The following is a 575173-nucleotide window of genomic DNA, read 5'->3' as shown; positions in this document are numbered from 1 at the left end:
AATTATTGTATTATTATTCTTTATATATTTAAATATTATTATTATTAACCTGCCTGTATGATTTAATGTATTTTTGAGGTTCAATTTAATACAGAATATTAAGAGAACTACATAAAATGTATACAAACCGAAAACAGGCAAAATGATCTTTATTTGCAGGTGATGTGATTATATACCTGAAAACTCCAAAGAAACAACCAGGGGACTATGAAAATCCATAAGATAATTACATAAGGCACCAGTTACAGTAATTAAAATTAGTGTGTTCCCTACCAACAATCAGAAAACTTAATGAAGGTAAACATTTCATTCACAGTAGCACTGACAGATGACATGCTAGAAATAAATGCCAAGAAATGTCCCAGATCTACCTGAAGGAAATTTGAAAATGAAATACAAAAGAACAGCTGCATTACTGAATGAAGAGATTCAAAATTATAAAGATGTCAATTCTCCCCAAATTCATCTATAGACTCAATACAATTTCAATCAGAATGCCAACTCTTTTGGAGGATGGTAAAGAATGTCACAAAATTACTCAAAATGCAAACAATAATAAATATGTGAGACTAGTTAGGAAAACCTGAAATGGCATAACAATGAGACCTGTCCTACCAGGGACTCAATTATATTATACATCTGCAGTTAATTAAAACAGCTTGATAATGGCATAGACATAGAAATACCAGTGAAATGCCCTGGCTGGTGTGGCTCAGTCAATTGAGTGCCAGCCTGCAAACCAAAGGGTTGCAGGTTCGATTCCCAGTCAGGACACATGCCTGGATTGCAGGCCAGGTCCCCAGTAGGGAGCACTTGAGAAGCAAGCACACATTGATGTTTCTTTCCCTCTCTTTGTCCCTCCTTTCCTCTCTCTAAAAAAAAATAAATAAAATCTTTTAAAAAAGAAAAATACCAGTGAAAGAATATAGAGCTTAAAAACATACCCAAATGCACATCTACTATAAAAGTAATATATTATTAAAATGGCATTTCAAGTCAATGGGGAAAAAAGATGACTCAGAATTGTTGCAACAACTGGCTAATTATTTGTGGGAAAATGGAATTTGTACATCATTTTTTACTCTAAAATGCATTAAAGATGAAGCAAAAATTTAAGTATTATAATGAATTACTAGAAGAAAAACATGAATGTCTTTAGCATCTAAGAGTAAATAAGACCTTTTAAGCCTGATGAGAAATAGGAAAGTCCTGAACAAAAGAAGAAAACAGATAAATCAGACTTCATAACAGACTAAAACTTACTGTAGCACAAAAATAACAAATTAATACATAGAAAAAAATCCACAACACTTTTTACACATGAAGAATTAATTTCCTAAATATACAATCAACTCCTATAAAAGCATAACTACAAAGACAAATCTGAGAAAAGAATGGCGAAGGATGTAAACAAGTGTTTCATGAAATAAAAAATGAAAAATTTCTCAACCTGCCCTGGCTGGCGTAGCTCAGTGGATTGAGTGTGGGCTGTGAACCAGGCATTGCAGGTTCAATTCCCAGTCAGGGCACATGCCTAGGTTGCAGGCCATGGACCCAAGCAACCGCACATTGATGTTTCTCTCTCTCTCTCTCTCTCTCTCTCTCTCTCTCTCTCTCTCTCTCCCCCCCTTCCCTCTCTAAAAATAAATAAATAAAATCTTAAAAAAGCCCTTATCTTTAAAAAAAAAGTTGCTCAACCTCACTCAAAAATTACAAACAAAACTAGATACCATTTTTCCACAGATTAGTAAAATAACCAAATCTTATTACTAATAAGAAGAATCATTTTATTAAAAAAAGAATGAGTGTCATTAACCTTTAAGGAAGCAGGTGTTCCATTCTGTCGGGTAGAAGGGGTGATGGGGCAACCAGGCTGAGAGCAACTTGACAACGTTTACCTAAACCTAAAATGAACACTTCGGCAGAGGAATTCCAAGAAATGGGTCATACAGGCCTATTCACATGTAATTTCAGACTGACTTTCCAAATTCCTCAAAAGAACACTGCTCTCTCCCTTCTCAGTTTAAATGACAATAGGTCTCTATTTTTTTGCAACTGTTTCCATTCAATGACTTAATTTCATTAATTTAATTAGCAACAGTTTTGAAACTCATTTATTCTCAAACTTATTTTTTCCAATTTTAATTCCCGTCTTGTCCAATGTGAAAGCATCACATTCTAGTCGATGTGAGGCACAGCATTTGATACATTTTTTAAATCAATTATATGTGACAGTTCCCTCAGCATTTAATTTAAAAAACCACATCCTTTGTCATGTATAATCCTAGTTCCCAGGTCATATGGCCTACATTGCATTTTATCCATTTAGGAATGCACAGATGGTATGTAATCTACGTTTTAGAGTAAATTCACATTTTGTATAGCTGAAATTTCCAATGGAAGGGAATCTTTAAAAACTGAGATCTGATTTACCCACAATTCTTTTTAAAACAATATCTTTAAAAATTATTTTTAAGCCCTTGCTGGCGTAGCTCAGTGGATTGAGCGAGGGCTGCGAACCAAAGTGTCGCAGGTTCAATTCCCAGTCAGGGCACATGCCTGGGTTGCAGGCCATGACCCCCAGCAACCACACATTGATGTCTCTCTCTCTCTCTCTCTCTCTCCCCCCCTTCCCTCTCTAAAAATAAAAATAAAATAAAATCTTAAAAAAATTATTTTTAGAGAGAGAGGGGAGGGAGAAAGAGAAGGAAACATTGATCCGTTGCCTCTCACACGGCTCCATCTGGAGACCTGACCTACAACCCAGGCATGTGCCCCAACTGGGAACCCACAGGCCTGCCCTCAGTCCACTGAGCCACACCAGCCAGGGCTGATTTACCCACAATTCTGACAGTAAGCAGAACACATTTGAATTAGCTTACAGCTTCCTACCTATCATCCCCATATAGAATAGCAGAACAACCCTGGCTGGGTGGCTCAGATGGTTAGAGCACTGTCCTCATACGCCACGGTTCTGCGTCCAGTCCTGGTCAGAGCACGCAGAACAATCAACCACAGTGCATAACTAAGTAAAACAACAAACTGACGTCTGTCTGTCTTTCTCAAATCAATTTAAAAAAAAAAACCCACCTAGGTTCTTTTTCTTTTAATCCTCACCTGAGGATAAGGAACCCAAAACCTAAGTGTGTGCCCTGACTAGGGATCGAACCTGCAGCCTTTTGGTGTAAGGGACAGCACTCCAACCAAGCCACCCTGCCAGGGCCAAAGCAGGCTCTTTACTACTGTGTTTCAGTAACAGGACATGAGAATATTAAATCCTGGTTAAAGAAAGACATAGAACATCGTAACATCAACCAATGTTATCCAGTGTAGGAAACATTGTAAGCTTTATTTTGACAAACGTTTCAGGTCCCTCATATCACAGCATGGCAATAGGCAATGTGTCTGTAAACCGGTTTTACACTACATGGCAGGTCCCAAATTACCAATCCCAGTTAAGCAAGTTGCAAAATACAAATGCTGATCATGTAGGTACAGGTGCTATTTTCAACAAAAACAGGAGTCTTCAGCACTTACGGGGCCGGAGGCTTTAATCAAAGAGAGACTTAATTCCACAGGGTGTGTTTTTTCAACAGTAATGAGTTCAGTCCAGTCTGTGACTCCAAGGTCAAGCGATAGTGTTATGTTGGAGGCCAGCAAGTAAGGCAGTCAGCCCTCAGTGGTTTGTTACAGCTCATGCTACATTCCAAGCGATCTCTAAGTGCATTCAAGCTTGAGCACTTGCCTTGGAGTCTAATGAAACGAAAAGGAGAGAGAAGAGCTCTGACCCCACTCTGAGGGACGGCCATATAATCGCGCTGTCCCGGTGCACAGGTGCACTCTTCACAGTGGGGGTTTTGACCCCCCCAACCCCCCACTAACTGATCCACCAAAAGCACACTTCCTTCGGCTCCAACTGTGACGAAGGAGCACACACATTCTAAGAGAAGGAAATTCTGACTTCCAGTTTTAAAAAGCAGACAGTTCTATGAAGAGGCAACCATGTCAATATCTGAGTACACACACAGTTAAGTGTTTACGACTCCACGCCTTCAAAGTAGTTTTCATTTCAGACGATCATCTTATGGACCCAGCATCAAGTATGTACATGATATGTGTTTCACACAGTATCATTTTAGAAACTGTTAAGTGGCACAAAAGAATCACAAAGTTTTTATCAAATTCAAGTTTCCAGTGATCTTAAAAAAGACAAATTATAACTTTTTGTTCAGCGGAGATATCCAGTATGGTTATTATCTAGAAAATCCCCAAGTGATGTAAAAAAACTTAGTCAGAGGAAATCTCTAACTTTGATCATTTTCAACCTTTTAAATGGGCAGAGGTAAACATAAAATAAAAGGCTCCTCTGGCCTGAGTAAAATTATGTCAGGGAGTTTTACAACTGTAACTAAGCCAGTATTGGAAGCTATGTGAGGTTTTACGTCATTTCCTCAGTCTGAAGACCACTATTTTTATTCGGATAAAAGAAATGACCCTTTGAAGTAACTGGCATCAGAAATGGCACCTATAAACAAGAGTCACAACTCGTAGCTGGGAAAAACTGGACCTCCGCCGGCACGGTCTCTCTCAGGGTCTGAGCAGCGTCGTAGAATCGATACACAACAGAGGCAATAGGTTAGAAATCTTGGGAAGTTCAAGTTTCCTTGGTTAAACAATCTGAAGTAAGGATTATGTTCATTTAAAAAAAATAAGGCAAATAAAAGATAAAACAAGAAAAATGCAGCCCGGGGCATTCTAAGAGTCATCAGAAGGGTCTTTTTCTCCCTTGGTTTGGGAAGAAAAACCTCACCTTTCTGTTCTCCACTTTGTTACCAAAACAGCACACACAATTCTCTGCTCGAAGCAGTTACACTTGAGAACAGTATGGGGCTTGCTAATTTCTCATTTCCCATCCACCAGATCCTGGTATCTAAGTATGTATTTCAATGAAAACTTTTCTCCCATTTGCATGAAGTTTGAGCCACTACAGAAGTGGGGAGGGGCGGCTAAAAATTACTGGTGCTGCCAGGTTCCTTAATGTGTCCCGTTTTTATTACTATTATTATAATGTTTAATGATAGAGACAAAAGCCCTAGCCAGACGAACATTCACACAGTTCAGGAATATGCTGAAAAAAATGTTTGTCATAGTCCTTGAGATTTTCAAGTCAATGCTCCCAAATCAAATACTATAAAGCTACTACTTAGCAGCTGAAAATAAGTAGCCATTCAAATCACACTGGAAATGTTTGCCGGGCTGTTCTATGAATGTGTCCTCGTGTGTGCTACACGGGTCAGAGTATCTGCGCACGCACCCTAGCTACTTTCAGGAAGGAATTCTTTTGAACAAAATTTACCCTAAAACCAATTTTCTCATCTCGTCCTCCCCCCACCCCGAACTGTTTAATCACATTTTAAGGTGGGAAAGTATATGAAGCAGATTGTTTTATATGGCACTGGACCTTTTAAGAAATCTAACATTTTAGCAAGCTGGGAAACTTTTCATAAAATACTTAGACATGTTACTTCCCTGTGCTGCACAGCATGTACTATGAGGAAGTGTGTTCTGACTTAAAGGATAAGCTAAGATGATACAGTGTGACAATATAGTCGTTAGAGAGTTAGCATAACTTAAAAGGAAAGCATATTATATATTTTATTAATGGCAACGTTTTTGTTATTTGGGTTTAACACTTTTTTCTTTCTCCTTTTGAATTTCTATCTGAGAGGGCATCTTTTATGGTTAAGCTGTGTTTGAGACTACAGAGAAAATGCGAATGCAACTTAATATAAATATAAATAATACAGAAACAATATATATGTGCACACGTAAACAGAGCCAAGCGTCAGACCACGGAGGTGGTGCTCTCAGGATTCACACGAATAAGTCTAGACGCATTCCTCAGGTCCTGGAGTTGCTTGGCGGGTTTCCCCACGCCTTCTTCGAACCTTTTCTCCACCACGGGGAGGACTGTTTCATACAGAAAGGATGCGTTCTGTCTGATAAAAGCCTTCTTCTCTGGATCCTGCTCACACCGAAGACTATAATCCACATGCTGAACGGCAACCAAAATGATTTCCATCAGGCTCTCCAAAAGTACCATGTGCAGTTCTGGGAAGTACAGTTTTAGGGCCTCTTCCAAGAAGCCCATGGTCTGTTTGGTGAAGGCAACCACCGTGTAGCTCAGGTTCACCCAGCAGTTGTCCCCCGTGTACTGCTCGAAGTTGCTCACCCCGCAGTTCTTCATCTCCTCTTTGAGTTTGCCCAGGGCCTCCGGCGTCATCAGGTTCATCCTCCTCCACATCTCCTCCGAGTTGCGATGTTTGGTGGCTTCAATTATGATTTCTTTGTAACTGTGCAAGGCCCCTTGGATGTCTTTCACCAGAAGGGCGTGGACGATGAAGGTGAGGTCCAGTCCGATGTCACCGAGTTGTTGACAGTGCTCCTTCGCCACTTTGACACACTCAGCTGCTGTGGAGAGGCTCTCCTTACTGTCAAACACCTGCTTGCTGAAAGCATCCACGAACATGCCCATGGCCGACCTTGCCCAGACCACGAAGGCGGAGTAGCAGCCACTGTCGGTGCCCGCGAAGTCCGTCTCGAATTCCCTTGCGGTCTCCAGGAGGCTGGTGAAGAAGACGTGGCACAGCTTGTGAATGTAGAGTAAAGTGGCACCTTCAATGCGAAGCTGGCGGATGGCCGTGTGCACCGCCGCTGCCCTGTTCCTCAGAAACAGCTCACAGGCCTTCGTGCACTGGCCAAGCCGGATGAGCTGAGACACTGCCCGGCGTGTCGCCTTCGGGCCACCTCTCAGGGAACGACCCGGGGACAGTTCAAACATGAGCACCTTGGTAAGCTGTCGGACGCGCTCATCCACCTTGGCCCTCAGTTCTTTCACCGGAGGTGGACTGGGCTTATCTTCTAGGTAATTGTTCAACTTGTCCAGCAGGTCAACGGCCCCTTCGAAGTCCCTCTGGGCGATGCAGACATCCAGGTCTTCGGGCAACTCCTGAATCCATTCCATCGAGAGGTCCACCTTCTCTTCTTCCACCTCAGGAACGGCTGGCTCGTCGTCTTCTTCATCCTCAAACGGGTTAGCTTTGGCAGTCACCTGGGGCGGCCCTCGAGGAGCTGCTGCCTCCTCCTGCTCCCTTCGTCTTTTCTCACTGAGAGCCCTCTTGGTTTCTTCCAGTACTTCCAGCCACTCTCGTTTGATTTTAGCATTTTCCGCCTGAAAAATGCGGCTCTCAGGAAACATCAGCAGCTTGAACATGTCCTTCATGGGCGGGTTGTCCTTGACGTTAACCACGGCCAAACCATCCAGGGGATAGAGGGCATTGTAGCGATACATCCCCCGCCGCTGTGGCAGCCAGGTGGCCACCAACAAACAGTCGTTCATGAGAAAGCCGTGTACCCGCTGCAACTGGGCCATGTGGTCCGCCTCGTATTCCACCAGGTCCCCGTTGTATACCAGGTACTGTCCAGGCGTCTCCAGCAGGTGCCTGCAGCCTTCCACCTTCTCAAGCAGGGTGGTGAGAGTGCGCTGCTTTCCCTCCTCGCCCGGACCCGCGCCGTCGCGGGAGGCGCCGCCGGGGGTAGTGAAAAGACCAGCCTGGCCCCGGCGGTGGTCTCGGCACCCAGCGCCCCCTCCTCCCTCCTCACCTCCCGCGGCTGCTGCGGCCCCGGCGGCAGCAGCAGCCGGCAGCAGGGTAAGCGGGATGCTCTCCAGGCTGCTCTTTTGCTCAGTCAGCAGATGGCTGAGCTGATACATCTCGCTCTCCAGGTAGGAGATCTCACGGGCCGTCTCTATGAACTGCCGGTAGTTCTGGTAGACGTTACGCTTCAGGTTCTGCGCTGTCTCCTCCGCCAGGGCCTGGATGCGCTGCCGGTGTTCCTGCAGGTCCCGGTCCCCGTCTGACTGCTGCGAGAGCTGTTTCACGTACAGCCGCGCCTCAAAGCTTCCCGACTCCAGCTGCCGCCGCAGGCGGCTCGCCCCACTGTCCGACATCGCCATCGCCATTTCCGCCCACGACTCACGCAGACGCTGTCACTCTCGCTGTTGCCGGTGCCCTCGTTGCTGGGGCCCACCCAAGCCCAGCGACGCTCCGAGGCTGAGGAAGCAGAATTGGAAAGGAATCGAGTACGCCTGCGCTGGAGTCTGAGCTTCAGATAGTGCGCCTGCGCAACGAACCGAACCCAGACAGTGAGCCTGCGCGGAAACGCCAGTGGCCAAAGCGCTTGCGCTGGACGAGCTAACGCGGAAGTGAATGTGGGCGAGGCCGAGAGCGAGGCAGATACTGCACATGCGCTTGCCGTGACGTTTTTGAAGTTACGGACGTGTCGTGAGGTGGTAGCCCCTTCTGAAGCCTTCCTTGGCCCGAGTTCTGGGAACCCAGGTTTTGAGCCCATTAGAAGGTGTCGTGCTGAGTTCTTTTTCTTAAACTTCAGAATCTTGCCTTCCGCATTTGGGGCAAACTCAGTTCTCGTTCTCGAGCCAATTGCCCCTGAGTTCTCGCGAGACCCGCAAGCTGAGCCGATAGCCCAACAGCCGGTATTTTCTAAGATCTCTACGCGGGCCTCGGAGCCTTAGTGAAGGGAAGTAGCGCCCGGGAGCGAGCCTTACGCTGGCGGACCCCGCCTTGGAGCCTGGCAACGATGGATGAGGACCTAGTTTTGGCACTACGGCTTCAGGAGGAGTGGAACTTGCCGGTTCCGAAGCTCAGTCCGGCCCAGGAGCCCCTATCACTGGTGGACGAGTCCTGGGAGTTGGTGGATCCCACGCCGGATCTGCAGGCCCTGTTTGTGCAGTTCAACGACCGGTTCTTCTGGGGCCAGCTGGAGGCCGTGGAGGTGAAGTGGAGCAGGCGAATGACCCTGTGAGTCCCCAACCCATGGGGTGCGGGGGAGGCGGGCAGGGCTCCTCCTCTCTCCCTTCCCCCACCCCCGACGGACCCAGGGCAGTTAAACGAGGGGTCCGGTTTTGGACCACGCGGTTCCTCTGGTGTATTTCTCCGTCCCTGCCATCTTTCTCCCCCTGAAATAGCTTTAAGAAAGCTATGTGGCCCATATCGCTGTCGTTTGAGTTACCACGGACACACTGAGAAAAAAGGGTGTCTCTAGGAATCTCACCTCATTTGGAAATCAGTGAGCACCTCTCTGATTTGTTTTTTGCTGGTTCCTTAGGGCTCAGGACTTGTCCTCTCTTCTGTGCCGTTAGGACACCATCACTTAGCAGTGAGCTGGGCGTTTTAGTTGGGGGCGGGGGTGGCATTCCCATAGTTCTAGACCCCAGGGGTCTTCAGGGGCGCCCCTTGGATCCCTTTCCCACACGCTAAGTTGGAGAAATCCCGATGTGAACGTGTAGGCCTGTACGTGAACGGAGTTTTATTAACAAGTTCAAGAGGTGGTTATATACTACCTAAAACTTAGGTAGTATTCAAGCTAAAAGTCAGACTGTTACAGCTTTGGAAAGGGTTGGTGGAGATGGGGCTGTTACCGCCACCAAGTGATGATAGTTCGTGGGAAGGAGACGGGAGCGGCAGAACATTATCTTCCCTGAGCTTTTGCAGCCTGGCTGGGGGAGGGGAAGCCACTTCCGCTCACGTAGCGCCCTGCCTGGGATGAGATGCAGGTCTCTTTTTAACAACGTGGGAGTGCTTTTAAGAAAGCCTTCTGCCATGGAGTTCTCTTGTGTGAACCGCTCAAGAAATGTATAAGGACTTGATTTTTCATGTTTCCCTTTTTGTGTGTATTTGGCAAATAACGCTCTGGCGGTGGTTGTCTTTCAGGTGTGCTGGGATATGCACCTATGAAGGGAGAGGTGGAATGTGTTCCGTCCGTCTGAGCGAACCCCTTTTAAAGTTGAGACCAAGAAAGGATCTTGTGGAGGTATTCTTTGCATAAACTTGATTCTTAGCCCAGTAATTTAGAAATTCTTACTGATTTAGACTGAATTAACCTGTTTGTGCATGTAAAAAAAGATTCCGTAGTCTCTCATTGCAAACTTTAATTGTGGGCAAATAGTAATGATTGTCTTATATTTTTATAGTACTTCAAAGTTAAAGGCTTTCAGGTATAGCATCTAATTTTGATATTTACAATGATTTACAAATTGCAATGTGTTATCCTCATTTTTATACATAAGGAAATTAAGGTTCAGAGAGGTTAAGCAGTGGTTTAAGTTGCATATTTAGAAACAGAAAAACTTAGGAATCCAAATTTATCTATCAAGACACCAGCTTTTCACCTGTGGTGCTGCCAGGAAGTCTGGCTGAGCTGGCAAAACAAGCTGGTGTGAGGCTGCTCTTCACAGCCAGAGGTGGTGGTCCCTCCTACTCCCTAATGCAGCTGTAGAAACTGGAGTCAAGCCTTGTAAATGCGTGGAAGTCTCCAAGATGCACACAGGGTGACTTGTCTTGCCCCAATTACCCCACTTGAAATGTAAGCACAGAAGAGCATAGGGTGGTCGAGGTTGGATGGGAAATATGTTAAAATGTGCTTAGGGAAATAAGGGATGCTGTTTTTAAGGATAATAAAATGCAACGGGTTTCACAATAAAGAATATACATAGCATTACTGAACTGTATGTTTAAAAATGATTAAGAGCCCTGTCTGGCGTAGCTCAGTGGATTGAGCATGGGCTGCGAACTAAAGTGTCACAGGTTCGATTCCCAGCCAGGGTACATGCCTGGGTTGCAGGCCACGGCCCCCAGCAACCACACATTGATGTTTCTCTCTCTCTCTTTTTCTCCCTCCCTTCCCTCTGTAAAAATAAATCAATAAAATCTTAAAAAAAAGAAAAAAATGATTAAGATAGTAAATTTTATGTTGCTGTTTTTTTACCACAATTTTTAAAAAAGTAGATAGCTACTGAATGTAAAATGGTAAGCTGGAAATTCTTGGTTAATTTTAAAAAAGGAATAAAGGAACAAAGGCCAGAGAAAGAGAAAGGTAAGCATATATCAGTAATTGTATTAAATATAAATAGACTAAACATCCCAGTTAAAGGTACAGAGTGACATACTAGATTAGAAGAGATGCACTTAAAAACTCATATGTTAAATTTGAAAAGATAAAAAAATGTGTATCCACACACTTAACAACAGAAAGCTGTTGTGGTTATATTGGTACCAGACTAAAGATTTTTTTTTTAAGATTTTATTAGTTATTTTTAGGGAGGGAAGGGAGGGAGATAGAGAGAGAGAGAGAGAGAAACATCAATGTGCGGTTGCTGGGGGTTATGGCCTGCAACCCAGGAATGTACCCTGGCTGGGAATCGAACCTGGGACACTTTGGTTCCCAGCCCGCGCTCAATCCACTGAGCTATGCCAGCCAGGGCTCAGACTAAAGATTTTAAGGGAAGAAGTTTTACTACGAAAAAAGAGGGACATTTTATAGTAATGAAATTATTAAATAAAAATACCCTAACAACCCTAAATAAAAATGACACATCATAATTAAAATGCCAAAGGTTAAATACAAAGAGAATCTTAAAAGCAGCAAGAGAAAAGGATTTAGTTACCTATAGGGGAGCTCCCATAAGACTGACAGTTGATTTCTGTCTGAATCAGCTAGAAGGGATTGGGAAGAAGTATTCAAAGTGATGAAAAGCAAGGGCCTCCAACCAAGATTGCCCTACCCAGCAAAACAATCATTTAGAACTGAAGGACAGATAAGGAGCTTCTCAGACAAGAAAAAGCTAAAGGAGTTGATCATCATCAAACTAGTATTATATGAAACGTTAAAGGTCTTCTTTAAGAAGAATAAAAATATGAACAATAAAATGGCCATAAATACATATCTGTCAACAGTGGGATCTAAAAACTGAAATAAACGAGCAGAACAGAAACAGAATTGTAGATACGGAGAACATTTTGATGGTTGCCAGAGGGGAGGGTGTTCGGGGAAATGGGCAGAAAAGGTGAGGGGACTGAGAAGTATGAGCCGGCGGTCACAGAACAGTCATGGGGATGTGAGGCACAGCACAGGGGAGAGGGCAGCTGAGAACATACATGTGTGACCCACGGTCATGGACAACGGAGTGGGAGGCCTGGGTGGAGGAGGGCAAAGGGGGCAAAACTGGGACAACTGTAACAGCATCAACAATAAAATACAATTTAAAATGTATTTGCAATTTTTTAGAACAAATTATGAAACAGCAGCGTTAAGTGCTTTTGTTAATTTTGCACTTAAATTTCTCTATCCTTGGTGTGGAGTGCAGTTGATTTTATTAGCTTGTTTTAAAACTTTACATTAAAACAATACACTCAGTTGGTTTCCCCAAATCATTTCATAGAGATCTTTTTCATTGTTTATGGCTGCACAGTATTCCATTATGTGGATGTACCCTAGTTCATTCAGCCAGGCCCCTAGTGCTGAACACTTATTTCTAAGTTCTTGCCATTGCAAACAATGCCACAATGAAAATACTCAGGACATAAGACCTTTTGTATTGGTCTGGGTATTGCTGGGTAAAAAGGATAAAAAGCACTTGTAATTTCATTAGATGTTCCCAAATTCTCCATAGTTGTGCTATTCTGCACTCCTACCAGGGGTATGTGGGGATATTTGTTTTCCTTAGCTTTAGTGGTGGTGTCAAACTTTACTGATTTTTTAATTGTTTTTATTTTAAGTAACTTACCAGCTTTACGGATTTGATAAACAAGAAGTGGTATACTACTATAGTATTTGCCTTTGTTTTAGAAATGGAGTTGAACATTTTTTTCATGTGAATGGGTTATTTACATCCCTTTTTCTGTGAACTTTGTGACCATGGCCCATTTTAAAATTGGGTTATTTCCACGTTGGCTTTAGGAGCTGTTGATAGTTTAGGAATTAGTAGCCTGGGAGATGAGTTGCACATATATTTTTCTGAGTTTGTTCACTTAAGGTGTTTTTTTTTTCCCCAGACAGAATTGTAAATTTTTTTCCCCTTCTCAGGTGTTCAAATGTTCTGATTATGTAAATCATAGTGAGAACTAGAAAATTTTTATGCAGTGAACTCATTGGCTTCTTCTCTGGATTTCGCTGCACAGATGAAAAGGCGCTCCTGGAACAGGGAGCCCACGCCGGGCTCCGCAGAGCTGCAGCTGCTCTGCACAGTGCTGCACACGAGTGCAAGGGTATTTTCTAGAAAGATGGCTCACGACTTCTTATCAGCTTCTGGAAGGAGCCTGGGAGCCAAAGAAGGGTGAGGCCCCAGGTAGAGTAGGAAGATGCATTTTTATTTCGAAAGTGTCACAAATTGATTGTTTTCTGTTTCAGACGCTCCTGCATGAAATGATACACGCCTACTTGTTTGTCACCAACAACGACAAAGACCGGGAAGGGCACGGCCCCGAGTTTTGTAAGCACATGCATCGCATCAACCGCCTGACGGGGGCCAACATCACGGTAGGCGGGGCCACATGTGTCTGTGATAGTCCGAGTTTCTTCCTATAGCCATTCCTGGGATCTGGTCAAACACGGACAACTGGGGAGAACAAATACTGCCCCGGAGGGCTGGCCCAAGAGTGAGAGGCCTGGGGAAGCAGCCGGCTGGTCTAGGAGGAGCGGAGGGAGTGGCGGCACGGCCAGCCGTGTGCGAGGCCTGCCATCCCTCTCCCCGGGCCTGTTCCCTCCTAGTCTCCTCTTCCAGTCCGCCCTGGATTCTGCTCCCGTGTCTTACGTCCTTCCGTTCCTCAGCGGTCTCCCTGGATCCCCGTGTCAGTGTAGTGGGAGATGGCAGAGACTGGGGTCCAGACAGCACGAGGAGCCAGATTGCTTGGGCTCAGACGCTGGTCACTGACTGCGGGGCCTGCGTAGTTTGCCTCTCCTACCTTTCAGTTACTGACACGACAGGGTGGCCGACCTCGTGGTGTCTCCGTGCCATGCTGGAAGAGTTGTCTTGGGCACCCATTAAATACATTGTGACACGTAATCACAAGAAAACCTCATAATGTTTTAAGTAAATTTACAGTTTTGTGTTGGGCCGCACGTACAGCCACCCTGGGCCGCATGTGGCCCGAGGGCTGCAGGGCGGACACCGTGAATGAGGAGGATACACAGTCCTGTCTGTTGGGTCCTTGTGAGGATCAAATTAGAAAATACACGCAAAGCATTTTTGCAGTTTGTGTTCTAATAGTTGTTTTTATTGTTGTTAATTCATTTTATCAAGTGAATGCTCCGTTGCTTTTGCCTTACCTCCCACGACACCCCTGCTCAGGTCTTGCGTTTGTGACGGAACTTGTTGCCTCCGTGCTTTTCCTCCAAAACCCCTCCCTGAAACGCGCCGCTTCTGTTCTTTGTCAGCAAGCCCTTGTCCTTCCAGTGCGCTCTACCTTCTGTGTCCTGTGAGTCTCCTCAGCAGACACCGAACCTTCACCAGTATTTTATTCTGTCCTATCTCCGAACACAGGGCCACTCCTACTGCTCTTTGTGGACCTGTACGTGAGATATTTAATGTAGCTAGTCCCCTACAAGTGAACCCAATAGAACACTCATTCCTACGTAGATTAAATCCTTTGGTATTTTGTAACCACTTGGTTAGAGCATCATCCCCACACACCAAGGTTGCAGGTTTAATCCCCAGTCAGGGCACACATGAAAATCAACCAGTGAATGCATAAATAAGTACAACAAATGAGTCTCTCTCTCCTTCCCTCTCACCCCTTTCCTCTCTTTCTAAAATTCAATTTAAAAAAACACTTAAAAAATTCTTCGCTATTTTGGGGTTTTCCTTCCTTTAAATGCAATAAAGGACAATATGACAGAATGAAAAGTGCTCACACTCCATGTATTTTTTTCTAGCTGTCAGTGTTAACTTTCTAAAGCACTCATACAATTAGTGGGCACAGTTCCTTTCACCATCAAGAAAGTGGCTTGAACTAAAAAACAATCACATAAGATCCAGATTAGCAAAAAAACTATGGAGTTGTCGGTATAAAAGGCATCCACCGTCTTCGTTAGAACTTGCACTTGAAGCAGAGCCCTGGTGCACTTCCTATTGCTCAGCGGGGAGAGGACACATTCTTTTATCTTGGATAAAAGAATGCGTGTTTTCATGCCGGAGGGGTTTGATCGAGGGGACACCTTGGCTTTGTCAGGTTATATCCTGTTATAACAAACTCCACAGGGCATCCAGGTTCGCATTGCAGAACATTTTTATTTTAGTGACTACACTGTTAAAAAGTCCCACTCCCAGGCTGTAGGAGTTACGGGAGTTGGAAGCAAAACAGATCCAATTCCCGGACTTTTTGTCAGTGACTCAGTAAGCAGAGTTCTCAGTGTGAGAAAAAGCAGCATCTCACACCCCTCTGCCCCAACCTTTGTCCTCCAGTCTCTTCTCTGAATACAACGTGCCTTGTTTGCATGCTTGCCAAGTAACAGATGTGTTATCTATAGAATTATAGAAAGCTGAACATTCTTTCCTACAAGGGGAATTTATTAAAAAGTTACATTGTCTTTGATTTAAAAAACCTCATATGCAGATACTCCTTATCTTATGCAGATCGTAATGTCCCACCGAGAGCAGGTACTCACTGTCATTTAGGAGAGTCTTTTCTTTTTTTTTTCTTTTTAATTTCTTTTTTTTTAAATTTTAATCATTGTTCAAATACATTTTTCTCCTTTTTACTCCCAATCCAGTCCCCCCTCCCACCCCTCCCCACTTCCCTCCCCTTACCACCCTCCCTTTAGTTTATGACCATGTGTCCTTTAAGTTTGTTCCTGTGAACCCTTCCCACTGTCCCCTGAAATTCCCTCTACCCTATTCTGTGGGCACTGTCAGCCTGGCCTCTATTTCAGTGTCTTTGGTTATATTTTGCTTGTTTCTTTGTTTTGTTGTTTAGGTTCCTGTTAAAGGTGATATCATGTGGTATTTGTCTTTCACTGCCTGGCTTGTTTTGCTTAGCATAATGTTTTCCAGCTCCATCCACGCTGTTGCAAAGGGTAGGAGCTCCTTCTTTCTTTCTGCTGCATAGAATTCCATTGTGTAAATGTACCATAGTTTTTTGATCCATTCATTTACTGATGGGCATCTAGGTTGCTTCCAGCACCTGGCTATTGTAAATTGTGCTGCTGTGAACATTGGGATGCACAGGTTCTTTTGAATTGGTGTTTTAGTATTCTTAGGATAGAGTTAGGAGAGTCCTTTCAATGGTGCCCTGCCATCCTCATTGCCACCCAGGTGGGAGGGCTAACCTTCCTTTCCATCAAAACTTTTCTCTGTCTTCTGCTTGAGTTCTAAGGAAGATTTCATCCAGGGGGTGAGACAGAATGATCCTGAGGGAGGAGTGGAACCCACATTCACAGAGAGTTTTGCTCCACTCGGTGAATGAAGCTCTCAGTCAGCGAATGCTGAGGGCACCCTCACTGTGCCAAGCTCGTATTAGCCACTAGGGACATGGAGATGAAAGCACTCGGACTCTGGAGACTGTTCCATCTGGAGATGGACAAAATGACAGCCCACAAGCTTCTCTCAAAGACACGAGCGAACAGCTGTGCGGACGCGCAGAGCAGGGGTCAGCAGGGGCTGCCCTGGGCAAGACGCTTGTGTCATCGGGGGCCCAGCACGTACAGAAACAGTCCTTCAGAACCCTTTGGGGTTAATACGCATAGGGGACCATTCTTACTGTGGCATTAAACTCTTGTCTTCACCCTAATTTTTGGTCCTTTAAAAATTTATTTTCTAAAACTTCTAGCACGTATAAAAGGCTTTGTGTTTTTCTATAATTTTTTCTCTTTGGTCCACATTTGTCAGTCTTGGCACAGTTTATGAAGTATTAAGTTAGCTGCTGCTCTTTCCCATTTAAATGAACTTTTGAACAGAAGCTAAATATAGTTGCTGTCTTTCCCAAAATAAAACTTCAGAAAGCTCTGGGAAACTGGAAAGCTTTAAAAAAGGTTCTTACATATTTTCTGAAAACGGTTCACTTGTGTTCACTTGAGACCTTCCTATCCCCCCAGGTGTACCACACCTTCCACGATGAGGTGGACGAGTACCGGCGGCACTGGTGGCGCTGCGACGGGCCCTGCCAGTTCCGGAAGCCCTACTACGGCTACGTCAAGCGGGCGACCAACAGGGCGCCCTCTGCGCACGACTACTGGTGGGCCGAGCACCAGAGCACCTGCGGAGGCACGTACGTGAAGATCAGGGAGCCAGAGAACTACTCCAGAAGAGGCAAGGGGAAGGCCAGACCAGCAGCAGCGGAGAATAAAGGTAACTCGGTGTACGTTCTCCCAGCTCTCCCACAGCCGTAGCTGCGGTGTGAGGACAGCAGGACTGTCCTCTAGAGAGCGGGTATTAGGAGAAGCTTAAGGATTGTGTCTAGAAGCTTTTGGGTGTAGACTTTGATGGTAGAAAAATATCCTTTGCTCTCTGTAGGTGGAAGTAAAAGTAGAAATTGTTTCCACTGATAATAGCTGAGGGTAAAATCCCTTTCCTTATCTTGACTCAGTGAGTCATTTGGAAACACGAGGCAATAAGATTGTCAAAGTAAAAACAGTCATTCAAAAAACAATGCCCGGAATGCAAGCCATCACAACAGCCCTTCCCATCAGTTGGATTCTGCCCAGGTGACTTCTCCGGATGTCTGTACTGTCACTGGGAGAAGAGTGTGACGTGTGTGCTAGGACTTCATCTTCAGACTGAAGTTCAGAGTCCCTGCCTTTTGAGAGGTAACCAGGTTATTATTACAAATGCCTCTTCCCTTGGGAAGTTGCTGGTTTGATGTGGTAGGACCCAGGGGCCTAAGCTGTGTCTCCCAAATCTGACAGGGTAAGTTGTGGAGTTGTACAAGAATTTATGTGGAGAGCTTACGTTCTCCTTGTTGTGAGGAGGAAGCGAGTGTGGTGGCAGGATTTCCCCCTGCTGTGAAAACCTAAAAAAGTCTACGTTGGCCTTTGCAAGGTGGAACGCCGTGTCTAAATAGTGGATCGTGTGTTCTGTCCTCTACGTTTCCAGTACAAGTTCTCGAACTGCTAAAAGTTCTTTCTTTCATCAGTAGGTAGTTATATGGATCTACATCGGGATGGAGCAGCATTTCTTCATTTTCAGAAGCTACCCTTTGGCTTAATATTTGTTGCTGTATTCATTTTGAGTCAAGGAAAACTTTACTTGGTCTTTTGCAGGTAAACCCAACAGAGTCATCCCGTTCAGCGGGAAAGGACGTGTTCTGGGAGAAACAAACGGCGCCCCTTCGTCTGGGAACTGCGCTGCTCCACGTGCGATCACTGAAACCCGAGATCTCCTAAGTCAGGGCCACTCAACAGACGCCGGAAGGCCAAACCCTAAAGCCGAGCTGAAATTTGAACAGAGTGGCTCCAGGAAAACCACCTCTCTGGTCCCGCCTGTTCTCAGCAGCAGTCCCCAGAATGTTTTAAGCAACTACTTTCCTAGAGTGTCGGCTGCCAGTCAGAAGGCCTTCAGGAGTACGACTGGGTCCCCAAGGAAAAGTGTAGTCGTTGGTGACATCAGTAAAAACTCTGTCTCTTCTGGTTCTCAGAGGAAGGCGTCCGCCTCGAAGACGGCTCTGAGAAATGCTCTAAAAGCAGTGGAATCGACGTGTGCATCGCAGGGCGCGAGTGGGTCTACAAACGAATTCCTGAGTAAACGACCCAGGCTGGAGGACAAGACTGTGTTTGACAGATTCTTCATCAAGAAAGAGAAAACACAGAGCGGGGGGAGCGCTCCGGAGTGCAGCTCACACCCTGCGGCCGCGGCGCAGAATTCCAGCAGTTGGTCCGCTCACAGCAGGACGGTCAGCTGTCCCGTCTGTCAGAGCGAAGTGGTGGAGTCTCAGATCAACGAGCACCTGGACCTCTGCCTTGAGGACGACAGCAGCAGAGTCAGAAGCAGCAACAGTCTCTGAAAAAAAGTGGGTCTCACGTACCTCCTCTGATACCTCGCCGGTGCAGCGCCAGCCCCTCAGGAAGTTCTGGTTAACACTAAGATTTGTAGTTTGTGCTCTAGTTCACGCAGCCAGCACAAAACGTTCTATTTCATAGGTACGTTTGACACTGTAATATAAAGTATCTCTCTAAAGTCCCTGTATTTATATTCACTCTTGCCTTATATATACTGTAGCCCAGAGTTCTGTATGTTTACAGGCACAATTTCAGATACTTTTGTTCTTGCCTGCTCTTAAAGCTTTTAAAATCTGTTGATCTTTTTACTTGCACTTTCCTCAAAATATTTAATAAGAAATTAAGTATTTGGTTAAATTCAGTATTCCCTTATGAACGTTAAAACTCATTCCCAGCGCTGTTAGTGTTTATAGTGTTAGGCATATTGACCGAAAATACAATCTAGAGTGCAGAGTATGCTGTGTTAAGGAACTCAAGGTAGTTTCTAAGTTTTTAAAAATTTTTCCTCCCAAATCTTAACAGGCAATACATTTTATATATTTTAAAGAATTTTATTTGTTTGGTGTCAGACTATAAAGTAGAGAGAGGATAGTAAAACAAAATTCTTCTGGAGTATTCTTAGTAAGAAATAACCACTGTAATTCTGTAGGCCGAGTTTAGCTGTTTTCTCAGAATGTAGCAAAACGAGTGGCTAAAAATTTGGTGCTAAGTAACTAGTATATGTAACATAGCAAGCCTAGTTGATGTAACATGGAACATTACTGAACACATTATGACCCTTTAAGCCAAGGCTGAAACTGTTACAATAAAAGGAATACCATTTGTTTCCTTAGACACACTTAAGACTGTTTTCATGTTCTAGCAGAGGGACACACACACTTCTGTCAGTTGACTTCTGTGTCGGGGCCGTACCTCCAGCGGCCTGGCATGCTCTCAGGTGTTCTTTTCTTCACTGTGGTGCACCGTGACTTGTCTGGGTGGAAGGTGCAGAGCGCTTTACCGTGGAGTTGGGTGACTGTCGGTTGCCACCCAAGGTGTCCTCACGAGTGCCTTTGCCTTCCTATTCCCCACAACCCCTGAATGACCTGTTTTCTTCTGTTGCCACAGGTCCGTTTTGCTCATTTTTGAACTTCATAAAGTACTTCTTTGTTGGTATACGTAGCACAGTATCTGTGTGAACATGCCAAGGTTTATACATCCATTCTACATTAAGGGATGTTTGAATTATTTCCAGCCGGAGCTGGCTATTATTACAAATGCTGCTGCTAAGAACACTCCTGTCATTTCTGCTGGGCCTATACTCAGGGTTGGATTGCTGGGTCACAGGGTGTGGCTGTGGGTAGCCTTAGTCCGTACTGTCGGTGTATGCTCCTACAACAGTGCGTGAGAGCTGCAGTTGTCTGCTTGTTAACGTCATTGTCAGTCCTTGTCATTGTAGCCTGAGAGGTCGCAAGTTTTGATGTTTTAAGTATGAAGTTGAAAAATAATATTTAATAAATATGACCTAAAACACGTATTATGTTGAATAAATGCTGTTAAACTTTTTTTCTAATTCAGTTTAACAAATTGTGTGCAGTTAAACATTGCCGTTTTTATCCTCACCTGAGGACATGCTTACTGATTTTAGAGAGGGGGAGGCGAGGGACACCAATGCAAGAGAGGAGCATCAGTTGCGTCTCCTGCAAGCCAGGCATGTGCCCTGACTGGGAACCGAACCTGCAACCTTTCAGTTCATGGATGACGCTCCAACCAAGTGAGCCACCCCATCCGGGCCGCAGTTAAACATTTTTGAGCCAAACTGTACAAGGTTCTGGGGTTACCATTTAATACGACAGTCCGTGTCCTCAAGTAGCTTTGCAGCCTACCTGGGGAGGGAGCCAAAAGCACATTAACCTCAACATAGTAAGTGTCAGCACAGGTTTCTGCCAGGTGCTGTGGGGAGTTAAGGACAATCAGCACAGCCCAGGGCTTCAGATGTTTCTCGGAGAAGATGCCATCGGAGCTGCTCTAGGGCCGGCTGAGGGTGGAAAGGGCCTTACAAAAAGAAGGAACACCAAAAAGGCGTGGAAACAGGCTGGCCTGTTGTGCTGGGAGCACGAAGCTGTCCCAAAGGAAGAGTATACAGTGTGAGCTGAAACGGCAGGAGAAAGACTGGACAGCACAGATGCAGCTGGTTGGAATGTTGAGGGCTGAGACCCTGTCTCATCACATCCAGTTCGTGTCATCCCTGGTCACACACATCTGTCGGTTCAGGTGGGGGTGGGCACTGGGGGTCCGATCGGTCAACAACACTTGAGAAGTGCTTTGATGGATCCTCCGGGGGCCACATAAGAGGAAGAAAGGCTGTGGCAGGGATGGAGGGACGTTGGGCTGGAGAAATATTTAGGTGTAAAGGGTTGGTTAGTGTTTTTTTTTTTTTCTTGAAAGATTCTATTTTTTAGGGAAATGGGAAGGGAGGAAGACAGGGAGAGAAACATTGATGTGAGAGAATCACTGATTGGTTGCCTTTTCTACGTGCCCTGACGGGACTGAACCCACAACCCAGACATGTGCCCTGACCAGGAACTGAACCAGCGACCTTTCACTTTGCAGGACAATGCCCAATCAACTGAGCCACACTGGTCAGGTCAAGAATTGGTCAGTTTTAAGGGATGATGGAAATACGTTAGCTGAAGAAAAAAACAGGTTAAATTTGGAATTAAATAAGCCTTCATTTCAATCTAAAATCTTTTGAAAAAACTTGCACACTAGTAATTGTTACTCCCAAATCTGGTTCATTTGCTAGATTATATTAAAGAAATAGTGTCTGTTCTATTGATTTAGGTTTTTCCCTTTTAAAGCAAAGTTCTACCCTAACACAGAGGTAATGACTCTGGGCCAGTCTTTAAATGCTATGGCCCTTCATTTTGGGTAGATGGAGAGCAGACTATTTTGAATTTTTAAAGTCAAGGTTATATGTTGTCTAGCAAAAACTAACTATAAATTCAGTGTTTTGCCTGGACAAAACACTTAAATGCTCCATTGTTCCAAGGCTCTTACACTTTTTTCCAAAGCTGACAGGATTTTTAAGTAGATCAGAATGTCAAGGTGAATCAGCCGCTGTATCTCATTGGGCTGCAGGAAGAACAAAGCTACCGTAAACTCTTTTTGTAGTTTGTTAATCGCTATGGAGAGACAATGGTCTCCTGTTATCCTGGCTCCATTGTTGTCCTTGAGGCTACTGTTGCTGTTGTAGCAACTTGCTGTGGTTGTTGACAAGCAGCAAATCCACCAAACGAAGGGAAACCAACATACAATTATTAACAGATCAAATTGCCTAGGCAGTTGGTTATTAACAAAAAGAAGCGATGAGATTAGCTCTTGCTTTTTTTCTTTTGCTAACATTCCACTAGAATATTAGAAGTTCCATGACTACATACTTCCTCATCTCATGAAATAAAAAGCTTCTTTTAAGTGATTCTGGAACCATATCATAACTAAAGTATACAATATTGTACAGTGTGATACAGAAACAAACTACTGTTTGCTTCAGTGCCGGTGCGGAACCCACCGCAAGATTTACCCTCTTGCTTACTGAACAGCAGGTGGCGCTCTTGGTAAGTTAATTTCTCTGATACACCTCAGGGCAAAGGAAATCCAAAGGAACAAGAGAAAAACTTGCGCACTGACTGTAACAATAATTGCCAGAACTGATCCATAAAAAGGAAAGGACAGCTTGTGATTTCAAGTCCTGTGAGAGGGAACACAGCAAGCCAAGAGTGTGTGCCTATTCGGACAAGCCAGGACTCACCTGCAGGACACTTGCCGTCTCCCTGCACTCGTTTTTCTTCCACCTTGCGTTCTGCACACCGACACAAAAGTCTTGCGCAAGAAAGAAACCAGTACTCACACAGAGCGAAACGGTAATTTCCAACACGAAGTCTTCCACATAAGGCAAGAGCTATCCAGTTTTCTAGTATTTCTGAACTTACAGTCCTCTTCCTCGCAGTGTGTCTATCACTGCTCTGTATCGTCTACAGTAGTTGGAAAGCACCCTAGGACACCCGCAGTGGTGTCCTTGCCCGGACACCAGAGGTTCCATAAACAAAGAGCCTCTCAGATCCTAGGTGTTGAGTGAATGAAATGGCTAGGCATCTCTCAAATTCCACTGTTATCTGCTATTGCAAAAAACACCTTAAGGAACACCGACTCTTCTCCACAGTTCTCCAAAGAATCAAAGCTTGTATATTTTTAAGCTGGGTAACTCTTAAGACACAAATCATCTCACATTGTAGGCATTCCTTGCAAACTCCAAACAGCTGACCCTTGACCAACATGGGAAGGCCCAGTTATAGGTGGGTTTTTTTCAATAAATACTGTACATGTATTTTCCTCATGGTTTTCTTAAAATGTTTTCCTCTATTGTAAGAATGCAGTGTATGACACATAATGTACAGCATGCATGTTAATCAACTGTTATTGGCAAGGCTTCCAATCAACAAGCTATTGGCGGTTAAGTTTGGGGGGAGGCAAGTACTTGTCATTTCTGACTGGGGGTTGGCACCCCTCCCCCTGCATCGTTCCAAGGCCAACAGTCTATCGGAATCTACATCCACAGTAAAGCAACAGGGAGGGTATTTTTTACACAAGAGCCCTCACCAAATTCTTTTATGTATTTGTATACATTTAAAGTAATTCCATACATAAATATAAACGTGCGGACACATCCATAAATGGTTTTCAGTAACTCATTGGTAAAGACACACCTACACTTACTCATTCAATTGCACTGACACCAGATATGCAAACAGCCGCCTCCACAGGATCCACGAGAAAACGAGGTCCAGCTTCCGGACGCCCGGGTCGCCCACACGGGCGTGCCTCTGCCGAGGGCCCGTCCTCAGCACTGTGTAGTGTCGCCGCACTGTGGAAGCTCCACGCAGTGCAGGTGGGCGTCCCCTCTCTCTAACTCTGCTTTGAACTCCTGGCTGCTTTCGTCCCCTTTAATGCCCTTTGTTTATTTTCAGTCGAATCTATTCTTTCTTGGGTGCCTTATCATTTAATGCTAATTTAAGATAGTTTTGTCTTTTTCTATTTCTTTGCTGAGTTACATCAACTCTTGCATCACAGCTTCCTGAGGGTTTTTTTGGGGGGGTGTTTTTTTCTTTTAGTCCATCTTTTGCAGAGATTCTGAGTTTCTAATTTCAGGTGTTAATTTGTATTTCTGCCGAGTTCTGTTCGAGGCATTTAATCCAGACTGGGTCTTGTTCCAGTTCTCCTCTGCCTGTGGGTGACGAGAGAATTTTCCTGAGCTGTAATTGATTCTCACTGTTTCCTTCTTATCGCAGTGTTTACAGATGTCTTCCTTTTTCTGCTCATCCAAGGGACATCCTTTTCTTTGACTTGGACGTGCAGCTGGTTCCACGTACGCAAGGACAGGGGTGTGTTGGGGCAGTGACGTACAGTTTCTGAGACCACACTTTTCTCCGCGGTGTGGGAGGGGCTGGAGTCCCTTCTGCGTCTGTCCTATTTCTTTCCGTCCAGGAGACATCTTCCCCTCTCTGAGATGGTACTTCCCCAACAGGCCCCCTGCGGCCTCATGAACTTTCCAACTTTCTCTTCCTGATACACCGGTGTCATAGATTCATCAGTGTGTCCCTCCACCCCCTGTACTGCCACTGCTGGGCCCCCCAGGCCTTCGCCCCTTCACTGTAGTGTCCCCCTGACGCTGCCTTCACTGCAGGTCTGGTCCAGCTGTAAGCTTCAGGCGCATACTTCTCTCGAACTTTTTTTCTGTGGCTCCATTATGCTGCAGGCACACGCGAAAGGTGGGTTTGTTCCTGTCCATGTGGTGCTGGGGAGACTTTCACGAAAGAGATTCCCATTTAGGCAGCTGCCAATATTTACTGGGAAACCGCAAGGCCAAGGGCCTCCCCTTAAATATGATCACACAAGCAAGAATTACCAGACACGTGAGGAAAACATCCAACGTGAAGACAAAAAGTAAAACAGAAAGGTTAAATACTGTATCCACTAAGTGGAGCAGGATGCTGTATACACTTTTAAATTAAAATTTAGAGATCATAAAGAGCTCCTGGATGAAAACCCTATTAGCAAACATGAAACCCCCCACTGGGCGAACCGAAAAACTGGTATCTCCAAAATAAAGGACACAGACACACAGTAACCAGAAGAGAAATAACCCATTCCAACCAGCGGATGTTGCAGAAAGGGCAGAGCATGGAGGAGAGATGATATAATAATTTAAGAAAACGCCCCCAAATGTAGGGTGCAAGCTTACGGTCCACGTGCCTAGCACGCTGGCTGCACACGCCAAAGCACCATCGAAGGCTCCAGAGCCCTGGGCACAGAGAGCAGCTGTGCGTGCCCACAGGGAACAAGCAGGTGACATATGAAGAATCAGGAGTAGGAATGGCTTCAGATTTCTCAGCATCCACACTGGAACCCACAGGCGGCGAGGCAAGGCCTTCGACATTCTGAAGGCAAACCGTTTCCAAATTCATTTGAAACTCAGAGTAGAACAAAGACATTGGGTCGGTCTTGAGAACTCACCACCCACGCGCTCGTTCACAGAAAGTGCCGAAGGGCATCATGCTTCACCAGACTGCGGAAGTGAACCGAGGAAGAGGAAGTGCGGATCCAGGAAACACAAGATCCAGCTCAGGGTGGTGAAGGGTCCCCAGAACAATTGAGACGGGGATCTAAGGAAGACAGCTGTGCAGCCGGCACAGAAGGCAATCACTCCACAAAGCCGCAGGTTAGAGGCCACAGGGAGTAAAATGAAGACTCGAGACATTCGGGGAAACGTAAACTGTGGAAGCGACGTCATCGTGGTTTACTCTTGTTCCAGCTTTGACCTTCATGCACAGTCTGATGATGAACTGGGTGTTAACCCAAGTCACAACCTAATTACAAAAGAAAGGTCAGGGGATGTGGCGGATGCTCGTACAGGTGTGGTCGGGATGGAGGGAGAGGCCTGGAAAGAGACCTACAGGCTCATCTTCCACGTCGGGGGTGAGCTAGACATAAGGCCAAACACGGACCAGTCAACGTGCAGGGATGTAATGACACTATTTAGAACGGGGCAAAGCCCTGCAGAATCGCTTCAGCAGCATACAGGCTAACCTTGGGATGACAGATATTATTAGCGTGGCCTCTGTGCAAGGACGACGTGCAAACTGGTGAGGTGGTCTGTGTGTTTTTTTTAAAGCCACTTCTCTGATCCTGTTTTAATTATAAATGGAGATAAAGTTGGCTGTGCTTATTTTGTGTGCTCTGAGAAAAATGGACGCGTACTTTATAGAACACCACAGAAATAATAATTTTGGCAAAAAAGTCTTCATCTCAATGCGAAGGAGACCTCTCCCAATAACCTTTACGACACACCCTGCTCAGAGCTGCAATGACCATGGGAAAGAAGAGCATTAGCCTCCTGCAGCTGTGCAGGCTCTCCCTGTGTCGTGAAGTTGCTAATGCGTTCTCTAGTTATGAAAGCCTTCCAGGTCACAAGGCCATGCATGCCCTTTCCCCATGGTACATCCTTGAACTGGGCCATATTTCAGACAATCATGAAAAGAATCCACATTAAAACCAAAGCAGCCCTGGCTGGTGTGGCTCAGTGGACTGAGGGCTGGCCTGGGAAACAAAGGGTCACCGGTTCAATTCCCAGTCAGGGTACATGCCTGGGTTGTGGGCCAGGTGCCCAGTGGGGGGCCCACAAGAGGCAACCAGACACTGATGTTTCTCTCCCTCTTTCTCTTTCCCTTCTCCTCTGTCTAAAAACAAATAAAATCTTAAAACAAAAACAAAAACAAAAACAAAACAAAAGCAAATGTATCCCTGACCTCTGATGTCCAAAAAGCTATTCTTGGAGCAGTGAAGACTGGGCACTTCCACAGGGCGAGAATGTGTGTCACTGCGGTCCCTGGCTGGGACGCAGCCCTGGTCCCTGCACTGCGTGCACCTGCACTTCATTTAGGCCGCACTCAGCTCCGCAAGTCTGGAGCTACTGCACTTACTTTCAGATGAAGAAGGCGCCGGGGTCACACATTCAGGTGGCCGGTTGAGCCAGGAGTAAACAGATTTGCTGTTTTTACTACACTGACGAATTTAATTCACCTCTACCTCTCACTCATCTGCCCTCTCCTTTAATTCACCCAACTGTATTTCAGTACAAACTTCCAAATGCCCTCAGGCTGGAAAATAACTAGAACACTGCACTAAAAAAATATTTAAATACGAGATAAATGACATGCACCCTCATCTCACATTATAAGAGCGCATATATTTTAGTCCATGACCACACAAATTAACTGTCTTGTATATGCAATAGGACACCAGTGACAATTAGAGATAAATGTCTGATGCCCCCGTCCTTTCTGCAGCAGAGGGGGGACACAGACCTGGCCCAAAAGCACGGGTGTTAGAGTAATTTTTAAAACCCTAAAAGGTACAGAATCCAAACACAACTCCTGAACTACAAGGGCGGTCCGACCACCCCCAAGATGTCCCTCACACCGCTGGACTCCTATGTTCGCGACCCTCCCCTTGTTGGCATTTACAGAAAGCCGTGGAAACATTCTGGACTGGGCAGAGACGTGTGACAGAAAAGCACAACATCTGATGGAAGGGCCCATATGATAAAGGATTAAAAAACCAAAAAAAGAGAGGAACATAACAACCATAGGTTTTTCAAGAACATTTGTACATCGTTTTAATCAGATTAGCTTTACAAGCAACTTGAGAGCTCTTTCATAATGAAACACTGCTTTTCAAATTACATGACTTTATAGTCTGCATATGAATCCTGAAGTTCTTTGCCTGCTGTTTATAAAAGGTCCGTCCGTGTTTTACAGCTGGTTAATGTGTTGAATAAAAACAGCATTAGAAGCTTTATCTTTAACCAGGATTAAACACATATAGGCCACAAATAATTTTAAATTTTGTTTTAAATGAGAGTCCTGCTTGGTGGCACGTTAACGGTCCCACAAACATGAAATGAACAGATTTTAAATGGATATTAAAGAAACGGCTATCCTGACTTCTTGACCCTTTCACAACGATCTCCAAGAGATTACACAAACCCTTCCAAAACTAGAGAAACACAGACTGCAGGACCCGTCCGGCAGCACGGCCCACACAGCGGAACGGACATCTGAACGACACGGGGGCCCCCAGCTGAACCGGTTGCTGCTATGCACCTCGGTGCCCAGACAAACCTCCCGTCCACACGGTACCACTTGTGCCCGGTTTCAAAATGACAGCGCACGGCACCGTGGGCCAGGCGGCAGAGAGCTCACGCTCCCAGGCAGCGGGCGGAGGCACTTACTGTGTGGATGCTGGGCTGGACTGTCTGGGACGGGGAGAGGACGGGGAACAAAAGTCAACACGGGCAAGGAAAAAACGACATCACCTCTCGTTTCCTCCTGCAAGTTCTGCTAAGCGAGATTGCAATACTGAAGGCTAACCCCACCCTCGGTCCACACTGTCAGTTTCACTCAACAATTTTTTTCATGTTTTACATGAACAATATCAATCTTTTAATAAAAATTACTGAGCTTTCCATAGAAAAGGTCTCTAATTGCATACAAACTATACAAATGCTAAAACTGCCGTAGTTGAAATATACAGAAGCATTTCTGTACACTCACATTATTTTGGCAAAGAAGATCAAGGACAGAGACAGCGAGCGGCGGTGGGCATCCCCCCCAGAACGCCCGCGGAACACGGGCGCCGCCCTGCGCGCTCTGCCGAGGACACTGACGTCTGTGACCTCCGTCCCGACTCGGGCAGTAAGTAACCGAGCCTGGGGGGGCCTTGTGTCATTTTGTAACATTCCCTTTTTTTTTCTGAAAAGTAAAAAAGAAAACTCACAGAACGTAAAAATTAAATTATCTTGCTTTCGCTTCATTTGTTTTTCCCAGCTAAACATGCACCTCTGCGTAGTGATAGAGAGGCCGGTATCGCGTGTGCAGAACGCCTCAGCAGCGGCCTGGGGAGTCACCAGATTGAGTCGGTGGTCGCACGGGTCCGTCTTGATGCGCCTGGTCTCCCCTTGATGCTGCCCACGGGGAGCAAGGTGCTGACCTGCGGATCGGAGGGGTCGCGGGAGCAGGAAACAGAACAGCAGCGCTGGACGCGCAACCCGCCGCTGGGAAGCCAGGGCAAGTCTCGGGAACGGGGGCGCAGCCTTCTACAACTGTAGGACGCGCCGGAAAGCTTAAGGAAGCCCTTTATCGCAGGAACCTGATGCTGAAGATAACCTCAAGTTCATCTAGTGCCAGTCACTGTAGGCTTTTTATTTTGAATTTAACTTAAAATATAAAATTCTATTTTTCTTACTGTGTATTTTTTCTTACAAAACATTCGAAACTAAGAGTTACTGGTAGTAAGTGGTGATCGTTTTACTGTTATGTTTCATTATTAACAATGCCAAAAAAAACAACAGCAGCAATTTTTAAGAGTTCGAATTAGTGTAAGACAAGACTACAGAACAATCCGGTTTTTCAGCTGGTAATTAAAGTGCTCCTTCTTTCGGGTGAAAAGAAAATTAAAGTAATCATCAGTCACTGGCAACAATCAGTATAAGTGGTCTTTTAGGGCAAAATTTAATAGTACGAAGAGGTTTACAAAAATAGATTGATGCTACTTTGGGGAGTAATACTGTAATTTTTTTCTCAATTAAGTTTTGATAGATTGTACCTGATCATACAAAAATTACTTCAAATTCAAACTTGACTATATAAAAAAGGGAGAGATGAAACGAACTCAGCTAGATGACAGGTCTGGCCAAATGTGAGAATGAAACCACTCTGCCGGGCACTTAGTTCATGTCCAGGTGTAAATACCGTGTTCAGCTGACAGCTTATATTCTTCCCACAGCAATCACAGGTTCGGAGTCACTCATGCAAGTACAAAGCCACACAGTCAAGTCTTCTTTCCGATGCAACACAAAAACGTTGTTTCTGTTTCCTTATGAAAATGCCAAATGGTTGTCTATTTCTCTTTATCCCGTTTATGTGCAGTCACAAGTTAACAAACAGCGTCAACACTTGTTGCAGGTGAAGTGGGTGTTGCTGCATCCAAGTGTCTCTATAAGACGTCTTTACTGACTGAATCAGAAGGCTTATTTAGTTCAACCCTCACACCTTTCTCACCTGCAAGGTAAACAAACAAAAAAACAACAAAAATTCATTCACCAAGCACCAGAGAGCTTCTGTCACTGCTTCCCACTGAGCTCCTTACAGTATGCACAAGGTTTCACTCCGCAAACATACATCATGTGCAAACTATCACCCCTGTACTTCCGAAAGCTACCCTCGGCACTGTACTACGATGAGTGCGTTAGTCGGAGCTAGTAACCCTTCCAAGGGGAAACACATTCTCAGCACAGAGATAGTGATTTCATCTTTTTACTGGAAAAGTAATTTGAATTGTTATAAAATAGTAGTGTGTTCTGCATCACTAAAAGCACACTACTAGGCTTCTGCCAAAAATAATTACTTTTAAAAATACATAAAAATCGTATGAACATCCGACTTTCATAGTTTTATAAAAGGCTGATCTGGGATTATCAATGGCTCGTGACAATACAGCCAGTTCTCAGTAATGTGAACCTCGACCAGACTGTGGGAGACACACGGTAAGGTTAAAGAACAGACAGGTGAGGGGTCCATCCGATGGAAAACTAAGACCCGCTGCCCCAGGAGACAGCCCCTACGGGGGGTGCAGGGTCGGCTTACTGAAGGACCTCAGGCTTAGTACAAGTGTGTCGACCTATGGCCACCTCTGGCAGCTAAGGACTCTACACGCCCATCTGATTTACTAACTCCGTCATTTCCTTTCATCTCCTTTGTATCAATTGTCTTCATGTCCACATTCCATGTGAAGGACCCGAGTACTCTGAGGGTGTCTAACCTGCAGCCCGTGGGCCACATGAGGCTCAGGATTTCTATGAATGTGGCCCAACACAAATTGTAAATTTACTTAAAACATGATGAGTATTTTTTGGTGATTACATGTCACAATGTATTTAATGTGTGGCCCAAGACAACTTTTCTTCTTCCAGTGTGGCCCAGAGACTCTAAAAGGCCGGACACCCCTGCTTAGAGTGTGGACATTTAAAGAGGGAAAGATATTAACTTCCTTCTAAGGGGAGATTGAGGGGAAGCCAGACGGCAGCTCTCAACAGTTGAGCAGCCTGTGACCGAAAAGGATAATCATAGGGAATCTCAGCTTGTATCAGAATAATTTCCTCAGACTTCTTTGCCTCAAACCTTCCTAATCTTCAAATAATTTTCTTTTCTTGGTTAATGATAACAATGAAGTGACCTTAAGAGAAGTCCTCTTCTAAGGGAGTTAAGGAGTTTAACAAAAGTACAAGGACTGTGGGCAATGTCCTTCCAATGTACCCTGGCCCCAAATGCTGTTTACCTGTTTGATATTTTACTTTAGCTCGTGCTCTCTCATCTGCATCAAAATACCAAACAGTTATTGCGTACCTAAAAGAAAATTTAGAATAGGGTAAGAATGATCACTGGGGGGAAAAGGTGATATGCTTTGCAATGGTCTATAAAATGTGTAATGTCAAAATAAAGTCTCAATCGAAATGTTACAGGAGGATAAACGAGTAGTCACAACCCACTTATCCAGCAACCTCAGTGCTCCGAGTGCAGCAGGGAACCAGGAGCTCCAGTTGACTCTGCAAAGCTGGTGAGTTTTTACGACTTTCTTAATGCCTAATAACCTGCTCGATCTCCTTTGCCAGCTCGCAGCAGGCCAGAAACAGACATTACGAAGGCAAGAGAATGGCTGCGGCCCTACCCACAGCATGAGTTCCGAAAGGAGAGGAAGAGAAAAGGACTCGAGGCCTGGTGCTTTTCAGAGACAGGGAGGGCAGACAGTCCCCGCAGCTTTCAGGACAGCACTACGTCACAGCGAAGAATCCCAGTGCATGTTTACAGTTGTATAGCCTCGAGTCATCAGGAAAGAGCTAAATTTTGCTAAGAATATTTTTAGGATTTTTACTGAAACAATTATACTGTGTTTAGACATAAAGTTTAGCTAAGCTTCGCCTTTCTGAATATTTCACTTATTTGGAATATATCATTCCACAAATAAGCGAGGACTCTCTGGTTTATTAAGTACCACAAAGCACATAGTTACACCTCTTGGCACACACGCTACAGGAAGTGAAAGCATGCTACGATAATCCCGTAGCAGAGAAAAGCAATTCAAGTGTCTTGCAGATTCTGGCCAGTATTCACTGGGGGGAGAGCAACACAGGTGAAATGAAGAGCCAGTAAGTGTGACAGAGCTAAATCACGTACAATATTTGAGGTAAAGACTCAGAGGCAAGTCGAGTCAGAGAGTCTGGACAACTGGGGAAACTGAGGCCCACTGATCACTCAGTGGGTGAGTAGCAGAACTGAGGTCACAGTCCAGCCTCCTGACTTCCAGGTTCTGCTCTTTCCAACACCTTTCTTGCCATCTAGACTCTTTTATTTTTCCAAGGGGTCTTGGCAATGGGAAAAGGGCACAGATATATGATTTTACATTTCTTTTGCCCATGCCCCAAACTTTTAGTTACTTAGTAATCAGAGTTCTAAATATCTGGGTCAACTCCCCTCTCTAGCCCTAAGTCCCTACCAGAAAATAACTGTAAACTATTACATGTCATTCTGCTGTTCCCTCCTTATCTCCCACTGACCTGCTGAACAACCCTCCTCGCATCCGCACCCACGGCTGCACTGGAACTGGGCCAGTCTCACTCTTTCCCCCCAGGGCTTTACCACCATGTCTGTCCTCCCTGCTTCCTGGCGCTCTAGGTCCCGCTGACTTCCTCTTCCTGCAGGGCACCGGACCCATCTAGCGCAATTCACGCTGCCGTCTCCCTACTCCTAACTCCTGTGGCACTTACCCCGCCCCATAACCATGTGGCATTTAGTTACTGCCTAAAAACATCTGTTACCTATTTATCTACAAAGGACACAGCCAGAGCATACTCCACGAAAAGGACGGTCTGTGCAACGCTGCTAGGTCAGAAAGGGCTCGGAAGGGGGAGCAGGGGCAGAGCTGGGCACAGGGGTGCTGCGAGGAGAGACGGGCAGCATGTCACGGATGTGCCAGGACCCCTGGTTTCCATTCTTGGCTTCTTAGTGATCTCTAGCCACAAACTATTCAGCCTGCTCTTCACCGTATGAATTAGGGCTAAAGGCAACATGGCCGAAGAGAAGTCAGTAAAAGGGAGAGACGACAACACAGTCTTTAGAATCTGAACCTCATCAAAGGCTGGCCTGTCTCTCACATGATTATTGAAAGCCAACTCTTCTCCCAGCGTGTGAGGGTGTGCCTCTCGTCACCAGTTCTAAGCAAATGCATGCCAGAAACTCACTATCGTGATGTTCAAAGTGTTTTCAATAATGAAAAACAGGTATTTAATACACACTGCTTTTTCTACAAACATTTATTTTTACAACGATGTCTGTAACACCTTCCACTTTAAGTCTTAACATTTTAACTGAGTCACAGTGAATGGTAAAATAATTTAAGGAATACATTAAACGTAATAGGTTTAGAATATTAAATCTTGTAAAAAGTATAATATAGAAAAAGATGCTATTATTAAAGCCAAAGGGTTATTTTTCTAACCTTAGCTCCCACGCATGAGAACCTTTTCTTTCCTCCACTCTTGTTTCTCTTCACTTCTCCTCCCTGGTGACCTCTTGCTTGTCTCCTCTGTGTCATTTTACTACACCAGCCTCCCCCGCCCCTTGTAAAGAGCTGCCCTTTTTCTTCTCCAGCTCTTCTTTCTACTCCAAGTGAGTAGCTGCCCCCTGAACAACAACAGTTTGAACTGCATGGGTCCACTTACACGCAGTTTTCCAAAAAATACTGTAATATTTTCTTTCTTATGATTTTCTGAATAACATTTTCTTTTGTCTAGCTTACTTTATTGTAACAGTATAAATATACATACATATATATATAAACATATAAAATGTGCTGATTGACTAAGTTATCAGTGAAGTTTCTGGTCAACAGTGGGCTATTAGAAGTTACTTTTTTTGGATGGGTCAAAAATTACACACAGATTTTTGACTGCACGGGGGTCTGCACACCTTCATCTACACACTGCTCAAGGGCCAACTACTCTCATAAAACCACAGGATGGACAGCAGTTACCAGATGAACAAAGGAAGAGGAGGTTGGAGAGATGAAGGGCCCACGCTTCCAGTTTTACCCCAAACACGGAGTGGCTATGCAAAGAAAGTCACATTGAGTACCAAGTGTGAATAATGTTACAAAACTATTCAAATGAAAATTATGACGGCAGCGTTATGATATACAAGTAACTGAAAACTTAAGATTATCTTATGTATCTCTTCTGTCCTGCCACAATCTTTACCAATGGTTTCTTAAAAGGAACACTACCTTGTAGCATATGCTGGTTGTACTTCATGAGGGTTGCGACGGTCAGACCAGAAAAACAGCAGTCTATCAAATTTAGGTTCAATGTCAGCGAACTGGGCTTTGCCTTCTGGGAAAATTCGAAGTATACCTCCACTTACCTAGGAAAAGAGCCAATATCTAAGTATGAGTAACCAAGAATGCTACAAGTTAAATTTAATGGGGGAAGAGTCCATTACAGTGAATCAAAATCCTTAACTGGATTGTTCAGATACATTTCAGTCCACAAGGTCTGCAGGTGAGTTGCGATTCCAAGTATATGCACTGATACAAGGGAAAAAAATCATTTCCTGTTTTAGGGACCTTATATATACTTGATGAAACAGACGAATATTATCTGACTCCAAAAGCCTTAAAGTGCTGCAACTTCCAGGTTTTAAGTTAGCAAATACTTCCTATTTATGTATGGTAATGATCGGCTTAACCTGCTCTTCAAATGTTTACATTTCAAATCATCTTGAGTAAATTACAGGCATACCTCATTTTACTGTGCTTCCCAGATATAGTGTTTTTTGTTGTTGTTTTTTTCCACAAATTGCAAGACCTTCTGCCAACAAAAGGATTATGAATCCCTCTACTGTGACAGTTGCTTTATTGCAATATTGGCTTTGTTGCGGTGCTCTGGACCCAAACGGCAGTATCTCTGAGGTGTGCCTGTTCTATGGTTAAGTATGTCAAATAAAGCAGTTTAGCATATTTTAAAGTTCAACAGATAATGAACAGGACAGCCACGAACTGAATGGCCCTCACTTGAAGAATTCAGTGTCACCAGTAGAACGTGTCCCCATTTATTGTCCCCACCACCACTGTGGTCATTATCGGGAACCGAAGCCCTCCCTTTCCGCACTGAGCCTGACACACTGATGACTGACTGCCTGCTTCTGAAACTGGGTTCCGTCCAGAAAGGATTATTACTATTTACCCAAATACATACTCTTCCCCATTTGGGATTAGGTGGACCCACCAACTCATTCAATATTGACTTAAGTGTCTACTGTTCTGGGACTGGAGGTGGGCCCACAGTGCAGAGTAGGGAATAATGCAGACAGATGTCCTCCTGGTATTTACAATCCAGGGGAATTAGAGCGAGGCAAAAACCACCCAACTAATAAGCAGCTTTTTACCCTCAGAAAAAAAAAAAAAACCCTAAACTCCTAGGTAGTTAGACTCTTAAATTGAAACTTTAATACTTGATCAAGACATTAAGGAGGTTGGGCCTATTCCTAGAGTCTATAGTCAGAGAAGCTACGGATCAGGTTCATCCCGAAGTTAGTTAAATTCAAGCTACTTGGTACCCTTGCCCGCCTTCCTCAGGTTCCCGCGTTGTCGGAGTGATTCCCGCAGCCTCATGTGCACATCTGAAGAACCTTCAGACTGTGACCAAGAACATGTCTTCTTTTCTCCCTGGCCCCTGCCCTGTAACTGGAGTCATTGGGAGTATCACAGGTGGTCTGCTGAAAATGTCTAAAAAGGCCCTGGCTGGTGTGGCTTAGTGGATTGAGCACCAGTCTGCGACCCAAAGAGTCACCGGTTAGATTCCCAGTCAGGACACATGACTGGGTTGTAGGCCAGGTCCCCAGTAGGGGGCACGTGAGAGGCAACCACACATTGATGTTTCTCTCCCTCTCTTTCTCTCTCCCTTCCCCTCTCTCTAAAAAATAAATAAATATTTTTTTGTTTTATTTTTTATTTATTTACTTTTTTGGTTAAATTTAAATTATTTTTTTATTTTAATTGTTGTTCAAGTATAGTTTTCTACCTTTTACTCCCATCCCAGCCCACCCCCCAGCCCTCCCTCCCTCCCTCCCTCCCTCCCATTTCCAACCCCCCTTGTTTTTGTCCATGTGTCCTTTATACTTGTTCAATAAAATATTTTTTAAAAAAAGAAAATGTTTAAAAAGAGATAGTTGAAGCTTCTAGTCTTCCTATGGGAAACCACCCCGACCTCTGAGTTAGGTGGGGCTCCCGTGTGCTCCCCCAGCAATCCGCCCTGCACGTGGCACAGCCAGTTGCACCGCGGTCTGCCGGTCCTTCCCTTCCACTGGAGCCCAGCTCCGTGCGGCTGGCTCTCTCTCTGCTCCACCTCCAGCCCCCAGAACAGTGTCTGGCGCCGCAGACATTCGGCACGTTCTCGTAATGAAAGGTTTCAGTTCTACATATAAAAATGCTACAGACTTTTTTCTGCTTATGTACTAATTTAAAAATGATATATTAATGACTTTGGCTAGGTCATATGAAAATTACAACACTGGCCTAAAGGACTTAACAGTATACAGAAGTGAAGTGCTGATCAATGTATCTCTAGCTTTCCAGACAGTCACCAAAATCTAAATTAAAAAAAAATTTTAATTTTAACCAAAGTTACATCAATCTACTTTGTATGTTGGGCTCAAGCTAAATTACCAAACTTATTTCTCTATTTCAAAGTTTTAAAATTGTAATAGAAAAAACCATGTCTGTTGATACAATGCCTCAAGCTCTACTTAGCAATAAAACTTACCTGCAATTTGAACTTGGACTAGGACACAGGAAGCTCCTTAAATCAGAATGATATAGTGAAAGATCACCGTGAGAATCTTTCTGTGCACTGTGAGAATACCCTCAACTTTAGAATGCATATTTAGGAGAGAAATAGGTTTTGCACCCTTGAGACTTGGTGGTTTCCATTTTTGTGGGGGTGTGTGTGAGAAGGGGTGCAAAACCTATTTATTTCTACCCTAATAGGGGGAGGAATATTTCTCCCCTAAAGGGGAGGTGGTGTTTTAAAGGTTATTTAATTTAAAAAAATTACCCTGGCTACACTGGTGTGTTGGCTCTGTGGAAACCCACTGGGGTATATACACTTGTTCACTTTTCTATTGGAATATTTTGCTTTAAAAAAGTCAATTTAAACAGATTTTGAAAATTAACCAAAAATTAGCTTACACCACTTCCAACACAATAACAACAAATAACATGCTTCCAAAGTTTAAATCATTTAAAACAAAGTGAAACTTGGGTTAGTATTAAGGGACTATGTGTTTAAAACAGAAGTTAAACGTCTTATTCAAGGGTGGGTGAAAAGGAGGTTACATAACACAATAATAGTTAATAAATAATACAAGAAATAACTCTGTGTTTCACGTACCCACAGCTGTAAACCTACTTTTGCTCACCCTGTACACTCTAACTGGTTTTACAGGACTTGTCAGTATTGATAAACTTCTGGTTTCCTATAATCAATATTCAATCCAACAATGCAATGCCAGATAACATCTCTAGAACAATGTGAAGAATAAAGTAGGAGTAAGTAGCAAGTAAACTATGGTAATTATTTATACATGATCTCCCCAAAAAGCCATTATAAAACAATCATTGACAGAAACATTTTCATAAAAACCATTAAAAGAACTACATTTTAATACAAGACACTTTCATAAAAGGTAAATTTTAGATGAACAGGTCAACATCTGAAGACAAGGCAATCCACTTTTTGAGCTATATCAGTATATGTTTCATTTCACAAACATCCACTGCTAATACTAAAGCTGAAACAAATCTAAGAGAGGAATTCCCGACTGCTGCGCATGAAGAGCCTTACCTAGGAGGAGTGCCTGTGAGAAAGAACAAATGCTCGACTGAGCTGCATACCTTGGCGTCCCAGTCCTTGTTAAGATAATATATACACGTCACACATCTTCCATCTCCATTCGGATTATCAACATGACGTACGTATCCCGTTCCATTGCCTGGGTAACAAGCAACCATGGCCTGCAGTGATAATAATGATGAATTTTAGCATCTGTGTTGGAGTTAAAAGAGACATCGGCTGTATGCTGGTTTTTGACTGCTCTGGCTTATACTTAAACTCTTCTCTCATAAAACCACATTAGTAGATACAAGAGTCAAAGACACTCTGTGTTGGCGCTGCTTTAGAGAGTACGAGGCACACGGGAACAACAGATGCCTGGCGACTCTTGCTTCACAGCAGCAGGAGGAGGTGACCCTGACCCTGAGGGGTCGGACAGCAACACCGCTATGGATGTTCAGCTGTCACCAGCTATGCCCTGGCTAGTGTGGCTGGGTTGGTTCGAGCGTCGTCCCATAAACCGAAAGGCCACGAGTTCAATTTCTGGTCAGGGCACATGTCTAGCTTGTGGGTTCAGTCCTCAGCACACAGGACATATGCGAGAGGCAACTGATCAAGGTTTCTCTCTCTCTTTCCCCCCTCCTTTCCTGTCTCTCTCAAATCATTAAGCATGTCCTTGGGTCAGGATTAAAAACAAAAAACAAAAACACCCCAAGGCCAGAAGGATGGCAGGGCCCAATTTCATGACCTTGATCCATACTGACGGCCCTGACCCAGTGAGTCCTGTCCTGCTCCACGGGGGGGGCCTGCCCTCCCTGAGCTCAGTGCAGAGCACCTGCCGCACTGCTCTGCTCATGGTTATATCACCTGTCTGCACCGTCAGCGACGGTACCAGTGCAAACAGGCATGATTCAGGTCAACTCCAAACCTTAACTCATGTAATGTCAGTGATTTAAAAAAAAAGGCTAAATGATGAATTAGCATGGGACTAACCCCTCTTCAAATCAGAAAGAGTGATTATTTTGGTCAGATTATAACAAGATGTAGTTCAGAAGGTTGTTGGTGTTAAACATGAAGGTAGAAGAGAGGCCCAAAGGAAAAACCACCAAGTTACTTACATGTTCTAGGAATGTAGTACATAATAATCAACTGGGCAATTTGGGGAAAAAAATCTCAGAATTATGAAAACAACAAAAACAAAGATACTCAAGGTTATCAATTACTCCTGAAATCTTTATTGCTTCTCCAATTTCTTTGTGTATTAAAGCCAGTGGATCAGTATTAATGTCAAAGAATTAGTACGAAGTTATCACATAGTAATTAAATTAATAATTAAGATAAATGATAAATGCTAACTTTTAAAACTCATGTTCATCTGATGAGTAAGTCACTCTGAGATTTTTGGCCTCAGAGGATCTCAGACAAGGCCCTGGAGACATGGAGAGGGGAGAGCCTCGGCACACCCCGGAAAATCAGACCAGGATGAAAATGTGGGGACCCTACAGAGCCACGCTCCCAGAGGTTCTTGTGGAAGAGAAATTTTGTAGGCAACTGGCAAAAATTTGGAAGGTCATAAATTCATTCAAATAACCGTGTGGCCTAATATTGATACAGTGAGACTGCGTTCAGCCATTCGGGCATGTGCTGAGACCGCCCCCCCCCCACATCTGGGGTTTTAGAAATAGAAGAAAAAGTACTTCTACAAGTCTCATGAAATCTAGCAGCGACTATGCTTAGAACCAGAATTCATACTTTAACAAAGTTATCCTTAGCTATGGATGATCAAAGTGTAAAGTACCTTAAATATAACATAACTTTCCCAGTTTTGAAATGATATTCATGCTCCATTTCTTAAATGGGAAATTTTGTGGTACTGGTATATTTTAAACATATCTGGGTAAAAGAGACTCTGATATTGCCATTTTTGCTTTGTTTTTAATATGCAGAAGACTCTAATGTACTCTTATTCACAATATTTTCAGTGTATTCAGTTTACTTTGACTTAATCTCCTGGTAAAGTAACTAACAGCTCATTCTACACATGATTCTACCTGCTCAAGCACCTTATTAGTTAAGATGTCATTAGCAACATTAGAAAACATTTATGGAACACCTACCGCATCACACTACAGAAAGAAGGGTCAGCGTGTTATCTCTTTAAGGACTTACAGGGAAAGAAGAAAAAACAGGGCACACAAACAAATGATAAGCAAATAATTAAACGAATTCTGGAAAAAGGAACTACTCATGTGGAATAAAATAACAGGACAAAATGTTGAGCTACACCTAAGACCTAAGCTTCTCTTTAAAGGGCAGATGTGATTTGAAAAAGTGAAGGGGAAAAAAGCAAACAGGATGAGCACTAACAAATATAGTAAACAGTTAAGTTACAGTGAAGTATTTTTAATTTCGTAGAAATTTGGTGGAATCTTAAAAATTAAGCAGAGGAAATAGGACATGAAAGGTAACCAACAGTGAGCACTTATGGTCCTTGGCTGGGAACTTTCAAGCCACAGTAAGAATTTTTAAGAAGGCAGCTTCCTTATTCGAGAGTTACAAGAAAGATCAGTATAAGACAAAGCATACTGCTATGGTCCTTCCCCCCCCCCCCCAACCCCCACCCCAGAGAGCTTGGGTTGAAATCTTAATGCCCAAAGATAATGGTATTTAAAGTAGGGCCTTTGGGAGGTACTCAGGCCATAAGGGTGGAGCCCTTACCAATGGATTAGTGTCTTACACTTTTGTAAGAGGCTCTGGAGGGATCCCTGCCCCATCCTCCAAGTAAGGACCCAGCAAGAAGTGGTTGGCTATTGCCCTGGCTGGTGTGGCTCAGTTTTGAGTGCCGGCCTGTGAATCAAAGGGTCGCTGGTTCGATTCCCAGTCTAGGGCACAAGCCTGGGTTGTGGGCCAGGTCTCCAGCAGGGGTGTGAGAGAGGCAACCACACATTGACGTTTCTCTCCCTCTCTTTCTCCCTCCCTTCACCTCTCTAAAAATAAATAAATAAAACCTTTAAAAAAGATAGCAGGAGTAATAGCCATTCCTTTGTAGTTCTGTAGTATCAAAGTCCATCAAGACAAATTAAACTATTCCCATCTCTAGGGACTTGTTAGGGCCTGAAGCGAGACTCCCCGCTCGTCCTGAGCCCTTCCTGAGGGGCGGCAGCAGCACCAGCCCTGACTGCACAGTCCTGCGGGCTCGGGGCGGAGGCAGCCGAAGGGCCCAGACAGCGGCCTGGAAAAGAAACAATGCAGTCGCCCGCTATAGAACTCCGAGGTATGTTCCTTATCTGCCATCTCTTTGAGACACCAACTTTAAATATTTCAATTTCCCATTGGGAAAAGCCTATTTAAACATAAGCAAAACAATTAAATACTGTTTTTTCCTTTTTGATATGAAAATATACATGATTGAGGGCGTTTTTAAGATTAAAAACACCGTAAATTTGTTTTTTACTCTGAGAATAAAAGGAAGGAAGAGGTTTGAGATACTTCTTTGGAATCTGAAGACATTTATTTCTGGCATTGGAAGGCTTGTATTCAATATGAAGTTGAACCAGGAAACTTTTATTTTCCCTTTTGAACTGAATTATTTTAAAACACTGATTCAAAGCTAAGAGAACTAAAATTTTATGAGCTATCAAAATACAATTTTTGGCCTGAATGAGGGGACAAGGTTTACTATCTGCAAAATCTACCCTATTAAAATATATTGCCTCAGTTTACAGAGCGCTCTGCCCTTTGTAATGTTGGTAGTTAAAACTTAGTAAGTGCTTACTACAAGCCAGGCGTGGATCGGCTCAGTTAACCGTCTTCAAAACAAATTTATGAGACAGATACAATTAATCTCACCATTTTAGATACTAGAAAACTGAACTCCAAGGAGAATGAAAAACTTGTCAAAGGTCACAGAGACTCCAAGTGGCAGTCCAGTGGGAAATAACCTCCTCTATTCTTGCTCAATTCCTGGCTCAGTAAGGCTTGTGTTTCATTTGACCTAAGAGTTCGGATGAAACAGGTAACACAGGCTCGCTCCTACTTGACGCCAGCCTGCTACAGTGATACACTCTTCATGCACAACGCTCAGTTCTCCCAGACAGAGGTCCTGCTTCAAGTTTTTCCCAGCTTGCCAGTCGTACCTGTTATGTCTCTTCCCCATTCACTCCCAAAGCACACCTACCCACCACACCTATGCCTCCCTTGGGGTTTATATAAATCTAGCTCAAATGGGAAAAATAAGTCACTGAAAGAACTGGACTGAGATGAGAACAAGTTCGTACTTACTATAAGAATAATTTTTAAAACTTCAGATATCAATTATACCTGCTTAGTTTATGTAAATCTCTTATGTCCTAAAGGTACAATTAAAAACTTTATAAAAAATTATAAATTGCCCTGGCTGGTGTAGCTCAGTGGATTGAGCACGGGCTGCGAACCGAAGTGCTGCAGGTTTGATTCCCAGCCAGGGTACATTCCTGGGTTGCAGGCCATAACCCCCAGCAACCACACATTGATGTTTCTCTCTCTCCCTCCCCTCTCTCTCTAAAAATAAATAAATAAAAACTTTTAAAAAAAGTTATAAATTTTGTTCGCTGAATGGGGGTAATAGGGAAGGGCAATCTGTGTGCATTTAAATACTTTGACTTTTTTAACTAAATTTTATTTTATAAATAATATATCTTGCCATAAATAAACTCAGACTTTATGTTTTGAGAACTTTCTTTTTCAAACCGGTATCATGGCAAAAATGAAACTAGCACAGAAAAAAGATACAGTGATAAGAACTAGGGCAGTTTCTCTTCGCACAGCCTCTAGAACACACAGGGCAGTAAGGGCCTTTCATAGACCAAAACTAAAGCCTACTCACTTAAACCCAAGTAGAAAGACAAGACTGGGAATGGAAGCGCTGCAAGAGCATGGTGACAGCTCATGGCAGACTGCATGGAAGAAGCAGTATATTTCGAAAAGAGTGAATCATATAAGGGAAGTTTTAAATGCAAAATACAGAATACATCTGGTGGTAAGTGACACTCAGATTTGCTAAAGCAGAGTTCTTGAGAAAAGGGAAGAAAACTGGAAAGAGGGGCCAGGTTGTGGAGAAATCTGAATGCCTGCTAAGCAGAATGACCTTAATCCTAGAGGGAGGGGAAAGCCATCGTTTTCAGGCAGGGAGCAACGTGGTCAGAGCTGCTTCAGAACGTGAAAAAGTAGACTGCAACAGGTTTGGGAAAGGGGACAGGGAGAAAATGACACTGAGAGGACCAGTCTGATCCTAACTGCGACAGACAGAAAAGAAGTAACAGTCGGATACAGAGGAGGGCCTCGGTCAGGGTGGAGAAAGACGGAGCAGGCACACTGGGAAAGGGGGTGCATAGCGAACAGAAGAGGAGCGCAAGGACATGGCCAGTGCTCCCACAGACAGAGCAAGGGGCAGGGCGGGATCAAAGACGGTTCAGAGGCTTTGTGTCTGGCTGAGCTCAGCTGACCACTCATGGAAATGGGGAACACGGGTTCAGGAGGGAGGAGTTCATCTTTCTGGACATACTGAGTCTGCTATGCTGGTAGGCCATCCAGGTGGAGACAGATGTTCAAAAGGCAGTTGGAAATGCCAGTCTGGAACTCCAGAAAGAGGTCATGGCTGGAGATGCAGAGTTAGGAGCCATCTTCATTTGGGACAGCTGAAGCCATGCGGCTGCCAGAGAGTGCCCAGGGAGAGAGTACAGGGAGAAAAGAAGAGAACAGACGACAGACTCTTATGGAACAGTCATTCGGAGTAAGAGCTCAGTAAGCTCTGTTGCTTTCCTGATCACAGGAAAACTGTTAAACAAATGAAATGGTCAAAAGCTGACTCACTATGGATGATTTCTGACTAGTTATTTTACTAGTTGTAAATGATAAGCACATATTATAAAACAGAACTTATAAAGGCATTTAGGCTTTTTCCTCAAAATGTATTTTTAAAACTTTTTGCTATTATAAATAATATTGTGATCGACAGTCTTGAATCTCCTCCATTGTACATATCCTTGATACCTCCCTAAAATTAAATTCCTAGAAGTGAAATTATAAGGCTTAAAATTGTTTTATTGCCAAAATTCTCTCCAGAATGGTTATATCAGCTTATACACACATCAGCATTTTAATAGTGCACATATCCTCCCACCCATTCTCACCTGGATAGTACATTTTATTCCTACTACTTAATTTGATAGGTAAAATTTTAATATTAGTAATGTTTTAATCATAACTGAATTTGTAAAAGCAAACATTTTTCATATTTTTATTGGCCACTTTATCTTCTTTTGTTAATTGTTTACATCCTTTATTCGGTTTTTCTATTGGATTGTTCATTCTCTACTGATTTTTAAAAGCTCTTTAGCTACTGACACCTTCTGTCATATAACACGACAAAAACTTCAACATTTGTACTATGTTCCTATAGAATATTTTAATATAGGTAGTTATTATTTGTGCAGGAGAGCAGAATATAACCACATTAACTAGTAGGATAAATCGAAGCTTTAAAAAGTCCAATAGATTCTTTTGATCATATTCATAGGAATGTGAAAAATGCAGGGGGAGAAAAAGGAAAGATAATAAATAGCTTGCTGCAAATTACTCCCCAAATGGCCCAAGAATGATGGACTATTTAACCCCAGGCACATGACTTTCCTTACTGGGCCCTAATTCTAGCCCAAGAGAAAACACATCAGTCTACATTGAAAAATCAACTTGCTTAAGGACAGTGCTCCCAACAGGCCGTATAATCTAGAGGCCATAACGATGACCACTGTGGTCCATTTCCCCTTTGGCATGGAACTGATGAAGGTACTTTACAGATGCGGAATTATCTGCTGAAGCAGTCTGTATTTGAGCTGCGTGGCTCTGCCGTCAGAACAGAGAGCTATAATTTGTTAACCTCAGCTGCACTCTTGCCAGCCCCACACAGCTCTTCCTCAGGCTCCTACGCAGGGCTGAGTCCACACCATTCACCCACATCACCCGAACCGCAGACTGAGTGGGGGACAGAGCAGCCTCTCTCCACAGGAGGAGGCTGCGGATCCCGAGCAGGCCTCAACCTGATCCCCACCCAGGGGAGTTGCACGGTTCTCCAGCCGCGCAAGGAGAAGCCACTGGTAAGACACAGGCTCAGACAACTACAGCAAACTTGTTATGTTATTAATATCACTCCCTGGCAGAGTCTGCCATTCAATTTAGCATTAAAAGAAAAATAAAAACAGAACAAAAATCCAGCTGCTTATGGTTACAAACATGTGTGTCAGCACCTCCCAGGGCCCCTGAGCAAGCACTACACTAGGCATGCGACAGAGGACGAAAAGTTCCACACCTGTTCCAACTCGAGTCCGGAGCAGAGGTATAATCTAACCTATTATGTAAATTATTCCAGCATAGAAGAGCGTAATACATTTATTTGTTTTAAGGGACTGGAGGGTATGGATTAGGTTTCTGATATTCATCCTACAGCAGTGAGTTAACATTTGCAAAAACACTACTGGACATACAGGGTGGACAAAAGTAGGTTTACTGTGCCATTACACCATCCTTTTGCACTAACAAAGCCACTGTAACAATCATAACCTGCCTGTCTTTTTCCATATGAACTGTAAACATACTTTTGCCCACCCCTGTACACAATCAGTGGTTAATGTTGAGCCTTCAATCAAAAATCTCACTTCGGTGAGAGAAGTCCAGTGTCCTTATCTCTCCTCAAATCCAGAGTTCAGTAATTAGCATAATAGACATTAGAAATGACTGTAAAGAATGGTGTTCAGAATGCGTGATTTGGCTAGCAATATGTCACGTAGGGACCGCTGCTCTACACGAACAGATGCAAATCCGGTGAACCCGGCGGCTGCACTCTTTGGGACTAATGCCTGCCTGTTCTGTGATTAGTTTCCTATAAGGAAATTCCATTGTCTGATTCCAACTAGGTTAAACTGAATCCTAAAACCAGACTGGCACTTTTGCCGAGAACAAGCCTTTCATAAAAGGTGTTTGTCAGCTCACTGCTGCTAAAAGGATGGAGAATAGGAACTTCATCCAGCTTAGAAAAGTTTGTAAGACTGTTTTCGTGCTCACTTGCTAAATACACTGTTGTACGTATGGCAGAACTCAGTCCGAGTTTTACTGTCACAGCAGCGTACTCACTAAAAACTAGATTCTGGGGAAGCAGATCTACAGCACTCTCACAAATCTCTGGCCTGAAACGTGAGCAGTTATCTCTCAAAAAAACCCTACCTAATACCTAAACAACTGAATTGGTCTTGGGGGGTGGGGGGGCACAACTGGGAAGACAGTCATGCGAAGTGTCCAGAACAGTGTAATACACACAACAGAGCGTACAATGTACCCAGGCAGCAAAGATGGTTAATACTTTGATGGGGATGAGGCATCAGAGAAGAATTTATGGAGAAAGTGATGCAGGAGCAAAATTTTGAGGGATAAAACTAGAAGTTTTCCAGACTGCAAGTAGAGGGGATAGAGTGTTTGCCAAAAGCAGGAACAAATATGGCACCTTGAGAGAAACTCGAGCAGCAGACACTGCTGGACAATGGCGTGCGCAGATGGGACTGGAGGGCAGGAAAGGCGGCCAGCCAGTGGGGCAGAGGGGCTCTTGCGACTTGCCGAGGAGCTCTGTTCAGAAGCCCAACGTAGCCTGATGTGTTCAGTAAGAACCCTCTGGTCTAACTGTTAAAATACAATCACTCCCAACCCCTCCATCTGAAACTGTGACTTAGTAGGGATGGGATGAGGCCTGGAGTCTTGGGATTTTAAACAAGCATTCCAAAGGATTCTGATCAGCAACAGGCCAAATTCTGAATAACAGTAGCAAAATAATCCTACTTCAAACTTCAGGAACATCACTCAGGCTACTGCAGGGGAGGGGCTGGAGGACGTGGGATAAGAGGTTCCTGGCACACGGATGAGACCAGAGCCTGAATGAAGAGAAGGGAATGGGAGAGGGCAGAACCGCTAAAGCAAAATTAACCTCGTGAAACAAGACTGGGTGGTGGTGAGAGAGAAGGAAGATCTCATTTAAAAAACAACCACCTTAGGAAAAGATCTTTAAAATATCCACTATTTGTTCACCTAACACACATTTTCTGAGCACCTACTACATACCAGACACTGTTCTAGATCTTGGAGACACAATGATGAACAGAACAAAGTGACTGCCTTCAGGGAACACACATTCTAGCGGGAGGAAAAAGGGCAAACAGAACAAGTCAACACAGAATAATACGTAGTCTGCCTGAAGAGACATACTGTGGGGGAGATGGGAATGGGGAATACAATGCTGGGGCGTAATCGTTAATGGGGTGGTCAGGTCACCCTCTCTGAGAACTGACACCTGAGCAGATCTGGAAGGGACAAGGAAGTGAGTATCCAGGCTCAGGAGCGTGCCCAGCATGTCTGAGGTCAGTGTGTCTGCAGAGGAGACAGCAAAGTGGGGGGAGAGTGGAAGATGAGGTCGGAGAGGTAAAGAGTGGGGGCTCAAATCACACAGGGCTGTAGAGACAGACCACCAGCTGGCGAGCTACATCCCACAGCCTGCTCTGTATCGTCTATAGTTTCAGCGGACACTCACTGGGTTACATGATCACCTGTGCCTGTTTTCATGCTACAACTGCAGAGCTGAGCGGCCGTGACTGAAACCGTGTGGGCCACAAAGACTGAACTTGTTCCCAGCTGGCCCTCTGCACAAAGTCTGCTGGCCCCGACATGGGAACAACTGAAGGCTGGCGGGAGTCAGAGGCTGGCCCCTACGGTAACTCAGGTGAGGGGTGGTGACTGCTCCGAGCAGGCAGTAAGGAGTGGCCGGAACTCATTCTATTTTGAAGGCAGAATATGCAGCCTTTTGAGAAGGATTGGTATGGGGTTTGAGAGAGAACTCCTCGAGGGTTTGGAGCGAGAAGCTGGAAAAATGTGATAACCGTAAATGGATGAAGACGAGGAGTGACAATGAGGAGTTCAGTTTTGAACATCTTTAGCTGGGGCACATGGGAAGCACAATGATGGTCCTGCTCTTACAGAACTTACATTCCATGGAACAGAAAGGAAAACAATCATCTCAACACAACTTACCATGACCAGACTGGGCACTGGAGTGAAGCTGGGGTCAGGGAAAATGGGTCTTGGAGGAAGAACAAGAAATAGCCAGGCAAAGGAGAAGAGGGACAATGTTCCCGAAAGAGAGCAAGTCCACAACGGAAGACGAGAAACAGCACGGTGTGTGCGCACAGGCGTGTGCGCAGAGGCAGGTGCGGTGCATAAAGTGCAAGCAAGGGGGGCGAAGTGTGAGGCAAAGGGTGTGACAGATGAGGCTGCTCGTGTCCAAGGCCCTTCCTGAAGGTTAGCACTCCTTGATAACCAACTTAGACTTGATCTCATGGGCAGCAGGGAGCCACTGAAGAGTTCGAGGAAGGAAGCGACACAATCGGTTCTGCGAGTTTCGTTCACTGGAGTGGGAGACTGAGTGGCAACGCTTCTGAAGCCTGGCTGTAAAGCGCTGGGCTCGCTGTCCTTACTGCAGCTGGTAAGCAGCTAGCTATTTCCTCTTTTGGGTAACTCTATAAAAGAATACATGTTTGTTTTGCTTTTAATGTTCTTAATGCAGAATCATGCAATGATAACAACAGGCTGATATTTTTTAAGTTCCCAAAATGAATGGATTCAAATGCAGTAGTTAAACGTTTAAACTTAGCCCTAGTCTCAATGCTTGGAGAGGTACTCAGTAATCGCTAAAATGCTCATTTCAATTAAGACTTAATAGACACAAAGCATTCCTTAGTTGAAAAGACTGATCACAAAACCATATAAATCAGACCCTTAAGAAATTAACAACTCTAATTACGAGCTGATTTCCCCCCAACAATAACAGCACGATTCCCTCTGTACAGTGTACCCAAACACTGGTGCAAAGTTCATCCCTTTAAGAGTGCCAGTTTCTCTGCACAGACCTGCAGTGCACACAACCGCACGCAGAGCGCCTCGTTTCAGTCCTGCCACGCCTCCACGAGTTATGCAGCAAGTGGCCATCTCCACTTCACGAATAAATCTATCTGGGCTTTGTTTTTAAGTGCTGAAATGTTTAACCTGTCTACTCACACCACTGCCTGGGAGTGTAAGTAACGTGAAGGACCCTATCTGATCTCAGAAAATAGGGATGGCCCTATTTTAAATAACATTAACCTCTATTCTACTTTTGTCACTTTGAATGAGTTTAATATTCTTTGTTTGTCACAGTTATTAGAAAAGTTGCTTAATTATTTATAAATTGCCATACGTAGACACTTGTATATTTATTTTCTGGGTTTCCCCCAACAGATTTTGGACTCCTGCAGAACACGAACCAGGTCTTACTAATCTGCGCCAAACATAGGGGTCTAAATGTCTGTTGAATGAATCGACTGATGATTGGGGGGTGGGAGCTGAGGGAGGTGAAAATAATGTGAGAGGGAGAAAGGAGGGGGGAAGGAGGGAGCGCCACACTCACTAAATTATGTCTACAGATTGGTTTCCATTCAGTACCATATGACTTTATTTTGGTCCGAGGCACAGCTTATTTTTAAGAAATGTTCAATTAAACCTAGTGAGTCGTTTGTAAAAATAGTCTAAATGAAATTCAAGAGTTCCATGACAACCATTAAGAAGTCAAGTTGTCTAAACCCTAATGCCTGGTGACGCTCAGGCACACTGCCAGTAACTGCTGACCTCCAATACTTCTCTCAAACCTTCATTCCCAAGACCCACAGAGCACGCATCTCGGCCACTGCTTCTTCCACCTCCGTCTGCAGAGTTGCGTGCTTCTTGGAACCACAATGCTCACTAAATTCTGTAAATAACTGAACTACCCAGCTCTGACGGTCAACATTATTAAATGTCAATCTGCTGTAGGTAGAATTTTATAGACTGTTACTGAATAATATGTCTAAATGTGCTGTGGATAAAAAGGGAAGTCTTGCTTTGGTTCTAGAGGGTGATGGGGCCCACTGACTCTAACCGAAGGAACTGATGGGCCATAAGATAAAATCTGAGGGCCACCACTATATGGATATTAATTTGAAGAGAATGTTGCAAGATGTCTTAGGGTCTAGTATCAAAAGTGAGGCTCCACTTCTATATATAATTTGAGAGAATTTAAGTAAGTTAATTATGAAGGAAGAACCAACCAGTCACATTTTAAAGAATATTGGGGGAAAAAAAAAAGAACTTCCAGTCAAGATAGAGGCATAGGTAGATATATTTTGCCTCCTCTCACAACCAAAAGAAGGACAACAAAAAATTTAAAAACAAAAAACAACCAGAACTGACAGAAAATCTAACTGTATGGAAGTCTGCCAACCAAGGATTTAAAGAAGAAACATTCATCCAGACTGGTAGGAGGGGCAGAGACAGGCAGCAGGGGCAGAGAGGACCAGAAGCAAGGCAGCGCTAGAGGACCCGGCAGGCGAGGCTGCTGCTGCTGCTGCTGCTGGTCCCACATGTGCGTTCAGATAAACCAGGAGCAACCAGGGAGCAAGACAGACCGCACCACCCAGGGTTCCAGCATGGGGAAATACAGCCTCAAAACATTTGGCTGTAAAGAATCCCAACTCTACCCCTTCCTGGCTGGGTCACTCTGGGCAAGTGATTTAACTTTTCTGTGCCTGATTTCCCTTGTCTGTAAAGTGAAAATAATAGTATACCTGCATGGTTAATAAACCAGTAGGTAAAAAGTGCTTAAACCACTGCCTGGAGCACAAATAGTGTTAACTATTAGCTAAAACCGGTAGCCATGGGGCCCTCCAGCGGCCTCCTCATCTGATAAGTTAGGATTATCACTATCTATCTCACAGGCATGTGAATTAACAAGACAACAAAGGGAAGTGTCCTATAAATCTCAATTCCTTTTTATGACACCTTCATTATAATCTCTAAGAGAGCCTACTATATGCACAGCACCACTGTAAGTAAAATCTTTACCTCAATCCTCACAACACTGTATCAAATGCCTACTACTATCATTCTCATTTTATTTTTAAAGGTTTTATTTATTTATTTTTAGAGAGAGGGGAAGGGAGAGAAAAAGACAGGGAGAGAAACATCAATGTGTGGTTGCCTCTCACATGGCCCCCACTAGGAACCTGGCCTGCAACCCAGGCATGTGCCTAACTGGGAATTGAACCAGTGACCCTTTGGTTCACAGCCTGCACTCTATCCACTGAGTTACACCAGCCAAGGCTATTATTCTATTTTATAGACGAGGAAACTGAGGCTTAGGCTGGCTAACTTACCCAAGGCCACAGAGTCAAATGGTCAGCTGGACTGTGAACCCAGGTTCTTTGGACTCGACAGCCCAGTTCTGAGCCTCCACACAATATGGCTTTCACGCATATTCAACTCTTTTGTACATCTAGGAAGCTAATAACGTGCCTGGTACAATGACTGATATGTATATGACATTTAATAAATGTTTCTTTAGTCACATGAATCCCAGCTGTCTTCAAGTGGTAAAACTGTTCTGAGGAAAGGGGAGTATAACATGGCAGAGGCAGAAGAGCCTGTGTCCCTGCTTTGTCTGCCCCAGAGTGGTGGGAGGTCTTGGGCCATTCACATCATCTGGGCCAGCTTTCCTTATTTCTAAAACAGGGAACCTGAGCTCGACCTCTTCCAGTCTAGCTTGAAGACTGTATGTCCCATCTGGCAGCACTTCTGATACAGCAGAAACTTAAAATAAGAACTCCAGGATTTTAAAACTGGAAGATGCCATAAGTGGCATCTCTTCAATTTTAGATGGCCCAACTCTTCAGTTATAGATGGGAATCCCAAAGGGCAAAAACTCTAGGTCTCCTCATTTCCAGTTGTTTGTAATGACACAAAGCAGGCATTTCAAACAGAATTAAAAGAAATACAACTGACACCACACAGCCCAAAATAATGCATGCCAAAATTAAACAGTACTTGGTAACTTTTATTGCTCTAAAAGCTCAAAGTTTATTAGTCACTATAAAAAACAGATTTTAGTGCTTGAATAAGCATCTCAAATAAAGACACATTAAGATATTATCTTTTAATTTTGTGAATACCCAGTTTTAATAAATAAACAGGGTAGCTTCAGAATAAATTGTTCTGATAATAAAAGCCCTGCAGTAGCAGTATTCTCACTTCCCTTTTCCGCTGCTTGGCTCCACAGGTAAGTTTCTATGAAAAACAGTTTATAGCAACAGTTCCTAATCTTTCTTGGTTTGCATAGTAATTAATGTCTTACTAACTTTTTAATGACACTACCGAAAGAAGGCCAAAAGAAGTAACTAATAGTTCTTTTTATTAAGTAGGATGAGCCAAACCACTTAGCAAGTATTTAAGTTCTCACAATTTAGCACCTGTTGGGCATAACTTTTCAAACCTTAGAATCAGATTGGACAGGACAACCTCATTCCCTGTTTCACACTTATTTTTAGGTGGTACTTACTTTTTCTAAAAACCAGAGCAAGCACTGAAAATCCAGTTTCATGAAAGTGTGACATAACCAAGAGAAATACACTAAGTCCTCACTTAACATCGTCAATAGGTTCTGTAACTTGAAGCAAAACGACATATAACAAAACAAGTTTTACCACAGGCTAACTGATATAAACAAGAGTTAAATTCACACTGCATCTCATCAACGTTATAAAGAAACAATATTGTACAAAATAACGTTTTTCAATGACCTAATATATAGCAATTAATGCTATGGTCCAAGAGATGTTGCTATGTTTCCCTTGAAATTTCAAAATATTCCACAGCACCATCGTGAGTGTGCTCCAGTGCCCCAGGATGCCTCACTGCACAATCTGTGAACTGTGGGTCTAGGCAGTCCTCAGGCAGCTGCATCCCCACCACTTGGGAGGTTGCTGGAAATGCAGACTCTCGGGATTCACCCCAGACCGATTCAGCAGCTCTACTTTATTTTACCAAGATTTATGACTCAGAGACACCGTTAAAGTGAAAGTCTAGACAGAGCCTTTGCCTACATCTTCTTTCTTACCACTCACACTCAACTCACTGCTTTCTGACTTTTGCTCTCATAACAACAATGTCATTGCTATGGCCAAGTCCCCAATTATGCCCTCCCCATTTTTTAATCAAAGCAATGCATGTCTTTTGTCCTAATCCCAATTAACCCTCTGATGTGTTTGATACCACTGATCTTATTCCTCTATTCCTCCTTGGTTTCTAAAACAGCCTTGATTTCTGGTGTTTTTTTTTCCCCCTATTTTTTTTTAACTTACTGTCCCCACCTCCCCTTTCTCCACAAATGAAAGGTTCTGTTTTCCCCAAGGCTTCTGCAATCAGCACTACTCGTGCTAAGCAAAATCCCCCCCCCCCCCACCAGAGAACCGCATTCAACCCAGGGGCTCCAGATACCATCTATATGCTGACCATGATAGCCTAGATGGCTTTCTGGAGATTTAGACCAAAAAAACCTAACTCCCACTAATATGTACATGGGCATGTTAAACTCAACAATTCCAAAACACACACAAAAGAGCAAGTTTCAGAGAGAAGATGAGTAAGGATTAGTTTCGTATCAGATATAAAACCTCTAAAATACCAGTAAGACACACAGAAAGTATATACCTTAACAGTGAGAGAAGGAAACCCAACCAGAGAAACAGAATTAAGAGTCAGCAGACCAGTGATGGAGCCTGCAGACACAAAACTGGATGAGATCAAGCGGATGAGACAGACTAGAAATGACAGCAGAGCAGCAGATCCCATTCACTCCGCAACTGGTGAGTCAAACCCTTTCCTAACCGCATTCTCTCATCCTTCCAGCGATCTTGCAGTAAGGGAATGACCCCCTTCTTACAGATCAGAGAGCTGAGCTTGGAATGGATTCAGGATACATTCTGAGGTCACACAGCTAATGTGTGGCAGGCGTAGAAGTGAAACCCAGGTCTAGTTGATATCAAAGCCAGTGGTCAAACCCCATTATCACAGAGAAAAGGACAAGGAGCGGGGTGAAAAACAAAGGTGACAATTCTGAGAGCTCACTGTGTACCAGGTACAAAGCTCATTTAGTCCTTTCCACAATCATGACGTAAGTACCATTGTTATTCCATGAAACTAATGTGAAAACAAGGCAGATAACTTGCTGGCATCACACAACTAGCCAATGGCAGAGCTAGGTCTTGAATGCAGGTATTCTAATTCTGAATACTAGCTTTAGGTCAAGTGCTATAGAGTGACTATGGAGAGAAAACAACAGGTCCTTTTACAAGATGGAGTAACAACTTTCAAAAGATTAGTTTCAGAATAGCACTTAAAGGTACATGTCATATTTTAGGGGCACTGAGGACCAAGTACATGACGACCAAGTAAATGCAGATGGTATCACCTACTACATCCTTACTGAAGAAATGTCCTTCGGACATCTGAGCTATCAGTCGTCACACTTTTCATGGGTGCGTAGGAGAGGCAACCAATTGATGTTTCCTTCATCAATTCACCTGGGTGTTTCTCTTCCTCTCTTCCTCCCTCCCTTCCCCTCTTTCTAAAAATAAGTTTCAAATCTTTTAAAAAATTAAGAAATTTCTGTAATGCATAGAGTAAGACCAAATAGGAGACCTGCAAATAAATACGACATCCCCTAAAACATGTACACATGAAAACATACACTTCACATGTCTTAGCCAGGAAGCCAAGCACTTTGTGCCCTGGCTCTGCAACTTCCTAGCTGTGTAATTTGGGACAATTCAAAAAAACCTCTCTATGCTTCAGTTTCCTCAACTGTAAAATGACGAAAATAGTAACTATGCCTCATACGGTTGTTGTGAGAATTAAAGAAGATAATCTGAGTAGATAGACTATTTGTTTTTTAAGAAGCAGTCGATAAATGTTGGCAATATAAGATTTTTATAATCTTCTCTAACCCAACAATTCTACTAGAAATTTTATTTAGAAATCTTGTAAAATGTACATATACCTTTAAGATTATCTAACAATTATGTGTCACAGCAAAAAATTAGAAATCACCCAAACTTCCACAAGTAGTTAAATATTTATGATATAATCTTTCACTTTGTATAGTGGTTCTGAGATTCACCCGCCTTGTTGCATAAAACAGCAGTTCATTACGTGTCACTGCTGAACAGTGTCCCTTTGTATAATGTATCACATTTATCTAGTCACCAAAATATGGGCACATGGGTTGTTTCCTGTTTTTGATGACAATGAATATTATATTTAAGTCTTTGTGTGGACATTCTTATTTCTTTGTAAATACTTCAGCTTCGAATACTCAGCTACTTATGGTCATGTGATGAGTCTGGATTTAACTTTAGGAGAAACAACCAGCTGCTTTCCAAAGTGGCTGCACCATTTTGCATTCCCACAAGTAATGAACGTACCAGTGTATGAGGATTCCAGTTGCCCATCCCTGTGTCAAAACTTGGTACTGTCAATACTTTAAATTTTAGTGTATGTATGCATACTGGTATCTCAGTGTGCTTGGAATTTTTATTTTCCTAGCAACCCATAATGTTAAGAATCTTTTCATGAATAGTTGGGTCATGCATGTGTCTTCCTTTGTGAAATATCTAATCTTTTGCCTACTTTTCTGTTGGGTTGTCCCTCTTCTCATTATTGAGTTATATTTCTATACATTCTAGATACAAGTTTGTTTTTTAATCAGATACATGTTTTATAAGTATTTTCTCCCAAAGAGTTGACTTTTAAAAAAATGGTGTTTTTCAAAAGCTGGAGGAATAATTCTTATATCAGAAAAAAATAGACTTTAAAACAAAGGCTACAGTGGGGCAAAGAAAGACATTACATAATGATAAAGGGATCAATCCAACATGAGAATATAACCCTTATAAACATTTATGCACTCAACACAGGAGCAACTAAATATGTAAAGCAAATACCAATGAACACAAAGGGAGAGGCTGACAGTAATACAGTCATAATAAAAGGACTTAAACCCAATGACATCAATGGACAGATCTTCCAGACAGAAAATCAATAAGGAAACAAACAGCAGCCTTAAATGATACATTAGACCAGATGCATTTAATTGGTATTTTTAGAGCATTTCATCCCAAAGCAACAGAATATACATTCTTTTCAAGTGCACATTAAATATTTTCCAGGATGGACTATATGTTAGGCCACAAAACAAATTGCAATAAATTTAAAAAACTCTGAAATTATATTAAGCATGTTCTCTGACCACAATGGTATAAAGCTAGACATCAGTTACAAGAAAAAAAAACTGCACAAACATTTGGTGGCTAAATAACATTACTAAATTATGAAGGGGTTAACAATGAGATCAAGGAAGAATTAAAAAGACACCCTGAGACAACTGAAAATTAAAACACAACAACCCTAAATCTATGGGACACAGTGAAAGCAATTCACAGCAATACAGGCCTACCTCATGAAACACAAAATCTCTCAAATAAATGACCTAACCTTATACCTAAAGGAACTAGAAAAAGAACAACAATGCCCAAAGTGAGCAGAAGGAAAAGAATAATAAAGATCAGAGAGTAAATACAAAGTAGAGTCTAAAAAAAAATTATAAAACATCAATGAAACCAAGAGCTGGTTCTGAGAAAAAAATAAAGATTAATAAGCCTTTCACTAGACTCATCAAGAAAAAAAAAAAAGAGAAAGATGACTTAAATAAATAAAATCAGAAATGGGACAGCTGACACCACAGAAATACAAAGGATTATAAGAAAATACTATGAATGGCGTATAGTATAATTATACGCCAACAAACATCTGGAAGAAATGGGTAACTTCTTAGAAATATACAATTTTCTAAGACTGAATCAGTAAGAAACAGAAAATCTGAACAGACCAATTATGAATAATGGAATTGAATCAGTCATCAGAAACTTCCAACAAATAAAAATCCTGGACCAGATGGCTTCACAGATGAATTTTACCAACACTGAAAGAAGGATTAACACCTATCCTTCTGAAACTATTCCAAAAATTTCAAGAGAAGGGAATCCCAAGCTCGCTTTTACAAGACTGGCATTATCCTGATTCCAAAGCAGACAAAGACATTACAAAAAAGAAAATTATTGGCCAACAACCCTGATGAACATAGATGCAAAAATCCTCTACAAAATATTAGCAAACTAAATTCAACAATACATTAAAAACAACCATACACCATGATCAAGTGAGATTTATTCCTGGGATGCAAGGTAGATCAGTATCTGCAAATTAATTAATGTGATACACCACTTAAACAAAATGAAGGATAAAAATCATATGATCGTATCGATAGATGCAGAAAAACATTTGACAAAATCCAGTACCTATTTATGAAAAAGCTCTTAGTGGGACTAAAGGGAACATACCTCAACATAATAAAGGCCATATATGACAACCCTGGAATTAACATCATACTCAGTGGGGAAAAGCTAAAAGCCTTTTCCTTAAGATCAGGAATTAGACAAAGTTGTCTACTTTCACTACTTTTATTCAACATAGTATTGGAAGTCCTAGTCACAGCAATCAGACAAAAAAAAAATAAAGATATAAAAGGCATCCAAATTGGGAACAAAGAAGTAAAACTATTATTTGCAGATGACATGATACTGTAAAGACAGAACTTACGGTTCTACCAAAAAACTACTAGAATTGATAAATGATCCAACAAAGTAGCAAGACACAAAATTAATTGGTTGCATTTCCTATATCAATAATGAACTATCAGAGAAATTAAGGAAAAAAACATTTACAACTGCATCACAAAATAATAAAATAAAATACCTAGTAATAAATTTAACCAAGGTAAAAGACTTGTATTCAGAAAGTAAGGCACTAAAGAAAAAAATTCAAGAATATAAAAATAAATGGAAGCACATACTGTGCTCACAGAAAGGAATAAGTAACATCATTAAAATGTACATACTGCCCAAAGCAATCTATACATTCAACGCAATTCCTATCCAAATACCAACAGCATTTTCACAGAACTAAAACTATAATCCAAAAATTTATATGGAAGCACAAAAGACCCTGAATAGTCACAGCAATCCTGAGATAGAAGAACAAAGTTGGATGTACAGACACATAGATCAATGGAACATATAATGAGCCCAGAAATAAACCCACACATATGTGATCAATTAATAAATGACAAAGGAGGCAAGAACATACAAAGAGGTAAAGACAGTGGATGGTGTTGGGAAAACCGGACAGATAAATGCAAAAACAAAACAAAACAAAAAAACCCTAAACCCTATATACTACATACAATAATAAACTAAAAATGGATTAAAGACTTAAATGTAAGATCGAAACCTTACTCCTAGAAGAAAACATAGACAGTAAACTCTGACGTTTGCCTTAGCAATATTTTTCCTGATATAGCTACTCTGGCAAGGGAAACAAAAAAAATTTAAAAACAGGACTATATGAAACTAAAAAGTATGCACAGCAAAAAAAAGAAAAACAAACAAAAAACAAAAAACAAAACCATCAACAAAGCAAAAGCCTACTCAATGGGAGAAGATATTCGCCAACTGTATATATGATAAGAAGTCAATATCCAAAATTTATAAAGACCTTACAAATCAACACCAAACCCCCCTCCAAAATATCAATTAAAACATGGGCAGAGGACCTGAATAGACACTTCTCCAAAGAGAACATACATACAGCCAACAGACATATGAAAAGATGCTTAACACTGCTAATCAGAGAAATGCAACATCACTCATCAGAGAAATGCAAATTAAAACTACAATGAGATATTACTTCACACCTATTAGAATAATCATCATCAATAATTCAGCAAACAACAAGTTTGGGTGAAGATGTGGAGAAAAGCTAACCCTTGTGCACTGTTGGTGGGAATGTAAGTTGATGCAGCCACTGTGGAAAACAGTATGGAGGCTCCTCCAAAAAATTTAAAACAGAACTACCTTATGACCCAGCAATTCCACTTCTGTGCATGTGTCTGAGGAAACTCAAAACACTAATTCGAAAAGATATATGCACCCTTATGCTCAGTGTAGCATTATTTACAACAGTCAGGACATGGAAGCAACCCAAGTGCCCATCAATAGACAAGTGAATAAAGAAAAGTGGTATATGTATATAATGAAATATTACTTGGCCATGAAAAATAAAATAAAACCTTACCATTTGTGACAACATAGATGGACCTAGAGGATATGCTAAGGGAAATAAGTCAGATAGAAAAAACAAAAACAGTAAGATTTCACTTATATTTGGAATCTAAAGAACAAAATAAATAAATCAGAAACAGACTCATTGATACAGAGAAAAAAAAAAATGATGGTTGCCAGATGGGTGAGGGGAGGGGGGCTGGGTGAAGAAGGTGAAGGGATTAAGGAATATAATCTGATAGTTAAAAAACAGTCACAGGGATGTAAAGTACATCATAGGGAACATAGTCAATAATACTGTAGTAACTATGAAGGGTGCCAGATGGATATTGGAATTACTGGGGGATCACTTCGTAAATTATATAATTGCCTAGTCACTATGCTGTACCCCTGAAACTAATATAAAGTAATAATGAATGTCAACTGTAATTTAAAGATAAAATTTAGTAAGTAAAATAATCAGTATTACATTTAAAATAATCATAATCACTATAGCAACTACAATAAGGCAGAGAACCTATTATTGCCAGGCACTGTATAAAACATCTTAAAAGCCCTATAAAAAATAAATGGGTATTTTTCAGTAAGCAAAAGGCTTTAATGTTTAAAATCAAATTTGTCAATTATTTTCTCTTATCGCTCTTTTTTTTTCCTTGTCCTACAAAATCTTTACCATCTCAACATCATAAAGGTTTTCTCTTCCCCTAGCTGGTGTGGCTCAGTAGATTAAGTGCCAGACTGTGAACCAAACGGTCGCAGGTTCGATTCCCAGTCAAGGCACATACCTGGGTTGTGGGCTAGGTCCCCAGTGTGGGGTGAGCAAGAGCCAACCACACATTGATGTTTCTCTCTTTCTCCTTCCCTTCCCCTCTCTCTGAAAATAAATGAAAATCTTTTAAAAAAAAGATTTTCTCTTGTTTTCTTTTAAATCTGTATGTACCTATTTCTTCTGTGACTCAGTTTATTTAGTAACGTGTTGTTAAATTTCCACATATATGGACTTGCAAGATTCCTACTGCTTATTTCTAATTTAATTCATTGTGGCCCAACAGCATACTCTGAATGATTTCAATTCTTTCCAGTTTATTGAGACTTCTTTTATGGCTCAGTATAGGGTCTATTCTGGTGAATTTTCCATGTGTGCTTGCAAAGAACGTGTCTAATTTTGTCATTTCAAGGAGTGTTCAACAGATGTCAATTAGGTCAAACTGGCAGATAGTGTTCAAAGTCTTTTATTGTTCCCTCGCTGATTTTCTGTCTCCTTGGTCCTAACAATTACTCAAACAAAGTATCTCTACCTATACTTTATTTGGATACTGCCCTTTTATATTCTGCCAGGTTTTGCTTCATGTATTTTGAAGCGCTGTATTATTTTTATATTCAGAAAATATATAAAGTCACAAACAAAGCAGCTCTTTCTTTCCATATTTAAGATTTTTACAGTTATGATATATACGCAATTCCCAAACTGAAAGGATAGTAAGTGCTAAATTTAACAAGTACTTAGGCTATATTAAATAATTCAAAGTATTAGATAACTCAGAGCAATTACTTTTCTATAATATCTAAATAGCATATATTTCAAAAAAAAAGGACATGGATACATGTAGTTTAACTTTACTTTCCTCTCAATTTCTTATTTTCAAATAGCTTTATTTTCTTTGTAAATGAATAAAATAACTTTATCCAGTGTCAACATAAAATGCTACTTCCTATATGTTTAACATAGTATTTCACATCTAAATGGTTTTGTTTCAACTATTAAAAACGTTAAGAACGATCAACTTTAGGAAAAAAGTGTGGAACCTACAAGCAATTTCTTAGATCAAGGGCAACACAAACTTCTTAAAATGCACCTCCCATTGACTAAATTAGTAAATCAATCAAATTCAACAGTGAAAGCACCAAAGTAATTCTACAAATTGATAACATCCACAAGATGATAGTTTAAGAGTAAAGAAGCCTTTAAACATGAAGGAAAACTATCTGCCCACCCCAATATTCCACATTATTTTAGGAAAGAATTTTAGGATTTTGTCTTTAAAGTCTCCTATTATAGACTATACGGTAAATAAAAGAAATACTAATAGCAACAAATTACAAAACATTTAACCTATGTTTACATAAATAAAGACTATAAAATAAGTATAAGCTCATTTGTATGAGATTCGATCCAACCTTTCGACTAGGTACTAGCTTATTTGTATACATGACTAGCTTTTAACACGGACATCCAGGAGCACCTGAGATCTTGCACCCTGGCATAAGCCATCAGTTTGCCTCAAATAAACTCGTAACAAATAAATAGTAAATAAAATTAATATCTAAAGGTTTCAAATTTTAAAATGTACCTTAAATAATTAAATTAATAATTATGAATAAAATATTTATTGCCATTGACTTCATTCTGCTAAGGGGGAGAGGGTATGGAGAGAGAAAGACCCTTTGATGAAGGTGTCCCTCAGTCTGCATTACTTCATTGCTCATGATGCAAAACAAGTACCTGAAATTCAGTTCAAGGTGCCCTTGTAGTCTGACCAGTTTCTTTTTTCACAGTGCCAAGGTTATGTGCCAGCTGCCCAAGCAACAACAGATTCTTTTTAATTAAAAATAAGGTTCAGACCTGATTGGTGTGGCTCAGTGGGTTGGGCACCATCCCACAAGCTGAAAGGTCACCAAGCTGAAAGGTCACCGGTTTGATTCCCAACCCAGTCAGGGCACAGACGGGCCAGGTCCCTGGTTGGGGGCTATGAGAGGCAACCAATCATTCTCTCCCTTTCTTTCTCCCTCCCTTCACTTCTCTCTAAAAATAAATAAAATCTTAAAAAAAAAAGTCATGGTACATACCAATTAACTTGTTTCATGTTATAGACAGACTGTACAAGGCAAACATCTTTCAGAAGTCTGTACATATACACAGTACCACCAGTTTTAAGTTGTAACGTATACCCTTTCAACCGATTCTCTCTAACAAGTTGGCTGCTGTGGGGGTAGGCAGGCAGAGGGAAGCAAACCATAGTTCCACAGACATAGGGCAAGAAGAACAACTAACACACAAGCCTTGTTCTACCGTAACCAGACATGAAATGCTTACAAACATTTTCGTTTTGTTTTGTTCTTCACATAACAGGGGTTCTTAATGTAGAGACTATGGATGGGCTTAATTACAAGCAAAGTTCTGCATGTAACCTCATTTCTAGGGTGAGAAGGTATACAGCTTCCATTAGATCCCTAATGCGCCTGGAAGCAAAACAGAGTTAAGAACCACTAACAGAATTACCTTGAAAAAAACCTTGTAAGCTTTTGGGAAGGGATGCTATTTATTATCATACATAATTTTTAGCTGAAATTTTCTTTATTCAAGGAATTTGATTCCAAAATACACTGGGTTGTAACCACCCAAAAACACAACCATAAATAATCTGCGGTAAATATTAAATCTCAGGCTATTTTCTTTACCAATTAAAAAAACTGCACACAGAAGATGAAAACACGTTTCAAATAGAAAAATTAAGCAAAATTGGGATGTGAAATCTTTTTAAGCATAAAAATGCTTGTACGCATTTCAAGACCAATTTCAAATGACCTTACACGGTCCAGTTTCTGCCACCAGCACTACCAGTGCCCTCTTCAAACAGTTAAATCAACTGTCCCCACGAAGCTGATTAAATGCTTGAATGGAGTTAAAGCCAAAGGTTTCCTGGTCATAAATAGTTCTCATATTGTACTCTTTTATTAAACATAACTCTTAAACCTCCTTTAATGTATTTGAAAATCTGAATAACTTATGGTTCTAAAGCCAATTCAAGACTACGATAATTTTAGAAGCTTATAATTTTGCTCTTGAAAATTTCTACTCTGCACATCAATCATGGGGCATTGATGTTGAGCTTTGGGTCAGCTTGCTAGCCACAAGCTTCTCCCAGGGCATCCAGAAGAGTACTCAAGAGGTCGCTTTCGACATCATGTCCGTTGTGTTTGTTTTGAAATGACATGTGATCCTTGGCAAGTCTGATGCCATTGGTGGGGGTGAGGGAAGTAAGATATTCAGGCTCTGTCCCCTCAAGATTCATGGATGGGCAGGATTCCACCACAATCTGTAAACTGACCAACTGACTCTGGGCCTAGGCAGTGGCATTAAAACTTCATTTCACCTTCACAGCAGACCTTTGTCCCAGTATCTAGAGTTAAAAATAGTTTAGGCCATGTTGGTCTGGGTTATTTTTATCTGGAAAATAGGGACTAGAAACAGCATTGTAAGCAGAGAACGAAGAGCTGACCACAATAGGACAAAACCCCACAGACTTTCACAAAGTCTCACCGTAGTTTTAGAAACTAGACTGAAAGAAGGGGATGCAGAGGTGAGGTACCGGGCAGGTCCACAGAGGCAGTCACGAAGTGTCAACAAGACCAACAACAAGAGGTGTCTTGCACGAGACAACAGTATAAAACAGCTCCCCTGCCCTTACAACGTTCTAGAGAGGACCCTTCAGGAATAAAAGGCATACAAAGTTTGCAAGAAAAGAGGGCTCAATGAAGGCCAAGTTGAGGGAGTATTTGGAAATGGGACTCAAGCTAGATCCTAAAGAATGTATGAGGCCTGCAAGGCTGGGGCAAGGGTGTGGGAGTCATAAACCAAAGAATTCACAGATGTGCTGGCAGGAGTGAGGAGAACTACCAGGAGGAAAACAGCCTGGCTGAAATGGTGGTTGTACTCCAAAGAAGAATAACGAACTACACTGGGCCTGAGCAACTGTCAGCATCAAATGGGTAAGAATCCAACTGTAGCCTCTAAACAAATCTTGGGAGACTTTTGAGCAAGATTTTTATAAGCACTGGTAAATTCAAATAAAATGAATGTGGGTTGTATCTGGAGAATGAATTAAGGGAAAAGATATAATACTGTGTAACAATCCAGGTATAAAGTGATTAAAATCCCAATTAGGGTGGTGCAGTGCAAATTCAAATATAACACTGAGTGTGGGCACAAGAAATTGCATATACTGAGGTGAACAGGACAAGGGTCCCACCCTAGAGTAGCTCACAATTAGCAGAGGAAATCACCTTTATAAAGGGGTCCCACCAGCGATAAGACATGCCACAGCCACAGACAGAATGGAGTTGTGATTCTGCTTAGAGGGACTGGGACAAGAAGCAAGTTAGAGAAACCTCCCTACCACCTTTCCACACAGAAAGAGCCAAGGAAATACGCACAGGCAGAAAATGGAACCTACAAGGAGGAAATGATGCAATGTTCTTTGAAAAAAGCTGTTCATCATACCAAGATTTTGGGAGGAACAAATATTGTCAAGCGGCAGAATGATAGGATCTGTTTTGGAAAGATACACCAAAAGTGATGGACAGAATGAACTGGAAAGGTATAACAGCAAAACAAAATTAGGCTTGTATAATAATCTAGGACAGAGATGAAAGTGGGTTCAAACAGGAAAGTATAAATGGGAATGAGGAGTAAGAGACAGAAGAGTAGTCATTTTTAAATGAGTTAAGTTTATACACTGACGAAGGGATGCTAAAGCACGTTCTCTGCAGACCTGGAGACTTGCAATGGACTTACTCCACTGACACGGGCTCGCCCTTCAGAAGTCTCAGTCTAATTACTCCCACTTCAAGAAAAGTTTTTCTGGCTTGCAGACCAATTCAGGTCTCCTCTAAGCAGCTCCCCTAGGATCCTGGACCTCTCACAAACACGGGACCAGCTTTAACACACCCCAGCAACTGAAGTCATGGTTGTTCTCCCCCTCCATCCCCTCCCCTTACTGTCAGTATGGCTACAGCTAATAATACTGTAAAAGAGCACTGATGGTCTGCTGAGCATTTCTCGGGTACTATCTCATCTATCTTCCAACAAACCATATTGAATTAGGTACTTTTATTAACTCCGATTATATCAATGTGAAAGCTCCATTAGAAAACTTGCCTAAAATCAGGGGGCCAACTACCTTAAGAATTGGTGTTTCCATGAGCACATGAGCTCACCCACGGAGAATAAAGTACAGACCAGAGGAAAAGAAAAAACAAACTGCAGACCATTAAGAACAATCATATTTCAAGGGAAGACACAGCAAAGGAAGAAGCAGCCTAAGAAATGGTATTCACACCCTTGAGTGTGCAATCAATCTGGCAACTTGCTGCTAACCCAAAGAATACCACAAAGGTGATGGGATGTCACTTCGGTGGTTAGATTACCAAAGACTGGGGCGTCAGCCCTGCCAGCAGACTCTTTACTTGGCTTGCGTACTTTGAAGCATGAAGCGACTGTGCTGTGGAGGCCCATGTGGCGGGGAACTCAGGTCCTCAGCCCAGCAACCCACAGGACTGAAGAGAGGGTACAGCTGTGCTGTGCCCAGGTTCCTGACCCACAGAAACTGAGAACATAGATGTATGTTGTTTTAAGTCACTAAATTTTGGGGTAGTGGGTTTTATGTAGCAATAGGTAACTAATATAATCTGAGAAAAGTCCAGAAATACAGATATTGCAAGTTCTCCCTGCATGTATCTTCTGACAGTGACGAGCAGAAAGCTAAGAACTAAGCTTCAAGAAAAAAAAGCAAACTACAGTTACAAGTTGAGAAAAGAAGAAAAATCCTGAAAAATATAAAGAGAAAAATAACAGAAAGGCTCACACCGGCTTGTAAACGAATGAGCAGAGGCTTTAGAGGTGGTATGGCTCCAAAGACAATCGAAGCAGCATAGAGACCTGGTCTTATGAGGGAAATCACTACGTTTCCTAATTAAAAAGTAAACTGCAAGACATCTATTTCAGAGTAGGGCTAACAGAAGTCAGCAGAAGATGTAATAGTAGGTAAAAACGAATGCCCAGAAATAGAAAAGAGAATAATTATATGACCAAAGTGTAGACTCAGAACTTGTTCCCATTAAAACCTTTCTTTATTAATGGAAAGTTTTGAATCTATAACAAGGTAGAGAGAATGGTGTAACAATCTACTCATCACCCAGCTTCAACTATTCAGTTCATGGTGAATTTTGTTTCATTCAGGTTATTCTGAAGCTCTGTTTACCATTTGTAGATGAGTTGAGTACCAATGTTAATGAGAAAAAATTGAGATGCATAGTCGGTCTTTTAATTCTTCGAACTCCTGATTGGACTATTTCATTTACCTGACTAGATGTGGTAATTCCAAACTAGGTTTTATTATACAAAAAAACCAGTCTTAAATCAAAGTTGTTTGAATTAAGATTATAGGCTCTTGGATTCCATAAGCTCATGACTGACCTTTCAGTTATATGTTTTTGTTTTTGGCTCTTATACTTGCCAACTTCCAGGTTTTAATTTTTCAAAACCATTCCACACATGATAACTTACCCACAATTTTGTGACACCCCCTTGCCCTGGAGTCCAAAGCAGGGCTTGCTTAAAAGTCCAGGATACTATATTTCTAATTTTAACACTATCAGTTGCCATTTGATAGCTGGTACTTTCATTTTTAATTCCAGTGTCAGGCTCCACATCAAGAGGATGAGGGCTTGTATTTCTCTGGTATCTTTTCAGATCATCAAATATCATAAACTTCCCCCTTCCTTGCTTACTACTTTAGGAAGTTATCATACTGTCCTTTGTATCTATATGCCAACGGAATTATTCTGAACATTTTGTGGTCAATTTTCTATAGCAGTTTTATTTTCAACAGCATGTTTAAATGAAATGTGTTACTTTTGAATTTATTTTGACTTTTAATCTAAATCCATGCTTGCTTCTCTGAACCCTTCAGTTTTCCTGTTTCCCTGAATCCCGGAATCTGTGTAATTCTTTTAAACGTGGATTTGTAGCCACAAGCCATCTAAAGTGAGTTCATGCAAAAAGCACAGACAGTCTTGTGGTCAGCAACAGAAGTGCCGCGAAACCTCCTGTAGCGGTAATCTCGGCACAGCCCCAGTGGCAGAGCTGAGGAGCACAGTGTGCGAAGAAGCCCCAAGGCCTTTGGAGAAGAAAGGACAGGGCTGTAAGGGCAAGAGCAGGGGCAGGAAGCACAGCCAATGGGAAGGAATGTGGAAGAGGAGAGCAGCGAACTTTTTTGTTCAGGCTTTGGCTGCAAAGTGAGTGTCCACAAGCTGCTATAAATGGAAACTGAAAAAGTGGGGCAAGAGAAGACAAGCAGAAGAGTCAGGCAAAATAAAATAATAACTATTTCCTTCCAACTGCTAGAGCCAAAATCCTTGGCGTCGTTCTTGACTTCTTCCTTTCTCTCATACCTCACATATCCACCAGCAAAGCTCACTGACTCTACTTTCAAATCATATCCAGAAGCCAGCTAATTCTCACCACATCTGCAGCTACTACTCCGAGTCCCTGTCCTTGTCTATTTTTTATCTTAACAATGACTACCTACCATGTCGTGTTACTTAAACATATGTTTACTGACTGTCTCTCTCGATACCTCATCCACCTCAAGCAGAATTTAAGCTCCATGAGAACGTGGGCTTTTCCGTTCCTGTTGTTCAGGTATTCCTAGCTCCTAAAACAGAGCCCGTACATAGAAAATATGCACTTCATATTGCTGAATGAACAAATGAACGAAATACTATCAAAACGGGACTCAGGAGAAAACAGTCAGGAGGGGCCAAAAGTGCGTGCATTTTCCTTTGGTAAAGAGTGGGATTTGGGACAATGATAAAATAAGAATTCCAAACACTTGAAAATTTTATGGTGATTTTAATAAGCAAACAGAAGCTACAGATGCTATCCAAGTCCTTAAAAAATAAAACTTTGATTTGGTTCTGGAAAAGTATGATAATGAGGTACAACACATTCTGATAAAGGTGGCAGAACAGTTCAGACCTTGGAATAGAAAGTACAGGCATGAAATAATCTATTGTAAGGGAAGACTCTCGTTAACCATCTATTAGTTTTTTTGTTTCTTTCCTTTTGTTTTTTAGAAGAGAAAGGTTTTAGCTGGAATAACAGTCAAAGACAAGCTATGAATATGGCTCAGTAAATGCTCTGAATGCCATCCTATAGTTACAATGTTTCAAGTGCAAAAACAGGGGCACAGTGGGAGAGGCAGAATGCAAGCAGAGTAGTAAAATGCCTCCATGAAAACGGTTTATGAATCTGCTCAAATAAAAGGGAGCCTGAAACATTTGGTGGCATGTGAAAGGAGTAAAGCAAAAATTAAATAAAAACTAAGGTGACAGCACCCATCCAGAGGCACACCAGAAAGGAACAGGCACCAGAAAACAGGAGATGAACAAGGACAGATTCCAAGGCTAACGGAGGAAAACAAGGGAAAGGAAAACAGAACAAATGTGCAAAGCAGAAACACTGCAGAAAGACGGCTCCTGCTCAGGAAACCGGGGAGACTGGCCCTGTTTCAGGGAAAACGGCCTCCATGTTGGAGGAAAGAAACTGAACAAAGAATATCTAGGGGAAGTAAGAGGAAATTATCTAAAGGAGTAAAATTTAAACTAGAATGTCAGATAAACCAAAGTATAGAATGATGAAAGTACATGGGAGAAGGAAAAGGAAGTCATAAATGTTCAAACAATCCTCAAAAATAGCGTAAGATATACCAAAACTAGTGAAATGGAAATAAGTAATTTTTACGAGATGCAGCATAAAGTTACAGATATGAGAATGATGATTAAATGTCAGTCTGTCAGTTTTGTCATTAACCAGCACTATGACCTTGAACAAGTCACTTAATCTCCTTGGGACTTATTTACTGTTTCAAAAAAAAGTGTGTGTGTACAAGAGAAGAAAGTAAAAAATGGGTGATCATTCTTTTCTCCTTTAGCTTATAAGAGGGAGAAAGACAGGAAAGGCATAGAACTCTTAAAGAATAAGGAAAAGAGAAAAAATGTTAAGTGGGAAGAGTAACAGTTAACAACAGTTTTGCATAGTGCTTTAAACTTAAAAAAGTGCTCTTACACATATGTGTTCACAGCAAGCTGAGAGGCAGAAGACAGATATCATTTAACACCATTTTACAAATGGAATAACTGAGGCTCAGGAAGGCTAAGCAACTGGCTCAAGGACACAGAAACAGTGGCAGATCTAGGATCCAACCCAGATCTAAGAGCAGCACAAAATCAACTATCCTACATTTAGATGACCTCCTGTGACTAAGGTTTCAAAGGCATTTTTGTGGCTTATTAGGTAACAGATGAGGGAATAGTTATAAACGTGCAAAAAAAAAAAAACCCACCACACACACCCCCCCTTTTATTTTAAATTCCTTTAAAATTAAAGGATTTACCTTATATGTGAACTAATTCACTATACAAAATGTTTTCCTTTAAAAGCTGAACTCGGTTTGGTCGCAACCTATTAGGACTCTTTTCAACCCACATGGAGCTCTTAAATTCTAAAGCACTCTGTAAAAACCACTGAAGCACCAATATCCTCAGCCTGTCTGCACACAGACTTTGCCCTTGACTTCTGGCAGTTATTAAAACACTAAGCGAGCTGCTTCAATCTGCACACCCCGGATGCCGGGAGTGCAGAGAAGGCGGCAGAAGTAGACTCAGAGGGAAGTTATGCTTAGTTTTCTTCATAACATCTAAGAGGACTGTCACCACCACCTCCACAGCAGTGATGATAAAGTAACAGAATGCTGCTCATCCTATTCTTTGCTCCAAAACCCTTACTCAGCCAGAGATGACTACTACAGTACTAAGTGAAAAATGTTAGAAATATAATCGGGGGTATATTGGTCTCAACCTAATTTATCACTCCTTTTCTTTATGTACATCTTAACTGAGCAGAGTAAGTTTTGAATAAAATTCTAAAAATACGTGTATGACTTTAGTATTTTTACTTTAACAGGCAATTCTTCCCCCTTCACAGTGGCTAAGAATCTCCAACTGAGTAACAGTTTGATATTTTCCCATGGTCCTTAGTCCTCTGCCTTCCTATTCTTCCTCTACCTGCAAGTAAAGGCACCTATGATTTCTTACCGAACACTACTCTTCACAAATTAGCAGACCAGGGTTCCTCCCTTCTGGACATCACTGTAAGTTTTCTTGATAGAAGAAAGGGTGTGTGAAAGAACCAAGGAGTAAAGGGCAGTTTAAGAGCAAAAGGGGGCGATCCCCCCAAAAAAGAGCCACAGAAAGTGGAAACAAGCTCAGTTATATGGGTGGCTACAACCGTGTTCCCATTTTTCTCCTATTACTACTTCATTCTTCCCTTGTAGTTCCTCTTTTGAAATAGTCGGACTCTCTGTGGCCAGATAAGCATGCCTGAAGTAGAAACTTGGGGGAAATCAAAGCCTGCACCGAATGAGCCACAGGCGATTATGTATCATCTGATTATCAAGCGCTGACACACACCAAGACCAAACAGAATAACCTGACCGAAAAAGAACATCAGAATCTCGGTCAGAAACCCGAATTTAAGTCCTGGTATGCTACATGATTTCCTTGTAACAAGTGAACTCACTTTCCTGAGCCTCACTTTTCTAATCTATAAACAGGGATACCACAGCAACACTCTACCTACTTTACAGAGCTGCTGTGGAAATCTAAGTGGGAAAAATACTACACATTAAGGCCAATAGCTTTTTAAATAACTGTTGTAAAGGATAAAATTCTTAAATGAAGACCGTCTCTGCAAGTGTACAGAGTACCCATACTCTGCCTTTCTCAAGGGTTACTATGTTGAAATGAGCATAATTCAAGTGGACAACTATGAAGTGGTTTTTCAGCCACTATCTGAAATAAACACTGCATAGTCCGTCATCAAAAGTCTACGTAGCCCAACAGTAACAATTACCCACCGAATTTTAGTTTCAGTAGTATGTATGCTAAGTAATCTACATGTTCTCACCTGAGAATCCACCTAACGTATGTGTAGTATAGTAATAAAAAAGAAAAAAGGCACAGGGCTTGATATGTGAAGGAACTACGTATGAATGCCCCACATTATCCTAAGTGTAGGCCTTGGACAAGTCTGGGCTGAAATACCCTCACACGTAAATTAGGAATGATGCTACCTACTTCACAGGATTATCACGATCACGTCTGCATCGAAACTAATCTGGTGCCAGCGCACTGTGATTGCTCCATATTCAGGGGTGAGCAAAAGTAGGTTTACAGTTGTGAGTTCATGAAACACAGAGTTTACTCTTGTGTTCTTCATTGATTATTGTATGATTTGTATTACAACTGTAAACCTGCTTTTGCCCACCCCTGCATGTGGGCTGGTAATTTGATAGCCTTCCCATCTCCCCAAAGCAAGCATCTCTGGGTTTTTTAGGAATAGTTACATTACATCATTGAACGTGTATGATTAACAAAACGTCTCTCAGCTAAGTACAATGAAAAGGATCCCCTAAGATCATTTACAGATCCTAAGATTACATCCTTCAAATTACTGTTAAGTATAAGATTGAATTAAAGAGTTTAAAATCCACCCTTCTTTCATCTAGTCCCTTATCGCATAACCGTCTGTGCAGTCAAGTAATTGAAAACCTAAACTACTGTTCCCTTCAGCCACTGAGGCATCTTAGGAAGGAGACGGCTGTTTTCTAACAGCCGTCTCAAGAGAAGCAATGGCTGTGAAAGACAGGCTGGCTGCTGTCCCCTTCCCTGAAAAAGACAGGTGTAAACAGGGAAGTAGGAGAGAAAAGGACTGAGCTTACCGTGGAAAGCTAAGTTAATGACGGAAAGCAGATCAAGGAGGATTTAGGACATCATCTTCTTCAAGATTTCACCTTCAGCTTCTGCCCCAACAACACACTTTGGTCCGTCTTCACAGAATAGTAATGTTAATATTCCCTCCAGCCAGTTCCTTTCCTACTCTAAGGTTCATGATTACACTCACACTGCAGACAAAGTGATTTTAAAACATATAAATGAAGTCCTCATTAAAGACCAAGACTGAGATGGAATCAAGCCCCCTTTTTTCTTCCAGCTTAGCATTAAGCCACTGTTCATTTTCTTGAGACTGCACGATGTTAAGACATGTGCCTTCATCCAGCAATAAAGCAACCGTATGTAAGTCAGACTATGCACTGTATTTTGCCCCCACAAAATTTTCATGTTTAGAACTTTCTTACTGCCAATGCACAGCCTCTCGAACCACCTGAGAGTCATCCATAACAATTACCAAAATAGATGGTCTGACATGCACACAAAGAACAGCTGGAAAGAGCTAGTGGGTACCTACAAACACCTAAGGGTGTGATAATCTCCTAAAATAAGCTCTCAAAACTCACAATATCAAATAGAGAGTGATGAAGGAAGAGGGTGGAGCGGGCTGGCCTGGAGTGAACCTGGATACAAAGAGAGTATTAAGATCTGGGAAAGAAAACGCAAAAGAACTGCAAGAGAGTATTAAGGAGGAACGAGCCTACTGTTCATCATACCGAGGAGGCAGGAGGCATCGGTAGGTAGAGACTGAAGAATCTGTTGGAGATAAACTATAAAGAGAAAACAAGTTTCACCAAAGGAGCCTTCACTCCTGCTCCAATTCCCTGCGCCCCCCCCCCCAAGGAAGCTCCAAAAAAGCTCTTTTTCAACAGAGGGATTAACAAAGCAAATAAAGGAAACCTATGCTAAAAATGTAACCTACCTACGCTGAGAGGTCTGGAAACGGAAACCCTTCTTTCCCGGTTGTGTAGTGGGTTTCAAAACAGCAGAGACCGAGCGAGGGGGAGGGGAGCAGCCAAGCTGTTCCAGAAATGAGGCCTCTTTGGGCTACATGCTAACTTTAAATTCACCTTTTTGTGGTCAGCGGGGCCATTCTTAGCTGAACTGAGCATTCCACTCTGCAGGTCAGAATCTGACGAGCGGTGCAAAGACCAGAGAGCGGAGTGGCGAATGCAAGCACAAGGCAGACGCAGAACCAGCTCTTGCTGGGGCAGTACTTTAATGTCCCCCACTGGGCGGGCTGAAACTCCAACCACACTTGAAGTAATAGCGCAATGACTGAGTGAGAGAGAGTAAGGGGGGGGGGGGAGAAAGAGAGAAAGTAAATTAAAGGAAGGGCCCTAAGTTCAGCCAGAAAACTATGCAAGTAGACAGAGAAGTTTGCAGACAGACAGTAGGTTGGAAACAGTGGACACAGAGAACGGGGCTAAGTGGATAAACACCTCCTGACGGATTCCATCCGTTCTCCTAACAGGGTGCTGCACAAAAAGATCGCTTTTCTACAGACACTTCGCTCCCTGCCCTAGGCGGCTCCTGTCGCGGGCAGGGGCTGAGCACGCACTTACTTTCGTCCGGCCATTGATTTTGTAGTTGCCCAGCTTCCCGTTACAGTGGCGGATCAGGTCGTCCATGCTGCTCATGAGCAGCCCAATGGTTTCGCAGCCGGGCTCCTTGCCCTCGATCCAGGTGATCTGATCGCCTCGGATGTCCTTGGACGAGTCGCTCTTCTGGCTGACCAGCTGGCCGTCCGTGAACTTGCCGGTGTCGTGCAGGGCGCGCACCTCCTCACCGATCTGCTGCCCGGTCTCCTTGCCCAGGAAGTCGTCCACCACGCAGATGCCGTGCTTGTTCATGCACGGCACGATGTACTCCAGCGCCAGCTTCAGCGCCGGCAGCGGCTTCGTCTGCCCGTTGGGCCGCAGGCCACCGCTGTGGCTCAGCCCCTCTCCCGGCGCGATGCTCGGAGGGTACAGGTTCGCCTTCTCCTGGAACAGCGACGAGCGGCCCAGCGCTTCCTCCTTCGCGGGCTCTGCCTCGGCCGCCGCCGCCGGGCCCCGGCCACCCGGCGCCGCGCGAGGCGGGGACGCGGCCGCCGCGGGCTTGGCCTTTGGCTTGGCTGCGTCCCCGGCGGCGGCGCTGTCCCGGCGCGGCGTCGCCTTCCGGGCCTCCTTGGCCCCGACGGCCCTGGGCGGCTGCACCGTGGAGGCCGGCGAGGGGCCGGCGTGCGGGTGCGGTCCCGCCCCGTGGCCGGGGGCGCCCTCGCCGCTCTGGCACACGAGCTTGTGCTTCTTCCAGTCCTGGCGCTGGTGCTCCTTGCTGCAGTAGAAGGAGCTGCGGCAGCGGCCGCAGCGCAGCAGGTTCTCCATCTTCCCGCACAGCTCGCAGTACTGCCGGTCTCGCTCGCTCTGGCTCATCCCGCCGGGCCCGCCGCTGTCATTGGCCATGGCGGCGGCGGCGGCCGAGCAGGAGGGGTGGCGGCCGGACGGCCTCGCCCGGGACCGGGGAGCGGGCGGAGTGGCAGGGCCCGTCACTGCGCCATGCACTCGCCGCCCCTCGCCTGAAGGAGGCCGGCTCCCCACTGTGGGCCCGGACGCTTCCTCGTCTTCGGGTCCGGCACCGCAGCGCCGGCTGCCGCCTCAGCGCCTCATCGCCCCCGGGAGCCGAGGGAGCGCGGCCTGCGCGACAGACGGCAACCTCCGCTCGGGCGCGCGAGCCCGAGCGCGCGAGCCCTGCCTCCTTGGCCGCCTCCGCGTCCCGGGCACCCAGGCGGCCTGTGGTGGAGCGCAGGGCGTGCGGGCGCCACTCGCTCGGCGCGCTCGGCACGTACACCACGGCCCCGCCGCGACCCGGGCGGGGGGCGCGCGAGGGCGGGGGCGGGGCGGGCCGGGGGGCGGGGCCGCGCACACGCGCTCGGCCGGTGGCGCCTGGGGCCTGCGCGCGTACGCCGAGGGGCGGGTCTGCGAGCCGTGGGAGGGCGGGGCCGCTCCTCACGGCGCGGCGCCCCGGGTGGCCGGACGCTCTCTCCACCTGCCGGGCGAGCGCAGACGCGAAGTTGCGGCGGTAAGATGGCTGCTGCTTGTGTAGCCGAACGCTGTGTTGGAGGCGCGCTCTGCACTCGGTTGCAAAGTGGCTCATGCAGCCCTCGTTCTGCCCGGGAGGAAACGGAAATTCAGAGAAGTCAATCACTTGGCCAGTCTCACGCAGGACTGGGGCTGACTCCAGGCGTTAGAACTATCAGATTCCGAAGTTGCTTTTTCCATTACACCCATACAGCCTCTGTTTCAGCAAGGTCTAAAATGGTGAAAACCAAAAATTAGTATTGCTGCGGTGTTAATTCAAGCTTTTGTGCCCCGTTTGGTAATTTAAAGGTATTGAAATTTAATATATTTTTACCATTTTAAACCCCTGTGAAATCTTGCCGAATTTGAAACCTCGCGAAGAAATATTTGGCTGCTGAGTAAAAGTAATCCATGCTCATCGCAGTATCCGCATTCAGGCACTTAAATTCGGTGTGATGGAACCACTGCTGAGATTTGGATTTGGTAAACGAGCATCACTACATTAATTACTTACTAGCTTTTTTTTTAAATCATTTAATGGAATCTGTGCTATTCTGATTAAAGCAATTCTTTTGTTTTACAGAATAAGCCAAGGTTGTTTCTTTCCACATGTCATTTATTTTAAGAATAAAAAGAGCTGTGATTTTGGATTTTTGCAAGCTGTATTAAACACCAGCTAATGTGGACAGTGCTGTGCTAGGCTCGTGTATCACCTGAATAGACTGCAAATAACTTCAGCAGCCCTGAATGCTATAATGAGGTTAAGAGCCTTGCACACTTACAAGAGCTGAAATGTGTAGGGCAAAGGCCAAAGAATATGAGGAATTATTATAACCACTTTGTAGCATTAAAGAAAAAACTAGCTTGAATCTGAAAGCATAAAACTTTTCCTGAACTATACAGAACTGCAAACTGTCATTAAATTCTGCTGTATAAATAAACAGTATCTTAGGGTTCCTACTCGATGAAAGAGGACAGTAATTCCAATTAGCTTGGCCTCTGGGAGATTGAGGTAAGAAAGATACAGCTTCAAATTCCAGACCAAAATAAAATCCAACTTTCTGCAAAGAATCAAGACCTGGATCTATCTCAGCTCTGTATACAACTCTCCTGGAGCTTTATTTAATACGTGCCAAACTGTCCTTGGCACACAAGTGAAGTGGTTATACTACAATACATACACACAGGAGATTACCAGTCCAGCACAGGGCGGACGGGTAAACAAACAATGACAACCTAGGGTTGGGAGTCGTACCCTAAGAGAGAGGATAACAAAGAAAAGGGAACTGCTAGTTCTGCCCTTTGCACTAATCAAGATTCCCAGGAAATCTAGAAATTCTTAAAAGCTGCCTAGGAAAGAAAAATTTTAAAACATTTTTGATACACATAAGTTATGTAAGGTATAATTCCAAAACAAGTAAAATCTAATACTTAGGCCTCCTTTTGCTACACAAGTGCTCCACAAACCCTTGATATTTCTAAGTTTAGTTATTTGTAGATAATAAAAGTAGGCCAAGAATTTCTATAGGTATTTCCTACTACCTTAGGTATTTATTGCTACATAGGTATTTACATCTCTTGCTCTTTTCATGTATCTCCATTGATAGCTACTTCAAAGAATAAATGTTCATGTCAAAACCTTTGTTACCTTTTGTTCCAATTAAGTATACAAAAATCACAGACTGAACATGTGTATCTTGAAAATAATCAAATATAACAAAGTTTTTGTGAATAGGACAGTCAAATATAAAGTATTTCAAGTATTTACAAAGACTCCTGATTTCAGAATTTTAACTTACTGAGGCTTGATAATCTGTGACCTAATTTGAAACGAGTGAAGTTTCACCAAACCATCTGCTGGCAATGCAACAGCCAATGACAAACTCAACAAGATTCTGAACTCCATCAGCATTGTAGCACTTGTCTTTCTGCCCTGCAAGTGTTGTAGAGGATTCACACTTATATGGTGCTCATTGTTGTGTTCTAATCTCGGTTACAAGCATTTTACAAATATTAACTCATGTAATCCCCATAACAACACTTTGAGCTGATGGTATTGCTAAGCCCATTTACAGAAAATGAAACAAGCAAGACAATCAGTGTCTTTCCCTCTTAAGTTATAGGATCAGTAGCTTGTTACCTAATACTCTGGGGGAGGACAAAGGCTTGCCTCTCCCACAGCCAGAATTATTACAGAATTTTTCCTGCCCCCCCCCAACCTAATCAATCTTAGAAGCTGAAGGATGAGTTAAAGTAAAAGTGCTATCGTTTTCTCATCACACCAAGTGGGAACAAAGCTAACTGAGCCGCTGTTTGGCTTCCCTTTGCTCTTCTGGTGATGTTTAAATTATAAAGCAGAAACCACTAGGAACTGACATGAAATTTACTAAAAGAGGCAAAGCTGAGATTGTATGCAATGGAGGAAATTTCCTCATTGCATTCAATGAGGAAATGATGACTTGCAGAAAAGCCAGTGAACAGAATTCCTTAAAGGGACTAGACCTATTTCTCCTTTTAAAAAATGTGTTAAAAACTCATAAGACAGTATCTGTTCTGCTTAGGAAATCAAGTATCTGATTGTTAGCTAGTGACCTCTTGTTTCCTCATCTGAAAATCTCGTTTTAATATGTTACAGGGAACAGAAGAATCACAAGTATAGGCATACCACCAAGATAAACAGGAAGATGATCTTGGAGTTCTGGGAAAAACAACTAAAAAATCTGAGCCATTTTCTAACTATAGTGTTGGGACACACACAAGTAGGTGTCGTCGGGAAACAGCACCTGCTCTTCTCTGTACTGGGGGTTCTGCCAGACACACGCATGAGCTGTGTGCTTCCCCACGTACGCGGGACCAGCTTTGCTGTCTATTAAGGTGCTTTTCCTAGAAAAACAAAATGATTAAATAGTCTTTCTATGTATTCAGGGAAATGTATCACCCAACTTTTTGAGCTTACAGTTTAAAAATTACCCACTAGCCTGGTTAAAAATAGGTCACCTTATCTCAGGAAATATAACAAAACTTGACAGCCATTTCTCATTACGGTGAATTTTTTTATGACAAACTTGGGACACTCTGTATTATGTGTTAAGGTAATCACATGGTGAAGTTCTTTCCCTAACAAACATTGCCTTAATGTTGAACTGACTTTTAGTGTTTAGTGTAGTTGCAATCAGTAACTTACACAACCCAGTCAGGAGACAGCTAAATATTTTTTTTCTGTAACTTTATTTGCTGAAAAAATGTAAATATACACAAAAATAGAGATAGTGGTATTAGCATCCTCAATATGAATTATCTCAACACTTACCAACATTTTTACATTTCTTTTGCCTTTTTAAATTTAATATTTTACTGAGATATAATTGACATATAGCATTGTATTCGTTTTAGGTACAAAACAATGATTTGATATATGTAAATACTGTGAAGTAAGTTAACATCCATTACTTCATAAATTACTTTTTTCCTTTGTGTTGAAAACTGTTAAGATTTATTCTCTTAGCAACTTTCAAAGAACAATAAAGTGTTGTTAACTTTTGTCACCGTGCTGTAGATCCTCAAGACTTATTTATCTCATGGAAGTTTGTACCTTTTTATCCCCTTTGGCCATTTCACCCCCTTCCAACCCTCGTCTCTGATAATCACCGATGTGTTCTCTCCATCTGTGAATTCAGTTCCTTTCTTTTCTTTTAGATTCATGCAGATGTGAGATTATATGCTATTTGTCTTTCTCTGTCTGATTTATTTCACTTGGCCCAATGCCCCCACCTGCCTCCACCTGCTGGCTGCTTGTTAGGCTCAGTCACTGAAAGAGCCTCTGGTGGTACGTGACTTGTGGGAGGTAGCGTGTCCCTCCCGATTCTCAGCTGCTGCATGTAGGTGTGGGGCCAGCCCTTTCTGCAGCTCCACCCTTCTTACTAATTTCTGTGTGGCTTCTTCTGTAAATCCATGGTTATAAGACTTCTGTTCAGCTAGTCTTCCGTTGGTTATTCCGGTTGGTTGTTCTATAACTTAGTTGTAATTCTGGTTTAGGTCCTGGGGGAAGGTGAGTGTAACTGCTACCTCCTCTGCCACCATCTTGGATCCAAAGGTGACTTCTTTATATATTTTGGATATTAGTCTCTTATCATAAATATGGTGTACAAATATTGTCTTCCATTCTGTAGGTAGCTTTTACATTTAATTATTGTTTATTTTGCTGTGCAGCTTTTTAGTTTAATGTAGTCCCACTTGTTTACTTTAGTTTTTGTTGCCTGTGCTCTTGGTGACTTCTACAAGAAATCATTGCCTAGACACATGCCAAGGATCTTTTCCCCTGTTTTCCTCAAAGTTTTATTGTTTCAAGTCTTATATTTAAATCTTCAAGTTAATTTTTGTGAGTGGTAAAAGATGGGGTCCAGTTTCATATTTTTGCATGTGGATATTCAGTTTTCACAGAATGATTTATTTAAGAGACTGCTCTCTCCCCATTGTGTGTTCTTGGAACCCTTGTCAAAAATTAGTTGACCATATATGTGGGTGATTATTTCTGGACACTATTGTGGTCCATTGATCTATATGCCTATTTTTATGCCAGTACCATATTGATTTGGTTACTATAGCTTTGTTATATAGCTTGAAATCAGGTATTGTGATGTCTCCAGCTTTGTTCTTCTTATTCAATATTCTCTTTCTTTCAAATCTTTCTTTCTTCTTTCTTTCATCTTTTCGTTTTTTTTTTTAAGATTTTATTTATTTTTAGAGAGGGAAGGGAGGGAGAAAGAGAGAGAGAGAGAAACATCAATGTTTCTTGTTACTGGGGGTCATGGCCTGCAACCCAGGCATGTACCCTGAATGGGAATCGAACCTGCGACACTTTGGCTCGCAGTCCGCACTCAATCCACTGAGCTACGCCAGCCAGGGCTTATCTTTTGCTTTTGAGGGTCTTTTTTAGTTCCATACAAATGTTAGGATCTTTTTTTCTATTTCTGTGAAAAGTGCCATTAGAATTTTGATAGGGTTTACATTGTATATGTAACTGTAGGTAGTATGGACATTTTCACTATTTCTTCCAAAAATACAAAATATCTTTTCAGTTATTCATGTTTTCTTTAATTTGTTTTATCAATGTCTTATAGTTTTCAGCTTACAAGTCTTTCACCTCTTTGGCTGAAATTATTCCTAAGTATTTTATTGTTTTCAGTGTTTTTGTAAATATGATTGGTTTCTTAATTTTTCTTTCAGACAGTTCATTGTTCTTGTATAGAAATGCAGCTGATTTCTGTATGTTGAGTTTTGTATCTGCAACTTTACTGAATTCATTTATTAATTCTAACAGTTTTTAATGGAATCTGTAGGGTTTTCTACATGTGATGTCATGTCATCTGTGAACAGAAATAATTTTACTTCTTCCTTTCCAATTTGAATGCCTTTCATTTATTTCTTTTATTTTTTGCTTCATTGCTCTGGCTAGGACTTCCAGTGCGATGTTGAATAGAAATGGTGAGAGTATACATCCCTGTCTTTTTCCTGATCTTAGACAAAAGAATTATAACATTTTACTGTTGGGTATAATGTTAGCTGTGGCCTTGTCATTTTGGCTTTTTATTATGCTGAGGAACATTCCTTCCATATCTAATTTGTTGAGCATTTTTTAAAAAGATTTTATTTATTTATTTTTAGAGAGGGAAGAGGGGGGGAGAGAGAGAGAGAGAGAGAGAGAGAGAGAGGCATCAATGTGCGGTTGCTGGGGGTCATGGCCTGCAACCCAGGCATGTACCTTGACTGGGAATCGAACCTGCGACACTTTGGTTCGCAGCCCGCGCTCAATCCACTGAGCTATGCCAGCCAGGGCTTGTTGAGCATTTTTTATTATGAAAAAAATATTGCAATTTGTTAAATTCTTTTTCTGCATCTCTTCAGATCATCATATGATTTTTATCTTTTATTCTATTAATATAGTGCATCAAAGTTATTGATTTGCATATATCAAATCATCCTTGCATCCAGGAATAACTCCTACTTGCTCATGGTGAATGATTCTTTTAATGTGCTGTTTAATTCATTTTACTAATATATTGTTGAGAATTTTTACGTATATATTCTTCAGGGATATTGGTCTGTAGTCTTCTTGTAGTGTCTGTCTAGTTTTGGTGTCAGGGTAATGCTGGGCCTCGTGAAATGAATTTGGAAGCGTTCCCTCCTCTTCTGCTTTATGAAAGAGTTTGCGAAGGATTGGCATTAACTTTTCTTTAAATGTGTGGTGGAATTCACCCACGGGACCACCTGCTACTGTGCATTTCTTTCTTGAGTGGTTCTGGATTACTGATTCTGTCTATGTACCCCTTATTGGTATGTCTAGATTTTCTATTGCTTCAGGATTCAGTCCTTATATATTTCAGGCAGGTTGTATGTTTCTAGGAATTCATCCATTTTTTCTAGGCTATCCAATTCGTTGGCCTGTAATTGTCCTGGGAAGCTCCTCATGTACTTTGTGTTTCTTTGGTATCAGTTGCAAAGTCTCCCCTATTTCTTTTTATAAAATAAGCAGATTTATGTATGTTTTCTTACTTCCTCTTCCTTTATACAAAGGAAGCCTCTCTATACTGTTTGAGACTTTACTTTCTACTTAGTACCTCCTGTACATCACTTTTCTTTTAGAGATCTCCCTCATTTTTCACTCCGACTTATGGGTCTCTGTAATGTGACTACCCCATAGTTTATTCAACCAGCCCCACATGTTTGAACATTTAGGTAGCTTCCCGATATTGGTAATTTGTATTTTCTCTCTTTTTCTTTCCTGAATCATTTAGCTACAGATTGTTTGGCTTTGTTGATCTTAAGAAAACAATTTGGGCTTTGCTGATTTTCTCTATTGTTTGCCTTTTCTATTTCATTGATTTCTGGTATTATTGGAACAATTTCCTTTTAACATACACTCTGGATTTAATTTGCTGGGGGTTTTTTTTTCTGGTTAAGATGAAACCTTGGGTGAATGATTTTAGACCTTTCTTCTTTTCTAACATGAGCACTTAAAGGTATAAATTCCTCTCTAAATATTACATTAGCTACAATCCAGATATGTTGATACTATCTGTTTTCATCTTCATTCAGTAAAATATGTATTTAGAAACATGTTGTTTAATTTTCAGATGTTTGGAATTCCCAGACATCTTTCTGCCATCAATTTCTAATTTAATTCCATTTTGGTGAGAGAACATACTCTGTTTGATTTCAATCCCCTTTCAATCCCCTTATTGAGACTTTTTTTATGGCCCAGTCTGTGGTCTGTCCTGTTGAACATCCATGTGTCGTCGAAAGAGGAGTGTTTCTGAGATGTCAGTTAGGTTGGTTGGTCCATAGGGTTCAAGTCTTCTATATTCTCCAGCTACAGTTAGGGACTTTTCTTGTTCTCTCTGTTCTGAGAGACTTTGCTTTGTGGTATTTTGATGTTCTGTGATTCCATTGTTACTCATCTACAGTTGAAATTGTTATGTCTTATAAGTGAATTGATGTTTTTATCTTTAGGAAATGGCTCTCTTGATTCCTTTTAGTTTTACCTGCCCACTTTGACATCAATACAGCAACCTGAACTCTCTTAGGGTTAGCGCTTGTGTGACCTATCATCTTCATCTTTCTGCATATGCCTCTGTACTTCAAGCATTTTCTCGGAGATAGAGTATGGTTCGGTCTTCCTTTCATATCCAGTCTGATGTTCACTTTCATCTTACTAAAATGTATAGACTAGGGGGTCAGCGAACATTTTCTATAAACAGCCAGAGAGTTAACTGGTTTTTGTCATCACTTCTCAACTCTGCTCCTGTAGTGTGAAAACAGCTATAGAAAAATACACAAACATATGTATGAGGCCCATTTATTTACAAAAACAGGAGGCTCCAGCTGCTTCTGCTTGTTCTGCTCCTCCCCCTACTTGTTTGATCTTGCTCCTGCTTTTCCTCCCCCGTCTTCCTCCTCCTTTTTCTTTTCTTCCTCTTCCTTCCTCTGCCTCTTCACTCCTCTTTCTCCTTCTCCTTTGGTGGTATATAGTGTGTTTTCCTCGTGCATTTTCTTTTTAAGTAGAACAAACTTCCATAAATAGTTATTTAGTACAAATCTGGCTGGGGAAAAAATTTCTCTTAGCATCTGTTTGCCTCAAAAGTCTTATTCTAAAAAATTTTTTTTTGCTGGATATAGATTTCTAGATTGAGGGTTTTTCTCTTAGCAAAATAAAAATGTCATTCTAGTGTCTCCTGCTGCCATTGTTTCTGATGATATTCTCTGAAAATTCTTATCTTTGGCTGATTGCTCTTGTATTTTGTTTTCCAAATACTTTCTGAAAGTTCATCAGTTTTCACCAAGTTTATGGTGACAGAAATTGGTGTTGTTTACTTTAATTCTGATTAAGGTTTATTGAGCTTTGTAGATAGGAATGATTTTAGTTTCATCAAATTAGAAAATATTTTGGATATTATTTCTTCAAGTCTATTTTTGTTTCCACTTTTCTGAGATTCAAATTGTACACAGAGTAGACTATTCAATATTGTCCCAAAGATCACTGAAGTTTTTTATCTCGCCAGTCTTTTCCTTCCTCTAAGCGTCCATTCAAAAATATTTGTATTACTGAATCTTCGGATCTTTTCTTTTGCAGTGTAATCCTGTAACCCCATCGGGTGAATTATTTTCCTTTCAGATATGTCATCTTTTTCAGGTCTGGAATTTCCATTTGGCTTTTTCTTTCTGTAGCTTCCATTTCTCACCTCGTTAGGTCCACATTTTTCTTTACATCCTTGAGCACAGTTGTAAAAGATGTTTTAAAGGATGTACCCAATTTCACATTTCGGGGTCTGATGCAACTGGGCCCATTTTTCTTTGCTTCTGGAGCGGTAGTCCCTCCTTCTTCGCATGTATGGCTGGTTTTAATTGGATTTTGAACATTGTGAATAATTTATTGTTGAGTGCTAGACTTTGCTGTCTTTTCTTTCTTTTTTTTAAGATTTTATTTACTTATTTTTAGAGAGGGAAGGGAAGGAGAAAAAGAGAGAGAAAGAAACATCAATGTTTCTTGTTACTGGGGGTCATGGCCTGCAGCCCAGGCATGTGCCCTGACTGGAAATTGAACCTGCGACACTTTGGTTTGCAGCCCGCGCTCAATCCACTGAGATTCGCCAGCCAGGGCTGCTGTCTTTTCTTAAAGAGTGTTGGATGTATTTTGGCATAGAGTTGTTTATATTTTTGACACTTTTAAAAAACGATTTGCATGTTGCTCTTGAGGCGTCTAATGCCAGTTTAATTTTCTTACCTATTTTATAAGTAATTTTATCTTTATGCCTGGAGTTTCTAAGGCTTCTTATTTTGTCTTTGGAATCTAGTGATTTTTCCAAGATATGTCTCTGAGTTTATACTAGGTCATTTTCTCGATATATGTGGTGCACTCTGTCAATATTTAGGTTTTCTTGCTTCTGGAAAGTTACTTTTAAAATTTTACACACTCGTTTTGTTCCATTGTTTTATTTCTCTCCTTCAAAAATTCCCAGTATGTGTATGTTTAATTTTTGTGTGTGTCCGTTCTCCACTCCCATCACATCCTCTCTGATCCCTTTTAAAATGTCTTTATCTCAGTTTCATTCCCTTGCTGTTTTACTCACTTTCTTCAATGATTCTTAGTCAATTTTTATTTGAATTCCCTCTTCCTTGTGCTTCCTTAGAGTTTATCCTCCAGTTTTTAGACACTATGTCTTTTTCTCCAGTTACTTTCCTGAGTTTGTTCAATTCTTGTTTCATTTTCCCCAGGGTTTTAAAGTTTTATTTTATTTTGGTCTTTATCTAGTCTTAGTCTTTGAATGTATGATTCTAACTAGTTTTTTAAAACTGTCCCTCCATGCTTGTTTGAGATAGATAATTCAGTGAAGAGTTTTGTGTTAGAGTGTACCATTTTGTGGTTTTTTTGAGGAGGGAGAATTTCAATCAGCTGATATGATTCAAAGTGGGTTTCTTTTTTATTTGTGTTCTTATACTTGCTGTGTGTGGAGTTGATTTAGTTTTTTGCCGTTCTTAGGCATTTTATGGACAATATGAATACCCAATTCAGCCGAGATATGAAAGTACAGTGTTAAAGAAAAAGTATATGCACCTGAAAATTTTGGAGGGTGAAAGTGTTGGTGAGCCCTAGTGTTCACGTTCCTCACTTTGACTTTCTCCTCTCCCCTCACCGTGGTGCCCCAAGGGGCACCATCTCCTCTGGATTCATCTGACTTGGCCAGAAGAAATGCTGTTCTCCAGGCCCCGCCTCCCGCCCCAGCCCCTCCACGCTTCTTCCATGCAGTGAGGACCTCCTGGACGCGAGTTGTAACACACCGTGTCGACCATTTTATTACTGGGGTGACTTTTGTCTCTGCTCTGTTGAATTCCCTTGCTCCCCTCTTTTATTTCACACGGAGTTGTGGAAGCCACACTCCCCTACCCTTGGCGCCTGCGGGCTTGTCGGAGCAGGAGTGCTGCTAGAATTTGGAGTTTATTTCTGTACTTACAGGTGATTTAAGTTGAAGTCGTTCCCTGTCTCTTGTTCATCTAAAGGCTGGGTAAAGTATGGGTTTTTCCCACATTTTCTAACATTTTTATGGGTTTTGGGAGGCTGTACCCACAGATTCTGACTCGGGCATCTGGCATCATGTCCCAGACCTGGAAGTTCTGTCGAGAATCAGCGGTCCGCGGTGATTCTTGAGCGCGCCGGCCGTAGAAGCTCCAGAGCAGCAATCCACGTTGTAGGATGTATACGCGAGGATGCCGCAGACTTTTTCTGTAAAGGCCCAATATTAAGTATTTCAGGCCTGCAGGGCCATACTATTCCTGCGGGCCAGCACCTCTGCTGTTGGACCAGAAGAGCAGCCAGAGACGGGATACCAAATGAGTGTGCCTGTGTATCTATAAAAACTCTGGCAAAAAGAGACGGTGGGTCAGATATGGCCCGTGGGCCACAGTTTGCCAACCCCTAGAAAACAGCTTCAGGGCACACAGAGCAAATTACAAAATGTCAGATGATTCCGCAGGAAACTCGGAGACTCTATTAGTAAAGTAGTAACTTGATTTCTTTGGAGCTTCTCATTATATACAACCCCTACCCCCCCAAAACCCCAGCTTGTATCCTTCATCAAATAAGCAAAATGATAGAGATCTATCTTAAGATTTTATGATATAACAAGTATGACCATAGATACTCTTTAGTGAGGGAAACCTGTTCACAATGCATCGTTATGCAACACATTTGAGCCTTCAATGAATACTTGTTGAATGAGTGAGTCTTAAAAGCTGATTACGAAACAGCATCAAGATGTGGTCTGGCAGGGCCTGAAGGGATGTTTATCGCGATGTCAGCAGTGATTCTGTTCCACTGATAGGGTGACGTACAAGTTTGGTTTCCTTCTTCAACTTCCTTGTTTGGCAACCATTCTACAGTGAATATGTACAATATTTGTTCAATATAATTGTTTTGATCTAAAACCCAGACAGTAATAGATTTAGTTGTTTTTAATAGAATAATAGTGTTCAAATAATAAAAAGACTTAAGAGCCAAAGATTTTTAGTAGGTGGTCACAAAACGTTGATGAAATTATCGGGGGCCGTATAACCCAGTGGAGAGAGAATGGAGTTTGGAGTAAAAGCTGAGTTAAAATTCAAACTCCCTTAATATTGATACGATATTTGAAAGTCATATCAGCCCTGGCTGGCGTAGCTCAATGGATTGAGCGCGGGCTGGGAACCAAAGTGTCCCAGGTTCGATTCCCAGCCAGGGTACATTCCTGGGTTGCAGGCCATAACCCCCAGCAACCGCACATTGATGTTTCTCTCTCTCTTTCTCTCTCTCCCTCCCTTCCCTGCCTAAAAATAAATAAATAAAATCTTAAAAAAAAAAAAAGAAAGTCATACCCCATCCTGAGTCTCAGTGTACCCATCCATAAAGAGGAAATAGTGTTCTTGGCCTCACTCTTGTTGTATGAGTTGAAAGATATAATTTACATGACTAATTAAAAGTGCTCCATAAACCACATTTACACTCCACTAGCTTTCCAAATTAATTCATTAGACCCACTTTCAAAAATTTGTTTTAAGCTGAATTTCTGATGCATTTTGCCTTTTTTCCTATAATCATGTGAAGAGTCTTTCTCTAAATCTCTTTACTCCATAATGCTCATATGTAATCCCAAGATCGTGCAAAGAATACAAAGTAAAATCCAGCACCCTTCTAGAAAATACTCCCTGTGCACTTCCTACCATGACCATCACCACTTAATGTGTACATAACAGAAGGTAATAGTTTATATTTTGAATTTTTCACATAAATGGTATCATACTCTGGGCATCAGTCTGTAAATTGCTTTTTTACTAGACCATTGCTCTTCATGCTCACTGGGAAAACCACTCAGATCTTTCAGAATCTCCTTTGTAATAGTTTGTGAATGTATGGCAGACCCAGAGAGCATAAGAAGGTTTTGTATGTTTTTTTGCAGACACTGCCAAAAAAAAAACCCCAACAAAGTCCCATATTTCTAAGCACTTGACTCCTAACTGAATCAACATTATTATGTAAAAAAAGCTTTCCTAATAGTAATGCCAATGTTCAAGTACAGGTTTCTAGTATTATATTTTAGGGATCACCAGCAGTGAGACAGGGAGGATTAAGAAAATAATTAATAGCATGGTATTCTTTCTTTTTCTTGTTTCAAAAAATCCTTCTTTTGAAGTAGCTGCAGCTCTGAATCATTTGACATTTTTGCAGATATACAGTGTTAAAGAGTCTTAATGAAAATTAAATTGTTCTCTGTACTGAATGAATTCCACATTTCGAGATGAACATGTGGAAAAAAGGAAGAGACAAATTAACACTTCTCACCTGAATGTAATAAACAATGTGAAGATGATGAGACATTATTATTGCTGTAGAGAGATCTTCTTGAACAAGTGTTTAGAATGGAATTTCTGAAGTTTCCCTTGCATTTATACTGCACACATCTTATACAATCGGCTTTTTATTAATTGGATGGAAAATTATTTTCAAAACAATCAAAATATTTCAAAACTCCTCAGCAATGTTTACGTCATTGAGCTGTGTTATCACGCTTTTTGATTTCCCGTGCTCTTTGATGAGTTTTACGAATACCACGTATTTCAAAGGGAAATAGAAATACCAAGCTCCCTTGGGTAGATCATAACTAATCTATGAGTAACACTGTAACAATGAAATGATTATGTTTTAGAAATGTTTTATGAAAGTAATCTATGTAAAATTGAAATGATTTACAATGTCATTTTATATTAAGTGAATCTACAACTGAAAGAAAAAGATTAGCTTCATTTGAAAAAAATTGCCTTCTGGCCTGCTAAGCATTCTAGTCATGTGTAACTTTTTTGAAGAAGGAAATAAGGTATCATTTTATGATTTAAGAGATATACATATAGTTTAGGAGATAATAGTACTAATATCCTAATGCTATAATTTTGAGAATTTTCTAGGCAAAACATAAAGCAATGAATTATAATTAACTTCCTAAGTATAATGAAATCTGGAATCAGTGACATGTCACCCAAGGACATTTGTTTCATTGCTCTTAGAGAGAGGGGAGGGAATGAGAGAGAGAAACACTGATGTGAGAAAGAAACATGGATTGGTTGCCTCCTTGTACATGCCCCAAACGGGGATTGAACCCACAACCTAGGCATGTGCCCTGACTGGGAATCAAACCTGTGACCTTGCAGTCTATGGGATGATGCTCCAGCCAACTGAGCCACACCAGTCAAGGCAATTTACACATACTTTATGAGTTTTATCATTCTATTTTTGTCCCTACTTGCTAATGGATATTTTTAAATATACATGAAATGTTTTTTAAAAAGTTATTTTTTCAACAGATATTTTTATAGTAGATGTTATACAATATTAGTTTCAGGTGTACAACATAGTAATTCAACATTTATATATCTTACGCTGTGCTCACCACAGTGAGTCTAATAACCATCTGTCACCATGCAAAGTTGTCACACCATTATTGAATATGTTTTCCTTCATCTTTTCCACCTATCTCTGCAAGCCCCCTCCCCTCTGACACCCATGTTTATTTTTGGGTTTTTTTTTTAAGCTTTATTTATTTTTTGACAGAGGGGAAGGGAGGGAGAGAGAGAGAGAGAGAAACATCTGTGAATGATTGTCTCTTGTGTTCCCCCTATTGGGGACCTGACCCACAACCCAGGCATGTGCCCTGACTGGGAATTGAACCGGCAACCTTTCAGTTTATAGGCCAGTGCTCAATCTATTGAGCCACACCAGACAGGGCTGACAGCTGTGTTTGTTCTTTGAATCTGTGAGTCTTTCTTTGTGTTGTTTGATTTTTAAAAATTCCACATAAAAATGAAATCATACAGTATTTGTCTTTCTCTGGTTTATTTCATGTACAATAATCCATGTTGTTACATCCATGGTCCACCCATGTTGTTGCAAATGGCAGGATTTCATTCTTTTTTATCCCTGAGTAATAGTCCACTGTCTGTATGTATGTATCTTCTTTATCCTCACATCTGTTGATGGATCCTTAGGTTGCGTCCATATACTGGCTATTGTAAATAATGCTGCAATGAACATAAGGGACAATGTATCTTTTTGAGTTAGTGTTTTCATTCTTTGCATTTTTTACATTGTTTTTTAAAGATTTTATTTATTTATTTTTAGAGAGGGGAAGGGAGGGAGAAAGAGAGGGAAACATCAATGTGTGGTTGCCTCTCATGTGCCTCCCACCAGGGCCCTTGCCTGCAACCTAGGCGAGTGCTCTGACTGGGAATCGAACCGGTGACCCTTTGTCTCAAAGACTGGCACTCAGTCCACTGAGCCACACCAGCCAGTGCGCTTTTTTCTACATTTCCTGTAAAGCTAGTTTAGTGGTGGTAAGCTCCTTTAGTTTTTGCTTGTCTGGGATGTTCTTTCTCTCTCCCTCAGTTCTGAATGATAACCTAACCAGACATAGTATCTCAGGTTGCAGGGTCCTAGGTTCCTAGGCTGTAGGTTCAGCACTTTAAATATTCCCTGTCACAACCTTCTGGCCTATGAAGTTGCTGCTGAGAAAGCAGCTGATGGCCTATGGGGTTTTCCCCATAAGGGATAGAGAAAAGGGATGGATCAGCTGGAGCTCACATGTTAGAAGTAACAGGCAGCCAGATCGCATACAGCTTTGTTGCTGTTGCAGAGAACTTTGACTTTGACTCTGAAGGTGATGAGAAATCACTGGAGGACACCCAGTGGAGGAGTGACAAGGTCTGACTTACATTTTAATAGGGACATTCTGCACAAGGCAAGGGCAGATGCGTGGAAAATACCTAGGAGGTTCCTGCAGTCATCTGGGCAAGAGATGGCAGTGCTCTGGATGGTGGCGCTGACAGCGAGATTGGCAACAAGGAGCCCGATGTTTTTGAAGGTGGAACTGACAGGGTTTCCTAACAGACAGGGTTTCCTGTTAGCTGGAGAGAGGGGGAGGAGTGGGGGGAGAGGAGTTGAAGTCAAGTGACACCAACATTTTTTATTTTTGTTTTTTTTAAAGATTGTATTTCTTTATTTTTAGATAGGGGGGAAGGAGTGGAAAGAGAGGGAGAGAAACACTGATGTGAGACACATCAATCAGCGTCCTCTTATATGTGCCCCATCCAGGGACTGAACCCACAACCCAGGCATGTGCCCTGACTGGGAGTCGAATTGGCAACCTTGGGTTTTGTGGGATGACACCCAACCAACTGAGCCACACTGGTCAGGGCTTTGTTTTGGTTTTTCACCTGAGCCATTAGGAGAATGCAGTCACCATTAATGAGGTGAGGAGGACTGCTGGAATGCTCTTTGAGGAGGGCAGCTATCAAGAGATCAGTTTTAACTTATTAAAATTGAAATGTATGTTACTGATCTAAGTGGTGACGTCAAGCAGACAGTTGGATGCACAGGTCTGGAACTGCGGGCAGAGGTCCAGGCCGGAGATACAAATTTGGGAATCACCTGCATGTGGATGGTGTGGAAGCTCTGGAACTCATCAAGGATCGCCATGAGTGAGTATAGATAAGAAAGACAAGAGGAACAAGGACTGCGATAAGGGAACCTGTACAGGTGAGAGAGATGAGGAAGAACGTGAAAAACAGGCTGAGACAGAGTAGGCAGAAAAATGGGAGTGAATAGCGTCCCACAAGGGAAGAAATGCAAGCGATTCAAAGAGAAGAAAACGACCATGTCTAACAAATGCTGCTGGTCAGGTAGGTAAAATGAGGGCTGAGAAGTGATGAGTGGCTTAGAAAAGGCAGAAATTACCGTATTTTGCCATGTATAATGCGTACTTTTCTGCCCAAATTTTTGAGGGAACAATGAGGGTGTGCATTATTCATGGGTAGTACTAATTCCATATCTATGTAAATGTTTTTAATTCTTTTATTTATGCTTATGCATTAAAAGTGTAACTCTAGGAAGCAATAATGATATGTGCATGCAAAATAATACCTTGGAATACGATCATTAGTTCTGTTTCTAAATATGAATAAATAATAAAAAAATTAAAACGAAAGATTTTTTTCCCCTGAAAGTTTGTACCAAAAATGTGGGTGCGCATTATACATGGCAAAATATGGTATTGGTGACTCGAGGTGAGAAGTGTAGGAGTGGGCTGGGTGGGTACCTGGTTGTGGCAGGCTCACATGAGAACGGTAGGCGAGAACTGGAGATGAGTATAGGATTTTTACTCGAAAGAGGACAAAAATAGAGCAGTGATTAAAGGGGTGGTGGAGTCAAGCAAGACATTTTTTGAAAGATGGGACAAAAAATATGTTTGCTGATGGGAATTATCTAGGGAATCCTTAGAAAAAGAATGTCCAATGGTGAGTTGTGAATTCCTGTGAAATGTTAGGATGACGGTAGAGGCAGGGGCTAGGGGAGTTGAAGTGCAAGTCATCTCCTGAGGGTAGCCACAGCGGGTTCTACAGAAAAACTGCGGTTGTGGTTACGGTAGATGATTAAGACTTCCATCACAGCCCTGGCTGGCGTGGCTCAGTGGACTGAGTGCCGGACTGCAAACTAAAGGGTTGCTGTTTCGATTCTCAGCCAGGGCACGTGCTTGAATTGTGGGCCGGTCTCCAGTGGGGGTGCGTGAGAGGCAACCACACACTGATGTTTCTCTCCCTCTCTTTCTCCCTCCCTCTCTAAAAAAAAATAAATAAAATCTTCCAAAAAAACCCCATTTCCATCACAATTTATCATGATCCATTTGTTAAAGTGCCTCAGTACACTATATAATGCTCACATTTCAGTTACTATCTCTAGAGCTATATGTAGATAAGACAAAGCAGACATACTTGCAGTCCATCTACATTGGAGGTCGTCATACGTTACTATACTACCATACTATAGTGGACGATATGTATATATACACCATAGTGATGTATGTGTGTAAATGTATACAGCGTGTGTATATATAGTGATGTGTGTATGTATATATAGTGTGTATATAAATATATAATGTGTGTATACTAGTGCATATATAGTGTTTATATATGATGTGCATATATGTGGTATATAGTATAGATACATAATGTGTATATGTGGCATGTGGTAATATGTATATATGGTATGTATATATAATGCAGCTATAGTATATTGTGCAGATAGCAATCAACTGTATGTGCATGTATATATATGTAGCTACCTGTGCATGTGTGTATATATGTATGTGTGTGTGTGTACACACACACTATATATAGCACCCATTGTATATTTCAATGTACTATGACCTGCAATTACAGTATACAAATATACATATGTACGTATATACACACATATAATTGGTGCCATATATTTTACATTGTTAAATGTATGACATAAATAGTTGAAAAACCCCAAATTCCTTTCTATTTCTCAGAGTCTTTGAGCTTATAAAACCTATAGGTTGCTTCTTATAGTGACAACTGGAAAATATACAATATGGGCGGGAAAGAGTAAATGGTGTGAAAGAAGGAGGCAAGGGCCAGGGCACGTTTGGTCAACAAGTGGTCCCAGCACGGGTGCCGCAGAGACGTGTACGCACAGTGCCGGGCGCTGGGAGAGGAGGCCCGCCTGAGCCGCTGCACACTGACCAGGGAGGGTGTCCGGGAAGAGCGGACGCCAGAAGCACGGTGTGCAGTACCCTCTGCCCTCTCAGAATGACCTTCCCCCGCACATTTCAGTTCTGTTTCTTGCATCAGGGCTGATAATTGTATCTCCTTCACTCACATTCTTTGTTGACTTTCAGCTTAACTTTAAAGGGTGCATGTTGGCCTTGACACCCTGAATTCTTGGCTTCACAGAGCCATATTGGGATCATTGAGGCAGAGAATAAATAAAATATATTATCACACCACTATTTAGTATTGCACACTAACACAATAATTCAACATTGTGCTGAAGGCATTATAACTTAAGACAAACTTCAGGAAAAAAGTTTATCTTCATCCTATATCAAAAAATTTGTAAAATTATGTGTGTGTGGGAAACATGCAGCTAAACAATCTCCATCTGTGTGTGTCAGTTAATTCTCACAACAGCTCTTCTGCAGCAAGCAAAGCTGGTGTAATCTAATTATCGCCATTTCTTAGGAACAGATAGTGATAAACTTGACAATTAAGCAAGCTGCTCTATAAATCAGAGGTAGGGGAATCGGCTGTCTAACAAAACAAGGAGTGCCTGTCCCCGGCCAGGTGAGTCAGTTAGTAGGAGTGTCATCCCGTGCACTACAAAGGTTGATTCCCCGGGCAGGACACATACTAGGTTGCGGTTCCATCCCCGGTTGGGGCACATATGCAAGGCAACTAATCAATGTTTCCTTCTCACATTGATATTTCTGTCCCTTCTCTTTCTCTCTTCCTTCCTCTCTTCCTAAAATGAATAAACATACCCTTGGGTGAGGATTAAAATACAAACAAACAAACAAACAAACAAAATAAGTGCCTCAAGGAGATATCAAGAGCCAGAGTCTGAAGCTGAAGTGGTAAAATGCTGGAAAGACCACGACAGAAAAACAGGACGCAACATACTCGTGGAAGGAGTTTTAGGCAGGCAGCTTCTAGCTAGGCTCTTACGTACTGGTTGGCAGGACCTGTGGACTCCTGGCTGCAGGTAAAGAGCACCAAGCGGAGAAGATACGATCAGTCAGTCCTTCCGGCTCTCGGCGCCTGGAGATCTTTACCTGGGTGTTCTGCACGCAGTCCGGCACACAGTCCCGCACACACTTCAAACTCAAAATGTTTAACATAACTCTTTTTCCCCCAGCCTTTCCTTTCACTTCAAGTCCTTGCTCATCACACAGCGGTCTGAGATGGACGATCGGAGTGCATAGGCTTTTGTTGTTCATGTCCCACACCCACTGAGTTTATCAGGTAAGCCTACAAGCCATCGCAATGAAAGGGTCAGTCCTGCTCAGCATCACCAGCACATTTTGTACCTGGCGCAGGGTAGGGGCCGCGCAGACAGGAACTGAGAAGACATTCACAGTCAGCTCCAGCTAAGCCCACATGGGGAATGTGAAGGTGATGGTGATTTATGAAACCGTGGTAGGGGTTACAACAGGTGGTGACAGGAGATCAAAGGGGGCTCTGACTCAGGAGGGTCAGAAAAATCGGATCCCGTTTGGATAGTGTCCTGAGGAAGAAGCAGTTTGTTCTCTGTATGTGTGAGTCTGTTTCTGTTTTGTTTGCGGGTGGAAAAGGTGAAGGGATTAGGAAGTACAAATCGGTAGCTAAAAAATAGCCACAGGGAAGTAAAGTACAGCATAGGGAATACAGTCAATAACACTGTAATAAGTATGCATGATGCCAGGTGGGTACTTGACTTCTGGGGGGGATCGCTGCAGAAATTATATACATGGCAGACCACTATGTTGAACACTTGAAACTAGTTTAAAATATTAATGATATTGAACAGCAACTGTCACTGAAAAAAGAATAACCAGGCAATAGTCAGTCTCCAAGAGCTCGGTGCAGTCCTTGCCGGAGCTTTCCTCTCCGTCCCCACCAGCACTCAGGGTCGGGCCACTCATGGGTGGGTCAGAGAAGCGCCCTCCTTCAGTGTTTCAAAGATGCTGCTGGAGCCGGGACACATGCGAGACCTTCCCAGCTCTTCCTGGACCATTGTAGCTACCTCCTGACTGGTCTCCCCGCTTCCAATACCCATCTCCGCCTCTCAGGTCACCTTCCAAAACTACTAGTTCACAGTGATCTTTCTCGAAACAAAGATCAGGCACTGCTAAAACGCACAAGCTTAGATGACTGGCTGTGCCCTGCTTTTCCAGCCTCAGCTTCTCTGGCCCCTCCCATTCCCCCCCTCGTGAGTTTTTCCACAAATAAATGCAGTTTTCTCATGCTTGTGTCGCTGAGAGAATAAGAGTTTCAATAGAGTAAAAAATTAGGACTTAAATCTTCAGCCTTAATTGAGGAGCCTAATTTAGAACCCTGCTAAACACGGGTGAACCTCAAGAAGGAAAATGTTTGCCAAGAAGGATTCCTCATGGTTAAGTGGGACCAAGTTTATGATCAGAGCCTAGCAGCCTGTACTGACAGAGGCCTCTCACGCACACTGCGTCTCAGAGAAAAGTCCCAGACTGAGCTGCCAGCCTCCTGCACTGTGTTCCTGCCAGCTGAGCTGAGCTTTATCAGGAGGCTCCTATTACTGTCTTTTGACCAGCCCTGCCCCACCCAGCTGGAACTGTGCAGCTACATCCTCATTTGAATTTTTACCAACCAATCGGGGCACACAATTCCAACAAATCAGGACAATGCTATTTGGACTCCTCAAACCGAAAATTTGGATTCCTCATTTGCATAAAAATAGACCAACTAGGAATGGGGGGACACTTTCTGTATATAATCAGGCTTCCCCTTTGTCTCAGGGGAGCTCACTTTTGTTTTCTACTGGAAGCTGCATTTCCCTAATTTGCAAACTGCTCACCTGAATAAAGTTTCTTTTACCACACCCCAGATTGGGCATTCCTGTTGGCACTGAATTAATGGAGGCAACTTTTTGTTGGCACATGTTATGAGGACTTGAAGAAACTCATACAGAGAAAATCCATCAACTCAAAGGAATTTAAATATAACCAGATTATTCTGCCTCCACAGGGATAAAGAAAAAGTAGTTAGTCCCACGAAGACATTGCTTACAATAAAGACATCTCATGTTGATAAACAGGCTGTAGAGCAGTTCAAGGAGTATCCTGGTTCTCAACATTCCTCCCAGTTAAAGTCATGCTACATGCAAAGAGCCAATTTGGTCTGGAGAGAAAGTCTAGCCAATAATGTGGGAAATAACCTGGACAAGAACTTCACTTCTTTCAAGACACTTACTGAATGTAGTGAAGAAAATTGGAAACTCCAGAAATTTCAAAGTCAACATCTGGGGGTTTGACTAAAACCTGGAGGACAAACAAGCAAACAAAAAAAAAAAAACCCCAGAATGTTAAGAGTAAATAACTGAAGAAACCAATAAACAAAAGCACAAATATCTCCGGGAGGTACTTGGATTCCAGATGCAAGCCACGGGCTTGAAGGAGACAGCCAAGACATGTGGAAATATCTGCCCGGCATGCTGAAGCCAAGAAAGAATAGTAGGTAATGAAATGGGTAAAACACCAAAAAGACAGAAATCTATGTAATTAAGTAATTAGAAGGAAACCTGCAACAATTTCAAAAATACGAAAATGTCCCTAAAGTAGAGGCAGCAGAGAGAAGGTGAAGTTTAAAGTCCTTCTTCCTACTGAGGAAGAAAATGGAAGACGGAAGAGAAGCGTGTGGGCGGCAGCGGCAGCAGCGTGGAATGGGGACTCACTGAGAGGACAAACCTAATTAATTCAGAAGTCTCCGAGAGACACAGAGAAACTCTTGTTTGCAAGGGAAATGAAACTGCACATTTTAATCATTGCATTGCGCAACTGAAGTAGCCGGATCTTCATTCTGAGTCCACGGCAGATACAATATAACGAAAGGGAACATATGAGGTGTAATTAGCAAAAAAAACTTGTAGGTCATTGGAATGAGGAACTAAGAGATCGGAAACTATTCATGATGATCCTGATAAAGTGCACTGCAGATTTTATCAGTTTCACGTGCTCCTCTTTAAACTGTGAAGCACTACAATATACCACAAGAGGGGATCCAGGATGCTTGGTGGACAAATACAAAAGATGCTCCACTTGCAAAAGTCTGTTAAGGTTGAGTTTCTAAGGAATAAAAAATCATAGAGAATGAAATTTAACCTGGGATCCATGAGTGGATTTCAGAGTCCATCAGTTACCTAGAAAAGCAAACACAATAAGGTGAATTTGCATTTTGGGGAGAGCTCCTCCATAACATTCATCAGTTATCAGAGGTCTGATTGATATCCTTCCTAACATGCATCAATTCCCGGAGGCCTGTGACCCGGTCATGATGAGGAAAGCCTGCCAAGGGCTTCCAGGCCAAACTGAAGTGTAAGACCTCTCGGGCATCTCGACAGAGTAGTAGTTTCACATGTTTGAAGCTATTGAAAGTACATTTCAACACTGAAAGCACTGAATGTAGACTATCTTTTAAGGAAGTAGCATGAATGAGCAGGTTAGGTTGGAATGTTATGCTGTTTATCAGAAGAGTTTTACGAGTTTTACAAGTCCATACAGTCAAGGCAAATCTATCTGGCATCTTAAGTCTTCTTCCTTCTTTTCTCTTCTTCCATATATATGCTCAGTCTCCAAGGCCCATTGGTTCTTCCCAGGAGGAGATTAAGACATATGAGGGTCTCAGTCTAATAATTTGCTGGCCATTCAACTGTTTAATGGAAGTTGGGAAGTTACGTATGGCTTAACTGTTAAGAATTATTCAACAGGTGGGAGGTCGGACCAAAAAGAAGGTAGGACCAGGAAATTAGCACTGCTGAGGAGAAGGTATATGTAGGACCAGGAAGAAGGTGTCAGCAGGAACCAGACCACAGAGACAAGTGTGGCCTCCCACCCTTCGTAGATGCAATTCCGTGTGGGCACGTCCACACGGCTAGGCTGCTCCTAGAGAAACTTATGGATTGCATTTCTTTTTTTTTATTTTAAAATATTTTATTTATTTATTTTTTTAGAGAGGGCATGGAGGGAGAAAGAGAGAGAGAGAGAGAGAGAAACATCAATGTGTGGTTGCTGGGGGCCATGGCCTGCAGCCCAGGCATGTGTCCTGGCTGGGAATCGAACCTGTGACACTTTCGTTCTCAGCACGAGCTCAATCCACTGAGCTACGCCAGCCAAGGGTGACTAGGATTGCATTTCCAACGAGGGTTCCCTGGGGCCCAGGCTACACACAGGGGAGCTGTCACCGGGCAGAACGAAGCCATCTGACTCTGGGTCTCTGAACTTAGCACCGACGTAGACGTGACAGCAACATCAACACACCTCACCGCACTTCATTTTGCAGCTAAGGAAGGACATGTGGGCACAGTTCAGATGCTGGTTCCCTCGGGTGCTGATATCAACTCTGAAGTTGAAAGATATGGATTAGCTCTGCACCAGGCCTGGACCAGTCAGCATGTGGAGTCGTCAAAGGCAGCCTAGCTCAGCAGCTCACTCTGCGGTGACATCTTTCAGTCCCTTGGCCACATCAGGAAGGCACCAGGGTGTTTCCAAACAAGGACAATAAAAAGCTTTGACTACTGAGTCTGCAGCTTTGCTTCTGCCTCCCAGCTTGAGGGAGTATCGGGTTACACTGGTTACACTTTGTTCCCAGGAGTTCCAGAGATGGCAATGGTGATGGTCATGTCACCTGTGGCAAAGATAGTAGTGATAATATAATAACACCCTATTTACCAGAGTAGGGATGCATTAAGAATGCTAATGACAATAATTAGTATTACTCCCTACATCTGAAGAAGAATTATTCAACATTTGTTAGGTGTGATGGGAAGAAAAGACATGCATTTTTATATATAATTTTAGAAACTAAATAACATCTTGGGAGGCAGATGGGAGCATTTAAAACTTAGATAAAGTAAATCCCTTTTTACTCCTAATAAACAGGGTTTGTTTATGCATTATTTGATTGTAGAATTTTTTATTTTTTTTCCACTTGGAACTTCAAAAGGTGACGTTGAAGTTATTTGGAAGTAGAGTCTTTGCAGATGTAATGAGTTAAAAGGAAGTCGTACCGGAGTAAGGTGGGCCCCACATCCAACGGCCGGTGTTCTTCAAAGATGATGTGCCGGGAAGGCCAGGTGACAACGGGGGCAGAGACTGGAGTCCTGCGGCTTCAAGCCAACGAACACCAAGGAGCACCAGCCACACCAGGGGCAGGGAGAGAGGCGAGGAGGGCTTCTTCCCTTTAGGAGTACGGTCCCGCTGGCACCTTAATTCCAGACTTCTGGATTCCAAAACAGTTAAGAGAATAGATTTCTGCTGTTTTAGACCACAGTGTTCGTAGTACTTTGTCACAAAACTCGAGGAAACTCATATAGCAGCCATTGTGTTGAATTTGTCTTGAAAATGGCTTAGTTGGTAGCTATAAGAAAGCGAAAGCATTTTACTTTCTGAGAGACCAATTTCACCACTGTCACCTAAATGTTTGCTTTTTAAAGAGGCCTGCTTACCAGATTTCTGCATGTTTCTCCATTGTATGAATTTTGTGAGCCCTAATTTCCCTCTCATCTGAAAATGCATTTCCCCATTTTCTCACATTCTTGAGAAATAAGAACAACATGCAAGCAAATATTTAAATAATTACGCATCTAACGTGCAACAGTGGAATTGCTTCTTGGCAGGCAGCTCCCCCACGGTTTGGCTCAGAGCATTCATTTGTCAGTGAATGTGCAAACGTCTTAAACTAGAACGGAAAAACCAGTTTAGGGATGAGGATAGGCACCGAACGAGGTGGTGCAAAATTGAACGAACTGAAGTTAAGGTTGGCTTGTTTAATAATCAGGTAAACCTTTTCTGTTGAAATATAATTGATATGACATTATGTTCGTTTCAGAGATACAACATAATGATTGGCTTATATGTGTATATGTTGCGGTGATCACAAGTGTGGTAAACGACCATCACTGTACATAGATCCAAATGATTTTTTCTCGTGATGAGAACTTCCAAATTCTGCTCTCTTAGTACCTTTTAAATAAACCATACATAATTATTAACTGTAGCCATCATGCTGTACATCCCAGGACTTATTGTATAATTGATAGTTTGTACCTTAGGACTACCTTCTATCATTTTATCCACCCTTGACCTCCCGCCTCTGGCAACCACCAATGAGTTCTCTGTAGCTATGAGTTTAATCTTTGTGTGTTTGTTTAGATTCTACATATAAATGAGATGATAAGGTATTTGCTATTCTCTATCAGATCACTTAGCAAAACATATGTACAACATTTAGGGTGTTTCCATATCTCGGCTATAGTAAATAATGCCACAATTAATATGGGGGTACAGAGGTCTTTTCAATTTTTGCTTTCATTTTCTTCAAGTGAATACCCAGAAGTGGAACTGCTGGATCATATTGTAGTTCTATTTTTAATTTTTTTTACAAACCATACAGTTTTCCACAGTGGCTGCACTGACTGGTCCCACCAAGAGTGCCCAAGGAATCCCTTTTTTCCACATCTTGGCCAGCACTTGTATGTCTTGTCCTTGGGATAACAGCCATTTTAAAAGGCATGAGAGGTGATTTCTCCCGATGGTTTTGATTTGCATTTCCAGCAATTAGTGACCTCGAGCAAATTCTCATGTATCTGTTGGCCATCTCTATGTCAAATTTGGAAAAATCTCTATTCAGGTTCTCTGCCCAATTTTTGTGTATGGTGGCCTACTAAATGGGAAAAGATATTTGTAAGTCATGTATCTGAGAAAGGATCAACATCCAAAATATGTAAAGTGATGTTGAGCAACTCTTCACGTAAGATAGTGGTCTAGTTTTCTTCTTTCTCGTGCGGCTGCCCAGTGTTCCCAACACCACTCATTGAAGAGACTGCCTTTCTGCATTTTATATTCTTGGCTCCTTTGCTGTAAATTAATGGACATTATATGTGGGGGGTTATTTTTGGGCTCACTCTTCTCTTCCATTGACCTATGTATCTCTTTTTATGCCAGTACCATAATATGTTGATGACGATAGCTCTGTAACATAGTGCGAACTCAGGAAGCGTGATGCCTCCTGCTTTGTTCTTCTTTCTCAAGATTACTTTGGCTATTCAGAGTCTTTTGGTTCCATGCAGATTTTAGGACAGTTTGTTTTATTTCTGTGAAAAATGCCACTGGAATTTTTGGTAAGGATTATATTGAATAGGTATATTGTTTGGGGTAGTGTGGACATTTTAACAATATTAATTCTTATAACCCATGAGCATGGCGTAGATTTCTATTTATTTGTGTCTTTTTCAGTTTCTTCCATCGATCTCTTATACTTTTGAGTGTATAAGTATACCTCCTTCATTAAAGCCATTCCTAGGTATTTTATTCCTTTTAATGCGATTATAAGTGGGATTGTTTTCTTAACTCATTTCTGTATAGTTATTTTGTGTCCTGAAAATTTACTGAATTTGTTTATTATTTATAACAGATTTTAGGTGGAGTCTTTAGGGGTTTCTACATATAATATCATGTCATCTGAAAACAGGGACTTTTTCTTTTTTCCTTTCTAGTTTGATGAATTTTATTGCTTTTTCTTACCTAAATGCTCTGGCTAGTATTTCCAGTACCAAGTTAAATGAAGTGCTGAGGATGGGCATCCTTGTGCTGTTCCTGATCTTAGAGAAAATGCTTCCACCTTTTCACCGTTGAGTATGATGTTAGCTGTGAGCTTGTCGTATGTGGCTTTTATGTATTCAGGTATGCTCTCTTTAAACCCATGTTATCGAGAGTTTATCTCAGGAATGGACATTGCATTTCGTCAAATACCTTTTCTGCACAAATTAAGATGATCATCTGATTTTTACCCTTCATTTTGTTGATGTGGGGTATCACGTTGATTGTTTTGTGAATGTTGAAGCATTCTTCCATCCCTGGAATAAATCCCACTTGATTATGGTGGATGATCTTTTGAATGTATTATTGAATTGGTTTGTTAATATTTTTTTGGTTAATTTTTTATTTCCAGATATTCTTTTTAAAAAATTTTTTAGAAGATTTTATTTATTTATTTTTAGAGAGGGAAGGGAGGGAGAAAGAGAGAGAGAGAAACATCAATGTGCGGTTGCTGGGGGCCGTAGCCTGCAACCCAGGCATGTGCCCTGACTGGGAATCGAACCTGTGACACTTTGGTTCGCAGCCCGCGCTCAATCCACTGAGCTATGCCAGCCAGGGCGGTTTGTTAATATTTTGTAGAAGATGTTTGCATCTATGCACAACAGAGGTATTGGCTTGTAATTTCCTCTTCTTATAGTGTCCTTGTCTGGTCTTGACTTCAGGCAAAGCTGGTTTCATAAAGAGAGATTGCAAGTGGTTCCTCATCTTCCATTTTTTGGAAGAGTGTGGGAAGGATTGGCCTTCGCTTTTAAATATTTGTTAGAATTCACCAGTGAAAGCATCTAGTCCTGGAATTTTTTTGTTGGGTAATTTTGATTACTGATTCAATCTTTTTTGTAGTAATCAGTCTGTTCAAATTTTCTACTTCTTCATGATTCAGTCTGGATTGACTGTTTCTAGGAATGTATCCATTTCTTCTAGATTGTCCAAATTATTGGCATATAATTGCTCATAGTAGTCTCTTCTTACCCTTTCTATTTCTGTGGTATCAGTTGTAATATCTCTTTTTCTCTTCTTTTATTTCTGATTTTATTTGAGTCCTCTCTCTTTTTTTCTTGGTGACTCTAACCAAAGGTTTGCCTTTTTATCTTTTGAAAAAACCAGCTCTCAGTTTCATTGATATTTTCTATTGTCTCTTTAGTCTCTGTTTCTGATCTTCATTATTTCTTTCCTTCGACTAACTTTGGCCTTAGTTCTTTTTCTGGTACTTTGAGGCATAAACTAGATTGTTTATTTGAGATCATTCTTGCTTCTTAACTATATAGTGTTTATTACTATAGAACTTCCTGCTTAGAACTGTTTTTGCTGCATCCCATAAGCTTTGGTATGTTGTTCTTTCATTTTCATTTGTCTCAAGATATTTTTTTATTTTTGGTTTGATTTCATTTCTGGTCAATTGATTATTCAGTAGCATGTTGTTTAATCTCAACATATTGTGAATTTTTCAGTGTTCTTCTTATAATTGACTTCTGGTTTCATAACATCTCATTGGAAAAGATGCTTGATATGATTTGAATCTTCTTAAATTTATTAATACTTGTTCTGTGACCTAACATTTAATTTATCCTGCAGAATGTTTCATGTGCACTTGATAAAAATGTGTTTTCCATGTGTTAATGTCAGCCTAGAATCTCTGATTGTGATTGTGACTGCCAAGTTCATGTGACCGTCAGGTGGGTGGTCCTGGAAATAGCACCCCATTCCATAGTCCTAGTTCAGCATGAGTTTATTGTGGAGATACTCAGTAGAACTGGGCATATGCTGGCACAGGTAAGAAAACTTAAAAGTTTTTTACTCTAGGAGACCGTTTATTTCATAAGAGCAATATTAGTTTATATCTTGGCAATACATAAGAAACTGTTTGGAGAAACCTGGAGGAATTGAAACCGCAGTTCCAATTTTTTTCCAATGGTGTTTTAGCAACTCTTTATAGAAGGGGACCCAGGCCGCTTCCCTGCTGGTCTGCATCTAATCCAGTTCGGATCCTGCTCCAGAAAGTTCCCTCATTAAATTCCCCCCTGTCATTAGTCCTGGCACTCTAGCTGAAGTTCTCATTACCTCTGACTCAGATTATTCTAATAACCCTCGTCAGCCCCGTGTCTTCCCATCCATCACACATTTTACCAGAATAATCTTTCTGAAAGTATTAGTTTAGAAATTTGTGTTTCCCAGCAGACTGTGTTCCTTCTTTCTTAAAAAAAAAGTCATCTATGTTTACCCAGCATTATACTTACTCAGTATATGACAGATGTTTAAAAATGCTCCTTCAATGAAGAATAAATGCATTAATTAATTAACATTAAAGAGTTAATATCTGATTTTGAAATGTTGGCAAACATTCTCCTGCCCCCTCATCCACCATAACATTTTTTTATTTGTGTCAGATTAAAACCATAGTCTTGGCTCTGTCTACTCTCACTATTTTCAACATTCTAACCTAGATGTGGGAGGGCATGGCCAGCCAACAGCATGCATAGGGAGAAAGTCATAATAAGGAATTTCCCCTGGGTGTTCTCACACCATCCACCAAGTGAAAATCCACTTGGAAACAAGTGAGAATCTATTGTGCATTGTCAGTTAATATGTTTTACTGAATTTAAGAGTTTCTACTTTGGCATTTTTTTGGCCTTAGTTGTTCCTTCTTACTAATATTTCATATTTTTGACTATTAACAATAACCAATCAGGACTAACACCAGTGGGACTGGTCAGAATTCATAGCTTTACTCCTTCTCTGAGGAGTGGTGTTAGTCCTGGTTGCATTCCATCGCGTGGAACTCTGCAGTATGCGTGGATTGGCGTGCAGAGTGTTTTCTGCAGTCTGCATCAGCCACCCCAGATTTAGAATGCTCTTAATTTACAATCAAATATTTATATTTTACAATATTATTTGCAGTATTATACTATTTTAACTTTAATGTTCATACAGTCCATAATACATGGAAAATACCAACATGCTCTTCCTCTTCTGTTTCTGCATTCATGACTATCTCCTTAGCTCAAGATGGCGACCTCTAGGCAGTAAGGGAATGTCGGGCCAGCTACAGAGGAAGGTGAGAAAGCAAAGAGTTAATATTCAGCTTGTGACGTTTAAGGTGAGATTTCCCCTGAAGGCATTAATCTTGCAAGACAGCCTTTGTCAAAATAGATTTTAAATATTTTTACCCCCCCACCCCGCCGGGCATAGCTAGATCCAGCCCTGAGAGAAAGCCAGAAACAATAGAATTTTAGGGAAAATGGAAGTGGGGGAAAGTGTGCCCTTTGGGCTTGATATGTCGTGAGAAAAAGGAGAGAGCTGGAAGCTGGAAGCTGGGAGCGGACGGTCCTAAGGTCCCTCTTGCCTGTCTATCACAGTGGATACATCAGAAGAACATTGGAGGAGTAGTCTGCTAAGGCAGATGAAGGGGAGCCCTCTCCCGTTCCTTAGTTCCCAGATGGCTTGGGAAGGACCCAGAGACTCCTCTACATGGCAGGTAGTCGCGTCCAGTCCTGGCTGAGTGGCAGGCCACCTTGGCCAGAACACGAAGGACATGCTGAGTGAAACTGCAGAAGCGTCCCCGTCACCAGTAAGGCCCAATTACACAGGGAACCCCAATAGCCACACAAACGGGGAGCCCCATCTACAAATTGCACTGACAGGAGACCTCACCCCAGGGTGCTGTGGAGAACAAATGGGACCCGGAGGCTGCGGTCGTCACTGCAGAGGCCAGAGGAAGGAGCACATTTCCGAGGAAGCTTTTCCCGTGTGGCCACAAGGCCACAAGGCAAGCCACGCCTTTTCCTTCTTGGAGAGAAGAAAGGAAAGGGTAGAGAGGAAATCTGAGGCTGGTGGTTTTGATCTTAGATGAAGATTTATGAAAAAGCACTCTAAAATTACTGCATCGGGCAAAGGGTACTGTATCAGGCAAGCATTTAAATTTTAGGTCATACTGCTTAACAATAGGGGCTGGTCAGGAAGACCAAATCAGGTACAGAGAAAAATCAAGCTTTTTTTTTTCTGTCCATGTGAGCTGCAGCGTGAATAAAATGGATGATCCCACTACACGCTGTGACTTACCTCCCGAACTCTCTGCGCTGGCTCTCACTGCTCCACCCTCCCTGGGATCACTCCTTGTTGGTCCTTGAATACACTAAGCATGCTGCACCCCCTCCCAGGCCAAAGGGGACACTACCCTAGGCTCTGCTTGGAACACCCTTCCCCAGATAGCCACATAGCTCCCTCCTTCACCTCCTTTGGGTCTTTGCTCAGCAGAAGTCTTCTTTCAAAAGCCTGTGGGGTGAGTTAATATTGATATAAATATCCACATTTGCTGGCTCATTGCCCCCTTGCCTCTAGAGGCTGAGTGCCCAGGTATGCCTGATGTGTGTTCACAGACAAGCTTAGAAGTGCCTCTCCGTCCAGCTGCCTCTTGGAGGTCTGACCTCAGAGATGCTCCCGAGAACACTGCGCAGCCCTGGGTATGTCTGCTTTCTGCTCTGCATGCACTCAGAAGTGCTGGAGCCAGCCTCTCCCCTCCCCTCTCTCGGCTTCGTGTTTCCACCCAGGTGCCTAAGCACAAAAGAATTCTTCCTACCTTCATAGGTCCAAGCCTATCTGTGTAGCAGCTTTCAAAAATATCAGGCATGAAGGCTAGGGAGTCGGGATGGATACTCCACAAATATCCAGTAATTATTTATTTTTATATTTATTTTTTATTTTTTAGAGCAAGGGGACGGGGGGAGAAAGAGAGAAAGAGAAACATCGGTTGGTTGCCTCTCGCTCATTCCTGCCCAGGGATCTAGCCAGCAACCCAGGCACATTTCCTGACTGGGAATTGAACCAACAACCCTTCAGTTCACAGGCCAGTGCTCAGTCCACTGCACCACACCAGCCAGGGTACCCAGTAATTGTTTTCATTGTAAGAGAGCCATATAATGATTAAATCTTGAGCTGGAAAAGACCATCTAAAAATAGAAGAAAACCATCACTGTGAAAATTTTCAATGAACTTGTGTCAGATTGCCAAAGAACTTACTCTAAAATATCAAGTCACTTACATGCCCAATAAATTCCAATGTCTCCCTGTGATGACTGGAACAGATATTAAATCCTCAGCTAATCAGTAAAGCCACCCATCAAGCACCCCCTTTATATACAGCTACACCTACCACTCTTCTCCTCCAAGTCCCTTTTTTCATCTTGGGGTTCAAGTGTTTTTCCTGCATTCCACAGCCTTGGGTGAAGTTTGGGCTAATTCGTTTTTGAAGGTTTTCTTCCACATTTTATTGTTTTACTTAGTAGAATGTTTTTAAGGGTACAGACCATGTTAATTTATTTCATCGGTTCCCCTAATTTCTGTGCTCACAGTAAATCATCACAATCAATTATTTTCATATATAAATTAATCATTATAAAGCACCAGTATACATCATATTTCACCAGTCAAGCTGTCTATAAAATGTGTTCCTTTGCAATAAATCATTCATTAGTTAATTTCATTCATTCATCAGCAAAATGTCTACTCTTGTGGGAGAGGGAGCAAGGAGTGGAAAGAAGACTCCAGGATGACTTCCTGGCTTCTGCTGAGCAGGGGGGTGGATGGTTGTGTCATTTATTGAAGAAGGGATGACTAAGAGAGGGGCGGGCTCAAGGGTCCTTGGGAATTCAGATTCCTAAGAGTTAACACAAGCATCCCATGATTTGACTCACCCAGGTCTTCCTGTGGACCTTTGTACATGCATGACACATTCAATCAAGCCAGTTTTCAGAAATATCAGGGGATAGACAGTTTCAAAGAAAATTCACATGAGAGGCACAGCTGTTAGACCGTTGGTGTTAAGGAGCAAAGACAAAACAGGATCGATAAGAGGGAGCGGAGGCAGGGAAAAAGGATTAAAAACTGTAGACAGTCTGAATATAGTGAATCTTGTTTGTGCTTTTGGGGGGTAAAATGATGATATGACAGCTGGAAAATAGTTGGTCTGAGCATCCTGTCCTAGAGCATCCCAGGAGTATCAGAGAAAACAATCTCCATTGTTAGGAATTCTCCAGCACCCCTGGCGAGTGTAGCTATTCAATGTAAATCATACCTGAGTTGCTCTCCGAGTAGTATCCATGTGCACCTAACATTTGCACCATTTTCCTGTTGGGATTTTTCAATGGAACATAAATCTGTAGGAAGGACGCAGACACCTATGGAGGGAGCATGGAACCTCACAGAGAAATGGAAGCCCATGGCAGAGTTGAAATGAACTGGAAATGTTGGAGATCAAGTAGAGGACAAAGACCAGCAAAGAAGACTGAAAAATAATTGCCAGTAAGGTGGAAGGGAAGCCAAGGGTTGCCATGCCCTGGGAGCCGAGAGTGTAGAGTTTTCCAGAAGGGAGGGATCAGCTGCATCTAAGGTTGCTGAGACCTCTGCACTTAATGAATTCTCTTGTGCATTGCTATAAGTAGAATCGAGAGCTTCAACCCAAGGCCGCAATACACAGAAGGAAGAACATAGGTTTACTTTCAAAAGAGTTTAGGTTAATTGGCTATACGGTTCATTGCAATGAACATACATAAACTGCTTTGATGAGAGCCATATATTCTTTTATTGTTTAATTGTGATAAAATACAATTTTATCTTAACTATTTTTAAGCATACAATTTAGTGGCATTAAGTACATTCACGTTGTTTACAACCATTCCCACCATCCATCTCCGGAATTCTCCTCATTTTGCGAAAAGGCAACTCGGTACCCATTAACCAATATCCCTCTTGTTCCCCTCCTCCAAGCCTCAGCCAGCCCTGCTCTAGGTGCCTAGGTTCTCTAGGCACTACTCTTTATAAGTGGAACCATACAGTGTTTGTCATTTTGTGATGGGCTTATTTCACTCAGCATGATATCCTCAAGATTCATCCATGTTGTAATGTCTTAGAGTTTCCTTTTTTTTAAAACCTGGATAATGTTCTATTATGTGTATACATCACATCCTATTTGTCCCTTCATCAGTTGACAGACACTTGGGTTGCTTTCGCCTTTTTGCTGTTGGTTGTAACGGTTCTATGAATGCGGGTGTGAAGATAATTCTTTGAGGACTTGCTTTTAATTCTTTTGGGTATAAACCCAGAAATGAATTCCTGGATCACGTATTGTTTTTGACTTGTTGAGGAACTCTCATGCTATTTTCCATCATTTTACATCCCCACTAACAGAGCACAAAGGTTTTATTTTCTCCACATCCTCACCACTTACTGTTTTCTGCGTTTTGATGGCAGCCATCCTAATGTACGAGGTGATATCTCATTGCGGCTTTGATTTTCAATTGCTAGTGATGAGTGGTATTAAGCATCTTTTCATGTGTTTATTGGCCATTTGTATATCTTCTTTAGAGGAATGTTTATTCAATCCTTTGTTTGCCTTTTAATTGATTGTTTTTATTGTTGAGTTATAGTTCTTTGTATAGTCTGAATATTAACCCCCTGATCAGATATATGATTTGCAAACATTGTCTTCCATTCCATGGGCTGCCTTTTTCGCTCTGCTGGGTCCTTTGATGCAGAGAAGTTTTAAATTTTGATGTAGAAGACCATATAGTCTTTTTTTTATTTTATTTTTCAATTTACTAGTTTTTTTAAAGATTTTATTTATTTATTTTTAGAGAGGGAAGGGAGAGAGATAGAGAGAGAGAAACATCAACGTGCAGTTGCTGGGGGTTATGGCCTGCAACCCAGGCATGTACCCTGGCTGGGAATCGAACCTGGGACACTTTGGTTCCCAGCCCGCACTCCATCCACTGAGCTACGCCAGCCAGGGCTAGAACATATAGTCTTAAAATGAATTAATACTGTCTCATAGCTCAGTGTACCTTATGGATTGTGAGTGAAACAACCAAAAAAGAATATTCTCCACCATTCTAATGGTGATAGCAACTCTGATACACATCACTGATAACCAGCTGTGATTCTTTTCTTACTAATAAAAAGTATGTCTCTAAAAAACTAATAAAATAAGATATATGATATCTCCATGGAAAATAAATAATCAAATCTTTTCAGTGTATTTTAAGAGAAAAACAGAACTTCAGATTAAGTTTACCTTATCTCGACTGTGTTCTCTGAACAGATAATATTTCACACTTTTTACGTGGTCAGTTAACAAAAATCTAATATTATGAATCTATTTTCAAAACTCTCTGAAGGTGGTGGTGAGGGCTGCGAATCATTTCTTGCCTCATCCTGTAGTGAGATTCGCTGTGGAATCCGGGATACGTGCGTCACTACTGTTTGATAAGACAAGCTATAGACAATGTCCATCCCCCGAACACGCCTGCATCAGAACCTCAGGGCTTGCTGAGGACTACCGATGTCGGGTTTTGCGTTAACAATAGTTCTACGCTATTATCATATTGTCAAATTGTATCGTACTGGTAAAAAAAAAAAGAAACTAGCTACCTCCCTATCCTCCGTGTTCTAAAACTAGTGAGAAGCATCCCAGCGGATTTCAAACGATAAAAATGTGATGTAGCTATTATTATGCCAGACTGGTAACTTTATGGACAAAGCTGTGAGGGCTGCCATCTCTGTTACAGGGTCAGAGAAGTTTCCAGAACGTGCATTCTATTAATAAAGTCTAAACAGATCTTCTTGTAGCCAGTTCCCCTGGGACTGGGACTTATACACATTGTGCGGCCAAAACTTTCCAAAACTATGATTCGATTCTTCATTAAGGTGGCTACTTTACAATGATTAAATATGTTTGTATCAAACAGTCAGATTGAATTATTCCAACAATCGAGCCTTCCAAACAAAAGTAAGGAACACACGGTGTTCTTTAAGTTTTTTTTAACCACATTCCACAGTGAGTATCTAAGTTCCATGTCTGATAATCGTTGTATGGAGCTAAATATGGTGTGGGTGGGGAGAGAAATGCTAGAAACGGCTCTTATCTCCAGGCCCGGAATTATTTTTTTGCTCCAGTAGAACAAGCTCGCGGCCTGTTGAAGAAGAGACGGGCGGGGTGGAGAGGGGCAATGTGTTTGGGAGGCTGTGTAAGGAGTAGACACATGCCAAGCTCGTAGACATCAAAGTTCAAATCCTGGCTTGACCAGTGGACTCCGTATGTGAATCTAGGCAGGCTATCAACCTTTGGTTTCCTGCTAAGTAAAATAAGGATTTATTTTCTTAACCAGCTTGGGCGACGGTTTCCTATGAACGGGCAGCTCTCGGGTGAAGTCATTTTTCCTAAGGCAAAGCAAAGCGTCTGGAGCCCCGCCCTCAGGCCACGGTGGCAGACACGCGCAGTGTGGACACGCAACGCCAGTTCCACGGGGAGTCTATTTAAGTTAAATGTGAAACGTGTTGCTGTCTAATTTTCTTGCCTAGGCATTTCACATCAATTTTGTTCATAACTTTTTACTTTGGGTTTTTCATGTTGGAATGAGAACAGCCTATTAGCTTCGAGAACGGACTTGGGAGTCCGCCTCACGTGGATCAAAGTTTAGTGAGTTTCCATTACAGCTCATCCTCCCATTGCCGGTGGCTTAAAGACGATAAAGGCACCAGCTCCCGCGCTGGGCCCTGGGGACACATCAGTGAACCAGACACATCGCGTCCCTAGTCCCCAGTGGAATTATAACAACACCCACCGATCTCACAGTGCTCAGTGCACGGTGAAAATAATGGTGGTTATTGTTACCCCCGACTGAGTACTCCCCACGTGTCAGTTTTAAGCATTTTATGAAAATAATTCATTCAACGTCATTAAATTCACAATGACCTTAGGAGATAGGTATTCTAATTATCCTCTTTTAGCAGATGAGGAAATTGAGGCAGGAAGTGGCTATGTAGCCCGCACAAGACCATGCAGCTAAAAGGCCAGAAAGATGGAATTTGTCCTCCAGCGATCTGGATCCAGAGTCTGTGTTCCTACTTCCGCTCAGAGCCAGCCCCTTGGAGCCTGGGATTTCTGCCGTGGGCAGGCCCCACACCTAGAAGCATCTGTACTCTGTTTAGAGCTCTGCTGTTGCCATCTTAAATTTTCACGCTGTCTAAACAAGGAACCCTGCATGTCCAGTTTGCAAATTATGTAGCTGGTTCCTCATTCTCCTGTACCATCCCAGCAAAAGAAAAACAAGGCATTTTTAAAACTTAGAAGGCCATCATCATAACTCTAAAAAGGCTTTGGAAATTATTATATTTAGTTAGTTGAGTGTTTTCTAATCGGCACTGTGCCTTGAGCAACAATGGACATGACAACCGAAAAGGAACTACCCTTGTGCAGGCCCCTGGCCAAGACGCCACGCCTGAGGACTCACGGGGACCTACCGTGTTATCTTCCCTACGGATGAGGGATTTGCGGCTTTGGTGACCTGCCCAAGGTCACATCACTGTTGAGAGCAAAGCAAGATTAGATTGCCCTTAGGTTTGACCCCTGGCCGGTGCCTTTCCCACCACAGTGTGCGGCCTCTGCTTCCTGAAATGTCAGAGTTAATGCACGTGTGTGAACAAGAAGAGTGTGGAGAAAATGGATTTAGTGAGAATAACATGTCACTGTAATTCTCATGATCAAGATTTGGGGTTTACTTTTAACCCATAACTGGGTGATTTGAGATACCTACAAAAGGAAAACCCTGTATATAGTGTATTTGAGTAAAAGACATTGAACAGGCTTATGTTTTGAATGGATTAGTCCCAGGAATGGCATCTAAAAGGGCGGGTTTGTAGAGAATGGTTCATACTGTGGCCAAGAAATGCGATTACACTGAAATTGCTGACCAAGTATTACCTGGGTTGCTGCTTGTAGGGGTTGAGTGACAGGGAGCAAGAGCTGGAGTTTCTCTGGGTGTCATCTCCTCGAGTTCTTACGCAGAAAGTTCAGGGCAGACGGCGTGACGCTGGAGTCTAGGAGTTGGGCTGGAGCCTGGGACCACAGGATCAAACGTGGGCAGGAGGACCTTGGATGTTGTCACCATTTCTTAGGCTCACTGAGGGGCTTACAGTCCCCATTCCCAGGACAGAGAGAACAGCATGAATAAACGTGCACACTTTCAGACCTCGGGGGAGAGGATAGTTAAATAAAGGGCAAGACCTGTTGCTATGAAATCTGATTGTCTAAGTGAATCAAATAAAGTTTTTTGTTGGATGAACAGTGTTAAGATTATAGCTGATGGGGGGAACTTTGTGTTGATCTGTCACAGCTTTGAGGACCAGTAGCAGTGTATTATTCACGTAATGTTAGCTGTGATCCTGGCCAGTTCGCTGTGCTGGTTAGAGTGTCATCTCCATCTGCCAAGGTTGTGGGTTCGATCCCCGGTCAGGGCACATGCAAGAATCAACCAGCGCATGAATAAATAAGTGGAGCCACAAATTGATGCTGCACACTCTCTTTTTTGCTTTCTTGGTGTCTCTTTCCCTTCCTCTCTCTCTCTAAAAATGAATGAATGAAAATTTTTCTTAGCTGCTATGGCAGGTGAATCTCAATTTTCAGAGGCTTTACAACAATAAAACTCGTTTCTTGCTCCCTGTACAGTCTAATGTTCCTGGTTAGGCAGCTTTCCATTGGTCACCAGGGACCCTGCCCCAATGCATCATGGTCCCTGTCCTGCTCTAGGTCCTGGACATTCTCTGCATTCAGCGAGTAGATGAGGGAGAGGGAGAGAGGGACAGGGGGGAGGGGGAGGGGGACAGGGGGAGAGGGGAATGGGGGTGAGGGGGAGGGGGAGAGAGAAGGACCAGGGAAGGAGTAGTTACAGGCCGATTCTGGCAGAGCTGCGCATCACTTCTGTATGTTCTTGACATGGGACTTCGTCATATAGTTCCATTGAGATGCAGGGAATCCTGGCTTAGGCCACTGCCGGAGCGGCGGCTGCTGCCCGGAAACAGCTCCACACCACGGAACGGTGAACGGCTTGGATCTCTTCCACAAGCACCTTGGCTACTCATCACCCATGTGGCCTTCACTACGTTTCTCATCTTTTCTAAGTCTCCGGTCTGCGTAACAGGAATAAAAACACAATCTGCTCCGCTACAGGTCTGCTTCTGTAAGGCGATTAGCCCACAGGAATTAGTAAACAAAGGAAATGCTGCCCAGAAGTGCAGAAGAAGCACTGGCCCACTTGGTATTTTACCATTGTGTGCCCCCGCCAGGTCAGCCAGACACTGTGGCCCCCCTTGCATCTCCGGCTCCATCCTGCCGGTCGCCTGCTCTGTCTTATAGTCACTTAGCACAGTGTTGCCAGATTTAGGGCATTTTCACTGTGTCCATAAATCAGCAAACCCAACTTTTTTTGTATCCCCTTCCATAAAGCTGCCTTCATTTTTTTTAATTTAAATGTGCATTTCGAATGCCTAGAGAAAGGGCCGTGGAAAACAAAATAAAGCCCATGGAAGAAAATATTAAATATAAAAGCAGAAATTAATGAAATAGAGAACAGAAAAGAATAGTTCTAATTAATATATCAAAATCTTGTTGATTTTTTTTTTTGTGGAAAAATTAATGAAACAGCCACACCACTAACTAGATTGGCCAAGGAAAAGAAAAAAGAAAGTACAAATATATAGAGGAAGAAATGACCAGGGGGAAATAAACTCTCAAACAGAAGAAATTTAAAGTCATAAGAGATTACTTTGCTGACATCTAGGTAACACCTAGATGGAATGGATGGTTTCTCGGGGAACACATGTTATTTAAATTGAGCCCTTAGTGTTAGAAAACATAACCAGTTTCCACAAAAGAAATGGAGACAGTTATTGAGAAATCCTGCAACAAAACTCACAAAGCCAGATGGTTCCACACTGGGAAAGAGGCATTATGGAGTCTAAGCCGGTAACATTGCAGGCACGCCTTGCTCTATTGCACTTCGCTTTGTTGTGCTTCACAGATGTGTATATATATATATATATATATATATATATATATATATATGAACAAATTGATGGCAAGATCTCCCACCAGGAAAAAGATGAGGACTCGCTTTATTGAGTGGTCTGGAACCCATCCCCCCAAACCTCTGAGGACCGCATGTAATTCTATCCTCTTGTCAAGTGGAGGACTCAGGGATGAAGTTTAAGCATGACAGTCTCATGGCTCTAAAAACCGATGCAATGGTGGGCACCTGGCTCCAGTAGCTTCATCAGACGGATGGGAAAGTTCTCTCTCCACTGCTCCCTTCCTTTCCCTCTCCTCCTCTCTCTCTTCCTCTCTTCTCCCTTCCCCTCCTCTTGCAAGAGTAGCGGAAGACGGCCTGAGGACAAAGCCAGCATACCCAGGGCAGAGCAATAACCGCTAAACAGAGCCGGAGCCTTCTCCATGCTGGCCCTGGAGCCTGCACTGCCTCTAGGCTTCCGGTTTGTGCAACCTTTCCCTCACATTCAGGACAGCTGAGACTTCTGTTGCTTGCAGCCGAGAGCATCTTCCAGACGGAGCACACTATCAGTGCAAAAGGCATCAGTGAGTCATCGACTCACCCTGACAGAGCTGGATATGCCCTCCTCACCTCTCGCTCTCTGAGGCTCACCCTCCCCTCTGATTCCGACCTTCTCCACTTAGGTATATTAACACCAATGACTCCAGAGCAGTTTTTGGTTTGTTAACTCAGCGATAATTAGTTTTCTCTTTCTCTTTAAGGCCTAAAAGACATTCTATGGTCAAGATGACTTCATATAATTAACACAATACATGTGTTTATAATTTAGCTCTCACTCTCCCTTCTCATGGGACGTGTCCACATATTAATGGCCATGGACACACTCCAGGGATAAACACTGCTTCCTGTTCAACCCCTTGTTTCAAAATAAGGATTTTACGCAGCCTGCTCAAACCTCCTCTCTTCATACCTGGCTCTGGTATACCAGAGTCTCTTCTTTCAAAGCAAGATCCAGCTGTATTTTTGAATAAATAAAAATCTCCCTATAGCTGATGTTTGACCTAGAGTTTTTCAATTCCAAAAAAAACACTGAGTAACTTTGCTTCAGACAATCCCCTGAACCAAAATGTAATGCCCCTATGGGACTGCTATGAATAGATGCCACTAGAGTTCCAGCTCTAGTTTCCAACACCAGCAAGTTGTGACATTCTTTGGGATTAGCTGTCCCTTCTGTCAATTGGCAGCTGCAAAGAATTTGAACCATCATGAAACACAGTCGATTTTGGGACACGGTGGTCCTAACCTAAAGTCATCACAAGACCAGAGAGAGGCCCGGAACAGTACTGGAGTGCTGGCTGAAGGTATGAGGTGAGAACCTCACGTCAAGGAGTGGAGCAGACAACAAGGGCACGTGGGTGTCTACACCAAGGAAGGGGTGAGAGCTGAATCACCGAATTCACAGAGCTTCGTTTTCTCCAGAATCCTAGCAAGCTAAGCACGACAGTGTTTTGAGCTAAGATTGTCAGCTGCTAATAAAATAATAACAGTATTGATTGCATGTATACCTTCTGTCTGGTAACATCATGGAAGCTTCTTATGTGTTATGTCATTCAGTCCTCACCATGGTTCTGGGATGTAGATATTGTTCTACCTATTTTCCAAGCCTGTCCTTCCTTCCTTCCTTTTTTAAAAGATTTTATTTATTTATTTTTAGACAGAGGGGAAGAGAAGGAGAAAGACAGGCAGAGAAACATCAATATGTGGTTGCCTCTCATGCGCCCCCTACTGGGGACCTGGCTGGCAACCCAGGCATGTGCCCTCACTGGGAATCCAACCGTGAGTGAGCCTTTGGTTCGCAAGCCAGTGCTCAATCCACTGAGCCACACCAGTCAGGGCCTATTTTCTAAGTCTTAATGAAAATGTTGTACCCAAGTCTTGTAGCAAATTCTAGAGGCAGGAGGTGCTCACAGGCCTGCCCGGTACCAACTCTGTGATGGTGCCACATTTCCAGGCTGCACTCAGTGGGCATTTTTCCCACGGCTGGCACAAGCGTGTTAGTATTTGCAAGGAGTTGTAAATAGCCCTTGAAGAAAACCCTGAGGTATACAGATGCAGGGCTGCCTGTAACCCAGCTTTTTTCCCTCTCTGCATCAAACCTTCAGGCCCCGACTTTATCTAGATTGGTTTCATTACAAAAGCACGTGGTCAAGAAACTGGAGTTCAAAGGCTCTATCCTAGAGGACTTTACAGATCAATGACATTCATTAATTTCTATAAAGCCAACAATACGCTTTAAAATTCAATATATCGTGACAATTGGTCTCAAAAAAGCATCGGTCATTTACACTTCCACCAACATTAATTCATAAATGCATTTGTTTTCCCTTATTCTTAGCACCACTGGGTGCTATCAAACTTAAAAAGTTTTGCCAGTCTGATGTACAAATAGTATTGCATTTTAATTCGAGTTCCTGTAATTCACAGCTGAGTCCACTGTCACCGTCCACTTATATCTCTTTTGCAGAGATCTGCCTAGTTGTACCTCATGCCCATTTTTCTTAAATATTGATCATTTCCTATGTAACCCAGAAAAGTTATTTTTATGGTAAGATAAATTACTCTGTCACATTTTTGAAATAATTGTTTTAACTTGTCATTTGTCTTGTGACTTTGTCTATGTTTTTACTTCATGGGAGGAAATGTTTTAGTATTGTCAAATATATTCATTGTAACGGATAACCCCATTCTCTCCTCAACAATTGGAAGTGCCATGTGCGATATTTCATCAGTTATTAGATGCACACCTTTTTGACATTTTCAAAACTCCGAAATCCAGTTGTCTGAAACTTGATAATATTTTATTACTGCTGTGAGTGAGGCAAGAGAGTTGTTACCTGCGTGTGTGGGCACGAATTGTTCACAGCTGTCAGTATTTTCATCACCTAGCTGACTTATTCTATAATTAAGGGAAAGAAAGTCAATGGAACTTGGTTCAGTCTCGTCAAGCTGACACACGACAGAGCCATCAGAAGGTCATGTGCTTTTCACAGATGAATAATACGGTGTACCACATTTACGGAATTCCCAATATTGCACCATCTTTGTGTTCCTACAGCGAACCCCACCTGCTGTTTATGAATTACTTCATGAGTACATTACTGGGTGGCAGTGAACATAATTTTCTGTACAGATTTTGTGGTGGCGTCTATTAGTGAGATTGGCTAGATTTCTTTTTTCTTTTTGTAGCCATCTTTATCAGTTGTGATCTGACATAGCAAATTATGCGAATTTTATTAAAGTATTAAAAATACTCATTCTTTAAAGTTTTACAGATAGGTCTAACGTAATTTATTTCATATGTCTTTAACATTTATAAAAAAATGCTGAAGCCAAGGGCATAAGTGAAAGTGATGAAATAAGATGCACTTCTAGCCCTGGCTGGCGTAGCTCAGTGGATTGAGCGCGGGCTGCGAACCAAAGTGTCGCAGGTTCGATTCCCAGTCAGGGCACATGCCTGGGTTGCAGGCCATGGCCCCCAGCAACTACGCATTGATGTTTCTCTCTCTCTCTTCTCCCTCCCTTCCCTCTCTAAAAAGAAATAAATAAAATCTTTAAAAAAAAGATGCACTCCTGAACAAGTAAATTAGGAATATGGAGATATATAATATTTCAATTTATAGTCAATTAATATTATGGTCATTCCAAGGGGGGGGACAATTTAAACTCTAACAAAAAACATGGACTGCCATTCCGTTGACTCTCCAGTTTCTGATTTTCAGAGTTATGTGGGAGGTATGTATCACATTCATTGATATACATTAATCCAATATATACCTGTGTAACAAATTTTCTGTATATATGGAGATATACGTGTTTGAGAGATAGAAAAGATTTGTATTTTATCCTTTCATGGAAATCAGCACACAAGATTAAGAAATAAATGCTTATTAAGTGAGTGCTATAACTTAATGGCTCAGAAGCATCTCTTACGTATCAGACACTTTCCACACACTGTCTCAGTAACATCACACACGGACAAGAAGGCAGAGGGATGGAGTGATGTGGCTGAAAGCGTGAGGTTTTACCAAGCTGGGTGAGCCGGTGGCCAAACCCGAGCCCATTCATTGTAACTCCCCAAACTGTGTTATTTTGCTCCACAGTGTTGCCTCTGAATACAAAAGTCCTGCTGAAATCCAAGGTCATGCTCTGGCTGCCAGTGACCATCTCAAACATCGGTAACCGGGTACAGAATGTCTGAGGCTCTATGCGAACCATCAAGAGCCAAATATTCTTGATATACAGGGACGTACTCATCACTGAAAACCAAAATCCTGCATTATGAAATACCAACGGTGAGAAATTACGTTTTCAGTAAACCTGAAAGCAACATGCACACGCCAGAAATTCCTGCTTTCACGGGCTAATCCAGGCACTTTCAAAAGAGTGCTGTTAAAAATGGAAGGGGCGCATTCACTTTCTCTCTCTCGCTTGTCAGATAAAAGGGCATTTCTGTTTTCCTTCTCAGAGTTTCACCCAACAGTCTCCCCAGGACCAGAGGCAGGTTGGAGGTTAAGGTCCAATGCCCTCCAGGTGGCCTGAATCTGTCCATCATTCAGTTGTGACTCAAACCATCGCCTCTCTCAGGACTTAACCCTGCGTAACCTCAGACGTGCACGGAGGCAGGTTCGCGCTGCTCCCTGCACAGGTGGGAGCCACCTTTAGATGCTGCGCATGTGTCGCATTTGTGGGAAAGTTGCAGGGGAAGTTTCTGCTTGGCTCGTGTCATAATATATTCATTTGTTTTGCCCAAACAAGTTGATTTATGGAGGGATTTCCTAATTTACCCAGGCCAAGATCATTGATCAAACCCGATCTGTCAAGCAGAAGTAGGCCATGCAGCTTACCGGCAACAGAGACAGAAATAAAACTTGTCTGAAGTCAGGTAGCTTGACTAATCTCAGAAGGAATTTGTCCAGCACTTACTTGTACACGCCCTTCGTCAGAACTCTTAGTTAGGCAACACTCTCCATTACAGAGCTTAACCAGTTCATTTGAAAACACCTCATCACGAGAGTTAGATATAGAGCTAAATCATCGCCATACATTTGTTAAGTTTCTATTATGTGCAAGGCACTGCATTTTTTTAAAAGATTTTATTTATTTATTTATTTATTATTATTTTTTTTTAGAGAGGGAAGGGAGGGAGATAGCGAGAGAGAGAGAGAGAAACATCAGTGTGCGGTTGCTGGGGGCTGTGGCCTGCAACCCAGGCATGTACCCTGACTGGGAATCGAACCTGTGACACTTTGGTTCGCAGCCCACGCTCAATCCACTGAGCTACGCCAGCCTGGGCAAGGCACTGCATTTAAAAAAAATAATAATAAAGAAAAAAAGGGGGACAAAAAAGAAAGGCAGTATCTCCTTCAGAGTGAGGACTGGAGGGTGTTTGGTCTTTCTCCCATGATGCCGTTTCACGGAGCCGAGCCGGGCTGAGCTTCCGAGTGACTGCATCCTTCAATTCTGTTCGCTGAACAAATTCACTGTTTGACAATCAAGTTTATGCTTAAAACTGGAAAGGAGAAAAAAATCCTAGACAATGTCTGTGCACAGGAGGCCTGGGCTCCTGATTCAGAAAGCTACCAGTATGGGCTGCTGCCTCCCTCTCCCCAAATCAGAGGGGACAGCAAAGCCAGGATGTGAGGACCCAACACAAAGCTGTGAGCAACCCGGGTGCAGAGTGTAGACGGGAGGATTCCTGGGTGTGGGTGAAGGAATGGAGTCCATCGGAGAGATGGCCAGTGGGACTTGAGCCTGGGGCCAGAGAGTCAGATCCCAGCTTTTAAATTCAGCTCCTCCCCCTGCACCACCTTGGGCTGATCATCCTGGAAGTGACAGCCAGAGCCCTGCTGGGTGAGGTGGGGTGCTGATGAAAACAGGCGCTGACTGATCAGACGTTCGTAAGTACTCACACCTGCACCCGTTCCCACTCCAAAAACCCGGGACGTGTGCATTCTAAGAAGAAGGTTTCTTCCCAGGACTGCAGTGTCTTGCTAAGCTTTTTAACAGCAACTCCTTTAACCAAGTAGTTTCCCAGCGTGGTGGCAGAAAACAGGGCTGTCGCTTGGCTTCCTGGTACCTGGAGTTCTCTGCCCTGAGGCTCACCTCTATTACCTTCAAGTCCCAGGAGGATGATGAACCGGGCCTGGGCACTGGCTCTTGCCTAATGCACACAGCTAACCAGAAAAACAGCAATACGGAATAGCACGCACCACCTGGATGCTGACAGCGGACGTCTTGCTACAGATGGACCATGAAGTTAAAATAAGCAACAAATATTCTCTTTTTTTGTTCTTCAAAAAACATTCTCACAGTTGATATTAATAATATGCAGCTAGTACAAGAGGTCAAAAAATAGCAGAAATGAAAATATAATGAAAAATAAAATAGGTAATAAGAGAACAGCTACAATGAATATATTATTTACTTTGTTCAGGTAATACTGTATGTGTATTTTCTATGTTAACACTTAGTCCCCGCAAAGAACTCTGTGAGGTGGCTACTACTATTATTTCTTTTTTGCAGATGAAGGAATTGAGGCACAAGGAGGTTCAATAAATCATCCAGGGTAGAGTCAGGATTTAAACATGTTCTGGCTCCATGAAACAGACAGAAAACGGATGCAGCCCAAGCAGGACTTAATGAACAAGTTCAAGTTTTATTTTTTATTTTTTTCTGGGCAAACAAGACCTTGTTGCTGTTGCCCAGCAGGACATGTGAGCACAGGGGATGGAAGTCTTGCCTCCTTAAGGCTCCGGGGCCAAGTTATTCCCTCCCGTGGAGTTGTCCTTCTGGGATCTGGAGGGGCGGCGGCGGCGGCGGCGGCAGCAGCAGCATTGGTGGCGGTGAGCAGGCAGCAGCAGCAGCAGCAGCAGCAGCAGGCACAACGCAGTGCCCAGGAAGATGAGGATGATCATAAAGGCAGCGGCGTCCCACTGGGACTGGGACGGGCTGTGGCTCTTCAGCTTCCCTGGCATGTCCTTGGCTGTGAACTCTAGCCCCTCCGGGTTGTCCCAGTCAGCTGGAGTGCCACCTGCCTTAGAGCTCCCCAGCCAGGCAGGTCCTAACTCCTGGGAGCACAGACTCTGTTTTTGTTTTTAATAGGGGCGATGGAAAGGTTTATTAGTGAACAAGTTCAAGTACGAGGATCGGGGTGAGTGGAATGAAGTGCTGGAGAGCCAGTGTCTCTGTGAAAGAGAGAAAAAAATCCAAACTGAGGGGAGGAAGTATTTGAAGAGAATGGTGCTGAATTCTGCAAATGTAAAGGTGACCGACTGCAGAAGTGCAGGGCTCAGAGAGCACGGCCGGCGTGGCTTGGTTGGTTGGAGCCTAGCACCATCACCAAAGGGTCACCGGTCCCCCCGGCTGGGGCACGCGCAGGAGGCAGCTGATGCACGTTTCTCTCTCTCTCTCTCTCTCTCTCCATCCCCCTCTTTCTCGAATAAGAATAAAATAAAACTTTTTAAAATAAAAAATGTAAAAAATTTTAAGGGGCTCAGAGAATGCCAAACAGAAAAACACCTACACCTAGACATATTGCAATAAAATTTAAGAATAGCAGAGACAATGGCATCATTAAAAGCTCATGCAAAGAGCCGAATGTCTCCAAAGAAACAAGGGTTAGACTAACACCATATACTTCATGGGAACTCTGAACACACAGACGATGGGGTAATATTTTGAAGCACTTGTACCTAGAATTTTATAGTCAGCCAAACTGTCATTTAAGTGTGTGTACTAACAGTACGGAAGACATCTTTAGGCATACAAGTCTTCAGGTTTGTCAGGCAAAAATCCATTTAAAAACGCTGTGGAGAAGCACTTAAGTGAGAAAACTTCAGGAGGACGCTGCAGTAGGTATACAGAATAAAGACGATAAAACACATGAGTAGACAAAAGTATTTTTAAAAGAAAAAGAGTATTAAAAAACCCTCCTAACTAAAATTGTATCTATGCCAACACGGGGTTGGCAGAGATGTGAGAATGTGCTGAGATACTTGTCTTAATCATGGGAAAATATAGATCTGCATTTGCCTAAGAAATCAATTCAGTTTGGTTAAGATGAGTTTTTTAAAAATACAGAATGGGAAACCGACAATGGACAATGTAGTCAAGCCAATGGAATGTAAGAAAGGAGAAAAAAGGAAACAGAAAGTAATGTTCATGGCAAGTATGAAATAGGCTGGGATATTACTTGTCATATATTGTTGCACAGCTGGAATAAGCTCAATGCTACATCACTATATAAAAAGTTGATTTCAGCCCTGGCTGGTGTGGCTCAGGGGATTGAGTGCTCAGTGGATTGAGTGGATTGTGTGAACCAAAGGGTCGCCGGTTCGATTCCCAGTCAGGGAACATGCCTGGGTTGCAGGCCAGGTCCCCAGAGTGGGGCACATGAGAAGCAACCACACATTGATGTTTCTCTCCATCTCTTTCTCCCTCCCTTCCCCTCTAAGATCTTTTTTTTTAAGTTGATTTCAAAGCAAAAACTGTTATTAACAATAGAGAAGTTCTTAATGCAAAATGGTTCTGTTCAACTTAACAGGAATACACGTGTGCCTGTGCGTGTATAATTTGCATACGAATACATCGTACATACAATTTGTGTGGAACTGTATGTAGTTTCACCGCTCACTGAGTAATCAGGCTGTCAGGATAGAATCTAACGTGAGCACAGTGAAGGTTAAGAAGCAGGCAGGAGCTATCCAAGGAAGAAACGAGCGCACGACTCGAGGTCCCTGAGAAGAGGTAACACAAACCCCAGGCTCAGGTGGTCCAGGGTTTACTTACAGCAAGAGATGAGAGTGGTGACGTGTGCCCAGGACCCAGCCCCTGGCAACGCATTGGTCCCCCACGGCCAGGGCTTCCCTCTGCCCGGCCAACCAGGCTACTGCATGCATCTCGCTTGCGGCTGCACTCGCCCCTCCTGCCATGCCAGTTCTGAATGCAGAAATCTCGGGACTGGCCTGAGGGCCACCGACACACATGCAGAGGAGTACACGCCAACCTCAGAACAGGAAAAGATGCTGCCTCCCAAAACAGTTGGCCCAGCGCAGGCCGTGACTTCTCGTCTCCAAGGAGGGAAGTATTCCAGGCCCCAGGCCCCAGGAACGTTCTTAAGCAGCCCAGCAGGGGAGCTGGGGAGGGCTGGGCAGCCTTTCACAACCTACATCTCAGCATCATAATGAGAAATAGACAAATCCACGATATCAGAGATTTCCATATGCTTCTCTCTCATTAAATAAGCAGACGAAAAAAAAGTCAGAAAGGATATCTTAGAAGATTCGAACAAGAAATGAACAAACTGGACCTGATTTATGTGTATAAACTGTTGTACTTAACTGTAAAACACAGATTCTTCTATAAAAGACAATGTTATATATAAAGAATTATATATAAAGAAAAAGGCTAAAAATAAATTATCTAAGCATTTATCTCAAGAAATTAAAAAAAAGAGAATAGCCTCAAATCAGAAGGGAGGGATAATAAATTTAATAATTCCCTAGTAAGAATGGTCAAGGAACAAAAGTACCTAATAACCAATAACAGAAATGAAAAAAGGAACATCACTAAGTATCCTATAGACATTAAGAAGATAAACATGAAGAATTTGTGGTAAATATTTGGAAATTTGGGTAAATGGGCAAATTTCGGGCAAAATATAACTTACATAAACAGACACAGGATGAAATAAAAATATGAATAGTCTTACAATTATTAAATGAATTCAACCCATACTGATAAAAATATTTTATTTTATTTTATTGGGGTTACATAGGTTAATACAATTGTATAGGTTTCAAATGTATAATTCTGTAATAGTCAATGAATAGTATTCACTGCCCAAAGTCTGGTCTCCTTCCATCACCGTTTACGCCCCTTTATTCCTTCCTGCCTGCCCTCACTTCCCTTTTCTTCTGGAAATCGCCCTACTGTTGTCTGTGCCAATGAGGTGGTTGCTTTTTTTGCTTAGTCCCTCCATCTATTTTATTTTTATCCACTCTTCTACTCGTGGGGACTTGGGCTGCTCCCAGATCTTGGCTATTGTAAATAATGCTGCAGTGAACATAGGGTGCATATATTCTTTCAAATCGGTGTTTCGGGTTTCTTTGGATACATTCCCAGACATGGAATTGCTGGGTCACACAGCAGGTGCACTGTTAATTTTTTGAGGTATCGCCACACTGCTTTGCACAGAGGCTGCACCAGCCTGCCTTCCCACCAACAGTGCACGAGGGGTCCCTTTTCCCCACATCCTTCCCAGCACTTGTTGTTTGTTGATTTAGTGATGATGGCCATTCTGATAGGTGTGGAGTGATATCTGATTGTGGTTTTAATTTACATTTCCCTGATGACTTGTGATGTTGAGCATCTTTCCATATGTCTTTAGCTAATGGTATGTCCTCTTTGCAGAAGGGTCAGTTCAGGTCCTTTGTCTATTTTTTAATCTGATTGTTTGTTTTTGGTGTTGAGTTCTTTGAGTTCTTTATAAACATTGGATATTAGTCCCTTACCGGATATATCAATGGGATATACTATACTGTGCATATTTCTGTGTGTGTGCGAATTATATTTCAGTTAAAAAGTTTTCTTTTTTAAGAAGGGAAATGTCCCAGCAGGACAATCTGAGATTGAAGATGGTATAGAGAGAAAGAAAAGTGGTGAAAATGAACGAACTGATAGTATAAAGGAAAACAGTACAGTCTAAATTGTCGGAGTTAGAAAACCACTAGACAAGCCCTGGCCGGTGTTGCTCAGTGGATTAAGTGCCAGCCTGCAAACCAAAGGGTTGCCAGTTCAATTCCCAGTTGGGGCACATGCCTGGGTTGTGGGCCAGGTCCCCAATAGGGGGTACTCGAGAGGCAACCACACATTGATGTTTCTCTCCCTCTCTTTCTCCCTCCCTTCTCCCTCTCTGAAAATAAATCAATAGTCTTAAAAAAAAAAAACACTAGACAATATATATGATACAATGTAATACCAATACAAAATACAATACAATGCATTTAAGTCTGGAGGGAAGTGACTGGAATTAATACAGTATGTTTTTTGTAACAGGATACATTTCTTTTGGTATTGTTAAGTATAGATATTACAATTTCAAGAAAAGCACCATATGTACACATATATATCTTTCAATCTAGTGGAAAAGAACTATACCATGAGAAATAAAACCCATAGTGAAATTTGTAGTAATGGAAGAAAAGAGAAAAAACAAGAAAAAGCCAGAAAAATAGAAAACGTGAAATGATTTGGTAGAAACAAATCATGTCCGCAGTTAAAATCAACGTAAATGTACTCAGTTGTCAAAATGCACGTGCTGTCAGACTGGATGGAAAACATAGACAACTCCTTGCTTCCTGTGAGAGAAACTCCTAAAACGTAAGAGCCAGGAAACGATGAAACGTGAATGATAAAATAATATTCCAAGCAAACCAAAAGAAAGCCGACATAGCTGTATTAGTTTTGGACAGAGAGATTTAAGGCAAAGGGAATGAGTAGGTACAAAGCACAGCCGTGGAATGATTTAATATGTATTACATAGTGACAAAAGTTAATGCACCAAGAGGACATAACAGTTCCAATTTTTATGCACCTGGTTACATATCTTCAAAAGCAATAGAATACATTTTGTCCAAACTACAAAAATGATAAAACGATATATCGAGCATCACAGGGAAAGATTTGTATGAACTTTTCCCAGTGATTGAAAGGTTAAACAACTGAACTAGCAAAAAGGAACAGAAGATGTAAACAAGACAATGGACAGAATCCTGCACCCTGTAGAACCCTGCCCCCAACAGTTGTAACAGACATCAAGCATTTATGAAAACAGATGAAATATTCATTATAAATCTCAACAAATTTTATAACTGGTCTGATAAAGACTACCTTTTCTGACCAGAATGCAATTACATTTAGAACTCAATAACAAAAGATAGGTAAAACAAATTAAAAAATAGCAATCATTTGAAAATTGAAAATTACACGTCAAACAAGAAATCATATTGGAAATACGATTTGAACAGACATAAATGAAAAGTCACTCATGAAAATTTGGGGGCTGTAATAACGTAAGTGGCGATGCAAGGATATTCATGTCACCGAATCGAGCCGTGACAAAGGAAGTGAGGCTGAACTCCTGTGAGCTGAGCCGGTGGTTTCCTCAAAGCAAAAGTCATCTGCTGAAAGGGACTTAATCTTTTTTTGAAATCTGCAGAGCCTGCACTATGATTTTCCTGTCGTGACTCGCAACAGACTTCTTAGAGCATCCGAGTCAGCTCGGATGCTCTGAGAAGCATCAGATCCGTTGAGACCCCAGGACGGAAGAGCAGAACTGTTTGGGCTGCCGTCTGGACCAGCGGAAGAGCCTTTTCACTCTAGACACAAATCAAAGCTGGCAGCATCCTCAGTTCCTTGGCAAGTGCATTAGGGCAGGACAACAGGAGTTACACATGCTACCTCCAGAATTCAAAGAGGTTCAGCAAGTATTGTTCCAGCTTCTCTGTGGCTCTGGGCAAAATATGGAATACCTTTTATGAGACTTGGGTGAAAATAATATCAACATACTCTAACTTACTAAAGGCGCAACCTTTCTAATGTGATGGAGTCGTGTTTTCTCATGGATTTTTATTTTCACGTGCTGTAAATATGGACTGCAAGTATGCAAATATGTAAATAGTAGGCATCTTGGGTGCCTGCTGTTTCCAGCTCTCCGGATCCTACTGGCTTGCCATCACCAATGTAGTGGATTAGTGTGCTGTCTTGAAGAATGATATGACAGGCAGTCACATGCAATAAAGAACAAGAGCTAAATATCCTGAGCCAGGAAGGCAAATGCATCCTGCTGCCCCCATCGAATGCAAGCCGGTGCATCTACTATTTTCTTGAACTGTTTACATCCATTAAAAACAACCACACGTCCTTTCATGATTCCCATTTTCTATATTCTCTTCATTTCTTAAATTTTATTTTTTAATGAAAACTTACATTCAATATTATTTTGTGTTAGTTTCGGGTGTCTGGCATGTGGTTAGAAAATCACATGCTTTACAAAGCGTTCCCCCAGATATTTCAAGTACCCTCCTGGCACCGTACACAGCTGCTACAATCCTGAGACAGGTTAATGAGCCAGAAACAAGGGAAACTGAGGCAAATAGTTAAACATCCAGGCAGTTTACAGCTGCCTAGTAAATCTCAAAACCTTATCATCCCTAACCGAGGACACGTAAGAGTAAATGATTTACATTTCTCTTCCCCAACCAGAGGGTAAATAGCTAATAATCACCCTAATCAGGGAGATAGATAACAGAAATCCAGTGATTGTCATTCATGCCAACCATACTCCAAGATGATGAAATCAGAGGCTTTTGGCGCACCAGCATAAAGCTGATAAATATTCTATTGAGATCCTCCCCTAAGACCTTCCCTAAAAGCCCCACCTCTAGAAAACAGGGAAGAACCCTCAAGACAAAGACCCAGGGCAGGCTCTCTCTCTGGAGCATGCCACACCTTTCTTCCTTCTCAGGTGTGCATCTTCACTTTCCTCTCCTCAACGTTCTAAAGGCCCCTTTGAGACTTGCAACCAGGGCAGCAACGGGCAGCAGCAGCTCCTCCTGGGCTGAGTCTCTGGACCTGTCTCTGAGGTCCCCTCCTCTCTGGCTTTGCAGTGAGCTGACAGCAGCTCACTTCTGTGGCTCACTTCTTTCCTGGAATGTTTCCCGAGAGCTGAAGCACAGCACCGTCTGGGCTCTCTCCTGTGGCTTCGTCCACCCTAAGCCCTTCCTTGTCTCACCGTCCCCAGCTTTAGTAAACATACTCTCAGAATCTCCTGGACTCATGTTGTGAGATCTTTCCTGCATGAAGTCAAGAATCTACACAGGACAGGCTCGCCTGAGGCAGACCTGCTCCAGGCAAAGCCCCTTTCCAGTGACATTGTGCGCTATATTCCCTGCGCTGTACTTTACATCCCCATGATCTATGTTACCATTAAATAGGCTCGTTACAGTACTCACTTGGTCCCCCGGAACTTCACTCTCAGAGGCCACGAGGTCCTACATGGCTGCCATTATGTTCTATGAGCTGCTGCCCGCCCATCCTGGAGTGTAAATATGATTCTCCTTTACCTTGTCTTACCCTTATAACCAACAGTGTGTTCTCCACAGTTCCCTGCAATCCATTCTGTGGTTGTAATTCCGAATCAGTTAAAGTTCTTATGGAGAAAGCAATAGAAACTGACTCTGACTAACTTAAACAATATGAAAGGATTAATTTGAGATTCTGGAGAGCGGCCAGCATCAAAGTAAAAGATGAACAATGAGTCCTCAGAGGGGAAAGGAACCAGCACAGTTTCAGGGCTCTTGACCTCGGGAAGCCATGGACTCGCAGATGATTCAGCTAGAATCACCTTTCCTCCCGGGGTGTGTCTTTCCAAGTCAAATTATGGAAAAGAAAACAGATTGATTTAGGAGTGCCTGAAGGAAGTGATACTGGGCGGGGTAAAACAATGTATTGTATAATACAACATTATAAAACTCAATAATGCATTCAAATACAAGCCTGTTTTGGGAACTATGAAATATCCAGCACATGGAAGGATGGGAACTTACTATGTTCTAGTAACCAAAAATATTCACTAGTGTTATTTGCCTAAATAGTATTTTCCTCAACAAATTAAGAAAATACTGCAGATAATTTAAAACATTTCAAATGTACACAACAGATTAAAATTGCCCACAAACATGCATATAAAAACAATATTAAATTTTGGCGTTCATGCTTTCTTTAATATTTTTTAAGTTAAAAGTTTTTTGTTTCTTTTTTCCTAAAAAAAGACAAAGGGAAATACATACAAACTGTGGAGGAAACATGGGCCACCTTCGAAACCTGACAAGCTTGGGGATGGCCTGCGTGGCAGCCTTACAAAGTCAGAGACCAAAGTAACCACAGAGGAGGGTCTGAAATTAAAGCTGTCCAGTTAAAATGGAGTCCCGGTGGCTAGTCTTGTCCTAGGCCTGTATCTTTCTAGACTAGGGTCTAACTGAGCCTGTCTATTGTCTTTCTGCATCTTTGAAAACACACCTTTGGAATGTCAGGATGATTTCCTTTTCCAGACCCCTCCTGGCACAATCTCCCACCAGACCAGGAGACCACAGGGCTCCTCCTTGTTACTATTATAATGTTCATTGTTAACTGTTAATTGCCCTACACCTGCCAGTGTAGAAGAAGCATGTGTCTATTTGTTTTACCTTTTGTCCAATCCCAGAGATCCCCTCGCCTTTCCTTCCTCCCACCTCCCTAACCTGCCACCAGTGGATTTCGTGTAAGCCTTTACGCTTCCTCCTTTGACTGTAATGCGTAAAATGAGGCACAAAACCGCCATTCTCTGGAGCATTTTCTCAATGCCTTGAGATTTTGCTTCCTGGCAATTGTTGTCAATTTGGCTCAAATAAACTCATAAAATCTGGTACAGGTTTGAACTTTTAATTTACATAATTAATTAAACAGATTCTTTGCTACTGGAAATGGAAAGGACCAGCACAAATTAAAAGCACCTTGTGACAGACCTGCTGGGAGGTCCCGATCATGAGTCATTTCAGGGGCCATCCCCAGGGTGTCACTGGTGTTGAATCAAGCCATCTCTCCGTATACAGCGCTTGCAGTGTTTACTGAGATATAAATATTTTTACTTAACGGTATGTAAGACTACTCTGCAAGTTCAATTTAAAAGCTCTTTAACATCATATGTTATTTCCACCATAATAAATTGACCTTCATAAAGTTTCTTTATTACAAATGTAATACGTGCTGATTGCATTGAAGAAGTATATGCAATATAAGCAAATGTTTCCTACAATTGACCCCCTGTGATAACCGCTGTTACAAGTTTGAGATTTCCCCCATCATGCCCACAGGCATATACAAAAATATGTTAATTTTCATTTTCTAAAAATATTTTATTTATTTAATTTTAGAGAACGGGAGAGGGAGGGAGAAAAAGAGGGAGAGAAACATCAACATGAGAGAGAAACATCGATTGGTTGCCTCTTGGATGTGCACCAACTGGGACCAAACCTGCAACCCAGGCATGTGCCCTGACCAGGTATCGAACCTGCAACCTCTCACGTTCGGGGACAATGCCCAACCCACTGAGCCCCACCAGTTAGGGCCAAAATATGTTAATTTTTTAAAAGAGACAATCTATAATCCAACCGCTGAAAAGGAAGGATAAATATGTAACATGACAGAGGTGCTTCTGACCAGAATGACAAGAATATTACAATGTATAAATGTATCAAATTAACATTGACACCTTAAATTTCCACAATGTTATATGTCGAATATCTTTCAATAGAAAATATATAGAAGAAATATAAAGCTCAGGATAATATTTTTTCATAGCATCTGTTCATTAATTCACTCAACAACTGTGTATTGAATGCACACTATGTGCCCAACGCAATGCTCTACTAGGCAGCGGGGATGCACAGAGAACCAAGCAGATGCAAATCCCTGCCCGCATGGAGCTTACATTGCACTGGGAGAAACAAGACAACAAATAGAATCAATGGTAAAACACACACGTTATAAACCAGAAAAGGGAGCTAGAAAGGAACAGGAATGGGATTCCTGTAGGTGCTCCATGGTGCTATCCACTTAGCACAAACTTACTCAGTGGCTTAAAGCAACACGCATTGATTATTTTACACTTCTGGAGGGCAAGTCCAAATCGGGTCTTACTGGGTTAAAACCAAGTGTTGGCAGGGATGCATTCCTTCCGGAAGCCCGAGAGGAAAACCTGTTTCCTTACATCTTCCAGCCTCTAGAGCCTTCTCGCCTTCCTTGGCTCAAGGCCCCAGCCTCAGTCTCATGGCTATCTATGCTGCTGCTTACACAGCTGCACCTCGCCTTCGGGTCTCCCCCGTTCACTGGTCAGCACCCCCCTGACAGCCGGCCCACCTGCACGATCCAGGCTTCCCCTACCTCGAGATCTTCCACTAAATCACTTTGGCAGTTACTTTTGTTATCCAGGTAACGCGTTCACAAGTTCTGGCGATTAAGGTGTGGACGTCTTTGGAGGGCCATTATTTGGGCTAACACGGAAGTCCTCCATGAGAAGGTTCCCTTTTGAGGGAGGACATGAAGGGAAAACAGAGCAAGTCACGAAGAGACCAGAGGGGAGAGGGGCTGCAGCAGAGGGAGCGGCGGTACAGGGCCGTGCCCACCTTGTTTGAGAGACAGGGCTGCAGCCGGTGGACTGAGTTGGCAAAAGCAGATGAGCCCAGGTAGTGGGGTGGTAGCTAGGGTCACACTATGTAGGGCCTTGTGACAACGTTGGCTTTTACTCTGAGGGCGATGAGTCCTTGCAGAGGTGGGTTGGTTTTTTTGTGTTTTTTTTTTCATCTTTTAAAAATATTTTATTTATTTATTTTTAGAGAGAAGGGAAAGGAGGGAGAGAAGCATCAATGTGTGGTTGCTTCTTACATGCCCCGCACTGGCAACCTGGCCCCAACCCAGGCATGTGCCCTGACTGGGAATTGAACCGGCGACGCTTTGGTTCACAGGTTGGCACTCAATCCACTGAGCCACACACCAGGCAGGGCAGTCCTTGCAGTTTTAAGTAGAAAAGTGACATCAGCTAGGTATATATTTTAATGGAATCACTCTGGCTGCTGTGTGGCAAATTCACTGAAAGTTGGGCAAAACTGGAAAATTGGAGACTAGCATGCACCCATTATCTATAGCTACGGAACAAACTACCCCTAAACGTAGACTTTACAACAAAACTTTATTATTTTTCCTGATTCTGTGGGATGATTGGATGTTCCTGGGCTTCATGGTAGTGACTGCTGGGGTTGCAATTTCCAAGATAGCTTCACTGCTGTGTCCGGTACCTCAGCTGGGTAGGTCGTAAGGAATGGGGGCTGGTCAGACTTCTTGCACGGTGGTTCCAGGTTCTAAGAGAGCTAAGGGGGAAGCTGTCAGGCCGGTTAAGGGCTAGGTCTGCGACTGGCCCAGTACCACTGCCCCCACATTTAATTAGTCAGAGCAAATCAGAGGCCGACTCAGGGTTAGAGGGGGAATGGATTCCACCTCTTAACGAGGATAGACATCCGTGTTCGTTTAGAAGGCACTGCAGTGCTTCAGGTGAGAGATGACAGCTTGGGCTGAGGGCTAACAGTAGAGTCTGGGGAGATTGGCTGTATTTTCAGTATGTGTCGAAGGTAGAGTCAATAAAATTTAGAAATGGTGTTTTAGTCAGCTGGGGCTGCCATAACAAAATACCATAGACTGGGTGGCCTAAACAACCAGTTTGTTTGCTGACAGGGCTGGGGCTGCAAGTCCAAGGTCAGAGCGTCAGGATGGTCAGGTTCTGGCGATGCCTTTCTGCTTGGCGTGCAGACGGGCACCTGCGTGCTGCGTGCTCGCACGGCCTTTCCTTGGCGTGTGCACTCAGAGTCACATGTATTGCTCTCATCCTTTTCTTTTTTGAAAAAAAAAATCAAGTAGATCTTAGAGACAGAGAGAAAGTAACAGAGAGAACACCTATCCACTGCTCCACGCACCCATGCACACACTGGCTGCCTCCTGTGTGAGCTCTGACTGGGGCTCGAACCTACAACCCCGGGGTATTGGGATCATGCTCTAACCAACTGAGGCACCTGGTCAGGGCTCGTCCTCTTCTTATAAGGCCGCCAGACCTACTGGATTATGACATTATTTAACCTTAATACCTCTTAAAAGCCCTATCTCCAAATACTGTCACATTGAGGGTTAGGGCTTCAGCATATGCACTTTGGGGGCTACAGCTGAGTCTATAGCAAACAGCATGTGGAATGTGAAAGAGAAAGGAGCCAAGGATGACTAGTTTTTAGGTCTGGTCAATTGGAAAAAGAAGTTTGCATGAACTGGAGTAGGGAATAAGGCTGAGAGATGGGTCTTGGGGAACGATGTGGAGTTTGGACGTGTTGATTTGATCAGGGGGAGATATTGCATTGGTGATGAGATAGGAGTCTGGACTGGTTGTGGATTTTCAGTACTGGGGATGTAACGTGAGGACTCTCGGATTCTAGACGGCATTTAAACTCCGAGAGTGGGATCAGTGAGAGAGTTAAGAGGGGTTGACTGGAGGTCGTCTTCTGCAGCAGATTACCGTGAAGGAGTTCAGGGAGGTGGGGAGGAGCTGTGAAGGACTCGGCAGGATGGGCTAGTGAGGCAGAAGGGAAGCCAAGGGAGTGTGGTGTCTGGCAGTGACACAGAAAATGACAGCCGTAGGTCCAGTGAGAGGGGGAATGAGTATGGCATTGTGGAAGTCATAGGTGACCCCGCCAAGAGCAATTTCGGAGGCGCGACAGCCTGACCAGAGAAGGACTGAGCAAGAACGGGAGCTCATGTAGGGTTTGCCCAGGGAGCCCTGGAGAACTGGTGTGTAAGCTGCGGATGTAGTAGACTTAGGAGATGTATTTGAAGAAGGACGATATGACAGCATGTCTGTGCAGTGATGCGAATGATGCAGGAAAGAGCAAAAGAAAAAAAATAATGTAGAAAAGGGAACAGTTACTGGCACACAGGGAAGGGGAAAGACCCCAGACACGGGCATGGCTCACTGTTCACCCACTTCAAGTCCATGACCCCTGTCCCCTTCCCAGTGAGGTCTCTCCTGACCCTGACCCCCACCCCAGGAAACCCCGTCCTTCATCCTTTGTGGAATTATTGGTCGTGCAGTAATTCTAGGTTTAAATTTTTGAAACTGCCAAACTGTCTTCTACAGTAGCTGCAAAATATTACATCCCTCCAACAATGAATGAGAGTTCCAATTTCTGCACCCCCTCCCCCACTAACACTTGCATTTTTTTACTAGAGCCACGCTAGTGGATGAGAAGTGGTATCTCACCGTGGTTTTGCCGATCCGTTTACTCCCTCAAATGTCGACTTCCCTCTCCCGTAAGGAACCAAACATCATTTTCTCCCAGTGCGTTCTAGCAGGGCTTGAAAAACAGATCCGTGGGCTGGAATGCGTACACTTCACGAGAACGCTTTGGACCCTACACGTTCCTTTTAAATATTAGAGTACCCCACGACAATACCGCCGCCTCTCCCTCGCCCCCCAGTTTCTGTAATCACTACGGAATACGGTAAATGCTGCAACCGTCTCTTAAGGGCCTATTTTTCTTCTCTTACTTTATTATGTGATTTATTTTCAATACCCAAAAGCAGTTTTGACATGTGACTTTTTTTTCCTGTAAAGGTGACAAGCATATTTTTAAACGGAATAAAAACAGGTGCGTCCGAAAGGCTTCGCGTTTTACTCAGAGTCCAACGTGGGCACCTGGAATGCAACAACAGGCGGAGGAAAGCACGCCCTGCTGGGAGTAATGTCTCAGGGAAAATCTTCACCTTCCTCTCCCTGCCCTGGGGTGATCATTTTCTTTTAAAAAGAACCAAAAACATGTTTTGCTGAATACCAAACTATGTGTGTGCGTCTGGGAGAAGAGAGCGAGGAGACAGTCAGGCGGGGATGCCTGTGAAGGTCGTCACGCGGGTGGGAGGGGGTGGGGGATAGGGGGAGGTATTTCCGGACAAAGGAGCAGCTGTGTGGGAACACCTGGGGTGGGGGCATATGCAAATAAGTGCTGGGAAAGTGTTTCTGGGACTCACCTCCACTGAGTACTCTGAGAAGTCATCCCAGGTAAGGAAACTCAGTGTTCTAATTGGTGCATTCAAGGGAAGCAGTGAAAAGCCGCGCGAGCGACGCAGGTGTGGTCGGACGTGTGAGCGGGGGTGGTGGCCAGAGGGGGCAGAGGGAGGTGGCCGACACCGGTTTTGGAGAGCTGAGGTCTTGCGAACTGCTCTTCCAGTGGAGTTAGGAATAATGTCCTTTCTCCAGACTATGGTAAAATAGGTATCGACTCTAAAAATTTCACAGCATTCTGGTTTCCTTGGATCTGGAGGGCGTCACACTTAAATGACTACATTTACATCAGAGCTGGCTTTTACCGCCCTCCTGGTCTCGCCATCTCTCATCAAAGGAGGGGTGGGGGTTATGTGACCAGGGTCAGACCTCGCACACACTGAGAGTTATTTGCTCAACATCCATGAGCCAAGATGTCAGCCGGGGTCCTCAGGGGTTCAGCCGCAAGGAGTTTGGCCAATCCACCCATGGATGCAAAGGGCGGCCAATGTACACGCGGTGGTGGTTACGTTCTGGCTTCAGAGCGGGCGAAGTCAGTCCCTAGAGATGACCCACCGCCTGCAAACCTGCCTGTGACACTCGCGTCGGGGACTTGAAACGGCCGTCCCGCCACGTCCTGGCCAAGCCGTTTCACTGACTGTTCCCGTGTTCTTCAGGTCACGGGGGGAATGATAGGTGCCCACAACGTGGAGGTGATTTAGAGACACGGTAACAGGACACACGAGTGTTTTCCCAGCTCGGCCCAGGTCATCTGGTTTCCAAGCCTTCGTCTGAGCTTGTGTCTAGAGGACGCTGGGCTGCATCCGCTCAGCCGCCCATCTTGATGGCGGCCCGCCATTCCAAGAACGCTTACGGAGGCTCGCAGGGGCACCGTGCAAGCGGGTGCTGGGGAGAGGCGGGGGAGGGCTGCGGGAGAGGCGGGGGAGGGGTGGGGGGAGGGCTGGGGGAGGTGGGCACGGAGTCTAGGACATCTGTTAAGACCTGACAGCACTGCCCACCATAGAAAGCTCACGATTTACCGGCACACAACTGTTACTACCACTGACCTCTATTTTACTTGAGAGACGGGTATCGAAGGTCATATATTAATTGAGCATTTACTACGTGAAAGACACGGGCCTCGGTAGTAACTCACTGAGTCCTCCAATAATCCTCCGAGGCGGGTGGTGTTGTATTCCTACTTCACAGATAAAGAAACTCAGGTTCAGGGATTCATTACTTCTTCAAGGTCACACAACCTCTGGTTGAGGGACTGGGATCTGAAGGCAGGCAGTGTGGCTCCGGAGAGCCCGGGGAAAAGGAGTCAAGGAGAGGAGGGGAGGAGGAGAAAGCGGAGGAAGGGCAGAGGGCGCACGGGGAGGGGAACAGAAGGTGGGAAGGTGGGCTTTTACGTTCTCAGAGGAAATGCTGGTTACACCATCCATTTACTGATTGTGTATTTCCATCACTTTAGCTCCTAAAGTCACCGCCATGAAGAAGTTCAAAAGACAGCTTGGGGCCCTGGCCCGGGCAGCTCAGGCGGGTTAGAACACTGTCCGCATACACAAAGGTTCTGGGTTCGATTCCCCGCTCACAGCACACACAAGGATCAACCAATCACAAGTAAGTTCGTACCACTTATTTATGAAGGCATAAGTAAGTGGAACAACAAATGGATGTTTCTCTCCTCTAAAATCAATCAATTAGTCAACAAATAGAAACTAACTCGGTGAGGTTTAAGCCTAGATCCTAACGTGACCCCTCGCAGTTGCTCGAAGAGACTTTCCTCCCAGCGTGCTTCTCGCGCCACAGGGCCGCCTGAGCGACGAGACTACAAATCCCACTATGCACCGCGGGGGACACTGGGTCCACGCTGAGGGAACGTGAGGGTGTTCCAAAGGCGCCGTAGGCGAGAAGTCACGTACAATTGTACATTTTCCACCGCCTTTCCACCTACACATAGATCTCACCTCTAGATGGACAGAGTGTCTTATTTATTAGCAGGGCCTGCAGTAAAACGTGTAGAGTTGCTTCTGGCGTCAGGCATGGCAGGAGGCAGGCGCAAAGACCGCACGCAGGCGCGCAGTCCTCCAGACCAGGCGCGGGGTGGAGCCAGTGGCAGCGAGGCCCAGACGCAGGCCGGAAGTGTGAGAGGCTGAAGGCCGACGGTTGAGTGGCTGTGAGTGTGCGCTTCCGGCCCTTGCAACGTCGTCGGCCGGGTGCAGAGGGCTCCTGGACAGGCTCTCCCGCCTCCGTCTTACGCACTCCTCCAACTTAGAGGCCCTCAGTCTCGGCTCGGCTCGTTGTAGGCCTTGACGCCATGAGCAACAAAGAAGGTGGCGTCCTCAACAGCCCTGGGCGTTATTTACCCAAAGGGGGAGGACCTTTCGGTTTTTTTGTCGGATTTCTCCCCCTCCCCGGAGGGATGCCCCCGTCCCTTGTAGGCTGGGGGTGCCCGCCCTGGTGACTTTCCCGGCCACACTGGCTTTCGTTAACACCTCTTATTTTTCTTAAATGCACGAGCTGTTTTTTGTTTTTTTTTTAACTCTTAACGGGGTGACTACTCTATCTTGTCCCAGATCAGGGAACCTATTGGTGGTGTGCAGGCTGAACGAGCTTGAGGTTTGGGGGAAAGAGACAAAGCTGCTTTTCCACCAGTCGGCTGGGAAAGCCACCAAGGCGAGGGTCCCGTGGGCATCTAGCTTTAAGGAAGGAAGGGGTGTGCCTACCTGCATTACGTTGTATCGCCTCTTGGTGATGGAAGAGCCTAACTTTTTTCTCCTTCTCTACGTAAGGATCAGGAGGGTTCAGGAAAAGGAAGCATGACAATTTCCCACATAACCAGAGGAGAGAAGGGAAGGATGTTAATTCATCTTCACCTGTGATGTTGGCCTTCAAATGTAAGTTCTCTGTGATGTAAGCTGGCGAAGGAAGAGAACTAAGGAGGTGGTAACTAGGACTGTGTAGCCATTGTTGTGCCCAAGAAAACAGCCTCTAAGAATTTTAGATGTGCGTACGTTTAGATTGTACTTTTCCTGGAGGTTTTGGGTGGCGGTAGGTCGGCCATGAAAGTCAAGATGACAGAAGTCTTGGCTCTTTTTCCCCATTACCGTTCCCCGGGTAAACGTTGTGTAATCGACACGAGACATGCCACGTGACCAAAACCTAACCACGTAACCGAATATATCATTGTGTATCTGCTATGTGAAATATGTCGGCTATGCCCACGCATTCTCCTTTGCTGCTTAGTGACTCGGAGAAAGATGTCACCAGGTGCTGATGCGGGTGTGTGATCCTCGCGGAGTGCAGTGATGCTCCGGGCGGTCCAGCCTCCACTGCGCTTGTTTGATCTCTGCTTTCATAGGACTTGCAGTGCAGTGGGTTTATTTATACCAGCATCACTGCAGACACTGAGGAATGTGTCGCATTGCAAAATAATAGTGGCGATGACGTCAGTAGGCGATAGGAGATTTTCATCTATTGTAATCTTCGGGATCGCCCTGGAATAGGAAGTTCATCATTGACAGGAACGCCATTATGTGGCACTGGACTGTGTCGGGGGGCGTGTGTATGAGGTGTATATATCAGGTGTATTTACACGTGTTTAATTTCTTGAACGTGTATTTGTTTTGTTTCCTCAACTAGACTTCTGAAGACAGACTATATTTTTATTTTGATTGTAGCACTTTGCACAGAGTAGGAACTCCTATCTCCTAGTAAACCTTGGATGGATGGATGGATGGACATGTATTCACTGTTCCCCTTTTCTCAGTATATTAACTTGGTAAAGTTGTTCCTCATTTCTAAACAATGAAAACAAAATTCTTCTTGTCCTTCATCCAACGCCGTGTACCGTGTCGTTTCAGTGGCTTAGGAACCTGAGAGGGTTAGCAGTTGATTCTAACTTGCAGTCATCTGAAGACTGGATTGGAGCTGGCGGACCCACAGCCATAGACAAGTTAGGGCTTCTGCCAGCAGCCTGCTGGGGTCCCCTCCACCTGGACCCCACCACTGCTGCTCCAGTGTCCTCTCCATGTGGCATGTGGCCTTCTCCAGACAGAGCGAGGAGGGTCCCCTCACACCAGTCTCAGGCACTCTTGCTACATTGTACTTGTTAGAATGGAGGCCTTGATTTGTTAGAAAGGAGTTTAAAAACTCTGCCTCATATTTAAGGGGCAGGGAATTGGGGTCCACTTTTTGAAGGGAGGAGTCACGTAATTTGTGGCCATGTTTTAAAACGACCGCAGCACCTACAGGAATTGCCAGAGACGTAGGACAACTAGTTGTAGTTGAGTAGAGAGCAGCTAATCCCAGCTGTCACTCGGGAAGAGCTACAGTGGGCCAAGTACCCCCCCCCCCCCATCCCCGACACATCTGGCAGAGAGCTGCCTGTGCCCTAGCAAGTTTCACTCTTCGTGGTTTGGCCTGCCTTTCGCATGCAGTGCTTGGTGCTTGGGATCACTTCTAACGTGGTGCACCTGCTGTGCATCGGCGCGCTGTGGTTTTGTCCAGGACGCAGCTCAGGCAGCTTCTTCCGGAAACTTTCTGATTGTTCTCTCCAGCAAAGTAGGTGACAGACATTGGGTTCATTCATTCGTTGTCCATCCGTTGAGTCAGGAGCTGCTGGTTGAGCATCTGCTGTCGTTCCGGCAAGTGTTAGCGAACAAGAAGAATGTGGTTCCTGCTTCACCGAACCTTTTGCCTGTGTTACAGGATGGCCATATTTTATTTGGCTGTATCTCCGATTCATGTTATGCCAAACTCCTTGAGGATAAGAACTGTCTTTAACTTTGTGTTCATACTATCTAGTTCACAGCGGTCATTAATGTATTAATAATGAATAATAAATGCATTGGATTGTTTTAAAGTATTAGGCAATATCCTAGTCTAATATTATCTCAATACTAAAAGACCACATTTATGTAGGACCTTGTCAACTATGTATTTGCTTAATAGTTTATTCAAGTTCTGTTTTTTTAAAATTTATTTTTAGAGAGAGGGAAAGAGAGGGAGAAGGAGAGGGAGGGAAACATTGATGTGCAAGAGATACGTTTCATGGGTTGCCACTCGCATGCACCCAGCTGGGGACCTGGCTCACAACCCAGGTGTGTGCCCTGATTGGGAACTGAGCCAGGGACCTCTCAGTTCACAGGCCGACACTCAGTCCACTGAACCACAGCAGCTAGGGTTGGGTGGGGGGCGGGGGGCTGTTTATTCATGTAAAACAAACTCACTGGGTCCTCCTTACAGGGCAGGCATTTTGCTTGGTCCTTGGAGTGACAGTGCCTCTGAAATACAGTGGTTGTGAAGCCTTAAGTTGTTTCCTGGTATTTCAGTGACTAGGCAGGGCTTGAAAATTAAGTAAGTAGGTATTGTTAAAAGTTTAAACTTCTAATTTAAAAATTGCAGTTTCTATTTTTGGGGGTATTTATATTGTATGTGGTAAGGTAGTTAAAAAAAACTTCACGTTACTTAGAGGGGTAGTTGGAAGTGCTTTTTAAAGTAGTTATATGTGATAATTTTTTCATAAGCTTGTGTTTACCTGACCACATGTTTTTTTTATAATATATACATCTCATTATAAGGCTCTGAGTGGTAAAACCCAGCTAAAGAAAGAATATTTTGGTTACTAGCAGAGACTTTGATTTCTGAGTACTTTAAAATAAATAAGATGATTTTGTTTTCTTTATTGAGTAAATAATAGTTGCTTTAGCATGCATAATAACAGTATTTGGTAGGCTTTAATTATAGAATACACATGCTTATGGTTATAATAATGTATTCGTAGCGTTTCAGCAAGAACTGGATGCGAGACACGACAAACACGAGAGACTTGTGAAACTCAGTCGGGATATAACTGTGGAAAGTAAGAGGACAATCTTTCTGCTCCACAGGATTACAAGGTGAGCAAATATCTGTAGAACTTATTATAGTTGTGTACAGTTTGATAGGTTTTATGTATCTTGTAATACATAACTAGCTGTTGGAATATTCTGTGACTTTTTGTCAACATTAGGATCAAAGGATGTTTTTTGCAGCAAGCAGATTTTAACATTTTCTTTAGTAATAGATTTAGGTAGATATCTCTTTATCAGTGAGCCTTGGTAGTGTGTGTCTTTTAAAGCATTTTTGCATCTTGTAGTATTTCTTTACGATCCTTTTATTTATGTGGGGCCCGTAGCGACATCTCTCCTTCCTGGTGTTGGCGCTTTGTGTCCTCTCTTTTCACTGGTCTGTCGGGTCAGCTTGGCTGCTCTTAAAGGGCCAAATGTTGCTTCCGTTGACACTGTCTGTTTTCCTGTTTTGTGTTACACTGGTTGTTTTTCCCCTTCGTATACTTGCTTTGGATTCATTTGCTCCTCTTTTTCTAGTTTCTTAAGGTGCAAGCTGAGCTCAAAGAAGAAACTTCTTTTTCTAAATACAGATATTTAGTGCTATAAGTGTCCCTTGTAAGTCTCTAAGTGTGGTTGCGCTGCGTTCCTTGAATTTCTATATGTTGTTTCTCATTTTCATTCAGTTCAAAATACTTTCTCAGGGAGACTCCTCGGTGCCATGTAGGTTTTTTGTCCCTGCACTGTCACAGGCAGTAAGACAGGACAGTCCATAGGGCTCGTGTCCTTTTTTTCACCTCTCAGGGGTCACTGTCCCATGTCCTGTTGTCCGGTGTCTGAAAATCATAGTTCTATGTGAATTTTTTCTTTTTGGTTGTTTATGGTGGGAGGATAACGTCTGTCCATGTTGCTCCACCCTGACTGAAAGCAGACACCCCCAGATGCCATATTTTTATGAACATAAATTTTCCCATAGTTATGATTGCAGTATACATAAAACTTTGTGTACTTCTTTTTCACTTAATAGTATATTATAGCATTTTTCACGTTTTTAAATAATTTCAATAAAATCAATTGTAAATTTCAGTTAATATCCGAGTATGTACAGTGTTTATTTCAGTCCGTGTTAAGTGATAATTAGATGATTTCAGGTTTTCACTGTAGAGCGTCTGGCTGATGTTTTAAAAGCTCCCAATGTCTGGGTTATAGTGCTCCTGATATAGAAGACATACTGGCCGAATCAGAAATTAAGTTGGATGGTGTCAGACAGAAGATACTGCAGGTGGCCCAGGAGCTCTCGGGAGAGGACCTGCATCAGTTCCATAGGGCCATTACTACAGGTAAGTCTGGGCTCTCTTCAGTGCTAACAGTATTTTTTAAAATAGTGTGTTATGTGATTTACGTGTGAGTTGCATGAATTTTAATTGATACTTGGCAAAATATTATTGACTTTAAAGAGTTGGGAGCGCTAAATAGTAATATAAAGGTAATCCAAAAATGTTTTTCTAAGTGTGCAGTTACAGTTACAGTCATTGATCGATTTTTAGTGAAAGTGTGTCTCCTAATAACTGTTTTCTCAGTTACTTTATCCTGAGTGTGTAGGGCGATGTCCTTTGCTGACGCGGGTCTGTCTGCCTGGCGGCTCTGAGTGTGAAACTTTTCCAAAACTTACTGTTGCCTGCTGTCCACTGGAAGCCTTCCCAGTAATATAAACAGTTGCTTAACACATGTTTTGTATGATATATGTGTTACACTCATGCACTGTATTCCTAAAATAAACTAGAGAAAATACGATACAAAGAAAATCGTAAGAGACAGTAACATTTACAGCACTGTATGTATTTGTTGAAAAAAACCCACATTTAAGTGGACCGGCAGAGTTGAACCCAGTGTCATTCGAGGGTCAGCTGTAGCATCAGTGCATTGGTTTGCTTTTTAATCCTCACCTGAGGATGTGTTTGTTGACTCAAGAGAGAGAGGAACATCAGTCGGTTGCCTCCTGCGTGCTCCCCAACTGGAGATCGAACCTGCAGTGTAGGTTGTTTGTTCCCTGATGGGGAATTGAACCCGTAACTTTTTGGCATGCGGGACGTTGCTCCAGCCAGCTGAGTCACCCCGCCAGGGCTTTGCTGATTTTCAGTGTGAGGTCCCTGACGGGAGAGATGCCGTGTAATTCAGACACACCTGGTGTGCGAAGGTGAAGTCGGAGGTCTGTGTTGACAGAAGGAGACGCAGGTTCTGTCTCTGTCCCGTGCCGACTCCACTGGGCTCAGGTCGGTTCCCACGGAAGTCAGCTCAGTGGGAAGTGCGTTCGTTTCGGGTGTGCCCAGTGCGTGTCCAGTTTTAGCCTAAGCATTTAACATTTCAACACTCACTTTTCAGGAATGCTGGCTTGTAGTGGGTCAAAATATTCTCTTTGTTCAGTAAGTATATTACCGAGGTATAATGGACGTATAGTATTATATTAGTTTCAGGCGTATAAACTACACTCACTTGGTGTTTGTACACGTTGTGCAATGGCCGCCATGGTGAGTCTGGCTAGCATCCATCTCCATGTACACTTCCCGAGGTGAGCTTCAGAGACCTGCTGTCTCTGCAGCTTTCCAACAGGCAGCGCAGTATTAGTAACAGCAGTTGTCCTTGGTGTAAGTGCCTGCAAAGTTGCAGGGCTGGGGGTGTGACTAGAAACTGAAGTGGTAACTCAGACAGTTTGCTGAAGAGTCAGTATAATTTATTCCCGAAGGAGACGCATTCCCATCCTTATAATTTATAGTTTGCTAGCAGGGTTTTGTGTGGTGTTTTAAATAGCAGCATGCAATGAAAGAGATTCGACGGATTCGGTTTGTGCTGTCCTTGACCGTGGCACATTTGGCAGGGGTGGGAGAGAACGTCAGAGGCATTGGAGGGAAGACGGGTGACATGAAAGCCCAGATAAGCCTCTAGAGGAAAACGTGAGAATGTCTTCTTGACCTTGTGGTAGAACGGGTTTTTTTAAATGGCATAAGTAAGCATTAACTGCTAACAGAAATGTGGTCATTTGAGGTGCACTAAATTTAGGAAATGCTCTTCATCAAAAGAGATCTTTGAGAGTGAAAAGGTGGCCCTGGCCAGGTAGGTCAGTGGGGCAGTGCCGTCCGCATGAGCCAGGGTGGCAGGTTCGATCTCCAGTTGGGGCACATGCAAGAATCGACCCCTGAACGCATAGTGGGTGGGACAACAAATCGATGTTTCCCCCTCTCCCCCTCTCTCTCTAAAATCAATAAATGAAAAAATTTAAGTAGTTAAAAAAAAGAAAGTGAAACAGTAAGCTGAAGTCTGAGGTCCAAGAGAACCCACTCAAATACACATGTTGTTGGATAGAGGACTCACATACAGACCGTATAAAGAATTTCTACAGATCAAAGAAGACAGTTTAAGAATGGACAAAAAATTTGAACAGAGCCCTCAAAAAAGTAAATATTCGGATGGCTAGTCAGCATCTGAAAAGGTGCTCCGCACCATTGTTCACCAGAGTGGTTCACATGAAATGCCATTCGATCACCAGCACGACTAAATGCCGCTTTTAAAAACTTAGGCAATATTTAACGAAAACTATGTGCCTACTTTATGATCACTTCTGGGCATGGACCCAAGAGACGTGAGGCTTACGTTACCGAGAGACGTGCGAGAAAGCTCACAGTGCCCTGTCTGGCGTAGCTCAGTGGATTGAGCGCGGGCTGCGAACCAAAGTGTTGCAGGTTCGATTCCCAGCCAGGGTACATGCCTGGGTTGCAGGATGACCCTCAGCAACCGCACATTGATGTTTCTCTCTCTCTATCTCTTTCTCCCTCCCTTCCCTCTCTAAGAAATAAATAAATAAAATCTTTAAAAAAAAAAAAAAAAAAGAAAGCTCTCAGCAGCTGTAGTCACCATATCCTAAAAGTGGAGGATGGCCCTGGTGCCTGTTACCAGGGGAACGGATGGATGTGGGGTAGCTGGACCAGGCAATGCTACGTAGCAACACAAGGTGACAAACACGCATTTCGAGTGTCAGTCTCCCATTCTGCGGGGCAGAATCAGCAAACAAAGGAGTGCATGCCGTGTAGTTCTGTTTACATGACGCTCAGAAAGAGGCAGTGTTCGCCTAGGGAGATCACAAGCGGGGTGGTGGTGATGTCAGGGCGGAGGTCAGGCAGGGGTTACTGACTAGGCACGAGGGGACGGTCTGGAGGGATGGAAATGTTTTATATGTTCATCTGGGTGGAGTGACCCAGGTGTACACCTGTGCAAAAATTCACTGAGTTAGACATTCAAGGTTTACACACTTCACTGTTTGTAATTTATAACCTTTTTTTTTAAACAAAGAGAAGTCAGTGTAGGCTGATGAGCACTTAGCCCTTCTCCAGAACAGCTCTGTGTGCGTGTTGGGAAGTTGCACCAGTGATGGTTCTCTTGAGGGCGGTCCTGCAACAGGAAGGAAGCGCTGCCCTCTGGGGGGTTTAGCTGGGGCGGTGGTGAAAGGGGTCGGCCGTCTTCAGGTCTCCCCGCCGCGCTGTGTCATGGAGCAGTGCCCGGGACCCCGCTCTCTGTGTCGGGCCTTTGTTCAGGGTCTGTAAGGTTCTTGGAAGACTACCTGCTCGTGGGCTAGAAATTTAAAGATCCCCTGGGTCTCACTTTTCTATCAGAAGTCTTCAAAACAGGGGTGTTTAAATTGAAGCAATAAAGATTTTTTTCCTTAAAGTTAAGGAATAAATCAGTCAAATGAAGAGGTATCTGGGACTTAAGAATTTGCTGACAGGTATTTTATTTGATAAAGTGTGGTTATTTACAATTAGAGGAGCATTAACATTCCAATGCTTATGAATAGCTTGCTGCTTGTGATTGTCGAATGCTTGTTTTGGTGTCGCTCCAAGTGGTTGTTCTTTTGACTTGAAGGTAAAACAATCCTGGCACCAAACTAAAGGAGTCTGTGCTTTTCCTCATTAAGAACAGTGCCGGGGGCCGCAGAGCATTTCCCCAGGGATGCTTGTGTGCTCGCAGGCACTGAGCATCCTTCCAGGGGCCGAATGGCAGAAAGCCGGCTCTGCCTTCTGCGCGGGGCTGGGCCGAGCAGGCCGCACGCTGTCCTGGGCGGGGGCGGCCAGCAAGGGAGCGGGTAGGCAGCTGCTTGAAGAATTGTTTGTGCCCTATTGTGTCTTTGTTTTGTTTTTCTCTCTCTGAAAGGTTAACAGTTGGGGGAAATGTCCTCCATGTCAAAGAAAGAAATATATATTTACATGTATATTTTGGAAAATGATAAAAATTGTCATTTAATTATGAGACGTTGTGGTGCATGAAACTTAAGTTCAGACCCTAACTGGTATTTTAATTATGTTCGATGAACAGTTCATTTTTTCTCTGCCCAACATGATCTAATTTGATGTCCATTTGGTTTAGTGGATTTTAAATTTTTCCTGAATATGTTTTAATTTTGTTAGAAAGTATTCGTTTGCCTAATTTGAAAATAGTTGTGCAACTGAAGGAGTGGTTTGAGGACATCTAGTCCCACTGCCTCATTTTGTAAAGAAGCTTAGCAATGGTGTCGGAATCCACTCTGACCTGTTTTATCTGCTCTCTCACCACCTTCTCTCTGGTAGCTAGCGTTAGAGCTTTATTCCGTATCGCTTTCTCCAAAGCCACAGGCTTTTACTTGAAGCTCTCAATGGCCTTACCCCTGTAAGTAAAATAGCTGTAGTTTAAATTTGCATTTCAGTGTGAGATGATTCAGTAAATAGTTTTTGTGATTGTTTTAATAAGTGTATATCATACCACAAACTTCTGTGATGAATTCTATGACTGCTGTGATGGTGGGAAACTTTCTGTAGGCATTTTCTGGTTACAGAAACTCCATTTGTAAACAGTCTTTGTAGTAAAATGTCTGGTGCACAGTACTTGGACTGACCAACTAACTATATGAAAGTCTTTCAGTGCAGTTTCTGTTTCACCTTTGAACACTCCTGTGGCTTCTCTGAAATCCTCCTTCAGAAGGTTGCTCTTTGGGCTTCGGGCCCTCGGTCAATGAGGACGGGTCTGACTAGGGACCAGGGCAGAGAGCGTGTTAACTCGGTCTGGGACCCTGCAGCCAGCCAAAGAGGCCCTTATCCCTTGACTGACTGCCCTAATTTATGATGCCGTCGTTGGGCAGAGAATAGTGATCGTTAACATAATTTGCCTGTTGCTTTTGAAATAAGATTTTAGTTATTTACTTTTAGAAAGAGGAGAAGGGAGGGAGAAAAAGAAGGAGAGAAACATCAGTGTGCAAGAGATACATGGATTGGTTTCCTCTTACACACCCCCAACTGGGGGACCTGGCACGTGTCCTGACTGGGAATCGAACTGGTGCTCAGTCCACTGAGCCCCACCGGCCAGGGTGCCTGTTACTTTTTACAGTTATGTTGCATGTTTGACTAGGGTAACATTTTGGAATAATAACGGCCTCTTGATTGTGAGTTAATACATTGAAACAAAAATAAAAAACAAACCCACTGCTTTCTAGGTTATAAAGTGTTGTCTAATAAAAACTAATACCTGTCATTCTTATTTTAATTATTCCCACATCAGTGTAATTCAGCAGTTATGAAGGAGGGCCCTTGTGCCAGGTCCTGATATGTTACTCTGTGTAAAGCCTACAGCATAGGCTGATGATTCTACTTGACAAATGGGGATATTGAGGAGCAGTAAAGTTGACAAACCTACTCACCTTAGTTTACGTAGCCAGCAAGAGACTGAATTGGCTTTTGAATCTAGGACATCCGCATTTTGAGCCTGTGCTCTCTGTTAAGCTGTCACCCTATGTGGAGGAAGGCTAGAGGCTGGGAGGCGAGTGAGAAGGCTGTGGCGGCCATTCTGAGTGTGAGATGCACAGGCCTCCCGTTTGGTGTCAGCAGTGGGGTGCAGAGGAAAGGTGTGCTTTCAGGATATGGGTTTATTTCTCTTTAAGTTCAGGGGAAAAGAATAGTTTAGGAAAACCTTTCAGTGCCTGGTTTGGCCCCTTGGTAGAATGGCGATATTACTTGTTAGGAGAAAATAGGAAGACAGACAGGGTTTTGGTGTGATTGACTAGAAATTATGGGGCATGCAGGTGGCTGCCTAACAAGCAGTTGGATATGTGGGGCTAGAGAACCCAGGCACAGGACGACTGTGCGGGCACAGCCCGGGCATCCTCTGCTGAAAAGTGGTGGCTGGACTCAGACCTGAATACGATTGTCCGAGGGGAGTCCGACTCTGGGTCCTGGGGAACCTTCACTGAAGGAAGCAGAATAGACCGTTTGGCGGAATGGGCTCCCTGGAGAATCCAGAGAGGATGGCTCCCAGAGCCTAGGTAGGTGGACGAGCCTCATCTGAGGACAGCCACCTCCTCCGAGGTGGGCAGTTAGGGTGGGCGTGGAGGTGGGCAGCTGAGACCTTCTTACTCAGTGACCTCTTTCCCATGCGCTGAGGAGGGGTAGGAGGTGGGCTGGTGGGTGGGGACTGGGGGGAGACTGGAGGTGGAAGAATGACTCTGAGGGTAATGAGGTAGGAACCTGACCAGGAATGTGTAATAGCTATTGTTAATCACTTCTGCAAGTTGAACCTGACCAATAAATGGGGTCTTTTCTGTGTGAAAATAGGAGTTGAACGTGGTAGAGAGTTAGAATAGTTCATGGTAGGATTTTGCTGGTTAGTTGCCCTAGGATGACAATGGGGGAAGTCGGGCGGCATTCGGCTTAGTACACAATTACGGTTGTTAAAATAGAAACATACTTCTGTGTCTGCTGGTAAGTAGTACGTTATTAACTGTGATGAGTAGTAAAGTTAATTAATAATACAGATTTCAGCATATCTGGTTTATCTCAGAAGCCAAACAGGCGCTGTGATTCCAGGGTACTGGAGTGGGCTTGCTAGCACTGCCCTAATAAAATGCTGCAAACGGGTGGCTCAAACAACACGATTTTATTTCCGCACGATTCTGGAGGCTGACGTCCAAGATCAAAGTGTTGCTGGCGGGGCTGGTTTTCTCTTTGGCTCGGGGTTGGCTCCTCTGTTTCTGGGTCCCTGCATGGCCTCCCTCCGAGTGTGGGCGGCCCTGGTGTCTCTCCTGTGTCCTAATCTCCTTTTACAAAGACCCCAATCAGACTGGGTTAGGGCCCACCCTAATGCCCTCGTTTTCACTTACTCACCCTCTGAGGGCCCCGTCTACATACTCATCGCATTATGAGGCGGTAGAGGGCAGGGCTTCAACATGGATTCGGCGGAAACACAGTGCAGCCCGTCACATGCTTTTTGGTTTGTGCGCTACAGCCAGGGGGCGGGCCGCAGGGATTATGTTCTTTCTGGTGGGAGAGACTGGGGAGTCGCTCTCTGTGAAGTCTGGGGGTGGAGTGGGGGTATTTGTGTTGTGCAGCTGGGCTGTGGCCCTCTTCTGTGAACCTCCAAAAGAAATGCCAGAAGGGGAGAGGCACACAGTATTTGGGAAGTGTGCTGGGAACCAGGGATAAAAACAGCAGTTTCGTTGAACTCATTGACACAGAGAACAACCTGATGGCAGCCAGATGGGAGGGGGTTGGAGGGCTGGGTGAAACAGTTGGCGGGGGTTGAGAAGTGCAGATTGGCGGAATAGTCATGGGGATGTACAGCGCAGCACAGGGAATACAGTCGACAGTATTGTAATAACAGTGCGGTGTCGCGTGGGTGCTGGGTTTCCTGGGGGGTCACTTTAAGATACATAAATATAATCACTATGTTGTACACCTGGAACTGATATAATATTGTGTGTCAACTGTTATCGAACAATAAAAAAATGAAAATAATCACGTGTTTCATGCAGGGCGTGCGTGTTCCCTCAGGCTGCAGTCACAGGCTTTGCCTCGTTTGAGACGCACCCCTGGTAGAGAGGGGAGCAGCTGTCCCTGCACCCGGGGAGGAGGCCTGCGGAGAGGGAATCTGGCCTGGGTCTTCCTGAACAACCAAGGGACAGCACACAGCCCCAGCAAGCGGCATCACACACCTCCCCTCTGTTCTACTCCCTGTGTGCCCCAGGGTTAGAGGACAGAGGAACGGAGGTCGATCTGCTGAGGGGGGGAGCGCTGGGAGCTGAGGTGGAGGCAGGCTCCCCAGTCCCCCGTCATTCCAGTGCAGGAGGGGAGAGTTCGACGCTGGCCCCAGTAGCAGGTCGTGGCTCAGACAAGGGCATCCTTTAGCTGGAGAAACGCAGATCAAACAAAAGGTTTTTCCAGCAGCATCTAAAAATCAAGAAATGATTTGAGTTATCAGAATGAATTGATGAATTTATGCTATATCTTATGTCACTTACTAAGCAGTTTTATAGTAATTGTAACAATGTAAAAGAAGAAAAATTTAAAATTGGCATTTATATTGACTTATATAATAATTTATATTTCTGTTAAGAGTATTTTAAAAATTATGCCCTGACCCGTGTGGCTAGTTGCTTGGGCATTGTCCCACAAAGCAGAAGGTTACCGGTTCAATCCACAGTCAGGGCACATGCCCGGGTTGCAGGGTTGGTCCCTGGACAGGGCATGTTCGAGAGGCAACCAGTTGATGTTCCTCTCTCACATGGATGTTTCTCTCTCTCCCTTCCCCTCTCTCTAAAAATAAATCTAAAAGCAAACAAACTTTGGCAGTTGTCCCGGGGGCATTGATGGTGCAGAGCAGAGTTGTTAGGGGGTTCCTGGAGGGAGGGGACGTGCTGCTTTGGTAGTCAGAGAGTCATCCCTGGGGGATCGAGGAGATTTCCAGATTGCTCTGAACTCCTGCACTCAGTTGTGTTCGCTTTTCATAGATAAGATTGACTCCGTAAGGCGACGTGGAAGGAGCGGCTTTGCGCTCAGACAGGCCCAGACTGTGAGGTTTGCTCTGATGGGCTGCGGTCTGTGACCTCGGAACAAAGCACACAGCCTGCGTGAGTGTCAGCCTTCCTCCCTGTGAAATGGGAACAGTAATGGCTGCCTCATGGGTGGTTCTGAAAATTAAATACAGTATGATTGTGGAAAGCATTTCTTAGTTTGGCATGTAGATGTTTACACATGTTTGCTTTCTTCCCTTCTGGGCTTTAGCGGAATTATTAACCTGTGTGCTAAATTCTATTTTCATCTGGGAAAAATACTTGTTAATACTGATTTGCTCAACATACAATCGTTAGTGCTAAAGTACAAGCCCTGCTCAGGTAGACAACATCCAAATCAGGAAAAATACAAGTTAGTGGACTTGAATTTAGTGTTGCTATTGGTAGTGTAACTTTCATAACTCACAAGACTAAGGCTTATAGATACACTTATTTTCAGTGTACAGTTTAAGTAATTGATAATAGATTTTTGGTAGAGTAGCCTATGAGTCAAACCTAGGTGTTATTTTACTTTAACGTTTCATGGTCTGGTAAAGCTAACTTTTGAAAAATGCCAGGTGGTTTTATAAATTCTTATAAATGCAGTTTTTAAAAATTAAGATAATTTATGTAACATAAAATTAACCTTTTGAATTACATAATTCAGTGTTTTTTTGGTATAATTGCAAGGTTGTTATCCTTGATATCCAGCCATCACCACTACCTTTTTTCACCCCCATATAACTCCCTTCTCATTTAGCAGTCACTCCTTATTTCCCTCCCCGAACCCTAACACCCCTAACCCTAAGCAACCCCTAACCTACCTTCTGTCTCCATGGAGCTCCCTATTCTGGATCATGTCACGTAGATAGAATCGTGTAATGCGGCCTTCTGTGCCTGGCTGCTTTCACTCAGCATAACATTGTCAGTGCTCACCTATGTCATAGCGTGTATCGATGCTTGATTCCTTTTTACTGCAGAATACTGTTCCATTGTACGTCTGGGCCGCGTTTTGGTTATCTGTGCATCAGTTGATGGACATTTGGGTTGTTTCCGCTCTTTGGCTCTAGTGAAGAACGCTGCTGTGAGCGAACGTTAGCCTGCGTGTCCGTGCAAACTCACGGGTTCGCTGCTCTTTGGTTCCCTCCTGGGAGTGGACTTGCGGAGGCAGATGGCGAATGGTTGTTTAAAACACTGACAGCCTGGAGCGAAGGTGGAGACATGAAATTCAAATTTACAATGCAACCTCTTGTCTGTTCACCTTTATGTATGGCTTTTGATGGAGGTTTGGACTGGATGTGTATTGCTTAAATATAAGAATAAATAAAAGTAATCAGGAGCTTTTTTTTTAAAGATTTTATTTATTTTTAGAGAGGGAAGGGAGGGAGAAAGAGAGAGAAACATCAGTGTGTGGTTGCTGGGGGCCGTGGCCTGCAACCCAGGCATGTGCCCTGACTGGGAATCGAACCTGCAATGCTTTGGTTCGCAGCCTGTGCTCAATCCACTGAGCTATGCCAGCCAGGGCGTAATCAGGAGCTTTTAATTGAGTTTCCTTATATATGTTCTAAGAGAAGAGCAAGGAGAAAAATAACACATTACATAAAAGCAACCTACAAACTTGTCTCTTACTGGCAGCTGTTTCTGTAAATAATCTAACTGGATGTAATCCAAGGCAGAAGCAGAAGGGGAAGGCATTGTTGGATGGGATATGGCAGTAGGCTGACATTTTTCACCTTGGGGACTATTCACTGAAAATTGCGGATGTCCTTTTCATCAAGTTGAAACATAACTTGTTTAAACATCCTTTTACCTAGATATGACCAAAACTGCCTTTCAGTGTTCGGGGCCAGATGTCCTTGAACTGTCTCTATGGCATGTCATGAAGCCAGTTACTATGGAGTAGAAATGGCCACCTCCTCTCCGAAGTAACTTGAATCAGACACGTCCCAAGGACAACTTAAAAACTGACTTTAGATGTGTTGAGAATGTAATGTTTGGTAGCCACCCACAGTAACAGAGACTGGCAGCACCGATGAAATTCGAGGCCTCTGGTTCCATACCCTCTTTCTTCCCCTCTACGAAACAAGTCAGCTGACTCGCTGATTCTGAAGGTCATCAGTCTGAACTTGAATCTTGTAAGAGTATTTCTTTTGTAGTGGATTACAATGAGATAGTTCTGAACATTTGAATACCAAATTTTAAAGTATTTTTGTCAAAGCACTTTGAGTTTAATAAAATTGGGAGAAACAGGGAGAGATGATTATAAGCAATTTACCAAACACCCGAGTCTTTTCTGTATATGAGGTGCTGTCTTCGGGGATGGGAATGCCCTCAAAAGTTCTAGGTGCAAAATAGGTGATCGTACAAAGCCCACTGAAACATAGTTGAAGTGTACGCTTTGCATAGTGGGTGTGGAGAAATGAGTGCTGCCCTAATTGGGGTTTATCAGAATATTTAAACTCTGTGTACTGGTAGAAAAGGATTTGCGGGAGGTCCCCACAGGCACAGAATAGCATGGAATCGTGGAAGTGTATAGCACGAGAAACTACAGAACAAAATTAAATAAAGCTTGGAGAAAGCTGGGAAGCTGCCCCCAAGGAGATACCAAGTGCTGCTCACCACCTTGAGCTGCTGGCCACCCCCTGCCGAGAAGGCCGCTGGGGCAGGGTGCGCACACCAGGGCCTGGACAAAGCTTTCTCCTCCTCAGCTGGCCTGCCTGTGCCCTCCAGGTGCCGTGACAAAGTGTGGTGTCATGCCAGCTGACATAAGAAGGATGTCTTAGGTTCCTCCTCCGTTACCAAAATAATGGAGCAGAGAGACAATAAGTTGACAAGTGGCACATCTGTGACTGGTTTTTCTTCTTCCTGTCATTGTTTTTTTCCAGTTTATGCTTTAACAACTGTAATAATGAACACCCTTGTATGTACCCGTGCTCATATCTTGCTTAGCTTGTTTATGAGAGCTAAGCATCCTAGAGCACATTTAGAGATACAGTGGCTGTTCGCTTTTGTGCGCATGAAGTATTTCCGGAAGGAAGTGTGAAATATAGATTGTCTTTAGGGAAGGGAACTGGCAATCATCTGTTCATAAAACTAAAATGTTTCTATTATAAATACAAAGATACTATCCATCTTGTTAAACTCAACTTCATTGTTCCTCAGCATGTTGAGGTTTATGAGAGGTGTCCTTTTCCATCATGTCTTGTTCTGTAGCTGAAGGCGTCTATTTTCTGGCCTTTAACATCGTTTGCTGCTCAAAATGAGTCAGGATATTTTCATTTAGTTGTTTCCTCTCATTGCTGTATAATCTATAAAAATAATCTGTGTAGTTCTATTAAAGCCTATCGGAATTTTTATAAAGCCCTTTTTTAAATTCTTAGATTTTTTTCCTAAGAATCTTTGACATTTCCCTGTAGGAGAGTGGATTTTTAAGACTAATGGCATGGAAGAAGAAATCGAATACATTTGTATTGGAGCCGTCTGTGTATGGTTGGGTCACAGACGTGGTTGCTGTGTTCAGCACTGGTCCCCACCGTTCACTCCCGGTGATGCTGGGTTTCCTGTGTGTCGGATGTAGGGCTCGTGAGCGCACGTTGCAGTCGGCATCCGCTGAGCTTTGTGCTGCTGGGTGATGCTCCGTTTGCAGTTTTTTATTATGACTTGTTATGTAATGCTTGTTTCTTAGTGATTTTCTTGGTTGGTTTTTCAGGACTGCAGGAATACGTGGAAGCCGTCTCTTTTCAACACTTCATCAAAACACGATCACTGATCAGCATGGATGAAATTAATAAACAGTTGATATTTACAACAGAAGACAGTGGGAAAGAAAATAAGACTGTAAGAGTTTGAAACCTTATTACATCACATTGATTACATCATTTATATGACGTGCAGTGCACTGGTGGTAGGAGTATTGAGATGGGGATGTTCTTCCTAGCGCGCGCTTTCATAGGTCCCCAATTAGGGAAACGGCCCTTTTGAAAACTTTAGGCAGTGGATAGGACAAGAACAGCTGTGGGTGTGTCGGGAGAGAGTAATACTCTTCCCCTACAGCATCGTCGAGTGATGACTGCAGGTTCACTTCCGGTTTCACTGTGTGTTCACTGTATGCCCTTCATGAGCGCTGTCGCATTTCATCCTCTTATTAACCCAGGTGAGAATGATCACCCCCACTTTACAAGGAAGGAAACAGGTTTTTAGAGAGTTTGAGTAACTTACCGAAAGTCACACAGCTAATAAGGGCGACAGCTAAGCTTTGACACCAGGTGTCCTAAATCCAAACCAGTGCCCTGTCCACTGTGCTGGTGTCTGTCCGAGTGCGCCACAGGGCGGGGCCCGGTGTCCACCTCACGGGGTGTGTGAGGGGTTTGATCGAAAAGTTTTAAATGAGGCCGTGGGTAGCACGTGGCAGGCTGTCGTTACAAAGGCTCATGTAAAGGTGTTGTGTAGTGAGAGCTGTCAGTTACTCAGCTCTTGATGCTTGTGTCTGACAGTTACACAGCTTTTCTGAGCTAGGAAAAGAGAGAGTTTTGCAGTTTGACTTTTACATAAATACTATTTTCTCCTGGGTTTCAAGAGGCAATATTTAGGCAATGAGGCGAGATTTTGAATATTTAGTATTTCCTGAGATACCAGTATACTTAAAGATAAAATTAAAGGTTTTTTCTTTATTTTTCATCTTTTTTTTGTTTTATTATTTCAGAATTATTCAGAGTCAGGGTAGGGAGGCGGAAAATGGAAGAAGCTGTAGAAGCAGTGTGTTCTTGAATATTAACTAAAAAATGTTGAAAAGTGAGACTTAATTTGGCGTGACAGACATAGGAAGCTATTATGTATTTTCTCAATTTTTAAAATTATATGAAGTTTATTAAGGAGGCAATTCATTTTGGGAAGTAAAATTTCTTTGTAGTTTTGATTCCTTTAGTGAAGTTCACACAACTTCCTCCGAAGTTCTAGCTCAGAGTGGAAATAGCAGGGCGGACAGTGGAGAGGGACCGAGAGTGGACACACTGTTTTCAGGATTCAGGTAGTAGGTCACTCTGAGATTATGGTGTTCTAACATTCGGACACACTTTCCAAATTGTTAAGACCACAGTTATCAATAATTTTTCCTTTTAGTGCTAAAGATTCTTGGTGCTAAAAATCCTGGGAATTTGGTAGACAAAGGTATTTTGCTCTGATGTGCCTGTTGAGAATATTGTGGAAACCATTTAATTTTTTACAGCTTTATTATGAAAAATTTCAAACATTCCAGAAAAGCAGAGAAAACAGTAACACATGAACACCCGTATACCAACTACCTGGGTTCAATTGTTGTCAACATTTTGCCATATTTACTTCATCTAAATATTTTTTGCAAAGCTACTTTAATTATAGATGTGATGATATTTTACCCTTAAATGCTTCAGATCCATCTTGAAAATCTATGTTTTAAGTAGTTTTCTTTTTCCTAGTTTTCATTATCAATCAGTAAAGCAGAATTGGTTTCTTTGACACTTGTTGAAATTTATTAATTTTTTAACAAGCTTTTATCTCCAAAATCAACTTCTTAGTTATGACCAGGGAATTCCTGTCTAATGATAGAGATAAGGACATTAATATTTTAAGCAAAACTTATTTTTATAACTGACCTATGAAATGCAACCCTCTTTTCCTTCTAAAAGGATGTACTCTTTCTAAAAGGATGCCAGTTCCCTGGCCGGTAGCTCAGTTGGTTAGAACGTTTTCCTGTTATACCAAGGTTGCAGGTTCAATCCCTGGTCAGGGCACATACAAGAATCAACCAATGAATGCATAAATAAGTGGAACAAATAATTGATGTTTCTCTCTCTTTCAAATCAATTTAAAAAAAAAGGTGCCAGTTCTCTTACCTGTTCACAGAAGCAGAGCAGAGCAGATGGTTTATGTCATGATGCACCAGCATAGTTGGGAAGCTGGCTCTGGGTGCTTGTCCAGTTCTGTCATTAACCAGCTGTATTACCTCTGGTGTATCGAACCCCATCTCTTACACTTTACATTCAGAGGACTGGACCAGATGGTGTCTGAAGAGTAATCCAACAATACTGAGTGATCATAATAACAGCTAAATTTGACTCATTTCCTTGCTTAATTCTCAGTGACTCTATTATCTATAAAGTTCAAGTTCCTTAATGTCACTTTATACTCCTGTCTATCTTTCTAGATTCATCCTGCACTAATTCTTATTTTAAACTTTACTTGAAAGAAATACCTTGCAAGTTTCTCAACCTTACAACCCAGTTCTTACCTGCATGCCTTTGCAGCTAGGTCCCTCCACCTAAAACAGCCTCCAGTGTGGCTGCACCCACACCTAAGACTCATACAGCCTCTTAGTAACAAGTTAAGCATTGCCGCTTCCAGAGAGAATCCAGTATAGAGGGAGAAACTGGTGTGGAGAGGGATTTACATGACAATGGTAATGGTAATTGACAGCAGCTGACATTTATTGGTGTTGACTTTGTGTTGGGCATGATGCCAAGAACTTGGTAAATGTTATCCTTGAAATAAACCTCTGAGGTAGGTACTGTTATCCCATTTTACAGATGAGGAAACTGAGGTTTAGAGAGATGAAATAACTTGCCCAAGGGCATACACCTTATGAAGCAAGGTCCTGGAAGAGGTGGGAGGAGATGGGTCAAGGTCATTTGGAAGAGTTAACCTCAAACAAGAGGAGGGACAACTCATCATCTGAGACTGGAGGATAGAAGGTAAAGATGGATGTGGACATAAATAAGTTTGTTTATTGTTGTTGTTTTTTGTAGGCATAAGGTAATTGAGAGAGTGTGTAGTACTCTCTCATCTGGCAGATGACCAGGCTGTGGAAAGTAGGCAGGATTGTCTGCTGAGAGTGAAGAGGCTTGGGATTGAGTAGGGGGCTGAGGAGAGTAAGGAAGGTTTGGAATAGTGTTTAAGAAGACGGGAGAGAGAACCATCTAAGAATAAGTAAAAGGACTGGTGAGTAATTTGTAGTGGCACAAATTGTATGCAGACGTAACTTTTGTATTTTCAGCGTAATGGGACTCAACCACTTGAATAAAGGACTAACAAAAATAGGGCTTAACATTAATTCAGGCTTGTGCTTTTGCTGGATGCAGTAGGAAAACAGGGGTCTATAGGAACTGTGGAGGATGCAGCCAGAGAGGGAGCAGTAAGTGAGGATGGTCGGTGCTGCGCTAGGGACGAAGGGACTGCAGGGCTCAGGAAGACAGGGAGTGATCACAGACTTGGCGGGCTTTGAGATTTGTCATTCAAATAAGTAATTGTTATGCCATAAAGCCTTGGGCCTTGTCTAAGAATGTTTTAATTTTATTGTGTGTGTCAAGTGAAGTAGGCGGTTGATTTTATAATGATACAGTGTTAGATTTCAGAATTGTCTTGAACTCCTGTAATTCAGCTCCCTGCCCAAGGCATGAATTCTCTTGTAACGTCACAAATGGTCAGTAAACAAAATAGATCATTTTATTTAGAGATAAATGATCTGCTGTTGATTTTGTACCTTCTAGTAAATGTGATACACGTGTGTTAACTCCTTTTCACAGTATAATTTTCTTTGTGTGTGTGTGTGTTGTTGTTGTTTCACCAGCCCTCGTCTGATGCCCTGGAGAAGCAGTTTGATTCCTGGCAACTGAGGATCACGCCCGTGGACTACCTGCTGGGCGTGGCCGACCTCACGGGGGAGCTCATGCGGATGTGCATCAACAGCGTGGGCAACGGGGACATCGACACCCCCTTCGAAGTGAGCCAGTTCCTGCGGCAGGTTTACGACGGCTTCTCCTTCATCGGCAACACTGGGCCTTACGAGGTTTCTAAGAAACTGTACACCTTGAAGCAGAGTCTGGCCAAGGTGGAGAATGCTTGTTATGCTTTGAAAGTCAGGGGTTCAGAAATTCCCAAACACATGCTGGCAGATGTCTTTTCAGTGAAGACAGAAATGATTGATCAAGAAGACGGCATTTCCTAGAGTGACACAGCTCAGTTATCATCTCCTAGGGGAGGCCAGTTTGTAAGACTGTTATTTAGTATTGCATTTGACTTTATTGTGGCTTTTACATAGAAAAGTTTTAGTTTTTCTTGTTTTAGATTATATACAAGTTGTACATAAAATGACTGAAATGAATCATTTTCTATATCTTATGAAAGTTGGCATACAGATATTTGCATATATGCTCATTTGAGTTTTTGCTGGCCAGATTTCATCACTCACCTCTGTGATGTGAACACGCTTCAGAGCACTTTCTGCCGTACCTGGTTTAGTACGCTTCGTGTGAGTCGTTGAGTGGTGATAGGTAGTGGAAGCCATTTGGAATTTAAGTTGGTGGTTTCGTTACGTGTGAAAAGATTTCTTAGTTACACATCTGCACTTCAGCTTTTTGTTTAAATTTCTTGGTACTATTGTGTCAAGCCTCCAAAATAGGCTTAGTCCATAGAGCAGAATTAAAAATTACTAACTTGTCAATATACTTGAATTTTATGTGGCATTATGGTGAAAGTCCGCATTATAATCTGGCTCATTTGGGCCATTTTCAGTCTGTTGGAAACAGCCTTCCAGAAAAGTTGGCAGAGAGCCAGATGTCAGTTTCTGCGTGTAGCTTTTGTTCTTTATCACAGGGAATTTGAGCTGGGATCGTAGTATTTCCACTGCTGTTTGAATTATATACGTGTACATAACTAAAAAGCTTTCAGTAATGATTATTTAGCAACTTTTTTGTTGTGTTATAGTACATCAGGCATGTTTAGAGACTTTCCTATTCTAGCATCTATAAGAGATGACATTTAAGTAATTTTAATGAAGTTTTGAAATTTTTGAAATACTAAATTAATGCAAACCTTTATAGTTGTCCAGTTGTATTCGTTGATAATATAAAAAGTTGCCAAAGAGAATTTATCCTGTACAATTCAGCAATAAGACGACGCCCACGCGGCTGGGGACCCAGCGGTGGTCTCCGGTCGGGTTCAGAGCGCGGGCGCGCTGGTGGAAGTCAGTCCCAGCTCCTTCCTGCGGCGCGGGGCCGGCGCGAGCAGACCTTTCCGTCTGGTTTCGTGAGCTTTGAGAAGTCAGATACTGGGTTTTAGTTTTGGAAATATTAGTTGCTCTGTTTTTAAGAGCTAATTCTTTGAAAGTGTAATTTCCCCCAAAAAATTACCTGGAGGAAAAAAAACGGGCATGCCTAATAAAGCGGTTGTTTGTTTGCTCCTGTGGGTGGTGGTGAGTTTCTTCGGTTTCCCCGTTCAAAGATCTATTGCCGGAATGGAGTCTCGCCACCTGTTTCTGTGCCCTCTGCCACTTGGAGTTAAACTTATGTTAAAAGTAAGATCACACCCCGGCACCACCTGTTCAGATCCCTAAGTCTGAAATTCCAATGGCAGTGTTTTTTAAATTGCACTCAGTATGTGCTGTGTGTATACAAGCAAGCCCTTCTCACCCAGTGCACAGGATGGCAGCTTCTGGAATATAAAAATACATGTTAGAGAAATATATATTATCTACCTTATTAAAAATTCCTTGAAAAACAACAAAAAAAGTAAAATGATAATGGGTTGATGACTATCTGACAGAGGCCTAAAACTGAAGTCTTTGAATAAAATATTAAAACAAACTTACTCTTATTTTTTTATTGTATTGAGAAATACTTAAACTGATGTGTAATTTTTGGCCCAATCAGGAAATCTAATGTAAAAGGAAGATTTATTATTTCTTAAGATAGGTCCAGAGGTTGGGAGAGTTTTAGGAAAGACATTTCTTCACGTCTCATTCACCCACACCGGTCACGTTCCCATCCCTCTAAAGCCGTCGTCAATGGAAAGGAGAATTAGCGGACCTTGGCTGACCATGGTGCACTTCGTCCGAGAGAAGGGCGGACACTGGAAACCAGATCAGCGTCTCCAGCACAGCGGAGGGGGATGTGGCCCGTGGCAGGCAGTTAACCGTACCTACTGCAGGTGAGGGGGGCAGTGCTGTCGGCACATGTCCACAGTGCGTGGTAACTAGTGCCGTGGGTGTTAGTCACAGCAGGAGGGTACGGGTCCCTACGTATACCCCACGTGTCTCCCAGTGTTACACTGGTGGTTCTGATGGCATCATCTGTTCTGCTTTTTATCTTTATCATAACACAAAACTGGTTCTAGGTCACATGTCAAGTTGCTGACAGAATTCTGAAATAAAATTCAGTTATTTCCTTCATAAGTAACTCCTGCATGTATTAGATTGGTGGTTTTTCAAAATACACATTGCAGAGCCTTAGGGCTTTTTGAAGATGCGTCAAAGAAAGATGCTATTTAAATAAGATGGGCTGAATGGATTTAAAAACTTGGTCCAGAGTCTTTGCTGTTTACAAAAGACTTCACTTTAGATTCAAAGACACAAATACATGAAAAGAATGGGAAAAAGATACTTCATGCAAACAATAACCAAAAGAAAGCTACACACAGGGGTGTCCGACCTTTTGGCATCTCTGGGCCACACTGGAAGGAGGAGAATTGTCTTGGGCCACACTTCCATACATTAAGACATGTAATTACCAAAAAATCTCATCATGTTTTAAGTAAACTTAAGATGTTGTGTTGGGCTGCATTCACAGCCATCCTGGGCCGTGGGTTGGACACTCCTGCTAGACCAATATACTTTAAAACTAACTTCCTTTTTTTTTTTTTGGCTTGAGACAAAGATAAAAGGTTTGTAATGGTAGAAGATTTGTCCTTTGATGAGAATATATTGTATATGTATTTGTGTTAACAATAGAGCCCCAAAATACGGGAAGCAAAATTTTACAGAATTGAAGGGAGAAGTGGACAATCTATTAGAGTTGGAGACCTCAGTGCCCCAGTTCCAATAATGGACGGAAGAACAAGACAGATTAGCAAGGGCACAGAGGGCTTGAACAACAGTGTAGAGCAATTGGATCTAACATACATACACAGAACACTCCACCCAATACCAGAACCCACATTTTTCTCAAGAGCACTTGGGACATGATCCACAAAATGTCAGGCCATAAAACAACTTGCAGTACATTTTAAAAGATTGAAATCCTACAAAGTATGTTCTCTGACGACAAATGGAATGAAATTAGAAATTAATAACAAATAAATTGGCAAATTCACAAATATATGGAAATTCACAACATACTCCTACATAACCAGTGGGTCCAAGATGAAATCACAGGGAAATTAGAAAATACTTTGAGAGGAGGGGAAAAGACAATGTATGACTTAAGGGGGTGTGAGGAAAGCAGATCTCCGAGGGAACTTTATAGCTTTAAAAAGAGTTATTTCAAATTAATAACCTAAACTTCCACCTTAAGAAACTAGTAAATTAGCAAACTAAACCACAAAGCAAGCAGAAGACAGGAAGTCATGAAGATTAGAGCAGAAATAAATGAAGTAGAGAATAGAAAAACGATAGAGAATAGCAGACCAAAGTGTTTTTGTGTATTTTTTTCTGAAAAGACCAAAATTAACAAACCTTTGGCTAAACTGACCAAAAAAAATAATAATTGGCTGCAATTGCTAAGATACATAGTGGATCAGGTGACATTATACCAACCCAGCAGAAATAGAAAGTTTTTAAAGAACAGTATGAACAATTGTGTTCAAGCAGTAACAAATTACAGAACCTAAATGAAATGGATAAATTCCTTGGAACTCAAACTGCTAACACTGAATCAAAACATTGAAGATCTAAGTAGAACTTTATCAGAGAGATTAAGTTACTAATCAAAAAAGTCCAATGAAGAAAAGCCCAGGACCAGATGGCTACACTGTTGGATTCTACCAGACATTTAAAGGATTAATACCAGTTTTCCCCCACGCCCCCCCCAAAACATTGCATTACTTCTGTAAATCAATTAAAAAAAAAAAAAGGAGGGAATACTTCCTAACTCATTCTTGGTGGCTACAATTAGGCTCATACCAAAGCCACTGAAAGAAAACGAGATCAGTATCCCTTGTGAATACAGATGCAAAAATCAAGTCACTTAAATGATCGCACATCGGGACCGACCTGCATCTTATGTCAGGAAAGCACGTCTGGTTCAACATGAATAGCAGTCAATGTCATACATCACGTTAATAACACAGAGAAGGAAAAACATGGTTTGTCTCAACAGAAGCAAGTCATTTGACAAAAGCCACACCTTTTCATGATACAAACATTCAACAACCTCGGCATGGAAGGGGAATTTCTCGTGCTGATGAAGGGCATCCAAAAAACAGCTAATAACCTTATTTAATTGTGAAAGAGCTGAAAAGCTTTTCCTCAAAGGGAACAAGGGAGGTAATGTGAGCTTATGTATAGGAAACCCTATAAGAAGCTTCAAAAAAGAAATAACTAATAAGTGAGTCCAGCAAGGTTGCAGGATACAAGAAAATGATACAAAACCACTTGTGTTTCTATACACCAGCCATGGACAATCTGAAAAGACAATTCCATTTAAATAGCATTAAAAAGGATAATGGATGGGAATACATTTACCTCAACAAATGCAAATTGTACACTAAAGGCCAAAAGTATTGCAGAAGAAATTAAGACCTAAATAAAAAGGCACCTGGTTCTCATGGAATGGAAAATAAAATATTGCCAAGATAACAATATTCTGAAAATTGATTTACAGAAGTAATGCAGTCTGTCAAAATTGCAACTTCGTTTTTCAAAGTTGGAGGTTCCAATCCTGAAATTCACTTGAAAAGTCAAAGGGCACAGAACAGACGGTACAGTCATTGACACAGAGCACCGTTGGGGGACTCATGTCCTGAGTTCGCATCTGATGACGAAGCGGCAGTAATCAAAGGGTGGGACTGGCATAAGGATCAATACATAGACTAGTCCAATCCAATCAAAATTCTACAAAGAAACCCATGTATCGGTGGTCAAAGTGATTTGTGACGAAGGTGCCAGGACCAGTCAGATTAAAAAGGCCACATTTCATCGATACGAAGTACCCAGAGCTGGGGAGAGTGGGGGAGTGACGACAACATGAGTTGGGTTTATTGTTGAGCGATGGAAACGATCTGGAATTAATAGGAATAGTTGTGCACCCTTGTGAAGATACTGGGTTGGCCAGAAAGTCTGCGTGGTTTTTTTTATTTTTCCATAAAATAAAAGTCACTTTTTTATTTTCACTAACAACTTTATTGATTTGGATATTTTGTGTATGTCGGCTATCTCCCGCATGGTATGAAGTTGGTTGTTCTTAATGTCTTGATTTGGTTACTGTCAACTTCTGCTCCACCCAGCCGTGGAGCATGGAACAGCGAGGAACCTCCAGCACGAGATTGGCAAACCACTTGGGACACTTTTGCTCAGTTATAGTACCTTCTCCATACACTAGAGAAATCTCTGCGCTTCAGTGTATTTGTGTCTTTCTTGAAATAATAAAGCATACCATGCCCAAAATGCGTGTTTTCTTCCATCTTCAATATTAAAATGGCTACACAAAAATTTACCGATCTTGATTTTTCGTTCATGCACACTGATAGGACAGCTGTCACAGTACAGTCTGACGAAATTGTTTCAGATGAAGTTGAAGACAACTCAACACTACTACAGCCATCTTATGGAAAACAAACAAACTTTTTGGCCAACCCAATGCTAAAAACCACTGAATATTTTACACTGTAAGATGGTGAACTTTGCTATGGGAATTGTATCTGTATAATAAATGTTTAATACTTTGCAAAAGTGGATTGATTTGCCCTGACTGGTGTGGCTCAGTGGGCCATCGTCCCACCAAGGGAAGGTTTGCCTGGTCCGGTTCCAGGTCGGGGCGCGTGCCTGGGTTGCGGGTTCCGTCCCCCATCAGGGCACCTGGGAGAGGCAGCTGATCGACGTTTCTCTCTCACATTGGTGTTTCTCTCCCTCCCCTTCTCTCTAAAAATAAATAAAACCTTTAAAAAAGTGGGTTGATCTGTTTCATGAAATTTTGCTAGAAATTGCCTGTGAAACCACGTGGGCCTGGCATTTTGCATGGGGGAATTTTTTTTTTTAACTCTGTGCAGTTTCTTTAATTGTGTAGGGCTATTCAAGCTTTCCATCATTTCTTGATGGAAATGTTTTCTAGGATTAGTCCATTTTGTCTCCATCTTCAATTTCTTTCATACAAAGTATTGTTAGTATTATTATATTTATATCCTGGCTGTATCTGTCCATAATACAGGGTGGGGCAAAAATAAATTTGCAGCTGTGAGTACTCAGAACACAGAGTTTATTCTTGTATTATTTATTAATTATTGCACTTTCCATGCGAACCACAGTACAACTACTTTTGCCCCACCCTGAATATATTTGTCAAATGTTTCTCTATTAATCTTTTCCAAGAATTAATTTTTGCTTTATTTGGCCTTGTTTGGTTTTTCATAGTCCTGTTTTCTGTTTTATTGATTTATACTGTTTTTAATATTTCCTTTCACTTTATTTGGGTCCTGTTTTTATCATATATAATTATATACTTTTTTTCACATTTTCATTTAGTTTTTAGACTTTTTCACTGGGCCTTATACATTAGTTTTTAAATGACTTTCAAAAAGTGCTTGTGCAGTGCTTACTGAGATTGTGCCCACTAGTTTCTGCTCTTTGTGGCCCTGGGTTGATCCACCTCTATCTCTCTTTAGAGACCTGAGGGCCCCGCCCTCCAGTTGGGTGTCCGTAGGTGCCTGATTAGCATCTGTTGGCTTCCCAACACGTGTCTCCTGTCTTTTTGGTGACAGCCATCCTAACAGACGTGAGGTGACAGCTGACTGTGATTTCCAGTCGCATTTCCCCGGTGATTAGTGATGCCCAGCCCCTTTGCACGCACCTGTGGCCCTCTGTGTGTCTTTGGAAAACCGTCCAGTTCCTATGCCCATAGAAATCCGGTTGTTAGGGGTGGTTTTGCTATTGAGTTGTATAATTTCTTTGTGTGTCCTGGGTAATTAGCTCTTCATCCGTTTTATGACTTGTAGATACTTTCTGCCATTTGGTAGGTCGCCTTGTCATTTTGTTGATGGCTTCCTTTGCTGTCCAGAATGTTTTTAGTTTGATGTAGCCCCACCTGTCTTCACTGTCGTTGGTTGTGCTTTTGCCATCAAAAGTGTTTGTTTCTTATTGGTCTACCTTTTCTGGAAGAATCCTGTAAGCTGTCTCTGTGACCTTTTGCATAGGCTAAGTGATTGCATCCACTATGTGTGGCTTTAAGAAATGCAACAGAATCCAGGCTACACGAGAACTCAGGTCCAGAACATTTTCCCATATTCTTCACTGGGATGCAAACGAGAGACTCCAGAGCCGTCTCCTCTACCTAATAGAATGCACACAGCCCATGCACGCACGTGTGCATGCACACGCCCACAGTCGTGTCCCTGGAGCACCTGGTAGCACTTCTGGGTGCGGAGGCAGGAAGGCCATAGTGACATGAAACAGGCAGAACCCTAATGCACTGGCTCTTCCGGAATGACAGTTTGGGCCACTCAGCCAGGGAGGACTCTCAGTTCACTGAGATTTTGCCTGAAGGCACAGGGAACAGAATGAGTAGAAGAAGGAAGTTATGAAGACGTGTCCCCTCAGGAGCAGTTGCAGAAACAAGGACTTCAGTGACCGTGCGTATTTTCTCCTTGATTTGTCTTGCGTGCATTCTGTTTACTAATCAGCTGTGTCTTTTTTTGTCTTTCTCTACTTTTACTTTATATTGGGTGTGTTGTTGGTGGGTAACCTTTTTAAAAAAATTTTTTTAAATATTTTATTTATTTATTTTTAGAGAGGGAAGGGAGGGAGATAGAGAGAGAGAAACATCAGTGTGTGGTTGCTGGGGGTCATGGCCTGCAACCCAGGCATGTGCCCTGACTGGGAATTGAATCTGCGACAGTTTGGTTCACAGCCAGCACTCAATCCACTGCGCTTCACCAGCTGGGGCCAGTGGTTAACCTTTTAACGTAGTCTTCAAGTTACAGGATGGCAAAGGCAAGTGGTATTGAGCTGAAGAAGACTGGACATCAGCAGTGGGTAGTAACTGTTGGGACTCTGTCCCTCCCCATTAGGAAGCAGGTGAAGCACCCTGATTGCATGAGGGGTCATTGTCGCATCGCGTTAGGTGGGAGCATGATGCCCTTTGGAAGGTTAAACCTAGCGGGAAGGGCGTGTGAGTACCGAGTACCCAAAGGAATGGACCAGGCCGGGCATTGCCTGTGGATGTTTGGGACTGGACCTGCCTTCTGGACTCTCACTCTGTATTGTAGGAAGTGTGGCGGCCTCACTTCCTGGACTCTTGCTAAGGGGCTTTTAGGTGCAATCTGCCAGCGAGAGGCACACGCAATATTTGAAAAACAAAAGAGAATCGAGGCCATTATTGTCCCTTCTGCATGGGAGGGCAGGTGTGAGGGCTCGTGCAGACGTGAGGTTTCGCAGGAACTCGGGCGTTCGGTTAACCGCCTGCTGCGGTGCAGCAAGCTGCCGAGATCAGCAGCTGTGGTTTCCTGTCATTCCTGCGCCTCCTCGGTTCCCCGAACTCACTGGCAGCTTTCCCTGACCTTCCTGTCACCCGGCCCCTCCAAAAGTTTTGGAAGCACCTGTGTTAAATCCTTTCCCGGGGGTAATATTTACCTAGCGTGCTTTCTGTTTTCCTGACAGAATGCTCATGGAGACAGGGTTTGGATAAGAAATGCAAATGGTTTTTAAGTGGAGGAGGAGATGCCTGGTCTCTCGTAATAAGAGAAATGCGTATTTTAAATTCTATTGCCACTTTCCACTTGAGAGATGGGCTGAGATTTGCAACAGGTCGATGACACTGTGGTCGTGGAGGACACGGGCCCCGTGCCGCTGTGGCAATGGAGGTTGATACATATCTACGAAATGATGGCTCTCTGCAGGGGTATTTTGGCAATAGCTCAAGTTCATTCACACATGTGTGAAATGACCTGTTCAGAAATACTCATTACAATATTGTTGTGACTATAAAGAGTTTGAAACAGGAGTCCTTGCAGGGAGGACAGTTAACGTGAGCCGTGGTCCAACCGTAGCGTCGGATGCTCTGAAGCCATTTGAGGAGGCGGAGACAGCTCTGCATGCGCTGGTGTGGGAAGATGCCCACATTATTTTAACACGAAACAGCCCGACGCAAACCTGCCTCTCCGGTGTGAAAAGGTTTTAAAAACGTGCCTGTGAGTTGCTGCTAATGCACAGGATGGCTCTGGGAAAATGCACATAGTGACAGCGGTGCTCATTGGGCATGCTCCTGAGATGTGGTCAGTGAGCAAGCTGAAAAGCCAGAAGACTTCGTCGTAGGCTTCCTGTGAGGCAGAGAGCGCAAAACAAGGGCAGTCAGTGTTGGCATGACCATCGTTCTGGTCTGCTTTGTCCCCGCCCTCTCTAAGATTTTGGCTGTAAAAAGAGGTGGGCCTGTGGATGGTAGACTGGGGAAGCCAGAATCTTCACTTTTAGCAAACAGAACAGCTGCTGGAATCACTTTTGGATCCTGAATTTGATAAAATACACGTGCAGCCTTATTTCCTGGGTATCTCAGCTAGTTGCATGCAAACATGCTTTTATTTTTCGTACCCTAAAAAACTCTTTATCCCCGCTTCCTGAAGTGTGTGTGTATATACATGCATATATAATATATATATTTTTTCTGGAATCCAATTGCTGTCCTCCCCTTCTCTCTCGGATGCACTCACTTTTGGCCCTAACGTCCACCAGACCCCTGTCTTCCAGATACCCTTTACACTGTGTAGTTCGGTACACAACCTCCGTCCTCGCCTTACTCTACTGCCCGCAGCGCCTGCCCAAGGCCGCTGTCCTCTCCTCCTCGGTGCGCCTTTCTCCACTTGCTTCCAGACACGACACCCTCGGTCTTCCTCCTGTCTCACTGGCTGCTCTCCAGTCTCCTTTGTGGGTTCCCTCTCGTCACTGTGACCTCCGCCATTCGAGGGCCTCAGGCTCAGTCCTGGAATCTGTGACCTACGTTTATCCCCTTGGAGGTCTGGTGCAGCGGCGTGGGTTTAAGCCCGCCTCTGTGCTGCCCGTTCCAGCCCTGACCTCTCTTCTGAACTGCGGGCGCACGTGTGCGCCTCCCGTCCAGCATCTCCATGCAAATGTCCAGTTCACACGTCAGATTAATATCCCAGAACTTCGCTCGTCCCCTGCCCTCAAACCTGCTGCTTCTCAGTCGGCAGCAGTGTCCTCCTTCCAGGTGAGCGGGCGTAGTAATAGTCGACCTTGACCCTCTCTTTGACCCACACTGCACATCCGGGCTGTCAGGACGTCTGTAGGGTCTGTATTTTAAACACACCCAGAGTCCGACATTTTTTTTATCATCCTGGTCCTAGCCATCGCCCTCTCTCTCTCGGATTACTGCAGTCGCTTCCTGCCTCCATCCTCGCCTCCCTACAGAGCAGCCAGAGCGAGCTTTCCAACACGCAGTCCTACCACTTCGCTCCTCTGTTTAACACCCAAGTCCGGCGCGGGCCCACAGGACCATACAGTCAGCCGCTCCCTGTGCTTTAACTGAAGCCTCTCCCTTTGACTCACGTCACTCCAGCCTGCCCCAGCTCCAGCTCTTGACCTCGACCAGGGCTGTTCCTTGTGCCCGGTTTGCTCTGCTCCCCAGATCCCTGCACGTTAACTCCCTCAGCTCTTTATAAAGTTGGTGCTGATATGCCACTCCAGTCTAATTTAAATTGTCATGTGCCACCCACTCTCAGCCCACAACTGCTGCTGTACACGTTTTCAGAGGGTGGCATTTCATGGAATATGATGTAAATGGTAGCCTTGAAGTGGTGGAAAGTAGCATTCCCTTATTACATGAGTAACATGTATCTTTCCATGTATTATGCTTACTACTAACTAGTAGACAAGCTCCCTGGTGGGCGGAGTGTTTTCCTCTTGTGCTCATGGGTGTATCTCGAACACACTGGACAATCCGTGGCTCACGATGGGTACTTAGTGCATTATTTGTAGGACGGATAGACAATTAAATTATTTTCAAGCTTTGATACTGCAGAGAGCCCCATGGCGAACGTCTGTGATGGTTAATTGTATGTGTCGGCTTCACTGGGCCGTGGAACGCCCAGAAGTTTTAGTGTGGTTTTAGGATATGAAAAACATCTCAGTCGTTAGAACGAGCAAAGCAGATCGCCCTGCCCAGGGAGGTGGGTCTCCTCGCAGCCCCTGGGGACCAGCACAGAACAGAAGATCGAGTCGGAGGGAATTGCTCCAGTCTGACCCGTGAGGCCGTGGTCTCTTCTGGCCACCGCACTGTCTGGCCGTCAGTTTCCTTGCTTCTGGAGCCTGCGGGGTTTCGAGCTGGAATCGACACCCTCAGCTTCCCTGGGTCTCCAGCTCGCTGACGTCATATGTGGAGATTTTTTTTTAGTCTCCATAATTGCCCGGGCCAATTCCTTTTAACAGATCTCTTTATACACACACACACAAGCCCCCCCGCCCCCCCGCAGACTATGTGGGAGTGGAAAGTGCTTGGTTTTAGAGCATGCGCACGTTCAAGTGTATTACAAATGACTAACGTGCTTGCCCCTGTCTATGCCTCCTTTTGCAATTGTAGAAGCGTTTTGTGTTTCCACGTAATTGTGCCAGTCCTGATGGCCCATCTGACGGGTCTTAAATGGTATTGCTTTCGATGTTTATATCCCTTACTGCTACTAGTTTTTAACCTGTGGGCAATTGCATTTGTAAGCCAAGAACTAGTGAATATTGGCACCTTCTTGTGGCTTATTCTAACAGCAAGTATCTCTGCAACTGAAACCATTTATGTCTCTTCTTTTGTAAAGTACGGTTCATATATTTTTGACATTTTTACATAAGATTTCTTTCCTAAAATGTCTCGTGGCCTCTTGACCATTCCGTAGTTCTTTGCAAATACTTTCTCCTGGCCTGTGGTTGGGGGTATGTTGTCTTTTCTCTTACCAGAATGTTCTATTTTAATACTATCGAGTCCATGCCAGTCTTGTACGATTTCTGTTTTTATTGTCTTATTTAAGAACGTCCTCCATACCATGATGCCTTAAATATATTATTCTGTATTTTAATCTCATGCCTTTTCCAGTTAGGTTTAGGTCTGGATTTTTTAAGTTTTTATTTTTGGTATTGTAGTATGGAGTATGGAGAAATTATTTTATTTTTTTCCTGTAGATTGAAAACTTTATCCTTTCCCCCTCGATTTGCAATGCCATCTCTATAATCCTAAATTCTGAAAAACAGCACAAAACATGGATTTCTTTGTAGGCTCTCTCTTTTCATCTCATTGGCCCATTGGCCTGTCCCTGTATCAATCACACACTTGTTAATTCCTATAAAGTTATAATGAGTTTTGATAAGTGAGAGGATACCTTCTCCCACCTTGTTTTTCTTCAGAATTGTCTTGATGTTCTTGTATTATTTTCCTTTTCAATCTTTGAAAAGGCTTCTGCATCGTGTTTCAAAGTCAGTGGGCTGGCTATAAGGGAGAAAGCGCCTTTAGCTCTGTTCCTTTTATGCAGATCGGCTTAAATGAGCTTTGCGGAGCCTGGTGAATTCGTTATCACCCGGGTTGGCAGGGAGGCGTCCACCTCCTGGGACAAATAAAGGTCACAGCTTTAAGCGATCCATTTTCTAAGCAAACATGATAACTTTCCTGTAACTGGCATATTTTGAGCGGAATTACATATAAATAGTCCTGGGAACGGTTGAATATTATCATTACAGGAAAATACATGGGGACTCGCTGACAGCAAGGTACTAGAGTTAGGTATAGACTAAACTAAAAATTTTTTTATTGCATTCCTGTATGTTTTAATGAACCTTTTCTTTATCTACTTAACACAGTGCCGGGGCTGCTTCAGGACTTGTCTTCTCAAAGCACTTCTGTCAAGTCTTCCCTACCTGCGACTTTTTAAGAGCACAAGGTTTCCAGCCCTGGCTGGTGTAGCTCAGTGGATTGAGCATGGGCTGCAAACCAAAGTGTCGCAGGCTCGATTTCCAGTCAGGGCGCATGCCTGGGTTGCAGGCCACAGCCCCCAGCAACCGCACATTGATGTTTCTCTCTCTCTCTTTTTCTCCCTCCCTTCCCTCTCTAAAAAAGAAAAATAAATAAAATCTTAAAAAAAAAAGAGTACAAGGTTTCCCGTCACAGTGCTACAAGGAGGTCACCCACCCGGTTCTGGTTCCTGAGTATTTAGGGGTTCTTTTAAATTGCTTGTGATCACAAACTGAACTGATGCTGATGGCCAGATTACTGCATGTTCACCTGCATCTTCGTTTACTTTGTTCGGATAAATCGCTGAAAGTAGAATGGCTGGGTAACAGGACTGTTTTTCTTACGTACTGACAAACTGAGTTATTTTCTTCTAGGGCAGTTATCCCCCCGGCTCTCTTCTTAACTCCTGGTCCCCGGCCTCTCAGACCTCAAGGACGTGGACATACGTTTCCATGGGGTGCCCCCCGAAGCCACAGGCATCCCACTCAAGTGTTCTCCTGAGGTCACTAAGAGGTTGTCTCTGGCGTGACTTCCCCACTGAACCCCACCCTGCCACAGTTAATAGGAATTCCGTGTGTCCCACGTGCTCTGAAGGATCGGTACGTGCGCCGGGGTGGGGGTGGGGGTGGGGAGAGGTCTCTGTGATTACTTTTCAACATGAAAAAGAAAGTGATGTGCCTCCCGTGTATCTGCTGCCTGCCCCAGCCCCATCCTGACCTCAGGAACTCGATGGGATTAACAGATGCTATTTCTTCAATCCGCACCAGAGCGCTGTCGGCGGCGGCACAGTCCTGGCGTTGCTGGGACCGGTGATGTGATGCACTCAGATCGGTGGGAAACTGTTCCTCGGGTCTCCCAACCTGCAGTGACAGTCCACCTGCACTTTTCTGAACCTGCTGGTGCAGCAGAATGCGATGCCAGAAACCTCCACAGGGGACTTGCTTTATTATGCAAGTAGTAGTTTGTTAAATTGTCAATTATGTAAAGTATCCCCATTATTCCTGTTTAAAACATTGCAAAACATTGCTAAGAAAAACGGACGATCCAAACGCCTGGGACTGTTCCACAGCAAGTGGGCAGGGGGGGGGGGGCGGCGCCTCTCTGGAGGGGGGTTGTATCCCCTCCTGCACCAGGGCCGTCACCTGGGAACTTGCCGAAAATGCAGGTTCTCAGGCCCGGCTCCAGACTGACCAAACCAGGGCCTCTGGAGGTGGGACCAAGGAACCTGCCTAACAACCTGTTCAACGAGCAACTCCAGGGGAGTCTCACTTGTGCTGCTGGTCAGGAGGCAGAGTACTGGGGCCAGAGCGGAGGATGGGAACCTTACCAGGAGGCAGGAGGGCGGGGGGCCGGGGAGTCAGGGAGCGCCAGAGGGAAGCCTGCAGTTAGGAAGCAGCAGTGGGTGGCTGGAGGATGGGCAAGTGCCTGGGCTGCCAGAAGGCGGGTATGTCGTGTAAACTAGCTTTCCCCCCAAAACGTGCTCCTCAGAGATGCTCCAAGAAGAAAGGATTCCAAGGGCGAGTTGCTTAGGGAACGTTACATTCTGTTTTGGCTTCTGTTTCAGATTCTGCTTACTCCTCTCGAGGGTCACAGTGCGTGTGAACACGTGAAAGGCGTCTGATTTCTTTCTTTCTTTTTTTAAATATTCACCCAAGGATATATTTACTGATTCTAGAGAGGAAGTGGGCAGGGGTGGGGTCGAGGGAGAGAGAGATATCACTGATTGGTTGGTGGCAGGGGTGTTCAACATTTTGGCATCTCTGGGCCACACTGGAAGAAGAAGAGTTGTCTTGGGCCACACGTTAAATACATTGCAACACGTCATCACACACAAAAAATCTCACAGTGTTTTAAGTAAATTTACAATTCTGTGTTGGACTGCATTCACAGCCCTCCTGGGCTGTATGTGGCCCGTGGGCCACAGGTTGGACACCCCTGGTAGGCGATAATTCTCCAATCAAGTGAGCCACACCAGCCAGGGCTTGATTTCTTTAAAAAATGATGTCTATTTAAGAGGTTTTGACTGTTTGCTAACTCAGGGTGGTCTGCACACCAGTGGCGTGAACACCACTTGGGAACTTGAAACAAATGCAGAGTCTCAGGCCCCACCAGGGTCAGAATCTCCATGTAACAGGCTGAAGGCGCTTGCTGCTCCCACTAGAGTTTGAGAAGCAGGGGGTGTGCCCGTGGACCCCCGTTTGTTTCACAGAGTGCACTAGTGCCGCTCCGTGGAACTCGGGAAATGCTGCCGTGGGCGACGGGAGGCCAGCGAACTTGGCCACTGTGATGAAAGTGGGCGCCCTTCGAGCCCTCACTGCACAAAGCACTCCCGCGTACCCTCGCTCACTCCCAGAGAGAACCTCTGCTCAGGCCACTGCGGGGGACGGTCCCACCAGGGCACCGAGTTCAGCAGGGGAACTGTTCAGGCAGAAACCGGGAAACCACGGGCGGTTGGTCTCTTGGAAACGCTGGTACCCGCTGGTCAGCTCATAGCGGGGGCGGGGCGTCCAGCCACCATTCACACTGAGGGTCGTACTCCCACGCTCCGTCCAAATGTTTGCGCCACCTTTGACCTCCGGTAACTGAAGGGCCCGCGAGCTAAGCGTCTCTGTGTCTGTGTGGTTTTAGCGAAAATGTACCACAATAGCCTTCTTTTCATACATGCTTGTTGAATTAGGACTGACTTTATTTTAACATTTACTTTCAAACTACTGCCCTAAAATATCGTTCCGAATTATTCTTTAGTTGTTCCAAGTGCTAGCCTGTCGGAAAGCAAGGAATCTTGTTCTTCTCGTTCGGAGCCCCCAGCAAGATGGTAGGGGTTTGCTGATTAACAACAGATGGTGGGAGGCGCCAGGTGTCCTGGGGCCCTGTGACCCCGATATTTCGGGGTGGGGGGGTGGGGGGGTGGGGGATGGGACTCCAAAGAGGTGAGATTGCTTTACATCTCAAAGGTGTGATTGAAGAGAGAATGACACAGTGAGGACAGACATAGTGGTACCTCCAGGAGATGGCTGGTGGGGTTGGCGGGGGGTGGCAGCAGCACAGTCAGGGCTGGGGACACTGCGCTGCGGGTGGGGACAAAGAGGAGCACCGCACAGGAGGTGGTTCGTGAGGACTGATAAAGGCGACACAGAGTTCAACCTGAAACCAGGAAATCGAACCTCAGCCGTCCCGCTCCGACAGCTGCCAGCAACGCCGGCCTTTGTGTTAAAAGGAGGCGGACCAGGGAGTGAGCTGGAGAATGGGGACTAGTTTCCTCCCTTTGTGCCCCGGCCCCCCCTCCTGGTACACACCCTCCATCCTGAGTGAACTCTGGGGCGTGGCCGAAACAGACAGCACCAGAAGCCCGTGTTACTCAGAAGGGCACAGGACACGCCAAGTCCGGAGGCCAGGCCTCGAGGGACCATGTGAGGGTCAAGTTTGTGTGACAACTCTGAGCAGCACCAGCCTCGTGAGGACAGAATCACGTTTAACAGTCGTTTTCTATCCTGAGGCAGAGCTTTGATAGAAGAGGGACTCGTGATGCAGTTTAGACGCTGAAGCCAGGGGGGCCACAGTCAGAGATGTGTCTCCCTCTGGGTGGTTGCGGAAGTTGGGGTGTGACCGTGGCAACAGATTTCCTGGGAGCTTCTGCCATCTAGTGCCTGGCAGGAGACCGGTGGAACCCCCCACCCCCACCCCCCATCCCCACCCCCACCCCCATCCGTGCTGCCTTTGTCAAGTGAGGCGTATTGACACAGTGTGAGAAGATTATACAGCCAGCAGGATGGAGCTGGGTAGAGCAGGTACATGGCAAATCCCGTAAAGATGGATGGATGAGCCCTGGCCGGGTGGCTCAGTTGGTTACAGCGTCATCCTGATACACCAAGGTTGTGGGTTCGATTCAGGTCTGTACACATGCAAGAGGCAACGCATGACTGCATGAGTAAGTGGAACAACAAATTGACGTCTCTCTCTCTCTCCAAGAACCAATAAATAAAAATATTTTTAGAAAAGACTGAAGACAGAAATTGGGTGACATCTCTCTCTCTCCAAAAATCAATACATAAAAATATTTTTAGAAAAGACCGATGACAGAGAAATTGGGTGAATGTAGTTAAGTAGACAGACCCCAAAGTCACGTGCATGCCAGCTCTTCTCCCTTCCTTGCTGTTCTGTGGCCTCCGCCTTCCCCCTCTCGCCCGGCTCTTCCTCGAGAAGGTGACAAGAAGGTGAAGCCACTCCTTCCACGCCCCTCCGGTCACGGCCTGTGTTTCCCTTCTTCGGTTGTTCTGTCCACGCAGAGAATGCTGGTTACATGGACCCAATCCCCTCGGGAATCCACTAGACAAGCATGCCTTAATATAGAGACTCCTACACCCATGATTTACCTTTTTAAACAGATTTTATGACAATAAAAATAACACATGTTCACTGTTGCAACTTGGGAATGTATAGAAAAGTCGAAAGGCCCCACAATCTCTGCACCGGGGTTATTGCTCATCTTGGGGGTTGGGTGCCCTCTGGAGATTCGGTTAAGGTAAGAGGTCCTGCCTCGGGAAGAAGGGACACAGGAGCTCATCAGAGCCCAGGTGGGGACTGGGACCAGCCCTGCAGTCTGCTGCACCCCGGGGCTCCTCCGGACGCAGCTTCTGCATGCGCTGAGGCTTCCCTGCCCTGCACACTTGCAGCCACCTTGCCTGCAGACCTTGATCTCGGGGCTTCTGAGCACTACGGGTGGACTGGGGTGACCTGGCGAGTAGGGGGGTGGGGTGGGCGGCTCCCACCTACGTGCGAGGCCGCAGCCCTGGCGCATCTGGAATCCTCTTTGACCACATCTGGCATCTCTGTGCTGGGAGGTCAGGCAGAAAAAAAATGGTAACCTGTTTAAATAACAAATCCATTAAGTTATTTTTAAATGTGGAAATGTAAAAAAGAAAACAGAAATGGTTCATAATTCCACCGTTTAGCTAACAACACCTCCGTGGACATTTAAAAAAAAAAGCACAGACACAAGCTTAAAACATGCCAAAGAGCACAGACAGGTTCAGAGTGGAAAGTAAATAGCCTTTCTCTTCAGCTGTCCCTCTTTCCCAAGACAACCGTTGTTACGTTGCTTCAAAATACGTGTGTGTGCATTAATACCATGTGGGTTTTTACTATTCAGCCCTCTGCTCGTTTCTCAGGGATGGTCCCATGTCAGCACACCCAAGATCTACCCCTTGTTGAGGGTGCGTAGGGGTTCATGTATAAAGTCCCATCATTTAGTTCGTTTATTTCCTACTCACGGGCATTCAGGTGTCTAGTGGTAGTTCACTATCACTGCCTTGTACCGAACACATGCTTCTGGGTGGGGATATATATACATATATAGTTTTCTTTATTTATTTTTAGAGAGAGGGAAATAGAGGGAGAGAAACATCAACATGTGGTTGCCTCTCACATGCCCCCCACTAGGGACCTGGCCCACAACCCAGGCATGTGCTCTGACTGGGAATCGAACCGGTGACCCTTCGGTTCGCAGTCTGCGCTCAATCCACTGAGCCACACCAGCCAGGGCCTGGGTGGGGTTATATTTTGCTGGGATAATCCATACAGTAGTCCTAGGGGTGGATGTGCTAAATTATGCAGGATAGAACCACATTGAATCAATGAATGGGTAGATTTTGTTAAATTGCCCTTTGGAAAGGTTGCACAAATTTATAACCTCACCAAAATGTGAATGAGGTGGAATGTCTTTTTATATGTCAAGTGGCATTTAATATTTCTTGTTAGGTGAACTGCGCATTCATTTCCTTTGCTCATTTTTTCCACTGGGTCCAACACTCTCCTTTCTGGCTTGGTTGGGTTGTATAAGGAAAGGAAATTCGCCTTTGTCCGTCATTGTGCCTCGCAGGTGTTTTCCCCCATCTGTCGCCTGCGTTTTAACTTTGTGTTTAGTTATTGTTCTGTTTTGCTTTGGTGTGGGTGTGCAACAGAGACATTTTAATAATTTATTTGGCAAGTTTGGCAGAGTGCCTCTAGGTCTGTGGATTTTCTCTCTTACTTTCAAAGGTTTCCCCCAGTGCAATGCAATCAACCAATCCATCAATCGATTGCTTTTTATTTAAAACACACACGTACAACTTTCATTGTTAGGAAAGTCATATGATCAATGGAGAAAGTTTACAAATGACACATAAGCAAAAAGGTCAGAGTCCTACAGTCTAAGTCCCAGAGAGGGTCACTAGAAACGCTTTGTTAGAAAACATCCCAGCTGTTAGTCCTGTGCAGTAACTAAGATTGTGTTTTGGTGTCCTGGGCTATACTTGTTAAATATTTGTATTGTATTTTTAGAAACCAGCTTTATTGAGGTATAATTTTACTGAGGTACTGAAAATTCACCCACTTTTAGGAAATGGTTTTTAGTAAAATTACAGAGTTGAGCGGTGACCCCACAACCTTTAGAACTTTAAAACATTCCCATCACCCTGGGGAGAAGACTCACATCTGTGTGTGGCCACCACCCACTCTCCCCACCCAGTCTCCCTGCCCACTCTCCCCGCCCAGTCCTACATGACCACCCATGTACCTTCTGTCTCCGGGGATTTGCCTGTTCTGGGTGTTTCATACAGATGGAGTCACACAGAATGTGGGCTTTTGTGTTCGGCTTCTTCCATTTAAGTGTAATGTTTCCAAGGTTCACTTATTATTATTAGCTTGTACCCATGCCTCACCGTTTCTGCTGAACAGCGTTTCACGGACTGGCTAGTCCTCATTGTGTTCATGCATTCACCAGTGGATGGACAATTTGGTTGTCTGCACTTTTTGGCCATTGTGAGTAATGCTGCCGTGGACATTTGTCCACAGGTTTTGTGTGGGCCTGTTTGCATTTCTACTGGGTGTCTGCGTAAGAGCGCAGCTGATGAGTTCCGTGTGCGCCCTGTGCTAACGTTGGGGCTGCATTTTTGAGGAGCTGACTGGGACCGATCTGCACTGAAAACTCCGCTGGAACACGGAGTCAGGAGAGTTTGCAGGGAAGCCACCCCGAGGGACAGCCTGTCTGGTACGGTGACTTGGGATAAAGCCTAAGGTTACCTTTGGGTCTTGCTGTGGCAGGATGTTAAGACGGGTTTCTTCCTGTCTGAGCTTTGACTGAGGTGCTAATGCAATAAACCATCAAGTAGCAAAATGGATGAGACCAAGCTCCACGTGGGCATGGCTGAGGAAAAGCTCTACGAGGTCAGAGGGGCCGGAGCAGAGTCTGCGTGCCCAGGTTCCCCGCCGTGTTATTCACAGTACCCTGCCAAGGCGGGAGCAGCCCAGGTGTCCGTCAGTGGAGGAATGGGTCTGTCCATACCATGGAGTGTTCTTTAGCCTTAAAAGGAAGGACATTCTGACACCTGCTCCAGACATGAGTTCAGTGAAATAAGTCAGACACAAAAAGGACAAACGCTCTAGGATAACTACTTCGAGGTACTTCTGTGACGTGGAACATTGTAGCGTGGGGAATTGTAACCCACCCCACTGTTTTCTGACATTGTTTCTGTAAGTGCCGACCCTGACTAATGTGTGGCTTGTGGATGAACAGCAGATTGGTATGAGGATCCTAGGAGCCAGCTTCAAAAGATGCAGAACACTGCCCTGGCTGGTGCGGCTCAGTGGATTGAGCAAGGACCGAGAACCAAAGGGTCGCTGGTTCGATTCCCAGTCAGGGCACATGCCTGGGTTGAGGGCCAGGTCCCCAGTAAGGGGTGCATGAGAAGCAACCACACACTGATGTTTCTTTCCCTCTCTTTCTCCCTCCCTTCCCCTCTGTCTAAAAATAAATAAATAAAATCTTAAAAAAAAAGATGCAGACTCTGACCTTCAAGCATCCCAGCTCCGGGAGATCTGCTGACCATCATCGATGGAGCCAGGACGACATGAGCCAGGATGTCATATACCAGACTGTCACTTGTCTTATAGGAATGGACTGTGCTCACTGGCACATAGAGAACTTGGCAGCCTCCTCCCTTGATTACTTTGTTCTGTTCCCCTCTCACTCCTTATAAAAGCCCCTGCCTCCACTGAAAGGTGGGGATGGTTTTGAGACAGGAGTCCCCCATCCTCCAGGTGGCCGGCATCTGAATCAACCATTTTCCTTTGCATCAGCACCTGCCTCTGGGGTACTGGCTTTCGTGGTGGCAGGGCCCGCCCTGCGCTGGGTTACACCTAGAACAGTCAAATACACAGAGCGCCGACCGGGGTGGTGGTTGCTGGGGCGCATGGCGATGAGGAGCTGTCGTGTGAAGGGTGCAGAGTCTCAGCGTGGGCAGATGAACCAGTTTTGGAGACGGATGGCCGTGACGGTCGCACAACAGTGTGACTGTGCGTAATACAGTTGAGCTGTGCACCTAAACCTGGCAAAGTTCATGTTATGTATATTACAATAACATTTTTTTTAAAAAGAAAAAGGGGGGGAGCGTATAGCTAGAGGGGGGGATTCATGCCATCTCTGCCTCCACACCGGCCTCCCCTCCCCCAAGGCTGGAGACAGGGGCTTCCGTGGGGGCACTGTAAGAACTGGGTATATGCCTGCAGAAGTTGGGGTGTGCTTGCATCGGGGGCTGACGCTTCCTAGCAAGTGCAGGGGATCAGAGGCAGCTTCACCAGTCCATGGGGGGGTTGGGGTGTGCTTCTGTCTTGGGCACATCAAGGCCAGGATCCCTAAGCATTTCCTGTTTGCCAGAGCGAGCCACACACGGGGCCATGTTCAAGTCCTGCCTGGGAGAACCACCTGGACAGGGAGTCCGAAACAGCATAAAACTGTGTGGATCGGATGGGGTGTGGGTGGAGTGGGTAGGGGTGGGGGCGGTCGGGCAGCAGCCTGGGGGAAGGAATCACTGTGGAGCGCTGGAGGGCTAGGAGAGTGGTCTCAGCAACTGGGTGGTTAAAACAAAAGGAAAATTTATGAAATTGCTTGTAGAAGGAGCTTGCTTTCACTATCTGTGAGGCCCAGAGCCCAGGAAGCCACCCAGCCAAGGAAAACCCATTCTCTTCCCAGGCAGAGCTCCAAACTGCAGCCAGTGAGTGAGGGGGAAGGGAAAGGAGGTTGTAACACCTTCCCCAACACCTTCCCAATGGGCAGGCGGTCGCCAGGCCTTGTAGCTAGCAAGGAAGAGAGGCGCACTTGGAGGTCAGAAGGGTGTCTTACTGTCTTGGACTGGGCACATACGAATGAGAACACCAATGTTGGTTTGGTGACGTAACAGTGCAGGACCACCTGTCTCGGAAGAGGGAGTGGAGAGGCCATGGGCTCTGCCCAAGTCTCCATGCCTGGACCCAGGAAGTTGCCCCCATACATATATTTGGAAGGCACCACGGGAGGCAAGCGAAACAAGGAAGACTGCAGTGTGTGTTGACTTTCCTGCGCCTCCTGTTGAATCAGTATCACTTGTGTTTCTTCCACATACGTGTTCATGTGTACTTTCCGTATGTGGCCATCCATCCCCCGTCTCTGCAAAGACTGGATTCTCACCATGCGCGTGCTTTACGGGGTGTGTGTGATGTGATCTGCAGCGGGGATCAGGGTCTTAGAGCCTGGCTCTCACTCTCAGTCCTCTCATGGGGGGGCAAGGTGGGGCCCGGAGGCGGCGCGCTGGGGAAGAACAGCGAAGTGTCACTTGCCTCGTCACAACATTGCCTCGTCACAGTAACTTTGCACAATAAGCAGCAGGGACTGTTTTTGAGGGGAGGCGGGGGGAATAAATGCTACGCTCCTACTTTCCCAAGTTGTTAAATTCCAGTTCTAATCTTCATGTTCTAGCCTTCTCTCCTGTCTTTATCAGCATTGCACATGAAATAATTCTGAAAAAATTCTTGAATACAAAGGCAAACCTGTAGTCTTTTTTTAAAGTCAAGGTGCAAACAGTAGAAACCATCTGAACGTGTTTTAACCCAAAAAAGGATGGTGAGAAGGCTGCCCCGGGAAGGAGAGCAGGATTCCTGAGGGCTGAGACCCCCGGAGCAGAGGACCACCCTTTCCGTCCCTCCCCTGCTCCTCATGGACCTCTCTCATATTTTGGGATCTTGAACCAGCGGCTGGCTGGGACCCTAAGCTGCACGGAGACCTTTCATTCTAATGTAGTTGTTTGTTGTCTGGGCCTGTGAGCTTTGTTATCTAGTAACCAAAAATAAAACGGGCTCAGGGTCCTTCTAAAGAAATCGGAGGCCCTTAAACTTAGGGCTGTCCTGCTCATCTTTCTCTCTCCTTTGGCTGGGTTTGGCTGACGTCTGCGTGGGGAAACTACCACCTTATTTTTCTCTTCTTGGATTCTCACAGCCAAGTATGGAGTAACCAAAATTCGTGGTTTGACAGGAAAGAGATGGTGTGATGAACCATCGTGAAAGATCTGTTATAATATCTCCAGTCCCTGTGGTGTTTGAAAACCTCTTTTTTAAAAATTAAAAAAAAAACAATTCTAATGTTTTGGCTCTGAGGGAGAGAAACATCGATTTATTGTTCTACTTCTTTATGCAGTCATTGGTTGCTTCTTGTGCGTGCCTCTACCAGGGATTGAACCTGCAACCTTGGCGTGTCAGGATGGTGCTCCAACCATCTTAGCTACCTCACCCTGCTGGGAATCGTTTCAGAGTGCCCAAGGCAATTGTATCAGGAACCCCCAACTCGGTAGGGACGTGCATTTAAAGGGCCGGGGACTGAGGCAGCTGTGCAGGGCAGTGTCGCCTGCACTGCCCATCCAATCAGATGGCACCGGAAGCGACACCCACAGCGGCCACCTGGCCTCATGCACTTGGACCTGGGTCAGACCCCAGCTTTCACAGTGACAAGTAAACATGTAATGTACATGAGCAAATGGCCAGAAAACTTCAACATCTGTTTTTTATCTTAACTCTGTTTCTTTGTCTTGTCACTGTGGAAAAAAATTCCGGAAAAGTCTTGAAAGCTAATTAGCTCCAAATTTACTTTAGGAAAGAGGGGCCAAAGAGTTTTGATGACAAATTCTTCTTTGTTCCAGCTGCCAAACTGGTCTTTGACCCTTCAATGTAACATGCGTGATTATTTATTTGTGCATAAGTCCTTTGTGGTTTTTTTTTTTTTTTGATTCAGAAATCACTTTCCTGGAACAGGCACCTGGCTTCTGATTCCTATTTCCAAAGAATTCGCCATCGCAAGTAAGCTTTAAAGTGCTGTACCAAATATCTCTTTCAATAGTGTATACACCATCAATATAATATATAATATTTTAAATACTATGTATATTTCCTTTATTACATTTCTAGGCATTGTAACAGGGAAATGTATTATAATCGCATGCATTGTTTTTTGAGTTTACATTTTCCTCCAAAAATGCATTTATTAAAAAGCTCTAATTTCCTGTCCAGCTAGCATATTCTTACTATAAATACACGTATTTTTTACATTCCTTTCTTTTTCATTGTGTTTAAAAATAGTTATTTTGATGCAGGTGGAGATGAAAAATTAAAACTTTAAAATGAGCTTTTAATTGATCAGTGATGGTCCATTACCTTAGCAGAGTAAAACTTCCTTCAGTTCCACTGCATCCTGTCAGAATCACAGAGCTTTGGGTGGACAGTTTAATTTTTTTAAAAGCAAATAGCTTTTTTAAAAAAAAGATTTTATTTATTTATTTTTAGAGAGGGAAGGGAGGGAGAAAGAGAGAGAGAGAAAGAGAGAGAGAGAGAGAGAAACATCAATGTGTGGTTGCTGGGGGATGTGGCCTGCAGCCCAGCATGTGCCTTGACTGGGAATTGAACCTGCGACATGTTGGTTCGCAGCCCGTGCTCAATCCACTGAGCTACGCCAGCCAGGGCTGCAAATAGCTTTTTATAAATACACACACACTGCAATATTTGAGAACTGTGTGTGCATATAATATACATGCTGTATATGTGAAGGAATCCAGTGAGCCACATGTATTACATACCTTTCTCGGTATTTTATTATTTTTAAATTTATTTTATTTTATTTATGTTGCATTTGACATTCAATAATCTGCTAGTGTCAGGTGTATACCATAGCGGACAGTCATTTATGTAATTTACGAAGTGCTCCCCCTGACAGTTCCTGCCCCCGCCTGGCACCCCACACAGTTATGACAATGTTGTGGACCACAGCCCCCACGCTGTGCTTCTCCCTCTTGATTTCAGAGCAAAGGTTTTTCGGGGGAAATGGACAGACTTGGATGGAAGTGGCTTGTTCACAAGGTTGCCGATCCAGTGCGGAGCCACATGAGCCCTGTGCCCTGGGGAAGATGTGGAGGCCCCGCAGGATGGCTGGCCAGTTCCTCCTCTCATCCTCTCTCACACCGCGAGGCTCTGTGGGACCCGGAGGCCGGCCGTGCAGCGGCCAGGAAGCAGAGCTCTCTGCGGGGCTTAATCAACCTCTGCTGCCCTCGGATCTTTGTGAGGCCCTGGGATTGCAGGTTCTGGACCCCGGCCAGGAAGCTGGGCTTCCTTGCCAGAATGCATGTGAATAACAACGAGAGGAGGATCATTTTCTTTCTTTTTTTTAAAGCATGAATTCGAGTGTCACTCGTGCTCCTATATAAATAGTGGCACAAATAGCACGCTCTGTCCTGTGCCCTGTGTCGTGGGGTAAACCAGCTCCCGCTCTAGCCCGGAAAGGACGTTCCGATGTTTATACACATTTTATCACAGACTGAAAGTTGGGAGCGAAATGTGCACACCGTGGGAGCGTAGTTGGCAGTGAATTTATGTTGTTATGGTTTCATAACCAATAAAAATACACTTTAATCAGTCAAGGAGAACTTAATTTATTGAAGTAGAATGGACTGCCATGGCAATCGGCAAACACAAGGACAACAAACAAAGGTCGCAGCGCTGTGACACTTCGACCTGTCAGCAGCTGCCGCACGGGCCCAGAGACCCAGGGCTCGGTGACTGCTCAGGGAGCACCCTTCGTGGGGAGCTTCTGGGCGTCGCTGCTGGCATCTGCGTCCAGGAGACACCGCCTTGTCCTGAGCCTAATTCCATCCGTCCCCCCAGAACTGTGAGCCTGTAATACGTGACTCATTTTCCATGGTCTGCAAAATGACATCCACTCTAACGATCTAGTAAGTTCACATAATTGTTAACCATCGGCTATTTATTTAAGTTTGTATTCCCACTTTTTCTTTTCCCTTTTGTAGTTTTTTCCCCCCTCTATTGAAATATTTTCTTAGGATAAATCTCTGGGACTAAAATCCTTGCATAAAAAGGTGGTTCCTATTTACTTATTTTTCTTACTTGAACCTTTTCGCCCCTTTACTTGCTTGACCCGTTTCGTTCTCAAAATTAAAAAATCACGAAACATTTGATCATAAAGCGATGTATGGACAATGTGCTCACTCCATGTATGGTGGAGACCTTTCTTCCTGTTGTGGAGGCTGCGCGTTGGCTCGGGAGCAGCTAATGAATGGAAAGTTACCGGTCAGTGCCTGAGGAATGTGGTTGGTTTTGAGATCAGGTCAAAACAACAGGTCTTTACTGAGCGTCTGCTGTGTACAATGAACACAGACCGCAGTGCAGAGGAGATGCTGGAGACCTCGGCTCGACTTGACCTCACTGTCTCCACTAGTCCCGAGGCTATTGTTTTAGAAGTTACCTCCTTCCTGCGCCCCAGGTGGCACCTTCACCGAGGTGGGACCAGGGTGGGAAGCAGCGTGTGACTCAGTGCAAGGTCACCGTTTGTACGGAGGCGTGCAGAGCCCTGGACACCGGTATGCACCGCAGCGTGCCTCCGACATTTGGTCTGCCCTGTGCGTGACCCTGCCCTGCGCGCCGGGCAGGGCGGATGCCCGTTCTCTCATCTCCACTTGTGTTCAGTCTGACCCCAGGGCGGCGGGAGCGATGCATCTGCTGGAGCGCGCGCTGGGTGTATCAGGAGAGGACCAGGAAAAAACCTGTCCTCTCCCTGTCCCTCAAGGAAAAGCTACCGGAGCGCTCCCGCGGCTGCACAGCAAGTAGCATTTTTAGTGGAGTTCTGCCACCCAGTGGTCATTTCCGAGAAGCTCTTCTGCCCCTCATTTTAAAAAATTTGGTGTATGCAAAGACATTTTAATTTGTCGATCCATGGTTTCTTTGAAAATATTTAAGAACAAAATAATACAATATCACAAAGGGAAGTAACTACTTCAAGCACTAAAACCCAGAAGGGCTCAAAGAGAGTTCTTGGGGCAGGCACACGTGTGATACTTTATTTTACAGTATTATTTTTTAGGATATGTTTTTATTATTGATTTTACAGAGAGAGGAAGAGAGAGAGAGGGAGACATTGATGTGAGAAAGAAACATTGATTGGTTGCCTCCTGTAGTGCCCTGACTGGGGATTGAACCCGTAACTTAGGTATGTACCGTGACTGGGCATCGAACCTGCAGCCTTTTAGTATATGGAAAGACATTCTAATTACCTGAGCTTCCAGGGCTGTGTGACACTTTATTTTTAAGGATGACACTGTATTTTAAGTTTTCAGATGGAAAAAAAGTCTTGTTAAAAATATAAATAGGAAAACTTGACCCAATTAAAAACTGGGCCAAAGACTTTAACAGGCACTTCACCAAAGAAAACGCACAGCTGGAAATGAGCACACAGAAGACCCTCCACAGCACATGTCATCAGGGAAACGCAAATGGAAACAACGATGAGACACCACTGTGTACGTGACAGAGCCGCTTCGGGATGGGGGCGCAGGTCGGGCGGCGGCCATGACAGGGCCCCCCTGGAAGCTATGCCCTCACCGGGCCTCTGCGCTCGCCTTCCTCCGCTCGCATCTGGTTTCCTCGCGCTGCTTCCTGATCCCACGCTGGGACGGGGGTGGGGCCCAGGTCCAGGGTTCGGTTCTCACTCCGCCTTCTGTTCACTCGCCCCACTCCACCGATCTCACCTATTACCCAGGTGACTCTCCCGTGACCTTCCTCCCCAGCCCCTGCCCCTCCTTTGTTGTCATTCCCAGCGGTTTCCGGCCATGCCCACCTCTAGGTGGACCGGCAGGTCAGTGGTCCCATGATTTCTTCACACCGTCTTGCACCTGGGTCTTTTCCTTTCGATTCCTCCCATCCTCGCCATCTCCTTGACTTGGACCCTCCCCCCTTCCTGCCTGGGTTCCTCTTTTCCATTCAGGTCTATTCTTCCCCTCCCCCCAAATCCGCTTTGTAGAGATCACTCTTTGCCCCCAAATCTTTGATGGCTCCTTGTTGCCAACAGGAACAAGAAAAAAATCTAAAGTCCTAGTCCCGGCATGCAAGGCCCTCATGATCTGGCCTTAACCCCCATCTCGTAAGCTGCTGCCCGGGAATCCTCAAACCTGGTGAGTGTTCGGCTTCAGGTGGTTCCAGCCAACAAGCTGCCTGGCTTTGCTCTCGCTCTTCCCTTTGCCCGGGAGGCCCACTCTGCTCTCCCTCTTTTAGGGAGACTTTGCCAGCCATGGGAGCGAGCCCGCGGTGCCTTTCTGTGTGCCCTGAACTTCTTGCTCTCTCTCTTTTTAAAAAATATTCTAGTTTGTTCTTTTTCTTAACTCTCTTTTTAAAAGATTTTATTTATTTATTTTTAAAGAGGGGAAGGGAGGGAGAAAGAGAGATAGAGAATCAATGTGTGGTTGCCTCTCACATGGCCCCCACTGGGGACCTGGCCTGCAACCCAGGCATGTACCCTGACTGGGAATTGAACCTGCGATGCTTTCGTTCGCAGCCCGAGCTCAATCCACTGAGGTACGCCAGCCAGGGCAGCACTCTCTTGATTTAGGTGTCCCTGTGGATACTTCCAGGGGCTAAGACCTTCCCGCAGATGGAGCCTGGACCTCACCTGGCTGCAGAAGTGTTTTGGGGCCCCCGGGACTCGTGGATGCTCTGCCGCTCACCAACCAGGATGGTGGACAACTCTCAGCACTGCCACTTCCTTCTTTTTATTGTTTAGAATAAAACTGGAATGACTCCCTCCTGCTTTCTCCTATGGCGGTTGTAATCACGGAAGGAGCGAAAGTATGGGAAGACGCTTTGGCGCCCCGGAGACATACAAATGTCAGCTGCTGTTCCGAATCATTTCAAGTCATCCCATGGCCTCTCATCTGTCTGTCTGTCTGTCTTCTTGCTGTCCCAGACAATGGCAGCTTTCAGCTTTGCTTGGAAGGAACAAGGGCAAAGGGCTTTTGCTCTTTAAGCCCCAGGACACAAGAGGATTATTGGCTGGGCACACAGGGACACCCCCTGCCACGCTGCTCAGTTCCCTGGGCGGAGCAGGGCCTGGCCATCCATTGAGGGGCCTGGCTTGTTCTTGAGGACACAGCCGTGCTCCTGACCTGACAGCAGGTGTGGATCCCAGGGCATGAACCTCAGGTCCCCGGGCACACGTGGTACAGGACTGTTCTCTTCCCTGGTGGCCTGGTGGGAACAGTTCACACCTCATGCGTTTTCTGTCCCTCTCAGGGGCACCTGTGGGAGTGGGGATTCAGTCTCTGCCCACTGAGTGTGTCACCACGGCCAAACGGGCATTGAGGTTGAGGGCTTTGCTCAAACAGCAGGTGCAACGGCAGGTGCATTTGCCTCCTTACCTCCCTCTCATGTCCCTCATTTCCCCCAAGTTAGGGTTAAAAACGACACACGGATTTAACTGATTTCAATATGTATGGCAGTTGATAGCTTTCAAGCCAATTCTACAGACGTTTTCAAAAGATCCTCACCCGAGGATACGTTTACTGGTTTGAAAGAGAAAGAGGAACGTTGATGTGAAAGAGAAACCTCCATCAGTTGCCTCCCGCCCGCACGTGCCCTGACTGGGGAGGGAGCCCACAACCCAGATATGTGCCCCGACCAGGGATCGAACCCACAGCATTTGGTGCACAGGATGATGTTCCAATCAATTGAGCCACCCGGTCAGGGTTCTAGGCTTATTCTTAGTTGGCCTTCCCTGCTGTAACGCTAATACTCTTCAAGTTTAAAATGCCAAGAATGGCAACAAGTGGAAGACATGGTGGCACTTGTTACTGTATAAACCTGCTTGCCCGCTGCCTCCCCACGTGCTGTCTGTCCCATGTGGGCCCATCTTGTCTCTCCCAGCAGCCCGAGAAAACATTGGAAATGAGTGAATTTCATCTGTTACAGCAGTTTCGGTTTGCAGAAAAACAGAACAGAAAGTCGAGTTCCCTTGTATTCGCCCCCCAACGGTTTCCCTGTTATTAACATCGTGGGTTGCTGTGGGTGGACATTTGTTGCAATTGGTGAGCCAGTGTTGACACATTAGTATTAACTGACGTCCACAGTTAACGGTTTTTCATTCACTCTTGGTGCTGTGCGTTCTCTGGGTTTTGACAAATGGGTAACGCTGTGTCCACCATTACAGTATCATTCAGGACAGTGTTACTGCCCTAAATTCTGCCTGTGTCTCCGCCCCCTGTTCATCCCTCCCCTCCTGCCCCCCAGCAGCCTGCTGTCCCCCACAGTGCCTGGCTCTGGACTGCACATCCAGGCGGTGCTAACTACGTACGTGTTAACTGGTTGACAACCGCTTCTGCGCTGGGCAGCAGTGTGCACTCCCGGGGTGCTCAGTCAGGCGTTGCTCCTGGAACCGCAGTCTCCAGCACATGTCGGGGGCTTCCCAGTCAGCTCTAATGAGCAGGGAGGCGGGAAGCCCCTGGACTGGGACACAGTCTTCTTGGTGGGTCAGAGCTGCAGGCAGCGTTGCTAGGGAGGCCTGTGGTCTGGTCATGGGGTGCCGCTCTGCTGTTTCTGGGGCCCAGGAGGAAAGCCGTCAGTCGGATGAGCTCCTGGCCTTGGCCGTGGGCCAGAGAAGCAGCTGGGCCTGTCAGTGAGCCTGCACTGCATTCAAGGCTTTCGCAGGTGCTCGGGGCCTTGCGTGGCTCCTGGCAGATGCTATGGGAATGAAGTGACGCCCTTTCTAAAATAAAAAATGTAGCCGTGAAGCCTAGCCACAGACCTCCGACAGTGCTGGCCGGGTCAGTGTCGTTTCCTGGTAAGTCACTCGCAGACAGTGGACGATGTGAGTTTCAGGGACGACTTCCTTTGAAGAATGAATGGATTGAAGTGTCTTGCTGATCACGGTCAAGTCTCCTTGCAGCTCTGGAAGTAAACTTCTACTGGGCCCTCCTATTTCTCAGCTGGGGGCAGTGACATGAACAACAGCAGACTAGGCAAAGGGCAGGTAGAAACTAGCCATGATTGACGCCAAGCACGTACATGCCAAGCACGTCAACTATACCATGTCAGAGTTATGCATACATGTGTGAATGTAAGGAATCTTTACATAGGTAATTTTTAAAGATTTTATTTTATTTTTTAGAGAGAGGGGAAGGGAGGGAGAAAAAGAGGGAGAGAAACATCAATTGGTTGCCTTTCATGTGCCCCCAACTGGGGACCTGGCTTGTAATCCAGGCATGTGCCCTGACTGGGTATCGAACCGGCAACCTTTTGGTTTGCAGGCTGGTGCTCAATCCGAGCAGGGCTACATGGATAATCTTTGAACATCTACCTGGCTGTGGAATTCGCACATAGTTGTTTTTACAGGGGGCGGGCAGCTGCGGAGTTGGCAGCTCTGTGTGAGCTCGGGTGGTTAGAAAGTCAACTGTTGATCCCCAAGCAGCCCCCATAGGTGGAAGATGACTCGGGACCAGGGAAAATCTTTGGTGGAATTGGAAGCTATTCCCAGTGATCATCACCAGGTCTCTAGTCACCCTCCTCCTCCTGGGGACTTGCCGTACATGGCGGGTTCCCAGGACAGTCACACTGTGACACGACTTCCAAGTCCCTTCCTCTTCCCAGCCTCCCCACCAGGAAGTCCTCGCTGGGGCCTCCTCCCCTCTGATGCTGCCTCCTGTTCCATTTGGCACATCAGTGGGCTCCACGCTCCACTTGTTTGCCCTGTAATAAAAGGATACTTCTCCACCCTGGCCGGGTGGCTCAGTGAGTGGAAGGTCATCCTGTATTACAGAAGGTTGCAGGTTCGGTCCTGGTTGGGGCTCCAGTGGGAGCACCCGATGGATGTTTCCTCTCTCTCTCTCTTTCCCCCCTTTCCTCTCTCTCTAAAAAATCAATGGAAGTATCCTTGAGTTGGGGATTAGAGAAAAATACGTCTCCTTGATAAGTTCACATTTCTTTTAAAGTAAATCATATACATTATTTTTTAAGTTATGAAAATTCCAAACATAGAAATTTGAAAAGAATGAGACACTGTTTTTCAAATAATAATAAAAAAAAAACTTACGGTGTATAATAGTTTAGATTTAGATTTGGCCTTATATAAAAAAAAGCAAACTCATAGCAACATAAAACAAGATGACAGCTTTCCCCTGTTGCATGGAGGAAATCTGAAGGAAGGGCGGGTATGGCAACGCCACGAAACCGTCAGGGACCCGGACGGACCCGCCTTCTCTGTGCTGCCGTTCCTGGGCTGGGGCCCTTGTCTTCTCGGTTCAACACAGCTTCTCCAAGCAAGGTAGATTTAAAAAAAATTTTATAGTTTGATTGATTTTCTTTTTAGAGAGAGAGAGGAATGGAGGCAGGGAGGGAGAGAAGGAGAGAGAGAGAGAGAGAAATTTATTTGTTGTTCCGATTCTTGATACACTCATTGCTTGATTCTCATATGTGCCCTGCCTGGGGATCGAACCCACAACCTTGGTGTACTGGGACCGTGCTCTAAGACCTGAGCTACCTGGTCAGGCCATCACTTCCTTTTTTTAGGAGATCTGCTTGAAACCCTTAAACACCGTGATGCCAGACCGGAAGTTCCTTTCACTCTCTCATTTCAGCCCAGAGCAAACAGGCCCCGGTGGGTGGTTCTGCCCTGTGGAACCTCCCCACCCTGGTGCTGTCAGGAGACCATTCTCACAGGCTTACATCATCACTGCAGCTTAGCTTTCACGCTGGAGGGACGCCTTGCTCCTTCCAGAACAAGTTCAGTCGGAACTTTGGGGAATGCACACAACTGAAGAACGTGAGCATTGCCAGGACAGTCTGTAGGTAGCTCTGGGCCACAAACTCAGGATCGGAGAGGTGCTGTTCCCTTTCAGGTAACTGGCTTCCAGAATCCAGAGTACTTTGGGGTCTCTGCACAGTGAGATAGGCTAGCCTCTGGTGACAGCTGATATCCAAAGCTCAATAGCTGCATTCACTTACGTTGGTTGTTTGGGTTTTTTTTTCTTTTTGCTCACGCTTTATGCTCTATGGAGGTTTACAGGTGACCGTAGCCCCACAGGTACTCGGGGGTCACTCCTGTGTCAAGGCTGGGAGAAGCTTCCTCTCAGGATGTACACTGGGGAGGCATCACAGAAAAGAGGGGTGCGTCAAGGTTCTAGAGCTTCCACCAGATGGGACGGCCATGCCCCGTGTCACTGCTGCTCACAGTCCACTGACCAGCTGACCGGTTGGGCAGGGCATCCCCGGTCAGTTGGGCGGGGCATCCCCCTGCACTCCTGGAGGGCAGCTGCCCAGAAATATTTGGGGGCTGCCGCTGTGATGCCTGGTAGGTGAGGTCTAGTCCCCCACTGTGTCCTAGTCTTGTCCTCTGAAAGGCCAAATCCAAAGTTCCAAACCTCATGAAGGTTTGTGCCCGCCGAACAGGCAAACAGTTTCGGAACACAGAGTCTCCTCCTTGTCCTGGGTTTATTGTGGCGGAACCCCCGCACCGCGCACGGAAGAGGCCGCCTGGCCCCGGGCGCAGAGGCTGTCCTGTCGGCCCCGAGGCCCGCCGCTCCCGCCGCCCTGGACGCTTCACCGAGTCAAGGCAAATGAGGGAAAAGCACAGGGCAAGGTAATTTTCAAAAAGCAAAAATTCGTTTCACTTAAGGGAGTGCCCTTTGTTCTGTTACCGTGTCTTCTTTATTTTTTTGAGGTTAAAAGGCATTCTTTATGAAATAGTAGTGAAGGAAGTTGGTAAAAGTTTAAAAAAATGTACTTGGCAAAATAAAATGTCAGTAATATTATATATCTGACCCTCTTACTTAAATTTTTTTTTTTTTTTACCAAAACCTGTGAAATCTAGCAGTCTAAAGGCCACTCACCTGGTTTCCTTTCAAAGAAGGAACTAAGGAAATAAAACAATGATCACCCTGAATACACCCATATCACTGAAGGAAGAATCCTCAATTATTTGGGGGTTCAAATGTCAAACTGGCTACATGGCGTGCACCTTTCTTCCCCGGGAGCAGCCTTCCAGAGGTGGGACCACGGACTGTTCGTAGGGCCCTGGGGGGGTGGCTCAGGGGGTTGGAGCGACATCTATACCAAAGGTCCGTGGGTTCAGGGCACACATCCAGGTTGTGGGTCTGATCCCCCGTCAGGGCAAGTGTGGGAGGCTCCAATCAATGTTTCTCTCTCACACTGATATTCCTCTCTCCCTTGTTCTTTCTCAAAAAAAAAAAAAAATCCATACACATATTGTAGGGTGAGGATTTAAAAAAAATGAAAAACCTGTTTGTAGGGAAGATCAAAGAACACGTTTTCTTGACTCTCTGGGAAGCACACAGAGAGGAAGGGCTCCCTGGGAAAACACTCCGGTGTGTGGGGGGCCGGGGGAGGGGGGATGGGGGAGGGGCTGCTGAACTCCAGGCCTTTACTGCTGAGATGCCGCGTGGCTTCGGACAGTTGTGCACGGTGGAGCTGCCGGCGCGGCTCCCGGAAATCTGCTAAGCTCTGTTCTCTACGACTGTGTCTCTCTCTGTTGAAGTGCGGCATGTACAAGCCCCTGCTGGCTGCATGGGAATCGGTTTGCGGGTCTCCTGTCTCCCGGTAGGAGAAGGGGAGCCGGTAGTGCGCGTGGGTCAGACAGCCTGGAAGTCAGCCGTGAGAGAAGGGGGCAGGGCCAAGGCTGCGGAGCTTTTCAGTGGCAATGAGGCTGCCCCTCATTCTTACGGTGATTAACGTGGTCCCCTGTGTACGCTGAGAACTTCAAGAGCAACAGCGAGTTGTCTGCCAGGGTCCACGTGAAGGAGGGGGAGGGGAGGGGTAGGTTAGATCAAAGGGCTGAAGGGCGAAACTAATGAACCAACGAGAGTCCGTGGGAGGGGCACACGTGTCCCTTTCTTGCTGGAAGTTGGAATGAGTGTATGTGCTGACTTTCTATCGAGAACAAAGTCTATTTATTCCAAGCAGGGAGCAGCGAGGGTAGGGACACGTGTTAGCTCTCCCACACTGAATAATTTAATTGGGAATGAACCTCTGAATGGAGAGATTCTCGGCCGTAGTATCCCTACATTGCTTGCAGCAAACCGAGGCAAGCACGGGTGCAAAATACATGAGTGGTGGATCTTAATGCAGAATAAAATCAAGGCGCCCCTCCTCCAGGGCCTTGGCCTTGGAATGCCAAATCTCCAGCAGGCACCTATGACTGGCAGATAGAGATGAGCTCAAAGTCACGTCTGGAACGAGTGCCCACACCCTCCCCTGTATTATCTGGCTGCTGGAGCTTTTAGACAGTATCTGCACTGCAAAAGGAAGGTTATTGATATTATATATTTAGCCTAAAACTACGATAACATCCTTTGGCAGGACCATTATCTGATGGTATCTGAACCTGGACCCACTTCCTATTTCTAGGCATGAACAAATGACCGTCTTCGTGTTGTCTAATGTTATTTCCTGGGTTTAAGACAGATTTCTTCTCTCCAATTCATTCAAGTTTATTTTTTTTAGAGAAAAGATCTTCAGACAATTAAATTTCCCAGAATTGTTTAAGCTTGGTTATTGTTCTCAATGAGAATGTTTCCTCTCTAGCCCTAGCTGTGTAACTTGATAGGAATTCTCGTGGCCATCGATCATTGCCATGAGTTTGCCGGAGACTTGAGGGATAAATCAACTAGCCTGTCAAGGATCAGAATCCCAACTTAGAATGTTCCTTCTCATCAGTCTCGGGCCCAAATTTGCAGGGATGAACAGGGCGTGGCGTTTACCCTCGCCGAGCTTACTGTCTGGAAGGGGAGGTGACAGGTACGTTACTTACACAGAAGGCATGATTGTCTCATTCTACCTTCTCTTAGTCTGGGGGGAAGGGTGAAACTGATGGAAGGTGTATGTGGGGACATATTACGTGTGGACCTGCAGATGTATGAATAACTTATTACCTGAGTGTAAGTCTCATTATATGAGAGGAGAGAGATAGTTTGTAATAGGCATCAGAAAATGCCACTTTTTTTTTTAATCTGGTGAAAGACAGTTTATCATTGTGGTTAAGAATGTGGACTCTAACCAGGTTGCCTGGTTCGAATCCCTCCTGTGCCACTTGGCTAAGTTCTAACCTCTGTGGGCCTCAGTTTGTAGTCTGATAATGGGTGGGATAATGGATTTTTGCAAAAGTGGACTAAGTTTGCCCTGATTGGTGTGGCTCAGTAGGTTGGGCATCCTCCTGCAAACTGTAAGGTCATGGGTTCGATTCTCCATTAGGGGCACTTGCCTGGGTTGCGGGCCAGGTCCCAGATTGGACACTTGTGAGAAGCCACCAACTGATGTTTCTCTCCCTCTCTTCCTCCCTCCCTTCCCCCTCTCTAAAAAAAAATAAATAAAATCTTTTTAAAAAAGTGAAATAAGTTTAACAAGCTTAAATGGTGTAGAATGACATCTGGCATCATAGTAAGTGCCCAATAAACATTATCTATTATTAGCAAACTTTGAAGAGATTTTCATATTCTTTTTTTTTTAAAGATTTTATTTATTTACTTTTAGGGAGGGAGATAGATAGATAGATAGATAGAAACATCAATGTGCGGTTGCTGGGGGTTATGGCCTGCAACCCAGGCATGTACCCTGGCTGGGAATCGAACCTGGGACAGTTTGGTTCCCAGCCCGTGCTCAATCCACTGAGCTACGCCAGCCAGGGCGATTTTCATATTCTTCAACACAATTTTTGAAAATCACCATCTTGGCAATGGAGTTACATATTTCCCCCTCTGAGCAGGTAGCTTCTTGCCGCAAATGTGCACCTACGGTATGTAATGTTTATCGTCTGCGTAAGTAGAATGTGTAGACATGCGTGAGTCTAAGAGAGCAGCGCTACTGCTCACTCTGCTCCGGCCTCGGGCTGTGCTGGCATCTGTGGCGTTACTCCCCGGCTGCTCTCAGGGAGATGTTGGAAGCATTCATGAGGACAAGCTTGTGAAAAATTTAAGTTAAAAATAGCGATAGCCAAGATTGGGAAGCAGCCCAAGGGCCCAGCAGTAAGTGAATGGATAAAAAGAGCTGTGGTACATTTACACAATGGAATACTACACAGCCATGAAAAGAGAAGGAACTCTTACTTTTTCGACAGCATGGATGGACCTAGAAAGCGTTATGCTCAGTGAAATAAGCCAGTCAGAGGAAGACAAATACCATGTGATCTCACTGATGTGTGGAATCTAATGAACAAAATAAACTGACAAACAAAATAGAAAAGGCTCACAGTTGTCAGAGGGGAGGGCGTAGGGAGGCTGGGTGAAAAATGTAAAGGGATTAAGCCACCCCCCCAAAACAACAAGCCCAAAACAAAACAAAACACCTCACAGACAAACTGGGGTCGTTACCAGAGGAAATGGGGGTGTGGGCAGGTAGAAGAGGGTACAGGGGGGTAAATGGTGATAGAAAGAGGCATGATTTTGGGTGGTAAACACACAAAATAATATACAGATGATGTATTATTTTATTAATACAGAATTAATATATAATCTTATTAACCAATGTATTCCTAATGAATTCAACAAAAATATTGATAGAACGATTATTTCTCATCCCTTGCTCTGTTCCCTGTCCTGTAGACACCCTTCGCACATCTCAACACGCAGACCTGAAGTCCGTGGCAAGGACTGCTGGGTATCGGCCAGGATAGGAACGACATTAAAAGCAGAGGAGAGCTAAAGGTGTCATTTTGGGGGCCATAAGCAGCAGGACACCTGGCACCCGGCCATTTAAAGTAAACGTATTTGGGGTTGGCTGTCCAGCGTGCAGTGGTTCACTGCCTGCCCCTCACCCTCATGTTCAGGGGTGGTTTCCAGGGTCTGTATTCCTCCTAAGTGCCTACATAGCCTCATTTCCTTGATGGCGTGAGGAGGGCTCTTGATCCACTCTGGGCCAATCAAGATTGCCCTCCCAGAGCGTTAGAATCGACTCTGGGCCAATCAGGATTAGAATTGGCTCCACCAGGGTCAGGCCATCCAGGTGACTGGCTCAGGCACGTGTAGAGTCCAGAGCAGTGGGGAACAGATGCGCAGAAAGAAGCCAGGAGGAGAGAAATCGCCAAGGCCCTGCTGGCTTTTCAGAAGTTGGCTCTTGTCTTTCCAGAGGACCAGTTTCATTATGTCTTTTGACTCCATGAAATTCCTCCTGCATCCTCTCCAAAATTCTTCTTACTTAACTTGAAGTATATTCATTTTGCTTAGATGCAATTGAGTCCTAATTAATGCGGCATTGTGTTGGAATGAGAAAGGTGTCATAAAACTAAAGGAAGACTTCTGTAATATTGATACCAGAGATTTGGAATCACTAGGTTTATAAGTGAGGGTTCAGTTGGAGAAGCAGAGTCGCTGAGAGTGCTGTGGAATTAGGCATACACTCTAGAAATTAGACCTTACCCAACTGTGGGTAACGCTGGAGAAGCAAACGTCTAGGAAGGGGAGTTGAAGAACCTGAGAAAGGTCTTCGACCAGGAGGTCCTGGGGGAGTCAGCCGGTTTGCAGAAACCCTGGGAGCTGAGCGTGTCCCCCGCTGGAGCAGGGCCGTGAGAGGAGCTGCTGTAGAACTCTATGGGAGGTCGATGCTGCAGGGCGTCTGCTTCCTCTGTGGGGTGCAGAGAAGCCTCTGGGGGTGAGCCTGGAGGGGGCAGGTGGCTGCCTGAACTTCCGGTGAAACGGAATTGTTGTTGTGTCGCCTGGCGGAAGGGTATCTCCCTTTGGAACTAACACCTGTAGGTCAGTGGGACACAACTCGTGGGAACAGGAAGGGAAACTTTTGTTAGTGGATCATGAGGGCTAGTGGTGAGTGGTCCACTCCCATTTCTGTGCCTTGGTTCCTGGACCTTTGGGTCCTGGCTGTGGGGGAAGCAGCAGAATATATGGGACACTGGTTTCAGAGACTACACTGGGGGCCTCTGGGAGAGCCTTGTCCCGGGCCTGCAAGGTGTGGCCACCTAGCTGGCACTGCAATGGAGTCCTCAATAGTCCATTCCATTGTTCTGTCAAGCCAGTTGCTGCAGGAGAATAGGGAACATGGTAGGACCAGTGAATTTTGTGCGTGTGGGTCTCTTGCCACACATTGTTCAGTGTGAAGTGAGCTCCTTGATCAGAGGCAATGCTGTGTGGACAAGGCATTCTTGAAGTCCACGGACGGTAGTTTTGGCAGAAACACTACATACAGGGAAGGGAAATCTGTATTCAACTCTATCGGTTCCAGTGAGAACAAAACGTGTGTCTACCCTTACGGCTCATGGGTCACACATCACCCAGTTTGTGATGGGCAGCTCAGGTTGCATGATAGCGTGGCAGCTCATGGTGAAAAGCTCAGTCTTTACCAGGTCCCAGCAGTGAGTGAAAGCTGTTTTTCAACATGAGAGTGGCCATCCACAGAGGCTGTGCTCCCAAATCTTAAGGGCCTGTGATGTGATTCACTGTAGGGGCTGGATGAAGCCTCTCTCAGCATCTCCTCCGCCGCTGACACTTCAGGCACCCCTGGTCTGCTGGGCCACACGGCCCAAGGAGCTGGGCAGCGTGAATGGCAGCCTGGACTTGCTGCACAGCCTCTTCCGGTTCTGGGCCCCATTTGGAACCAGCAGGTCATTTGGTAATGGGCTTGAGTAGCCACAAAACCCCAAAGAGGACCATTAGGTGTTGCGCCTCCTCTTTTGGTTGTAGGAAAGGCCAAATACAAGGACTTAACCTTGACCTTAGAAAGACTCCCTTACCCCACTCACCGTCTAGAAGATCTGCTGACCTGGAAGGCACCCAGATTTTTGTCAGATTTATCTCACACCTTCTGGCATGCAGATGGCTTATCAGGCAGCCTGGAGTAATCACCACTTCCTGTTGACTAGGCCCAAACAGCATAATGTCAACTGTGAAGTCTTGTGGCAGGGAAGGCAGTAAGGTCTTGCTGGACTGGATTATGACGCAGGGCTGGAGAGTGGATATACCCTGATGTCGGTCAGTGAAGGTGTATTGCTGGTCTTGTCTTGCCAGGGGAGGGAAAGCCGCTTCTGGTAGTGTTTACTAACAGGGATGGGGAGAAACCGTTTGCCAGACCAGTGGCTGCATATCAGGTACTAGGGGATGTGCTGATTTGTTCGGACAATGAAAGTATAGCTGCTGTTGCAGCTGCAGTTGGAACGGCCACGTGGTCAAGTTTCTGATAATCCACTGTCATCCTCCAAGATCCGTCTGTTTTCTGCACGGGCCACACCGGCAAGCGGAGGCGGATGTGCTGGGGAATCACTACCCTGCATCCTTCAAGTCCTCGATGGCGGCACTGACCTCTCCCTTCAGTCCCCCTTGGAACACAGTGTTGCTTTCGGTTAATGCTTTTCCCAGGTGGTGGCAGGTGTAGTGGCCTCCACTTGTCTTCCCTGCCATAATAGCTCTCATTCCACAGGTTGGGGGACCGTGGTGGGGATCCCACCAGTGGCTGAGTGTGTCTGTCCAACTCTGCCTTCTGGAACTGGGAAATACCCACAGGATGGGTGCAGGGGCCCACGGCAAAATGGATCTGAGTTAAAACTCCATCAATCACCTGACCTCCATAAGCCCCTGCTCTGGTTGGGGGACCACAGTGATGTTTCGAGTCTCCTGGAATCAGCGTCGCTTCAGGGCCCGTGACCAGTAATTCCTGAAAAGTCTGACTATTTCCTTTTCTCCAATGTGCAGTCGCCCTGGCGAAAGGCCGTATGCCCCTTCGGAAGAAAGGTTAACAGTGTAAATTTGGGGCAGTGTCCTTCCTCGAGTGGACCAACATCTTCATTCAAAGAATTCTTGGTCTGTAAACTGACTTAAGGCTGGACACTGATTACAGAGCTCTCTGTGTTGGTAATTCAAGTTGGGCTTTTGTTCACGCGACCTAAAACGTTTCTGCCTAAACACATCGAGGGCAAATCTGGTAGACTCTCCATCTGCTTGACTTCCAGGAACACTGGCGCGCCATCGGCGTAGGTCTGCACACTCACCATTCTGACGGCTGCCTGACTCTGCCGTCCATTACAGTCCATTACAGAAACCAGCCCACCTTGCATTCAGCCATTCATTGCCACCGTTTGGCTGCCGGCACCGTGGGAGCCCTGGATCGCCAGTGCACTTAAGGACCCGGTTCAGTGGCCACGGTTCCCACTGTAATTCCCGACCTACAAGAGTCAGGAGAGTGAGAAGGAGTGAAGGACGCTGGGCCGCAGAGTTGTTTCTCAGGGTCGTGACGATTGGTGTGTGCTGTGGGTCCCCCTGGAGTGGGCACGTGGTAAACCCACTCCAACATTCCCGTCTCCCCACGCCTACGACGACACGTCCTGTGCAGCACACCGCCTCTGTCTGGGGTTCCCAATCCGCGTGGTGTCAGTCAGCTCTGCGCCGTGTTCCAGTAAACCAACCCAACGCCGTTAGGAGGGCTTTCTCACCCACGGCACCGAATCCAGACCTCCGCTTGGCGGACAACACCACTGAATGCAGCCTGGTCCGTCCTCCTGTTCCTCCCACGTCACTCACACCCATGCTCATACGGACCTCTATGCACACCTGTGGTTTTCACTCTCGAGGTGCTCACCTTTTGAAGGACCCTGGGCCTCCTCCAGTTCCAGGGAGATTCTTCCCACTCCTCCATCGCCACGGTCCCTCTAACCCCGCTGGAACTTGTGCTGGTTTTGTGCCAGGCCTCTGGCTCATGGCGCACTCTACTGTATGTTGCTAGTTTTACATGCGCGTGTTTCTCAGGCGCAACGTGCGGTTGCTCCAGTAGCCTCCTTGCACTCACGGAAGAGGAGGGGTGAAGCTGAGTCAGCAGCCTAGGGGCTGGGCACCGACCACCGCCTGCATCCCAGGACTGCCGGACGCTCAACGTCGGGAGGGGGCTCTGGGACCAGCCGGCGCTGCCAGAAGGTGCAGAAAGTTGGGTTTCGATTTCACTTTGGAAATGCACCCACCCATCTCTTTCCCAGTGCTGGCTGCCTCCTCTCTAATTTCTCCCATCCGTCTAAACGAGTGCCTCTCCTCCCCTCCATCTCTTCCATCCACCCTTCGATTACTTCCCTAACCACACATCTGGGTGGCGCCCTGGCAGACCCACCCGGAAGGCCTCTCAGTCTCCCCTTCCCTAAACGCCGGTTCCCACCACGCCTCCCCTCTTGTATTGCGCAGAGATGGGCCAGAGTGAAAAGCAAACTTTCAGAGGGCCGGGGAAAGCTGTGGGCCCGCCGGCCCCGCCCCTGCCGCGCGCGCGCGCGAGTGGGTGCGCGCGCTTGTGTGTGTGTGTGCGCGCGCGCGCGCCTCCGTGTGTATGTGTGTGTGTGTGTGTGTGTGTGTGTGAGTGTGTGTGAGTGCGCGAGGGGCCGAGGCTGGAGAGGAAGCCGCCCGCCCAGCTGGGGAGCCGGAAGGAGCCCGCCCTGTCCCCCAGCCCCCTCCCCACTTCCCGTCCCGCTCCGCGACCGCTCCCCCCAGCGCGGGCCTCGGGCGCCTGGAGCCGCGCACCTCCGCACAGCTGGAGGAGCCGGCGAGGCGCATGTCGGGCGGGGGTCCCCAGGGCGCTCCAGCCGGTGGCGGCGGGGGCCAGCGCGCAGGTAGGAGCGCTGTCAGTGTGGCGCGGCGGGGCGGAGGTCCGGGCTGGGAGTGCGCGCTCCGCCGCTGGACACCGTGTAGATCTGGGCTGCGGCTCTATTAACTGCTCCGGTTCAGTGCACCCTGCCGAGGCGAGGAAACTGAGGCAGGACCCTTGGCGCGCCGGGTTGGGAGGGAGAGGAGTCGGTTGTCGCACGGCCAGCCCACGCCTAGCCAGGCGGGTCTCTGCCCGAGGACCGAGGACCGTGTGAGACTCAGGCGAGCTGTGGTTTTCGAAAACAGCCGACGTCCGGCCCGCCCCCTCGGCGGTCCGGGGCGTGCCGCGGTTTGGGTCAATGCCGAGCCACCCGGAGGACCGGGGACGCCCGCCTCGCTTTAGTCCGGTCACGGATCCGGGTGTGGGATGAGGAAGGTGGTGCCGGCACCTCCCCAAAGGGCTGCTCTGAAAACAATTTCGTGTCACACTTCCGACTTGGCAACAGTGACGCCCACTGCCGGGCGCGGGAGAGACAGAGCCCGGGTCACACTGTTGACCCTCCGTGCTGACAGTGAGGCCATTAAGTGGTGGTTGACTTTCAACAATGACAGAAGGTCGCCTACCATGTATCTCACTCTGAAAACACGTGCAGAAGGATCTGACTTTCGGCAGGGAATGTGATTTGGAGCGAGGGAGCGCGGGAGCGCTCCCGGTGCCCTTGCCCGGGAGCCCGAGACACACCCCTTGCTTGACACCTGCGAGGAGCCTCTGCGTCCTCAGATGGGCAAGGGACGCGGATAGCCTGGCCTCCCTGTCTCACAGTGTGCGTGGAAGCTCTTTGCAGAATGAGCGGTCACTTGTACAAATGCGATAGTACAGGACTCCCAGGACTGGGGTTTGGGGACAGTCTGCCTGCCTCTCAGTCCTGGGCTTGGTCGTGCCTCAGTTTGGGGGACAGTGGCAGTTCCTACCTGATAGAGTGGTTCTGGGGTTTAAATGTGCCGGGGAGGACCAGCTCCTCACCCAGTGCGGGAGACAGGCAGCGGGGCTCTGAATAAACCCGAGTTGCTATTTTTACTGAGCAGAACCTGAATAGTTTGGAGTGATGTGGAAATAACTAGCTTGATTTGATTCAGGTATGACAAGCGGAGCGTTTTAAAAGAAATGTGATCGTTACCTGCAGGCACGGCACAGGGAGGCTTTTGAGGTTGGGTTCAGAATCTGTGCCACAGAGCAGAACAGGCCTGGATCTGCCTCCTGAGCTCTGTGACCTTGAGCCTCAGTTTCCTCATTGATTGACAAAAAAAGATAATAGAAATGTAGGATCGTAACGACGGCTGCTGGGGCCACCAGAGCCGCCCGAGGATCCCGTGTGGTGAAAGACGTGGAAACACCGTGAGAGGATGAGTTGCCGTGCAGATACCAGACCTGGTGCTGCCTGGAGGGAATGAGTATTTTTTTCTCGTGAGTTTGCTTTCATGGGGATGCACGGAATGGGTCTCTGGGTGGCTCTAGCCCAGCAGGGGACTGCCCGTTCCCGTCTTCCTGGGAGAGCTTCCGGGGCTCCTTCTGTTTCTCGGAGCTGCTGCTCCTGCTGCCAGCGGCCGCTTCGGGTCCACTGCTGACTGACTGCTCCTTCGAAGAGAATTTCTTCTTTTTCTTGGGGACACTGTTGCTTCCGGCCTCTTCAGGTCACTGACTGGTTCCTCTTTGGGGGAAGATTTCTTCCTCTTGGGAAGACTTTCACTGCCAGTTGTCTCCTCAAGATCTCTGCTAACCAGCTCTTCCTTGGAAACCGGGTTCTTTCTCTTGGGATGGGATGGAGATAGTGGGCCTTCCATTCCCTTCTCCTGAGGAGCCCCCTGGGGCTTGGGCTTTTCTTGTTTTTGGGTCTTTGACGTGGCTTCCCACACTCCTCGGGTGTATGACTGCTGTTTTCTGAAGATACAAGGGCGGGTGCCTCGGTCTCTGTCTTCTCCTTCTTCAAGCGTTTTCTCTCCTGTTTCTCCAGCTTCTGACTGATCAGTCTCTGCAGCCGCTTCCTCCGCCTGAGCCGGGGCTGCCATGGCCGCCTCCCGACCCTTTGGTGGAATCTCTCCAGGCTCATGGAAGGAGAGCTGCTCCTCCACTTGTTCTTGAAGCTTCTCCCCACCGTCACTTGCAGAGCTGCACTCAGTGCGTGAGGCAGTGCTGCATTCGTTTGCCAGGAATCGGGGATGCAGCCTTTGTTCCTGGCAGCTGCTTGGCCAGTGAAGGTGGAGGGGAAAGTGAGTCCGTATTGGGGGGTGTTACCCCTTGTCTTCCGGGCTCTGGAAACTCGGTCCCTTTGCTGGGTGCTGGGGATCGCTCAGGCTCCAGGACTGGCTGCTGGAGGGAACATTAACGCTGGTAATTTTTTTGCGAGTTTACAAAGTGCCACCCACTGCATTGGGAATTCCTGTGATGACATTCCCCCAAACCTCTGTGAGGTGGGGATTTACAGGAAAAGCTTCCTTTTCCCTCTACAAAGCTGAGATTCGGGCTTACCTGATTCTTTCCCGAGTTCAAGGGGAGAGCCAGGGTCTGAACTCTGGTGTGGGTGCCTCTCACAGGTGTGTTCTCAACCCCCAGCCAGACGGAAGTATGGACGCTAGGCATGCTTCGGAGCAGATGTTAGCTTGTGCAATTGGTAACAATGTGCCCTGCATATTTCTATTACGAGTGTTAAAATAAGAGTGAATTGTTAGCCCTGACAAAAGAGGCTTTGAAAGAATCTGAATTTCGTTCATCCCTACTCTAAAATCCCAATTTAAACATTTTCCTTGCAAAAATCAACAGTGGGATTTGGCAGGGAAAACATACTGAAACTTGAGAGAAGGTATTGCAAGAACCCACTGCAAATCTCAGACTAAACGGAACCTCAGTTACAATAATTTTTGATTTTAATGCTTACATTTTCCAGAATCCTTGGGATGGCACAAGAGGTGTCAGCTGGGATTGAGGCTTTTAGTGACACTAGTCCCTTGCAGGGCCTGGGCCCCAGGACATCATTGTGGGGACTCCCTGCTTACCTGAGCTGTCCCCAGGGGAGACTGGACCTTCAGAGGAAGTCAGTGCAGAGTGAACGCCAGGGTTCTGTGCTGCAGAAGCCGTTCCTAATTCGATTGTTCTCTCAATGAAGTTTCTCTTATTCTATTTTCTTTTTCCAAAAGCAATGCATGCTCACTACAGGAAGCACAGGAAACTACAAACAAGACAAAGAACATTAGAAACCACTGTAACCCCCCTCTCCAATGCAGACAAATAGCTTGGTTGATCTGTTTTTGCAGTCGATTTCTGTGCTGTGTTCACCCACTTATATCTGTTTCGAAAATGGGATGCAAAACTATTATTGTTTTCGTTAAATGACCAAAATACTACTTGCTCGATGCTCAAACATCAAGACGTTGATTTGGAGAAAAAGAATTTAGCAAAAATTCTAATGTCCATTAAACTGTTTCCTTTTTAAAACAAATCTTAAAGTTTTAATTGGAGGAGGGTTAGAGAGTCAGTTGTTGGTGTTTGCATTTTATTGTGGTTTTGGTCAAAGAAGGGCCTTCAGAGCGAAGAGCGGCTACAAGGGTGATCTTTAAATAATAGGCCTAAAGACCAGCACAAAACAGAGTTTCTGAGTATAAAAATAGGCAACATTTTAGATTAGGGTCACTGGAGCAGACTGAGAAGCATTCACTTTGATAATGATTATTAGGAATTCGGTTTACATGCTGGGTGCTCGTGCAAAATAAGGGAGAGAGCTCTGCCTCAGAGACGCCCTCGGTGGCCACCCTCAGCATGGGGACCGTCCCCTCTGGTGCAGCCTGGGTCACCAGGCCAGCCACTGTTCAGCCAGCAACAAGTAGCAATGCAAGACTTTTAGCTTTGGGAGTCTTCCTGTGGTTGGTTCTTGACTTTAATGACTTGGTGGTAGAAGTTCCTTTATGAATGTCTTTGGTACCACACTCATGCTGGTTTTTAAACACCTGCCACAGACACCTGGGCCATCCTGAATCCATGTTTTTCTTTTGAAACCAGGGTTTCCCAGTTCCTTATTTGAGTAGAAACTGCAGTCAGCTTTTATTTTTTCGCACCAAGTGGATGTGGGAAGGAGGACCGAGTCTGACCGTTGAATGAAATGACTGGCATTGGCTTTGGAAGTGGTCAGGAGCCCACATGGGGTGCTCAGCTGCTGACGTGACCACCGGCTTTGTGTCTGCCTCCTTGACCCCGCCCTGCGTTCTTGTGGCCGCTTGTGTCCGGCCACGGCTCAGAAATAGGTGGTGGAGATAGTGGGCTTCCGCTCATCTTTCTGGTCACTGGTCGTGTGTTATAAACAGAATCACAGAACTTACTGCTGGATGAGGCTTCAGTAGATCCACAAGTTCACCGGGCAGTGGAGGCATCAAGTGCGTCGACTGAAGGCAGCTGCTGAGAACTGTATGCAGGTATACCTCGCTTTATGGTGCTTTACGTTATTGCTCTTCAGAGGTGTGGTGTTCTAACCAGCTGAAGGCAAGACCCTCCATCAGCAGAGCAGTTACGACCTGCTTTATTGCGGTGGTCTGGAGGCGAACCTGCGATGCCCCCGAGGTCCGGGTGTATTTGGTTAATAGAATGGTAGGCGTAGGGGCAGGAGACCAGTCTTGGGTGAAGATAATTGAAATAAATAGCCTGGGATTATCTTTCCCATGCCGACTTCAGGTACGTTTCCCTGCTGTGTTGCCTTGCTCCCGTCCTGAGTATATGTGGGCAAACATGTCCAACCCCAGCATTTGGGTAGGGCCTTTTATCCTTTATCTGTAGGTGGGTTTGAACTCTCAAGGAGACGTGCTGAAGACAGTAAAGTTGAGGTGCTGGGTGGTGGCAGTGTCTGTGGGTGCATCGTGTCCTCAGCAGGAGATGACAGCAGAGATCATGGAACCCGGCCTGCTGATTTCACAGGTGTGAAGAGTGAGGGCCGTAGCTGCAGACTGCGTATCAGAAACTGCGTCCTCTTCCCTTACTTGCACCTGCTTCACTCTGTAGTTCCGCATAATTCATCTGTTTAGGAAACATTAAGCGAATTTAACTTAATGTATTTCCAGCCATCAGGATTCTTAAGAACTGAAAAACTCAAGCAGTTGCCTTTGTCATATGGCCCATTGATCTCTGAGAATCTGTTCGGTTAGCCACCATTCACTCATTCAGCGTTGACAGAGTGCCTGCCTGGCCCGGGATTAGAATTGGAGCCGCACGCTGGTAGTTCTCAATTTTTGACTCAGAGGCAGACTTGCTGAAAATGAAAGTTGTCCACCGGTCGAATAGGCCTCCGTGAAAAGCAGTGAGCTTTTAGCCATCGGAAGCATTTAAGTTTAGGTGTCGGGCGATTCTGTCGGGAACGTGGTCGGGGAGTCTGCGTGTGGGAACCACACCACCCCCTCCCCCCGCCCTGGGCCTAGGATTCTGTGATGTTTGTCCTGGCAGATTGGGATGGTCCAGGATTTGAGCTACTGTGTAAATTCCCTGTCCCCTGCTCATTGGGGTTTCCCGTTATGGCTCCTCCCCCGACCCGGGCGGCTCTGTTTCAGCAGGTTTAGACAGCGCCCTGCAGTCAGCTGCCGGAATGCAGCAGGTGCTACAGCTCCCCAGGGCTGCACACATCTAGGACTGATGTTAATCATTAACGTGATGGTGTTCACCCGGGCAAACAGATTGATCAGGAATAGAGACAGGCATGTGGCAGGTGGCCCTGCACGGAGACCGATCGCTTTCATAGGTTGAAAGGTGACATGCCAAGGTCGGTGAGTGAACTGTGTTCTGAATGTGAAGTCTGAGTTTAAAGTTAGTTTTCAGACATGCACACCAATCTGGCTTCCCTTTTCATATCTCTTCATTTGTGAGTGGATTGATAAGATGATTCAGCATAATTATTAGGTGTTATTTTTGACATAGGACAACATGCATTTTGCATTTACAAATGAAAGCATTCTTCATCTTACTCAAATACTGATCAGAAAGGTGGGCTGTTTCAGAGTGGTCAAATAAGAAAAAAAGCAAATATAGAAATAGGTTGGGATTTTCTGTTTTCTAACATCCTGGAGACTTAGAGCTATGACAGCTCTTCTGTGGTTGCAGACCCTCTGATAAAAAAGTGTGCCCTTTAGTACGATTTTTAAAATTGAGCTATAATTGACAATGCCGTTGTATCAGGTTCGGGTGTTCAACATAATCATTTGTATTTGGATATATTGTGAAATGATCGCCACAGGTCTTGTCACCATCTGTCACCTTACATGGTGACAAAAGTTTTCTTTTCTTCGGATGAGAACTTGTAAGATCTGCTCAGTGGGTCCTTCCTCTTTCCCTCAGAGCTTTTCGTGACAGCCACAGGCCCGGCGCAGTGAGGCGGGAGACAGCTCTCCCTGGGAGGGTGATAATCTGCTTTCAATGCAAACAGTAGGTTTGGGGGCCTTAAGTTACCTTGACTCTTACTAACCTTTTGTTTCTCTTTGGTTCCAGAATTCTCTTCTGGAGACATTACACTTATCCACGCGCTCATTCCTTTCTATTTATTCCTTTGTTCCAGAACATTGTTTAGCACCTGCTGCATGCACGGCACTGGTGCACACAGCGGGGTGTTGAAAGAGGTATTGGATCATCCTCAAGGACCATCTAGCCTCAAGAGAAGACCCAGCGAAGGCTGGTGTCCTTCCAGGTGGTTTAAAGTGGTCCTGAGATGGGAGTGTGTATCCTACAGCCCGTGGGCCACATGCAGCCCAGGATGGCTGTGAATGTGGCCCAACGCAAAACCGCAAATGTACTTAAAACATCATGAGATTTTTTTTGTGATGACATGTCACAATGTATGTAATATGTGGCCCAAGACCACTCTTCGCCTTCCAGTGTGGCCCAGAGACGCTGAAGGTTGGACGCCCCTGGTAGAGCTTAACGGCCACTCTTAGGATGCTTCCCCAGAAGGTGTTGCAGGCTTTCCCGTGTCTTTCCAGGCCTGATGCCTGACTGCCAGTGTTTCTCCACTCAGCAGCCCCGCAGCTGGGCCTGCAGGCTGGCTGCCAGGGTCCTGCTCCCGAAGCTTGGATCTGATGAGGTCATCGGTGCTCTGTGCAGGGACTCGTTGTCCTACAAGCAAATTCTTAGCCTTCCTTTCCAGGCCTTCCATAAACTGGCTCCTAAGTCCTGAAAATGGACTCGATCTTTTATCACATGCATTGTTTTGTCCACCAAGAAGAGGTGGGATCTATCTTCTTTGCCCCATCTCTACATCAGTATGTCATCCAGCATTTCAGAGCTGGCCAGGAAGATTTCCCAGCCTCCCCTGGCCCCTGCAACCCTCTGCTCTTCCCTCTCTTCCTGTTCGAGTTTGTAACCTGCTTTTTCTCCTGTGTGAGCTCCTTCGGCTTAGGGAAGCTGTCTTCTGACCCCTCATCTGTGTCGTGGGCTCATGGTGTACCCTACTGTCACCAAACTCAACTGAACTCTTTCTTATAGTTCCGACTGAGAAACCCAGTGGGTAGATTAACCACATCTGTCATTTTTATGTCTTTTGAAACCAATCAAAGAGTTCTAGAAGTTCATTCCAGTTCAGGTGTTCACTGAGATGCTCAACCTGTGTTGCTAAGTACCGTGGTAGCTCTTTAAAATAAAAAAAAAGATGTAGAATGTTATCCACACCCTCTAGAAGCCTGTAGTTCAGTGGTGAAAGAGAATTAATTCTTATGATGTTTCGGGACGTTGACATTGGCATACACCAACATCATTCGAGAGTAACTAGCACCTCACTGATGCTCAGTGATAATTTTAGTTGGTGAATGGGTGGATAGGTGGAAGAAGAAAGAAGGAATTCTGTAATGTATAGTTTACCGGTTGCAGTGTTTGCTCCTGGGTATAATAATTTTGAAGATAACTCACTCCAGTGTTGATTCCCACACTTGTACATAAAACGTGCTGCGGTTCATCTGGGAAGAGCGAGTCTGCTTCTCCATGTGCACGCACTCAGACTAACTTCCTGGCTGCGTGGTGTCGTTGCTTAACTTCTCCAATGCTCTGTTCTCAGGCAGCTCCGGGGTGCCAGACACACGCCTCCCAGGCGGGGGGAGGCCTGCAGCTGCCTGGGGCTGAGCGGCCCCCATGGCCTCCTCCGCTGTGCAGCCAGCTCATGGGCCTCGGGACGAGTTCTGAACAGTTTCCCAGCCTTGCAGCACTTTTTGTGGTCTTTCTTTACTTGACTTAAATAGTGATTTGAATGAAAAAAATGGACAAATGATATCATTTTAGGGCAATGATATTTTCTTGACTTTATGATTTGGGATTATCTAAGAACATTCACTCAAATGTTTATTGTATGAAAATGCATTTGAAACCTCTTAAAAACAGTGCAAGGTGATCTGTGAGAAAAGGTCATCAGAATACTCCTGTTCTTCCCATTTGCTGACGCAGAGTAGGGCTCAGTGGAAAAAAACGAGATGCCCCAAGGATTACTTAGGCTGATCTTGGGATAAATTTATATTGACACTGAATTTAAATTTTTACTCTGCTTTTTAATGAGCAAAAAGATCGTTTTTTTTTTTTTAAAGATTTTATTTATTTATTTTTAGGGAGGGAAGGGGGGGAGAGAGAGACAGAGACATCAATGTGCGGTTGCTGGGGGTTATGGCCTGCAACTCAGGAATGTACCCTGGCTGGGAATCGAACCTGGGACACTTTGGTTCCCAGCCCACGCTCAATCCACTGAGCTACGCCAGCTAGGGCCAAAAAGATCGTTTTTAAAAAAGTATTTTATTTATTTGTTCTTAGAGAGAGGGGAAGGGAGAGAAAAAGAGGAGAGAAGCATCAATGTGTGGTTGCCTCTCTTGTGCCCCCTACTAGGGACCTGGCCCACAAGCCAGGCATGTGCCCTGACTGGGAATGGAACCAGTGACCCTTTGGTTCACAGGCCCGCACTCATTCCACTGAGCCACACCAGCCAGGGCCGAAAAGATATTTTTTAAAATGAAAAACAATATCCAGCCAGGAATGGTGTGGCTCAGTTGGTTGGGTGTCGTCTCACAAAGCAAAGCATCACTGGTATGATTCTCGGTCAGGGCACGTGACTGGGTTTCAGGTTCAATCCCTTGTCTGGGTGAGTCTGAAAGGCAACTTATCAACATTTCTCTCTTGCATCTATGTTTCTCTCCTTCTCTTTCTCCCTCCCTTCCTCTCTGTCTAAAAATAAAAAAATAAATAAAAGAGAAAAGAAAAATATCCTATCCAAATTAGGAGAGTGCCTTTCCCAGCGAAATGAATAATTATTAATCATTACGGAGCCAGGGTAGGGGTGAGTTAACCTGAAATTCAGAGGAGGGAAACACACTCTTTCGGATGTGCCTTTGCATTAGTTGGCTTTGAATTTCATGAGGGCAGGCCTTGTCTTGTTTATCTCCTCATCATTTGTGTTAGGTCCCTCAAAAGAATAAAGACTCACTGAATTGCATTGGTTTAGGATTACATGTAATGTGGCCACATGGCACGCGGGAGAATGGCTGGCTGCCCACCCACTGGTGGCTGCTGAAACGCCTCGTGGAGATGGGAGGGTGGGCCACTTGTCTTAACGTTGCTTCTGCAGACAAGCAGTGCTGTTTACACAGACTGCGTGTTCAAGGTCAACCTCAGTGGCAGGAACTTCTAAAGGAATGGCTGTTCACACATGTCAGAAGGGGAGAATGTCAGCTGGCCATGACTGAGCACATTGATTCAGAGTGGCTTCAGAGGACACTGTCACCAGCAGCTCGCACATCCTGTCACCTATGACATCATCTCTTACACAATGCGATGTGAGTGGCGAGCGCCTGAAGCCCCAGACAGGTGCCTCCGAAGGCAGCACCGATACAGTGCAAAGGCAAATTCCACTGAAATCAAAGTACTTTGCGTTACCTGTCGTTGTTGTGGAGTAGTGATGGCCAACTGCAACTGGCCGAGTGGCAGGATAGATAGGACAGTGGATGGGGGATCAGGACGCTGGGCGGGTCCTCTAACCTCTGTAGATCTCAGCGTCCTTCCTCATTGGAAACAGGGATGCTCACATCAGCCCTTGATGTAGACTTGTGGGGAATTGTCTAATACAAGCATTTCTATAAGAGCTGCTCCTCAGCTGTACTATTTATGTGTAAAGAGTTGCTTGCATTATAAATGTGGTGATATTGTCTCTACCATCAGTTCTGCCTATGAGCTCAGTTTGCTGGATAGCTTGTCCCTTACACCCTAATCTGGGCCCCGGTCTCTTGTCTGAATCAGCCTAGTGTCGCTGCAGCCAGTAGCTGCTGCCTCTGCCATTTGCCTCTGTGCGCAGGAGGTTGTGCCACCGTATGAGTTCGGTCAGGTCGGATGTTGAGGGAGCGCTTGGGTTTGGGAATCACACGGGATGTGTCATGAACTTGTACTTCATCGACTTGTTGAAGTTGGTCTGCTCCTTTTCCTTCCCCCGCCCCCCTTCTCCTCCTCCCCCACTTCCGGGTCTCAGCCTCATTGCTGCTGCATGATCTCTGCTGTGTCTGAGACGCCAAGCCCAGCACTGCACAAGGGTCAAGTGGGATGCAGGTGGTGTCACAGGGGAGATGGGAACAAGACCTCGTAGAGGGTGCACTGCTCAGGCCAGCTTCGGCTCGCTTCCAGAGCGGGAGTGCCGTCTGGCCCCTCTATAAGGCAGCCTCGGCGTCTGTCTGCTCTGGGAACCTGGGGACGCCCGGCTCAGGCCCCCAGAGTGTGCCACCAGGCCTCCCTGGTTTGTGGCCGTTGATCTGACAAGGGCTTTGTGGAGCCCTCTGGGAGGGTTTTGATCCTTCCCTTGCACCAGCGCTTTGATGCCACATTTTGCAGCCTGAAGGCAAATGCTGCCCTCCCCTGCATGCTTCCCAGGCCCCGGAGATGCTTCTCATCTTGGGTGTGGGGCGCGGCATGCTGCCATTGATGGGCCTGCAGGGGAAGGGCTGGCACTGTCGAGGTGCCATCTGAAGTGTCCTCACCGTCAAGGGGAGTGGTTGCTTTGGCAGAGGCGGCGCTGTCTCGGGCTCTGTGTGTCCTGGTGCCACCTGCACTGAGAAGGCCCGATGTGGGTGACGGGCACCACATGGGTCAGGGGGCGCGAAGCTTGCCTAAAAGAATATGTAGGTTGGCTGTGAGGGGAATTCTGCTTCTAGACCCAGTCAGTCTTTGCCTCTTCAAGCTGTGACTTAATCTTGGCTTTGTCTTCATAAAATTGCCATCTGTGTGAAAGGTAAGGTTGCTGGCCTTCTCCATTAGGACACGGTTTGGATTTGGTGTCTTGGACTCTCCGACAGTTGACCTCTCCTGGTGCAGAAAATAATTCGGTGCTCTTGCTGGTATCAGTTCACACCTGAAGGGGGCACTCTAACCTCAGGAGGAGCTCTGCTCAAGCAGCAGCAGCAGCAGCAGCAGCAGCAGCAGCAGCAGCAGCAGCAGCAGCAGCCAGGCTGCTGTCACTGCTCAGCACGGAGGTTCTCCCACTCCCTCGGCTTCTCCGGTGTTTTGTCTCCAGCAAGAAAATAGTCACCGTTCCCAGTGACTTAATGAACCTCTATAAAAATGAAGCAACCCGAGTGCGCAGTGGGACGGAGGCGACCCGGCCGCTCCCTTTCCCACTGAGCCTCACGGCTCCCTGTAAGTTTCCGGAGCTGTCCCCCAGCGGTTTTCACGGAGGGAGAACTTCTGTGAGGCCGGGGACTTGGCAGGCCAGCTTGGCTAATCCTCTGGGTGTTCTTTCGACATTGTCTGCAGTGAGTGTGGGAGTCAGAGGCCCTTCCGTGCAAACAGAATGCCCGCTTGTTCCCTGGAACCCCGGAGGAGCCAGAGTCAAAGGAGCTTTTTGTTTTGCCCGCAGAAGCCGCCCAGGAAACCCCGGCTTCGGGTGTGCCTGTGCGGCCTCATTGTCCCATCGGATCTGGCCGTGCTCGGGCCCCCGGGAGCGAGGCAGTAACTGTGCAGGAAAGAAAGAGATGAAGCGGTGCTGCTCGCGGGGGCTGGGGGCTCGTGTGCCCGCCGCCCTGCGCGTGCACGCAAGCCGGCGCTTCCCCTGGACCCGAGCGCCCAAGCGCTTAGAGCCACGCGCTGTTGCTGGGGAAGGTACTGATCGCTGTTACTCCGAGGACCGACCGTGATCCTAGGAGTACTGGCCTGAGTGCAGCCCCACCTCCTCGTAGGCACTCAGTATGGCCGCCCTAAGGGGCTATTACTGGATTTCAAGTCTCTGCCAGAAAGTCCGTCACTTACTAGGTATAGGACCCTCAATAAGCCATTTCATTTCTCTTCTTTCTAAGGCAGTAATCTTATTTCTGGGACTGTGGGGAGGATTACATGAGATAATGACACGTAGAGGGGTTAGAAAACAGTAGCATATTAGAACAGGTGGGCTGCAGCCTACACCTGTGCAGGCGATGTCCTGCCCAGGGTACCTGTCCAGGGGTGGGCGGGGCTGAGGTCCAGACCCGGCCATGGCGCGGAGGAGCACGTGCCTCTTTCTGACGCAGCAGGCCAGAGGGGCCTCCTTTTCTAACTTCCCTTCCCGAGGGCACGTCTTTTCGTAGCTCATCACCCCAGAGCTGGGAAGGGTACCTTGTGAAAACTTTGCTCAGGGGTATTGGTACCGGATGTGCTAGCAACACGCTGTCAGCGAGAGGAGGATGCTGTAATTAGTGCAGTGGACAGAACCTTCTAGACAGAGGGTGTGACTGACTTTACCTGGCTGCAACGTGGTCATTTCACTTGACCGACACAATTACCAAAGTCAGAGGAGCGATTGTGCTATTTCTTCAATTCTAAATTTTCTCCAGGATTTTCTGCGAGGCCAAGGGCTCTGCTCCCGTGCCTTCCAAGGCCCTCCTCATCCTCACCTGCCCTCGGGAAGGGAGGTTTTGTAGCACAGGGTAGGCGTGCAGGCTGGTCATGCGCTTTCGGTCCTCGCTCACTCTGTGTGTGCTCTTTGCTGCTGGGGCCGGGAGTCTGAAAGCGACACCAGCCTGGCTCCCTTGCCGGTTCCCTTCCTGTCGGATTCTGCCTGCAGGGGTCCTGGTGGGGACCCGCCTCCGCAGCAGGAGGAGAGCTCCCTGGTTCTGAGTTTTGCGGCGGGGCCGTTGCAGGCGAGGGTGGGTGATGTGGGTCTCCAGCAGCTCCCACAGGTGGCCCTTTCCTCAGGGTCCCGAACCCACGCACACAACCTCTTCACCTGAGCGGCAGGCCGAGCTGACTCAGGGACGCGGCATTAACGTCTCATCTCTGCTGTTCCCCCTTCTTCCTCTTTGCTCCTCTCTGCCTTTGTTCTCTCCAGTTCTCTGCATGCCTTTGCGACCATCTCCCTGTATTTTTTTTTATGAACAGTTGAGTTTATGTCAACAGCAAATATGGAACTTGTGCCTTAGGCAAGAGTTCTGCAGTAGTTATAGCTGTAGGAACAGACAGTTTCCTACACTGCCAAATATGTGAAAGTCCTTTCGCACTTTCCTCAGCACTGACCAACGTGCAGACTCCGTCCATACTCGCTTCTACCGAGCTTCTCCTCTGGAAACTGTGGCATCTCGGGTGGGGGAGGGAGACCCTCCGGAGTCACAGTCAATTCCCTCTTGAAGTGGGGGTGGGGGGAACCTCTTAAGGGACATGAAAGGGACATGGCAGGGTCAACAGGAGGATTAATAATACGGTGAATGTTCCAACATAGCTTTATTGTTTTTATTTTTATTTTTAAAAAGATTTTATTTATTTATTTTTAGAGAGGGAAGGGAGGGAGAAAGAGAGAGAGAGAAACATCAATGTGCGGTTGCTGGGGGTCATGGCCTGCAACCCAGGCATGTGCCCTGACTGGGAACCGAACCTGCGACACTTTGGTTCACAGCCTGCGCTCAATCCACTGAGCTACGCCAGCCAGGGCACTTTATTGTTTTTAAATAAATACAAAGCATAGTCATTATTAAAACATCAAGTCTGAAAAATCAATGGCTGAAGAAGAAATGATCACTAAAGTCCCCCACTTCTTCTCACTGTTAATTCTGCGGTGAACATCCTTCTAGAGGGTTCTCAGAGCCTGTGTTACCCGAACGGGATTATGTTGTATCTTGTTTCCTAGGTTAGTCTTTTTCCCACTTGTCAGCGTAGTACAGAAGTGTTTCCTAGTCATCAAATGTTGTTTCACATCAGTATTTCCAAGGTCAACAGAGACCTTTGTGTTGGTTCCATGACGCAGTCATGGTGTCGTCCTCAGCCGACGTGCTTACAGTTGTCGCCCTTTGGATCCTGCTGGTTTTTATTCCGTTCTTGTATTCGTGGCGATGCTAATGCTTTAACGGGTATCCTGAGCTGTCCCTGGCCTAAAACCTTAGAAGTGGGTTTCTCTCCCTGGCAAGGCTCAGACCCCCCTGCTGTTCGCCACGATTACCTTGAGGCACCAGGCTGGGATGGAGGGGCTGCTTGGCCTCGCACGGCCATCCAGAGACTCGCATTGACAAAGGTCCCACCACCTTAGGCACGTAGCTTCCCAGCATGCTCTGGCCTTTGCCACCCAGCCAGCAGAAAATGGAGAAGAGAGAGAAGATTTCGGAGGAGGTTTTTTTTATGCATCAGAACTGGAAGAGGCAGACACAGCTTCTGCTCATGTTCCATTGGCCAGAGTTAGTCACATGGCCCCACGAAGCTGCAGAGGAGGCTGGGAACTGTCACCAGCTGTGAATGCAGGAGGAAAAGGAAGTAGGTTGGTGAACAGTGGCCAATCTCTCCCTACTGGTCACCAAAGTCCAGTTCCACTTCCCCTCTCACATTTGGGACCCATGTGCCCCTCTGAGAAGGAGACACCGTAAGTCCCAAGCAGCCAGTGGGCCTGGCTCGCCCCTCAGCACTCTCTTCCATCAAGTCTAGATGAGGATCCTCATGGTTCTGTGACTTAGGAACTAAAAAGAAAAAAGCTGCTTGCCTCCTCCGTAGCCTCTTTCTGTTGTCAGTGGTGGAGCAGAGACAGTGTAACCGCACTAAGAACTCCATTTCAGACAGGTAAGACGAGGTGGATGCAGCATTCAGAGCAACCCCAGGGCCAGTGGTGGGTGGACAGGTGAAGGCCCCCAGGCAGCAAGTAGAGAACTTTCTCCCCGAGATTTTGATTCTGCTTTCTGAGAGGCAGTCCCTTGTCTCCACGGTCCCTGGCTCTGCCCTGCCAGGCTCCTCCTGTCCTTTATCCTCCATGGTGACAGTGGAAGCAGTTGCCAGGGTGGGAACAGCTTTTGCTGCCCTCTGTTTGGTGGCCTGAGGTTTTTTTAAGGCTAACTTAGGTATTTGCTTTTTAATTAGGCCACACATTTCCGTCAAAAACCTCGAAGGTTTCTCTTTTGTTTTCTTCCGTTATGCTTCTTTTCTTCTTTTTTTTTTTAAGATTTTATTTATTTATTTTTGGAGAGGGAAGGGAGGGAGAAAGAGAGAGAGAGAGAGAAACATCAGTGTGTGGTTGCTGGGGGTCATGGCCTGCAACCCAGGCATGTACCCTGACTGGGAATCGAACCTGCAACACTTTGGTTTGCAGCCCGCGCTCAATCCACTGAGCTATGCCAGTCAGGGCTCATTACGTTTCTTATAGTGTACCAGTAGTTAATCCCAAAGCTTTTTTCTAACGTGTGTATGAAGCTGGGCTTATTGTGTTCCTTTAGCACCCACAGCCTCCTTTCTCAACAAGATGGCGACCGCCTTGCGGGGCTCAGGCTCAGGGGTGGAGGCAGCGCTCTTCATGAACTCATGAAGCCTCGGCCTCGGGGCTGTCTTTGGGCTTCGTCCTCAGAAGGTTTTCCACTCTTATTTCTTACTGCGTGAGGTCAGAAGCAGTCAGCTCTGCCAGCCCTTAAGCACACACACTTCTGGGTTCCACCCCCTTTCATTTCTGCATGCCAACCAACGACTTCTGGACTGAGCAGATCTCTATTTAACATTGCTTTAGTAGTATCTGTACTATTTTTCATTTTGGTACTAATTTTCTACGTTCCCAGTTTTTTCCCCTGAGAGCTACAAGCCCAGTTGGCACTAGGTCTGCTTCTTGGTGGCAGTGTGATGGGCAGAAAGATGGCCCTTCATGTATGCCTGGACCCTGAGCATAGGTGACCTTGCCCGGCAAAGGGACTTGGCGGAGGTGATTAAGTCGAAGCTTTTGCAATGAGAAGACGATCTGGGGTTTTAGGAGTGGGCCCCGTGTATACACAGGGAGGCAGGGGCCAGTCGGAGAGACACCTGAAGATCTACACTGCTGGTTTTGAAAATGGATGAAAGGGTCACACCCCAAGGAATTCGAGCAGTTTCTAAAAGCTGGGAAAGTCAAGAAAACAGATTTTACCCTAGCGCCTCCATCAGCAGAATAAGTAGCGCTGCTGACCCCTTGATTTTAGCCCAGTGACACCTGGCCTCCAGAACTGTAAGATGATGAATTTGCGTTGCTTGAAACTATTAAGTTTGCGGTAGTTTGTTATGGAGGTTTGTTATGGAATTGCTTCCTGCTCTTCTCAACCCCTTGACTTCTGAGCTGGTTTGCTAAAATTCCCTCTTTCCTTCACGGCTCTCCCTCCCTCTGTCAATATTCCAAGTCATTTGGGTCATCGCTCTTGGGTGGGTGTGGACGGTTCTTGGTTCTGCTTAGGGCCATGCCATGTTCACGACCTTCCTGGCTGTTTTCTTCTACAAGGTGGTGCCTGGGAAGGAAAAGGGTGATCCCTGTATCCTCTTAGACCAGGGAGCAGTATGTCTCCTATCTCCCGCAATCTGAATGTTGGGTCTCTTCGGTGTAAGCCAAAATAATGCTTATTTTCTAGTGCCCACATCACACTAGCCATGTGGGTTGAATTCTACTGCCAACCACAACCTCTCCGCTTTTCACATCATATGAAAGCAAAAGACATTATGAATTGTTCTTGTGTCTTGGAGGATGTCTGCCATCTTGAATCATGTAGCTTTTGGCTCCAAGAGGTAAAAAAAAAATTGTACTGCATTCATCTCTCTAGGGAAAGATTTAGAGACTGGGCTAATAAGGAGAGACAGATGGAATTCTGAGAGAAAGATGGCAAATTCTAGAGCTAATCTAATTAAAGGGCGATGGGAACTTTTCATTGGTGCATAAATAAAATATGACAATCAGTGTCAGCGAAGAAACCCTTAGCAAATATCTAATCTCATTATTTTCAGCATTACATAGAAATGTTACTTTTCTATAATTAGCGGTATAATAGAAAAGACACAGGGCAGGCATCTGCCTATCCTCTGTGACCACCCCCTCCCTCCCTGCTGCTCAGATGGCATAGGATGCTTCGACCATTTGAATCTGTGACATGTCTCTGCCACTTCCAGCTTGAAGGGTGAAGTGCTCTGAGGGAAAAGAAAAGGCTTCATCCTAACTCAGGCATCAGGGGCTGCCAGGGTTGACTGGAAACGGGAGAATCTGGAGAGGAGAGCTCAGGGCTGGCTTCCAGAAAGGAGGGCCTGAGTTTATTGAAAATTCTCAGGGATGGAATTGTTCTATTAAAGTCAAAATGGCTGTGCCCCGCACCCCTGGGCTTCCTTGGGTTTGTATTTTAATTGCTTATGCATGTCCAGGCAAATATTTCAAACCAGGCTGCTAAATGCAGTATCCCCAAAGTGGGTAGACCAGCTGGCTGCCCTGCCGTGGTGGCCCAATGCAGCTCATCTTCAGAAGTCCTCACGGAACAAGTGGGACTTAGTGCCCCCTAAGAGAAGGGGGAAAGCAGTTAGTGAGATTATTCCCATTAACTGTAAGGTACCCACGAGGACCACGGGGGTCTCTTTCTGGTTTGGATGAATCTGGGGCAGTGTAAGGTTGCCAAGGAGTGGAGGAAGAAATTGTTAATTTGCACCCTTGAGCTTTGCAGCCTGACTGCTTTGGAGTGTCCCTGTCTGGAAGCGGCCCAGTCAGGGCTTTGACGATCGGTGACCTTTCCCCATCCCTCCTGCCCCTGATAAGCTGCAGGGAAGTCATTCTGCTCATACAGTCTGCAGTCGCATTAACATACAGAGTGGTCGCCATTTTCACTCCCCGTGGCTGGGCTGCATCCTCGCCGAGTTAAGATCAAATTGCTTTCTACTTCAGTAAATCCACTTCGAAGCTCTCCCTGACCATAGGTGAAAGTTTTAATTTGAAATTCCTTTTCTTTTAAAACTTGGCAGTTAGCAATTCAAATTGCAAAGCTGGTCGGGGCAGCCCAGATTCCGGGACTGTGGCTGGGGGGCGGGGCCTTAGTGAGGGGCACCTCACTGAGTTTCTCTAGGAACAGAACGGTCACTGCTCCAAATGCATTACGTGTGCTGATGTAAATGAGAGTATTTTGTAAACTGTAGGCCAGTCTACAAACACTAAATATTATTAGCATTTGTAATGATTTTTTTTCCACTGCTGCCGGCTTTACTTACAGAGGGTGTTTTCATATTGAATGCCTATGTTGCCTTTTGTGAATATAAGTTAGAATAGCTTTATAAATCATTAAGCAACACTTTTCACCCTGAGTATGCATCCTGTACAGGTGTGGGAGGTGTGGCTGTCCCCGCAGTGGGACAAGAGATGGTTTTCAGAGCCACAGGACTTGCCATGAAATGCATCGACTCACATCCTTACATCCCCTTCTGCCAAGCAGAAGGCCTCAAATGACTGCTAGTGTATTTTTAACCTCCTCTAAAACGAGTTTCCCTTGGCAATCAAGAGGAAGCCAAAGAGGCTTCTGTCCCAAATCTTTGGCCAATGACAAAAATATACTGTTTTATTTTCACGGTCTTTATTTGTATGGCGGTCTTCTAATCATGGCAAGTGATCGTCATATCCCGTTTCTGGTGTAATGCCATAAACCGTGCTTTAAAATATACATATTTGAGCAAAAAGAATGAGCCAACTTAAGTAAACTATGAAGAAAATATTGGTACAGCTGGTGGGGGACCGGCTGATGTTTGGCACACACGGCTGGCCCTCTGTGGTTCTGGAGAGAGGGGCTGTCAATCAGAGCCCGGCCCTTGATGATGGAGGACACACCCCTCACTCTGTTTCACAGGGTTGGGACAGAAAGAAGACTCACAGGGAGGGTGATGCCTGGGATTGTTTGGAGGAGCAGCTGGGTAGAGAGTCACAAAGCAGGATTGCAAACGAAATGAAGTGGAAATGTTCATATCAGGTGGTGAAGGCGGAAAGAGTTTTAAGGTTCCTGTTGGAAGGTGTTCGAGAGCGTTTCGGCTTCTCTGTGCCTGGAGGTTTCTCATCTCTGAGACCGTTTTGTTGGTTAAATGAGAGATTGCTTGGAAAAGGCTTTGGAAAGTCAGGAAGGGCTATGCAAACATTAAACATGATTTTTCATTATACCATTATTTTATATTATCACTCTTAGAACATATATATTCTGGTGTGTATTTATAATGTTCATAGTTGTTTAGCCTTAGTGCACTCTTTAGAAGGATCCAGTGTTCCCCAGGAGTCCTTTCATAAGTGGCTTTGCTGTTCCTGAGTCCTGTGCTTTGATTTATTGCTTGTTTTTTTTTTTCTCAGGAAGGCCATGGTTGTTAATGGTATCCAAATCCATGAGCATGAAGTAATGACTTTTTGTTATCATTACAATGTTTGACATCTTGGCTGGGTATAAAATTCTTGAGTGTCCTCACTTCTGCTCCCAGATTGTATAGGCAGTGTCACTCGGCACTGATGGTTACTTTGGAAGCCAGCTTGAATTTTGCCCTTTATATATGTGAGTTGAGTTTTCTCTGAACTTTCCATAGGATTCATGATTTTTCTTTAGAGTTCACTGATTTTTACCAGGATATCTTGGTGTTGGTCATAAAATTTCAGTGTTTTTTTTTCCTGGATAGTGTGTATACCTTTTATCTGTCAGTTTAGATTTTTTTTTTATTCCACAGATGTTTTCTTCTATCTTTGGTTCCCTATTTTTTTCTTTTCTTGACAGACACCTACTGTTCATATGTTTATTGTCCTGAACATATGTCGTCCTCTCTTTAACTATTTTTTCTTTACCTTTACCCCTGCATTTGGTCATTTTTCTCAAGCTGATATATCCAATTGTTGACTTAATTCTCAGTGGGACCTGTACTTCTTGTTGCTTCTGAGATGGCGTCTTTTCATGAATGGACTGAATAAACACCTAGGCAGGCGTCAGCTGGCCTGTGGTAAACCTCCCCAGGTTATTGGGAGCTGGGGTGGGGGAATGGATCGATTTTGGTGTCTGCTGTTACTTTCTCCCTGATTTTATGGTATTTGTCAGATACTCTTTATAGTTCTGCAAAGCAGCGCAGTGTTAAAAGCACAGCCCTGGAGCACGCTGCCTGGGATTTCCCGCTCTGCCAGCCGTCTGCCCTGTGAGGCTGGGCAAGTCACTTATCTTCTCGATGACCTGGTTTTCCTCATCTGTACAAAGAGGTTGGTAATAGGGCTCTTATGAGAAGCACAGGAACTACTTAAGTGTAAAATGCTGATAACAGTGCCTGGCGCAAACAATACACAGGCACCTTGTGAGAGACTATGAGACGAATGTGCATGCAGTCGGCACCATCAGTGGTTGGCTCCCCAGCCCCTCAGCCTTGTCCATCTTGGCGGGCTTCACAGAAGTGCGGTCGAGTTGTCTTCTTTCTGCTCTCTTGCCCCCGAGGCCACCTGATTCGGAAATTTCCACCTCTGCTTGTAACATGTTGCTTTAAGCATTCATGTAGACTGTATCCAGGATATGTATCTGGCTGACTCATCTATAGCTCATAGATTCTACTTTTTCCCTTCTTGAAGCCAGAACATGTGCCAATTTCTGCTCTTTGGAAGGTCCCTGTTTTCTCCAAGCCCACGGCATACATTTCTGCGATCGTGTGTCTGAGCTCTTTTAGCCCTGGATCATAATTTGTCTGACCTCGTTTGGGGACACGGACTTAATTGGAGTGGCTAGGTGTTCTCATTCTGTCTTTTCGCCTGTCTTGGGCTTCAGTTTCTCCTAAATTATGCTACCGCCATCCCTTCCGATCTGAAGATCATTTTCTTTAATAGAGGCGAAGGCTGAACATTTGAGCTGTGTAATTCTGCCCCGCTTCTCTCTTATCTGTCACCACTGTGCCCTGACTAGTGGGTCTGTCGCACCTGCTGTCCTTGCCCTGGTTTGTCTGTCTGAAGCAGACCTTTTTGAAGTCTTTAGCATATTCACAGTTGTAACTCGTACTGGCATCTTTCTTGTTGCTTCGGGACCCCTTTGCTCTTACTCCTGTAATTTCCCTTCTATTTATCTGCGCGCACGCCCTTTGGAAATTTCTTCCTTTCTGACCACTTCTCCTGGGCTCTCAGAAGTACTTGCCCGCTTTGCCTGTCCTGGGTTTGTGCTAATTAAGTGCCTTGGGCACTTGTGAAAAGCAGTGTCTCTTGACTTCCTGCCTGAAGAGTTCTGGTTTGGGAAGGTGGGGAAAGGCTCAGAAATCCGAGTTTTCACAGGCCTCCCCAGTGACTTCGGTGCAAACGACCCCCCAGACCACACTCAGGCACAGCTGCTTTGGAGTGTCAGCCTGAGTGACAGTTATGTTCCATTGTCAGCTGGTCTGACCAGGTGTGCAGTCTCAGATCAGTGGTCTGGATGCCCGTCAGAGCAGATATATTGCGGTAGATTGGAGCACTTGTCGGGCACACAGCGTACTCAGCACTATGCAGAGCTCCGAAGGAGGTTATAGGAAGAATTGCTTTGTACCTTTGTGGCCATGTGCATGTAGTTCTGCTTGAGAACACAGTTCAATGAACTTGTAGCCAATGTAGTGACAAAGCCTGATGGCAGAAAACTGTCCAAACGTACCCTTGAAACTCACTTTCTAGACGGAGTCCCCAGGTTTCTGCCCCACGCCGACCCCCATCCAAGCTCACTCCCGATTTTAATCCAGTCGGGCTCTCTCCCAAGATGAGTTGTATAATTGAAAATGTGCCCACAGGCGTAATCTCTGGATTGGTGGATTTAAAACAAAGCTGATGAGAGATTTCTGAATGTAAGTGTGTGAAAAGTCTATTGCTCTTTAAAAGATGCTACTGATAATGAAAGGCGAGAGCCTTGCCGCTCTGCACACGCTCGTGTGGGCTTATATGGAATCATGTGCATCTGTGTGCATCCCGCTTATTGGTCACAAGGCTGCTGCAGCCAGAAAGCGTGGCACAGCCTTGGAGCAGAACTGGACGGCGTGGGAGGGGGCTGTGTTTCCAGCTTGGTGACACACCTCCCCTCCTCCCATTCCCTCCATGGCCCCCACAGCCATTTCCCAGCCTCATTCCCACCCTTCTTCAGTGTAATACGTGAATTAAAGCCATGTTATTACCCAGGGTCGCCTCATTTATTTCAAAATGGGCTGTGTACAAAGGAAGCCCTATTCCATCAGTGAGAGCTGAGTCGAGGTTTTAAAGCCCATTGCAGAGGGGAACAGACGTATCTAGTTTGGTTTAGCTCAGAGAACCCTTATTAAGAAAAGAAATAGGCCTTCGGCGGCTGCTGGAGGGTGAAAAATATGGCCCAAAGACAGAACGGTAAATGAGGAAGTGGGGGGGAGCCCTGATTTTGAGTTTTTAAAAAATATTTTTAAAAGACTCTATTTATTTATTTTTAGAGGGGGGAAGGGAGGGAGAAAGAGAAGGAGACATCAGTGTGCGGTTGCCTCTCACAAGCCCCCTACCCAGGACCTGGCCCGGAATCCCAGGCATGTGCCCTGACTGGGAATCGAACCAGCAACCCTTTGGTTCATGGGCTGGCGCTCAATCCACTGAGCCACACCACCCAGGGCTGATTTTGAGTTTTTTGAGTATGTGAGATGTTACTTTTTCCCTTAACTACTCACCTGAAGAAAGTAGCACCACGGGGAAAGCGGGGCCTGGTCCAGGCAGGCACATGGAGAGGACTCCTCCTGCCAGCTCCAGGGGAAAACACAGAGCTACTGACATTTTCACGAGTTTCTTATATTTGTCAGGAATTGCTTATAGGTTGTCTGGTTTTCTGATAACTGGGAAATTTCCACGGACTTCTTTGCCTTTATGCCTTCCCTTTTATTTCTCTTTGTTGTCTTCTGTCCTCTTGAGAAGATAAGAACCCCCCCCCCCGCCCCCGAACAAAACTGCCTCCAAAGCTGATCGTTGAACAGCGTTACTGTCATTGGTTAGCAGACGCCCTGCGTACACAGAGAGAAAGAGGGGGACGATTAACAGCACCTCTCTTTTTAAAAGACTGTCTAGGAAAATCCCAAGATGTTACCAGACCACGGCGATGACTTCCGGTGCCCGGAAGAACTTGGGGAAGAAACAGAAGTTTGTCGAGACTGTATATTACCACTTGCCATAAGCTCTGAGGGGCCTTTGAAAATGCATGTTGATGATTTTGTTACGTCCTGAGAACAGTCCTTCAGGGTGTGGGATTGTGTCCACTGTATACCTGAGCGAACAGAGGCAGGACAGGCTCAGTAATGTGCTCAGGATGGCCGAGACGGGTCGGACAGAATCAAGACCCGGCTCTTCTATTTGCGACCAGACCCCGTCTCTGAATATTGAACTGGTAAACCTTGTGTGTGACAGATGAGATTAGCCATCCGTACAGGGAACTTGGGGCTCATCTGTGAGCATCCTACACTCCAGGGTGACATGGCGTCATCTCAGGAAGGCAGGACAGGAGTGAGAAGGTAAGGAAGGAACTGACACGCAATACCTTGTATTGGTCTTACCTGATACAGACCACTAACAGAGAGGGCTGGTCAGCGTGGGGCTTGGACAAGAGGGGGAGAGGAAGAACGTTGAATACGTACACGCTCCTTGGCCCAGGAAAGTGGGGGAGCAGCCATGGGGTCTCTTCAGTCTGCTTGGCGGGCCAGGGCGCTGCATTGCGGAGACGTTTGCTCTGTGATTGTCAGCAGCACCGAGCTGGCGGATGTGCTGCGGGGAGGCTGTGTGGACAAGGGGCTCCGAGCACAAGCTCGAGAGCGGACCACCTTGCAGGAAGAGGCGGGTGATTGACATGCCCCAGGTGAGGATACCAAGGCTCGGAGAAAGCCTACTTTGACCTCAAACGTGGGGCAGGTTGACACTCAGAGCTCTCTCCCTCCTTAAGGGAGAGAGGACACTGTTCTGCCTCCTTAAAGTCTTGGCGCCTTGGGGTGCTGAGCATTGGCTCCTTTTCTGATGGACAGCCGATTGTGGAGGTTGGTTCATGGGAGTGACTTGAGTTCGTGGAGACAGACAGTGCTGCAGCTTGCTGGTCGGTGTTGCCGCTGGGGGACGCTGTCCCTCACTGCTGCTCGCTCGCTCGCCTGCCTGGTGAGCGGGGCCGGCGACTGTACCGGTGACTTCCCCCCGGGTGACCTAGCTCGGGCTGGCCTGTGCCTGGCAGTGACATCTAAGAGTGTCGTCACCATGGCCTGGACGGGCTCCCTGCCTGCTCTGGCAGATGGCCCTGATGTGAGAGTCTCCGCGATGCGCATCTGAGAGTGGTGACAGGGAGAGGCACCCGCGTCTCATTTTAACAGTTTAAGAATCATAAAATATGCCACTTGGGGAGCTGAAGCTTTCAGAAGGAGATCAGTTGCTTTCCTCCGCGTGGGAACGCGCTGCTACAACCAAAGCCTGCCTCGGATCTGCAAGCCTCCCAGCACCCCAGAGTGGGAGGCACTGCTTTGTTCAGGAGATTTCACAGTGAAGAGGCCCTGGGCAGGCAAGCAGGGACGCGGGCTCTTCATCCCTTGTCTGCGCTGTGTGAGTGGGAACCCACGCAGCTAACACCCCCTAAGTCCTCCCTGCTGTGTAATCTCCACCCAGTGTCAGTGTTTAAACAGCCCCTTGTTTGTGGGTGGAGCCAAAGTTAACTTCGGTCCAGCCCAGGGCGCATAGCGTGGGAACCAATCAGGAAGGCTTGAGCTCTCTGGATGCAGTCGAGTCGTGGCCTCTTAAAACGTGGAAGCTACAGGTGGTATCTCAATGTGAAGTGAGACCGGAAAGGCTTCTTGGGAGAAGAACCCTCAAAGGTAGACAGAAGACGGTCCCATCCGGTTGGAAAATGTGTCCTTCCACTTGAGTTACAGGTCACGCCCAGCACCCACCCCCGCGCACACAGCAGCTCAGCGCAGACTTTTATGGCCCACGCATCGCAGAGCGTGAGGTCTTTCTTTCTTCCTAGTACCGGTGCACCAGGTTCCAACCCTGAGATGTGGAAGAAATACAGAATCTCCTCCTGTTTCCCAGTAGGACCACTGGGCAGGGCATTTGCAATGCTGTAATTGTATCATTTTTACGGTCAGTCATTTCACGTGGCACGAACCTTTGATGTGGGCTTCAGTTCCGGGTATTATAAAAATTTAGTGCCAAGTCGGGACTTCCTTGAAAGCCGCTGCCGTCTCGAGGGTACTACTTAAGTGTGAAGTGCTGACAATTTGAGATCATTTTTTAATAAACACGTCTCAAATTTGTCATGCAAAGCCGGGCATGTAGAAAGCCGGGGAAATAAGCCCATGCATAAAATATGGCATTAAACAGGTAGCTGTGAACTTGCAGATGGACTTGCCGGAGCAAAGCTGTCTTTTGTTGGGGGGGGGCGGGTGTGAGAGCCGGCGGCTCCTGACTGTAAAAACGAGAGCAGAAACTGAAGTCGTTTAGTAGTTTAGAAATAACAGCTATAGAGAGGGCTCCGTCTGGTTCATCCATATTTTATTAGGGCAGCAGTTAAAAATTCATTAGAGACACCCATCTGGAGCTGGGAGCACTCATGGGGGTGTTCAGGTGGTGATCAGATTTTTGAGTGGCTTTTTACATGGAACAAAAAAGACAATCGTTTTTGAGAATTAACAGCACCACGGAGAGATGTCGTTCAGTTCATTTTGGAGCAAACCCTTTCCCGCGGTTTAGGGATCTCTTGCTACCAAACTCCCCACCTACTGCTGCAGTTGGAGAGAGGAGCTCTGGGCGTAAAAGGGAAAGAAAAGGGGTCAAAGAATTGGATCAGAGAGGGTGTCAGGGATGAGTCAACGAGAGAGTATAGGCTGAGTGTCATGTAACAGGTGGTGGGTGCTCTGAGTGTGTGTGCATGTGCTGTGTGGTGTGTGTATGCATGTGTATGGGGATCTATGTGCATGTATGTGTATACATGTATGCCTGTACGTGTGTGGATGTGTGTGTGTATGTAGACCTCTGTTGGCCCTCTAGGAGCCTCTTCAGTACAGAAAAAGGTTTAGAGCCCGAGCTGAGGCTGCTCTGGTTCACCTTTGCCTTGAACTCTGGGCCATGTCCAGGTGCCTTTGCTCCAGGATGGTAATCTTGTCTTTATTCGGGACTGAAAACAACACCGGTGTTGCATGGTCGCCCTGTGCCAGGCGTGGGATCGAGTGGTGATGTTCATCACGCTGCCTGGCCTCCCACAGCCCCATGCAGTGGGGTCCCGTTTCCCAGACCGGATGGTGCACCTGGTAGAGTGTCACCCGGCTCCCCAGGTTCACGCAAAGTGGCCGTGGGAAATGCTCACTCGGACAGTCTGTTTCCAAGTCCTGCCCTTTCCTGCTGCAAAGTGCAGGTCCGTACATCGTGTGCATGCATGTTTTTGAGGTCAGCTTTCTATTTTATGTAGAAAAGTTACAAAGATAATACAGTGTTCCTTCCCGTCAGCCAGCCTCTGCCAGTACCAACAGCGCCTGTGACCATGGTGCACGTACTGAAACTCAAAAACCAACATTGGTGCACTAGACTCAACGACAGAGCTTCCTCGGATTTCCCCAGTGTTTCCACCAATCCCCTTTCTTTGTTCCAGGAGCCAATCTAAGACCCCAGGCTGCATGCCACATGTGTGGGTTTTGACCCCTAAATGGCTGCCGTGGGCTGACTGTCGAGCCCCTGTGGGCCGAGTCCTCCTTGCTGCAGATTAGGGAGTGAGACAGTGCACAGCGTCACTGGCCTCCTGACCCTGGGTCCTGGGAGGTCGAGTTGGGGGGCCCAGCACCCCGCTGGCTGACTGAAAGTGGGAACCCGGGGTGGGGAAGAAGATTCAGAACACATGCAGGGGGCGAATGTTAACTACAGACCACACTTTGTCCACGTGGAGCGGTTAGAAGCTAAAGCCACATTTCGAGAAGTAAAAAAAGAGTCGGGGAGATAGATTCTGCAAAGAAACAACCTCTGCAGTGTTGTGAACATCAAGTTCACGATGATTTGAATTCCAAGTCAGCGAGGAGGTTCGATGGGACCGTCCCCTAAAGCAGACAGAGCTCCCCAGCTCTGGCTGCCCAGCGGGATCACCTGGGGAGCTTCAGGAGACGCTCAGGCCCAAGTCCCACGCCCCGACATTGCGATTCCACCCGTCTGGGGTGTGGCCTGGACTTGGGGATTTTAAAAGAAAACCTGGTGGCTCTAACATGCAGCCAAATTGGGGGGCCAGGGGTCCGGGCTCACCACCCCAGCTGAAGAGGTGAAGCTGAGGACGATGGGTAATGAGCATTCGCACACTTCAGAGAGGGGAGCTGGGTGGGCTGCATGTGGAGTGATTGGTATCTCTCGAGCTGCCCCTCCTGGAATCACACCTGGTGTCCTCGCATCATTTCTGGTCGCCTTTGTCCCAGTCTCTCCTCTTCCTTTGGAACCCCTCCTTAGGTGGTATCCCTGACTCTTCTGGGCTTTCTGTCTCCACCCGTGTGCTCCTAGCTCTCTCAGTGCAGGGTCCTGCCCAATCCCATCCCCCGCGCCTGTCCCTGACCTGTAAGCCGCCTGGGCCTCTTCACAGCCTGCCTCCGGCCGCCTCCTCTGCAGCTGCCTCACCTCGCTGGGCTGCAGCCATTGTGAACTTCCTCAGGCCGACACAGCTCCATTCTGTGTGCTGCACGCCCAGGCTGGGTGCGGCTCCAGTGCCTCACCCTTGCACGCGGGGCGCTGCCCAGTCCGGCAGGGAGGCTGCTGAAACATTGGGACCCTGGGCTCGGGTTTGAAGAACTCCGGGAAGCATCACTGCAGCCCTTCCTGGTATCCCATCAGCATCTCTGTGTCGATTACTCTCTCTGCCCCCACCCAAAGATAGATGGACGGTCCACCGCAGGAGGGCGGGGCCCCCTGTGCTAGCTCGCTGGGCCTTGTCTAGGACAGGGCTCGGGTCTTCTGAGAGGCAGACACCGAGACACAGTGAGACGCAGAAGAGGCTGACCGAGGGACATGCCCGCCCGTGAGGATAAGGGGCTGGGGGCAGGAGCAGGCAGGGGGGCTGCACAGGAGGGGGTCTCAGAATACAGCGCAGACCCAAGGAAGTCTGGGCCCGATGGGGCGGTCTGGAGACCAGGTTGCTTGTGAGAGTCGTCCCGCTGTCCCACGGAGTGGCCCTGAACTGGCATCGCTTCCCCCTTCCACCCACGAGGTGATGTTCGGGTTGGCACACAAGCCAGGGAGCGCTCAGCAGCTCACGGAGTCTTCGGCTGTGCCGAAGGGCCGAGGGTCGTCAGGTTAACCGACTGAGCCGACGGGCTTACCCCATTAGTCTAATTTCAGATTGAATTCTCTCCTTCCCGGGGGACTGAAGTGGCACTCCCCACCCCGTGACAGTTTTTTATACGCACGACTTGTGTCGCCTGCTACAGAAGCAACTCGGGGCAGGTTCGGTGTCTTGCTCGTTCATGTCTGCAGCCCACGCAGCCGCGAGCGTTCAGGGAGGGATTGTTTTATCGGAATGGATTGCACCAATTAGAACGGAAACACAGTAGAGGTTGATATTTCCGCACTGGCACCTGCCTTGCTCACTGGCGGCTGTCACAAAGCCCAAAGGCGCTTCCGAATCCTCCAGTGCTCTCCCGGGCTCTGGGAGAGAGGACGGGCCGGGGGCGGGGGTGGGGGGGTGTCTGCTGAGTGTATGGTATCTCATTCTTCGAAAACGAAGCATGTGTGTGGCTTCTTTATGATTTGGAAGCTGTGGTTAACCTGAACGTTTTCCAAAAGTCTGATGCCCGGACCATGACAGGTAGGATTAAAATGCCTTCCGTGAGAAGAATAGATTCATTTATGCATCCTCCGTACACTGAAACTGCCATGTCTTGTGAAGTCCTTCTGCACGCGACCTTCTGTGAACCTTCCCCGTGTGCTCAGCGGTGGTCCCCGTGCCTTCCCTTTGGGGCGCGGACCTGCTGTCCTCTGGGGTCCCGGTGTCACTGAGGTGCAGGGCGGCCATATCCGTGTGAGCATTTTTATGTAGATTTTGAATTGGGGTCTAGTTTTAAGGTCTTCCAAGTAAATCCATGGGTAGCACATTTTCTTCAAATGCAGGGTTTAGATTTCTTATTTAAAAATGAGTATAATTTGGCCAACATGTATGGGAAGACCTTCTCTGTATACTAGAAATGTGGGAGGGGGGATTACATGGCCCCAAGGGAGGGAGCTTACACACAGCACGAGTTGGGAGCGATTATAGACACCGGAGAGAAGAGTGGGCCGTGCTGGGTGTCAGTGAGTAGGGGACGGGGTGACGTGGACAGCTGGTGAAGCCACGTGGACTGGGTGGTGGGGACAAGGTGGCCGCTGGGAAGGGAACTGGGGGCCGAAGGGTGGGAAGGATGGGGTGAGCAGGCATTAGGGGCAGGGAAGACAGGGTTCTCCCTGATCTGGCTGGTAACGTCGGTTCCCCCAGTTTTTCCTGCAAGTTAAGTAGGCAGGTGTTCCAGGCACCTTACCCGCTCTGCATACAGAGGCCCCTCTGTCACCGGAGAGGGACCTGGCCCTGAGCAGGTCTGCCTCGGGCCGGCCTGTAGTATGTGGGTTCTTGACTTCATGCAGGAAAGATTTCACAGCACGAGTCCAGGAGACCTTGAGAGTATGTTTACTAAAGCTGGGGACGGTGAGACAAGGAAGGGCTTAGGGTAGAGGAAGCCACAGGAGAGAGCCTGGGCGGTGCTGCACTTTGGCTCTGACTCAGTGAGAAAGAAAAGTCACGGTGAGAGAAGTGAGCCACTTGGGGCTGCTGTCAGCTCAGTGAAAAGTCGGAGGCAAAGGGGCCTTGGAGACAGGTTCCGGGGGTCAGGCGGGGACATAGTGCCACTGCCTGCTGCTCCCCTGGTTGCAAGTCTTGTGAAGTGCCTGAGAGGTGAGGAGAGAGCAGAAATACACACCCCAGAAGAGGAGGGGCGCAGGCGTGCTCCGAGGAGAGCGTGCTGGGTCCTTTGTGTTGAGGGTTCTTACCTGTTTTCTAAAGGTGGGCGTCCTAGGGGAGGGTCTCAGCAGAACATTCATCGGCAGGTATGTCCTTGAACATGTTGGTGCGCCAAAATGAGAACACAGAGGGTCCAGGGTCATTTTCCGGTCAGCTGTACCTCCACCTTGAATTTGTTCGGTTCTGATTGGGTCTTTTGCTGTTTACTCCCCTGACTTCTCGTGTCCTTGGGTGTGGCTGGCACAGATGGCGCCAGCTGGGTCTCTGTTATCTAGCTCCCAGACCAGGGTGATTTAAATTATTTACTGTCTGGTCGGGGAGGAGAGGTGTAAACCGTTTGCTCTCAAGTGTCCTTGGTTGGGGAAGGTGAGATTTTGCAATTTACTAGCTGGCTGTAAATGGTTCCACTTGTTTGGCCCCATTTGTCTAATGACCTGCCTCAGTTTCCCTTTTGCCATGTGTCAAAAGTTCTCCTAACGTCTAACTCTCTTGTCTCCCTTTGGCATCTGGGTCTACTCTAAGCTTTTGTCTCTCACTGTCCTTTAATCTCAGAACTCACCGGGCCAGATGGAGTGGAGATGGCGATCCTTTATAACCAGGGGCCAGTAGGTCTGCACCCCTTCCCCAGAATCTATGGTGGAGGGGAGGCCAGGGTGCAGGGGCCGGGGGGGAGGGGGAGGATGAGAGGGATGGAGAAGGCTGTGTAAGGCTCTCCCCCTCCTCAGACCTCTGGGGCCAGATGGACAGAGCGAAGCCACCTCTGGGATTCGCAAAAAACAGAGGGCCCAGCCGGTGTCTCTGGACCAACTTGCAAAGCCCGCCTGTACTCGGGTGGGCCTCCCCTCACCCGGCCCCCATCCACATCCTGCCCTTGAGCAGTTCGGTGTCGGGAAGGAATCTTCTCTGCAGGGTCTGACTGCATCATAGCCCTCTCTTACTGCAGGGTGCGGGGCAGGGCTTGGGTTTTAAACACATCCACCAGGTAGGGTTTGGGGCAGGATATACGAGTGATTGCTTCTGTTCACAGAGGACATCGTGAGTGTCTTCAAAACATAAAAACAATTTTTTTTTAAATGGAAAAAGGGGACTTTGGTTATAGGACACTGGGGCTCTTCCTAGAAGAGGTTTCAGAGTAGCTGCCTGTCCAGTACGGGTTCCAGCTAATCCTCCTCGCTCATTCCAGAAGTGCCCTCCAGAGCTGGATCTGTCGGCCCCCCTGCCCTCTCCTGAGGGTCAGGATTCATAGTTGGGGACAGTCTCTGCGTCTCGGGCCACCACTCGGGGGCAGGACATCTGAGTACTCAGGTGGGTGCAGGAGTGAGGCCCTCTGCAGCCCTGCCCTCTTCCTCTGCTGCGGCTCTGTGGCCAGATGGCGTCTCCCCAGAACCCGGACAGGGGCGCGGGCTCCGTGGGGCCTGCCTCCTGCAGCAGCGGGAGCCAGCACAGGCACTCTCAGGAACCTCAGCTGAGCGCCTCCAGAAAAGCCGCTCGGGCCCAATTGCCCTCGGGCGTTCTCCACGAGCATTGCTCTCTTGCCTTTGGAAGGGTTATCTCAGGGACTGGCACTTGCATTAAAAAACAGTCATAAGTCTTTTTAAGCCAAAAGACAATAAAGATTTTATAGGGCACCTTTCTTAAGATAGGAAATGGCTGAATTGCTTTCCTTTGGTAATTGGAACTGGAGTTCAATGTTCTGTCTACTTCCTTTCGGCTTCATTCATTGCTCTTTAAAAATTATTTGCCAGTTGTATGGGGCCTACGAGAGTTAGTCCTCCTCCGCTTCCCTCTGGCCCCTCCTGAGCTACGCCCCCCCCCCCCCCCCCGCTGCCCTGTGCAGACTGTTCCTCTGGTCAGGGCTCCACACAGTGCAGGGGACGGCCTCCGGTGGTGGAGCTCCTGAGGAAAATGGTGTGGGGTGTCCTTCGGGCCAGACAGCACGGCAACCCGATTTGGTCTGTTAAAATTTAAAGACAGATTTGTGGTAAAATATATATAACGTCGCATTTACTCCCTTAACTATTGCTAAGTGTACAGTTCAGTGACCTTAAGGACGGTCCCACTGTTGTGCAACCATCCCCATCGTCCACCTCTGGAACTTTTTCATCTCCCCACACAGATGCTCCACCCCCATGAAGCAAGAATCCCCCTGCCCACTCCCATCGGCCCGCCCGCCCCCGCATCCCTGCCTGCCGCCAGCCCCTGGCAGCCACCCCTCTGCTTTCGGTCTCTGTGAATGTGACTCCTCCAGGGGCCTCGTGTGAGTGGAACCACACGGCGTCTGTCCTTTCCTGCCTGGCGTAATCGACTTAGCGTGCTGTCCTCGGGTTTCATCCGTGTAGGACGCGTCAGGCTTTCCTTCCTCTGTAAGGCGGAATAATCACCCCTTGTGTGGAGGAACCGTTTTTTTTTGTTTTGCTTTGTTCGCTAGTAGCCATCCCGACGGGTGGTCCAATGTGGCCCGTTCGGGATTCCTTCCAGGCATTTGCATTGTGTCCTTTTCTACTGATTCCAACTTTTTGTGGCTTTTTTCCTGTGGAAGAAAAAAACCTTCCTTCTGACTTCCTGTCACTTCAAGTTATCATCCTAAGTGATATACTTGGAGGCACAGTATATAGAAAGAGCATGTGATTCAGAATCAAACAGGCCCCAGACTCCCTTCCTCTGTCCCTCCCTCCCTCTGTCCCATCTACCCATCCATCCAAGCATCTACTCATCATTCATCATTCTCAAGCATTGTGCTGGCTTATTATTCAGTAATGAGCAAAACATGTTTTGGCAATCTGTGACCCGGGAGTTCTGGGGAAAATCAAAACCTTCTCAAGTGTAATGTCATTATTTATCGAATGAAAGTGGTACCGAGCTTCTGGGCTTGTAGTGTTCATGCCTCCCTCCCTTGCTTCATCCTCACTTCCTCTCCTGCCCGCTCTGAGCTCTGGCTTTGTCCCATCCGTCTCGGCGAGCTTCCAGAACTCTGCGTGCCCTGCGTGCCCTGCGACATTAGCCTTTTCCGGGGTCCCTGTAGTTGGCTCGTCCAGTTGGCAAGAACAGGCCACCGGACGAACACGTCTGGGGCTCTCTGGCCCTCGGGTGCTCCAGTGCAGGGAACAGATGGTCCATGGCCGTGGGGCTCATTTCCGCAGGGATTGTCAGTGGTACCTCTGTTCCCCAGAGATGGGTGTGTGCCGTGATTGTAACCCAGTGCAACCCTAAATGCCTAGTGCTCTGTTTACCACCACAAACATCCCGGGACCAGCTATGCTCTGGGAGACAGAGCAAGCCTGGCTCCAGGCCCCTGCTCACCCCAGCCGCAGCGTGCCTACAGCCGCGGTCAGCGCCGCCGGGTCTTCCTTTCCCACCTCCCGCCTCCTCCGAAGCGAGGTGCAGTGGGGCCCACGGGGAGGGCACCTCGGGGACCAGTGCATTCAGGAGATTGGGCACTCAGCCCCAGGCAGGCGTTTCCGGAATGTCCATTTTTCTGAGCCTCAGTTTCCTTAGCTATAAAAGGGAAGTTATGTTATTGGCTGGTTGATTCACATGATTTCCGTGAGGAACCGAAGACATCAATGTGGATGAAAACTCTTATGAGTAACAAGGTGCTATGCAATGTAAAAACAATAACTAACACTTTTTAATATATATTTTTTAATATTTATTTTTACTTTTAGAGAGGGAAGGGAGGGAGAAAGAGAGAAACATCAATGTGTGGTTGCTGGGAGCCGTGGCCTGCAACCCAGGCATGTGCCCTGACTGGAAATCGAACCTGCGACACTTTGGTTCGCAGCCCGAGCTCAATCCACTGAGCTACGCCAGCCAGGGCTAATAACTAATACTTTTATCACACTTACTACGTGTGCCAGGCACTGTTCTCAGCTGTCGACATACAGTAACTCACTCCACTTAATGCTCACAACCACCCCGTGAGAGAGGTCCTGTTGCTCTCTCCATTTTACTGGTAAGCAAACTGAGGCACAGAGAGGTTAAGGAACTCGTGGAAGGTCACACAGCCAGCAGTGGCACAGCCAGGGGTTGAACCAGGCAGAGAGGTGCCAGAGTCGATGCTGTCAACTGCTGCCTTCCTGCTCCCTGCTTCCGCGGGGTGTCAGCATTTTGCATGGTTCCTGTTCCCGTTGCAGAGCTGGGAGGGGAGCGCAGCCCCTGGTTTGGGGGCACATCAAGCAGGGTGTCCTGTCATCTGCTCAGTGAGATGAACTGATGGCATAAATCATGTCACAGCCAGCTGGCCATGGTCCCCCCGCGTGCAGGGGCACCCATAGCTCCGATAACGAAAACTCAAGACTGCTCACTGAGCAGCCAGAATAAGCGACCGGGCTGCATCTCTAGGAGATGCTGCCATTCAGTTCCAGGCCGTTGGCTCTCTGGGCTGACTCCAGGATGGAGATGCTGACGTGCCCGCAAGGCCAACGGGCGAGAGGCTGCGGGGTCAGAGGAACTGCCGAGGTTGCTGCTCCCGTGTGCAAGCTGGCGTGTTGGCATGGCTCACGGCCATGCCAGATGCTCTGCCGACCAGGGCGCTGGGGTGCTGTGCTGTTTCTACACAAGCAAACGCTTCCTGGGATCATCAGAATTCTGGTACCGGGTGACCCCCGACCCCGAGTCAGCATCTCAGATGCACCCAGAGATGACCTCTAAACCTAGGGGTGTCCTGCAAACACGGCTCCCACCGAGCCGGTGAGACTGTGTGTTTAACGTGCCGCTTTCTGTCTTCCCAGGCAGCCAGGACGGCCGGCCACCTGCGGCGGCGTTTCGGAGGCGGCGGCTGGCACGGAAACCTGGATACATGAGACGCGAAGCTGCGCCCCAGATCAGGTTCCTCTCCCCCGCCATGGGCACCTCATTCCGGGCCCAGGGAGGGGCATGTGGTGAGGAGTCCCACCACTCTGAGTCCAGGGCTGGACGACAGTGTGGCCTTGAACCTGGAGGCCAGTGGCGAGGCCCCTTGGTTGGGAGCCTTCTTCCTAGGAGCACGGCAGCCCCAGCTGGAACCTTCGCGGGCCACCGAGGCCTATCTCTGGCCCCAGCACGAGGGACCTCCGGGTTCTGTGGGATTCAGTTCGGAGCCGGCACCAAACCGCCCAGCAGGCTGACCAGGTTGTGTGGCCCCAGGTGTCAGGGGGAGCTCCCACCCATGGACAGTGCTGAGGCCTCTGGCCCACGTCAGGACGCCACCTGTGGTGAAGGAGCAAGGGGCACCCAGACCGAAGACTGGCCGGCCCCAGAGGAGGTGAGTGGCAGCAGCTGTGGCCTCACAAATGGCCCCAAGGCCCCCTCAGCCCCCGCCAGCTCCCAGGCGGCCTTCACCTCCAGCTTCAGCTTCATCCAGCTCTCACTCTGCGCTGCCGGGGAACGCGGAGAAGCCGAAGGCTGCCCGCCATTCAGAGAGGCCGAGGACGTGGAAGCCAAGGCTGCCAGCTTGGACAGGCTCCACGAGGACCCTAGACTTTCCCCTCCCCTCTTCAGTCTCAAGGCTGCTCAGGGCTCTGCAGACTCTGCCCAGACTTCAGGGGGCAGCCCCGGGTTGGTGTGTGAGCCCCTTTCTGCGCTGGACACAGGCGCTGCCTCCTGCTGCTCCCAGGGCCCCTCAACCTTCGAGAACACCGCTCCGCACTGGGACCTGCTGCTCCGGAAGTGCGAGCCCCTGCTGCTGGAGTGCCTGCTCAGCAACCGCAGGCAGCTGGAGGTCGGTGTCTGCCCCGCCCCCAGGCTGCACGAGGCTCACAAACCCAGATTAGGCAGAGGGCAGGAAATGAGTGGTTCTGGGGTTGACCGACTCCCCCCTCCAGGGCTGCAGCAGCTCCTCGGTGGCTGGCTGCAGGAAGACATTGCTGCACTTTGGTTTCTCCTCTTTCCGTTTGAGTGCAAATCTGTTCTTATTTCATCTCCTCTGTCATGTAGGTGTTCAGATTTGGGCTGCGGGCTTTCCTGCTGGTCCTGGCCTAGGTGGTGCGTGGTTAGTACAACCCAGCTCGCTTCAAAAAGGGAAACGGGCCGGGAGCAGGGGGATGGAGCTGGCCAGTGTGAGGGTTACGAGACATACAGCTTCGATGCCTGTGTCGGGCAAACTGCCTGCCAGAGTTCGTTTCCGGTCATTAAACCTCTCGACGTCCTCATTTATAGATGACACCACTGCACAGGATTGTTCTGTGGCTTGGATGAGAATGTCAGTGGTTTGGGAATTAGGATAGATTGTGTACTTGTAAGTCCGAGCACCGTGACGGTGCTGGTGCCGTCCACCCAGCTGTCCGAGAGCCGGGGCCCACTGCCAGCAGGAGGGCAGGATGGTTTAGCCCCCAGAGTTCCCGGAGGAACCCAGGTAGAGGTGCTCTGTGCTGACCCGCTGGGCTGTGTGGCTCATCCTAGTGAAAGACTGTGCTTTCCTTCCAGGGGGTGTGTTTGTGCATATATACATCTGTGTATGTGTGTGCACGCATACATGGGTACACATGAGCCTGGGGAGTAGGGCACCCACTCCTCGGGCATTTGGTAGAAGTGCCTGAAAATGCGAGGGTCACGTTCATTCCCAGCAATTGCATCTCATTCACTTTCAATTCTTTACCAGTAGCCTGATGTTCTGGCCCTTAGGGGCCTCAGCCCAGCGGTCCGATCTGTAACCCGGGGATGTAGCAAAGCCAGGACAGACGTGCAGGTCTCTGTTTCCAGGTAATGTGTGGGATCCTTGAGTTAGACTTGTCCAAAACAGACGCCGTTGTGTTCCCCATCAAACCCATTCTAAAGGGTCCACCCCCCCAATACATATTTGTGGCTTTGAAGTAATAGAATCCATCCATCCAGCTCCTGGAGGAACTGCATCCATTTCCAACCCTCCCTGTCCGATGTCCGTCTCTAAGCCCTCTCAGTCCTGCAGTGAACCCGCCTCCCACAGCCACACCACGGCCCTGGCTGAGACCCTTGTTATCTCTCACCTGGATCTTGCCAGAGAGTCTTGGCAGATTTGCCTTCCTCCAGTTCGTCCTCTGCACGGCCAGCGGAGTCGTCTTCCCAGGCTGTGGTGGGATAGTGTTATTCCTCGGCTTAAAACCTTTGGCAGCTCATTGCCCCTCGGGGTGGTGGTCAAATTCCTCATCTTGGTAATGGAGCCCTTCCCCACCCAGCCCGCTGCAGCCTGCCCCGAGCCTCCCCCTGTGGCTCCGCCATCTGGTGCGGCTTCCTGCTTCCGAAGACACCAGGGACAGCTGGGCTCAGGACTCTGCTCACCATTTTCCCCCTGCCTGGAATTTCCTTCCTGCGCTGGCCCACCCGCCAAGCCCCTCTGACTGTAGCTCCAAAGCCCGGTCCTTGTGAGACGTTTCCTCCTACCTCTAGGCTACATGAACTCCTCCTTCCGTTTTGTTTCCAAAGCACGTTGGACACGCCCCGTTCCAGCACTCCCCACAGCCAGCAATAATTTGTTACATGTGGGTCCGAATTCCACGCTGGACCACGAGCTCCATAACTGCAGGTCACTCCTCTTAGACATTTTTGGATGCTTGCTGCCTAGCATGTTTCCTGGCCCTCAGCAGGTGTGCGATTCATTTTTGTTTTCAGTGAGGTAATTAATCTTGATAAACTGGGCCGTAGATTCTGACAGATTTTTTTAGACTGACTATCTAACGGGTAAGTACAGAAGCTGAGAGGCCGACCCACAAAGACAAAGGCTCTCAGGGGGTCCTGGTCACCAGTTATAACGTGTGGGGGCGTCTCCAGCACCAGGCCAGCCGGGTGTCCTGAAATTGAATTCAGTGCTGACACTGTTTCCCTGGAGGTAGCATCACGCCCCACAGGGGAGGTTCTACAAAGTGTCAACTCCCCACGCGCCAGCCCACTCTCAGGTGTCAGCTGAAAGTGAAATGATGGCATTGGGACACAATGTATCTGTAGTTTAAGTATCTTTGTTTGTGATCACCTAGTACCTGGACGAGGGAGGACACGATGCCGTTTTCCATTGTCTGATGTCTGTTGTATGAAAGAGGATCACGTGTGTGTTCGGTGCAGTGGGAGTGATGGAAGGCGCTCTGTCCCGGGCACAGAGCTTGGGAGGAAGAGGCCCCCCCACTGGCGGCTGGGGTTGTCCGTGAGGAGGGGTGGCCCGGGAGGCCCCAGATTGCTCTGTGGGCTGCTGGGGAGGCCTTCATGACTGCGGAGAGGAGTTGGCTAAGGATCTTTAAAAAGATCCTTTGAAAAAAATTGAGATTCTAGTGTTTGGGGGGCCTTCTAGATATTATACTCTAATTCCTTAGAATATTAGAATATTACTTAACCCCCCTCCCCCTTCTCCTAAAGTAAAAATGCAAATCTCAGGAAATTGAATTTTAGCTTCTTTTAAAATAGCAATCCTCAGTATTTGCGATTTCCATATTTGTGAATTCTCTCCCTCAGGAAAATTTATTGGTAACTTCAAAGTCAGTGCCCAGAATACTCTCCGGGCCCTGTGCGGACATGCGCAGAACGACGTGCTTGCCTGGTCGTGTGCGGGCATGCGCAGAAGGGCTAAAAGCGTGAGTCGCTCCTTCCGTGTGTGCCCGGGGGAGGTCGCACTAGGTGACCTTCCGCCTGCTTGTTTTCAGTTCTCATCCCGTAAACAAGTGTCCTTTTTGTGGCCGGTCTAGGACCACTTTTTCTCTATGTTGTGCGTGTGTTTTGGTGATTTCACTGTTGAAAACGGCCCCCGCGCGCAGGGCTGCAGCGCTGTCTCTGCTGCTCAGTGCAAAGCGCCTGCGGCGAAGACAAAACACGTTCGAGAAGCTTCGTCCGGGGGCGAGTTGGAGCGCTGCTGGCCGTGAGTTCAGTGTTGATGAGTCAGCTAGACATAGTCAATGAAACACCTTTACACTGAAACGCACACGAAACATGGTTCCGTATTTTATCCCATCGGTTGACAAAAATGTGACCAGAGCCTGACCCTGTATTTTTCCCAGGAGCCCCGGTTCAGTGGTCGCTAATTGAGCGTTCACCGTGCCTTTATAGAGCATGGCTTCCACGGATGTGTATTTTATGCTGTCGGAAAATAGCCACCCAGGGACATTGCCAGGGCTGGGGTGGGGCTGAGAAAATTTCAATAAAAGGAAATGCTACCTGGGTGTGCACTGGAGGGAAATGGAGAGAGCCCTACCAGTTAGCCCCGCCTCGGGGCGTGGCAGCCCTACCAGTTAGCCCCGCCTCGGGGCGTGGCCGCTGGGGGAAAGGGGAGAAACTGCCTGCCTTCCCTGGGCTGTGTCACTGGGTGAGCCATGCCCATCAGAGGCTGTGCTTCCAAAAGACAAGGACATTCACACATATCTCAAGGTACCAATTCCGGGCCCTACAGGGATAGTTGGATAGGAGGGAGAAGGTGAGGTGGGTGCTGGCTGTAAATGAAATTTTCTGTGCCCTCCTTCCTGGGGTTCTTCTGCTCCAGCTCTCCAGGGGTTTACAGAGGCCATCATTTGGATGTGGTGATGGTAATGCAACCTGTCCTCTATCACTAATAGAGAGGACCAAGTCACTGGGGAAATGTGCACTTTTCACACGGAGCACTTCAGGGATGAAGGGGTTAATGTGCTCATTCCTCCTCTCGTGCATTCAGAAGGTGTTTGCTGACAACCATGGATCCCATGTGTCTGCTTCGGAGGTTGTGTTAGTTAGAATGTGTTAGTGACAGACAGCGACACAGTATTGGGCCCTGCGTCACACAATCATGTTTCTTGCTTATGCTTCATGTTCCCCAGACGTGGTTGGGGGCCCTGCTCCACTGGGTCACTCAGGACCCCAGGCTGCACTCTCTGATCATAGGGTGCCTCCGTCACTGAGTCTAAGTGGAGAATGCTGAGGGACCCTGCCAGAGTAATGAAAAGCTTCATTGCAGAAGTGGCCTCTGTCCCTTCCCCGCACACTCATTACCCAGACCAAGGAGGGGGAGGGAGGGTAATCCCCCGATGTGTCCAGAGCGGTGGAGAACCCAACTGCCGTGAGTGCCACCATTTCCACGTGCACTCAGAACAGTTCTTGCCTTCCAGATGCTCCAGGGGGAGTGGAGGGCACGGACACAATGAGACAAAACACACAAATTAATCAAGATGAAACGGTAGCTCTAACAGGGCGTGATAAGTACCAAGATGATTTCTTGCAACTCCATCCTCTAGGGGCTCCGAGCAAAACCCCGGCATCATCCTGACCTTCCTCACTCCCACGTGTGATCAGCTGGCAGGGCCTGTTGGCGTTACCGTCACCCAGGCGTTTTCTGCGTCTACCCAGAAACACCTCCCTTCTCACCGTCTTCCCTGCTTCCGCTGTGTCCACGCCACCATCGTGTCCTTGCTGGGTCATTTCCATGCCTCCTGCCTCCCTCCTCCGGCCCCTGCCCACAGCAGTCAGGGGGCAGTTGTTCAGACACGTCAGATTTTGTGCTCAAACCCCTCTGACAGCTCCCCATGACCCTCAGAGGAAAATCAGAAGTTTTAAATGCTCTTCATGTCTCTCCGTGATGCATTTCTCACCACCTCTCTGACCTCATCTCCCACAATCTCCCCTTGAATCACTCTTATCGAGACCCAAGGACCTTCTTGCTCTTCATTTGCAGGACCAGCAACGCTCCGCCCAGAGCCGTGGTGCTGGCTTCGCTCTCTACGGGCGAGTTTTTCTTCCAGGGAGCCTCAGGGTGCCCTCCCTCCCCTCTTTTCAGTCTCTGCTCCACGGTCGCCTTCTCCAGGAGACCCTATTTAAAACCTCAGCTCCCCCATCTACCAGCATTCCCTAGCCCCTTGCTTGGGTCTACTTTTTCTTCTTTTATATCATGAATAACTTATTAATGCTCTATAAAACTTATGTATTGCCTTCATTTTTTGTCTTCCTACACAGGAAGGTACCTCTAAAGGGCTGAAAATTTCCTGCTGTATCTCAGCACCTCCAATAGTCCTTGGCACCTAAGAGGCAGTCGGTCAATATTTGTTAAATGGGTCGCATGAACAGGAGCAAGTGCAGGTTACAGTGGCAGTGTAAAGGAAGGACCCTGGGCACGGGCCGGAGGGGTTACACCTGAGCTGGGTGCCGAAGGACGTGTAGGTGTATGCCGAGCCAAGGACGGGAGGAAGGTGTTTTTCAGGGAACGAGCCCAAATCCATTCACCGATAGGCCAACAATCCATCTCCAAACAAAATCCCTGGGCTTCCTGTTGAGAAGAAAAATACAGTGGAACCTCGGTTGTCAAACTTAATTCGTTCTGGAAAATGGTTTGAGAAGCGACTTGTCCAGAAACCGAACCTCCATAGTTTGTCGCCTGAGAGACACGTGACTGACTGTACAGGTATCGGTGTGAAGGGCTGTCAGGTTGAGAATGGAGACCCGAAGTTTTGTTAGACAACTGAGACTTTTTTCTAGAAAGAACTTGGTCGAGAACCAGATTGTCCGAGAACCAAGACGTTCGAGAACCGAGGCTTGACTGTGATGGCCAATGAACCTCAGTAAAAGGAAGGGGTCGTTGTGTCTGCTGTGGGTTAAGTGAGACGGTGAGAGCCGGTGAGGCTCAGGACCTCCTGCGGGGGCTTTGCAGGGTCCCCGAGCCGGGTCCCACCCAGCCTGCGGCCCAGGCTGCAGGGCTGAAGTTCGTGCCTCTTCTCGTGGTTTCTATTCCAGTTGTGGTGCATGTACCCTTATTGTTTTAATCTGATGTGTTAGAACTGAGGCTGTTTGTCAGGTGAGGAAACTTGTAGTCTTTTCTCTTGTGCATGTTTCATGTAGATAAGGGTACAGCGTGATGTATTTGTTTAAAATAACATTTCAACTCTCTGGATTTTGTGCTCAAATTACACTTTCTTTATATAACTTTTATTTTGGTGTGGGAAACTGATTCATCTGGCGTTGGAAAAAACGTACATGTGTGGTTCTTTTTTTAAAGGCGAATAAAGAAGTTCAGTTTCGAAATAGTTTCTAGATGCTCTTAGCTTTGCTAAAACAAGTTTCAGTGCTGTTATAATTTGATTTTCATTTTTTTTCTCCTCCCAAATGACATAGGTAAACTCCTTAAGACTAAAGCTTCAGAAACTCCAAGAAAAAGCTGTTGAGGAGGATGACTATGATAACGGTGAGTGTGACTGTGTTCATCGCATATTTCTTCTTTTCCTCATGACACCCCGTTTCTCAGCCCCTCCTTTCTCAGCTCTCTCCTCTACACCCCAAATGGACTGTGCAGTCCCTTCTCCTGGTCACCTCCACTTGGTGACACCGGACTATTCTACAGCACTCTTGTTTTGTGGATTTCCAAACATGTTATAAGCATGAATCCTTTGGGTTATAAATATAACTTCATTGATTATTTGGAAACACAAAGCACTTGAACAATAAAAGTTACATGAACTCATCATCTGCCTGCCTAAGGTATAATATACCTGTACTTATTCACTCATCAGAATGTATTTGTTGAACAACTATTATGTGCTAGGCAAAGTGGCAGGAACAGGACAGCGAGGCAGACACAGCCTCTGACCTTACGATGCGTCTGGGTATAAGTCCTCCCTGAGCTCGTTGACGTCACACTCTCCGGGACCAGAGACAGGAAATGGGATGAGGTTAAAGGTGCCAGGCTGTGCCGCAGGGGTCAAGTCCATCACATGTCCATGAAGAGGGCCCCGAGTTCGGAAGCTAGAAAGGAGAAGTAGCGACAACACGAGGCCAGACGTGAGGAGGTGCTCAGAAGCCAGAGAAACAGTTACAGTGAGGGACCAGAACAGGAGCTGGGCCAGACACAGACGCAGACGAGGGCGGACGTGGCGGCTGCGTGGACTGGCTGTCAGGAGTAGCGGTGCGGCTGCGCTCTGTCGGGGGAGGGGCCTGCTGGTGTCTGTGAGGTTCCCCAGGAGAAGCTGGAGGGCGACTCTACTCCGCTTGCTTTTGTTGCATTTCACTCGCTCTCCTTTTTTTTTCTCTCTCTCCTTTTTTGTGAATGTGTTTCACTCACAAAAATGGCTTGTGTTCCAGGGAAAAGAGCAATTGGCATGGAGCAGAAAGTCCCATGTTTTATCCCATCCAAGTGCTGGCGTATTTACCTGCGGGGAACATTTCGGGGCTCTGATTACATCTGTCGCTTGGTAGGAAAGTAACGTTAATATTTCCTCATATTCTTGCATCGTTGGTTTTACCCTGCTTGCCTGGAGTTTCCTTCCTGGGGTAAAAAGTGGCCCGAGCTGAATTAGTTCCTTTATCCTTTGTCTCAAACAATATCCATGATGACAAAAACCTAGTACAATAACAATGTGAGGCGTTGAAAGAAAAACGGTCACAGCAGAGGCCAATGTTAAACCACTCCCAAGAGAGCGACCGGCTCTTGTCCAAATTGCCGGAATCTTTGTTTTTCCGAATTCTTTCCTTGGCAAGATGTCTCCTTCCACAGCTGCCCTCTGGTGACAGTGTGCGGTTATCCAAGGCGACACTCCTTTCTTTCACGGGGACCCCATGTGCACCCTCCTTCAGGGCTTCCTAGATGTGATGCTTTGCACCAGAACCCCTGCTTCCTCTTTTCAGAACCAGAGATGTGAATGAGCAGTGGGGATCCGCAGACACCTTTCATTGCATTTCATTCGAGCATAGAAAGAAAAAAAAAGGTGCCCTGGCTGGCACAGCTCAGTGGATTGAGTTCGGGCTGCAAACCAAGCATCATAGGTACGATTCCCAGTCAGGGCACTTACCTGGGTTGCAGGCCACGGCCCCCAGCAACTGCACATTGATGTTTCTCTCTCTCTCTCTCTCTTTCTCCTTCTCCCTCCCTTCCCTCTCTAAAAAAATAAATAAATAACATCTTAAAAGAAAGAAAAAAAGGTGTAATAGTATTGGTTGTTCTTATGTCCTCAGGACTCCCACGTGAAATGGAGGTGCATGCCATTTGGGGGTCCAGGGAATAGGAATGCTACTGTTGGCAGCCTGTATTGTGTTCCGTCTGACTTAAAATGTGTCCAAGATGGCCTACCCTCAAGGACTATTAGCTTCTTTAGGATTGAACATAAATAATATAAAGACGTGAAATCTCAGTTAACATTAGGATAGATTTTTTTTTTTTGGTATGAGGACTCTGTACTTTCAAGAGAGAGGGACCTAACTGGAACGAGTCCCAGAAGAAAAGAAGACTTACTGTTGGGTGTGTCGTGGTGCGGCGTGTGGTCAGGGGACCGAGGCTGCCGGGACCTCACTTTCCTCTCTGTCGTCTGACACGTTCCCTCTGACCATACTTCTCACGTGCCTGTTGCTGCCTGGGGCAGGCTGGAAATGCCCACGTATATCCACGTCCTAATCCCTGGAATGTGCAGACGACACCTAATTTGGAAAAGGATCTTTGTAGATGGGATTAAGTTTAAGGATTTTGAGGCGAGATTATCCTGGATTGTCTGGGTGAGCCCTAAATCCCATCAAAGGGTCCCTTGGGAAGAGACCGTGGGAGACTAGATAAACAGAACAGGAGGAGGAGCTGGGGCCACAGAGGCAGCGATCGAGCGATGCGGCCACAAGCCAAGGAATGCCGACGGCCACCGGCAGCTGGAAGACACAGGGGACAGAATCTCCCCGAGAGCCTCTGAAGGGAGGACAGCGCAGCCAACACCTTCGTTTCAGCCCTGCAAGGCCGAGTTCAGGCTTCTGGCCTGCAGAATGGTAAGGGAATAAATGTCGGCCATTTTCAGCCACAGAGTCCGTGGTCACTTGTCACAGCAGCCACGGGCAATGAACGTGTTGTGTAACAAAGCGCCACAAAACTTAGTACTTACAACAGTGTCCGAGCGACAGCAGGAAAACGGCAGGGAGAGCAGCCCCAAGCATGTGTGCCCCAGCAGCAACACGGAAAGGTAAAACTAGCAGAAATGGTCAGAACCAACATTTGCAGAGCCCGGGAAAACAGCTCCAGGTTTGTAGCAACCAAGCAAACCTGGAAGCAGGAAAAAAGGCAACTAGAAAGTGGTAGGATAGCTTTTGTGGCATTTTCACTTGCCCTTGTCCCACTCTCTCTGTAGGACAGCAGTGAATATTGTTTACAATTTAATTTTCAGTTACAGTTGACATACTATGCTATATTAGTTTCAGGTGTGTAAAATAGTGATTAGACACTTATATTTCTTATGTGTGATCACCCCATCAACCTAGTAGCCGTTGGACACATGCATAGTTACTATAATATTATTGGCTACATTTTCTGTGAGGACAGCAGTGATCTTAAAGATGACAGCTGCATTCTCAGTGGGGGACTTTGGTTCCTGATTCTGGGGAGGGTAGAGCAGACCTCACTTGCAAATGATTGTGTCCATCCTCATCCGTCAGCGGTCTACAACTGACATCACATCAAACACTTGTCCCAGTTTGGGCTAATTCAGAACACAGGCTGGAAGAGAGGCAGGCGTGGCTGAGAGCTACGCAGGCAAGGTGCGCTAACAAACTGCAACACTAGGGAGCAGAGCAGAGTCACCGGTCAAGAGATACAGTAGACTGCCTACAGCCTGGAGCAAAACTGGGGGATTCTTTGGGAAATGAGCACGTTCAAAACCACCCGTGTGTGTAGGGAAATCCAGAAGACCACCCGCATGCCGAAAGCAAGACGCATGCTCAGGAAAGAGCAGAGATGACCCTTCGTTTTCATCCCCGGCTGGTCCGTGGCTGCACGGCCGGCCTGGCTGCGTGTTGAAGGCGCTGCCCCGGTACAGAGCCCGTCTGCAAAGACCGGGAGAGGCGTCTGTTTGCCTGTTTGTGTTGGTGTCTCTGTCTGTGTCCCCCACCCCCCTTTTTTTTTTTTTTTTGCTTTTTTTGTTTTATATATTTTTTTATTCTGGAAATTCAAGGAAACACTCAGAGATGAATGAAAAGGAAACCACATCTCAGAACCTATAGCACGCAGCAGAGGCAGGACTCAGAGGGAAATTCATAGCTGTAAGTATGTACATTAAGAAGGATCTCAAATCAATAATCTAACTTCACACATTAAGGAGCCAGAAAAAAGAACAAACTAGGTCCAGTGCTAGCAGAAAGAGGGGAATAATGGTTAGAGCAGAGATAAACAAAATAGAGAATAGAAAACCAATAGATTTAATAAAAACAAAATTTAGTTCTTTGAAAATATCAACAAAATTTACAAAAAGGGAAGATGGAAATTGCAAATAAAAAATGAAAGTGAGGACATTACTACCAAAAGAACGAAAAAGATTATATCAGAGAATATTGTGAACAGTTTTATGTCAACAAATTAGGTAACTGAGATGAAGTGGACAAATTCTAGAAAAACACAAATGACTGAAATGGACTCAACAAGTAAAGAGACAGAATTAGTAATCAAAACCCCCCAATCTAGAAAAGTCCAGGATCAGATGGCTTCACTGGTGAATACTATCAAGCATTTAAGAGGAACTGAACATGATTTTTTCCCCAGGCTCTTACAAAAAATAGAAAAGGAGTGAACACTTCCTAACTCATTCTGTGAGGCTAGCAGTGTCCTGACGCCAAAGCCAGGTGAGGACATCTCAGGAAGGAAAAGTATACACCCACATCCCTTAAAAATAAAGATACAAAAACGTTCAACAAAACACTAGTAAACTGAATTCAACAGCACATTAAAAGGCTTATGCGCCGCGGGCAAATGGTGTTTATGACCACATGGGATTTATTCTGAAGTGAAGGTGGTTCAATGTAAAATAAATCAAAGTCATGTTTCATATTAATAGAATGAAGGGGAAAAAAACAGACAAGATCATCTCACTTGATGGAGAAAAGGCATTTGACAAAATTCCAACACCTTTTCTTAATAAAAAATACTGCAAAAACCTTTTCAACCTGATAAAGGATATTTATGCAAAATCTACAGCTAACGTCATCCTTTCCTCCTAAGATTATAAATGAGATCAGGATGTCTGCTTTCACCATTGCTGTTCGATATTGTCCTGGAAGTTCCGGCCAGACCAAGTCGCCAAAAAAAATTAACTATTTGCAGGTAACATGATCTCACATATAGAAATCCCAAAGACCCCATGAAAAATTATGAGAGCTAATAAACAAATTCTCTAGTGGTTCAGGGTATAAGATCAACACACAAAAATCAGTGGTCTTTCTATACACCTGCAATGAGCAATCCAAAAAGAAAATTAAGAAAGCAATTTCATGGTTAAATAACTGGGAATACATTCAACCAAGGAAGTGAAGGACTTTTTACACTGAAAATTAGAAAACATTGCTGAAAGAAATTAATGAAGACTTAAGTAAATAGGAAGACATTCTGTGTTTATGGACAGGAATGTTTAATATTATGAAGCTTCAGTACTATACCCAAAGCAGTCTGCAGGTTCAAGTCAATCACTATTGAAATTGCAATGCCATTTTTTTTTTGCAGACAAGCTGATTCTCAAGTTCATATGGCATCATCGCAAAGGGTCAAAATAGCTAAAACAATCTTGCAGAAGAAGAACAAAATTGGAGGACTAACACTTCCTGATTTAGAAACTTGTACATTGCACATTGTTGTGATTGCTGCTCTAAAGCTACAACAATCACAACAATGTGGTCCAGGCATCGGGACAGATACAGAGACCAAAGGAGTGGAACTGAGTTCAGAAAGGTGCCCGTACATCTGTGGCCAGTTGTCTTTTGACAGACAGGGTTTCAAGTCCACTCAACGGGCGGAAGAAGAGTCTCTTCAGCAGGTAGCACTGGGACAACTGGACTTTCACCGCCAGAAGGATAAAGGTGGATCCCTACCTCATGTCATGTACAAAAATTAACTCAACATGCTTCAGCGAGCTTGGTGGAGACCATAAAACTCTTAGGAGAAAGCACCGGGGGTGAATCTTCATGACCTTGGGACTCTTAGATATGACACCAAAGGCATAGGTAACAAACAGAAAAACTGGGAAATTGTACTTTATCGAAATTAAAATTTTTTGTATATCAAAGGACATTACTGAGAAAGTGAAAAGACAGCTGGCATATTGGGGAAAAATTCTTGGAAATCATATAAGTGATAAGGGTTTACTATCCAGAATATATAAGGAACTCCTACAGTTCAACAAGAAAAGGGTGAACAGCCCAATTTAAAAACGGATGAAGGACTTCAATAGGCACATCTCCGAAGAAGACAGACTCATGGCCAGTACACACGTGAAATGATGCTCAACATCGTTAGTCATTAGGGAGATGCAACTCCAGACCATAATGAGATACCACGTCACACGCACTTCATACCCACTGGGATACCTACGACCAGAACCTGGAAAAAACCAGGGCTGGTGCAGGTGTGGGGAGACCAGAAGCTGAGTTCTGCTGCCGCAGGGACGGGAAGTGGTGCGATGTGGTAGAAGACAGTTGGGCCGTGTCTTATGGAGCTAAGTGGTATTTACCAAGCAATTTTACTTTTTTTAAAAAGTTAAATTTATATTTTTATTTAATTATGGTCGATACATAATCTTGTATTGGTTATATTAGTTTTAGGTGTACAATATAGTGAGTCAGCATTTTTATACTGACCACTTGATTACCGCACTAAATCTACAGTAGTGATCAATCATCTGTCACCAGGTAAGCTTATCACACTATTGACTATGTTCCCTTTAAGTATGTCCTGAAGGATCGGAAAGCAGGGACTCAGATATTTCTGTGTCAGTGTTCATGCAGCATTATTCACATTACCCAAAAGGTGGAAACTATTAAAATGTTCATCAACAGATGAATGGATAAACGAACTGTGGAATACTCATACAACGGAATATTTTTCAGCCATAAAAAGGAATGACGTTCTGGTGCATGCCACAGCATGGACAACCTTGAAAACCTGAAGTGAAAAAACTCAGACACCACAGGACAAATGTTGTATGAGTTCGCTTATGTGAAACCCGTAGAGTAGGCAAATTCAGAAACAGAAAGTAGGTTGGAGGGGACTAAGGGTGGGGCGGGGAGGAGAGAACAGAGACTTAGCTCCTTCCGGTCACACAGTTTCTGTTCCGGGTGGCAGATTTGGGGGTAGAAAGTGATGACATCTGGACAATGTTGTGAATGAACTTAATGCCACTGAATTGCACATGTAAACGTGGTCAAAATGGCAAATTTTATGTTACATGTATTACCACAACCTTAAAAATTAATAATATAATGCACCCAAACCCATTGAACACACTGTACACTTTAAGTGGGCGAATTGTATGGTGTGTGAATTATGCTCCACAAAGCTGTTTTGGAAAAACAAGGACGACGTTTGTTTTGCTCATCGGCCTGAAAGTTGGGCAGGGCTGAGTGGGTGCAGCCCATCTTCACCCCCGGCATTCACAGGGCGCCGGCCTGAAGGCAGGGGTGGGGTCACCTGCAGGCTCCCCTACTCACAGGTCTGGGGTTGATGTTCTGCTGGCACTTGGCTGGGGCGCGGCTGCAACACTTACCTGCAGCTGCTCCCTGGGGCTGCTTGGCTTCTGCATAGTGCGGCCATGGCATCCCGAGAGGGAGAGCTAGGCAAAAACCACTGCTTTGTTAGGACCGACCTCGGGGGTCAGGCAGTGTCTCTGTCGCTGCGTTCTGTGTGATAGATGTAAGCGTGACCCGTATTCAAGGGCGGGGTCTTGGGCTCCATCTGTGGGTGGAAGGAGTCTCTAAAGAATTTGTGGGAATCTTTTAACACCATCACAGACTGCCCTCTAGTCTCCTGTTTCTACCTTTTTCCCACATGCAAAAAATACTCATCCCTTCTTAAGACCCCTCAGAAGTTCCGTAGTCTGGCGCGAGGCGCTGGCTGTCTGTCTGGGTGCTCCTCCTCTGAGAATTGGGGTGCGGGTGCTGGTGTGGGTGAGCTCCTCAGGGGTCACTGAGTGTAGCTTCCGGAGTAGTTTCTCTGATCTGAACACCTGTGTGCTGAAGCCACAGGCTGCCAGACCCCCAGTCCCAGCACACGATGGTGACACAGGGACAGGACGACTGCGACAGCTGTCAGAAACAGGGCAGCTGGAGGCACGCAGCAGCTGCGGGCCCATAGCTATTCCGAAACCCGGCTGCGTACTGGTTGTTGGCTCTGGGGCTAGAACTTAGCCTCCCAGCCTGGAAATAATTAAATAATTTTTGCAGCACCTTGTCTGACCTCTGGACTCTTGACCCCATGTTCTGAGCTGTCCTCCCTCGTCCTTGAGGGGAAGCCTCAGCTGGCAGCCAAGTGCTGTTCTCAGCCTGCTTTCCACCCGCACAAGTTTGGGGGTCCAAATGCCTATTTCCATTTTGTATTTTCTCTGTGATTTTTGCAACCTGGCATAATTCTTTTAAAAACACTTTGAGTTTCATATGAATTTATTTATAATCTAGGCCATCAGACACAAGCTCTACCTACATGTCTCTTCAGGACAAGCCTCTTTCTCAGGCTCCCTGGAAGCTTGGGGAGGTGGAGGACGGGGCTCCTAAGACTCACAAAGCGCTGTTTGACCCTCTGAAAGGGCCTGCGATCTTTCTGAGGTCTTACAAAGGGTTTCCAGCTCTGTCCTTGACCTCATCTCTGGCTATATTTTCCTGGCAGCTCTCTGGACTGGATCTTTGCCTGGAAACTATTTCTTAATCTCAGCATTATTTGTCATCTGGAGAGGCTGGGAATAAATAGTTGTAATGTCCAGCCCAGCAAGTCCTGGCTCCTTTGTAGTAACAGTTGCTTGTGTAGCTTGTTTCTCCCTTCGTGCGTTCGGCTGTGCCAGGCGGTCCCTTCGGTTCCCTGGGTGGAAATCTGGCCAGACTACCCGGCTCACTGGGTGTGTTTCCTATTTTCCGTGTCACCTTCGGTGACAGTGTTTCTGTGCTTTCAGCTGCTAAACGTGGGTTCCTTCTTCCAGCTAACAATAACGTTTCCTCTCTTTCCTGCAAGCCCTCCTCAAGATCGATCATGCTTCTCCTGATTGTCTCCGTAAGGCCCTTCCGATTTCTAGGCCCTGCCCAGCCCCAAATCTGCCACCATGCATGGTGGCGGCACTTCCCGATGGCCCCCAAATCTGTTCCCGTCCTCTACTGCTGTGCAGCAAACTGCCCTCAAGCCTAGCGGCTTATCAGAATGACAACATTTATTGTGCTCGAAAATCTGTAGTGTGGGGACATCTCAGCGGGGCCAGCCCTCCTTTGCTGCATTTGGCATTAGCTGGGGCAGCTCCAAGAGTGAGGCCACCGGCCCTCTGAAGGCTCGCTGTCCCGTTGGACGCTTGGTGCCGGCTGGCAGCTGGGGCTCAGCTGGGGCTCAGCTGGGTCTCAGCTGGGGCTGGGGCACCTGCTCAGGGCCTTTCCTGGGGCTGCTGGGAGTCCTCATGATGTGATGGTGCCTATGGGTGGGATGGTGGTGGGCGGGGAGAGAAAGGGGAGGGGAGACCGCTGGAGGAAATGATCGCGTTTTATGACTTCATCTCAAAAATTATGTAGTGTTGATTCCACCACATTCTATTCATTTGAAGCAAATCACTGAAGTCAGCCCACGTTCAAGGGGAAAGGAATCAGACCACTTTTTGATGGAGGAGTGTTTTTTTTTAAAGATTTTATTTATTTATTTTTAGAGAGGGAAGGGAGGGAGAAAGAGAGAGAGAGAGAAAGAAACATCAATGTGCGGTTGCTGGGGGCCGTGGCCTGCAACCTAGGCATGTGCCCTGACTGGGAATCGAACCTGTGACACTTTGATTCGCAACCCAAGCTCAGTCCACTGAGCTACGCCAGCCAGGGCAAGGAGTGTTTTAATAAAATGATCCATATGGTAATTCGGGACCTTAGTGTTAACAGGGTGATAACTGCTAGAGAAGGAAGGCCCCCACACCACCCCCCTCCATGGCTGCACTATGAAAATTTCACGGCGGGCAGGGGTCAGAGGCTAACTCCTTGGAACAGTTACTGTAGCCGAGGGGGTGAGGCCCTGAAGCCAGCCAGGCGTGTTTCCCCGTCTGTCCCTCCGATGAGGAGGGTCACGTCTGCCCTGAGAAGGGTGGGTGCCGAGCAGATAAGAACAGTGGCCAGCGCACTTCCTGCCTGGGGAACCACGCACACGGGACGTAATTAAGAATGAGAACAAACGAGGGATGTTAAAATATACAAGAGGATGAAAGCGAGAACACCGAACAGAGTTCGTGCGTGTAGTCAGGAGCCATTTGTCGAATGCCTGCTCTTTCTAAGCAAGCACGTTGCTGGATGACGGGCAGCCGTGGGGAGGCAGCACAGTCTTACCCTCCCAAACCTGCTCTCGCTCGTCAGCCCAAAGTTGCCTCTTACTACAGGTTCTCCAGAGACGCGTGTCCTAGTCCTTTCTAGGAAGCAGGGGAACCTTTGCGTTGTCTCTGTGCCTGGCAGTGCCTAGCGGGGCTTTGTGTGTGAGACTCCTATGAAGTTCCACCCGTCGCCTGCTTATTATACGTGTAAAACATGGTGCTGATCGGCCTGCGTCCTGTTGCTGAATTGACTGGCTGATGAGTTCGGTCGGCTGAATTAACTCTTTTATTTCTGTGTGAAGTGACAATTAGAAATAATTACCTCGCATTCAGCCCGGGACAGTCAGTACTTAAAGACACCTTCGTGGGCTGTGAAAACTCGAACACGTGCTTATTTACATGTTTAGTGTTGATTTTCTCTATATATGTAGTTGAGGTATAATTTACATGTGAGGAGAAATGTGGAGGGTTTACTAACCGGCCCTGCACCTCTGGGTGAGGACACTTAGCCGGCAGAGTGGGACACCCAGGCCTGGGCGAGGGGACCGAGCATGTATGGGGCTGCCCTTTTGCCCTGTCACCTGTCACCTGTCTGTGAGCACCAGCGTGCTCCTGGATCTGGGAACAAGAGCGCCTGACCTGCTGTGAGGGAGAGGGTTCATGGATGATGGCGTGTGCGAGCACCTGTACACAGGTACTGAAGTATCATTTGTTTTCTTTTATCTTTGCCCAGCCCCGCCCTCAGCCCCCACCCCTGAGTAAAACGTGGCTGCTTCTGAGCACGTCACTGGCAGCAGCCGGCATGCAGAAAATAGGATGGAGCGATGTGACTTCTTAATTTCTGTGGGGCGATAAGCAGCTTATTTGCACGTAGCCTGATTTCTTTCAAGCTGCAAAAGATTTGAGAAGTTGGGTAAAGCGATATATATTAAAAACGTGCAAATGATGGTGAAGCATGTAAAGCTTGCAGACCGGTTTTCTCCTCTGCGGTCTGAAAGTCATGACCTTGAGTCTCTTGTTCTCTGCTTCGTTCTCTGCTGTGTGGCATTGGATGACATTGAGAAAATGAAATTGAAACTCTGCTTGGGCTCTGCAAGAACTGATTGCACTGATTTTGTGGGTGGATGGAAATCACGGAAAAGGAAGAAAATGAGACAGAAATGGGGCGCTGAGGACGAGAGCAAAGGAGGAGAGATTGGAGAGGCCGACTCTCTGTTCCCGCCGTTTCTGTGTGTCTGCTGTTCCGTGACCCGTACCCTCGTGGACAGAGAGGTTAAAGTGCACTCCCCAGATGACTGTTTAACCCGTGCATTTAAAACTGTCGCTCACAAACAAGACGCCCGTCTCCTCCGCGTTACGGCGATGATACGGCGCCCCCGCTGCTTCTCGGGGCTCCTCGCCCTCGGCACGCATCGTTGGACAGCTAATTTGTTTTTATAAACTCTTCAGGCACTTAATTAAATCTTGCATGCTGTCTAATGAAAAACTGACAGCACATCTACTACCAACACACACCGGGTGACAGAGTCACACCAGAGGAAAACCCGGAGTGGCCGCTCTCCCAGATTCAACAAGCTCCGCGCCGTCTTCGTCTTCGGCGGCTCTCTGCCTGGCGCGCCTGCTCTCACGCCGCTGCGTGCGGGCACCGGCCACTCTGGAGGCCCTGCTTGCGAGGCACGGATTGTGACCCACTTTTGAAAAAAAGTTATGCAGGAAAATTTGAATGTTCCCTGTAAGACATGGAAACAAAAACCTGACTGTGTATAAATACTTGAAGGTTGACCAAGGTCGTCAGGTGGAAGGAGGCTGATGGCTGGCAGAACCCAAGGGCATCTCATGGGTCATGGGTCGTGTTAGATCTGGGCAGGCCTGGGAGGAATGAGCATCACCAGGTGAGGAAATGGCACCGTGGGAAGCTGCCTGCAGCCCCTGCCCAGGAAGATTGGGGTCTGGGCTCGGCTTATCCGCCATAACAGGATGCAGCTTTCACCCAGCAACCAGCTCTAGCCAATCAGATTCTTAATATCCCAACCGCAGGTTTTTGCATTTAAAAACCCTGATCTAAAAACAACAGAGTCCCAGCCTCCCTTGGTTGGCTCCCCAGTCCCCCTTGGTTGGCTCCCCAACCTCCCTCTGTTGGCTCCACTTTCCCTCTTACTCCCCGCTAATAAACCCTGCTCTCCTTAGCTCGCTGTGTCTGTCCGACCTTTCTTGAGTGACCAGGTGGAAGTTACAGGAGGAACTGGGGGGTTGGGAACAGGCGTCTTGGCGTAGTTTTGAACCAGCTGCCCCTGCCTCACTGGGCCATCGCTGTGAGTCCTGCCTTGGCCTTTGGGTCTTGTCCACGGGCAAAGGTCAAGGTGGCATGTATTCTGAGTTGGGACTGAGTGGAGTCATAACGTTAAGCTCTGAAGAGAGGGTCCTCTAGTTGCCGACAGTCTCCAAACCCTGCAATGGAGCGCCTTTCGGTGCCCGTGTTCTGGGATCACACTCAGCAGACGCTTCCGTGACCTCGCTTCCCCTGCCTGCGCGTCCCGGCCTGAGAATCGTTGTCTTTGTGCATTCGTCTCCTGACAGCCAGAGCGCTCCGCTGATAAGGAAAAGGACTGCAGTTTGGGCCGTCCGCTCCCCCCCAGTGCTGTCGTGTCACGTGTCCAGCCTGAGACCGAACGACTGTTTCCCCCCACCCTCCCCCCACGAGTTCCTGCTCTCTCCTGCCTCCCTGCACAGCTGCTCTTGCCACGTCTCCTCCTGCAACGGACAGCAGCGCAGGCAGGAAAGCCTGGGGGCGTGCTGGGCTCTCACCTGCCCTTGGACGTGGAGCCGCGGCAGCTTTCAGATTCCATCTCCCAGCTGCCTCTTCCATCTGTCCTTAGATCTCGTTGGCTTTTGCCGGGACTGACCCACTCGTCTCTGCTTCCTTCCCCCCTCCCTCCGATGCCTCTTTCACGTGGTGGCCGGTCTTCTTTCTAGTGTTTACATTTTTATGTATTTATTTTCTTTTGCCTTATTTTTTAAATTAAATGTATTGGGGTGGCATGGGCTAATAAAATTACAAAGGTTTCAAGTGCAGCATTCTATGATCTGTGTGTTGCACTGTGAGCCCACCTCCGAAGTCAGATCTTCCATCACCACATATTTGACCCTTTTATGCTTTACTGCCCCTGACCCCACAGCCTTCTTTTAAAAATGCATGTAGGCTCGCTTTTCCGTTTCCCCTCTCTCTGTGACTGGTACTTCAGGGTCAGTGCTACACTTGGCCTGCGATAACGCCGTCTCACCCTGGCCCTGGCCCTGGCCCTTGCCTTCCAGCTTCCTTTCCTGCCTCTCCTTTTCCACCCAAGTAGCTGCCCTGCCTCCTCCGGTAGCTCCTGGAAGTGGTGTGGTGCTTCCTCCATGATTTCCACCCCTGCCTGTACTCACGGCTCCCTCCTCTACCTCAGGTCCCACTCGGCCATCAAGCCTCAGTTCCCATGTCCCTTCTTTTGGGCACTCCATGCGTTTCTCTGTCCTCATGTGTCTCATGTTTGAATGCAGCTGTCGGCTGTCCTGTCGGCTGAACTGTGAGAACTCAGGGGAGAGAAAGAGACCCCATCTAACTTTAACTCGATCCCCAACACCTAGCATGGTCCCTGGCCGGAGCACACTCTCAAGAAATGGTTGTTGCATAGACAAATAAATGTTCGAACTACATCTTACCTACCAATGCTTCTCACTGTTGCCATGTTGTTAATAGCTGGTCAGCCTACTAACAATAGAATCCTGAAGTATTAGGGCCTTTCAGGTCAACCTAGTTAAAAACTTGATGGGGAAGCCTGGCTCTGTAAACTTGGACAAATTACTTCATCTCTCAAGGCTTGGGTTTTCCCATCTGTAAAATGGGCTAATAGAGCTGTTTGGGGAGTGAAGTGAGATGGTGCATGTGAACTGTATGAGTTACATAGGATGCGGAATGAAGGTCGGTTGCTACAATGATAGTCCCCAGTCAGCTATTTAGATGTTCCGGGTCTACACAGACAGTGTTTTCAAGCTGCTGTCCTTGTGTCTTCTGTTCAGATGTGTCTGCAAACAGGTTATGTCATAGAGCAGCGGCAGGACCTTGGGGTGCCTCGTCTGATGCCCCTTGAGCGGAGGCAGAAACCGTAAAGTCCACAGGGAGGGACTTTCTAATATTTCCCAGTAGACAAAGAAAGTCATTTTCCTCCACTGCCATGGATTGGGTGGAATGACCTTTATCAGCTGATGACAGTGATGTAGCAGAAGGGACAGTTTTCCTCTTGACCTTTACACAATATGCCAGCTTGTCTCCCAACACAAAATAAGCTACAGTTGACAGGCATGATAGGACAGCGACCGCACGGAAGCTTTTGTTGGGAAGGAGACTGCAGCAGCCCCCGTGAGCTGTAGAACGCGGTGACTTTCGTGTCCCCCAGGGTGGCATAGAGCGATTACCACCTAAGTCACTGCCAGAACACGTAGTGTAATGAGTTCCTCTGGGAGTTTGTTTTTAAATGAGATTTGTTTGTAGTGAATTTTCCCTGCCAGGGGCCTGATTACGCCACACGGACCATGCTACGTTCTTCTACTCGCCTGTCTTTGTTAGCGTTTTCTCTCCAAAACATCCCGGGATGTTTTTGTCTCATGGTTTTTATCGCTTCGTTTTTGCCTCTCCTGCGATGTCGCTACTTCCCTTGAGTTTTCCACCACTGAGTGATTTTCCCTCGAGGCTTTTTTTCTTGAGGGAAGTGTGTGAACTTGGCGAGTGTGATCGCGCCCCAGGCAGAGGTGGGCAGCGGCTCTGGAATGCAGGGCAGGATCCAGCGGGTGGCTTGGGGAAGGGGCGGGGCTCAGGGAGGGGGCGGGGCTCGGGGAAGGTGCTCCTGGGGACCCGCCCACTCCGGGTGTCGCCCTGTCAGGCAATAACGCTCGGGAGAACCACAAGCCGTGCGTGGACTTGCCTTCTTCCGGAAGCCAGCGGAAGGGTGGCATTTATATTTGGGGTGGGTGACAGCTGTGGGTCCTGGTTATGAAAACTGAAGGTGGACATGGGCGTTCATTCTGGAGCTTTCCCCTGAGCCGGCTCTGTGGGGAGGTGAGGAGTCAGACCCCCATCTGCTCAGTGGGCACTGCGATGCCTGTCCCATCGGCCACATTGGGACTCTGGGGTGTGCACGGAAGTGTGCCGATCGCACACCGCTGCCCACTTCTCCGCCAGGCCTGCCTCTGCTTGGGCGGCGTGGGCAACGGTGTCTCCTTTTAAATCTTTTCTGCCACCCCAATGAAAGAAGAAAAGAAAAAGGGTTCTGGAGAAAAAAATTAGAAGGAATTTAAAAAAATGCTTTGGACGTTGGAAGTCTAATAAAACCCCTGGTGCCACAGCTGTGGATTTGGCCGCACGTCACCAGCAAGTAAATCTGGCTGACGGGACTATTTTCTGCACATCTACGGAATCAGGGAGTCATTCGCATCTCTGAAACGTATCTGTCTCCATCAAAACAGCGGCTGAAGATGAAAACCTTTTGTTTTTCTTAAAGCCCTTAGCCCGAGGAATGTTCTATGACGTCGTGTGACCTTGGGACAGTACCCCAAAGTTGGCAGCTTGGGGCTGGCGGTATTTCAGCTGCTGGGCATTTTTGAATCTCTGTGATTTCTTCAGAGGGCTGTTTTCAAACCGTGCTCTGAGGGGTCTCGGGTGCAGAGGGGAGCCCGGAGACAGTACCCTCCAGAGACCAGAGCGCCCGGGCTTTTACTGGTGGTTAGGCCTCCTGTAAGACTGCCTCCTAAAAAGGGTACCTATGGGAAAGAACAGAGCAAAGCAACACAAAAAGAAGCGAACCTGAGAAGTGAACAAAGATACATGAACAGCACAGCTGTTAGAACTGGGAAATGATACCTCACAAACGCTGAAACTTGGTTGAGAGGGGGAGATTCCTCCTCAGGCCAGGCTCCTTTTTCATAGTTAAAGGACTGGAAGCTTGACCTTCGAGTGTCCAAAACACAGTAGGTAGAGGGGCTCAGGCATCAGGCGCTGGATGGGTCCCCCCGACAGCGAGGACGGAGTGGCAGGCATGCTTTGCTGGGGAGCAAACCCTTCTCGTCGTCCACGCGGCGCAAGGGCCCCCGATCAGCTGGTGCAGGTGTGGGTTTCCGGCGCAGACAGCGGTGGGCTCCCCAGGCAGGGCTGTGACTCTGTGTCCATTCCACTCGCAGGGGCTCATTTTCTTCTTGGCAGCCGGAGCCAATTGCTTTGGATCCGCCACGCAAGCCTCAACACCCAGAACCAAACTCCTGTTAATGAGTCTCTCAAAATGTAAATGCACAGAGCCAGCCATTACCTCTTTTGACATAGTGAAAAGAAAAAGGGTATTCAGGTGGGAGAATATGCTCATTTAGGCTAAGGATGGCATCCTCTCTCCCTCCCTCTCTCCCTCCCTTCCTTCCTCCCTCCCTTCCTCTCTCTCTCTCCCTCCCCCCTCTTTCAGGATAGTAGTTGCTGGTTGTGGGCTTGAAAAAAGTCAGCTGGGCATTTCTGTCCACCCGAAGACTTCTCCCACTGAAATCCCCATCCTCTATATAACGACATGAAAAACGACTGTACCGTTCCACATGTGTGTTGGAAAAATTAAGATTTTTGTAAGGGGAAAAAAACCCATCCAAAAGTGAGGAGAAAAATCTGCTGCGATGAATGCCAGTCGTAGGAATGAGACTTCCGGGGCCTTGAGGCACGAACTGGCCCCTTGGGGGCAGCAGGCACCAACCGCAGGAAGGACATCTGGGCGGGAAGTTGCTTGTCCTGCAAATGCAGTTTCGTGGCACGACAGTCTTCCCCTTGTGGTCAGAGCAGATGTTTAAACTGGTCGATCCCGTGCTGGCTCATAACGTTATGGCGTGCGGTGCTCTGGTGGTTTTTGTCTCCTCAGTCAGGTTATTACACCCTCAGCCATGGTTCAGTGTCATCCTCCAAGTCAGGCTTCCGCCCTCCCTTGGGACCCGAGGGGGTGGGGAAGGGCAAGGAGTAATGTTTTCCCTCCCCCTCCCTCCCTCCTTCCTCCCTCGTTTGGGGTTGTGGGGCAGGCTATGTTGGAGGGCCTCCAGGTGCCTGGTGGCAAGTTTGTTGTGCCCTTCCAGTGCCAGTGTGTGGGCAGTTGATTCTCTGGCTTGTGGCTTCCCGTGTCTGACAGTGACCACAGTAAGGCACACACCACGGTCCTCTGCACACGTGGAATGAAGATGCCGCCCACTCTTGGCGTCCTGTTTCTCCCGGTCTACTCCAGGATCAGTGATGCTGGCCTCCGTCCTTTGAGTTGATACTGACACCCACTAACGGCTGGGACAGCACTCAGAAGACTACTGTGCTGGTCCTTCAGGTGACCTTGAGCGCTCTGCTGGCCCACCCTCTGCGTGGGGCCGGTGCCGGTGCTGCTGGTCCGGGCTGCGTTCGGGAAGCCCCGGGTCCCTGCCGGCCTGGTGGGGGGCCGTGGGAAACCTAGAATTACCCGAGTCTTCAGGAGACGGCAGGCCTCCAGGAGAGAGTGCCCCCTTCTCCTGCTCCCCGAGGGCTCTGACCATAGTTGAGGGGGGCACCAGAGTGGCCTTGGGCCCTGGAGTTCTGCAGGCATTTAGCCCCAGACGAGATGCAGTGTCCCCCACTTTCCGACAGTTCCAGGTTCCGGGAGAGAGGGGCGGTGCGGGGTACTTCTGCCTCCTGCCCTCTGGGAGTGCACGTGGCGCCTTGCGCTCTCTTCCCCCCTCTCCGAAGGCTGTCTTTTCTCCTTCCTTCCTTCCTTCCTTTAGTCTTTGGGATGTGACCACGGGGGCGGGGGCCCTCCTCCGGGATCCCTTCTCTGGCAGACAGCGGGTCCAACAGGTGGCCTTGAGGATGAGGCGCCCCATATTTTTGCCCTTGACTGTGGCCTGTGTCCACTGGAATTTGGCATTCATCTGAACACCCCCTCCTCTCCCCAGAAAGAAAGGGGGCGATGGGTATTTTACAAGCTCGGGCCTCACCCCTGCTAGTCGCCAAGGGGCCTCTGAGAGCCGAGTGCCCAGCATAGCTTCCCTCTTACAAACCAAACGGCCAAGTGTCATTTAACCAGATGCAGTTGGTTTTCTGTACAGAATTTCGTTCCCATTCATTTGAGCTCTTCATCCTCCATGTCATCGTAGGAGGGATTCCTGGTTACCTGTGGGGTCACTGTGTGTTTCTGGGTAGCACTGGCCTCTTGGGAATGGTGTCTTTGAGGGGATGAGGCTGGTTCCATGAGGCCCAGAGAAGCTGCCGGAAGGAACTGCTGAGGCTGCGAGTGTGTGGACGAGAGCTCGGGAGGCCCCAGCAGGGAGCAGGTGGGGACCAGTGTCCCTTTCTCCCCCCCGCCCCGCTCTCTCTTCAGTGACCTCTGTTGGCAGAGCCTGACCACAGCCAGGGGCAAAGTCCGAGCTCTGGTTGGCCTGCAGGGTCCAGCCCAGCACCCAGACCAGAAGGTGAAAGTGAGCACTGAGGGACCCGGGCTGAGCAACTGGCACGTCCCCCAATAACACCTCGCCTTCCCATGTTGTGAACCAACCGAGAGACGACCCTGGGGGCACAGCAGATGGCGGTCTAGACGCCGCTCTGTAGCTGATGGAGCCGACCCCGTGTGGAGGTCTGTGGCAACAGCGGGCCTCTGGGTACCCAATCCCGGAGTAAGAACTACCCACCCAGCCCCAGGCGGGGGCAGGAAGCTGCCGGGTCCTCTTGGTTGGGAGCCTGCCCTTGCAAACCTTAGGTTTAAAAAAAATTAAAATGATAGTTGACATGTTCGTTTCAGGGTGCAGCACAGTGATCAGACATTCATGGACCTTACGAGGGACCCCCTGCCGAGTCTAGCAGCCAGTGAACCAGAGTTCTGGGAGGAGCAGAGTAGAGTGGGGGCGTCCTGAGGTCGTCTGGCTGCCACCCAGCGTGGGGGCGGAGGTGCTGAGCTCTGCCTGCTCCGTTTGGCTCCCAGGCTGACCAAGCAGGCAACTCACTCCATCTCCCTGGGCGAGGGTAAGGCATGGGGCAGGGCGACCGCCCTCGCAGACACCCAGGAGTAAGAACGAGGCATTTCCTCCCGACATAGCAGCCCCAGAGCAGCTCACGCAGCACGGACCATTCTTACAGGTGAGAGTGTCACTCCGGAATGCGTTTAGGCAGAAACAACCAGGTACAATAGGGTTCCGGGTCATGTCACTGTTGTGCTCTGTCCTAATTCAGGGGGGTGGTTTCAGAAAACCAAGGGAAGGGAAATAGATGGCTTGCTGGATCTTTCTGGAAGTGTCAGAGACATCTTCCTTCCCTGCCTTTGACAGGTGGGGTCACCTGGGAGTCTGCCCTCCCCTGCCGGAATCCTGGGTGCCACAGCTCCAGGTTCTTAATTAGGAGAGGACTTCCATGTCAAATACAACCCATGTAGGGGCAGGGCTGGCGTAAGATGCAGTCGGTGCTTGGTAGTTGATACAAGTATGACTTTTCCTTACAACGCCAGCACACCAGTGCCTGCTATTAGTTACTGGTGTTCGCAAGATGATAAAATGGGTGAGCACGTAGCAAAATACTATCATGGAAAACTTAGAAAGTCTCCATCATGCCTTATTTTAAGACAGCTTGTTTTCCTTTCTCTTTTCTTCTTGGACACCAGCGCTCCTCACTGTGGTTTTATGTTGTGTACCTACAGCCGTTTCTGTTGCCGGCCTGGTTGCTAATGAGTGTGGTGGGACTTCATGCAGCGGTGCGGCGTGGTGCCCCTCACAGGGCTTTACAATGACTTCCAGGGGCTTCACAAGCCCTGGTACCTGGGAAGCGAAGGGCAGCCTGTGCCGCCTCCACGTGTGATTGGGGGACTGGGACTGAGCCGGAAGGAGGGACGGGAAGCTGTTGTACATTTTCCATTGGGACAAAGGAAGCACCACGAAGACTGGCCATGAACTAACCCCCCTGAACTTGACAGTCCTCCAGGTGTCTGGCCTCATGGACTGCGTGCTGAATTTAAAGAGATGCCATTTGAGTTGAATTAAATCGGAATCAACAAGCTCGGGCCGCCACAGCAACCTCTTTGAATTGTTTTTACTTCTTATAAATACAGCCCTGCCACGTGTGTTTCTCAGAACCATCCACAGTTATTCTTTTCTTATTTCACAAAAGCCTAGTGGCGCCGTTGGATTAACGCTATCATTCTTCTGCGGGAGATGAGGAAACTGAGTCTTAGAGATGTTAAGGAATCCCAAGAGTATAAAGTTGTCCCAGGGAACTCAGGACTGAAGTCTGAGTCTGCTGATCCTTGAGCAAATAAGTCATCTAAAATTGTGACTTTCTTCCTTTTAAAAAAAGATTTTATTTATTTATTTTTAGAGAGGGAAGGGAGGGAGATAGAGAGAGAGAGAGAAGCATCAATGTGCGGTTGCTGGGGGTCATGGCCTGCAACCCAGGCATGTGCCCTGACTGGGAATCGAACCTGCGACACTTTGGTTCACAGCCCGTGCTCAATCCACTGAGCTACGCCAGCCAGGGTGTGATTTTCTTCTTATGCTAGAGGATCTTACATACACAGAGAGAGGAACTTCGACACACCCATTTACATTGTTTGCTTGATTACTTTATACATTCTTAGATATTTGTTTTTAGGATAACATTTTATACAATCTATGATGTTTTTCCTTTAAGATCCTAGTTGTAAGAATTATAAAGCCCAGGTTTGTTCTGAGGGCATTCATGTAGCTCTCCTCCCTCATTCCGTAAGCATTGATTAAGTGCCTTTCATAGCGTACGCTCCCCAGGTACCAGGGAGACAGCCATCAACAAGGTGACTTTGGCTTCTGCCTTTAGGAGCCTCCAGCTCAGTGTCCCTGCTGCTGGACAGCCCTGGGCTGGAGTTCCCTTCTGGGTCCAGGAGTTAGATGGCTTCACCAAGGAGGGTCACTGAGCTGTCAACTACTCTTGCAGCTCAGGGGTTTGGAGCTTGGTCCTTGGAGTTCCGCTTACCCACTTAAGGGGCTCACGACAGGGGCTGTGACTTCATGCCATATAGAACCACGTGGGGATGCAGTGGGTTCCACAGAGGACTGGAGGTGCTTCTTGTATTGCCTCCTGTTACTATTACACTCCTCCTTAGGGAAAATGTGCCCACTCATCTCATTTTGATGGCTAACGTCCGCATGGTGTCTAAGGACTATGGGAAGATTCTTCTAAAACTACTCTTGCAGAGCTTTCTAAAGCCTTCAGCTCCTCCTTACCACGTACAGAGGTATTGCTTGAAACGGGTACACGCGCGGGTTCACAGCCCGCTACGGCATTGCTCTTTGCTAGTCCTTTGCATCCCTGGCTGTTGCTTTGTGATTTCTCTCCATGAACGTCACCTTTGAACTGAAGGCCACTGTTTTATTTGTATTGTGGTGTTTCGGCTGAAAGAAAACAGCTTAATTCTACTTTGTTCCAAGGAATGAGCGTTCTAGCATGCTCTGTTTCTTCTCATTGGATTCCACCCCAACTGGAATGGCTCAGGCTAGTGGAAATAACGTATTTAGTCCTATGGGTTTTTTTTTTTTTAATTTGCCATTTTACTGAGATCCCTTTATGCCAAAGAAGTTAAGTATTCACAGTGTCATACTGTCAGCCAGAGTCCAGTTTAGCGTGATCCCCACTGGTGCCAGGCATTGCACTGGTGTGTTCTGTTTGCTCCTTGCAGGAAAGGATCTACACGTGTGGCCATATACACCCACCTGTGGACACACACACATACATTAACGTGGTTTGCATTACATATTTTTTAAAAATAACGATGATCGTGGTTGCTTGACAGTGCACTGCTAATATCCTGAATTTCATTAGAGATGGATGCGGTGAGGGGCAAAAGTAGGTCGTGAGTATGCGAAACACGTTTATTTTTGTATTAGTATGTATTAATTATTGCGTTATTTTTCTAAAAACAGCTATTGCCTCACCCTCTGTGTTAAAAGATGTTCTACAACAAAACAAAACACAGCAAAACAATTAAGTCCTAAAAGATGACAGGTTGCAGCGACGCCCAGGGAAAGGTGCGGGAGCCTGTGGTTTCGGAGCACGGACGAGCAGGCGTGTTGAGCTGGTTTCTCCTGGAAGCACCGGCAGAGCCCGCTCCTCCCGGAAAGTCTGTTCACGGGAACTAATTAGAGGCCACGTCCGGCTGTGCGGTGAAAACCGTGTGCCGCTGTAACTAGTAGAGGGAAAGAATGAACAGGCGTTTGAATTCCTTCATTCGTGTGATTCCTAAAAACACCTCAGTGCCAACAACACTCTGTTCCAGGCCTGGGAGGCACACCGATCTGTGACCTGGTCCCCGACCCTTTACCGTATGTGGGGAAGAATGGGGGAGCCCATGAAGGAGACACTTATAGTCGACCATTTGGACCTGCAGTGAGGTCGTTCCACAGAGTCCCCGCTGATGTGGGGAAGGCCCAGGGGTCATTTTAAATTATATTATCATTTGCCAGAAATGTCTCACTTCCTTGTTAGAATAGGCAGTCTGCTGGGAAGAATCGTTCTTTTCATTTCTCTCTTAGCTAGACTATACCTAATAAACCTCAGCATTCAGTACACAGAGTTGGTCCGTTCATCAGCCATGCATCTGGATTGCTAAGCTACTGACTTGCCCGAGTGACCAACCCATTTTTGCAGGGACGGATTGTGTATCTAAATTCAGTTAAAGTGAAGAAACGTGGCAGAAAACACCATTTCATGTAGGAGGATCTGCTGTTACATTTTAAATACGTTTTTCTTTCAGAGCTTATGCATTTTTTAAAAGATTTTATTTATTTATTTTCAGAGAGGGAAGGGAGGGAGAAAGAGAGCGAGAGAGAAACATCAATGTGTGGTTGCTGGGGGCCGTGGCCTGCAACCCAGGCATGTACCCTGACTGGGAATTGAACCTCCGATGCTTTGGTTCGCAGCCCACACTCAATCCACTGAGCTGCGCCAGCCAGTGGGGAGCTTATGCATTTTTAAATGGCTAAAAGAATCACACCAATCATGTTTGACTTCAAAGTCTGTGCTGGTTGGCCCAGGGTAGGGACCCTTCTTGGCCGAATGTGCAAGCTGAGACCTGCCTTTTATTCCTAAACATGGACTTTTTTAAAACTAGTTCATTATTAAAGCAATACACGATCATCATAAAAACACTCAGAAAGTTTAGAGATGTAAATAAAAGAGAAGAATCACCTTTATTGCCATGGTGCAGAGATGGCCACTGTTAGTGTTTTGGTGTGGGTCCCATCTGACCGTTTCCTGTCCCGCTGAGTGGCTTTTCCTCTCTCGCCCTTTCTTTTGGCTTCTCTGCATGGAGGCCATTTGAAAATGACCTAAAGAGTGTTCCTCCTTCGTGGGTAAGTGCTTGCAATTGGAAAGCTGGGTGGGTCTCTCTTCTTCGTATAAGCAGGAAGGTGATGTCAGTGGGGACAGCGGTGGTGGTGCTGGTACGGGAGGTGCTGCTGGTGCTGGTGGTTCTGGTAGCACAGGAGGTGGTGGTGGAGAAGCTGGTGGTGTGGTAGTGGGGGAAGTAGTGCAGGTGGTGGTGGAGGAGGCGGTGTGGGTGGTGGTAGAGGAGGTGGTGCAGGTGGTGGTATAGGTGGTGGTGGAGGACATGGTGGAGGAAGAGGTGGTGCAGGTGGTGGTGGAGGAAGTAGAGGGTGTAATGTTGGCAGTGGTAGGAGTGCCCCTGGGGCACACCCCGTGGCACCTAAGAAGAAGTGGATGACTTGTAGTTGCCATGGAGATTCAGCCACTGCAGACTCTGAACAGCGAGCGTGGATCACTGAGGCTTTTAGAAAAAGTAGCCACCATCCAGTTGGCCGGTTACTTCCCTAGGCCATTTGGTGATTGACATTTGGGGACAGAAGCATTGTCTTACCAGTTTGGTTTTAAGAGTTAAGGCAAAGAGTACTTTAGAGTGATTCATAACCGACTGTTCTTTCAGAAGCTCACGACTCGGAGGGATTTCGTATGTTCTCTGATGTGTTGAGGGCTGCAGGTTTGGGCTTTGTTTGCAAGCCTGCTGACAGCACCTGTGTGCACAGACGCACACAGAGGCACACGAGACACAGACACAGACACACACAGCTTGCTGGGCATATGCCGTGGCTAAGTTCTGGGGAAGTACCTGGAAATTTCATTGCTTTTGCTATTTCGATCACTCACTCCCCACTTATTTTGCTGGGTAAATTCTTGTTGAGGTAGAACAAACAGATGCTTCAGAGCAAATATTCTCTGAAATATTTCAAAGGAAATCAACAAACATGTGTTAAGAACAAGGTGATAGCCTAAGTGCCGAGGGGTCAAGTGTCATGGTTAAATTATTGCTTGTCTTCCAGAACTTCTATCTCCCCCAAATGTTTGCTTTTCCTTTGCTACCACAACCAAAGCGATTTCGCATTCTCCTTCCTGAGCACACTGGCGAGCTTAAAATATCACATTTTTAGAAATCTTCATTGTTGTACGCTGACAATATCTATGACCCAGGGAAACCAACCTTATGCTAAGCAGTTCAGCATTAAGAATCAGAGGAAGCGAAATCTCCATCTTTATGCAGAAATCAAAGAGTGGCAGAAGTAACCAGCATGCCATTTAAAACTACAATGCACTTCTAAGTAATAAACAGCCCCAGATTTCACAGCTGATTTTATCAGGAGAGAAACGGAGAAGAATCCCCCGCAGTCACGTGGACCGACGGCCAGAACGCTGAGTTCTGCCCAGGTCTTTTTGTTTTTGTTCTTGTGTTTAAACACGTCTGGGATCCTCCAGGACAGACACTATGTACATGTAATTTTATATTCTGGTTTTCTCTCCTAATATTAAAATATCTCCCCATGGTTTTTCTTTTTTTTTTTTAAAGATTTTATTTATTTATTTTTGGAGAGGGAAGGGAGGGAGATAGAGATAGATAGATAGATAGAGAGAGAGAGAGAGAGAGAGAGAGAAACATCAATGTGCGGTTGCTGGGGGTCATGGCCTGCAACCCAGGCATGTGCCCTGGCTGGGAATCGAACCTGGGACACTTTGGTTCCCAGCCCGCGCTCAATCCACTGAGCTACGCCAGCCAGATCCCCATGGTTTTTCTAATTGTTGTTTTGACTTGCTACGTCCCATTCCATGGGTGGATGATCCATACTTTATTTAACCATTCCCCTGGAATTGGATTTGAGGTGGTTTTCACTTTTGTGAGTTTCTGGGTGTTGTTTTGGCTGCTGAAGGCTTCCTGTGAGAAGGAGGTGGAGGAAGTGGCAGGTGGGCTGATAGGATAGTTTGCACATGCGTGGAGTGCTCAGGTATGCTTTTCAGGTACAGGTTGTGATCTTCCCAGGAGAACGCAGTGGTCCAGAGCACAGGTCTGGACCCTGGCTGATGTGGCTCAGTGGATTGAGCGCCGGCCTGTGAACCAAAGAGTCACCAGTTCGATTCCCTGTCAGAGCACATGCCTGCCTGGGTTGTGGGCCAGGCCCCCAGTAGGGGGCGTGTGAGAGGCAACCACACATTGACGTTTCTCTTCCTCTCTTTCTCTCACCCTTCCTCTCTGTGTAAAAATAAATAAGTAAAATCTTTAAAAAAAAAGAACACAGGTTTGGGAGTCAGTTAGGCCTGGGTTTCCTTTCTGATTCCACATGGCTGTGTGACTAACCTCGAACAATTTCTTAACCTTTCTTTTTTTAAAGATTTTATTTATTTATTTTTAGAGAGGGAAGGGAGAGAGAAAGAGAGAGAGAAACTTCAATGTGCGGTTGCTGGGGGTCATGGCCTGCAACCCAGGCATGTGCCCTGACTGGGAATCGAACCTGTGATGCTTTGGTTCGCAGCCCACGCTCAATCCACTGAGCTATGCCAGCCAGGGCTATTTCTTAACCTTTCCGTGAGCCTCAGTCTTTAGACCTGCAAAGTGGGCACAGCTCTGCTCCCCCATGAGGTCACTCATTGTGAGGATAAAGTGATCGATACGTAGCAGTGCTCATCAGGGGGTCGCTACTTGTGTGTCTACAGGACGCCTCATCTGAATAGAAACAGTCATTCACTTACTTAGTCAGCATTCACCCAGTACCGGTTGTGTGCCTGGCACTAGCTAGGTATTGACCAGGCAGAGGAGATTAAGGTTCCGGGCCTGCCCAGTGGGTCCCCAAATCCCCAGGGACCCAGAGAAATGAATGGGGAAACTAGGGGAACAGGGTGGCTCCCAGGAAGCATCACAGAAAAAGCCCAGAGTTTGGCACCAGAAAAAGTCAAGGTTCACATCCTGACTCTGCCGCTTCCTCATTCACAGGCCTCGGGCAAATGATTGAAATTCCCTGCACTTGAGCTTCTGCATCTTTATTCCTACTCTACAAGTTGTTGTGAGGCGCAGAAATAATGTACGCGCAGTGTCGGGCATAAAGGAGATGCTCAAAGATGATTATTATGCTTGATGTCTTCAGCGGCCTAGTAGTGGCTGATTTTTATGATAATGAACCTGACAGATTCCGCTCTTCCGATGTGTCAGAGACCCGCTCCACTGTGCTCACATTGGTCTGAACCACATTTCATTACAGCCTAACTCTTTGTAAACTGGTCATCTTCACGGGATGTGCATGGCGATGTGGAATCACTAGCACATTCAGCTTTCCGTGAATAGCATGGCTTGGCGGTTCGGTGAAGGAAGGAAGAATGACTGATGAAGACACTGATTGCTCCTTAGGGTGTGCAGTGGCCGCACAGCCAAGAAAGAATATGGTTTACGCTGTAGCATCTGTCGTCCCGCAGACGGAACAGGGTGGTGGGGATTGAATCGGTTTGGCGGGATGTCTTTGCGTATGAAGATTTCTTGCTGCTCTGTGAATGCTGGTTTATTCAGAGATGTAGAAAGTGCTTCTCTTTCATGCTGTTTCCGTACTGCCCCCCAGGTCACAGGCTTGCAGCACCGATGTGCTGAGGAAAACGGACGAGCACTGACCCTCTATTTAAACACGGGTAGGGATGTCATAGTAGCATCAGAAGTACATTTACGTGATCTGAAATGGAATGAGAGGATGGTCACTGTTCGTAATGCTGGGGTCCTAGAGGCAAAGCATGCCGGGTATGTAAATTGAATATAGAGCATCAATTAGAATGTATTGTCCAGCACATAATCACGCTTAGTGCTAGGTAATAGCTTCCTTGGATAACTTTATTTGTTTTACTGTTCAGCTATGTTTATAAAATGCAGCCGAAATTTCTAATATTGCTGCTCTTCTGTCAGTCCGATGACCGGTCAACCACCTCGATTCAGCGTGGGCTGTGCAGCACTTCCTATAATTCTGGCTCTGAATCTTGCGCTGTAACCGGAACAGATGAGCAGAGTCCACAGGAAGCTCACGGAGCTTTAAGAGAAAGGAAAAGCCAGAGAAAGCAAGTTTCCTCAACCGCTGGGCCCAAGAGAACAATAGGGGGGTTCACACAGATAAAGGGACCTACAATTCAGAAATATAGCATTTCGTGGTGCTGTGTTGATTTCTTTATAATTTTACAAAGCAGTTGGTTCGACATAACTTTCCATGGACAGAAAAGTTGCGAGTGAGGACCGAGAGCTGGTGTGTTTCTCTCACTCTGATCTGGGCCCACATCTGGGATCCGCGAGCCTTTTCCTGACTCCTTGAGAGCGGCCGCAGACATGATGCCCCGTCAGCCCTAGGGAGCCCTCGTGCATGTCCCCAAACGAGGACATTCCACCTGCCGCCCACCTGCCGCTCTCCCGGGCAGGAAACCGGTGCCGGCACGCCACGCCTAGCCGGTCCACCGACCCCACTCGCAATGGTGCCGGCCACTCAACACTGTCCTTCCCTCCTCTCTGGTGCGGGGACTCACATGGGTACAGTCGTCATGTCCCTTTAGTCTCCTCCAGCTTAGGTTTGACCTTCCACTTGGTGAGTTTTACGTTTTACATTCACGTAGTGGCCAATACAGCGGATTTAAAGCGGCTTGTGAAAGCACACAAAACGAACGAAACGAGGGCTTCTTCGCTCGAGTTCAGTTTGTGCATCTTTTCGTGCCTGCTCAGTCTGGCTCAGGTGGTGCTCCCGGTGCGGGCCCTGAGACCGTGACAGGCATGGTGACACGGGCCTTGCATCATGGACACGGGGGCCTGGAACAGGCAGAGATAAGCGCGAGGCCCCTGGTGCCGGGGGGAAGCCCGGTGAGCTTAGGGAGCGTTGAGACCGGGGATTCCCGAGGAGGGAGGGCAGGGCTGGGAGGGGGACTGATGGAGGGAAGAGCAGGACTTACCATGGGGGGTGGGTTCTGGGAGAGGGAGCAGCACATTCCCCAGCTCGGCTCGTGCTAACGTCCTTATTTGGTTGCTCAGCCAGAACCACTGGAGTCCCTTGTGACTTCTGTCTTCTCTCGCTCCCTCTGTCCGGTCTGTCCAGCATGCCCAAATTCAGAGCGCCTTTTGACGCCCACTGTCATTTCTCTGTGGCCTCCCTTAGGTGTGGGCTAGGGCCCTGCTGTAGCCTCGGGACTGGACTCCGGGCTTCTGCCCCTTATGGTGTCTTCCTGACAGAGCACGTGGGCTTCCCTGCTGACCAGGAGTCGACCCTGTCACGCACTGTGCCGAACCCTCCGGGGGGTCCTGTCCCATCTGCTGCAGCAGAATCACCAGAGCCCTTTGGGTGCCCGTGCCCGCCTGGTTCCTGACCCTGGCCTCCAGCCCCTTGCCCGGAAGGTCGGGTGTCCTCTGGGGAGACCTGTAGAATGTGCGCAGCAGAGGTGGGGCTGGCCCGTGCGGTGAAGCCCCAGCAGCCGAGGCCATTTGAGAGGCTGGAGTGGGATATGCTTTAGAAATTAGAGAAGACATGAAGCTGTAAAATCGATGGTGAGCATCCTGGTGCACTTTTCTCATCGTGGAACAGAAACGATGTGAGATGCTCACAGCTTGGAGAGCAAGTGGCTCCATGGCACATAGCTAACCACAGACATTTCCTGGGGGAACTTATTTTCCTTGGGGTTCCTTTGAGTGTGACTTGTGGCAGCGGATGTACCCTTTCCAGTGTCTCATGGCACTGCACTGGCTTGTGTTCTCTGAGGACTTTCCCCCCAGCAGCGGTGGGGCACAGCTCAGAATGTGGCCCGTGGTAGAGCGGGGCCGGGCTGGGTCTAACTGCCTTGCGGACACTGCAAGGCCAGGCCCTGTGTCCTGCTGGTCTGAGCCACTCCTTAGGGCACGTGCTAGGTGCCCGGCCCAGTGCTAACCGCTTTGCATGGATTATCTCAGCTGATCCTCAGAAAACTTCATGATGTGTGGATACTGTTGTTAGTGCCGTTTCTACAGATTAGGGAACCGAGGCTTAGAAAGGCTAAGGAACCTGGAGGCCAGATGGCCACACAGGGCAGGGCCAAGGTGCAGGCTCCGTTTTCTCCTTAGCCCTGTGTGAGCACCTTTACCACAACGTTGTGATGGCATTGCGGTCCTAACGTGCACAAGGTAAGGACTTTATTGCTTTCCACGGAAGCTCTGGTTTGATGTGGCAAGGGATAAGTAAACAGCTCAGTAATAAAATAAATGCTTAATGTGATAAAAATAAAGAATTAATTAAAATGCAATAAAATTTACAAAATGTTTGGAGCTTGGTGCTCGGGAGCAGGAACTCCGGGCGTACCTCAGAGGACCCGTCAAGCCAGGCTCCGCTGTGTGTTGTGAGCACGACGTCTGAATCGGCCCCGCTGTCTCTTTGAAGAAGGCGGCGCAGACGGAGAGCTCTGGCAGTTGCCTGTGACTGGGTCTTGAGCAGCAGTAAGGCCACGACCCTTTCTGGCATTAGAACAAATCGTTGGCACATCCTCTCAGCAAGGCTCTGGCTGTCGGTCCCAAGGCATACGGCATGTTTATGGGGAGGTCCCTCAGTTGACATCTCCAGAGACCCAGACGTGCTGCCCGGGACGCCTGGGACCAGCCTTTCCTTCATCCAAGGGTGTGTCTGGGCAGTGGGCCGGCACGAGAGGTGTCACTCTACAGGAGGGGCGCCCTGTGATTAGCCTTGACCTCCGCTGGTATATGATGCAAGGCTTTGTTCACAGTAGTTTCAAAATAATAAGCTTGTTGAAAACAGTGTTTTGATCCAAAATTGAGTCATAGAAATGGCTGACTTGGACAAGGGCTATCGGGCTATGGAAATACTGAGGAGTCTTTATGATGTGGGACAGAGCCTCTAAAATATGTTCTCATCATGGCACACACAGGAAAGGACCGTATATGCACTCCACACTGTGGTAGGCAGTCGGCGCTCACGGCCAGAGGTGGCTGCCCGGGACCCTGGGTGGCCCCAGGGCTCACCTACTACTCAGGGGGGCAAGGTTCCAAGGTTTCCACACACCCCCTGGCAAGGACCACCAGGACAGAAACCCTGATGGATGGTATTTTTAAACCCAGTCCTTACGTTTTGGCAAAAAGGACTTAATGGGAAATTTTTTAATTCTTTGGGTGTTTGATTATGAAGGTAAGTTCTCATGTGAGGAGATTCCAATTTCTGTAGTTTATTTTTTAAAGAAAAATTGTTTCACAGTGATTTTATATCTTGTCCTAAGACACTTAAGGTTGTTAAAAAAATTAATAAGGCCCCTATGTTATAACAGAAGTGGATACACAGCCATCTGTAACATGACAGAATTTGGACATTGCCTCTGTGACTATTAAGTGTGACAGGTTCTCTTGTGATGGGCAATTTCTAAGGAAACATTTTTTTTTTTATTTTCAGAGAGGGAAGGGAGAGAGAGAGAGAGAGAGAGAGAGAGAGGGAGAGAGAGAGAAAGAAACATCAATGTGTGGTTGCTGGGGGCCATGGCCTGCAACCTAGGCATATGCCCTGACTGGGAATCAAACCTGCGATGCTTGGTTCGCAGCCCGCTCTCAATCCACTGAGCTATGCCAGCCAGGGCAGGAAACATTCTTAATATTAACACTTGAGCACTGATTTTTTTCAACCAGCTATACAGAACTCATCAAAATTAGCAGGTTTTCTCCCAAACAACCATCATGCTTTTAAAAATAATTGATATTAGGTATCCTTCTGTGTGATGATCAGAATAGTGACCGTGATATAACTATGTGAACCGCACCCTCTGATAGAAAAAGGGAAGGTAGGAGGACAGCATACTGTCGACAGTGGAAACACAGAAGAGTCGTAAAAGCACCAATGGGGAGAGGAGCGAGCTGCCTAGAAACCAGTGACCCTGTGCATCACGTCACCCAGGTGGCCGTTGGCTGGGAGTGGAGCTGCGAGACCCTGGATTGTCTGTTTTGATTTTCACTGCCCTTTACTTATCTCTCTTGTCATTTTGGGTTTCTAGCTGAGGCATTAAAACGAAGATTAGAAGACCTGGAGGAGGAGAAAAGCAACTTGTGCTTCCAGCTTCCTTCCAGGCAGCCGGCCCTCCGCAGCCTTCTGGTCTACCTGGGGGCACAGGCCGAGGCCACCCTGCGCCAGGCCGCTCAGCAGTGAGTACTGGGGTCAGACCCCACCCTCCTCTCCCTGGGTCCCTTCCTCTCTCAGCTCCCAGGTGGTGAAGAGCTGGGAGGGGATTAGCTGGAGAGACCCTCAGCTTCCTCTTTGGGGAAGTGCCCTTTTGCTGGTTGGACAGGCGGAGTTTCCTTCCCGAGTGAGGGACCCATGTGGACCGCTCCCCTAAGAAGCCCTTTCTGCTGATTGACAGAGAGCAGCCCTAGACATGGGCCTGGCCTGGGGGTTAAGCTTCCCTGGGAAGCCAACCTTCTGAGAAGGTGGGGGTGGGTTTCCTCTTGCCCAGGGCAGCTCGGGCTCCTGGCCTGTGTTAGCCTGTCAGATACACAGACAAACCATCCCCTCCTTGTGCTACCCAAGGGTCTCCTGGCACCGGTAACGGAGAGCAACCGCCATTTCTAGCCCCGAGGCTCTCATCCTGGCTGCAGGCTTGAATCCCCTGGAGAATTGTTAAATGTTCAGTTCCCATCCAGACTGAGTCCGTCGCTGCTGCGGTGGGTCCCAGGCGCTGGCATGGCTAGGGGTCAGAGAAGCACTGCTTTTGGACACCTGCTTGTGCCCTGTCTCCCTGGGGACAGACAGGCTTCAGAGAGAGTAGATTTGTGTCGGTGGAGGGCTGTCAGCCCTGTCACAGTCTGGGCCTGCTTCTCCTTAGGTGTAAACACAGCCACAGCAATTACGCTTTATTTCCAATGTCCCTGACGACCACCAGACTGGCCCACTCCGCGTGGGTGTGCATGGTGTTATACAGTCAGTGCATCCTGGCGTCTCCCTGCAGCCTCTGTTCACAGTGGGGCCGACTATTTTCCGGAGACTCGCCCTGAAGTTCTGCTGGTAGCAGAGTGAGAGGCACCTGGTAGGTGCTTCCTTACAGGTGTTTGCCAAATGAGCTTTCACCTTTTAAAAAGCAGGTGAATCCCACCCACTTCTGGTCTTTTTATTCATCGCACGTCGAGCTGGCACCTCGTTCCCTCTCCCTTCCTCACACGGGGGGCTCTTCCTGACTTGACCATCTGCTGAATTCTTTCTTTTGTTTGTTCTTTGGAGTTCATTCTTGGCCTCCACTCCAGCCCCGGCCATTTCAGTCTCTGCTGATGTATCGTGTTTCTACTTCCTGTGCAAAGACTGCCCAGCAGTTGCTAAGTGCCTTTAAAAGTAACTCGGTTAAACATTTTTATTGTGATAGAATATACACAGCCTCACATCTGCCATTTTAACCACATTGAGAGTACAGTTTGGTGGCATTTAAATACGTTCACATCGTTGAGCAACCGTCACTACCATCCACCTCCAGAACTCCTTTCATCTTCCCGAATAGAAACTCCATCCCCATTAAACACCGACTCTCCTTCCCCCTCCTCCAGCCCCGGGGGACCATCCTTCTACTGTTTGTGTCTATGAATCTGACTTCTCTGGGGACCTCATGTAAGTGGGGTCACACAGCACTTGTCCTTTTGTGACTGGCTCATGTCACTCTGCCTAATGTCCTCAAGGCTTATGCATATTACAGCAGGTGTAGGTATGTCCTTTCTCCTTAAGGCTGAATAAGATCTCATTGTATGGATGGGCCACATTTTGCTTATCTGTTCTTCCCTCAATGAACAGGAAGTGACTTATTTAATCCTCAGGACAGTTCTAGGGGGTGCACTGTTTTGTATATTGATATCTGTATTCATGTGGAGACCTTCACTGTCACCTAGATCTATACTTGTATTTGAAGAAGAGGAAACTAAGCCCAGAAGAGGTTAAGGGCCATGCGCAGATCACCCAGCGGCGGTGCTGTGCCGAGGCATACACCAGGCCTTCTGGCTCCAGTCTCGGCTTTGCCGTGACCTAGCTAGCCTGCACGGGATCTGGTTGGAGAGCGATGCTTTGTTACGGTCTTGGCCGAGTTTCTCGCAGAACACAGCGCTCCAGTAGAGGTGATATCATGCATTCTCTCTCAGTGAGGTCACATCATCTGACACCTCTTATGTTGACATTTTGGGCCGCAGCCACTTCCTAGGGTTCAGCCTGATATATCCCCTCGAAAACAGAAGCCCTTACGCACCACTTACGAAGCCAGTAGTAATGGTCGGCTTACCTCTCTCCTTTCCTCCCGGAGCTGCCTGTACGCCGGTGTGACCTGAGTTCTCTCGCTCTCTCTCACTACCAGAGTCAGCAGTGACTGTCCAGGTGTTAAATTGAAAAGGCGTTTTAAATGCTGGTTCTGCTCTGCATCACTGCATCGTGCATAACTTTTACTCAGGCAGACTCACCCCTGAAACTCTCTCTGCCCTTGACCTTCCTGCGTCACCCTGACCTGCTCTTCTTGCTGCCTTTCTGGCCATTCTCAGCCTCTCACGAGCCCCCGTTCCTCTCTCCGTCTCCCGGTGTTGATGCTCCTCCGTTCCGCTTGCAGCCTGTCCTCTCCCTTCACGCGCTCTGTGCTCTCTCCAGGTGACCGCAAAGCCTCCCATGCTTCAGGTATCGCTAATGCACTCATTTCCCTCGAATTCATATCTCCGTCTCCCTTCTCTGTCCCGAGGTCCAGCCTACAGTTTAGCTTTTGATTGAACATCTTCCCGGCCCTGAGTTTATCTTTGTATCCTAAAGGTTTACTATCTTTTAAGCCTACTTACTAAAATTGACTGTCTCCCCTAATCACCCTCTTCTCCTGTACCCTCAGTCTCGGTGATTTTTGCTGCCGTGGACCCAGCTACCCAAGTAGGAACTCTGGGACGTCCTTGGCCCCTCCCTTTGCCCCGCTCCCAGTTCCGAGAGCAGCAAGTCCTGCTGATTCTGCCGTCTGCCTCTATGTCATTCCCACTCACTTTGCACCCTCGTGGCCACGCCTTAGTACTGCTCTCAAATGTGTCATCGGGGGGATCGCAGTGGCCTCCTTACTGGCGTTCCTGGTTCCCAGACAGCTCTGTCCCATTCATCGGCCACAGTGCCACCAGTGGAGATAAAGTCACACTCAGTGCCTTTCAGGATAACATCTGTGCCGCTCAGCGTGATACCCACAGTTTTTCCATCCAGCACCTGACTGGCAGCCCAGAATTTAGCCAGCCCTCTCCAACACCTGCAGTCCGTACCTCCTGCAGTGTGAGAAGTTCCCTGAATGCTCTGAATGCTTCTAAATTCTATGATCTTGCACGTGACCCACCATTGTCACTACCATCCTTGCGTAGCCTCACCCATGAGCCACGCTGTCTCCCCCTACTGGAGTTACTGGAGCACCTGAACATCCTCACGCTCTCCTGAGTGTTAAGGAAATATCTTCCCTCCAATACCTGTCTACTCTGAAAGACTACACGATCCTGGAGGACAGGATGTATTGTGCTTACCTTTTTATGCCGAGAGAGCAGAACAGTGGCTGGGCCGTACTAAGTATTCTCTAAATATTCACTGAGTCAGTGAATATGATACAAGCGTGCACGCACCTGTGCGTAGGTTGGCAAGGGTACATGTGAATGTCTATTGGGAGAGAGAGCAAAAGCAGCTTCACTCTAAGGGGGTCCAGTTGCCCTGGAGAAGATGTCTCTTCAGCCCTCCTTCTGACGTCCCCAGCAAGAAGGGCTTCCCAGTATCTCGACAGGTCTCTGGACTGGAGGTCAGGAACCCCCAGATCTGGTCTGACGTCTTCCACTACCCCCCTGTCCTGCCCTGGTGTAGTTTCCCAACTCCTGCGCACTGCACTCCCCTCACCGGAGGGCGAGAGGGTTGGATTAGATTGCTGTTGGCCAGACCGCAGTCATTTGTGCAGTATCTTTTCCAAACCCACCTGAATTCTTGTGAACACAGTGAGAAGGTAATGACCCCAAATCAGCTTCTTGCCTGAATTTTTATAATGCATATTGACATCACACAGGTGCTCAATTTTTAAAAAATTGTCTTTCAATACGCCAGCACCCGTCTAGCATGTCACATTTGTCACCACCTGGGTTATCTGAACTTGCAGGTCTCCCCTAAACCAGGGGCTGTGGCTGCAGTTCTCACAGCGGCCACCAGGGGGACACAGTGCTGGGCTGGAGCTCCCAGATGAGGGAGCCCGGAGGAGCCTGGACAGAAAGGTTTTTCAGTCATTTCTGAGTCAAGGGGGAAACACAATGCTTTGCAAAGAATGACACTTTCTTTCTTTTTAGAAATGGTTGTATTGACTTGGCATTTCTCAATGAGTTAATAACACCAATAAGTGTCTCCTAGCCTTTCGGGGTCAAGTATTTCTGGGAGAGTCAGGTGAAAGCTGTAGACTCCTTCCGTCCCACACCCCACATGCACAGACATGCAAGTGACTATGTGCAGCTGCAGGGGCGCACGGACCCCCCACTCCTCAGGGCTCGGGGTCTCAGGCTATCACAGCTTTGTCTAGAATAAGATTCAAGGGAATGCAAACTCCCAAGTACAATCAGGTACTTCGATTTTAATTTTTACTGTCACTCTGTTCGTTATAACCCCTGTTGAATTCAATTTTTAAAAAACCATAGTTCACTCTCTAAAGCTTGCGTAGGCGACCAGCCCCAATCACATCTGGTTTGCTCAGGGAGTTTCAGCTGCCGCCTTCGGGGGTCAGCCAGCCAGGCCCCCTGGAGAGCAGACACGGGCCTCTCAGTGATGCGTTGGGTCCCTGGGTGTCTGTCCTCCATGGGTGCAAATCCCCTCCCCTCCCCTCCAGTCTCCGCTGTGCTGGTGAATCTATCTTTCCCAGTTCTTTATGCTATCCTGGGCAGTTAACAGAAATGTCCGGGGCCTTTTCAGTGCTGATGTTCCTTCATTCATCCAGTTTGGAACGTAATTATACACTCAGGTCACATCTTTCCCCGTCTGGCGTCTGTGACCCTCTCCTTGGTGGTTGCTGCTGTGCTGCCTCTCCGGCTGCTGGAGGTTGACTCACCTGCTCTCTAAAGGGACCCACGTGTGGGTTCCCCAGGGGGCACCACAGGGTCCTCCTGCCACCCAGACCCTGGTGAGAATGGAGCCCTCTTTGCCCCACCCGGGCAGCCACCCCTTTTCACATGTGACTCAGCCCCTTTCCATGGGGGCCCCTTGCCCAGCGGCACACTTGTGAGGTTAGCTTTTGTGATGTCTCCTCAATTCACAGGGAGCTCACGCACCTTTGCCACAGGGAATGGTGGGCATGCAGACCCTGTCCACCCACCATGGCTCTCCAGTTCCTTTATCCAGAAGGTTCTTCGTAGGATTGAGCCCTGGTTACCCATGTGGTGATCAGCTCAACAATACATTGATTATGGGCTTTTCCTCTATCCCTCCCTCACTCCTAGTTTTGTGGGAATCACTTCTCCAAAATCAGCCCCAACCCAGATCCTGGTCTCAGGCTTTGCTATTAAGAGAACCCAAGCTTAGACTATACATTCTATGTGTTTTCCTGTTGGGCCTTCGCCCATGTGCACACTAAAATCGGTCATATGTACAACTGAATCATGTGTGTGCTCACAATGGCCTTATAAAAGACCCTTCCCCAGTCTGGCCACTGGGGCTGTTGGTCGGAGCACTGGCTCATAAACTGAGAGGTCACGGGTTCGGTTCCTGCTCAGGGCGCATGCCTGGGTTGTGGGCTCACTTTGTCGGGGTGCTTAAAAGAGGCAGGGGGTCGACATTTCTCTTTCACATCAATGTTTTCCTCCCTGTCTTTCTCCTTCCCTTTCTCCTCTCTTTAAGATCAATAGGCACGTCCTTGTGTAAGGATCTTTTAAAAAGACCCTTTACCAATGGCCAACTTAAAACACAAGGAAATAAAATATAGCCGCGTGTAAGAACAAAGATACACAGTAGTTTTCCAGGGGGGCTTGTCGAGGTGGCGCACTGGTCTCCCCGTGTTTCCTGAGCCTACACTGCCTTTCCGATGGATGGAGGTAAATGTTATGTAGCTTGTGATGCTTCTGGACGGAGCCATTTTTCCTCTGGTTAGTTCTTCCTCTGTTCCCTTTGAAACATGTGGTTCTTTGTGCCCATTTCATTGTCACGTGAGGAACACCAGGCCGTGGGATTCAGTGACGGTCAGCTGTCAGTTCACAGATGGAGGGAGGTGAGGGTGCACTGCAGAAAGACTAGAGAACAATTGTTATAGACATGTTTCACCAGAGCTGGAAATATGAGAGCGCTGTTACGATACAACCTAAAGATGGTCCTTGTTGCCAGCGTGCCAGGAGAGCAGTCGGATGGGTGCCGGATGGGCAGTGCATGCCATGTGCCCTGTTCCCAGGAGCCTGCGGAGGAGCCTTGTCGCCCCCTCCGGACAAGAAGGGAGGAAGGAGGGCAGAGAAGAGTAAGCTGAGGCAGCCACCGAGGGCTCCTCTGAACTTGTTCCAGAATTGGTGGACTACGAATAGAAGTTTCCAGATGAGGTCTTCCATGTCACCCTCTTCGCTCCAATTCAACCGAAGTCTGTCCTGAAACCCAGGCCGTAGCTGTTATAAACCCAGATAAACACGCACGCATTCCTCGGGCAGGGTGCGCACTGCTGCGTTTGAAACGACGAGGCTCCGTTTCCTACGGGCTCTGACTGTTACTTCCTCCTCCTAACTCTCTGGCCCCAGAGCTCATACATAAAGCAAGAGCTTTAAAGTGACCCACATCACTCGACTTGGCGACTCTGCAGTAACTGATTGTGCTGTCAGAGTGGCCTCCTTGGTTTAGGGCTGTTGCATTTAAAGCACATCAGTAATTTTCTGGGACTGATGCAAACCGCTTCTTTACCACTGTCTTCCAGAGAGGGAGAGACGGGAGCACGTCAGCCAGGTGACGTGCAGAGAGTCTGATAGAATGGGCATCCGTAGGGGCAGCCGTGAGCAGAGGTATTCTGAACGGCCACACTCAGCTCCCGCTGCCAGAAACAGTCACCTCCACGGAGGTGTCCTTAACTGTGGCTCCGAGAGTGCTGGTCTCTCAAGCCCGGGTCCTTTCCTTTACTCAAATCACTGCATTCCCACCTCGGCACAACACAGCAGATTTTTCTCCCACAGTGAAGCCTGCCATCGTTGTCTGTGCTTATACACACAACTGTGCAACACACACAACTGTGTTGTACACACAACTGCGTTGTATACACAACTGTGTACACCACAGCACCCGCCATGAGCCATCTTGCCCTGCATCCTGGCGGGTGGATTGTCTGGCCTCTGCTCCACCTGGCTGGCATTCTCCAGAGGGTTCTGAAGGCGGCCCTGTGAGCGAAGGGTGGGCACCAGAGGGCTCCTGGGAGGAGGTGGCCGTGCAGGCTCATCACAGGCACACGCTCCTTAACCACCAGGCTCAGGGGATGCTGACACCTAGTTGGGGTTTCAGCCTTTCCTCACACAAGTCACGTGGTGAGCGCAGTCCCTGGGATGGAAGACACTCTCCCGTGCAAGCTGGAGTCCCACTGTGTCCAGGGGTTGTGGGATCTCACTCTGCAGGTGGTTTCATCCTTCCTTAAACAATTGGGGAAAAGACAAAAGCAGGAAGGCCAGGATTATTTCAGCTGTGGGCAGCCCCAGATGGGGGCCTGCATGACCCCTCGGGGCTGAGCTGGGGGTCTGGGGCTCCCCTCCCCAGGCCCACCTGCTGTCCCCACGTCCCACCCTCCTGCTGTGATTCCCGCCCCCGAGGGACGTGCGGCTTTTACACACGGATTAGTTTACAGCAGTGACACTCGTTTGCAGCGACGCTGGGGACTGCGCCTTGAGAATATTAAGTAGAAAGGGACCGATGTTGTTGAAGGGCGAGGCTGGGGCTCCGAGGACTGAGGTCTGAACCCTGGAAGCCGGTCCCTTGCGTCGTCACTGAGCTGCCGCGTGTCCGGGGGCCACCGCACCGCCATCTGTGGGCGGCTCTCCGTCCCCCGAGTCAAAGCCCGAGCGGCAGAGAGAGGGGTTTTGGTTAATCACCAGGGCTTTGCTGACGGATTAAGTAATGAATGTGATTAACCATAATGGGGAGAATTCCCAGTGACCCACCTGTAGCTGCTCTGAGCTAATTTCAATTAGATGTTGATTTCCTTCAATAGCTCCCATCCCGACCCAGATGGTATCTATTTAGGAAATCCGGGAAACAATATTTGCATAAACAGAGCAAATTGGGAAATACATTTGTGCAAAGAAGTGATCTAATGCAATAGAAAGCTGCGTGTAAACAAGTTCTGGATTTTCCAGGCCATGGACTCATTAAATCATTCAACAAATATGTTCGGGGCCCCTGCTCCGTGCTGCACACTGGGGACACCAGCGTGAGACGGCGCAGTCTCTTGGCTCCGAGGCCCCCAGTCCAGAGCCGGTGGCCGTGGGAGCTCTGGGGCTTGGAGGAGGAGGAGGCGCATCCAGTTCCCGGGGACATCTGGCGATGAGGGTGTTTCCGTTCCAGAGATACCCTCTCTGTGACGTCTAAAGATCTGCAGAAATAGTCCCTCTTTTTAAAAAATTTATTTATTTTTAAAATATTTTATTTATTTATTTTTAGAGAGTGGAGGGGAGGGAGAAAGAGAGGGAGAGAAACATCAATATGTGGTTGCTTCTCATGCGCCCCCTACTGGGGGCCTGGCCTGCAACCCAGGCATGTGCTCTGACTGGGAATCGAACCGGCGACCCTTTGATTCCTAGGCCGGCACTCAACGGCTGAGCCATACCAGCCAGGGCATATCCATCTTTTTTTTAAAAATCAAGAGTATATTTATTTTACATTGAGTATTATTTTGTATTAGTCTCAGGTGTACAGCACAGTGGTTAGACAATCGTATATTTACACAAGTGTCCCCTGATATTTCCAAGACCCACCTGGCACCGTACCTGGTTGTTACAGTATTATTACCCGTATTCCCTATGCTGCACTTGACATCCCTGTGACTACTTTGTAGCTGCCAATTTGTACCTCCTAATCCCTTTACCTTTTCCACCCAGCCTCCTAACCCCACCCCCCGCAACCATCCGTTTGTTCTCTGTATCCGTGAGTTTGTTTCTGTGTAGTGTGTTCATTTACTATTATTATTATTTTTTAGATTCCACATATAAGTGAAATTATATGGTATTTGTGTTTCTCTGATTTATTTCACTTAGAATGATAAGGTCCATCATGCTGTCACAAATAGTAAGCTATCATTCTTTCTTTTGCCCAAGCAAGGTCATTGTGTATGTTCCCGGCTTCTTTTATCCGCTCGTCTGCTGATGGCACTTGGGTTGCTCCCACCGCGTGGCTGTCAGAGGTGATACTGAAGTGAACACAGGGGTACATGTATTTTGGATTTCTTCAGACGTATACCCAGAAGTGGAGTCGCAGGGCCACAGGTGGTTCCATTTTACATTTTGTGAGGAAACCCCGAACAGAAGCATCCGGTCTTTAACCTTCGTCACCCAGCGTAGGACAGCGTGCCCACTGCACAGGAACCCAGCGCGTTTCCTGGCGCAAACACGGAGACACAAGATAGCCAATAGCAAGCTTTCTGTGGACAGAAGGGGCTGCACACAGTAGGTGCCCAGTGGATTTGATCCCCATGATCCGCTGTACAGGGAAGCTATTATCATCACCCTCTTCCTCCTCAAAAGCGAAGAGGGTGCGGTTCAGACGGCTTTGGTAAGTCCAAGGATGCACGGTCAGAAAAAGGAGAAACTGCGGCTGGAGCGGTGGTTGTCTGTCTGTCTCCTAGTGGGTGCTGAGTCCTGCCTGTCGCTCTCGGCTGCCCCTGTTGGACAGAGAGCAAGGGACTCAGTCAAGGGTGTGGGTGCACAGGACCAGAAGCCAGGAGGAAGCGGCAGGTTATAATCTTGCCGAGAGCGGTAACTGGCTCGTGGGAGCAGCTGCAGGCATTGCGGACCCCTCCCCTCTCGCACTGCTCTCTGTGTGGCCGGGGGCCAGTCACTGAGCCTCCGTGACACGGTCTCCTCATTGATAAAGCTGTAGTGATAATGCCCACGGTGAGAAGAGAGTGTGGTAAAAATGATCGGGTCTGCGGTACAGTAAATTCTCAGTTCGTACGAGTTTATTTTACTCTTATCCGTATGACATTTTCACTATTTCTGCTGTTATGTGCCTTTAAGCACGTGGAACTCAGAGGAACAGGCCTTAAAATAAATGTCTAAGTTGTGTGGTGTGTGTCAATGAGTAAGCATTTTTAAAGATGATTCAGAGAAACCCAGGAATACGAGCCAGGCTCTTTTTTCCCCCATAGCTGCTACTCTAGCTGAGAAAAGCTGAGCTACGGACTTTCTGCCAAGGTCTCTAAAAACGTCAGGGCCGCTGCACTGCAGCGCCAGGTGGGCTCACGCGTTTCAAGTGCCACGTGAAGACTCAGGAAGTGGGAGAGTCGCTTCCACCATAGCTCCTGCCCTGGTGGTTGGAGCCTTGGTGGAGTGTGCATGTCCCCTGCTCTGTGTGGGACACATGTCTGTTCATGGCTGTGTCCCTGGCACCCAAGCACAGCCCATGGTGCGTAGGAGGTGAACTTAATAATGTTTGTTCCTTTTCTGAATGAATGAATGCAGTGGGTTAGAAGTGAAGGGACACAAACACAGCACAGCACGTATGAGGACCAGTAACTCGTTTTCTTTTCGAAGACACGTGGAGGTGGTGAGGCCCAGCGGAGGTATGAATGAGAACGTGCAGGGTCACGCTTCTGCTCGGTGAGCCCTGAGGTGCACATGCGTGTGGCAGCCGCGGTCTGGCCTTGTGGCAGGAGCTTCTGGGGGAGGAGGGGGGTTACCTCACGCCTTGGGCCATCAGAAGCTGTAGGTGGCTGCTTCTCTGCAGAGAGATGCCCTTGACCGTTAATGAATGGATGGGGTTTCTTTCAAACACAGTACAGGTCTGCTCTGTCCGAGGGCTACCGCAGGTTGACTGTGTCAAAGTATGGAAGGAAATTCAAGCAGTTGCTGAGTGCACATGGTAGAAAACATTTCTACTACAGTTATAAAGCACAGGATGTGCTCAGAAAACTTAGAAAATGAAAGATTGGCCAAAAGAAGTCATCCTGTCACCCAGAGATAAGACCTGATAGAATTGCCGGGTATTGTCCCATCATCTATTTTGTACACATTATTTATCCATTTAATCCTCACCCGAGGACATTTCTTCACTGAGTTCTTAGAGAGAGAGGAGTGGGGAGAGAGAAGCATCCATTGGTTGCCTCCCGTACACATCAGACTGGGGATCGTACGCATCCGGAACAGGGATCGAACCCACAACCCAGGCATGTGCCCTGACTGGGAATTGAACCCGCAATTCGGTTACGGGATGATGTTCCAACCAGCTGGGCCACACTGACCAGGGCGCACATTGTTTCTATGTCAGTTGGTTCATAAGACACGTGTGACCGTGATGCCTGCTCTAACAATAGCAGTGCAGAGTGAACATGTTCCATGTATGTACCGCTCCTTCGACCCAGTTTTGGTGGCTGTGCCCTCTCCTCGGGGGCCTGTGCCGTGGTTTACCGTTCTCGTCCTTACTTTGGGCCACAGTTGCAGAGTTTTCCATTTCTGGCCCCTAAGAAAAAATGTGGCATTGTTGTAACTAATCTTTGTGTGCATCTGTGATTATTTACATACAACGAATTCCTAGAAGTGGGGCTGTAAGATTCAAGGTTGTATTATATGTTAAGTCTAATTCTTACTCCCTGTGTTCACCAAGGAGCGATGCTTTACATAAACTTTCGCCAGTTTATTGGGTGAAAAATGATTCTCTCTGTTGCCTACATTTGCACTGAAAACCATCTTTTTAAAAAATATATATATATATATTTTAAGATTTTATTTATTTATTTTTAGAGAGGGAAGGGGGGGGAGAGAGAGAGACAGACAGACAGAGAGACATCAATGTGCGGTTGCTGGGGGGCTGTGGCCTGCAACCCAGGAATGCACCCTGGCTGGGAATCGAACCTGGGACACTTTGATTCCCAGCCTGAGCTCAATCCACTGAGCTATACCAGCCAGGGCTTGAAAACCATCTTTGCTGATAAAAAGGGCTACAGATGAACCCTTAGCAGTTCCTTCTTTTGAACTTCTGATAGATGAGCTCATCCCTTCTTGACCTGCCAGAACTCTTGAAATTAGCGAGATTTCCTTTTTTTCCATCACAGCTTGTCGTTTGCCTTTTAATTGTAGCTGTGGTGTTTTCTTTGACATGGTTTCCTTGACCGTTTGACATAGTTTTGCCTAGGGGACAGTTTTTTCCATCCCACTGCGTGGAGTTAGAAATCCAATACTTTAAGGATGAATTTCTCATCCTTGGATGATAGTTACCTACAAAACTCCTGCAGAGCAACTCACCAGCTCTGGTGTGGGCTCCAGCCTGAACCGCATTTCGCCGGCGTGGCTTCTGTCCATCAAGTAGGCCAGCTTCTGCCAGAATAAGAGAGAGCCAAACAGACTTGAAGCGGTTTTGACAGTTTTTTAGCGAAACATTTCTGAGGATCCCTGACCTCAGCACCTGCAAACCAGTCAAGCCTCTTCTTCATCTCCATGGCCAGGGTCAGCCCTGGAATCGGGCTCTGTCCGGACAGTCAGCGTGGGGCTGTCCACTCACACATAATGCAGGCCACAGCTGTGATCTCAAGTGATCTAGCAGCCATGCTGAAAAAAAAAAGGAGCCTGTAAAAGTAGTTTAAAATATATTTAATTCAGCTTTAATATAAAAAATACTCCAATGTGGAACAACCATGAAATATCATTAGTGAGACATTCTGTATTCTGTTTTCTTATTAGATTTTTACAGCCTGGTGCGTTTTAACTTTCAGCGCATGCAGTGGCCACGCGTGACTAGGGGCCACGGGAGTGGGTGGTACAGGGCCAGCAGTAGCAGACTGGCTCTGAGAAAAAGCCAAAGTCCCAACAGATGGTCATTAACACAGAGACTTACTGAGGGACCTCACCCCCATGACCCTCCTACAGACCAGGACAGCTGGGGACCCCTCTGTGAAATTCCCTTCTCCTCTCGGTTTTGGAGACCAGAGGGTTTCAGCGTCTCTGTATCTGTACCCATGTCTGTTTTATTTCCAGGTTGGGCGGTGAGGACGCCCCAGCTCCACTCGGAGTGGAGCCCCCAGCTCAGGACCCCCTGGGCGTGGCCATCACCAGGCGGGACTGGCTTCTTCAAGAAAAGCAGCAACTGCAGGTAAGCAGGTGGAGAATATTGGAGAAGTGGGAGGCATTTTTCTCATCCCTCTAAGCCAAAGGCGGTGAGGTGGCTCTTTGCTGGGGTAGTGATTAGCGCTTGGCCGTCCCCGGCGCATGCAAAGGGCAGCCCTGGTGGAGGCGACAGCCAGGCGTGTGGGAGTCTCATTACAAATGAGGGGCTGGCGCCCGGCAGCCTTCGCGCGGGTTTTGACATCCCTCATTACCTTTGAAAGTGCTTCCCTGCCTGCCAGGGCAATTTGTCACCTCTTATCATTGTGACCTTTGGAAGGTTCTTTTCCAGGCAGAAAGAAATCTCTTATGAAATTCCTGTGGAGCCGGACTGTGAGTAGCCGTTGTTAGGAGGCGGAGTAGTGAGCAGGGACCGAGCGAGGCAGGCGGGTCTGGGAATGATGGGCAGGCATCGTGTGGGAGCTCCAGGTGGCCCCGAGCAGTGGACAGGTCCCCCGGGGGTTAGAAACCCAGGACAGCACTGAGCTCAAGCCGGGGCCGTGGGGAGCCCTGGAAGTTGACAGGCCCCCCGAGAGGCAGGGACAGTGAAGCCGAGTCTGCACCTGCTGGAGCCCGGAGGCCCGGTGGCAGGCTTGGGGAGCAGCGAGGAAACAGATTGGAGGCACGCTGACTTCTGGAAGGAGCGGAGGGCGTGAGCACCCAGGCCCAAACCCAGGCTGCGGCTCTGAGTAGTGGGATGGACTTAGGCAAGTTCATGGGAGCTTGGGTGTGTGGCTGGACAGCCCCCATTCTCAGCCCCTCACGCAGAGTATTCTTGTCGTCTGAGTCGGCCCAGCCGGATGCCTGCAACGGCAGAGGGTAGCAGAAACAGAAGTCCTCGCAACTGGAAAGTATTCTCCAGTGAACTGAGCACTTACGTATTCCAGGAGTGCTGTCACCACGTTGGGGCAGCAGGCAACGTGAAAGCTGGGTTTTGGCTTAGTCACCAGTTAAAGGCAGCATGTTCCAGGTGATGTCACAGTGTTCAGAAATGATTGTAGCCCGGGGTACTCGGGGTTGGAGGAGTGCATTCTCGGCAGAACTCTGGGGGCAGGTCGGTCCCCACTTACTCAGCAGGTATTTACCAAGTGCCCACCATGTGCCAAATGCAAACATTATAACTACCTAACTACGTACTTAGTATTTTGTAGGTGGTAGGAGCCACAGGGCACAGCCCCAGGTGATGGGGAGCGGGGGATGGATGGGGCCTGCCATTGAGGAATGAGATTGGAGGAAAAGCTTGAAGGAGGCGAGAGGGCAGGCCTTGCAGAGGGCCCAGTGAGAGCGTCCCCAGCAGAGGGAACAGCCGTGTGGAAGCTGCGGCGGGCATGGGCCTCTTGTGTTCCACGGGTGGCCCGGAGGCCAGGTGGGGAGAAGAGAGAGAAGTTCAGAGATGAAGGGGCCTTCTGGGGTCTTGCGGGCCTTTGTGGGGACTTGGGTTTTTCTCTGATCGGAGCAGGGGACCACTTGTGTTAAGCCCAGGGTGTAGCGCCAGTGTGGAAAGCAGTTGGTGGTTCTTCAGCAAATTGAAAGTAGAACCACCACGTGACCCAGCAGTTCCACTTCTGGGTCTATGCCCAAAATTCAAAGCAGGGACTCAGAGAGGTGTGTTCATAGCAGCATCATTCACGATAGCCCAAAGGTGGAGCAGCCCAAGTGTCCACCGTCAGATAAATGGACGGAGAGAAGGCGGTCCATCCATACAGTGGACTGTTACGCAGCCTTAAACAGGAAGGATGTTCTGACACGCTACAACATGGATGAACCTTGGGGACAGTGTGCTGAGTGAAACGAGCCAGTCAGAACTGGACAAATACCGTGTGGTTCCACTTCCATGAGGTGCCTAGAAGAGTCAGATTCACAGAGGCAGACAGTACAATGGCGTGTGTAGGGCTGGGGAGGGGGAACGGAGAGGTGGTGTTTGATGGGAACGGGGTTTCCATTTTGCAAGATCAAGGCGTTCCGGAGATGGACTGTGCTGGCGGTTATGCAACAATGTGAATGCCATTGACCTGGACACTTACAAATGGCTAAGATGGTAAATTTCATGTTCTATGTATTTTACCACAGTTTAAAAAACTGAAAAAAAAAAGAAAGAAAACAATAGGATAAGGGAAGTCAAAGGTGGAAGTGGGAAGGAAGTTAGTTGGGAGACATATCAATAATACTCCTACTTTCTTTTCTTTCTTTTTAATCCTCACCCGAGGACATGCTTATTGCTTTTTTAGAGAGGGGAGAAGGGAGAGAGAGAGAGGGAGCTAAGCATCGATGTGGGGGAGAAACAGTGATCAGTTGCCGCTCGCACGTGCTCTGACCGGGGGCCAGGGGACCAAACCTGTAACCTAGGCATGTGCCCCGGCCTTTCAGTTTACGGGATGATGCTCCAGCCCACTGAGCTGCACCGGCCAGGGTGTGTTTCTTTCTTCTCAGCGCGTCTTGGTGGGAGATCTCAGTAGTTCTTCTGTCTCCCCACCCCGCAGCGGGAAGTAGGGTCAGGAGGTAGACATTGTAGGTGATCTAACCTTGGGGTTGAGAGAACATGGGTGGGAGATGGGGGGACCCCCAGGATCAGAGCTGTTCTCTTATCAGCCAGAAACCACACTGCACCTGGCTCAGGAGGATGCTAATGAAAAGAGCCTCGTTTCAAATGTGGGAGCCCGGGGGCAGCGAGATGCCATCTTATCTGCCGTAACTGGTACACACGCTGGGTGTGCAGCTACCTGCTGCTCCTTTTCATCGCTGACCTCGAGACCGGATAACACTCTGTGAAGTCCTTGGATTTTGGTTTGCGATGTTAGTGGGAATTAAATATATTTAATGTTTTTATGAACTCGAGGCGGCCTCATTCGATCTGTGGCATCTCATTAGTCTCTCAATCCTGTGGACTCAACAAGCCAGGATTTCCACTCTTTTTCTGCACGCTAACTTCTCATGTTTGGGGACAACCCAGCTGAAGATTGTTAGTGTTTCTTTTGTGGTCTGTGACATGCGTGACCTGCGTAGCTCGTATCTGGGGTGCGTGGCGTTTGCTGCCCCGTGTTCTGGCTCTTCCACTTTGAGTAAATCGTTTGTATTTTTTTGCTGGGTTCTTCTAAGACAAACTGTGGGCTCACCCCTGTAGTTATTTAATGCTCGGGAGGGAATGCTTTTCTTTATGCCAACTAATCAGAAATAGAAAGCTGGCGTGCTTTTTCCAATTCCGCAAACCTCCCCAAGTCTGCCAGCCGCAGAAGGGGGACGGCACGGGTTCTGTGCATGAGGAGGACTCGCCTTTCAACGACTCGTCAGCAGAGCCGTCTGCCGCCGGCAGGGCTAATTTACAAAATCTGGTCTCTCCTTTCTCTGCAGAAAGAAATCGCAGCCCTCCAAGCCCGGATGTCTGTGCTGGAAGCGAAAGATCAACAGCTGAGAAGGGAGATAGACTTGCAGGAGCAGCTTCTCCGGTGGCAGGGCTGTGACCTGAGTCCCCTGATGGGCCGGCTGTCCCCCAGCGAGCTGCAGGAGGTCCGAGAGGCTGTGCAGGACACCCTGGCCTTAGCCAACCAGATCCCCCTCCCTGCAGGACCCCCCGAAAGCATAAGGAGGTACTGGTGATTTCCTAACTGGTGTTGAATGGCTCACCTCCTTGACCTGTTGTTTATGGAGTTGATTTTGTCTGCTGTCCCGCGTATAAAATATTTCCCAAGCAGAGCTGCATTTTTTTCCCCAGGGGAATCACTATCAGTATTTTGAGCAGGGAAGGTCTCCACTGTGTGGGGCAGTCCTGAGCATGCGCGATGTTTTGCATCCTGGCCACCCAGCCCACCGAATGCCAGTGTCCCTCTGCATTGTGTTAAATACGTGTCCCATTTCCAAACACCTCTTTCTCAGAGCTCAGTTGGGTAGAGATTCTGATGCCAACCTTTGCTGAGGATGGTCATCTGCAGCGAGGTGAACTGGGCCTCTTGTCAAGGGGCTGTCCATCAGGAGGAGGAGATCCGGCAATGACAGTGTTTTCAGCTGGAAGAAAGCTTGGTTATTAATGAGAGCTGGCATCTGTTGGGGGCTTACTGTGTGCCAGGCGTGGCACTAAGCTCCACTGTATGCATTGCTTCTCTCGCGATGTCCATGTTACAGAGGAAGGAAAGGGAATTCACGAAGGTCAATACTTTGCCCAAAGTCCCAGTGAATAAGAGGCAAAACTGACACTTAAACTCCCGTGCGCTAATTCAGAGTCTTGTTTCTTGTCCACGTAACCTGGAATGAGCATTGTCCGTGTGTCCCGGGTGGTGGGCCGTCTACAAGATTCCATACCTTCCTACCTCTCCCCATTCAGGAGATCGTAATCTTGTTTTGGGGAAAGACAGGACTTGCGCTGACACTCGTCAGCCAACAGGTGAGCCGTTCCAGCATGCACATGCGGCTGGGCAGCAAGGGCCGGAAGGGCTGTGCCGCAGAGCGTTGGGTGGGAGGGCGGTGTTCTGCTCAGTTATCCCACTGAAGAACGTACTTGGTCAGATTCACAGATCAGGTTCCGGTTGAGAATGTGGACTCTGGGCTGGAATCCTCATTCAACCACGTCCTAGCTGGGCACCACTTAATATTTGGGCTACGGGATGAGGATAATACCACCTACCTTGCAGGGCTGTTACCTGGATGAACCAAGTTAATACGAAGAAACATGTTATAACAGGTGGTAGCGAGCACTTGGCTGTGCGTACTGCTGTTGTTTTTACTACGGGGATTTCAGTGTCTCGAAGGCTTTCAACTGTCTGTCCCGATGTGTCTCGGACTACTTAGTGGGTGACTGTCCCCTCCAACACATGCATCACGTCCTCTGTGGCCCATAATTGCAAGGCACAGATGCTGTCCTGTGAGTGGCTGAGGACTCCCGCCCAGTCCCCTGCCAGCCCCAGGGCTTCCCTGCCGAAGTCCAGCTCCACGGCTGCTGCCCACGGAGGCCGGGAGGAGCTCTGGGCTGTTGCCAGATTTCAGCCGATGGAAACAGACCATTGACCTTGGCTTGTACGGCCCATCTTTGAACATGTCCTTGCACTATGTGCCTGGCCTCTGGGGATCTTTCCTTTTCCTGCTTCCTTATCCCCCTGTGGAAGTCATTCCTTACACACACACACATACACACATGCATGCTTATATAACATGTATACTGCAAATGATATATGGTATGTAGTTGCATGTAACATATGCACTACAGTATACATGATATATAATGCACATGTATGATGAAGCATGTGTAAAATTATAAATGCGAATATTTTTATGTGAGGCTTAAAGAGCCTTTTTGGTCCCACCACCCAGCTGCACCCCATTTCATCTCTCCGTTTGCTCCTCGCAGCACAGAGGTTTGTTAGCCTCCCCCGCCCATCTCTCCCACAAGCTCTCCCAGGGAGGAAGTTAAGGCTGCCTAACTTAGAGCCCTCGGCAGCATTTCACAAAGCCTCTCAGTTTTGAGCTGAATCCCTGGGAGATTCCCGCAGGTGTGCCCTGTGCCTGTGCAGAGGGTACAGGTGGCAGAGCCAGGGCTTTCTCACGCACGGCATCCTGAGCAGCCAGGTGGGGTGCAGGGGGGGAAGTCCCTCCATGCCCTGGGGCGGTGTGGGGTGGGTGGTGCAGGTTCCGATGGGCCAGCTTGCTTTCTTCCACGTAGGACGGTGAGACGCGGTGCTGGTTTCTGCCGCTGTTTGTTACCAATGGGAAAACCCACCATCGTTATGTGGGTTTTCCGTGTAAAAAAGGACACACACCTTTTCCAAGCTGGTCGACTATGGACTCTGAGAAATGGAGCGTTTGAAAGCAGATGCCCTGGACTCTGTGAGATTGTCCGTGTTTTTAACTAATTGTATGCAATCCCATTAGCTTAGTGTTTGCCATGAGGAATTGGATAGCTTCTCGAAAATGCTGACCTGGGACATGTGTCCATAGGTGCCCGGTGCAGAACGCACCTTCTGTGCATCAGTAGCTGTCTTTTTTAAAAAAAATGAGAATAGTGTCTTCGACCAGATGGAGAGATGCAGACAATTGCAAAACAGGAAAATCTTGAAGTCTTATGAAGACGGGCTGCCAGGACTAGTGTTGTGACAAAAGTCTGGAGAACGGACCACACAGCATCATAACTATTCTTACCATGCTCCACACAGATTCCTGCTGGAGGCCGGCTGTGACCTCAGGGTGCTGTCTGGGGAGAAGGCGCTTCTGACTCTGCTCGTTCAGTAACGTGCAAGGTTGCCTGCTGTCCCCTGAGAGGACACAGCCAACGGGCCTCCTGGGGATGCCCGGCAGGCGCCTGGTTCGAGCCAGAGGGTCCGCTGGGGTTCCACCGGCGGGGTGTGGGTGGAGGGGACTGTGAAGGAGTGTGGCCTGGTCCCAGAGGAACTGCAGGTTCTGTTCATGAAATGAAGGTCGGAACTAGATGGTGCTCCAGGTCCCTTCTGGATCTGGGATAGTTTGCATTTTCAGGTTTTGTGGAAGAGGTTAAAATAAAACTGCTTAAAAAATAATAACAGTCATGCTGTTCCTAATAGCCCCCAAATCGGTTCCCCCGCAGAGCTCCTTGGGCCAGCTCTGACCCTCCAGGGGCCTGGGGCCCAGGTTCTTCCTTTTCTGAACGTGTTGTTGCTGATGACTGGCGTGCCGCCAGCGCTCGGACCAGGACCAGGACCGGACCTGGCGCCGCAGCCGCTGAGCCTGGTTTGGATCTGGACTCCCTCCTGCATCCCCCATTCCCTTCGGAAAATCGTCATCACAGGCAAAGAGAAAAGCTGACCAAACCACAACTTGGAAAAGGAAGGAAAGGGCTGGAAAAGAGGGGAGGAATTTGAAGCTCCCTCCTGTTTTGGGGGACAGATGCCACTCACCTCGAGACAGCAGGACCCCGACTTCTGTTTTTTTGTTGAGAGTAAGAAATTCAAGTGAGGAATCTCATCTTACGTGCAGATGAAAAAAAAAAAAGACTTTATCTTTGTCCTGGAGTAAATTTACTATGATTTAAAACAAAACAGAACAAATGAGGGTGAAAGGGGGGGGGGCTATGTATTTTTAAATAATGTATTTTAATATTTTATGAATTCGCTGTGCTTTGTTTTCTTCAGTGAGTTTACAACCTGGGTCTATTTTTATTATTTAGGTAGTGATTCTTGAGAGCCTTGTAGTTTGTAGACTCACCCTCTCCTCTGCCGTAACGTAGGTACCAGAGTAGTTGTTCTCAGCCAGAGCCCCGAGGATTCCAGAAATGGCGATGATAGTCCTCACACGGGTGTAGCTGGTTCGAATACCACGGCCGCAGGTCAGCTCTCGGCGTACTCGAGGGCACGTGGCCGAGTTTAGAAGTTTTCCTTCTGGACCATTTCCATTTTTATTTTCCATTATTGTCACCTTGAGAAGTGTTCTCTATTTAATTTCCTTGCAATTTGGGTGTCTTCTGCAACCCTCTCTTCCCTCTCATCAAAGGTTCTGATTCTGACGTATCCCAAGACGTTTACTGTTTGTAGATTGTGTTTGTGTTCTTACCTTTTTTAAAAAAGGTTTTATTTATTTATTTTTAGAGAGGGAAGGGAGGGAGAAAGAGAGAGAGAGAGAAACATCATGTGTGGTTGCTGGGGGCCATGACCTGCAACCCAGGTATGTGGCCTGACTGGGAATCGAATCTGCGACACTTTGGTTCACAGCCTGTGCTCAATACACTGAGCTACGCCAGCCAGGGCTTGTGTTCTTACTTTTAACTTCTCCGACGTTCATTTAACACACCGTTCATTTAACATGCCAGACAGAACAGCTCCTCACACCGTGAGCTCAGGGTGAAAGCGGCTCCGGCAGGAGGTGGATCAGCTTTGCTCTCCGGGCCTTTTCCCAGGGACGCAAGGCATAGCCCCAGGGTGGAAGTGGCCACCCGTCGCTTACTGGGGATTTAGCTGGACGGAGCGGAGCATTCTTTTCCAAGCTGCTGAGGGGTGAGTCATCTCGCCTGGGCTGATTCCTAGGCTGCTGGGCGACCCAGCCAGAACCTCAGGCTGCTTTTAGGTCTTTGCGGTGGGCCCTGTGCCAGTTTCATGGGGGCTGTTCTGGAGAACGTGTTCACGCGGGCTGCCACCCTCCTTACCACCTCGCACTTCCTTCTTGGCAAATTTCCTCAGCTTCCTCTTTGAGTCCTAGTGATACTGGTGTTTGAACTCCTCGTTCAGTTACTTGTTTAGAAACCTGGATTTTTTCCCTGCTGTTCGTTCATCTTCTTCATCAGTGGCCTATTTTTGCAACCTTGATCCAAACAGAGTGTGTAGATCTTTACCCATGGAAACGTGTTGGGAGAGGAAATGGATGACATCCCCCGGTTTCGGGAATCCGACTGATCTGTCGCTCCGTCAGCAGGTTTGGGGAGCGCCCGAGGGCGACTGAGGTGGGAGCGGCTGTGGCGTGCTTTTGCTGCGCGCTGCCGGTTCGTAGCCAGATGGCAGGTAATTAAAGATGATTCAGAAAAGCATAATTAACCCAAAGTGGGAAGCCAAATCTTTTGGACAAACTTCATAGTTATAGAAAGCACACATGTGTAGAAATTTAGGGGAGACCGTATACATTTAAAAAATTAGTATTAGCCCTGGCTGGTGTAGCTCAGTGGATTGAGCGTGGGCTGTGAACCAAAGTGTCGCAGGTTCAATTCCCAGTCAGGGCACATGCCTGGGTTGCAGGCCACAGCCCCCCAGCAACAGCACATTGATGTTTCTCTCTCTCTTTCTCCCTCCCTTCCCTCTCTGAAAATAAATAAATAAATAAATCTTTAAAAAATTAGTATTAAGCGGAAATGCAGGGAGTTCAGGGTATTTCTTGAGAACACCCAGGGAGCAATGGGGCATGATTTACTACGTTGTTGGAACTAGGAACTCGTAAGTAGCCTGTGGATCCCTGAACAGAATAAACCCAGAGGTGGGAGCATAGCCCCCTTGGGTTATAGCATTTGCTGCTTTAAAGGCAACAAGAGTTTTGTGGGGAAAGACACTGGGGCCCGAGAACGGAAATCTTGTTTGAATGTGCAAGTACATTTGGTTATGGCAGTAGTTGAAAGCGTGGAGCCCACTTGGTTACCAGCCTTTGAGAAATAAGGGAGCAGGAATTGGTTTCTTACTGGATGCAGAGAGGCCTCCTTGGAGAACACGGGGCGGAGCGGAGGGAGAGGGAGGAGGTGTGATCTGAACTCAGGCCGCCCGTGTGTTTGACTCCCGCTCTCCTTTCGGCCTCGTGAGACAACGGAAACCTCTTGCAGGACGAGTGTCCGAGAGTCAGAGTGTTTCTGGCCCATGAGTCCTGGTTTCAGTCTGGAAAGACACTATGTGAGAGGCGGCGGGGACGGGGTGGCTGGGTGGGCCCTAGGAGTCCGGGCTGGGGCTGATGCCACGTTAGTGTGGCGAGAACAGAGCCGTGGTGTGTGATGGAGCCGGACTAGGTGCTGGCCGTGACCTGCACGTCGGGCAGAGTTTCCCGGTGGGGCGGGAACTAGCCATGGGGTGTCTGCGTGTGTGCGAGTGTGTGCACACGTGTGCTCCGACTATCAGCAAACTTGGGAGGTTCTGCAGATCCCGAGACTTCAGTATCACGGCTCTCTTTCTCTGCCCAGGATCCTCACAGTGGCCCCTCGGCCCCGGGAAGCCTTTTTGTCCTCTCCCCTTCTCACTCTCATTTTTAGGAATACTAACAGGAATTACATGGATGCATTTTATTAAAAAGAGTCTGTGTCCCGACCAGTGGGGCTCAGTGAGTTGGGCATCGTCCTGCCAATGGAAAGGTCGCCGGTTCGATTCCTGCTGGGGTACGTGCCTGGGGTGCAGGCTCAGTCCCTGGTCCCGGCTGGTGCGAGAGGCCACCGATCAATGCTTCTCTCTCACACCGATGTTCCTCTTCCTCTCTCTCTCCCTCCCTTCCCTTCTCGTCAGAACCAATGAAAGAAAATAAATAAGTAAAAAGAGTTTGTGGTCTTATAAAATATGACAGGTTGGGCTCAGTTTGCTGAGCTGGGCGGAGGAGCTGGGCTGGGCCGCTCGGGCTGCAGAGTGAGGAGTGTCACATCCTAGTTACAGTCAGACCCACATCCCCGAAACGCAGAGCAGGACCCGGCGGGGATTTGCATCAGTAATGGGATCCAACCCAGAGGAAAGATCAAAGGCTGAAAGTCTCAGTGGTTCTCTGGCCCATTTGCTTTGGTTCTTTGATTTCATCTTCTTTGATTGGGCCAGAGGAAGATGTCAAATACATTTCCTTTACCCTAGTTATCACTTTTTGTGCTTTGGATTACTCTAGAATATTTTCTCACTCTCACAAATGTACCGTTATTGGTACGAATGAGTTACTAAATCATTATACTTTGTTCTCTCGAAAATCCCCAAAAGATGAGCTAGCTGTGTGACGAACAGGTACATGTGTGTGTGCCTGTCATGCTGTCGTGCTCCCGCCCCACCACTGGACAGGACAGATGGCCTGTGCTGGGCCAAGGTGGCGAGGATGACCGGTGGAGGTGCCGGAGCTCCGCCTGTCCCAAGAGTAGGTGTCCTAGCTTTCCAGCCCGATGGCTTTCACCGCCTGGTGCAACGGTTCACTCCTGACGAGTACACGTGCCCTGCTGTGCCTGTACACGTGACCATCTGAAGCCTGGAGGAATTCCCGGCATTTTTGTTGTCTCTGCCCCGTGTATGTCCCGCTGGTGACATGTGACATTATCGGCTGTGAGGAGAGAGAAGGGTCCAAGGAAGGAAAAAGGCCAAGGAGATAAAATCTCGCATTTCCTAAAGCTGTCTTTACTGTCATTCTCTGAACCACTAGCCCCGGACAGAGGGTAAGAGGCGTGAGCAGTAATTGGCGACATTGTTAATGTCAATGTATCCTTGTGTTTCCCCTTTTAATTCAAGACCCAAGTGGCGCCTCTGCGAGGGTAGCTGTCGTTTTGCCCTTTATGTCATTTCTACTTTGCTTCAGGAATGGTCTCTCATTCTTAAACTTACTTTTACTAAACAAGACATAGGATGGCATTGGGGTAGAGGGAGGGCAAGGAGAAGGCTATTTGGAGGCAACGTTGATATTTTTGTATTTTCCATAGTTGTTTTTTTTTTTCCTTAAACGGGACTCTAGCATAAGGCCACACACACACAGGCCGGAAGCAGCTGCCAGCAGATGGTGGACTCTCTGCACAGCTTGGTTCTGAGGACAGAGAAATTCACATTGCTGAGTAAAAATGACAGTGATCGGCCTACGTTTCTGCCTCAGCCACTGATGTCACCTGGCACTTTCTAGAACCTGTGTGTTGTTTAGGTTCTCTGCATCTCTACAGACACATTACTATCAGTAAAAGAGTCTTGGATGTAGGACTGGAAGGTTCTTAGAAGTAAGCTGGTCCACCTTGCTCCCTGTGTGGGGGAGGAAACCGGGCTGCTGCAGAAAGTGACTCGTTCGAAGTCTAACCGAAAGTGAGTGGCGTGGCAGTGGCCTTCGCCGAGGGTCATTACCACTCTTGTTCGGCAGAGGCTGTTGGATCTGCAGAGGCGTGCTTGTCCGTGGAGTGGGTGCGTGGCTGGCGTCCTGGCGTGAATCTGATGTGAAGGGTGGTGGTGGCTGGAGGAGTGGCGGCAAGAGGAAGAGAAACAAGCAGCAGGAGGACACACAGGGGGAGGGGGGTTTCTCTAAGGCCTGGACACAACGTGCCCCACCCAGGCCTGATTACATGTGTGGCCTGGAGGACCAGCTGAACCACGCACCTTGTCTTCCCATCCTGGACCTGTCCTGCACCTGCTGGGTTTTACACGTGGACACCTGGCTTGTGCATCTAAGAAATATCTGCACCTTCCAAACAGCTACCACCAGGGCACTGCTTGGACCTGGAGGTCTGCTCACTGCAGTGCGGCCCACCCTCGGAGGGCTGGCTGGAGACAAGGCCCTGGCAGGAGGCAGGCTCCCAGCTGTTTGGGAGGCACTCCTGTCTCGGCTTGGCCGCCTGCACCCACTCTGGGTGGGAAAGTGTCTTTGGCCCCATAGATGCGTCACCCGAGAGTAAGGAGGGCCGGGTGCGCAGGGGCAGGGCCGGGCCTCTAATGCCGGGATTGATGGCGGCATTGGGAGTATGACTCAGAGAGGGTGCGGACTCACGCTTGTCATGAGGCTCTTGGGTTGTGCCTTCCGCAGTGACAGCTTCTGGAGAAACGGGGAGCAGGCAGCGGTGAGCTGCTGTTTGACGGGGCACGGGGTTCTCCAACCCAATGGACACCCCGTGGCAGCGTGGTGTTTCTGAGTAAGGCTAGCAAGACGCTCTGAGTGCAGTCACCGGTCCTGAGCTCTCCAAGGTGGCCCTCTGGCTCTGGCCATCCTGGAGGGGGGTCCTTCCAATAGCCTTGCTTTAGCTTGATATTTCTACAAAGCCATCATGTCCGCATAAGGTCCCGTTCTGAGGCCACCAACGTAGAGAAAAGAGCTGGAGGGGACCCAGCAGCAGCCCAGGCCCACCTGTCACCCATGTGCTGTCTCTGTAGCCCCTTCTCGTCACCTGTCTCAACCTGCCCAAGGCTTCGTTTGTCCAGGGTGAATTTTGTTCATGTGATTTTAACATCAGGTGGTGAGTGAAGAATAATGCACATTTATAAGTGAAGGTATTTATTGTAGTGAATATTTTACATAGCTCTAAAACAAAATTCTAAAACTCGGTCTGGACACCGACAGCGCATGCTACGTAAGGACACAGCTTCTCGGCGGGGCGGGCTGGTTTCGTGTTCGGAGACCAGACCACCAGACTGCTTGCCTGGTGGCCACCGACCCATTCACCCGCCCGGTAACCTGGGGAAGGGGCTCAGACCCCTCTTCGACAGAGTTTTCTTGTCTCAGACTCTGGAAATTCATAGGTAGGAGAATTTAAAATGCTCATCTGTGTAAGGAACACAGAAACACGCCTGGGACACACTCAGTACATGTTTGACACTGTTACTCCCAGGGAGGCTGCTTTGAATGAAGATACTCGTTTGAGTAATCAGGCCTGGTGTGTGTGTTAAAACATTATCTGCTCATTTGTGGAGACAATTTGTGTGTTTCTAGGGCATGCTGTAATTTGATCTGGGGTGACAGTTCTTACTTGTCGTAACAGTCACGAAAACTTAAAAGTAACACAGGATTAGTCTTAATCATTGAAACACATGCAACTCTTTTTTTTTGTGAACATTCCACTCATCCAATTTGGTGGTTTTCGAGCTGTGTCTCTGCTCCTGGAGTTCTGTGCAGTGGCCACGATGTGTTGGGGGCAACACGGAGGGTTGGGGGTCCCTGTGACATCGTTTTGCCCTAGGCCAGACACCCCACCTCACCCAGAGCAGATCCCCTGTTACCTACTGTACACAGTGCAGTTCTGGGTAAGATTCTGTTTAAAAGAGCTCCACTACTAACAGCAGCTTGAAAGCCACCAGCGTGGTGTGTAAATCATCCTTAGTGCTCCCCACCCCCCACCCCTGCTCCCATTCGGAGTCTGCCCCGGGGACGCGACTGTGCTAATATCAGCCCGAGCAAAACATAATGAGGCAGGTAAATCTGCGGCAACAAGTAATAGGGCATAAATTAAATCAATTAGATATAAATCAGATCAAATAGAAAACAACGCATTCAATTATCTGCATCGCTGCCTCGCCGCTGCAACGTGGGTCTCGGAGAGCAGACCGGGTTTCCTTCTGGGGAAGGGCCTCCGCGGGGGAGCCGAGGGGCCTGTGGGTCGTGTGGGCCCCGGAAGGCGGTGCTTGGCCCGCTGAGTGTTGGGTAAAGATGCTGCCACGCCGGTCAGCTAAGTTTCCAGGGTCAGTGAGTGGACCCACTGCCCATCCATCTTAATTGTCCGTGTGTGGCTGGGAGCGACTATTTATGAGAGACTATGAGATGCTCATACGGAATCAATTTCATGGTGAGCCGTTCGCTGAGGTTACAGGTTGGACGGATTCCCATGGGCCCAGCGAGGCTTTCGGTCTGGAGGACAGATGGCAGCGATGGCCCGGTGCGGCACCGGTGCAGGCCTGTCCCGGGCACCGCTGCCCTCCCCTCCCCAGCGTCTCCGGGGGCGCAGTCTTCGGCCACTGCCCCTGTGTGCAGCCCCTCAGACTCACCTCCCTCCAGAAGACCCAGTCTCCATCCACTGTGTGTCTGGAATCCCATTGTCCAGGTGGGATTCCACGTGCTGTTTCCCACTGTCCACTGGGTTCCTGTCCCATCGTGACTCCTGGCTTCAGGAAACTCTGTTGCCGCATGCTCTGCTGTTCCTCCCTTCGCCCCTCCTGCACTGGCTGACCTCAGCCCGACAGGGACACCTCCCTCTGCAGATTGCAGGTCTGCAGCAGCGGGATGGCGGTGGTTAGAGTGGACCCATACCAGTTCTGGGGGATTTGCGATTGAAACGAGGTTGCTTGTGCTCAGAAATCACAGACTGGCGGAGGAGGTGATATTCAAAGCCAGTTCTTAGCGTTGATGAAGAGCAATATGTTCTCTGCAATCCTGCCCTGTAGGCTGACTCCCCTGTCCCCATACTTACCCCAGAAGACCTGCCCTCTCCTTGGTCCATTTGACCAAGGGGCCACCACTCTTCTAGCACCTGTAACTTCTTTTCCAGTTTGAGCTCCCGTTTGGCAGCTGTGGAGGGCAAGAACCGTGTCTTTGTGCTCATGCTCCTAACTTACTAGGTGACCAATAGAAATCGGAGGAGTTGGTGAGCTTGTGGATGGACGGATGAATGACCGCCCCAGGTCAGATGCTCTCACTGCTCTGTGGCACCAGGCAGACGGAGGCCCACTCCGCCCTCCCCTCCCGGACCTCCTCTGCTCTCTGCAGGCGCTGGGACCTCACATCCGGTTTCAGCAGGAGGTGTTTGCTGGCTTGTCCCATCGGTGCTTCCCCCTCCAAACCATGTCTCAGTGCCACCCACTTAATTTTCCAGAAAAACCCATTTCTACCTTGTTGCTCTCCTGCTCCAAGGTGGAATGATTTCCCATTCACCATGGGATAAAGCTTGGAAATCCTTCGCTGGCCTTCAGGGCTGACTATGGGCTGTCCTTGGTGTTCTGTTAAAAGTGATTTCAGTGGTAAATATTCCAAACACAATGGACAATACAACGCAATCTCACTTACCTCCCCCCACTGTCCCGAGGTTTAACAACCATTAGCTTTTCCCCATTTATGTTTTCAAGTAAGTAAACATTGCAGATGCAGAAGGACCCCTACTCCTGCCCTTCCCGCCCCCTCTCCATGAGAAGTCGTCACCCCCCATTTCCTGTCATCTCTTGCTATTGACTGGGAGCCATTTGATCCAGCTGCATTCGTCACCTTCTGGAAGTTTCATTCTTCCTCCTCCTTCCTTTGAGGCCCAGTGCTTTCCACCTCTTCCAGTAGCTTTCCCACCAGCCCCACAGTGTCTAAATCTCTGCACAAGTTACGGCCTCCATCACCCACCCAGGGACAATAGTCTGCCTGCGACAGTTGTTACGTAGCAGTTGGAGCCTAGCCCTGGGTGGGTGTCTGTTTCCCTAAGAGTGATGTTTGCATCTTGCCTTACATTCTACCTGATGGTCCGCGTGCACTCTTCTCCGTTAGGTAACACTGTCGAGAGGTAACACATCTGAGTGTTAGGTAACACATCTGAGTCCATTTCATATGCTCATTCATCCTGCAGATACTGACTGAGCGCCTCCTTCTGGGCCCCAGGAGCTGCTTTAAGCCCTGAGGATGCAGGAATGAATGCAACACACAGTTGCTGCGTTTGCGGAGCTTACATTCCAAGGGGCGGGTGGGGGGGAGAAGTTACACGAATAAGTGAATATGTCAAAGTGACTAGTGCTAAGGGGAGGAAGAGGCAGGGGAAACCTGAAGAGGGGGGACCTCCGTTTTAGGTGTCCTTTACACATAAACACTCGTGCCCCTGGTGTGCTCCACTGTGCAAGTTGCATAGGAGGCGCTCTGCACACGTGTGTGGGTGGCACAGTGTCTCTGCCCCGAGAGATCAAGTTGATTGCTTGCCTGCCAGACGCCACCCTGTGTAGACCACCATTTTTGGAAGGTGGTTACAGGAAGGTCGACTCGAGTCCTCTGTCGCCAGGAGCACTTCCGGGTCGTTCCTTCACCCTATCTGTAGGGTGGACGCGATAACAGGCTTTGATGCTAGCCCAGGTGGAGCCCAGACAGGGGGACGGTCTGCTTCCCGGCAGCACATCAACTCCACGGTCATGTGGAGCCCGTGCATGGCATCGTCTTTCCTGCTGTTCTTCAGCCACTGGACTGGGGCCAGTCCAGTTCCCCAGGGTTCATCTGTGGGGGCGGGATTGAACTGTGATGCCAAGAAGACCGATGTCCTCTTTCTAATTCTTCCAGCCTCCAGGACAGGATAAAACCGCTCACTCTGTCCCTTAAAGAGATTACTGCGAAGGTAAGTGTGCCCGTTTTCTAAAGAAATCTCTGACGTTGTCTTTCGACTTCATTTCTTGTGTGGCTCAGAGAACGTGTGGGCTCTGGCAGGATTGCAGACTTGGCAGAACCATTCATGCTGCAGTCAAGCGCCGGGCCAGAGGGCCAGGGTCCGGGCGGCTCCTGCGGGCAGGGCCTGGCTCGCGGTCCTGCCAGAATGGACGGCGTGGCCTTAGCTTCAGAGGGAGCGGTCAGTAAGGGGGCGGGACACTGACCGCTGCTGTGCACGGTCAAGCAAATGCCTTTGCTCAGCAAGCCTTTCGGGGTGGGGTTGTCGTGGGAAGTCAGTGCTTCTTCTTCCTGGAGGGCGGGTTCAGGCCCCTCACATCCGGAAACGGGGTAGCAGGTGTTGTTTTATAAAAGTTTCCAGATTCAGTTCAGGGTCGTTTTGCCTGTTTCCCCTGCCGTTCACACTCCACATCAGGCTCGCTCTGTGTAGGAAGAGAGCAGGTCTTCACCATGCCCTGAGAAAGCACAGGCAACCCACTCGCACAGCTGTGTCCTGGTTGGCTGGGACGACTGCGGTTTACAGAGCAGAGCCCTTCCCTGCAGAGACGGGCGCGCCCGGCCGAGTGAGCGACAGACCAAGAAGGAGGAGCAGTTACTCTCTGGAGCTGTCCCTGAACGTGGGGCAGAGGGCTCATGTGAATCACGGACTATTTGCATTGGGCCTGGGAGCCAGAGATGGTTACACGATGGTCGCAAGGTGAAAAGAACAGGTTTCGGAGCAGAGAGTGAAGCCGACGAGAGTCCTCTGGCCTGGAAGGAAATCTCCCTTGCTCTCCGCGCCCCGGGAATGAGACCAGGAGGGCCTGCCAGGGGTCTCGCGGGGCACACAGCTAAGCCGAGATTGGGGCTGAGCTGCAAAAGTCTCCACGGTTACTTTGGCCCTTCTCCCAGTTTCTTCGTCTGATTCATTTCTGATGAAAATCATAACTGATTTTGCCAAAAATCACATCACACTACAGCAGCTTGATGAGCTACTATGTGGAAAGGAGAGTCTCCTGTTAGGGTTCAGTCTCATCCACACAAGGGCGCTGGGCCCAGGGACCCGGATGCTGGAGAGAAGGTCCCATGAATGTCGACCCAGAGGAGGGCTGGAGGGGCCCGCCTGAGTCCCTAGGCAGAACCCGGGTAAAAGGGCTTTCCTCCCAGCCTCCCCCCTGAGTGGGGCGGAGCCCTCTCCGCCCCCAAGGGGGCCAGCCTGATGGACAGCAGGGACCAGGGAACCCAGCTGGCTTTACCGCCTTTGTCATGGGAAGCAGGAGTGGAGGCATTAGAAAGCAGACCTGAACTTCCGTCTACACAGTCACGGCGAGGTCACCCTCCAGGATCCAGGCCCTGCCAGCGTCTGCCACCGTGACCTCCGACCTCCGAGGAGCCCAGGGAGGTGGGGATGGGCGGGTGGCAGAAGCACCCCCTCCCCTGTGTCTCCAGCTGTGAACACGGCCGTACCAGTGTGCTCTGCTTTCTGCGTGGAAGTGCAACTCGGGAGGGCTCTCGGGTGTGAGTTTGTTGTCGCTGGGTGCCATGTGCACGCGTCTGGGTTGCTGTAGTGAGTGTGCAGGTGTCACCATAGGTAACACAGGTGGTGTTTGTACGCGTGTTACAAACACAACTGAAAACAGTGTGTTTCAGTTGACTCATCCTGCGCACGCACGCATGCATTCTCGCAGGATCTGGGACGTGGGGATGACCTCCCTCTCCCGTTAGAGCTGCTGGGTTTGCCCCAGCGCCAGAAGTGGCTGGCTCTGTGGGCACGCCTTCCCTAATACACCTGTAAAACCTCTAATTCCCTTGCTTTTCCATGTGATCAAGGAACTCACGTCTCACATTAAAATGTAAATGTAAGAGCTCCATTGATAATGAGTTCCTGAGGGTCCGATTTTATTTGGAAGTAAGAAGGAGATGCACATTTCCTGGGGGGTGCGTGTGTGTGTGTGTGTATGCAGGTAAGTGTGTACGCAGGCAAATACATGTGTGGTGAGGGGCATCATTAGTCTGCAGAGAACTGAGACAAAACTAGACCCGGTCACACAAAATAACTTTTCTTCTGCTTCGGACTGGACCTGGTGACCTGGAGGTGGAAGTCACGGCTGGGCAGCGTTTTCTTGGCTCCATGGATGAACATCAGAGAGCTGACGATCTTTCGATTCCTCCCTCAGAGGGGGTAGACCCTTCCCGCCACTCACTGCGCTTCTTCTACCCCGTGGGTTCCCCAAACCAAAGGCGATTAGGGGGTAAACGAGATGGAAGGAATAGCTGGAAGTGGATGGGGTATCTGGAGAGTGGTAGCTATTACCTTATACCCAACAGTGCCGGGAAGAATGTACTTTGCCATTGTGAAAGGCTCAGAGAACTTGCTTCTTGTTAACCTCGAAAGCCCAAAGGATAGGCATGCTGCCCAAAGGGGAAACTGGCCCAGTTGTGATGAGCGGATACTGTTCACTAAAGTCAGAAATTACAGACGTTCCCTGGCTGCGACAGAGGGGTGATGGCCCTTGTTACGGAGTCAACAGAAATGTCCTCGGCCTTCGATGGCTTTGTTAGATGCAGGGGAGGGGTGTGTCCGTCACCAGGTGTGGAGGCGGGCCTGAGACTCCACTCTGGGGGGACGGTGGCCAGAGCATCGTCCGTCTTACTGCCAGTTCTGGCATCCCGACAGACCCTAGGGTCGCTGGCGGTCTGGACCCTCGGGGGCTTGGCTCTGCTGGTGCAGCTTCGTCGCCATGGCTACACACTGTGGCTGTCGTCTGGAGAGAGCGCTTCACAAAGAGGTGTGGGCACTCCCAGCTGCTGGCGGGACAAGACCCTGTCCCAGGCCTCGGGAGGAGCAGTGCAGCGTTTCAGGCTGGATGGCGAGCTCTGCTGGGAGTCTAAGAACAACTTCAATTCCAGTCTGCGATGAGTGAAACGCTTCAAGTTGATGGTATCCAGCGAGATCCAGGCTCTCCCGGGAAAATTAAATGTTGTATTTTCTCTGGGCTCTGTGAACCAAAATGGGTTGATTTCAGTCGTTGAATGGAATCTTGTATTTTCGGCAAGAAAAGAGGGGCGTGGCCAGGGAGCACCCGTTGTGGGTCGCCCTCGTACGTCCCGTAGTTATCACCCAACTGCGCTGTGTGCTTTTGTGGAACTGGAAGTTTTCCCAAGTAGCTCATTAATCTGAGTGTTGACACGAACTGGACACGAAGTTTTTGTCTGAAACAGAAAAGAAAAATTTGTGATGTTCTGGTTTCAAACAAAATAAAAGATAGCCTCAGGCATTTGGAGAAAAGAAACCGAGATTTACAATGTGTGCTGTGTTTGAGAAAGTGAAGAAAAATGTGCAAAGTGCTTGGAGCGTCCTGGAAAAATAAATGGTACCACCTGCACATCTCACTGAGATCTGCTGGTCTGATTTTTGAATCTGACTCACCAGCAAGTACCTGCCCTCCAAGTTCCTCTGGACAGCGTCTCCCAGGCCTCCGCTGGGCCCACCACGCTGCCCTTCGTCTCAAGGCTGCGCCCCTTGCTTGCTGCCTCCCATGTGCCAGACGCAGGACCGAGTCCCTGCGCACATGGAGCTTGTGCCCCAGCAGGGAGATGAGAACAATAACAAAGGAATAAGAACAAATAACATGTCAGCGGGGGAGGAAGCAATGGGAAAACATGAAGCAGAGTAAAGGCAGAAGGGAAGGGAGGGGGTGCATTTTTTTCCATCCTCACCTGAGGGTATATTTTTGTTAAAGTAATATCAGGGGGAGGAGGGGAAGGAGAGAAACATGGATGTGAGAGAGAAACATTGATCTGTCGCCTCCCGTACACACTCTGGGGATTCAACCTGCAACCTAGGCCTGTGCCCTGACCAGGAATCAAACCCGAGACCTTGTGGCGTGTGGGACGATGCTCCCACCAACTGAACTGCCCTGCCAGGGTGGGGTGTTGTTTTAAGTAGGTAATGAGCCAGGCCTCGCTTCCCAGGGGATGTGTGAGCAGAGCCCTGAGGGGTGTGAGTGTGGCAAGAGTATTGCAGAAGGAAGGAGTAAGTGCAAAGGCCCTGAGGAGGGTGGGCAGGGTGGTGACACTGTTGGTTTTGTGTGTGGGTGCCCTGGAAGGCATAGGACCTAATGCTTGGATATGCCCATGCTGGCTTTATTTTGTTCCTCCCTTCCCTCCCTCCCTCCCTCCTTGCATCGCTTGCTTTTTGAGAACTCGCTTCCAATTACTCTATCACTCCTTTAAGTACTTACAAACCCAGAAATTTCCGACCTGGCTGCTGTGTCGCCTTCTGATTTGTGCCACGATGATTCACGGCTGTTTCCCTCCCTCCAGGTGTGCAGGACCGAGAGACTGTGCAGCACTCTCAGGAAGAAAGTTAACGAAATCGACACCCAGCTGCCGGCGCTGCTCGAAGCCAAACTGCTCGCCGTATCAGGTAACTGGAGATAGAGCAGACATCGAAGTAGCCGAAGCAGCCTGATGACCACCACCGTCCACGTGTTGTCCCTGATGGACATTCTGCCTGTGACTTATGTCACATGCACACACTGCAGAGCGTTTCTGGGGAGGGTCTCTAAGACCCACGGTCTCCTTGTAAAGGGCCGGGTAAGGCTCTGAACTATCCATATGCACATTTGTGAGGGTGCCCCAGTTTGGGCTTCCACTTCCTGTTCCTCGAAGACTTTAAGACGAGGCGTGCTGTGTGCCCCCCATCATGCTAGCTGGTGTCTCTGTAGCATTATGTGTTTCTAGATGCTCAGTGAGGATTGTTGGAGGTGACGGGCCCCTTCCTATAGGGGGAGGAGCGATAACCTGAGACAAGGGGAGGCACCCAGCCTAACAGTCTGGTCATATATTATAGCTTTTTGGAGATTCCCAATGGACCGTAATCCCTCCCCACTCTGGTAGTTATTAAGGGATACATCACTCCATTAATTGGGAGGTTGCAAACAGGAGTTTCTGAAAATAACCTCTTACCCTATCATTTGGAGAACACTTTTTTTTAAAAGATTTTATTTACTCATTTTTAGAGAGAGAAGGAAGGGGGAAAGAGAGAGAGAGAAACATCAATGTGCGGTTGCTGGGGGCCATGGCCTGCAACCTGGGCATGTGCCCTGACTGGGAATCGAACCTGCGATGCTTTGGTTCGCAGCCCATGCTCAATCCACTGAGCTACACCAGCCAGGGCTAGAGAGCACTTTTAAACATTCCACTGTGTTGTTTATTTTATTTGCACAACAGCTCCATTAGCCTGGTGGGAGAGATACAGATCGGGGATCTCCAGGGACAGAGGGGGAGACTGAGGCCCTGGGCTGCGCCCTCGGGCTGAGGTCACTCAGTTACTAAGAGGTGGCAGGTCGGAGGGCAAGAGTCCAGGGGTGCCACGTGGACATGTAACCCAGCTGGGTGCTGACATCCTCAAGTGCACTCTGAGTTTTGTAGGTTGAATGAACGCACAGCTCATCAGCTTCAGAAGAATCATAAAAATGCAGCAAAAAGGTATAATAATTACATGTATGGGTTTTAAATGGCGCTTTAAGAAGCAATACAATAATTGGCAGCTTCGGCTCCTCAGGCCATTAAACAAGGGATGCTGGCAGCTAACGAGCTGTTGAGTCCCTGGCGCACCGTGCGGATTATTTACAACCAGGAGAACATCGGAACGGGAGCGGGGGGCTTGGCTCTTAACAGCTTCTCGTGCCATTTACTTGGAATTATGGCCTCATTTGCGGAGAGAAAAAAAAAAGAAGCATGAACACAGTCTTGCCTCTGAGTTAGGGCTTTGCCTCCCTCCGTCAATGCATCTTTCCCGGGAATACAGGTGGCTGTGTCTCCATTAAGCCCAAGGGAGGAGATACATCATCCAGGCAGCAGAAATAGCCCTCGCTCACATGTGAATAATCTCTTTGCAGAGCCCCGGGAAACATTCCTAGGCTGGCGTGTTGCGTGTGGGGCCTGGGTTTTCTGTGTAGTTCTTCCATCAGCGGGGGGAATCGGAGAGTCCCGGGTTAACTGGACTGGGAGCTCACCTCTTGACCTCCCTGCTTCCGAGTTTCTCCTCAGGCCCTTGGTGATGGGCCTTCCAATCAATGGCTAGATCCCCAGGGACGGGGCTGGGGGCAGGGTGGTCCTCATTCTCCTGCAGCTTCTGCATACAATGTGGTTGCCGTTTCCTTTGGAGCTGCGCTCCACAGCAGGGAGGGACCGCATTAGTACCTACGGAATGGCAAAGCCTCACTCCATTAGACGGAAGTCACAGGGACAAGCCTCTCCAAGGGGAGCCTTTTCTCCGTCTTGGGCTATGTTGTGCATGCTGAAGGCCATGCCCTTGGCATTCTTAGAAGCCCCAGTGAATATGGAAGATCTTAAAGGATGCCCTTGAGACTGTACAGGGCCTTTTGTCTGTTTGTCTGTCTGAAAGGTACAATTCATCACCCTCACCCCCACACCCTGGATTTAGTCAATGGGATAGGGCCTTTTCTTAATTTGAGAATCATTGGCTATCTGCAGAGACTAAGAAATAGCTTTATTTTCAAACTCAGCAAGTCCTAGCTTCTTCTTATTGAAGAGTGTTCTTTGTTCCCCTCTGTTCCCTGGCAGTTTATCACAGGCAGCGACCAGCAGCCAGTGGGCACATCTGTGTTCTGCCTGGAATCCCCTTGGCTACGTGGTGAACTTCACCAAGAACTCTTTTCTCGATGACCTCAGTTGGCTGTGTTTCCAGACTTTCTGTCACTGCGTTACTTGGGTCCCCTTCTGTGCAGCCGTCAGTGGTATTTTTCTTGCTTCCCTTCCAGCCTTCACGGAGGCTGTTCCACTTCTACCTGGTCCCCGTGCCAGTGCCTCGGGTCTCAGGGGTTTGCTCCAGCAGCGCTTCGCTCCCGGACACCAGAATCTGTTCACGTTGCTGACTGCTGCATAGCAGACCGGCCTCAGGACGTAGTCACTTAAAACACCGCTAGTCATTTATCTTGTCCATGAATGTGCAGCCGGGCAGGGACAGCTCGGGTGGCCTGACTGGGGCTGGCGAATCCACTGCCAAGGTCACGTGCGCCTGTGGCTGGCAGGTTGGCCAGTCTGTTGGTTGCTGTCCCTGCGAGCCTCCCCGTTCCAGCTCGGCTTCCTTATTGCACGGCGGCTAAGTTCTAAGAGTGTCTGGAGACCCAGGAACCGGAACTTTCTTATCTCTGATAAGCAGAAACAGGTGGGTGTCTCTGTTGACGTGGGATCGGCTTCCCCCAAAGTTGCCTTGCAACAGCAAACGTTTGTAAATCACACAGTTCCTGAGGGCATGGGGTCCAGAAGCAGCTTCAGGGGTGGTTCCAGCTCCGGGTCTCATGAGGTCAAGGTTATGATGTGGGGTGGGGCTGCGGTCATCTTCCAAGCTCCCTCCCCTGGCCCTGCCATCGGGCCACTCATGGCATGGCAGCTGCTGTCCCCAGACCAAGTGACCTGAGAGGGAAAGCAAGCAGGACAGAAGCCACTGTTCCTTGTTAGGACTCAGTTTCCAAAATGAGCAGGAGGAGATCTGGCCGGGAGGGGACCCCTTGGCCTGCTGTGACTTACTGCGGAAGGTTCTGGCTCATGAACTTGTAGGAAAGGGACTGTGGTGGCATCTACCTCCCTTATGACAAGGTGGCTTTGGCCCCACGTGACTGCGCAGCCTCCTGCCCACTGAAGTAGGATGTACTACTCCTTGATGGTGAGGGTTTTTTGGTCTGTCTGGTTTTCGGGGCTGAGGTCAAAAGCAGATTCCCACTGAGGCCTCCCTCAAGGTCATTTGTTAACCTTAGCCCTGGAGGTCTGCCCACTGTCCTGGCTGGTTCCGCCCAGTCAGGTGAGCCCAGGAGGAGAAGTATGTCTCCCCGAGGCCCGCAGCAGGTCTGATCCAACTGCCCACTGCACCATGGATTTTCTGGGTCAAGGTCGAGAGGCCTCTTTCTTTCCACAGAAGGCTGCCCCAGGCCCACCTTGTTGAACTGGCTGCCTGGAAATGAAGTGAGAGCAAAGGTCTCACAAGGCGCTGTGTGGCAGGGAACCGAGCCTGGACAAGGGCCCCTTCCCCCTTCGCTGCCCTCACCGAGAGCTCTACCCCCGCTGCAGGCCTTGACTGTGTTGGTGCCTCACTAAGCTGTTGGCCTCCAGGGGGCAGAGCAAGGGGATGGGCTCAGAACCTTCTAGAGTGTGTGTGGTGGGTATACAGCTGACATGGGTTCCGTGGCTAAGGTGTCAACATGGGAAGCGTGGGCCCAGCTCCTCTGGAGCTGTCCTAGGTCCTGCCCGACCACGGATGGCCTCCTGCCACAAGCACTTGTGTCTGAGCTCAGTCACAGCTGTGGCCTCCTCACCCCTCCTCCCGTTCCCAGGACCTTTCCTGCCAAGAAGCTGAGCACATTTATGGGGTGATAACCCACGTTTATGACTCAGCAACAAGCGTTCTTCCTGCCTGCCCCTGGCCTCCTGCCTTGGATCCTGTCTCAGACTCTGGGCCAAAGCTGCTGCTGAGAGGCAGTGCTGGGCTGGCCCCCAGGCCCTGCTGGGGGTGGGGGAGAGGGGTCTTCCTGCGCCTGTGCTCCGCAGCCTGGTAGGTAGCGTGGCACTTGTCTGGCGCTCCGGCTCTTTCCGCTCCCCTAGGGTCAGGGACCGGTGCCTGGTCTCTGAGATCGCCGGTCCTGACCAGGTGCCTGCATTTCTGGCTCCAGCCCGATGCTGCCTGAGTCATCCATGGTCAGTGCTCCGGCCCATCTGTGGAGTCACCCTGCTGTGCTTTTCTTGGGCTTCGCCTAATGCCTGGCACTCAGGATACAGTCAATAAGGGTAATTTTTTTTTTTTTTAAAGGAGCCTTAAAGCCCTGGCTGGCATAGCTCAGTGGGTTGAGCTCGGGCTGTGAACCAAAGTGTCGAAGGTTCGATTCCCAGTCAGGGTACATGCTTGGGTTGCAGGCCATGACCCCCAGCAACCGCACATTGATGTTTCTCTCTCTCTCTATCTCCCTCCCTTCCCTCTCTAAAATTAAATAAAATTTAAAAAAATAAAAAAATAAAAAAAATAAAAAGGAGCCTTAAATGCAGACGACAGTAATTGAATAATAGTAAAATAATTAAAAAAATAAAAAGGAGCCTCATTTATTGATGGCTGACCCCCAGAACTTGTTATTCCCACACCCCCTTTGGGTGTCCCCCAGTTTGGGTGTCCCCTCAGGTAGTATATCTTCTGTCCCACCTGCCTTCTCTGATCTGTGTTTGGAAAATAGCCAGTTCAGGTAATCACTTGTTCTTTTTTATTTTTCAGTTACAATTGACGTTCAATATTATATTAGTTTCAGGCGTATAGCACAGTCGTTAGGCATTTATATAATTTATGTAGTGATCCTCCCAAAGTCTAGCACCCGCCTGGCCCCATACTTAGTCATGACAATGTTATTGAGTGCATTTCCTGGGCTGTCTGTTCCATCCCTGTGACTCTTTTGTAGCTGCCAATTTGTACTTAATACTGTCACCTTTTCCACCCAGCCCCCAAGCCTCCTCCCATCTGGCAACCATCAGTTTGTTCTCTGCTTTTAGGGGTCTGTTTCTGTGTTGTTTGTTCGTTTATTTTGTTTTTTAGATTCCACACGTAAGTGAAATCATCTGGTATTTGCCTTTCTCTGTCTGATTATTCACTTAGCATAATACCCATTAGGTGCATCCGTATGTTGTAAATCGTAAGATTTCATTCTTTCCATGGCCAGGTAATGTTATTCCATTGCATACATGCACCGCACGCTCTTTATCACATTATGTGTCTGTGAGCACCTGGGTCGCTTCCCTATCTTGGCTGTTGGAAATAATGCTGCGATGAACGTGGGGTTGCATGTATCTTTTCAGATTAGTGTTTTGGGTTTCTGTAGATAACTACCCAGAAGTAGAATTGCTGGGTCATATGGCAGTTTCATTTTTAATTTTTGAAATAATTCCATATTGTTTTCTGCAGTGGCTGCACCAGCCTGCATTCCCACCAACACAGTGCACTAGGGCTCCCTTTTCTCCACAGCCTCGCCAGCACTTGTTTGTTGATTTACTGATGATGGCCATTCTAAGAGGTGTGAGGTGATATCTCATTGCTTTTGTAATTTGCAGTTCTCTGATGATGTTAGTGATGTTGAGCATCTTTACTTATGTCTTATTAGTTATCTGTATGCGTTTTTGGCAGGATTGCCTGTTCAGGTCTTCTGCTTATTTTTTAATTGCATTTTTTTTTGGTGTTAAGTTGTATGGGTTCTGTATAAAGTTTGGAAGTTTGGATAATAACCCCTTATCAGATGTATCACTGGCAACTATCTTGTTCCATCCAGTAGGTTGTCTTTTCACTTTGTTTATTTAATCCTTTGTTCTTAAACAGCTTTGTCAAGATGTCGCTAGCCCTCTATGTCAATTTTTTTAAAAAGATGGCTCTATCCAATTTGGCTTTCCCTTTATAGGGAATAAAAATTATCTACATCTAAAATGCATTAGTTGCAGACATATGTGTCTAAATGGAAGCCTGACGTCTCTTTTCTTAGCTTGTAATTTTGGGAGAACTAAGAACATTCTAGACCTAACCTAGATTTCATACATGAGCACTGAGCGTTTCCGTCTCTCTAAGATAGTCCACGATTTAGGTCAACGGCTGGAGGCGATGAGAGGCTCAGTGAAGACTTTTTTCAAAGGCGATGTTACCCCACGTGGCGATAAATGAAGCCCCACCCAACGAGAAGACGCAGAGGCTGGTACTTGAGCCCTTGACGGCGGGAGAGTCGGCCGCCATCACTTGCGTTTGGGCAGAGACTCAGAGGCGGGCAGAGGAGCGAGGAAGCTATGCAGTGGGCAAGAGGAAGCTTCCAGGCGTGCTGATGGGAGGCTGCTGGCCCAGGGAAGCAGGAAGCAGCTCATTAGAGCATCCAATGAGATTGGATGGGGGACGTGTCTGGCTTTCTCTGATTGCTCCCAAGTTGGAAGCAGAGACAAAAACTAGGGAAGCTGTCAGTTATTAATCAGTCGTGGCCGTTTTGACCAATTGTTCCAGAAGCGATGCTGAGCTTCCTGAGTTGTTCCTGGAGACGGCAGCCTGGCTTCCTGCAAGGCAGTGGCAGGCGTGCTTCCTGGACAGGTTGCCGTGGACACGTGCGGTTGGCCCCCCCGAGCAGGTCATTGGAGAATGTGGTCAGAGCCCTATTTCTCTCTGTGGTCGGGCCGCTTGTGTTTGCATGCTCAGTCCCCCTGGGCCCCACGTGTTCTCGGGCTGTTAGAAGCAGCCCAAGTTTCGTGTGTGCTCCCGTGTTTCCCCGTGTTATTTCCCCGTATCTTCTCTGGGAAACGAGTGAAGGAAATCATGGTGACTGGAAGCAGAAAATAAAACGGACAGAAAATGGTAAATTCCAGTTCTAAGGCGGCTCCATGGAGCGGTGGGTGTGGGGGCAGGGGCGGGCAGTGGCTGGTGTTCATTCGTTGCCTTGGTTCCACTCACCCAGCTCCCAGCAGGCCCCCAGACATAGCTTTGTCTCTGGATGAGGAGGGTGCCGTCTTGCTTAGTCATGTGGCCTTGAGCTTGGTGTGCCTCAGAAGGTCTGGTGTCATGCCAGAAAAAGATGCGGGTCTCTAGCATTATTTGTGGGGTTTGATGGTTTTCAGTACTGGCTTCATTTTTTTTCCCCAATAAAGAAGTATAGCTCAGATTTGGGTGGGTACAAGTAGATAATTTTAGGAGGACCATTGCAAATGGGAACGCTGTTTGGCCCAGGCAAGAACCGTGAGTGTGGTGTCCCCCTAGGGGAAGGCACAGTGAGCCCTGGGGACTGACGGGAGAAACGGCCCACCTGAGCACGGGATTAACCCCCCGCCCCTTTGTTCTCCCGTGAGCCATGGCCACGTGGCCAGGTCACTTATTGAGCTGCGTTTGGTGCAATGAGCACCTAACTCGAGTTTGGAAGAACCAAGTTCAAGTTCAGTGACCTCGTGAAGGATCTCCAGAGCTTTGTGACCTTGGGCTGGTCACTTTCTGGGTCTCAGTTTCCTCAACTGGAAACCAAGGACAACCCTGAGAAGACCCTCTTCCTGGCTTGTTGTGAAGACTAGGTGAGATCGTCTCATACGAGGAGAGCCTGTACTCCATAGAATCAGGCTGCCAAGTAGTGGCCTCCCTGAGTGACCTTAGCTGCTGTGAAGAGTGTGTGTGTGAGTGTGTGTGTGTGTGTGTGTGTAAATATTTAAACTCAGAGGCCGAGGATAAAGTTAGAAGCAACAGGGTGGGTAAAAGCAGCTTTGACTTCAGCGTATGCCTACAGGTTTTTAATTGTGTTATTTATAGCACAAAATATTTTGACAGGTGCTTTAAAAAAGCCGAATGCATGCCCAGGCGCCCTCCCCTTGCTGTGAGTCGGTCGGCACCTGTGTAGCGTGGTGGCGGAGGCGGGCCATCTGTCTCCATAGCAATCCTCCTCTGGCACTTAGGAAAGGGCCCATCAGAGCGACAGAGATTGGGGTCACCGGGTCACTGATGGGACTCTCTTCAGGGATCGGCGTTTATACTCTTCTGAATTTTCATCATGGAGCGCTTGGCCAGGTTCAGCCGTCAGTGAGATTTACCTCCTGGGCTCAAAACTGACGCCAAACTGCATGTGAAATATTAACCGAGGGCAGTGTAGCATTTTGTCACGACTTGCGTTTTGATATGAAGTGTCTTTCTGGGAATTCAACTCATTTTGCATGTATAACACTTCCGCGTCTGTCACCATGCATTTTCCCAAGCCACATTCCGTAGGCTCCGGGAGGGGACCCAGGATTTAATTAACGACCTCTCACGTATGATTAAGGGCCTGGGCTCCAGGGCTTGTGACGCGCCGCCCGCGGGTCTGAGACCGTCTCCGGCAAACCTTCCGCACGGGCCCTGCTGTCTCTGGTCTCCTCCAGTTTGTTTTGCCAGGCCTCTTCTGCCTGAGCCATTCTCAGGAGGAGGTGGCACACTTTACCTGGTGTCTCGGGGGGCACAGTGGGCGCCCACCTCATTGTTTGTTAAATCTCCTGCTTGGAAACGGGGTCCGACAGAAAGGCTGAGGCTTCCTGAGCCCTGGCTGAGAAGAGGCGTTGGAAGGTAGGACAGGATGCGCCTGCCCAGCGGTGCGGAGGCAGTCACACCTGCAGCGAGGGGTGGGGGTGGGTCCTCCATAAGCCCCTCCCCTCAGAGCAGGGCAGGTAGCTCTATAGGAGCTACCCCCACAACAGCCCTGACTTGGTCGTTGTTCAGGATAGAAATCACAGATGCGGGAAATGTTTTCGTCCCATTTCTGTTATAACGCAAAGCTTGTGGAAGTCCCATCCACCCTCCTTGCCGGGACTTTGTTTTTCCTCCGCGGGTCCAAACCCACCAGCATGGCCATTGAGGCCCTCTGGTATTAGGACCCGCCCACTCCCCTGTTGCTGTGGGCTCTGCCACAGCCTCCGCTTCCTCCTCCCAGGAGGACAAGGCTCTTCGCCCTCCAACCAGGTCGCCCTGGGTCTCTGCTGGAACCCTTGCATTCCTCCCTCAGGGAACCCACTTCCACCCCCCCTCCTGGAGCAGCCTCTCTTCTCTGAGCTCTGCTGGTGCGCAGGCGCCAATTTACTGCAATAACCTCCTCCCCTTTGTTTGGTGGTGACCTCCGGGGAAGCAGGGCTTCGCCTCGCTCTTTCCTGTGTTTTTCCATGACGCGATAGACAGTAAATAGAGTCTCAAAAGATACTTATGTCAACGTGGCATTGGACCCTGGAGTCGTCAGGGACAGAAGTGATACGTGCTGGGTGTCCAGAGTGCCTTTGAAGTGGGAAGACGTTTGCGACCTCTCCCGTACTTATATCAGATCGAAATGTGCCTATTAAATAAGAATAATGAAGAAGCAAACAGCTCGGTTTAGGACTTAAGAGGAGTTATGTGTGTGTTGGAAGCTTGCCCTGCACTTTATTACTTCGTAAGCTTCACAAGACACTCAGTTCCCTGGATGTCAGTCTTCTCGGCTGCAGAGACGGCAGATGGACTTCAGGGAGCATAAAGCGCACCGCTGTTACTTCCCGTACCGCTGAGGAAAACGTCGCTTTTGGTTAAACAATGATGCAGTGCTCGCTGCCGCGTGGACTTTTTAGTTTGTGCTTACTGAAATAGTTCTTTTAGATGCATTTGGGCTGTTTTAAAAGGCATGTGTCACTCTTTAGAAAGGAAAAGGTAAAGGAAACGGACGGGTCGAAGTGTCCCTAAAAAGCCTTCCTGCCCTGGCTGGCGTAGCTCAGTGGATTGAGCGCGAGCTGGGAACCAAAGTGTCCCAGGTTTGATTCCCAGTCAGGGTACATTCCTGGGTTGCAGGCCATGACGCCCAGCAACTGCACATTGATGTTTCTCTCCCTCTCTCTCTCTCTATCTATCTCTATCTCTATCTCCCTCCCTTCTCTCCCTAAAAATAAAATAAAAATAAAATCTTAAAAAAAAAAGTCTTCCTATTCAGAGCCCGAGTTCTGAAACCTGTTTCCACTCCGAATAGCCAAGGCTCCTGTTTTCCCTTGTGGCCACCCTTGGTGTCAGCGAAGCTGCTGGTGAGGCCCGTTGTGTTTTCTCCCTCCAGGAGCAAACTGCTGTTTTCCGTGGGCTTCTCTGCGAAGGCCCTAACACTGGTCTTCAGGTTTTAAATGCTTGTGTTTTCCCGCTCTTATATAAGTCCTGGTCCGCAGAAGGTTCTCAGCAGCCCCTGGGAATGAAGGGGCCCTTGAATGGGGTGTACGGTCAGCCAGGCCACCAAGAACAACAGTCACGCAGGAACACATTCGTCCGGACCGCCCCCTGGCTAATAGTGGCTGTGAGACACACCCCAGATCAGAGATGTGCACGGGTTTAAGAAAAGTGCGTCTTAGGATAGAAGCCGCAAGGTGTCCCCTCCCAGCCAGGGTCGCGGGGAGGCTTAAAGGAGAAGAGGTTTGCAGCTCTTCCCGTGACAATGGCTGTAACAGACTGCCCTAGAGCACTCATTAGTGTGATATCAACCTGTGTTGTAATTTTCCTATTCAAGTGTTTCCCAATATATGGTGTAGGGCGAAAGCAGGTTTACAGCTGTGAGTCCACACAATGGTTTATTCTTGTGCTATTGTTTATCAATCATTGTGTCATGTTCCGCACAGACAGCCATAAACCTGCCTTGGCTCAGCCCGTGTTCTCCTCTTTTACAGCGATGTGATTGACTCCCAGTGCAATGCACAGGCCTGGGGTGTCTGGTTCTGTGAACGCCAACACCTGGGGCATCAGCAGCCCCATCACAGCACTTCCATCACCCTGGGAACATCAGCACCTGTGCTCCTTCCCAGTCCTCACATGACTGCCTCCCCCCGCCCCCCTTCCCCAGACAGCTCTGTTCTGGTGGCCTCTCCCATGGATTAGTTTTGCCTGTTCGGAGTGCTCAGTGAGAAAAAGGTACCAACTTGTATCAGCAGAATCATGTGGGGTGCGTCTTTTGTGTCTTTTTTTTAGATGGTTCCATGTCACATCGTGTGTGATGAGTTGGTACCTTTTCCTCATATATATGTATATATATATACACACATACATATATATATATATATATATATATATATATATATGTATTTTGGGTATTTTCTCCCAGTCTGAGGCTGGCTTATTCATTTTCTTCATAGTATTTTCTTGGATGGGTAGAGGTTTTTAAATTTTAATGAAGTCTATTTACGAATGTTTTTCTTTTATAGTTAGTGTTTTTTGTGTCCTATCCAAAATTTTTGCCTGCTCCCAAGCTGGAGAGAGATTCTGCCGTATTTCCTTCCAGAAGCTTCACAGTCCTTGCTTCTGCAGCAGGTCCACGATCTCCCTCTAACTTGCCCTTGAGTGTGGTTTGTTCGAGGTGTGGAGTGAGGCGGACGTGCTCCCCGTTCAGGGAGCGGGCGCTGCAGTGCCATCTGTTGAAAACACTCCCTTTCCCCATGGACTTGCTCTGGTGCTCGGGGTGAAAACCAGCCGGCTCTGTGAGTGGGGTCTGCTTCCGGCTGTCTGTTCTGTGGCATCCACCCGGGCGTCCGTCTGTCTCTGTGCTGGTGCCATTCTGTGCTGACATGCTGCAGCTCTGGTGTTAGTTCAAGTCATGTGGTGTACATCCTCTTGCTTCGTCCTACTTTCAAGAATTGTTTCAGTTCAACCAGGTGGTTGCATTTTCTTTTACATTGTAGGATGAGCTTGTCAGTTTCTGCAAAAGATCCACATGAGATTTTGATTAGAATTGTATTGAATCAATAGATCCATTGGAGGAAAATGGAAATCTGAACAATAGTCAATTTTCCAATGTGTGCATACATATCTTTCTAATTACTTGTTTTCTTTAATTTCTCTTGAGTTTCAAAAATGGGTTTCTATGTAGACATTTTACACATCTCTTTACATTTTATCTATAGCTATTTTGACTTTTAAAATATTCCATGTATATGAAAAAATTCATTTTCCAATTGTTTGCTGCTGATACTTAGAAATCCAATTGATTTTTGCATGTTGACTTTATATCCTGTGACTTTGCTAAATTCAGTGTGCCATATATTTTGCTCAGTGCCTTACAGAAGGTCATGTTTATTCTTGCCGCCACTTAGGTGGCAGGTGCAATCATTTTTTAATAAGAAGTTTGCCTGGAAATTAGATAGGATACATTCTTTGCTCAAGGTCATTCGGTGTGCCATTCGGAGTAACGGGGACTAGGATGTGACTTTGGGTCTCGCCTGACTGCACAGACCAGCCCCTTTCCATCCGACAATAGTATTTGACCTCTTTGACATTCGAATATTTGAATGTCCTGATACAACGGGGCTTCCTGGGGGTTCGCTGGGACGTGAATTGGCCAATGGAACCATCGACACAGGCCTAACAAGAATAAGGTGGTGAAGAGGCTGGTGGTGTTTCCAGCTCAAGGAGGAGGGTCAGAGCCTCCCCAGCTTCCCCCACAGCAGACTGCCCTTGCAAATTCACCCCCTTTACGCCCTGATGATGCACATTAGCTGTTGCCGAACCTTCCGTGCGCGGGGATGCCGTAAACTTGTTTCCCCTCCCTCTCTCCGCGATGCGCTGCAGGCAGCCATTTCGGGACCGCTAAGGAGCTCACGGAGGAGATCAGATCGCTGACCTCCGAGAGGCAAGGGCTGGAGGGACTCCTGCACACGCTGTCGGTGCTGAGCTCCAGGAACGCCCGGAAGCTGGGGAGCATTCGAGAAGATTACAGCCGGCTGCGCAGGGACCTGGACCACGGGAAAACGGCCCACGGTAAGACGTCACAAGTGTTGCCCGGTGACGTAGGTATGAGATTTATCCTGTGGCTTGCCCCCCAGCAGGTCCCTCTGGGCTTCACGTGGACGTCACGTGCAGGGTGGCCTGAGCCCACCACACTTCTCCTGGACGATTTTTTCTTTCTTTCTTTTTTTTTTTTGGCAGCAGCCTTGGCAAATGGAGTAGCATTTCTTGGCAGCTTTTGTTTCTCATCACACATGACGTCCTTTGTCCTTTTTTTTTTCCTGCCTTCTTCCCCGTCCTCTCCCTGGATTTGCTAATGGCCTTGTGATTATTTGGAGCGCTCTCTCCCTTGGCATGGGCCTTGAGAATTTGCTCAGTTTGACAGTCATCTTCCTTTTGTCTCTTGGCTCTGTTTCCTGGCTCAAAACAGTCGCGGACGGACGCAGGCTGATGCTGAGAGCACCGAGAAGAGACCGTGATGGGCCTCTTCTCTGTGGGAGCTTCTCCGGGAGCTCCTTTCCCCGGAGGGGCGATGCGGGAGGCGCCAGAGCGGCCTTAGCTGAAGCGGCCGCCTGTCGGGAGGGGGTCCCTGTCCTCCTGTCCCTCGCCCGCTGCCCTTGTTAAGAGAGACTGAGGGCACCTTGAGGTTTGCTCCCTGAGGGACAGTGTCAGAAGACGCCAGTTCAGTCCAAATTAAGCAAAAAACTTAGTTCTTAAAAAGAAGCGAAGTTATGGTGATTCAGTTTCTAATGTGCAGAATGAAATCATATGATGCACATCCAGGTTTAAAATACATCAGATGCTGGAACCTGTTTCTTTACCAGCAAAATGAGGAGAATAATACCCGTCATGTAGTTTGATAAAGTGGTATAGATTAAGTGAAGTAAGTTATTAAGGGGGTGCATGTGCCCTTGCATTTCCCCAGGGAACTCCGGGTTTCTGGAGCAAATCGTGGCCCCTGCGTGAATGTTGTTTACCAGGAAGATGAAAGGCACACATATTAAAAGTGCCTGTATTTACAAAGCATGCTGATTGCGTCAGAAGTAAGAAAGGACTGGGGATGTTAGGTAGCTAGCTTTGACATCAGCTAGCCGAAATTAGATGTGACATTTTACTAGGAATAAAGTTAGTCTGAAAGGCTTGCTACATTTTATAGAGGTTTCTTTGCGGAGTTAGGGGGTTCAATGTTACCTTGTCTTTTTAGCTGGGGACACTCTTACATTAGCTCAGTTCAGAGCTGCTTTTTTTTTCCTTGCTTTTCTCCCAGCCTCGTTTTTGCCAAATATGTAACGAGAGACTGTACATTTGAGCCTTGATATATATGCTGGTGCTGAGGAATAGCAGCGCAGCCCGCCCCCCCCCCCCCCCCCCCGCCCCCAGCCAAAACATAACAGCGTGGGTTTAAGTTACGATAGAACATTGTGTGTTTTAAATACATTTTTGCTCCCGACTCGTAAAAATTGGATCAACAATGAAACCTATGACATTTCGCATATTCTCACCACACCAGTTTTGGCACAAAGCGAGGAATCGACCATATCTAAGAATAAAGAAGATGGGAACACATGTAGTACAGCAACATTTTCATTCGAGCGGTTGAGCTCTTGAAAGCCATTAATATCCCTTTTCTTTCAAAGGAGAGCCGCACGGTATTGTTTGAATCTCATCATTGTCACTTCACCAAGTATTTGGAGGACGATGAATAAAACATAAATAAACGGGACGAGAGGCTGTTAGCAGGGCTGGCTCTAAATTGCAGATGGCTCATTACTGTCGGGAAGGCCTGCTGGGGCTCGCGCCCGGATTCTGCTGGATCAGCCACCCTTTCCCTGCGCTTTTGCCTGGAGCTAATTTTTAAGCAGTCTGAGGGGACTTGGCTGGGGGCGAGCCAAGTGCATAACCCTGGGCTGGTGGCAGGGTGGGGGACCAAGAGATAAATACATAAATAAATAAATAAATAAATAAAGAATGAATGAATCCCTCCGTAAGGTAAAGCTTTTATCTATTAAAATGCAGTAAAACTGGGCCGAAGCCCACACACTGCTCTCTGGTGGGTTGTGAGAGTTGAGCATTCCGAGGGGGCTCTCACGCTGAACTGTGGAGCAAATGCAAAGGAGCAGCAGGCCTAGGCATTTGTGTACCATGAGCTGACTCTTTTTTTAATAAAAAGGTTTTATTAATTTATTTTTAGAGAGAGGGAAAGGGAGGGAGAAACAGAGAGAGAGAGAAGCATCAATGTGTGGTTGCCTCTTGAGCGCCCCCTACTGGGGACCTGGCCCGAAACCCAAGCAGGTGTCCTGACTAGGAATCGAACCGACGACCCTTTGGTTTGTAGGCTGGCACTCAGTTTGCTCAGCCACGCCAGCCATGACTGAGCTGACTCTTTAATCTTAGATAAAGTGTTCTGAAAAAAGACTGTTTGGGAAATGAACTCTATGTTGTGGACTTATAAACAGATTTTGGTTTCCAGCAATGGTGCAGGATGCAGCTTTGGGGAGAAAAAGGCACTTCAGGGGTGGATGAGCAACTCAGGAAGGCCAGGGCCCCAGGCTCGTATGCTTTGTTCATCTGCACCCCTCAGCTGTGATGCTCGGGTGAGACGGCTGAGCCCGTCTCACGGATGTCCAAGTCCAGCCAGGGGCTGTGTTTCCATAGCAGAGGGGCAGTCGCAGCCTCAGCTGTTTTGCGGCATAACTCGAGTGTCCCGGGAGCAGCCTTAGTGAGGGGCAGTGTGCCTGGGATGGCTCATCGCCGATGGACTTGCTTCGGATCAGACAGTGTGTTACGTCTTGTGACGCTGGCCAGGTTGTAAGTCCTTCGGGGTCAGAGCTCTGTTCTCCCGTGTCCTTGGGGTATCACCGCGGTGTCCGTCAGGGTGTCTTCAGAAACGGTACATGTGCCACAAGTATTTGTTTGCTCCCTGGGGCCAGTCTTTTATTTTTAATTATAGACCCACACCTTGGGTCTTTTTTAGAGATTTCAAAAATTTATTTTCCAACTTCATGTGAGCAGCGATAAGTTTGATAGTCTTTCATCGAAGGTGCTTGGGTCGTCTGAGACGGACATTCAGACTGGGGAGTCAGCAGGCAGGACAGTGTGGTGACAGGGACTGCAGTGGGCCAAAGTGCTCACGGGCAAAGGGACACAGAGACAGTCACTGGACCCACCGGCCTGTGTCACGGCAACGCCTGTCCCTGAGGCAGGGAGAAAGGGTCGCACTTTAATCCCTGTCAGTTGCTCTTGAGACTTCAGGAGGACGTGTCCGAATTCCGAGCAATTTTCAGTGCTTTGAAATAGAATCAAAAGCTCAGTCTATCTTTCGACCCCTGAATGCTTACGGAAATGAACTGCAAACCTTTAATTATTGTGGATTGCAACGTTTTCTTTTTTTAAGGGAGGGTGGGATGAAAAAGTAACTTTTTCAGCTTGCTACATCTGCTTTGCAGAGAGAAGACAGCCCTGAGCTTCCCCAGTTTCCCTCCCTTATTGGCAATCTGTACGGTCCCTTTACTAACGCCATTGATTTCACACTGTAACTCACATGTAGAGGAAGCAGACGTCAAGGGGAGAGATTTAATCACAGAATAATCAGGGCTGGAATTTTAAATAGGACGTCATTAGCATGTTAATGCATTTTCCCGCTTTCCGCATGCCGCCCTTCTAGGAAAATACTGTGGATGTAGCTCCAACACCCAGCTGGGTCTGTGGCCCAGTGAGCTGTCAGGAACCCTGCAGGAGATGCTTAAGGAACGTCGAGGAATTTTCTGTGCAAATGTCATATGGCAGGATTTCTTCTTTTCTGGGAGCGATGGCTGGCTGTGTCCAGCTTAAACTCATTTGCCTTCCGGTGAGTGGGGAGGGAGTGGCAGGCGGTTCAGGATTAGTCACGTTGGGGAGGACCTGACTTGTAAGTAATGGTTCAGGGCTAGTAGCTGCCTCTTGCATTAGACTAGAAAGACCATATGTCCACACCGACATAATCCTGCTCTTATTTTTGGATGACTTCATAATTTTTGAGCTTGAAATAGCTAATAAAAGTAAGGATGGTGTCCTAAAGTGTGACATCTTAGTGTCTTTACCTCTGAATTCCACAGGTGAAACTTCTTTGGGAAGCCACCTCACGCCCAGTAAGAAAAGGCTTTGGGTTGAGAGATCTTGTATGTTACAGGTTTCGCATGTCTAGGCACTGATCTCTGTCCACATTTAGCTGATGTATTTAAAAGTGATTTCCAGGAAAATTAGACCAGAAAAAGAAAATCTTCTGGTTTCTTTTTTTGTGGGTCGAGGAACCGGAGAACTGGAAAAAATACATATATATAAACAACAAAATTAGCAAAGGAAAATAAAATTTAAATGTTGGGACAGAAGAACATGCTAATGATAAGTGTTAATTATGCTGGTTGAGGATATGATATAATCATGAGCTTCCCAGAGGCCAGAACACAGAGGTGGTTGAAGCCACATCTGTCCTTTCTGAAAGCAACCTAATGCACAACGTTCTCAGGAATTCTCAGACCATCTTTTTGAGAGCACAGTAGAAGGTCCTCATGAATAGATTTATAACAAATGCAAACGTGCTTTTCCTGTGTCTGTTACCAGCCGTCTCTGGGTGGGGGAAGTTAGGGGATGCTTTCAAAGAAAAGGTTCGGGATGGATAGACTGAAACACCAACTTCAGATCTGTGGGTATGATGTGTTTTATTTGCCACAAAAAATCTAGCTTTTCAGCAGCTTTTTAAAAACCTTCACCCGAGGACATGCTTGTTGATTTTAGAGAGAGGGGAAGAGAGGCAGAGAGAGGGAGAGAGACATCAGGAGGTTGCCTCTCATGGACCAAACCCACAACTTGGGCATGTGCTCTGATCAGGAATTGAACCTGCGACCTTTTTGGTTTATGGGACGACACTCCAACCAACTAAGCCGCACAGGTCAGGGCTGAGCAGATTCTTAGAAGAGTCACTCAAGGTTTGCCCAGAGTTTAAGAAGATTATGTTAACATATCACACCATAGGAGTGGATTGGTGAGAGCTCGGGCTCATTAGGTTTAAACATGGAGTCTTCCTGTGCTGTTTGACGTGACTCAGATGAGATGCAGAACCCAAAGGACAGCTCAAGGTCATATTCTGCAGCCTCACCAGTGTCACTTTCCTTTGAGCTTTGATCAAGGCCTGTGTTGTGGACACCTTGGCTGTCTGGGCCAGAAGGGTGTCAGAGCTCTTGACAATGGAGCACCAAACCATTTGTCTTGGAACCGGATGAGCACCGTGGGTTCCGTCTGTGGGGGGAACCGAGAAGCCGTGTGGGAACCATTCGTGCCTGCCTTTTAGTTTGGAAATCTTCGTGTATACCAAAGATGCATGTAATGCAAACTTTGGGAGGACAACTTTTTAAAAATTTCAAAATCTTTGCTCATCAGCGGAGCCTTCACATCTCGGCATTTAATCTTTCATTTATTATTTTATTAGGATCCCAGTTAAATACATATTTGCATTTTTAATTTCTCTCCCTGGTTTTTCTTTCCAAACATATCCTTGTGCCACTGTGGGTATGGTGATTTCTCCTCGGCCACTTGTGCCTGTGAATTTCTGAGCCTGAAATTTGCAATTAACTTTCTCCCTCTCTTCTTAAGTAATTGTGACAGTCCTTTTGGGAGGCGTCTCCACAGCAGTGTCAAAAGCCTACGTAGGGTGCGGGGGGCCCCAGTTCAGCTTCCGTTCTGTTGTTTGCCCATGTGCGTAGCACCTGGCACATGGGAGGTTTGATGAATGAGCGATCTTTTGTATGAATAAACTTCAGTTATTCTGTCACTGAAGTTTCTTGGCTCCTCAGTGGCTACATTAGGACACAGCAGAAGCAGATCTCTAAGTTTCTTCATCCATCATCCCTCATTTCAGGAAGCATTTACTGAGCACTTACAATACGCTTGGCGCCCTTTGAGGACTTCCTGGTCCAGAATTAACCAGACGGTCCCTGAGGCTCCTGGGTCACCACGTCATCTAGTTCCTTCTGATCTTGAATTCCCATGATTCTGCCCAACTTCATTTTTTTTTCTCACTCTCGACTCTTTCTGATCTCCTCCTGCTATTTTTATCCATGTAATTTTTTAGAAGTCCTTGCTCTTGTTACGTCCTTCTCTATTTGCTTTCCGTGCTTCCTTACGGATACTTCAGTCACAGAGCCGCCGGGCGGGAGTGCAGTGAGGATTTGAATTGGGTTGCCTGCCCAGTTGCAGTGGGCAGTTTTTGACAGGCTCGTTTCTGGCAGGAACCTGATTCTATGTAACAGGGAAGGCATGTGCGACTCTTAAGTATTCAACAGACAGTCTACTTTGTAGATCATTCTTGGCAAGCAGTGTCTGTCCTAGTCTTTCTACATTTCATTTGGACGCTTGGGCTTTTGATAGCATTGGTGTGTGTGCATGCTCACACACACACACACACACACATGCACCCACGCACACTTATACACAGACTCTGGCAGATTAAGCTGAGAATGGTGGTAAGTGGACCCCAATGATTTTTAGAGGATGGCCCACCTGCCGAGGTTGGGGGAGGGGGTCACTCGATGGGTGGGCTGTCCCACGTGCTGCAGAGTGTTTCACACCCTGATCACTGGACTTTGAGCAGTTCCTCCTCCCTCCCCTGTCTTCAAACGTTCCCGGGTGGGAGCGGAACATTGTCATTCAACAGCTTCAGCATCAGGTCATGATTTGAAAATGGATCGTTATTATTGTGATGATTAGAACTTAGCTGGAGTTGGTAGAACTTAAGGCTCTTATTCATACTAGCTTTTGCATAGATCCTCATAGGTTTAAAAAGTCTCCTTTTAGGGTGTCTTCTTGCTTCGCACCGTGTTGTAGATCTGCGGCACGGTTCTCCGGCCCTCTGGCTGTGAGATGGGTCTGCCACAGCTAGACGGGATTGGGTGTGTTCTCCGGAAGGAAGGAGTGACTGCCCTGTGCTGTCACTTCCTCTTCGGTGGCAGATGTCAGTTACTTTCCTATTTGTCCCTCAGCCCCGACTGCGGCCCAGGGACAATCGTCTTTGTCGACGTTGGCGTCCCAAAAGGAGAGGTTTTATTCTGTTTTGAAGTTTCTAAGTACACTCTTTACATTTGATGCCTGAAATGGTGGTCTGCTACGTGCAATTTTATTAGACCAGATGGAGCACTTAAGTCAATAGGAGGTTCCAGCATCCTTACGATCATCACATATTTGTGTTGTTAAATCCCAAATCCTTTATTGTTAAAGGGTGACCAAGAGGGACCTAAAATGCTATACCAGATGAGAAAGAGGTTGAACTACGGCAATTGAATCGGGTATACATTCGTTAACTTTAAATAACTTTTTGATATTTTTTCGAAGGCCTGTTGATAGTCCTGCTTCCCGTTCTGAAGTGCTTAATGTCAGTGCTTCCCTCTGTAGCCCTGTAAACACGGCCATGAATCCGTAGATTGATACGCTCTCCCGAGTTTCCGGGGGAGGATTTCTACCAGCCCTGTGTGCCCATAAGAATTTACTAACATGCCGTCCCGTTGGCCACAAGAAAGTCAACTTGCAAAAAGTGATGGCCATCTTTCTAAGCTTCTTTTGAGTGGGTTTTTGAACTTTAAATAAAACATCATTTAAAATATTCCATAATTCAGTCCTTCAAAGAATTAAGACTTTTTTTTATTTCCCCACCCTTTTTTATTTGAATTAAGACTTTTTAAATTGAGTTCAACTTTGTGAGGCTGTGCAGAATTTATTTTATTGGTGTTCACTATGACATCTTTATGCCGTCAGTGTTTTCAGTGGTTAACTTTGTAAGAAATAACCTCGTTTTCCTCATTGGCGTGGCCATGAGTGATGGCTTCCTGCCATTTCCACCGCGGACTTCCTCTGCTTTGAAGCCACCATATGTTCGGCAACCCAAGAAAGACGCGATTTATTGGAGAGATCATCATTTGTTGCTAATTTGATTTTTCAGGTTTTCTCAGCTCTTGTGAAGGAGAGGACATAATGATAAATGTTCCTTGTTCTGACTGCTCGGATGCCCTGCCGGGGTGGGGGGACTGTACTTTTGCATTTGGGGTGGCCATTCTGCCTCTTCCACCTTTTCCCAGATTTTTAAACAGTGGGGAGGGTTGGATCACGGGGGGTGGGCCAACACACGAGAGTTTGACACTGATGGCATGCGTGCGGAAACCATCAAGAGCTGCTTCACAATTTATTGACTTGACTCATTCATGAGAACTCCATCAACTAGATAGGCTCGTAATTCACATGCTCACAGAGTTACAGAATGTCATTTTATTTTTATTTTGACATTATACTTTCCAAAGTCTTTGTAAGTCATTAACAATGGACCGTGTACTTTGCTCCGTATTAATTATAACCAAACTTTTACATTCTCTTTTCCTTTGCCAAAATGATGTTGAACTTCTGGTTATTTTAGCTTATTTTGAGCATCTCTCTTTCCCTATGTGTCACACTGCATGGACCCCTAAATATTATATTACTCTTCCCCCAGAAAGAACAAATGCAGTCCTTTTGTGATTTCAGGGTGTACGCAATGAAAGGAAGCCCGGTCTTGCTCAGACAACGTGACTGAACTCTTGAACTTGTCTTTAATGCTCTCTGTCCCAGCACTTGACTTTGGTCCACGTGTGCCAAATGTATTGGCAAGACAGATAATTGCAGTGTGGCAAATGTCTGTTTGCCCTCCACCGAACCTCATATCCACCCCCCCCGACCCCCCGCAGAGACTGAGGGCAGCAGGGAGCCGAATACCAAGCCCCATCCCTGCCCAAAGGAGGTCACCAAACTCTGAAACTCTCCTGTGGTCTGGAATCCTGAGAATGTGTCAACATTCGGAGGCAAAGTAAATACTCCTTTAGTTGATGTAAGAATCCTCTGAAGTTGAAGCTCATAAAATTCCTGAACTTATTCTAGTAGTTTTTTTTCAATTTTTAATTTACTCCGCAAAGAAGATCATATCATTTATCGCAAGAATAAAACCCATGTTTAAACCTGAACAAAGAGTCTCCAGCGCACGCCTCCCCCAGCGGAGTCCCTGGTCTCGTTTTCAGCGTGCTGCTCCGTGCCCGGAGCCTGGGGGGTTTGCACACGGGCACTCACTCAGAGCGTGGACACGACTCTGCCCTTGGCCTTACGTGGCAATGAGGGAAGCGTTACATCGCTCAGTCCTCGCAGCTGTTCTGTTGAGATCAGTTTGTCCTTCCTTTCTGCGGATGCTGAAACAGGCTCCGTGAGCTCGGAGAGCTGCCGGGGGGCCGTGAGGAGCTGGGGGGGGCTGGGGGGGATGACTCGGACTGGTCTGGCTCCGGGGCCACACTCCTCCTCATGCCCTTACGTTTCCCTGTGGCAACACGGCGTTCTGATTTCTTACTTGTGATCTTTATGCTATTCTTAGAGTCAATATACCATGATTTACGCAACTGGCCCCTTGTTTTGATGTATTTAATGACCCCGTTATGAATTCCTTTCTGATAAAAAGGGCCAGGCTGGAATTACTGGGCCTAAGAGCATAATCATTTCTATGGCTTGGTACCTGCTGCAAACTGACCTTTAAATGCCAATTTAATTGGTACTACCAATGCTGGGTATTATTTCTTACAAAATTATCAGTATAATCATAATAAAGGGGTGGCATCACTTTTGCATGTATTTGACTAATAGTGAGGTTGAATGTGCTACTTTTTGCACCTTTATAATTTTTTTCATTGAGTATTACCCATGTCCTTTTTTCATTTTGTGTTGGGGGGGGAGGAGAACTTGATGGTTTCTTCCTCTTTATATAATATGGTTGTTATCTTTTCTTCCTATTTGTGTGTGTGTGTGTGTGTGAAATTAACCCAATCATCCTGATTAATAGTGGGCCACGAGAGGGTTCCTTATAAATAATGATCACACGTTGCGATAACAGTTCAGAATGAGTTTGAAACTTCTGAAGACACTAGGGCACACATGACTTAAGAAGCGACAGCACAGGCGGGTCGCCTTGAGTAGAGGTGGCCTGTCGCCCCCGTGTGAGTGAGTGCTCGTTAGGCCCGGCCTCCCGAACACCTATGACGGGCAGGGGCTGCCGCACGTGGGCCTGTGATAAACCAGCCTGACAGTCTCTAATAAATCTTGGAAGGCAATCATGTACATGTCTCCGTCATTAACATGCAGAAGCCAAGAGGGGCGTGCGGTATCCCAGCCACTGTCTTACTTTTTCTGCATGTTTAACACTTTGCTGTCTTTGGACTTTTTTAAAAAAAGACCCCCAGTTTTCTTCAACAGACCCATTCGAGAAACCGCGCCCGTCCACAGGAATGGTTTTCTTCCAACGCCAGCTGCCGGTCCCCGGAGGGGAGGAGAGTGCCTGTCGGTGGCGTGTGGCCGCCGAAGCCGCAGCTTGGGGCGAGAGTGAAAGAACAGGGGAGATAAAGGGCACCCGTGTCCTGGAAGAACGCCAGACCTGCCGACCTTTTAAACCGTCAGCAGCTTTGCATGGAGAGCGGTTGGGTCTGCGACAGCTCACTTCCCTTCTCTGCGTAGACAGTGAGAGCATTGGGCGTCAAGTCGAAGATGGCTTTCCCCTGGCTCCGTGTCCTCATGATGAGTCGCTAGGACTCGGGCTCCGAGAAAGCGCCCTCCTGCCCGTGGCGGCTGTTGGGCAGGAGATGGTCCCACCGCGTCCTCCCACGGCTGTTTGCTGCTCCCTGCCAGCGTCTGCATTCTCGTCTGGCCCCTTTCCCCCACCTCTGGAAGGTCCCGCAGCCTTCCCCACCCCGGCACCTCCTCCCTACTGTCCTTCTCAGCTTCACCCTGGCTGTTCCCTGTGACCCTGTAGACTTCCCACGACCCTTGCGGGCTGTGGATGAAGAATGTGAAGCCGCCTCCTCCGCTCTCCAGGAGTGTCTTCACCAGAGCTCCAGGCCAGGATGTCCTCTGGCCGCAGGACCGCCTCCCCGCCCCCCCAGGCTCTCCTGTGGGGACATCCCTCCTGCCCTTGTACCCGTATTTATAGTCGACGTCTCTGTTCTCGTCCTGCCTGAGGCTTGGCTTGGTACGGAGAGGGCTATCCTCACCCCTCCCCTAACATTCCATGATTATTCATTCCGCTTTGCCATGTTTAATGGAATATTCAGCAGCGCCTCTGAAGAAGCCTGAGGACTCCAAGTGAACGCCCTCTTTGGTGTTGAAGGGGCTTTGTGCAATATGACATCGGGAGCACATTTTTCTCAGAAGCCCTGACATTAATATTCATCGTGAGCCCCAAAGTAGAAGCTGTTACACTTGAGCATAATGAAGTTTACCATATGTCTCGAAGTCACTTGCAGTTGTGGTTCTCGTGATGGCAGCTGGGAAGGCCCTCTGGTCGTGCCAGGCTCTGATAGGGACCGAAGCCAGCTGACGGCCGCCAGTGGGAAGCGCGGCGGGCACTCGAGTGCGAGCACAGGGGAAGGCACGGGGCTTCCTGTCCCAAAGGGCAGCCGTGTACACCGAATTACCAAACACGGCGCATGCCTGTCCTTTGGCCTTGGGTGATAATACGGGCATGGAAATGGAAGCTTCTAAAGCAAATTCTCCTCTGCGTTCTCAGTGACCAGATCACATGAGGTCATTTTTCCTTCCATGAAGCATGATGCGGTGGGGCCTCCAAAACTCTGGGTGGAGCAATGTGGCATCAAGATATAGTCTGTGGTCATTTTTCTGCCTTAGTGAAGAACTGATGGTCTGCATTCAGTATGGGAACAGCATTGTATTTAATTCTCCACGTAAGGACTTTGATGAAGGGAAGGGGAGGAGGCGAGGAGGTGGCTGTGAGTCGGGGTAATGGGGCTTCTTGTGGCTCTTGTAGGGGGATGAGTCTTCGTTAGAACAAGCAGGCAGTTCTGGGAACATGAAGCATGACATTGGAGGAGCGGTCACGGCAGGAAGATGCTTCTTAATCTGCTTGGGAGCAGCAAGTTAGGTTGAGATACTAATATATTTTTATGTATGAATACTCTTTCATTTCCTTCCCTCCCTCCCTTCCTCCCTCTCTTCCTCCTTTCTTTCCTTCCTTCTTCCCTCCCTCCCTCCCTCCCTCCCTCCCTCCCTTCCTTCCTTCCTTCCTTCCTTCTTTCCTTCCATCCTCTCTTCCTTCCTTCCTTCTTCCACCCTTATTCTTTCTTTTATTCCCCAAGCTGTTTGTGCTGAATTATGAGAGGCTAACTCTTCTTTATTCAAGCTTTCAGAGTTCACAAGCATGTATTAGTGGATAGGAAAGAGAGATGAGAAAGTGCTGTGCTCATCAGTGCGCACACGTGGTCTCCATAGTTCTGAATTCCTTTCTTAGGGAAGTAATGGAGAAGATTCTGCGGCCCATGAGACATCTGATCGTTGCCACTGCTGTTATTAAAAGCCCTAACTTAAACAATTAATTGTCAGAGACAGACCCGTAGATGGAGAGCAGATGACAGCTAGTGGGGGTGGGTTAGGGGGTGGAGGGATGGAGCAAAAAGGAAAAAGGACTCGTGGACGTGGACAGCAGTGTGGTGATTGCAGGGGGAGGAGGTATAAGGGGATTGAATGGCAGTAGAAAAAGTACAATAAAGATTAAGTCAACCCTGGCTGGCGTGCCTCAGTGGATTGAGCACGGGCTGTGAACCAAAGTGTCGCAGATTCGATTCCCAGTCAGGGTACATGCCTGGGTTGCAGGCCATGACCCCCAGCAACCACACATTGATGTTTCTCTCTCTCTCTCTTTCTCCCTCCTTTCCCTCTCTAAAAAAATAAATAAAATCTTTTAAAAAAGATTAAGTTAAAAATTAAAAAACATAGTGTCATTTCAACACACATTGGTGGCACGCAGACCCCGGGGGAGCTGCGTCTCCCAGGCCTGGTTTGCCTGTGAGCTGAGCGCACCGCCACCTGTCTGCAGGGATTCCTGTCAGATTGGCCGAGGCAAAGAATTAGTCTGTGTCCTTCTAGGTGCTTTCTTAGCGAATGAATTGATTTTCATTATTTTTACTGTTAAAAGTGACCTTTCTTAATTGTGAATGATAGGAAGAGGGGAATAAGACATTTTAATAGCCCCGAGACACGAGTGGAGAGAACAAAGCCCTCTGTGCTTAGGTGAATAGGAAGAAAAGCCCAATGTCCTTCAGTGGAGGAATGTGGTACGCCCGCACCGTGGAATACTACGCAGCGATGAAAAGGAACAAGCTGTTCATACCCGCAACAACTTGGCTGCATCTCAGATGCATTATGTGGAATCAAATAAGCTGGATTCCAAGGCTTTCTTTCCCCTGTAGGATGCACTCATAGGACACCCTGAAAAGATGGGACCCGTAGGGGCCAGGTTGCAGGGCTGGGAAGGGTCTGCCCATGAAGGGGGTGTTTGGGGGTGTTGGAATTGTTTTGTGTCCTGTTTGTGGTGATGGTTGCAAGAATCAGGCCATAATAGATTAACACCATGAAACTACACACACACACACACACATACACACACACAGAATTTTACTATATGTAAACGAAAAAAAGTTAAACAATTAAAATTTATAGCTCCTTTATCGAGTGCATTGCCTGCTTTATCTCGTTTAATCCTCCAACAGCCCTAGGAAGTTGAGGTTGTTATTATCTCTGTTGTATTTCCGTTATGATTGTTATCACTGACTAGGCCGAGGGTTCGTGAGTTATAGGATCCGAGGTCCCATCACTTCCAGGCGGCAGAGGCCGCCACCAGCCAGGTGCCAGTCTCTCCTCTGGTCCTTCCCCGGGCACAGTGTCACACACCCCGCCTCCCGCAGGAGCTGGAGAGGGGGTGGCCGCCGCTGTGCTGGGCCTCCCCTCCAGGCTTGCCCCTGTGACCCAGCGGACTGCTCAGCATCTGTCGGTATGACCTGTTGTTCAAACCTTACAGATGAGCGAACGTTTTAAATGTCCTTCTAAGTGTTTGATCTCAGAGAGGGAGGTGGCTACTGAATATTCTCTAACTTCTTAACTTGCGCTGTTGGCTGAGTTAGATACGGCTCCTTACAAAAACCTCCCTGAAGGCTGTTTACGGTGACGCCGGTGAAAACCTTCGCTCCGCTGCATTAACTGCGCCTCTCAGTGCCATTCAGGTGGGAACCCGGGGCGGCTCCGTGGCTGCGCGGGACTGTTAATTAACTGCAGTGTCAGCCCTAGACCAGAGGGTAGGAGACAACTCCTTGGAGAGGGAGAAAAAGAGCACATTGTTAAATAAAGAGAAACAGTTACAAAGATGAAGACGTTTAATTCTTTCTGCATAGTTTGCAGTCATTTGTTTAAATGTCTATTTCCCCAGCCTCCATGACAACGTTTTGAGGTCATTAGTCTTCCGCTGTGCCCCTCCCCCACGGCTGTGTGCTGCACGTGGAGCAGGGGCGTGGCAAAGGCTTGCTGGACCCGGGCTCCATTGTAGTGGTTGGTATTTGCAGAGCTGATGGCATTTGTGATGCATGGTGTTTCAAAGTATCCATATCGTCCATCCAGTAGTCCTACATTCAGAATCACTCAGTGTGCTAACTCTCGTGCAGGTGCTTTTAGAGATGCTGTGTGAAGTGCTGCTTATAAAATCCAATGACGTGTAGCCATGACCAGGTGGTTCAGTAGGTTGGGGCATTGTCCTGTGAACCGAAAGGCTGAGGTTCGATTCCCGGTCAGGGCCCATGCCTAGGTTGCAGGTTCGGTCCCTGGTCGGGGTGCGTATGAAAGGCATCTGATTGATATTTCGCTCTCACATTGATGTTTCTTTCCCTTTTCTGTCTCCCTCCCACCCCTCTCTCTAAAATCAATAAGCACGACCTGGGGTCAGGATTTCAAAGACCCAGTGAAACGAAACATACACCCTCCCTCCTGAATGTGGACACGGAGGCCAGCTGTGAGGAGCTGACTTTCTCAGTGTGCACGCTGGACCGCGTGTGAGCTGTGTGGTCGGAGACACGCAGCTGCAGACTCGGGCTGTGCCACGTGGAGAAGCGGGCTGTGTGGGGGCGGGGGGTAGCTGCTGAATTTCCATGGGCCTCACTTTCTGCCTCACTCGTTCACGTGGCCAATGGTGGTGGATTCAGGTCTGGGGGGCCCTGAAGCTCACACACATGGAGGTGGGCCTCGTTGAAGAGGACGTACATAACATTACGAGTCAAAATGAGCTACAGGCCTGGGAAGGGGCCCTGGAAGGTGAGGGACCCAGAGCTGCGTGTGTCATTAGAGTCGGAAATCTGTCTTTGCTCTCATCTCGTTTCCTGGGGGGCTACACGAGCCCAGCGCTCGAGGCGCAGCAGTGCTGGGCGGTGCCCCCAGAAAACAGAAGCGCTGCGACGGGGTGCCTGGGACCGGGTTCTGGGATAAGCGGTGTCCACGCTGTGACTCAGGGCGTTCAGGAGTTAATGCGGAAAGCTCGTTGGAGGCAGAAGGAAGAGCAAGGCTTGGAGGTGAGAGGAGTCCCTGCCGCTGGTGTTGCATGGGGTGGAGGAGGGGGAGGGCCTGCATCCCAGATGCCCCAGCGCCAGTCAGTCCTGTGTACCGTTAAGGAGCTTGGAAATTTTCAGAAGAGCAAGAAAGAGCAATTGAACAGACTTAAGCAGAGAGCGATTGGATCGGATCTGCATTAAAAAAGCAAACCAAAAACAAGATGAAAGAGACCGCACAGAGTCTGGCTGCAGCCTGCAGAGTGGATCTGGGCCGGGCATGAGGGCCGCCCTCCTGCAGGGACACTAGTGGGGCTGTGGCAGGGTCGGGAGAGACAGGGAGGCGACTGGCGATGGGGACAGCATTCCCGAGGCCTGAGGGGACTGGGCGGGCTGCAGAGATGTTTAGCAGTTTGAACCGGCAGGACTTCACGTTGGCCGTTAGCGACGGGAGGGTAGGGTGCTCACGAGGGAGGAGCTGACATGGAAGGGCAGGTGCCCGGCCCGGCCCAGGCATGGGTGTTATTCCGCGGAATGAAGATGGTAAGAACAGCAGATTCCTGACATGCCTGGAGGCTGGAAGTCTGAGGTCAAGGTGTCAGTAGAGTTGCTTCCTTCTGAGGCCTCTGTTGTCCTTGGCTTGTCCGTGGCTGGCTGGGTGCCTCTGTGTCCTAATCTCTCCTTTGAAGGACACTAGTCATGTGGGATTGGGGCCACCCCAATGACCTCATTTAACCCCAGTGACCTCTCTAAAGACCCTGTCTCTAAATACAGTCACATTCTGAGGCCCGGAGGTTGGGACTTCAACACAGGAATGGGGGCAGGGGCACAATTCAGGCCATAACAGGTCACTTAAAACCGCATCTTGTAATAAGGGAATTTAAAATGCGATCATTGCTGAGCACTCTTTGGCTCTTCCGGTCACAGCGGAAATAATCTGGATCCTCAACTCGGCTGCTCTGCCCGTGTGTCCAGGTGCTCCTGGCCAGTTAGACCGCACCCCATGTGGCTGCCTCCGCCCTGCACTGGCCTAGAATCTTCCTTCGAGCTTACGTGCCTGGATGCACACCAGGCTAGGTTGTATCTTCAGGGGCTGTTCCTTCCTCCTGAGATGGTTTCGCCTCAGTTTCACACAGTCTGTCATTCCGCCATTCGGGTCTCAGGGTAAACCCTGCCCCTCCCAGAGGCTTCTCCGGCCATGTTGCGTTAGCAACAGGGGCTGCGTTAGCAACAGGGGCTGCGTGCAGCCCATCAGCTCGGCGATGATGCAGACGGCCGCCAGTGCCCACGTAGGGTGAAGTCAGGAGCGAAGACGTTTGCCAGACCGTCAGTGATGATGATACAAAGAGGCCGGGACTTTCTTTCTCTGGGTGGAAGAGAGGTAGAATTGTAACGAAGTTTCAGTTTCTCTGCTCTGCAAACCCCATCTTAAACGATGAGGGATTGTGCCAGATAGTGTTGGTTCTGGGTCCAGTATTTTACCTCAGAGCAACTCTGGAGGATTGGGCTGCAGCGGGTGGAGAGTGCTCCCTGGGTTTGAGTTTCAGACAGAACCAAATCGATTCCACTCTTTTCTGCCTTTACAAGGTATGCAGGTTGAGGCCCACGAACCTGCACCAGACCTCTTTGCTGAGACCTGCCTGTAGCATTCTTCCTGCGAGTTTAGACTTCCTTAGTCACAGGCTGCCATCCTTGGAAAATGGGCTGGGGAGGACAGTATTGTTCAGGGACAACAGAAGCAGACGCTGGCAGTGAAATGCTTCTGGGCTGAGCATGGGGTGGGAACAGGCTCAGCGTCTCATTTTCAAGGTGGGAGAGTGGGAAGGACTTGTCACACAGGGCAGGTGGGCTGCGTGGGCTGCCGTGGGCTCTGGGCTCGACCTGGAGCCGGAATGCAGGAGCCGCCCCATTGTGGCTCGGTGCTGGCTCCAGGACTTCATGCCTGCGTCCCTTAGTTCGTGGTTGAGCTCGAGGGGTGGGGAGTCTGGGGGGGCCGTGAATGACCTCCTTCGTCTCCTTCGCAGCTAAATTGACAGTGTAATGTGTCTGTTAGGGATGAGTGCAGCACCATTCCACAGAGAGGGCCCAGCCATTGCCCCACGTGCTGGGGGTGGCTGGCCTAGGGCGGAGGTCCTCATGGGAGGTAGTTGCGCTGGGGCTGGCAGCCAGCTCACAGACGTAGAAATCAACACACACCAGGCAGCCAGCTCCTCTAGAGGCTTTGTCGCTTGGTGGACCCACGTTTGAATCCTGACCAGCCTCTCACCGATGGCTCGATGGGCTGTCACCGTTTAGCTCCTTGCTCTCTGGGCCTCAGACTTCTCAGTTATAAGATGAGGACAAATCCTGGTGTAGTCAGTGTGAGGGATGGAGGAGGTGGTATGTATGTATGACGATATAAAATATGTAATAGTATAAAATGTATAAACTTTTAGTAAACTTCCTGTTCAATTGTGAAATATTTGTGTAACTCTTAGTATGTATATGTACTAATATCCATATGATATATACTATGACGTATAATATACATATACTATGTAAATTACACATATATTACATGTATAAGTACATATCATTTTCTTATGTAACATACAGAATGAGATCTATACATTTCTAATAAAATGCCTGGCTGCAGGCATTTTGCATGCTGCAGGCATGATGAGTTCTCATACGCCCTTCCTGCTCCCGGCCTCTCCTCCCTTGTAACTCTTTGGAGGAATGTCCCATATTCGTTGTGTCCTCACGTTTGCCTTTGCCTCTTAGCCTTCCAGGTTGTCTCTGTAACTCCATGTGGTGCACAGGATGTCACCCTGTAGTTGGTGGCACGTGATGTAAGGGTGTAAGGCAATTTTCCAGAAGAGGGAAGAATTTTATTGAGTAAGTTTTTAAAATGTTGGAGACAATTTTGGTTTTCGGTGTCAGTGCAGTTTCCTTTACAGATTCCTGAATTTGTGAATGACCCTTCTGAAACTTACACCTTATTCTAGGCTTCTTGGTTAATTTTTTTTTAAGATTTTATTTATTTATTTTTAGAGAAAGGGGAAGGGAGGGAGAAAGAGAGGGAGAGAAAGAGTGATGTGTGAAACAAATACCAATCAGTTGCCTCTGGCACGCCCCCTCCTGGGGACCTGGCCTGAAACCCAGGCATGTGCCCTGACTGGGAATTGAACTGGCGACCCTTCCATTTGAGGGCTGGTGCCCAACCTATTGAGCCACGTCAGTCAGGGATTCTTTGTTAATTTTATAGCACAAGGTAAAGAATCACAGAAGAAGGTCTTATGTTTCAATGGTACTTTTCCATAAATGAGCTCAAGTCACTTCACCCGTACTAATAAAACGCTCCCCATTTGGTACCAGTGATTAAGCTTAATTTTCATCAAAACAAACACACAATCTTCCCTCCAGAACTCGAAATCTTTTTCCCCCTTTCCCTCTCTTTTCACAAAGCAGCCACTCGCCTTGTAGTTGCAACATACAACTTCGGCCATACACGTTGGAAGCAGGGGTTGGGGATGGGGATAAAATTGCGGTGTTCCTCATATTCTTAAACCCAAACTGTTTATGCTCTCTCTTTTCTAAGTAAGGTTTACTCTGCTAACCCTGAGATTGGCTTATGGGTGATTGTATCCAAAGAGAAGTGTCCCCGTTCTTCCCTTTCCTTCAGTCGATCCACTCATTCCACAGTCCCCAGAAGTGGGCCTCCAATCTGGAATTGGTTCAAAGTCAGCAAAGCCCTGGGCAGCCTCTTCGCTGGACACGTTCACATGAGCGGTCTCACCAGGATTCCCAGTGCTAGGTCAGCCCAGGCCAGCAGCCACCCTACTGTTCCAATTCAACCCCCCCCAACTGCCCGAGAGCGGGAGTGTTGCGAAACAGGCAGTAACTCTCCACTGTCTGCTGCTGCACCGACAGCTCTGGGTTGGGCGTGCGTGTCGCAGGAGGTACCGCACAATGTTCGCACACATGTTGGCGAAGCCGTGTGAGCTGAGGTGCACTGGCTGCTGGGATTGCAGGATGGGAGATGGGCCACCCGGTCTGCAGGGCGACCTTCCATGAGCTCTTAGCTGGGCTGCGTAGTTACGTGTCCCCATGCAGTGAGTGCTGTGACGTGTGGGAAGGGAAGGGCAGGGAAGAGCCTCAGTGCAGGGCGGAGGGGGCAGGTCTGGGGCACGAGGGCAGTGACCACGCCTTGCCCTGTCTGTGTCCCCCCCTGCTCCTTGGTCACCCATTAACACGAGGTGGAGGATGCCAGAGCTACTTAGAAATCTTTTTTATTGATTATTAGAGAGACAGCAAGAGAGAGGGAGAGAGGCATCAATCTGTTGTTCCACTTGTTTATTTATTTACGCATTCATTGGTTGCTTCTCGTTTGTGCCCGGACTGGGGATTGAACCCGCACCCTTGGTGTGTCGGGACGATGCTCCAACCAACTGAGCTGTCTGGTCAGGGCTCCATTTAATTTCAAAAAGGTGTTGTAAAGTGCAAGTTAGCTCCTTGTGCTCATTTTCTCTGGGGAATACGGTGGGCGTTCCCTTTCCCTGTTTGCTGGTGACTTAGTGTCTCCTGCTCGGCTCCTCTCGGTGTTCCCGTGTCGGCTTTCTGGGGGAAGGGGAAGTGTCAGCCACGGAGACTGGGCCGAGCCTGTGGCGTGACCTTGACAACGGTATTGATCCCTCAGTGGTTTTCGAAACGAGTCTTCAAAATCCAGGAGATACCTCCTGTTTTAAGACACATTTTATTCCTCTGGATCGACCGTGGAGCAGCCCCAGGGAATGGGGTCGGAGCTCAGGGTCACAGGGGGAAGCTGTGTCTCCTTCCCGGAGACATTCTGGAAACCAGCCCCCTTCTGGGAATCCAGCTTGTTTCCGTCTTCTGTTTCCTGGTCAGGGTTCCCCCCGAGGTTTTGCGACACGCCCACATCCCACATCGACCCGATATGCTCTCGTCTCCTCCTCCGTTACCTCGAGTCTGTCGGCTCTGCTGCATTTCTGTTCTGTCTGTTTCCACTCTGTCCCGACTCTTAAATGTCCTGTTGTCACATCCCACTCTCTCTTGGCTCCTTCTGACAGCCGATTTCTAGGTAACTCTTCTCTTTTCTTTTGCATTTTGATTGAGGTTTTTTTTTTTTTTCTTAAGAAAACAAGAAGCCCCATGAGAGGAGGGAGTGCCCAGAGTCTGCAAGCCCGAGTCCTCTCAGCGCTGAGTTAGTCAAAGCCTGCGATCCGGAGGGCAGAGCTGAGCCCCCCACCCCCTTCCGTCCCCCTGCTGCCTCAGCAGTAAACAGTATTTCAGTCATTGTGCATGCGGGGTCGCAGGGCAAGGCGACGGTCTGCTTCCGTAACCGTGCAAGGCTCGCTGATGGAGGAGGCTAAGTTCAGCGCTTTATCCCGGGTTTGGGGACATCTCTTTGTGCCTGTACCACAGAAATCTGGAGATCGAGGGCGAACGTAGTGGTGTCTTTAAGAGATTGTCAGAAACGGTAAGAGGAATGGTCCTTCAAGAACCCCCAGTGTAAGTGCTTGCTTTAATCGCTGCTAGATTATTTCATGTTCAACTAAATTAATTATAACTACTTGAAGGTTTTATTACAGAGTGATCTATCATGCTATTAAAACTTCAAGGAATCTGGAATCTGACTCATATTTCTAGTTTGTTAAAAACTGATAGTAGTCTAAGCCCAAGACACATTCAACGTAATAATATATGGAATCTTTTCTAGTGTGTGTGTGTGTGAGGGGGTGGGGTGGGGCGGGGGGCGAGAGGTTGGGCATCTTTGGGACCTCCTTAGAGTAGGGTGGATGTGAAAAGGCCGCACTTTCAGGAAACGGTGTAAGGGGAAAAGGGCTGTTTTCTTCTTGTCTCTGCTCCAGGCTGTGGGTCTTCGCCCACTGATGACCGTGCACACGATTCCACCTCCAGCTTGTCCCTGCCCAGCATCCTACACTCCTGTTGCTCCTCCTCTTTCTTACCTTCGCTCGTACTTGTGCTTCGTTTCTCCACCCTTCTCTCTCGCCGGTGCGCTCCTTGAGTCGGGGCGAAGCGGTCTAGCAGTGGCCTCCTGTCTCGTGCTGTGGACGGTGCAGCCGTGCGTGCTTGGTGGAGAGCCCGTGGGGTGGGGGTGGGCTCCCCAGCGGGTGGGCCGCAGGAGCTGAGCGTCTGGCAGTGTTTCCGACGGCGCTGTTGGACCAGCATCTCAGAACGGCCCTGTGTGTGGGCAACATTTTGGCCTGTGAGTGATATTAGTAAAAACAGCCTTTTTCCTGTTTTCTGTATCTTAAGGAAGTTTTCACATGCAAGTCCCAAACAGAATGTCAGCAGCAAGGTGTCATCCAGGCTCTGGTGAAGTCCTTTCGTGGATGGAAATCCTTCAGCGGGCAGTGACCTGTCATCAGTCGGACAAAGACCCCCGGGTTCATGACAAAGGTGTCCTTTAGGCAGAATTTCTTGCATTTTGGGGGTCTTCAAGTATCTGTCCTGTCGTTGTTGTAGACCAGTGTTTGTTGTTGCTTTGGAAGCCGCTTTCTCAGAAAGGACAGACCTACTGAGTTTTCCTCGGTGCGTAGTCAGTAGTGACTTCTTTGGGTTAATTTTCTTCCCAGTTTTACAACACCTCTGCACCTTGTGTGACATTCACCTATATTTTAATTTGTTGTACACGTTGGTAGGTCTTGAATGATTGCACAGTTTGGTGATGTTACCCAAAATCCAGTTCAGGCCACAGGAGGTACAAAAGACTGCAGTAACTTGAGTTATTTTTTAAAGTGAATATTCTTCCCTCATTTATTAAAAAAGATTTTATTTATTTTTAGAGAGAGGAGAAGGGAGGGAGAAAGAGAGGGAGAGAAACGTTGATGTGGGAGAGAAACAGGGATTGGTTGCCTCCTTGCACATGCCATGGCCGGGGACTGAACCCACAACCCGGGTGTGTTCCCCAGTGGGAAATCAGACCAGCGGTGTTTAGTTTGTGAGCCACGCTGGCTGGGGCTCTTCTCTCCTCTTTCGACCTCACGTGTCTAATTATGTGCTGCACTCATCCTGTCTCACCGGATACAGTGCTTCTTTAAGAATCCGGTTGAGATACAAGACTTCACAAAAGATTCTTTTTCCCTGAACTTCTCTGTTCACTCATCTGTTGGCTTAGGAAATTTCATATACATTCATGATACTGACTAGAGCCAGCGGTGAGCTGGTAAAATGTTTAGTAATCAGCTCTCCAGGAAAAAAAAATAAGCACAGATTTGCAGCGCCTGCCCATTGCTGTGGTGTAAATGCTCCCATCATAGTTGATTTCAAGCTTCTGATGGTGTAACAAGTAGCTTTAAACAGTCTCAACACTGTGTCAGTTGGCTCTCTCACCGGGTGGTGAGGTGGCCCTAAAACTCCATCACTGACAATAGTTACATTCCTTTAAAGCTTATCCAACACTTTTTAATTGTGATTTAATTTCTGATTTACAGTGTACCCCTGCAGTGTAAGTAGTTGTGTACAAGTATGGGAGGAGTCACAGACTCAGATACCGAAGCAATGGAGTTGCTCAGACAGCTGTTCTGAGTGAGGCAGAGCAGGGAGGGGATTCTGCCTCCGAGCTTGGGGTTCTTGGTGCGTGTGTCACTCTGGGCAGCCACTGCCCGGCCTGAGGGGTCTCTGAGCGGTGCCGTGTGCACCTCGGGACATGACTGTTCAGTTTTCCATGGTTTTAGGAGAGTGTTCACCTTTACTTATTTGAGAATATCCTTCAAGAATAGTAATAGCCTTCTTAATAAAAAGCTTGGTGAATTTTTCCTCTGACCTTTGGGTGTCATTTTTGTCTTCAAATAAAGTGTTTTGTGTATGGTTGCTTTATGCTGGTTTTGTTTTTTTTCCTCAAGGGCAGTCTTCAGGCGGCCCTTAGTTCATGCTGTTGGAGCGGAACCAGATGGACTTCTCCACCCTCTTTTCCCGTAGCCTATTTCACCGGTGTCCCCAAGCCTCTTGAAGTGACCCAGGAAACATTCGATCACCTTTGTTGCATGTGGAAAAACATTGTGTTTAGGGGGAAAACACAAAAATCCCCATGGTGTTGGGCATCTGTGCACGTCCTGGACACGATCGCCCGGAGGTGGTCTGCAGCGTGGCCGATGGTGGCGGCCACGGCCCTGTCCTGGAGGCCCCCTGTGTGCCAGGTGCTGTTGGGGGTGCTTTCTGCACATCAGGTAGCCTGCTTCTCCCCTGGAAGGGAGACACTCATGTTTTCAGTTGGCCGAAACAGGCTCATGCAGGCGAGACCCGCTCCCATTCCCACAGCGAGTAGGTGGCAGAGCCGGCGTCTGAACCGACCCCGGAAGACATACGGTTTTCACAGGGTGGAGGCGGGCGCCTGCCTTGGGAAGGGTGATGGATGACGGACACGACTTCATTAGCTGGTGGAGAGGCTCCGAGCAGCAGCGCGCACAGAGTTCGCGCCGCCGGCACCTCGGGGCCTGCAGCCTCGTCGCCGCGGAAAGAGTGGACGAGTAACTCAGTTTTGATTGACAGAGTTTATAAACGCCCTTTTAACGAGAGTACAGGTTCACGTCGGATTCAGATGAATTTGAACCATTACTTTTAATAAGACAATATGTTTTTTTTTCCCCCAGACCCTCTGTGTAAATTAAACTCATAAACCTGTCAAGAGACGGAGCCCAGCTCCTCTGCAGCGCCCCACTCTTCGGGCTGGCTCATCTGTCCTCCGCCCCGAACCTTCGGAGAAAGTAGGGTAATGAGTCCCTGGTTTCACTCTCCGCAGGAATAAAGGGATCTGCTGCCCGTCTGGTCTACCCCCGTCCCCCGAGGCACGGCGGGGAGGGCGAGGGCCCTCTCGATCGGGAAGGAAGCTCAGAATCAAAGAGGATAGTCAAGCCTCTCCTTTCTTGGGGACAGTGCCGTGTCCCCCGGGGAGAGAAGTGTCCCCTGCTCTTGCCCAGGGCGGTTCTGTCCCTGCAGAGGCAGCGCAGGTACTTCTAATGAACATCTTTCTCACGCGTCCTTTTGCAGAGGGTCACCAGCTAGCGATACATGAACACCTGCTCTTCAATGTAATTTTTAATCGTGCAAAATTAACATGACTCACCAGACGTATAAACGGATACTTGGTAATTTTTTGTGGATCTCACTTCTGCGGGGAAGTTTTCCGGTGAGAGGGGAAGAAGTTTTAGAAGTTTTCGTCCTTCTCATCTCGGGTTAGGCCCTCCTGAGTCTAATCTGGATTTTGGGAAGGTCTCGGTCTTCCGTTTAGATGGCCCGTCGGTGTTGCCTCTGTTTTCCATGTACGGGTTTTGCCATCAGAAAACCTGGACCGCGTGGTGAATGGTTAGAAAGGATGGCGCGTGGTAAGAAGAATATCTTAAACAAAACTCTTGCACGTCAGTCCTCCGATTCCTCGCCCTGGTGTGTGAGTCCTTTGTTCAGCCTTCCCCTCTCCATCTGCAGATTGCTCCACGGAGGAGGTGCAGTGTTCTTAACTCGGTGCGTCACATGTAACCTCAGTGCCATGGTGTCTTTGTGGAAGTTTTTCAGTTACGTAGCTGTGGATGGCCCCCTGTACCACGGCCGCGGTGGACTCGGCACCAGCCTTTGGCCCCGGCCACAGAAGAATGACTGGAGGCCTGTGGCCGTCACCTCGAAGTCCCCCTCATGGAGGAGCAAGGCGAGGCCCTATAGCTGGGGCCGGAGGGTGGGGGCTGCGCTGGGGACCTGGTCATCCTGGCTCCATGCTGGAGCTCTTCTTGTGCACACACGTGCAGCCGAGGTGAACCCGGCCGTCGCCGTGCGCTGGCGTCTCACAGGCAGAGCCCCCGTGTCCGTGTCTGCCGGGGGAAGCACGTTTTCCAGGGCCCTCATTGACGGCCGTCCCTTGTGTTTGCCCAAGGTCACCCAGTACACGGACCAGTCATCATGGTTGCCCCTGTCTGTCTGTGTGCCAGCATTGCCCAGTGGGTCCTCCTTGTGCTGTGAGTCTTCTTCAAGATAAAACAGCCCTGAGCCCCATGACATGAAGGGCAAGTGGAGAGGCAGAAACGCAGGACCTAACCAGCATGTGGGTTTGCATGTGTTTCCTCGGCAGCATCGGTCTTACCCGTGAAACGGTCACCCCGTCCCCCCACCCCCAGCCTCTGGTGGCCCCTGCTGTATTTTCTGCCTCTGACTTGCATACGCTAGGCACTCCATGTAGTGGAGTCACACGACGTCTGTGCTTTTGTGTTACCTCGTCTTTAAAAGCCTGGTGAGCAGGGCCTCTCACCAGGAGCCCCTGGTCTGTCCCATCGCCGGTCCCACGTGTGTGCAGCCCACTGGAGTCTCAGGTGTGGGAGGTGGGGAGTAGCTCAGAGGCGGGGGTGGGGGCCTCTAGAACTCTGGGGACAGATTAATCAGCGTTAGACTTACATTTTTGTGTGCCTGGTCGTGCTAGCCTCCCTGGACAGGGTGGGAGGCCCACCAGTACTCCTGGTGGGCTGTGTGGTTCACGCCGTCCTGTTCTCAGTCCTGGACTGTGGGTTTCATCGTTCTGACACCGTCCTAACAAAAGGGACAGGGATGCCCCGCTCTTCCTGGGCTGGGGCGCTCCCACCAGCTCCAGCTCGAGGCTCGGTGCCGACTGTGACTGTCAGCCTCCCACACGCCCTCAGCTGCCACTCCCACAGGCCACACCCTGCACCTCGTTACAAAGTGAGCACTTCCTAAGGGCGCCCAGGACCTGGATCTCTGAGTCAGGAGGGTCGGAACCTCTTCTAGCTCTGCCCTGGAATGCTGGGTGACGGTGGGCCATCACTTGGCTCCTTCGGACTGGAGAGTTCTCACCGGTGAGACGAGGAAGCTGGATTTAATGATCTCACACGCCATCTCCAGCACACAGTCTCTGAGTTAAAAGCATGTCCTGACAACAAGAATAATGACGACGCGGGCATTGCTGACGAGGCCCAGGCGTTCGCGTGTCCATCACAGCCCCTTCCTAGTCCCTGGGAGACTAGGTCCCCCAGTCCGGGTGCTGGGCCCGGGGGACCTAGTGGCGGGCCTAGGGCAGCCTCCCAGCCAGACCGCTGTCCCGTGGACCCCAAGAGTCTGACTGCAGAGCCCGGTTCTCAGCTGCCGCTAAACTGAGAGAACATTAAAAAGAAATGATGTCACAGTAAGAAGAAAAAAGCAAAAAGCCTGCCTTTACTCTCCAGCCTTCCTATTCGGATGGCTTCCTCTTCTAACCTCGGTGAAAGGGTGTAATGAATCAGTAATGAAAGTCCTGCAGGGTCTCTAAGAGGGAGCAGGGAGCAGGGAGGAGCGTCGTGGCGCGGCTTTGGACACCGGAGGGCGCCCTGGCAAAGCTTACCGCCTGCCTCCTGTGCCTGAGGAGGGCACCCCTTCCTGGGACGGACTTCAGAGGAAACGCGGCCTTTCTGAGACTTCGTTTATCAGCTCGGGCCACCTGGTCCTCATTCCTACAGAACTCAGAGCAAGGGTACGGATACACCAGCGCAGTCGCAGCCCTCCTGCATCACGTCACTCACGTTTATGGCCCCGCCTCCACGTGCTGAGGCGCCCCGGCCTCCTGAAGACACACCTTGCTTGCCGCAGTGCTCCGGGTGGCTGTCTGCTGAGAGCAGGCAGGATGAAGTGCAACAGTGAGGAGTATTTTATTTAACTCCACTCTTTGATCTTTCATTACTCATCCACCTGTGTGGTTCGCTGTCACGCCGTCTTTCAGTGCGACTGGAGACAGATTCAAGGAAAGTAACTGTTTAGTATTCGTCTGATGCGCCTCTTTTGCTTCGGATGAGAAAATGCTGCACAGAGGGTAGGGCGGCTTGGTGGCAGGCTCCCCGTGGCTCCGTGCTGGAGGTGGTGAAGAGCCCTTTGGAACTGTGTTGATGAAACAGTTCCAGAGCCGTGCCTCTGTGGGGCACTCGGGTACTCCATGGCGCCCGGGGGCAGCCGGAGTGCCTGTTCCAGCCTTTGGCAAGTCCCTGTCAGATGTACAGATGCTGGTAACTGGTTAGGCTGTGGGTCAAGATGGAAGGGATTCATCGGGGCCTTGAGAAAAGGTGCGGCTGGGCACGCAGCCCCGGCCCCGCCACCGATGGTGAGGTCTGCACCCCTGACCACCGCTTTCCCTGGGGCCATCAGGAGAGCTGTAGCTTTGGGACCGTCGCTCCCAGGGCAGGACACCCAGGTGGCAAAGACATACACAGTGTTCACACAGGGGGTGGGACTGTCCATGTTCCTCCCAGTGACAAGAGCCAGCCTGAGGGTGTGGGGACTCCCTCAGGCATCCAGCGTAATGCTCAGAGACATCGACAGGTCATTGTGACTTTAAAGAACTTTTTTAGGCCAGCGAGGCAGGAAGTTCTAATTATAGGTAGATACCTGTTTTTCCTTCTTTCCCTATAATGTACCCTGTGACCCTCTGGGATGGATTTGTGCTGAGTCTAACTGGCTGTGCTCAGTCGTGGGCCGGTCTGCGTGGGTCTGCACCCTGCTGCTCTGGGGGTCCAGGTGTCTGTGGCTGTTACCATGAACCTGGGGGCACAGGTGGCTGGTCTGGGCTGTTGGTGCCTGTGGCTCCCCCAGTGCCTGCATGACCCCTGACCCCCACACAGCTCCCCTGGCCCCCACATGACTCCCTCAGTGCCCACACGGCTCTTACTTGATCACTTACTACATGGACTCGTGTGTTAGAAGCGTGGGAATTGGCAGCACCCCGAAAAGGCCGTAAAAACTTGGTAAGAAGACAAACAAGAATGATGGATGTATTTCCATGATTGCTATTATTCTAGTTTACCACAAACTCTGGTGTTAAAGATTACCAATGAATGTTTTTTTCCTTCAATTATTCTGCCATTGTCCTTCCTTCATTAACTGAGATGAGCCCGATGGTCTTTCTCGGCAGTGACATGACTTACTTTAAACCTTGGTTTGCAGTCTGTTTTAAAGAATAAATACCTCTCTTATTTTTGGAATATCATGACCTCACTGTTGCTCTAGTAATCTAGTTTCAGAAAGTAAAACCTTAGCTCAGATTGAGTGATGTGCACCCAGAGTTTTTCTTCTTCTTGCACCTGGGAGGTAGGCTGCTGGGGCGGGCGGGGCCGGGCAGTCCTCTCCGGGGCCTCGGAAGTGACCTGGCCCACAGACACAGCCGGCCCAGGGCCTGGCCCTCGTGCCTGTCCTGTTGGGTGGTGCCTGTTGTGTTGGGTGGCACCTGCACGTCAAGGTTCCCTTCGGGGTAGGCTTAGAGTGCTTTGCAGGGAGTTGCCGATTGTCATTTTTCTTCTCCTAGGTAATTTTTTTTTAATTAACTCTTTTGAAAAAGATTTTTTCAATGACCGTTTACATTCAATATCATGTTGTATTAGTTTCAGGTGTGTAGCATCGTGGTTAGACAGTCACGTGCTTTGCAGAATGATTCCTGCTGCCCTGATACCTCTAGTGCCCCCGGCACCCTACGCAGTGACCACCATGTTCTGGACTGAGTCCCTGTGCTGCGCTTCACATCCCCGGGACTGTTTTGTGGCCACCAGTCTGTCCTTCTCGATCCCTTCACCTGCCCCCAGCCCCCCAAACCCCTCCCCTCGGACACCCATCAGTCTGGTCTCTGTGTCCGTGAGTCTGCTGCTTTTTCGTTTGTCCTCAGAGCTGTGGTGGGTGCTGAGGCAGCACTTGGTAGGGGTGAGAGAATAGACAGTTCTGGGCTTCTCTGGACAGAAGAGACCCAGTCTGGCCGAGGAGGCCGTGGTGGGGACAGCTCCCCTGTTCTAGCTCACGCATTTCCTCCGTGGGGGGTGCCGACACCAAACATACCCGCTGCCCACTGCTGGGAGGCGCTTCCCTCTGCCCAGGCCGGGGCAGGGAAGGAGAGTGATGAGGAGTCTGGAAGAGGGAATGAAGTGTGTGCGTGTGTGCGTGTGAAGCTATGTGTGCAGTGTGCACGAGTACTGTGTATATGTGCATGTGTGCATGTGTACACGTGTACCATGTACTCGCTGTACATGTATGTGGCATGTGTGCGGGCATGTGTGCACTGAGTGGGTGGACACATGATATGTGTGGTATATGCATGTAAGGCATGTGCATATGTGTGGTGAGTATGAGGTAGGTGGAAGCCGTGTGTCAGATGTGTGCGCTGTTTGTGGTGCAATACCCGCAGCACACATGCAGGGTGACATGCACGTGTACGCGCGCCATTCACATGCGACGCACACGCATGGTGTATGTGTCATTCACATGTGACGCACATGTATGCACGTCACGTGGCATGCACACGCGTGCACCATACACATACGTGGGCTGTGCATCATGTGTGCTATGCATGCGTGTGGTGTGTGCATGTGTGTTCTGTGCAAACACATGGCATGTACATGTGCGTGCATGGTATGTGTTGTGTGTGTTTGGTGTGTGTGGTGTGTGGGGTCGGAGTCAGCGACTCTGAAAGGTTTCCAAGGCTGCGCCCTGGCGCTCTGGCCAAACCCTGCGCACGGCGTCTGCCAGCTGCTCTTGCTGCCTTCCTCTCCTTTGCCTCCTGCTGTCTCCCAAAAGGAGAGCTGCTGATCGACTGTGATGGGTTAACCACTGAAGAGAAACCGGGGCTCGCCCCGGCTCTGCGGTGGGGGTCCCGCACCGAGGCCTGCACCTGCGGGGCATCAGGGCGGCTCTGTGGGCGTGCCCCCAGCCCTCCCTGCCCGGCGACCCGCCGATGGATGTGACGTGTGCAGACGCTGCCGCCGGGGCAGATCCGTCTCGGTGTCTGTGAAACAAGGGTTTTGCTCTGGCACTCGATCATGCACCCTATTCAGTTATGCAGGCATTTGACTCCTGTTAACACCGGCTCTCTTTCATTCTTCTAAACCCTCCCCCTCTCAGTAATGACCAAGAACGTATGTGCCGTGCTGGTTCTGGGCCTAAGGTCACTTCTCTCCGTTTGTTTGAAAACTCTTTCTTATTACTCCCAGCTCCCTTTATGGATCTGAGTGGTTGAAAACCTCCCACGAGTCCGACCCTGGTCTACTGGTCCCCCGCCTGTGCGCCCCAATGTCCCCACTATCTGGGTCCCCGACAGACCCCCTGTCTCATGCTCGGGCCGAAGAGAGAACAACAGAGGTGCTGCCCCATGAAAGCGTCCCCACGCTCGTTCGGGAAACGCCTCCCTGGGACTGCGGTGGTGGCTCTTTCCGAGACTTCTGTTTATTTTCCATGCCTTTGCCCACGACTGTTTGAAATTCTGCTGGTGTTTGCACACTGCTCGCCTTTGTGTTCCTCTTTCCATCTGTTCTTGAAAAAAAAACCCCGACCGAGTTTTATTTTAAACCAATCCAGATGACGGGAGCACAGTCCCGAGAAAGCTTTGGAAAACCAGCAGAAGGAAATTCTCGTGCACTCAGCGCTCCTTCCGCACACCAGCCATTGTCGGGGTTACTGCATTGTCCGAGATAGCTGCGTGTTCCTGAGGCCGGCTCCTTGGATCCCAGATAAGCAATTAGTTACGAAATTGGTTTTGACGTAGGCGTTTGGTTTTAATATTTCCCCTTGCATTTTAAAAGAATCCCCCGTTGCGTGTAATTTCCCAGGAACACATGTAAAGTTGTCCCCCAGGCGTCCCCCTCGTGAGTCCAGTTCGTTTCCCACAGAGACGGCTGTGGAAGGAGGTGGTGGGGGACCGTGACGGCCCTCCTGTGTGGCTGTGGAAGGGACGTCACCCCCAGGGCCCCGTCACACAGGCAGGCGCCCTTGCAAAGTTTTCCGCCCGTTGACTGGTGCAGGGAAAATAGTGCGTGTTGCTGTGCGTCCCCCGCGCACAGGTGCAGCTGCCCCAGCGAGGCTGCCAGTGTTCCGGTCCTGTCTGTGGGCTCAGCGGCCGGGTTGCTTTGACCTTGGTGCTTGAGCGTTCTGAGTCTCCGGGCCCTCACCTGGCTGGTGCGCATGGGGTGTGAGGTGAGAGTCATGTGACGTTAGGGGCGCTCCGTGCGGCTGTGTGAGCCGCTGGCCCTGGCCAGCGGTCAGCGGCGGGGCAGAGGTGTCCGGGTCCGGTTTTCCCCCCGCAACTTGGTGCGGCTGCGCCTCCCTTTGAACAAAAGCACAGCGGGGCCGGCGGAGTGAGTGACTCATCTGTATGGATCCGCTGATTTCCACTGAACAGACGAAAATCAAAAGTGATTTAATAGCTAACTTCAAAGATGTAAGAAGAGTGTGTGGGAAACGGAGACTCGGCGGAGAGCATCTTACTCGCGTCCACTGCGGGAGAGAGGAGAACGAAATGAACCGGAACTGCAGTCGGAGGGGGTTAGACGTTAGGAAGGGAGCTTCCTAGTACCTTGGGAGGCTGTCGTTGAGCCGTCTGACTCGGAGAAAGGGCCCGCTCTTCGGCCCGTAACTGCGTCCTGAGTGAGCGCTTACCGCAGGGCAGGTGCTGGCCTTGGCGTGGCGGACCCACACGGGTACGTGCCCTGACTGCGTGCGTGGCTGCCCCCCCAGTCTGGTGGGGGAGACATACGTGCATCAGAGACACAAACCTGTGATTACAAACTGTCACAGGCGACATGAAGGAAAATAGAGAGCGTCAACGGGCATCTGATCCATGGGGGGCCGGGGCCGGGGCAGGGGAAGGAGTCCCTAAGGAAGTGAGGGTGAGCAGAGATCAGAGGGTGAATGAGAGTGACAGGTGAAGGGAGAGGCTGAGCAGCCTGTGCAAGGACCCCTGGGCCAATGGGTGTTGGTGGCTTCACTGGACGGTGAGCAGATCGGGGAGGCCAGGGCAGCCGGAGCCCCGAGATGGACAGAGGAGAGTGGGGAGCCCCGGGTTCAGAGTGTAGCTGGGACCAAACCAGGAAGGTCCCTGGAGCAAGGTCAGGGCCTTGATCTTTCTGTAAAGAGCAGCGGAGAGCTGTCGGTGGGGTTTGGTGTTCACAGTGTCTAACCCAAGTGCAGCGTGCTGTCTTACAACACCATTCCGGCTGCTCTCACAGAGTAGCAGACGGCAGGTTTCTCAACCACAGACATCTGGTTTTCTCTGTTCTTGAGACTGGAAGTCTGAGATGAGGGTGCCGGCATGGTCGAGCAGTGGGGAGGCCCCTCCCGGTCGCAGGTGGCCAGCTCCGTGTTGTGTCCTCAGTGTTGTGTCCTCACCCAGCAGAAAACAGAGGGCAGCCAGGGCTGGCTCCACCCTAAGAAAAGGGCTGATTCCATTCACAAGAGCCTCCCCCAAGGCATGTGCCCTGACCGGGAATTGAACCAGCAACCTTTGGGTGTATGGGATGACACTCCAATCAACTGAGCTACTTGGCCAGGGCAGCAAAAAAGATTCTGTATCCAGATGTGAACGTGGAATGGCCTAAAATACATGAATAGCGCATAGACAGCCTGGGGCACAAGTAGGTTTAGGGTTGTGCGTACGCAAAGCACAGAGTTTATTCTTGTCTGGTTATGTATTAACATTGTATGATTTCCCATGTAATCAACTCTAATCCTGCGTCTGCCCTGCCCTGTATGTGCCTAATGCCGGGCCACAGCAATGCTCATGGCACACAGGATGCGGGGTTGCTCACGTCAGGCCTGCACTGGGCTGTTCGTACCAGGCATGCAGGAGGACGTGGAAGGAAGAGGAAGGGGTGGGAGAGAGGTGGGGAGAGAGAGAGACGAAGACAGAGAGAAAACACTGAGCAAGCAGGAGACCCGAGGGAGCTGAGCATTCCGAGCGCAGGGCAGCAGATGCTCGGAGACAGGCGCCGGCAGAGGCTGTGAGCAGAGAGAGACGCAAATGAACGGTAACACATTTGATTTTTGCGAGTAAGGACAGGAACCAACAACAAATGCTCCCCAGAAGAAATGGGGCCGACTCTGGGGCTTGAGTAACCAGTTTGTTTGTTCTTTCAACAATAGTCATTGGCTGTCTGCTAATATGTAGCAGACACTGTTCTGGATAGAGGATGTCCCTGCTCCACCCTTGCCTTGGAGCTCGCGTCCTGGAAGGGAGTGGCAGCCAGGCAGCCAGGTGCGACAGGTCGTCCTGCAGCAGGGGCAGCACAGGCCACCACGCAGGGCCTCGTAGAGGAGCTGATGTAGATGGACATGGGGTGGGTCGGAGGGGAGGCGTGCAAGGGCCGAGGGCCAGGTCCCAAAGGAGTCTGTGTGGCCCAGGGGTGTCCAACCCGCAGCCCATGGGCTGCACGCAGCCCGGGATGGCTATGAATGAGGCCCCACACAAAATCGTAAATTTACTTAAAACATTCTGAGCATTTTTTGTGATGACATGTTGCAATGTATTTAATGCGTGCCCCAAGACAAGTCTTCTTCTACGGTGGCCCAGAGATGTCAAAATGTTGCATACCAATGGTGTACACCAAGCCAAGGAACTTGAACTTTGTCCTGCAGGCTTGAAGAGCCACTGCTAGTTTCGGTGAGAGTGGCATCACCGGACCCGGGCACTTAGCTCTGCGCAGGGCAGACGGGGGCCAGGAGCCCACTCAGGACACACACCGAGGCCTGGTGGGAACTGAGGGGTCCAACCTAAGGAGGGGAAAGGTGAGTGGATGCACGCAGTGGACCCTGAGAAAGAGAATTAATAAGCTCTGAGAATGGATTCCAGGGGAGGGTGGGGAGGATGCGGATCTGGGGTGACTCCCACCGTCTATCTAGCTTTCTCCTTGGTGGCGGTGCCATCGACTCAGTGGAAAAGGGTCAGGTCTTGGGGAAGTGCAACAAGCCCATTTAGGCCGCCTTGCTTGTGATGCCCAGACTTCTGCAGGGCACACGGAATCCCGAGAGCACATGGAAGTAAGAGCGTCTTCTTGTTACGAAGGGAGAATGAACCCAAACCAGAGGGAGGGTGTTGGCTGCTTGTCATGGAAGCTCATTTCCAAAGTGTACGAATGAGCAGCGTCGAAAGCCTGCAGAGCATTCGGGGTGCTCACGCTGCTGTCTCCGCCTCAGGGAGAGGGAACCGGGGCTCCTGGGGGTTAAACATCAATGAGCGTGAACCTGGGTCTGTGACTCCGGGTCTGTGCCAAGGTCGCCTGAGCACCAGGCCTGGAGTGGCTGGAGACACCCGCTCCCATCCCTCTGTGGCCGTACAGCTTCAGGATGCCAGTGGCAGGGGGATCAGCCAAATGAGTGGCAACACCTGGTGGCCTCGCCAGGAGGGGTCTGAAATCCGCTGTTCAGAAGGGTGGCAGGGGAAGGGCAGGCAGCTCTGGGCCCAACATCCCCAGTTCTGACGGGGGACAACCATTCCCACGGAGTGGGGAGGCTGCGGTCCGCACCTGCCACCTGGCCACTCAGCAGGTGAGCTGATGTCTGAGACGATAGCTTCTCCGGGTCTGGTGCTGGCTCTGTGTGCGTGCCCTCCGAGGGGGAGGGAACCTGCCCTTCTCGGGCCTTCCAGGTCCGACGTGACTGCTGTTGGTATTTGGTAACACCGTGATGTGCTGGTGCAACAGACGCAGTAACGGAAACACAGGTGCAGTTCTCGGATGCGCCTTTGCACGGCCCTGCTGTAGAGAAGGAGTCAGGGTGGGGGAGCATGTAAGTTACAGCAGGAGTGTGTGACTTGAGAAGGATGTGAAGGGGGGCCCCTCTGGCCTCCACCCTCTGTGCCTGATTCCCCACCCTCTGGGGTCCGCCCAGCCTCCCCCAGCCGGGCTTCAGAATTGGTTGCGAATAGTTTGCCGCGCTCACCTTCAAGGCCCAGACGGAATCACAGGCTTTGCGGGCCCGTCCTAGTGAACAGCCCAACGGCTTGACGCCAGCTGGCTGGAGCAGGCATTTTGCATAAAACTTACCTCCGAGTTCGAATGAAAATGCTGCCTCAGAGGTTTCTGCACCGAGACTGGAGAAACCGCCAGACAGGTGGGATCCTTCATGCAGAGCTGGAGAAGAAGATCTGGGGCGGCGTGTGCCCGGAGGGAGGATCCCTTGTCTCTTCTCTCTGCCCCTCTCGCCTCACCCGCTGTTGTTTTGACAGAAGTTTTAAAAGCTGAATTACAGTCTGTATTTTTAGCACTCTGGAACCATCGAGGGAGCAGGCCCCTGCCTGCCATGTTCCTGGGTTATTTATTGTCCGTCTGAACTCGGGAGGCCGGGTTTTCGGGCCTGGCTTCGCCTGCGTGAACCCAGCCAGCGGGGAAGCAAGGCCTCGGCAGGCGAATCTCGGACTCCCCACTTGGAGCAACTTGAACGGGTGTCTCTCTCGCTGCTACGTGGGGGCGGCCAGGGATTACGCGTGGGGTCCGTTTCATCACATTCTGGGTCTTTCTTGACCGAGACAGCCTGTGGGTTGGTCCCGTGGATGTGCATTTTATCAGTGAGCGAGGCTCTGAGGAATGTTCTCTCTAACCGTGTCTACGGTGGGAAGGAGGAGGAGCGAGCAAGGGGAGGAACTGTGGGAGCCCGAGCTGAAAGCAAGAATCGGAGACCAAACAGTCAGATTCTCGCTTGGCCGCCCTTGTCCCTGATGCTCGAGACTGGCAACCTTGCAGTGACTTTGCTTGTGGAGCAATATTGGCAATGGTCCCTCTTCCTGGTTTGTTTGGGATGTGTCTTCAATGGCCCTGGGGCAGTTTCTGTGGGTGACAAGTTCCCGGTGAGGGTGGCGGTGGAGGGAAGAATTTTCAGGAAGGAAAGGCATGTCCGAGTTTTTAAGAAAAGGACAGGACGGTGGGGACAACCGAAGGGACCTTTCCTCCTCCTCCTCCTCCGTTTCCCTGGCGCTGAATACGGCAGCCGGGCCAGCCCCGCCGGCCCCTGCGTTTCCAGGGACCTGCCTTGGGGAGTACAGATGACACGGGCTTCTCAGGGGTTTTGGCAGTTTCTTCCCCCTTGCTAAGGTGATTTTCAGAATGGTTTGAAGTGCCCAGCGCTGGGTCAAGACGTTGGACGTGATTTGGAAACAAGCCCAACAGAACAGGCCGGAATGCCTTCCGATATAATTTTATCGTATTATTATTTTTTAATCCTCACCCAAGGATATGTTTTTTAAATTGATTTTAGAGAAAGAGAGAGGACGAGGAGAGAGAAAGAAACATCAGTGTGAGAGAGAAACATTGATTGGTTACCTTCCATGCACTGACCCAGACGGGTCATTGAACCCTCAGCCTTTTGATGTAGGAATGACACGTCAAGCAACAGAACCCCCGGCCAGGGCTACCGTAATTTTCTTTTAAATGCAAGTCACTTCTACTTTCCCCCAGTATCAGACAGCTGACTGCTGCCTGCCAAAACCCTTACAGACAGATGGGCCAGCCATTTCTGCAAAGTGTTGGCTTTTCCCCATCTCCCTCAGCGCTTCGTCTTCAGCAGGTGCCAGCCTCGTGGCCCCCGGCAGCACGCGGTTGTCTACGGTGACTTTTCCTTCCCGTTGGGTGAGGGCAGGATGGCCAGACGGCGCTGGCCCGGGCTGCTGCGTTCGTCGGCAGATGGGTTTGCTCCGTTCCCGTAAACCTGCTTTTGTAGAACCTCTGGGTGCAGGCACGTCCAACAGATGGACGTGTGGTCCTCTGCACCTTTCTCTGAGATTCATGTAAGTGATGCCATGAGAGCTATGGGGCCAGGTAGTGACTAGTCCAGTTTTTCTGTGTTCTACCACAAACACCTGTTTCTGTTCCTCAAAACATGGGGTTATTTGTAAGTAAGTACTCTGGAAATGAACGTACCTGAATTAACTTAGTATTTAAATGAATTACGGTATCAAATCAGTGTGAGGGGATGGGGAAAATAAAGCAGGCTTGGCAACGAGCTGGTCCATTCTAACTTGACGGCCCTTTGCCCGTGCGGGTGAGCCCCTCCTGCCTTGACTGTTGGAGCATTTCTTTGTGAGTAAGTGAACCGCGTGACAGAACACTGCACACTTGTGGAAGGGAATGGACCACAGTCACACATGTGAACGTGGATGGATCTCATGTACACAATAACCTCAGGGAGAAAAGCAAGTCCCAGGAGAAGGCATACAGTACCGATTACTTAGTTTAAAAAGACAAAATGACGTTTGATATGTTTTAAGGATGCGTCCTACGTGGGGAAAGCACAGATCCCGCAGAAATGATGGACACCCACAGAGCGCCCCCCGGGGGGCTCGAGGTGGAACGTGACACGAACCCAGGGGCTTCAGCGGTGTCAGTGAAGTTGTGTCTCGTGAACTGGACGATAGCTCCAAGGTGTGTATTGTACAGTCCTCACCCCTTGTTCGTGCTCAGTATCGTGTAACACATTTCTAGAAAAGGAGGAGCCCATGGCAATGGGCGAGGGAATGGGTAGGCAGGGATGGGTTGACGAGTCGAGAAGAGCAATTGCGACATATCTAGAAGGTGAGCACGCCCCAGGTCTCCGTTGGTCATTCTGTCTCTCCCAGCCTCAGTGTCCTCCTGTGCAAGGTGAGATGACGTGGGCACAGGGGCAGGACGAGGCACTGTGTAGGGAACGTGGGGTGCCTGCCAGCCTGCCTGAGGCGGAAGCCTGGGCAAACGCCGAGGCATTTGTGACTACAGAGAAGCCTGTCAAGTGGAGGGGAAAAGAGAGAAACTGAAGCCAGGGAGCAATGTGTTTTGTACATAGGGCACCCTTTCCGGATCGCCGTGGGTGTGGTGCATCATCAAAACCCGCTGCGTGTTACAGGGCGCCAGGCAGTGTGCTTGCTGAATGCACCATGCATTCTCCGTTTTGGTGAGGAGAACCTCTTGCCCTCTCTGGGATCTTAAGGAGTACCTCCCTGGCCCCCAGCTGAGGGATTGGAGGGCCTTAGAGGGGAGGGGCTTGGCCGAGCGCCCAGAGGAAGTGCCAGCTCCCACATTCTACCCAGAGTTCCTCTCCCACACTGGTCCCTGCTTCATTCTGTGCTCCCCTCCCCGCGCTTTCTTCCACCTTTCTCCCCACCTACCCCGCTAATGTCTTTCTGTGTAGAAGACTTTATGGGAACCGGTGCTGATGACTTTGGTTCTGAGAAATAGCAAAGCTTGTTTTGCAAATTGCTTTCCCCAAAGCCCCCGATTCAGGTTGTGCTCAAAAGACCAAAACTGGTTAGCACTAAAGGGAGCTGTGGTTTGTTCCATATTCATTATTCTAGTTCTTCGGGTTTTTGGAACTGCTGTCACGAGCAATTATTTCTCCCAGACTCCAGAATTTGCTTAGGAAGTGTTTTCCTCTCTGGTTTGCTAAAAATTTGATTTCCTCTCTCAGGCCTTTCCAGCTGTGCCGTAAGTTGTACGGTGACCCTTCTATTGTGCGGAGCTTTAGTATGAGCTGTGCGTGTTTTAACTCTGTACGTGTGAATGAGCTTAGCCTCGGAGGACTGCTCTCGTGAAAGCAAAAAGCATAGTGACTGCTGAAATGTGAGATGGAGATTTCTTTTTCAGTAAAGCCCCTGTGAAATTATGTGCTGAGCGTATGCAAAATATGGAATTGTCTGCACAGCATTCATCAAGCATAAATGCACTTCAGAAAGCAAAAAAAAAAAAGAGAGAAAGGAAATATATATATATATATATATATATACATATATATATATTTTTTACTTTTCAAAGAAGATTGCAGCGTACTTGGAGTTCCTTAGAAATGATACTATATATGAGAGGTCTGTCTGGGAAAAGCCCAGCCATTGTTGATATGATGAGGATGGTTTGCATGACATTGATATAACCTGGCAGCCAAGGAGAGTGGACTAGAATGAGCATGCGTGAACAATGATGACTTCACTCTACCAGTCCGTGGGGGCGGTAGATGCTGTTGAGTGAGCACGTGTACTGGGGTGGCCATCACATTCAAAATGACTGAGTAGAGCAATGAATCTGCAAGAAATTTTGTGTTAAGCTGGAACATTCCTCCATGGAAGCTATTTGGATGTCTCAGAAGGCCGCAGCTGTGGGCAGCTGGTGATTGGCAGCTTCACCATGACAACGCATCCGCTCACGCATCTTGTCTCGTGCAGAGTTTTTTGGTGAACCGTCAAATCACCCAGGTGACTCACTGCCCCTATAGCCCTGAGACTTCTGGCTTTTCCCAAAAGTAAAATCACCTTTGAAAGGGAAGGGATTTCAGATCGCCAGTGAGATTCAGGAAAATATGACAGGGCAGCTGATGGTGATTGGGAGAACTATGTGAGGTCCCAAGGTGCCTACTTTGAAGGGGACTGAGGTGTCATTGTCCTATGTACAATGTTTCTTGTATTTTGTATCTTCTTCAGTAAATGTCTGTTTTTCATAGTGCATGGCTGCATACCTTCTGGGCAGACCTCATATTTTGCCACTTCCTTGAGGTACCCAGAATGGTCCAGCTCACAGAGACAGGAAGTGGCAGGGTGGGTGCCAGGGGCTGGAGACAGGAGGGGGGCGGAGTTTGTATGCAGTGGGTGGAGTCTCTGTTCAAGGTGATGATGGAAAGTTGTGGAGACGATGTTGGGAGTGGCCAGACAACACTGGGAAGGCCTTTAATGCTACTGAACCATACACTAGAAGTAGATAAAATGGTAAATTCCATGTTACAGATATTTTACCACGATAAAAAAGATGAAAAACAACAGTCTACCCTTATAATTTCAGACAAATCTCCTGTTTACTGGTAATCCCAGCTGAGAATGTGTTCTGTCTCCATACTGAATGCGCTTTTTATTCTTTCCGTTTGGGTGCTGTTCAGCGTGTTAAATGTTTTAAAGAGCAGTGCGAAGCCAGCCTGTCCCTCCGGAAATGGCAGTGGGAGCAGCGCCCTGTCCTTTCTCATCACCCGTTCCGCAGCCACCCGAAGCCTCCGGGACAGAGAAGGGGCGGTGCTTGCAGGTACTGTCCCCGAGCCGCTGCTTCCTCCTCCACTGGCTGGGCTGGGGACCTGCCTTCCGTCGTGTTAATGTCGAATGCACTAACAGAAAATGTGGGTGGAGTTAGCGCGCCGGATCAGCAGAGGCTGCGTTGGAGAGGTGGTTACTCACGGGTCCTAGGAGCAGGGGCAGGCCCAGCCAGGAGGCGGAGAGGGCGGGAAACCTGGGCACAAGCCTCATCGTGGTGTCTGTGGGAAGGAACAGGAGAGGCAGGGCAGGCAGGCTCGGTCTGAGTAGTTTCAGGGCTCTGGGACATGGGGGCTGTCCCTAGTGGTGTGGAATGCGGCCCTGGGGTGACTAGAGCCAGGCAGGGTGGGGTGCTGAGTGTGCGTTGGAGAAGGGAGGGGCCTGGAGGGTGGATTTCATTGGCTGCTCAGGATGGGGGATGGACCTCCAGCCACGGCCTCAAACTGGGTCAGGAGAAAGGTTTGAAAAACACTTCCATCCCCCGGGCCATGACTTCCCGGCAGAAGGTTGTCATTGCTGGGTGCTAGAGCCCCCGTATCCTTGTGCACGGGGGCAACGGGGCGCTCCCCTCCCTCTGCACAGCGCAGGCGCGGCCGCAGCTGCGGAGGTTCACACTGTTCTTCCCAGCGTTTCCCGAGTCAGTTCCTGCGGCGAGACGCTTGACCCATTTGCCTCGCCTGTTTCTGCTACAGCTTCCGAATGCGTCCCAAGAGGGCGTCCCTGGTAGATAGAGACCTCCCCTCGCCTGTCCTCGGAGCGTTCTCTGGGCTTCGCTGCTTTGCACAGACAGAGCGGCTGACGGGTGAGAATACGGACACCCCTGGGAGAGGCCATGCACAGGCGGCCGATGAACATCTCAGGTGGAGGAGGCGGAGCTCAGACCCAGGAAGCAGGACTGTGTGGTTCACAGACGAGATTTCACGTGTAATCAGTTTCTGCCTCTTCCTCCAAAGTGACCCTCAATGAGGTCGATTCCGTTAGAAGCGTTTTTTCCTGTTAAACACGAAACAGGGAATTGTCGGTGGATCTGCTCCTTCGCAAACATGTCCCTGGGAGGCAGCACAGGTGATGGTCAAGGGCACGGGCTGTGGAGTCAGGTCACTGGCTCCCCTCACCTGTGCACAGTGTCCCGGAGTAAACTGCTCAGCCCCGAAGTGCCTCGGTAGCCTCACCTGTGAAGGAAAGGTGATAACACAAAGCTCATAGGGTTCTTGTGAGAGCATCTGTAGAAAGACGAGGACTATAAAGGTCAGGGAGGACGGTGATGATGGTGATCACCATGCAGTCAGTGCCGGGTATTAAAGCCAGTGGGATTTTGTTTCTGTTCTTGGGGAGTCCTCTGGGGCAGTGGGCATAAATGCAGGTGTTTCCAGGCCCGCAGGATGAGTTAGCTCAGATGGACCACAAAGGAGGGGTCATCTCACCTTCTGGGGCCATGGGGGTGGACATGCCACATTGGGAAAATGAGATTTGATTCACGTCTTAATGAATAAACTAAGGAATACTGAGTGGGTAAAGGGAAGAAGACAAGTCCTAGAGTAGAGAATGTTCCATGTAAATGGACGATATGCCTAATTAAATTAATGTTTAAGGGCGTGGCATACTCAGGATTAAAAGTACCATACAGGGCAGATTGTGGGAGGGTAACAGCAGGAGGTAAGGTCCGAGTGAAAACCTGAATCCAGGTTTAAAAGACCTTGGGTTGTGTGTGTGTGGCTAGTAGTGTTCACTTGTCTAGAAAGCTTTAAATGTGACAGAAAGGACCATCATAGTCGAGCAGGTAATTATTAACATTCTCAACATAAAATAACAGAAGGAATGAAATGATCCTTTAATACAAAGATTGTATTAGTCAGCTACTGCTTTGGTAATGAAGTGTAACGAACATCCCCAAATCTTCCCAGTTGTGTATATTTCTTACTCAAGGTCTTGGGGGTCATCCATGGGTCTGCCAGGTATCTGTGTGTTGGGTCAGATCTGCTCACACAGTCTCTTCATTCTGAGACCGGGTGACCTGGGGCAGGTTATGGCCACGGTGGAGTGGAGAAGTGGCAGAGGGCAGGCTCGCAGGGTTAAGGCATCTGGTGGGGGACAGCGTTCATCAGGACGGCTCGTGTTCTGTTGGCAAGAACAAGTCTCCTGGCCTAAAGCAGAGGCACGGTGAGACGACCCATCCTCTGCCTGCAGTGAGGAGTGAGGAGGAAGGAGCTTGTGAACAACGCACCCATTCTGCCACTGAAGGAAATCTACAATCTCGAAAACGTCACGGAGACCTGAGGTGCTGCTGTGGCTTCTCTGGGTCCTTTTGTTGAATATCGGGAGAGAGAGATAAATACAACAGAAGAGACAGAGGACTTCCCTGGGTATCGGGGAAGTCCGTGCTGGCATGTACACACTAGCGTGAGAGTCCACGTTGTGAGCGTGGAAGTATGGTGAAGCCACAGAAGGCAGATCCGGGGAGGCTGGGTGGAGAACTGTGCAAATGGCCTGGGACAGGAAAAGGACAATGGTCTTCTAGCATGAACTTCAACGTGGTCCCAGAGGGAAGAGATAATAGGGCCCAGAGACCTCGCTCCATGAACATGAGCATTTTTCATTTATCTTATTACATGTAATGTCGAACTTCTTTTTTTCCCAAATTACAGTCCTATATTCTTTTTTTTTAAAAGATTTTATCTATTTACTTTTAGAGAGGGAAGGGAGGGAGATAGAGAGAGAGAGAGAAACATCAATGGTGCGGTTGCTGGGAGTCATGGCCTGCAACCCAGGCATGTGCCCTGACTGGGAATCGAACCTGCGACACTTTGGTTCCCAGCCCGCGCTCAATCCACTGAGCTACGCCAGCCAGGGCTCTAATGTCAAACTTCTAATAGGAAGTCTTTCAAAAATACAGAAAGGCATAGCAAATCACGCAACAGTCGCCCACTCATTGTAGATGTTAACGTTTTTCCACATTTGATTCCAGTCACCTGTTGTTACCTTTTCAGTGTGTGGTGGCACCACGGAGAGACTCCACACGTATTGATGTTCTGCACCCTGCTCTGTGGGTGGTCTGCCCTTTGTCATCCAGAGTTCAAGTTTTAAATCAGACGCCTTTATCGTTTCCTTTGTGATTGGTTTCTGTTTTCTTTAAACAAATTCTTCCCTACCTTGATATCACACAAATATTTTATGTATTTTCTTCTAATTTTTGAAGGTTTGTCCTCCGCGTCCACTTGCTATGGAGTTTCAGTCGTACCCGTGGTGCCTGTCAACAACACACCCCCACTGTCATTTTTCCCACACTCCCTTGTGCGGTGTGATCGGGGGTCTCGCTGGATGGGCAGCCTTCAGGGAATGGTCATGGCTTTGGCATTGCAGAAGCAGCGACCTGCCATGCTCTGCATTCTTCCTGAATTTGGGGTCCAGGACAGGCTCGTACAGCAGGGACAGAAGGTTTAAATAGTTGGCGGGAAAGCCGGCCCCTTGCAGAGCTGCCGTCTTTGTGGCAGTCAGGGCGGAGCTTCCAGCCAGCGCTGTTCCTTCAGCTGATGCGGACGGCTTGCTGGTGCCGAAACGTTTATGAAAGAAACAGCAGCTGCTCGTTTTTATCCACTTTAGCTTACGCTTTTCACTGCGCTCTCTTCTTCAAGCACCTGTGGGATTCCTTCATCTCCGCGATGCCTCGGAGGAGGTGGCCGAAACCTTCAGGCGCAGCCGTGCTTGGCCGGGGCGGGTGTGCGGGCGGACAGCGATGTTCGAGGACTGGGCGCCAGCGGCCTGCAGCTGAGCAGGATGCAGGGCAGCCCCGTGGCCAGGCCAGCTGTGGACCTCAGTGTCCTGGCTCCTCCCCTTGCTGCGCTCGTCCCTGGTGGGGGGGAGTGACACGAGGGACACAGAGCGCCAGCATACAGTCCCACATGGAGTGGTTCCCTAAATCTCACACCTGTCGTTTTATCGCCAAGGAGAGTTCCTCCTTGGGGAACTGAAATTCTGTCTACAGTTCAGTTGAACAACGTAACAGACTTTTTGGGGCACTCCCTGCCGGGTGCCAGGACTTTCGTCTAGTCCTGCAGGCGAGTGACAGGGAACTCCCACCCTTCTGGCCGTGCTGACCGGGATGGGAGTGAGAACCTCACACCATCAGGCGTGCAAACCTGGGGGGCCTGGGGGAGGATGGCCCCCCCCAGAGGGTGGGGGGTGCAGGAAGGTGAGGGGATTGGTTTTGGCTGGCCGGGCTGTGTGCTACTTCAGAGGGGAGGTACCAGTGGAGGTGGGTCTTGAAGGGAGAGCGGCGCGTCATCAGACAGGCTGGACGGACGTGGGCAGGGCCCTTGGAGTGGACGGATGGCTCTCTGCAGCCAGGTCTTGGCAAAGTGACTGGGCCGGGCTCCTGCCACCCCGCAGGAGGTCCTGAATCCACAGTGGACCCCACCACGGTTTCCGCCAACCTGTTGTTTCCTGGAAGCGCATGGAGCGTGCTCATCTTTCACCCCGTTTTCCCCTCTCCCTTGCAGCGGCAGGCTGTCCTGTGTCCCCCAGCGAAGGGACCCGTCTGGGCAGCGTTTCAGTTACCACGCGTGCACAGGCCGGGATGTTCCTTTCACGTATACGGCGTCGGCTAAATTGTCCTCTTCCTTTTCCTGCAACAACCTCCCGACTCTGTGGAACATCTGGGGAAGTTCTTTGCAGGGACATTTTGCAGCCACTCAATGGAGCGTCTGCTGCCTGGGGCTGCCGTCAGGTCTGGAAAGCAGAGTTCCCGGCTGGCTTCGAGCTGGCCCCGCCCCCTCACCCCCTCACCCCCTCACTGGGGCATTGCTAACTGTATTCATTTCACACCCTGTCACTGGAGAGGAGTTTCAGGCACAGAGAGATAGCTTTATCGGCCTGTTGCTTCTTCAGGGTTAGCTTTGGCCAGGGGTGTTTTATTTATTTATTTTCATCCAATCAGAGAAAATCTAGTTGCAAATGGCAACACCAAAGCAGGGGTTTTAGAGACTCCATCCCGGGGTGGAGGGGCACTGGATGAAATATAGGCAAGCAAATATTTACTGATTCTCATTACCGGGGACCTGCACTTTGTGAGAAGCAGGAGGCGTGGTCGCTGCCCTCGGGGACCTGAGAACAGAATCAGGGAGAAAGGGCACCGAGGGTGAAAGGGCGAGAGGCAATCCAGTGAACTGAAGCAGCACCGAGTGTGCACAGGACCGTGAGCAGAGAAAGAGTTAAATCCACACACACACACACACACACACACACGAGTCAGGTTATCCTGACTTCGAGTTCCAGCAAGTGTTAAATAATGGAGTTAACAATGCTTCTTGCCGTCGCACATTAACGACCCCACCAGGCACAATTCTGCGTACCTGGGATCTAAAATATGTGTATGACACACCGATTCCAGGAAGAAAGAATGGCACATTCTCCTTTTTGCAGCGTTTTCGTGTTGAGGGGAGCTGCAGTCCCCTCGCCTGGCTGCACAGACCACTCAGAGGATGACGGCTGCCTGGCCAGGAGGGGGGTGCTCTGCGCTGGGGGGAGTGGTGGGAAGGACATCCTGACCGAATAGAGATTCTAACTGAACTGCAAAGGAGGCAAAGAGGAGAAAAACCTGGGCTTTTTTTTTTTTAACTCCTTTCCTGTGGAAAGGTTGGGAGTCAACAGAACATTCTAAGACCAAATATAATGAGGGGATGGGTGTTGAAAGTCGGCAGTTGAAGCTGGAAACGGTAGCTGAGCACGCGATGTCAGTAAATATCCAGACCAGACGGGGGGACCAGGGGACAGATGTTACCGGAAAACGCTTGTGACCCTGGCTGAGCAGAGCTGGTGTTCCCCATCCGTCAGGCACAAGCTGCTCCTGTATCCTGAGGATGTTGGACTAGCTTTCCAGGGGTCCGGAAGGGGGTGAAACCCACCTAGTGCTCCCCGCTGGAAGCTCCCGGGCAGGGTTTCTCCGACTGTGGCAAGCACCAGGCACCCGGTGAGCATGTAGAACACAGAGTGCCGGACCCCCAGAGGCTCTGGCCTTGCCGGCGTGGGGCGGCCGCAGCACGTGCCTCCCTGAAACAGGCCCTGGCGGATGCTTGTGCTGCCCACGCTGCTGGGCTGGGGGCCGCGTTTCAGGAACCACTGCCTTTGGGTGAGTGTGGCCCATGACCCTCCACTCTCTATGTCATTCCTTTGAAAAATAGGTCTATTGATTTTTAGAGAGGGACATCGATCAGTTCCCTCCCGTTGACACCACGACTGGGGATCAAACCCGCAACCTAGGTATGTGCCATGACTGGGGATCGAACCTGCAACCTTTTGGTGTGCAGGACGATGCTCCAGCCAGCTGAGCCACATTGGCCAGGGCTGACCCTTGACTCTTGACTTAGCGCTGGGACAAGTCTGGGAAAATCAGCGGTGTCAGGATCTCGGTCCACCACTGGACCTTGTCTTTCCTTTGGTGGCTCCACATGCCTGTCAGTTTCGCCTGATTCACATGCTGCATCTGGTTTCGGATGGTCCGGTTGGTTTGGAGGCTGGAACTACTCTCGCAGCCTTTATACATACATTGTAATCATCATCAGGAGTGCCGAAATTAGAGATACAAAAATTACAGTCTCCCATGTATTTTTAGTATCTAAGCATGGCCATTTGATTGTTGTTTGCTGAATTTGTCGTATTTTTCCAGTGATTGCCCATAAAAGAGAGAAGTCCTTTTTGTATGTATAGCGGTAGCAAATACATTTACACATAGTGACCAAATGTGGAGACTTCCGTTCTTCATTATTTTATACTTCCTAACCCTCCCCTGCTTCTGAGAATAGACACATACGATATAAGACTAGATTTATTGGGTTTTTGTGATTTGTACAGAAATAGTGATATATCAGTGGTTTTAGTGTGTCTAGGGTAAAGATTTTGTTCCTAGAGAAGAAGTTTCTGAGGCCGTGCAATGAAAATAAAATGATTTTATTTATTGCAACAGGAAATGGCTGTTAGCAGCCAACATCCTGTTTGTCCGTAGACAGACTTTCCCTGTTCAGGAAAAATGGCATCGCTGGCCCCTGGGAACGAGTCTTATCCCCAGCACCTGTGGGTGCAGTCGGGTGCCTGAGAAGGCTACGAACAGTGCTCTTAATTGGCCTAATTGCTTCAGTAATGGAAGACCTTTCACTTATGTTCTTCAGAAACAAGGTCGGGGCATTCCTTAGAGACATTCATTTGGTCAGTGATGAGTCCAAGGTCGCCTGGTAATAAGACCAGGGAAAGAATTGTGGCTTTGGGGTTCATTTTGTCCCTAATAAAGCCGCATCCTTTTGTTACTTTCTTAGGAGTAGGGCCAAAGGCTTACTCATAAAGCTTTGCAAAGAGTCACTCTTCTGCAAAAATGGAAAAATTATTTGTGCCAGACAAGTTTATTTTGTGCATTTTAAAAAGTTCTTGAAGGTTTCGGCTGGTCTCTTGGGGCGAGTGAGAGCTGGAGGGCAGGGAGGCTAGACACGGAACCTGGTTGATTCTGATGGCTACAGTAATTGCTGATGATGCTGGGAACAATTTTAGTTTCATTCATCAAAGGTGCAAGCAGCCGAATTTTAAAAATGGATACAGTTTCTGAGATCAGGCAACACAGTGTACTGCAGCTCAGTAACAAAGATTTCTTAGAGCAGCGGCCCCAACCTTTTTGGCACCAGGGACTGGTGCTGGTACGCGGCCCAGGGGTTGGGGATCCCTGTCTTAGAGGATAGTGGTTAGCTACAAAATTTCTGACACCCAGAGAGCCAAACAGAGGTGCTTCACAGCCGGAAATGACGTAATCCCGAGAAAGGCCCAAGCTCCCAGGCAGCTGGGCCAGCAGGGAGCGCTGCTGCCCTCTGCTGGTTGAACCTCACAGAGCCTGGTGGGGTAGAGCATACAGTTTCAGAAATGCCTGTGCTCAGGCCCTGCTTCTGGAACAGTGGGGTGTGTGTGCAGCTGCCTTCCCAGTCTCATGGGGCCTTGGGGCAGGGTGGAAGCCACCACAGGCAGAACCGTAATGGTGACAGGACGTGGAAAGTGTAGTTCTTCCTGTTCGCTCTCTGCTGGAGGGAAGGAACTCTTACGCTTGGTGGAGGGTGGTCATTCCTGCCGGGAGCGGGTCTCCCGCCGACAGCTGGCCGGTCTTCAGTCTGGCCAGGTGGAAAATCTACCTCCCGAATTGGGTTGCTGGGGTACATGCGGGTAACAAGTAGATGGCAAAGTGCCGTGTACACAGCATTGTTCAAAGTGGAGTGGATTTAACCTGGGAACAACTCCATTTCACTAAGTTTGCTTGCCCGTAACTTTGTTGAAATGCGCTCAGGCGGCAGCATGACCCATGACGGGTGCAGGCTGTGCACCTGGTTTGAGCCAGGTTCACAGGTCAGTGCTGCCGCTTCCGAACAGCCTGGTTTTGGGCAAGTTACTCAACCTGGCCGCTTCTCCTGGACTGCGCCCCCGTGCCAGGGTGGCTGTCAGCCCCCAGAGCCCGTGCACCTGGACTGGGACCAGGTGTGTGCTGCCCGCAGCCGACACCGACTGGTGGTTCTTCTGACCCAGATGCACCGATGCATTGTCTCTGGGCCCCTTCCCTCTCGTTCACCTGCCCAGCAGTTTTCCAAGCTCTATTGTGCACTTAACCATCCGTGCGTTGCTTCAGTATTGTCCTTAGTTACTCCATGCTTATTCCGCGTCTCAGTCAGAGGGACCGGGGAAGAGATGCTGTGGCGTGTGGCTGCCTTCCCCTGCATCTCATTAACGGATCCCATTCCTGTTTCAGGGCTGGAATGAACCGTGATCGACCTCGGCCGGGGCCGCCCCGTGAACCGGAGCCCTGGGTATTATGGGCTGCCAGTCATGCTGACTGTTTACTTGCCTCGTCACGCATGTCGTAGTTATTAATCACGTTACATGGATTATGTCCGTCAGGTCTCATCGTAGTATAACCAGCAGGTTTTGGACATTTTTCAACAAGACAGAGCTGAAGGGTTCATACAGATTTATACAAGTTAGGGAGCAGGGTTCCTCTTTCTCACTTGTATCAACGTAGGTCGTAGGTGCCACAGGCTAATGGTGGCCCTGGATAGGGTGACGATACCAGCAGGTGACAGAGCGGCTTGACAGTGGTCACTCATTCATATGGCAGTTATTGCTGTAGTGCTCAGTGCGGGCCAGGCCCTGTCCTAGGCAGGGGGAGGTGCCGTGCTGGTAAAATATGGTCATCATGTTCATTTCCTGGGGCTGCCCTCACAAACCGCCCCAAAGAGAAGTTTATTCTCTCACGGTTCTGATGGTCAAGGTCATTGCGAGTCCACGCTCCATCTGGGGCCCCAGAAAATCCTTTTCCTGCCTCTGTCTCGTTGCTGGTGGCTGTGGGCAACCCTTGGTGTTCCTCGATTGTAGACCCTCCAGCTCGTCTCCGCCCCCGCCTTCCCGTGGTCTCCTTCCCGGGGTAGCCCGGCCTTCAGGTGTCCCCTCCTGTCCTTACAAGGACCCCGGTCGCCGGAGGGTTTAGGGCCCCCACTACTCTGGTGCGGCCTCATCGTAACTTAAACTAGTTACACATGCACAGACCTTATCTCCCAAGGAGCCCACCTTCACAGATTCTGGAGGTTAGGACTTCGGCGTGTCTTTTCTGGAGACACAGTCCGACCAGTTACAGCTATGGAGTGTACGAGATAACAGCCTGCTGTGGAGGGAGACAGGCGAACAGACAGACAAACAGTAGGTAATGCGTGAGTGGGATTGAGTACCCAGGAGAATCAGCCTCAGGGTGTCGGAGGGCCGAGTGTGTGTGTGTGTGTGTGTGCTCTCGTGTGAAGTTCTGGTTAGGTTGTTCGGGCAGGGGCGGCCTTTCCCATAAAGTGACGCTTGAGCAGAAACCTGAAGGAAAGGGCCAGGCAAGAGTGTGGATTCTGAGGGGCACTTTCCAGGCAGAGGAGACAGGAGGGGACTTGAGGCCGGAGCTGGCCCGGCCTCCGAGGAGCCGACAGGTGGCCTGTGTGTGGGACACTCAGTGGGGGGGCAGGGGGCAGAGGCAGGTGCAGATGGGGAGGGGCCAGGACAGATCCGAGGGGGGTGTGCAGACACAAGGTGAAAGCCTTTCCAACGAAGAGGGGGAACCACCCTAGAGGCTTCCACAGGGGAGAGATGGGGCGAGACTCGTGCTGTGCAAGGTGGCTCCTCTGCTGTGGGGAACGGACTCTGGGCCCGTGGGAGCCGGGCTGGGCGCAGCAGGGACCTCGTGCGCGTCACTGTCCTGGTCAGGGCGGTGGAGTGGGGGCTCTGGCCCCACAGGGAGCCCGATGCCCTCTCCCCCGGTCACTGATTCTGCCCCGATTCTGTATCAACACCGTCTTCCAGGGCGGGGTAGGGATTGACAGTCACATGTCGTCGCTGGCCAGGCTTTCTTTAACATTGTATTTTCCTCCAAAATTTCCCGGAGCTCTTCCTCTTCTTCCTTTCCCCGGCCCTGCCCTTCCTTTCTCGGGCAGTGTAGTTCCTCGGACACGAGATGAGGTGGAGCAGGGGGCTCCCGCGGCAGGGAAGCTGCGGTCTCCCTGCCGGGCGGTCTGATGGTCACTGTGGAAGGCGGAGTCACAGGTAAGGAGAGGGCCGGAAGGAACCTCGTGGTGATGCAGTGGGAGCGAGGTCTCCTTTCACTGTGGCCACAGATGCGCAGAAACCCCGAGGGGAGGTGTGTGGCCATGCGCTTCCCCGCACACACCGTCCCGCTGTGCCGCTGTGCCTGCCTGGGGGGCTGAGAGCCGGAACCACAGCCAGAGCCCCGTTCCTGGCCCCTAAAGACCACCTGGCCCGGGGGGGGGGAAGGGTTCCAGAACGGCGGGACATCGCAGAAGGATCCAGAATGCAGCTCACAGGGGCTCCCCCTGGGCATGATGTGGGCATCAAAATAAATGAAGATGATGTCAGGGGCTGTCCCTGCAGAAGGAAACAGAGAGGAGTGAGTCCATCTATGCCCGAACGGATACGCTGTGTGTTTCTTGAGTTAGGAGAAACGGGGTATGTGCCTCGGTCACATCGTCTCCGCAGGCTGGCGGATGCTCGGATGCAAAGAGTCCCTCCGGGTGCAGACTCGGGCAGACACAGCCCACTCGCACGGTCGGCGTGGCCGTCAGTGACACCCGGGGGGGACTCCCGTGTCGCCGGGCAGGAAGCAGCGAGAGGAAGGCGGCGTCAGATCTGCGAGGTGCTGCCAGCCTGCCAAAACCACAGGCTCGGACCCCACCGCGAGGAACCACCAGACAAACTCGGCTGGAGGAGGGGACGGACATTCTACAGGGTTGCTGGCCCGTCGCCTTTGGGAGCGCCAAGCTCTGAAGGTCAAGGGAAGATGAGAACCGTTCCATCCGGAAGGAAACTGAAGAGACGTGAGGATCTCGGCAGCCTGTGCGTCCCAGGGGCCGGGAATCCTTTCGTCGTCAATGACATTGTTGGGACTTCCCCGGAAAACCCCCGAGAAGCCCGAGAAGTAGATGGCGGCAATTGATCGGTGGTCGTCTTGCGGCTCTGCAGGTCTTGACTGTGGGAGACTTCCCCAGAGCCTTCGGGAGCGAAGGGGCCTTGGGCCGGCAGCTCTCACGGGGCTGCGGGGGGAGGAGACAGCGTGCTTTGTGCTGTGTGGTTGCCACCCTTCCGAAACCCGTGGCTGCTGTAAATGAGTGCGTTGAGAGCGCGCATCTTGACCCGAGAAGCAGCGAAGTAGACGGTGCCTAACCATTCGGCCTGGTTTTGACATTAGTGCCGTGGTGGCCGCTGCTACATTCTCTCTCTAGTGTGTGAGTGCTGAGACCTCAGGGTGCGGGGTCCTGTGCTTTTTGCAGGTGGGATGTGGGCGAGTGAGTTCAAGGTGAACACGGGTCCCCACGGGGGACAGTGCAGCCGTTAGTGGAACAGGACAAACAGGACCAGACAGACAGGACTCTCGCCCCCACCCAGAGGGCCCACGTGGAGGAGCCCTGGGGTGGAGCGGGGCCTCCTGAGGTCCGAACGGATTGAGGGGCGTCTCAGGGCTGCTGGGGTCGGACGGTGCCGGAATGCTGCTTTTCCACCCGCATTTTGGCAGGCGATGCCTGTCATGTTTATTCGCTGAAGTTGCCTCCCCGAAGGCACAAGTCGAGCCGCGTGTGTGCTGGGGACGAAGAAGGGAAGTACAAGTAGGGAAAAACGAGGGCCTCTGTTTGATTTCCTGCCCGTCGATCCCGCGAGTGAACCACTGCATTCATGTCTGGATGGCGTTCTGAAGCTGAAGAGCCGCGTCTCTTACTCCTGGGCTTTGTCCGGCTTCGTCTGCCAGCCCGGGCGGCGTCCGTGGTCCCATCTCTGCCAGCATCCTGTCCCCTTGGCCATTGGGACACAGGCTTTTCCTCTTGTTGAGGCTGCCACTTTTTTGATGTTGTTTTTGAATCCTCACCCAAGGATATGTTTATTGATTTGAGAGAGAGAGAGGAAGGGAGAGAGAGGAACGGAGAGAGAGGGACAAACATTGATGTGAGAGAGAGACATCCATTTATTGCCTCCTGTATGTGCTCCGAGACCCAGAATTGGACTTGCAACCTAGGCATGTGCCCTGACCAGGAATTGAACCTGCAACCTTTTGGTGCACAGGACAATGCACCAACCCACTGAGCCACTCAGCCCGGATGAACGCTGGCTGTGTTTTGAGTTATGTCTTCTCTTCATCATTTTCCTTTTTCTCCCTCATCAAGGCTACGAGCTGTATTTGTGCTAGCAATGTTTCCATCCACTTCGGCTCTTTCCCACTTCACTGTGTTTTCGTCTGTTAGGCTTGGACCCTGAAGGGCTTGTAGTGACAGAGAACCGACTCTGAGTTGAGCAGTGGCCCGAGAACAAAGGTCGCAACTCTGACCTCCTGCTGGATCCTTCAGTGGCTGTTCAGACGAACTCCTAGCACGCTTTGTATTCCAGGTGCACGGAACCTGTTGGTGGTTGAATTCCAGCTCAGTGAGACCCTCCTCTCACGGAGCTCCTGTGCCTGTGCACGCGTGTGTCCCATGTGTATTTATTTGTGAGTAACTGGGCCAGTACAAGAGTTATTTTGTAATTTAACCCTTGTAAGATCAAGGATGGCATTAGAGTTCGTATTTCATCAGCAACAGTCCCTCACGAGCCTCAGTTAGGAGAAATATTTCTCTGTGACTCTGCAGGTTTCTTGAAGTTTGTGATGGCTTTCACGAGGGCTGTTAGGCGCAGGCCCGCGGGACGGAAGAGACACCTGGGGAAGGAGAGCGAGGGGCGTGGCGCGGGGGAAATGGGTGCAAAGTCCATGGGCAGCCGGCGCGCTGGCACTGCCCCCAGGAGTCCCAGCAGCAGCTGCCCCTTGTGACCCCATTTTGGTTCTAGATTTCCTTCCTTATTCATGTTTTCTACACTCCAGCCTCTACACCGAGTTTTTCCTTATATAGCGTTCCCCAAATCCTCTCAACTTCAAAGAATTGGGGGTTTTCCACTCCTAAGTGCTTCACTTGACTGGCCTGTTTTCCTGTAGACTGGCCCTTAGGGTTGCACCTAAAATCCTCGTTGATGGGTGGACCTTGATGTTTTAGGAATCCTCACTGGAGGATTTGCTCATTGACTTTAGAGAGGAAGAAGGAGAGAGAGAGACATTGATGTGAGAGGGAAACATTGATCAGTTCCCTTCCGTACGTGCCCCACCTGGGCATTGAACCTGCAACCCAGGCATGTGCCCTGCTTGGGGATCGAACCCGCAACCTTTTGGTGAGTGGGACGGTGCCTGCAACAACTGAGCAACCTGGCCAGGGTGAATTTTGATCGTGTTTAAGAAGCAGGAAATGCCGTTGTTTTCTTCCCACTGATTGATTTTCTCCATGGATCACCAGTATGATTGACACACAGCTGAGCGGCACTAATCTTGTTTTGTTGCGGTTCCGAAGACAGCTTTGACAACAAGCTGCTTTGTCTTCGATCTTTAATTCAGCTCTCATAAAACACCAGCCATTCACGTGAACATCGACAACAGTGAAAAGTGGGGAGGCTTTGCTGTGTTTGCTTTCAGGTTCTTGGTGGATTTCCTGTTCTTCCCAGGAGTAAAAGGTTTTGCAAGTAATCGAAGGTCACCCGGGGACAGCCAAGCTTCTCCCTGGCTCACAGGGTCTCCAGCTGGGTGGTTTTGTCACAGTGGCTTGTGAGCGCATGTCTTTCTAGCTACCGCATGGGACTTGGCTACGGGAGTTTGGGTGAAATTCATCCTTACCTAATCTCCTGATTTTGTTTCTGTGGCAGAAGTGCCTCCCCGAGCACAGTGCTGCAGGGGCTCACACAGAAAGACCGTGTCTGATGAGCTCCGAACCTTCCGTGGAACAAGTCAAAGTGAGGGCCGGGAAGGGTGTGCATTGTCGGCGATGAGGCACAGCTATTGCAGCAAATCTCACACACAGAACTTTGTGTTTGACAGGATTGTGCAAGATGATAAAACATCACTTTTAGGTGTGTTCATACAAACAAGGTTGGGGTACTTTTATTTTCCTGTAGGAATGTATCATTTGCCAACAGCAGCTGGAGTCGAATTCCTGGCTTTTCCTCCGGGGGAGGGGTTCTCGGCCTTGGCGCAGCGGGCACTTTGGACCGGATCGTTTTTGTTGTGGAGGCCGCCCCGTGCGTTGCAGGACGTTCAGCAGCACCCAGCCTGCACCCGTTCCATGCCAGTAGCACCCTTCCTGGTCTGGGCAGTCACAGGTGTCTGCAGGCCCCAGGCCCAACGCCCCTGGGAGTAGGGCTGCCAGAGTGGGCAGACAAACCACAGGGCCCCCCATTAGATTTGAATTTTGGGTAAACTGTAAATACCTGTATTATGGTTAAGTGTCCATAACATAAAATTTACTGTTTTAACCATTTCAAAGTGTACGGTTCAGTGGCGTTAAATACATTCTCTTGTGTCATCATCGCCGCCGTCCATCGGCAGGACTCCTTTATCCTCCCAGACTGAAACTCTGGACCACCAGACACTAACTCCCCCGTCCCCCAGCCCTCCAGCCCTGTCCCTAGTCCTCCGGCCCCGCCCCCAGTCCTTCAGCCCCGCCCCCAGCCCTCCGGCCCCGGCCCCGCCCCATCCTCCGGCCCCGCCCCCAGCCCTCCAGCCCTGTCCCTAGTCCTCCGGCCCTGCCTTACAGTCCTCCAGCCCCGCCCCCTTCCTCTGGCCCCGCCCCAGCAGCCCCTACTCTTCTTTCAGTCTCAGTGAATTTGACTGCGAGTCTCATGGCAGTGTCATCACACGGTATTTGTCCTTGGGTGACGGGCTTATTTCACTCAGCACAAGGTCCTGTGGGCTCACCCATGTTGTAGCCTGTCTCAGAGTTTCCCCTCTTTTTGAAGGCTGAATAATATTTCATTGTTAGATAGACTGTAGTTTCTTTATCCATTCATCTGCTGATGGACATTCGTGCTATTTTTAACTTTTGGCAAATGTGACTAGTGCTGTTATGGACATCCATGCTTATGAATGACTTCTTCAGTACAAGTATGTCCCATGCAATTCTGGATTATACTGATGTTAAAAAGTATCCATTGTTTATCCGATTTTCAAATTAAACGGGCATCCTGCTGTGTTTTATCTTACTGGGTTCCTGCCTGGTGGGGAGTCCGGGCTCTGGGTGCAGGCTGCACGCTCGGCGGTTGTCCCTGGGGTTGTCACTCACGACATGCATGTAAAACCCGGGGTGTGTGTGCCAGCGCAGCGGAGCCCACGCAGAAGCACATGGCACCCTAACCTGCACATTCCTTAACTTTGAGTCAACAGTCATTCATTCTCCCTTTGGGAAAGGCGGCAAAGATCCTGACCTGTCTCTGATCTGCCTCCCACCCATGTTATTCTGGTGAACTAATGTACACCGAGAGAAAATAGGACTGTGACTGGAGTCTTTGAAAAGAACACTTCAAGGTGCAAGTTGGGATCCTCACTGGCTGCTTGTCTCCACTTCCAACGATTTCTTTTTTCCCCCAGAGAAAGGCCCTTACAGACCGTTTCTACTGAATTGAGGTCTGTCACGTGTGGCTGTCAAGGCTGTCACCTCTGAGACATGGGGACTGGGCTGACTCCTGGTTCTGCCACCAGAGGGGTCACCCACCCCCAGCCTCTGGCTCCCTACCTATGTCTTCCTCAGGGGGTCACCGAGGAGGAAAGAGAAACAGCTCAGGAGCAGCTCCTGCCCCGGACTCCCCTGGGCACGGCCGGTGCAGTTCTGCGGAGCTGGACGAGCTTTGAGAGCACGGCAGCAGGGATACCTGCTAGCGTGCATGAAGCACTGGTGTGTTCTGTGTACAAGCCTAGTGTTTTTGCATGTTGTTGCATTGAATCCTCATGTCAAGCCCCGAGGCTCCTGCTGTTGTGGTTCCCTTTACGGATGATACGTGTGAGGCTCAGAGAGGTCCCAATTACTGGCTGGATCTAGTGGGTGGTGGCGTTGGGATTGCTGTGGGCATCCTGGTTGCAGAGGGCACAGTCATCCTCATGACATAGCTGCCGTGCTGCCCATGGGGGTGCTTCTGGATGGGACGTGGGGCGCAGAAATGACACATGGGAGCACTGCGGCAGGAAGTGATGCCTGCAGCCAGGACAGCCCTGGAGGTCGCCCTTTCTGGGTTGCAGCAGAGGGGGAAGCCCCTGAGGCAGCCCCAGAAAAAGGGTGCTTCTCTTGGCCACTTTTGTGCTTTCAACCTGCTCAGAAAGCGCAACTTTCAAAGTCTCATCTGAGTGGTACCCGGGACTCGAGTCGGCAGTCCCAAACATGAAAAATGCTATATCTATTTTTCACAAAAGCCAAAATGGCTTTGATTTACCTGTGTTGACTCAAGAAGTCAGCTGGTTACCACTCACTCTCCTGCCAGGTGGTGGGACCTTGGACTTGGGCCCTGGGGTTGGGTGCACCTGCTCTCCCAGGATGCAGGCCTTCCTTCCGGCTGCCCGCTGCCCAGGTGTTGCGAGTGTCACATTGCAACTGTGCATTGACACAGTGGGGCTCCCTCTCTCCCTCCTTCTGCAATGCTTTGCTTCGGGGCCAGGAAGGAACCTTTAGTCACCGACTGCCGGGAAGAGACACCAGCATGCCCGGAGCACCACCCTTTGCTGAGAAGCTCCGTACCCACTTGCGGCGCCCTCTGCAGACTCGCCTGGGGCGTCATGTCCAGGCTGGGCTTCGGGCTCGTGCCCAGGACAGCACCTCTGCTGGGTGTGGGCTTGGGCGATGCGCGTTTCCAGGGCCACGTCCTGCAGAAGGGAGGTTGGCAGTCAGCTCCTGGCTTTCAGGACCCTCCCGTTGTGACTTTGCAGCGGGTGTCAGGCGCTGAAAACTGGAGCTCCTGGATGGAGACCGGAAACAGGAGCTGGGCTCCGAGTGGCTTCATCCTCCGGCCAGAGCATTGTTTCCGGGGGGGGGGGCCCGGTGGGGGCGTCCGGGATGGGTGCGTGGTTTCTGAAGTGATAAAACTGAGCCTTCGCTCGTATTCCCTCGGCGGTCCCTGCTGAGTCTGTATTATGGGCTTAAGGCTCACTCGTTCCAGTGTCTTTTTATTCTCCGTGAAAGCTCTGCGATGATTTAGTCACAGAATTTAAGGAGCTTGTCCTATAAATACAGGCATGTGGGAAAAGGTGAACCCCCTCCCCCACCCTCAGTGAGGGAGGGCAGCAGTCAATCAAAGGAGAAGGAAGGGAGAGGGAAAGGCCTCCCCACTCCTCCTGCCCTGTCTCTGCCCCACCCCCACCTTGCTGCCCACCTGCCCTGGGAATACCGCCCACACGCGGTCTGGATGCTCGGGGCAGAGGGCGCATAGCCACGCACACCCAGGCGCAGATGGAAACTGGGAAGGGGCATTCTGGCCGGTGCAGGTGCACCGGGGCCCCACAGCTGTGGGGCAGAAACACGTCTCTGGAAACTCTGCTGCAACACTCGCGAGAAGCCCAGCGGAGGGTGGATGGGGTGGGGGTGTGAGCACATCTGTACAGGCGAAATGAGGGAACGTGGTCACGTGGATAATCGGGGGGGAAGAGGAGAAGGGGGGTGTCGGGGTCCCCGCTCTCCGTGTGGAGACGCGTGTGGCACGACAGGAGCACGTTTGCACAGGGGCTTTTTCAAACGACTCTTGCTCGGAGCATTGTCCTGGGCCCAGCGGGTCTAGCGTTGGTCTGAGGGACCAGGGGAGGCAGGGCTGGCATTACGAACGGCCAGGCTACCCTGGCGCTTCGAGGTCGAGTTCATGGCGATACCGAGCGGCTCCACACTGTGTGGGAACCCGGCCTTCTCCCTGCTGCAGAATCACGATGGTGCTAGGCAAGACCCCCCTCTGTGTGTGACCCTAACCAAGTTGCGCACTGCTCTGGCCTCAGTGCATTCCTCTAACAAACGGTGACCAGCGGAGCTGCCACTCCAGGGGGATGGTGGGCACCAGGAAACTCTTTGGAGCCATGGGACCGTCTGAGGCCGGCCTGGCGTCCGTCAGAGTTGAGGGGTCCCTCACACTGGAGCCGAGTGGCTGATGTCAGGGGTGCTGCAGAAAACGGTCACCGGCCATGGGGTTGGGGACAAGATGACCTTGGAGGTCTCCTCCACCAGTGAGACAGCACACGCAGTCCCTCCCTGCTCCTGCTCCTGGAGGGAAGGGGGTGGATGATGCCCCTCCCACAGATGCATTCAAATCCTAGCCCCTGACTCCTGTGAACAGGAGCTCACTGGGAAACAGGGTCTTTGTGATATAATTAATTTAAGAACCTCGATATGAGATCACCCTGAGCTCAGGGTGGGCCCTGGGCCCGCTGGCTGCTGCCCTTTCAAGAGAAAGGAGAGGGGAGCACCGTGTGAAGAGAGAGGCTGAGACTGGTGTGAGGCGCATGTAAGCTGAGGACCCCCCAGGGTCGTTGCCACCCCCGGGAGCCAGGAGAGAGGCAGGGCATGGCTTTTCTCCCAGAGCCGCTGGATGGAGCCAGCCCTATACCCTGTGACCTTGGACTTCTGGCTGCTGGAACTGTGAGACAGTAAATTCCTGATGTTCTGAGGCACCCAGTTTGCGATACGGTGTTTCCGTAGGCCCAGGAAACTAATATGGTACCTGACCCACAGGAAGCACTCAGCAGATGCTAGCTGGCTCTCACGACAGCCACTGCGGTGACTTCAGCGCTGGGACTGTGTGTTCCTGCAGTGACGTTCCCAGCCCCAGGGGATGCTGTCCCCCCGCCCCGTCCCTGGCAGCAGAACTCTTCCACGGGCCCCATTTGCAGATCTCCCGGAGGAGAGCCGCTGTATAGGGAATAAGCGAGGTCGTGCCTTCCGGGTCTGCAGGACGTCTCTACGCTCCAACCCCGGGTCGGAGGGAGGTTCTATTCTCTAGAGTCAGGACAGTGAAACCGAGAACGCCGGGTCACGTGTCAGAGCTCAGGCACGACCTACAGGGGCTCTCCTGGGAGTCCGTCTCGTTTGTGCTCGCCCTCTCCCGACAGCGCACGTGCTCACGGCGCGGGACGTGGGGTCTGGAGGGGTCTAGCCACCGTGACCTGCAGCTTTGCTAAACTCAGGCTCGGCTGCTGTCCCTGACCCAGTTTCAGGGCTGCCTCTCGGGCCAGCTGTCCGAGATCAGGCTGGAGGGAGTGATCTCACTTTCACACTTGGGAGGAGAAAAGCGAAGGGGCCGAAGGACAGGGGGCGCTCCTTGGCTTCAAGGCAGGGGCCGAGGTTGGTTCTCCACTCAGTCCGGGGGCGGGAGGCTTGCATGAAGGGAGGGCTCCCATGGGAATTCAGTTCTCACACTCCCTTCCTGACCTCCTTTAAGCAAGGCCGGCTTTGCGGAGCGGGTGTTCCCGAGGGGACGGCTGTCTTCAGCACTCTGCGTGCTTTTCGCAGAAGTCTGTGGGTTTCCTGGAAGTTTTACTTGGGATTCCAGTGAGTCCAGCCATGGTGTTTGCAGGACCGTGGTTTTCGCCAGTGACACTGACGGCGAGGGCTGCAGCTGCTGCGGTTCCCATGACCTGCACCACACAGCCTTTAGGAGGGAGGTGGCAGTGTGTGGATTGTCCTTACCCGCTGTCCCCCGACTTCAGAGGAGACCCCCCCTTCTCTGACACACAGAGGGTGGGAAGGCTCTGCATTCTCCCCCCTGAAGTGCGGCCACGTGATCTCTGTTTACAGCCCTGTGCAGGCTCTGCATCCAAGTTCAACCCTCAGCCACAGGGGGAGGCATCTGCACACACTTACGGGTCAGGACCACTCAAGTGCACAGCCAGGTTGTCGTCACCGTGATGTTTCTGCCCATGACCTGGCACTTCCACTTCCCCGACCTGCTTTCCGCCAGGGCGGCCGAGGTGGTTGGGACCCGTCACCTTCTGGATATCCAGTCCTGTCTTGGACACTGCTCTCCTGAGTGTGGTGTTCCGCCCCCCAGCAGAGCCAGCTCCCCGGAAGCTCCCCGCCCACCTGCCTGCACGGCCAGTAGTCCCCGCTCCCGGGTCCCTCGGGCTCCACTCACGGGTGACCGTTCTGTGCCAGACACTTAGGGTGCCAGGGGGGTGAGTGACAGAGAGGACACTGAGAAAGTACATGGCCCTCGTAGAATGTACAGAGAGTTACGCATGCAGGTGGACTTCTGCTGGGACAGAGAGAAGGGATGGGTGGCCCAGGACCCGGTTTCCGGTGCCGGACCTTTGGTGGTGGCCTCTGCCAAGGAGACTGTACTTCGTCCTGACGCCGGTAGGTGGCTGGTCCCTTATCTCCTCGAAATCGGAGGGTCTGGCTCCAGGTCCTGCCCCGTCAAGGCTGCGCCATTCTGTTCGTTCCCTGCTGGGACCTGTCTCGCCTCCTTGGACCTGGGACACCCCTGGAGGGGCTCTCTGGTGGGTCTGCATCGAAGCCAGCTGCCCCAGGGCCCGTGCACTGGTTTGGGGAACTTCCCCGAGAGGAGATTTATTCCAGCGTCTCTCTAACGCTCCGTTCCTGCGTTTATTCAGCTGGGTTGGGGAAAGCACCTTTTCAGTGAAGGGCTTTGAAAGACACAGAAACACGCGCGACTTGACCCCTGTTCTCAGGACACTGAGCGCGGAGAGTCAAGGCAGATGCAGAGGCAGCGATGATGCGATCACACAGAGCTTCTGGAAACCCGGGGCAGTCGGCGGTGTATAAAGGCTCGTGGCATTCGGGGGTGTCCTCGGGTTGCTTTTTGTGTCCGAGTCGTCGTGTGAAGGCTGGGCTTGCTCGTGTCCTCAGCGTGCCGGCCGGCAGCTCTCTGGCCAGCCTGGAGGAGCGTTATTGTTCTCTCTGTCCTTCCTCTCCGGCCCGCCTCCCCCGCCCCCTGACAAAGTATGGAAATCCTGTCCCCACTGATCTTGATCACAATGCCCAGTCTCACAGCCAGAAGAATGCATTTTTAACCCTGAGATGTCGAAAACAGCCTAAATCATTCATGCTGCCATCTCTGAGTGAGTCTGCTGCTGTGTCGTTGTTTTCCCCAGGCTCCGGGAGCCCGCGGCCCCACACCGCCGGGAGCGTGCCGTCGGCCTCGAGCGAAGGCAGGTCTGCTCGTAAAATGTGCGAGTCATCAGCCCTCGCAGTGCAGGCTCCGGGAGGGGCCCAGACTCGTGGCGAGGATGCGTCTCCCAGACGGTTCTGTGGCTGATCTGGGCCACGAGGCCCAGTGTGGCTGCAGGTGTCCAGGGAACTGAGAGGGGGCTTTCAGTGGCTTAGAGACCAGAAGGAAGGGGAGGAACAAAAGAGGGGTAAGCCTGGTTTGTCTTGAGACTGGCAGGAGAAAGTGTTTTGTAGAAGGGGGCACGCCACCGTTTTTTTTTCCCTTAAAGAAGTGTTACTTCTGATTTCCCCCCAGGTCTTGTCACATGGAAGTGGCCCTTGGTGAGGGGGTGGCAGGGGGCCACTCCGGCTCAAACCCGGCTGCTAACACGGTGCCAGGAGCCTGGGGGATGGGGGCCGTGGGGCCGGCTGCAGGCTCTGTGGGCAAGGCTGGAGTGAGAGGTGGTCTGGAAGTTTCCGGGACCTGGTACAAGCCAGGGGTCATGAGGTCGACGAGGTTCTCACCATGAGCGTCCCTGAAATTACAGCTGACACGTGACCTCAGGTTGGGTTCAGGTGTACCACACAGTGACCAGGGTTTCAGAAAGCAACCGGACCACAGGTGCCTAATGTTTCTCTGGTGTTTGAATTGCAAGGACCTCAGAGATCGCGTGTTTTAACCCTCCCGGTTTCCAGGTAGGAGAGGTGAGGTCAGAGCAGGTTAGTGGCTGTGCGAGGTCACGGGGTTCAAGTTCACGGGGGAGCCCATGGCCCTGCGCAGACTTGCAGCTGCCGCATCAGTGCATCCTTGGGACTGTGACATTCTGAGTGTGTGTGCGTGCCAGGCATTGCTCTCGGTGATTTGCAAGTGTGAAACACGTTTAATCATCACCATAACTCTGAGAGGTTGCCGCCATTATCCCAATGCTCTTTTAGATGGTTAGTGGGAGGCAGAGATGGGTTTGGTGTGTCACTCAGGGCCCCACACCCAGGAAGTGACAGCTGGGATTCCGCCGGGCTGTGGGCCTCTGAAGCAGCGCTCTGAGCCACTGGCCCATGAGGCTTGCTCAGCCTTAAACACGTGTTGGTAGCTGGTCTGAGATCCCCACCTCCATTTATAACAGCACATCCCTAGGGGAAATGTCTTTTAAGATACTGAGAGAGAAGGGACCCATCACCGCAGAGGAGAGCCCGAGTGGGCTGTTGTCACGGCAGCTGTTGGCAGAAGGACAACAGAACGATGTCATACGTAGTGCTGGCAGCTTGGGGATGGAACACAGGGGATGTTCAGTTTCAGGGGTCAAGGCCAGTTTCAGGGGTCCTGGGGTGAGCAGAGCCTGGGTGGGGGCGCAGGACCCTGGCTGCCATGCATGCAGCTTGAGCGGCCGGCGTCGCCGTCCGTGTCTCAGCTGACAAACTCGGGCTCAGTGAGGTGCTTCCCCTGTCAGGCATTCCGCTCTTGGTCCCCTTTGAATGTCAGTCCCCGAACTGGGCTGTGCCTCTGACCCAGTGTGGCTGAGTCCTGGGGTTCTTCTTGGTCCCAGACGAACCCCAGGAGATACAGGCAGCTCTCTCTTGGCCAGCGTGGAGCCAGGACCACCCCTGTCCACTTCAAGGTGGTCCTGCTTTCCTGGTGGCCCCTCACATGACAGATGCCCAAACTAGCCAGGCCTCTCTGCAGGGTGTTCAGAGGCTCCTTAGGGGCCATCCTGACCTCAGGCAGAGGAGCGGCTGGCCCACACAGTCCTCTCTCTTCCAGTGCGTCTGTGTCCCCTGCAGATCTGCAGAAGGAGCTGTGGGGGTGTGCTTAGGACACGGTGACCAGGACAGGTTTGCTTACAGACCTCCACCTTGACCCAGCAGTTCCTGGCACAGTCAGTAAATATTTGTCGATTCGGTGAGTGAATGAGTGAACCGAAGTCTGCAGAGAAGTGTTTCCAGAGCCACGGGGTGTCTGTGCTGTTCTGATGCACAGTGACCCTACTGCCCGTTGTGGGGCAGTGACCCTACTGTCCATCCAGGTCCTGCCAAATAGCTCGGTTTCCACATGGACCCGTATCAGTTGCTCCTGGCTGTGGGGAGCCAGACGGGCTGTCCCTTGTGTCTGTGGTTCAGCACGGATTCTCGAATTGCGAGCACAGTGCCTACTGAGTCAGTGGCAGTGTCGTCAGGGTCTTCCGGGGGCATGGTGCCCTCGGAGGCATGGGGAGTGGTAGCCTGACCTGGGAAGCTGTGACCTTGCAGAATAACCTCCCCAAGGACAATGGGCCCCTTGTCTCCTCTTAGGGCTGTGTGATCCGGATCATCTGAGTATGACACGGTAAGAGGAAAGAGACGTGCCAGACCTGCCATCGTTTAAAAACACGTGGGAACTACAGGTCTCGACTAAGACCCGTGTTTGTCCCGCATTTCGTGTTCGGACTCAGAGAATGATAGGAGGGTCCAGCTCTGATACTGTTAACAGCGGCTCTGTGTCAGGCATCTGTTGAACACACCGCGAGGCCTTTTATACTTAATGTTTCTAATTCTCATGGTGACCTCACATAGAAGAACAGTAGTTTTTTTTTTCTCATTTTACACATTAGGAAGTGGATCTGCGAGTCGGTAATGTGCCTGAGTTTCTGGCAGGGGCGGGGTGTGCACCCCATTTGTCTGAGCCTCCGTGGCACGGCTGAGCTCCAATGGCACCATCACCTCGCAGGTCGCTGCACGGCCTTCTGTAGACGGTGCCGCTGCCGCTCGCTCCTCCCCAGGAGACCACCCTTACGTCTGCTGAGTAGTCGAAGCTCCGTGGGTGACAGACAGGCCATGAAGGCCTAACATGAATGCTAATTCATCCTGCGCGAGGTGTATTTAATATTTATCTAGTCTAAGTACATTATAATTCAGAACTTCTATTCTCCTGACAACCTGTGAAAAATCATACGCTTCTGATTCTAAGCCCTGGAGAGCACTCGCCGAGTGGTGTGGCTGCTCTCCGCATTAAGCCCAATTTATACTCATATTGGAAAAATCCAATTTAATAACGTGTGAAATGGAGACCGATGTCCCGGCGCCACTCCTCTGTCATTGTCACGGTGTGGAAGGTGAAATTGATGGCAATGGCAATAGCGGGAAGGAGGAACGGTAACGATTATTGAGTGCCCATCGTTTATTGACTCCCTCAGCCGTGTTGCGGGGGATGGTCGTGTGTCGTCCCGATGTTCAGAAGGGGAAATGCTGCGTCGAGACAGCCACCGGCTCGCCCCGGGTGGCTGGGCGTGCGGAGCCACCCACGCCAGCCTGAGTTCAGAGTCCTGCTCTCAGCCACGGTGCTGCACTGTCTTTCGGCGACAGGAGGAGCTTTGGGTTCTTGCTTTGGAAGTAAGAATGTGTAAGTAGCTATACCAATAAGGCTAAATGTGATCCTGCACAAAATAGATGATCCAGCCACTGTCGCATCTCTGGAGCAATTCTAGGTATTGTATCTCTGGAGCAATTCTAGTGTCTGTACGTTTGAGTATGACACAGCAGCTACGCTATCTTAAAATGTTTATGCTTAGCCATAGTTTTGTGACATTTCATGCTACCTCTGATAATTCTTGAACTTCTAGAAAAATTTCTCCAAGCTTGTTTACCTGGGACGTCTTTTTAATCAAATCCCTTTCATTAACCATATTAGTGGGTGCTGTAGACTGTGTCCCCCCCAAATCATTGTTATATTCTAATGCCCAATGTGACAGCGTTCAGAGGGGGCCCTTTTGGAGGTGATTAGGTCACGAAGGAGGCGCCCCACCTGATGAGTGGGATCGGCGCCCTTCTCAATGAGACCCCAGAGAAGTCCCTTGTGCCGCCCTGTGGGAGGGCTCAGCGGGAGGACCGGGATGAGGGCCCGCACCGACACCGCACCTGGCAGCCACCAGAACTGCAGGAAGGCGTTCCTGTTGTTATAAACCACCTGGTCTGGGGGGTTGTGTCCTGTCTGCCCGAATGGACTAAGACAGCGGGGAGGGGGGGCAACTTGGTGTCATAAATTAAGGAGGGAAATCATTACAACCCAAAGTCTGGGACAGTATGAAGCAGTTCCCGCATCGGCCAGAACTCTGTCTTTGGCCTGCCCCCCCGCCCTTCCCAAAGCTGAGTGAATGTGAGTCACTGAGAGCCCCCCACGCCGGGACGTGTACCCCTCGGGAGAGCCACCCTCCATTCCATTCCCTCCCCAGAGTCAGCTGTCCGGGGCCCCCTGTTCCGGCTGGGCAAGGAAGACTCTCGGAGGAGGCTGGAGGCTGGAAGCCAGGGTTAATGTACATTTTCAAGCTTTAGTGTGGCTGAGATGTCTCACCGTATCTCTGGAAGGGAGCCCGGAGGAAAGAGACAGAAGAGAGGGAGGGGAGAGGAGGGAGGGACAGAGGACGGGCAACAGCATGTAGCAATAGCTGTGAGTGCCACCCAGCCACAGTGGGGCACGCCCTCGGGTCCAGGGCCGCCAGTCCCCGCCAGTCCCATCTCCATCCTCTTCCTCTCCCGAGATCAGCCTCCAGCGCCACCTTGCTGGGTTAGAGACTGGAACAGACTCCTGTGAAAAGTGGTGGGAGTCTCGGCCGCTCGGCACTGTGCTTCATGGGGGTGGCTCCCGGCCGTTGCACGCCCCCTGCATGGAGGCCGCACCCACAGAGAGACAGGGTCTTCCCGTCGAAGGCAAGGACGGGCGCTGTCCGGTGGCTGTGCGGGGTTTTCGTGGACACGCACAGCACGCACAAGTGAAAGAAAATGCTGTTTTAGGAAGTAACACAAATCCCAGAGGTGATGTTAAAATTACAGGGTGGTAATTAAAAATATATGCACTCGTCTGTAATGGTAAGAAGTGTATTTTATATACTACTACCCAGCTGGATAAAGAGCCTCTAAATTATCGTTAGCTGTCTTATGTGAATGATCTCTTTCATGAAGTTGCCGGAATGCGCGGTTCCTTATTTTGATTAGATGGGCAATGGCTCAGTTTCACGACTGGAGCTCGATTTGCATCTCTAAGAGACAACTCCAGGTTCCTGGCTCTGAAGGGGCGTCCTAGGTCTCCTCCATGTGAGGGGGCACCCATTCTGGGACACCCCTCTTCCACTGGAATTGACGTGGAGGCAGGGTCGGTGAAACCCAAGATGCGTGTTTACCTGGGCCTCTTGCTCCTTCCTGTCTGAAGGGCCCTCAGGATTGACCTGTGGTCGGGTCTGAGCCACACAGAGAGATGACTCAGCCCTCAGTGTGCCACTTCGGGGGAGCTCCTACCAACACAGGACAAGGTAGGGTTGTGCAGCGGGGCGTTCAGGACATCTTAATACCAGGGGACGACCCGGTTGGTCCTGAGCTAGCTGCAGGGCCATGGCAGGCCCTGCGAGATTCACAGGCTGATGGATCGGCCAGGGGAGGTCCAGCCTCCTGGGACCAGTGTTGGGTGGGCCCTCCAGACGTTTTTCTTTTTCAACACATTTTTTTCAACAACACGAGTACAAAGGAAATAAATTCACAAAGAGGGGTGGGGGGAGCACTACCTTTTATTAAAGTCGTTCTCAAAATCCTGGCCGTGAATTTTCCAAAGCAGGAAGGTTTAGGTGGAAGGTTGCGGGTGTTGCGTGGGCATGCACACACACACACACACACACACACACACACGTCGACCTTCACACGCCCTTCACACGCGCTGCAGGACGGCTCAGCTGTGGCCGCCGACTCGGAGAACGCAGTGGGAACAGCCACAGACGCACCGCTCGGACAGCCAGCGCCCGCGGAGCCCTGTTCTTCCCTGGACAGCCTTGCAGGCTGTTTCGGTTCGTGGAGCGGCTTTACCTCATGGAGGGCTTGCTGCTGAAGGTGACACTTCAGGTGAAAATCACGCCCGTTAAAAGTTGCCCTTGAAAATCTCTGAGGTTGCCCACAATAGAAGGTGTTCAGGGTTGTATGTACATACATGGATCTTTGCTGATTTGAGTGTCTGAGTGTACAGTGCATGACATTGATCGGAATAGGCATGCAGAATACAGTTTTCCCGTATCGCTCGCCCACGAGTGTCACGCAGAGCACGCCGGTTGCACGTTGGGGGTGCGTGGTGGCCTTGGACTCAACCCTGCCGCCCTCGGCTGCACATCGACACAGACCGGCCGTCTCCAAACGGCCCTGTGCTCCCAGGATCCAGCCCCGTCGCGTCCCAGACCTCAGTTCTGCCGCCCGCTGAGAAGGTGCTTGTCACTCCCCAGTGGAGAGGCGGCGTCACTGGGGAGACAGCTCAGGGCGCTGTCCCGGAGTCCAGTGATGCATTTCTGGGCGCCGTGTGGCCCCACGCAGTTTTGGGGGCGGGTCCTGTCCTCTGACCTCCTCCCCTGCGCTGGGAGGAACGGGGGCAACAGCGGGTTTGTCCACGTTTCCCTCGGTGGAAGGTTTGGGCGAGGAACCCGCAGGGCTGCTCTGAACACAGGCAGCCAGACCCGGCTTGGAAAACCCGCCACGGTGGGTGCTGGCGGCCGAGCCCCTGGGTCTCCGCCACGGAGAACGAGCCAACAGAAGTCTCACCCACACGATTGCCTGATATTTAAACAAAATGAACGTGTTTTCACAATCCCTGAAAACAAATTCCCTGTGAAACCCTCGGTGGGATTCTGAGGGGGCGACGCGGCCTTTCTCACACCCGCGAACTCAGAATGACGGCTCGGACTTGCACGCTTTTCTTGTTCGTTTTGGTCCAAGGGGTCCCCATCCCGCCCACACGAGTACAGCGTGGCTCTGTGATGCGGAGAAACGGCTCACTTCTCTCTGGGCCCAGTGACAGAGAGGGGGTCGGAGGAAGAGATACGTGACCCCCAGCCACCCCGCCGCAACGGGAGACGCGGAGCGTGCGTGGACCTGCAGTCTCATGGGTCCTGCCTCCCGTGAAACCCGAACCCGTTTCATCACGGGGTTGAGCCGGCGATCCCTGCCTCACTGCTAAAGCACGTTTTACGATCTTGTCAGAAGAAATGGTTTCCCTGGGACCATTATAAGCCAATAATTTTACACCTACCTTCCTAAATATCAAGGACATTAACTTGTTAACCGTTTTAGCGTCAAGCCTAATGCACATTTGATACTTAAAACAAATGCCAGGAAACTGTGGGGACTGGAGGGTGGATTTTCCGTCAGTAGCTGATGCTCATGCCGGGGGCTCAGCCTCGGCGGGTTTAGTGGGAAGGGCCCCCCCTGCTTCTCCTGTGCACGGGGGTGGGGGGCGTCCCATCCTTCGGGACAGAATGGGCACGTGGGAGGAAAGTCGGGCTGAACTTGTCAGAACCAGGCTCAGGTCTGTCTGGTTGACGAGGTCCTGGCCCCCAGTCAGCGTGACAGCATTGATAAGTCACCACCCCCCTGACCCCCAGTTCTGCTGCCCGGGCCCGGGGGCTGGCTGGGTGGACCGCAGCGTGTCTGGGCCGCGGTCGAGGGCACTCAGGAGACAGGAGGGCAGGAGCGGCTTTGGGGTGGAAGGGCAGCCAGGTCCCAACAAGGCGGGGAGGCTGCGGGGGTGGGGGGCTGGGAGCGCAGCCGCCTGGGAGGAGCGTGTGGAAGGGGATTCTGAGTGTGTGTGTGTGTGTGTTTGCGTGTGGGCAGTGTGAACGCAGTCGGAGATCACTGACAATCCTTTCTGCTGAAAGACGCATCCTCCCCTCTCGGCAGCACCCAGGCCTCTGGAGCGCTCTGGGACCCGGTGTTGTGATTTGCATCTGTACAGCCTGCCCTGCTGGGGGGCCTGCTGCCCGCTGACCACTCCATCTCCGTTTCCTTCGCCGCCCCTTCCTGGCCCATCTTCCTGAGGGTTTCTCCTTGGATCCTGTCCCCAACCACCCGGTCCCACTTTACTTCAGAGCCTTTGGATCCTCACATGCTTACTCCTTCTCACTCCTTCTTGTTCCCAACCCGACACCTCATACTTCATCACGGTTCCTCCCTTCCCCCAGGCCGCTGCATGGCGTGCACCCCCGTCTCCGTGCTCACTGGCTGTTTGTCCTGGCCTCTCTCCTCCCCTCTCTCCTTGTGGAAACCTCTTCAGCTGTGTGATTCCCTCGCTGGTTCCCCAGGGTCCTCAGGCCACAGGCTGGAGGGCACGGTCCACCTTGGCTGGCACCGGGCACACCAGCCAGCACGGGCCAGCGAGGGAGTCGCCTCCCACCGGGCGATCTCGCCGGCCGGAGGGGCGCTGTCCCGCCGGTATTGATTTGCAGGCGCCATCATATGTGCAAATGCATTCTCCCTGTTCTGCTGTAGGGCCCAGCTTTGAAAATTAGATTGTAAACGTCCCATCCTCCTCGCTTGCATCGTGTGCTCCTGGACATTTTGTGCGTAATTGAAAATGAAAGGCGTAGAAAATTGGACTCATTTAGCTTACCCTACTTGAAACCCATGTAAGGCTGTCTTTACATCCTCGTGGACCTGGTGCTCTTAGGGTGTGTTTGCGAGGTGGGGGGGGATGCTCGTAAGCTGGGGAGATGCTCCCTCTTGTTGCACTTGGTTTTAATGCATTCAGTTTCCCCATGAGCATTGCCCCAAATACAGTTTCTCAGTCAAAGACTGAAAGTGAGAGTTTGCTGTGACGTGTTCTCCGCTGCCACGAGGAGCTTGGGCCAGCTTGCACTGGGGACTGTGGTGGGGAGTCACCACATTCTTCTTTCTGCTTCCAGCCAGCGTGTTCTCCTGTCTGCACCTTGCCCCCTGCAGACAGCAGGTGGGAGTCGGTTGAAACGTGGGCCTTAGCTCTGTGGGACTTTTATGCATGAGCTGGCTTACAGACACTGCTCTCATAGGTACCTGTGTGCACAGGTGGGCCCTGAGGGGGCGCCCCCCCCCCAGTCCTGAATCCCTGCTCTGGTTGATACAAAACCCAGCGATGCCACACAGAGCTGCCTCGCACACCTGTGGTGTGAGTTGGAGGGTCCCTTGCACCTGGAAGGTGCTGTGTTCACAGTAAAGTGACCGTTATGTCTTGGACGCAGGGTGCACGGCCGGCCCCACACTTCCCGGGGACGCCCGAGTGCCCACCCCTGCGCTCAGGCCAGAGCAGGCTGTTCTCCCACGTACTGTTCTCTGCAACAGAGAGACAGCGGCCAGGAGATGAGAGCAAAATCAGATGCACTTCGTGGGGGAGCTAATGAAGAATCTAACAAGCGCTACAGAGAACCCACTGCAGGGTGCAGTCCTCCTGCAACTTGAACTTGAATGGAAGAGACAGGAAAGTAAAACCCCCCAAAACAGCAGCAGCGGGTGAATAAACCCATCAGTAAGGCAATTACAAGATGTTATAAAGGCCTGCAGAGGTGAGGATCAGGGGGAAAATAATCGGGGTGGCGAGCCGCAGGGACTGCAGAGGAAGCGTCCTCTAAGGGGGGAACCTCTAAGGGGGAACCTAAGCTGAGGCTTCTGGGCCCAGAAAACGAGCCCCGCAGAGGCCAGAGGGGAGGGGTGTGCCAGGCAGAGGGTGCGGCAGAGCCCGGTGGCGGCAGGGAGGCCAGACCTGGCACAGATGGGAGCTGGTGAGTTGGCCACACTCATTGGCCACTTTCCAGGGGGAACACCCTGGTGGCGGGCGGGGTGGCAGCGGTGCTGGGCCTGGGACTCTGACGTTGTCAGGACTCTCTCCTTCCCTGTCTTCCGCTGACCTCCGAGCGTCAGCTCCATCCTCACACTGTGAGCTGTGGCCACAGGCAGCTCCCCGCCCTCATTTTCCAGTGTTGGTGCTGGAGGTGGAAGGTCCTCTTCAGTTAGTGCAGAGCTGCAGGCTGCAGGGCAAGGGGCCTGATGGGCTCCTGTCCACGCCCCTTGGTCTGGGACAGGCTCAGCCTGCACGGTGAACGCTGCATGGGATGGCAAAGAGCAGGGGCAGGGTGTGTGTGTGGGGGGTGTTGCGCCCCAGAAGGGAAGGCCGTTGGGCGGCTGAGCCCTCTGCAGGAGGTGTGATGTGCTGTGGGACCAGCCAGCAGGGCCATTGGTGAGGTGGGCCTGTTTCTGCTCCCTCCTGAGAGCGCCTTGGGTGCAAGGAGCGGGCTGCCCTGGGCTGGCGGTTTCCGTAGGGTCGACACAGCTGGAGGGGACAGTGCCTGCAATACGAAAACACCTCAGTGTTGCAGACCTGAGAAGCTTAACCTGGTTGTCGCTCCTTGCCCCTGAGCCCGCTCTGAGTCTTCTGCCAGGTCAGACAGGCAGTCGGGCCCGGACGCTTCGGTGCCCAGTAGTTGCGCACGCAGACTGCACTGGGGGCTGCGTGAATGCTGCCTCTGAACTACAGAGTCCTTCGGTGAAGGTCGTGGGCTGTGCTCCCCGACAGCTGGGCAGCAGTGCCGGGCACTGGGGCAAACTCGGACTTGGGCGTGAGGCCGAACGGGGTCTGCATTTTCTCTTCGCTCCTCCCATGAGCTTCCCTGGGCCTCAGCCTCTGCCTCCTTCTTCTCGGAAGGGACCTGGGCAGCGCCCATGGGAACTGGGTGGGATGAAGCACGCACGTGGAGGCATCCTGTCGGCTGCTGGCGGGAGCTCACTTTCCTTAGCTTAAGAAGGTCAAGTGTGGGTGCAGGCTTTTTCTTATAACGCAAACTGGTGAAGAAAACAGTGTTCCGTTTTAAAAACGAAGTCCCAAATTCTACTCCTATTCTATCAAAATGTATGAGGAGAAGTAAATCATGTCCGTGTGTGTGCACGGCATGTGTGCACGGCATGTGTGCATGTGGATACATGCACACTCACATGTACATGCCCCTGTGTGGCATATGCAGCACATGTGTGTATGGTGTGTTTGTACATGTGTGATGTGTGTGTGTATGCATGTATGCATTGGAAGGAAGTAAGGAGAAAGAATCAAAGAACACTCCCAGGCAAGACAAATAAAGAGACGTTTTGTGGAATTTTTAAACCATTGTCATTGAGTCCGCAGGTCACGACTCTTGCAGTGACAGGTGCTAGAAGGCAGAAAAGCAAAGCTCAGCTCCCTGCACTCAGCTCCCTGCACTCAGCCGGGAGCGCCAGCAGAGGTAGCCACCTCCCCGGGGCCGGAGCAGTTGGCCGGGACGCGTGAGTCGGGGGCTGCCGCGGGAGGCTGCGCGGAACCAACAGCGTCGGCTTTTTTTCCTGACCTGCTCTCCTCACCATGTGCTCGGTTTTTCTTTGTCATTGAATAGTGCTGATGTATTAGGCTGCGCGCTTCAAGGGCACGGGGAGACTGCGTGCAGGAGCAGGTCTGACCAGGAAAGTGAGAATCACTGTATCAGGTGCCGCCCAATGAACTGGCGACAAACACGGCCGGTGGAGTCGGAACCTGGGCTGTGTCTGCTACATAGCGTAAGTGCTCATGGTTCGTTAAGTGTTTTTAAACCTGATGGAGCTTATCTGCTCCTTCCTTGCCTCCTGCCCACGGTCTCTTCCCATCTAAGCCCCACGGTTTCTGCTGAGGTGAGTATCAAGATTGACAAGTCCCCGAGACACGCCCTGGGCTCCCAGGCAGCAGGGCAGGGCTCGCCGAGGGGGCCGCAGCCCCACACCGTTGTGTGGCACATCGGTGGAAGCGGAAGTGCAAACGTAGTTTAGCGTAATTGGTTTGGCTGTCTTTACGGACAACTGAATCCTGTGAGGATGCTCCCGGTTGAAAGGGCTTCCCCTCCCTCTGCCCTTCTGTGCCTCTAGCGACGTGCAGTGGCCAGAATGCAGCCCTCGCACGCACGTCACTCAAAGGAAGAGATCTGCACGGGGGAGTTAATTTCTACCTCTGCTTCCGAGTGGTGTTGGAAGCTCGGAGCCCGTGCTTTGCTTTGCACCAGCCCAGCGTTTCCTGTGGCGCACCCCCACCCCCCCCGCCCCCACCTCGTCTTCCTCGGCTGTGGCTTCATGCACTACATTGAATAAGATGAAGATGTAAGCTTAGGGGAAAATGCTTCGGAAATTATGGGGGAGGTAAAATGATATGACGTTAAATGCCTGATATTCTAAAACACAAACCTTACTTTGTGTGCGACTGCTGTTTTGGATTATCCACGCCTCCTCTGGCTTCAGCCAGCATGGAAAATCCTTTAAGATCCCCACTTCAGTCGTTTCCTCTGGGGGCGTTTTCTAACCCTGTCGCGCTGGGCCGAATCTCTTTCTGCCTCGTTCCCGGAAGGACGGCTGCTTGAAGTTTCTGTCATTGAACTGACCTCCTTGCTTTCGCCACAACTTCATGTGTGCGGCTGTCTGTCAGCAAACCTGGCGTTCTCTGTGCTCAGGGCCCCTCCGCGGCCCCAGGGTGCTAACGCATAGCCCGGCCCGCGGTGGCCGTTGAAGAAACGCTGAGGAATGCAAGAGGGAGAATGCTCACAGCCCCAAAGAGAGGCCTGCTCTTTGTTGCCGTTCATTAATTCTGCAGGGCCCGTACCTGGCCATTTGTCTTCCCTCTGCACATCTCTTATCAGCCACAGAGGGAAGGAGAGAATTAATAGCTCCCTGAACGGTGACCCCGGTGACCAGCGAATGCATGGCTAATTTAGCGGTGGTCTATTTTTCGGTCCCGGCCCCAGATGATTTACAATGACACGTCTGAAGCCTGGGCAGGACTGTGTCCTGTTGGATTTGGGGACCCTCTCTGTAGAGAATTCTGTCTAAATGACCGCCATGTGCAGTGACAGCAAAAAAAATGCTGGAGATAAATCTAAGATGCACATAAAAATGTGTTTGCAAAGCCATGTGAATTTGGCATCTCATTAGGAGGAGTGAATCGATATGAAAATAAGGCCTAGTAAATTATTAATCATTTTCTCATCATTTCCAACTTTGAAATCACCTTGGCCTTAATGTGTGTGTGTATGCATATATATGTATTTATATTTTTATATACCTGCATATATTTATATCTATTTTTGCAGTTCTTGCACAGGGGTCACTTATTTTATGCTGGTATGTCAGTTGCATGCTTCCCTGCAGCTTCCATGCAATTTGATCTTTATTTGCTGAAGGCTGTCCTTTGCAAGCCCGAGTGTTTCCTGTAGCTCCGACTTTCTACAGCACGGTCTGCGGTCTCTCCTGAACTCACTGTGCCTTTGAGGGCCTGCTGCAGTTCGCTGGTGGCTGAAGCTTCACGTGCGTTCACTCAGCGTGTGTTTCCCGGGCTCCTGCTGGAAACGGAAGTTCTGTGTCGCGCGGCAGTGGGCTCTGGTGCGCCCCCTCGCCGGCTGTGTGACTCGGCCGGCCCTCGGTTTTGCCAGCTGTGAAGCGGGATGATAATAGAGCTGCCATGTGGGTATGACTATTGGTCACTGTTCGGGACCGCACCTGACACATGGGCACTGTTCGCTACGTGGGTGTCATTTGTGGTGTCGTGTATGTCCTCACAGTGGATGTCCAGTGCCACGGCAAGATCTCCTGGGTACCACAGGGGCTCATGGCTGATGATGCCATCCTGCCCTTTGGGGTAAAATCTGACTCGTGTGGCCCTTCACATAGCTGATTCCGCTGGTTTTGTGGTCCTATACAACCTCGTTCCATCCCACCTACCAGGACAGTCCAACTGCAAGTTCATTTTTCTATGTTGTTGACTTCCCTGGGGCTTTGTTACACTATATTACTACTGCATCTCCATGCATGCCCTCACCTGAGGATATGTTTTTATTGATTTTAGAGAGAGAGGAAGGGGAAGGGAGGAGTGGGGGAGAGATAGATAGAGAGAAACACTGGTGTGAGAGAGAAACATGGATTGACTGCCTCCCGTATGCACCCCAACTGGGGATCGAACCAGCAACCATTTGGTGTACAGGATGATGCTCCAACCAGCTGGGTCACCCAGCCAGGGCTCTGCACATGGTTTAATCACCCAAATAAACAGAAGTTCTTTCACTGACTCAAACCAAAGAATAATACTAGCTTCAAACATTTCTTGGAATTCTAAAAAGTTTCCTTTGTCTTTCACATCTTCCTCCTGGGAAATTTTACCAATGAGAGTTAATCTTGCCTGTATCGATCCTTGAATAACGATCTTTGAAGTCTGATGACTTATATTTGTAAAGTGAAGTCAGGCCTCACTTGGTACTTACCTTTTTTAAGAACAATCCAATAACATTTGACAAAATCTGTGATTAATGCTGAACTGATGAGTGCCCTTTGGCTTCCACTGTCAAACCTGAGGCCGCCTCGCGAGGACCTCACGATGCTGTCCGCACGCGGTGAGGACGCTGGGGCTGAGGCTCCCAGGAATCACTGCTTCTGTCAGTCCAATGTGGAGCCTGCCTGGGACTTACTCCCTTCCTGTACGGTTATCCCGGCGAATGTTGCTGCCCCCTTATTACCCCAACAAGTGGCACCGAAACCTCGCTAGAGGTTTCCTGCTTCCACTTGACATTCTCCCGTCTTCCTTGTTTACACTGAAAATGGTCCTGCTTGGTAGTTGCTTCCTCAGGCTCACGGGGACAGTTTTGGGATGCTGGTGCCAATGAAGATTTGTCAATGGAACACGTTGTGTGGGCTGGGGTCTGTCCCGCACCCCACCCCATGCGTGTCGACCGAAACAGGGCCCTGGTCCTGAGAGGCCCAGATGGAGACTCTGGGCTGAGAGGCGGGTGGCGTGGCTTCTGCTCTCCACGCGCCACAGCCCTAGTGTCCACGAGCCCTTCAGCATCAATTATCCTCGAGGCTGAAGAGCGGAACCGAAATAATGATAAATACCATAATAACAATAATAACAGTAATTATAGAAATGGCAACAACATCAATAATTACAACCGCCATCTGAGGGAGACGGGTCTGCTGTCGCTGGCTCTTCTGGGCGCTCACATGGACAGCCCATCAGTGACCACCGGGAGAGGAGGACCCTCTCGTTGCTCAGAGGGGGAACAGGGGATCTGAGCTTGCCCCCAATCCACCAAATCTTTTTTTTTTTGAAATCCTCACCCTAAGATATGTTTTTATTGATTTTAGAGGTGGGGGGGGGAGAGAGTGGAGAGAGAGAAGAGAGAGGGAGAAACAGGGGTTGGTTGCCCTCTCCTTTGCACCCCAAGTGGGGATCGAACCCACAACCTAGGTATGTGCCCTGACTGGAAATCAAACCCGGAACCTTTCACTGTACTGGGATGGTGCCCCAAACACCTGAGTTACGGGCCAGGGCCAAATCATTTTATATTAGTAAAGAGCCTCTTTGGTCTGTTGAGCCATAATGGTCGTCTATTCCTTCCACATTCGGTGCCTGCGAGGCACCGAGTTTAGCTCGAGTAGGAGCTGAACTCACAGCTCTGGGAGCCGGGCTATCGCTGTCTCCCTGGCAGGACCCCGGGCCTGTCGTTCTCCAGGGGCAGGGTCTGCCGTCGCTTGCTACCACAGGAAGGGAGTTGTTCCTTGCTCGAATTGTCTTTCCCATTCCCTGCGGCCGAGCTCCCGGCTGCCCGGTGGGAAAGGGGAGAGGCACGGAGCAGACAGTAAGGGGTCCATGCCAGAGCCCGGATGCGCTGCCTTTAGAAGCTCAGGGCAAGGGCGGCTGCAGGCCAGGCCCCGTCCCGCTGTGGAGACGGGGGCATCAGTCACTCCAGGCAGCCACTCCAGCGGGTTCAAGTGTTTTCCAAACACAGGGTCTTGTCATCATCAGCGGCCTGACCGAGAGCCTTCGGCGTCTGGCCTTTAACTGAGTAGTTCGGGCTTTGTTCAAGCTTTGCCTCAACTTCGGGTTCCTGTTTTGCAGAGACCAGCTTGAAGGAGAAGGCTGTGAAGTACATGGATGTGCTCTCGGACAAACTGCGCAGGTAAGGAGAGCGATGCCTTCACTGCGGACGCCACGACGCACCTGGATTCCGTATTCTGACAGTGTTGAGTGAGAGCAAAGGAAAGGGCTAGCCAGCTTCTGTAGTAAGTTAATGAGGGAAAACACGAAAAAAGAGTCCTTTGCATCCTGTAACGGAGGAGGCGGGCATCACACTAACACCCGCCCCCCCCCCCCCCCAGCCCTGCTCTTATAAAAAGTAAATAGAGTGAAATGTTTAAAAGTGTCTGGGGGTGATCACAGATAGTGTCCGTGTTTTCTAAGAAAAAAGAACCTTCTCTGGTTTCTTAGATTCAAGCTGCACGCCACGGTCTGTTTTTCTTTTTCTTGTCGGAAGGGGGTACGTCCTAGGATTCCGACCCAGCTTCTGCGTACTTGGGAACAATATGAGGACGCACATCTTTGGTTCTATTTGGAAGCCTAATTCAAAACCGGCGTGACAATCCCTGGTTGCTTTTGTAAAAAAAATTGTAACCCAATTAGGTATTCAAATGTGAGGAGCGTCAGGGGCCCTCCAGCCCGTCAGGATGTGTCTGGTTTCTGCGGCCGCGTCCTCTTGAGAGTAAAGCCCGGCCACCAGGACCTGCTTCTCATTAAGGAAACGAGTCTAAGCATGTAAGGTGTGCCTCGGTCTCCCCGAGCGGCGTCCAGCTTCGTGGAGACTGTTTTGCTACTGCTTTGGAAATTGTTAAATAACTCTTTATGTAGGCTGTGCCTTAGACCTTTGCTGAGACAATGCCGTCCGATGAAATATCGCTCCTTCCTTCCGAGGTGTCGAGCGGGCTGCCCTGCTGAGCTCTGCTCTGCTCTGCAGGGCAGGCAAGGTGCTGCAGGGTCTATTCTAATGCTTGGAAAGCAAGTCCTTCTGACCGCTGGCCGGTACCTCCCTGCCTTGGCGCCCCAGACGTGGGGAGGGCCCTGGAGACGGGTGGCTCCAAAGGCGGTCAGTGGAGACGGTGGGGTAAGAGGTGTCCGCTAAGGAAGTGCCTCTCTTCCTTGGAAAGTAGGAGCTCACCTGGGCCAGGTGCACTGCTCTGAGTCTGTGTCCGCCTTTCCCATTCTGAGGCACATGTCTGCATGTCCCTGTAGATCTTAACTCTGACCCCCATTTTGGAGCCATAAGCACCGTACGCCCCCTGCGTACGGTGTTGCTGGGTGTTCCACGGGGTTGCTGGGTAGCAGGTTGAGGCTCGAAGAGCTTGGGCATTATCACCTACCTGCCTTCAGGTGCACGTTCACCTTTCATTTCCCGTGCTGTAAGCGTGAAGGACAGGCACGGCCTTCGGGTCAGTGTTTGGGTTTTGTTAAACCCTGAACTTGGAGCACTTTCGGAGCTGACAGTCAGCCCGCCTCGATTCCCTTGGCCTCGAGCTTCTTCCGATCCTCGCCGGCCTTACCGTCTGAACCAAAGGAACCGCCAGGCCCAGGGCTGCGCCTCTTCCCTCTCAGCAGCTCCTCCTGCTGGGTGTCCAGCCGTGACCTTGAGCCTGGTCCACCACCCTCGCACCATGGGCTCACGCTCTCTCCCTCCCCTCGTCTCCCGCCTAGAGTCAGTTACCGAGTCCTGCCGGTCTGCCCCTTCGTGTCCTCATGCCTGCACCCCGTGCTCGGTGGGCCTGTGTTCTCTCACGAGGAGCGGGAATAGCTGCTCTTTATGTTTCCTGCCTGCAGTGTTGCCCTTTCTCCGGCTGGTCTGCAGTGCGCATCTGAAAATGCCCATCCCCGCCAGCCACTGCACATCCCCACCGGCCTGAGGAGGAGGTCTGGGCGCCTTCCCGCGGCTCGTGGCTTTCTTCCGTGTGACCTCTGTGTGTCCTTCAGCGTCATCCATCGCCGCCCGGCTCCAGTGGTCCCAACGCTCTTGTGTTTCTCAATGCCGCTGTGTTTTTTCTGTGTTTCCTTCTAATTCAGAAGGAACTGGGCCGGAGATATAATCCAGGGGGATGTTAGGTTGCACCATGGGAAATTACTGATATTAGACCTTTTTGGATATAGAAAAACGGCAATTTCATGTGGTTCAACCCATCATGTGGGAGTTAGAAGCAACCTGCAGGAAAGTCTGCTTCCCTGTGGCACTGGCCTGTGCCCGGGTGCGCTCGCTCTCCCACCCACCCCCTTTACACGGGCCCTGCTGGGCCCTCGCAGCTCCGCCCAGGCAGCCTTGCATCTGTCTAAGCCCTTTTCATCCTTCACGTTTGGGATGCCTCCTCTTTGAAGGCCCCCATGACTCCCTGAGCCTGTGTAATGAGCTTGCGCTGAGTTGTTCTCCTCGCTGTTGAAGGGCTTCAGGTCAGGCAAGGGAGGCGGCGTCTGTCCCGCCCAGATGCATCCTCAGTGATTGGACAGTGCTGCACAGTGTTATGGGGTGCCCGTCAAGTGTGTGCTGAATGAATGTTTACATAAATGAACCAGCGAATGCCACGAACTCAGAGACCCCCAGTCTCCTCTCCCACCACCGTCCGCCTGTCTCGCTGCCTCTCCAGCTGTGCGGATGTGCGGCTCAGACGTTCATTCCTGGGGGTCCCTTGGCAGAGTCTCAGTGACCGGGAGGTAGCCGGCCCACCCTACAGCCGTCTCCCTGAGGGCTCTCTCCGTTGCTCGGCCAGGCTGCAGGAGGCCTGGCTGTGGCTGCTTTGAGCCAGTGTGGTAGATGCACTGGGATGGAGAGGAGGAAAAGCAGCTCCCCTCCGTAGCCTCTCCGGCAGCAGGCGGAGAAGCAGGCACAGGGTGCGCGCGCCTTGGGGTGCATGCAGGCAGTTCTCTGGGTGCCTCAGTGCAGGAGGCCAGGCCGGATATGGGCAGGGGTGGGAACAGCCAGGGGCTCCCTCCTGAGATAGCCCTGTCCTCCCCGCAGGCCTGAGCAGTGCCGGCTGCAGTATCCGGTCCCAGGCCCAGTTCCTTCCAAGAGAAACAACTTCTTTGAAACACAGGAACTGCTTTTAGCACCTGGTGCAGTTCGCAGCATAGTTGACAGCCCAATTAATATTGCAAGACGCCGACTAAAGCGAGGTGATAGACGCGGAGGAAAAGCTTGGCTGTTTGCTCCTGCTGTCGGGAGCATCGCTTGGCCTCCCGGGGGTTCAGGAGGAAAGGAACGAGAGCTGAGCGGGTCGTGCGTGTTCCCTCGGAAGGTTGCAGAAGACACGCTTTGCTGTCTGCACTCCAGGGAGACCTGGATCTGGCCAGTCGTGGTTTTGGAGATGAATGGACCCGACAGGAGTAACTTTGTTCCTATCTCGAAGTGCGCCGAGACTGGAGACCCAAGTGCTGAGAGCACTGGAGAGGGCTCCGCGCCCCACCCTCTCCCAGCCAAGTCAGAGGAGTCGGACAGTTGGGGTGGTCTGATGCCGGCAGCGCTTCAGAGGGGTGTCCCGTGAAGTGCAAACCAAAAGGGGGGCCAGTAGCAAAGGGGGGCTCTTAGTACCTGTTTCAGCTAGATTTGCCTTTTAATAATCCAAATTATGCATTTAAATCCGATTCAGGAATTTTTTTTCAAAACCTATATTTGAAAGCCATAATTCTACTTACTATCAAATAATGTTAAAGCTGCCAAATATTTGGTGGGCTTAAAAGTATCTCAGTTACATTATTTTACATACTCAGGATACCTATTCAGTCGAGCATAATTGTAAATAGGTGAATAGTAAAATTCTGAATTGATAAGTTATACTCATAACTCTTTATTGCATAAAACATACATGAGAATAAGTCTAGATGTAGATATACATGTATAAACATATATAGATATACTGTATATATACATATATAAACACACACAGTTGCAATGGAAAATAAACACATTTCATTCTATTTGAAAATTCCTGTTAGTAACGATGCATTGCATGGATCAGGGAGTAGCCGTGTCTCCTTTAGTGTCTAACTACGGCTGGGGAGAGACTTGGGAGCTGGCGAGAGGCTGGCTTCCTAGCTCTCTGTGCCAGTGAGAGGCAGGGAAACAGCAAAACTTGGGCAGGTACGCCTTGTTCTCAAGAAGATAATGGACCGATAAAAAAAATCTGAGTTGTAAGTTAGATGCAAGAAGATACGTTCCAGCTCGCCCTCTACAAAGGGGAGAGGCACTTTGTGGCTTCGTCTCCCCCACCTGTTTCAGGGGCAGCCCTCCTTCCCCACATCTGTAGCTCGTTACAGAATCTCACAGCCTCCTGGCCTCGCCCCACTTCTCTCCACCCGTCTCTGCAACCGGGAGACTGTATTCCTGCCCGCTCACGGTCCTCCCAGGCGCCCTTCCCGCCCGGCATGAGTGCCTCACCTACACTCTCGGTCTTCCAGACTGTGCAAGGTCGTTGTGAAGTTCCTGGGCACCTGGGACAACCCATTTTCAACCCCCGTTGAACCTGTTTCAAAAGCTGTTGCGGGAAATGAATGTGAGAAGTGGGAGCCTGCTGACGAGCACCTGGCTGCCGTGGGAGCCCTGCCCCCCTGGGCGCGAAGGAAAGGAAAGCAGAGGCCACTCGTTTCTCCTGTTTTTACGTTGTTGTTTTGTCGCTGACAAAGGCCTTCCTCCTCTCCCTCCTGACATGTCTTCAAGCACGCTACTGCTTCCCCCAGCGCTCACTTTTGCACGGAGAGCTCAGAGCCTTCCTCACCGCATCCTCGTGGCCGTGACCCCCTTCTCAGGCAGACAGAGGTTCCCAGCTCTTCTCTTTCTTTCCCTTCCTGGATTGGGTGCCACCTCCCTGCACCCCCGCTGGGGGCTGTTTGTTCTTTCACCATCAGCTGGCTTGGTCTATCTCTGTCTCTCCGTCTTTCCTCTCTCAGTAGCGGAAGGAGACCTTCAGGAGACGGAGACTGGGAAGTGCATCACTGGTTTGCATCCTTCGCAGTCCATTTAAGGCCACGCGGCCTGCGGGCACTCCCTGGTGGCCCCTGCCAGCTCCCGTCTGGGCTTCCATTTCCCTCTCCCGCCCGTCAATCACGCTTCCTTGGGACAGGAGTTTTCTCTTCATCCGTCTGTGTTCCAGCCTTCTCACCTCATTTGTCTGCTCAGGGCTCCGTCCTCACACACAGGAAGTGCCCGGTGACTTCATTCACTGGTTGATTGATAGAGCTATTTTTAGCAAGCCCGCATTTCCATTCCAAAACTAAATAAATCGATCCTACACGTCATATACATAGAAGCTCTCGTGAAAATTTCCATGATTAGATTTGCCCACTTTCAAATATCGAAGCAATTTGTAATTTTCCAGGAGAAACGATCATTTTAGCTACCTTATTATTTTGCAATTTGAACAGATAAGAAAATGTAAAGCATTTAATTGTACAGTGTTCTACATAATCATTAACTTAATATGTAACCGTTATTTCCATTTAACTTTAACCTTATTTCGTCTCAAAACTGAAAATCTTAAGCATGCTTGAGATTATGATGCTTAAATACAGAAACACACATACATACAGAAAAAATAATGCATAAAAGGTAACAACACGGCATGAATTATAAAAGAGCAGATAAAAGAAGGAAAAAACAGGGTAGGGAAAATATTGGTGATGTTTATATGGGCCCTTAACTCACACCACAGTGATATACTGTCCTAGACCCTGAATGAAGGAAAACTGATATATATATATAACATTTTGAAATGTATATGTAACTGATTTCATCTGTAATAAATATTGTAGGTCTGCATTTGCCTCATAAGTCACTGTGATTCATTCTGGAAGAACTCCAGTTACTAGATTTGCTCAGAGAGAACTTTTCCCCCGAAACGTTCAGTAACGATGGGTTTTGTGTCCAGAGTACTCAGCCCACTTGGAAACCCCAATTCCCCCATCAGGCAAGTACGTCTTCAGGGCCAGAACAGAAGCTGCCAACCCAATCCTACCTGGCCCCTGTCCGGCTCACGAAGGGATGGGGTCCACTCCCACCCCTTGACACGTCTGAGCAGCGGCCCAGGTGCAGGAGCTAGTGTGAAAGGGGCACCCTCCCCCTGGGTGTCACTTAAAAAACAGCAACCCTCAAACAGACACGGGATCTCTCCCTGACAACTGTGGAGAACCTGAGATGTTCACATTTATTTACTTATTTTTTTTGTAAATATTCCTTTTTTTAAAAGATTTTTATTTATTTATTTTTAGAGAGGGAAGGGAGCGAGATAAAGAGAGAGAGAGAGAGAAAGAGAGAGAGTGTGAGAGAGAGAAACATCAATGTGCGGTTGCTGGGGGTTCTGGCCTGCAACCCAGGAATGTGCCCTGGCTGGGAATCGAACCTGAGACACTTTGGTTCCCAGCCCGCGCTCAATCCACTGAGCTACGCCAGCCAGGATATTTACTTATTTTTTTAATGCATGCAGTAAATGTCTTTTTTAAAAAAGGTTTCATTCATTCATTCACTCATTCATTCATTCATAGGGGAAAGGAGGGAGAAACAGAGGGAGAGACTTTGATCTCTTGTCTCTCGCACGCCCCCAACTGGGGACCTGGCCTGCAACCCAGGCATGTGCCCTGGCTGGGAATCCAACTGGCGGCCTTTCAGTTTGCAGGACGACGCCCAGCCCACTGAGCCCCACCGGTCAGGGCTGAGACATTTACACTTAAAGTGCTCTGGAATCAGATCGTCTGCAATTGAGTTTGGCCACTTCCGAGCTGTGGGCTGTCACCAGGTTAAGAAACCACTTCAAGACTCCCTCTTCTTTCATTCAAATGGGCCAATAATCGATTAAGAAAAAATGTTTCCTACAGATAATAAGGGCTCAGTAAATGCTGGCTATTGTTACCTTAGCAGCTATGGCACGGTGAACATTATGAAGCCAAAAAAAATCTACATTAAAAAAACCCCAATTATTTGATAAATCCAGAGAGAATCCCTTCCCCTCCCGGTGGCTCTGGGGGTGAGGAGAGATGTGTGCTTGCAGCTAACAGCCCCCATTAAGGGTCCGAACACTGTGTTCCCTATCTAAGCACTTGGCAGCGCTCTGCTGGCCGCGCTGTGGCCAGCTATTAGCACCTCCCGCAGAGGGTGGGAAGGGAGAGAAACGAGGTAATTGACTTCTTGTTAATGTCAGTGACAAAGGTTGAGTGCCTCCCAGGGTTTCTGTGACCAAATGGCTAGGCTCCGGGAGCCGAGTTCTGGCTTCAGAACCCATCTGGCTGGTTTTCGGAGTCTTTGGGAAAGACCCCAGCGCATGGGGGCGAGAGCTCAGGGGCTGGGAAGAATTTATCACCTCTGCTGTGATTCACGGAGCTCCGAGGCCCCCCATCTGGGTGCTTTGTGGAGCCCAGGATAACATATCATGTCAATTGCAGACAGAACATTTTGCAGGAAAGGAACTCCCATAAAATTGCTTTTCTCCCTCTGATGTTTTCCTCTGAGGAAGTGAAAATGTTGCCCTAGAGAGGAGTGTGTATAGACGGAAAGAAGACAAAGCCGGAGGCCTGTGTGGTGAGGGGCTCCCAAGAGGAGAGAGGTTCCCCCCCAGAGCCAAGGGTGGTGGGGAGAATCTGGCGGCAGGCAGAGCGCTGTGGTCTGAGCAGAAGCCAGGTTGTCGGTTGCCGGGTCAGAGCTAAGAGGTCGACACGTTGGCGGACACGTACACCCCCAGTTGATGAATGCCATGTCTGATTGCCTTTGCTGTCCTTCTTATTCATAACCAGTTAACTACCTATGGTAGCAGAAGCATGCGTGTGGCCAGGAGGTCTCAGTCACCTGTCATCCTTTCCTTTGTCACATTGTTGGAGGTGGTGCTGTTGTCAAAAAGCAGCCTGTGACAGATAAGACAGGGGCGACCAGGACGTTGGTGGATGGAGGAGAAAGTAGGAGACTGACAGTTATGTAGAACAGAAAGCTGTGGTAGCAGACTCGGGGTTTGTGCCTGTCAGCCCCAAGTTTGTCTGCCTGAAGCTGCGATAAGACCTTCTGTCTGTTGAGATCAGTTGAGAAACCAGCCCACACGGAGGGGGCCTGCGTCCCGGCGAGATGCCGAGGGATTGCTCTCTGTCCCGTTTCGTCTGGGAGGCGCCAGGACGTGGAGTGGCGGTCGCCGTGGGAGACGGAACCAAGGGGAGCAGTCACGCGGGAGTCTTGTCCGCCACGCTCTGTGAGCCTGGGTGCTCACTGTCCCCTGGGTGTCCCCGTGTGCTTCTGAGCACGCACATTTCAAGGTGCCTGCCACCTTTGGAAAAGTCAATGAAAATCGATCGATAGGGAATGTCCAAACTAAGATGACTTTTATAAACTCAAAAGAAACCGTTATTGCTCGAGGGTTTTTGATGTAGTCAGGGAGGGAGTTGAGATATCTTTTTTTTAAATCCTCACCCAAGGACATGTCCAGTGATTTCAGAGAGAGGGGGAGGGAGAGAGAGAGGGACACAGGGAGAGGAACGACTATGTGGCAGAGAAACGTTGATCGGTTGTGTCTCACACACGCCCCGACTGGGGACCCAACCCGCACCCCAGGCACGCGCCCCTGACTGGGAATTGAACTCCTGACCTTTTGATGTCCAGGATGATGCTCCAACCGAGCCACGCCAGCTGGGGCGGGGGTTGAGAAATCTTAAAGAAAAGTTAATTGCTGTATCAATGGAAACCCCGGTAGGCATATAGATAATCCGATCTCCCATTAATTAAAAGGAGAAGACAGTTCAAGAAAGCGCCGTCCGGGTGGCGCAATGGTTTAATTTGCGAACACGGTGGAACCCGTTAGCTTCAGATGCAGGACTGACCCAAGGAAGCCTCCTCGTGGAGTTTCTTCCATGCCCACTTGGCGTGTGTGGTCACCTGTAGGACTCTGCGCGGTGTCCCTTTGTCACCGACAGGGAGGTGACAGCCCGGCAGGCAGCAGGCTCGCGCTGGGGTTAGACAGTACATTACGCACAGCCTTTTCTCTGGTTCAGTTTGCTCCTTGCGCCTCCCCCACCCCCTCCGAGCCCCCAGCCACCCTGACTCACGCAACAGCTGCGGGGACTTAGCGACAGAGCTGAGTGAGTGTCAGACGCTTACTGTGCTGGGCCGTCTTTGTGGATGGAGCCCACCCCAGGGTGGGCCCTAAGTCCCTTATCACAGGGCCTCAGGCAGAACACAGGTTTTTCCTTCCGTTGTGGCGGATGCAAAGATGACATTTCTTGAGTCGGAGAATGTTACGGGATTGAATTGTGTGCTAAGCCTCAAAAGATAATTCTGTAGCTCCCATTCATCACAGAAACAGGGCCTTTCAGTTGTGTTTCTTTTAAAAAAAAAAAGTTCCCAAAAGAAACTGTAAAAGGAGTGGACTAAGGAGAAGAGTCACCAAGATGAGGACTTGTGACACGTGCACAAAGCAGTTGGACTGAGCGATCGCTCTATTGTCCCGTAAACAAACGGGGGTGGGAGCGAACCGGAGGCCGGAGAGAAGCTGGGCTTTTGCGACAGCTACATTGTTTTCGCTGCTGCACGCCTGCTTCGGAGGTGAGCTCGGCATGTCTTCTAACTGACATTCTGTCTCCAGCATTTTCTTGATCTATTGCTGTTCAGTGGAAGTTACTTTTGTTTTATGGTGATGCTTGTGGACTCCTCTAGTTACCGTGTGGAAATTGTTCCCAAGTGCTGCTGGGGTGCTAGGAGGCTCATTTGTGTGGCTCGTTGGGTTGTGAGGGGAGAGGTGCTCCCTCTGTGAGCGGCCCCGCCCTCCTGCCTGCCTGGGCTCCGGGCTTCACCTGGTGGACGTCTCCGCTGATTCTGTACTCCTGCACCTGAGCTGGAATCCCGGCCCCTGGAGGGGTTTGGTGCAGTGTATCTGCACGACTTCGGAACAAACCTGGCCCCGCCTTTGTTTTCCGGGCCGCCAGAGTGCAGACCCCAGCTGGGAGCCGAGGCAGTGGGAGCCTGGCCTCTGTCTCAGGGATGCTTCCCTCGGACTCGGAGGCACAATATCCAGAGATTTGAACCCTGGGAAACGAACTCACGGAAGCAGATGGACTAGCCATCCGGCTACACAGCCTGTGCGCTCCTCTCCAAGGGCGGCTCTTAGGAACAGGCACCGTACTTCGTAACGGGAGGGTTTGGGAGGCGGGTTGAGAAAATGGTGAGTGGGTGTGCCAGTCTGCGGCCCCCAGAGTCCCTGCTGAGGCGTCAGCTCTGCATGAACCCGAGTGTGGGAAGGAGGTGAGACCGCCTGCCCGGTTTAGGCGGGAACAGATCAATAGCTGCAGACCAGTGGCCACGTGCAGTTCCAGGGCCCTGGGCCTGTGCCCCGTGTGAGCCGCGATGTGGGGCTCAGCCTCCTCCTCCTGGGCCTTCTCGGCACCCTCCGCAGGCTGCCCCACCGCTCTCCCGTGGCGGGTCCTGGCCACTGTTGTGTCGGGGGTTGGGAGGCTCACCAGGTCCGGGTCTTGCTCTTTGAGGAAGAAGAGACAGGCGTTTGGGAGACGGCTGTGACTGGACTCAGAGGTCTGGACTCGGGTCTGTGGGCAGCAGTTCCCGGCACAGCGGTTGCTGGTCTGGGAGTCATTTTGGTCGGGAATGGCTCCCCAGCGTCCCCCAAACCCACCGCATCGCATGGCTCACGGACACTGATCTCGTTTCCACGTGGGGACAGCGGCCGTGGAGGCCGTGCGTCATGAACGTCCCCAACAGCCCCCAGGGCCTCAGTGCATTCCTCTTGTCTCTCCAAGCCCTGGGTTCAGACCTGGGATGACCGCGTGTTCAGGTGCACTTCCCGCCCCGCAGCTGCGCGTCCCCCTCCCCCCCCCTCCCCCGAGATGCCCAGGACAGCAGAGGCCGAGTTTTCTTCCCCACGAGACTGTCGGATTCGGGGTGAAGCCAGGCAGCCGTTTTAAACGTCATAGCTGTCCGAATCACAGTAGCAACGAGACAATACTTAGCGCTTTCAGGGCTCAACAGGCCACTGCTAGCAGAGCAGCTGCCAGTCCCTGGCAGGCGAGTCACGGCGCGGGCCCCCACCCCCCGCTGACGCTGCCCTTCTCAGAGCTGCGGCTGCGGCGGCTGCGGTTCTGCGTCAGCAGCGACTGCTTTTTCTCGTGCACGTAGGTGTTCATGTCCGCAGCGTGGTGTCTGCTGCAGCTGTGCCCTCTCGAGCTGCCGCCTTCCGAGTGCACAGAGCCAGCGGGGGCGGGGGCAGGGGCAGCAGGAGGGACTCGTGGTCTGGGGCGGACAGGGCAGGATCCCTGGGTGGCCCGAGCCAGCCTCCGCCTGTCCTCAGAGTGGGTGTCCACAGACAGCCACGACACAGTGACACTCAAACAGCCACGTCGCATTCACTCGACAGCCTTTAAAATCGCCATGATTGGTCACTTTTTGTTGGACCATTTTATTGGTATTTCTTCCTAAGTCGTGAAAATCAATGTCACCCCTACATTCAGGTCCTCAAAAAACGTGACAAATGAGCCCAATGCAAACCCACTAACGATGTCGCTGCGTCCGTCTCCTCACAGCCACGCGAGTCCTAAAGGAGAGCCCCATACGGCAGTCTAGCGGGCGTGAGTGTCCTCTGAAGCCCCGTGGCGAGGGCCCGAGGAGGCCCTGGAGATAATCAGAAGGGTGGCGATATTGCTGTACACTCGTCGTCACACTGCATTTTGTCAGTCTGTGATTTCTCTGCTGGGTCCTCTCGGTCTACTTTAGCATTGTGATAACATTGAACAGTAGCAGCAATGCACATAGGAGTCTTCTTCTGTAGGTTCAAAAGCCTGTGGAGTAACTTGAAATATGTTTTAGCCTTTACTCAGCAGTGTGCTTGGCCAGTGTCTATGTGACCCTCCTTGGCTCCCTGCACGCCCTTCCCGGTGCCGTGACCCCTGCGAGAGGGGACAAGGCCAGGATGCAGGGGACACCACCTTTCCTTCTGTCCAGTTTCTGGAGCAAATGTTCTTTTTAGATCCTCACCAGAGGACATTTTTTCATTGCCTTCAGAGAGGAAGGAAAGGGTGGGGGGTGAGAGAGAAACATTGATGCAAAAGATAAGCATCGATTGGCGCTGCTCCCTCCCCCCCGAGCATGCCTGGACCAGGGATCAACCAGACAGCCTAGGCATGTGCCCTGACTAGGAATCGAACCTGGGACTTTTCGGTTATGGGATGACGCTCCAACGAACTGAGCCATACCAGCCAGGGCACAGATGTCCTCTTCTAGTGTAAAGTGTTTAATGGGCCTGGGAGTCCCATGTCCAACTACACATGTGACTCCAGAGCCCTAAATGAGTATGAGGCTTTGCAGCGTAGGGAAACTGGGTGTTTTAAAAAATGCTGATTATTTTATAGCCTCTGGGCATCAGCCTGGACTCCAGGTTTAAGCCCCTCCAGGGGGCCTGCTGCCACCAGCGGGCAGAAAGCAGAGTGCCTCTGAAAAGGAGCTGGGCCCAGACCAGCCACCGCAAGTCTGTCCACGAGGGAGCTGGCTGAGCCTTGTTGCAGCTGCTGCCGAGGAAGGGGCAGCGATGGGACAGGAGTGGCAAGGTCTCCCTTCGGTGATGCAGGGTAGTGAGAGCTCTGGTTCCTAGTTCCGTGTTGCAGAGTAAACCAGGACCAGGAGACAGCCGTTCTGGGGGAAGGACGGCAGAATAGTAGGAGCCAGAAGGGCTGGCAGTTACTATTGTTTCCCTGGAGAGGGGTGTCCCCACAGCCGCCCTTCCTGGGGTACCTTTGCTCTGAGTGGCCCCTTATTTCAGGTGACCATCAAAACAAAACAATCAGACAAAAGCGACAGCTTTTACAAACAGAAGAGTAGTGATTTAAAGAGATTCAAAATGCTTATGTCACGAATCCATTTCAGAGAATCGCAATAATCACGTAGAGGCTGATTTGAGGCATTTTTGAAATATTTGGTGGAAAGCTGGGAATGACAGTATCAGTAGAGGACCTTTAGTAGGAGATTCTGTGGGTCAGAAAGTGCACTGAATACGGCCTTCTGTAAGTGCACTGAATACGGAGTTACTGCACTGTAAGCCTCCTGACAACCCCGTGAGATGCAGGCTGTAGAATTAACCAGAGCATCAAAGGCGCCCGAGGCTCCGTGAGGTCCAGCTGCTTTCTCCAGGCCCCAAAGAGTAACCCCGGGGGGTGGTCTGCCTCGACCTCCCTAATAGCTCGATCTGCGAGACTGATGTTGGCACAGCATTCTGGATTGAGTTGGGGACAAGTACATGAAATTGGAAAACTATCTTTTAAAAAATATATTTTATTTATTTATTTTTAGAGAGAGCGGGAGTGAGTGAGAAAGAGAGGGAGAGAGACATCAATGTGTGGCTGCCTCTCACTCGCCCGCTGCTGGGGACCTGGCCCACAGCCCAGGCTCGTGCCTTGACTGGGAATCGAACCAGCGACCTTTCGGTTTGCAGGCCGGCACTCAATCCACTGTGCCACACCAGCCAGGGTTGAAAACTGTATCTTAAAGATGGACTTTTGATTTAAATTCCGCTAGTAAGAAAAAGGAAACCCTAGTTACTACAGAAAGTTTCAAACACATCCAAGACCAGAGAAGTTTTAATGAGCCCCAAGTTCACGTCACACAAATTCAACGGTTTTCAACACGTGGCCAGAATGGTTTCAATTCGAGTCCCGTCCACTTCCCCACAGTATTAGCTTCCTATTGCTGCTGGAACCATCGGCCGCAAACTTAGTAGCTGGAAAAACACAGATTTATTATTCTCTTCTAGTCCGGAGCTCAGAAGTCCGCAATCCATGCCACTGGGCTAACCTCAAGGTGTTGGCGGGGCTGGATCCTCCTGGAGGCTGGGAGGGGAGAATCTGCTTCTACCTGCTCCGCTGCCCAGTGGCCACCTGCGTTCCTCGGCTCGTGGCCTCTTCCTGCACCTGCGTGTGGAGCATGGCGCTCCAGTGTCTGCTCTGTTAGCACACTGCTTCTCTGCTTCTCACCCTCTGGCGCCCCCTTACCGGGACCCGTGTGATCCCGTCGCTGGGCCCAGCAGATAGATAGTCCAGGGTAACCTCTCCAACCCAAGCCCTTAACTTAATCATGTCTGCCCAGTACCCTTTGCTGTAAAGGCTGACATTCGCAGGTCCCTGCAGGAGTTGGGAGCTAGGGGAATCGCATGTGCTTCGGGAGTGGGTGCTGGGGAAGTTTCGGATGTTGTGAGAGAGCAGGGTCTGGAGAAGCTGTCAACTTTTCAGCAGCCTGCTCCCAGCACCTGGAACCAGGAAGTAACCCCCCTCCCCCTGCAGTGTCTCTCCAGCTCCCTCTACTGATGAAACATAGTACTGCGCCAGCTGGCAAAGGAGAACTATTTAAAGGGCCCAGCTGCACTTTTGCGGAGCAGGCAGTGAGGGGTAAACTTGCAGCATTTGGAGCTGCCACTCAGGGACAGCCAGGGCCCTGATCCCGGAGGGCCCTGTGGTGGTGGGGATAGGAGAAGTGTTGTTGGCAGAGGCGTTGTTCTTAGCGCTTACGTACTTTAACTCATTTTATTTTCACAATCCAATGAGGTCTCTACTGTCATTATCCCCACTTTACAGATGCGGCTACTGAGGCAGAGAAGGCGAGTCCCTTGCCCACAGTGAGGGGTGAGCCAGTCTCAAACGAGGGCAGCCCGGCCCCAGCCCTGCCTGCCAGGCGGTCACGTCACTGCTGCCCTCTGAACAGGCGGGCGGATACATCAGGAGACATCATAGGTGCTTCAGTGGGCGCTGTGGCCGGCCCTGCTGTGGTTAAACCGGCCGCCTTTATTCCATCTGCTTTATAAATTCAGAAACCTTAGTTCCTTTTCAAATAAGGAACGTATGTACCAGGAAACACAACTTAGACGAGGCCACATGGGTGATAACCTACAAATGACAGCCACACGGAGAGGCAACGAGCATTGATTTGAGATCGAAAGAGCCGCTCCTGGGGAAGTGCCGGTTCAGACAGAAGCCCAGAGCCGTCCAGTCCGGAGACGAAGGCAAAGGGGGTTTGTGGGAAGGGAGGGGGATGATGACACCCACAGAGGCACGGCGTTTCCCCTGGTGCAGAGAAGCTGATAGGAGGGCAATGATTCTAACAATGTGTTTAGTTCTCCGTCCATTCGTGACCGTGCCAGCGGTCATAACACCTGCCTCCGTGTCATCCTTGCAAACAGTTGTTTGTGGGACAGGATTGCTTTAGGTCATTTTACCCTGTTTTTTTAAATCTTCGCCCGAGGATGTGTTTACTGATTTTTTTTGGGGGGGGGGCAGTGAGAGAGGGAAATGCTGATGAGAGAGAGGGCAGCTCCTTGGGGATGGCAGTTCCGGCTCCATTGTAAAGCCACCTGGAGATACATAAATACGTACTGTACATATTTACATGGAGGAGGTGAAAAACTGGGTTACTGAAATGACCAGAATGCTAAAAAATAGTGAGTGTAGTTTGATGAACTTTTGGCTCATTTAGCTTAACAAAAGCAGGAAAGGGGGGAAGTTCAAAATTGCTGGTGTGAGGAGAGGCCACTCAGAAGACCCTGGAGCATGCGTCTCATCACCAGTGTGGCAGGAGAGTGGCAATGAACTTGGACCCCGTGGAGGGCTTGTCGGCGGTTCTGTGTGGAGCACGCACTGGGTGCTGTGGCACAGGACAGGGATGGCGCCTGGGTTCCTCGGGAGGAACCGCTGTCTCCCAGCTGAGACGCGGCTTCTTCTACGGACAGCTAAGGCACGGAAGAGAGTGGCAGCCCATTCTGCCTGAGGAGGAGATGCAGAAAAGGTAGCCTCTGAGCTGGGGGATGGGGCAGCAGGAGAAAAGAGGACTTTGTGGGTTTGGGACAAGCCCGAGCAAAGGCCAGCGACTGAGAGAGCCCAGACTGGCGGGGGATTAGAGGAAAGGGAAGACACAGGGCTGGGAATGTGAGCCCCGGGGTCCGACGACCTACTCCCAGCCTTCGCCACACTTCCCAGTTTGGTGACCCTGGGCGAATGATTACATCTCTCTAACTTTCAGCTTTTCTGCCTATAAACAACGTAGTACCTGCCTCACAGGGCTAGGATGCAGACGAAAGGACAGGTGGCACGTGCTCAGTGAATGCTCGCTGCCGTTGTTTCTGTTACTGAGAAAGTCTGAAGAGTAGAGTTGTGGGAAGAATAATGACGATTATAAAGTGTGTCATGCCAAATACGTGCCTGTGTGTGCATGCACACATGTGTGCACAGAATTTTGAAATGGTTTTCAGTTGCGCCCTTTGCTCTCGTGACGGGCAGCCCGGGGAGAAGCTCAGTGTTGCACTTAATAACGAACGCCTGTTCCGTTTGTTGCCATTCACAGCAACTACTGTTTCTGTCACCTCAAGAGCATGTATTTGCACAAAAGTGAGCGACACCTACCAAAAAAAAAAAAGAGCAGGTAAGGATGGCCTGCTAGGTTTTATGGCGCATATCTGAGACAGCCAAGTGAGTGCCTAAGTGTTTTGTTTGGTTTCAGTATAGAACTGGGAATTGTGTTTCCCAGGCGAGGAAGGAGACTAAATATTTCTCCTAAAATGCGTGGAAATCAGTTGCCGTCAGCTGGGTAACTGAGCAAACACCAGGATCTCCTGAGGCCGTGTCTTCATCCGTCCAGTGGAGAGGGTGGTTGTCATGCCTCCAAGTGAAATCGTGCAAGAGACTGAAGGAGTGGAGACAAATACTTAGTACCCCGCTGAGCACAGAGAGGGGGATGCATGCCAGTCTCCTCGCCCGGCATCTTCCGATGCAGCCCTCCCCGTGCCCAGCTTTCCCTGTGGAGCGCCTCGGGTTGCTGATGGCCAACTGTGAGCGAAACTGCTGTGCTTATGTGTGCCTTGAGGCAAGCGGTAATTGGAATCCAGTGGCTAGGTAGGCAGTGCAGGGGACTGGTTTTCAGGGTGCGATGCAAAGTCGGCAATCACACACTCGCCTCTCCTCTTACATGCCTTGTGGTCCTGTTTATTCTTTTATGACAAATGTACTTCAAGCCGCGGTGTTTCCACCAGGGGCGGCTGGAATTGATGGTGTTGTTTTCTTTAGAATGAGTTACAACGTCCCTTTGTTCACAGACATTGTAAATCCAGCGTCTTCCAGGTCAGATGATGCATGCTCACTATCAGTAGGAAAGAAACAGAGAAGTAAATATTTGCTACCAAGTGTCTTTCTGCTGTCTTGGAAATTAGTTAATTTCCTGCATCTGACAAGTCAGTTCCCTGCAATATCCGCCTCCCATTTGGAGGCAAAGGGAAAGCAATCCCCACAGCATGGGGCCTGTCACTGGGGCATCCAGGGGAGATAATGTGACCACAGTGCAGCGGCATTGAATATTGATAAGGATGTGACAGGCCATGCTTAAAGTTTGTGTCACATTCGAACGGCTGGCTGAGAGATGAAAAGAAAACAAAAAATTAATCCCCTCTTGGAGTCTCCTGCGGATGCACTTAGGGGTTGGTTGCGGCTCAGCAGTCTGTCTTCCTTTCCCCCATTAATAATCATAATCAAATATCCACTATTGGTTTTCCAGCAACGGTGTAATTGCCTTCCCCGCCTTGCTTCTGGGGGCAGCCGGGCTGCTGCTGGCGAGAAGGGGCCATTGTGTAATTGCTCTTCTTGGGGAAACGGGAGAGGCCCGCGGTGCCCCGTGGTAGCGGTGTCAGCCTGGCTGCTCTCCCAGGGAGTGAAAGAAGGAAGTCATTGCATCGCGCTATTTTTAGACTTCCATTTGGATCTCAGCCTTGATGATACTTTGTGTACCGGGGCTAGAGCCGTGCAGGCAGCCCCTCTCAGGACCAGGTCTCCACGCGGCTTAGCCTCCTTGCCCCCTTGGTGGCAGAAACCGCAGCCAGGCGCAGAGAGAGCGCTGGGACACACAGGGTGCCCTCGGGCCACGCTGCCCGCCGTCACCAGCTCTTCAGTTTGCCCGTGAAGTTGCATCTGATCTTCCATCCCCATAAATATTCAGCAGCAGCACCACGCACATTCTCTGTAAACAGAATGAGTTCTCTCAGCCACCCTCGCTTTTCCAGCCCGTGTCCCAGAGGCAGTAGACGACAGCCAGAATGGGGGGGAGACTCTTCCTTTGCTGGACTTCCTTCTGAACCAACAGGGAGGGCCCAGACGCCTGAGACTCCAGGATGTCTTCGCAGCCGTGATGGGGGGCAGCCTGCCGGTCGGCCGTGTTAGTGATGACTGGGCCCCAAACTCCGAGGGGATCTTAGAAGCGCCAGCAAGACCTGCCTGAGCGTGTCTTGTGTTGTGGGCACCCTGTCACACGTGCTAATTCGGGTCAGTGTATGTCACACTGAACCCCGTGGGGCATGGGACTTGGCAACTCAGAGGCCCTGGTTTGAGGCCGAGCCTTGGGCTCGCCGCCCCAGGTGTGGACGGCGGACCAGCAACATCGATGACACCCGGATGTGGTTAGCATGCAGAGTCCCGGGCCCCAGCCTGGTGACTCGGGAACCAGAACCTGCAGTTGAACAAGGTCCCCGAGTGATGCGTGTGCACATTAATCACTTTTCCTTTTCCTTTTAACAATTGCAAGCCTTTTTCAGAACCTCATGGACTCTGTGGGCCCTATTCCCATGAAAATGTACCTTTACAAGATTTTGTGTTAAATTTCAGCGACGGCGGGTCCCTAGGCTCAGTGAGACCCCTCCCTCACGGAACTCGGAGGAAATGCTGGTGGAGCCCCCAGCGCCTGGAGGCTGGCTGACCCTGGGCCAGTCTTCATTCTGAGGCTGGATCTTGTAGGGTAGGGAGCGCGAGCCTCAGGGGCGGTCCCCTGCCAGCCTCTCCAGCCTCTCCAGCCTTGTCATCCCTGCGGCCCCCCGTGACCAGTCCTGCTGTCATATTCCTCACTCAGCCACTCTGCTGGTTCACCCCTCCTCTCTCCACTTAGAGACACAGGTACCAGGTGACTTGGAACAACCTTGCAGCGGGAGTAGCCAGCTAAGGGGGGTCACTGACCAGGTTCTTCCCACTCACGTTGGGCTCACGGGAGGAGGCAAGGGGCTCCGGTCGGCTTCTCCCTCTCTGCTGCCAGCCCCTCCACAAGCACGGCCCACTGACGCCCACTCCGGGGTCGGCCCCTGTCGCCCTGGCAGGCTGAAGCAAACCCTCTGACAAATCCCTTCCCTCACTGACCAGCCTATCCAGGGCCTTCTCTGGCCTCGGAGAATCCTTGCCTTGGTAGCGAGCAAATAAATGAGGATGATCACAGTGTGTGATACGTGTCGGAACAGAGGTCCGGGCAGCGTGCTGTGGCACCGCCAGGGAGGGGTAACCTGCTTCCCCGAGGGCAGGGGGCGAGGGAGAGCCGAGCTTCTGCTAGAGCAGGACGGTGCTTGGGACGGGGCCGTGGGCCTGGTGACAGCGACAGGCTGCGGAGTCGGGAAGGTGGAGTGGAAACCATGTGACCAGAGGTGAGAGCAGGGCTGAAGGAACGGCACCCTCAGATGTGCCTGTGGGATGGGCCCGGTGCCTTCTGTTGTCCCCTCAACCCAACGGCCCTTCTTGGAGGAGGAGGCAGGTGCCCAGTGAGCTGGAGTGCCTGGCCCGGGGTGGCACAGCAGGACGAGGTCCGGCTGGGCGCCACCCCACCTGGTGGCTCCTATGTCAGGCTTTGGGCCCAGAGATCTCCCTCTGCTCAGAGGATGGAACTTGCAACCCGGCCCTCCTAGGATGTAGGAGGCCCTGTTTTCTCCTCCCGCACTGCTTCCAGATCTTTCCGGCTGTTCTCCCCTCACCAGTGATCAGTATCCCTCCTTACTCACCACATGTCCGTGTAAAAATGTAGGACTGCTGAGTCTCGGGGGGAAAGAGAGACCAGCGTTTTTCTCTGGGTTGTCCGGTGGTTCTGTTCACTCCTGTTTTATGGTACTCTGGTGACACCACTCACAGGTGTCCCCTTCTGTGTGGGAGGGGCCTGCCACTCATTGCAGAGAGAGCCCTGGCCACAGTGATCCTGAGCGAATGCTCGGGCGGCCTGAGGGCCTCTCCTCCACACCAGCCACGGCTGTGTCTACCCTGCCCCACCGCCAACACCACAGTCCACCCAGGGACGGTGTTTACACCCAGGATCCGGGGGCTGGGTGAGTGAGGGACGAGGCTGCCCAGGAGGAGATGGATGAGACTTGTGTGCATGGCTCCCTTCTGCTGCCGTCGCATTCCTTCTCCTGTGCCTCTCACCCGCACCAGCCCTCGGACAGAGCGGGTTTCTCCCCACACCGTCATGCACCAGGAAGGGTGTCCGAGCTCTGTTTGCCCCAGGCGGATATCGGCCCTGTCTTTTGGTTTGGGCAGGAAATTATCCTTCCTCGGAGCTCAGGTGTTGCAGGTCACTGACTGGGCCCCTCCTTTTTAAAGGTGGAAACAGAGGTTTTCTCCCCTGCCTCCCGAGCCATGACCCAGTGTGCTGGGAGGTAACGTCACCATGTCGTGCTGGTTGTCGACAGGGAATGCCAGACCCCAGGGAGAGCTCATCTAAGATGCGCAAAGGAACAGGACGCCAGCCCCCACCGGACCCCTGCAGTCCTTGCCCGGAGCCAGCAGCCACACCGGGCGGCAAGCATGGGAGGGCCGCATGGTCTGCACTAAGCAGCTCTGACTGTCCCCTCCAGAACACACAACCGTTTGGGGACATTCCTGTACATTTCTTCCAATGCCAGATGCACGTGCCTACTCAGCTGCATGGGGCCCTTGCCTCCTAACCCTCTGGCCGGCACATTTGTCAGAGGAAGGCCTGTGCTTGGCTGTGAGCGCTGTGGCCGGTCTGTCTTCCATCCCCGCTCCTGGCTCGGCCAGTGCTCTCTGCAAAGCCGCGTGTTCTGAGAGGCATTGAGAGGAGTGTGTGTCTCCTACGGGTCTGGCCAGCCCCTTTTCTCCCTGAGTCCAGCTACTGGGACATGCCCAGGAGGTAAGTAGAGAGGCGGTTTTTGGGGAGCATGCTCTGTCATCCTGTTCCCGTCTCTCCTCGAAATCCCTGGCAGCCCTCTGTGTGGGCACATGTTTCCATTTCTCCTGCAGCTCCCAGGGCTGCACGTCGCTCTTGTGCTTCCGGAGAGCTCCGAGTAGGAAGCCGTTTCCCTGACTCCAGGCTTGCACGGATCGAAAAGAGGCCCCCAAGACAGTAACGAGGCCCTTGTGCAAGTGGGGGAAGGGTGGTGCCCAGGGAGGGACTGGGCAAGTTTTCGAAAAACAGCACAAGGAAAAGCAGTGGACATACTTAAACCTTTTAAAATTTCTTTCTTGTTATAAAAGTAACAGATGCATGGGGTTTATTTGAAAAAAAAAAACAGCAGGAAGGGGTAAAACATGAAGTAGAAGCTGCTTGCCCCCCCCCCCCCGCCCCCCGCCCCAAGGAACCAGTTACTGGTGCAGCCTCTCGGACATGTTCCATTTATGTGTGGGCATGTGTCATGGGTACACACGCCTGCTCTTCTCTGATTAAAAAAAATTTAAGTGAGATCATAATAAAATACTGTTTGTTCTGTGCTTTCCCTATTTTAACCTTAATTTAAACCTATTTTGGGGGGCTTAATTATTTTTGGAATTCTTTGCATCTTAACAGCTGCCGCTTAGCCTTCTGTTGTGAGTGGTTGCAGGGTACGTACCGATGAGTTTGGCTGATTCCCGTTATCGCTGGCTCTTTCCAGGTGTTTCTCATGATGGCAATTACCGATCTCTTTCATATCTCCCTTTTATCTTGTCTGAGTGCATCTGTAGGGTAAGGGCTTGCTTGGAAGCAGAAGAGCTGGCCCAGAGAGCACGTACTTTTTAACTCCTGACAGATGACGCCAAGTGACTTTCCCAGTAGAGAGTACCGGCGTCGCCCCCCACCTCCGAGACAGTGAGCGGCTCGCCTGTCGGACGCTCATTTCCCGGTTTGCACGTCTGCGCTTTGGACGCGGGCAGCCGTCCTTTCCCATCTTTATCAGCCGCTCCTATTTCTTCTTCTGCCTCGCCTGCTTCTTTTCTCCTGGGATATTTGCTTCTATTTTTTAAAATTGATTTTGAAACTCTTTGCAGGTTGAGGAATTTGACTCACAGACTATGCTGCACGTTAGAAGTATTTTTTTCCTAACAGGTCATTTGTATTTTAATGTTTATTTATAGCATTTGGCCATGGAGACGTTGAAATTTATGTGTATCCAGATTTACCACTTTGTTCCTCGTTTTTGCTTTGTGTCTTGTTTAGAAAGGTTTCCCCACTTGAAACTGTAGTGAAATACTTGGAAATGTGCATGCAGCCGTTGGCGATCGGAGGAGCCAGAGCAGTACCAGGGGGCCAGGCAGAGCAACCCTGAGACTGTAATTCTAATGCGGATGGTCCGCTGGGAGCACCTCCCAGGAACGCTCTCCCCTGTCAGCCTTCATTAGGATGCACGTCTTTAAACTTAATCGTTTTCTTTGCTTCACGATGGAGGACTCCTTTAAATGTAACTGCCCTGAAAGTGTATGCAGTTAATTCAGTACTTACTGAGCTCCTGTCATGGTTAAACCTTGCAGGACTGTCACCTTCAGGGATTAAAAAAGTGGGTGTGAAGAATTTGCAAGCCTCAGTAAGTCCACATAGAAGGACAAGATGCACGCACCCGAGACCCAGACATCGAGGCAGAAAGAAGGTAGTGACTGTTGAGCCCTACAGGGTGCCACATGGATTCAGAGGAAGGAGACGTATGGTGGGGGGCAGGGAAGGGTTCTTCATTGAAGTGACGTTTGAGATGGGCCTTGATGAGCTGGTCGGCAGTGGGTGGGGATTTCGGAGAAGCAAAGGCGTGGGAAGCAGTCGTCTGTGATTAGACGTTGTGTGTTTGTCCTGGGAGACCGAATGGTCCACTTCGCTGGCATCTGGGGGCACACAGGAGGGTGATGGGGGAGGGGTCCCGAGCAGGACCGAGGTCACCTTGGGAAAGCCTTGAAGGACTTTGCTTCGCACTTGGCAAGTGATGGGAACCACTGACATTTTTGGAGCAAGAATGGGTGGGGCGGATCGGAAGAATGAAATATTTGAAAGCAGAAAGGCCCACCATCCACTGTTGCTCTGCAGGGGTGAAATGAAATGTTCAATTTGGGGTAGCGATTGTAAAGGGGAGAACCAGACCCAAACAGCATTCTCGATTCGTACTCTGTGGCTGGATATGAGGGTTGAGGGAAAGTGAGATGGTGGCAGTGACCGTGGTTTCCGGCCTCCATTCAGTTCTCTCTCTGAACGCGAGCTGAGGGCCCTGGTGTGAGTCCCGCTGTGCTCGGCGCTGGGAATGGAGCCACTGGCACGACAGACAGGGGTTGGCTTCCCACGCGGTGAGAACCCTGAACAAGCCAGGCTGAGGCAGGGCGACAGAAAGGCGGTGAATAGAAAACAGAGAAACGAAGAAGAGAGCCTGATTAGATGGGGATCCCTGATGACTTTGATTTTGTGTCCTAAAACTGAGTGGTCGATAGCTGTTTCAGATAATTATCTATCTAATTATTTCTCTGTTCTTCACCTGGTGTTTCCTGCTGAGCGGTGCAGGGCTGGGGGTGGGGGCGGGAGTGATTCGTTTCTTAGAATTTTAAAGAGGCTGAAGAGCTGGGAAGGACTTCCGAAACCCATGGTGATCGGCTTGCCCACGGTGGAAAAGGGAGGCTGAGAGGGTCTATGATCGGATTCTATCTGTGATTTCCGAGGAGGCCTCAATCTTCTCACCTCTAAAATCAAGGTCTGTCCTGGCAAAGTCGTCTTTGCGGTTTTGTGGCTCGGCTCTCCAGAAGGGCTGGCTAGGCAGTTCTTGCCTGGGGTGGCAGCCACGAGGCAGAGGCTGGGTCATGTCAGCTCAGCTGAGTTGGATGGGCAAGACGGGTCACCGACACGGCTGACAGCTGAGAGTGGCCGTCAGCTGAGATTGCAGCTGGTGCCCTTGACCAAGTGACTGCGTGTGGTCCGTCCAGCATGATGATCTCAGGGTAGACAGACCTCTCGCGTAGCAGCTGGCTTCCCTCAGAGCAGATGTCCCGAACACCCACCTGGTGGGAGCTGCGTGGCCCCGTCTGACCTGGCCTTGGAAGTCATGTGGCATTGCTCCCTCTGCCATCCCCCCATTATAAGAGAGTTGCTGAGTCAGCCCGGAGTCAGGGGAGAGGGCTTAGACTCCGCCTCTTGATTACAGGAGTGCCAAAGAATTTGAATTTATGTTTACAACTGCTCTAATGGATCAAGAGTATCTACTTCATAAGATTGTCTTGGGGATTAACAACCCTTAGAACAGCTCCTGACCCACAGCCATTAATGATAGTGGTGGCAGTGGTGGTGGTGGTGGTGACTGGGAGGAGGAGGAGCGGGAGGAGGGGACCATCCTACTCTCCTGCAAAGTATCTTCTGTTCTCTCTGGCGGGTTGAGTCTTGGATGGTTTCCATTGCTGGTCTCCCTCGCCCAATCTGTATTTCTTATGTGATAACAGGAGACTCATTCACTGATATGGCCCACGTGAACATCTAAGACGGGTCTTCATTTTATTGTTGCCTCCTACTATTTAAGGTTTGAGGGGCTTTGCACTTTTGCTACTGCTGCTCTTTTACGTCTTGTGTATGTCATCTGGTATCTTTCTTTTCACATCCGTTCCCGAGATGGACATAAGGCCAATTATATTGCAAATGTAGAAACTCACACTGAGATAAAGTGCAGCAGGTCCTCGAATAACATGGTTTTGTTCAACATCAGTTTGTTGTAACGTTGATGAGGTGCTCTAGGAACTTAACCCTTGTCTATATCTATTAGCTTCTGGTCAAATTCATGTCACTATATGTCATTTTGCTTAAAGATTAGAACCTACCGACGATGTTGAATGAGGGCGGAACTGTATTTTCCAGAGGCCACCAAACTTTGTGGTACAAAGTCATCGATTTTGGTTGAATGAGGCCCATGTCCAGTCACAGGTAATAGGAACACTGGCTGTGGTGTACACAGGAGTAAGAGGGGCACCTGGGTGGTCGATTCAGCGGCTCAGACTCGTCATCAAAACCCAGATGCGTATTCTTCCTGATTCCCTTGTCAGCCATTTCTGTACAACATACATTGGCTCTGCCAGCGGGCTGGCTCCGTCAGGGTCCAAGGTAGGTGCAGTGGTTTCTTCGTTCACTGCTTTGGAGAGAGAAAGTGAAGGCTACTCCCGCCCACCACCACCCCAGCACGGACCACAAGGCGTGGTCTGATGGAGTGTAGTCCAGCTCTCCGGGGTGGCCAGTCCTGGACTCCAGAGGCTTGTCCTGTGGGATGTCCTAGGTTGATTGACTTCACCCAATCCCAGTCCACCTGCACAGCTAGGGAGAAGGTACCGTTCAGTAGGTCCCAGAGAGAGAAGGGGTCTCCTTGAACACTTCCTCTGGTGGAAAGACAAAAAGAAAGTGAGATGTTGGTGGCTCAGCAAACAACAGTGTCCCCCGCAGTTCCCTACTAACACTGTTTCTTCCGCCACATTTCCTCTTGTCATGTAATCGGATGGCATTCGGGGACGCGGGCTTAGATGTCCAGAGCTCTGTTCAGTGGAGAACTGTGTTCATTTTTATTCCTGGAAAATAGAGGACAGAGGAAGACAATTCACGTATTTCCAATATCTACAGTTGTTCTGAACTGGAGATGAAGTGATCATTGCCCAAGGGATGGAGCGATTTCAGAAACATGAGGACTCTTAGCGATTAAGCAATTTGCAGTTGAAAGCGGGACACCATTGGGCATTCACATATTGGTTTCATATTTTGCCCCCTCGTGGTTCTGTAAGAGAACCTGGTTATCTTCAAAGTTTTCTGAAGAGGTAAAATGTTAATGCCCTTGAGCTGAAAATATTAATAAGTCAGGAAAGAGAGTTTCCTTCTAAGAGCTGACATTAACGTGTCTGTGTTAGGGTTCGGTATTTCCATCCCTAAAGTGGGACAAAGCTCACCTCCAAACTTCCTGCCTCCCCTCCCTCTTGCCATCGGTCCCGGTAAATAACACGCACAGTCCGTGGGGGCCCCGCCACAGTCAGCCGGAATCTCTTAGACCACGTTTTACTTCCAGCTGGGAGAAGGAACCGGAGTGATGAGTCTCAGTTCTCTCTTCAAGAACTTTCCCCCAAATGCTGAAATTGCCTCATTACTGCCTGTGAAAATGCCCCTGAAGGTCTCACACAGCTCTAGGAGCTGTGAGTTACTCGTTTAGGGATCGTTACTAGGGGCCTAACGACTGTCCTGCGCAGGCCTAGCGGAGCATCTCAAGACTTTGAAATGAACCACTGCTCTCTTTAGTGCGAATGGATTCAATAAGGCTTTTAAAACTCTAAAGCTTCGTGACATTATTCCATGGCCCCCAGTGAAGCATGGTAATCTCATACCTACACGATAGCTCACCGTTCTGCACGTGCCTCTAAAATTCACTTCCAAGTGTCAGCATGTGCCTTCCAAGACGTGTTTCAGGACAAGCCTCACTCTCACTCGAAGACCACCCATGCTCCTCTTTTGTCAAACGGAAAATGGACACAACGTTTCAGTGTGCAAATCGCTGCGACGCAGAGAGTCGTGTACAGAAGCAGAAAGCTCGTTTTCCTTAGGGAAGTTATGGGCGCTGGGCTGCGGCTCCTTCCCTCCTCCCCCAGTGCCCTCTAATTAAAGGACGATCCAGCCCTGCAAGCACCGTTGCAAGTCAGAGAGATGCCGACGGGTCTGTCAAGTTAATAGTGAAAAATGGCACATGAACTTGAAGCAGGAAATGTTGATGCCAAAAGGCCTTAATAAATCATGTATGTATATTAGAATACACGGAGAACTAGTGTGAAAACTATTCAAAGAGATACAATCTAAAACATTATAAATAAGTTAGAATCCTAAAAAATAGGCTCTCGCAAATGTGGCAGGTGATTTTTGACGACGGTGGAAAAGCCATTTGACAGAGAAGGGATGGGGTTTTCAACAAACGGTGCTGGAGTGATTGGACATCCACAGGCAAAAAAAAAAAATCTCACACTTTATATAAAACTTAACTTCAATGGATCATGGACTTAAATGTAAAACAAAAAGTAAAAAACTTTGTGAATAAAAATAGGAGTATCTCAGGATGTATTGCAAAGATGTCCAAGACTTGACATTAGAGTGTAATTTATTAAAAAACCACTAGTAAATTGTACTTCGTTAAAGTGAAAAAAAAATTGTTTTGCTCTGCAAGATCCTGTGTGAAAAGGCAGGCTGCACACGGGAGAAAACATGTGTACTCCGCATATCCAACAAAGGGCTGGCGTCTCGAATACATGAAACATTCTCCAAACGAAATGGTGAAGAAAAAATACAACCAGGGGTAAATAGGCCCCGAACAGATGAACACACATCTCCCCGCAGAGGACACGCAGGTGCAAACAAGCCCTTGGAAGGGTGTTCAGCACCACTGCACACGAGGGCGGTGCAGCTGAAAACCACGGCGGGCTCTCACCACGCAGCCGCCAGGGAGCGAAGAGGCTGGGTCACTCAGACGCCGCAGTGGGAATGTGAGACGGCACAGTCCCTCTGGGACACACAGTGTGGCAGCTTCTTGCACACTGAGTGTGCCACTCCTGTACCACCCAGCAACTGCACTCTTGGACATCTCGGAGAAATAAAAATCTAACTTCATGCAAAAAGCTGTACACAAATGTTGATGGTGGCTTTATTCATCATATCCCCACACAGGGACCATCACGGACATCCTTCAGCAGGTGGCTGGTTAAAACAAATGGGGGTGAAGGGTATGGAATACCAGCGAGCTGCAAGCGGGAGCCAACTGTAGGCACATGCATGTCCAGGCAACTGTGCTGAGTGAAAAGGGCCCCCCCCTCCCCCCGCTGCAAACACATCCTTTACGATTCCATTGCTATAACACTTTGGAAATGGCAACATTTTAGAATGGAGACAGATTGAGTGGTTTCCAGAGGCGAGGGATGGAGTCAGGCTGGGAAATAGGTGGGTGTGGTTATAAAATGGGACCTAGGCACCCCTGTGCAGGGGGGATGGGTCTGCATTTTGAGTGTGGTGGTGGATGCATGAACTTACGCAAGAGATAAGATTGCATGGAAACACAGGCACACACACGAGGAAGTCTGGATACGATCAGTGGATTGAATGAATATCAGGTCTCTGGTTGTGATGTTGAACTTGAACTTTGCAAAACGTCACCATCAAGGGAAACTGGGTAGAGGGGACCTGGGACCTTCCTGTGTTATTTCTCACAATTGTACGTGGATTTAATAAGAAGAAAAAGGAGGGTGGGAAAGAAAAAAAGACATAGAACTTCTAAACAACTAAAAATTACAGTTGTAATAAACCAGAAAAATGCAAAAATTACACAATAGCTACAGTAATTGTGAATACATTAATTAAAGCCACCAGGACCAAAGATGATGTCCTAGAAAGACTTTAATAAAATTCAGCCAATGTTTTGTATTGGATTCGATTTTGAAAAAAATACATGTAAAAAAGTTGAAAATAAAGGGTAGTAAAAATATAAGCCAGGAAGAAATTGAACTCAAAGAATGTTGGAGTAACAATGATAATATCAGACAAAATAGATTTTAAGGCTAAACTATATCAGCCAAGACAATCATCTTATTCTGAAAAGAAGCAGTAGAAAATTTAGTGATTGGCACATATGCATCTAAGATTATTGTATCAAATATATAAACCAGTGGAACTATGGGAGACAATAGATGAATCAGGAATTATGGTTGGAAATTTAACACGCTCATCTCAGACACTGGTAGGGGCAGCAGATAAAAAAGCAAATATATATAATTGTTAATAACAATATGCTTTCACTTTAGCATCAGTGACCAGAGCACTCATGTCTTTGGGAAGCATGGAACATTTACAAAGATCGGTCAAGTACCAAGGTGACCCCGGAAGTCTCAATTGATTTTATGAAGCGTACTCTTGGCCATTAGGCAATCCAATGAGATATTAATCTAGCAAAAAGAAAGCAGAAGAAATCTCTTCTGTCTGGAAATTGAAGAACATACTGGTAAATAGTCCTTCTGTTAAGGAGGTAAATTGCAAGGAAAGACAAGGAAAGCACGAATATGTAAAATTCGTGGGGCACTAGTGTTGTAAATTCTGAAAATAAATCTAATTTAATTACGAAAGATTAATAATCCATAAGTTTGATGGTGAGTATACAAGAGTTTGTTAAATTATTTTTAATATTTTTCTTTTTCTTTTTTTTAAAGAACTTTAAAAAAATTTTTTAAAAGATTTTATTTATTTATTTTTAGAGAGGGAAGGGAGGCTGGGGGGAGAGGGAGAGAGAGAGAGAGAGAGAGAGAGAGAAACAACAATGTGCGGTTGCTGGGGGTCATGGCCTGCAACCTAGGAATGTACCCTGGCTGGGAATCGAACCTGGGACACTTTGGTTCCCAGCCCGCGCTCAATCCACTGAGCTACGCCAGCCAGGGCTAATATTTTTCTGTATATTTAAAAATACCTAGTAATTTAAAAACAGACATATTTTATAATAAGCAAAAACGTTAGGTATAATTAAAATATTACTCAGACAAAAATCAGAGCTTTAAATACATGCATTAGAAAACTGAAATAGCAAGAGAGGAAAATGAAAGAAAAAATAAATGATTAAGTGTTTAACAAAAGAAGCTAATAAAAAGACAACAAATCCAAAGTAATAAGGAAAGGGGTATCAAAAGATAGAAATCAGAAACTGAGGAAATAGAAAAAAATCAATATTAAAGATTTAACAAAGCAAACACTATTTCTTTGCAAAGATCAGTAAGATAGCAAACTCCTGATAAGACTGAACAAGATAAATCAGAAAATAGGTAAATAAATAAAAAACACAGTACGAAAAGGAGACATGTCTAGGGTCACAGAAATATCTGGGTTTCCACATAATTTTAAAAATTAATTAATTATGTATAAACACTATAATACCTCCGTGGCCCATGAGAAAATGGATTTCTTTCTACAAAGTATTTGAAGGGTTTGAAATGGACACAAGAAGAAACAGAAAACTGAGTAGCCTATAAAAGTTAAAGATATTTAAGGGTCAGTAAAACGTTTCCTGCAACAAAAGGCTTAGGAAAGGGATGGGGGACCGGAGAAAGCACAGGCTGGCAGTGGGTGTGGGAAATGACTCACACAAGGACGCCGGAGAGGGCGTGAGGCCATCTCCGTGGGGCAACCCCGCCTCGGACAGCCGAGTGGGTGCCCCTCTGCACCCGTCAGGCTGGTTGGGATTCGGAAGCCGGCAAATGACCAGTCCCGGGTCCCCCTGGAGGACTACTGGTCACTTCTCATGAACGCCACAGCCCTGTCCTCCTCTCCCAGGACGTGGCTCAGAAGTTCTGTCCTCTCTCTGCCTCTCTTCTCACTGTTCTAGACTGGCATCGAACACAGCCAGGAAGTGCACACGCCACAAATTTTCATAAGATGAGCATCCTCAGAGCCACCGCCACTGAGAAACAAACACCCCAGTCGTGTGCAGCCCCCCCTTCCGCCTCTTCCCGTCGTCGCTCCCTTCTCCCAGAGGCAGCCACTGTCCTCAGTGCAAACACCGTGGGTGAGCTTTGCGTATTTTAAAATATGAAGAAGTGGAATCATAATGCCTCCTGTTTTTGTCTTTTTGTTTTTGCCCAAATCTGCTTATGGAGGTTCACCCATCGTGTTGCAGATTTTACTCATTCGTTCACCTTTGCAGTCCGACATTCCACTAAATGATTGTGCCACGATGTCCCCATGTTTGTATTGATGGGGCTTTACTTTCCCCCCCAGGGAACATTAGTGTTACCAGTAATGTGTGATCATACACGTGGTTGGCTGTCATTATTTGTGGGCTCTGCATTTGTGCATTTGCCTACTCACTGGGATGCATGTGCAACCCCCAAATCAACACCTGCAGAGCTTTTTGCTGCCCTTCATTGACGTGGCTGCGCAAAGTGGCTGAAGCTTGTCCCCTGCGGTGCCTCCTCCCAGCTGGAGTCGAGTGAGGTGCCGCCCCGCCTTCGTGCTACCGTTCTCGTCCTGTACACAAGTGCCCTGCATGCTCTCTACTTAGTGCTGTGGCTTTTGCACTTTTGTCCTGGCGATTTGGTGATTTTAAGTGGCCCCCACACTCAGTGCTGAAGTGCTGTGAGGGGCCTGGTGGAGGAAATAGGCGTTGGAGAGGCTTCGCTCAGGCACGAGGGATGGCGCTGTACAGGCCACGAATTCGGTGTTAAGGAATCTGCAACATACTCCATTGACAGAGGGGTCATTCAACAGGACGCACCTAATACAGGCTCTGTACTGACGGGGCGATGGAAGTATGACCAGAGCTTCACGGCGACTCTGGATTCTCCTTGGGAGCAACTGTGCCGTCCTCAGTAAGTCGGTGCCCGTGGTGACTTCGAGGAACATCACTACTGTGAATGAGGAGGGCTGACTGGGTGTGCATTTCACTGAGCGCATACCCAGGGGTCGCAGTGCTGGGCCGTGTGATTGACATATTTTCGACATTAATACAACAGTCACATTTCAAAGACACTCTGGTGTGTGCTCACCAGCGGCGATAGGAGAGTACTAGTAGCTTTGTATCTTTCCCCACACTTGGCGTTGTTCGGCTTTTGAATTTTAGCCATCGAGCAGATGTGCCCATCACACTGTGGTGTAACATGCTTTTTCCCGATGACTGATGGGTGTCGAGCATCCTTCTGTGAGTTACTTACTGGCCATGTACATGCCCTGTTTTGTGAAGTGCCTGTTCAAGTCTTTCTCCTTCTAAACACTGGGTTCTCTGCCTCTCTCTCATTGGTTTGTAGGAGTCCTGTTTCTATCCTGGTATCAGTCCTATTTGGTTACCTGTGTGACAAAGAATTTCTCCCACGTTGTGGCTTAGCATTTTATTCTCTCATGGTGTTTTCTGATGAATATAAATTTGTAGTATTAATGAGGTTAAATTCGTCATTTATTTTCTGGATAGTTTAGTACTTTTTGATTCCTTTTTAAGAGATCTTTGCTTACTACGAAGTCTAAAGACATCCTACTTGTCTTCCAGAAGGTTTACTGTTTTATCTTTTCGATTTTGATCTGCAGTGCACCTGCAACTAATATTTGCATCATGTGAACCAGTCATCCTGATCTTATTTTTTTGTCTACAGTGATATCCAGCTGACATGGTACATATGTTGAGAAGGCTGTCAGCCCCCCGCTGTGTGGTATTTCATCTCTCATAACGCTTTCATGATGTGTCACCCCCAGTCTTTAACTTGCGACCTGCTTGTATCCTTACATTAAATGTCTATCTGTTGTAAGCAACATATATTGATTTCAATTTTTAATTCTAAAGTCTTTACCATTTAATGACAGTATTTATGTGTATTTAATATTTCTGTTACAATTTTCCCATCTGTGCTATGTTCATTCCTGCTTTCATTAAAGGAACACAAGTATTTTTTAAAAGATTTATTTATTTTTAGAGAAAGGGTTAGGGAGGGAGAAAGAAAGGGAGAGAAACATTGATCCATTGCCTCTCATATGCGCCCCGACTGGGGACTGAACCTGCATCCCAGGCATGTGCCCCTGACCAGGAATCAAACTGGTAATATTTTGCTTTGCAGGATGATGCCCAACCAGCTGAGCCACACTGGTCAGGGCACTATTTAAGTATTTTTAATTTTAAACAATTTCTCCCATATTAGCATGTCAGTTATACAGTCTTTTAACTTCTCTGTTTTTTGATGACCATAAAGGGCTCAGTATGAAACCCTGACTTTCTGAAGTCTAATCTAAATTAGTACTTCTGCTCCTTGCAAGTACTTGAGACGGTCTTCACTCTTTTCTTTCTCTCCTTCCCTCTGTCTGGTGGTCACGTATTTGAATTCTCCATGTATTTTAGGCTGCAAAAAATTGTCGTTGCTTTTTCCCATCAGTACTCGCTTAGCTTTACCCACATATTTGCTCACAGTTTCTCATTCCTCTGGGCTGGGGCTTGCTTCCAGCTGGGGTCACTTCCTTCGTTACGGATGCGTTGCCAAGGAACACATTTAGTGTTTGCTTATCTGAAAATATCTTTATCTTTACTTTTGGAGGAAATTCAAAACGATTGTGTAATGTATAGATTGGCCATTATTTTCTTTCAGCATTTTAAAGATGCTTTATTGCCTCCTGACTTCCACCATTTCTGCTACCAGATTATTGTTCCTTTGAAGTAAATGTCTTTTTTCCCCTCTGGCTGCTTTTAAGGTTTTGTTGTGTCTTTGCTGTTCAGCGGCTTCGCTATGACAGACCTGGGCGGGTTTTTTCCCTTTGATTTTTCCTGCTTTGAGATTGTAGTGCTTCCTGCGTGTGTAGTTTGATGTTTCCCTCGCCCGTCTTTGAAAATGCTTAGCTAGTACCGCCTCTGACGTTTCCCGTCTCATTCTTTCTTTCTCCTTCTGAATTCATCGTAGACACACGCTTTAAAGTAACGACGATGAATATATTCAGGAAGGTAGAAGATGTGATGGATCATTTAAGCAGAGAACTGAAGTATGCAGAAGAATTTCAAATAGAAATTATAGAACTGAAAAATACGCAACATTTAGAACACACAGATAAATTGGATAGCATATTAGATACAGTAGAAGGAAGAGTTAGTAAATGGAAGATGGGTATATTGAAAATATCCAGCATGAAGCTGAAGAGATGGATGAACTTCTCTCTGTCCTTTTCTGCCACTGAGGCTGAATATAATTGTTACGGTTTATACAGGGTCCAGCAGAACACCTTGGAGTATGGCTGGTATGGTATGTGAATGTCTTACACGAGATGGACAGCAATTTGAACATTTCACCTAAAATGTCACATGGTGTGCTTGAGTGTGATATTGTTCTGTTGCAGAATTACATGCTTAAGATTTTGTAATAAAAGAGTTTTATGTAATACAAAGGGGCGTTATTTTGCCGGCCCCTGTGTTGCCCCCGTGCGGCTTCGCTTCCTTCCATCACCTGGGTGAGTGTGTTGGCAGGGAGAAGCAGTGGGGGGGGGGGGGGGGGGGGCACGGTCCAGGCAATGAAACAGCGCGTGAAAGGCAGGTAGCCAGGTTGAGTCGGGCAGGTCTGGGGGTTCAGAGGAAGTCACCAGACATGAGCGGGGGCCTTTTTGTATCGGGCCACCAAGTCTAGAAAGATGCACAGGATCTTGCATGCCTTTGCTGACCAAGTGATTCAGAAGGACCAGTACTTACCTCACTGATGCATGGCGGTGTGTACCAGTTCGGCCCCTCCGAATCTTCTGGTGGAAGCCATCCATCGCTGTGTAAAATGAAGTGGGTTACTGGGGGCTGACTAGCTATAGCCAGGGGGCAGGCTGTTGACCCGGTGTGACGGAATGTCACTGGATTGATGGTTACGCTTTTGTTTCCCCTCTGTCGTAGCTGCACGTGTCCGCTGCTGGGAAGAGTGTGGGGAGCTGACCTGGAAGCTTGTCAGTTGCTTCTCCAGAGCCTGCAGCTCCAGGAGCCCAGAGGTAACCCGTCTGAGGCAGAGGAGAAGCAGGTGGATGACTCAGGGGGAGCTGCCTGTGCCACTGTCCCCGGCCGCTGCCCCCAACCCTGCTCTGAAGACGAGAGGAGGACCCCTCTGCAGGCGCTCAGCGAGTGGAGGGCTCAGCCAGCCCCCTCACCTCTCCGTGCTGACAGCAAACAGAGAGAGGTCTGTCCAGCCCCGCAGCCTCCACAGGGGTCTCATGCTGTTGGGGCTCCGGGGCCCCACTCGCACTATTGGGAGGGCTTCCCGCAGGACCATCTGAACGTTTCAGAGTCTTAGTAACTCCTGAATATGATTACAAAATAATGTAGAATTTTTTGTAGGAGGAGTTTAAAACCTAGAAGAGCAAAAAGAAAAACTTCAGCCTATTTAGTTCTATTTTCTTCTACTTTTATGACCACAGTTAGAATATACAGTTTAATATATAATCACTATATAAAATATACACTATATGTGTCATGTAACATACACACAGCTATAATATATACTATATGTGTCAAATATATTGATTATACATTTAGAATCTACCTCTTACAACATATCATTACTTATTAGAATCAAACATTCAAATATACGTGTTTATGCCATTAACTGTTTTTGGCAAACCCAGAGCATAACAGGTGTTTGTAATCTGCTTTATTCATTTAAAAAAAACTAACCCTTAATTGGCTTATGATGCTATATATTAGGTATGTGTAAAATTATGTCTTACATAGCTGTGTATGTGTATACATATATGTATATATATATAAACATGAATATGTGGATTTATTTAACGTTTTGCCCCAAGGCTGACCTCAATGAACAGAGAAGAGCTGGCACCTTCCCCTCCCCTCGCTTCCCTCCGTTCCTTCCCCTCCCCGTCCTCTCTCTCTCTCCCCGCTCCCTGGGCCTTCCCTCCCCTCCCTCTGGCTCACCTCTCCCCTCGCCCCTCCCCTCGCTTCCCCTCTAACCCTCACAATATTTCTTTCAGTGAAAGGGCTCTAGGAACTTTGTTCCAATTTCGGTGCCCTGACCGGAGGCTTTGGAGCTTTTTTTCTGGCCAGGTTCCCAGGTGCTCTGAGTATTAAAAGGAAATCAAAGTGCGCTGAGGCTGGAGGGACGTGTCACTTCACGCTCACGGCTCCCATGTGACGCTCGCTGCGCCTTTTCTGTGACTCACGGAGCAGAGGGGCGAGCGCCCCACGTCCCCCACCGGGGTGGCCTCCCTGACCTGTCCCGGGACAGTGGTGACACTCCTCACTGGTGGCCCGTGCTCACAGTCACCGCCTCCGGGCTGCTTGGGAAAGGGACACTCAGTCCTGTGTTTGAGCTGAGTGACTTCTGGGAAAGCCGGCTCTCGTCTGTCTGCAGCCCCGCTGGCCTCGCACGGTCCGGCTCCAAATGGAGCCGAGGATGACCTCAGCCTTTGTCCCCCGAGGCCTGCGGGGGACCCGCCCTGAAAGCCCGGCTGCTGGAGCTCTTGGTAGAGGCGTGGAAACTTTGCCATCTGTTGCAGTTGGGCAGCTGGAAAGAATATTCTGGAGTGGAGGGAAGCAAGGGGTGGGGCGTCCTGGGTGGAAGAACCTCGGGCCCTGGGGCCGAGGCTCAAGGTCGGGCTGGCTTTTCTGAGGTGGGCTCCCAGGGGCTCTGTCCAGGCCAGGCTTCCAATGGGGTCTGTGGGGCCTCAGCCCCCCTGGGGGTCAGGACTGATTCAGCAGATTTGGTCTTGTGGAGAGAGTCTTTTCCCTCCCCTCTTCTTCTCCCCCCGCTTCCTCCCTCCCTCCCTTCCCCCCCCCCCCCCCCCCCCCCCCCCCGCCGCCGCCCTGTGTCCCTCCATGCTCTCCGGCAGATGACTTTCCCAGGTAGAGGAGGGTGATGCCTCCCTTATAAGATTATTCGCACCTGCCCACCGGGCTGTAGGAAAACAGCTCATTTTGCCTAAAAGAGAGACATTCAGAGCCAAGGGGATGCATAGTAGAGCCTTGTCATAGAAGGGCACTTGAGGTTCCTGGTGAGGAGGAGGCCCCGGGGGGCTGCTCCTCTGAGCTCCCAGTCCTCCCCCCACCCCCAGCCCCTCTGCACCGAGTGCAATGCCAGGACGTTCCGCAGAGCTGGGTTGCTTTCTTGGGGGCCGGAGAGAGCACAGGGGACTTCGAAGTGTTTGCTGGATCTCCTGACCCGCGCCAGGCCCCGTCCCGTATTCTTCTCTGGGGTTACGTTCAGAGAGGAGGCAGGCTTCCTCTGAACCCGTGAGTGAGCGGCAGGAATGTTAAGATGGTCCATATTTCCTGGAAAGGGCAACATTATGGGAACAGAAAACGTTTCAGTCGTTGCCAGGAATTGGGGGTGGGGGGTGGGGCTGACCACAAAGCGCAGCAGGAAGGAGTTTGGGGGGTGGCGTGCGCGGTAGACCCATTCTGCATCTTGATTATGCATCCATCTAAACCTGTAACTTCACACCACAAGGAGTGAAATGGAATGCACATCACTTCAAAAAAGTGACGCCTACCTATTTCAAAGCAAGGCAGGGGATGTTTGAATCCGTGGCACTTGGCTCAGGGCTATGGGAGATAGTAAAATCCGATGGAAGGAGCCTGGGGCGTGGAGGCCGCACACAGGCTGCGTGTCCTTATCTGCTCAAAAAACGAGGGTTGTGAAAACTGCCTCGTGAGGTGGTTGTGAAGATTCAAATAAAATAATGCGCCTGAAAGTGAGTGACTGAAAGAGCAGATGTGTGTGTGCTTATCACCTTCGGGCAGTTACCGGTGTCTCTAGGACGCTTGGAAAGTACTGTATCTTGCCTCCTTGACTAAGAAGCAGAGTGAGCAACGCAGCGGTGGAAGACGGCTAAGAAAATGAAGGTTTAATCAAGGAAGCATCTTGGTTGTGTTGGGAGGGAGGACGTTAGGCCCCGAAGGCGCAGAGAAACGACCGCTGAGGGTGTCGTCAGGAGGGTGGTTTTGTTTTCCCGCCTGGGTTTTGCAGGGAGTCATTGAAGTCGGGTGCTTGCGTGCCCATCCTGCGGTGAATGTGTGTCTGTTGGCTTTGCGGCTCTGAGTCGGTTTGGTTCTGGAACTCCCCGCGGGGACTGGCCACCCCACGCTGGTTTCCCTACTGAAGTGTGATGCCCCGAAGGCCGTCGATTGCTTCCGAACCCAAATCTTCTGTGGAAAATTGCTGACTTAGAGAGGTCCGCGGGGAGACGGGTTGCCAAAGCCTTCACCGCGCTTCTCTGGCCCACGTGATGCTGCGCCTTTCGCTCGCGCTTTGTTAGAACAAGTGCTTTGTCACGAATGAAAGCTTTCACTGTGTTTATGGTCCCGCCAGGCCACTCTGCACCATCTCCCCCACTTTACAGGGGGGACCACTGAGGCACAGTAAACTGCTGTGGGCTTCGTCATGAGGAGGACGGCAGGCAGCCCGCGGGTCACGGGCCAGTCTTAGCATGCGCTTCCTCGGTCATAAGAGCCTCCTCTGTTTCGGTTTCCTTGAGCCTCTCTGCAAGCCTTTCCTGGGCTCTGGAAGCAATCAGCTGCCATTGGCCCTGTTTTATAGATATTACAGAAATTGCACGGAGGCCAGACGGGAGCTGGGGAAATCACCGAGCCAGTTTCCTCTGCTGTGAAGCTGCTCTTTTGTACTCGCCGTTCTGGCCGTAATAGCTGCATAATTCTTCCTTTCCTGTCTGCAGCCCGCCTGCTGGGTGCTCTCTGGTTCGCTGCAGAGTGGGCTCCCCTCCTGCAGAGTTCCTGGACAGCATCACTGGACCCCCATTTGTCACCCCGGCTGCTTCCGTTCCCATCCCGTCGCTGCCACCAAAGCGGCTAAAAGAGGCCAGAATAGGTGCAGCCGCTCTGCGCTGTCTCCTGGACCGTTTGAGTAGCCAGTGTGCGAAAGTGTCTGTGATAAAAAGTTAGCAGGAAGAACCAGGTGCTGCCGCTTTCCGTACTGTATCGCAGAGTCCCCGAAGATTGTTGCAGGTGCGCCCCAATTCCTTCTTACTCCATTTCATGGGACAGGAAAGCTGGAGAAAAGGCATCTGTGGCCAAGGCGTGTGTGCTCAACACGTCACCTGGTTTCAATCCCAGAGCCGTCTGCAGCGGTAGGAAGGCAGAGGCAGGCCCGAGTCTTCCTCCTCTCTGTCACTTCCCGCCTCACTTCAGGCTCAGTTCCCTCACCAGGGGAACGGGGTGGGGGGGGGGGTGAAAAAGAGCTAGTCCTGCCCTGGCAGGGTAGTGCAGTGGGTTGGAGCTCGGTCCTGATGCGCCAGGGTTGCAGGTTCTAACCCCGGTCTGGGCACACACAGGCACCAACCGATGAATGCACGGGTGAGTGACACACGAAATTGATGTTTCTCTCTCTCTAAAAATCCATCAATAATAAATAAACAAATAAATAAATAAGTAAATAAATAAAGCATGCCTCGCATTACCGAAGTGAGAGTTCATGAGACAGCACGAGGAAATGCTCACTTACCTGCCAGCTGCTTTTCTCTGGTGCCTTTCGGGAGAAAGCCGAGGCCCAGGGCACGAAGAGACGTTGACCTCCGCTAAAATTTAGAGTTGTGTGTGGCACACCCAGCTGTATTGCAAACAGACCCAAGCGTGGACCAGCAGAAGCAATCAGGATACAACCAGGATGGTAACTGGTTGGTTCATTAAAGAGCCAGAGAGCCATAGAAAACGGTACACGTGCATTTGGAACTCCTCTAACGCCGAAGACACACAACGGTGTGCCGGTCCTGTGCTGTGGGACCCAGGCCCTCGGTCTGCAGGGTCTGCTGCCTGCCTCCTCACGGCGCCCTGCTGCACAAACCGTGGCGGTACCGCCTCACCTGCGGTTTCCAGTTTGGGTTCCTCTAAGGAGGACTGAACATTTCAGCAGCATTTGCAAAACAATCCTCAGTCTCTTCCCTCCCCCTTTTTTCATCCTCATCTGAGGACACGTTTATTGATTTTAGAGAGAGGAGGGGAGAGAGGGACGTGGAGAGAGAAACATCCACAGGTTGCCTTTTGTACGCACCTCGACCAGGGATTACACTTGAAACCTAGACTTGTGCCCTGACCAGGAATCGACCCCACGACCTTTTGGCGTACGGGATGGTGCTCCAGCCAAGTGAGCCACCTGGCCAGGGCTGTCCCTCTCTTAAATATTGAGTTTTTCCAAGGTTTTGAACTTGGTTTATGAGGAGACAAGAACTCTCTTTTCACACTAATATTTTACTGCTTTCCATCGATTCAAATTTTGTAATTAGGGCTTTAGGTTCACCTGTGCCTCGGCCCCGCCTGGCCTTGTCCCTGACAATGGGAGCGGGCAGAGCCTCAGGCCGGCCTAGAGGTGGGACGGGGCTTCCTGTCTCCCTCCACTGGCTCCTTCTGGTTCCCCCAGTTAATTAACGACATCAGCCTGTCGGCCACCCTCTCTCACCTGCCCATGGAAAGGAAGTGGGCTCCACTGATCTGCTTCCTTTTGGAACATTCTGGAGCGACCTTCTGCGCTCCAGGGCTTCACTGTGGCAGCCCTTCTGCTAATTAAAAGTAATCCAGTGCTGCCGAGGAAAACAACCCCGGGGCTCTGGGAGACGCTTGCTCCTGGAAGCTCCTTGCCATTCACGGCTGAACTCCCAAGGACAGCCACCGCCTGGGTGTGAGGGCTAATTTACGGCACTCGCAACGTTGGAGGCTTATCTGACGAATACAGGGTGGTTTCCTTTGAGTTCCTAGGATGTTTCCGGAAAATGAACCGACACCCTGCCCCCTTGTCAGATGCAGGCTGCCTCGGACTTTCTCACCTCTTGGGGGCCAGGGCAGCTGAGCCGGGAACGTCCTGCAGGGGGAGCTCTGCGTAGTGGGGGCGTGGGCTGCAGTGCCGTGCACTCACTCGCAAGGGGCCACGCCCGAGCCAGGGTTACACGGTGGCATTCAACAGCAGCAATCCCAGCAGTCTCGTAGTTGTATACTTGATAAAAACAGTTAGAAACTGGAATAATAAATCTAAAATGAACACAGCTGAAAGTTGGCCTTGGGTTCTGTTCTCCTCGTAGTCCAGTATTTTCTAGCTACAGGCAGTGCGCCGGGCACCTCTCCCCCTGAATGGAACCCCCAGCCTTGCTCTGTTTCCGTTTCCTTACACAAAAGACCCATGCGGTTCGATAGCCCTGTCCCCGGGATCTGAATCCCGTGCGAGACGGAGGTGAGACAGGCACGTGCCGATGCACCAGTATCGTTTACAAACAGATTTTTCCTCGGGAGGTTCGAACAGGCTTCGGCCTCGTCCAGCTCTGACCTTCAACTGCAGTGGGCTAGAAGGAAAGCTGTCCGACTTCTCTCGAGTGGTCGTGGTCGTGTCATATAAACTATAGCTGGAAACCACAGGCCACTGAACGTACGTGAATTATCAGGCAGCGTCTGCTTTCATCAGTTCTTTTTGGTTCTGTTCATTGGTTCTGTTTAGAACTCATCAGCGCCTCCTGTCACAAGCACGCAGATGCCGTATTTTGCCACATATAACACGCAAATGTTTTGTTTGCCCAAATTTTTGAGGGAAAAATAAGTATGCACATTATACGTGGGCAGTACTGAAATGTGGGTGCGCGTTATACACGGCAACATACGGTACTTGAAGACAGTTCACTGCTCCCTCTGACCTAAAGGCGTCTAAATAGTTCAGATGCCTTCCTTACCATTTATGACATCTGGATGCTTTTAAAAGAACTACCATTTACTCAGGGTGCAGCCCTGTAATTTAGATATTTGGATAAATACTTGCATTATGTGGAGTAATAATGATGTACCTTCAGTGTCTTAATTTGAGCCTCTCTGCTTGGCATTTACACAGGACTGTAGAATTCAGGGTTTATGTGGAAAGACAAACATTTAATAAAATCTATTTCAAATAGATGTGAAAGATATTCTTTGTAGTATGGACAGGACTTTGAGGTAAATATTCTTTATGTGGACAATAAAAAAGAAAGAAAACCATATAGCATTCCTGGAATGTATTTGCCAAGCAAATACTTTGGAAAACAGCCCGAAGGAACACATTGAAGCCTGTGATTTGAATACTGAACTAAGTTAATGCGTTATTTAATGCATCAGCTAAGCTCACGGGTGGTGGTGATTACATCTGGTTTACCTTAAGCTACAGGAGCAGAAATGAGACTTTACAACAGGGCAAACACCACAAGGTTCAAGTTGCATCTTTGGTTTGTAATCACTGAATGTTTGCAGCACAGGCATTTTTACATATTTTTAAAAAGATTTTATTTATTTTTAGACAGAGGGGAAGGGAGGGAGAAAGAGAGGGAGAGAAACATCAATGAGTGGTTGCCTCTCGCGCGCCCCCTACTGGGGACCTGACCCGGAACCCATGCGTGTGTCCTGACTGGAAATAGAACCAGTGATCTTTTGGTTCACAGCCTGGCACTCAGTCCACTGAACTGCACCAGCCAGGGCCGTATTTTTTTTTAACACTGCTTATGGCTCAGCAATTCATCAATGCAGACGGCTTGACAGCCAGAGGGGGACACTGGTCTGTGGCCTGTCTTTTCTTTGTTGTGCAGCCCGTGACTTTGTTCGGGTGGGAAACTGTTTCTCGTGCCGTATCACCTGGCCAGGGAGTGTGGGGATCCCCGTAGGAGAGCTCAGAGTAGGGTTCCCAGGTGGGGCTCCTTGCCCCACATGCCTGACCCCAGCAGGGGCCAGGATAAGGGGTGCCTTTAAAGCGCAGAATGGGGCTCAGTGCGTTTCCCACGGGAAACCAGGCCCAGAGGCGGTGCTGGGTGATTTCCCAGAGCAACGTTCAGTCAGAGCCGGGAACGCGTCCTCGCTTCTGAGGTTTCTCTGTTTCATTACTTGATCCCGTTTCAGACGTCATGCTGCCTCTGCCTTTAGAGATACTGCTGACAGCACTGGGCAAAATCAGCTATTTAAACATGCTCAACTCAGTGACTCGGCCCAAGCCACAGCCCCTGCTCCGGCCTGGGGCGGGTCACCACCGAGGGGTAACATTTCGGAAACGCAGGCACGGCAAGGCGTGGGAGCCTTTCCCGAGCCGAGCTGGCAGCTACGGCAGTTGGACCCACACAGCGTCCCAGTCCATGTGCGTTTTCTGTTCCAAATAAAATAGTTAATGCGGTTTCTCTCATCGCTCTAGATACGGCCTAATAAGATGCTGCTACCAGCTACTCGCTCCTATCAAAACAATTATTTTTATTGTATTGTTTCCTACCCTTTGAATAGGAGCTCTAGTTTGGAAGCTTTGAAATGTTGATTATTTTTCACATTCCATAGGCAAGGCCTTATGTATGAGAAACGGCACTAAGTGAAAAGTCCTTGGAGGTGCCAGCTGCGGAGTCTGACTGTTCCCGCCAGCGTGCGAGGGTGAGGGAGCTGTTCAGGCCGGCAACGGAACGCAGCTTTGGGCCTGAGTGTAAACTTTCATGGATAAATGTTTTTAGAAAGTCGTCTTAATGGGAAAATCCTGCGCAACAAAGGAAATCCCGTCCTCTGGTTTAGATCAAGCTCCTCGAGTCTGGCGAGTGGGACAGAAATTTGACATTAGCTCTAACTCGACCCAGCTGGGAATTTCTGCCCAAAGATCCAAGCCTACAGGTTTTGATCATGAGCGGAGTTAAGCAAATTATGTTTGAAATGCTGCAGGCCGAGCTGGCGCTACCGTATCATGCCCGCGTGGAGGGACGGGAGGGAAGATGCCGGGGGTTTTCTGAGGCTGATAAAGGGCACGTTTGTATGGGAGTGCTGTGGCCAGCACACGGCAGGCGGACCAGTTACCCCAGGCAAAGCCATTCTTGGCAGCATCAAAGGCCAGGGGCCATCGTCTCCTGCCTGACTCTTCGTGGGATGCCTTGGATGTGCAGCCTGAGAAAGAGTGCAGCTTCCTCACGCCCCGGTGGAAAAGGAGAGTCTCCATTCATTGTTTCAACAAGCAATTACTGAGCACGTCCTAAGAGCTAGGCAGAATGCTGGTGCGGGGGCGGCAGGGGTGGCAGGATAACATTCCGCTCCCCTGAGGTGGGGGCACGGGCAGGTGTGTGCCTGCTGGTGAAGGGAGGGGCGGAAGCGAACAGTGGGCTGCAGGAATAGCCCTAACCCGGAGGGGATGGGGGACAGGAGCACCCCGGGAAGAAGTGACTCCACAGGGTTTGGAGAGAGATGGGGAATTCGCCAGGTGGAGCAGGGGAGAGGCTTGGTAATGAGGCCGTTTACCTGGAGCAGCTTCTTTCCTTCGAACCCACATGGGAAATGGCTACATGTAGGGAGAGACAACGGGAGGGAGGTGTGGAAAGAAAAAAAAATCATTCAAATTGCTGAGAAGACTGCCCAATGGGACAAATTACTGGAGTTTCCAAAGACGCTTTGAAATACCAAACAACCTGTACTCTCTCCATTCAGAAATGCAAATGCTACAAAACTCTGTTTCAGCCAGGACCGCCAGTGACTTCGTTGCGGGAGGTGTTTTAATGATCAAGTATCAGTCGTGCAGGGATTATTTTTTTTGTCACATTTAATTCAGTAACACAGATGGGAGCAAACACTACAGCTTTCCCACGGAGAGGAGCCCAGAGATCAGGAGCCACTGGACGCGGTTTCGAGAACATGCATTTGGAATGTCGTGACCCTCACGTTCTCATTCAGAAGGCAGGAGTTTGCACGGTCCTTCCCCAGCTCACTGCCTCCTCTGTCCTGGGGCCACGTGGACCAAAAAATGGCCCCATGGCATCCCAGGTTGTCCTGGTGGATGTCACCACCGTCAGTGGATCCGAATCTGAGTTCTGGAGGGAGCCCCTCCCCACAGGGAGGCTGAGCCGACCCAGAGCAGCCTTGGTGGAGTTCCCGTGGTGGAGGGAAGAGAGGTGGCACCTTCAGGTGCTGTGTGCCTCTCTGATTTCTTTGCCCCTTCCCCTTTGTAGCCCCCCCACTCCACCCTGGGCCAGCCCAGCAAGGACCCCTCTCTGTTTGCCCCAGATCCAGGGGGAAAGAGCGGGCCGGGTGAGGGGACACGTGCATCTTAGACACCAACCTGCCCTTCCTCATCGGGTGCCCTCCGGCAGGCCACAGGACTCGGAGATGCTGGGCGTGTGAAAGGAGGAGCCGAGCTGAAGGGAACCCGAGCCCCTGCCAGCCCCAGCCCTCCCTGCTTCTAGGTTGGAAGGTCCTTAGGGAAGGCCCCGCGACATGCTCAGTGGCCCTCGCTGAGGTGGCACTTGGCAAATGACCGCCTCTGGTGGCCTGGGGAACAGGGTGGGGTCAAGGCCAGGGGCTCCACTCCCCGAGCAGCTGACCCCACACTGAGGCCCCCGCACCGTGCGCCTGACTTTTGTTCGTCATTTCGGCTCCGACGGAAATGCCAGCGCTTTATTGAAGCCCTGACACTTTGAAAAGAAGCTTCCCTTTAAAAAAAAACCCAGACAAATGGGCAAACAGAGCCTCTTTAATAGTCCCTGTTTCCTAGACTTGTTTTGCACTTTCCCCCAAGTTTTAGACAAATAGAACGGATAAAATTAGAAACTGGGGCAGGGTGGACGGTAAAGGCCGGGCACCTCTGCAGAGTAAGGCCTAAAGCCCATTGGCTTGAAAGGACACGTCTGAGAATCGTCTTCTCGAAGCTCGAGAGAAACCCTCGGCAACGTGGCGCGCTGGGGGCATCCTGCGTAGCTGGAGTGTGTGCACCTCACGCGCCCAGGAGGACGTAACCACTCAATAGTGCAGTGATTTCGCCCCTCGGTCCATGCCAAGAGTGTGCCCCCAAATGGGTGTGGGGTTCCGAGGCAGGACTCCGCTTGTCTCTCACCCTCTGCCCCTCGTGCCGAGTGGCCTCGCCGTGCCGAGTGGCCTCGCTGTGCCGAGTGGCCGCTATAGAACGAGCCCTTGCTTGCTTCCCAAGCTGGGAGGAAGCCAGGCCTGCTGGTCGTCTTGCAGGCAAATGCGTTGCTCAGAACGTGTATCTGCAGGGTTTGCTAGCCTGCACATTCCACCAGGAGCTGGGGATTTGGGGACTGGGGACCAGTGTCACCAGCTGCTTGTTGAAATCTCTTCTTGCACCTCCCAGCCTCATGCTGAGGCAGGTCTGGGCGCTGGCACGTCAGTGAGCGTCAGCGTCTAGGGGGTCTTGGGCATCGGTGTTGAGCGAGGCAGCCACGAGGGTGCTCTTCCTGCCAACGGTCCTTCCTCACACCCAGGCTCCTGTGTAGGCTGTAGCCATTTAGCTCGCTGTTTTAGCGATGATGGCTGAACTGAATGACAAGTCAAACCCAACTTACTTTAAAACAAGCATTTGTTGTCCACGTGGGTCTGTGGCGGAAGGGTTTGGGCGGGGGCCCCCCGGGGAGGCTGTCTCTGCCCCATGACGCCTGGCTGTGAGCTGCAGGTGGGGCCTGGAGTCCGCCCAGGGCTCAGGGCCTCCCGGGTCTGCTTCCCACCGGGACCTCAGCTGGGCTCTCCACCAGGCACCCGCACATGGTCTGTCCCCGAGGCTCACAGCACGGGGAACGGGTGGCAGGGAAAGCCATCTGGGAAGACACGTCACCTGTTAGGATTTGACTCTGGAAGTCAGGCTTGTCGATTTTGCTGGGTTCTGTCCATGGAAGGACCCTCCAAGGCACGCCCAGGTCCAAGGGAGAGAAGGGATAAACAGTCTCTTGATGGCAGAGACGCAAGGTCCCCACAGGCCACACATACCGTCCGCCATACCTGGGCCCAGCGAGGAGGTGGACAGGGACCTTTTGGGGTAACAGGCAGGACCCCTGCAGCTCTGTCCTGCTGATTACCTGACTCCGGTCCTGCCCTGTCCTCGGTGGACAGCGCAGTTTTTCATTGGTGGATAGAAACGTGTAAGCCTGCCCTCCTGTCAGCTGTCAGCTCTCAGTCTAGTTAGAAACTAATTCTGTCTCCAGGATTCCCAGTGAGAGCCTTTTGGTGAAGCCACAAACCCCTTAGAGAACACCCACCTGGGTCACACTCGGGATGCTGTCATCCCAGAGGCAGTCTGTCAGGCCAGCAGCCAGCAGTGTGCACGGGGCCTGGCGGGCGCTCTGTGGGCTGGAGAAGCAGCGCCGTGAGAGAAGGCTGGTCGGACCTCGGCCACTGGCCCCGGGGCCTTGGGCCCTCGGAGTCTGTTTCCTGGGGCCTGTTTCTGTCTTTTCAATCTTCAAAATTGTTTTTACAAATATTCAGATGTATTTTTCATTATGATTTGAATTACTGTTTGACTAACTTTTTTCCTTCATTATGTTTTAGAGATGTGGAAAATACAACAATATATAGAGAAAAAAAATAAACATTTGCTATACTCCTGCCCCTCAAAATAACAATGGTTCATATTTTAGTGCTTTGCCTCTTTGAATATTTCCTCATCCTTAAATAGTCTTGTATTAAAAATTATTTTAATGGGCCTGGCCAGTGTGGTTCAGTTGGTTGGAGGGTCATCCCATACACCACGAGGCTGCAGGTTCGATTCCCAGTCAGAGCACGTATCCAGGATGTGGGTTGGGTCCCCGCCAGGGTGCAGGCAATTGATCAATATTTCTCTCTACCGCTGGCTCTCTCTCTCTAAAAGCAATGCAAGAATGTCCTCGGGTGAGGATAAAAAATGATTTTAACGGATAAATAGAAATCACATGTACCCGAATTTATTTTAACCATTTTCTTTATTGTTGGATATTTAAGTTGTCCCCTGTTTCCAATACTTTCAATATAACTACATTTGCATTAAAATGTTATATTTTTATTTAATGTATATGGTAAACATTTTTCATACTTAAAAGCTAAGCAGAAATTCTTTAAATTTAAATGTATACATTTTATTTTTGAGCAATTCCAGGATGTGGAATTATTGGATCATAGGATGTAAACAATTTGAAATTTAAAATTCAGACCACGTACTCTGAAATCGCTTCTCAAACTCACACAATCTGTACATGATTTTAAAAGGAAAATAGTCAGGGATTATATGTTTGGGGAGAAATGTGAGGTCCTATTTTGCATGATTTGATTCAGCTTTGATTTATATTGTGTTAGCCTTAGAATGAGGATTGAGTCATTTGATTCCATTTAGGAATGTTTTAAACCCCGGCTCCATGATTTGATTCTCTGTTTTTTTTCTTTCTTCTGTCTTTAAGTGTATCATCGGTCGTACGTACTTTCCCTCCAAGACTGCGTTTTCTTCTCCGAGTGTGACTTGTGGCCTTACCGCGCCGGTTTCCCCCAGATGTCCTTTCTCTCAGTGTCCCCCGAGTTCCACGCACGGCCACGGCGTCACTCCTCACGCCTCGCCCCAGCTTCCGTGTGACTCGTCTGCTCCGTCATCCCACCGCTTTGAATGATAAAGTGACTGCTTCTTAGGATCAGTGAGATACGCACGTGCATGTGATGTTAGGGGCTGGCCGTCTCCTCGTCATCGCCGCTGCGGCCAGTGACGAGCAACCCTTCACGTGTGCTTCCCACGCCCGCTCGTTTGTTCTGTCCGTCTGACCTCAGTGCTGTGTGTGGTCGCCAGGTTTTGTTCCTTTCGCATATGTACTTTACTTGTGGTATATCTGGTGTCTCCAATATTTACAAGGCTTATGTATTGTTCCAGTTAGCACTGTTTCATTCTAATGTGGTTGGTCATGCGGATATAAACTTGAAAGCATTCCGGAGTTACTCGAGTGAATGTTAAGTTGCGTATCTAGATTTAATGGTTATTCGTAGACTCTAATTTTAATGTCATATAACTTATGATCTCAAAGCAGTTTTATCAGTAAATATCACCACACCTGGGCATTCTGTTGTAACTGTTGGGTAGTAATTATAGTTTTTGTAGTAACTCTGTGATATAATTTGAATATATATCTTAATTATTTCCCTTATGCAAAATTCTTTTTGGTGTTCCTTCTAAGACTTTGCTATTACTTGGGAAAATACTACTTTTACATTTGGTTAAGTTTTAAATCTGAGCTCACTTTTTGCTGCTTATCGATTTATTCATTGTACTTTTCAATGAGAGACCATTGACATTTAACATTGTATAAATCTAAGGTGTACCACATGTTGATTCCATCCATTTATATATTGCAATGTAATTACTACTGCAGCTAACACCTCTATCACATGCTTCTTTCTCATTTTTTGTGGTGAGGACATTTAAGATCTAGCCTCTTAGCATTTCTGAAGTATGTGATGTCGTCTCGTCGACCATGATTGCTATGCTGTACATGGGGTCTCCAGAACTTACTCATCTTCTAGGTGCAAGTTTGTCCTATTACGTTGCCGGCACCCCCACCCCCTCCCCAGCTGCTGGGGACCACCGCCTGATGCTCCGATGCTGCAAGTTCAGCTTTTACCGATTTCACGTACACCTGATGTCACACGATGTGTGTCTCTCTGTCTGGCTCATCTCGCTGAGCATAGTGTGCTCTCATTCTTTCCCTTTATTCTGGGAGTCCCTGTGTCCCTTCCTCATTTTCTTTACCTTGTTGATTCTTTTCTCTGAAAAGTCAGTGGCCCCCCCTAGCCAGGCTGTGCATTTGAGGCCCTGGGGAATGAAGGAATGACCCTTGGCCCTGCCCATAGGGAGTTCACAGTCACTAGCGCACCCCAGGTCAGAGCTGCTGCACTGGAAGGTGGAGATGTTGTCGGGGCCTTGTGGGCGGGGTGGGGTGTCAGACAAGCACAGAGACCAGGGTGAGGGCGGGAACAGTGTGACGGACTGATGGCAGAGGGCTCAGCACCCCCCAGCTGGCCTGGTCGGGCTGCATTTACGAGAGTGAAGGGGACACAGCCGACGTGTGGGGGCCTGGTGCCGGCCGAGGAAGGGACTCGGCTCTGCGTGGCTGCATATGGCAGACTGACCTAGAGAAGGCGCTTTGCTGGCTCATGCAGGAAGTGCGGGGGCTTGGTTCTTTGCTCATGGAGCCAGTAAATACCCCGTGACTGCCGTGTGTCTCTCACTGTGCCAGGAGCTCTGGACCCAGCAGTGAGCAAGATGTCCTTGTGTCTGCTCTTAGGGGCCTGGACATTTATCATCCTGACTCTTCCAAGGGGAGAGGTTATGCTGCAGTGAAGGACAGAAAATTAACACACGGTGTTATATACAGTGGCTATATATATATATAAAATATATATTATAAGCCCTGGCTGGTATAGCTCAGTGGATTGAGCGTGGGCTGCGAACCCAAATGTCGCAGGTTTGATTCCCAGTCAGGGTACATGCCTGGGTTGCAGGCCATGACCCCCAGCAACCGCACATTGATGTTTCTCTCTCTTTCTCTCTTTCTCCCTCCCTTCCCTCTCTGAAAATAAATAAAATCTTTAAAAAAATTCCTCAATATATATCTTTAAAATATATATATATATTATATATATATATATAATATAATGCCTATATATAGTATCTCATATATAACACCTGTATGTTCATTGGCTATATATATATATTAAAGTTCCCTCAATATTCCAGCCTTCAGGGACTGTGACCAGCATGTAAACCAATGTGCAGTGCCCTCGCCCAGCCCTGTCCCCTTACAGAATGTCCCTTTGCCCGTATAGCCAGCCTAGCTGCCCTGTGACTTGTCTCAGCCCCCCTTTGGTTAGAATTCCTATTACATTGTTGGTTTGCCTGTGGATGGAGCTGGGAGACTCAGGCTTCCCCTAGGATACAGCCGCTCCAGGAGTGGCCATGCTGGAAACAGCACTTGGCAGTGACCACGTAAGGGGTGGGGGGGTGCCCTGTGGAGCCATGGAGATGGAGCTCATCGTTCGGTAATCGCCCGGAATTGGTTCATGTCTTCTCGAGAGCGATCTCCAGGGAGGACAGAGGTGCTCTTGGGTTCTGCCGGGGCAGGGTGCAGAGGCCGAGAGAGCTCGGCTGGGACCCCTTCCCGCTGGGTACCACTAGGTGAATCGCCGACATGGATGTGGCCCTGAAAACGATCTGTAACTTACGAGTTTTCTTTTTCCCTCCTCTGGCCAGGAATTGTACATCATTTCTGCAGAACTTGGAGAAAAATGCGAAGCCATAGGCCAGAAGTTACTGTACCTGGAAGACCAGCTCCACGTGGCGATCCAGAATCACGATGAAGACCTCATTCATATCCTTTCCATCTTGCAGAGTCAGCGTCCGCCAGGTTCTTTGTAAAAAGTCTTGAAAAATACCCGGGGGTCCTGTGCCTCAGCATGTGGGTGCAAATTGATACTGTGGGTATATCTGGTTCAGCACACTGCAAATGGCTGTGGTTATACAGTACGTAATGTTTTCTCTCTTGTTTTTGGTAGGTAATTCAGCATTCTTGATTATGAAACCCATTGAAAATTAGCCACGGTTCAACACGCTCACAGTGAGACCCAAGCGGACTGCAGTGTTGGGGTGTTACGCTGGGTTTGTGGGGCTCAGAAGGTTGTAGGTCCCGACTGGCTCGGGTTTCCAGGGGCCCTTTCAATACTAAGAAACCCAAATCCATGTTTGGTTTTCCGTACCATAGAATTCTGCCACGTGACAGGCAGCGGCGGATGACACCTGACAGGACTCAGTGTGCGATTTCTGTGCGATTTCTTCTCGCACAGGGCCCAGTGTGAGGATGCACGGCTTAGGTGTGCACCCAAGTGCAGCAGCATGCCCCGTGGCGATCTGAGGGTGCTGTCACCCTGTCGCCGGCCATTTCCTTCAAGGGCAGACGGAGGTGCGCAGGTGGACGAAGGGATGGGCAGCCCCATCCTGTATCTTTTCAGTTGTTTATTTAGTCACAGGTGACACTGCGGATAAAAACACTCCTTTGTTCATGCACCCTCCCTGTTCAATAGTGTGCCTCTTATGAGATGCATTTGTGCGAAATGGTGCTGTTTTGGTCTTTGCTTCTCATTGCTATCTCACACCTTATCTTGGGTGCACGTGTGTGTGTGTGTGTGTGTGTGTGTGTGCAAGTGGCCTTGGATGGGCAAGGATTAATCTTATTCATAAGCATTAAGACCCACAGTTTAATGACGGATCCAACACTGTTTCCTTCCTCATTGTAACCTTAAATCTTTGACCCTGTTTGTTAAACTTAGCGGGAAGTTCCCTCAACTTAATTGGCTATTATTTTCACATGGTTCGTGGTAGCTTTTAAAAGTAGACACTGTTGTTCATGATTTCCTGCCTCTTCTACAACTAGCATTCAAACTATTAGGAAGTTGGCCAAGAAGCAGTAGAAAAATTGTTGTTTTGCATTTTAGTTGATTCCACTTCCTGGAACGCACAGATGTGAGCACTGCTAAGGGGGCGTGGCCCCCGCAGATGGGGCAGGTGGCTGTGTGGCCACGCATCTGGCAGCAGCACATGCAGAAGGCAGTGCAGGTGGAGGGCTGCCTGGTGGGGCTTTGCTCCATGGGACACCCCTCAGGCTGGAGAGGGAGCCAGGTAGCAGTTCCAAGACCCACAGCCCCGGCCTGTGTGGGTCTCCTGTTTAGAAATTTTCTAGAAGGTTAGCTTGTCCCAAGGCACTGGGTTTTCCCCTTTGTAGGGTTGGGGGACGGGGAGGAGCCTGGGAGGGGGCAGGGCTGTGTGTCAACAGGTTCCCTTTCATTTTCCCATGGCCTATCCAGTCCGGATTCAGTTGCGGGAGCACCACAGATGGCTTATATGCCTCTTGGTTCATCAGCTTCCTCTTCTGTTGCATTGGGCAGTAACGTGGACCTCCAGGGTTCTCGGGGGGCTACATTCCGGAAGGATGCGTAACACAACCCCTTCACACGGCACGTGCTGGTTTTAGGCTGACAACTGTCATCTCCAAGTCTGTTTGCCTCCCCGTTCTCAGCGTTTATGTCACAAACTCAAACCATATCCCGTAAGAGGTTTCAAGATGAATCAATTGAACTATTTCATAAACATGCTTAAAGGAATTGATCAGTAACCACATGGTGGCTTCTATGAGAAGCCACTTAATTCTAATAAACTGCTGTGGGTAGATGGGGATTGCTACCCCGCTGGATCGTCGAGGAAGCTGAGGCTTAGAAATGATGGGGCTAGTCCAAGGTCATTTCTAACCAGGGGCAGAATCCTGCAGCCACGAGCCCTGTGGTCCTACCTGGAGCATCAGGAGACAGCTGTGCCTGTGAGGCACAGGCCCACTCTGTGGGACACACAGTTACTATAAAACTTTGTAGCTACAATAAAAAACATTTTATTGAAGTCATGTCTTTGGAGGGTTTTGCTGACCTTCACCGAGATAATAATTGGGGACATTCCGGGGCCATGTCAGACCAGGGGCAGGAAGCACTGCTTTAGGCGCTGATGCCAACCCCTCCCCCCGGGACAAAATCTACACCACAGATGGATTTCAGCCCCCACTGTCCTCCAAAGCCCGCATTTGTTCTGTGTCACTGCTGGACAGTAAATATAAGGAAGTTAACTTCGAACTCACAGACAGCGGCACTCCGGTTTGAGTGGGGTGTGGTGTCGTGGGACAGGTATTTACGAGACTCTGCAGAGGCAGGCCTTGCTCAGATGAGAACCTTTCTGGAGAGCCAGAGAGGCTGCTGGGATCCTTCAGACAAACTCCAACGGGTTCGTGTTTCCGTTCTTGACTGGAGATACAAAGCTGGGCGCGTCGACAAGGAGTAACTGCGTGGTGGGGGCGCTGTTTCCCTCCGATTCTGTTAAGCGCCCTGGCAGACCCTCCAGAGCATCTGATGTGGCGTGAACACGACCAATGTGAGCCCACGTCCGGAAGATTACATCCTGGGATGCTAGGATGCCCCTTCTTGCTGCTCCTGTATAAACTGTGTGTATGAGAAAGCATTGTCTGTGTGCGTCCTCAGAGTGGGTCTGGGAGTCAGCCATGGAGGGACTTTCCACACAGACCCCCTGGGCACCCTGACTTCACAGGGGGGCCACAGGCAGCCTGCTGGGAGTGTCCAGCTCTCAGGAAGGAGACGGATCTGAAGAGGGGAGCAGGCCACGTCTCTTTGTCATCCCGAGAGGCTCCCTAGATCACACGCTGCCTGGCCAAGAGCAGCGCCGACCCGTCAGCTGCCGCGGCGGCGAGTGTCTGGGAGTCTGCACGGTTAACTGGCAAGCTGGCGTCAGAGAGGTGACTCACGCCTGGCGTCTGAGGACAGGCCCAGGAGGCGCGACAGTCAAGCCTGATTTCCGGAGCCTCAGGCCGAGAGTCTAGCACCATTTCACAGTTGTCTGGGGTCCTAATGAGCAGTCAGGTTTTAAAAAACATTTCGAGTGTCCGTGATGGCTGCTTCGAGTTCCCATCGCTTTGACTGACACCATGTAGGCTCGGTGCACTTGGAAGCAGGGGTTTTCCTCACTTTTTCTTCTTGGACCCCCCACAGCACACTGTGAAAGGAAAGAAGCGTGCCTAGGATTGGGCCACTTCTGGAATATTTCACGGCCCTCGGGCAATTCTGCCTGCCTCTGAGTCAGGAGAGGGACATCCTGCTTCTATCTGGGGCCTCACTCACAGCCGTGTCCGGAGAGCCTCCCGCAGTTCTGTTCTCCCGCATACTTGGGATGCGTGGTGCCCAGTCGATTCACTTTGGTGGCGTTTGCTGGCACTCGAGCACTCGGAGTACTTCCAGGAGCTTGTACCTACATCGCACCCCCTGAGCATCCCTGTTTGGTTCAGCATTCCAATTTGTAGCTTGATCAGATGAAAGTAACAGTCTGGGGGAGTTGCTCTGTCTCCTGGAGAACTTCTTCTGCTTCAAGAGCTAAGAGCTGGAGGGGGATCCATGAGGATCATGGGTCTCCACTCTCAAAGTTTATAGGTCAGGAAACCGAGACCCTAGGAGGTTGCTGTTTAAGGTGTTGTGTGTGCTGGGCTGAGGCAGGTCTGGTGGCCACAGCTCTCTGGTGTGGCTGTCACCAATGGGAGTGGCGGGAAAAGGAAGCCTGGGGGAGGGTGTGGGCATGCGGCGTTGGCACCGCAGAGGCCTCACAAAGGCACCCTGTACAGGCACCAAATCCGTGAAGCGGGGGTGTGGCGGGGCGGGCTTCCCTCTCTGCTCTCGAGCAGCTGTGTCCTGCACCTTTGGCTTCCCTGAAGGTAAGCGTCCCCGGCCTGTCCGGCCCTGTGGCTGCTGATGTGAGGAAGTGCTTTAGCCAATGAGAAGCAGTTTCAAAGGAGGCCCTGTTATTTCTCTTTGAACCGAAGGGTCTCAGGTGGAAGTTAAGACCTCCTTCTGACTCTCTGGCTGAAACGATCGCTTGCCCACCCAACTGAGAGTACAACACTCAGTCGTTTTCACGTGTAAACGAAAGACCCCTTTGGAGGACCTGGGGGATCTTTGCAGACGGCCGCCCTAAATGACAGCATTGCCTTACCACCGTGTTCCTGGGCGATCCCGGTGACACGGGCTTTGCCGTCTTACCCCTTCACCGATTACAAATGCTGTTGGTGCAAGTGCACTATCAAGGAGTTACACACTTGCTTAGTACATGTGCAGTCTGTCCGCTGCTGGTGAAGAATGCTCTTGGGTTCCGAAGGGGTTTTAAAGATGTCGGCATGTCAGTTGTTGTGCCACTGTTATAATGAATGTGTCATTTTTCTTAGATGCCACCGATCTCCGGTGGCGTATCTGTTGCAGGGAACTTTGTGCTCAGTGACAGAGGTTCCTATGGCACAGGCTTTCTCAGACTCAGTCAGATCTTAGGTGTACTTAGATATAGTGACTACCCCTGGCATTCCAACATGGAGTTACTATGTTTTCTCAGCTCTTGGACAAAAGTCAAGGTCAAATATGTCAGTGGCCTTCAACCATGAGCTCATTGGAATAGCAACAAGAAAATCTGATTCTAGTCCTACTCTACTACTTAGTAGGCTGAAGATTTTGGTAAGTTGTATCAAATGAGACACAGTGAGAAAATGCTAGGAAAATATTTTAAAAAATGCATTGCTCAGTGTAACCCATGGGTGCCTTTCTGCAGCCTGGATCTCTCCCCAGCCTCGGCTTCCTGTCTGCTTCCTACTCACCATCTCCTCTTGGCTGACAGATGGGCTTTTCCAACTTGACACTCCGAAGTCAAATTCCTCCCCACACTCAGAAAACACCCCAGCTCATCCCCAGCCCTCTCTGTCTTGATGAACTGCAAGTGCGTCTTTCCAGTTCGTTGCTTTAGATTAAAACCTGGGAGTCGGTCTCCATGCATTTCCCCTCTCACAGTGCTTGTCCGGTCTGCCGCCCTATGCTGCTGGCCTTGTCTTCAAACCCTCCGGAGTCCGACCACCTCTCACCAGCAGCAATGCTGCCTCCTGGGTCCAGACCGTTTGCATTACTGCTTAGCCCCTTGGTCGCCACACCTCTGCTGTGGCCCCTCCGTCTCTTACGCATGAGAGCAGCCAGCGTGCTCACGTCCTGCCCTGCTCCCAGCCCCCCACCCGGTCTCTGTGTGTGCTCACGTGAGCATCCTGGGCTCCTCTCACTGGCACCGGAGCTCCACGATGGCAGGGACCTTGTGACTCCTGCCCTTCCCACGTCCAGGTCTCAGCACATCGTAGGAGCTCAGGAAGTGTTTGACTACTTGAAGGAGTGCAGGGAAGAATGAGGAGCCCTGTGCTTTCATCTCCCCAACTGCTTATGGTGAAATGTTCCAAGGGGTTTCTTTTAGAGACATATGGACCTAAACACGCAAGGGCGCACTTCCATGGCCAACGTGACCGAAGGAGGCAAAAGGGCTGTGGCTCCCTCCCAGGGTCAGTGCCTGCAAGTTCAGCACCGTGTCTCTCCAAAGCACTGTTCTGGCTAGAAACAACTTACATTTCTCTCTCTTCTCTCTCTCTCTCTCTTTGGCAAAAGTAGGGTCTATATGCCTACAAATTGTTCTGCAACAACCCCCCCTTTCACATTGTCTCCTGTTTTCTCTTCCACTTCAGTATATTCAAAATGTTTTGGAGATGCAGGCAGGTTGGTTCTCTTACTCATTTTGATGATGATTATTGCCCCACGGGCTTTCTCCAGGAGGCTCCCGGGAGTTCCGGTGCCCAGCCCCGGTGAGAACGGAAGGCGTTTGCTGATCTGTTCTATTAGTAAACTAGCCTCCGTTCTCTTGCTGTGCTCATAAGAGAAGAATACCTCTTTGATGAAGGTGCAAGACTCAGCATTTTTACAAGTGGGACTGTTAAAGTGGCAGGCGATCGGCCAGCCTCACAGAGCAGGCGGTCATGCCCTGGCATCGTCGCCTTTGGGCTCCTGTGGGCGGGCCAGGGGGGTCTCGTGCGAGGGGCGGTGATGTTTTAGTTGTAGGACTCACTCTTCTTCTTTTGTGGCTTCTTGCTTTAAAACCCCTGGCCGTGTGTGTGTTCCGCCCGAGCCCGAGTTGGATGAGTTCTTTAAGAAGCATCGCGTTTGGGTTCTGTTTCTCTCCCTCAAAACCTTTGTCGTTGTTAGGCATGTTACGAACAGGGGCATGTAGTCCCAGGGCGCACGCCAGTAGTCATTAACTCCGAGGCGTTTGTCAGGACTCATAAACTGCCTAAGCTCTGTGCGTGCTCTTTATAAACGTAGCATGACTTTGTGCTCAGATTGCAGCTCGCTGTTCAGTCTGGGACCGCTCAGGCTTCTGCTTGGGCAAAGGCCTCCGTGTTTTCACTAAACAGCAGCAGAGCCGTCCCGAGACACGGAGGAAAACGAGGCTGTTAAAAAACATCAGATTCTTTCTTCCTTGCACCCCCTTCACACTACCTCCCCTCCCCTCAAGTTCAGGTGCAAGGAGTGAGCCGTGGTAGGAAATGTACGTAAATGACACAAATGAGGAAGCCTGGTGGAGCTCCAGGAGGATGAAAAGCTGCCAAAAGCTTTTCAGGGTGGTTCAGCATTTTCGCTTAAGAGAGGGTCATTTGCATAATACCCAGGATCCTCTGGCGTTTCTTTCTTTTTCTTTTTTTTTTGAAGAGAAACCTTTGTACACCCTAACCTGAGGTTGTCTTTTCCTCCTGACATTGCGCTGACGTTGGCCTTAAATAGAAGAACACTGCAGCGCAGACTGTGAGAGGGGGCATCTCCGCAGGCTCCGTTCCCCACAGCTCTCCGTTGTCTCCGTCTCCGATCCGGTCTGACCCCGTGTGACGACCGACAGGTGTTTCAGCGGTGGAAAGATACCTCTCTGTTTCCCCTTCGTTGCTGTGGCACGAGGTCCGGTTAGCATGCTTGTTACGTGAACAGACTCAGCCCCTCTCTCACCCTGCGTTTGCATTAGCGTTGTTCCCACTACGGGTACAGCAGGGAAGAGCAGAGGGTCCCGAGGGACAGCCAGGAAAGCCGCCCCTGGGTGCCTGCTCCCCAGCTCAGACACCCGGCAGACGGCCCACTTCCTGAGGGAGGGACAGCCTGATTTGCGCCACGTGGCCCTGTGCTGAGCTCCCTGCGATTGTTCCCGCTGCCTCGGTGGCAACTCCGAGGGTTAGGGAACTGAGACCCCAACAGTTTAAGGACAACACACTGACCCGGAAGAGGCAGGCTCCCTGCATTCTGTCAAATCTCCAGTCCCTGAGGGGCTATTTTACAAGTACCTGCGAGTTTAGTAACACGTGGCAGCTGATTAGAACCTACAGGGGTTTAAAAGTCATCGTTTCGTAAGAAAACTGAGATGCAAAGTGATGTACAAGTCCACAAGGCTGGCCGATGGCCGACAGGGACTGTAACTCATGACTTGGAGCCTGGACCTGTGGGGGCCACAATACCCGGATTTATCAGGGAGATTCTGGTCCCCGGCCTCCTGGCCTTTGCGCTGCCAGAGCACATGGCCGTGACAGTGGCCCTGCCCCAGCTGGGGGCTCGGCGGGAGTCACGGTCACACAGGCCATGTCTCATGGAGCACCCCAAGTGGCCCCCCGTCTCAGTCTAAGAGCTGGCTCTTCCGTTTCCTTTTTGAAACCTCACTTGAGATAAAACCACAGGCCTTGTAGAAATTGCAATAACTCTTCAAAGAAGTGTAAAATGCGTATTAATATTTAATTCCTATGATCGGTGAGAACCTGAAGCTGCAATTCCATGGCAGCACCCTTCTGCTTCCAGCCGGCATGCATGCCCCCCGAGCCCCCCCTCTGGGGCTGCAGAGGGTCACTGTCGCCTCCCGCATGTCCCTTAACAAGGGCGCACAGTGTCTCAGGAGGGAGCTGCAGATGGTGAAGGACACTCTGCAGGCCATGATCCTGCAGCTCCAGCCAGCGAAGGAGGTGGGAGAGAGAGAGGCAGCGGCTTCCTGTGCGACGGCCGGTGCCCTGGACATGCTGCCCGAGGCGTGCGGGGCAGCAGAAGCAGGGTGAGTGGCTGCATCTCTCAAGTGAACGCTCAGGGGTCGCTCTCGCCCCCTCGCCTCACCCGTGTGCCTGGGCCAGTGACGGGGACACGGGGCGTGAGGTCTCCCAGCACGATGGTGGCCCTGGCCGCTCTCCTGGGGCTGAGACGGGCCCATAGGGGGAACCTGCGGGGTGGCGGGGACCACTGGCCCGATTTCCTTCTACCTGTCACTTGGGGGCACCTTTACTGTGTCAATAATGGGAGAGAACCCAGACAGGATTTGAAAATGTTTTCTTCACCTCAGTGTACTTTAGACAGAAGTTGGGGTGAGTTCTCCTGGAAAAGCACCTCTTTTCCTGTACCATCGTGCTTTCTGTGGCAGTTGAAATGTCTTCTGATTTAAGAACCTATAAAAAGGAAACCAAACGTAGATATAGCTCCCACCCTACCTGTGTCACTGTCCTCTAGGTGCATTATATAAGGTGCTAATTAACCCCAGCAACTGGCATGAACAGCTTTTCCCATCACGGCCCCTGTGGTTCACGGCAATCTCAAAATCACATAAAAAATTCCACGAGATACCTTTCGGGTAACAGCCTATCTGTCAGAGGGTGTGCGGCGTGTCTGTTTTCTGTGTGGCAAAGTCTGTCCCCTGGCAGGACGTCGGGACGTTCTGAAACACTCCAAGGGTGAGCGCAGGAAGGGAGCAGGGGGTGGGAGCAGCTGAAGTGAATGAACTTTTGAGCCTCTCCTTCCTCCCTCCCTCCCTCCCTCCCTTCCTTCCCTCCTCCCTCCCTCCCTCCTGAACCCTGTTCATGCAGTGTTGGATGGGACACTGGTGTAGAACCTTTAGTGCAGTGCAGTGCTCGGTAGGACAGGACAGCGCTTGGCTAGGCAGTGCGGCACTCACTAGGACGACGCAGTACTTAGTAGGGCAGCACAGTACTCAGTAAGGCAGCGAGTACTCACTGGCACGGTATAGCACTCACTAGGGCAGTGCGGTGCTCAGTGAGACTGTGCAGTCCTCTGTTAGGGGGGCGTCAGAGCCCCTCCCTGCTGAGGCAGCTGTAAAACGGGCTGAGTCCGGTTCAGCAGCACCCCCACAGTGCACGGGGGGTGGGGTGGGGGAGGTGGTCTCCCAAAGATGCTGCACGAACATGGGGTCCTCCCTGGTTGAGGACGTTTGGGAAACGCCCCAGGCTGTAATTTCCACCTGGAGAGCCAGAGCACATGGGCGCACTGGTCCATCGGGGAGGGGTTTGGAAAAAGACCCTGTGATTTTTGTCTGACCCCATACTTCCCAAGTCTGATGGATCACAGAATTTTTTTGTTTTAACCCTAATAGCCCACCGAGCTAGTGTTACGCAGCGCAGGGGGCGCTCTGCAGGGGGCGTGGCCAAGTGCTGATTTACTTTGAGAGAGAGGGAGAGGGAGAGGGGGAGGGAGAGGGAGCGAGAGAGAGAGAGAGAGAGAGAGAGAGAGAGAGGGAGAGAGAGAGAGAGAGAGAGAGAGAGAGAGAGACTTCCAGCCCAAACTCAGACGCCTACACAGCAGTGATTTTCCAGACTTGCCACGTTTCGGAGACTATTGATCTGTCTTTCAAACTCTCCTGTTCTTCTGCTTACAAGATCCGTGATGCTCCTGCCTTCACGAGGATGTGTAGACACAAGGCGGTTTCTGTCATTTCCTGCTGTCCCGCTCTTGTTTCTGGAAGGCAGCCGGCGCTCCGCTAGCCTCCCGCGCGGCGCCCCGCTCTGTCCCCCGTCGGGAGCCGCCCTGCGTGCGGAAGCCAGCGCTTGGCCAGTCTCCAGGGAACAGAGCAAAAGCAGCCTCTGAATTCGCTGATGGTGTTTCCCACAGTCTTTCCTTGAGCATTTTTGAAAATGTTTAATGCATTTTAATAATAAGTAACATTAATTTGTCCCAGGAATTCTTGGTTTTCCAGTGATGAACCGAATTCCTGAGTTAGTTATAATGACATCTAAAAATGACCAGTTCTTAGTCACGTGACCCTCAGAATCTCGAACCCTTGAATTAATTCCAGTGAACGGGAGTTGGGAGAGTCGGGACTGACCCTAGTGCCAGTAACCAATCCTTCCTTTGCCCCGTGTCATTTTAAAAAGCCCCCAGATACAAGACGCCTTTCAGGTGGCTAACTTGGGTGTTTTTGCATCACTCAAACCCTTGTGGGTACTCTGTGAGGCCATGGCATGTCTGCAGGCTAATGGCTGCTCCAAGCGGGGCCCGAATAAGGGCTCTCCCGCCAGCCCCCCACCCCTAGCGGGCGGTGTGTTCTTTTCCTGGCGGAGATGCCGACCACCGGGAAGTGCCGGGCAGGCGCGCGCTGCTCTCCCCAGCTGCTGCCACTCCTCTGCCGTCTCTGCTGCTCTCGCGGCAGCCGGGAAGCCAGCCCAAGGCTAGGGAGCTTCCTCTGGCCGCACGGCCTTCTCAGGGCAGGCCCCCTCTCTTCGGCCACTGTGGCCCTGGAAGACCTGGGTCTAGGTGTCTCAACCCCTGATACAGGGGAGTTTTTGCCAGGAAAACGTAAACAGAAATGCATGCTTGAATTTAAAAGCAAGGAGACAAGAACAACAACAGTTTAAGCTTTTGTAGAGACAGCTAAGATGACGAGTGAAAGTGCAGACTGAAAACGATGACTTTAGAGTCTGGTGTCTCTGTGATGACACGGTGTGACGATAAACAGTGTGTCCCACTGTGTACCAGGTGGGATGCTGGCTGCCCAATTGCCTTGCACCAGCCTGAGTTGGGGCATGGCCCCAGTCAGCAACAATCCCAGCTCCTGCAAACTTCTTGAAACTGGTGTGGCTCAGTGCATTGGGCATTGCCCGCAAACCGAAAGGTGGCCGGTTCAATTCCCAGATAGGGCACATGCTTAGGGGGCTGCAACTGGGGATGTGCAAGAGGCAACCAATGGTTGTCTCTCTCACACATCCATGTTTCTCTCCCTCTCCTGTCTCCCTCCCTTCCCCTCTCTCTAAAAATGAGCGAAGTCTTTTTAAAAAAAAAGATTAAAATGACCTTTCCCCCAACTGAACAGGTATGCAGGACAGGAGACTTTCCTTCCTCTGAAGCCGGCCTGGTCTCCCCACCCCGCGGGAGCATGTCGGGGCTCACGGGTCTGCACTGGGGGTGTCCTGAGCCCTTTATAACCAGTGTCCCCTTTAACTCTCACGTCAGCCTCAGGAGGTAGGTGCTGGAGACGATGGTGCTGAGCCTTGGGAGACCGATGGACTTTCTCCAAGACGCGGAGCTGGTCAGCGGCCGAGCGAGAGTAGCAGAGAAGACGGGGCACTCTCAATGGGGACTCTTCATAAGGTCCCTTCGGTGTCTTTTTGGGACCTTGAGCATTGGAGCCTATTTGTCCACATAAGAATGCACAGTAACCTTAAGACCCTGCCCCAAGAGCCTGAGAAACTGAGCCCGGGAATCCTCGGCTTCCCATCCCCAGGGCGGCCCCCTGCTGTTCTGCGGCCATGACGTCCAGGCTCAGACTGGCTTCCACACACCTGCCCACCGCCACTGTCCTCACCGGCCGTTCGTTCTGCATCAGCCTCGAAAGCCGTGCCAGCAGCCTCCGCGGCCGCCTGAGCCTGGACAGGTTTCCTTGAAAAGCCCCATCCACCTGGTGGGGTTCAGGAAGCATGTGAGAAAGCAGCCCTGTGCATCTTGGTCCACACAGGGTCTTGGGAACGCAACTTCATGCTTTCATTTTGAATGTCCTCACCTTTCCTAACCTCTGCATTTTGTCATGTAATTTATTGCTTCATGCAGTTGACTTTCTCTCACATGAAATCCAAACTGATATCCATGTCAGGGTGCACCTTTAACTTTTTGTGTGTGTGTTCTGGAGTGTAACAGGAAAAGCTCGTCAGGGTCATTCATCTCATCTTTTTGTGTAATTGTACGGTAACATACATCACACAAAACATCTCTAATAAAGTGATGCTTCACAAATGGAGTATGCGTTTACTTTCAGGTATCAGCCAATCAGAAAATAATGTAGTTTTCTCTTCCAGAGCCTTTGATTGAGGAAATTGAAAATAACATTGCCAGTTATGTGGGGAAAAGCCAAGCCAAACGTGCCTGCTGACACCACTGGCAGTATTCTGCTGGAGATATTGGCTAACTCAGGCAAGGAAAAGAAATGATGGTTTCAATTTGGGAAGGAGGAGATACATTAATATTTACCGGGGACATTCACTGTGGGCTAGAAAACCTAAGAGCATTAACAGAATGTTTTTATACCATTAACACAATTAGTGATGAAAATCAACAGGTTTTATATACACAAAAAATAACCCGAAGATAAAATGTAAGAAAAGACTCTATTTTAAATAACAGAAATAAGGAGCAAACAGCTACAAATAAAGTTAACTTTAAAATGTAGAACTCTTTGATGAAGAACATTGTAAGGGAAAGGGCGCAAGAGAAGAATTTAATGAACAGAAGGACGTCAGGTGTTCTGATAGGAAGTCATCATTCATGGTCAAATCTCCGTACATTAGTTCTTAAACGGGACCTGATCCTGACTGAGGCACAGGTGTCTAGGCTTGTCCAATCAGCTTCCTCGGCTTCACTCCCTGGCAGTTCCTCAGGTGGGTGCGTGAACCACAGATGCTCTCACGCATGTGCAGAGTTGCAGGCGTGCGTTGTTCCGTTAAATTAACTAAACAAGGAGGCCACTGGGCTTAGGTGGTTCCAATGCTGGGGAGGCCAACGTGAGCAAAGCAAAGCAAAGCAAAGCAAAGCGGGAGCCTGAACGTGTCTTCAAGGACGTGGAATCAAAACCCGAGGACCACCAGTCACAAACATTCAACTGGCTGAGAACCGCAACCAACCCATCACCTCCTTGCTGTCTGCCTTTTCTCTATGAAGGTCTCTCCCCAGCTCCTGTCGGTGGGCTGCTCCCAACCACTTCCGGCTTGGCACTGCCCTGTTTGAACTGGTGTTTGCTCAGATGAACTCTTAAAATGTCCAGTATGCCTCAGTTTACTCTTTAACAGTCCCATAGTTTGCAAGAGCAAAATGGGAGCCAACTTAAATGTTCACCAAGCGCAGACCGTCAGGACACTTTTACACTATGGGGTGCTTTGAAGTTGCTAAAACCGTCCTTCTCTGCATGTGGGCCTGTGCCTGTAGAGACAGGGCTGGAAAGGGACCCAGGTGGCCAAGGGAAAGGGGACAGCCAGGATACTCACTTTTTCTGTGCTCGCTTCCTCTTTTAAAAAATTTGGTACCAAGTACTTCTATTTCCTTATTTAGAAAATAACATAAATTAACTTCTTTAAGCGAAAGCCGTAATCATGGGGGCTGGGAGCATCTGGGGCACAGGCCCAGGTCTCTGGGGTCCCAGCGGGCCTCACACCCTGTTTGGCACCCAGTATGTGCCCAGCACGGCTCTGGGCTCACAGGGTCCTGACCAGCTATGACATGTAACAATCTAGTGATTCGAAGGAAAGTAATTACTGTTGTCATTGTAACTACCATCATTTCAAAGACATTTCTTAAACGACTATGTCTGGTGGTTTAGCACCAAAAATCCAGCCCTCGCCGGGGCCCCAGTTCCTTCCTGGGTGTGGGTGTCTGATGACGTCTCCTTCCCTTGGACCCCAGAACACAGAGCCCCCTAGGTTGGCCGTGTAGGCAGAGTGGGGAGTGGGGAAATGGAGTCATACCTGTCTCTCATTGTCCCTTAGGAGCTACGTACTCCACCTGCCATTTATTCAATTAAGCGTGCTTTTACATGCACGTGTCACACACATTTGCACACTGTAGACAGGGGGTCATGACAGGTGGCAGTGCGAAGGGCAGCGGGGAAGCGGCTTTGCCTCCCTCGTCAGCACTGTAACCCGGAAGGACTTCTTGACGTTTCTGCCCTTTTTCCAAGAGTTTCAAAAGTGACCGTTTGCCACGAAGCCCCCGTCCATCAACAGACACCTTCCCTCCCCGCGGTCTCCTCATTCATTCACTCGAGAAACATTTATGGGTGCCCTCCTGTAAAAACTGCTCTTCCTGTAGATGGACGAATGTATGAGCACAGAGGCTAAAAATCTTAGGGAAAGTTATCTGGCAAGTAATGAAAGTGATAAATTATTAGACATATATGCACGCACACATATACAGACACATACAGGCACATATAGATACAGAGAGATACACACGCACACAGACACACAGATGCACACGCACAGACACACACACAGACCCACAACAGCAGTTGGGCTAATGTTGACCAAACGTTATTTATTATCTTGTGTTTCCTGTATGATTTGTATTTGGAAGAACAACATGGAAAGGAAGCTTTGTGAAAAGATTCATCTGGAACCCACTATCTTCATTCTTCCAGCCCTGGACCGTACAACAATGTAAACCATAGCCGGCATGCTTTTTATTCTGCTGTTTATGTTTGACGTTGTGTTCTTTTTCCCTTTGCAATGTAATCATTACGGTCATTGTATTTATGGCTGCATAATATTTACTCCATCAAATTGACCTGCCATAACGTCGATACTCTTCTATAATTGGGCATTAAATCTGTCCAGTGTTTTGCTGTTATAGGTAAAGCTGTTTTGACACCTTTATGTGTTCAGCTTTTTCGTTCCTTTGAATTACGTGCCCAGGAGGAGTTCCCAGGAGTGGGGATACCAGAACGAAAGGCCGGGAACAGTGCCATACTGGCATTAGCATTAGGGAGAGAACAGGGTGGGGTGGGGGAGTGATAACCAGCCCCTTGCCCTGTGGGGGAAATCCCCCACCGAGTACGGAGCGGCCCGATGGACCGTGTGGTGTTCCTCCCCTTGTCATGAACACATCCACAGTAACCGCGTCAGGCAAACCACAGCGGTGCAATTCCCACCGTTCAAAATGAGTGGTGTCTGCTTGGCAGGTGCATTTTAGTGGTTTCCACTGACAGTGCTCTTGGTGTGTGCCCACGCTGTTTTGTCTCGGATGAAGAATGTGGGGTCGTGAAGATCCAGGGTTCAAAGGCCAAAGATCTGGACTGAAGTCACTTCGACTTGCCAGCTGTGTGACCCTCGACTGACCACTTGTCTCCTTGGTCCTTGAATGCCTGCTTAAGGAAGTCGATAGTCATGAAGCCTGCCTTTCCGGACTGTGGAGGAGCTCAGAGAAGTCAGTGTGGATGAAAGGCTTCTATAACACAAAGCAACATCTACAGACATTTAAAAATGAGGAGACTTGCCCTGGCTGGTGTAGCTCAGTGGATTGAGTGTGGGTCTGCGAACCAGGGGGTCACCGGTTCGATTCCCAGTCAGGACACAGGCCTGGGTTGCAGGCCAGGTCCCTGGTTGGGGGCACTTGAAGGGCAACCACACATTGGTGTTTCTCTTTTTCCTCTCTTTCTCCTTCCCTTCCCTTCTCTCTAATAAGTAAAATCTCATCACTGCATGTTTAAAAAAATAAAATAAAATAAAAATGAGGGAGCTGGTATAGGGAGGATGGGGAGTGAAGAGAATCAATCTGAGGGGGAGAGGGACCCAGTCAGGACCGCTGTGCCTTCCCAAAGAGGTAACTCCTGGGAGATACTTGGCAATGGTGGTGGTTGGTGTATAAAAAAGAAGGTGTTTTCAATTTGTGGCTCAGTCCACCCTTTTCCCCCAGCTTCCATGGTGGTCACAGACACGCAGGAGGACAGGAAAGGTGGAGGCAGAAAGTACTTTAGAGAACTTGCATTTCGTCCGCTCAGCCAGTATAGCCAAAGGGTAAATACCCAAAAACACCAAAGGGTTGTCTACCGCATCCTCCCCAAGTGCAGAGTGGACCATTGGCCAGACCAGGCCCTGCCCGTCGGCGCCCCACCCACTTCACAGCCTTACCCCCTAAGCAAGGCAAGAATGTAGCTCTCAGACCCATGTGGGTTGCCCCCAGCTTTTGGTCTCCTTCCCAAAGGTGCATGTCAACATTTTTTCATTGAAGTATATTGGACATACAACGCTGTAAATTTAAGGTGTGTGTGTTAATTGGAGAGATTTGTATGGTGTGATGTGATTGCTATTGTAGCGATCATTAGCGCTTCTGTCACGTGACATAATGACCCTTTCAGTGGCTGGAACCACTAGGCGCTAATCTCTCAGCAAGTGTGATGATTATAATATATTGTCGTTGTCTGTGTTCTGTCACCAGATGTCTAGGACCTACTACGCCTTGCAAGCCTGCACCCTTACACAGCAGGTCCCAGCAGAGCCCCTCCTGCCCGTCCCCTTGGTTTGCCATTCTCTTTCCCTCCACCCAACTTCAGTGACCCGGTGTCCTAATTGTTACCAATGCTCCCCACTTGGGGCTTTTATTGTTTAATCCTCTCTGTCTCTCTCTCCCTTGTCCCCCAACACACACTCATTTATTTGCATTTCCTGTCTAGAGGAGAAAGCAAAGAGGCAGCTCCTGATCCCTGGAGAGCTCCAAGGTGAACTCACGGAGATTCCAAAGCACCCTCTTCATTTACATACATCAAGGCCAGGCTGGGACGGGGCTCTCTGGCACCATCTCCGTGTTCAGTGGGGGACGCGGGCCCCTCCACTGCGCACATCTGGGGCAGCCACAGGGCAGGGGAGCTGGGCCCAGAGACTTCTCTGCTTCCCCGGGAGCCTTCAGTAAATAAAAAATGTGCCAACAGTCTTCCGTCATGGAGATGGGAGTGCCTGGTGCTCCATGTTGGCCCAGAGCGCTCCATTCGGTGCAAGTAGGATGAGTAAGAACTCACTGACGGAGGAACACGGGCAGAACTGGAGAGATGTGGGCAAAGATGCTCATGGAGGTATCAGGGGATGTTTAAAAAATATGAAGATGCCACTAAAGCAAGGCATTCCTACTAAACATAAGAGATAGTAAGCAATCACGAGGTCAGAAGGAGGCAAATGGCATGCTGCCACCTATGAAAGAACAAGAAAATGGAGACAACCCTTTGTGCCACAGCGTGTCCCACATAAGGCACAGAAAACCACGTCTGACTTATCACTCACCCAGGGAAAACGGAACACAGAGAGCTTGTGGAGAGTGCTGTCTTTCTAGGCGGGGCCTTGACACTTCAGGGATGGCACACAAATGGTCCCTTCCAGGCCTGAGGAGACGGCATCACCAGGGAGACGCTTCCCTGCAAGGGAACTTGGTAAAGGCATCTGGGTATTCTCTGCTAGGAAAGCCCTGAGTCCGGACATGTGATGAGACAGATGTGGCCCGGCTGTCTCCGAGGTGGGGAGGCTTCCCAGCTAGTCCATGCCATCTCAGTGAGGTTCCAGCGCACCTGCCACATTTATGTCTCATCGGCAAGCAGTAGGCCGAGGGGCAGGCAGTGGGAGGTGTCAGTCGGGCCTGGTTCCTGCCCGCAGACTCCGAGCTGCACTGGAAGCCCAGAGTAGGTTCTGAGGTGGCAGGCCAGTGCAAGGGCTGACCTAACGCAGATGCCCTTGGGGGCCAGGCGGGAGCATCCACGTGGTCAGGTGAAAGTGACTCAGTTGGGGCGGAAGGGGGCTACTCTCGGTCACTGACTTGTACTCCCACCCCACGCTAGCCCACCGCATCTCCCTTTCTCTCTCTTGCTAAACCTCTTTGCTGTGACATTATCTATTCATTTATGATAGTTATGGCAAATGTGAAGTCAGAGCCACCAAGAAGTTTGCCACAGCCTCTCTCAAACCTTCTGGTTCTTATTTTTCACTTCGTTGTGCTACCAAGAGAATATGACTCCCTCCACCGAGGTGACGTTTCCCCCCATCATGGGGCCCCTCTCTCTTGCAGAGGAAGTAAAGGATTTTCTTGAACTACTGAAAGACTTCCCAAATCAGGAAAAGCATTTTTCACGGCATGCAGGATGAAAGCTTTTACTCCCCAGACATTTATTTCCTGGAACAGACATGTGATTCTCCGTGTCATCCAAATGATGTTGTTGGGATAACATTTAGGCTTCGGTTTTGAACCAGGATGAAAAGTTGAACAGAACTGTCATCACGGGCTTATTTCATACGCCGGTAACAAATGGTCACATGCGTGGACAGGAGGACGAAAAGATTCACTGGTGCCCGCACGACGACGAGAGAACTGTGGAACTGGAGCACGGAAACGTCTGTGATGGTGAGCAAGGACTCCGGACCATGGGGCTCTCCCGCGTCACTGCCCTTGTACTCGCTCTGTGGCCCTGCTCTGGGGCGTCTGTTCCCACCGCTTCGTTAAAACTCCCCTCGCAGGTGAGCTGCCCACTCCAACAGCGTTTTCTCTGTTCTGCTCTACGTTTTGGTAGTAACGTCCAGTGTTGAAAGAAGCCTCTTCCTTGTTGCACCTCCCTCTCTCTTGGGTTTTAGGACACTTACTCCCCGATGGCCTTCCCTACGTCGGTCTTTCTGCGTGATTGTTCTTTCTTGTGCTGAAGAGATGGATGCTCCAAGGCCCTGTCGTCCGATCTCCTTTCTCTAGGGGGATTTCATCTGCTCCAACACATTTCACATCATCTTTATAGTGATTGTTCCCTGAAGGGTCAGGATACTCAAATACTTCCCTGGTTTTTGCCCTTCCTTCTGAGCTTCGGATTCTGCTGGAAATTTCCATTAGTGCATTATAGGTATCTCAAAGTCAACTTGTCTCAAACCAACTTCATTTTTTCCTTCTAAAAATGTGCCTACCATCAACTGTTCTTTACCTCAGTCCCTGGCAATCCCGTCTTCCAAGAAGCGCTGCCTGAAACACAACTTTCTTCTGCTCCTCTTTCTTCCTCATCCCACGGCCATTCAGCGAGTCTTCCTGCTTTGGGGACTGTGAGTTTTCATGTCTCTCACCTTCTCTCCACTGTGTGTACTGGACAGCTCCACTGTCTAGCTCAGATTCTCGTCCTACTTACCTGAACTATTGCTATAGTTTTGTAATTCATTTCTCTATCTCTAATTTCTCATATTTAAATTCATCATCAAAGTTTTTTTCCTAAACCAATGGTCAGTCAGGTCAGGCTCACATTCTTTCAATGACTTGCTGTTGCCCAAAGAATAAAGCTTTTATGCAAGGGAACCATTATCTGTAACCAAACTATCCTTCCAAACTCACCTTGAGCTACCTTGTTCCACTTGCCTTTCCACTACTCACCATTCTCAACTTTCCATCTGTTTTCATGTGGGCCTTTGCCCATGGCTGTGCTCTTAGCCTTGAATCCTGGTCTTCACGTATCTAACTTATGCTCATCTGCCAAGAGCGCGAGGGAAGAAAAGCAGTCAGGTGTGAGTCCTGAATTTTGGGCCTGAGCAAGTGAGTAAATGGTAATGATATTTACTGAGCTAGAGAAGGCCTGGCAGGGAGAGGGTATGGGTGTGTGTGTGTGTTGGGGGGGAGGGATGCGGGGAAGGCGATCGGGTATCAGTAGTTGGGTGGTGTTGAGTTGAGATGTTAATTAGACATGCGAGTGGAGATGCCGAATAGGCAGTAGGGTTTAAATTGGGTTGGGGCATCACAGATGGTGTTTAAAGCCATAGAAGTGTGCAAGGCCAAGTAGGAGTAGAGGAATATTTAAAGGAGAGAGAAGTCCAAGAGAAGAGTAAGAGAGGAAGTCTTGGGATACTGCGGGAATGACCAACCCTTGCAAGGAGTTTTTATGAGAAGAACAGTAGCAATGTGGCTCAGCAGATGGTATGGAATTTAAGGTCAGTGACTTTCCAAGTGATTTGCAGCAATAATTTCAATCCTAAAAACAACCTTGCAAAGTAGTTACTATTATTCCTTTTCTACAGATGTGAAAACTTACAGGTCGCTACATGTAGGAGGGTATATTGGATTCCCTTGTCCAGATATCCCAAAAGAGCAATGTTAACACAAAATAAGAACAACTTTCTTTCCTTTTCATGTTGTCTTGAGACTAAAATAGAGCATCTTTTAGCTATCGCACGTGCAAATCATCATTTCTTCGTGCATCTTACACAATATTGAAGTAGACAGAGAACATTAATAGCTCATGATTTACGTGCTCAAATTGTTTTAGGCAACCCTCCAAACAGTAGACGCTGATGAGAGCCCCGCTGTTAATTGATAAATTGCTTAACTAGTTCTTGGTAGCAGAATCCATCTTCAACAAGAGTACAACCTCCCTAAAGTTCCTACGTAGGGTCCGAGTTCTTTCTACAATGCTTCCTCTCCCTTTAAGCACCTCAATTTGTAAACCCAGGTGCTCAGTCCTTCGATGCAATTGGACGCCTTTGGTGCTCCATGTTTATGGATGGACATATCATAGCCTAATGTGTCTTTCATAAGGCCAACCCCGCTCCCCAACTCTTTCCCTCCTCATCTAGGAAGCCCGAATACACACACACAGGAGTAAGGTGGATTCTTCCCAGGGTGCGAGTGACGGATGGAATTTGTCTGGTGTTGTTGAGTCTACAGACAAGAATATAGAAACTATAAAATGATGCTGATGCTGGTCAGTTCTGTTCTCCTGGGGCCTGAGGAAGAGGAGAAACCATGGTAGAAATGGTGATGGTAGGAGATGCTTTTCTGCTGCTGGTCAACAAATTACTCAGTATCAAAAACAACTGTATTGCTACCGTACACATCGAATAAGGGACTATATAGTTAAAGATTGCTCAGATTAATTGAATATGCTCACAACTGCAAAACCCAATAATTTATATTCTTGGTTGCTCAAAGGGCTTGCTGAAATTACCCAAGAGCCTCTAGAAGTAATCTTGAGAAAATTATAATGGCCTAGCACATAAAGGGAGAAAAATATTGTGCATTATCATTTAATTAATTTTTTATTTATTTTTAGTGTTATGGATAAATTAATCTAGTAAAATCTTCTTAATATTTGTTTCCATAAAAATATATGACCATAGAATAGTTCTAGAAACTATGGTACATTTACACAATGGAATTCTATGCAGCAGAAAGAAAGAAAGAGCTCCTACCCTTTGCAACAGCTTGGATGGAGCTGGAAAGCATTATGCTAAGCGAAATAAGCCAGGCAGTGAGAGACAAATACCATATGATCTCACCTTTAACAGGAACCTAAACAACAAAACAAAGAAACAAGCAAAATATAACCAAAGACACTGAAATAGAAGACAGGCTGACAGTGACCAGAGGGGAGCGGGGAGGGAATTTCAGGGGAGAATGGGAAGGGTTTACAGGAACAAATATAAAGGACACATGGACAAAAACTGGGGGAGGGGGTGGAAATGGGAGAGAGGTGGGGAGGGATAGGTGGGTGGGCTGGAATGGGAGTAAAGGACAGAAAACTGTACTTGAACAATGATTAAAATAAAAAAAAAAGAATAGTTCTAGGAATACATAGTAACACATTATGACTAAGTAGGACTCATTACAGGAATGCAAGGATGGCTAAATATCTTTAAATGCATTAACGGGCTTCATCATATTACTAGATACGAGGGAAAAGTCATGTGGTCTTCTCCATATATGTTGAAAAGACATTTGACAAAATTCACACCCATTTATGATTAAAACCTCAAAGAACAGTAGATATTTATTAAATAAAAAGTATACAATACCTCAGAAGTCATATAGACTCTATACGCAGAAATAGGATACAGAGAAACAGAATACACCGAAATAGTATAGAATAAGACACCAGTTAGAAGATACAATGAAAACAGAGACTCATTTACAATAATGATGACACATATAAAGTAAGTATGTTTCAATAACAAATACCTAAAACCTGTATGAGGAGAACTTGGACATGCTCCTGAAGACATGAAGACAGTGATGAACCATGGGACAAGCACACTGTGTCCTTGGGTGGAAATGCTGAGCACCCCCCGAGCTCCGGGTGTGGAGAGCAGCCCTGCCCTGTGCAGAGCTGGGAGGACTCAGTTGCCTTTACTGCCCGTCAGGAAGTCCTGGGACTCTACCTATACGAGCCTGAGTGTGGGTAAGTGTTGGATTAGGAACAGCAACTGGGAATGACAGCTAAACGTTATCCTGGATGCTCATCACAGCTATTCTCGGAGAGTAAGAGAGACAATAAAGAAGTTACAGTTTTTATAGGGCTGCCTCCTGTATGAAAGTCAGCCCTCTATCCTTTTCTTAGTAAGAGAACCACCTTACCTATTACAAATTACACCTTTCGTCTGGAAGAACCCCACTACCGTGTCACAGGGTTAGACCCCTCTGCTTTCCACCCCCAGGATAATAATGCACGCTGCCCCCAAATTTTGAACTGCTCGGTGAAGATACTACCAGGGGAGGTGAGCAGGGATGGCAGAACTTTCAGGACAACACTGGGCCTTGTCACTTCAGGTTTAGCACTGCCCCCCGATGCAGTCTCTCATCTGCTGTGAGGTGTACCCAAAGTCTCACTGTTCCTGTGACCCTCCGGTGGCCAGCTGCCGGGCACGGCACACAGCCTTGCATCTCAGAGTCCATGGTTGAAGTCCACAGTAAGAAAGCGAAGTGTTTTCTTCAGTGTAATATTGTCTCCCAGAGCCCCTTCGCCCGCATGGAGGTCACGGTCATGCAGAGGAGCGTTAGTTCTGCCCTGTCTGGCCTCCGCTCCCAGCCTCTGCCAGAGCTCCCAATGCTCCGGACACGGGTGCATCCAACACGATGCCTTTTCTAACCACGGGGCCAGCTCTCTCCAGTGGCCAGCCTTGGGCCACACATAGCTCGGGCCCAATTTTGCAATGACCTTGAGCTGGATTAACTCTTGGCAGGATAGGGCCCCCCACTGGTCTCTGTAGATGGATAATAACCAGTCTAAAAGTATGCAAACCCTCCCTTCCGGTGTGGGGAAGGGGCTATGAGGAAGGGAGACTGCGTGTAGGGTAAGGACTGGGGGCAAATTCTTGTCGGAGCTACAACCCTGACAGCTGGGTCCCACTCTGGGGTGACACCTGACACTGCTTTTGTGGCAGCAAGTTGTTCGTGGACATTCCATTTACGACCAGATCAGTGGAGAGAGGAAGTCCTCTTTCAGCTCCCTCCCAGAACCCTCAGGGGTGCCTCGTGTCCTTCGTAGGTTCCCCTGAAGCTGTGCAGCTGGGCGGCTTGCCTCGGGGCTGGACACAGGCGCACCCCCTGGGTGGAGTGCTGTGCTGGGGGGTGGGGCAGGAAGGGCTGTTTCCAGGTGGCACCGGATTAGCTTCTTAAGATGGGCATCACAGGGAACGTGTTCATAAAGAAGGAAAACAAAGGCATCTGGGGATTTTAAACAATCCAGGGCTTTGGGTGGGAAGGGGAGGAGGTCACTAAGAAAGCCGGCAGAAGGAAGGCGGTGGGTCAGGGACAGGAGCAGGCAGGGGGCAGTTGGAATCTCGGCCAGTAGAGATCACCTACCCCGGACCCGCCCACAGCCTGGCTGCTCGTAAGGAAGCCCATCTCATCCCCAAACAGCACAAAATATTAGTGTGATTTACAATGATGACCACTCCCGGTAACTTACCCCCGCCTCTGACTGCCCTCTCTGTTCTAACTCGGGCTCCAGCTTTGCCTCCGCGAGCCTGCACAGACATCTGATTTTTCTCACATGGACTGTTTATCTTGTACTTACTACGGGTTGGGCTTTATCACATTTAGTTCCCAAAGTCACACTGAGAGGTAGACATTATTACAGTTCTGACATTACAGGCACAGCTTTAGCGAAGCTAAATAACAATAATAAAACTTATCCAAGATCACACATCAGAGGGCGGCTCTGATGGGTATACCAAGCAAAGTCTGTGTTTATAACCTCGGCACCAAACTGCCTCCAGATTGTGGCAGACAGCGCTCTGTAGTTTGCAGATCCAACACCCTCTTCCACCTGAGCTCTTCCTTCTTGGCTGACAGTCACGGGCCCTTCCCCAGCCCGGTCTCTGCCTTCACGTTCATCCTGACATGTCAGTTCTCGGGCGCTCAAGTGCTTGACTGGGTCACGGCGCTGGGGCAGGGTATCACTTCCTTTGTTCTAGCAGGATGGCAAGCTCCCAGAAGGTCAGCTCCCCCAGGACCGGGTCCCGAGATAAGGAGTTGAATGAGAGTTTATTTGGGAGGTGATTCCAGGAAGCACCTGTGGGGGTGGGGAGGTGAGAAATAAAGGAATTCAGCCGAGGGTGCCCTGCTGAGCAGGTTACTGTGTGGGCCGCTGGCCACCTCTGGGTGACAGTGTAGAGCGTACCTCAGGCTGTTCCCCACCGAGGGGGCTGAAGTTAGAGATACTTGCCCGTCGGCTCTCAATGGCAGAGGATTCCACCCTGAGACACTCAGCCTGCCCCAAGCTGTGGGCCAGGAGGCGCTGCTGAGGTAGAGGCTGCAGGTGCTTACAGCGGGAGCTCACATAGTGCACCCCGAGAGGCGAGCTCCACGCAGTGGGGGCTGAGCACCAGTACCGGGGCTCCCTCTCCGGACCATGGCAGGATCACTCACTTTTACCATCTTCCTTTCTGCTGAGCCTGCACAAGCATTTGGAACCCTTCTCAGAGTCAGTTCTCCAGGCGGGGACTTCCTGTGGATCCAGGTGGGCACCCGAGATCACCACCACCCAATGCTGGAGATATCAAAACATCACATCCATTCTATCTGTTCCTCCAGGTAACCTCCTAAGACTCCAGGCCTATCACGTAATGAAGAGGGTGGCTCAGATGACCTCTAACGCCACCAGCATTTTCTAGGGCTGTATGACCATCTATGGCCATGAACGTGACTTCAGTTGCATTAGCATTTTTTGGAAGCTTTCCTATGAACTTGGGAGTGAACTCAGCACTCCAAGTCCTTTCCGCAGAGATCGCTGTATTGGTTTCTTGGGTCCCGACCCGTGCGGTGGACATTCAGAACCCAAGTCTAGGGCGTCTATGATTCCTTTTCAGCGTTATCATGTTAGTGTTTGGGTCCCTCACCGAAGCTTTTAAAAGGTTTTCCATACAATTCTGTTATTCAAGAAATGAGCCTTCTTCCCCAGCTTTTGGTAGATGCAAATTTAATAACCTGGTTGGCTTTGAGTTCACAAAAACTGTTAGAAATCTTCAGCAGAACTGAGGCCAAAGTCCTTGACCAGTGGCCCCCTTCCTGTGGCTTGTGGTTCGTTCCTAGTGGCGGGGGAGTTCACTGGGGGCGTCCAGGGTAGGGGGATGCGCAGGCTCGCTGAGCAGCCTGGACCCCCAGGATTTTGGCCCAGTCTGATGCAGAGAGCTCAGAGCGAGGACTCGGGGCCCCTTTCCCGTCAGGATGACTCACTGCCCTTGGTCAAGGGCATCCAGTTCTTTTCCCTTACTGCGTCCCCACAGCCGAGACGGAAGCGACAGCCTCTCAGTGGTGCTGGTAAAGCCCTCTGTGATCCCCGGCTGAGAGCCAGCGTGTGACCCGGATCAGGTGTCATTCCCTGACGGCTACTGGCGTTTCTGAAGCACCTTCCTCCCCCTCTCCGGCTCAGCACGTCCTTCCGTGTTCCTCCTTCAGCATTTTCCCGTGGCTAGCATCTGCTCCGTGCTATTCTGACTCGCCCTCCTGAGAGCGAGCCAGCTGTCCCGCCAGGTGAGTCTCTGGGAGGACACACGGCCTGAGAGTGTGTGCACGTGTGTGTGTGTCTGTGAGTGAGCCTGTGGAAGCGGGTGAGGTGAAGAGGGGGCGGAAGGTGACACTGGCTGGCCTGGTTCACGCAAAGCATATGTTTGCACCATCCGCCAATTTCCAGTAAGTGCTATTTGTGTCAGTCCTTGGAGGGGCGCGGCCAGGCCCTGCTGCCTGCACCTTTCTGGAAGGTTTGACTCGGCACCTCGGGCCTCTTCTGATGTCAGCAGCCCCTTCCAGCCTGCCCTGCCTGCCTTGCCCTGAATGTCATCTTAGCCTCAGTGGCCCTTCTCAGAGAGCGTAGCTCAGCCCCTAATGGGACAGGGTGAGGCTGCAATGCATTGTGGGAGAAGCAGAAGGAGAAGAGGTCTCCGGTCTGATGGCTCTTTCAAGAGACCCCTTTAGCTAGTGCTTGTGACCTGAGACCTCAGACACCTGTGTCCCCTGGCCCCACCCTACAGATTTATGATATGCTCATCAGAATACGTAGCTTACGAAAGAATTTCTGAAGCACAGAAAGGAAGTGCTTTGAAAATGCTAAAGCTTGGTACAACACGTAAGATATTCTTGGTGTGATTTGTGAAGCTTTTATGGACCCCATACGCATCTCATGTGCATTTACACACACAAGCCCTCCCCAGCCTCATCTCCTCCCGTCTTCTCGCCAGAACACTCCAAGCCTGTGGATGTGCTGTTGTTAGCAGTCTGTGTGGCTTAATTTATAGCAAATGCAAGATGTCTTAATTTCAAAATGGTGGAAATTCATTGCTTCCCAGAAAACCGAGGTGCCTCCCGCTCAGACTTGGCGAAGGAGCCCTGGGCAGCCACCCTCAGATCTGGCCTCACGTGTTCCCAGGGGAGGCACTGAGGGTAGCAATGATAGGGTGGGAGAGATTTTAAATGCACTTCCAGTGTTTTGGGCAGGATTATAATTCACACTATTCCCCCAATTAAACTGTGTTTTTTTTTTCACATCTCCATAGAAAGATACTCCATAGTCACGTTTAATGTCTTTTCATCTTTTTGACCAGGAAGTTCTATCTAGTTCTTAACTCGAGGCCGGTCAGCAGAAGCTGAGGTCACAGGAAGCCCTGCTGGCTGTGTCCCTCTCAGATGGCACCCCCCTCCGACTCCCCTGACCTGGCTTCAAGCAGGCGCTGGCGTGCATGCTCGGCCCAGGAAGAACCCCGCATCTGGGCAGGTGCTGAGCCAAAGTGGAGGACCACGGTGGTGGCAGGTAACTCAAGGGCTTCCCCATTTCCTCTTCCTGGACCAGAATGCTGGATAAGGGCCCTGCACGTGCTGTGGCTCCCGAGGGGGCCCCAACCCCTCGAGGCTCAGCTGGGTACAGGGACTCTCAACATCACCAACTCTCCCACCAAAGCAGCCCCACAGTGCCCACGCTGATGCAGGGCCATCGCTCCAAACCCACGTGGGACAGCTTCTGAGAGCCGCAGGATGAAAGGTATGGGGATTCCCTCCAGGCAGAGCCCAGAGGCCACCTGGCACAGATGTCTTTCTTCTCTGTTTCCAGGGCAGGTGGCCCTATGGCCATTTCCCGGGACTGACCACTGGTCAGTAATCTCCGGATCTCTGCATCCATGTTCAGACATCAGGGATCTTATCCTACTTGTCTTAGGCCATAAAAGAGAATAACAGAAGCCCTTGCCTGTGTGGCTCAGTTGGTCGGAGCATCGTCCCGGTACACTGAAAGGTTGTGGGTTCAATTCCCAGTCACGGCACATACCTCGGTTGCAGGTTTGATCCCTGGTCGGAGAGTGTATGAGAGACAACTGATTGATGTTTGACTCTCACTTGATGTTTCTCTCTCTCTAGAATCAATAAAAAATATCCTTGGACGAGCATTTAAGAAAAGAGAGAAAGTAACAGAAGAGAATAGATGTGTGTTTCCTCTGTGTGCAGGGGAAGTGGGATGTATAAATTCTCGTTCACTGGTTTAATTTCAATAGTGTTCTTCATGTTGTTTAGAAAAGGAATCAGCAAATTCAGAGAAGTTTGCAAGATTGTTTTCCTCCAATAAATAATGTTGAGGAAATGCTCATAATGTTCCTTGGAAGACTTTGTGCCTTGCAAAGGATAGTCTTGAAAGGGTCAGTGAACATTATAAAACAAAAGCAGTTTCCTCCTCCTGTTTCCGGCCGTGGTGAGAGTCCCTCCCTCCCAAGCCGCGTATCTCTGGGGTCCAGGGCCAGCGCTTGTCGGCCCTGCAAACACTTACAAACTCCGGAGATTCTCATTTCACTCACTTGAGGAATTTTTATTGACCTGAATTTTTACAGAAAACTGTGGGAAATTTGACGGTTACATGGACCTTAGCGTCGTTCCCTTTCAGCAGTATTTGGAACCAAGGGTTGCCTGACTCTACAGTTTCCAAACTAGAAGCTTGGAAACCAGAGGGGTGTCTGCCGGGGCATCTGCGAACATCAATTAGCAACCTGAATTCACTTCATCTTCTGGGAGGTTCCCTTTTGCTCAAAGAAAACATTTCTAAGCCATGGCAGGTAGCTTTTCAGGCAACTCCCAATGAGGAGGTTGATGATATTAACGCTTAAAAAGAGAACTTAGAGAGAATCTTCAAGGTTTGGGTATTTCTGAGAGAGAGCTAGGGGTGGCCGGCGGTGGTGAACAGGACTCACTTTGAAGGGAAGACATTACTGTTTGAGTTTCCTTTTATTCAAAGTTTAAGATTTGTAGATTGGTGTGGATAGAATTGTAGACCTAGTCTAAAAAACATTTAGAAAAAATAAGAATTATTTAAGAAGGGGAAACACGTAAGAATTGCCCGTAGGACCTTATGATAAACATTTGATTCATGACAAGATCCAGAGAGGTCAAAACATGCATAGTGCCCCTTTCTATTTGCCCTATTTAGCCCCAAATGTGAGTCAGGGAATCCCAGAGACAAAAATCACAGAAGGTGGGGGGGGGGATCATGTTCTGTATTCACGTGCCAGCACCCTCATCCCCCACCCTGTCACCTCCCCAGAGGTGAGCAGCAGGAAGTTGCCTCCCATTGGTTGACAGATGTCCCGTTCTCCCGCCTGCAGACCAGCACCCGTTCTTCCTACGGGTGACACGGTGTGATTCTAAATTTCCATGAACCCACAAAGCGGGTCAGATTGTACACTTCCCCACTCCGGGGCAGTAGCTCCATGCTGAAGGCAAAATTTCAAAGACCATTGTGATGTCTTGGGACTTCCATCATTTTTCAAAGGTAACAATTGCCCAGCCACATGCTGACTTCCGGCAGCTCTGCCAGAGGCCACCCTGCCTTAAATATTCAGGCTTGACAAAGACAGCTTCCCGGCCGGGTCCTGTCTCACATCTAACGAGGATAAATATAAAGTTTGAGCTGAGAACGATACGGTGGTTTTGATATCCGCAGCTCAGCCCAGGCGGCTCTGCCTCCTGCAGCCTCCCTTTCCTCCCGAGGAAGTTTTCTTCACGATTTTCAGCAGGCAGATGTATTGCTTGTCAGGATTGGGGGATTATCTGTTGGACTGTTTTGCTATTTTTCTGATACCAGCAACTCCGCAGAGCAGCTCATTTGGCTTTAAGGGACAGACACTGCGCCATCGTCACTGCCACCCGGCGAACGTGCCCGTGGTCGCGCAGGTGTAATACCTGTCACTAATTGAAAGATGCTCTTTCATGGAGCTCAGATAGAAATACCAGATTGCCGACTGTCTTCTGAGGCTATTTTTTTTTTACAAGATGTGAGGGGATTAGTGAGATTCTACAGTTCCATCAACTGTTATCTCAAGAGAATTTTTCTGGCGGGGCGTTCAGTGATACGATATCTTGTTTTAATTTTCATACAAAGCGCATTCCGCAAAGTCATTCTGGTCACACGGAGACAGATCCAGACCCGAATGCTGGAGAAAATTGGACACCTGTGTTGTCACTTTTCAGCCACCAGCTTCCCCCTCCCGCCTTCTCTCCTCGCTGTTTTCTCCATCCTTTCCTTTCATTCCATGTCTCCCCTTCAGGTCATCTTCCCTCCATCTTTCACTTAATCCTATTTCTAATTCTCTTTATATTTTCCATTCTCGCTTTTTTTTTTCTATCCCCTGTCAAAGCCTCAGCCTGCTAATAAAAACTTGGCATTGCGGGATCTCACGTGAAGTGGGATCCGAGAGAAGTGGGCAGAGCCAGGTTTTAAGAATCGTCTTTATTTTGGTCGTAGGGTGTTGCATTTCAGTGGGTCCACACCAGTGCTGTCTGGGGATGAAACAATTCTAACAAGATCCAGGTTAAAAGTCCAAGGACAGCAAAAGCAAAGCTTTGTTGAGCACATGTATCTACACATTTAAGAAAAGTGCCTCCCCATGAGCAGAACATACTTCAGTATGCCCTAAACGAACCAGAGATAGGCTAATTTACCTTGTACTCTTATTTTCATTAAAGCAAATCTCATTATAACATTGTACAGCTGAGTTATAATAATACTTGTTATTTTTTAAAGATTTTATTTATTTATTTTTTAGAGAGAGGAAGGGAGGGAGAAAGAGAAGGAGAGAAACATCAATGTGTGATTGCCTCTTGCATGCCCCCTGCTGGGGACCTGGCCTGCAACCCAGGCATATGCCTTAGACTGGGAATCGAACCAGTGACCGTTTGGTTCTTAGGCAGGCACTCAATCCACTGAGCCACACCAGCCAGGGCAATTGAGAAAATTATAGTAAATAAACTATAAAAATTCTTTATCACTTAGTATTTTAACTGTGTAATGTTATGTTTCCCCTAAAATAGTACGAATCACACATTTTTGGATTTTTTTTTACTGTTAGTTTGCTGCTTTGTCATTCCATCCCTCAAAGTAATGATGCTGAACTCTTGATACAGACGACCAAGTGGCTAAGGATAAACTCGGCAGGAAAGGATACAAGCAGTAGTGTCACTTTGTCCAAAGGAAAAGCGTATGCAAAGTCTTGATGACATTTCACTTCAGCAAGTATTATTGAGGCTCTCCCATAAATTTGGCCTGGGCCAGGCTCGTGGGCTGGATTCAGTCTCCACAGATGAGGAGTTCACAGTCTAAGAAGGTACTACAGGCTGACTGTGTCCCCCAAAATTCACTTTTAAGTCCCATACCCCCGAATGTGACCGTGTTTGGAGATAGAGGGACGAAGACCATGTGAGGACACAGGGAGGAGAGAGCCGTGCACAAACTGAGGAGAGAAGCTCAGAAGGAGCCAACTCTGCCGCCACCTGGACCTTGCTCTGTCCTCCCAGACCTCAGGAGAATTAGTTTCCATCATCTCAGCTGCCCTTTTGTGGTGCTTTGTCTCGGCAGCCCTGGGGCACCGCTGTACGGGGGCAGCCAAGTCCGAGGTTGAGGGATGGTAGGAGGGGACAGTGCGCTGTTTGGTCTGCGCTGAAGCCTTCCTGACTACGAGGGCTTGGAGACGCTGGAAGCCCATGCCAGGCGTGAGCACAGATGTATGTTTCTGGAAATTTTAGAGCAAACCTGTAATTAGTGAGCTGGGCGGGCAGCAGCTGTGTGGGAGCTGCCCCTCCTCCACGGGGTCTGTGGTCGCCTAGATCTGGAGGGCAGGCCTTGCTGCCTTTCCCAGCCTGGATGGTCTTTTTTCACGCCCTCAAATCCCACTGTGGGGCACACACAGCCTGCGGAAGGTGACCGGTGGGTCAGGGCTAAGCACAGCCCCACATTCCCCTGCTGGGGATGCCGGGAGCCTGTGTCCCCAGCAGGAGCCCTGGTTGGATCAAGGAGAATGGCATCTCTTTCCTCAAACTGCTGTGTGGAGAGTGACAGCAAACCAGAGACACGTGTCACAAAAGGACCTTCAGAGCAAGGTGTGTGGGGGAGAGGGAGGGAAGGGTGCCGGGGTCTGTATTCAGCCAGGAGACGCAGAGAGCCAGGTGGGACGGGACAGCATGGTGGTAGCCCAGAATGACAGTGTGGAGGGGGGTTTGGGAAATCCCTGGGGCAGCGTGACTAGTCTTTTCCTGTTCTGGCTGCACACTGTGCGCCTGAGCCACATTTGTTCAAAGGGGCGGGGATTAAATAGCAGTCCCTGTCCAGCTGCATCCACTGTCTATACTCTTCTGGCACCTTCTCTCAGGGTTCTGTTGTGGATTGAATCGTGTGGCTCCAGAGTTCGAACACTGAAGTCCTAACCTCCAGGACCTCAGAATACGACCTTACTTGGAAATAAGGTCATCACAGATGTCATTGGATCAGATGCAGTCACACCGGAGTGGAGTGCGTCCCTAGTCAGTGTCACTAGTGCTCTCATAACGAGGGGCATTCGATACAGACGTGCACACAGGGAGACCCCCATGTGACCCTGGAGGCAGAGATGAGGAGAATGTGGCTACAAGCCAGGGGGCCAGCAGTTTTACTGTGAAAAGCTAAAAACATACAGAAAACTACAGAAAATAGTGAAAGGAAAACCCTATATCTACCATCTAACTTTATCTCCCACACTTACTTAGGGTATTTTTTAGAGTAATGAATATATATAAAATTACCTCCTCAGAGGTAACAGAATTTGCTACTTGCTATTTCCATACAGTTTTTATGTTATCATCATGTATAAAATGATCAAAAATGGTTGGGAATGTTTAACTTTACAGAAATGGCATTGCACAATACCTAGAGTTTTATGCTTCCCATCATCTTTTTGGAGTTTCCATGTCTGCATCTTCAGCTCCTGCTTACTGTGCTCACTTCTGAGTAGTACTCCTTGTGTGCATACGTGGTCATTTGTGTACACACCCTGCAGAGGTTGGACACGTAGGTTGCTTCCGCAGTTCTTCTGTTAGTAGCAATGCTGCAAAAAGCAGTTGTGTGTGTGTGTCCTTGCACCTACGTGCAACCATTGACCTTGATCGTGTAATGGAAGTGAAAATGCTGGGTTGAGGGATATTCACATTTCCACTTTACCAACTTTATACCATTTCCTGGGCATCGGCCAAGTGCTCGGTTGGATGGTCAGGGAATCGGAGGGGAGATGATTGGATAATGGTAAGAAGAAGATTTGGGGAAGAGATACGTTGGTAGACCTCTGTGAATGATCAAAACACACAAAGAGAGTGTCCTTTGTAAATGCTCACCAAGAGTGACCTCAGCAGAAGGACATTTTAATAACCAAGCAGATAAGGCGACATGTTCTGTGGAGACCAGCCAGCCTCTTTCTGCAGCCAGCCCCGTATCGCCCAGCGGGCTCATGAGTGAAGCGATCACAGGAGTGGGGAACACTCAGATGAGAGCACTACATGTCGCTGAATTATTCTCCAGGCGAGGCTTGCACCAATCTACAGGTCTGATCGCGCGAGAACTCTTATTTCTCTACATCCACATTGACATTCAGACTTCCTCCTGTGTGGGGGACTTGTTTTGTCAATTGTTTTCTTTTAGGTTTGTTCATCTTTTATTATACATACATATATCTGCATATATCTACATCTATATATGTGTGTGTGTATATATATATATACATCTTTTTAAAAAAATATTTATTTATTTTTAGAGAGGGAAGGGAGGGAGAAAGAAAGAGAGAGAGAAACATCAATGTGTGGTTGTTGGGGGCCATGGCCTGCAACCCAGGCATGTACCCTGACTGGGAATCGAACCTGTGACACTTTGGTTCGCAGCCCGCGCTCAATCCACTGAGCTACACCAGCCAGGGTTATATATATATACATCTTAAACTAACCTTATATGTCCTGAAAATTTTACTAATATACTTTATATAGCTTAAATTTTGTGTATATGTACTAAGTTATTTATTGTGTATATATATACTATGTGTATGGATATGCATCTATTTCTTAAATACTAATCCTTTTCCAGTTGTGTGACTTGCACTATTTTCTTACAGACTTTGACCTATCTTTTCACTTTAATTGTGAAGCTTTTCAATGCCAATACATTTAAGCTCTTTAATGTGATCAAATATCTCGTTTTTTTTCAATTTTGTTTTAAGAAACACTTCCTTAACTCAGAAGTGACAAAACTTTCCCTTGTATTTTCTTCAAAGATTTAAACTTACATGCTTCCTATTTGGTCTTTAATATATTTAGAATTGCATAGTGTGAGACAGGAAATCTAAGTTTATCTTAGTCTGCACAGATAACCAATTGTCACAGCAACGTTCTGGAAAAACTCGGTCTTTCCCTGTAAATTAGAACGCCGCCTCTCTCTTACATCACGTTTCCATGTGTGTTTGGGTCACTTGCAGCGTCTCCTACTCTGTGACAGGGGACGTTGTATATCTAACTGCGTTCCTGGGCTCCTATATTAACTGGGGTGAACTGGCTAGCATTTCTTCAGATGATCGTGTGGGCATTTTCCTGGAAACCAGGACAATATTATTGCTTTCTCTTGAACTCTTCCTTCCTGTTTCTTTTCCTTTTCTAACTGCAGCAGTCGGAGCTCCGGGGCCCGTGCCTGGCAGAAGGGCTGAGTAAGGGCGTCTGGCTCCCTGTCCGCGAAGGTCCCACTGCGTTCTGCGATGTTTTTATAGCGATAGGCTTCTGAGAGATATAATTTATCATGATAAAACAGCCCTCTTCTATTTTTAGTTTGCAGAAGGTTTTTATAATGAATGGGTTTTGAATGTTATCGAACACTTTCCCCATAGTCTTGAGATAATTGTATTGTTTTTCTCATTTAATCTCCCTAGAGCATGGATTTTGGCTTGTTCGCCACTTAATATCCAGCACCTATTAACGGTGCTGGCACCTCCATACATTTGGTTGAATAAAGGAATTACACTCTCTCGATTGACGATAAAGAGAGTGTCCTTGTTGGGACAGGCAGGTGGATTACGCAGGTCATGTCTAGCCCGAGATGCTCGTTGCCCTCCCAACCTCTCACTCATTGGCTCTTCCAACCTGGTGGCCTCAGAGCAGACAATACGCCCCCTTTGTCATTGTTCCCAAGTAGCTGAGCCCAGAGGAGGAGGGGAAACCTGCCTCCCACTAAGCACTCAGCGCCAGGCATGAAATCCATTCTGCTCTGAGTGCCCTGCAGTGCACCTGTGTAAGGGAATTGTAATGTAATGAGTCCCTTGCATTGACAGCCCCGGCTGTCCATCCTCCTGAGCACTCTTGTGACAAAGACTTTCTCCTGGAGACTAGGTCTGGGCTTCTGAGTGTCACATGCATTGTGAAGCTGCGAGCTCAGTTTTCTGTGCACAGCCTCACACGCCTCATGTCCACACCTGGTCCCAGAGGATGTGCCAGCGGACCCTCCTCCTCGGTGAGTCCGGGTTCGCTGACAGTTATGCCGTGTTGGACCCTGTCGTTCTTATAGTTCGTCATTGCCGTCTTGCTGTAGTTTCTGATGCCAGTCTGATTCTGCCCAGTGTCTTTTAGCCAATGTCAGCTCGGGCCTCCTTTCCCCCTAAGTGCAGATCCATTTTTCCTTCTCTCTTTCGCAAAGCTTTTATGGCTTAGCTTTACCCCTCGTGTCCCGGAATTCCGCCATGACGCTTCCAGATGTGGGTCTTTTTCATCTGTACGTTTCATCGGGGAGGTCTGTGTGTCTCTTCCGCTTAAGGGCTTTCCGGGAATTATTTCCTTGACGATGTGTCTGTTTTCTTTCTGGAGCTGGCAGGGGTCCAGTGTGGGACCATCTCTACATCTTGTAGTCACTTCTCTGTTTGCCCCATCTCTTGGTATTCCGGGCCTGCGTTCTGGCAGATGACTTGACTTTATCTTCCGAATTTTGTACTCAAGTTTTCTTATTTTATTTTTTTTACAATAAATCCTTTTATTTTTCATTTTTATTTTTTTCTGTGATGAAGTTTTCTTATTTTAGTAATCTTTTTTTTTGTTTGTTAAATGGTAAGACCTCTTTCTTACTCTCTGATTGCTTTTCCCCCCTTATCTTATGGATGTAGTCATTTATTGAATCCTCAGGAATGATATCTACTTTGGAGTTATTTTCTGTTTTCTCTATTAATCCATTTCTTCCCAAGTCAGTGTTGCTGTTTGTTGGGCGGTTTGGGTCCTTACACCACCTAGGCGTTCCTGGGCTCTCCTGTGATCCCGAGTCATCTGGTCACCCTGCCCTTCTCACGCATGAAGTGAGACAAGGGCTGACCAGCGCTCCGCCCATGGCAGGCCTGTCGCTATCCTCGGGGGCCAGGTGCCCAAGGTCAAAGGCTTTGCTCTTGGCTGCCCGCACTCCCAGCCTCGGTGCTCTGCACGGGCCTCACAGAGGAGGGATGTAGTGAACCCTTCCTTTATTTTCTTCCTCCTTGGGTTACAGCAGCAGACTCTGAGGCAAAAATCTGTGATGGGGTCACGTGATGAATGGAACGTTCCCAGGAGAAATCTGTAAGGGCATCGGGGAGCAGGCGGGAGAGGCCACCCACGCTCGGATGGCGCGTGGATGGCTTTCAGGAGACATCCCCAGCTCTGCCTGAGCCCTTGGGGGGCTCCAGTGGGTAGATGACACCTCAGTGTTTGTCCCTGATCAAGGTACGTCCCATAGAGTCCCCATCTATGGGCTGCCCTGGGAGGAGGGAGGAGAGACATAAAAGCCCAAGGCCCTTGCAGACTCGGAAGGCCAAGGCCATTGCAGTGACCAGCAGGACCCTCTGAACTGTCAGGTGCTGAGGCTGCAGAGCAGACAGCAGCTGGGGTTCAGAACGCACAGCTGTGAAAAGAATCCCCTCTTTGGTTACACTGGCCTTTCTCAAGCTCTCTGAGTTTTTATTTCCTTGCATGTAAGTCAGGCGTGGGGACCATATTGTAAGGAGTGTTTATTTTATTTGTAGAGCGCAGTGAGCCAGAGGCTTGTCTGAATGACTGGGTGCAGCACCCCCTTTAGGGGAGCGTGTCCTCACCCTCACTGAAAAGCCACCTGGAGGGGTGAGATTAGACCCTCAGGATGCCCAGCGTGGGCTCCAGGCCACCAGAGGGGCCAGGGAAGGGGCTCTGCGTGCAAAAGGGGCAGGGACTACTCAATAGGTTGCCATCGCAACAGTGTCTGTGTTTATCGAAGGGCATTTTAGGACAAGTGGTGGCAGCTGTTCTAGTTTGACTTTGTTTTCGTTCACTTCTTCAACAACAACAAACAGAGAGCCAGCACCTCCTGAGCATTCTCTCACGGGGACTCCTTGGTTGGTGGGCCAGCGTGGGTAAGAGGGGTGACTTTCCCCAAGGTTGAATGAATATTCACACAAGAAGGGGGGAGCATCCATTTCTCTCTTTTGTGTGTAAAATACTGGAAATCATATATATTTTTAAATGAAGGTTTAACAGTCTTCAACACAGGGTGTGTACATAAAACCCCATGAGGAGAGGGTCCTTCTGGGGCGCAGCTGGGGGTCAGGGGGCTAATGAGTAAGGGACGGACGTGGCTCTGCTCTCTGGTGGAGACCCGGAGCCCGCGTCTTGCCTCCGGGTGTGAGGACAGTGATGCCTGAGAAAATCAGCTGCGGGACTGGGCTTTCCTTTCAAGTGTTCTTCCGTTTCTTTACACCTGAAACTGCAATAAAGTCACCACCGGACACACTTCAATATCATCCCCGCATCTCCAACAAGCAGTGCTGAGATCTCTAGGAATAGTTTCTACTGTTAGATCCATCCTGTTCCCCTCTGGTATTTTGGTAGACTCCAGACTCCCACCAAACCTCCTCTTTCCCAAGCCAGGCAAGCTGGGGGCTAGAGATTTACTAGATGAAAATTGACTTGTTTCCCCTTCCACATCCGGGGTGATGATGTCATCAGGCTGCAGTTGTTACATCCAGGTTTTGGCTGAGCACCAACGGAATGCTTCATCCGAAGACACACGGGGGGTGGGGGGCTCGGGGGCTGGGCGAGCCGAGTGTCAGTCGTGAGCACCAGGTGGACTCCGGGGAGTCCTCTCCCTGGGCCGGAGGACGGAGCCTCAGAGGCCCAGCTGCTCATCGAGTCAGAATGTGTTTTCCTTGGAAATAAAACTTCCAGTTCTCCTTTCTGCTGCAGATGACCAGTCTGCACCACCTTTTAGACACAGCTCCGTGGAGCAGGTGAAACAGTGCGGGGGAGTCTGAAGGGGATTTGCAAGGTTTCCAAAGCCCTTGCGGGGCGGAGCACCATCAGAGGGAGGGTTCAGGGAGGCCACGCTCTGGGCTGGTCACGGGCTGCCCGTGTAGGGTGAAACAGGTCCTCCCAGGGGGCCGGGACACAAAAGCTCTACATCTTTACTATAAAGAGTCTTTGCCGGCCTGATAGAACTTTGGGCTGAGAATGAATTACCTGACTATGAATGGTTTTCCAGGGAAGGGTTCCTTGGGTATTTATGCGCAATGTGAATCCAATGGTCTGGGCTCGATCGACATCAGCCTGGTTTTGTAGCAACATGGCTTCATGTGAGGACATCCTTCCCCTCCACCTTAGTTTCCCACGTGAAGTGGAGATGACGAACCCACCACAAAGGGCCGTTGTCAAGTTAGTAAGTGTCAAAATTAGCTAAGGCTGTCTCAGCCTGTACTCTAGTGTAGCTTTAGTCAAAGCGATAAACAGAGGCACAAATGCTTTAAAAGAAAAACATGGGACCTTACCATGATCCAGGGGACCTGGTGAGTATATTAAATACATGAACACACCAGAGACTGGAACGCAGTCGTTCAGCGTGAGCGTGGGGTCGGCGTCAGGCGGCGTCTGCAGAGTGCTGACTAAACAAGGGGCGGGTCACACAAGAATGCGCCCGAGTGCGCGGCCTCTGGGAGCCACTTGGTTCTTGGCCGTCACCAGATAGATGCCCACTGTGGTGGTCTTCCACCTTCATGTCCCACCTCCCACCTTCCCGTCTGATAGACGTGGTCGTCGATCGGAAGCTTCAGTATGATCTTGTTACTGTGCTGCTTGAAATCAGATCAGGGGCTCCCAGGAGGGCCGAGCTGCCTCCTACCCTGTGCCCACCCCCTTCCCGCTCCTCCAGGGATCTCCTCATCTCCCTTTGTCAACCTAGGGACTCTAACCCGTCTTTCCCATCTCACTGGATACACCTCCTCTAGTGAAGTGAAGTCTTCTCACATCGGTTCTTCTCTCACCCCACCCATGACCTTCCACCTCCCAGGTCTCCATCCAAAAGGGTTAGGGACCCGCTTCTCCAGGTCCATAGACACTTCTCTCTGTAACTGCTCTGTCGATGTCCTTCACCTCCCGGTTTACAAATCTGCTTCTCTCACCAAACTGGGCATTTCCAACATTACAGCATCTGCTGCATTTACTCTTTTGGTGTTTTTTTAGCACCTAGTAGATGCTCAATAAAATGTTTCTTACTAAATGAATGAATTGATGGATAAATGAATTCTAGTTGTCTCCCAGGGATGAGAGACATTAATCAGGTCACGTTTAATGGTCCTCCCCATCACATTGGCACAAAAACAGAGTTAGAAATTCTCAAATGACCACTCATCGATTTCTCCAGCACATATTTATTGGGTCATTGCTGTGTGGTGGCACTGTTTTTGTCACTGAGGACACTACAGTGACCACAACAGACAGCAGAGCCTCTGTCCTCAGGGAGCTGACACTTCAGCAGGGGACACATGACACGCCACCTGTGAGTCACACACGGGGCAGGGTGGTGCTGAGTGCCGTGGGGAAAGGAGAACAGCTAAGGGTGGGTGTGGGTGCTGTGAGTTTGGGGGTGCTGCGAGCTCAGGCAGGTGCTATTTCGAAGAGGGTGGTCAGGTGGGTCTCTTTGCAAAGCGACACTGGAGCACAGGGATGAAGGGGATGTGGAAGAGGGCCGTGAAGACACAGGCAAGGGGTGACCCTGGGAGAGGGGTCAGCCGATGCTGAGCCCGGCCCTGGAGCAGCCTGAGGACCAGCCAGGAGGCCTACGTCCTCCATGGCGGAGCGAGGGGAGCGGGGGAGGGGGTAGTAAGAGGTGCGCTCAGAGGTCAGAGGGTCGGGGGTGGAGGCAGAGAGTGGGGGAGGAGGCGGAACTGGACTGGACCTTGGAGACCATTGGAAGGATTTCTGCTTTTACTCTGGTTGGAGGAGTTGGGACCCTCAGAATACCCCAGGCAGAGGCGTGGCACAGTTTCCATTATGTTCTAAAGTGTGATGCTGCTCACTAAGTTCAGCTGAGACACTAGGGGGTCAGGAAACAAACAGGTGCCCAGGGTAGAGGCTGTTGTCAGTAATCCAGGCCAGAGACGGCACGTCTGAGATTAGATGTAGCGCTGAGGGTGGTGAGTGTGTGTGTGTGTGTGTGTGTGTGTGTATGGGTGGTAGAGCGATCTATCTATCTATCTATCTATCTATCTATCTATCTATCAATGGTAGAGCCAAAGGGATTTCTAACCACCTGGGCCTGGAGCGGGAAGAAAAGAACACTCAGATTGTATGTTCGATGTACCAGACACTGTGCTAAGTGTGCTGTGAATGATCTCAATTCATAAATACTTTAGGACCAGTCAGGGTCTCTTTATTCCATGCCATCATGCATTCTATTGCAGTGAAGTGTTGGAGCACATTTTGTTTTAATTTACAGGCTCGGGGGCAACAGACCTCAATAAGCAATTTCAGCTTGGAATTCGGAGTTGTAGGTGACGTTGACAATAAGCCATTTCAGCTTGGAGTGCGGAGTTGTAGGTGACGTTGATTAACTTCCTCACATGTAAACGGGGTTGGAAACCCATAGCTACCATTGGTTGAGTGCTGACGCACACCTCCTTTAAGCCTTCCATCGAAAACACGGGGCCCACATTGTTTCTCCCCATTTCACAGACGAGGAAGCTGAGGATAGGATTAAGTCATTTGTCCAGGGTCACATGGGTAGCAAGTGATCAAGTGGAGATCTGCACCCAGGTCTGTCTGATTCTCAGCGCCCACTCTCCGCGCCTTCTCCAGAGCCCGAGGGTCTCCCCGCGCCCTGGGGTGGGGCCGGAGGAGCACAGGTTGGGAAGAGAGACGATGCCCACGGGAGTCTTTAAAACAATTGAGGGGAGACCCTGGGAGGTGGGATTTCTCAGGAAATATTTTCCGCTGTAAGTCTTTGTTCCCATTGTGGGCATTTCTCACAGCAGGAGAAAATGACCAGTATCCTGCCTACAGCCAGAGTCCTCCCAAGTACACTGAAATAGGTTCCTGTCTTCCCAGCAGCCGGTCATACGAACAGCGGACCGACCCAGGCTCTTACCCACTTTGGCCCTCGGTTCTCTCCTGCTCCTCTCTGTCTGCCCTCCCTCCAGCCCTCGGACTTTTCTTCAGTCTCCTTCTTTTCTGCCCACTGTTTGACTGGAGTCAGCTCAATGGATCTAAGAACTTGACTCCCAGTTTCCGGGGCACTTGCGGCGTTATCATGGAGTGCTGACGACTGCACATGAATGACACCCTGGAGTCTGCAGCCACTTTCTGTCCCCCCCGCCCCCCACCAAAGGCTCTAGGGAAGAAAATTCCCTTGGGCCATGGACATCTGGACCCCACATGGGCTGCAAGAATGGCACCCACAGCTCAGGACCAGCAGCATGAAAGGAGACGGAAGAACTAACTTGGCCCTGAGACCACATGAGACTCAGCACTGGCCCAGCACCACCAGCTTAGCTTGAGCAAGAGAGTCGGCCCGCGGCTGGGGTCCCTTCCCTCGGGCGTCAGTACCGTTGGCGTCTCTCCTAAGGGGAGAGTGCCAATACCCTTCTCCATGCCCAGGCAGCTGCCCCTCACTATGGCCCGTCCCTCCGAGCAGCTGGTGGGTGTGGTCACCTCCTGCAGTGAACGCTGACTCTGGTCTACTCAGCCACCAGTGGAGTCTGAGTGTATGTCCCCAGAGAAGGGGACAGGAGGAGTGGAGTGGCAAGAGGACATCTGGGAGCCTTGTCCGGACACTCCCCTGCTCTTTCACCTCTTGGCCATCTGAGTAATTTGTCACTTCGGCCCAGCCATGAAAACACTCCAGCCTGCCGCAGAGCACTGTGGGTAAAGAGCCAGAACCCTAGCAGGGGGCGAGAGAGGGAAGATGCTGTCATCCGCCCACACCAGCTGTGTCTGTGCTGGGAGGGAGAGGGAAGTCCCAGTGCCAGGGTGACCTCAGGATCTGGGCTGTGGGGCTCCGGAGGGGCTGCGGTCCTGCCCCGTGACTTCCGTTGGCCTGGTACAAGAAACGTCACCTGGGAGAAGCACTTCAGACACGTTCAGTTGTCAACCAGGAGGTGAAGATGGTCAAGTAAACTCAGCTTCCTCCCTAGGTCAGGCTGGAGTGGTGGGTACGGGGCAGAGGGGTGGGGAGCTTACGGCGGACATGCTCCTTTCGAGTTTCCGGGGGCCATACGCGTGGCCCAGTGGACTGTATGGAAGGTAGGAGGCAACCTGGAAGGTGAACAGAGAATGTGAACTTCACTTCCAGAGGGAAAACAGCAAGGGGCTGGGCCTCTTTCTGTCTTAACTTTTTTTTTTATCATCACCTGAGGACACGCTTATTGACTTGAGAGAGAGGAAGGAAGGGAGGGAGAGAGGGAGAGAAACATTGGTGTGAGAGAGAAAACATCGATTGGTTGCCTCCTGCACGTGCCCTTACCGGGTGCCAAACCTGCACCCCAGGCATGTGCCCTGACCGGGAATCGAACCGGCAATGGGGAATCCAACCAATTGAGCCACACTAACCAGGGCCTGGCTTAACTTTCTGATGGACACCTACACAATTAAAACTCAAGCCCTTTCCTCTCCCAGGCGGGCTGGAGGGAAAGGGCCTTTGTTAACCCGCTGAGGAGGCTGTCTAGTCTGCAGCGTGTGAACCCTCGAGTTGGATGATTTTTTGCTGTCATGGAAGGTCCCTCTACATTTTTTCCAGGCCCTTATTTTCAGGGTGAATTTGGTTCCCTTTACTTCATCAAGGTGACTTGGAACCATATGGGCTGCGAGTTTGAGACACCCTCAATTGCTAACCTAACCTACGAAGTCAGAGTTGGTTTAGCCCACAGAAAGCGCTGGGTTCTCCGCTAACCCTAATCATCGATGTAAAGCTAGTCATGGTGAGCGGGCAGGAAGCTGTGGCTGGGCCGTGACATCCCAGGAGGGTGTCACCCTCTCTGCCAAATATTTGGGTCGATAGCCAGCCCTGAGCCGCACGGAGATGTAATTATGTTGGAAAAGCTTCAGAGAGATGGCTGAGATGTTTCTGTTTATAATGTAATTCTCCTCTCCCCCCATAAATATTTATTTGATATCAGGCTAAGCATACTTAGTTGAATATCCTGTTCATCTTTTTTTTTCTTTCCAGAATGTTCTTTTTAACTCCCCCTTCCAGCCGCCCCACCCTGCCTGAGTTTCTGTGACAAGAACATGTGACAATGAAAAGTCCTGAAAGTTCGCTTCTAAACCTGCCAGTAAAGCCTACAGGCCAACCCATACAAAGCGAGAGGGCACCCGAGCCCTGCCAACTGTGACAAGATAATCTCAGAAACAGATCCTGCTCAAGTCCAAATTCAATGCAGACAGGGGTTTTAAAAATAAAGCGTGGTGGGAAGTGCAATGATCTTACTTGACCCAACTCCAAAGCAAGAGATACGATCTGGCCCAAATTTTAAAAATAGACCACGGTCCAAGAATAATAATAGTATCTTGCTGGGAAACACTTTTCATCTTGGCTTAGTCAGAAAAATAGAATGCAAAGCTTTTCCCAGTCTGTCCGGCCCCACATTCGGAGCCTGGGGTCTTTATTAGTCCATCCCTTAACCATGGCATGGATGGCCTCGGGTAGGTAAACTATGTGGAGGTGGGCGACACAGGCACAGTGGAGGGTAGGTGAAACCTGAGGGCCAGGGGTGGGTTTGAACCATGTGCACGGGGTCTTTCCCCGCACGGCTTAGTGTCTCCTGAACAGCCTATATCTCAGCACCATGGCCTGGCTCTCCACCGTGCTGTGCCCCCACTGAGCCCCGTGTCTTTGTCCTTCCGTGAAGTCTGACTGATCCCACAGAACTCAATTCAGGGAGGACCTTTTTTGGGAACCCTCTTTTTTTCCTGAGTGAATCAACAACCACTTTCCTTTGTGTGTCCCGCCTCCGTCTCAGCCTGTGTCTCCTGGAGTGGTGTTGTTCACATTGACTCACTGTCTGGACACATGCCTGTGAGTTCCTTACGAGCAGGGACCTCTTCCTTGCATTGTCTGTGTCCCGCGTGATGGCGAGCTATAGTGGGCACACAGTGAGGACTGACTGAATTGGACTGGATTAGCATGGAGTTGGGATGAATTGAGAATTAGATCCCCCTTTCCAACGGCTTGCATCATAGCCATGCAGGAGTGAAGTGTGGATGTCGAAGTGGTTCTTCACCAGGCTGAGTTGGACCAGGGAGTGAGATGCCTTCAGAATAGATCCAAGGTTAGACCCCAAACCGAAGTGAGCCTCTCTCATAGGGCCACGTAGCCCAGATTGGCAGGTGCTGGTTCAAAAGTGGTGGACGTACGGATTGTGTACATTTCAAAGCCAAACCCTTGATAAGCGTGAGACTCAGTCACCAGCATACGTCAATGACCTTGATTCTTCCTTATGCCATACCTGGTCAGGAGCTTGGTGAAGAATCTTAGAGGTATTTGAAAAGTTCTAGGTATTTGCCCAACATACCTTTTTTGGTCCTAACAATCTTCCATTACATCAGATTGAAACTGGCCAAAGAGAAAATCTCACTGCATTTTGCCCCGCCCTCTCTGGGGGCTGAGGAGGAGCGTTGTGGTTTCAGAGGCTCTGGGGCCTGGTGATGGTTAAGCCTTCAGACTGTGGAGTCAGACCCACCTGGGTTCAAACTCCAGGTCTGCCACATAAAGGCGTTCAACCTTCCTGCTTCTTTCTTTGTCAAATGCACTTATGTGGAATTGGCCATGGAGCCCAGGGCCCAGCACACAGTAAAACTTTCATGAGTAGTAATGATTGTGCCTGTTCTCTATCCCCAGCTGTTCCAGCCCAAGTCCATGATGAGCTCAGGCAACCTGCTGAGCACTGCCATTCACCATCACCTCCAAGTAAACGCTGTCCTTCTCACTCCTGATGTGTAATACTTACAGTCAATCAGTAATTAAATCTGGACCAAGCCTCTTGGCTACCAAATAATTTTTTTCCCACCCTCTTGAATTTGATTTTGACATTTACTAGAGAAACAGAGAAGGCCTGTTGTTTCATGAAAAGATGAAAGATAATGTCATCATTTAGAAAGGTCAGTTCATGCCTTGCCTGGTGACAACATTCACGCGGTTCTCAATACACACCGCAGAGCAGGTTCGGCATGAGGTGGCCGGGTGGCAGAGATTCACGTTTCCATTTCCACATCAAGGTCTCCCCACACAGGTTGTTCTGCTCCGGGTCGTACCAGTTAGAATGAAGTTAGGACACCTCTCTGTTGGTAATAGCAAATATGTATCTTTATACCATAACGTCTAGAGGGTTCATACAAGTTGGAAACGATAGTTAAATTCATGAAAGGTCTCACCAGAAATGAAAAGACACATGGTTAATGCATTTGTCTGGTTTGGGATAATTATTTTGAGACACAGATAATGCTTACCCTGTGCCTGGCCCAGATCTAATGGTTTATTGAGTAAATGGCAGGTGTGACAGGGTACCTGCTGCCTGAATCGGAGTGTGTGATTTTGTAAGTGTGAACAAAACTCATTGCATATGAAAACCCTTGACTAATGGCAAGATTTAGCTACCATCAATTGGGGTCCCAAATAACATCAGAAAAAATGTATTCCCCAAGTAACCAGACAATGTCCTTGTTGGCTAAATAAGGACAGATGCCTGTACTTGCTCACCCATTTTCAGTTATTTGGGATGTATACGTCGGAGTGGAATAGTGGGCTCACATATGTTTAACTTTTTGAGGAACCAGCAAATTGTTCCAATTAGCCACCTAAATATGAAATTATTGGTTTGTTTTTTTTTACAGGTTGGATAGAAACAAAAATGTAACTGAGTTTAAAAATGAGTATTGAGAAGAAAAAAACCTTAAATAATTTATTGAGGTAAAATTTGCATAGCAGAAAATTAACCATTTTAAAATGAACAGTTCAGGACCTCGCTGGTGTGGTTCAGTGGACTGAGTGCTGGCCTTCGATTCAAAGGGTCACTGGTTAGATTCCCAGTCAGGGCACATGTCTGGGTTGCGGGCCAAGTTGCCAGTAGGGGGCACATGAGAGGCAACCACACATTGATGTTTCTCTCTTTCTCCCTCTCTTCCCCTTTCTCTAAAAATAAATAAATAAATAGAGACTTCTTAAAGAAAAAAGTGAACAGTTCAGTGGCATTTTGTACATTTGCAATGCTGTGTAACTACTACCTTTTCTAGTTCCGAGACGTTTCTGTATTCCAAAGTGAAACCAAAACCGACGAGCATTCATTTCTTCGCATTCCCTCCCCCTGCAGCCCCTGGTAACTGCCAGCCTGCACTGGGGACTTACCTCTTCTGGACATTCCCTACACGTGGAATCATGCAATATGGGACCTTTCGTGTCTGTTTCCTTGCACTCAGCACAACATTCATCTCCACTGTAGCATTATCAGGACTTCATTCCTTTTGTGACTGAATAGTATTCCACTGTGTGTTTCCACCACAATTTCTTGATTCACCCCTTGGTGGGTATTTGCACTGCTTCCACCCTTTGGCTCTTGTGACTAATGATGACATTAATACATGTGTGCACGTGTGCTTGTTTGAGGTCTGGTTTCCAGTTCTTTGGGGTGGAGTAGTGGAGTTATATGGTAATTCTATGTTTAACTTTTGGGGGACACACCAAATTGTTTTGCATAGCAGCTGCACTATTTTATATTCCCATCAGCAATATATGAGAGTTTCGATTTCTTAACTTCCTTGCCAACACTTATTTTCTGTCTTTCTTTTCCTTTCTTTCTATCATCTGTCTGTCTGTCTGTCTATCTATCCATCTATCTAATCTGTCATCTGTTATTATAGCCATCCTAATTGGTGTGATGTAACCTCAATGTAGTTTTGAGTGGCAGATCCAACGAATGATGTTGAGAATCTTTTCTGGGTACTCATTGGCTGTTTGTATATTTTCTTTGGATAAATGTCTGCTGAGTCCATTGTATGTTTTTTTTTTCAATTAGGTTGTCTTTTTGCTTTGGAGTTGTAGGAGTTCTTTAGACATTATGAATATTAAACTTTATCAGATATGTGATCTGCAAATAATTTCTCCCATTCTGTAGGTTGCCTTTGTATTTGCTTGATGTCATGAAGGTTTTTTTTTATTTTAATAAAGTCCAATTTAGCTAGTTTTTAATTTGTAGCTTGTGCTTTGGGTGCCATACTTAAGAATTCATTGCTAAATCCAATGTCATGGAGACTTAACATTATATTTCCTTCTAAGAATTTTATGGTATGAGCTCTTATGTTTAGGTCATTGATCCATTTTGAGTTAAGATTTATGTATGGCCTAAAGCAGAAGTTCAAATTCATTCTTTTGCTTGTAGATAAGCAATTGCCCAAGTATCATGTGTTAAAGCAACTATTCTTTCCCCATTGAATAGTTGGATACTCCTGTTGAAAATCAAATGATCATAAATACATGGGTTTATTTCTGGACTCTCAATTCTATTTGGTCTTGATGTCTATCCTTATGCCATTACCACACTGTTTTGATTGCTATAGCTTTGTATTAAGTTTGGAAACCAGGAAATGTAAGTTCTCCCACTTGGTTCTTCTTCTGCAAAAATGGTTTGACTATTCCAAGTGCCTTCCAATTCCATATGAATTTCTTTTCAATTTTTATGAAAAACACAGTTGGATTTTTGACAGTATTGCATGGACTCTGTAATAGTGATATCTTAAAAAGGTTAAGTCTTTCATGAACACAAGATGTCTTTCCATTTATTTAGGTCTTCTTAAGTTTTAATAATATTTTGTAGTTTTCAGTGTATGTCTTTCACATCCTTGGCTAAATTTCTTTCTATCTTATTCTTTTTGAACCCATTGAAAATATTTTTTGTTAGTTTTCAGATTATTCATTGCACGCACAGAAACAGAGGTGATTTTTATGTGTTGGTGTCTTATCCCGAAACTGTGCTGAATTCATTTATTAGCTAGCAGCATTTTTTGAGGATTCTTTGAGAATTTCTACATTTGGATTATATAACCTGTAAGTAGAGATAGTTTTATTTCTTTCTTTCCAATTTGGATGTATTTTATTTATTTTTGCTTGCTTAATAGTACTGGCTAGAACTTGTCTTGTTCCTGACCTTAGGGAGAAAGTTTTCTGTCTTTAACCATTGAGTGTGATGTTAGCTGTAGGTTTTTCATAAATGCCCTTTAACGTGTTGAGAACGTTCCTTTCTATTTCTTATTTGCTAAGTGTTTTTATGATGAATGGATGTTAGATTTATCAATTGCTTTCTCTGCATCATCTGCCCTTTCTCCTTTCATTCTATTAATATAAAGTGTTACTTTAATTGGCTTTCTTAGGTTGAGCCACCCTTGCATTCTTGGGATAAACCCCTCTTAGTCATGATAAATCATACTTTCAATATGCTTTTGGATTTGGTTTGCTAGTATTTGTTTGAAAATTTTGCTTTTATATATTCCCAAAAGATATTGGTCTATAATTTCCTTTGTGAAATATTTATCTGGTTTTGGTATCAGGCTCATGTTAGTCTCAGAGAATGAGCCAAAAAAGTGTTTCTCCCTCTTCTATTTTTTATAAGAGTTATAGAAGGATTAATGTTCATTGTTCTGTAAATATTTGGTAGAATTCACCAGTGAAGCCGTCTGGTCCTGAACTTGTCTTTGTTGGGAGATTATTATTATTGTTATTGTTATTGATTTAATCTCTTCATTTGTTAGTGGTCTGTACAGATTTTCTATTTTATCTTAAGTCAATTTTGATGCTTTATGTGTTTCTAGGAATCTGACCCCTTCATCTAGGTTATCTAATTTACTGGCATGTATTTGTGTATAGTAGTCACATAAATCCTTTTCATTTCCATAAGTTTAGAAATTTTGACCTTTGCTCTACAAAAACTTTCAAAAAGCAAAAATATAAACAAATGAAACCAGGAGAATAAGAGGATTTAAACAACAAGAACACAGCTCATGATGGTTGCTGGGATATGGAAAAATACGAAAAATTCTGGGGATGATGGGTAATTGTAATGGACTTAGAATTCAGAGCCATAGGGCTCCATTCCAGTCCTTTAACCAACTGGGTCACCTCAGGGGCATCCCAGTGACCTCTCTGGTTGTTTTCTTGTCTGGCAAATAAATGAAATGGACTCCATTAGTGGTTTCCAGACTGAGTTCCAAGGCGGTTGGAAGAAGCTCATGAGGAGAGAGGGGGAATGGAGGCACTTCCGGCCCCTGCGCCAGTCGGAGGTGCTCCACTCATAAAGGCTTTAAACATTTAAGTCCCGTGCGAGATTTCATTTGACAATATGATCCTGCAACTTTAAAAGTCTGAACCCATAGAAATAAGTAATCTCCATGTTTTTTCAAATGAAAAAAAAAAAAGACCTCTTCTGTACCTCCGACAAGGGCACAGCCTAATTTAGGAGCAGAAATGAGAAAATGTAGAGTGTGAACTGGCTCGTCTCTTACAACCCTGAGATTTTAATAATGGTTATCATCACCTCTGCCTTCATTTTCTCCCCCTACAAAAATGAGAGAACAATAATCATCTATGTAATTCCTGGAACTATTCAACACATACTGCAAGAAAATAGAGGTATTCTGCCAAGTTCAAAGTATTAGGCACATGGGAGAAATTACCAATCATGGGCTATCCCAATCAGGGTAAGTCTGAAATCTGGAAAAATTAGAGTCTCATAGGAAACAGCAGGAAGTAAGTTCTCAACCTGCAAGAACGAATCAGTATAATGCACCATCATATCAACCCAACTCTAGTGTGTACTTGCCTAGCTACCTTTCTTTGCCATGTCAGCCCACCTGGTTTAACTATTCAAGCTGGTCGAGAGTGTGTTCATAGAAAAGGGAAGCAGGGAAGAAGGAAAGGTGAAATAGAAGTCTCAACATGAAAGTGTTCGATGCTGTCTTTGACCGCCGGGATTCCTGCCAACATTGTGGGCACACCCGGCTCTTGTCTTATCTGGACCCTCATTCCCTCTTCTTCTTGACTGACCCTGCCCCAGCTTTCTGATCTTGCTTTGGGCCTTAAACCAGTCTGTTGACCTCACGCATTGTCCGAGTGTCTGTAGGTGACCCTGTAACCAGCTACATACTCTCTTCCACCAACTCCTGGTTGAGCTTTCTCTGATCTTGACAGCAGCCAAACTTCTAAACTGTATTTATAACGATGTAAATGGAATAACTGGAATAGAATAGAATAGAATAGAATAGTCCCAGGCGAACCAGGAAAGTTGGTCATCCCAATTGTAAAGACATTAAAAGAAAACTATTTTTAAAAGAAGAGCGATCTATAGCTCAAAGTCGTCCAGCCTTTGCTATGAAGATCTACTTTTTAGTAGAAGCTCTAGGATTGCATGTAATCAATGTAGACATAGGTACCCCAACATGCCATTGTCTGATTTACTCCAAATGTTAAACTGATTTCCTCGAGTGGTCAGGAACTAAAATAACCGGTACTATTGTTTTGGGGTGCGCTTTCTTGGCCCTGGTATGCCATACCGACAGCATTTTCCAGCGTGCACTGGACTCTGCTGTGTAAAGTCCACACGCTAGAATGCCTAGTGGATTTCCTATATGATAAGTTGTGCGCATTTGAGCGGCTTCAAACCTATTAATCTTTTCTTGGGCTTTCTCTTTTCTGAGAGCCTTATTGATCATTTAATGACTAACAAGTACAAATGAAACTTAAAATGTGGGCAAATTATGATTTGTTAAAAAAGTTAAGGAAAAAAACCCTATTTTAAACGTATCTATTTTATTCAATTCATATGGATTTTGAAATCTTCCACTATGATGGAAAAAAAATCCAACCTAAGGGTAAAATAAATTATATAAGAGAGCAGTTAAAATTTTAAAATGTTTAAACCAAAAGATAGCCATGTACACATATTTTTTCTCTGTTTCAGTAAGTAGTGAGTGATCAATAGGAAAAAAACCCCACTGTTTTCCTTCAAATTTGCCTACCTGCAAGGGTAAGAATAAACTAGAGAGTCTCAAAGGGCAGTGGGAGGGGAAGGGCAAGGAGTAAACCCCGCTGTGCTGAGTGCCCAGGAAGGTGCCATGTCTCAGAGCCCACAGTGGCTAGAGCAACAAGACGAGGTGTTGACAGAAGCTTCCAGAAGTGAAGTCCAAAGAGCTGTGCATGGCAAGAGGGGTGTCCTGTAAATGCTAGATGTGACACATAGAATAGAAGAGTAAGGATTTTCCCTTAAAACAAAAATGATGGAAAACTGAACTGCAGTGACGGTGTGGAGGAAAGTCGGAGGCAAAGGCGCGGGTACCAAGCTTTCGAACAATGTCCGACCGTACTAGGCTCTGCACCTTGACATAAGGTTTACATAATAAAAGGGAGTACCAATAACTTGTTAATGTTTTTCTAGTTATTTAATAACAGTCTGGAGTTGGACAAACTCCATCTGCTGTTCTCTCTTAGTTTTCTAAGAATTTTGGAGGCCTGTCAGCCTACTTTAAGTAGACACTTGCAGCAAATTCATGGAGAAAGAAACGGCCAGCATGATCCCTTTGGCGAGAGATTTGCCAGGATCTGGCTACATTTAAAATGCACACAGTTCCAGACCCAGAGGCCTCTGGTTCTGCAACTACGCCAGGAGAAACATGCATGTCTGCTGAGACAAACATGGACTTTTCATGGCAGAATCACGGGGGATTGTCTCGATAAATGTGGAATTTGTATGCTGGAAGACAAAGCAATCATTACAAACTGTGAAAAATGTGCCATAGACAGGTAGATCTTTAAAAACGAAACATGTTGCAGAATACTGCTTAGACCATGAAACTGTTAACGTAAAAGTTTAAACCAGAAATACTTACCCAGTTCAGGGATTCAAGTATATACAATGTAAAGCCATAAAAAGTGCTCTAGGAAAACATATAGAATTGATAAGAGCCGCTAGTTTTAGGGAAAGGAAGGTAAATGGTCTGCAGTGGGAGACGAGGGAAGTGGTTTTACTTGTAAATGTTTTCTTTGTTTCCCTTCTTTTTAAAAAGGAGCAAACAGACATGGCCAATGATCACTCATCAGGGAAGCAGTTACACATATGCCTACTTTAGGGTTTTCTGTACTTTGCTCCAATTTTTAAAGTCTTTAACATTTAAATAACTATTAGAAAGTAAAAAAAAGTAAAGGAAGGGGGAAGGAAAGGAGACAACCTCTGAAGAGCTGGTTTTGTGAATCCGAAGATCCAATGAAAGGAGCCGAGGCAAACATCACAGGGCTGTCCGAGGTTACTTAAAAATCCCGGAGCAATAACAACAAGCCCAACCACAAATCCGTAGAAATAAGTTTGAAAATAATAATAAAAGACTTTTGACTACTGGTAATAATCAACAGCTTTTGGGATATTTCGCCTGGGAGCTCAGGGCCACGGAGAGCGGGTTGGACCCCGGGAACAGCACTGGGTCTTGCGCCCGAGACCAGAGCCCCGCCCACCGCCTGGTGGCCGGAGACCTGGCCCCGCCCCCGTTGCCTGCTGGGCCCTGATTGTTAGGGACGTATCTGGGTTTCTTCTCCCAGTGTTGGCCGTCTGCAGGCGCCCAGATTTTACACCTAACACACGCTGAGACGACTCAGCTCTGTGGAAACACAGCAGCGGTGCCTGGGGACGTACTTTGGCTGCTGTTTATTGTAGAATATAGTGCATTAATAAAACCTGAGGTATGGTTCAGGAGGTGACTGCTTCTTTAAAGACAGTGTGTTACTCACAGTTCCCAAGAGGAGGGGCCGCAGGGGGAGCACCAGAGGCAGAGCCGCTCAGGAGGCAGAAGAAGTGAGGGGGCAGCAGGGGCACGAGCCTTACTGTGGTTTTCGCGGGAAGAAATGGGAGACAGGGTCGGCAGGCCCGGGATTGGCTGACGTGGGTAATTTCAACAGACTCTCGGTGTAGGGGCTGCCCCTGGAGTGATTACTGCAAAGGATGAGCGGCCCAGCTGTGGCAGCCCCACAGAGGAGGGGGCGGGCGTGTGGACGTCGATTGGTGGCTTGTCTGTGAGAGGCTCGCTCCCAGGATGCGAGTTTACTGTGTCCAGAAATTGCCTAACCCTGGGAGGGCAGTCCCTTTAGAGTCAGCAAGGCACCAGATGTCAAGGTATCAGAACACAAGCTAGGATAGAAGAGTCTTCTGAGATGCCCGTAAAATCCTGGGAAAAAAAAACCCTTAGGAAAAATTGACCACCATTCAGAAGGTGTTTGTTATCCTGGCTTGGCCTCTGAGCATCCACACGGAGCCAGTTTCTGGGCCCTGGGGTCACGTTGCTCCCCAAGATGGTTCCCTGCAGGAGGCCCACAGGCTCCAGTCCTGCTGTAGGTGTGTGTTCCCGGGAGGTCAAGTCTGAAAACCCTACCATGGCAAAGCCTTCCTTCCCTCCACTTGGCCAAGTGCAAGTCCCGTCGACTGGCAGGTACCTGGAGGGCTGCAGGGGCCCTGTGTGCCCAGCAGGAGGACCAGTGCTGGGTGTGTCGCTCCCTGTTATCCTGGGAGAAAGAGGAGCAAGGGGAGACAGGGGGAGCCAGCAGCCTAGACCTGTCACGCTGTCCCCCTGAGGAACTCAGCCGTGATTACTTACAGTCACTGGGCTGCCCTGCCTGCCCATCAGGCCCACCTCTCTTCCTTTTGCGTGGGCTCCTGCTTCTCAAACCTGCTATTTTCAGCTACTACCATTGGGATGGTGTCCAGTCATTGTGAGTGATAGACAGCTGCACAGAAGCGCTGCCATGTTTATTTTTCCTCGTGCTGGCCCGGGAGGGAGAAGGCATTTTGTTCGGTTCTGTTGCGCCTCGTCTCCTGGTGAGCATACATCCTAAGCAAAGTCTCAGATGAAAAGGAGGCAGCAAAGACCCTCCTCCAAACACGAGCAAGCACAGGATGCTGGGGGATTTAAGAAAACAAACACTTCTTCCTCCTGGCTAAGATGCAGCTGAAGTCTTCACAATGGAGGAACTGGAGAGAGAGCGAGCATCGGGAGTTCAAACGACGACAGCGAAGGACACGTAAAGGGAGACGGGAGCGTTCACACCCACGTTTGCTCTCTGCCACGGTCACTGCTGCCCACTCCCAGCCCTCCCCATGTTTCAGGAGGATGGCACAGGTTTTCTTTGTGGATTATGGTTCCCCAGAGACTGTCTGTCACAATGGAGATAAAAGAAGACCTGCCTGTTAAATTTCACTGAATTTCTTTGTGTGTGTGTGTCTTAAATAATGCCTAACACATCTGTGACAAGTGCAAAAACTAAGCCTTCAGTCAACTTTTCACAACACCTCTACCTGTTGACTTGGGGAGTGTCAGTTGTGCGAAAACAGAGGTGGGGTGGGTGTAGAAGCTGGCAGCACCCCCTGCTTCTCTTTCATTTCAGTGCTTGGGTGACCAATCAGTCGCTGTCACAACCAGCTGGCGGGGCCACCTGCTACGAGGATCACCTGCAAAGTTCTGTTTTGGGAACTTGGCTTGTAGAAGCGACGGCACAGAATCCCGATCCCTGTGTCCTGCCTTGCTCCCTGCTCTGGCTTCTGGTCTGTGTTTCAGGGGCCCGTCTTTGGGATTTTTCATTCTTTTGAGAGAGAGGGAGAAAGAAAGGGAGAAAGAGAGAGAAACATCAGTGAGAAGGACAAACATGGATTGGTCATCTTTCCTATGTGCCTGGACTAGAATCATATGAGCCCCGACCAGGGATTGAACCCAAAACCCAGGTGTGTACCCTGGCTGGGAATCAAACCCGCAACCTTTTGATTCCAGGACAACACTCCAACCAACTGAACCATGTGCACCCTGGCCAGGACTGGTGGGACTTCTAAGGTGAAATTTTCTCCAAGCGCATTTGGGTGGTATTCAGTTGCTTTACAGGCTACACACTAGCGATCTCACGTCTAGGAATTTGCCAGCACTCTCAGATTGCTAAGTATGAGGCTGTTTATTGTCACAGAAAAACCCTGGAGCAACCAGAATCTCCATGAACAGGAGGCAATTAAATAAATTATGGTGCTTTCCCAAAACAAATGCTGTGCAACCATAAAGGCAATTGTGCCAGTGTGGATAGAAGTGTAAAATTAAGTGTGCAAAAAAGGAAATGGAGATTTGTGTACATAGCATCATCCCACTAAAACCAGAATATGTAAATATATGTGTATGCGTGTAAATGTTTGGAAAATTTCTGGAGGCATACCTAACAGAATGATAATAGTTAACCTCATTTGTCTTAACTGTGGCACAATAAACTCACATAAAAAGTGAAAATAAGGCAAACTAAAGCAGTGGTAACTCTAAAAAACGTGAGTGAGAAAGTTGTTGGTTGGGAGATCTTTACTTTCCATTGTCTATGCTTTTGTACCATTTAAACATTTTATATACTAAATATGAAAAGAAAAAAAAATTTCAAAAGTCAAAAAAATTACACATAACTTTATTAGTTTAAAATATATATGTGAAGAAGTCTGTCCAGAAAGCCGTGGTATGTATCTAGCCACATACCATGAAAAATAGAGACATCTATTGAATAACATACAAGAAACATTGTATACAGGACAATTACACCTCAGTTCCCTTCAAAGTAGGCACCTTGGGGCCTCACACAGTTCTCCCAATGGCCATCAGCTGCCCTGTGGTATTTTTCTGAATCTCATTGACAGCCTGAAATGTCTTCCCTTTCAAAGGTGATTTTGATTTTGGAAAAGCCAGAAGTCACAGGGTGCCATATCCGGGCTGTAGAGGGGCTGAGTCACCTGGGTGATTGGATGTTTCTCTAAAAACCTCTGCACGACACGTGACGCACGAGCAGGTGTGTTGTTGTGATGAAGCTGCCAATCACTGGTTGCCCACAGCTGCAGCTGTTTTTGTCATGTTGCATCTCTCAGCCAACAAACAACACTGAGGCTGTACTCCTTATGAACTGTTTGGCCTGGAGGGGTGTAGTTGTGATGGACAACATCTTCCCAGTCAAAGAACACAGCTAACATGGTCTTATCTCGCTATGGCATTGCCGTGCCTTTTTCAGGTGTGGAGAACCAGGCGACTTCCATTGGGATGACTGGGCCTTTGTTTCCAGATCAAAGCCATTCATCTTCGGTTGTGACCGTCTTGAGGAAATCTGGTTCATTGGTAGTGGTTTAAATCAAGTCCTTAGCAATTGCCACACAATGTTCCTTCTGCTCTGGTAGCAGAAGCTGTGGGATGAATTTTGCTATAACTTGTGGCATGCCAAGACCCTATGTCAAAATCTCGGACACAGTAGTTTTTGGAACCCCCAGATCAGCTTCTGTGAAGTTCTCACACTGTCAGTCACTGATCTGTGTTGATTGCAGCCCATATATATTCAATGTTCTCAGGTGTTCGGCTTCTTGCAGGCCTTCCAGAACGTGGATCACTTTCAACAGATTCTTGACCATCTTTGAAGCATTTGTGCCACACTTTTATTTATGCTGCACTCACTGCATTGTCCCTGAAAGCCTTCTGAATCATCTGAATAGTTCTGCAGAAGAGTATGCAAGTCCAATGCAAAATTTGATGCTGATCTGTTGCTCTACCTGCTCAGTCATTTGGAATGCAATGGCCACGCAGTACACAAATTCTCTGAACAGCACCTCCTGCCCCCACCGACTAGTACAGTGAAGTCGTCATTGTTCAGGCACGTGCATTCCAGGCCACTCTCCTTGGCTGCCAGGTTACATTCATGTCATGCAAACCATTCTCGTTATAGTAACAATAGCTGGACATTTTCCAGACAGGCTTCATATATATATAAAGGAAAGAAAAAATAATAGAAAGCAATGCGAAACAAGTATGTGACAGAAAACAACACTTGAAGACACGATTCTGCCCAGACCAGAGGGAAAGGACTCGGTGACCTCAAGGGTCCCCATCACTGACATTCGGAATTCCACAGGACACTGGGTGACACAGGAGTGTTTGACCAGCAGAGCTGAATGCTGCCTGTTGTTGCCCATGGTCATGGAAATTGCCAGCTCTCACTCTGGACTCCACAGAGGACTCTGTGGGCTCTGAGCGTGAAAAGTGGCATTTATGGCTCCCGCGGGCATTTCCGTGTCCCCGAGACCCTGCTGGCCCGGGGCATGAGTCACAGCTTCTTAGAAGTGGGGAGCCATTTTGGAAGCAGCTGTGCACAACCAGTGATGTGAGAAACAGCCCTCAGTCCCTAAAAAGATGAATTGCTTATTTTAAGAAGACAAGAGGAGCTTGAATCTGTCTTTCTTGTGTTTTTCTTCTACTGGGCATAGTGCCAGCGGGCCCAAGAAAGCCCGGCTTGTCGGATGGAAATGCCAGCTGCACCGGCAGGGCCGTGCCTATGAGAGAGCCCGGCATTCCTGGCCAGGGCTAAGTGGGGTGAAGTCTGAATCAGCCCACATGGAATCCCTGTCCTATGCAATGTGGACCGTGGGGCGTGAATGTCAGCTCAGCTTCCCGGCACAGCAGTGGTCCTAAAAATGTGGTGCGTACCCCAGACAAGGGGCGAGATACACTGGAGTACAGAAGGAAAATGCTAGAAGGTCGTCACATTAATTTTTTCTGATCTAATGAAAATAAGAAGGAAATCAAGCTTTGTTGCTATTTCAGATGTAGGTGACATCGGCGTCTGGACGCAGTCTCTATTAGGCCATGACCTTTCCCTCGAAGTTCCTTGCGGCAGTGTGGATGGTAATGCCAACTTCCCATGGTCCTTACTTTTTTCTGTCTGGTCATCTGTGGCAGTTAATCCATTTTTGGCTTACATGGTGTCAAAGAGAATCAAAGCTGGACGTTCAGGTAGTAGGAACAGATTTAATCAGTAAGACGCTGTGGTAGGAGGGGCCTGAACCCCACTTAGGTTGGTGCAGAGGTGACTGGCCTTTGGTGAGTGAATGGAGATCGGCACAAGGAGGGGGCTGGGGAGAGGGAGGGGATGGGAAAGTTACAAGCAGCAGGAAGGGGTGGGTCCCTGTGAAACCATCTGTCTTTGCCAACTAGCACTTATCACAGAGGCGGGGAGACAGAGGCCCACCCCTCAGGTGCTAGCTGGAACGAACAGGAAATTCTCTGGCAGCCTTGAACTTTCTCAGGCAGGCACTTATTTAAGGGGTCTCCAGTCAAGCCGGGGATGTGCCTTGAGCTCTTAGAAACGATGTGGGTGTGTGTTCACGTCTTTAGAGGCCGGAGTTGAGGCCTAATTGAGAAAAAGGCTCAGAGGAGTCGGGCTAGAGTTTGGGCAAAGAGAGACTCTTTGTCAATAGTCCCACAGGTTATTTTAGAAAAGAGAATCATTGTAATATTTTGTAATGAGATGGGGGAATGGCCATGAAAATAATCGTTACCACTTAGCAGCTCGTAAAATCATCCCAGGGCAAATAAATTGGAGTTACAAGGTTTAACGATGAATTAAAGAGATTTATCATTTGCAAAAAGTGAGCGTTCCCTCTTTGGAGAACATTTGGTGATGACATCAACCATGACATCATCGTCACCGAAAACAGAGCAGGCACACGGGCACGCACATCCACGCACCACGCGGAGGTGACGAGTCAGCAGTGAGAAAGGCAATGAATGCCCTTCAGCCAATCAGGGTACGGAGAGAGCAGTGTGCAGACACTTCCTTCGGTTGTGCATTTTATTCTCCCAGATATCAGGTCTCCCCTCCACAACCCCATGGCCGGCGATGACACCAGGCCCAACTAAATGCATCTGCCTCTCAGGCCTCGCTGCGCAGGTGGCGTGGCGGCCACCTGCCCGCATTCCCAGTGCCGAGCCTGCCTGTGTTCCTTGTAGCACAGCCTCACCTAATCCCGTAGCTTTAGAAGAACGAAGGCTGATGAGGCGATGCAGCGCTCGTGAGGCGAGGCCACTCGTCCTCTTTCTCCCTTCCTGCTGGCCGGCTCACTCTCCGTTTCCTGGGAATTCATTAGGTGGAGCCGTGCGTCTTGCTGCCAAGGGCTTTCTCACCCACGTGCACCCGACTCTATTTATTGCCATGGATACTCATTGGATTGGGTCCAGTGATGACAATGGCTCGACACTGAGAAGATTAATGACTCAATAATAGGCAAGACAAGATAAATGCCAGGTTAAATTGATTGTACCAATTATTTCTCTGAGAGTTGGTGGAGCGTCTTGTTACGCCCCACCCTGGTGCATGTACCCCGGTGATTGCATTGGGGTGGTCTATCATTCACTGCGTTTGTAGTCATTGGCACGTGAGTGCGGTTTCTTCTTTTCCTTGCATATTGTTTCCAAGATGCAAATTTAGAAAAGTAAGTCTTTGAAGCGGGGTACTGGGTGAAAGAAGGGCAGGGGAGCAGCCAATGAGCATGCACGCATCACCTGTAGGCACAGCAGAGTGGGGATGGCCAGAGAGAGGAGGGGTGGGGACTGCGTGGAGGTGGGCAGAGGCGGGGCAATGGGGACATCTGTCGTAGTGTCAACAATAAAAGTGAAGTTAAAAAATAATCCTTTGAGATGGCTGGAACCAGTGGTTCATGACTGAGTTATGGAGAAGGAGTTACAAACGTATCTGCTCATCTAATGAGTAGACACAGCCATGCAAAGGTTTTAACCAGGTGTTCCTCTGACTTCATGAATTCAGGAGAGTAGGTGACACCTGCCACGGAAATGTGCTGTGTGATATTTTTAATTAAGTGGAATGTTGGTAGAAACTGCAGTTTAATTTTGGGTGCAAAGTGGGAGGAAAAGGCACTCCAAAGGAGCACCTGTCTCCACATGGGAATCTGAGCTTCTCTCTCGGAGCAGGTTCCGCTCCTAGAAAGCAGTGGAGAGCAGTTTTCTTCATCTGGGGATTGCAGTGGGAACGTCACACCTGAGAAGAGCTGAGAAGCTTCCCGAATGTCCCATCTGTCTTAAGAAGTAAGCACAAGAGGGCACGTGTGTGAGAAGCAGAAATGTTGAACGGCCTGAGGGGCATGAGGGACTCAGGAAGGTTCTAGGGCATGCACACACGGGCTGCTCCCTGAGGGAGGTCACGTGACCTGTGGGTGCAGGTTGGACTTTCTGGACCTGTCTCCTGAACCGCCCTCTGGTAGAGCGAGGTCCGACCCTGCCTGGGAACGCCCACTTGCCTTCCGGCCGCACCTGCCTCCGGCCAAACCACGTGCTGGGTTCTATTCCCATCTTCCTCTCCCGTGTCTGGTTTCTTCTCATCTCCATGGGCCCCCAAAGTTGTAAACACACGTATCTACAGCATCTTTATTTTAGGTCGACTCCCAGCATTGACTCTCGGTCATCCCCATCCTCCACTCTGCTCTCAGAAAGGTCCCATCAACATGAGGTTTTGATCGTGGGTCTCCCCTTATTAAAACCAGTAGCTACTGGGCCCTGAAGCTACTCTGCCTGATGCTATAATAACAGACGCATGCCATACGTTTGTCAAAGCCCATAGAACGCACAACAGCAAGAGTGAACCCTAATGTAAGCCCTGGACTCCGGGTGACAATGATGAGTCAACACAAGTTCAACAATTGCAACAAATGTATCGCTCTGGTGGGAGGTAAGGAGGTGGGGAAGGCTGTGAGTGTGTGTTTCAGGGGGTGTATGGAAACTGAGCTTTCTGCTCAAACTTTCTGTTAAGCTAAAGCTGTTCTAAATAAAAGACAACATGAAGTCTTTTCACACAGCAGCAATAGCACTCGATGGCTTCCCGTTGCACTTAGGGTAAATGGATTATTGTTGTCAAGACCTTGGACAGCCAGGCTCTGGGCCCTTGGACATGCAGCTTCCCTTGTCTGGAATGCTCTTGACCCTGCTCCCACGCCCACCTCTAATTCCTGCTCAGCTCAGGATGCACCGATGCAAGAAAGCTTTCTCTGACTCCCTGGACCAGGCCAGGTTGGGTGTGCCGGGTCAGGGCTTGCTGTTCAATGTCTGCCTTCCTCCCACAGGTATAGTTCTTCCGGGCAGGACAATGTCTGACCTCATCACAGCTGTGTCCCCAGCATTTAATGCATGGCAGAGAGTGCCATGCATACTTGAGGAACGCCTGAATAAAGTGACTTAATACTTATAAAGAGTGGCTGCATTCATTTCTTATTTAAAGCCCTCAGACTTGGAAGATTGGCATATTCGGTTCATTTTATAAATAAAGGAAACGGGGACTCAGAAAGAAAAGTTGGATGAATCTTTAACAAGTCGTGGAGCTGAGATTAGAATCAGCGTATTTTAAATTCAGGTCCAGTGTTCCATTATTCCACAGTGGCAATCTCCAGCATTTAAAATTTATCAGTCACTCTAATGTATTGTACACATTTGTTCTACGTGAAGCTTCGGTGAGCGTCAGGGATCTGACTACCCGTAGTATTAGGTAAGATGGGATGGTTTCAGCTAAGTGTCTGCTTCACCCTTGCAAGCTACAACCACAGTATTCCTCATTGTACATGTATGAACACGCAGAATTGCAGGCATAGTGCTCATATGGATGAGTAAACACACATGGTACATCAGCAGGATGGTTTTGTAATATACAAAACTAGCTTACACATCCTGTGTATACCCTACATGAACAGTTAGTGTGGCAGAGGGCCCCTTTTTTACAAGGTGAAGAATGACTGTCTGAGTAGGTTTAGACACACTGGAGGAAGAGGGGACGCCTGGGACCCTGGCCCCATCCGGGAGAGTTCAAGGGGAGGCCAGAGAAGCAGGACGTCCCCGTGGGTCTCCCCCTGGAGGTCGCCATAACTAAAAACTCTCAGAAGTGAAAAATTAGACCAATGGACTCTTAGGCTGAAAAATAAGTGAGTGTCCTTACTGAGGGTGACTTAAATATTTGTTCCAAAAGGACAACACACAAACCAAGACAGATGTCAAAACCAAAGAGCAACATAGACAGAAAAGTCCACGTATAGGCAAATATTCCAAAACCGATGAACTCTGAGGGTAAACAAATATTAAGTTATTTTTCATTTATTTGAGAACCTGCTCTGAGTCTAGTTTTGTGCTAGATCTCGTTGGTCAATTGAGTCCTTAAAGCTTCTTTCACTTAAACAGTTGATAAAGACATTGCCTTTTCACTAATTTTGCATTTTATTACAAGTGTCTAAACTCAGAAAACATCTTCCCATGCTGAAAAAAGTGCTTATTCTTCATAATGTAAATCTAACCTATGCCAGATTTCCAGATATCCGTGACTTCAGCCATCGCCCAGCATTCAGACCGTAGCAGCCAAGCTGCAGAAATGAAATGAACAACCGACGACTCAGCAAAATAGCTGCATTGATGGTACATTTCCATGCAACCTCAAAATACATAATATCGCGAGCATTTTTCTGGGAGCCGGAGATGGCATTAAACTCCCTGTAGTGTAAAACTTTGAAAAACACATTTCAAACAAAAAGTACTGTCTTTTCTATCAGAAGTACCCCCTAGGGTACAATCAGGATATGTAAGAAGCTTCTGGAAGGTCTAGCCTCGGACCCCACTGGGATCATGCAGGGCTTGGTGCTTCCCTCCCTGCAGGTAGGAGGAATGGTGAGGGCGGGTCCAGCGGCTCACGGTCCTGAGGTGGACACCCCCTGGCCTCTGCGGGAGCAGCCATCAGCCACACAGACAGATTGTTTCATTACTGGCAAGTGGTTGCTTTCGTATAGCTTTTTCTAGATATGTTTTTTTTTATCCTCACCTGAGGACATGATTATTGGTTTTAGAGAGAGGGGGAGGGACGGAGACAGAAAGAGGGAGAGAAACATCGATGTGAGAAACACCCACCTGTTCCCTCTTGCACATGCCCCATCTGGGGGCTGAACCTGCAACCCAGGCAAGTGCCCTGACCAGAAACCGAACCCTCGACCTTTTGGTTTACGGGACAATGCTTCAACCAGCTGAGCCACATGGGCCAGGGCTCTAGATATGTTTTCAATATATATATTTCTTTATATATATATAAAGAAATATATATATATATATAAAGATTTATATATATATATATATATATATATAAAGATTTTATTTATTTATTTTTTAGAGAGGGAAGGGAGGGAGACAGAGAGAGAGAGAGAAACATCAATTGGGGTCATGGCCTGCAACCCAGGCATGTGCCCTGACTGGGAATTGAACCTGTGACACTTTGGTTCACAGCCCGCGCTCAATCCACTGAGCTACACCAGCCAGGGGGTTTCACTATATTTTTAAAATATTTTAGCTTTTCACTTATAATGATTTCAGGTTTAGAAAAAAAGTTGTGAAAATGGTTAAAAGAATTGTTGGTAGGGCCTTCACTTAGATTCCCCAAATACTAATATTTTATTTGACTCAATAATGTTATGTCATCTGCAGACTTGCTTGAATTGCGCCAGTCGTCCCATGAGAGTTTTCTAACCCAGGATTAGATTTGAGATCACACGTTGCATTTCGTAGTCGTGTTTCCTTGGTTGCCTTGACTCTCGAATCTTCCAGAACACTCCTTCAGTCTTTCTTTGCCGTGGTCTTTTGACGTTTTTCAAAAATACTGGCCAGTTGTTTTGGATAATATTCCTCAGTTCGAGTTCCCCTGATGTTTCCTGTGATTGGATTCAGGTGATGAACTTTGGGAAGACACAGCTCAGAAGTCCCGTGTCCTCGGCGCCCGGTGTGAAGGAGCACCTGGTGTGGATCACCGGTCCCACTCCCGACAACGGCAACTTCGACCACTGGGTTCAGCTATGTGCCTGCCCTCACTGTGAGAGGGTTATTTTTCACTTTGTCAGTAACAAGTGTGTTGTGGGGAGGTGCCTTGAGACCCCGTAAGTATCCTGTTTCTCATATTTTCACCCATTAATTTTAGCTCCATGGATGAGCCTTGCTTGAAATAATTATCTGCAGTGTTGGCTAAATGGTGATTTTTCATTTCTTCATTTCTCTTACCTTTATTATTGGAAATCTACTAAAAAGGTGGTTTTCCCTTCTCCCTTGATATCTTTGTTAGATTATACATTTATATCAAGATGGGATTGTGGGTGTGGTAGCCATTCCACTCGCTGAGAGGACTGAGAAGCAAAGGCACCTGTGCCAAGGAGCGCACCTGGTGCCCCAGGCCACTGTCCCATTCCGATTCTAGTTCCGGGGCAGGAAATGTACCAGAGATTCCCAGGATACCTTGAGGTGATAGGAAGTAAGGAAGATCTCCAAAAAATGATGGGACATATCAATAGTACATAGACCCAACTTGAAGGCACCTCTATAGGCCAAATTGGAGACAACTGGAGAGGAAGAAAAAAATAACAATGGATTATAACCTATAATAAGGGTACAAACTAATATAAAAATAATTGGGTATGCTTGGAAATGACATCTCTCACTGATACATATTTTCAGTAGCCATGACATTTGAATGATTAAATATGTGCAGTCTAAGAAAGTTTACCTTCTTTTTTTTTTTAAGATTATTTTATTTATTTTTGGAGAGAGGGGAAGGGAGGAAGAAAGAGGGAGAGAAACATCGATGTGCAAGAGATAATCAGTCGGTCGCCTCTCGCGCACTCCCCAACCCTCTTCTCCCCCCTCACCCCGTGCCTGATCTGCTGGCCTCCTGGAGGTGAAGTAACACAAAGGGCCTCGATAGAAGTAGCTCGTCTACCTCACGGTTCCAAAATCCTTCTCCTGACCTTCACCTTGGTCCACAGCAGGAGGCATGCCTTCAGCGGCTCGTCATCTCCCATGCACAAGGACAATAACTTAAGCAAGTGTTCCACCACTGCATCCCATGGACTATCACTGGGCCACCTTCCAGTGTCACCTGGACCCTTACCCAACCAACCCTGTACCCCATTTCCTACCACCACTCGTGATGCTAATTGTAATATTAGTTAGGATTTTTTAAAAAGATTTTATTTATTTAATTTTAGAGGGCGAAGGGAGGGAGAAAGAGAGAGAGGGAGAAACATCAATGTGCAGTTGCTGGGGGCTGTGGCCTGCAACCCAGGCATGTGCCCTGACTGGGAATCGAACCTGTGACACTGGTTCGCAGCCCACACTCAATCCACTAAGCTATGCCAGCCAGGGCTACTAGTCAGAATTTTTAACAGAAGAAAACTGAATAAACTTTAGCCACCCAACACAGACAGGAAGTTAGAGTGACTGTACTTACTAGCGTTGGGAATTTCTGTGAGTGCCAGAGAAACGGTTTTGGCTGGGCAAATGCCCAGTGTGATGCAGGGCTGACCTCGCAGAAAAGAGCCACCGCCAGCGCCCACCCAGCCCAGCACATCTGACCGTGCACCGTGTGCACCAGGACTCCACCATCGCAGGAGGGTGGCAGGCACGGCTCACAGCTGTCTCCCACACGTACGGTGCATCTGTTATTTAGGTACCAGCTCACATGTGACACCCCACCTGCGAGGCAGCTGGCAAAGACAGTTTATCTTCCAACCTCCCGGGCGCCCATGAGGTCGGGGTTACTAAGTACTCTGTCGCACAGTGTTTGCAGCAGCATTGCACTGCACCCCGAGTCTGGGCAGGAAGCCCTCCGTCAGGGCCGCACGGGTCGTGCACTATTCTCCCTCCGTGACTGGCCTCACCCCTTTCGTGAGTGTACACGTGCTCAGATCGCCGGGGACTCCAGGACCAGAGATGTGTTTTTTTTTCTGCAAAAACAAACACTAAACTGGCAGATGGAAAGGAAGGCAGGAAAGTTACATTTACAGAGTGCCTGTTGGGGGTCTTGTGTCATGCTGGGTGTTTTCCCGGATGCTGTCTCTTTCAGGACAGGTCACATGAGACCCCCAACACCTCACCAGCCCCTTTGGTTTAGTCTCAGCTATGGAACTCCTTAAAGGTACAGCTCACCACGGGGACCAAGAGAGTGATGAAATATGCCGTTTGGTGGCAGCACCGGGTCCGACTCTTCCCCTCCTGGGTTAATTGCTTGTGTTCTCACCTGGCTGGCATCCTGACATACCCAAGGTCGCTGTGAATAATGAAATATTTAAATCCACTCAGCCTCAGAATGGGATTCTGTGCGTGACCTCAGAGGGTTTTCAGCTGCTCAGCTCTGCTTGAGTGAAAATAACACCTTGGTTTTCCCTCAATTTCTGATGGCTAAATGTGAACACAGAGGGAAGAGGAAATAAGTGCCCAGCACAGGTGCCTCCAGGAGCTGGGTTTCAGGTGACCCCTCAGAACTGGGTCTTTTCTTGGCTGTCCCTCATGTGGACCCAAGCTACCTGAATGGTGTTTCTGGAGCAGGTATAGGCGTGCGTAGGCATCGATGCTATGAGCCCTGGGGTTGCCAGGCGGACCCTGGGGCAGCTGGACCCCCAGAGTCAGCAGTCCCCTCCAGAGTAGTGCCCTCAGCATGCCCCGGTGTGCCCCAGACAGCAGCCTATGACGTGACAGGGGGTGGGAGCACTCCCAGGCACCTGCTCTGTTTCTCTCCCCAATGAAACGATGAACCATTTCCATGAAGTCTATAATCCCGCTCTTAGTTCCAGACTCTCTCTGTCTTTTTAAATCCTCACCTGAGGAGATGTTTACTGATTTCACAGAGAGGCGAGGGGAGGAGAGGGGAGGGGAGGGGAGGGGAGGGGAGGAGAGGAGAGGAGAGGAGAGGAGAGGAGAGGAGAGGAGAGGAGAGGAGAGGAGAGAGGAGAGGGAGAAACATCAATGTGAGAGAGAAACATCTTTGGTTACTTCCCATAGGTGTCCTGACTGGGGATTGAACCCGGAGTCCGGGCAGGTGCCCTGATCAGGAACTGAACCGAAAACTTTTTGGTGTGTGGGATGATGCTCCAACCAACTGCGCCACGCCACCAGGGCAGTTCTAGACTCTTCGACCGTGTTACAGAAAGCTCTGGTGCCCTCGCATGGAGCAGGTAGCCTGTGGGGGAGGGGAGGGCAGGTAGGAGCAATGCACTGGTGTGGCGCTACATCGAGGAAGCCATTGAACTAAAGAGTAACTGACCAGAGAAAAAACTGTTGTCTGACGGTTGCCAAGACCTTTCAGGACATATGAACTGGTGGAGAAAATCTATTCTCTACTTTTTCTTACAATGTGCCGTAATGCTGCTCTGCCCTCGGTTACCTCTGGGGCCACAGACCAGTTGCTTAATGGACGGAGCTCTGTTTCTTGCCTGTAATAGCTGCTGGGCTGCGCGGCTTCAATTTCATTATATTGAACTGGGCCAGCTGATATCCTAGGAGGAAACTGTGGCTTTACCCCAAGTGCAGTAATCATTATGAGAAGCATTCGTATTTGCCCATAATTTCCTTTTTGAACAATTGCAAGAAATTTAGGGTTTATTTGAATCATGCGCCACCATGTTTATCATATTATTCATTCTGTATTTAGCATCTAAATTAAATGAATGCATGATCGCAGGTAAAGGCGTTTGTCATACAGCGTCTGCGGCATTCGCACCATAAAACACGAGCGGCAGTGACATTCGTGTTTGGAGAAGATGTAGAGGAAGTGCCGTGGGATTTCAACGCTCAGCCTCTTCTGTGTCTGTGCATGGCGCCTGCGGAGCTGGGAGCCTCATTAATGCGAAGCTGTGACCGCACGGAAACTTCCTTTCTTCAGTACGACCTTTGCTCCTTTCTTTCCTTTGGATTCGAACCGGCGTCATCCAGCATGAGGACTCCCCAGCCCCCTTCTGCCTCACACAGCCACTCTCTTCATCACCCAGCCCCCAGGACAAGGAGGCTCGGGGGAGCGTCTGAGGAGCAAAGCCTTGGGTCTGGTGACCACGGAGACAGAGTCAAACTAGAGACAACACTTAGGTCTCAGGGGTGTTTCAGCTCCAGGTCTAGAAAAGCAGAGACACCCCGCCGACCCCACCCTTTCAAAACCAGACAGAGTAACACCTGAGGACATCAGGACCAGACGCAATGATTTACTACCCCCTACCTAGGGCCGCCCACCCGATAGAGACCACGGCCCTGACCATGACCCTACTAACTCCCTGGTCCCCTATTTAACCCATCCTTTGGAAGCCATCTAAGAGCTAGGTCTTTGAACTTGAGCTCGTCTATGACCCTGGGTGTGGTGCCGCTTCCTTAATAAAGCCTTACTCTCTTGGCCGCAAACTCCAGTTCGAGTTTGATTGGGCTTTGATGTGCAAAGAGGCAGACGGGCCTCTTTCCTTCGGCAACAAAGCCACAGCAGAACTGACCCAGATGGGCAGGGGCCTCTGACGTGTAGGGAGATCTCACCAGCCGGGACAAGCCGGGCCCTCTGTTCTCCTTGGCTGATAGGAAAGCATCACCACCTGAGACCACAGGACTCTATTCCCCTGAGTGCATCTAAGGGGGTCATTTGGGTTCAGGAAGGCAGTACGTCCCTGCCTACCACTCCAAGTCCACTCTAGACGCTCTCCAAAAGCCCCTGAGGGCTGAACTTGAGATCATGGGTCAGGGGTTCATTTCTTTTCCCAGCAACCACTTGTTTGACACCTAGAATCTGCTACAAAGATGAGTAAGGCAGGTGTACTCCGCCCTGGACAACCTCACTGTCAAATCAAATAGGAAAGTGAGGGGAGGGTGGGGGGTGTGGCTAAAAATGCAAATTATGGCCCAAAGGTAGCCACGCCCCAAGTCCAGGCTCATCAGCACATTATCCCCTCCAAAAATTAGAAGTTGGTGACCGGTTCGAGCAATGGGGTGAAGTTTTAAAGGCAGATAACTGGAAATGCCAGGTTTATATAGGCTGTTAACTTCCACCTGCTGCACATTTCTCTCTTTCTCAGTTCCCGGAGCAGAAAGGCAGCCAGCTGGGGCAGGGCATGGGCCGGCATGTCATTGTTGCAAAGGCATGAAATCATAACAATGACACAAAGTTCTGGGACGGAGGGTGGCAGCTACTGCATGGGGAGCCTCTTTGTTGGTGCCGCTCCGAGGTGACGGATTAGGCGGTTGTCTGGTTCGCATCCGGCTTTGAAGACGCTTACATTCAGGCGGCTGCACATTCTGCAGGTCAATTTGAGTAAATCTGAAAAACAAACAACTGTAAGAGAAATCCTGAGCCAAGCCGTGTCCCTTCAGGCCCGGGCTGGGGCGGCCTGTGGGAAATCTCCAGGGTCTATTTGCTGAGGTCATTTGGGGTGCCCCGCCCCCAACCTGATGCAAATGCATCATCCCCAACAATGGTGAAAGGCCGTCTGGACCCGCATGGACTGGGATGGTCAGTCCCTGGCTGATGGAGTGTAGCTTCCACGCTTAGAAGAGGCTAGGAAAGGAGAAGCCTGCCTCCCGCTAGACACAATGGAGACAGAATTTTCCCTTTGTTTCCGAGTTCCTTTGTTGTTTTTTTTCTGACTTGGCTACATTGCAAGGGTCACTTCTAACTAAGGCTTACTCTTTGAAGCATCAAAAACCTGGTGATGTGCACTAGGGGGAGAGAGAGAGCCCTCCCACAGGAGGGGAAAAGGCGCTGGTGGCATGCTGACTCCCTGTGTGAGCGGTGCTGGGACAGAAGAGAACTTGGGTGTGTCCTCGCCTCCCTCCTACCCCACCGAGGTGTCCCTGCACTGGCACAACCTGCGCTCAGGAGTCTCACCCCCACAGTGACACCATACTCCCTGCTCAGGAGAGTGCTCCACCAAAACCTAAACATTTCCGTGTATCAGTTTACTCTTGTCTAAGCACGCTTACATCTAGTCAGCTCAGAGCTTAGTTCTGAGAACCAGCAAGAAAAGGCATTTTACAGAGAAGCCTGAGCTTCTGATATGTTTCCCAGGGGTGCTACAGGGTTCGTGACCCGTGGACTCGTCTGGAACCCCATCCTGACCCTGCCTTTCCGTGCAGCTCAGGGACCCACAGGGTCTCCACCGCTTACCTTCCACTTGGCATGATGCGCTTGCAACAACCTATCGCCACGTTCTGCTCTGAGGCCCTCTCCCAGGGTGAAGGAGAGCGGTGGGCACTAAGAAATTAAGGTACGGAGTTCTGAGAGCCAGGAAGAAAAAAGAGGCGCCGAGGAAAGCGGCACCAACTGGCTTCCTCTGAGTCCCGGGCTTGGGTGCGGGGTCCCTGTGGAAATCAGTACGGTGGTTCCTCAAAATGTCAAATGTAGCATCGCCCCTTCTGGATGTGTCCTGGAAAGCAGAGAGAGCAGGGACTCAAGGAGGTATTCTCACGTCCACATTCACAGCCACATTGTTCACAATGGCCGAAAGGTGGAAGTGTCCAAGGACACGTGAATGACTATACACATATTGCAATATCCATGCAGCGGAATCTAATTCCGTCTTCAAAAGGAAGGAAATCCTGGCATGTGGACGCAACTTGAGGGCATTTTGTTAATTAAATAGGCCACGCACCAAAGGGCGGTTACTGTACAACTGCACTAAAAAGAAGTCCCCAGAGGAGTCCAATGTATAGACATGATGTGGAATGGGGGTTGCACGTGGGTAGCAAAGAGTGGGAAACTGGTCCTCAGTGGAGTTGGGGCTCCAGTCTGGGAAGACGGAAGGCTTTCTGGAGAGGATGGTGGTGACGGATAACAGTGTGAACGTACCAAGTGTCACCGAATTGTATAAAAATGGCAGACTTTATATTGTATACATCTTACCACGATAAAAAAGAGGAAAACAGTTGCCAGGCCCCAGGCTGAGATCAACTTCCGGGGCTGGCAAGGGGCCACCGTCAGACACCACTAGACGGGTAATAGCCGTGGCCACTGCGTCAGACCGTGGTGGCATTTCTGTGGGACAATGCCCATGAGGCACGCCTCGCCCTGGCTGGCGCACGGTCAGCGCTTGACAAAGTCAGCTCACATTGTTATTCTGTTGTTATTGTTTTTCCTTCGAAAGTGAACTGCACTTGAACCTTCATACTCAGACTCCCATTTAAAAATAAATTGCCCTTTCGGTAAAGACATGGTCATTATAGAAACATTTGGAAATACAGATAAGCAAAAAGAATAACATCAGAATCACATACGATCTTATCAACCAACCGTGGTCCTTGTAATATTTTGGTATAAACTCTCAAGTCTTTCTACTGGGTACACATTTAGAAGATAGAATTATATAGTAGGCATTGTATTAAAATTTGTCTTTATGCCCTGGCTGGCGTAGCTCAGTGGATTGAGCACGGGCTGTGAACCAAAGCATCACAGGTTTGATTCCTAGTCAGGGCACATGCCTGGGTTGCAGGCCACAGCCCCCAGCAACTGCACATTGATGTCTCTCTCTCTCTCTCCCCCTCCTTTCCCTCTCTAAAAATAAATAAAATCTAAAAACAATTTGTCTTTTTTGGGTAGTTCGTTCACTCCACAATTACACGTTGAGCAATTTCTATGCTCAGATTTTCCAACTAGAAAGAGCAGCACATGCGACAGCCCCATACCCACCTCCAAGGTCACTGCTCTAACACCAGAACTTGTCCCTTGTCCGCGAGAACAAAATGGCACGAGGGTGGGGACAAGAAGCTCGCTCTACTCAGGCTTTTCCTACCCTGTGGCTCCCGAGGGCCTCGGGGGTCCTCCGCCTCTGCCTCTGCTTGGCCGGCAAGGGAAAGGGACCAGAGGGGGTCATGTGTACAGCATCGAGGGCAACCCCAGAAGTGGGGGACCAGTCCTGTCCACGTTTCTTTGACCAAGATGCAGGTGCTCGCCAACACCGCTCCCCAGGGAAGGCTGGGAAGTGCCGCCTCGCTGTGAGCTCAGCAGGAAGGAAGGCGGGTCTGGGCAATAGCCGACTGGTCCCCACTCCCGGTAGGACTTCCCCGTGCACATCCCCCGGGGCCTGACCCAGTGATGCGTGCAGTGGGGGGGGGGGTCCCCTTCCCTTACACTTCACCGGCACTGACTGCCACTCAAAGCAAAGACTTTGATGGGAAAAAAATGGTATTTCAGATATGTCCATTTGTATTTTCTTTGATTTCTTTGTTTTCTTTGTGAGGTTGGACATTGTTTCATCTGTTTACTGGTCAATTTTGTGTTTTTGTTTATGAGTTGCCTATTTTGTCCCTGGGTCTTTTTTTCTTTTCATTAGAAATGTTCTCTTTTACTAATTTATTCACAATCAGGCTTTTTGTATTAACGATATTGAATTTGTTTCCAGAAATAACTAAAATTGTTTTCCAGTTTGTTACTTTTCCACTTCCATATTCAATTCTTTTGAAATTTACTTTGGCATATGAAATAAAATATGAAATCTAATCCTTCCCAAATGCTTAACTTTTTCTCTTTCAAACCTTAACATCATTTAGTGAATCATCCATCTTTCCCTCTAAAGACTCATTCCTAAATATGTGCCTTCCATCACGGGGAGACCAGTAGGCTGATGCTGCCAGCCACCAAGGCTGACACACAGCTCAGACGACGGTCTCTGAAAGCCAAGGTTGGCACCACCACATGGGACTTCAACAATGAAGGTGTCACCATGTAGCACCTGTAGTTCTGTTATGAAGTGACGCAACAGTCTCGGGATGTGAAGTCCATCCCGGGGAATGTACTCACTGATGTAATAACTAAGTGTGGTGTCACGTGGGGACTAGACGGATCAGGGGATCGCTTTGTAAATTGTACAAATGTCTAATCATGATGCTGTGCACCTGAAACTAACCTATTATTGTGTGTCATCTATAACTGAAAAAAAAAAGCAATGCCCATGCCGACATAACCAACCTGTAACTGCTTAAAAGGGGGCCCAGATCCCACCCACCCTGGGCCCGTGGATTCATCTCGCGAGCCTGAAGCTGCCTGCTCAACCCTCTTGGCTGGTGCGCCTTCACACAGCTGTGCCCTGGCGCCACCTGTTTAGATCGGCTGCTCAGTGCTGATTTTCCCACCAAAACCTTGACTGCCCTTGAAAATAATTCTAGTTCTCCCCTACTGGTGAGTCTTCTTGATTTAGCTTGTCCTCAAGTTTTTCCCACTGCGGCCAGATGGCCCTCTTACTCAGCTGTCCCCCATCCCGCTGCGGGAAATCAGTGACATTTGCCACAGCTGACTCCTCCGTGTACCCTGCTATTAGAATTTCCATGCCATAGGGACGCAAAATGTTACAGCTGTAAGGGGGCTTGGGGACTGCAGAGTCCTGTCCCCTCATTTGCCAAACGAAACTGAGATGACTTTGTCCAGAGTCACAGACCTCGTTAGTAGGAGGGCCAGGACTCAAACATGGGACTCCTGACTCTAGACTCAGCTTTCTCTCGGGGTCTCTGTCATTCTTTATCTTGCGCTCTTTTTGCTATAAGAACCTGGGCCCAGTGTATCTTCTTTATGAGAGTTGCCCCTGGTATAAAGGGGGTGATACACACTCGGGTACCGTAGTCGATAAATGTGTCTGAAATAGGAACCCACAGAGGCAATGCACGGGTCCTCCGCGCAACCACGTCAGAGATCTCTCAGAGCAAGGAGACACGGTTGGTTGAAAGGACCAAAACTCAACGCCTATGAACTATAAATGAGATGATTAATAAATTCATCCCATGCCATCTGTTTTGAATTTCATTAACATTTTAGCTCTATCATACAAATAAATGCACCAACTCAACCCTTATGAACCAAAATCTCACTGGCTTTCTACCCTCCTATTCAGAGCATTGCGTTAGATGCCCTCGGGGAATCTTTCTGGGTGTGCAAGAGGGAAGGCGAGACCTTTCCCTCCCTGCTCCGAGGACTGTGTGACCCCAGGCTCGTTCCCAGGGTCGGTGTCAGGGTCAGTAGGGGGTGGCTGTTGGTGACCATGCTCCGGCGTAGCCACAGAGAGAGGCGCAGAGCAAGCTGACGTCACAGTAGGGTGTCCCCAGTAGCCACAGGTCTCTTGCTGGGAGCGCCTCTGCCTCTCCTGCTTCCACTGTAACTTTGAGCTTCTGCTCTTTTTCTTTTAAGATTTTATTTATTTATTTTTAGAGAGGGAATGGAGAGAGAAAGAGAAAGAGGGAGAGAGAAACATCAATGTGCGGTTGCTGAGGGTCATGGCCTGCAACCCAGGCATGTGCCCTGACTGGGAATCGAACCTGCGACACTTTGGTTCACAGCCCGCGCTCAATCCACTGAGCTATACCAGCCAGGGCTGAGCTTCTGCTCTTACAGACACTATGATTCTACTGTCCAGATCTTGAATCAGGGTATATTATGAAAGAGCTTCCTGGGTGTCAGGAGGTGGGCTGTTAGAAGTTGTGATGGCCAGTTTGGGGGTGGTGTGTGTAGGTGGGGGACAAAGAGCAAGAAGACCTTTGGGGCAATGGCCAACATCACCAAGGATGGCCCTTCATGATAATCAACAAGAAATAACATGCAGGGGAAGTGATTTAATTTAGTGGGAAGACTATCTTTTAAAGGTCCAGAGATGCCTTGTACAGAGAAAACCCGAAGTGTTGCCAAGGTATTAGCAAGAAGTCAAAAAGAAATGAATTGAAAACTGTAACAAAAGAACTATTCTCTCCCTCAGAGTCTTCTGACTCTGAGATGAGCACATAGTATTTTCTGTAAATTAAACTCCTTCATTCTCTGTTAAGAAGATTCCTAAAACATATTCTCATGCGGTAGTTGCTACCAGCCCAGGGATTAGAGGTGTCATTGTTTCACATTTTTAGGATTAGACGTTTTTGGACTTGCTCACAAAGCAGCAGTAGAATAAAGTAACAGTCAGCAACGAACAGACACAAAAAGCCCAGATGATAAGTCCTGGGGCAGAAAGGGTCTGAAGCCCCCGGTCTGGGCGCTGGGCAGGAAGTTGCCGTCTGACCCAGAGGTTCCCGGTCGGAGCATCGCCTCCTGAAATGGTCTCCCTGGTCCCAGAGCCAATCAGAAGCAAAATAAGAAAAACAAGTTGCAGGGAAGAAAATGTTGTGAAAAACACTCAGTTTCCAAAAGATCCTGTCCCTTCATAGTAACCTACCAACGGGAGCGACATTGATCTGTCGGCCTGACGGGCCCCCGGGGAGTATCCTTCCGCCCGGAGGTTCTCGGGCCAACTACCCCAGCCTTCTGCAGGACCTGCTTGCTTCACACCTGCAGGACGGGGCAAGATACAAAAAAGAAAAGAAAAGAAAAGCACGACCCAGCAGGATTTCATTAGTGGGTTCAGTACGTGTAGCTGCTACAACCTATTACAGGATGGGGTCCCCATCAATAAGCCTACCTAAGGGATGTGGACATGGGAGGGGAGAAATCAGAACTGATGTCTGGTGACCTTGTAGCTATAAACAGAAGTGGCCAGCTGGGACCTTCACATGCATGGAGAGGAAGGCAGCCTTGGGGCCAGAACCCCACGTGGGAGCCCCTGAGGGTGGGCTGGGCGGTGGCTGACCGGAGCCCGGCAGGCTGCACCCGTATCCCCGTCAGCTGACCAGGTTCGAAGAGCCACACTCCTTGCCAAGGCCACCTGGCTGGTAAGGGGCTGGGCCTGAATTCGGAGTAGGCAGGTTGGAATACAGGCGAACAACAGTTTGCTTCCTACTTTAGCAGTGACCGTGGCTGGAGTCGGTGCGGGAACTCTTCGTGGGACAGGCGGCTGGAGCCACCCAGGACCTGGAGGAGGGGAGGGAGCCCTGTGCTGAGGGTGCGGCCGGGAGAGCCAGAGGGGGAGGCGGTCCCTGGAGCCGAGCTGGGGGTCACCGAGCAGGAGACAAAACCCTCTGCAGAATAAACCTGGCCAACGCCAGTCCCCCAGGCCCCATGTCCCCTCATTGCGTGGGTATAAGGGGCACTCCCTCTGACCGGGTGGGTTAAACTGGACTGGATGTTTAAAGATCAACAAGCAAATGAAACAACAGCAACAAGAAGATAAAAGGCAAAGAAAGAAGAAAGACCCGGTAAACACACCTCTTACCCAGGCTGGATTCCATGCTCTGCGTGTGTGTGTGTTCCAGTGTACTCACGGTTGTCTGCAAGAGGACAGATGCAGCCCGCTGCAATGTCGAAAACCAATAAAGCACAGAGTGGTCTGTGAATTAAGGATGAGTGCTGTTTTCTAATCCAGATTGCACACTCTTGTTTAGGCCTGCTAAGACGTCAGCTCCTGGAGAAACTGTAGGAAAGACAGGAAGGGGAGTATTGACAGTAACAACGATATGTGTTTCACCAGGCATTTGGCTTTTTACCTTTTTAGGACATCAATTCTTTGGCCAGTAGAAACAAATGATAAAAGCATCGGCTTTTCTATAATGATTAGCAGAAAATCGTTTTCTCCTCAGCCCTCTACTTTTTCATTGAACAAATATTTAACCTGCTTTATCTCGGAGGCACGCCAAATGGCGAGCCCACCAGGGGTGTCTGCATGCCTGTCTGGCCCCCGTGTCTGATAAGGACTGGAAGCAGCCCTGATGATCTGGCTGGGGCGGTGGGTGGGAGGAAGGCGGGAAGGGCAGAAAAGGTCAGGGAGGGCCAGTCGGGTTCTGGGCGGCAGCCAAGGCTATTTCAGGAGGGTCTGGATGCCGGGGCAGAGTTTCATTGCTTCCTGTCACTGCCAGGGCAGCTGGGTGGCCCCAGGGTAGCCCTGCCCCGGGTTTTCATCTGACTGTGTCCTCTGTGACGCTGGTTCCCCGAGGTGCTTGGCATCCTCCTTGACAGGGGAGGGGTGCACAAGGGAACCCCTCCCAGAGACAGGGATGGCAGAGGAGGAGGGGGGCATCACCCAGCTGGCTGAACACTGAGCAGGCAGCAGATGTGCTGGGTGACCAGGTGGAGAGGACAGGGGGCCAAAGGGCGGGGCAGGTAGGAGGCATGGGAGGGGCAGCCAGTGCTCCCATGGGTGCACGTGGCAAAGAGTGTGAGGGTCCTTGGGCCATGCAGCTGCTGCAGAAAGCTGCTGGTTTGGTCTACTCTCCTCTGGTCCCCAAGAGAGATAGCACCTGCCTTCCTGTCCCTCACGGGTAAGCCATCCCAGCAAGAGAGGTGGCCCCTATCAGACACACAGGAGCACTGGTCCTTTCCCAAACCCTCCCTTCCTGAACAGATTCTAAAGGTGAGAGACCCAGCAGCCAGAACAGAGGAGGAGAGGAGCATATTCCCAGCCAGAGGGTCACCCAGAGTGTGGTTGTGGGCGGGACGGGGGCAAGGAAGTATCCTTCAACTGCATGTGAAATTGGCGTGTGAAACCAACTGGACTGTTCTGGCCACTGAAAGTGACTGACATGTTATGAAATCTGCCCCCACTGTCACTAAGTGATGGGAAAGAGTGTAGGAAGGGAGTCATTACAACCCTCGCTTCCAAAAAATCATTTCACATGGGAACTCATGTTGAACTAGACAGTTCAAGAAACTGGCTGCCCACGTGGTGCAGGGCCTGGCCCCTGGTCCAGGGCTGCGTCTGGGCAGAGTGAGAGGTAAGGCTGGGGGTGCTGGGGACACCAGAGCGGCAGACACACAGCCAAAGCCAGCGGGCAGGTCGTGGGCCAGAGAGCCAGAGGGGACAGAGATGAGGGACGGAGAGGTGTCGTGGGGGAGGGGCAACCACCAGGATGGCAGACGTGCCAAAGCCTGAGTGGGGAGAGCACACAGGTGTGCGTGGGGGAGAAATGGCAGGGCGCCAGACAGCGAGGTGAGGGACCTGCGTTCAAACACAAGCTGATGGAAATGACTTATTTACATGGGGCTCTGCACCTGAATGGCTTCCTGAAAACCCCAGAACCCAGCCCCACGTGCAGCCTTTCAACTTTGGTAAATGCCAGCAAGGTCTAGTTCTTACTTAACATTAGCAATAGCAGCTAATAATTACGGCTTGATTGCCATTTAATTTTCACCCCAATCATGTGAGCCAGGTATCAATACCATCGTCCCCAGTTTACTAATGAAGAAACTGCAGCCCAGAGAGCGTGGCAGGTAGGTAACCGCCCACCAAAATCTGTCTTCCCCTCTATGGAAGAGTTCTGTGGTGGCTGAGGAGTGGCTGCCGCCGGGGACTACATTTCCCGACTCTCCTTGCATTGAAATGTGCCTTCTCCACTCTTTTCTCCCCACCTGTTCGCTGGATGCTGAGAACTCTGAGGCCCGAGGGGATGGCAGAACCCACAGACAGATCAGGGCGGGGCCTGCAGACCAGGGAGGGGAGAAAGCTGTGCTCCAACCCAAAGCCCTGCCGTGGAATGCAATGTGAATGGAAGGTGATTAGGCCACGCTACGGAGATTTTGAAGTTCACGTGTTAACAGCAGCTGGTGTCATCCCAACCAGAGCAGGGAAGTGCAGTCACTTAGCCCAGATCACGCAGCCCGTGAGGAGAAGATGTCAGGTCTGCCTAACTGCACGGGACACCTGGGCCTCTCAGGTGTGCTTCCTTCAATGCAGGTCCCGGCTGTGGCTCCTGCTCTCTCTGTCCCAACAGGCTCCTTGTCTGTCTCTGCCTCGGGGGCGGCTCGTGACAGGGCAGGTGTGGCCAAACCCCAGAATGGACACAGCGTAACTCTCAAGTCGGTGGGGTCCCCTCCGGGGTCAGGCTTGAGCTGCAGGACTTGGTGCTGAGGACCTGGCCCCCACCCCACTCCAGGGGGAGCAGGCAAGAAGGAGGGCGCGTGTGGGGGAGCGGCAGGCGACATCTGGTTTCTTTGACCAAATCAAAGTGGAGGATCCTTCTGGAAGGTTGCCTGTCCCTCGAATGGTCCCTGCCACCTCAAGAGCCCTGGACTTGGAACCGAAAGTGGGGGAAGGTGTGCCACGTGAGAGGCTTCTGTTGAGTGGGAGCCACCTGGAGGATCTCCACTTCTGCCGTTAGACATGGAGTGGCCCAATCCTTGACAGTGATGATATTAGCGATAATAACTGTAACAATGGCAGTAACACCAGCGGACGCCGATCCCGGGTGCAAGGCTTGTGAGGCTCGCCTCAGGTCGTCCTCGCGATGTCTGAGAGCTGGGGGCTTCTGTCAAGTTCCTCCTGTGAATGAGGAAATGGGTGTTAAGAGGTTGAGCACCTGCGCAGGGTCACCCAGGGGACAGCTGCAGAGCCTGGACTCAGAGCAAACTCATGCAGACCTGGCTGGGCACGCCTGGTTCCCGCCTGTTTTGGTCTGCATATGCCTTGCAAAACATAAAACACGAGCACATTTAAAACACATTTTAGCCCTGGCTGGTGTAGCTCAGTGGATTGAACACAGGCTGCGAGCCAAAGTGTCGCAGGTTCGATTCCCAGTCAGGGCACATGAGTGGGTTGCAGGCCACAGCCCCCAGCAACCACACATTGATGTTTCTCTCTCTCTCTCTCTCTCCCTCCCTTCCCTCTCTAAAAATAAATAAAAAATAAAATCTTAAAAAAGAACACATTTTACACAGATACTATGGTCACTATGTACACCCCTATCAGTCAAGCATAATTTTTTTATATATGAAGATAGAAAAATGAATAAATGTCGGTATTTCTTCCCTTCCTTGGTGAGTTGCCTTGTGCGCCCTTGGGCAGGCACATCTCTTCCTGGATGTGTCCCAGCCCACGCCCGGGGCCACCCCCAAGGTGCCGGGCCAGACGAGGTCCTTTTCTCCAAGGAGCAGATCTGCCCCAGGAGGGCATGCAGGGTGTCTGGGGGGCCAGGGGGAGCCCCGCCCCTGCTGTCCATGGTGTCACCTTCCCTGAGGGGACTGGGTGGTTCTAAAGCTCTGCAGTTGCAAAGGCCTTGAGGGATTCAGCCGCCCGCTAGCAGGCCCGCTTTTCCTGTGGAAATACCCACTCGGGGCTGAGAGGCGGGGGGCTGAATAAAGGGCCGTGAGCCCTGGAGCACAGGAGCCCAGGAGCAACCCCCAGGGCCCCTTCCGCTGAGCACGGCACTGGCCGAGCGCAAGGCCAGGCAAGTGCACCACAGGGACCTAGAACGCCCTGACAAGCCTGCTTCCGTGACGTCAAAACCCTGCACCCGTCTTGCCTGGCACGGAGCTGGTGCTCGTGGAGGACAGCCAGGGCCATCTGGACCTTCTCAGCGTGCAGCGCCTTCCCGAGAGCACCTGAGGGTGTCGGCGAGGCAGGTAGGCCCGCGTGTGCCAGGGGATCCTGGGAGGTGTCATTCATAAAACGTTGGCACTTGGAGGGTGCGGAGCACACACCACATGGCAACCAGGGGCTGCGGGTGGGGGAGGGGAGCCCGAGCTGGAACCAGCCTCCATTCATGCCCGGCTCTGGCTCTCATCCGGCTCAGCCTGTCCACCTCCTGGGCTCCATTGTGTGTGGCCTGGAGCCAGGGCAGCTGACCCCATGGCTCCGAAACCAGCGGAAGCCAGCACACACTGGTCATGGAGGGTCGCCTTGTGAGGGTACCCCATGCATGTCTAAAGCATCGTCCCAGGTTTCTTTGTTTAAAAATGTATTATGTATGTACATACATACATACATACATACATATATACATTAGGGTTTCAGCCAAGGAGAGAATGGCAGATAAACCTTTGCTCTAAAGCTGTTTTCTATGAACTCTGAGAAAGCATCAGGCGTACAAAAAGGGTGCAGACCCCACTTCTGACCGTGCCCAGGACTTGGGGTTGACGGAGCGGTCCTGTGGTCCTAGGGGCGATGAGGGCTATGAAATGACGTTAGATCCTGTGGAGTAGCCCCTGTTCCAACATTTGTGGGAAGCGCAGGGCTCCCTCCCTCTGTGGAGTGGCACCGTGGAGTGACAGCAGGGCCAGGGCTGCACTGAGGGTCACATCCGGACGTGAGTGTCCAAGAGACAGTGTCTACTTTCTCAGGCAGGTGTCCCCTCTGAGGGCTGGTCCGCTGCTTACAGAACCTGCCACACCCCATTTCCGTGAGTCCTTTGCACCCCAGCTGGATGGACAGGGGAAAAGGGAATCTGCCTCTGGCCACAGTTGGCCTGACCCAGATTGGACAGCTCACCCAGCCCCTGCTCAGATGGGCTTATCGTAGCCTCTTCCTTAGAATCTGGAAGTAGCTCCGAGGGACTCTCACAGTTTCCTCCGGCGTCTGAAATGTGGAGTGAGAACTCGGAGGCCGGGGCAGCCGGGTCCTACGCACACGGAGAGAAACGAGTGCATTCCGTTCACAGAGAGGCAGGCACACCACGAGGGCCAGCAGAGGTGTGCGGATGAGCCAAGCAGCCCTGGAGGAAGTGGCACGGGAAACCTCTGTTCCTGAACCCCCGGGTCCTGGCTCCAGCCCCTGTGGGGCCTGCCGTGTGCCCCGCCCTGGGGTTCTGTGAGCCTTCCTTGCTGCCCCCAGGCACTCTCCTTGGACTGCAGCTGGTAGGAACACTTCCCCCGCTGAGTGATCCTGGACGGAAGGCTAACCTTTGTGACCTACAACCGGCCAGCGTGCCTGTGGGACCCTAGACCAGCTTCTGCCTACCCTCACCTGGCACATGTGTATTGAGTCCACCCTGTGTGCGAAGCACTGGGCTGGGACATGAGGAATGACACACGTGATGCACACATGTGCACCCACATGCTTTCTCTCAGTGCGCCGTTATGCTCCTGAAGAATGAGGAAGGAGCAGAAGCACTTCCCCTGGACCAGGTGACCTCGGCGTTTGCACTTCAGTGCCATTGTCCCCATCTCCAACCTCTGTGATGGCGGCGTCCCAAAAAGGGACGTGAGCTGGGACGTGGGTGGAAACGGCAACAATAGCACTTCTGTCCGAGCTTCTCCCTTGAACAGGTGGGTCGGGGGGAGCTATTTTGAGCTTCTCTTAATGCAGAGCAAGGGTGGGATAATTTGCTTCCTCCTGCTTCCTAGGGTGCAGGGGTGGCGGGGGGAACTTCCCAGGCTCCTGGGATTGCTCACGGCGCAGATGGGTCCTGCCTGGGGCTCACCCCCGTGTGGCCCTGCATCGCCAGGGGCTGGGCTGAGGGGCTGGGCTGAGGAACGCAGACACAGCTCCACCCCAGGGTGTGGCTTGGGACTCGTTCGCTCCTAAGCAGAACTTCTCAGGCCTGAGCATGGCGTAGAGTCCCTCTGGATTTGGGTTCAAACGTGGCTCCCGGAACCCACCCCAGAACTTCCGATTCTGTCCCGGTTGCTGAATTTTCCTGTATCAGTGAATCTGATGGCATGTTCCACGCCCACCCTTGGAGATGCAGGCAGAGAAGCTCTGTGTTTTTCTTAAGACTTAGGTTAAGCCCTGGCCGGGTAGCTCAGTGGGTTAGAGCGTCGTCCCCATATGACAAGGTTGTGGGTTAGATCCCCAGTCAGGGCGCACACGAGAATCAACCAATGAATGCATCAAGAAGCAGAACAGCAAGTCGAGGCTTCCCTCTCTCTTCCTCTCTCTCTCTCTCTTTCAAAATCCATTAAAAATTAAAAGAAAAAGGATTAGGTTAAGAAGAGGCACAAGTTCAAACATCCAGTTTATTTGATCCAAGTTCAGGTTTACGGTCCCTGTAATTAGCAGACCACGGAAGCAGCTGCAGGCCAGGGAGTCCATGCCTGTAACCTCTGGGCTTGCCCCCGGTGCAAGGAGCCTTTGATTCTCCGCCCGCTCCTCGCGTCTGGAGGTGACAGGCAGCCCACAGACATTCCTGCTGCGGGGCCGCTGCAGTGGAATTCCTGGGCAGGGGCTGTGGGAGGTGCTGGGTGTGTCTGCATCCTGTCTCTCCAGCCCTTTTCCAGCTGTGGCTGCGGTCACGGTCAGGTCCCCTGTAGTGCAGCTACGAGGGTGACTCAGCCCCACCTTCACTTTGCTTCTAGGCCAGTTCCGACCCGAGTCTGAGTTCAGGCGGCAAGGCCTCACTTCTGTTCCCGTGACCACTCCCCCTTTAGGTCAGGGCTCTGGCACGTGGTCCCGCTCTGTGCTCTGTGCTCCGGAGTCTTCCTTGATATTCTGCTCGTTCCTCAGCTTCCCCAAAGCTGTGAGTTTTGCCTTCTTATCTTCCTGGGACTCCTTTCTGGGGGCTGAGGGTTTGCCTGCTGGGGACAGGCCTCATGGTCACTGAGCCTTGCTGTCTGTTGGCTGCCCCTGGCACCAGGCTCTGCCTATGCGCAATGACACCACCCGTGTGACCCCTAGTTCTGACCGCCAGCTGGGACTGCCCCCAGAGTGGCCCAGGGTCTCTGAGGCCATACCGCCTGCCTGGGCCCATTGTCTGCCACCCCCCACCCAGGTTTGTGCCTGCATTTCTCAGCCAAGTGGGGTATTGAGTTTCCGAGTCCGAGTCCCTTCTCATCAGGCCCATTGAAGGTCTGGACCTGTCAAAGCCAATTGGAGGTGTTACCTCCTAAACTGTAATTATTGTGTCTTGTTCAGCTTCTGAGCTGGATTGAAGTTTCTGAGTCACAGCTCTTGGTAAGGAAATCGGTGCCATCACTGTTTAAGGAAAAAGTGAGACCTTGTGGAGGAAAAAAGGCATGTGGGTGACAGGCAGGGAGGGCAAGTACAAACAGGGAAAAATATTGGGGCCCCCCTGCCCCCCGCCCAACCTACACTGCCTTCTCTGGAATGTCTTCCTTCGAACACAGCACTTGCAGACGGTCATGTGCCACACATAGGACCACCAGACGCAAAGCCGCCGCACGTCAGAGAGGTGCTGAGTGAGGAGACACGCAGGTCTGCCGGCCCCACGGCCCCTCCGTGGGAAGCGTTTCTGGTGGGATTCCGGAGGCCTGTGAATGAAATGAAGGGCCGCTCCCTGAAGGACAGGAGTTTGTTCATGTTCGCGTCATTCCGAGCCACCTCTCCTCGCTGCTGTGGCTCTTACATTGCGTCACCGACGCTGTTCTGCAAGGTGACTCACGCTGAATCAGCATCCATGCTATGCTGGGGATTCTAAGAATTAATTGAACATCTCTGGCACTTACTACGGTCTGCCATGGACTTGGCACTGTGTTGGTCTTTAAAAAAATTTTTTTAAATCCTTGCCCACCCTGGCTGGTATAGCTCAGTGGATTGAGCACAGGCTGTGAACCAAAGGGTCACCAGTTCAATTCCCAATCAGGGCACATGCCTGGATTGTGGGCCAGGTCTCCAATAGGGGGAACATGAGAGGCAACCACACATCGATGTTTCTCTCCCTCTCTTTCTTCCTCCCTTCCCCTCTCTCTAAAAATAAATAAGATATTTTTTGAAAATAAATCCTTGTCCAAGGATATGCTCACTGAGTCCAGAGAGAGAATGAACGTCAATGTGAGAGAGAAGCATCAATCAGTTGCCCCCCACCGCCCATATGTACCCTGACCAGGGATTGAACCTGCCACCTACGTAGGTTTGACTGGGAGTCAAACCTGGTAACCTTTTGGCATATGAGATGACACTCCAACCAACTGAGCCACCCGGCCAGGGCCTGGCACTTCATTTTAAGGCAGTTACGTCACTGCCCCTGCACAGGCACGGGTGAGGGTCTATGAGTGACTCAGGGAAAGAATCTAGGAAACCACCCCCACCCCCCACACACACCCATTTCTGTTGACACTGGGGTGGAAGTGCTGAGAGACACAAAGTAGGTGGCAGCCTTGAGTTGAGACAGGCTGCCGGGGCCAGCGTGTCGGGGGCTGCCTCCCTGGGAAGTCACAGACGTTCTAGGCAGGCGGCGGCTTCCCTGCCAGGAGGGCTTTGCGCTTATCTTTTCTAAATCTTAGAAAGAGGCTCATCTGCTCCCCACTCACGTCTGCGTCCTTCTAACGCCCGCACGTATTTGTTTGAAATGCCTTCCTTCAACTGCACCGTCCCCGCTGGGCCCCTGGAGTTCCGAAATGCTGATTTTTCCTTAAATGAATATTCCTAACATTCCTGACACTTGAAAAAGAACACATTTCTTAACCAAGATTTCCTGAGGAAAAAAAAACAGGCCCCAATGCGCAGCCTTAGTATGTCACATTAGCCTCTCTGCATCTGGAGGGGCCGAGGGTGTGCTGGTCTCAGGGGAGCGGAGACAATGGTCAGGACAGTCATCTTCTGGGTTCTGTGCCTCTTTTGTGGGCACGTGGTCCTGGCAGAGGGTGGGAGGTGAGTGGGTAGTCTCGCAGGAGTCCCCAGCTGTGCTGACCCATGCACACAGTTCGTCACTGTGGCGTCTCTCCGTGTGACGCTTTTGCTGGTGCTGGCACGCTCCACCCTTACTCCACTCACCTTCCAACCCAAGGCGAGGTGCATGCACATGGCTAAGTTCTGCCTCCTAAGTGGATGTGGTGCTGGGGATGTGTGCAGGTTTGGCCGCCCAGTGGAGCTAAGGCCTCGCTGATGGCCCTCTTGCTCTTGACACGGACGGTCCCCACCTCTGCCGCCTTTGACTCTGCGCTGGGGGTGCTATGGAGGTGCTGTGCCAGGGCCCGCTCACGCACATCGCTGACTCACAGTGTGCCCGGCACGTTTACCTTTAGGCACAATTCACGGCTCCTCTGCTCGCCCCATGGCTCTCTTCTGCCTTTGAACCCCCTTTATTGGTGATAACAGGATCCACCCCGTGGATAATGCCGTTTATTTCTGCCCCATCTCAGGCAGTCTGGTGGTGTTCCTCAAGGGTCAAAGGCTTTCTTTCCCCGTGAGCTCTCCTCTTTGCCCCTTTGAAACCACTAAATTTTCTTGAGAGTTTCATGGAGAAGAAAACAGAATAACAGGCTCCTTCAGACCTGGCAGTACTGGAGGGGGGTGGGGTGACATCCTGGACCACGTATGTGGAGGCTTCATTTTTGACTGCGCTCACACTCCCAGCTGCCCCCACCCCTGCCCCCCCTGGTGCCGCATAAAGGTCCGTACATACTGCAGTGGGGCTTGGCCAGGCGAATGCTGCCTGCGTGCAGAGGAAGGTGCTTCATAAGATCTTTATCAGTGATTATGGGTCAAGTTTAAAGAGCTTGAGGTTTTCCAGAATGAAAACAAACATCAAGCAGGAGAGCCGTGGAGGACCCATCAACCCGCACTGCTGACCCACGTGGCTGGGTCCTTCCTACAGGGCCGGGCACTGCTCTTCAGGGAGTGATTTTTCTGTTCTGGGCTCAAGGGGCTGGAGCTGAGCAAGACCCAGGCCCAGGCCGCAGGAGTAACCGTCCACCAGGAAAGACAGAGACAGGCACGGTAACCGAGACCCAGCGTGCCAGACATTGGGTGAGACAAATGTCCCTTCAGCAGTTTCCAAGTATTTTTACTCCCTTGCACCTGTTTCAGCTTTTAGCCCATAACTGATCCGTGCCTTGGCCCTCCTGCCAGAAAGGCAGCGATGTCACAGGTAAGCGACCAGCACCGGTTCCAAGGCGGGTCTCCCAGTATAAGCTAATAAATGGGTCTTCTGATATCAAAGTGCTGGGCCCTCTTGATTGACACATTCTGTATCTTCTGAACCGAGACACTAGTCCTGGAACTTGGTGATCCCAGGAACGAGCTTGGAGTCCCCTGTGGGCGCCTCTGTCTGGGGACAGTCCACCCTGTGGCAATTCCCCCAGACCAGGACCCCAGGAAGCCTTTGCAATTTATTTCCATGAAAAGTCCCTAAGGGATATGTGCACGTGCAATCAATATGTGGGTGATGGAAGATGAAGGGAAATTCCATTAACATGAAATACTCTAGCCGCGCTTATCATGAGAGCAAGAAAAAGTTCTGACATAGCCAACCAGGCGAAGAGGGCTTGTTAGCCACTGAGCTTGGAGTTTAAAGGGAGGTGGTTTTATTAGCATTTGGGTGGGCTGCTTAGATCTCCGCTTGGATCGCAGTTCTGACGGAGCAGATCCCCTCCTTTCGTTTCAGAGCGAGTCCCTGCCTTCCTCAAGTCTCTTCCCAGCCCACTTAACCGCTGCCTCCCAGCAAAAGTGCCTCGGACTGCCGCCACTTGGCTCACACTTGATGAAATCCAACTTAAATGGATGGCCTGTTCCCCTTCTTGGGATGACATGGACTGCAGAGGAAAAAACCTGAAAGAGAAAAGAACCTAGTATAGCCTGCCAACAAATATCACCACCCCCGCTGAAGACCCAGATCCCCGAGACGTTGAGGCTGGAAGCGAGTTCGGGTAGCCTGATGAGAATGTGGTGCTTGGGGAAGAATCACACCTGAGGCTGTAGCTTTATTACATTTCTCTACTTAACTCAGATCCATGAAAACGTTCTGGCAAACGGTATGAATTTTGGACTCTAACAAGCAGCTTAAGATGAGTTTGTTTCGTTTACTAGGGATGACAGATTCTTCTGGTGGGATTTCTCACTAGGGAAGCATTCCTCTTTAGTTTCATGATTCCATCCCATAGCCACGGGTGCTCCATGTGATGGGTCTGAGTTGTTGGCCAGGCCACATATGTTGCGTGCCCAATGGACTACCATGGAAGGTATCACAAAGGTAGGCAGTGCTTGCTTGTGCCTGCCGTCAGCTGCGCCAGCACCACAGGAGGCCACATGCAGTGTTTAGTACAGACATATATTGGGGGGGAGGGGCAGGGCCTGAGAGATGTAGGCAGACCTGGGCGTGGCCTTGGCTTCTGGCTCTGACAGGTCAGACAGCAGAGGTGTGACCAACACCTTGGATAAATGGAAAATGGGATTAAGGCTCACAGCAAGGATGGTTCTTCCCACAGGCTGGGGTCTCTTCTTAGAGGAAGTACAATGAACCTGAGCTGACACTGTGGGGTGATATTGTGATGACATCGCGGTGTTATGAGTAGGGGTGAAAGAGGTGGCAGCAACCTTACGAGAACGTGTGGTGAGTAGACTAGATGGTGAAGAAGATGATGAGAAATTAACGCGAGCTGAGAGAGAGAGTAAGAGTAGTGACAACTAACAGGGTGGGCCAGGCACTGTTCTAAAGACGTGACACATATTTAATTCATTGAACCCTTAGAGCAGCCCTGTAAGGTACATGCTGTTCGTATCCCTCTCTTGGTTGAGGGAACTGAGGTGAGAGGCATGTTAAAAGATAAAATGAGGTGTATTAACAGTTTGATTTTTGCTCACTTGAGCAAGACTCAGTTTGAGTTGGGCAGCATCCCATCCAGCAGACGGCATGGAGCTCCAGGTGACGGCATGTGACAGAAGTCCGTGGCGGCCAGGAGCGAGGGGAGCAAGGAGGGTACACGAGGCACATCTGTGGGCTGGTTCCTTCAAGGTCACTGTCCCTTAGGAGAGTCAGGGTCTGGGGCTTCTTTTAAAAAATAAGGTTTTATTTATTTATTTTTAGAGAGAGGAAGGGAGGGAGAGAGGGAGAGAATCATCACTGTGTGGTTGTCTCTCATGCCTGCAGCTGGGGAGCTGGCCCACAACCCAGGCATGTGCCCTGACTGGGAATCAAACGGGCGACCCTTTGGTTCGCAGGCTGACAGTTAATCCACTGAGCTATGCCAGCCAGGGCTGCTGTCTCATTTTTTAACAGGTGTTAAGTGACTTGTGTGAGGTCAGACAGATGATATGTGGGGAAGCTGGGGTTTGAAATGACACTGGAGCATGTGGCCTTCACACCCACGTCATGAGAAGTTGCACACTGAAAGGTGAAAGGGACAGGGAAGCTGTCAGAGAGTGAGGAACAGAATCCAGAGTCACACAAAACCAGTCTGAGACCTGGGGGGTGAGTAAGGAGGAGAGACCCGGGGAGGTGATGGTGTCTAGGAGCCCAAGCAGCCCCTAAATGTGGAAGGTCATTCACTCATCAGGAAGAGGGGAGGTCTCGGCAGACAGCCCTTGTAGAGGAGGGAAATGTGGACATTTAGAAACCGCCAGAGAAGGGACTTTGGGCTAAACAAAGGGAGGAAAGGGAAAGAATTTGAATCACTTAGCGGGCAAAGTAGAAGTGATTCAAATCCAACCTCGTATATGGTCTAAGCTTCTGTAAGAATCGTCAGGAAAACACCCCAGAGAGAGGAGCGTCTATCTTTAGTTCACATACAGGAAAGCCTAGGTTCCTGGGGAAGCAGGGCGCTTCCTGGGCTGGGTGCTTGTGTGCCAGGTCCCCTTGCCTGTGCACTTGGGAGGGAAGTCTGGAGCTCACGGGGACAAATAGCATTTTCTGGGCCAAGTGTTTGTTGCATCGGACCTACTGGCTGGTGGCACCTGGCTGTGCAGTGTTGGTAGGGGAGGGGATTGGAGTGTGAGGCCAGAAGGTGGGACAGGACTTGCCCTGATCACTTCTACTGCCGGCGGGGCTCCCAGTGGCTTCCACTTGCTCCTACTATTGGGATCGCATGGGGTTGTTGGCAGAATTCCTGTCTTCATGGGCAGAAAACCATCCCCTACCCAAAGACACCAGGCAGACCGCTGATATCACCATTACTCTCAGCCAGTGGCAGTGGGAGAAGCGGGGGGGAGTCAGACAGACCAAAACAGCAGCACAGGGGTTTGGCACTTTTTTACTGTGAAAACCTTTATTAAATTGGTCTTATATGCCAGTTACTCTCCCATTCTTCAAGCCTTTATGAAGAGCTTCAACGGCTTTTAATTGTCATTGGGGTCACAGACCACAAAGGAGGGGAAGAACTGCGTGTTAAACTTTAAGCAGAGTGACTGCATGCTGAAAGGCAATATTTAAATAGGACCCAGAGTCCCCTAATGTCATAGCCAAGATGGTCAGAATGCACCTGGAAATCACCCATCATCATAAGAAGTGGGAAAACTCCAGTCTGAGTGGGAAGAGACAGCCAGTGCTTGCCGACAACAAGAGAAATCCAATGCTGGAATGACTCCATAAGGATTTTAAAGCAGCCATCATAAAAATGCTTCAATAAGTGATTGCAAATGAACTTGAAACAAATAAAATGTGGGAACTCTCAGCAAAAAAGTCAAAGCTATATAGAAAACCAAGTATAAGTTGCACATCTGAAAAATATAATAGCAGGAATTTAAAAAATGGATTGGATGAGCTCAACAGTAGAGATGACAGAGAATGGGATCAGTGTACTTGAGGACAGACCAATATAATTTATGCAAATCTGGACAACAGAGAGAAAACTGAAAAAAAAACAGTGACTCATGGGACAAAAGAAGAGCATTAACATTCATATATATCATCAGGGTCCCATTTGGTGAAAACAAACTTGAAGAATCAAGAAGCTGAGAAAACCCCAAATACGATAAACCCAGAGAAATCCATGGGAAGATATATCATGATTAAAATTCTGACCAAGAAAAATATCTTGAAAGCCACCAAAAAACAATGACACAGTAGAAATAGGAGTAAGCCAATTCGAATGACAGCGGATTTTCCATCTGAAACTATGGAGATGGGAAGAAAGTAGCACAACTAATTCTTTCAAGTGCTGAAAAAAAAAAGAATTGTCAACTGCAAATTCTATAGCAGGTAAAACCATCCTTTGGGAATGAAGGGGAAATAAGCATGTTGTCAGATGAGAGAAGATGGGAAAAGTTGTTGTTGGTTGGATCAGCACATTAAACAATGGCCAACATTCTTCAAACACAAGGAAATGGTAAAAGAAGGGAGCTTAGAGCATCCAGGAGGAAGAAAGACCAACACAAAGAGTGCACCACATAGGGACGCACAACACACGATCCTTCTCCTCGTGAGTCTGCTGAGTCATATGTGACAATTGAAGCAAAAGTTATAACAACATCTGATCCTAAAGACGGTGACACTTCAAAGGTGGAAGGTCTGTGTGCCTAAGTGAAAGTGAGATGCCCGCATGTCACCCGAAGTGGTGAGGTGCTGACACTAGCAGACCTACGTGTGGTGAGTGACATGTATGTTAGGACACCTGGAGCAATCGCTGAGAAAGCCACACAAAGAATCAGAATGAAAAACACTACAAATGGATCAAAATGAAATCCCTAAAATTATTCAGGTAATCCACATGATTGCAAAAAAAGAGAAACAGAAAAATAAGCTCTGGTGGAAATAAATGGAAAATAGATCATTATGTGATTCAACATAATTATCCTATAAATAATTATGTTAAAATTAAATATCCTAATTACATCAATTAAGAGTCAGATTGGAAGAGTGAATTTTTGAAATGAAGCAGCTCTATGCTATTTACAAGGAGCTCACTTCACCTTCAGTGGCCTGGGAAGACGGAAAGTAGAAGAGTGGAAAAGATACAGCATGCAAACATTAACTACTGTGGAAAACAGTATGGAACCTCCTCAGAAAACTAAAAATGGAACTGCCTTTTGACCTGGCACTTCCACTGTTGGGATTATATCCTAAGAACCCTGAAACACCAATCCAAAAGAACCTATGTACCCCAATGTTTATAGCAGAAAAATTTACAATAGCCAAGTGTGGGAAACAACCCAGGTGCCCATCACTTAATGAATGGATCAAAAAAGTATGGTCCATTTACATGATGGAATACTATGCAGCAAAAAGAAAGAAGGAGCCCCTACCCTTTATGGCAGCATGGATGGAACTGGAGAGCATTATGCTAAGTGAAATAAACCAGGTGGTGAAAGACAAATGCCATATGATCTCACCTTTAACTGGAACCTAATCAACGAACCTAATCAACAAACCAAATAAGCAAGCAAAATATAGAACCAGAGACATTGAAATTAAGAACAAACTGACAGTAACCAGAGGGGAGGTAGGAGGAGATAATGGAGTAAAGGGGGGAAGTGTTTTCAGGAACATGTAGCAAGAACACATGGACAAAACCAAAGAGGGGTGGGATCAAGGGTGGGGAGTGGGAATGGCTGGGGTGGGAATGGAGACAACTGTACTTGAACAGCAATAAAAATTTTTTTAAAAAGAAAAAAAAGAGAAAAGTCAGAGTTTCTATATTAATGCTAGATAAATTACCCTTCAGAGAAAAGTTACCAGAGACGGAGAGCAACAAAATGACGAAAGTGGTCAATCCACTAGGAAGACATAATGAATTCTACACGTGTACACCCCAAACGAAGTATTCTCAAAAGACAGGAAGCAAAAACCAATAAAGCTGAAAAGAGAACCAGACAAATCGCAAGTCTGCTTGGGGATGTCAGTACTGCTCTCTCTATAGCATCAGAACTACCGGTCAGAAAATCAACGAGGATATAGATCCAATTACCGTAATCAGCCAACAGAGTGTAATTGACACACATGGAACACTCTACCCATCAGTAGCAGAACACACGTTTTTTTCAAGTACCCGTACAGCATTCACTAAAATAATCCATAAAACAAACTTCTCTGTAATAAATTTGAAAGCACTGAAATCGTAACAAATTCAAACTACACATCAGTATGAGAAAAACCTTTAAACATATGGAAATTAAGTAACACACTTCTACATAATTGATGGGCCAAACAAGAATTCTCGAAGGAAATAACAAATACAGATAATTAAATGAAAATTAAAATACAATACATCAAATTTGTGGGAATCAATTAAAACAGCACGAAGAGGGAGATTTATAGCACTAATTGCTTATGTTAGAAATGTGCAGAGTTCTCAAATCAATAATCTAAATTCCTACCTCAGGAAAATTGAGGAAGTCAACCAAAAGAAACTCAAAGCAAACAGAAGAAATGAAGTGATAAAGAGAAGAAATTAATGTAATTCAGAACAGCAATAATGTTGTTTATTCCTGTTGTGGAATTCAATAAAAGAAAATTTGCTTAGCTAAAAAATTGAGCTCTGGCTCAGTGGACTGAGTGCTGGCCTGTGAATCAAAGGGTCACTGGTTCGATTCCCAGTCAGAGCACATGCCTGGGTTTAGGGCCATGTCCCCAGTGTGGGGTGCACGAGAGGTAGCCACACATTGATGTTTCTCTCCAGCTCTTTCTCCCTCCATTCCTCTCTAAAAAATAAATAAAAGCTTTAAAGAAATTGATAAAATGTATAAACTGTTAGTAAGACTTACAAAATTAAGAGAGAAGGCACACATTGCCAATGTCAGGAAGGTAGCAGGGACAACTGCCACGGACCCGGCAGCATTGGGAACAAATTTATACCCGAGAATTCAACATCTTAGAAGGAAGGAATCACTTCCTCAGGACCACATACCACCAAACCTCACTCAGGAGAACACAATCTGAACAGTACACAGCCATTAAAGAAACTGAAGTTTTAATTAAAAATTTCCTGACAAAGAAATCTCCAGATGGTTTCATTAGAGAATATTACCAAAGATTCCGGTAGAATAACTGATGCCAATTTTGCACAATATATTCCACAAAACGGAAAAGGAGGGTGTGTTTCCCAACTTATTTTATGAGGCTAGTTATTACCTTGATACCAAAACCAGACAAAGAAAGTACAAACTACAAACTGATACTTCTCATTAATATAGGGGTGGAAACCCACAGTAAGACAGCAGCAAATTGACTCCAACCAAATGTGAAAGGAATTACATAGTATGATCAGGAGGGATTTGTTTCATTTATGCAGGGCTGGTTCAATATTCAGAAACCCATACCATGGAATACCACTCAGCAACAAAAGAAAAGAGCTGTGGGCACCCAAAGCCACCTGGCCGAACCTGCAGAGAGCTATCTGAGTGACGAAAGATAGCCCCACACGGTTACATGCCGCATACTATGTATGCGACATTCCTGAAATTGGAGACATAGAGAATAGGTTAGTGGTTGTCTCGGGCTAGGGAGAGGGTAGGATTATAAACGGGCCGTAGAAGGGACCCTTGTGGCAACTGAGCATTTCTGCATCTTACTCACAGTGGTGGGTACACAAACCCACATGGTACGACTACTTAGACATAAATACATACACGTTAAACTGGGGAAGCTTGCAGAAGGGTAGCTAATTGTGTTAATGTCCGAGTCCCAGTTGTAATATTAGACCACAGTCTTACAAGATGCTACCATTGGGGGAACTGGCAGAAGCACATGTGCTCTGACTGTGTTCTTTCTTTGTTTTTAAAGGTTTTATTTATTTATTTTTAGAGAGAGGGGAAGGGAGGGACAAAGAGAGGGAGAGAAACATCAATGTGTGGTTGTCTCTCACATGGCCCCCACTGGGGACCTGGCCTGCAACCCAGGTATGTGCCCTGACTGGGAATCGAACCGGCAACCCTTTGGTTAGCAGCCCGTGCTCAGTCCACTGAGCTCCACCAGCCAGGGCTGTATTATTTCTGACAACTGTATGTAAACCTACAGTGATCTCAGACTAAAACATGTCACCGAAATACCTGGGGACCGTATTGAAGTGAGTGTCTCGCTTTCAGATCATGGAAAGATCCCTTACGTTTGCCCTTCCGCAGTTCATTGCGGTGGTTGGGCCCATCCCCTTTCGTTCACATCCACCTCCTTCCTATCACACATTCCTGAGAGTGACAATGGAGAATAACATCCAACATAATGTAGTCATTGAGGGTGCCGTGCCTTTCCTGAGCTGAGGTCGTAAGTTCATTACCTATCCTCCCAATACCTAAGGGCCTCCAGTCTCGGTGGGCTCTTAGGTGGTTTACATTTAAACAAAACACAAAAGTACTATTTCTTGTTTTGTTTCTACACTGAACTTGAATTTTCTTGAACTATTTCAAAATGCCGCAAGTTTTCCCCCGTTTTATCCCCCCCTGCCCTGCCCTGCAACCCTCCAGCATCCCCCCTTAGTTCACTGTAATAGCATAAACAATAAAAATACTTAAAAAAAGAAGAAAAACTAAAGAAAAAAGTGTCCGCAGTCGTTCGGACCCAGATGGCGAAGGGCTAAACTGGCCCCCGGGCCGTCCATGCAGACACTGCCCCAGGCCACTGGACAGCCTAGGGATTGCCGGCCCAGCTTCTGGAAAGAAAAACTGGGGAATTAAACTTAGTCATAAACATCTGCATGTGTATTTGGTAGCATGAAATTTACTCAGGTTGTTTTTCAAAGACTTAGCAGAAATACCTTATACATGGGCAAAAGACACTTATTTCATTGAGATTTTATTTACTGTGCACTTATATATAAATTTAACATATAATATGTAAATTTATATTAGCTTTCAAATTTAATACATATATAAAATATATGTATTAGATATATTATATTTATATTTATTTATTATATATGTCGAATATTTATTTATTAATATACAATAAACATGTGTTGATTATATTTTATATTTATTAATATTTTAAATATATTATGGTTTATATTTATTTTTAATATATGAAATGTATTTTATACTTATTTATATTTAACACACTATATTTAATACATATATAAACATAACCACTTGAATAAATAGAAAACAGTGGCAATTATTTGGGTGTTCCTTGTCCATAAGTGAAGGTTAACCTGTAGACTATTAATTGCTCCTGAAATTCACACTCCTCCCAGCTGCTGGCACCAAAAAAACAGTCCGTATCTGCGCTGTAAGCTGACAAACGCTGAGAAACGCTGCTCTGGAAATGCCAGTACGCTTGCTTTCATCTGCAGATCGCTTCCACGACGCTTGGAATGTGCGCGCTGATTGCTGGGCTGCCTGTCACGGAGGCTGATCTGCAGCAGAGGGCGCGGGGTCACTGAGCCACAGAGACGCCAGATACCAGTCTCAGTGAAGATGCTGTCTGTGTACCCTCCTGAGGGGAACTGTCCTTGTGAAGGGGGCTGTTCACTTCATTCCTGACTCGAGGCTTTAAAGGAAAGGTTGGGCATTCACAGGAGTGTCGGAGATAACAAGTATTCATCTCCTTCAGTGACATGTCTGTCCAATTCCAACAACAGTGGTCAAAGAATCCAGGTGATTATAACTTCAGAGAAAACCTCAGACTTCTGCCACTCCTTCTCCTACTGTCATTTTGCCACCCTCAGTTTGCATTGTCCTGCCCGTGGTCCTGGACTCCCCATGTAGAGCAGGCAGTGACTGCTGCATTCCTTAGCTGAAGGCTTTCTAAAGAACCAGTATGTGATTTTATGCCAAATGTAACTAATAGTGATAACGATGTCTGATGAGTAACTAAACCAGTACAGCCATTTGGCCCCAAAGCTATTCTCAACTGTTTTCGAAAAATCTTTGTCCCCTGAAGCACTTTTTCATTCTCTCTTCTGTGCATCTGCACCAGGCAAGCGTGCTGTGCAAACCTCCCCGTGCCAAGAAGGTGCGGTATGGTTTCTTAAAGCCTGTGAGCCTCCGTTTGCCCCGAGATGCTGGTAGGTGTGCCCCCTCCAGCTTGTCCCCTTTGAGAAGCCATTTCGTGAATGCAGAGGTGAGGTCTCGCCACTTTACATCTCTGAGTCTCCGATTTCTTCATGGCACGCCATCTGATTTACTGCGGACTGCTGACTCACTTTTTTCTACTAACGAGTCACTGACCCAGCTGAGGCAGGGGGAGGAACGACCTAATTTTTTTCTATGATTTCTCGTTGACCGCTGCCAGGAAAATTAACAAAAATGTCCACTCGATGCAAAACGTTATCAGGGCCCAACTGACTGAAAGTACAGTGGGTCACTCTCTCAGTCACTGGAGAGGCAACTAGGCCCTTTTGTGCTTTTGCAGCAGAAAAACAGGAGATCCTGGGTGACTTTGGTGGTGGGAGCACAGCGTGGCTGGCCTCCCAGGCAACCAAAGGCACTGGCTTCTGTTCCTGGCCACAGTGCATTCAGCCTTGACCCCATTCCTGGGTATCCCAGGACATCAGCAACTTGTCTGGTGTTTAAGTAGAAATAGCTCGTTGCCAAGGAAGGAGAAACCAGCCTCGGGCAGATAAACGCTGAGCCAAGCTGCACAGTTAGCAGGAAGATGACTCTAGCTTGTATCAGCCTGATCTCTGTGCCTCTCGGCACACCTCCCTCCAGGGAGCCACACTGATTCGGCACGTTGGGCTGAACCTTGTCCCAGAGGAGCAGTGTGCCAAAAGCTCTGGTGCCCAGCTCTCTCTTTAAGACTGGGCCATTCATTCATTCCTGAGCTGCTGGACTGTCGGGGGCTGACAGCCAGGACTGCTTGGCCTAGGTCATGCCTTCTCCCAAGGGACTGCTTGGTCTGGAGGGCAGGAACCACTGGACCCTTGGCCCTAAGGCAAGACAACTCTGAAAAGCCATCCAGTCCCCCAAGGATTGGCTGAAGCTTCTTTTGAGATGGCACCGAGGGTGGACCACCTCTCCACAGCAATCCTTCCTCGTCTCCCCGACGTGCACTTGACCCAAGGGCACACCGCAATCAACTTCCTGTACGCAGATCCCCATCAAGAGTCTGTTTTTCCAAGGAACGCACCTTAAAATAAGCAAGAGTCCTTCCGGACAGGATCGTCATCTCTTACAAAGTTCATTCTCTTCATTTATTCACCCACTATTTCCTGGTCTCCTCTGATGTTCCAGATGCTGAATTAACCTTTGGCAATGAGAAGGTAAATAAGAAGTGTGTTTTGCCCTCAAAGAGCTCACAGTCTATAAAACGAGAATAAGATGTTAAAAAAATAATGTGTATAATTATCAAATCGGTTACAAGAAATTGTGAGAACACAGATTACCAGACTTAACCTGGACAGATGGAAGAGGATGAGGAAACTTTCTGGAGAAAGTGATGATAGAGCTAAGACTATTATCATTTTAACTACTTTCAATTGTTATGGAAATGTGATTCTCACACTCTAATACTCACCCTTTTATAATGTGCAAGTCAGTGATTCTTCGTGGACTTACAGCGTTGTGCAACCATCACCACTATCGAGTTCCAGAATGTTCTCATCACCCCCTGTTTGCATTTGGCTTCCTAGGGAGCTGTAAGACAGGTCAAATAATGACAATGATCTCAGAATAAAGCTTTAAGACCCAAATCTTTGCATTACTCTCCGTTACTTTCAGGATAAAAATGCAAATTTAACAACGGAGCATGGAAAGGCATTTAGATTCTGGTCCCTGCCTCAGTCTTCAGCCTCCTCTGCTGACAAGCTACGGCATCTCCCAACCTGCCCTAGTCTGCCCCCGCCCGTGGCTTCCAGGGTGCGGGTTTGTGCCTGACTACGGCCTTTAGCTCTAAGATGATTGTGAAGCTGAAAAGGGAGAAGGGGATTAGGGTAAATTAAAATGACACGAAGCTCTCTGTTCTTACTGAGATGCGGCCATTTTCCCTCAGCCGCGCTCCCTGCCTTGCTGCAATCGTTTGGTTACATTGGAGAGTTCTGAAAATTGTCATTCCGACTTTTTTGGTCAGTATTGTCATTGACTTTATGGGGGAGAGAATCTTCAAGGGACCTGACTCTGCCATTGTCACTGATATCCCAACTATGATTTAATGAGTGAAGAGAGGAGAAGTCACCAAGCAGAAGGGACAGCTTGGGCAAAGACAGAAGACGGGAGAAACAATGGATAAATGCAGGGGAACCGCAAGCAGCTCGGTCCTAGTGGCCCACGGAGCTGGGACAAAGGAGGAGGAAAGGCTGGAGAGGTCAGCCGTGGCCAGATAACCAATGGCCTGTGAGCTACGTTCAAAGATGTATAAGCTTTTTCCCTGTCAGTTGTCTTCCGTTCAGGGCCTGTTTCAAACCTCAGCCATTGCAGGAACCTATTCCATAGCCACTCAGACTCACCAGTTTTGAGTTTTCTGACACCGGTAAACTTCCCCCCACCCCAAGACTGCTCACCTACTGTCAAAACTGCTCTTTAGTAACCTTCTCTAAGCCCTCCCAATGCATCCTTTGGTCCTAGCGCTCAGCACCTATCGCTGATGTTAGGAAAACATTGGGTACTCAAAAGGTCTGTATTAATTGGTAATCGGAGGGATTATCAAGAGAAGCACCCACGTTCTTACTTTGGGTATAACTCTGGGTGTCACAACTGTGCTAGGAAGTGTTAGGTCAGAAAAGTAGGAGTCATTCTAGATATCTTTAGCAGAAGACACGTAGCATGAGAAATTGGAGGCTCGTATAATGAATGGAACTGTGGGAAGATGGAAGATAAGAAGGTCCCGCTTGCTATCAGTGAACATGGAAAGGAAGCAATCACAGCAGTTCTTCCTTGACGATCTCAGCCACCTGCAGCGACAACTAGGTCATTGTCAGGAAGGCCCCGAGGGACTCCGGCAAACCTTGCCTCTTCCGTTTGTCAGTGTTTGCAGGCAAAGCAGCTGCTGTGGGAGAATAATGGTGTATTTTAGGTCTTTGAAATTTCACGCAAATATCTCTCGTTGGTCCCAGGGGGGTGCTTGCCGCCACCCCCCTCCCCCTGCAAGATCCTCAGCTGTTGTGTGTTGCCAGCTGAAACTCTTCAGAGTCCTTGGACATTCAGAGTTCTTAGACATTTCAGCTGGTATCCTCTGCTGAAGGCAGCCACCTTGCCCAAGGTCACGTTCCCCTTTCCAAAGCAGCCTACATTCAGAGACTGGTCACTCCTCCCAACTCAGGACATCTCTGAAGAGCCAGTCCAGCTTTGGAAATCACCACAGCACTTGAGAAAGCCCTGCTTTCCATTTCAGAACACCTGGGTTGCTCCCGCGATCAGCCTCTCCCTCTGCCCGGTCCTGCTCCCTCCCCTTTTCCTGGTGACTTCTTCCCAGCAGACAGTTTTGCGCACTAATCTTCATCACAGCCTCTGCTTCTAGGAGGTACCCAGCCCGCAGTCAGGTCAAGTGGACGGAGAAAGCAGGGGCTAAGATGGGGTTCTAAAGCAGCTCACCCTCTGTCCGCTCCCAGTAAGGACCCTCTTGCTGTTTGTGGGTGAAGCGTGATTAGCCCCTGGGCCAAAGTGGCAATGTGATTACTAAATTTTTTTTGGTGGTTAGCTAAATAATGTATCAGCAGAAGGAAATGCCTTCGCTAGTATAATATTTTAAGTGCTTGAAAAATATGGAGGGAAATGGTAATTATAGGAATAACTGAATTGAAGCTTTGAGGAAAGATCATGAACGGTCAATGCTGACTCATCAATCAAAGGCTAGGAGTGAAAGCCAACAGCCCTCCCGGTCTCCTGCCCAGGACGGAGATGAGAACCCGTCCAGGTTTGCATCATAAAAATATCAAGTTCCAGAGAAAGTTTAACTCTTGCAGGACTGGTCTACTCTGCTAAGATCAAGATCCTGGGCGAGAAAGATTAGACCCTGAGATAGGGCCTGAGGACGTCTTGGTGGATGAACTTGACAATGTTGATTCCCCCAGTTCTCTGAGCTATTTATTGGAAGGACAAAGGTAGCCCACTCCTCTTGCCAGGCAGCAAATCCCCTCCCATGGCCTTTCCCTACGTCACCTCCTGGCTGCCAGATCAGTGATGAGGGGTAAGTCACAGCACAACCCTCCAATGAAATTCTGGCCCTGCTGGGAAAGGGAGGGCTCTGTTCGGAGCAGCTGGGGGACACGGCTGACATGCACCCCAGGGCCCAGCTCTCGAGGGCTGGAAAGGAAAGGAACATAAAGTTGGAGCAGAGAGAGTTTATCAACCATATTTTGCCAGGTAATTTGTGCAAAATTTTTTGCACAAATTTTTGATGGAAAATAAGGAAGTGCATTATATATGATAGTGCTAATTCCATATCTGTATAAATGTTTTTAATTCTTTTATTTATGCGTTAAAAGTGCAACTCTAGAAAGCAATAATGATATCCATATGCAAAATAATACTCTGGAATATGATAACTGGTTTTGTTTCTAAATATGAATAAACACAAAATTTGATTAAAACTTATAATGAAAGATTTGTTTCCTGAAAGTCTGGGCCCAAAATGTGGGTGTGCATTATACACGGCAAAATATGGTGTGCATGTACATACGGGGACACTCCCTTAGTACAGGACTTAACACCCTGTCCGGGACCCCAGGGGGTGGTTCTAACCCACGGGCAGGGTGGCGGTCGGCCCTGGGTGGGGATGCTGGACTTGGCAACAACAGGCCGTGGAAGGAGCGGTCCACAGCCTCAGAGAAGCGGGCCTGCCTGAGTGTCATCACAGCAAACCTGCTAGGCCACCGTACCGTGGGAGGGTCCGGGGGACCCTGTACTTCCTAAAGCAAGAAGGAGTGAGCCGGGAGAGGGCCACAGCATCCCTGGGAAGTTCAGGGCTGTCTTTCTCCTGCGGGCCAGCGCCAGCTGTGGGCAGCTGCTCATATGGCTCTGGAATCACTGATAGCAAGGGGAAGATATGATAGTAACGACCAGGGGGCGGGGCTTTACCATTAGAAGTGAGGCATTGCCATTGTAACAAGCAGTCAGGTGGGAGTGTCGGCCACGGGGACCAACCCACACTAAATTATGAAGATGACTTGTTCCTAGAGGCGATTTAGATGGGTAAACAACACGGGTTTTTCTCAGTCTGTGTAGCCCAAGGGAATGGCGGGTGGATAATCAGGAAGCTGGGGGGAGCTTGCCCAACAAAGATTCCTCGCCCGGCTCTGGACTGGACCTGGTTCTCATGCCCAGAACCCACTCACTGCAGGGGGACCACCCTGCATCGCCCCGTCAAACATGTGGCTCAACAAGTCCCCGAGGGCAGCCCCAGGGTTCCCTGCATCCCCTTGTTCCAGAACCACACACCGAGAGGAGGTGAGCAGCCAAACACCTCCAGGACTCTGGATACCGGAACCAAGTCAGCATTGATGCCAAGGATCTGAAGCCTCATGAGGATCCCCACCCCCTCCTGCACAGTGAGGACACTGCCCCCCCAGGGCCAATGCCCCAGGAGGAGGGAGCCTCCTCTCCTTGCTCTCAGAGCCCTAGCCTCCCTCCTGACCCCCCACCTATACCACCGTCAGGGGCCAAGGACGACTTGGACTCCTGTGGGTCATGGAAAACACTCCCCCCATCTCCTGGGACCGGTACAGGAGACCTGGATGTGCAGAGACTATTGATCCATGTGTGGACAGGGCTTTCCTATGTGACTGGGGCTTCCCGCTCCTTCCCTCTCCGCTAACAGCCCCGCTCTCCAGAATGACCCCAGAATCACACAAGCAAAGGCCCAGCTGGGCTTTCTGGACAGAATGCCAGCCACAGAGGGGCGTGGGGCCCCAGACCTTTCCTCTCAGGGCAGTAGGAGCTCCTCTCGTGATTGGTAGTGGGTGACAGGAGGGCCGTGGGGGCCTTGGGACAAAGGCAGAGGAGGACAGACTTCCGGGAGAACAGAAGCACCGCAACATCGCCGAGGCCAACACCCGGGACCTCGCAGCCAACCCTCTGCCACATGGTCCTGCCAGACAGGAGCAGCAGGCACAGCCGCCCAGGCAGAAGAGAGGGCAGTGAGCAGGAAGGGCCACCTGCCAGATGGCGGGCAGAGGGCCCCCAGCCAGCGCTGGCCGTGTGCCAGCTCTTAGCGCAGGCCGAGGAGCAGGGAGGCAGCCGGGAAGGTGGTGGCCCACCCCAGCTCCCCAGTGTCCTGGGCTGGCTGCCTCGGGTCTGCCCCGTGAGCCTGGTGAGTTCTGCCCAAGGGGACAGCTCCTGGGGTCACAGACACGAGTTCAAACCCAATGACATCGTAGCCATGTGACTGTGAGCACATGACATCGCCTTCCCTGCTCTAAGCGGGGGCTGTGGTGGTGACAGTGAAGTCACGTGTGCAGTTTTGCCATGACACTCCCACACACTCCTCCTGGGTTGGCGTCCACTGTGACTGTGAACCACGCAGGCCCACGGCCGGGTGTTAACAGCTGGCACAGTCCCGGCCTGTCCGTAGTGACCACAGCTCAGTCAGCACCGCAGTTAACCCACGGCGCCTGTCTCCGTAGAAGCAGGTGCGTCTTTCTGTCCCTCTGCTCACCCCCTCCCTGTCCCTGTTGGAGGCCACCATTCACCGCCGCCCTGCCTCCTCTCCCTGACAGTGTCCAGGCTGCGCAGTGGCTGTGACAGTAGAAGTGGGATCTGGCAGTGGCCTGTGTCAGCGAGCTCCGTTCTTCTCCATCACAAGCTCACTTCCATCCACACAGTGTCCCCCCACTCAACGCTCCTTCTCTCTGTCCCCCCAAAGATAGGGTAGAAACAGCACGTGTGCTGAGTTGCAGCACAAATAAATGCACGTTGATCAAAACCGGGCAGCTTGTTGGGGAACGGTTTCCAGGTCTCCAGGTGTGCCACGTGCGGCTGGAACACATTCTCTCTGGCACCAGCTGTGTCACAGGACACACCGCCCCACCTCTCCGAGGACAACCAGACCGGAGATGCACAAGGAGCATCGAGGTCCCTGCTGTCACTGCTGAACCTTGAAAATACCCTACAGTTTGAGTCTCTCTCCAATGAGACTCTCTAGATTTTGTCAGTTGGGAAGGTTGTTATTGAAATTAACTTCCTTCAAACAAACAGGTCCATTTCCCCGCTGTCAGCCACATCCTGGGCTAGAGCTGGGTACGGTAATGGGAATAGGGTGCAACCCTGCCTTGGGGGACACTCAGCCTCACCCCAGGGCTTCAGGGTGAGGGGTAAGTCCCCTGGGGGCCCGGGGGTGGAGGCTTCACAGAACGGGAGGACTTTGAGTGTGGTTTAAAGGTGGATATTTTGTCAGGTGTCTTAGTCTGGTCCAGCTGCTGTAACGAACCGAATGCTGCAGAGCGGGTGGCTAATAAACAACAGACATTGATTCCTCACAGTCCCGGAGGCGGAACATCTGAGATCAAGGTGCGGGCATAATTGGGGGAGGGGCCCCTTCCTGGGGGCCCCCTTATGGCAGAAGGGTGAGGGGGCTCTGTGGGGCCTTGTTTCTGAGAGCATGAATCATTCGGGGAGGGCTCCACCCTCACGACCCAAGCACCTCCCAGGCCCCCTTTCAATAGCATCACATCAGGCACTAAGATGGCAACATACGAATTTTGGGGGCAGTGGATGGAGACACACAGTCAGACCACGGCACAGGAGGGGAAGCACAGACGCGGCCCAGGAAGGCTGGGATGCGTCAGCAGTGATGCGGGACACGAAGGCACGCTCTCGGCCAGGGGGCGCTGGGGCTGTGCGGGGCAGGCCTGGGGTGTGCAGTGTGACGCAGGACGGCGAGGTCCGGGGGAGCTGCCGAGCAAGGCCTGTGCGCAGGGGCAGCCGACCCTCAGCTCCGGCTGTTACCTGGGTGATCTCATCTCTGATCTTCCAAAGGACCTCAGCAATTCAGATTTGGTACAAATTTTCAATGTTCTATTACTGATCACCAATATCCTTTTTTAAGAAAAAGGACTGCTCAGGTCAAATGTAGTGGATGCTCTGGTGCCTGCCCAGAGCCCTTTGCTGCCCTGCTGCACTCATGGTGGCCAGCTCTCCCCTTCCTGCTCGTGTACCCCACCCCTGCATCCCAACACCTCCCCTTCCGGCCTTGTGCACCCCACCCCTGCATTCTGACAGCTCCCCTTCCCTGGGTTTTTTGCTTCATCACCAGTGTTTCCTGGAGAGCCTGCCCTGGCCCCAGACACTGCATCTGTGGAGCCTGACCCGTCACCAGGGACACGGAGCACACAGCTCTGCTGACCAGAGGCGGCCTTCACACCTTCCATTGGAGACCTCTGCGCTGGAATTTGGGGGAGTGGTGCTGGAGGAAGGTGGGGTGGGAGCCGCCAGGCTGTGTGCGAGGCTGGGAAGGAGGACGGAGGCCTGGTGAGGACCGCGCTGCGCAGGGGCGTCCTTCTGTGGGCAGCGGAGCCACTGCAGGGACTTTGTCTTTAACCAGGAAGACACTGGTCGGACTGGGCTTGGAGGAGCACAGACTGGCCGCAGGAGAGACACTGGGGGGTCTCTCGCTGGGAGGCTGTAACTGCCTCTTTGCCGGTCCCCCTGGGTCCACCCATGCCCTGCCCAGCCCACCCTCTTGTCCACAGCCGGACGGGCCCTGCACACCGAGTCTGGGCCTGCTCCAAAGTCCCCCATGGCGCCTGGCTCACGCCGTGTGAAGGCTGATGTCCTCCTCCAGCCCACATCCCCCGCCTGGTCCCCCCACTGCTCCCTCCCACTGGTCACTGTCCCCCTTCCCTTCTGGACCCCACTGGGCAGGCTCCTTCCTCGGGCCCTGTCCTGGTCCCTTCCTGCCCTTCCCTCTTGTGTGACAGGGCTGCCACCTCACTCCTTCAGGTCTCCACTCCAATGTCACCTACCCAGGGCCCACCCGACTTCCACCTGAAGTCACCCCGTATGTGCACATGCATGCGCGCACACACGCTCCTCCTCCACTCAGTAACTGCTGCATGACGTCACCCATGGAGGGAGGGGCCCTCGCTGCCTGCTTCGGCTGAGCCAGGTGTGAGCTGTGGCCCCGGGGGGCAGGGTGCGAAGGCCAGGCTGGGTCCTCAGAGGCTGTTTCCAGTCAGTCTGCCCAGGATCTAGACAGAGCGACTCTATCAATTCACACAAAGGGTCTTGCTATTTCTATTTATCCACATCCTGTAAGTCATACAGTGTATTCATCTTCTTCACGGTCTGTCTTCCCCACTAAAATGCAGCCTTCCTAAGAGTCAGTCAATGCTCTTGCGCCGGGGCCTAGACTCATGTCTGATGTGTAGTGGATACAACGCCTGATGTACATGGTACCTCGGCAGTGTACCCTGGATGAACTCCAAGGGAGTCCATGGGTGGCTGGAAGGAAGGAAGGAGGGAAGGAGGGAAGGAAGGGGGGAAGGAGGGAGGGAAGGAAGGAAGAAGGGAAGGAAGGGGGGAAGGAAGGAAGGAGGGAAGGAGGGAAGGAAGAAAGGAAGGAAGGAGGGAGGGAGGGAGGGAAGAAGGGGAGGAAGGAGGGAGGGAAGGAGGGAAGGTAGGAGGGAAGGAGGAGAGGAAGGAGGGAAGGAGGGGAGGAAGGAGGGGAGGAGGGAAGAAAGGAGGGAGGGAAGGAGGGAGGGAAGGAGGAGGGAAGGAAGGAGCGGGGGGAGACAGATCAGAGACAGAGACATCCCCCCGTAGGCTATTTTAAACAACTACTTTTAAAAATTAATATGAGAGAGTGACGGGAACTAAGCTGGTGGTGGTGATGTTAGAAAGAAAGGGCCGTCCTTGCTCTGAGAACAGTGTTCGCCTGTCTGAGCCTCTGCAGCCACTCCGCCGGCCCACGGACTCCTCCCTGTCCCCCCCTCGGTGGCCCCGTTCCCAGCGTCATGGCCCTGAAGTCCCCATTCTCCAAGCAGGGGGTGGCTTCTTGGTGAGCTCTGTGCTGGCCTGTTCAGCCTCTGAGCTCCTGCTTAGCTTCTTCCTGTTAAACCCCATGTTTAACCTCCCTCCCTCCATTTCTCTCCTTTGAATTCTCATTGAAGCCCAGCTGATTTCCTTGCAGCAGCATCAGTTCCTCACTGAGCCGTCTGTCTCGGGGCAGGAGGAAGCTCGCCCCTCCTGAGTGCAGAGGCTTTGCTAGCAGCCTGGGCTCGGAGTCACTCCGGAAAGGGCCCCGAGGCCACGGCCACGGTCCCCCTGCTGCTCCGAACGGGCTGGCTGCCACCTTGGGGAGGAGAAGGCGAAGGCATCCCTGGGACGGGGACCCGTCCTTCCCGGTGCTGCCCAGTGGAAACGCTTGCAAACTGGGCGGCAGTTGATGCACTAAGGGTCACGGGTGAGAAGCTGCCCAGCCTTTGTCTTTGAAAGGACAGCCCCATCCTGAGAGGAAGAGCAGCAGGTGGGCAGGAGCCCCACCCCTCTCCAAAGCTGGCCCAGGTCTCTGACAGAGCTGAGCTTCTGTGGGGTTTGTGTTTTTACACGGCAGCGGCCGCCCCCCGGTCTGGGAACCACCGTGTGCCGGCTGGCCCGCTTGGCTACTGCCGGGCAGGTCACCCTAGGTAGGGAGCCACTTGTCGGGTGGGGAGGACCCGGGCTTTGCTCCTCCTTCAGGGACCTGCTTCGGAGGCAGAGTGACCGCTGTCTGAGCCTGCACTCCCAAGGGTGGGCGTTACGTCTCTAAAAGGAAATCTCTGTCCACGAGAGCTGGAGACAGCTCCGCCCACGTATCAAGACAAAAACACCACTCCAAAACATGCATGTGTGTGTTCCAACATACAAACGTATGTTCTTGGATACACGTATATGTTCACATATTGTCATCATCTTACCCTCCAGCAGAAGTTCTTAAGATGAAAGATCAGATTTTGATGTGCAGAAAGATGTCTTTTCTGGGGTGTTCAGGGCGGGACAGGCTAGTTGTGGGTTGGGAAACTCCCGCGTGAGTGTCTTCATTCAAAACTGTGGCCCAGAACTGCGGCAGTCCCGGCAAAGCCAGATTCACGCACTAACAAGAACGAGGGCAGAAGACCATGGCCGGCGCTGCGGGCCGGAGTTCGTGCCGCACATGCAGTTTTGCTGCCGGAGAGCCACCTCCGGCTGTCTTCTGAGCTGCTTGGTATCACGAGAGAACTGTGTTTGGTTCCTTTAGATTCCCGGCCACCTTGCAAAAAGTCTGCCTGGTGCAACCTGCCTGGTTCTCTTCTCTGCATTGGGCTGACTCCACCCACAGCGTCTTTGACGTAAGGACGTTGTTACCAGGACCCCAATGTCTCTGAGTCCATCCGCCTGCAAGCGGGGGCCCAAAGACATGCCTGAGCGCAAGTTTGCAGCGTAGAAAGGAAATCAGTTCAATGTTGGATTGGCCAGTCTGGAGACAGGCAGCGCGAGTCCCAGCTCCCCGCGGCTGCAGGGGACAGATTCCACGGGGCAAAAATCGTAAGACACCCTGGCTCAGAGGTTGGGGTCCCTCGGGGAGCTGACTGGTCAAAAGCGAGTAAGGGTTAATAAATCATCTCTTCAGGTCAACTCTGAGATCTCTTCCAGGGTCCCTCTGTCCGGTCTCATGGGAAAGTGCCCAGGAAGTCGGTTCACCTTAGGGCTCAGGAGCTGAAACCTAACTTAGGTCCTGGCATGACTCTGAGCCTGCCAGCGGTCCGGCCCTGTGACCGTTGGTCCAGTTGGGGCTGCTGTCCCCGGCTGCCTTGGGGGGCTGCCGATGATCGGGAAAGGGCTAGGGCTCTGAGGGGGGTACATATAGAGAGGTGTAGGGCTGGGACTTAAAGCTCAATGTAACCAAAGGCACAGGCCCCTTGGGTCCCAAACAGCCCTCCGCAAGCCGTCAGCCCCGGGAGGGAGGCAGGACCTGGGCCTGGAGGCAGCCCCCTCCCGGAGCCGGACCCGCAGCGCCTGCAGGAGTCAGAGGGAGGTCGGCGTGCGCCCTGCGGGCTGAGGCTCTCGTCGGCAGGCAGACGGAGATGAATTGCAGGACTAATTGGCACTTCTGAGAGGACTCCTTTTTAGATGTGTTTTCTTCTGATTTTTTCAAAAGCATCTCAAAAGCCTCTTCTAGAAATGATTCTCAAGGACCCTCGCAGAGAGAAATGAGCCTCTTAACTATAATAGGGGCGGGCTCTGGTCCAGGTTTGCAGCCACCACGGTCTTTCAGAGTGCCTCCCAATATTCAGTACTAAAATTAGGGGTAGCTACATTTCGTCTAATTGCTTTTTAGTAAAGTATCTTAGAGGCTGAACCAAGAAGAAGAAGAGGATAAAGAAGGAAATCAATTCCTTTGCCGCTGTCAAAACAAGTCACTTACAAATAACTTCAGACATGTGTAAATGGGATAACTAAAATATTTGTCAAAATGAAAGAACAAATGCTAACATTGCCAGCTGGAAATCTGATGAAAACTTGCTTGGAGGGAGCAAACTTTCATTCTGGAATAATAGTAATTATCAGACGGTCCCTCCTGTGCACCAAGCAGCAGGCGGGACTTTTAAGAGGCACCGACTCATTGGATCCTCGCGGAGCCCTTTCAAAATAAGTGTGACTCTCCCCACTTGATGGATGCAGAGAAAGTGAGACTCAGAATGTGGACTAACTTGCCGGTTGACATCCAGTAGTTGCTTGCAACCCAGAGCTTCCCAGTCTCAAAGTCTGTAACCTTTTTATTTACCTGTTTTTCTTAAAGATTTTATTTACTTTTAGAGAGAAGGGAAGGCAGGGGGAAGGGAGGGAGAAAGAGAGCGAGAGCCAGGGCTGGGTAGGCTCAGTTTAATGGTGCAGGTCCTGCTCCAGAGCTCCCGGTGGGGTCAGGCTGGGGACAGGCTCCAGCTGGGACTCCACCCCTGCCTACCTTCTTCCCCACCCTCTCCTGCTTCCCCCAGCCCTTCCCAGACAGCACGCCCTCCGGAAGTCACAGGTGCTGAACCTCCGCCTCAGGTTCTGCTTCCAGGGAACTTGACCTAAGACACCGTCTCAAGGGTCTGAATTATTTGCATGAAGAAGTTACACTGCAACATCTAGATCGACATGGCCCTCCCCGGGAAAGGGTGAGGTTCACTAATAAACTTTGAGGAATAATACACTTGTGTTTGTTCTTTCCCGTGCCTACTTTAGAGCCTAGATAGTCCAAAGGTAAAAAACAGAAGTTATGTGACGTCACCACAGCCTGGATTTGCAACACAAGCCTAACTACTGAATAGTAACTGTCACCCCTGCCGAGTTAGTCGGCTGTGATGGCGACGGCCAGTTGGGGTGAGTGTCGACTTTGGCTGCAATACAATGGAAGAAGGCAACCTTTCCATCAGGTGATTGTTTAGGACTTAGAGTCCAGAGTCACAGAGGAGGAAGAAGAGCAGGATGGGGTGGAAAAGGAAGGCATCTTCCATGTACGTGGTGGTGGTGCCCACAGCTCTGCTCATAAGCACACACACAAACAAACAAACAGATAGAAGAGGACGTTTAGGCCATAAGGAAAGGCGGGTGTGTTTTTACATCCTGTGCTGGGCCTGGCCTCATGGAATGTTAACCAGGAACGAAGGTTCTCATCTGTGGTAGAAAACAGAGCACGGACTGAATCACTTACAGCGAGAAATAAAGCCGTCAAGCGGATTGAATACTCGCATTTTCTGTTCAGTTGGCCCTCCGGGCAAATTTACAAGGGAAACCAAATTAAAATCAGGATTTTTCTTTGTGAGTGTGGAGTCGGAGGAGCGCCGGGATGGGGGACTAGAAATACTGATGTCTCGGAGCTGAGGCTGCCGGACTGCACCCTCTGCCCCGGGGCATGCCGCCCGCAGTGGGTGGCTGGACTAGACGCTTCGCCAACATGGACTGCTCAGTCTCGCTATCTTGGCTCAAGGTCACCAGCTGGCCAACCCCCTTTCTGGCTACCCTATCTTACACACTTTCTTCTGTAACAATATTTTGATCCTGTTTAACATGTTTCCTATCACAGATAGATATGATCTGTGGAAGTTGTTAAGAGAGGAAGCCCTAAAAATATTTATTTCTGTTTTCATTGTATTTGTATGAGATATTGGATGCTAGCTAAACTTACTGTGGTAACCATTTTGCCATACAGTTGAACCTTGAAGCGCAAGTATGAACTGTGTGGACCCGCTTACATGCGGATTTATTTTGGTAAACACCTGTGCTGTTTTTCATTTGTGGGTGGGAGCCCGCAGGTGCGGAGGGCTGACTGTGTGCCTCGACCTACCCCCTTCACGAAAGGGACTGGAGCACCCACCAATGCTGGTGTCTGCAGGGGGGCCTGGAACCAGTTCCTGCGGATACTGAGTGACCACTAATTTATGCGGGAGTCCAAAGTTATAGGCAGAGGTTGGCACTCCTAATCCCTATGGTCAAACCATTGTGCTGAGTACCTTGAACTTGATGTATGTTGGTTGTATCTCAGTAAATCTGGAAAATGAAATAAAAACGTGATACAAAAGATACGGCTGATCACTGTACCTTTGGACAAAGTAAAGGCTCCCAGCCCCTAGAAATAATCCGGGCAACCAGTACCTCACTGGCCCTGACCTTGCAGTGAGACCTGGTGAGTGTGCACGGAGCTGAGGACATCTCCCAGGCATCCGAAGTGCTCAGAATGACCTTCCTTCTACCCTGAAACACTCTTTACGCCAGGATCCAGCAAACTTTCTTTTCAAATAACCAGCTAGTACATAATGTAGGCTCTGTGGTCACGTGGACTGCGTCACAACTACTCAGCTCTGACCAGCGTGGTGGAAAAGCAGCCCCACATAGCACGAGAGTGAACGGGTGCAGCTGTCCCAATAAAACTTTATTTACAACAGGAGCCAGCACATTGAACTGGGCTCAGGGGCCTCTGGTTGCCAATCTCTTTTTTTCCTGCATCGTCTAAAATGGCTCCTGAGTCAAGGGTACACTTTATTATTAAGAAAAAGTTTTATTTTGTAGTCAAATCGTTTAAAAATGTTTCTCTCCTTAGCTTCAGAGATACATGTTTTGTTCGGTATCTGGACCAATGTATGAATAATCGCTCAATGTCATTGCTGGGAGTGTGAGGGGCGGGAGAAGTGGGACATGAGCCACCTGCAAACAGTGACAGCACATTTACCAAGAGGGGCCTGCCCAGCCGCTCGGCTGGTCCTCCCCTCCGTGTGTGCCTGACATGCGACCCCTGACACGCCTCTACAAGAACGTTCGCCGAAGAACCGAGTAATGCCCCCATGCTGAAAGCAGTCTAAATGTCTGTAGGTAGAACGGATAAGCGAATTGTGCATAACACCATACAAGAGCACACAGCAGAGGGAACGAACGCACTGCAGCTGCAGCCCACCTGTGGGTGGGTCTCCCAGGTAGTGCTGAGCGAGAGAGAACCACGGTCCGATTCCATCTCAGGAAGTTCAGAAGCTGACCCAGGCTGCTCCAGGGCAGAACAGTGTTCAGTGCCTGGGAGGACGGGAGGGGCTTCTGGGATGTTGGTTTCGTGTACATAGTCTTAATCTGGGTGCCTGTTTCACAGATACATTCACTTTTCTGTGAATCTATTTAAATTTTAAGAAATTATAGCAACCCCAATCACAATCGACCTGAACTAAAAAGCCAGCCACGGGCTAAGCACTTTATACACACTTTCATTTCAATCTTCAGAAAACGTTTCACAGGTGGCTTCTCAGCCCCCTCTTAGAGTGGAAACAGGCTCAGAGAGGTTAAGAAACGTGCTCAAAGTCACACAGCTGGGGAGTGGCAGAGCTACAGATACCAGGAGAGCAACACGCAGCTTTATGAAGTCAATCACGAGCCTGAAGATCCTGGTCTGCGAGCATCGCGAGATTTCGGGGAGGGCGAGATCTCGCAGGGGAGTGGAGGTGAGACTGAGGCTGCCCTGAAAGGCAGAAGGAACGGGAGGTGGGCACTGGAGGCTGGAGCACCCACCCCATGAACGCCTCCCATCTGGTCTGTGCTGCCACGGGGCAAACAGGCGGACTAAAAATAGGAGGTTTCTCCTGCGCGGCAGATTGGCTCCCAGTCAAAGGGTTTTTTTTTTCTTCTGGGAGGAACATATGGTTCCAGAATGAAGCCACACACGGACCCGGCTCCGTGGCGATGGCCTTGGCTGTCACGTTTGAAATGAAAATGGACGGAAAAGATCCCAGAGCCCTGACTCTGAGGGATGAGTAGAGGGGACGCCCAGAGCCCCAAATTAACCAGCCTTCTCTAGGGCTCTTGTGCATACACCTGTCCTCACCCCCCATCCCTCCCCACCTCCCTCCCTCCCTCCTGCAAACACTTCTTACTGGAGAGTGGCTGTTTGCAAGCCCGCTGCTAGGCGCTGCCACATCTTAATTTTTAAAATGATGGTCTCATTATGGCCTGACTCATATATAAGCTGTCAAATTAGTCACACATTCCCCCAATAGAACTAAGAGAATCTAAGACCCCATACACGAGGCTGCCAGAGTGAGGGACTTTCAAAGGAGCCAATTTCCTGTTTACACAGGCAGGGGAACATAGGCATTGGCAACATTTATCTGAGTCCCTGAAGGTATCAATAAACGTTTCTACGGGGGAAACAATGAAGATACTAGAAAACACACACTATAACGTTTTACGTTTTATTTAGCTGCAGCGCGGAAAGTCCCACAGGCCCCCAGAGGGTTCCTGGCAGGCTCTGGCTTCCGGCCTGGAAGGGGGCTCTGAGATGGCTCTCAGCCATTCAGTGCGACGCTGTCTCCCTCCCCTGCGGAATCAGATACTTTGGGCTTCGGGGAATTTGTGATTGCTGCTGTCAAAACACTTTTGCAAAATTTAGTGCCGTACAAAAAATGATACAAAGAGATAATGATTTTGGGGAGGAATGAGCCGTCTACGTACTGCCGTACTGCTGGTGCGTGTGCAGGAACCCAGTGCTTTAATTGTCTCTAAGTACCTGCTCTTTCCTCCTGGTGTTGTTTGTGTGTGTGTGTGCCTGCCTGCAGAGAGACCGCTATTATGGCTGCAAATTGTGCCTGATACCGAGATTAATAGCTAGGAAAACAGTGCCCGAGGGAACCAGGGGCCTGGTTTAACCATCTCTGTAATGTTCCTACTCCAAGAGCAATCTTTCACGGCTGTTGTAAAATTTATAAGCCTATATTCATGAGGTCTCCACGGTTCCAAGCAGGCAAGACCGGAAGTTTGTTCCCGGCATCCAGCGCCTGAGAGAAGCTGCCTGCACGGCGCCCCGGGTGTCCCAGCAAACACGCACCAGTGTTCACAGAAGCCGAAGCCGGCCAGCACTGGGTCTTGCAGACTCCAAGGGTGCAGGAAAAGATCAATTCAGAGCTGCCCTTCCCTTTCAGTGAGACTCAGGGGGCTGGAAGGGGGCCTGCAGGGGAGGAGGGCGGAGGGGTCCACCGGGATAATGGCACTTTATGAATCCCACCCCGTCGGGCTGCACAGGCAGCGAGGGGAGGACGTTCTCCAAGTGCCTGTCACCACAGCGGTGAAGGCACACTTTTAGCAGATTACAGGGGTCGGGGAGGAGGGTTACCGTCCAATTCTCAGGCCTTTTGTGAGGCTGCTGTTGAACACACCCATTGTTCATTGAATCATGCCAACTTCCAATGAATAAAATATGTATTTAAAACAAAGTGAATAAATGCTCAGAATCCTTCATTTCCTAATCTCATTCTGAGTTTGGTGAGTGCTGGACCCGTGCACCTACCCTGAACAAAGGCAGAGCAGCAAGCGTGGTGACATGGGGGCTGTCCCTGGCCCGAGGGCCGGCACACAGAAAATGGAAATGCCAACCACGGAGGGGGGCAGTATTCTTTGTTGTTTTTTTACTTTGTGTTTTTTTTGGGGGGGGAGGGCAATTGTTAAACATTAACTTGCCTCCATGGTTGGATCCTGTTTTGTTTTTTCATACCGAGTTTGCTTATCCCAATTGCCACTTCTCCCCCCGACACCCCCAACCCCCCCACCCCGTTTTGCTGCTGTTCTCTGGTTCATCATTCTCTGGTCGGTTGACACGGGCTTTCCTGGTGTCACTGAAGGGGAACCAAAAAGGTTGTTGTCTTGCATGTGACCTTTCACAGAAGTCCCCATTGTCATCCCAAGGTCCGTAGGCTCCACCCCTCTCTTTCTGCCATTCGACAGCCTCGGGCCACACTCTGGGTTTGGGGACCAGGAAGAGGGAGGGCAGGGCCCAGCCGAAAGGCTGTGGCTCTGGGTACGAATCAGAGAACCGGGATGTCGAGCTTACGGTTTGCCCCTTTTGAACCTGCGACTCCTGAGGAGTCACGGACACTGTGTGAACCCTCATTCTCTCACCCGGAGAGTGGGGGCGAGATAGCCTTTTCCTTGCCTGCTCTGCAGAGTGGTCGTGAGGTTCGATGCAGGAAAATGTGTGCGAGAAGATCACGGCAACATCCAAAGCCTTGTTACCCCCCTACGTGGCTGGGTCTTCACAATGTCCCAGAAAGAAGTGTTTTTGATTCCTTGCCTAGCATCATGGAGTGCTAGACCTTGGGAGAACTCTTTGAGGCCCTCTGCGCCTCCAATATCCTAACTTGTGAGAAGTTTGAGGCATTCGAAAAAATTCCCACAACCCGTAAGAGCAAGAACCAGAATATCGAACCCAGACCCGCCCCACACTCGCCTCTGCAGAAGTAATTCCAACCCAAGTCAAGGGCCTCCTGTGAGATATCTGGGTCCATGAGGGACAAAGACTCGTTTAGTTCCCTCAGGAGGGAAAATCTGGAGACAGGCAGGTGATTCCCAAGATACACGTGGACAGGTGGGGAGAAAGCTGATGGAAACAACTGAGAGTGTTGTGTTGCTTCTGTGCACCTCCCATTATTTCATTTCATCTTCACCACGAACCTGCGAGTCCTCTTCTCCACTTAGTGGATGAGGAGGTGGAGGCTTAGATGGGCTCAGTGTTTGCACACTCTCCCAGCCAGAGTTGTGCCGAGGCAAAACACGAACTTGGGAGTGTCTGACCCCAGAGCCTGTGCTCATAACTTGTATGGCATGCTTTTCCAGGAACGCAAACCGGACAGCTGGCCCCTAGGAACCAAAGCCAGGAGGTATTTGCTGAGCAGCACCCGGAATCACAGCCTCTGTGGCACCTGCTGCTCTCAGCTCCTGCCTCGCCTTTGCTCCCCGGCTTCAGACTCCAGCTTGACCCTGGACCACAGTGGGGACCACGCCAGCTCCAGCTGGACAGGTCCTTCCGTGAGCTCCGTGCATGAGTTTCCTAGTTCCCAAAAGCCCAGGGAGCATTCTCATTGGCCCTGCTCCGCCTTTCCTGTGGGGCTGTAAGTCAGCCCACTTGCAGCATTTGAGTCAAGCCTCCACTTCCGGTCCAATCAGCTGTGAGCGCACAGCTTAGACAAGCCTGTCTAGACCACTCATCGTTTTATAATTTGACCTTCTAGAACCTCTCACGGTCTTCCTTGTTGATAGCTATTTGTGAATTCACTGTGTCTCGTCTATTAGACAGCAGGGGCCGTGAGCGCAGAGTCTGTAACTGATTGTGCTTTCATCCCGGCACTTAGCACAGTAGCAGGTGGTCCAGAAGGGCGGAACAAGGCGCTGAACTTGCATTTGGCAGATGGAGAGGCCGGATCTGCACTAGTAGAGAGAAGTGAATCATTTAAGTAGTAATCCAGAGAATCGAAATGTTTACTGCTTTGCCTAAATTCTGTTTCCATGAAAGTGTAAAATTCTTGGTCTTTATTATTTAGACTATTAGATACACTTTTAATTTCCCTTGGCTGGTATCCACGTGACACCAGGCAGCAGGAACTAGCTTACTTCTTGGCAGCAGTAACCGAGTACATCAGTGACCTCGAAAGGGAACGCAACCTCTAGCGTCTCCTGGAGCGCAGGTCAGCCAGGCAGACAGGGACCAGCCTGGCTGCTGTCACCACATCTGGGTCTTCTCCCCTTCCAGGGCCACAGGAAGGCTTCGTGCCACTCCTGACTGCTGTGCAGAGACCATGTGGCTGGCGGACAGCATGCAGAGGTGCGCCAGTCACTTCCACTGGATGCGGTTGAGGGAGGGTGGTTTTTCCGTGCTTCCTCTCTCTCCTTCCCACCAGAGCATGGCGGGCACTGCACGCTGAGAGGGCTGAGCCCTGAGACAGATCCCCAAGGACAGGCGCCCTGCACAGTCACCTGACTCGCATCTGACTTTTGTGAGCAAGAAATAAACTTTGGTTGTATTGAGCTTTTGAAAGTTGGGGGCTAATTTGTTACCAAGGAATATCAGGATTGTTCTTGACTCATGAAAGCTTCCAGAACCCTTAGTTCACAGCTCTGGCCTGCTGTGGACTCCCTGAGTGTCACCTTCCTCTGTTCAGACCTTCCTCTGTGTCAGGTGAAGAGCTGTGTGACTCTGGGGTGGCCGTGGCCGTGAACGTGAACGCTAAGTCAGGCAGACCCAGAACCAAATCACCCCTGCTCTTTGTGGCCATGTGACCAGCAGAAAGGGGAGGGAGACAATGTCATGGGAAACTCGTGAGGATAAGATGAGAAAATACATACTTAGCACACCTTCTGTTACTTCACAGCCCTTCCCCTTCCCTCCCATTGTCGACCACATCCCAACCTCCGCAGAGCCACCCAGAGCAGGGTCCCTCCCTGGGTCTCTAACCAGCATGGTGGCATGGTCCTGCTCCCCTCCTACCACCTGTGAGACTGCATCAAAGTGAACAGAATTAACATGGAAGATGAGGGTGATCTGTGAGCAGCTCTGGCAGCGGCCGGTCTCGACAAACCACAGCGTGAGTAACCTGGCCGCCCCTTGGTTCTGCAGTGCCCGGGGGAGGCAGGTCCTCTGGGACAATCAGCATTTACCTGCTTCCTCACCGTGACTTTGGAGCGATGCCCTGGTCTGGGTGCAGGTCTGGAAGTGTTCAATGAGCACCATCAGCCTTCGAGAGGACTCTTAGCCCAGTGTGTACCCCTCGGGGTTAAATGACGGGATGCCATCGAAGACACAGCTTCTTTTATTTGTCCTCAAGAAGTCATTTTGCAAAATTACAGACACCAAAGCCCAGATTTGTATTCTACATGATGCAATGAAGCATGTTTAAGATTCTGTAGAGTAAGAAGTAGATCCTGGAGAGAGAGAGAGAAAGGGGGATTGATTCATGAGACCAGCAGCTCCCTAAAAGTCCCACCTGATGCATTGAGACAGTTTCCCTCTCCAAGCGTCCCACGGTTTTTGAGGTGATTCCAAAAAAATGACCCCATATTAGCAAATTTAACTTGAAGAAAAAAATCAGGCCTCTCCTTGTGGTACATAAATGGAGACGGGGACATAACATGTGGGACGTTCCATGTGCGAAACAAGTAGAAAAGAGGCTACTATTAAAGAGTAAAAATAACGTTCTTTGGGCTTTCATTAAACAAGACGGCAAGCCATAAAACATCAGTAAACCACAGCCTTCGAGGATGCATCAGAAGAAACCCAGATGTAGCAATGGACTTGGACAAGCCGACCCCTGGCCACAGATTCTGAGAAGCCTCATGTGCTCAGGGCTGGCAGCGCCCACATGGGTCGTGCACGTGGTCTGCCTCCCAGAGTCCTAACCATGACTCCAGCTGGGGGAAGTGGGGCGAGCACTGGCGGAGGGGCTAGAACTGGATGCATCAGTGCCCTCCACTATGGGCAAAGCATTTGAATGGGACCCAGGGGTGCCTGGGTGTCCCTTGGGGACCCAGTGCAGAGTTGGAGAAAATTACCTGCCACAGAGCATCCTCATTGTCTGTGTTCAAGATGGAGCGGCCACCTTCCAGACGGTGGTGGAACCCAGAGCGTTTCTCCCGACCCCTCCCCTGAAGCCTCAGCCCCCGGATCTGGAACAAAGACACTGAGAATGTTATTGCTGCGGAACGGACTCAGGCTGCGTTCAAGGCCACTGGGGGTCTAGGCAGACGCCGGGAGCAGTGGCCTCATTCATTGTGCGGGGCGCTTCTCCCCGTCCAGACCAGATGGGATTAGAAGGAATGGAGAGGTTAGGTCCTTGCGGATCCAGGGACTGGGACGGCTGTGACGGGGCAGCCCTTCCTGCCCAGGGTCCGATGCAAAATGCAGCGCCCTGCCTCTCGCCGCTCTCCACATGGGCTCCCAGGAGGATCTGTGGCTGCAGGGAAGCTCGTGCCTGCTGGGCTCCGGGCAGCTGCGGGGCTTTCCTCCTCCCACTGAGAAAGGGCTGTTGCAAAAGAAAGGGAAACGGGTATGGGGTTCAAGTGCCCTTGGCAAAGCGGGCAGAACTTTCCCTGCACACTGCTTTGCTGCGCACACCTTCGGTAACTGCGTGTGGCCTTCTCGTCCGCTTCCCTGTCCTTCACCTTTTCCACGCAGTTGGAGGGGAACAGGGGCACTGTCCAGATCGTCCAGGAAGACTCCATGTCAGTCGGCCACGGTTTGTGACAGACAGGTGACCTTAGCTCCCACAAAATCCTTCCCAACATTGGACCAGAATACCTCCCATTCTTGTAGAGCCATTAGCAGGGAAAGATCGCCGGTAATGGATGCCAGGTGACAAAGCGATGCTCTTCTGTGGGCCCTCTGCCTTCCTCTTCTGCTCCCCAAAGGCGGGATTCAGAGGGAGGCAAGACAGAAAGCAGCGCAGCCCCCACTGCGGCTGGGCACAAGCTGTGAAATCAGAAAAACGCTTAACTCAGTGAGCATTCTCTCTGGGAGCCAGGACTGTCTAATTAAACAGCTGATCGAGTGCGGTCACCCGGTCCCCTACGGTGGGTATCGGGAAATCCAAGCTCAGTGCTGCTACTCGGAACCGTTTCCTCGCGGTAGGAGTGGAGAAAGAGCTCCCCTTCCTTCCCGGTGCCAGCGGCTGGCTTTAAATATGAAATATCACCTTCTCGTCCCCTGTTCTCCGAGGACTCAGTGTGTGTCGGCCTACACAACTCTCGGTGAACCCCGAGCCCGGGGAGACCCGAGCGAGTGGGAATGACAAAACCCACAAATCCCATTCCGCCGGGCTGCCGGCGTGTGGCTCCGGCTCGCTCCCCGCAGTGTTCATAACCGAATATGAAATATTTAAACGGCTGCAAATTGCATCAATTAAAGTTGTTTCCATTCCGAGCGAGCTCAGATGGCTTCCGTGCTTTTGACCCAATGTCTTTTTACATTTGATGCGCTTTCTTAAAAAAATGCAAAATGGTAAAAATGCAACATAAATGTTTTTTTAAAGTGAAAGATAAAAAAAACTAAAAAGGAAGGCAGAGATAGAATAAGTTTGTAAGATACAAACTTGACGGATCCCTGCCTCATCACTTTGGTGCCCTAACGAGCCATGGATATGAATCTGACCGTGGTTTCTTTCTCTACAACGTGCTGACCGTTTGCGATGGCCACACCTTAAGGAGCAGGGCCAACCTGTAAAGGGCGACAAGAGAGGATGGCACAAACTGAGTCAGGACACACGTCACACCCAGACTTTAGTGAGGTCCTCCAGGAAAGTGAATCCGAGCCTTTCTTTCCCCTGCTCCTCCCCCACACCTCCCGGCTGCGTTCGGAACCAGTCCCAGCCGTGGATGCAGGGCCATTGCTCAACCCTCGCCGTTCGCCTCTCTCCCTCCCTCCCTCCCTCCCTCCAGCCATGCTGGATGCCTTTGTTACCTAGGAAACCACGATGATACCCGCCTAAAACCCTTTGCCCTTTCTGTCCCCTCTGCCAAGGACATCTTTCTCAGATTCTTTCTTGCACTGTTGGCTGTTTCTTCCCTTCGGGCCCTGCTCAAAGACTGTGCTGTTTTCAGAGACATTCTCTCGGGCCCCCCGTCTCCCTCCCCACCCCCACCCCCATCCAGGGCCAGCACGCTATCCCGGCACCCCGTTTACTCCCTTCACTCCTTCGTCACGTAGCACACCCTCGAAATGATTTTCTTTAACCATCGTTTCCGTATTTAATACGTGTTTCTCCAAACTGAAAAATATCAGCTCAAGGGAAGCAGGGACTTTCTCTGTTTTGCTGACCTTGAAGCCCCAGAACCTGGAGCAGCACCTACACACAGCATGTGGCGACAGTTAACCGTTGAATTAACTGGCACGTTCGGAAACAGCAACCCAAGCATAGGAGGGAGGCAGCCTCACCCTTAAGACGCCGCTGCATCGGACTTTGTCTAAGCCTCCGGAGACTCGGGCTTTGCCAGGTCCCCGTCGGGCTCACTGTATCCCGGCACCACATGAATTGCCCACATTCCAGCGGATGACTCCCTTTGAGGTCCCCTGAGAAAGTATTCTCGGAATGGTTTTTAAAGTGCCTGAAAATAATAGAAACAATGTATGACATTCAGACATTCAAATGATGGTTCTTACTCACCCTCAATGTAACAAATGCCTTGAATTGTTTTTCTGTAGTGGTGACCAATCTGAGCTGATCTTGCGGTTCCCTCCATCCCTCTTCCCCTCTGACCTGTGGTCGGTGACCGAACAGTGGACCGGCCCCGACTAATGACAGCTCTGGGTGCCCTGGGACCACAGGGTGTGGTGGGAAACAGCAGCCGGTTCTAGACCACTGAAGGCCAAGCCGGGACTCCTCCACTTACTAGCTGTGTGAATCTGGGCATGCTCTGTCGCCTCCCTCAGTTGTCTCATCCATAGATACAGACTAATAGTAGTGCACCAGCTTCTCAGGGACACTGGAAAGAGTAAGTGAATAAACATATGTGAAGCACTGAGAAAATGTAGGACAGTGCTCGGCACATGGTACGTGCAGTGCTGTCTGTTCTGCTTCCCCTTAAAGAGCCTGCTGTCTAGGAAGGAGGAACAGGACACGTGGAAGAGAAGGTAATAAATGGTGGCACGTCTGATAAGTGCCCAGGCACTTCTGGTGACCAGAGATGCCGTGGGACCACAAGAAAGGGAGAGATTGCTGTGGACTGGGGTGTTTAAAAGCAAGACCTTAGATAAGCTAAATTTAAGCTCAAGATGTGAGACATGAGCACTCAGTTGTTCCCCTTTTGGGGACAATTGATTGGGTCGGGGTAATATCTTTAGACCTTTGATTCTAAGGCACCTGCCTGACACTGGCGATGCCTTCAACTACTAAAAGGAGGTTGACCAGATAGCCCTTCTCAGGGCATCATCACACATCGTCACAGGGAGGTAAAGTCACACTGATCTTGTTGCTTTGATTGAAGATTTTAAACGTGTTCGTTTCAAGCTCAAGATCGGATAGATGAAAGCACCACCAGAGAGAAGGGTGACCTTTCACCGTCTCTGCCAGCTAGCTACTAGCAGCACAACAGTTTGGGTTTTATTGGTACCATGCCTAGAACTTCTTGGTGTTCGCTTTAGCAAAATAGGCTAGCAACTTCGATTTTTGCTCTCTTGACCGGGAAAAGACCAAGAAGGTAACATCTTGAAGGCAAGCCCTGATTCCTATGCTCAAGCCCTGGGTGGATTATGGAGTTTGCCTGGCTACACCCCCTCTCCTGCTCCCCTTTCCCCGGCTCGGGGCAGCACCCCGCCTCACCCTGCACTGCCCACACCTCCGCGGCAGCTGCCCTCCAGCGGGGATTCCCCTGCCTGACACCAGAGGGTCGGAAGCTGGGAGGGGCCCGCATCTTCTGAATTCCCTTCCATTTTAAGTCAGAGACGACCTCCCTGTGCTGGCTTCCTGGGCGGGCGGCCAGGCATAAGCATTTCACTGGGGTGTTCGGTGAGGCTCTGGAGGGTGGCCCTTTGGCTGTCAGGGGACAAGAGCCACAGGAGTTTCCCTGGAGGGCTATATCTGGTGGCGGCAGCTTTAAAGCCAGCTGTTAACTACACTGTGTGTAGATATAGCCATACATGGAAGTGGAGAAGCGAGGAGATCATATATATATATTTTGTCTAAATGTTAAGGCATCTGATGAGATGGTACCTCAGAGAGAAAATGAAAGATTGTCTCTTATTACGGGCCGTTTCCATGGTAGCCTGGTACCCCCAGGCAGTGCCCTAATGATGAGTTATTACTTTTCAGCTGAAACACGTTGTAGGGAACTGATTAATAATATAACTCCCCTTGCACAACAACGGGTTAATTTCTCTTCCACTTATTCTCAGATGTGAGCACACACTGATGCACGTGATAATTTATCTCAACGTCTGGCTCACTCAATTAGCTCTTTCTTCGCAGAGTTAACAAAGGAAGGGGAAAGGGGGGTATACTGACCCTCGGGGACCCCCTTAGGAAAAACACGTAGGTGGCATTCAGATGTGGCCCTGAGAAGCCTGGATTCAATCAGGAGAATCTCCGTGTAAAGCGGCCGGACCAGGGGTCCCAGGAGCTGTATGAGTCAGGTGTGCTGGTTCCCAGGGCTCATCTCGAGCTCATATCTGAACCAACAGGAGAAAATGGCCAGATTGTTGACAAGGGTGGTTTCTGGGAGGAAAGGTGTCTGATATAAAGAGAAACATCTTCCTCGGAGGAGGGACCGAATCTCTCTGTTTTTTTTTTTTAAGTTTTGTATTTTTTAAATGATTTTATTTATTTATTTCTACAGAGAGAAGGGAGGGAGAAAGAGAGAGAGAGAGAAACATCAATGTGCAGTTGCTGGAGGCCATGGCCTGCAACCCTGGCATGTACCCTGACTGGGAATCGAACCTGTGATGCTTTCCACCCGCACTCAATCCACTGAGCTATGCCAGCTGGGGCTCTGTTTCCATTTTGACCAGCCAGCCTCAGAGGCTTGAGTGGGGTCCTCCAAGAAACATAGAGGGCCCAGGCCCAGAACTGCCTGCAGGGCCGAGGTGGGGGCAGGGCTACTCCACACTGGAGCCCAGGGCCACAGTGGCCGCTGCATAGCTCCGGGGCTCGCGGACTGCTCTTTTAGGAACTGGGAGTGTCCATAGTAGCTTAAGAGGTGAAATCCCTGGATTTCTTGCTGTTTCCGCATTCCTAGGATGCCTTCCTCCTCCTCCCTCCAAGCCCCACTCCCCAGGCAAGTCTTGACATAGGGAAATATCTCTAACTGAAACGTGATCCACAAAGAAAAATAATCGAGAGACACATTCCACATGTTCCCACGAGGACAAACACTTTTTAATTCCCCAAATGCATAGAAATCAGATTATCACCTTCAATTGAAGGTGAAAATTTTCAGGCCACACACTTATTAGATATAAAGAATCACAACCAGTGGATAAAAATTATAATAATTAACTAAGTTATTTTCCATCTTCTGCCCCAGCACAGCTAATATGCAGAGATCAAAAAACGAACAAATGGAATCCTGCTGTTCTTTTCTTAGTCACTAACGGTATGTCTGCCAAACTGATTATATATGTGTGTGTATATACATATACATGTGTACATGTGTATATTTTATATATACATTTATACATATATACATTTATATACATATATAATACAAGTGATATAGAGAAATTTGAGGAAGCAAAAATGTCAAATTCTATCCGTAGATTTATTTATATAATAATCCAGTTCAATTAAATTAAAAATTCAAAAGTCAGCCAATAGAGAAATTTGTCCATAAGTCATATTTTCATTGGACCATAGGATGTTCAAAATTTTATTAAAAGTGATTTGAAGATTATTTTTGCTCAGTCTGTGAAGGAGGACTTGAGACAATATTTTATGTAGAAACAGCTTCAGGTGGCTACCAGGTAGATGATCTAAAAAAAAGGTAGTGATACATCTGAGAGAAGGGAAAAGACTGATGTGTTTATAGAAGAGAGAAGAACGGCTATTTTTTATTGAGATGTAATTGACATCCATTACATTAGCTTCAGGCATACGATATGATTTGATATGATTTCTCCTATGCTGAGAAATGATCTCCTCAATAAGTCTAGTTAACAACCATCGTCACAAATGGTTACGATTTTTTTCTTGTGATGAGAACTTTCTCGAGATTAGCCTCTTAGCAACGTTCAAACACACAATACTATATCATGAACTAGAGTCACTGTGCTGTACATTGCATCCGCGTGACTCATTGATTTTGTAACTGGGAACCTGTGCCCGTTGGCCACCTTCACCCATCCCTCCTCCCCCCACTCCCTGCCTCCCTCGACTGCCAATCTAGTCTCGGTATCTAAGAGCTCAGAATTTTTGCTGGTTTGTTTTGTAGATTCCACATATAAGTGAGATCATGTGGTATTTGTCCTTCTCTGTCTGACTCGGTTCACTTAGCATCATGCCCTCAAGGGCCATCCATGTTGTTGCAAACAGCAGGATTGCCTTCTTTCTCATGGCTGTAAAATATGTTGCAATAACCAAGATGTGGGAGCAACCTAAGTGTCCATGGGTGGATGAGTGAATAAAGAAAATGTGGCACATTTGTACAACGGAATAGTATAAAGAAGGAACCTTTTCAAGTTGGTGTTCTGTTTCCTTCAGATAAACACCCAGAAGTAGAATTGCTGGATCCTACAGTAGTTTTCTTTGTAATGTTTTGGGGAACCTCCATAGTCTTTTTCATTGTGGCTGAACCAATTCACATTCACCGATAGTGCACAGGGTTCCCTCTTCTCCACATCCTCTCCAGCACCTGGTGTTTCTTGTCTTTTTGATAATACACAGGTGTGTCTACACTGACAGGTGTGAAGTGATATCTCAGTGTGGTTTTGATTTGCATTCCCCTGGGGATGAGTGATGCTGAGCACCTTTTAGGCACCTGTTGGCCATCTGTACTTCTGCTCTGGAAAAGCGTCTACATACCGATCCTTTGCTCATGTTTTAAACCTGATCGTTCACGTTTTTCTTTTTCGCTATTGAGTTATATGAGCTCTTTATATATTTTGGATATTAATCTTTTGTCAGATATATGATTTGTAAATATTTTCTCCCTTTCAGGAGGCTGGCTGTCTTTTCATTTTGTTGATGGTTTCCTTTGCTGCACAGAAGCTCTGTAGTTTGATGTAGTTTTGTCGTCTTTGCATTTGGTGTCAAATCCAGACAGATCATCACCAAGACGAATGTCATGGAGCTTGCCCCTGATGTTTTCAACCAGGAGTTTTATGGTTTCTGGCCTTATGCTCAAGTCTTTAGTCCATTTTGCATTAATGTGTGTGTGGTGTAAGACAATGGTCTAATTTCATCTTTGAATCTGGCCATGCAGTTTTCCCAACACCATTTACTGAAGAGACAGTCTTTTTTCCATTGTATATTCTTGGCTCCTTTGCTATAAATTAAATGACCATAAAAAATTGTCCATATATGCATGGATTTATTTCTAGGCTCTCTATGCCCTTTCATTGATCTATGTATCTGTTTTTATGCTAATACCATGCCATTTTGATTATTATATCACTATACGTATATTCATGAAAAAAAGGGACAAATGTTTACGAAACATCTCCAGGTGGATTCAGAGAGACTCTCACTTCCGCTGCAGGAACTCTGAGGGCACTCCCCTGCGCTCTTGCGCAGAGGGGCCATTGGGCTCAGAGCGGGAAATGACGTGTCCGAGGAGGGTGCTGACCGGGCCGAGGGCTGGGTTCTGAGCCCCGCTCTGTTAAATCTAAGACACTGTTGCATTGGGGAGGTTCCCAGCCAGATGTTTTTACACTTCTACAGAGAGCAGCCATGAACTGAAAAGAAAAAATAAATAAATAAAAATATGTTCTCCTGTAATTGCTAAATGCCATTTAAGAAAAAGAAATTCCAGTGGACTGTGAGGACAAAAGCAATATGATAAGTCAAAATGGAAATTACAGGTGTCCGGTGATCAAAGAGAAAGAGAACAAGTTGCATCCATCCTGTGCCACGGCATGCAAAGGAGGATGGAGCCCGTGTTTGCGGGATTACCCCAGGCCCCAAGGGATTTGGTGCAGGAGAGGTAAATTACAGCGTTTGAGAGAATTGCTCATACGTCAGTCTGCTGTTTCCTAATATGTCGTCGATCATGGCCTCATTAGAAACCTCTCTCTGGTTTTTTGCTTTCTCATCCATGAAATGCAAAAATGACATTAATTTATAAGGTTATTTGGGAGTTTAAAAAGTGATGTGTATACTTTAAATTGACTAGACCTAATATTGCTAAATTGATGA

The 575173-nt window shown here is 48.6% G+C and overlaps 5 protein-coding genes across 9 annotated transcripts; 3 read left to right on the top strand and 2 right to left on the bottom strand.

Moving 5' to 3' along the window:
• Positions 1 to 3323: 3323 nt before the first annotated feature.
• Positions 3324 to 8181, bottom strand: EXOC8 (exocyst complex component 8). The gene has a single exon (XM_028531338.2). It carries the CDS (start codon positions 8018 to 8020, stop codon positions 5846 to 5848), a length of 2175 nt encoding a protein of 724 aa, XP_028387139.1. The 5' UTR covers positions 8021 to 8181; the 3' UTR covers positions 3324 to 5845.
• A 90-nt stretch (positions 8182 to 8271) lies between these two features.
• SPRTN (SprT-like N-terminal domain) lies at positions 8272 to 20873 on the top strand. Its single transcript, XM_028531233.2, has 5 exons — positions 8272 to 8876; positions 9789 to 9888; positions 13264 to 13392; positions 16945 to 17197; positions 18109 to 20873. The coding sequence occupies exons 1-5, from the start codon at positions 8656 to 8658 to the stop codon at positions 18846 to 18848; spliced, it is 1443 nt and encodes a 480-aa protein (XP_028387034.1). The 5' UTR covers positions 8272 to 8655; the 3' UTR covers positions 18849 to 20873.
• Positions 20874 to 27669: 6796 nt separating this feature from the next.
• On the bottom strand, positions 27670 to 74474 carry EGLN1 (egl-9 family hypoxia inducible factor 1). 5 transcript variants are annotated; one of them, XM_028531212.2, is made up of 5 exons: positions 73224 to 74461; positions 37942 to 38061; positions 34276 to 34412; positions 31276 to 31343; positions 27670 to 29999 (listed from the first exon to the last, which is right to left on the bottom strand). In XM_028531212.2, exons 1-5 carry the CDS (start codon positions 74100 to 74102, stop codon positions 29935 to 29937), a joined length of 1269 nt encoding a protein of 422 aa, XP_028387013.1. In that variant the 5' UTR covers positions 74103 to 74461; the 3' UTR covers positions 27670 to 29934. The 5 variants fall into 5 exon arrangements, with proteins under 5 accessions (XP_028387013.1, XP_035872024.1, XP_035872027.1 ...); XM_036016131.1 differs by having other exon boundaries at positions 27670 to 29990; XM_036016134.1 differs by lacking the exon at positions 34276 to 34412 and having other exon boundaries at positions 27670 to 29990; positions 73224 to 74474.
• Positions 74475 to 137156: 62682 nt separating this feature from the next.
• TSNAX (translin associated factor X) lies at positions 137157 to 159917 on the top strand. The gene is made up of 6 exons (XM_028531191.2): positions 137157 to 137373; positions 137833 to 137937; positions 140826 to 140940; positions 142078 to 142208; positions 154419 to 154546; positions 158310 to 159917. Exons 1-6 carry the CDS (start codon positions 137358 to 137360, stop codon positions 158685 to 158687), a joined length of 873 nt encoding a protein of 290 aa, XP_028386992.1. The 5' UTR covers positions 137157 to 137357; the 3' UTR covers positions 158688 to 159917.
• A 41172-nt stretch (positions 159918 to 201089) lies between these two features.
• Positions 201090 to 462217, top strand: DISC1 (DISC1 scaffold protein). Its single transcript, XM_036016158.1, has 14 exons — positions 201090 to 201361; positions 236234 to 237201; positions 243507 to 243576; positions 274974 to 275121; positions 288103 to 288217; positions 291577 to 291812; positions 304582 to 304636; positions 308989 to 309091; positions 321752 to 321940; positions 399275 to 399335; positions 433588 to 433864; positions 449651 to 449768; positions 457762 to 457924; positions 461101 to 462217. The coding sequence occupies exons 1-14, from the start codon at positions 201304 to 201306 to the stop codon at positions 461111 to 461113; spliced, it is 2574 nt and encodes an 857-aa protein (XP_035872051.1). The 5' UTR covers positions 201090 to 201303; the 3' UTR covers positions 461114 to 462217.
• The last annotated feature ends 112956 nt before the right edge of the window (positions 462218 to 575173 follow it).

This window comes from Phyllostomus discolor, chromosome 15 (genome assembly GCF_004126475.2).
Source record: "Phyllostomus discolor isolate MPI-MPIP mPhyDis1 chromosome 15, mPhyDis1.pri.v3, whole genome shotgun sequence".
In the NCBI taxonomy this organism is placed as follows: domain Eukaryota; kingdom Metazoa; phylum Chordata; class Mammalia; order Chiroptera; family Phyllostomidae; genus Phyllostomus; species Phyllostomus discolor.
This window is presented reverse-complemented; position numbering and strand designations above follow the sequence as displayed.

Bases quoted from the DNA above. Each gene is read 5' to 3' on its own strand.
- EXOC8 (XM_028531338.2), bottom strand. From the start codon at position 8,020: ATGGCGATGGCGATGTCGGACAGTGGGGCGAGCCGCCTGCGGCGGCAG.
- SPRTN (XM_028531233.2), top strand. From the start codon at position 8,656: ATGGATGAGGACCTAGTTTTGGCACTACGGCTTCAGGAGGAGTGGAAC. The intron at 8,877-9,788 runs GTGAGTCCCCAA...GTTGTCTTTCAG, and splicing joins TGGAGCAGGCGAATGACCCT to GTGTGCTGGGATATGCACCT. The intron at 13,393-16,944 runs GTAGGCGGGGCC...CTATCCCCCCAG, and splicing joins TGACGGGGGCCAACATCACG to GTGTACCACACCTTCCACGA.
- EGLN1 (XM_028531212.2), bottom strand. From the start codon at position 74,102: ATGGCCAATGACAGCGGCGGGCCCGGCGGGATGAGCCAGAGCGAGCGA. The intron at 34,413-37,941 runs GTATGCAGCTCA...CTCTTTTCCTAG, and splicing joins ACAAGGACTGGGACGCCAAG to GTAAGTGGAGGTATACTTCG. The intron at 30,000-31,275 runs GTAAACAGCATT...TTTACCTTGCAG, and splicing joins TAAAGTAAAATATCAAACAG to GTGAGAAAGGTGTGAGGGTT.
- TSNAX (XM_028531191.2), top strand. The intron at 137,938-140,825 runs GTAAGTTCTCTG...ATGTATTCGTAG, and splicing joins TGTGATGTTGGCCTTCAAAT to CGTTTCAGCAAGAACTGGAT. The intron at 140,941-142,077 runs GTGAGCAAATAT...TCTGGGTTATAG, and splicing joins CTGCTCCACAGGATTACAAG to TGCTCCTGATATAGAAGACA.
- DISC1 (XM_036016158.1), top strand. From the start codon at position 201,304: ATGTCGGGCGGGGGTCCCCAGGGCGCTCCAGCCGGTGGCGGCGGGGGC. The intron at 201,362-236,233 runs GTAGGAGCGCTG...CTGTCTTCCCAG, and splicing joins CGGCGGGGGCCAGCGCGCAG to GCAGCCAGGACGGCCGGCCA. The intron at 309,092-321,751 runs GTAACTGGAGAT...GATGCGCTGCAG, and splicing joins CAAACTGCTCGCCGTATCAG to GCAGCCATTTCGGGACCGCT.